The 571,211-nt window shown below is 38.9% G+C and overlaps 21 protein-coding genes and 4 long non-coding RNA genes across 57 annotated transcripts; 16 read left to right on the top strand and 9 right to left on the bottom strand.

Annotated features, from left to right (window-relative positions):
- Window positions 1-7,744: 7,744 nt before the first annotated feature.
- LOC121951791 (Krueppel-like factor 2) lies at window positions 7,745-10,203 on the top strand. The gene is made up of 3 exons (XM_042498268.2): window positions 7,745-8,093; window positions 8,344-9,253; window positions 9,375-10,203. Exons 1-3 carry the CDS (start codon window positions 8,022-8,024, stop codon window positions 9,548-9,550), a joined length of 1,158 nt encoding a protein of 385 aa, XP_042354202.1. The 5' UTR covers window positions 7,745-8,021; the 3' UTR covers window positions 9,551-10,203.
- Window positions 10,204-11,037: 834 nt separating this feature from the next.
- Window positions 11,038-36,261, bottom strand: LOC121951790 (epidermal growth factor receptor substrate 15-like 1). Of its 6 annotated transcripts, none has more exons than XM_042498262.2 (24): window positions 36,147-36,261; window positions 34,811-34,852; window positions 34,591-34,680; window positions 34,430-34,477; window positions 34,241-34,336; window positions 32,366-32,431; window positions 32,147-32,272; window positions 31,971-32,030; window positions 30,828-31,094; window positions 28,704-28,864; window positions 27,118-27,283; window positions 26,821-26,883; window positions 25,318-25,403; window positions 24,476-24,548; window positions 24,180-24,341; window positions 23,018-23,215; window positions 21,619-21,783; window positions 20,624-20,732; window positions 20,157-20,296; window positions 19,787-19,838; window positions 17,653-17,738; window positions 17,328-17,391; window positions 15,808-15,944; window positions 11,038-13,895 (listed from the first exon to the last, which is right to left on the bottom strand). In XM_042498262.2, the coding sequence occupies exons 1-24, from the start codon at window positions 36,171-36,173 to the stop codon at window positions 13,749-13,751; spliced, it is 2,631 nt and encodes an 876-aa protein (XP_042354196.1). In that variant the 5' UTR covers window positions 36,174-36,261; the 3' UTR covers window positions 11,038-13,748. The 6 variants fall into 6 exon arrangements, with proteins under 6 accessions (XP_042354196.1, XP_042354199.1, XP_042354197.1 ...); XM_042498265.2 differs by lacking the exon at window positions 15,808-15,944 and adding an exon at window positions 15,070-15,086; XM_042498263.2 differs by having other exon boundaries at window positions 28,704-28,861.
- A 1,139-nt stretch (window positions 36,262-37,400) lies between these two features.
- Window positions 37,401-43,263, bottom strand: calr3b (calreticulin 3b). The gene is made up of 9 exons (XM_042497947.2): window positions 43,095-43,263; window positions 42,587-42,688; window positions 41,556-41,759; window positions 41,372-41,466; window positions 41,075-41,284; window positions 40,500-40,613; window positions 40,232-40,375; window positions 40,044-40,136; window positions 37,401-38,407 (listed from the first exon to the last, which is right to left on the bottom strand). Exons 1-9 carry the CDS (start codon window positions 43,192-43,194, stop codon window positions 38,201-38,203), a joined length of 1,269 nt encoding a protein of 422 aa, XP_042353881.1. The 5' UTR covers window positions 43,195-43,263; the 3' UTR covers window positions 37,401-38,200.
- Window positions 43,264-46,091: 2,828 nt separating this feature from the next.
- Window positions 46,092-81,878, top strand: LOC121951217 (dynein axonemal heavy chain 8-like). The gene is made up of 92 exons (XM_042497469.2): window positions 46,092-46,136; window positions 46,269-46,403; window positions 46,987-47,071; window positions 47,215-47,366; window positions 48,052-48,235; window positions 48,465-48,628; window positions 48,949-49,125; window positions 49,671-49,784; window positions 50,978-51,085; window positions 51,190-51,291; window positions 51,404-51,550; window positions 51,632-51,829; window positions 51,928-52,004; window positions 52,155-52,254; window positions 52,392-52,511; window positions 52,606-52,741; window positions 52,850-53,037; window positions 53,120-53,200; window positions 53,499-53,615; window positions 53,785-53,901; window positions 54,778-54,916; window positions 55,063-55,169; window positions 55,260-55,366; window positions 55,437-55,542; window positions 55,681-55,804; window positions 56,107-56,279; window positions 56,364-56,490; window positions 56,823-57,058; window positions 57,922-58,026; window positions 58,132-58,245; window positions 58,344-58,406; window positions 58,733-58,833; window positions 58,980-59,117; window positions 59,527-59,767; window positions 59,866-60,065; window positions 60,698-60,851; window positions 60,946-61,109; window positions 61,587-61,689; window positions 62,045-62,149; window positions 62,364-62,525; window positions 62,933-63,157; window positions 63,268-63,440; window positions 63,957-64,135; window positions 64,214-64,401; window positions 64,481-64,567; window positions 64,670-64,777; window positions 64,860-64,994; window positions 65,071-65,232; window positions 65,722-65,968; window positions 66,864-67,105; window positions 67,228-67,368; window positions 67,467-67,692; window positions 68,016-68,158; window positions 68,265-68,399; window positions 68,487-68,609; window positions 68,693-68,906; window positions 68,994-69,103; window positions 69,577-69,740; window positions 69,823-70,015; window positions 70,108-70,230; window positions 70,320-70,450; window positions 70,703-70,856; window positions 71,025-71,189; window positions 71,335-71,561; window positions 72,056-72,174; window positions 72,279-72,382; window positions 72,497-72,673; window positions 72,760-72,927; window positions 73,124-73,339; window positions 73,622-73,759; window positions 73,851-73,978; window positions 74,144-74,315; window positions 74,412-74,567; window positions 74,658-74,813; window positions 74,896-75,078; window positions 75,882-75,987; window positions 76,091-76,343; window positions 76,607-76,797; window positions 76,879-77,000; window positions 77,081-77,196; window positions 77,288-77,490; window positions 77,628-77,701; window positions 78,312-78,464; window positions 78,615-78,770; window positions 79,497-79,613; window positions 79,700-79,801; window positions 79,909-80,069; window positions 80,169-80,325; window positions 80,401-80,553; window positions 80,793-80,982; window positions 81,091-81,212; window positions 81,400-81,878. The coding sequence occupies exons 1-92, from the start codon at window positions 46,092-46,094 to the stop codon at window positions 81,685-81,687; spliced, it is 13,692 nt and encodes a 4,563-aa protein (XP_042353403.2). The 3' UTR covers window positions 81,688-81,878.
- A 3,983-nt stretch (window positions 81,879-85,861) lies between these two features.
- LOC121952016 (retinal homeobox protein Rx2) lies at window positions 85,862-98,812 on the bottom strand. 2 transcript variants are annotated; one of them, XM_088085753.1, is made up of 4 exons: window positions 98,742-98,812; window positions 96,808-97,318; window positions 90,486-90,742; window positions 85,862-89,145 (listed from the first exon to the last, which is right to left on the bottom strand). In XM_088085753.1, the coding sequence occupies exons 2-4, from the start codon at window positions 97,088-97,090 to the stop codon at window positions 88,708-88,710; spliced, it is 978 nt and encodes a 325-aa protein (XP_087941879.1). In that variant the 5' UTR covers window positions 97,091-97,318; window positions 98,742-98,812; the 3' UTR covers window positions 85,862-88,707. The 2 variants fall into 2 exon arrangements, with proteins under 2 accessions (XP_087941879.1, XP_042354459.1); XM_042498525.2 differs by lacking the exon at window positions 98,742-98,812 and adding an exon at window positions 98,588-98,735.
- A 14,248-nt stretch (window positions 98,813-113,060) lies between these two features.
- Window positions 113,061-119,021, top strand: LOC121951125 (excitatory amino acid transporter 1-like). Of its 2 annotated transcripts, none has more exons than XM_088085751.1 (11): window positions 113,061-113,158; window positions 113,403-113,521; window positions 113,792-113,929; window positions 114,842-115,049; window positions 115,145-115,187; window positions 115,288-115,360; window positions 115,453-115,627; window positions 116,648-116,881; window positions 116,980-117,174; window positions 117,551-117,685; window positions 118,272-119,021. In XM_088085751.1, the coding sequence occupies exons 2-11, from the start codon at window positions 113,428-113,430 to the stop codon at window positions 118,405-118,407; spliced, it is 1,431 nt and encodes a 476-aa protein (XP_087941877.1). In that variant the 5' UTR covers window positions 113,061-113,158; window positions 113,403-113,427; the 3' UTR covers window positions 118,408-119,021. The 2 variants fall into 2 exon arrangements, with proteins under 2 accessions (XP_087941877.1, XP_087941876.1); XM_088085750.1 differs by having other exon boundaries at window positions 113,403-113,626.
- A 2,174-nt stretch (window positions 119,022-121,195) lies between these two features.
- Window positions 121,196-139,626, top strand: atcayb (ATCAY kinesin light chain interacting caytaxin b). 3 transcript variants are annotated; one of them, XR_015778204.1, is made up of 15 exons: window positions 121,196-121,443; window positions 121,721-121,919; window positions 127,154-127,260; window positions 129,673-129,731; window positions 129,810-130,037; window positions 130,992-131,150; window positions 131,545-131,647; window positions 132,473-132,604; window positions 132,775-132,861; window positions 133,578-133,676; window positions 134,699-134,734; window positions 135,073-135,102; window positions 135,545-135,592; window positions 135,930-135,976; window positions 138,895-139,626. XR_015778204.1 is itself a non-coding variant. In XM_042497931.2 (14 exons), exons 3-13 carry the CDS (start codon window positions 127,184-127,186, stop codon window positions 135,967-135,969), a joined length of 1,068 nt encoding a protein of 355 aa, XP_042353865.1. In that variant the 5' UTR covers window positions 121,200-121,443; window positions 121,721-121,919; window positions 127,154-127,183; the 3' UTR covers window positions 135,970-135,976; window positions 138,895-139,626. The 3 variants fall into 3 exon arrangements, 2 of the variants coding, with proteins under 2 accessions (XP_042353865.1, XP_042353866.1); XM_042497931.2 differs by lacking the exon at window positions 135,073-135,102 and having other exon boundaries at window positions 121,200-121,443; XM_042497932.2 differs by lacking the exons at window positions 121,196-121,443; window positions 135,073-135,102 and adding an exon at window positions 121,478-121,607.
- Window positions 139,627-143,356: 3,730 nt separating this feature from the next.
- On the top strand, window positions 143,357-146,700 carry LOC121951561 (nicotinamide riboside kinase 2-like). The gene is made up of 8 exons (XM_042497936.2): window positions 143,357-143,524; window positions 143,609-143,699; window positions 144,443-144,491; window positions 144,724-144,898; window positions 145,005-145,076; window positions 145,162-145,268; window positions 146,237-146,322; window positions 146,409-146,700. The coding sequence occupies exons 1-7, from the start codon at window positions 143,499-143,501 to the stop codon at window positions 146,320-146,322; spliced, it is 606 nt and encodes a 201-aa protein (XP_042353870.1). The 5' UTR covers window positions 143,357-143,498; the 3' UTR covers window positions 146,409-146,700.
- A 1-nt stretch (window position 146,701) lies between these two features.
- Window positions 146,702-154,214, bottom strand: LOC121951562 (uncharacterized). The gene is made up of 3 exons (XR_006106397.2): window positions 154,079-154,214; window positions 153,647-153,848; window positions 146,702-146,919 (listed from the first exon to the last, which is right to left on the bottom strand). It is a non-coding gene; the product is annotated as an uncharacterized LOC121951562 (long non-coding RNA).
- On the top strand, window positions 151,895-166,087 carry LOC121951559 (protein-lysine 6-oxidase-like). Of its 9 annotated transcripts, none has more exons than XM_088085742.1 (10): window positions 151,895-152,028; window positions 154,117-154,303; window positions 155,462-155,562; window positions 156,274-157,060; window positions 158,126-158,234; window positions 158,641-158,778; window positions 158,921-159,077; window positions 163,598-163,693; window positions 164,391-164,506; window positions 164,706-166,087. In XM_088085742.1, exons 1-10 carry the CDS (start codon window positions 151,951-151,953, stop codon window positions 164,710-164,712), a joined length of 1,776 nt encoding a protein of 591 aa, XP_087941868.1. In that variant the 5' UTR covers window positions 151,895-151,950; the 3' UTR covers window positions 164,713-166,087. The 9 variants fall into 9 exon arrangements, with proteins under 9 accessions (XP_087941868.1, XP_087941867.1, XP_087941866.1 ...); XM_088085741.1 differs by having other exon boundaries at window positions 155,459-155,562; window positions 156,277-157,060; XM_088085740.1 differs by having other exon boundaries at window positions 155,459-155,562.
- A 5,229-nt stretch (window positions 166,088-171,316) lies between these two features.
- LOC148188125 (uncharacterized) lies at window positions 171,317-209,829 on the top strand. 2 transcript variants are annotated; one of them, XR_015778203.1, is made up of 7 exons: window positions 171,317-171,354; window positions 171,461-171,515; window positions 172,533-172,690; window positions 173,704-173,784; window positions 202,415-202,545; window positions 208,033-208,278; window positions 209,696-209,829. It is a non-coding gene; the product is annotated as an uncharacterized LOC148188125 (long non-coding RNA). The 2 variants fall into 2 exon arrangements; XR_015778202.1 differs by lacking the exon at window positions 209,696-209,829 and having other exon boundaries at window positions 208,033-208,799.
- On the bottom strand, window positions 177,016-186,993 carry LOC121951918 (uncharacterized). 2 transcript variants are annotated; one of them, XM_042498412.2, is made up of 3 exons: window positions 185,246-186,993; window positions 182,468-183,110; window positions 177,016-177,558 (listed from the first exon to the last, which is right to left on the bottom strand). In XM_042498412.2, the coding sequence occupies exons 1-2, from the start codon at window positions 186,242-186,244 to the stop codon at window positions 182,571-182,573; spliced, it is 1,539 nt and encodes a 512-aa protein (XP_042354346.2). In that variant the 5' UTR covers window positions 186,245-186,993; the 3' UTR covers window positions 177,016-177,558; window positions 182,468-182,570. The 2 variants fall into 2 exon arrangements, with proteins under 2 accessions (XP_042354346.2, XP_042354347.2); XM_042498413.2 differs by having other exon boundaries at window positions 177,016-177,555.
- A 430-nt stretch (window positions 209,830-210,259) lies between the features above and the next one.
- On the top strand, window positions 210,260-212,828 carry LOC148188124 (uncharacterized). The gene is made up of 3 exons (XR_015778144.1): window positions 210,260-210,352; window positions 212,127-212,225; window positions 212,751-212,828. It is a non-coding gene; the product is annotated as an uncharacterized LOC148188124 (long non-coding RNA).
- Window positions 212,829-218,380: 5,552 nt separating this feature from the next.
- On the top strand, window positions 218,381-255,728 carry LOC121951218 (unconventional myosin-IXb). The gene is given in 41 exon segments (XM_088085738.1): window positions 218,381-218,880; window positions 219,936-220,767; window positions 230,421-230,515; window positions 230,699-230,761; window positions 231,015-231,114; window positions 231,495-231,595; window positions 234,336-234,459; window positions 234,742-234,831; window positions 235,982-236,098; window positions 236,329-236,463; window positions 236,942-237,063; window positions 238,056-238,197; window positions 238,513-238,702; window positions 238,920-238,995; window positions 239,496-239,674; window positions 239,677-239,720; window positions 240,126-240,248; window positions 240,666-240,746; window positions 240,856-240,966; window positions 241,102-241,224; window positions 241,780-241,929; window positions 242,170-242,312; window positions 243,327-243,641; window positions 243,893-243,974; window positions 245,116-245,313; window positions 246,416-246,522; window positions 246,631-246,710; window positions 247,894-248,078; window positions 249,090-249,197; window positions 249,484-249,657; window positions 249,758-249,799; window positions 249,894-250,005; window positions 250,529-250,602; window positions 250,715-250,907; window positions 251,102-251,230; window positions 251,922-252,027; window positions 252,201-252,332; window positions 252,501-252,624; window positions 253,893-253,990; window positions 254,071-254,195; window positions 254,626-255,728. Coding segments are annotated over 40 exon segments (5,754 nt in total). The 5' UTR covers window positions 218,381-218,880; window positions 219,936-219,993; the 3' UTR covers window positions 254,913-255,728.
- LOC148188123 (uncharacterized) lies at window positions 254,160-260,842 on the bottom strand. The gene is made up of 2 exons (XR_015778201.1): window positions 258,969-260,842; window positions 254,160-254,228 (listed from the first exon to the last, which is right to left on the bottom strand). It is a non-coding gene; the product is annotated as an uncharacterized LOC148188123 (long non-coding RNA).
- On the top strand, window positions 257,985-283,447 carry slc71a1-2 (solute carrier family 71 member 1-2). The gene is made up of 12 exons (XM_042497608.2): window positions 257,985-258,241; window positions 263,122-263,217; window positions 267,433-267,495; window positions 269,157-269,284; window positions 269,516-269,630; window positions 270,262-270,480; window positions 272,097-272,210; window positions 274,263-274,334; window positions 275,219-275,331; window positions 278,028-278,125; window positions 278,836-278,993; window positions 279,302-283,447. The coding sequence occupies exons 1-12, from the start codon at window positions 258,158-258,160 to the stop codon at window positions 279,512-279,514; spliced, it is 1,473 nt and encodes a 490-aa protein (XP_042353542.1). The 5' UTR covers window positions 257,985-258,157; the 3' UTR covers window positions 279,515-283,447.
- A 13,032-nt stretch (window positions 283,448-296,479) lies between these two features.
- insra (insulin receptor a) lies at window positions 296,480-369,175 on the top strand. Its single transcript, XM_042497111.2, has 21 exons — window positions 296,480-297,634; window positions 311,385-311,933; window positions 333,771-334,107; window positions 341,270-341,409; window positions 343,545-343,689; window positions 344,046-344,260; window positions 346,429-346,555; window positions 347,379-347,632; window positions 352,526-352,693; window positions 353,697-353,895; window positions 355,308-355,588; window positions 356,447-356,586; window positions 357,255-357,414; window positions 358,633-358,732; window positions 358,824-358,891; window positions 360,143-360,372; window positions 360,656-360,766; window positions 362,286-362,445; window positions 363,584-363,713; window positions 365,636-365,770; window positions 367,607-369,175. Exons 1-21 carry the CDS (start codon window positions 297,535-297,537, stop codon window positions 367,962-367,964), a joined length of 4,107 nt encoding a protein of 1,368 aa, XP_042353045.2. The 5' UTR covers window positions 296,480-297,534; the 3' UTR covers window positions 367,965-369,175.
- Window positions 369,176-373,404: 4,229 nt separating this feature from the next.
- LOC121951793 (Rho/Rac guanine nucleotide exchange factor 18a) lies at window positions 373,405-397,958 on the top strand. 7 transcript variants are annotated; one of them, XM_088085734.1, is made up of 24 exons: window positions 373,405-373,661; window positions 378,784-378,939; window positions 379,875-379,970; window positions 380,422-380,478; window positions 380,996-381,054; window positions 381,676-381,807; window positions 382,259-382,362; window positions 383,339-383,479; window positions 383,887-384,137; window positions 386,638-386,763; window positions 387,003-387,120; window positions 387,702-387,953; window positions 389,076-389,152; window positions 389,503-389,684; window positions 391,044-391,099; window positions 391,381-391,560; window positions 391,847-391,990; window positions 392,938-393,053; window positions 393,132-393,188; window positions 393,290-393,337; window positions 393,511-393,978; window positions 394,595-394,904; window positions 395,247-395,351; window positions 396,941-397,958. In XM_088085734.1, the coding sequence occupies exons 6-24, from the start codon at window positions 381,740-381,742 to the stop codon at window positions 397,090-397,092; spliced, it is 2,955 nt and encodes a 984-aa protein (XP_087941860.1). In that variant the 5' UTR covers window positions 373,405-373,661; window positions 378,784-378,939; window positions 379,875-379,970; window positions 380,422-380,478; window positions 380,996-381,054; window positions 381,676-381,739; the 3' UTR covers window positions 397,093-397,958. The 7 variants fall into 7 exon arrangements, with proteins under 7 accessions (XP_087941860.1, XP_042354207.2, XP_087941861.1 ...); XM_042498273.2 differs by having other exon boundaries at window positions 378,743-378,939; XM_088085735.1 differs by lacking the exon at window positions 378,784-378,939.
- A 1,863-nt stretch (window positions 397,959-399,821) lies between these two features.
- sppl2b (signal peptide peptidase like 2B) lies at window positions 399,822-413,996 on the bottom strand. Of its 3 annotated transcripts, XM_088085737.1 has the most exons (16): window positions 413,846-413,996; window positions 410,891-411,007; window positions 410,186-410,368; window positions 409,982-410,071; window positions 409,538-409,677; window positions 407,995-408,137; window positions 407,142-407,238; window positions 406,768-406,884; window positions 406,220-406,301; window positions 406,031-406,105; window positions 405,882-405,944; window positions 405,307-405,406; window positions 404,402-404,479; window positions 402,984-403,144; window positions 402,704-402,744; window positions 402,084-402,214 (listed from the first exon to the last, which is right to left on the bottom strand). In XM_088085737.1, the coding sequence occupies exons 1-16, from the start codon at window positions 413,891-413,893 to the stop codon at window positions 402,205-402,207; spliced, it is 1,545 nt and encodes a 514-aa protein (XP_087941863.1). In that variant the 5' UTR covers window positions 413,894-413,996; the 3' UTR covers window positions 402,084-402,204. The 3 variants fall into 3 exon arrangements, 2 of the variants coding, with proteins under 2 accessions (XP_042353632.1, XP_087941863.1); XM_042497698.2 differs by lacking the exon at window positions 402,704-402,744 and having other exon boundaries at window positions 399,822-402,214; window positions 413,846-413,987; XR_006106392.2 differs by lacking the exon at window positions 402,704-402,744 and having other exon boundaries at window positions 402,102-402,214; window positions 402,869-403,144.
- A 3,589-nt stretch (window positions 413,997-417,585) lies between these two features.
- dapk3 (death-associated protein kinase 3) lies at window positions 417,586-425,603 on the top strand. The gene is made up of 9 exons (XM_042497996.2): window positions 417,586-417,674; window positions 418,468-418,566; window positions 420,592-420,952; window positions 421,377-421,506; window positions 421,688-421,736; window positions 421,821-421,847; window positions 421,962-422,114; window positions 422,223-422,268; window positions 422,984-425,603. Exons 2-9 carry the CDS (start codon window positions 418,505-418,507, stop codon window positions 423,512-423,514), a joined length of 1,359 nt encoding a protein of 452 aa, XP_042353930.1. The 5' UTR covers window positions 417,586-417,674; window positions 418,468-418,504; the 3' UTR covers window positions 423,515-425,603.
- Window positions 425,604-426,591: 988 nt separating this feature from the next.
- phc3a (polyhomeotic homolog 3a) lies at window positions 426,592-440,965 on the bottom strand. 5 transcript variants are annotated; one of them, XM_042498418.2, is made up of 15 exons: window positions 440,804-440,965; window positions 438,937-439,143; window positions 438,029-438,184; window positions 437,858-437,938; window positions 436,985-437,137; window positions 436,731-436,820; window positions 436,286-436,508; window positions 434,779-435,422; window positions 434,564-434,687; window positions 432,950-433,260; window positions 431,914-432,073; window positions 431,713-431,830; window positions 431,142-431,274; window positions 429,964-430,258; window positions 426,592-428,276 (listed from the first exon to the last, which is right to left on the bottom strand). In XM_042498418.2, the coding sequence occupies exons 2-15, from the start codon at window positions 439,108-439,110 to the stop codon at window positions 428,122-428,124; spliced, it is 2,817 nt and encodes a 938-aa protein (XP_042354352.2). In that variant the 5' UTR covers window positions 439,111-439,143; window positions 440,804-440,965; the 3' UTR covers window positions 426,592-428,121. The 5 variants fall into 5 exon arrangements, with proteins under 5 accessions (XP_042354352.2, XP_087941855.1, XP_087941857.1 ...); XM_088085729.1 differs by having other exon boundaries at window positions 440,808-440,964; XM_088085730.1 differs by having other exon boundaries at window positions 426,593-428,276; window positions 432,950-433,257; window positions 440,808-440,964.
- Window positions 440,966-443,455: 2,490 nt separating this feature from the next.
- On the top strand, window positions 443,456-485,188 carry prkci (protein kinase C, iota). Its single transcript, XM_042497331.2, has 18 exons — window positions 443,456-443,808; window positions 456,221-456,342; window positions 459,442-459,531; window positions 462,229-462,279; window positions 463,127-463,212; window positions 465,234-465,371; window positions 465,513-465,567; window positions 467,488-467,540; window positions 469,436-469,612; window positions 472,973-473,070; window positions 473,959-474,045; window positions 474,150-474,285; window positions 474,432-474,519; window positions 475,968-476,093; window positions 477,657-477,736; window positions 478,042-478,131; window positions 482,858-482,973; window positions 483,464-485,188. Exons 1-18 carry the CDS (start codon window positions 443,726-443,728, stop codon window positions 483,549-483,551), a joined length of 1,764 nt encoding a protein of 587 aa, XP_042353265.1. The 5' UTR covers window positions 443,456-443,725; the 3' UTR covers window positions 483,552-485,188.
- An 8,038-nt stretch (window positions 485,189-493,226) lies between these two features.
- LOC121950897 (ski-like protein) lies at window positions 493,227-538,970 on the top strand. The gene is made up of 8 exons (XM_042496984.2): window positions 493,227-493,476; window positions 497,608-498,889; window positions 523,114-523,209; window positions 524,001-524,089; window positions 527,166-527,308; window positions 531,589-531,959; window positions 532,903-533,133; window positions 534,736-538,970. Exons 2-8 carry the CDS (start codon window positions 497,768-497,770, stop codon window positions 534,982-534,984), a joined length of 2,301 nt encoding a protein of 766 aa, XP_042352918.2. The 5' UTR covers window positions 493,227-493,476; window positions 497,608-497,767; the 3' UTR covers window positions 534,985-538,970.
- A 143-nt stretch (window positions 538,971-539,113) lies between these two features.
- On the bottom strand, window positions 539,114-549,083 carry gpr160 (G protein-coupled receptor 160). Its single transcript, XM_088085727.1, has 2 exons — window positions 548,873-549,083; window positions 539,114-543,139 (listed from the first exon to the last, which is right to left on the bottom strand). The coding sequence occupies exon 2, from the start codon at window positions 543,077-543,079 to the stop codon at window positions 542,177-542,179; it is 903 nt and encodes a 300-aa protein (XP_087941853.1). The 5' UTR covers window positions 543,080-543,139; window positions 548,873-549,083; the 3' UTR covers window positions 539,114-542,176.
- nadkb (NAD kinase b) lies at window positions 544,266-569,894 on the top strand. Of its 2 annotated transcripts, none has more exons than XM_088085726.1 (12): window positions 544,266-544,337; window positions 555,343-555,636; window positions 555,743-555,826; window positions 556,336-556,465; window positions 558,717-558,825; window positions 560,542-560,627; window positions 561,306-561,408; window positions 561,577-561,770; window positions 565,789-565,888; window positions 566,030-566,187; window positions 566,860-566,942; window positions 567,031-569,894. In XM_088085726.1, exons 2-12 carry the CDS (start codon window positions 555,344-555,346, stop codon window positions 567,188-567,190), a joined length of 1,500 nt encoding a protein of 499 aa, XP_087941852.1. In that variant the 5' UTR covers window positions 544,266-544,337; window position 555,343; the 3' UTR covers window positions 567,191-569,894. The 2 variants fall into 2 exon arrangements, with proteins under 2 accessions (XP_087941852.1, XP_042354470.2); XM_042498536.2 differs by lacking the exon at window positions 544,266-544,337 and adding an exon at window positions 551,423-551,601.
- Window positions 569,895-571,211: the final 1,317 nt, after the last annotated feature.

Genomic DNA, 571,211 nt, shown 5'->3' with positions numbered 1-571,211 from the left:
GCAGCTCTGTTTGGTGACAGTTATCTTTAACAGTGAAACTCAGCTGTTCTTTAGTTATGCTAATTCAAGTAAGAAACCTTGCTGAATGCTCCCCAGCAGGTACAAATGTGTGTTCAGGACCGTCTGCGCCGTCCCCGTGCTGTTTTTTTAACAAATGTTTGAGGTTTTCTGAAATTGGAGCAGGACCAAAGCCAGCTCTTTGAATGTCATGCTGTTGGCGCGTGCCAACCTTTTCTGTTAAACATTTCTCCCCCCCTCGTCTTCCCCCGTTCTTTTTCCAACAGGGGGGATGGAGAGCCTCAATGCTATCATTCTTTGATTCTGTTTGAATCTGGCCGCGTGTGAGCAGGAAAAGGAGCCAAACGTGCTTCCTGAGTGGTCCAGGGGGAAACGCTGTAATAAGCAAGGGGTGGGCGGTTAAAAATAACTGGGCTATATAAGCCCGGAGCAGGATCCCACTCACTCTCAAACTCTCACTGACTCTTGCTCAGTCAGGACGTCCCGTGCAGGTCCGGCACTGACTCTCACACTTACACACTGTTTTTCCATGGAAGTGAACGGAGTGTGCCACACGAGGCAGAGCTGATGTGTCCAAATCCTCACCGCAGTGACGGCACATTTACAGACCTGACACAGACGTGTTGTGTGCCAGCATTCATGTCACTGACTTCAGCAGCCCAATAACAACTTGTGTGTGAAAACATGAGCTTCTGTCATGGAGAATATGACACATACATCTATATATGATGAGCCATGTAAACCCACCCTTTGTGTTGTCTTTTGGGAGCAAATGCTCGTCACAGGCATGGGTGTAGATTTCAGGGGGACGTCCCCCTCAGTATGAAGAACATGTGCAATAAAATCTTTACATGGATTGTGTGGATTTTTTGTATCCACAGTCAATGCACTACCTTCAGTGTGTTGTTCCTCTCTTCCATTTATACTAGTGGTTGACATTGTTAATGTCCTATAGACAACAGGACATGTTGTCTTTATGTCTTCTATGTTTTTTCATGTAAAGCACTTGGTGCATTTAAATTCCTTGTTGTAAAGCACATTGGGCTGTATTTCTTGTATGTATGCTATACAAATAAAGTTTATTATTGTTATTATTATTTCATATTTAATACAAAGGTGCCTCTACATAGATTTAGCCACTACTGCTGCCTCCATCAGTTATGCTTTTTTGTGTTATTTTGTGACTTTGGCATTTAAAAGGTTTAGTTCTTGATTCATTAAAGTCACACAATAAGTAAAACTAATGAATTGATTGTCTGGCGTTTAGAGCATTGATGGGAACTGAAGCCCTTCACAGCTTCTTTGTTGGAGCGGTCTTTCTGACGGTAAGGTAAAGCAGTGAAATACTCTCAATATAGCATACACTTAAACTGATAATGTTTCTTGAGGTTGTAATTCCTTTAAGTGGCTAAAATATGTTTTGTTGCTCCCCTCATCCACAGCAGTACATTGCCTGGCTTCCGTCTCAGACACCAGCTTGCCTCTCCAAACTGGACATCATGTATATATTATACTTACTATGGATGAGCGCTTCATACAATCCTACTTCAAAATCCAAACTATTCCATTAAGGTAGCAGGAGGACTCTTTTTGTGATTAGACATTTCCATCAAAAATTGATGCAGAAATGGCACAAATTGCTGCATAAACACACCACAATGCAGCAAAAACAGCATTTGATGCTTAAAATTTTCTTGCAGACAATCCCCAAACCCCCTTTTTCACGTTTTCTGTCCAAAACATAAAGAGACTGTAAGGACTGCTAAGGGCCATTTTTTGAAAAGGATGAGGTGGAAGCACATTGATTTTACATGTGACATGCACTTTTTTTTTCTTGGAAAGCTTCTTTGTATTGTGGTTAAGCCCTCTTGTTTCTGTGTTTGGGTGGGGTGGGATTAGGAAGTCCTGTTTGTAAACAGGCTGGGTGTTTTTTTCTTTTTTTGGAATTACGGAGCTGATGTTGCATTTCAAAATAAAAATTGCAAGCTTTTACAACAAAGAAAATCTCAAAACAATCTGAAAATGGAAGACGAATTACCGTCAAAGTTCTTTGACAAGCGCATTAAGAAAACTGCTGAAAGAACATGTCAACAGCGTCATGATTCTTGACAACCTGTTGATAACCTGGTAACTCACGGCATAGATAAGACAGTAGCGCTAATAGTAAACGCTTAACGATTGTGAAATGACAGCGTGGGTTGCCCAATGGGAAACGTATTGTGTAAATGTCAATTCAGGGAAAGAGTTTTTCGGAGGCTTCTGTGGAAATGTTGTTCATCCACATTTACACACACACACACGCTTGTCTCATACAATTATTTTGGTGGTTCCTCTTCTGCAGAGAAAGTCAGAGGTGCAGCTCAAACGGGGCTGCAGGTTGGGCGATGGTGTTCTGGCTAAAAGGACACAGGGTCAAGAATCTGAGGACAACACAGAATCCCTGCAAGCTCTGAGGTGTTTGTCCTATTTTTGACCTCTGACCTCTCTGTGAAGGAGGTGAGAAAAAGCAGAATTTCCCTACAGGGAGCAATTAAGCACCACTTCTTTATGAAGCTCTTAGAAATCTCTAAAGCTGTTTTTTATGTGGGCTGCTGCAGCCAAAAGAGCGTCCCACCCCTCGTATGTGACGCCCAAAGCCCCAATTTTCCCAAATGAAATTCTCTCGTCGGGTACGTACACTTCTCCACAGGAAGTGACGGATCAGAGTGAAATACAAACCTGTCTCTTAAACATCGTGCCAATGGGTGAGTACGCCTTCCAGGGAAACACCAGAGTTCCCAACTGCAGCTTTCTTTCTTTTTTTCTTGCTTTTCTCATCACTTTGCTGCACGTCACAGAGCATGCTGTGTGCGATTTCACATGGTTTCAGGCTACTCAAGTTCAAATTTTTTCACTTGTGTCTGGCTGACATTTGAATCCACCAGGTGCAGAGATGTCAAATAAAGTCTTTATACAGCAATGCAAATAATGGATAAACCAGTGTGGCTAAAAATATGACAAGCTTCCATTGTGACATGAGTTTGGGTCCGAACTAGTAACATTTGGTTCGAAATATCTTAAATAAACGTTATGTAAAGGGGAAAAGTCTAATAAAGTGGATTTATTTAGGTAATTTCCAAATTTGGGTTACAAGAATAAGTTTTTGTCCATCTAAGGTTTAGTCCTAATTAAGGTTTGGCGATACAATGACTTTTTGATATTGTGATATGAGACTAGATATCATCTTAGATTTTGGATTTTGGATATTGTAAATCTGTAATCTTTTTCCTGGTTTTACAGTAAAGTGATGTAAATTTCGGAACTTACAAGACTGGTCTAGCTGTTGTATTACTCACCACAGTTTCAACACTGGTGATGATTATTTATCAAAAATCTCATTGTGCAAGTATTTTGTGAAAATAGTCAAGCCTACAATATTGCTGCAATATTAATATCAATATTTAGTCCAAAAAAATGATTATTTGATTTTCCCCATATCCCCCAGCTCCAGCCCCAGTGCAAACTCTCCTCCTGTCCACATCAGTGTGTCCATAAAGGAGCAGTTTAACATTTCAGAAAACGTATTTGCTCTCTTTCCAGTTCCACAAATTGTCACTGCTACTTTGTTTTTTTGTACACATTAAACAACCCAGATGAGACAACGGTTTAATTTTCTTATCTTGAACTGTACACAATGTCCCTGTTTCCCTTTCACTCATGTGGCACACAACAGGAGACTGTTTGTGTCAGACATGTTCTTACCTCCTGGAAATACTCCATTCAGCTTAGATGTTGGGCGGTAACTGGGCAGAGCAACCTAAAGGAGGCAAGACATGACGTGTTACACCGTGGTCACGTACCCTGGATGTTTGTTTTCATCAGATTTGGAGTGAGACGCGTGATTGTAACATTATCAACGCGCTCGCTCGAATTCTCTGGACATGCACCTGCTCTATTCACAAATAGGCTCAATCGGACATAACGCCGAATTTGTACTTGTGAGCTGGCAGATTATTGTCTGTGTAATGTTCAAACCAACTGATTTTGACTTTGGTTCCCACATACAGCTGCTAAAATCTAGATAATTACAGGTTGGCAGTGCATGTGTGAAACAGCCTTCAGTGAGTTTTAACACACATCACAAGCTGTCACATAGAGCTGTTGAACTTCTGCGTCTACATATTACGTGGTTAAGTTTAGGCAACAAAACTACATGGCAACTGACACGTGGACGTCAATAAACCAACACGGGAGAGGATACCTAAAACATCATAGGCTGACGTGAAAGGTCACTGACCTACCGTCACCATGAGACGATTTCAGAGTGAGACTGTGTTGATGTTGGATGGTTAGCTTTAGAGGATGGAGGCACACGGTAAGGTGTAGAAAAAAACCCAACGCATTCAGCCGGAAAGTGAATGCTGGACTCCCGCATTAAGCGCTGCAAGAGCAGCGGCATTTGATGGCTTCAGAATGAGGACAGACTGGTTTTAAAGGTGCTTGGGGTCAGATTGTGTTACCTTTGGATGAAGCCAGGTTAACCGTTCCGGTCTGGCTGTAGCTTCATATTGAAATCACAAATATGATCGAGCCGTCAATTTTCTCATCTAGCTCTTAGTGAGAAAGCAAATAAGAGTATTTCCAAAAGTTGAACTATTCCTTTCAGCAAGACACTTAACCCCTAACTACACAATCTCATATTTGTGAAGTGTTTGTTAGTTCTGTTAGAAAGGCTCGTTTTACAAATGTAAAAAATCTGATTTCCCCAGATTCCAGTATACAACAGGTGAGAACCACCATCGCAGCTGCCAGAGTGAGAAATACTGCAAAATAACAGAACTGTTATTTCTGGTAAGTAAATTATGAGATAAAACACGAAGTCAGTGGTGGATAAAGTTCCTTAAATTGAAACTTGGGAGCATTACAAAGTGTTAAAAGGTAGCTGAGTAAGAAGGGAAGTGTGAGTGAGAGCACTCTCGCTGGTAGCAGGACTTATGGCTACACAGAGCCGAGGTCAGAGTCAGCGGTCAGGGGTTCAGACTTCAGGCCGGCCTCTCCGCTGCCACTAAAAACACACTTCCTCTCTGGCCTTACTGGACTGCTGCCGTGTGACGCACTTTCCAATGAACACACAGGCTCAGATCAGGGATCAGGATGTGGAAACCTCACAGCTGCACCGACAGAGTTTACTGGTGATGGTGAACATGACAGCTTGATGAGAGGTGGTGTGTCTGTCCTGTGGAGCTGAGCTCAGGTCTTCTGTGTTTATTCAGTTCATCGAGTACTTTTACGCCTTTTTATATGACACCTGTTGCAGGAGGGGAGTGATTCACTCTCAGAGGGTTTGAATCAAATGCTGATTCGTGCAGCTACATACAGAACATAGTGAAAAGTACTGTTCTCAAATACAAATCTGACCTACTCAGTTTACTTGAGTATCTCTATTTTATACCCTTTTATACTTCAACTGCACTATTATTTAGATGTATATTGCACATTTATAAGTATTTGGGAATACTGCAGTCATTTGACATGTGTCAACGCCGATTTTTACCTTTGCCATTAATACGAAAGCCAGATTTTTGTGGGTTTTTTGTGCAGTGGGACTGGGGCTCTACACACTGCTACTTTGGGTAAATTAAACTTTGGCAACAGTTTATAACAAAGCATAAAAATAGACCAGATAAATGGTTGCTTATAGGCCATACTTCACTATTTGTTTATTATAGCTGAGGTATTACTTATTTGTGATTTTATCAGAATCCGAAATATGTAATGGATCCCTGGGGGTAAATTGTGGTAGTTACAGTTTCTCTGATCTAAGCACAGACAATTTAGGAAGTATAAATAAGAAGAACTAGTACAAAGTATGTCAAAAATAGAATAAAATGATGTGCTATATGCTACAATGTTAACACTAGTATGCAAAAAAAAAAGATTGTTTCAAGTGCTGAGTATGTAAAGTGTTAAGAAATATAGATAAACTTAGTAACTTAGCAACTTAGTATGTAACGTTAGAAATACTAAATATGTGTATGGTGCCACAATATCAATACATAATATATAGTATTCTGCTTACATTTTTCATGGAATTGATGTGCAACAGGGTACATGATTGACCTTAAAATCTATATCTCAAAATTCAAGTTTCATTTGAGTGATTTTACATCTAGAAAGCAAAAACAGGTATGGAAGGATTTCGATATGCTATGAGGTGAAGAGTTACAGTTGGCCTGATGACCTCTGGAGCCAGAGGAGTCCTGCTGGGAAAACCTTGGCGTCAGAAACCAGATCTCCCAGCAGAAACAGCAACACGCAGCACCAGAGTTGTGATGTAAATTTGACTCCAGTCGACACCGCAGCCCCCTCGTCCGTCATTTACACCTGAATGGGACGTTACCTTAAATCATGTTTACATCACGGCAGGTTAGAGCGTTAAAAAGCCGTGAAAACCGTTTCAGACGACCCTGGCGCCTGTTTGGACAAGCCTGCTGCGCGAGAACAAAAACCATCTTCCATTAATGATAATGAGCCGAGAGCGAGACGCGCCAAACAGGTGGAGCCAGCAACACACGCACACACACACACACACACACACACACACACACACACACACACACACACACACACACACACACATCTTTATATACAGTATACTGCATTATTTAAAACCTGTATTCACATTTTTATTTCAAGGTTTGACGGATCGATTGTTGAGTTTTTGGTATTATTATGGAGAGAAAACAGAAAGCATAGACAGAAATGTATTTTGATGCCTGAAAGGAACTGATGCAGCCACTATAACTTTGGATCAAATGCATATATTTTATAAGAAAGGATAAGGATAAGGGCCACATTGGAAATAAGTGATAAATGAATAACTAGATCGATAAATAGAAAAATAAAAAAGATGATTTTAAGAACAGAGCTATAATATTACGAGAATACTGCAGCCATTTGACACGAGTAATAATATTACAAGAATAAAATCATACAATTTTACAAGGCACGTAAAATCACAAGAATAAATTCGTAAATGTAACAGGAAAAAGTCGCAGATTCAAGTAACGTTTTTTTCCTCGTAAATTTACAAATGTATCCATCAAATATTACCTTTTCCTCGCAAAATATGACTTATTCTTATAATAGGCTATAGCATGACTATATTTGCATTAAATTACTTTACTCAACGATGATTATGGCTTTTTTTCCTCGAAATTATGTTTTTATTCTCGTAATATTATGGCTCTTTTCTCGAAATTATGACTTTATTCCCAAAATCGAATTGTTTTTTTCTTTAATGTGGCACTAAAACTCCATCTTTGATGTTTGAGACATTTTTGTCTTTCATTATATTTCTGTGCCATAATCTCCTCTGCCTGCTTTTTATTTAAATATACATCTTTGCTTCTAGAGTTTTAACCCACTGCTCTGAATCGAATTATATTTTTATTTCTGTTCATTAAAAAAGCCATATCTCGTTTGCTGTTGTGATGATTAACTCGAGCACTGACAGCCTTAATATGAAGTTGTTGGTGCGGCTTGGCCTCCAGCAGTTTCTGTCATTAAGCTTGTTCTTTTCAGCATATTACGTAAGTATCTATGGTTGCTATATTGCTCGTGTGTTTGTAATTTGCCTGCGACTTTTTTCCAACAGCCTCAGGTGGGCTGTCCTGAGTGATGACGTCAGTCGGTGGGGGAGGTCCTCCACTTTATAGGCTGCTCAGCGCTCCCTGAGCCTGTCATACAGCGCACTGAGCACCGCTGCCTGCAGGAGCCGCTTTATAAAGAGCTAAATTTACCAAACTTTACGTTGTTTCCTGAGCTCTCACAATTGGCCAGCACTTGTCCGGTTTGAGAGTTATAAGGTTTGGAGGACCTCCTTCCACTTTTAAACTTGTTCATGTCTTTGGAGCGCAGCTGTGGAGAGGCGACAGTGAAATAAGGCGCACAGACTCTCTGGTGCGGCTGCCGCTCAACACGACGCGACTTTGACAAGAGATAGTTATTATTTCACCATAACGATGGCCTTATCCGGAGTGATGCTGCCGTCATTTGCGACATTCACAAACCAACGAGAAAAAACCTGGGAAAACGTAAGTTAAAAGTGATCTTGTGTTTTGTTTGAAAGTCTGTGGATAAATTAATGTCACTTTGTTTAGACTGTTATGATTTTAAAATGAAGATTAATACGTTGTAAAGCTGCTGGAAATAATTTATTTGCTTTGGAAAAGCTAGAAAATTGACTTTTTTCTTCGTGATAATAAAACTCAGTATTAAGCTGTCAAGTTGCATCTGAAATCTTATATGGAGCGTTTTATTAATAATATATATTTATTGTTTCAGAGGTGGAAAGGAGACATGGACAAACTAGTCTCCAGCAGCTGCTCCATGCTTGAAATGGTACACAACCTGGACAATCACAGCAAAAAGGACGACGAGGATCTGAGTAATTTTTTGGATCTGGATTTTATTCTCGCCAACACGACTGGCTCAGACAGCGCGGCGGACTTTGTGGGCACAGCTGACCCCAGCATGTACCCGACGGGGAACTCGGTGCCATCCTACGCAGCAGACGACCACCGATCCCCGCCGCCCCCGTACGGCGCCAGCCTCATGACAGAGCTGCTCCGCGCCGATGGACCCAACAGCTATGGCATTACGCGCAACCCCTGCGTTCAGGGGAGATTTTATGTCAACACGACGCATTTTCCCCGCCAGGAAATCAAAGTGGAGCCTCACGTGGACGGCTACGGCCCAGTTATGGGCATGGTGCCCCAAAGCTGCAGCAAAATCAAGCAAGAGGGGAACGTTTCGTGCATGATGTCCTTCGAGCAGCCCCGTGTGGCCATCTCTCCGCGGGCAGCCAGCAACATGACCCCGCCGCTCAGCCCCGATGACCAGGGAGCTTCGGAGTGCCAGGCACAGCTGTGCCAGCCCATGAACTTTCCACAGAAGTATCACACGCCGGCGGCTTTCCCGCACCACCCTCAGGCTCCCCAGATGCAGATGCCCTACCACGCTCCGCATACCGCCTTTGGCATGTATGATGAAGGTCTCAGCCTGCAGCCAGGCGCGCAGAGGGTGATGCTCACACCGCCCTCCTCTCCCCTCGAGCTGCTGGAGTCCAAACCCAAGAGGGGACGGCGCACATGGCCGCGCAAGCGCACAGCGACGCACACCTGCACCTTCGCTGGCTGCGGTAAAACCTACACCAAGAGCTCGCACCTGAAGGCACATCTCCGAACTCACACCGGTAAGTTAGAGCCATAAAAAAGACTACATCTGTGCGTAATTACGCACAAGCATGCGTGGCTCAAAACCACATCTCCTCTTTCAACACAGCCTAATAATGTCTCATTTCTTTGCCCACGCAGGTGAGAAGCCGTACCACTGCAGCTGGGAAGGCTGTGGATGGAAATTCGCCCGCTCCGACGAGCTGACCCGTCATTTCCGCAAACACACCGGACACAGGCCCTTCCAGTGCCACCTGTGTGAACGCGCCTTCTCCAGGTCTGACCACCTGGCACTTCACATGAAGAGACACATGTGAAGGAGCCCATCTAAGGACTTGGGTTTCATGGAAGGGGATGTGTTATTTTTATTGTGATTCAACTGATGTATTTTTTATTTAAATTGTTGTCCACATGACCAAAGTCTTTTTTTATATATATATTATTGAATTAAAAAAAGTTTTAGTGTTATTATTTTCTAATAACGTAGCTGGTACTACTTTGGTTCAATAAAAGCTTTAGAAAAGCTTTGTTTGCTTTAGAGCAGGCAGACCAAGAAGGGGCTGGCCCTGTATATACTACTCTTCTTTGACAGAACTGGAACGCTGTGTTTGACACAAAAGTGCCTTTCTATGACTGTGCTACTGTAAAACTCTTCGTGACAGAACGACATGGCCACAAAACAGTACATGTTCTTATCGACAGGGGTGAAATGCACATAACGTGCAGAGACAATGTTTTATTTAAACTGCCTCACAATGTCTGAACGGCCTGAACTGCTTTTTTTATTGCCTTATTTTTTTTTCCAATTTGGAGTTGATGTGTGAAACTCTTGGATCCAGCCCCTCTGTTCACTATCAGGGCTTGATGTCCTGTGCATTATTTTTCACTTAAATTTATATAAATATGTACATGTTTTTATACTGTAAAATGTATATTTATTGTAAATATTAAAAAAAACAATGAAATTGAACATTTGACTGAGAAGCTCTTTTACTTTCATGCACTGAACCAAATCCACCCACTCAACAACAGGTTTCAGACTGAGCCAACAACCAGCAGGCCTGCACTCCATCAGATCGGTTGCACTAAATAGGTCATACATTGTGTACCCGCTTTAATTTTAAATCATGGACACTTGATTTCCACTGTGATGTTTTGCAGCTGCAAGACAGAGAAGGGCAGCCGCTTGTGGGCTTAGCCTATAAATACAAACACTCCATTTCCATAATTACAGAGTGAGCCGGGAGCCGTCTGGACAGAGGGGCACAGCAAACCCTCATCAGGGAGCCCTTAGACTCCCTTTCTGATGGGTAGAAATTATAGTAGGACATCAAAGAGCCTTAATACTACAATTACACAGAGTCACCCTGCACTACAGTTTCAAAGTATCTCCACTGCGTGCATCTTCTGTCTGCATGGTGTCAGTGAGCATTTGTTTCCCCCACATCAAAGGTTGCATTGAGCCCATCTCCCAAAGTCAAATGGTATTTTCATAAAGTAAATATTAAAGATTTTTCATTAAATATATGGTTTGGGATGGATGCTCTTCTTTCTTTTTCATTATGACAGTTTGAAAAACTTAAATAACTTGCTAGAACCATATATTTAAGAACAGTACTTCAATAAGTGTAAGCACAACCTTCATCAAAAGTCACGCCGTTCTTAAATTCACCCATAACAATAAAATGTACACGCAGAATGTGACTTTGATGAGTTGATGAACATGTTACTAGAATTTTTTTATATTTGTAAAAAGAGGAAGCACGCATCAGGTCAAAAATAACTGCAGTGGCAAATGCAAATGTATCACTCTCATTTCACTTTTTTTTTTGTTCCAATATTACTGCAAGATGTAAACAATCCATCTCAAATTCATTTCAGTGTAAATCTGCATTATGAAAGCATCAGATTAAGACCAAAAAACAGACTTGATCATAACATTTGTGAAACGCTGAGCTGTTCTTCAAAGCCATCTACAATATTTAACGACTTTACTAATCTCTGACAAATGTATTTTAACTATTTATGGCCTGCTGTGATGTGTAACTGACTCCCTTCTCTCAGATTTTACTTCTGATGTAAAATGTGAGACTTACCTTGTTTCAGGAATGTTAAAAATCAATTTTATTCAACTAAAAGTTATTACAGTTTAACAGATTATTTTTTCATAATCACATACATACTGTGCAATATTACATATGTTGATATGCTGATAAATAAGGCGCTGTCACTCTGTACATGTCCAGTACGCTCTGGAATATACAGTGCATACATTATGTGCCGAATAAACCTGATTAGTGTAATAACATTACAAGGATGCACTATTTTAAAGTAATTTAAACAGATGTCCTCCGACAAGATCATAAGACATTAATGTAGACGGAAAGAAATCCACAAAAAAAAAAAAAAAGACGTGATGGTTGATTTGAGGAAAAAGCATACGTCACTTTGCATCAGTGGTAGTGTGAAGAGGATAAAAGTAAATGTAACAGCACCAGTATAAACAATGTACACTACTTCTATTTTATAGAGGCTTTTAGTTGTATGGGAGTGCAAGTAGTCTGGGCGTTTACAAGGCAACCAATGACAAACCATCTGACGAGCACAAGCTGTTGACATCAGCAAGAGGATGCAACAACGCTGCAGGTGGGCTGTTCCTAAGAAGGGAAGACCTTGATGATTATCGTTAGCATCTTAAAGTGATAGTTCAGATGTTTTGAAGTGGGGTTTTACGAAGTAATTATCCATAGACAGTGTATACAAACAGCAGATGTTAATCGGCGCAACCCACATTTTGGAGAAGCAGCCTGAGGTTTGACACAAAGGCTAAGCAATGTACTGCTGCCAATGAGGGCCGGCAACAAAACATATTTTAGCCACCAAAAGATGCATTAAAAAAATCTGTTGAAGTGTTTGCCATATTGAGAGTATTTTTACTGCTTTACTTTAATATCTGACATTGATTTTCACCATGAAAATTAAGTTAATTTAGTTATATGGTTCTCTTTCAAGCCAAATTCTACTGAGAAAAACAGTGATTTAACATCGCTAAACACAGGAGCTGCTGGTCTACCACTGCCCCCATCAGTTAGTTTGCTATTGTGCGATTTCAGTGTTTAAAACCATTAGTTCAGATTCACTGAAGTCACACAATAACACAAACTAACTAACTGATCGAAGCAGTGGTAGGCCAGCTGCTCCCATTTTCAGCAAGCTAAAATTAGTGTTTTTCTCAATGGAGTTTGGTGGCTGGGAACTCTCCGTCGTAACGGGCTATCTGACGGTAAAATAAAGTAGTGAAAATACTCAATAAAGCATAGAATTTATTGATATAAATGTTTTTAGATGGCTAAAATATGTTTTCTTGTTGGACTCCATCCACAGCACTTCATTGCTTGGCTTCTGTGTCGGACCTGCTTCTCCAAACTGGGAGTGTGCAGACTGACATCTACGTTAAGTAATATACTGAGTAAGGATAATTACCCCATACAACCCTACTGAAAAATAATCAGAACTATCCCTTTAATTATTGTAAAAGCAAGAGGCAACCGATGATACGGGGCTAAATAATATTTAACCAAAGCGATATTCAGACTAAATTGTTCATCAGGGATTCCCAAATGTCATATTTCTGCTTTGACATATAGATCCTGGTCGAGGGTTTGATTATATTAAAAAAATGCCTTCATTCCTTGTTCTTTAAGGCCATAAATATTCCTTATCCAGGCATAGATGGCAAAAAACACTTGTAACATTTAAATGAAAACCTAAATTATGCAAAAGACTGATTGGATCACTAAGCTCCAGTCCTTTAAAACAAGCCTTTTTTTAAGAAAAATACGGACTGTTCCGAGGCTTGTACATAAAATCGTCATCTAATAATATTTACAGTACATGAAGACATTAAAAAAAATAGAAAAAAAGAAAAGGGGGGACAAACTCATCGGCCAACGGAGTTGTTAGCATATGCAGTTAGACTTTCCCGACAATTTTTTTGGACTAATTAAAGGTGATATAAAAGAGTTTATACAGTGCATTTTACAAGTACTTCATACACCACAGATTGCTTTTGCATATAAATAAAACAGTAAAATATTATTAAAAGGTCATTTTTCTTGCAACAGAAAGGCGTTCTGATAAGGCAGGGTGATTAGCAGTAATAACATATGGAGCTAGATGGTTGCGGTGGAGGTCCCTGCCGGTTTCTGGTTGCGTTAAATCGCTACGTTCTTGGAGGATAAAGCCGGGTTTAAATAAAGTGGCTCTGTATTGTCCTTGATTACAGTTGCCGTGTAGTTTGGGGGCAATGAACCGGAACTGGTTTGCTAAATGTGGAGTTGTTTTGACATGAGTCCAGTCATGGCTGGAGAAACACTGGTCTCTTACACAAATTGGTAACAGGGGCTGCTAGTCATGTCGGGCCAGTGTCGGTGCTGTTGTCATGAGCCTGCGGACAGAAGACTGTAAGGCAGAAGGAAGAGGACGAAAAGATGTGGTGTGGTGAGGCATGCCTGGTCAGGCGCTGGGCATGTCGGCCCTGCTGAGAGCGATGGCCAGCTCCAGGTCCTGCTGCTCCTGGAGCCGCAGCCTCCTCAGCCTCTCCTGCTCCTCACGCTCGCTCTCCCGCTTGACCCACTCCAGCTGCTGGCTCTCACTTCCAAACTAGAACAGAGAAACAAACATTAGAAGTGGATAAAAAATGCGAAGAAGCGCTGAAATGTCAACACGAAAAGAGAGAAGTCTCTGGGTGAAAGCAAGATGTAAAAACGAACGGTGGATGCAAATTTAAAATCAAATGTTTCTAATTAGGCAGAAAATTGAAAGATAACTGCTGTGATTTAATTTATAGAGGTAAGAGAAAAATGACTGCAAAAATACAAATATTCACTTGGACGTCACAAAAAAAAGCCAAGAAAGCAAAACTAAACTACACAATACACAGTAGCCCCTTGTACACCGCCTGTTAAAGGCGGGAATATTACACCATTATGTCGCATCGGTGTTCTGTATAAAAGGTTCAATCTTGGAATTGGTGGTGGTGTTGGGGGAGGGGAATTGTCTCGCCTTTAAACTGGCAGTGGAGGTGATAACATTGGTGAAAACATCGCTGAATAAACTGGCCAGCTGGCAGGATGGGCTCATGTGCAGGATGGGTGTAACGTATTGATGACGTGTTATGTGTGTAGGGCTGTACCCGACTCAGAATTGGGTCAGCTGAATTATATTTGGCTGTTAAATATGAATATTAGATGACTGGTTTTGTTTTTCCAGCCCTAGTTATAAGTGTGACCAATAGCTGGAGGATTTCAAAAGCAGTTAGTGTCAGTTAGCGGCTAACTTAAAGATTAACAGTGGCCGGAAATGTCCGCAAATTGGGAAAACAATGAGATTTGGGAGCTCCTTAAACTCCCAGCAGAGGATGAGATCAGCTGCCGTGTAACAGAGACGGTAAATGATTATGTTATGCCATTGTTATTGCTTATAAAATGCTGCTGACACATATATGTGGTCGTTGCTGTTGTGTTACTTCTGGTTCTGTGATGGCGGCATGCTATTTAAATTCACACACTGGAGCTGTCATTGTTTGGTTCTGTGTAAAAATGCAAAGGAGGGGCAAAGAGGGGACTTCGTAGCAGCGCTATAACGCGAACTCTGTGTAAAAAGGGCTAGTGATAAATGAGTTACTGGTCACATATTTCCTGTAAACATTCAGTGCTTGGATCAATGTGAAATTTAAAATAATCGTGCTCAAGAATCATTGTACTCAGATTATGCAGTGTGGAGAGGTTTTTCACATGCAAAGGATTGACCACCACACCCTTGTATACAATCTTACCTTGACACATTCAGATCCTGGCAGAAAAACAAAAATTACAATACAGAGCTCGATAAAAAAACCCCCAACAAATCCCTTTCACAACTGTCATGCTGGCATGAGGGATAACATAAATTCATGTCATGTCAAATTGTAAACCAGACACAAAAACCTGCCATGCATCTTCTCTGCATGAGAGCACGCTTAGTCGTTAGGTTGTACATGATGGCAAAGAAGCGGAAGGAGAAGGACAAAGAGGCAGATTTACTCTGTTGTGCTCTGCTTCAAGGCATATCATGCTTTGACAGCGAATAAGCCTTTAGCTTGTACTTCAAGACTTAAAAATGCTCCTGGAGTGTTACCTGACTGGGCAAGTTCACTGGCTCACTGACTAAAACTGTGTAAATCCTTGACTTCCTGCCAAAGATTGAAGCCAAAGACAACGCAAGCATGCAAAAGCCCCATTACCAGGTGGACGGACGCAAAACACGACGAGATAGACACTAATACGAGGACTGTCCAATTCAGTCATGCAAACATGTAATATCCCTCCACACCAAAAAAGCTCTCAGGTTTTCTGTCAGTTGTTAGTCAACAGCCAGTGTGTACGACGGTCCTGCGATCGCTTGTGAGGCAGTTAACAGAAATGAGGGCACGTGACAGAGAGCTGACCCTTCTGAGCCTGCAGCTCTACGATCTGAAGAGTGACATCAGCAGCTCATGCAGCCAAAGATACTTGACCCATCGGACTAAACGTACGGAGCCAAAATCTGCGAAACCCACAGGGCAGTCTTTGGATGCTTTACTCGAGTGTGTTGTGACAAAAGCGTCTCTACTGTCTGCTGTGGAGCGAACGCTCGGGAACGGCTCTGATGCAGTCAAACTGAGAAAACCTCCTGGAGAAGGAAGACATTCAAAGAAGATATGAAAGCCACATAAAGACAACAAACGTTAGTGCCTTCATTTCAGAAGTTAACAACAGGTAGCCCCCCCTGGGAAAATAAGCTCACACTTTAAAGACTTGTGTGTAATATTGTGCTGCTGAATTTTCACAGGAAGCCATCAGCTTTAAGCTCATGGCACACAGAGTAGTCACCCCGGGGGGAGAGAAATTGGTTCAAAAAAAGGTGTTAACCGCATTTTTTGAGTAACGCTCAGTGATGCATTGAAGCTTGAACAAGCACAGCATCGCTTTTTTGGAACATAAAATTTTAAAAGGCGGACACGCCCTTGTCTACTGTAAGCTTTGAACACGTTTCCTACAAGCATGGTGTTATGAAGTGGCCACAATGATTCATCGCTCAAACTTTGTGCTCCAGCTGCATCTGGTGCAAATAAAAGCTCCACTAACTAATAAAGAAAAAAAACAACAACAGCAATTTCAGCTTTAAATAACCAAACTACATGTGGGCTTCTTACTTCCTCATCGCGTATGAGGCACATCTCTGGGGCTGGCTCCCTGGCTAACCCTGGCCACTCATCTCTACCCGTCTCTGTGTGGTAACACAAAGGGGAACACCAACTTTCTCACGCTGTGGCTTCTGCTAAAGGACTAAGTGCAAGGTCACAGCGGAAGGCCATGTGTTGGGCATGGCCTGTGGGTAGCGTGTGACTTAACATGCATGTGAAAAAAACAAGCTAAAACCTGCATCTAAAAGCAATAGAAGTAGCTCTTAATCTCATCACACTGTTCACAACTTTAACTTAACACTGCCTTTAAACTGTCTTGATACCACTAACAAGGTCACGTTGCTCTGTGAAGACATAGCACTACCATACCCTCTACCAACAGCTTTCCTGTTTACAAACAGTTCAAAAGAACTAACTGCTTTCTCTGCACCCTCAGCTTAACAGGGAAGTAGTTTTTTTCCGCATACCATCAGGGCACAAAATACCTTTTTAGTAGGACAACAGTCAATCATAATGAGCATCGCAAAAATGACTTTCAGTTGCAACAATTAAAATGAAATGAAAGCTGATGTCACGCAGCTCTAAGTGGCAAATGAAAGTTCTTACAATGTAGCGCTGACAGCATTGGCATGAAAAACTGTATTGATTTCAACTGGTTAAACCCAACTATTACATTCTAATTATGAACATCACTGGACCATTAATGTCAAGTTAAGCTACAAGCACAGTCATGTTCAAGCGCGCACACACACACACACACCCACACACACACACACACACACACACGCACACACACACACACACACACACACACACACACACACACACACACACACACACACACACACACACACACACACAGGGCTTACCATAGGGAGGTGCAGGCCGGTTAGGCACATTTTTCTTTGATGGGAGGACGGGGTTGTCTGACTTCTATACACACACAAGGGAGAAGACAAAAAAAAATTCTTTCAACTATCACACAAAATGACGACTCCAACAGAAATGTCAGCCAACATCGAAAGCCTCTGGCTTTGTACCAGACAGACTTCGTAAATGTGATAAATTGGCAGGAAAACTAGAAAATCACTCATGATGAGAGTAAAATTAACGACACAACTTTCTACAGCTCCAGTGGAAAATGATGCTTTATGGTGCAACTGATTCATAACTCCGAGAGTCTCCAGAGCTTACCTTTGACATCTGACTAAAGTCGGCAAATCCACCCCCTTTGCTTCCAAAAGAGTTACTTCCGAAGGGGTCGGCTATCCCAAATGCATCTGTGACAAGAGTACATTGAAATGCATTTGGAACATTTGAATACATTTATGGAAAAAAACAGAAACTATAATGAAGTTAAGCCTCAAACCACACGTTCAAAAATCATCTCTGCATCTTGCTTATTCTGAAAGGGCCTTCATGCTATTTTCAGAGAGGGGAATGTGGCATGACCGTTTAATTTTCCATGACATTCCGTGTAAAGAAAAAAAAAAACCCTGGAAAGCAGAGGTTTTTGTTAAACCTGACGTATGCATCAGATCGGTTAATTAAAGGCGTCAGTTGGCGTACTGTTAACCAGAACTGTGCCCGGGTTGTTTTGAAGCTCAGCGGTACGCCGCTTAATGAAAAAAACAGCAAACTGCAGATGGTTACAGTGAAAAAACAAAACATTGTAATAGAATATGTTTGTTGTGAGTGCGCAACCACAAGAGACCCCATTCATGTGGAAGTGCGCAGTGTTTTCTTTTACGCACAGTAACTCAGCTCAGGTCTACAGTTGCCTCTGTGTTCTTCTGAAGGTGTGTAGCACGGCAGAGCATCGACCAGAGGTAGCCACTAACTTAAAACAACTTCCGTGGCGAATGAGGCAGAGCAGTCCAATAGCAGCAGATATAAAGACGGGACAGAGGCAGTAGAGAACTGGTTAAAGGAGTGGCAGTGTATTCTAGTAGAGCAGGACCAGCAGTCAAAAAGTTTCTGTTATGTTTGGCTCCTGCAAGCCTCCTGTTTTTCCAGGGTAGGGGGAGTATTTTTAGTTGGCCAGTAGTTAAATGCGTAGGTACTCGACTAAAAATAGCCCTAAACCACAGGAAAAATTGAAGCCACAGTGAGTAAAAATTGTTTGCCCCTGATGCCCTCAAAAATAAAAGCTAAATGTAACACGTCACCCAGAGTGGCAAAGAATGACTCTTTGAGACCTGTTTCACAACTAGAGAGTGTTTTTTTTTCTTCACATTTGGATGTCATTTAATAGAGTCACATTCTGGGAAATCTACACGGAAAACCGGCTTTTATATATAGCAAACTTTCCTATTTTTTGGTTGTTGTTTTTTTGTACGTGACCCTTTTAAATTATTTTACCTATTTTATTTACGTTTTATTTATTTTATGTCCCTTTATTTGTGGTTTCATTGCTTTTTATTACTTTTGTTGTTTTCTGTTTATTTGTTTGTATTATTTTATAATGGCATGTTGTATCCTGTGTCTTGCATTATTTTCCCTCCTGTTTGAATTTTATCCTTACTCTACCCTTGTTTCATCTCTCTGCTGTTCAACAGATCTGTTTGGCTTTCTGTTGTTGTATTTCCTTCTATGTATCCTGTTTCTGCTTTTGCTTTGTTTGTCAAGATCAATGGATAAGAGGAGCAGCTGCTGCAGAGGCAAGTAAATGCAATTTTTTAGGAATGTATTTTCCTACAGCGCATTTAAACAGTCCAGCTCCAAAAATAGGAAATGCTGAAACACTTAGTAGATCAATTAACCGACTGACAAATAATTAACTGGCAACTATTTCTGATGAACATTTAAGTCATTATGTAATTTAACTTCTATCTATCAATTTTTGAATTATTGGGGTGTTTTTTATTTGTCTGCATTGGGTTCTTTTACTTGTAATACTTTCTTTTTTTTTTTTAAAGATTATTTTTTGGGGATTTTTCCCTTTATTGATAGGATAGCTGTAGAATGACAGGAAATGTGGGGGAGAGAGAGGAGGAATGACACGCAGCAAAGGGCCACAGGCTGAAATCGATGGAATGCAAAGGCCTCGGCGGGGGCGCACACTCTAGCAGGTGAGTTAGAGGACGCCCCATACTTGAATACTTAAAGCACATTTTCCTGATTATACTTTATTTTACTTGTGTCACATTTTCAGTGCAGTTCTTTTACTTATAACAGAGTACTTTCATGGTGTGATATTAGTAGGCTTACCTAAGTAAGGGATCTAAATACCTCCTCCATCACTGGTTAATCTTTACATTTATAACAGAGAAAAAGTAAAATCTCTCCATGTTTTGACATCCCGTGATGCTTGAGAGCAGCAACATACCTTGTTTCTGACTGTTTGATGTAAAAGGGTCACCACTGCTGAGTGCACTTGGCTGAGAAAAACAAAGAGGCAAAGAACAAGCACAGTAAGTAAGTTTTTCAAAAGATCTCAATTAAAATACATGTACAATGACACCGTCAGCATAACCACTAGAAATCTCTCTTTGATGTTCTGGTTTGCTTTCTCAGTTATTAACAAAAGGGAAGACACGTCAGAGCTTGTTTTTATTGGCACTGACAACTACAGCAATGAAAAAGGAAATATCATTTTGAACTTTTGACAAAAGAGCATTGGTTTTCTCATTCACGTTGAAAACAAAACGCCCACATCCAATAAACATGAGTGTTAAAAAGAAGGTGGTGTTTGATACCTTGGCTGGTGGTGTGGGTTTCTTTCCGAAGGGGTCTGACGATCCAAACAGGTTTGACTTGTCTGTTCTCTTAAAAAAATCTTCAGATGAGGTGCCTTTGAAAGGATCGCTTTCTTTGAAAGGATCTCCTCCAAATGGATCTAGAAAAACAAAAAAGACAGTAAGAAATGAGCAACTGTTGCTGGCTATAGACTTCAATCATCTTCAGTCTCTGCGAAGAAATAATCAGAGCTTTCTTTGATGTTTTCCACAGCCAGAATTGCAACAGACTCCAACACACAACAAATATTTCCACTTCCACTCCATTAAAACTGTACAATGTGACACCTAATACAGGTCCATTTCAGGTGGTACATATTGAGTGGAAATGCCTTTTCATAGGGGCCTTAAATTAGTGCAGGTTACCAGCTGGCGGAGCAGGGAATAACAATTACAAAAAATAACAAAACAGAGGAAGGTGTTCAGACCTTGGAAGAGGTCGGACTTGAAGGGGTCCTCAGACTGGAAGGGATCTGCCGGAGGCTCCTTAACACTGCTGTTGTTGAACATGGCTATCTTAGACTTGAATGAGTCATCCTGATGAACAAATCCAGAAAAGAAACCTGATTAACACATGTTTCAATAGTCAAGTCTACACATTACAAGACTACACACTCATATATGAATCTATATATATATAAATGACCGCATTGCAGTTGCGCGCCTCAGCGAACCAGTTGCACACACAGGTTACATCCATGTCTGTGAAAACATGGATGCTTCACACACATCTATTCAGTATCTGACCAAATGTCTCCCCTTCTGTTCCTGCTTTATAATGCAGGAACAGAAGGATAAAAACACATAAAAATGTTGAAAGATCTTTTTTTTTTTGTGAAAAGTATTTTTGCAGAACTTTATGATGTCAAAATAAAGTTGACCTTTGACCCTCTAGGTATAAAATGTCATCACTTTATTTTTTGACCACTAAATTCTAATCAATTAAAAAAAAATTCCTTCAAGGTATACTTTGGTCAATGTGTTGACAAAAATGTGATGGGCGGGGTCACAGTGACCTTGACCTTTGACCATCAAACCCTAATCAGTTCATCAGTGACTCAAAGTGGACGTTTTGGCAAAACATGAGGAAATTCTCTCAGGATGTTCTTGAGTTAATAGAGATGAATGAGAATGCATGAGAATTTGTGCCAAATTTGAAGAAATTCTCTCCATAAAACGTGTTGATGTATGTATGTATGTATGAACATGTACAGATGGACAACCTGAAAACATCACGGCTAAAAAACATGGTAATATATGCCATAAGATGTGTTTGCATTCCTCTTGACATCTGCGTTGTCATGAAACACGCACACTTTGTGTTGGTGACATGAAAAGTGGTCCTCATTACGAGGAAAGGTGAATGAAGTTTCTGGGCTGAATTCTTGTGGTGAAAAGTAGGATATATTCACGATCTCCTCACCGCACTTCTGAAACCTCCGTTCTCCTTCTCAGTGAAACCTTCATTTAAGTCCGGCAGGTTGCTGAAGTTTCCTCCGTTGATGTCGCTCAAAGCGCTGTTGTACTGCTCAATGGTCTTGGTCACCTCCTTTTGGCTGTCCTGGATGAGCGCCAGCTTACTGCGAGCCTAAAAAACACATGAAAGACTGTTTAATCCACATCAGACTTCATAAAATCAAGGTTTCCACACAATTTCATGAACAAAATTTAAACTCTTTTCCATGACTTTTCAAGGACCCATGGTCATTTTTTTTCTTGCCCCACTTGCTGGCATTTTTCAAACATATCAGATTCAAACAGAATTTCAGCTAGTGGGTTTACATGAAGGGAGAGATGGGATGTGGGAAGAAAACGGAGAAACGTACGTAATGGTAAACAAACGTTGCTGCGTGACATCAACAGCTTTATAAAATAAATTTTGTATCATGTTACATTACATGAAAGATTATTCAGGGGTGATTACTACAAAAATTTCACTACACAAAACAAAATTCCATGACTTTCCTAAAACTTTCACAAGTTTATTGATCGTTGAGCGAATTAGTTTGATTCCTTTTGAAAACATGGAAAAAAAGGGCAACTTTGCAAGAAAAATCCTGTAAATTGTAAAAAAATTGTAACTCTAACTGTTAAAGAAACTAGGAAAAATGCTGAAAAATATATATTTAATTGTTTTGAAATTATATATTTAAAATAATGTTACAGAATTATTACATTTTAAGCACTTTTTTCAGGTTATTTCTTGTCTTTTTTTTTTACTTACTTTACTTTTTTACTTCCTTTTTATGCTTATGTTTAGGTAACATTCTCATATATTTCACTAACTTCTTGCAAATTTTGGGGTAATTTCTTCTCATAAATTGCTTGTTGACTTCTTCCCCTTTTTGAAAGAAATCAATCAAGTTTACTCACTTTTTTAAATGAAAAAGGCTTTTGAAAGCTGAAGTAAAAGTGGTTTAATAGTTGCCAAAATTTCCCAAAACAAACTGTTTCACTCCAGTGCGCTTCAAATAGGTGTGCCTCAGAGCATGGTACATACTTTAGCACAAAGGTCATGAAAGTAAAAGTAAGACTAATGTTTCCAAAAGTAAAAGCTGTGTTATAAATACCACCAGCAACACAAAACACAATACAAGTTGAAATTCCACAGATAGTGCATAAACATACAAACCCTTCTATCACCAAGAGGGAGTCAGTGTTATGATTGGACATCCAGAGCTTCATTTGTTTCTTCAACTCAAAAACCCTTTAATTTCACAGCCAATCTTCATGCCACACCATACAGAGCTGATCGGGGAGCTTACTGGGCAGAAGTGGCAGAACATTCTTGTGTAACCTGGAGTTACTCCGTCTGCACTCACCTGGTTAATCTCTTCCTGTGTAGTTTTGAGCGACTTATTGATGCTGTCCAGCTGGACCCGACCAGAGAGCAGGCTCTGCTCGAGCATTGCCTCTTCATCCTGCAGCCGGCTCAGGTCCACCTTTGTGCGGCTCAGTTCGTCCTCCTGGCTGCGGAGGTCTGTCTCCTGAGAGCGGATCTGGCTCTGCAGTGACGAGATCTGGAGGGTGAAAAGCAGAAAAAAAGGACATCAGTGATATAATAGTAGCCTCATCAGTTGTGTAACTATTAAATAACTGAACATTTGTAGGAATGTCCTGATCGGATTGGAAGGATCAGTATAGGGCCCGATCAACACATTTTTTCGCACTCTATTTTGAGCGTGCACCATGCCCGATCCTTTGCTTACTACAGCAGACACACAGGTGATGTAGACGGAGAGTACGATTTGTGGCAGATATTCAGGTTTTATTGTCATGCTGCTACTCCAATAAGTAGAGACTTTTTTCATGTTTAACTTAAGCTGTTACACCACTTTAAGTGGAATTTAATTTTTTTGTTGTTCATTTTACATGAACTAGATTTACTATAATGCTTTAATAAGTGCAACTGTGACTGATTTTTATTTGTTGTGACCAAAAATGTTAAAGTTTAACTAAAACACTACTACTTTGAAGTGCAATTTTATTTATATTACTCATTTATTGTGCTCTGCACTTTCATTATAATGGACCACTAAGTGGATTTGAGAGCAATTTCTGAAGACATATTTTATTTTGTTTAGTTATTTGGTGGAAAGTAAACAAATGCTGCACTAAGTGGAATTGTAATAAGAGCCATAAAAATACTTTTAGTTTGTTTACTTTGTTATTTTATAAACATAAAAAAAACAACTTCAAAGAGCTGTTTGGATGCAGACATTTTTTCATTGTATTGCACTGCAGAGCTATTTAACTATCAGGCATATACACTGGATTGATTTCTAATAACTTTAAAGCACTTGAAGTGTGCATTGTGCAGCTGTATTATCCAGGTAAATACACATATTTGATCGTGACTCAAAATCAAAATCAATACATTGAAATCAATAAAACTTGATCGGAACATCCCTACTAATGAGATCAGATCAAAAGGAGCAATATTTTAAAACTTATTCTCTGGAGAATGCAAGAAAAAAATGCAACCATCTGGGACTCTTCCTGGCACTTCTGCTTGACGTCGTTGAGCATTCCCTCCAGCTTGGAGCGCTGCTGGTCCATCTCCTCCAGTCGTTCCTGGGCATCCTGCTTCTGTGACTCCAGGTCCTGCAGGCTGCTGCTCTCCCGGTCCAATCCATTCTGCATGTCCTGAGGGTCCGCCAGCCACACACACAAGCACAGGTGTTTGCAGGGTACAGCGAGCAAGTATCATCTTTATCAACTCTGAACTGAAATTTTAACCTTCAGCAGAGGACTTGGAAATCGTTTTGGCTCAGCCTTACCTGAACTTCACTATTTTGCTGCCTGATGGCTTCCTCCTTTTCCCTGATCTCTTGCTCCAAAATGAATTTCTCTCTATAAATGGACAACACGGAAGATGAGCAAGGTAAGTAACAGAATGTTATAACTTCCTAACAAAGCAAAGATATACTTAGCTTGATGGTCACTTTACTTGATCAAATATAAACTGTCCTGAGGTGGTAAACTTGAGCATGCATGGGCACAAAAACGGTTCAGTTGTCTGTTTATGCTGCTTTTACATGGAGCCAGAGAGAGAAAGAAAATCTGGGATGCAGCCTTCGTCAAATACATTACATTATGTAAAGAACTTTGTGCTGCATTCCTTGTATGATAGGTACTATATAAATAAAGTTTATCTTTGTTCTTATTCTGACTGTTATTGTTATTATAGTGTACCTTAATGATTTGAAATGTCCACATGTACTCCAGATCTTGAAATCTTGAAACTGTTATATTTACTTAAATTTAAACTTTCAAAGAATGCAAAATAACCTAGCAAAGATGTTAGCATGACAATAATCTGAATATTACCTCTGGCTATATACAAATAATTTGATTTCACGTGTTAATGAAGAGTGTAGAATATGCTCTAACTGGCGTGAAGCAAGACTTCATGTTGATGCTGCTTTCTTGGCTAAGTCTCTCTTGGAGTAAATGCAATCTAATAAGAGCACTTTGTTAAATAATGCTTAAACATTATTTAACAGAAAATATGTCTAAGAGTTTAAATGAGCATTGAAACTGAAAATCACTTCACTAACACCTCTCTCCTTTTCTCAGAGGAAGAGAAACAAAGCTCTCCTCCTGCTACTCATGGGCTCACCTCTGCAGCTGAGCTATTTCCTGGCTGAGGTCATCCAGCTCTTTGATGCCTGTCAGCTCGGCCGACCCCGTGGAGCTGGCGCTGTCCTGAGGCGAGAGACGGAGACGGACGAGTGAGAGAGGGGAGAGAGCTGGGTAAGAAAGCGCAATGGATGAAGTGAGGGTGACAGAAGGTGAGAACAGGGATGACAAGTGTGACAACAGCAGGTTGGACTGGGACACTGACACCAAAAAAAGGGGACAAGAGGGATAACGTTGAAATGGGGACAAAGGCACAAAAAGGAAAAGAGAGCAGAGGGGACATAAATGGCGTGCGGGGGGGGAGAGGAGCTCCCCGCTGGTACCTCTAACAAAACAAAGACACAGGAAGGAAATACAAACACCTTGCAATGCATGGGAGGAGGCAAGTGTTCAAGACAATACATGAATGAGGAGAAATGCACACATGCAGCAGAATACAAAACACTCTACAGTGATTAATATAGAAGTGTTTAACACATTATATCTTTGACCAATCAGTGTCCTCTCCTTTTTATGAGCACTCGAAAGCATCAGTAAAATATATGCCATTGCTCCCCTTAATTCAGGATTCCCACACATTTTCATGTACAAAATTTCAAAACTTTTCCATGACTTTTCAAGGACCCAAAAATATTATTTTTGTCCCATTCTCGCTGCATTTTTCCAAAGATTCAAAGTATATTCAATCATAATTTCAGCGTCCCCAATGATGTGTTCAAGCAATATAAGAAATTTGAAAATCCAACAATAATTTCTGTTTTTACAGTTTCTGGCTATGATTAGAGGTGTAATTTTGGCCATTTTTAAAGAAAGCATGCATTTCAAACCCATTTTCTCAAAAACAAAAACAATCAAACAAACAAAAATGTGTTTATTTTTTCCAGATTTCTATAAAAACTGCCCAGTTTTTAAAGAAAACGTGCCTTTCAAACCTGTGGTTTTCTTTAAAAAAAATCACCACCAAAAAAATGTAAAAACATGCTTTCTGAAGCCATACTAATTCCTTTCAATTTGTGGGACATTTCTTGCCAAGGTGGTCATTGCTTTTTCCTCCCATTTTTTCGAAACCAATGTGCTCAGGTTTTAAACATTCAAATAGCTCATGAAAGGTGTCTGCAAGCTGCCCGAGAAAACTGATGTCGATCCAGGTTTCAAAGGGTAAAGTAACTATATTGTAGCAGGACGTTAGTTGAGATTGGCTGCTGTGACAGGCCACTGATGATGAATCTGCAGCAGGTGGCAGTGTTTGCCTGCAGCTCAGTTGATGTTTGGGAAAGACATATATGGAGAAAATGCAAAGCATGACATATACTTAAGTGTATAAACAAGATCTAATAAAGTCAATGTTTGCTTTTGTTTGTTTTTGCTGAAACCTATACATACAAAAAGAGCAACGTCCTGTTTGCACCTCATGCTTCAGACTTCGATAGGGGATAGCACAGAACAAAAGCGCCACCTTGTGACACAAAGCTCAACTACTCACTCTGCGCATATAAGATAGTGCAGCAAGATCAGGTCTCACAGCTGACATAAGCCCCAAATAGCTCTGTTAGAAAGGAAAGAAGAGAGCGCAAAAAAGCAAAAGCATAAAAAAACAGTTTTGCAAGGCAAGGATGAAAAGCCAGAAAGCAGAACTTACCATTTAAAATGAATATAGTAGCAGGAAAACAGATTCTTGAGGTAAAGATGCAAGAAAAAAATGGCTTTGGAGGATTTGTTCAATAAATAGAGCATTTGAAAGTCAAAACAGTGATTGCAGTGGGCTAAAGTCAGGACTCACAGGGCCCGCCGCTGAAGCTGCAGTCCTTTCTGATGGAGGGATCATGTCTGGAGTGAGAGTGGAGGGAGGGTCCACGCCTTTAGTGACCTTCTGCTGGATCAGGTACATGGCCAAAGAGAACTGCTCCCGGGTCAGCTTGCCGGTCTGTTTAGTGTCAGCGAGTCCCCTGCAGAGACGAGGAGACACTTCACTCAAAGAAAGATTCTTTCTGAGAAATATTACAAAACGTCCACTGATAATAACGTCCTATGGCATGTCAATATATTCCACCACCTTAACAACTTTTTCAGAGTGTCTATTTGCACCTGGGTGAGGATAGTCACGCTGCAGCTATTTAGCTATTTACGACAATCCATACGGAGCGATATATTGGATCCACTGCATGCTGTGACTGGCTAGCGGGCTTCTTGTCATGTTGACATGTTAAGGTCAAAAGCGGTCAGGATCAGGACTGAGAGATCACAGTTAGGGCTAGATTTAAATGGTAAATTTTTTAAACTCATATGTATTTCCTGACAGCCAGGTGATGCAGTATTTAAAAGCATTTTACTACTGGACAGATGGACTTTTCATATAGCTGGTCTGTCTCTGCAGTAGAAAGACGCACATACTTTTGAAATTGGTGCTGCATGACCAGAGAAAGCAAAGAAAAGGGACTGTGACATTCACTTTAGCTCAAGAGGCAGGAAACCTACAACAACCAGAATGCACTGTGCAACACTGCACCAATAAATGCTCCGGCTGGTAGGTGATGTAATGTGGACTTGTTTGTTACTGACTTGTAGGTAACGACTGAGCTCGTATTACAGTCAAACTGCAAGTTAAAACATGTTTCTGAAAACATTTGGGGTGAGAAATAGGCAACACAGTATCTTGGTTTATATTTGATCAGCGCTGCTTAGTTTGACTGTCTGAGCTCAGATTTTCAGCCTCCGTTGTCACTGTGTACAAAACTGTATGCCGTGTTTCTAAATATATGTTAGCTGAGAAATAGGCAGAGCAGTGACATAATCTTGATTTATATTTGATCAAAACTTTCCTAGTTTTTCCGTTTAACTGGAGTTAGGTCTGAGTTTGAGAGAAAGAGAGAGAGTTGTGTTTTGATACTTTGGTAACATTATTTTTTGAGCTAACATGCCAATAAAGCACTCTGAACACAACACAACACACATAATGTTGGCATTTTTTTTTTAGACTTAGATGACTTATCCTTTTCAGTTTTAAGGATGTATTAAGTTGCTGATTTCATAGACCCGTTCATCTCAGCGTCATATTTTAACATTGTTAGGATGCCCAGGAATATATTATGCACCCAGGTGAAAACTGCCACATTAGCTATTCAACCCCGGATGCAAATAGCACTGTAGGCAACACACACCTGGGTGCTAATAGCATCTGCCATCATTTTTCCCTTCTTATGCTGCACCGCTCTTCTGGAAAACGTGATGATCTAAACTGTTCACCAGATGGAGCTATAGAGTTAAACCCAGTGATACCAGTGGTGGGTGATTCAGTGTGTGTTGTTGTGGAGGTAATGAGGAAAACCTCTGCAAATAAATATGATCTGAGCCGAGCTGTGGTCTCACCATATCTGTGCCAGCATTGTCTGGGAGAGAGTGGACTGCATGAAAATCTCTATGACCTCAGTTCCATTAACAAGGCCGTCGTTGTCGCTGTCTGTTTTCCTGAAGACCTCATCATATCGCTCCCTGTCAGCCACAGGCACCACCCAGTTCACCGCTGGCTGCTATGAACAAAACATAAAACATTTATGTGATTTTAGATAAGCAATTGGTGCAGTTTTTTTATAAATTAACAGGTTTTAATTAATTATACTACTTTCATTCTGGTTTAAATTAAAAATGAACTGGACAAATGAGGAAAATCTTTAAGTACCAACAAGCCAAACACAGCAGTCCTAAAATTAATGTTTTTATCTACTGTTTACCACAAATATCAAGATGATTTGTCACTGACTTATACCCAGAACAAAAATTTAATCGCAGCTCTCCTGTTTTTGCTTGCATTTTTCAAAGATTTAATTTAAAGATCTAAGATCTTTTTCATGCACTAAATAAATATATTTCTCTCAAAGTTTGGTTACAAATTTGTTAAAATGAGCACTTCTCCTTTTCCAAGACAGTCCCCTCCACCTGACAGGTGTGACATATCAAGATGCTGATTATACAGCATTGTTACTGCACAGGTGTGCCTTGAGCTGGTCACAATAAAAGGACACTCTGAAGTTTGCAGTTTGTTCACACAACACGATGCAACAGATGTTACAAGTTTTGAGGGAGCGTGCCACTGACCTGCTGACTGCAGGATTATCCACAAGAGCTACTGGCCATGAATTTTATGTTCATTTTTCTACCATACGCATCCCAAGTATTTAAAACTTCAAAATCTGATCAAAGTGGTTTGCTTACTTTTGAAAACAACAAAACACTGAAATAACTTAGCAATAACTTTTCTACACATTGCAAGAAATACGTAGCTTTGAAAAATGTCAGTTTTAAAGAAAAAACGGAAAAATGTCCAAAAAAATTAAATTATCATAACAAATATATATATATATATATATTGAGAATTTTTACTTTATCAGCATTTTTTGGGGTTTCTGTTCCTCAAGTTGCTCATTGCCCTTTTCCCTGTTTTTAAAATGAATCAAGCCAATTTGCTCAGATTTCAAAGGGTTAAGTACTTGATTTCTGTTGTGATATACAATAATGAATTACTGCCAGTGATAGTACATGTGTAAGAAAACTGCACTAAGAAATCTGGCATGAACACTCACATTTTGCCTTGTGTTGAGTTAAACAGTAAAACCTGCCTTTATACTGGCAGGGAGAAAAGAACAGGAACGAGGTGTGGCAGAGCAGGAAAAAAGGGAACATCACAACAAGTGTGATGACGGTCATGTCAGGCAATCGTGGTACAAGTGTGAACAGAGCCTTGCTTCTCTTCCCTTTCATGGAAACCTGTTTCTCTTAAAGTCACGGCTGAAAAGTCCCTGCAGGTAGCACAAGGCGGAGAGATACTGGCCTGTGCATATGTGCAAAACAATGTGGCAAAACAAGTCCAGCCATTAGCAACAGAAAAGAATCGATAAATGAAATGCTGGTTTCAAGTCTCTGCCCTTGTGACACTCACTGAGGGAGAAGCAAGGAAACTAAACGTGTTGATTTTTTCAAGAGGACTAAATTTTTCTTGCGTCTTTCATCTTACTTAAAATTAATTAGCCTCATTAAAAAAATCACATCCCAACATTAGAGAGATGAGAGACTAGAGACTAGAGATTAGAGATTAGAGACTACATTTGGGCTTGGTTGCACCAACAAGAATTAATCTCATATAAAATTAGCTCTAATCAGAGTTTAGTACAACAAGGTCTAAAATTAGTCAATCCAGATTTAAAATCCATCAGAGCTCTGTTGCATCATTAAAATTAATCTTGGTTTGGTATAGCCAAGTTTATTTATTTAAACAGAATTTAATCTGAGTTTGATTAAGAGGGACTAAAATTTCACTGAATTAAATAAGATATTATGTTGTGTAGTGTGAATGTTTATTTTTGTATTGTCACCATGTCACTGTGTAGACCACAGGAAGAATAGTTGCTGCAGTGCAAAAGCGAATGAGGATCTTAATAAAAAAAACAAGGTCACTACTTCTCTACACCTTAAAAGAAACATAGACAGGCAACATACCGGTGAGCTGGATTTAAAGGAGTGTTTTGGGGAGAGGCTGACAGTACTGGGGATGAGAGGAGCAGCGCTGCTCAGAGGAGGAGTGCTTCGCAGGGAATCTTTAAGAGCAGCCGGGCCGGCCGTGAGCCCGGACAGAGCTGGCAGCACAGCCACAGCCCCCGGCAGCCCACCTGCACTCTTCTTCCTTTTAGACGGGGGGATGAGGGAGGCAGGTAAGGTGGTTGGGACAGGCTCCTTCTCCATGGCACGATACACAAGATGCATGGCCTGGAAAATGGGAAATCACATTAATTTGGAGGCTACAGTCCATCAGGACCAAAATACAAAATTACATTACAACATTACGCCTCTTCCCAACTGCAGCTAGAGTTATCAACAAAGCCCAGGACCCCGACTGACATCGACCCCCCAGGGTTGGAAATAAAAATTTTGTCCACCTGCTACCGTGGTTAGTGGATTCCAAAATCTACAAGACGCTTAATAGATTATCATGGTGTTTTTGGCTGGTGAGTGAAGCAAATCTAGCAGCCGCTTGCATATTTTACCAGCATTGAGCTGCAGGCTAGTGCTTATTTTTAACCCCGAACCCACCACATATGCACAAACATTACATCAACGTCTTCACATCTGTATATGTCATATTAACACAGTTCTTGGGACGTTATCTGTATAGTGCAGATTCTTTATGTCCTTGTAACATGAGCCTCTGCTCATTTCTTAGAGTATAGTTTGCACATTCATGCAGGAACTACCACTTCTAAAAACTGCAAAGCTCTTTTATTTCAATTATGATATACTGTACACATTTTTAAGAGTTATCTTTTCATATATTTATTGTAATCTTATTCTACATTTATGTTCCTTAAATTTTGCAATACTTGCTTTTATTTTAAATTTTACTTCACTTTTACTTAAGTACTATTGTTAATGCAGTACTTGTGGGTAACGGAGTAACTTGTATCAGAGTGCTTTCACAGTGTGGTTTTAGTCATTTTACTGAAAGAGTGTCACAGTTAAGTTTTAGTCATTTTACTAACGTCAAGTGTCGTAATACTTCCTTCACCAATGCCTACGTGTCAATAAACTGGATTCTGATTCTTGAGTAACAGTGAAACTTAAAGTAAACAAAAGGCAGCAGCTTACCACTGTGAATTCATCTTTGTCCAAATGTCCATCTTTGTCCACATCACTTAGGTCCCAAATCTACAGAAACGTAATGTAAATGCCAAAATAAACACGTTTTAGCTGCTCTCAGTTGTTACCACTGCAATGTGACAGAGGATTGTCATTTATTATATCATTCCAACGTGTAATATCACCTTTCCTAATGCATCCAGAGGTAGCTTGGAGTTGATCAAAACTGGCTTGACTTTATCGCCGGCGAGGAGACCATTCACAGGGGACAGGCTCTCAAAAATGCCCTCAAACTTCCCTTTTTCATCCGGCTGGGATAGAAATAAAAATGAAATTTAGGGGGACAAGCTCGCTTTTATTCTTTTTTCTTTTAAAATTATTCTTGACAAATGGTATCAACTCACCCTGATCGCCCAGTGTGAGTCAGACCCTGTCGTTGAAACGGTTAATAATGGGCTGTTTGTGTCTCTCTGTAAGAAATAAAGTGAGGATATAATACAACAAGCAGAGAAGGCAAACACAGTAAAAACTCAGGGAAAATACAGTTGGAGGTGCAATTTCATCAGACATTACCCCTTTTCAAAGCATTCAGTGTCCATTAATTGCTCATATGAGCAACAGAAGTAATGTTTCATTGCCTAGTTCAGGCATCACCAAAATCTGTCCCGGGGGGCCAAACATGGCCCAAGGACAGATGTTACACAGCCCTCAGCTCGACTTACAACAGGATTCCCACAGCTTAAGGCAAGTTAGATTCAAGACATTTTTTGGACATATCATTTCCCATTGTTAACTAAGTATTGATTGAGTCCTTGCTGCACGAACATTTTGTTACTTGTAGCCATTCTTTCCTTTTACTTAAATGTAAAGGCTAACATGGCTGCATCTATGTCCAGTTAGTTTGCTTATATATGTTACTTTTGAAAACTAAAACAATAATAATGATAATAACAACAATAATAATAATAATAATAATAATAATAATAATAATAATAATAATAATAATAATAATAATAAGAAGAAGAAGACTTTTAAAGACATTTTAAAGTCACTCAGAATTTTATTTTGTAAACTAATTTTACAACATCTAAGATTGAAGATAAAAAACAGGAACAGACACAATTTTACCCAAGTGTTTATTGCAACATAAAGCATGACCTTTGGTAAAGTTAAAATCTATTTTATGTTGAAAGATGTTTTAAAACGTTCTTCTTCTATCCTGATCTGTGTGACATTAATGCGAGAGGCATTTGAGAATTTAAAAAATAAAACAATTATTTAATATTTTGAAATTTTACATTGCTAAGTCAGAAACAAATACTCATAATATCCCACTTCCTGTGTCTTAGTTTTTTAAAGATTTTTTGAAAGATCAATTTAATACATTTTAATGCGAATTAAGGTCTTATTTTTAGATGAATCAATTCAATGCCTTTTAATACAGTTTCAAAATATGCTATATGTGGCCCTCCACACAATACTGGTTAATCACGTAAGTTTGCTGTGCATTTTTTCCCTTCACCTCGTGATGGCCACACTGTCACACAGTTGGTAAACATGCACCGAGTCGGAACTATGCAGGCGGATCTAATATGTTTTCATATGCAGACACCCGTAAACAAACAAATAAACTGTTACCCAACAGCAGCAGGACTGTTGCTTTCAAGAGCAGTGGAAGTCTGTTTATTTAACTACAATAATTAGAGCAATAATTCATCTACAGGAATCATCTGTGCAATTATTCAAATGTGCAATATTCTTTTAACTCTTCATTGTGGGTTATATCTAACATGCTACACATATTGTGGATATTCTTATTGTTCTTCTTACTTATGTTAATGTCTGTTGAACATTGTAGCATCAAACACTTATTTCATTTTTCTTACTTTACATACTAGTTTTATACATTGTATTGTAGCACAAGACACAGTTTTATATTTTTACACACTTTACACACTCAGTACATTATACATATTTATAGTTTTTAAATATTCACATGCAAGTGCTGATTTTTTTATTACTGTATTTATATTTTACTTTTTTTACCTTGTTTGTGCTAGTATTTCTTTCTACTTTCTATAATTCTCTAAGCTTAGCATCAGAGCAACTGTGGTGAAGTATTTCTTATTCTTATAAACCATTTAATGCTAGAAGCAACTGGTCCCTACATATTTTTGCATTATCCTCCATTTAAAAAAGTATGGACACCTCTGGCCTATTGTGTTCCCCACCACATCATTAGACACTGCCATTGTGAGGAGAGTCATTTCATTACTTACAAATTTGGGTGCAGCTAAGTTTTGGTTGAGGTTGTGAAGACTGATATCATTTCCACACTGTGCGGAGGCCACAAGTCTCAGAGCAATGAAGAAACCCTACGAAAGAGGAAGATGGCAAGTCAGGTCTGGTAATTTATGCACAGATCAGCAACACAAATTGCAGCAAATTTACAGGAAATGTCGTGTTACCCGTCTGTCCAAATAGCCTTTTCTTTCAGAATCTGCCAAATCCCAAATCTAAGGGAAAAAAATGACAAGGAAAAAAACAAAACTTTAAGATGCTTTTTAAACTAATGACTGATTATAAGAGTGTGTTTTTGTGTGTACATATATTTGAATTTGTGACCCACCTTCCCCAAAGTACTATCTGACAGTCCTGACTTCTTAAGGAACTGAGCTGCATCTCCGGCTGATATTTTGCCTGTGCCCACTGGATCCAGCTACAAAGAATCAATAGCAAGTGGATAAAGCAGACACAACTGTATTTATCAACGGACTTTATATGACAGACAATATTCAGTTGAATGAACATTTGAAGAGCTGGAGTGGAAATCACAGCGGCAGCCTTACCTGTCTGTAATAGCTCTCATAAGCTGGGTTTCCATTTGATAACTGGAGAGGCAGACAGGAGAGAAACATAACACCATAAAATTAAACACATTTCTCCAACTTGTTCTTTGGAACAGAAATTGAATAAATCTCTTAATTATTCTACGAATGTTCTCACTCCGAAGAAAATTTGGATTAAGGTTTCTATGTTGATCTATTGACACCAATATTGGAAGACATGGTCTTGTTTCTAAATTGTAATACAGGCTCACCATCTACTAACAATGCACTCAAACTTGTCTGCCTTGTTCACAAATATCACATCCATAAAGCGTGAGTGCTTACGAATATTGCAAATATTTGTCTGTTTTGTGTTAAACTACAATATCTCTTTGACTATGTTTCTAAACTACAATGTTAACAAACATCAAAGGTATTAAGACTGCTCCAAAAAAATCGGAAAAATTATACCTAATCATAAAAACAAATAATATTGTGGTTTTAATCTTCCTCGTACAAGTTAATGTTAACTGTATTGGTTTTAGTTTTATGTCCTTTTTATGATTGATGTTGTGTCAAATATGATGTTAAAATGGTAATTTTTCAATGTTTTAAGATGACATGTATGTCTATACAGTAGTGTTAAATTCGAATTATGATCAATATAAACAAAACAAAATACCACCATGTAATTTAACCATTTTCTCTTTGACCTTTTATGCTTTATGATGTTTTAAATATGATGTGAAAATGATAATTGGTCAATGTTTTAAGATGAAATGCATGTCTGTACAATGTAGCATGTGAAATATGAAATGTAATACTATAAAAAATTAACAATAAAAAAATAAAACCAGCCAAGTTACAAATAAGAGTGTCAACTAGCATATACATTAAATTAAATCGTTAGTAAGCTAGAAATTAGCTATAACATTAGCCGGTTGTAGCTACTTTGAGGGAGGTAACGTTGAAAGTAACGTTAGAAAAACACAGCTTTGGCGGCTAACGTTAGCTAACGAACAGAAGGGCTGTTTTTCTTTAGTTTTAGCCACTAATTTTAACAACGTTTTTTTTTATATTTTCATCATTACCATCCTCGGTCCTGACGTTAACTTTAATGCAACAGTAACGTTAGCTTCCTCTTCCATTAATACAGGAACTTTGCTATCCTTACTCACCCTAGCTAACATGTAAACTTAGTTGACAACGAAAGGTTGCTAACACGGTTCCGCTGACTAATTATCTCCACCGTTTGTAAAGCAGTAAAGTGCTAAGAACACACAACGACTGTCACCGCCACTTGTTAATGTCCAATATTGAAATATGAGACTTTTCTTGAGCTGTTTGGAGTTGTTACCTGACTGAGAGACATGAGCGCCGCCATCTTTCCTGGTGCCTCGGGAGTGCGCAAACGCCCCTTAACTGCGCGGGCACGAGCGGCGACGGATCGTAGGGGCCCCGGTTCCGGTGGGTGGACCGTCTCGGTCACTACACCGCGGGCACCACCGCTGAGTGAGTGGGGCTGAGAGTAATCAGAGAGTAAAAAAACCCATATTGTTCCAGTTATACAGTCTGGATAAGTCACAGCTCTGATGGAAAAACACAGACCAAACACAGGGACCCGAATTAAAGGTAGACTGGGGATGGTCGCAACACTTTTTGCATTTCTCGCAGTAATTCAGAGACTATTGACAACAAACATTTTTTTAATATATTAAACTTACACATCTGCTCTTTACCCCTACAATTCAAAAATGTTAAATAAGACATATATTTTACAATATGTATTTGAATGAAAGATGTTGCACCTGACCTCAGCCCTGGGGACGGTTGCAAAATGTTCAGAAAAAACAAACATTCAATTTCAGTGTTTAACTTTTGCATTTTTTTCTCAGTTAGCAAAGTATACTGTAAATATATGCATTGTTTTTGTTCAATAATATATAATGCTTTTTATGCTACTATTACTAATAATATTGTTGTATTATCTATTTAGTAATATTCATACAATAACAGCCGACCCTTAGATACTGAAAAAAAGAAGTAAAATTTCTACTTTCTAATGATTTATTCAGCGTATGATGAACAATAATGGCTTACTGTTTAATAATGGACTTGAACAATAAGGCTATTTTAATATGAAATAATGAAATGATTGTGTAACTCACAATGACATGTATGTATAACTGCACTTCATTCAACTGAATATTATCTGTCATATAAAATCAATCTATATTTATAATTATCATAGATATTAAAAATATACTTCAGAATCATTTAATGTTAAGTACTTTTCCAAATCTGCATTTTACTTAAGTGTCTTGTCAGGGGTCAATGCATCATAATAAAATTTTAATTATTTTTCTTGTTATTTTTACTCATATATATACATATATATATATATATATACTTGTTATTTTTACTCATATTCCTACACAAGGTTTCTCTGTCAAAACCTCTACAATTATGAAATGTTGTCCTAATTATTAAAGTTTATTATACAGTTAGAGTCCAACTGCAAAAAATAAAGAGAATGTGGGTGCAGAGTCAGATAATTATATTATTCAATTTTAACTATATACTTGCATATAACACAATAAGACCAGACAACAAGGTTATAATCTTTTAATAAAAACTTTGGTATCAATAACATTCTGCCCAATACAAATAAATGTGACCTTTTGTGATGTCATGAGTCACATCAGGGGCTCGCCATCTGCTCCTCCAGACTTTCGTGCTATTTCAATGTAGAACACAATTGCATTGTTGCACCTATTTGATTAATTTAAGTCGAAACACTTCATTCAATTATGCTTTAAAACGCGTGGAGAGGGAAATAAAAAGTCAGTGCCACAGACAACCAAAATAAGTTACGTCACCATCTTGATTTCTGTCTGTATTCTGTGATTTTTTTTATTTATAAATGTGCATCTTTTTTTGTTTCACTAGGTTGCAAGATAAATTTTCCAAAATGATGTTAAATTCTGAATTCTTATTATCTGCGAATGTTAATTTGTCATTTTTTTTTTTATCAGTTTCCAGTTAACTGTGCAACCTGTGCAAAGGGAATCTGCATATAAAGTTGACGTGGATGTCAAAAAAAAAATCAAGACAACAGTGGGTGTCAGTGCCACCTTTTTCTCTGTTATTACAAAATGAAGAATAGACTTTTGAGGTGACGGACCTTAAAATAAATCCAGTAGTTCAGGGGAAACAGGGTAATATCATGATCAAAATCGAAGAGAAACTAAGTCCATTAACATCCACTCGCCCCACTTCATTACATTAGCCCCCCAAAATTGGGTTGTGTCCAAATCTCAGGGAAAGGATGCACAGCAGCCACAATACCCCTGGAAAATAGAGGACAGAGTTTCTAAAGGAGGGACAGACAAAATCTGTGGCCACACCTCCTCAAAGCTCATCTTTAAGCTTTGCTTCCTCTTCATCCATTTCTGAAAGTGCCTCCTCCATGTCGTCCTTTTCTTCGTCATCAATTTCTTCATCGTCCTCATCCTCATCACCGTCTTCATCTACTTCGGTGTCTTGTTCTTTGTTCTTCTCCTCCTCTTCTTTTCGTTTCAGGTCATCTTGCTCTTGCTTCATTTTCCTCTCTGGTTCCTGAGGGGACAGTTTAGATCATCACAAACTGTGTCGTTTAATCTATTCAGTGTGTCGCTGGCAATGGTTTCATGTGTTCGATAAATGACAACAGACCGAATCACCGTGAAATACAGCTAACAACAAAAGTCACTTCACCGAGTCGGCCAGTAGTTCACCTGGAGCGCATTTAATCTCAGAACGTTTTCCAACAAACTCTGTTCTCTTCTCCTGTTTGGTGGGTTTGTCAGATGTGTAACCCAATCAACAGCTACATGTAGAGAAATAAATGTCCATTTTGTACTTACATGTTTACATTTCACACATGCTTTGGCAATGGAAACAAATGTTTTCAATGCCAAAAAAGCTATTTAGACTGAGCTGAATTAGACCCAGTGGTATCAAAAGGCAGTGCGCTTGTGCAACACAACATGGAGTTCAATGCACCACCATCTCCGTTTAAATAAATGTTTTGTCGAGGCTGAAAGCAGCCTTACAGAGCGGGCACCCCATGTACAAAAGGCTATTTCCTTGCTGCAGCAGCCACAGGTTTAATTCCAACCTTGGCCCTTTGCTGCCTGTCGTCCTCCTTCTCCTTTTCAAGCCATCACTATCATGTAAATAAAGGCAAAACCCCCCCAAAATATCTAAAAAAAAAAAAAAAAAAAACCCAAATCTTTTGGGTACAAAACAACTGGCTGTTTGAAAAGGCGGAAATATGTAAACTTGTTTATTTCTGTTGTCATTTTCAGTCGAGTTAAACACGTTGGTCCGACCTGACGTTTAAGTTGTGCTTATTTCTTCAACTGTGTTTCTTTGCTAACTTCTTATATGAACCAAATCTAAAAAGCACAGAAACTAAACAATGTACTGATGTAGATGGGGCCACACCTAAACATATTTCCAACACCTAAAAACAAAAAAAAACCCTCAAAAGTTCATGATGGGAAACTCCTGGCTCTCATGTCCCTGATGGATTTTGGTTTCATTTGTCTGGTATAAAGTTGTTTTTTTTCTGTAACAGAATAAATGTTGTGGCCGATGGCGAAGTTTGCAGTCTGAAAGACTAATAGTAAAATGGACGTTGAACCACAAAAAGAAATCACAGATCGCCTGTAAAGTATTTTGATACTTTGATACTTTTGACTACTGAGTCAAAATGGGGGACTGCGAATGAACTGATTTATGGGTATGATAACATTTTATTGAAATGGAATCAGATCTAACAGGATGTGAGTGTTTCTGTGACCTCCTGCACAGTCTGAAAGCTGCTGGAAAATTCAGAAAACGGTTCTCGTCCAAATTCCAGGTGTGGTGCAGTTTATCTTTAACAAGCCTAATAGCTGATCAGGGCAGCGGCAGACCAGAAACTCAGTAATGTGACTGTTTTTCTCAACCGAGTCTAGTGTTGTGTTCATATCCCTGCCGGGGAGGGCAATTTTACAGCATGTTAAAGTGGTGAAAATATTCTAAAAATAACATACACTTAAAGTATATGTTATATTTAATGTGTGTTTTTTAAGTGGCTCGAAACTTATAATTTATGGCAGAGTTTGCTCAGTACTGTTTGATTATATGTACATGACGTGGCAGTTTTCCACCCGGAAGAAGAATTGTTATTCGGTCTATTTGCAGCTTAAAAAGAAGACCAGCATACCTTTGTCACACCCCACGTCTCCTTTGTGAAGTCTTCAGCTTCCTTCACGTCGTCTGTGATGAGGAAGTTGTCAAAGATGGTGCCAGATTTCACCTGAGATTAAAAGAAAAGGTAACAAATGTTACACAGTAGTTTAAGCATCACTACAACAACAACATTACTGTTCAAAGAAGATTGTTCTCTCTCACCTGCCAAAGATCAAGACCTACAACACCAATATTGTCAAACTTGTAGATGTTTGAATCAGGACTGTATTCAGGATTGTCAATCTCAGGGTGCACCCAGCTTCCTTTGTAGTTGGGATTGTCGATCTGTTTCGGTTTCCATTCTCCCTGCAATACAGAAGGTATTCATCAGGCTGCAGAGGCCATAGCAAAGTACATTTTAAGCAGTTCTCAGGCAGAATAGATTATTCTGTGTCTACGCCCTGACTATGACTATCCAACTTTAACCTACCTTGTACTCTGGGTTAGGGATCATGGGAGGCTCCCACTCTCCGTCCATATCCTCATCCCAGTCGTCAGGCTTTTTAGCATCAGGATCTGGAATGTTTTCAGGTTTGTCCCAGTCCTAAAGAAAGACCAAAAAAAGAGGGAAGTTAAACTATTCTGAATGTAAATTTAGCTCTTTAAAGCACAGGACTGCTGTTAGGGCTCCTACAGCTCAAGATATTAAAATTTAATGCTTTTTTTTTTTAACAAGAACTACCTAGCATTTATTGGTGAGTTTTATTACCAAATTTGGGCGTCTCATTGTGTGTGGGATTATTCCACTGCTTTAACGGCCATTGTGAGGAATTAAAGATACAATGTCTTTGCATTCAATGCCCTTTTAGACTTTTTAAGGATCCACGGATCCCCGTGCTGTAGAAGTCTGGGGGAGAAATAAATGGAAAAACACTCCTCTTCCAGTCGGCACTTCGCATTGACATAACAGCACTTTTAGTCAGTGCAAAACAGAACAAAGCTCAGTTTCCTGCTGAATGAGGTTCACTAACTTTATTACTCAATTATAATAGCAAGCTTATTCACCTCAGGCTTGGTGTCTTCAGCATCATCAATCTTGGCACGATCATCCCAGTCCTCTGGCTTTTTGGCTTCTGGGTCTTTAATTTTCTTAGGAGGCAGGAAGTCCCAATCATCCTCTAGACTGCCGGATTCTACCTTCTCGTTATCAATCTTCACCTCATAGGTCTGATCTGGATTCAGGATCAGCGTGTACATGTGGGTCAACTCATCATCCTAAAGAAAACGAAAGTGTTTAGCCACAGGTTCAGATGCAGAGCATGTTGTATGTCATAAGGAAATGATGCAGAATTGCAGAATTACCTTGCACTTAATCTCTTTCTTGATGAGGTGATTCTTGCCCTTGTAATTGAAGATGACGTGGACTTTCTTGGTGCTGTAGCCGCAGATGTCAGGGCCTGAGTAAAAAAAAAATAAAAAAAATCAGTAGATGCTACAAACACTTATGTAATCTTAATTGTTTATTACGATGAACATGATCCCTTACCAAACATGATGTAGTATGAGGATTCTCCATGCATGCCAGTCTGTTCCAAGTCAGCAGGGAAGACCTTCACATAGCCACCGCCACAGTCAATCTTTTGCTCATGCTTGACTGTAAACTGAATGACTAAAGGCTTGCCCTCATTGCTGAAAGGCTCAAAACGGGCGGAGGCAGCATAGAAACGAGCATCCTGGCTTGTTTGTAGACCTGAAAAAGAAAGTGAAAGACTTTTAAGTTTCTTGTGCCTGCGTCGCCAAACTGGGGGCGTGCCAACTGACATCTACTGTTTGCAAAGTCTATGCAAAGTACCCAATGCAACCTCACATAAAAAAACTGAACTACATTAAAAAGCAAGCAAAACTTTGTTGATTTAGCACATTTCATTCCAGTGGGAAGCACAAAGTGGGAGGTACAAGTTGCAAGCACATAACAAAACCGTCAACTGAACACAAAAGCAAAACAAATAATTAAAATTAAAACTAAGCCTAAAATAAAATAATTATGATGACAAATACACCAATACAAGATATAAAGACGTGTTAGTCAGAACTAATAAAAAATTAAATAAATACTAAAATTAGACCATTTGAAGAGGATAATACATATGAATTAAAATTAATAAAACTAAAAATAGAATAAAATCAATAAACCAGTAAAAGTAAAAAAAAAAAAAAAACACCTAAGTTAAAACCAGAAAAAGAAATAATTTATAAAATAAAATACAATAAAATAAAAATAATAGTTAAAATAGTCAAACCAGACTTCTGGTACACTGGAAGTGTTGAGACAAGAGCTGAAAAAGTGTCCTGTCTCTGTTGATTACTTTCGTAAATACTTAGAGTGTAAAATCAGGTTCATTTGCTCATTTTTGTCAATGAAATATTAATTTAGTATTTACATCAGGAGCACATTTTAATGACAGGTGGCTTCTACCCATAATGAGTATAGCATGATCAACACTAATGATTCTTATTCAAAGCCAAAACACGTGCTATTTTTGTTAAAAATTAGCAGATTAGAACTAAGAACATTACCTTTGTCTTTCTCAGCATCTCCATAGAAGTTGCCAGCAGTCAGTTTCCACTCTCCATAGTCAGATTTGTGTTTGGAGTTCACCCAGCGACTTCTCCATTCATCTGCACAGAAAAACACCGGTAGGTTTGCTAAGTTTCAAACACTGGGGGGACTTTTTCCTAATAATCTCATTACCCAACTGTCCACACAAATTCGTTTGATCAGCTACACATGTGCACTGTAACTTACGCCACAGCTAGCAACTTGAGTCAGTAATATGGGTTTAACGTTTGCTAGCTTTGGGGCCTTGATTAAGTTTGCCAGATACCAACCTAGTTAAAGTTAAAAGACTGAGACTGGACGTACGTTATTTTGTAAAACCGAATACACAAACACATTCGTGAAGAGAACAGGCTTTCATAAGAAACTCACGATGAATAATGTGAAAATAATTATGGCTAACAGTCAAGCTAACGTGCAACGAATCAACCTCCTGCACCTAGTGATATAATAGTGTGCCCAACTTACCACCGTCCAGAAACTCCTCCCGAAAGTAAATCTTTGCATGTACGCAGTAAACAGCTAATATTACCGCTACGACACCCAAAACCTGCATTTTCTTCCCCATTTCAGCTCAACTTTTCACTGCTGACAGCGTCCCTGCTCAGTGTTGAATACCTTGAAGGGGGAAAAGGAAGAGAGGAGAGTATTTTAGAGTCGCTCCAGCGAACAGATGTCTGCCTCCCATTGGTCAACATGACGGTGTGTCTGGACCAATCACAGTAGACCACGAAACATATGTCCTCTCCACAGCCTGATCCAGGATCAGCGCTCATTTCGATCATTTAGTCTCTGTCGTAATATCAACAGTCCTGTGGGGGAGCCAAGCATCAAATATAGAATATAAAAATAAAATTATTAAATGTAATTAGGTTTTGTGCTATTGATATTGTAGAAACCAAACACTAGGCTACATTTTTCAAGTAAAGAGAAAATTCAGTGTCAGTGTTATCAGCGATATACCGTCTTTCCAAAATTGCTTAGTGCAAGGACATTGGCAAAACAGGTGCAACATTGTCTCTGTATACATTTAACAAAAAAAAAAAAAAAAAAGCAGATAAATGGTAAAAATTACAGCCTCGGGTGGAAAATAGTAAAAAAAAAATATCAGACTAACACCCACAAAATTTAACAACAGATGCCTTTCACAAGCACTGAGCCCTGAGAAAATTGCTTTTTGAATATATGGGGAAAATTCAAAAATCCTTCTATTTTCATTTTTACTATTTTCCACCTGATGCTGTCTTTTTTTAATTTTTTTTATTTATTTATTTTTTTTACCATATTTGGCATATGTAGAAAATACATGCTATTTCCACTAGGTGCACTGTCACAATCAATGTTGCTGCAAATCATTGCCATATCTCAGGCTCAGATAATAAATTAATCAACTTTTACTTTGGATGTAGGCTAGTATATTGAAAACAGTTTTTTCTTCTTTTTTCCATCTAAAAACAAAGTGGCAGCATGACAAAAACCTGACATTTAAATGGTTAAAATTCTGAAAATTAATCATTTTTATTATTTATGATTAGCACTAATGTTGGTTAAAAAAACAACTTAATGAAAGGAGAAAATCATATCAATGTCGGATATAATATTTTTATAGCCTTATTTTGTGCATTTTGTGCACAGAACAAGGATTCAAATCAGTAAATTATTTTTTAAATAAATAAGTGTAAATAAGTAAATATCAGGCACTTATGGAGTTTTACTGAAGTAATATACTAATAGATTATTTTAACTTCTACCAATGTTATTTTCTGTGAAGATATCTGTACCTCTGGTCAAGTATGGCTTTCAGGTATTTTATCCGCCACTGATATATTTATGTATCAATAACCATATCTTTGACAAGCAAACCCAAACAAACAGAGACACGAATATAAGCTAACTGCTAACTGCTAACTAGCTCGTGGAGATTTTTAACCGCTGGTAACAACTACGTCATCTCTAAAGCTAACGGCTAGTGCGCGCGACGTCTCTGGTTAATAAGCGTTGGACAACCGCAGCAGTTTTAACTGTTGGATTTTGGCGAAAACTTCATTGTCAGCGGTCATTAAACAAAGCACCAGCCTTTGCTACTCTGAAAACAAAAACAGAGCTTACTAAAAAAAAATGGAATCTATATTTTTATCAGGTGAGTGACCGGGTTTTGGCAGAGAATAATAATACGAAGAATATTTTAACGGCAACGTTAGCTAACAGCAAACCGTTGAACTAGCTAGCTAACGTTAAATGTTCAGTTATAACAATGTTAACGCTAGCAGCTAATTTAGCTACTAAGTTACAATAAAGCAACAAGCTAGCTTTTGGTTGTATTCTACTTGTGGGATGACATGTTTTCAACAATTATATGCCTTTTCAAAGGAAAATTAACGTTAACGTACTCTAACGTTAGCCAGTGTTTACCATTAGCTGGTAATTGTCTATTTTATATGCTCCTGATCCTGTTGATTTAATGCACAGATCTTACCGTACTGTTTGTACATGAGAGGTTGTTCAATGAAAAATAGCCAGCTGATGATATACAACAGTAGGAGAAAGCCAACAAAATGTAGACTTTATTAACTGTTAAACTGCTGAATGTATAAAACAGTGCAAAAGTCAAAACCTATACAGAGGGAGAAGTCATTAGCAAACTGAAAAATTTTAGCCATATAAAATTAGCAAGAAATTCGTTAAAAATTCAAGAAAATTACCAAAAGATTAGAACAAAAAAGAAATCATGGAAGAGAGTGAAAAAAGAAGGAAATTATCTGATCTTATAAGAGCTTATTCTGTAAACCACTTTAAAATATATACACAATGTTAATATATTTTTCCGTGTATTTTCCCTAGAATGTTTTTTAGTAGCTTTTAAATTTTTATTTTTATTTTTTTAAATGAAATCTACTAGTTTTTTTTTCATTTTGGTCATTGCCTTTCTTCTATGTTTTAAAAAGGTACTTGCGAAAGGCATCTGACAGCAACACAAGACAAGTGGTTACTTAATGTACTCTAACATTAGCTGGTGTGTAATGTAACTTGACCTGTTTTACAGCAGCAGACATTTTGAGTTGTCACACTAGGAAACGCACAGGTGTGTTTATGATAATGATGGCAACATTCCACTTAGGGGATGTCCTGGTATGGTGAATGCTGTCTCTCTGGAACAGCTTACGGGACACTAAATGAAACTGTGCCATCAATAATGTTGTCAGTTTCACCTGTGCTTTTCCAACTATGACAATTCAAAATTTTTGCTGTGAGAAAGGCCTATTGTGTGTGAGGTGCGTCATATCCCACTCCAAAAATGTAAGGTTACAGTTAACTTTAACACATTAACTCCCATCATCTTTAATGTCAGTTTTAGGCTCCAGCACCAAGTGGCTGTCTTATTATGTTTTTCATTTTAAATTCAGAGATAACAAGTTGAAGAGGTGAGTGTCCAACAGTGAAGGAGGTGATATTACCGAGCTCCTCATGATGGATGCACATGATTCAAAGGCATACAAGCATGGGTCTCAGGTAAATGGATTTAACACCCTAACATGTAGGATTACAGAATACAAGTTAATGATCAATTTAACTTATTTAGCATGGTGGTTCAGCATTTTTACATGCGCAAATACAATTACTACTATTTACAACCTTCCCCAGGCCAAATACAAGCAGGCAAGAGAGGAGAGAAAGAAACTCCTCACTTCTGCACACAAGTACATGATTGACATTCTGGCAGACAGGCTGTCCTTGGAGCCAACAGAAGTAGAGGAATTTATTTTAGATTCTCCATCGGTGAGTTTTTTCTCATGGATTTTGACAATCAGTGCAGAATATCCTATAATAGAAGTAGTTAATCATTCTATTAGTTTTGTAAAAATATGTGGCACTTAATGCATGTGTGTGTGTGGGGGGGGGGGAAATAGCAGGCAATTTTTTTTTTGCCTGTTATTTAATTTAATAACAGGCAAATTGTTTTTCATGATGGCACTCAACAAAGGTTTATGTTGTTTCCATGATTGTTGAAAATTGCCTACACCTGACTGTTGGGAGTATTATACTGAAAGTAGCAATATCTCAAACACATCAATACGTCACATTATTGCGTATTTCAGTCTGCCACTTTGTATTTTTTTGTTGTTTTTTTTTTTGCCAAAGTACCACTGAAAGATTCAGAAGCCTTAAACACAGGGACTTTTACATGAAATGTGCACTCTGTTTTTCTGTTGTCAATTTATGACATACTCCAGCACAGTATTGTTATGGCTCTCTGGCTCTTGACATTTCCATAAATGTTTCAAGATGACAGGATGCCTATGTTGCTATACCATACTGTAAAAAAAAAAAGTAATCATTTCCGTCTTTTGTTGCTCTACAGCTGGCTGCTTTTGATAATTTCTTCGCCAAAGGAGGCTGTAAAACCATTTCTTTTGTGTATCAAGAGTCTGATGTCCCAGGAATAGGTAGGCATAAATGTATTGCTTAAATGATTGTATTTGTCCCCATACTAGTGAATAATCAAACTATAGTACATAAAATCTGTCTCATTTGCACAGGTCCATTTCAGTTTTTCATTTAATCAAGAATCATTTGGATTTAATTTCAGAGTGTGGACGCTCATATCCTGGAACTACCAAAGGGGGAAATATAATGAGGCTGTTTATAGCTGATCTTTCTCAGACATGCCTTACTGGCATTTGCTGCTCTTTCAGACGGGCTACAGTGGACATCCCTGTGAATTTAGAAAACATACATGAGGTAAGACTGTCTTGTATGTTGAAAGTGTGTTTCTTTAATGAAATCACTGTTGAATGCACATGTCAGAATTATTATTAATGTACTAAAGGAAGTTTTGGCTTGGCCATAAAAGATGCTGATTTATTATATGCACTATACATCTGAATTTAGCACCCAAATGCTGTGATCAGCTGTGCTATTGAATAAAGGCAAAAAACCCGCAAAAAGTCATCTTAAAAAAAAGTGCACTTACTTCTCTTTTTTTAGAGCATTAACTAATCCTAATCACTTTGAGCTAAAGTATTAAAATTTAACAAACAATTAAAAATACGTTAGAGTGCCTTTTTATAATAAGTTGTTTTTTTTAAAAAAAAAACAAAAAACATAAAGTTATGAGAGTGTATACATCCACCACGGCTATTTATCTTCATTACACAAAAACATTGAGGTTTATATCTGAAATGATGGTTCTTGATAAAAATACAGATCTTAACAAATCATGAACTGATCTATTAAATGCATCATGTTGCTGTAGTGCTCTTATTGGCATAATACTGCCATATTTTGGAAGATTGTTCTAAGTTGTTGCTATTATTTTTCAGGAGTCTGCAATTTGTAACCCCATACATAAAGTAAACCTGTCAATTGAAAGCATGTCTTGCATTATTTAAGAAGTGATAGATGATGCTGTCTTTATGATTTTTAGGAGATTTTCTTTTCAATGGTTGATGCCAGAGAGGGCCTTCTGAAAGGAATAAGCAATACTTTCAACTGTGTGCTACCTGCTCTTGACGCACAAAACTGGGGTGCATTAGATAAGTCTAAACATGGCGAAAAATTTAAGAAGAATTTCAAATACAACTTAAAACGCTGTCTTAGCTCCTTAGATGGTAAGTCATTATTTTATTTGTTACATAATTTTTTAATCTTCCAAGTTTTGATTTTTAAAAGAAATTTTAACAGTAATATTTATTAACTTTTTTGTTTGGCAAATCATACTTGTTTGATAAAAACTGTAATATGTTGTTGTCTTTTACATGATAGTATTGTTTTAACCAACTGGCGGTCCTTAAGTAAATTTGATGAAATAATACTTTGTCTCTCTTGTTCGTACCCCAGATATCCAGATGAGCAGTAAAAGTGTTGTTCATCTGCATAAAGTCACAGATGTTGACTTTTCTAAATTGGCCTGCGTTGAAGACATGAAAGTTGCAGCTGCCAACTTTGACATGGTTCATCGACTGGAAGAAATTCTGATGCAATGGTATAAGCAAATTGAGCAGGTTGGTAAAATTATGATTTTATATTTATTGCATAACAATAACAGGAGGTCACATGTATGTGAACAAAAACAGGATCAAAGATCATGAAACTAAGACTTAAAGAGCATGTTTATGGACTATGCATTTGGTCCAAAATATAAATGGAAAATGATGTGTTGGACATTAAAGATTTTCCAAGGTGAATGAAACCATATTTGACATTTTAAAGCATATCTTGTCCCAAATTAATCTTATAGTAGATAATCTTATAGTAGATTAATTTATAGAGTTCCTGTGCTGTAAGAGGAAATTTTAACCACTCTTGTGTCTGTAATCATTAGGTCCTGATAGAAAGTGATCAGTTAAGGAAAGGGGTTGATTCTGCAGGGCCGCTGAGCGAGTTGGAACACTGGAAAAAAATGTCTTTAAGGTTCAACTCCATCATCGATCACATCAAAGGCTCCGAGTGTAAGGCAGTGGTAATGGTGCTCCATATCAGCCGTTCCAAGGTTATGAAGGTACACTTAGATATTATACCTAAAGAAATTATTATACAGAATTTTAGCATGGTTTTGGCAAAGCTGACTGTGGTTAGATGTGTGTATTGTCACAATATGACTCATTGGTTTTGTATAAAACCAAACAAGTCAGATGTCTGCACAGTTAATGCTAGAAAATGTTACAGTTGCGTGAGCTATAGTGGTGAATTATCACAAATCCAATGCCCACCTTGTAAAGATGATCATACCGCGTGGATGAAAATTTCTTGTGCAAATAGATTCATCAATAACTCTTTTAAAGACATTTTACGAAGTAAAGATAACATACATTTGTGCACGCTATTTTCATGTTTGTTTGATTTTTGTTTTTTAATATTCTGCAATCTGAAAACACTCCATTCTGGTACAATAACTTGTGAAGGGAATGTGGACAAAAAGATTTAATAAGAAGAAATATGTATTAGTTCACAAAATCTGAAAACTTAAGTCAATAACCAACTTGGTTTTTTTTTTTTGAAGGATCACATTCCAAATGTAACCTTTTCAAATATTTAATCATGTAGATGTGGCGGGAGCTGGATGCCAGGATCACAGATCGTGCCAACGAGGCAAAAGACAATGTGAAATTCCTGAACACACTGGAGAAAGTCTGTCAACCTCTTTACAACAGTGATCCGGTATGTTGATTATTTGATATCATGAAGACATAGTTGTATCTAAGGAATGGTTGTATTTGTTAGGATTTAATGAGGATCTACCTACTACATAATTTTATACATACTGTAAAATGTAGGAACTTAATTCAGGTACAATATTTGCAAAAATAGCAGATTAAAAGAAGTACTATGAAAAGACTGCCCTAAGTGCTGTTAAGGACTTAGCATGTAAATGCATTTTGTAGTGCTGTAAGGATTAATTACACCCCATATAATGTCAATGTAGAATTCAGTGTATATTGAATAAGTAAAAATATTTAGATGCAGGCAGCCCATGTGTTCAGCCCATGTGTTCAGCAGGTGCAGGTTAAATCTTAGGTCCACTGACCTCTAGTGGATATCAGGCTATTGCAACTGTATTTATAAAAAACAGAATTGTTCTTATGACAGCAACTGCTGTATCAAGTGTTTGAGACCAATATGTTACCAAACAGCTATAAAAGTCACCTCTTCTTCAAAACAATCAGACCTATAGATTTAAATTGGTAAAAACACTGAATAAAGTAGTTTAACATTACAAATCAATGTCTCTCCAAAGCAGTTCAGCATGTCAGAGATGGATCACCAGCCCAGCACCTGCTAATGCGTGCTCACCATTTTCTCTTATAATGCAATTCCAGACGTTCAGGAGGTTTTTGCAAGGAGCGGATATGACAAGTCTCCTCCTCTCCGAAACAAATCAGATGATTTAAACCCGTAAAACACTGAATTAAGCCAGTGTCACCTTTAAAAAATCAGTGTTTTATCTATGTTCTCATGGAGGGGCTGCTGACTGCAGTGGCCAATGGGATAAGGTGAATGAACCTATCTAGAACCAGTGTTTGGGGTGTCTGTTCTGGGCTAATGTAGAAATATTGCAGTGCGATCTCTGTGGAAGAGGAACCACTCCTTATGTAGATATAAATGCCTCATTCTAAGGGTGCAAAACCACAACAAAGTTCCTATTCATAATTATTATGTTATTTATTATTATCATCTTTTTTTCAGGTGATTATACACTAAAGAAAACGTACTTATTATGTTCTATTTCATATCTGCCAATATATCCCCCTTAATCTTTCTCACAGGATCTTTGATTCAAGTTTGTTCCATTTTGAATGTACTTGTTGACTAGAAGGTTAATAATGAAGACATACATGGATGTGTGATTTCAGGTCACCATGATGAGAAGTGTGCAGAATGTCATCAATGTCATTCAGATGATTTACAGTGTTTCACTGTACTACAATACCAGTGAAAAGATATCCGCGCTGTATGTCAAAGTAAGTTTATTATATTCAGCCAGAGAAAAGGTTTGTTAAGAGAATCTAAGAATCCAGTTTTCTTTTAAATTTTGTTATTGTGTTAAAAAAAAAAAACCTTCCAGGTCACAAATCAGATGGTTACAGCATGCAGGTCATACATTACTGACAACGGCACACATCTAATATGGGACCAAGATGCAGAAGACATCGTCAAGAAAATGCAGGTGATGATGACAGCTACCTACATGGATATCGTCTGTGGTACCATTGATTAACTTAAGTACACATTTTGGCAAAAGCATGGCACTGTTTTCACTCATCTTTTATGTTTGTCAGGACTGTATCTGCTTATATCAGGAATATCAGGCTTGCTTCCAGAAAACAAAGAAAGAAACAATGGAAAGACCTGGAAAAAGACCCTGTGAGGTTTCTGAGATGCAGATTTTTTGCAAGTTTGAGGGCTTCTGCAAGCAACTGGAAAGGGTGCAGTCCACAGTATTAAAAAAAAATCAATCACATTCTGATAAGGCCTTGCCAAATAACAATAATCATTATCTTTTGTAGATCACACAAATAATTCAAGTGTTTAAGATGTTCGAGTGTCTTGGAAAATCAAATATTGAGGGCATTGAGATTCTGGCCAGACAATTCAACACTGTAGCCAGTAATATGAAAATGAAGCAGTATGACATGTTGGCTCCAAGGACAGTTGAATTCGAAACAGATTTTGCTAGGTTTATGGCGCAAACCAGCCACATTGAGGTATGTACAGCTTTGTTCTAATTTCTAAGTTTCTAACAACAAGTATTGTTTCCAATATAGATTGTCATATTAAATTTCTATATTTTGGGCATCTACAGAAACAGCTGCAGACATTTATGTGTTCATGCTTCTCAAAGATCTTTTCATCTCAGCAAGCTCTGGCCCTAATGCAACGGTCAGTGTAATATAGTAGAGTAGAATAATATACATATTGTGCTATAATTACAAAAACTGTAGATAGTTATGCATTATAACTAATATATATATATATAGATATATAGATATATAGATATAAAACAGCTCTAATATATTGCTTTATTTGTAGTTTTCAGAGGCTGAACCTTCCCTGTCTTGACACAGAAATCTCAAACATTTTGGGTCTCATTCTTCAGCATTTTGCCTCTGAAGTAGAGTTTGTGAAAAAGGTATACCATTTGCACACTTACATTGTTAGCAGGTACTAAGAATCACATTTTAATTTAGTGTCAAATATACTGTTAAATATGGACTTTGTTGTTTTTGATTAAATAATCTGATGTACTTGTGTAAATTTTCTTTGCAGCACTATGACACACAGAGAGACAACCCCCCATTAGCGAGAAACATGCCTCCTGTGGCCGGCAGGATTAGTTGGGTCAGGCACCTCTACAGAAAAATAGACGAACCCATGTCATACATCAAAGTAATCCTGCATTTCTTCCACCAGCGAAACTAAAAACTCTGAATTATTGTTGTACTGAAATGTATATTAACGTTGTGTCTGTTGTTATTATCAGAAAGACGCTGACATCCTGTGCAGCCCAGAGGGACAACATGTGCTCCAAATGTACAATCATACTGCAGCTGCGTTTGTAGAGTATGAGTCTGTTTACCACAGAGCGTGGATGGATGAAGTTTCAAAACTGGAATACGGTTGGTTCTCTGGCTCTGACTTAATGTGTTGATGCCTATTGTACACGATCTCCCTCTTAAAGTAAGACTATTTTCAAATACTTTGTCCCTTGTTCTACTTCACAACAGTCTTGAACATTACACTGCTGGTTCGTCACCCAAAGACTGGAAAACTAGTTGTCAACTTTGATCCTAAAGTAACAGAGGTCATTCGGGAAGCTACGTGTTTATTGAAGATGGGTCTGGAGGTTCCAAAGCAGGCTTTGCGACTGGTCAAGTTGGAAAGCAAAATAAATGCAGATCATCTCAGACTGGAGGTAAATCATCATGCATTTTACACAGAAGGATGGTTACCTTTTTCTATAAATGACTCGCATGCCTTATTTGTGTTTTATGTAGACCATTTTGACAGATTATGAGTCCACATGTGAAAGCATACCTGCGGAATTCACCAGCCTGATGGCTTCAAAAATACAAAATGTAAGCAGTTTTTATATACATTACATCTAAAAGCAAAACATTTAAGCAGATTAAAATATATAAACGTTGAAGAGTTGCTCATATCATGTTATTAAAAATATAACAAGAAATAGTTCTGCTTATTATATGGGCCACAGGTGAGTGTAAACAAATACAAAGTGTTTCTTGCTTGCCAAAAAATCAAATGGGCTTTATGTTGAAAAAAGGTATAAACTAGGAAATATGATGCATGTTTCAGGCGTTATGAATAAGACTGAAACTGTCATTTACTTATTCATTTATTTTGATAAATTAAAAGGTGGACTCTGCACTTCGCCATGGGGCAGTGCTGCTCACCTGGTCCTCCTTTCTACTGGACAAGTTCTTCCAAAATGTTGACACTGCTTTGTTTGAGCTCAAACATCTTGTGAAGAAGGTATGTTATTGAATTTAGGCACCAAGCAAAACAATAGCTAGCTTTCCTTTTTGTATATTGATATAGTTGTTGTAAAATAACCATTAACATCACCAGTCAGCAACCCTTTGTCACACTTTTACTGTTCAGGGTCTACAAAAATAAAAAGGCATTTATTCCTTTTTATCAGGTGGAGGATATCTGTAAGATACACATTGATGATGTTCTTGAAGAAATCTCAGAGACTGTGCTGATTGAGCTTCCTGAAAATGCATCTTCAGTGCAGAACCTAATTGACCGCAATGAGGTTAGGACTTCACTTTTTCATTATTATCTTATTTTTGCCTCTAAATTAAGGCATTAAGTAAAAATGAATTGTTAATGTTACTCTATTATATTAATTCTTAAAGTTACTGTAATAGATATTTTTTATAAAGCCAGTGTATCAGTTCACAATATAAAAACTATGGCAATAATATAAAAAAAAAAAAACCTTCCAGGTCACAAATCAGATGGTTACAGCATGCAGGTCATACATTACTGACAACGGCACACATCTAATATGGGACCAAAATGCAGAAGACATCGTCAAGATGTTACTGTAATAGATATTTTTTATAAAGCCAGTGTATCAGTTCACAATATAAAATCTATGGCAATGTGAAAAGGGGTCGCTTGTAGTGATAAACCTACAAAAATTCATCAATCTATATGCTGAGTTTCATAGCATTGTTTAGCTTTTCCTAATTCAGTCTCACCATGCTCATTATTCTAAGTTGTGTCAGGCAGCTGTTTTCAGCTGAAAAAGCACTGAAAACCCACTTTACGCAACCAGCTCAGCAGTAAACGGACACAGTCACTGACTAGCTGGTGAATATATTGGAGCATTTAGCAGCTAAAGAACCAGATACTTCTGTTAGGAGTTGATAGAGACAAAAACAGCTAAGAGAGAATGAGTTTTAGACTTACATTCATCTTACATTTGTTGCTCTGTAACTACTGGACGTGCACATAGGCATCTGTTACCATTTTAAAAGATGACAATATATCAATATGGTGACCACAACTTGTCCCCCAAGAGACCAAAATAAAGGCCTGGTTATTGTTTTTAAGTGCTTTTTAAAGGAAAGATGAATTGTGTTCACCAATCCACTCATATTTTATTTTTATTTATTTATTTTAGAATCTGTGTAAAGAGTGGGCAAAGACGTTGGACTGCAAAAGTAGTCGTATTAAAGAAGCAATAAAGGAGCTGAACAATGTGTTCAGTGCCATTTATGAAACAAAAGTCACCAAGAAGACTGCCGAAAGACCCGTTTCAGGTGCTCTTATATCCTAAGTGTTCCCAAGTGTAAAGTGTAAATAATATAGAAGTATTTGAATAACAGTTATGCAGTTCCCACAATTTAAATATGTTCTATGTTTGTGTGTGGTGTCTGTGTATTTTTTCTTTCTTTGAACATTTTAGGACAGAGGACTGTGACATTTTCAGAAGAGAGCCAGAGGAAGGCTAATGAAGAAGAGGGAATGAATTTAGAAGGGCCAGACAGACATAAAGCAATTGCATTTGAAAAGGTAGTTTTTTCCTACCAACACCAAACATTGCTCTTATATGCAGCATTCCAACAAATATGTTAATGCTTCCAATAAAATGCTTAATTTTAGGAGTTTAAGAAGATTTATGAGTACCTCAGTGCAAGGGTGTTAGTCACACTGGTCAAAACAACCAAACTGTCTCTGGAGACCCTGAAAAGGAGAATTTGTGGCTCTACGTAAGTATGTCTGTTATTCAGTATGTAAAAAAAGTCCAACATCTTAGAGAAATTATTTGATTCCTTACAGATCAACATCACAAAATGGGAATTTTGGGACTTACCATAAGTCAAAGTGTGACACTAAGATGGGCTCACTAATAAAATGTGAAATCCAGCTGGTTATACCTGATGTGGTGAGCTCCTACTAACCATTCACAACTGATTCCACTTCACACTATTTACTTTTTAGATGAGATGGATTATCTACAATTTCTTGACAATCTTGTGAAGCGAAAAATTGTGTTTCTCTGTCTGATATTTGTTGTTGTCAGGAAATAATCCCCACAGTAGATCTTATGCAACAGGCCGTAAATCGATTAATCAACTTGGTGCTGGATATTAGTAAGGGCATTTCATGGCAGTGGGAGTACAGTAGTGATGGTATAAATAACAAAGGTAAGTCATTATCAGTATGCACGAGGATAAAAAAACAACATGAAAAGTTGTCAGAAATGTCTTAAAATATCCTAGATATACTGAAAATATATGGATCTTTAGTAAATGACGAGCTTGAATTTACACAAAAGTGTATGCAGTTAGTTTAAGCAAATTAAGTATTGGATTTGTTGATTTTTTTTTGTTTTGTTTTGAGAGTAATCATAATTTTTAGCCCTTTTTTAGTTTGGGTGAATATAATTTTTTTTAGTAACAGTTTTGGTTATTTTTGTGTGTTTTCACTGTATGTGATGATCTTATAGGTGGAGAAAAAGATAATTTCTACCACAGAGTTGCTGAACACAAAGACATCAAAAAGGTTGTGCTCATTCTAAAATCAGCGATCAGCTCCAAAAGAGGAGAAGCAGCTGATGTTCTGAAGCAGTTCAATCCTTTCAGAGTGATCTGGGATGAGGACAGGAACCTCAAAGTCAAGGTTTGTTATCTTGTGTTCTTGTTTTGGCTTCTGACAAACATGTTTCCTATAATACTAACATAATGTTAACAAATTCTTCAAAAGGAATTCATGGATAGCAATCCATCCTTGATCCAGATCAAATCAGAAATTCAGCGCTATGACTCAGTTGAACAAGAAATTGATGACATCAAACCCATCATTATTTTGGACTCTATTGAACTGTCAACAGGTAAAGTAGTCTAATGTGCTCTTGACAACTAAATGAACTGTAAGAACCCTTTCTGTTTTGTTTTTTCCTGGCCTATACACTAAATGTTACATTGTGTGCTGCTGGGTCAAATTCCACTGAAGAATGAAGACAGATAGTTAGAGCTTTACAGCATTAACAAGAAACATTCTGACCTGAGAGGAAACATTTACTCTGTCATTGGAAACATTTCAATTTATAGCAAAATGTTTTAGTCAGTTATGTCATCACTTGGAGGCTGTGCTTGGTCTGAGAACTATTGGAGAGGGGAGGGATGCACATTCTGCACTATAAATTGTATCTTTTGTATACAGAGCCATTAAAGAAGTCCTTGACAGTTGAAACCAAAGCCTGGAAGAAACTGTTGTGCAAATACCTGAAAGAGAAGTACAAGAAGAAAATGATTGACATCAGCATACGGACCAACAAATTCCTCGTACAAGTATCTCACCCTGTGACGAACCTGGAGGATGTGCGGTGTGCCATGGCAGCCCTGTCTAAGCTTCGGGATGCTGAAATACAAACTGATATGACACTGATTTCCATTGAGGTATGAATGGCACAAAAATTTGTTTTCAGGGATGTGCTGTAGCTTAAGTCGTGTCTTTATCTGCAGTGGTTAAATGACCATGTATGAACCAAAAAAAGGAGTGCTCCTAAAAAAACAACCAAGGGTGGCAGTGGTGACAGGTACTGGTAAGAGGATGATATATCATCCTGGAAATAAAGTAAAAGAACAATTTGTTATACAAGATGCTATTTTACAACTCTGGAAAGGTTTTTAAAACAGCAGTCATTTAAACCACTGTCTCGACAAATGGAAAGCAAGAGGTAGTTTGCTTTAGTTTTTTTTTTTATTCGCTGAAGGATGCACTTTATTTTTGCATTTCTGCATTGGACCCATGTTGCGTCAGCCCAGTGGTCTCACTGACATAAATAAATACATCTTGATCAAAAAGCAGACTAATTGGGATTCACAGGAAGAATTTAAGCTTTTTTTTAGGTTTCTGGATTTGGAATATGGAGAAATCTTGGTAAAAAACTTTTGTGTGATTGAAGACACACAGAGTAATTAAATGATGAGCAGCTGGGAGTTTAGTGTTGTGAAGGACAAAAAAATAAAACATAAACTGAGTGAACTGCCCTGCATGATCTATGGGGCATTACCTGTGAAAGTTATCAGAGTTTGTGTATTTGTGTAGATTGTATTTTTATCACCATCAGATTCAAGGTTTATATGCTTTCTCTTAATTGTGTGTGCTCAAAAATTTGCAGATGGTCATAGCTGGTTCAGAGAGGTCTTTCACTATCATTGTCTAATCAAAGTCAAACATTTTTCTTTTTCCTAAGTTAACCCTGCAGTTGCGATTTATGTAGCTGTTAATCACTGTTTGATGATATTATATTTTACAGGAAGCATATGAAATTTTGACTAAATATGATGCCGATGTGACCAAAAGAGAAGCAGAGGGCGTGCACACTCTAAGGCGTTTTTTCACAGAGCTTCAGTCCAAAGCTGTTAGTATTACTGTTGTATTCGTACTTTTTGTTTATTTGGGATTTTATCACATTTTGTTCTGTTATTCGGCTTTGATCTTGGTTTTTGATTCCTGACTTTCCCAGAGATCAGTGCAAGATGAACTCGTTCGTAAGCAGCCCACGTTCAAACAGAACCTTCTGGAGTGTGTCACCATTTTCCAAAATGATGTTGGCACTTTTATGAAACAATATGATTCAGTAAGTAATCTGAGAATCTTTATATCTTGTAAGTGTTAGTACATTTTCAGTCAACCAATTTAAATTAATCAATCAGTTAATATGGTCTTGTTTTACAGGAAGGTCCCATGGCTGATGGAATAGCTCCCCAAGAAGCCAGCCGCAGGCTCCGGATCTGTCAGGTTGATTTAATGCCATCATATAATGATCTATTATTCATGAAAAGTATTTAAACAAGTAGAAAAGCCAAACACTGCATGCATTATGTGGCACAGTAATGACATTTCAGTTTCAGGTTAACTTTTATTAAAATTGTAAAAAGTATAATTTTTAAACATTTTTGATAATGGCATTTCTGTTTCATTTTTTAAACCTTTAATCTTACAATGTTTAAAAGTAGGTGGATGTTTTAAGTTTTGCTCAGTAAAAACAAAAATATATCTTACCTCTCAGAGATTAGATTTAAAGTGCATTTTTACTGCTGACCTTTAATTTCTTTTTAACTCAGGTTAGATTTGAAGAACTGTGGAAAAATTTCACCACATATACCTCTGGGGAGCAGCTTCTTGGCTTGCCAGTCACAAATTATGAATGTCTTCAAAAGAAAAAGTATGTTGACACTCTACAAATGCTTGCCCTTCATTGCCAGAACAATGAAAATGATCAGTTAATCATAAATGATCAGTTGTTAATGTTTATGGTATTTCATAATGTATTTAGACTAACTGATGTACGGTTTCCTTGGATTGTTTTAGAAAAGAGCTGGACCTGCTACAGAAACTCTACAGCCTTTATGATGCAGTGATGAGTAAGATTAGCGGGTACTACAACATTCTGTGGACAGATGTGGATATTGAGAAGATCAATGCAGAGCTTTTGGAATTTCAGAATAGGTAACTAAGTATTTGTTATTTCTCTTCACCGTACTATTACAACCAATCTACTTTGAACTGTAAATTTTTTATATGATGGAGAACAACTTTACTTTCTAGGTTATGTACTTTGTTTTCATACCATGAAAACTTTAAAGTAAATATTAAAATAATCTTGCCCTAATTAATACTTTATCCCTGTAATAAAAAAAAGTAAAAGTACTCAAAATGAGTAAGGAAGAAGAAAACTACAGCCTTTATATCTTGGTAGAAGTCAACTATAAACACAAACAAGCAACTGTCATGCACCACAATTGAGTGAGCACAACATCCAGTCAAAATGCAATACAAAAAGAACACTTATATAATAATCTCAATTACCAGATTGATCAATCTGAATAATTGAGTCAACGATTATCCCTATTTCTAGATGCCGCAAGCTACCCAAAGCACTGAAGGACTGGCAAGCCTTCCTAGACCTGAAGAAGACGATTGATGATTTCAGTGAGTCATGCCCTCTGCTTGAGATGATGGCAAACAAGTCTATGATGAGGAGACACTGGGACCGGATCACAGACCTGACTGGGCACCAATTTGAGGTGGAGTCCAAGACCTTTATGCTGCAGAACATCATGGAAGCGCCTCTGTTAAAGTACAAGGACGATATTGAGGTTTGCTGGCATTTGGATACTTTGGTTGCAATCTGCCCTAATCTCTAGTTACGATATTATATCTATGATATCCTAAACTCGAACTCTTGAACTTGTAGGACATCTGCATATCGGCTGTGAAGGAAAAGGATATTGAGGCCAAGTTGTCACAAGTGAAAGAAGTGTGGTCCAGCCAGGCACTGAGCTTGAATACATTCAAAGATAGAGGTGAACTGATGCTGAAAGGGGCAGACACAACAGAGATCCTCACCAACCTGGAGGATAGTCTGATGGTGCTGGGGTCACTGCTGAGCAACAGGTACGACAGAGCAAACACTGACTCATGATTATCAAAGAAGGAGATTTAAAAACAGTGACTAAAGTAATATAATAATAACTTTATTTATAAAGCACCTTTAAAAACAGAGTTTACAAAGTGCTTTGACAAACAAGGCAAAGCAGAAGCGGGAAGGGTATCTCTGAGATGCAACATAACTTTAAGACCCAAACGATAAAGTCGAACTAAGGCCAGACAGGATTTAAAGTAGAAATCACACGAGACCTGAGGCAAAAACATTTGAGATCGAAGACATGATGAGAAATAGAGAATAGAAAGTATTATAAAACAAAAAAACAACTCGTAACAATAAGAGCAAATACAAAAAAAAAATTAAATTAATCAGTAAACATGGAAATAATAACACTAATGATAGAATTAAACATGATCATGCCAGAATAAAAGATTCAATATTTAACAGCAAGTTAGAAAAAAACAGATTGACACACTTAAAAGAAAAGACTGCTGCCAGCTCAATTACACTGCAACTGATGATTCAAAGAGGGAAATTAGTATTTATGGAGATAATTTTGGTTCTGTTTATTTAAGAAATAGTTCCAACAAAATGTCTCGAGCTGTTTTAAGGAACTTGTGTCCCTGTCTGCCTTTTCTAGGTACAGTGCCTACTACAAAGCAGAGATCCAGGACTGGGTCTCTAAGCTTTCAACATCATCTGATATCATTGAACAGTGGGTTATTGTGCAAAACCTGTGGATCTATTTGGAGGCTGTGTTTGTTGGGGGTGATATCGCCAAAGACCTACCACAGGTATACTTAGTACTTTTTATCTTTCTTTGAAGGTCATTATTTTGAGTTCCTCCAAAGTTAAAATATAAAAATATAAACATTTTTCCCAATGTAGGAAGCAAAGCGTTTTCAGAGCATTGACAAGTCCTGGATTACAATCATGCAGCGAGCCCAAAAAGTCCCAAATGTGGTGGAGTGCTGTGTGAGCGATGAAACTCTGGGACAGCTCCTCCCTGATCTCCAGAAACAGCTGGAAGTCTGTCAAAAATCTCTTGCAGGGTAAAACTTTCAAAAGTACTTTTATAGTAAATTTCTTTTTTGTTGGAAACATTGGTGGCGATAAAAACAATTTTTTAAAACTCTTCCGGGTAGTGCTACCCTAATGCATTGTAATGCATTATGTGTATTTTATTTACAGGAACATGCCATAGTCGTTGTAGAAATTTCTCTTGTCAGTATTCTGTAAATCAAAACGCTGATGTATGAGAGATTCAAGTAATACAGATGTGTGTTTTTTACCTCATTGCAAAGTAACTGCATAGGCAGTTTTTATCGGATCGTCTGCTTTCATAGTTCTTTCATTTTTTTTTGCCAGTAATTGCTTTTTAATACTTTTCACTCAAGCAAAATTATCACACTTAATTATTAATAATTTTATTTATTTTTTATTACATTTTTGTTACTCCTCACTCCTTGCTTTGCTAAAGTTAATGGAGGCAATATGTAAATTGGAGATGATGTGATCTAAATCAACAGGTACCTTGAGAAAAAGAGACTCATCTTCCCACGGTTCTTCTTTGTGTCTGATCCGGCACTTTTGGATATCCTTGGACAAGCCAGTGATTCTCACACTATTCAGGTTAGAGCACTGATTGTCAAAGTTTTGTCTGAGAGTTTGTGGAATATCTCAAAAAATCGTCAACATAATTCAGTGAAATGTGGGGGAAAATACAGCTAACGCAGAGAAGTTTAGGATGTAACCCTTGTACAGATAGGAAAATGTAGGAAGTTCATAGATTTTCTTTTCTTTTGATCTGCTACATATTAACATCTGGCACATGAATCCTCTGATTGTCTTTTCATAGTTCTAAAATGTACACTGATAAACTATGCAAAATGTTCAAATAGCGATCTCATTTGTCATGTTGATTTCTTAAACTTTTGTGGTACAAAAAAAAAGTAAAACTAATTATAAATGCAATTGTTTTTTTCAGTCACATCTTCTCGGAGTGTTTGATAATGTCAATGAAGCTGAGTTTCATGGAACTGAGTATGACAAGATTTTGGCTGTAATTTCACAAGAGGGAGAGAAACTACCGGTATGTTAAGCTAATTTTTTTCTTAATGTGGGGTACTTTGTTGCAGCTGGTCAATGTAGGGTTGATTTTAATTACATAATACATTGTTGGTATTATTTAACAATGTATAATATGGCATTATGTTTACACCACAGTGTATCTTGCTTTGTTTGTGAAATCTTAATCTATAAAACAGTAAGTGTATAGTGTAGTAAATGTGCGTTTGTGGTTTCAGCTGGACAATCCTGTCATGGCACAGGGACCAGTGGAGCTCTGGCTTGGAAAGTTGTTGTTAGAACAACAGGCTTCATTACACTCTGTAATCAAAGCTTCAGATCTGGAGATCAACGATGATGATTTTGATCTTCTTTCTTTCCTCAACAACTTCCAAGCACAGGTCAGAAGACAGCAGTGAAAATGTTCAGGATGTTGACAGTTGTCATGCTCGTGGCACCCACCTATGTATTCGATATATGATCAACATTATGCCTCTACTGGGTAAAATTATGATAGATTTTCTCCATGTTACCACAAATCAAGTGGAACAAAAGAGAACCGTGACTGCAACCAGCCACACAACTTTTTGAACACAGCTCCTACTAGATGCTTGAAACTCTGCTCTGCTGTTGAAAATGCTCCAAGAAAATCCAAATTATACATTTTATGAAATTCATATTCATATCAAACTACGACATAGTAATTGCTTGACAACTTAGCCTGTGTGTCCAGAATTATTACCTTATGATACATCTACTAAAATGATCAGGATTTTTTTTCTCTTTGTTTTGCTCTGACATTTTTTAGGTGGGCTTGCTTGGAATCCAGATGCTTTGGACAAGAGATGCAGAAGAGGCACTGCAAAAGGCTGAGGATGACAAGGAGGTCATGCCTTTAACCAAAAAGAAATTCTTAAATCTACTCAGTGCTCTTATTAAACAAACGACCTATGACCTAAGCAAATTTGACAGAGTCAAATATGAGACACTTGTCACAATCCACGTGCACCAGAGTGACATATTTAATGACCTTGTAAGTTTTTTTTAAAAAATGTCAATTTTGTTATAGATCCTTATATGCAGTTGACTGAATGAATGTGTTGACAATGACAGTAACAGATTGATATCCTACTTTGTCGTCAGGTAAAAAAGCGGATAAAATCTGTCAGTGACTTTGAATGGCTGAAGCAGAGCAGATTCTACTTCAAGGATGACCTGGATAAGGTCATTGTGTCTATAACTAATGTGGACTTCATTTATCAGAATGAGTTCCTAGGCTGTACCGACCGTCTTGTCATCACACCTCTAACTGACAGGCAAGAGAAGAGGAATTTGATTTTGTTACTTAACAGTTGAAATAACTTTTCAATCAGAGTTTAACCTGAAATTGGCCTGATTTCTTCCAAAAACACTGAAAAAAGACAATGAGCAACTCAAGAAGAAATTACCCCAAAAAGTAGCACAATGTCAGTAAAAGTTAAAAAAAAAATACCTGAAAATTGAGCAAAATGAATGACCTTAAAAAGTGCATAAGAAAAAATAGTTATGCACTTTTATAGTTTATAGTTATGATAATTTAAATATAGTTCAATGGACATTTTCCCCTAGCTTTAAAAAAATCGAAATCTACTTATTTCTTGCATTTTGCTAGATATTTCTTGTCAAGTTGCCAACTTTTTCCCCTCGTTTTCGAAAAAAACTAAATTGCTCAGCGTTCAAATATTTAAATACTTGTGAAAGGCATCTGAACCCAGCACAGGAAAATAGATGTCAATCCATGTATCAAAGGGTTAATTTATAAATTGAATCAGAGATCTGCTTTTTATTTACAGGTGTTATATCACACTGTCCCAGGCTCTTGGTATGAGCATGGGAGGAGCCCCTGCAGGGCCAGCCGGAACTGGGAAGACTGAAACCACTAAAGATATGGGTCGCTGCCTCGGCAAGTACGTGGTGGTTTTCAACTGTTCGGACCAAATGGACTTCAGAGGACTTGGCAGGATATACAAAGGTATCCCAGGCAATGAAACAATTCATTTAGAGATGTGGTGTAGAGTTTCAGTTGCATCATGATGTGTTCTGTTTTCAGGTCTTGCACAGTCAGGGTCCTGGGGCTGCTTCGATGAGTTCAACAGAATCGACCTGCCAGTGCTTTCTGTTGCCGCCCAGCAGATTTACATTGTTCTGATGGCGCGGAAGAAACACAAAAACACTTTCATCTTCACTGATGGAGACTGTGTGGATCTGAATCCAGAGTTTGGACTGTTTATCACTATGGTAGGATACAAAAATGGACAGGAATCCTGTATAAAAAAACAAACATACACTAAATAACATGTTGGCATTTCGTGTCTAGAACCCTGGGTATGCAGGTCGCCAGGAACTTCCTGAAAACCTGAAGGTGCAGTTCAGGACAGTGTCAATGATGGTACCAGATCGGCAGGTGGGTCAAAACTACAGGTGCTTAGGCTGGACAGTGATATTTTTCCTTATACTTATACTTATACTTTTAACATGGTCTCATCTCCAATGTTGTCTTTGGCAGATCATCATGAGAGTCAAACTAGCCAGTTGTGGATTCAATGAAAATGTCATCTTAGCCCAGAAATTCTTTGTCCTTTATAAACTGTGTGAAGAACAACTTACAAAACAGGTGAGGATCTTGTGGCCAGTGCTGAATTATTAATATTGTACAATAACTGACTTACTGATACACAGCCTCTGCTATTTGTCAGGTCCACTATGACTTTGGCCTGAGGAATATCCTGTCTGTATTAAGAACACTGGGGGCCAATAAAAGAGCACGACCCAATGACACCGAGTCCAGCATTGTCATGAGAGTGCTGCGTGACATGAATCTTTCTAAACTGGTATGACAGGAACTTGTGTCAGAGGTATAGTGCTGTGTCAATAGGTACTGAGTGTGAATCTTTGTGTATGTTTCAGGTGGATGAGGACGAGCCCCTCTTCCTTAGCCTGATCAATGACTTGTTCCCTGGTATTGAGTTGGACGGGAGCACATATGTTGAACTTCAAGCTGCTGTTGCCCATCAAGTTGAGCTTGCTGGTATTGTAAACCACCCACCATGGAATCTCAAACTGGTTCAGGTACCTAAAAAAGTCTCTTTGTACGTTAAGGTCCTATGGCCATGGAAAACCTGGAAAAGTCATGGAATTTCAAAATAATATTTTCCAGGCCTGGAAAAGTCATGTTACTATTAAAAATCATTGAAAGTTGTGAAAAAATAATGGAAATTTGTTGTCTGTCAGTACAGTGAATTTATTATCTGTAGATAACAATGCAACATAGCTTTAATAAGGGTAAAGAAAACCCAACTTTGATGGCATGTTTTCTTTAAAAAATGTTGGCAAATTTTTTCTTTTAAAATTTTTTGCCGATCTTTATATAATAATAACAATAACAATATAATAACAATATATAATATAACAATATTCTTGGCCATGTTTGAAATTTGAATTTTTTCCATGAAAATGTGGGGAACCCTGTAAGGTCCTGTTGTATTTGGTGTGTGATAATGTTATTGTTTGGATTATACGTCACTGATGTGTTACTGTCACTGTCACTGTCACTATCAGCTTTATGAGTCTTCAAGAGTGCGCCATGGCCTGATGACTTTGGGCCCAAGTGGAGCTGGAAAGACCACAGTCATCAACATGCTCATGCGAGCTATGAGTGAATGTGGAACTCCACACAGGGAGATGCGCATGAACCCCAAAGCAATCACTGCACCACAGATGTTCGGTCGTCTTGATGCAGCCACCAATGATTGGACTGATGGGATCTTTTCCACTCTTTGGAGGAGGACACTTAAAGCCAAGAAAGGTTTGTAAACACAGACTTAAATCCCCACTCAAACTTACTTTTCCAATTGCCTTTATAATAAAGCACTTTCACTACCCAAACTCCAATTAATTAAATATGTAAAAAATAGACTATAAGAACACATAGAAGCAGGATTCATGAAGTTTTGTTGTTTTGTCTGATAGAAGCAGCTTTGGTTCACTTTTTGCTTGAAGAGATATGTAGTCAACCAAATTTGTATCAAAACAGTGTGGGTAGTATGTGTAGATTTACTGTGGTAAACTTTCCTCCATCTAATCAGTACTCAGGTATCCCTCCTTCCTAGGCAGTGCTGATTGAATATAAATCAAGATTATGTTACTGCACTGCACATTTCTTGCCTAAAATGTTTTCAGAAACGTATTTTAACACCCCATTTCACAGAAATGGTGAGACTTGGTGAACAGGAAGTGGGCACCACACTGCTTCCTGCACAGTGAAAACGCAGGCTGAAAAAATGGGGATCAAATGGTAAAGCTAAGCAGTGCTGATCAAACGTAACCCAAGATTCCGTTTCTGAGTTTCACATTTCTCACCTCAAATGTTTTCAGAAACATGTTTTAGCTTACAGCTTAACTGTAATACCAGATCTGGCCAATGGCCATTGTTTCACATGGACCATTCCACATTACTGTGTTTTCTCTGGTTATAGAACACCAATTTCAAAATGATTTGCATCTTTCTACTGCAGAGGCAGGCTAATTTTATGTGAGGGTCTTTTATACCGGTGAAATTCTTCTTTAAGCATCAGGTTTTGGTAACACCACCAGGAAAAATGGGATGTTCTTTAGACAAAACATAATGAGTAACTGAAAATGTAGAAAAGATAAGGATTAAAGGATTGAACTGTGATAGTCCTGAAATGCATTCACTTCAGGGGAGTTCATATGGATTGTACTGGATGGCCCTGTGGACGCCATATGGATTGAGAACCTCAACTCTGTGCTGGATGATAACAAAACACTGACCCTGGCTAATGGTGACCGCATCACCATGTCTCCATGCTGCAAGCTGGTGTTTGAGGTGCACAACATGGATAATGCCTCCCCTGCTACGGTGTCGCGGGTGGGTATGGTCTTCATGAGCTCGTCAGCTCTCAGCTGGCAGCCAATACTTCAGGTACAGTTGTTTTAATTTCATTTTCTTAAATCATTAAAGAAGCGCATGTTTGCAGAAGAGAAACAATGCTTTTTTGTTTTACAATGACTTGCTTAGGGTTGACCTTGGTCTTTATGTTGTAGGGATGGGCTCACAAGCGCAATGCAAAAGAGGCTGAAAGCATTATGAGTTTATACAACAAAATATTTGAGGATGCTTACTTATACATGAAGCAGAACCTTAAACCCAAAATGGAGCTTTTGGAGTGCAACTACATAATGCAGGTATATCTGCAGAAAAAATGCTTAATACAAACAGAAATCAGATAATGGCTCTAATCTTGTTTAACAAAACACATTAAATGAATATGATCCACCCACAGTCTGTGAATCTGCTGGAGGGCCTCATCCCAACCAAGGGGGGCTTTGCCAGTTGCAAACAACTTGAACGCCTCTTTGTCTTCTGCCTGATGTGGAGCCTGGGAGCCCTTTTGGAGTTAGACGATAGAGACAAACTTGAGAATTTCATCAGAGCTCATGACAGTGGTATTGATGTGCCTCAGACACAGCCAGGAGAGACTATGTTTGAGTACATGGTCAACCCAAATGGTACATATACACATATATGAAACCTGGAGTGACATCACTTCTCTTGCTTTCAGACACCTTTCACAAGTATTTAAACCTTTGAAACCTCAGCAAATTGGTGTGATTTCTTTCAAAAACATGGGAAAAAAGGCTATGAGCAACTTCGTAGGAAATGTTCCACAATTACAAAAATTAGTCGATTTGGAAGAAATCAAGCCATTTTGCCCTGATTTCAAAGGGTTAAATGCAACCTCTTTACTTTCTTTATCTGGTTTTTAAGTGAGTGGTTGAAGGACTGTTATATCCTGCACCGATGCCTGTATGTATGGCTACTTCTGTTTCAGGTGAATGGTGCCACTGGAATAACCATGTGGGGGAGTATGTCTATCCAACTGATTCTGTGCCTGACTACGCCTCCATTCTTGTCCCAAATGTGGATAACACAAGAACTTCTTTCCTGCTGGAGACTATTGCCAAACAACGCAAGGTAATGTGTCTCCTCAAAAATAACAGAAGGCATTTTATTTATAGAAACGTGATTTCTTTTTTCTTTAAAGGTATGTCTGTGAAAGCTTAATATTGTATATGCGTAGGCCGTGGTGCTCATTGGTGAACAAGGGACAGCCAAAACCGTGATGATAAAAGGCTACACAAAAAAATACAATCCTGAGACAGACCTGTTTAAGTCCTTGAACTTCTCATCTGCAACAGAGCCAATGATGTTTCAGGTAGAATATTTATTGTGCTCTATGTGTGGCTTTGCATAGAATCTGAATTGCTTTTTGATTGCAAAAGATTTTTTCCCCTCATTATAGCGAACAGTGGAAAGCTACATTGAGAAAAGAATTGGCAGCACCTATGGTCCACCAGGGGGACGCAGGATGACGGTCTTCATTGATGATATCAACATGCCTATCGTCAATGAATGGGGAGATCAGGTATATAATTGTGTATTTTTTTAAATTTATAATGCCTTTCCATGTTCAGTCTGAGTAACTACTGTACGCGACTGTCCAACCAGATCACCAATGAGATTGTACGGCAGATGATGGAAATGAGCGGCATGTACAATTTAGACAAACCAGGAGACTTCACCACCATTGTGGATGTACAGATTCTGGCTGCAATGATACATCCTGGTGGTGGGAGAAATGACATCCCACAAAGGCTGAAGAGACAGTTTACAGTTTTCAACTGTACTCTGCCATCCAACACCTCCATTGATAAGATCTTTGGTAGCTTTCTCTTAAATTATTCATTTTTCTGCTTATTTTAAGGTGTGTGAAACTTTGCAATTACTTTTTCATTGTGTTTCTCTGCAGGTGTAATCGGCTGTGGATATTTCCATATGTGTAGGAATTTCAAGCCCGAGATATCTGAAATGGTGAAATATCTTGTGTCTGCTGGGAGGATTTTATGGCAGTGGACAAAGGTAATTACTTAAAACAGATCCAGCCTCTGGGTCCAGATTTACTTTAGTCATTAGTTCAAGGTCTGCGCATTAGAGAAATCACCACATATTCTATTTTATTTTACAAAATGTAAATCACACGTGGACCACAAATAAATAAAACATATTGCAAGAATAAAGTGCAATTAGTTAAATCCAGGGGTGTTTCTTGGATTTTAAGACACTGAGGGATTAGTCTGGACCTCTGTTGGAAATATATTTGGAAGGCATGCTTTCTTTTTTTAAAAATGAACAAAAAACAAAATCCAGTCAGCCAGTTTTTTACAAACTTGAAATGGTCACAAGTCACTTACAGTTCATTCCGAATGGACCTGCAACCCACTTTTGGATTGCAAGCCACCAGTCAGGAACCACTTAATTAAAAAATAATGTGGAATTGACTATAGCAAAATATTTAGTAAGACATGACCTTATTCAATGTTTTCTCATTGTAGGCAAAAATGCTTCCAACACCATCCAAGTTCCACTACATCTTTAATTTGAGAGACTTGTCCAGGATCTGGCAGGGAATGCTAAACATTAAGGCCGAGCAGTGCAATGATATCCCCACTCTATTGGCTCTTTTCAAGAGTGAATGTACGAGGGTGATTGCTGACAGGTAGAGTGCCTACACAAAGTAAGTCCTTTTTTAAGTGCAACAACATGACAAACAGTCAAACTGAAACTTTGTTTTGCTTTAGGTTCATTTGCTCTGAGGACAGAGAGTGGTTTGAGAAGGCTGTATCTCGTGTGATTCAAGAGCACATTGACCCCAGCCTTGTACCAGAGCTTCATCCTGAGCCATACTTTGTGGACTTCCTGAGAGATGCTCCCGAGCCAACTGGAGAAGAGGATGATGATGCCTGTTTTGATGCCCCCAAAATTTACGAACTGGTATGAACTTGATATTGAGACCACTGTATGATATCTTTACTACTGATACAGAAAACTGTCACCAAAATCTGAGCAAACTAACGTTCTTTCAGGTGCCAAATTTTGAGTTTCTATCAGAGAAGCTGATTATGTATCAGACCCAGCACAATGAGATCGTAAGAGGTGCCAACCTGGATCTGGTTTTCTTCACGGACGCCATGACTCACCTTGTCAAGGTCAGTCTAAAAACCAGTGTGACTGATATCCTGTATTCTGAGCTGTAAATAATTCTTATTTACAGTATTTGAGATTTGCCTTCGTATAGATCTCGCGAATCATTCGAACTGACAACGGTAACGGCCTGCTTGTTGGAGTGGGAGGATCAGGGAAACAGAGCCTGACTCGTTTGGCTTCATACATCGCCGGATACAGCATCTTCCAGATCACATTGACAAGGTAAAAACAGGGAAAAAAATAATGTCCTTTCAGCATTTATGCGGCAATTTGAAAGAAAGTAGCCATGCAGTTACAAGATAAAGTGAAAACTCAATAAAGTCTCTACGTAGAGGCAATTAAATAAACATTAATCATGATTAACTGTTTTGAATTTGCGCAATTCATTTGTAAGATTCTGACTTCTTAACAGGACAATTTACATGAGATGCTTAGGGTTTATTTCTGACACTGCTATGTTTGTTTTTTCATCAGAACGTACAACATAAGTAATTTCATGGATGACCTGAAAGTGTTGTATAAAACAGCTGGGGCTGAGGGAAAAGGCATCACCTTCATCTTTACGGACAATGAAATAAAAGATGAAGCCTTCCTTGAGTACCTCAACAATGTTCTCTCCTCTGGAGAGGTGAGAACTCAACTTTAGAGAATTTCGTTCACAATGTTACTATTTATAATGTAACTGAAATAATATATCATTCCTATATCACAGAAACAAAGAGACCAGTAAAAGTGTTCTCAAAGAAAACCATATTTTGGTCTTGATTAAGATTGACTGTAAATTATCTGTGTGCAGGTCTCCAACCTTTTTGCCAAAGATGAGATGCAAGAGATCACCCAGAACCTGATATCTGTCATGAAAAGGGAGTTTCCTCGTGTTCCACCAACTTTTGACAATCTTTATGACTATTTCATATCCCGCTCTAGAAAGAATCTGCATGTAGTTCTTTGCTTTTCACCAGTAAGTTTAAATTAAATATGTATACAGTACTTAGAAACTTTACATTACATTCCTTTACTTTACATTCCGTTGTAATTTTTTGTTTCATGCATGCCTATTGTTGCATTAAATGTTCACTTACCAAGCTACACAATAACCCTGACAGGTGGGGCAAAAGTTTCGCTCCAGATCGCTGAAGTTTCCAGGGTTAATTTCTGGCTGCACCATGGATTGGTTCACCCCTTGGCCCAATGAGGCTCTGGTGGCTGTGTCCAACTATTTCTTGTCTGAGTTTCCAGTGGTTTGCTCCGCTGATGTGAAGGCTTCAGTGGTGACCACCATGGGTACATATCATGACAAAGTATCCCATGCCTGTGAAAGCTACTTTGAAAGGTACACCATGAAAATCATATCTAGGTTCACACTTTTACATTGTAATTATTTTTATCCAGATACTCTTTAAGTTTTTTTTCTGTACTCCAGAGACATAATTTACATGAACTTAACCCTTAAAAACCTGAACAGATTGGCTTTATTGCTTTTGAAAGCACAGGAAGAAGTTACAAGTTCTGACTTACAAGAGAATAACCTGAAATTTAGCAAAAGTTAAAAAAAAAAAAGGAAAAAAACAAACAAAATAATAAATCAATCTTGATGTAGTTAAGTTAAGTTTTTTGGACATTTTCCCTTTTTTAATTATTACGTTCTAATAATTTTATCTATCTTGTTCTTTCTCTCTCCCTTTTGAAAACCATTTTTCAGGTCTTTTTCTTTTCCAAATTACTTCAAAGCTCAAAGCTGAGATTTCAAAGCTGAATGTGGCACAAGAAAATTGATGTTGTTCCAGTTTTCAAAGAGTTAAAGTTGTATTCTGTTTCATCTTTCAGGTTTCGAAGAAGAACTCATGTCACCCCTAAATCCTACCTCTCTTTTGTAAACGGCTACAAAACACTGTACACTGAAAAGTACAACTATATCAACACACTCGCAGAGCGCATGAATGTTGGTAAGGAAATTCAGCAGCAAGGTTATGACATTCTGTAAGATGACATGTGCATGGACAACGTTGCAAGGTTTATCCAGAATTTTAAAAATGTCACTGATTTCTAGGTTTGGACAAACTGGTGGAGGCTAGTAAGTCTGTGGCTCAACTATCTAAAGATCTTGAAATCAAGGAAAAAGAGCTGGCTGTAGCATCTGTCAAAGCTGACAAGGTAAATAATATGACAGGCTCAGGGGTCATGTAAATATTTCTCATTGTAGAATAAATCTGGATTTTTATGTGATAGAACTTATTACACAAGAAATTTCTTGATGCATTCATGTAGGTGGTGGCAGAGGTGACAGTCAGTGCTGAAGCTGCTACCATTGTAAAGAATGAGGTCCAGGTTGTGAAGGACAGAGCCCAGAAAATTGTGGACGGAATTGGGAAAGAGAAAGCTTTTGCAGAGGAAAAACTGGAGGCTGCCAAGCCAGCTTTAGAAGAGGCTGAAGCTGCACTGAATGTGAGATTTCTGTGTCTTTGTCTGAACATATTTGTGTATTTACACTATTAATTGTGCACTACATGATAGACTTTAAAACGTTACAGACCATCAAGCCTGCTGACATTGCCACTGTGAGAAAATTAGCCAAGCCTCCACATCTTATCATGAGGATTATGGATTGCTGTCTGCTGTTATTCCAAAAGAAGTTGGACTCTGTCACTATTGATCCAGATCGAAAGTGTATTAAGCCATCGTGGACAGAAGCACTGAAGGTACCAAAATGACTTCTACTGAATTTGAGTTGTGTAATGTGCACATTTGAAGCAGTTTCAGTTAACCCTAATAGAGAGTATCTGTATTTAAGTTTCTGTATTCTGTGTTGTTAACAACATTAATAACATACAAAATTAACAACATTATGAAGTTACCTATGACTTCCTTTTGTCGAATTTTCTGTCTTCTCTTCAGCTCATTAGTGCTGCAGGTTTTCTGACCTCCCTCCAGCAGTTCCAAAAAGACAAAATTAATGAGGAAACAGTAGAACTGCTGCAGCCGTACTTCGATCAGGAGGATTACACCATGGAACAGGCCAGGAAAGCATGTGGTAATGTAGCTGGTCTGCTAGCATGGACCCGGGCTATGGCCACATTCTTTGGGATTAACAAAGAAGTGCTACCACTCAAGGTGAAGTAAATCATGGCAGCCAATAATTTTTCGCAATGTAGATCTGGCATAGTTGATTGTTGTACTGTCGTACTGGGTTCAAAACATTCAGCTTTAAGTTTGTTTTAGAGTGTAAAAAACATTTTAAGTGTTGGAATTGCAGCTTTTAGCTCATAGCCCTCCTTTCTATAAACTGCAGTATATATAAAATGGGGCTGCATTTTAGACATATAAAATAATTATTAAAGAAGCACTGCTTTCATTGTGGTTTTGTTAACTTTTATGTCCTTTGGCTGTGTGCAGGCTAACCTGGCCATTCAGGAAAACCGGCTAAAAGTGGCTAATAATGAGCTAGGTGCGGCTGAGGCTCAGCTGGCTGAGAAAGAAGCAGAGTTTAACAAAGTCAAGGCCAAATGTGATGCTGCTATGAAAGAGAAACAGGTGTGATTTAGCCTTATAGAACATTTTAATATTGCATTTACTTAAGGCTAGAAATTCAAATAGTGGGTCACTTAAATATTGTGTCTTTCAGGACTTGCTCGATGATGCTGAGAGTTGTAGGAATAAAATGCAGGCTGCGTCTGCGCTTATTGATGGACTCAGTGGCGAGAAAGTACGCTGGACAGAGCAAAGCAAAGAATTTAAATCACAGATCAACAGGTAGGATACAAAAAAAAATAATTTAATATTGAAAAATAATATTTCTAAGTGACTCAGGGAGTATGTTTACTATTATAATGAGGTCTGTTTTTTTCAGGGGAGACTTGCAATTTATTGATCATAAAAATGTTAAAAGAGGTAATTTGCTTCTGTGCGTCCTGGCAGACTCGTGGGAGACGTGCTCCAGCTCACTGGCTTCTTGTCTTACTGCGGGCCGTTCAATCAGAGTTTCCGTGACATGTTGTTGAAGGACATCTGGGAGAAAGAGCTCAGGAGCCATAAAATCCCTTTTACAGAAAACCTCAGCCTCATTTCTGCCCTGGTGGACCCTCCCACTGTAAGAACAACATAAACCAAATTTTTATTTTCTGTCCCTACTATCTGCACAAGAAGTTATTAATGAATGAAACACATTCTCCTGATTATGTGACAGATAAGCGAGTGGAACCTTCAAGGACTTCCAGGAGATGATTTGTCAGTGCAGAATGGCATCATTGTCACAAAAGCAACAAGATATCCCCTCCTCATCGATCCCCAGACTCAGGGAAAAGCTTGGATTAAGGAAAAAGAAAAGGCTAATGCACTCCAAGTACGTTGTCTAAGTACAAATACAAGTACAAGCCAAATTAGTTGATTTGGTAATAAATGAAGTGGAAATAATCTGTGATCTCACTTTCAGGTGACATCACTCAACCACAAGTTCTTTCGCTCTCATCTGGAGGATTGTCTGTCTTTGGGACGCCCAGTGCTTATTGAAGATGTATGTGAGGAGTTGGACCCTGCCCTTGATAATGTTCTCGAGAAAAACTTTATTAAATCTGGGACCAGTTTCAAGGTAATGTGGCTGCCATGCCCTTTTGAAATCAACCATACAAGTAAAGTGCCCTCTATTCAATTCTTGGATGTGTTTTGTGTAGGTTAAAGTGGGAGACAAAGAGGTTAATGTGATGGATGGCTTCCAGCTCTATATAACCACCAAACTGCCTAATCCAGCATACACCCCAGAAGTCAGTGCCAAGACATCCATCATTGATTTCACTGTAAACATGAAGGGCCTGGAGAACCAGTTGCTCGGTCGCGTCATCCTCAGAGAGAAATATGTCAGTATCTGTTTTTTTTCCATGTTGTACAAAACAGGATTTCCTTACATGAGTATTTTTTTATTAGCAGAATATAATATAACAGTGGTTTCCAACTCGGTCATGGTCCAAAAGTGGGTTGCGGGTCCATTCTGAATCGACCGCAAGTGACTCCCAAACATGTCAAGTTTGTAAAAAACACGCTTTATTTTGAATTTCAGGCAAAGGGCTTTTATTTTGAAGTAACATTTCATCCTCCTTGGCTGCTATTTTATTGCCCTGTTCTTGTTATTATTTGGCTTATAAACATGCTGTTTCTTTGCAGCATTTTTGTCACTGATCTTGTAGCTATAATATGCACGTTTTTGGTTGCTGTGCAATTTATTTACTAATTACTTTAAGTAATATCATTTTATTCTTGCGATATGTTTAATTTAATTGTGTTCATTGCTGAAATGTTGCATACAGTTTGTGAAATTAAATTGAATATGTGGTTATTTATCTTATGTGTGGACCTAAAACTAAAGACTAGGGGAAAAATCTGCCCCCTTTGATTTGATCAGTTTGGAACCACTGTAATATAACATTTAATAATGAAAACAGCAGTAACAACTTCAGACCATAATGCAGTTGCAGAGTGGTTTAGAAGAATCATGGTGCTTTCTTCAAACGGGTTATTTGTGTCAGGCTTGCTGAATCAATGTTTTCTCTCATATTGCCCTGCTCTCTCAGTGTTTAGCAACTCATATTGATCATGTCTTGGGTTACATGTGATTTTAAGTTGCATTAATGAGTTGTGAAAGTTATTTCAATTCTTTTAACAGGAACTAGAGGCAGAAAGACTGAAGCTAATTGAAGATGTAACTGCCAATAAGAGAAAGATGCAGGAGCTGGAAGACAATTTGCTGTACAAACTCAGCAGCACAAAAGGTGACCAATTACTGGTGTAGTTTAATGCCAGTTTTGTTGAAGCCACACTGGTTATGTGTTTATATATGTCTAACAATAAAACATTGTGTCTGTGTGTTTAAAGGTTCCTTGGTTGATGATGACTCCATGATCGGCATTTTGAGCACAACCAAGCAAACTGCTGCTGAAGTTAGTGAAAAGCTCAGTGTTGCAGCAGACGCAGAGTTGAAGATCAATATGGCTCAAGCAGAATATCGTCCTGTTGCCTCCCGAGGCAGCATCCTTTACTTCCTCATCACAGAAATGAGCATGGTCAATGTCATGTACCAGACCTCCTTGGGTCAGTTTCTCAAAATCTTTGACCTGTCACTGGAAAGGTCAGTTTCACCAAAACTGGATTAAGAAACATGTCCAAAAAATCTTGGTGCTTGTTTTGTCCATAAAGCATGGGGCTATAACAGTTTGTGTACCATGGCCTTTATGTTTCACATGCTCCAAGTTGCACTGATGTTGAAAATAATTGCCACTTTGTGTCATCATAACATTCTTAATCTTTGTCATTTCATCATATCGAGGCACCTTGTTACACTTTGTTTCTCCCTTGTTTCCTATTGTGATGATCATGAGAATGCTTTTGCAGGTCTGAGAAGTCTGCAAAAACTCAGAAGCGAATCGCAAACATCATTGAATGCCTGACATACGAGGTGTTCAGATACACTGTGAGAAGCCTCTATGAAAACCACAAGTTTATTTTCACACTCTTGCTGGCCCTCAAGATCGACTTACAGAATAACAAAATAGAGCACAGCAAATTCCAGACACTTATTAAAGGTAAGATAATCATCCCCTGCTGGGAAATTGTAATGCACCTTTTGTCTTATAACATGATAACTTCTCTGAATATACAAATAGGTGGTGCAGCTCTTGACCTGAAAACCTGCCCTCCAAAGCCATTCAGTTGGATCCTTGATTTGGTATGGCTAAATTTGGTGGAACTCAGCAAAGGGCCAGAATTTACTAACATCTTAAACCAGGTGAGATTGAGTTGCATGGATGGTACATCTGCATCCTCAATAAAAATGTCCCTAAAAGTTTCTATTGATATATTTTGTAGGTGTCCCAAAATGGGAAACCCTGGAAAGCATGGCTCAATCTCGACGCCCCAGAGGAAGGTGTCATCCCAGATGGATACAACTCCCTTGATGTCTTCCTTAAACTTCTGCTAATAAGGTTGGATCCTGCTTCCAGTTGTGCTGCTTCTATGTTCAGTTACACAAAATGATGTTTAATACAATACTCCTGTTCGCTATTTCTGTCACAGGTCTTGGTGTCCTGACCGTACCCTGTCTCAGGCCAGAAAGTATGTAGGGGAATCCATGGGCATGAGGTTTGCTGAGCCGGTCATCTTGAACCTTCACAGCACATGGGAGGAGAGTGACCCTCGCACCCCTTTAATTTGCTTCCTCTCTATGGGCTCTGACCCCACTGAGCAAATTGAAGCACTTGCTAAGAAACTTCAACTTGGTGAGCTCTATTCAACTTACAACTTTTATAAGCTTCACAAGTTAACCCTGAAGCTTCGCATGAATCCTAGACCCTGAAGAATCTATATGTGTTGCGTGTCATGATGTCACTACATTGTGTTGTGTTGTGCATAACAGAATGCAGAGCTATATCCATGGGGCAAGGGCAGGAGGTACACGCAAGGAAGCTTGTTCAGACATCAATTTCGCAGGTATGTACAGTATGTAGGTCCAGACTGCACAATATCAGCCCGATTATAGCCCGACAAGACCTTCCGACAGCGTCAGCTTGGATCGTTAACAATGATGAGTGTTGTAAGTGACGATTGTTTTATCCTGTGTGGTGTGTTATAGTAAACAACAACAGACGCCATGTCTGGGACATCCAACGACATCCCAACAGAAAGTCTAGCATGTTTGATCACAAACAATATGACATAGAAACATACAACAATTGACATGAATGTCTGCACATGGTGACTTGCACCTATGCACATTCAATAGCAGAGGTTCTTCAACCAGTGAGTACTACCTGAGTACTGAGTGACTAAAATGATAATAATAAGAGGACAAGAATGATCTTATGACATCACACACATTGTGAAAGATGAGCAGTGATGACTGTTGTGTAGTCTGTCATGTCTGCAGGTTGCAGCAAGATTTTATGACTTTATAATCGCCTAATCTGACATAGTGACAGTTGAAACGGACAAACATATCATATAGTCTAAACCCGGCATAAGTCAGTCAGGTAGAATTTTGATTAAAGTGAGGGTTGGCCATATGACCTGATCTCTGGCCTCTGTGTCTGGATGTGTACAGGGAGGCTGGGTCCTTCTGCAAAATTGCCACCTGGGTCTGGAGTTCATGGACGAGCTGCTAGAAACCATCACAGATGCAGAGACCATGCATGACACATTCAGGGTGTGGATCACCACAGAGCCTCACAATCAATTCTCCATCACACTCTTACAGGTGACCCTTTGCAAAGCTATTATGTATTGTGTTATAAAAGTCTTGGTTAATGTGTACTTTATTTCCTGACCTTACCTCTACAAATACTGTGGTGCTCTTTTAAACAGCACGTTCAAGCTGAGAAATTGTTTCTCACCTGTTTACCTCTAGTCCTCCATCAAGTTTACCAACGATCCACCCCAGGGAATACGTGCTGGCTTGAAACGAACATTTGCAGGAATTTCACAGAACCAGTTGGAAGTCAGCAATCTGCCTACGTGGAAGCCCATGCTGTACAGTGTGGCCTTTCTCCACACGGCTGTGCAGGTACTGTCCTTTCTCAGATTCTGCATGATTAGGTAGAGAAGCTTTATGTCAAGCAGTGTTTCTCTAGTGGGGGTAGGGGTACCCCTGGGGGTACTTTGGAGTACTGCAGTATTCCTGTTTTCAATCAGATTGTTAACCGTTGTAAACTGTCAGCTGCCATAACACATGAAATCATGTTCATGTATACATTTGTTCACTTCATTTCTACCAGAAGTGCTATTTCAAAGGTGGTTCATTATTGAAAAAAAGTTTGACAGCTGACTGAAAGTATCCGATAGAGAAATGTGTAACTCTTGGCACAGTTCAGAATAAAAGCAGCAAAATATAAAAGGAATCCTGACATTGTCCTACTACATTTTACAATACTTAATTTTTAATGCTGTTATTTGGAAGGAAAGAAAAATGTCTTCAAACCCAATATACATCGCCATTCCATTGTAAGTATGTGAATTAAAACTTGTCCTGTCTGGTGTGTTTGTTTGGTGTTCATCACTTGTGATAGGGAAATCCATCTGATAGCCTGTTACGGTTGAGTCATCAGTGTTCACAACAGCAGATCCGAAACTGAACAACATATACAAAATTCAATTTTGAGTTTTTTTCTTTTCAAGTCAGTTAGAATGTTTTTATTAATCACACAGTGTTTTCCATTAATATAAGTTCATTTTATCATTTCCATGTCATTTGATTTAACGTCTTATCATGTTTTACTGCTTTCTTCTTGAGGAACGACGCAAATTCGGACCACTGGGTTGGAACATACCATACGAGTTCAACTCTGCTGATTTCACTGCAAGTGTTGAATTTGTTGAGAGACACTTGGATGATTGTGGCCCTAAAAAGGTGAGAATTTGGTAACGGCAGTTTAACTTTTAAGGATTTAAAGAAAAAAAGTCATCTTCCCTCATTTTGTACTTTTTTTCCAACAGGATGTGTCATGGGTCACTGTGCGATACATGTTAGCTGAGGTGCAATACGGAGGAAGGGTTACAGATGACTATGACAAGCGCCTACTCAAGTGCTTTGCACGTGTAATAGTCCTATTTTTGTGTTTATTCTTGTGTTACAGATCTCTGGTCAATAATTGTGTCTGACTGGTTTCAATACTTCAGAGAGGGTGTTTTTTTTTTTATTGCAGGTGTGGTTTAGTAAAAAGATGCTTGACCCAACGTTTTGCTTCTACACGGGCTACAAAATTCCAGTGTGCAAGACAGTGGAGGAGTACATGGAATACATTCAGAGCTTACCCACTTTGGATTCACCCCAGGCATTGGGGCTGCATCCTAATGCTGATATCACGTAAGGAAACATTATAATGTGTGGCATTTTAATAAGTCATCGTAATATGTAATCTTATTGCTTACATAGCTTTTATTCTATGTGTACACTGTTGATCAGGTACCAGACGAACACATCTGCTGAAGTGCTAGACACAATCACGAATATTCAGCCCAAGGAGAGCGGAGGGGGATCTGGAGCGACTCGGGAGTCCATTGTTTACAACATGGCAGAGGACATGTTGGAGAAACTGCCCCCTAATTATGTGCCGCATGAGGTCAGTGTGTTTGTTCATTAGGTTACAGTCACCAGTGCTAACACCAACTAAATTCTGCAATTTTTATGGTTGAAGGTCAAAGCCAGGCTGATGAAGATGGGAGCTCTGAACCCGATGAACATCTTCCTACGTCAGGAGGTGGATCGAATGCAAAGGATCATCAGTGTGGTGCGCACTAGTCTGACTGACCTGAAGCTGGCCATTGATGGTACTATCATAATGAGTGAGGTCAGTTTAAAATACGGAATTCACTTATATGCATATTTGTAATTCAATACAGAAAGAATTACACGATTATATTCACGGAATATTTGCATATTGCAATACTGACACGTTATTTTGAATCTAAAGTGCAGAAAAACATTTTTATACCTGAAAATTTGATAAATTTTAAACTTTCTTGGACAATAGCATTTTTATTTGATTTTAAAGTGCTGTAAATCCACTGATCTGTGTTTGACTCCTAGAACCTCCGCAACGCCCTTGACAATATTTTTGATGCCCGTGTGCCAAACCTGTGGAGGAAAATCTCCTGGGAGTCATCCACCCTGGGCTTTTGGTTCACAGAGCTCCTGGAGAGAAACAAACAGTTCCACAGCTGGGTGTTTGAAGGAAGACCCAAAACCTTTTGGATGACAGGCTTCTTCAACCCGCAGGGTGAGTAACAGGTTTTTGTAGAATAAGGCATTATTCAATTGTGTCTCACACCAGTAAATATAATAGAAGACTTATGCTAATAATAGTAAGAGGTGGGGATGCTTGCAGGGTTCCTGACTGCTATGAGACAAGAAGTAACAAGAGCAAACAAAGGCTGGGCTCTGGACACAGTCACCCTGTACAACAAAGTCCTGAATCAGGCAAAGGAGGACATCACAGCCTCACCCACAGTGAGTCAAAAAGCATGAAGTTACGAGCCATACACCAACTAATAATCACACACAGATCTTAAATTAAGCCTACACCTCCATTCATGATAAACTTAGTCAGACATGACAAGAAATATACAGCAGCATTGTCGTTTTAAGTGTGACACAAGTGAACATTGTTCTATCACTGACTGCCTCTCCCTCACAGGAGGGAGTGTATGTTTACGGTCTGTACCTGGATGGTGCCGGCTGGGACAGGAAGAACATCCGTCTCATCGAGTCCTCCCCCAAAGTGCTGTTCACGCCCTTGCCCGTCATTCACATGCTTGCCATCAACTCCACTGCCCCCCCGGATCCTAAGCTGTACGTCTGTCCGATCTACAAGAAACCGAGGCGCACAGACCTGAATTACATCACAGCAGTGGTGCTGCCCACCAACGAGTCACCAGATCACTGGATCTTGCGTGGGGTTGCGCTGCTCTGTGACATCACATAAAAGATAGCTGCATGCTTACAATGAAAATAAATGTCTTTTTATTGTCAATGTCTGCCAGGAGGTATACAGTACTTAATATAGTTACTGGTTGTGTTGCAGTGTAAAACTGAAAAACAAATGCTATATAATTTTGAATACATGTTCTGAAAGATGACAAATCATTCCAGTGGTATATATATATATATATATATGCCATTGTTTTATAACAAATGTTCAGATGGCTCATGAAATGGGATAGGTTTTTTCAAGTAAAAATAAGGAATTTAAAATTTGCCATTTTAATTCATCCTCCGATCTGACGTTATAACGTCATGACGTCAGGTCAAAGTGCAAGGCTCAGGTCGGGCTCAGCTCGTGGAGCAGCTAACGTTAAACTTGGACAGGGATTTGCTGTAGCTGGGGCTAATTAAAAAAGCAGACAGTCTGAACACACCGAGAACGACCAGAAATATAACAGTATTATTTTAAAGCTGCTTTTTAGATCCATAAATTACCTGTGCGCGAGGGACTTGGACTGCGGGGACGTATTCATCGGGATCGAGTTTTATGCTAACTTTAGCTAATGGTGGAACGGAAGACGAGCGGAGGGGACAGTTTTTCCAGGGGACGTGTGTCACCGAGTTAAGGGACAACTGGATGTCCGCCACCATTCAGAAGTAGTTATTTAACATTTTGACACATACAGTCCTGAAACTAATCGTGTGCGAGGCGACGGAGTTCACATTTTTTGGACCAACAGAACCAACTGTAAGTCTGAGCAGATTTCATGTAGCTCCTCAGCTCAGTCACGAGAATACATGATTTAGTTGAATGTGTCAGTTGACCCAGAATATTTAACTTTTTTACTTTATTGTGTAGCGGATATATTGCAACTTAAAGTTTCAACAGTGCTGTGGTTAACATTTGGTTAAGCAGTGGCGTGTCCAGGCTTTTTGTAACAGGGGTGGCCCAAATGGAGCATTGAGTTTGCAGGGGTGGCATGAAGTATGAGCACTGTGGTGGGCACACATGGCCACACAGCTTTAATGTGCCATTTTTGTCTCCACTACCCATACCTACATTAATTATTAAGATTGTAGTGTCTTACATTTATACATTACTATTTATGTTTTACATTTTAAATATAAATAGACCTACTAATCACAAAACACCAGAGTGACACTACACAAATGTAAAAGAAAGCTTCCTTAGTTAACTTAAAAAATTGTTTCACTAAAAGTAAATGGTGCAATATCAAAAATAAAGTGCCAACGTGATTAAAATGCCAAAAAATTAAAACAAGAAAGGCTGTGTGAACAAACTTTTTAACAGTTATGTCAGTATATTTGTATGTAAAATTGGTCAGTCTAGATGCAACTGTGGCACAATACTGCCTGTCCGTTTTGACACTGAATTGCTCCTATAAACAAAAAAAATCCAGTTTATTCATCAAACTACCTGGGCAGACAGCCAATCATAATGGAGTGACACCTGTGGCTGCCAATCAGATTTCGGGTGGTGGCTTGTGCCACACCAGGCCACTCCCTAGATGCGCCCCAAAATAAATGCAGTCACATTAAGAATGTCCCGTGCATCTCCTTTCCCCCTTGACTGCCTTTTTACACATCCATTCAAAAAATTCTCAAGTTTAATTTACAATACAGTGTTTGTTTAACCCCCAAAAACATATGTATGGTCCTTCATTTAAGGCTTATTGTAACTGATAATAATGATAATGATAATAATTGTGTAATGTCATGTACCCCGATATTTTCTGAGAGGGCTATTGTACAATGAAAATCTCATATCATTGCCACCCTGCTGACATTTGCTAAAAAACATTACTTACTTTTTGTGATCTGTTTGTTATTGTGACCAAGTCTCACTCAACAAGTCTTGTCATGCGAGATGCCAGTTTTTGCAGGAAAAACGATGGTAACCTTAGCGAGAGTTGGAGAGAGGATTGCTGAGAAGAGTTTGTAGTGTTGGACCACAGAAAACGTAGCTTAGTGTTATTTAGAAGATGTTTAGTGTCATGGCTGAGTATTTTGCTGATTTCGACCATGTGGAAAAGACAGCGAGATTTCAGAACGGGACCTATCTTTCGTGAGTGCCTTAACTCACTTAGACACAAACACGGGTTCCAGGTTGAAATAAAATGAAGTTTTCATTAATATTAAGATGAGTAACGGGGAGTGAATGTGAGTCAGTACAATGAATGCAAAACTAAAATATTATTGTGACCACACATAAGTTTAACACAAGAGAGGGAGTTCTTTTTGAGTATTATGTCCTTTTTTCCCCCTAAAGTGAACACTGGGACGAGGACGAGCAACTGGCGCCAGCCATCAAAATCCCCCCACCCTTGAAGTGATTCCCAATTAAGTCAACAGGGGAAAATGGTGTCCCTTTGAAAAGTGTTCTTCATCAAACCCAATTAATTCCGCTCCTTTCCCTTATTATTTCCACCGTGGACCACGTCCCGCTAGTCAGCCTGTTAACTAGAGCCCAGGCCCCAGCGAAGGTCACGCTTGACCAAGCAAAATAACATAATGATGTGCGTAATTAATCACTAGTTCTGAGTGTGTCTCCAGAAAATTCTGGGTGTTGCTACATTAAGTCTTTACGACAAAGGTGTGGTGAGAGTTATCACTAAATATAGCACAGTGTACATCTTTTCATCCACATGGTTTGGAATGATGTTATTATTATAAACTGCTGAGGCATATAAATGGTGTGAATATTTAGGAATTGTTCTGCAAAATTATAAAACTTGGCAATTGCTTGTAATGTGGAGAGGTGCTGGAGGCCTACTTTATTTGGTCATCATGGGTATAATTTATCTTATTATGTTCTCAAACGTAAACTAAGGCCCGAGTCTTCTGGTCTTGTCTCTGCCAAAAAATGTTTTTGTCATATTTTGAATGGTGCCTTCTAAAAGATGACAGGCTTTAACTCTAAACTGGGTCATCTGCCTCACCAAGACTTAATCATGGTACATGCAAAAACTCTTAGAGTCTTACTGTGAAAGTAACACAACCTATTGTGTTTAAATTGGCCTATAAGATTTACTACTAGGGCTAAATGAGCATTCAATAATGTGTTTAATCACAAGGTGGCCACTCTGCAGTGGGATATTTATGATTATTTGGTACTTTCACTCTGCAGCGTTGGCAGTGAAAGCAAACAAATCTGTCCATGCACTATCAATTTCTCCTTTTTCCTCCAAGGCTCTCCTTTTTAAAATTTGGAAATATATAGCCGCCGCTATTGAGCTTTGGCAAAATTTAGAGGAAAAGGCATGAGGCCGTAGATGTGTGACGCACTTTCCAGTAGACCAAATGTTAAAAGATTGTATTTAATCTTCAGTGTAGAGGCTAGACAGGATAAAATTATCGCTAAAATGCTGAACGAAATAACTTGAATTAATTTCCCGGTGATTTTCTTTGTTAAATGTGTAAGGAGCCACTGGAGCAGGACTAAAGACCCACATGTGACTCCGGAGCCGCAGGTTTCCTACCCTTCGTCTAAAGGTACTTTTTTCCCGACAGTTTCTCTCACTGTCCAACTCTGCTAACTCAAGTTGTGCTCCAGTTTAGTTATCAGATCAAATGAAATAAACGTGACCCTGCACACACAAGTTTTTCATTCTCACCTCTTCCTCTACTTTTGCACACTATTTTTTTTTGTATCATGCTGAACACCTCTCATAAAGTGACTGTATATCTAACAAATTTCCTCCCTAACCCCCAAATCTTTTTTACAATAGACAGAAGTGTCTAGTTGATGTCCACATTATAAAAAGTTTATGTTTTCTGCCTGCCAACACATTGTTACAATGTACTCAGATGCAAAATAGACCTCAATAATAACCTCAATCCAAAAATAAATCTGAGCAGCTGAACTACACAGGCTACCGGAGGGCAATTAGAGCTTGAGCCCTTGTGGCCTCCGCAGCCTAGCAGGCGGGGCCTCCTGACACCCCCGGTTGGGCCTGATGGAGTGGAGCTTCATCTGCCTAACAGTCTGGCAAAGCTCCACAGGCCTGGACGAACACAACAGGCCTCCATCAGGCCAGCTCGCTCTGTCACAGTTTACATGGCCTATTGTACAGTGGCGCTCATTAACGGCACTAAGTCATGTTGGTGGCTCACTAATGCATGTGCAGAAAGAAAAACAAGATCCACAATGACAGTACTGCTACAGCAGTGCTCCTGTAACTTTATTTTTGCATGTTGAAAATATAAGTCACGTTCTAAAACTTGAAAGGACTAGATATTTGTTATGATGAAAACTGATGAAAAAAACCCAAACAAACAGAAGCACACATTTATAAATGTGTTTTCTAGTAATTAGAAATATTCTCTTTTATTTCTTTGGCTTTAAGTCTGCTGTTGTCAACAGGGATTATAAAAATATTCACAACAAAACCTGTGAAACAGACAGTGTGGATGCTGCCATTTCTAAAGGCCATGATATACAGATAATGTTTTGAAGTGATGTAAATGACAACTGTTTCTCAAACTTCATTCTGGTGTCCACAGGGGACTTCAGTTTGACGGATGAGTCAAAGCATTGCCACAGCGCTCCATGTCACCTAAAGGTAGGTAATGATCTCTCTCTCTTATTACAGTCTTTTTGCAAGATAGTGGAAAGCATGGGTGAAATTAATGGCAAGTTCTCAGGAGATATTTTTTGTGTGTTGAAGGTGTTGTCTTTTCCAGGTTTTAATGGCTGCATTACAGTAAAGTGATGCAATCTTCTGAACTTGTGAGGCTGTTCTAGCTGTTTTGTTATTTCCCTTTACCCACTTAGTCAGTCCACATTACTGATTATTTGTAAAAAAAAAAAAATTGTCAATGTGTAAATATTTTGTGAAAGCACCTATTTTCAACCCTACAACATTATCTTGATATCAATATTGAGGTATTTGGTCAAAAGTATTGTGATATTTGATTTTCTCCATACTGCCCAGCTCTCCATATTACTCTGCATATTACTCCAGGAATATGATCATGAGCTTATGTCTCTGACAAACCTTAGTGTGGGGACAGGTACCAAAACCTGGTATTAAAGGGGCCCCAGGGCCAAATTATTTTAGACTGTAGTAATGATAAGTTCAGACGTAATTGGTTCTGCTTTCGGTGTTGTAGAAATTAAGAAAATGTAGTTCTTGTTTATTTCCGTTACATAAATGTTATCATGTACAGTTTTTATCTCACCAACTGTTTTTCCAGGCCTGGAAATGTTCTGGAATTAACAGAAAGTTTTGGAAAAATTTGGAATATATACTATTTTGGATATTGTTCAAAATATGTTCATATAAGTCTCAAAATGTGTCTAAATTTCTGCAATTTATGGTGCATTTAAAATCTAGTGCTGTGCTGTGTGACATTTGATTTGATCTTTAATTATCTATCCCCAAAAAAAGAGTCACGGCCTTGATGTTTTGCAGAGTACCCATGTTTGCTGGTCTGATCTTTTGGCATATGAAGCCAGTTAGTGACAGGAATGTCTCATTTGCGAGCTAAGATAGCAAGCACTAGCAGTTTGCTTATTCACAAATGCCTGGGAAATACATGTCTTTAGTCCTACCCCTTTAGTCCTAAAATACTCAAAGTTATTATAATGGGGTAAAATAATCATGAAAAGTTGTGAAATTGTATTGGTAAAAATGTGTTGAACCCTGAAGAACCGATATGAGGACTGTTAAAGTACCATATCGGTAAGCTGTATCTGTAAGAGTAGTAGTACCATTTAAATCTTAACGATACCCATCTCTTCCTCAGTTTAATATAATTTCTGTCTGGTTGTGGTCCAACAGTGAAATCAAACTGTGCTACTTCCAAGGTAAGAGAGGCTGCCAGCTCCCATTAACTTTCTCACTCTTAATCCACCTATCTTCAGTGATTATTTTGTCAACAACGCAATAAGGAGCATCTTTTACCATTAAGATGAACATTAAGAGGGCATGACAAAAAAAGCAACATTCATATGTTCTATATTGTGTAAATTAGAAATAACGTAAATGATCAAGTTTGAGGGGAGGGCCTGAAGTTAATCAGGTCTTGAAAAGGATTTTTCAGGGGCATCTGGGGGCATTCTGTCTGTGGCTGAGAATCCGGGGTTAATCGCTTTAAAAGCAGTAATTAGGTGTTAAGAGGTATGCTTGTCTGTTTAAATTAGCCTCCGTGCGAGATTACGCTCTGTGACTTCCGATAACCTCCCCCCATCAGGGCTCAGTGCTCTCCAAAAGGCCAGTTTAATGGTTTAAATAAAACACACACATATCACTTTAAAACGTCATCAGATTTCAAGTGGGAGTAGTGGTTTTAAAATACACATTTGTACCCACTAACAAAGAACCTGGAAATACACCAGACAATAGTGGACGGCATCAACACTGTTCAGGAAAAAAAAGACAAAATCAGCCAGACAGACATACGAGGAAAACATCTTTCAACAATTTATACTAATACTTTCTAGTTCTGAGGACCTAGAGCAAATGCCCAAATCACAGCACAGTGTTCATTAAACCTCATAAAGACATGACATCAGGGTTGCAAGAACATGTAGACAGAGCTACAGTCAATATTTTTTATAAAATATATTTTCACAAAAACAGGACACCCCTTAATTAAGACTGTAAACATTTCTACTGCTGACCACATGGCTCTACTTAGCCTCTCATATACTATATTGCAGTCTGACAGTGCTGTCTGAAGTTTATCAGAAATAAACAAAATGAATGTTGACACAAAACATCCATGTTAAGGATTTTCTCTTTTTGAGAAACCTTTCGAGCTAAAAACTAAATGCCCCCGCCCCAGAGATTTGATCACTTTTCTTGGGGCTTAAACATTTTTAAAGTGAATTAAAAAAAAAAAAAATCACAAGAAGTTCATTTTCAATTATAAGTGTCAGTGGGAAAAAAAAAAGTCTGACTCCTTTGGTGCCATGTGTCCTCGTCACGGATACATGAAACAAACAGTGGCAAAGCAGTTTGTAAACATTCACGTGAGCAGCTCAAAATTCATCAGATCACATATGCTGCCAGGTTTTATCCATCGACTGAATGTGCTCTTTGGCTTTCATCCTGAGTGCGGCGATGCTGGAACTCCTGTCGTCCTCCATCGGGTATTTATCGTTGAAGCTGGGTGGGCACTGGTATGGTGGAGGGCCCATTGGCTGCATCCCCTGGACCATGCCAGGCGGGGTGTTGAGGAAGCTGTGGCTTGGATAGGCAGGCTGCAGGCCCTGCGGCGAGCCCATGAAGCCTGGGATTGTGTGCATGGGCGTGGCACTGGAGATGGGCGAGGTCAGCCAGGGATCGAGGGGCATCGGGTTGGCCACTGGCCCCACGCTAGGAGGCATAGGAGGACGGTTGAAGGATAGCATGGGGGAGTCGTGCAGCTTCATGGTGCTGGTGTCCATCTTTTCTTGTCGTCTCCACTTGGCCCTCCGGTTCTGGAACCACACCTAGACAAATTTGAATTTATTAGCGCACAAGATGTGATAAAAACAAGTAGATAATAACAAACATAGCAAAAATTGTGCAAGAGAGGTTAAGAAACCTGAAGGGGCTTTTAGTAAAAATGGTAATTCTCTCCCTAACATGACATAATAACAAACATAGTAGTTATAATAATCATAAATGGGACATACTCACAGATCTACACAGTTTCCAGTATTTTCATATTTTCAACAAGTATTTTCTAACCTTTAGAATATATTTGGAAAGATACAGTTTTTGTACTACCTGGACTTTTAAGTGTTTTTTTTCCTACTCGCCTGAGCAAGTGGGTCAGTAATCTTCTTGCCCTGAGTCAGTTTTTACTTGCCCCTAAAGTTAATTATCATGTTTATTTATGTAATCTTATTTTCACTAGTGCCCAGTCGGTACTGCACACGTGCAACTCTCACCAGAGATGAGAAGGAAGCCAGATGGCTCACTCATTAGCTACTTCCATCAATAGCTATGGGCAATGTGAGATGTTTTTTTTTACCACTTTCCCAACTGGGCTACATTTACTTTTCACGGGCGATCTGGCAATCCTTGTCATTGAGCCTTGAGATGGTGCAGTGAGCCACTGAGACCCGGGCAAAATTATGCCCCAGAGAAATACAGAATCAGCACCGACTGTGCTATGTTCCTTCTGATACGACACCCAGGTGGTGCAGAAGTTGGAAACTTTCAAGTTAACTGAGAAGTGGTTTTTGATTGTGCTACATTAAACTTTATTCGTATCAAAAATGGGCCATCTCTTTTTGGCTGCTGAGTGCAAAACATAGACTGTAATAACAATGAACGTCACATGTTTGTTTATGTTTTTTGGAGCCGGATGTGACCATATTTGTATGAGAGGGTGAAGCTGTGGAGAAGCAAGGGATAGATCTGATTGACAGACGGTGGTGACGCCTTGCATACAGCCTTAAATACGTATAACTTTGGGCCTTAAGAAAATGTTAATGGCTGACTTATGAAAAAAAAGAATGCCCTGTACAGTTGTCATGGATGTTGAAATTTGCTATAGAGACTAAACCTGCTTTTTGAGCCAGGCTGTAAACATGTTTGTTTCTGCTGTGAAGTTGGACATTTTAACATGGGGGTCTATGGGGATTTATTCTGTTTTGGAGTTTTATTTTTAAGCCTTGGACGTTGCCACAAGTATTGCGAAAAAATTAAGATAAAATGCTGAATAAATTTAGCTGTATTGACCTGTAAATTGTTCACATTTTAGGCCTAATAAGCAATAAATTGAAGCAACAGCCCTGTAACAACTTCATAGTACACCATAAGGATGTCATAACATCCTTACCTGAACTCGAACCTCAGGCAAGTTAACCTTCATCGCCAACTCTTCCCGGCTGTAGACGTCTGGGTAGTGGGACTTCTCGAAGGCTCGCTCCAGCTCATGAAGCTGATAGGTGGTGAAGGTGGTGCGGTTTCTTCTGTGTTTTTTTTTAGTGTGCTCCTCCTCTGTATTGGCCTCTGGAGACCCCTCAGCAACGTCCGCTTCCTTCTGCAGGTTGCTCATTTCTTCATCACACTTGTCGCTAGAGAAAAGGTCCGATTCTTGAATAAAGAACAGGAAACATATTTGTGAGATGCAAGAAAATGTGTGTCAATTAATACCAGAATTAATTATCAGAATTAACCCTTTAAAAGCTGAGCAAATTGGCTTGATTTGAAAAAAAGCTTACATTACAATAATTCTGTAACATTAGACACTTAAAAGAATCTAATTTTCTAAATCTTCTAATTTCTTGCAATTTGTTGAACATTTGCTTTTTTTCAAGTTTTTGAACAAAATTGCACCAATTAGCGCACCAATAGTTACACCAACTTGCTTAGGTTTCAGTGGGTTAATATAACACTTTAAACAAACTGGTTCACAACTGGTATCAAGTCAGTAAACAGTTTAAGTTTGGCAACAGACCATTTAGACAAATCTTATTTGGCTGAGTGAAGTCAAGGACATAAGGATAAAGCAAGGTGGAGATAAAAGGGGAATTAAAGATCTTGGAGAACTGTACATTTACGCCATACCCATAACTAAGTCAGAAATAATTACATCTAAGTTAATCTTTTGGAGTTTTTACCTCAAAGCTTATTTTTGTTTTCCAATGACAACTTGGTTGGTACTGTATTCATTCAGACTAGATAGTTAAAACGTTTTGACACCTTTTCTTATGTCTAGTTGTAAGACAAAAATGTGTCATCAAATGAAAGCACCTCTACTTATGTGTGCCTGTTGATCATTTCAAAATAAATGTAACATTTTAAACCAGGCAGCGTGGTCAAAAAGTGAAATCTTAACTCATCTCCACATGATAAAACAGCTTAATGACTGATGCCCTTTATACACTTGAGGGCTTGCAAACACCAGGGGTTTGGCAAGTCCGAATGACATCACGTCTTTCACTGAACTCTTCCCTCGCACTAATCCCATAGTAACAGATGCTACCAGTTAAACCTGCAAGTCCCCGCCTCCTCTAATCTAACAAGGGACTTTAGATGGCTTCTGCACAAGCCAAGTAAACAGTCATAGTCCAGATTGTGTCTTCCGAGAAATGGATTTTAAGCAATTGAGCCGTGTGTGCGATGCACCAAAGCTCGTTAATCATACCAAATCGTTTAAGGCAATATGGCCAACAGATCACTGATTGATGCCAGGCAGCAAACGCTTTGTCTTCAAGGTTGTTCACGAAATCTTCACACTTGATTGTTTTAAAGAGTACCCGATGAATAAGGAATAAGTGAGATGAGGTTTTTAATACCCATCAAAAGTTACTGGCAATATGTTTTTCTGCTGAATGAAAAAAAAGTTTAAATTTTTATCATTAAGAGGCCAGTGATATTAACCCATTATCAGCCATTACTAACTTATGTAAATTGGCTAAACCTACCTGTAATTAGGTATATTATTTGGTACATAATTAAATATTCTTTTACTTTTGTTTTAAAACCACTTGTATCCTAAAAAAAATCCTATTAAATCCAGTAATAGACATGACCCTTTAAATTGTATGAACCTATTTAACCTGCTGGAAGTTATCCAATGCAATGTTGCTTTATTCACAACTGAAAGGTTTTGCATGTAACTTCAAGAAAGTCCTTGTTATTAATGGCACCAATAGCCCCTAAGGCCCTTAGATGAACTGCACTCAACATCCTATTAGTGCTTGCACTGTGTAGGCATGAGCGAGCACCAAGGCATTGACCAAAACAGTGTTATGACATACACAATACTGAATGTGATTGACTGCATCATGTTGATAGAAAGCTTGAAATATTCCAATCATATTTAGAATATTTCTATTATCTGTAAGGTTATTGTATTTTATTTACATCCCTGGCTTCATGATACTAACCATCTTGCCGTTATTACAAATTGCTTTATCAGTTTGTTACGAAGCAACCAATGGATTGCTCCAAGGATAACATTTTCTGTAGCCTGATGTGGAAGTTAGTGCCAGCTGAGGTTCCCTTGTCAAAAAGCCTATAGGATTTTTTCATTAGATTTTGGATTATTTCAGAAAATAAGCTCTGTATTAATATTATATTATTATATATATTATTACTTATTATTATTATTATATATTAGCAAGATAATCTTCACAAATTAACACTACTTTTGTGATTCTGATTTTTGAAGCCTAAATGGCAATCACTACAAGTATAAAGTTGGGCTATAAACAATCTACACAATGTTCGCATGACTTTTTAATACCTGCCACAACAATGCTGTAAAGCCATGTTTGCCATGATGATGTTCTGTAGTACCATTGAGCCATTTGTTCACAACCACCTTGTTTTAGACACATAGAAGCTTCAAAATTCACAATTGGGGTATTCGCTGATGTATTTTAGAACAAAAAATGAAAGTTTCCAGGCTAGTGTTACCCACAGAACTTATTACAATGTATGGCAGATCTATGCAGTGTAGCTGGCTAGTGAATTTAGGTGCATCTGACTTGCATTCCTCCTGGCTGGTAGAAAGCAATCATTAGTTCCACCTTTTGCAGCCACTAACTTCAGTTAGTGCAGTAACTCAGATTCACACAGTGCAAATCCCAGTGCAGGAGGTCACAGAAGGCCGGCTCTAACCTGTATGATGGCAGCAACAAACAGGAGGTTTGCTGATCTGGCAAGGAGTCAGGGCAGTCCAGGATTGGACCCCAGCACTGGGTATTGCACTGGCTGAATTCGAGTTGCTACAGCCACTAATTGAAGGTCTATCCTCAAGTAGCTGTTGCAAAACAGAATATATAACAGAAACACAGCAGGGGTGGTAGGTGCAGACTTTTCTAGCTGAAGTTAGCTACCGTTGCACACTGTTGGTGCCATAGGGGAGTTGAAGAGAGGAAAGGTTCTGCAGAGCTCGCAGAAGTGTCACATCCTTTGGATTTTAGTCCTTTATATAGAAATAAGTCTATTCTACAGACTGTTACAAGCAACCAAGACAGTCTGTTGATAAATCTGTTCACCCACTGGCAATACAAAGATATAGAGCTGTTAACAGTGCTTACAAAAACCTAAAAAAATAAACATAATGTTTAGAGTGCACATCCATAAGCAATTGCAACTCATATTATCTTTCAGTGGCCGTGCCTGAATGTTACCTGAAAACTACAGATTTTTGCAAAGAGAAAAATTCTTTGTACAGTATTAGGGATGTAATTAAGCTTTTCTGAATATAGATTATACAATTGCTGTTTATGCTTAACAGCTGAAAATATTTGTGGTATATTGACATGGCTGCAACCTAAGTGAACAGTACAGTAGCCACAAAAGTCAATGGCTGAGCAACAAAAGCAGGTCTGACCAATGGAGGAGCACCAACAATTATGCATTAGGGGTGGGAATTACCAGAGGCCTCAAGATATATAATTACAATACTTAAATCACAGTACAATATTATTGTGATTTTTAAATGTGTTGCAATGAGCTGAGCAGTGTGATAACATATAGTGAAACTTAAAATTATATCCCAGAAGGAAAACTTCAATTTTTATAAGAAAACTTCATATGCTCATATTCAGACTTGATAATAATGTTAGTCTGCACCAAGTGACACAACTTACAGGGACAAGTGGACCAAACATGGCAGAGCATACAGGTCCAGGTGGAGGAAAATAACTCAGCCTTTTTTGTTTGTTTGAATGTTTGTGAAATTAATAATGAAATATCATTATTGCAAAAATACCCTGAGAAATTGTGATATTATTTTAGGGCTATATCGTCCACAACGACCACAAAAGCAGAAATGTTGTCTGTAATATTGTTGGATATTTTAAGTAAGTTTTGAGTAATTTTGAAGCAAAGTAAGGCTGCGTTTAGGAGAAAATCGGAATTCAGCAGCATAGTTAGGACACTCAATGTGCCAAGCTGACGTTATCTAGGGCAGTAAGAGCCATTTGTTTTTATTTCACCTATCTTTGGCTGGCCGTTGTCTGTTTTTGTAATGCAAATGTGAAAGTCCAGTTGCTGAAACTGCCAGGGGTGGGAACCACCAGAGGCCCACCTCCCAATGGTAATATTCGGGTAATATTGGTAATATTAATATTATCATGATATAATATTATAACGATTGTAAATATATTGCAATATACTTAGAATTGCAAGAATATATATTGCGGTTTATTACATTTTTTTTAATGTGCAAATTAGGGAAAAACTTTGCTAACATCTGTTTTTATCCAATAAGAAAAAGTTCTCAGCCTGTTCATCTCCCTTGAATATTTTTTATTGCAGCAAATTTTATATAGTGGACTTAAAAAGCAATTCTGTTTTTCTAATAGCCTACCAAAAATTTGATTTGTATTTGCAATATTAATAATTTATGTAATAGAAAAATCTGTACTTAGTCTCTGTCGAACAACAATATATTGCCGAGCAAAATAGCAATGCACAATATTGGATCTTTTGTCGATATGCTATTATATAACAACTCATTTGGCCGATAACTGTTACCATTATCAATATGTCCATGTTTATCCCCACCTAATTTTAGTGATCCTTAAGTCTCTTCTGTAGTAAAATTAACATCATATTATGCATAATCTTATTGTGATGGCCCACCAGCAGATGGAGACATGAAACACAATCTTCTTACTGTATGTAATATTCTTTCATTTTACAAGTTAAGAAAAATACTTACACTTAGGGTTGATGTTTTCTACATGTTCACTTTTTCATGTTGTATGTATTACATGTGGGCGATATATCGAATATACTTGATGTTTTAAGCCATAGGCTTTTTGGTTCTTCTTGCTGTCTCCCACGGGTCTCTGCCTCTACCAGACACAGACACGCAGTGCAGGGCTTTTTTAGAGCTCCGGACTGTGACTATTTAGTCACATTTTGTGACCATGGAGCACTACTGTAATTTGCAAACACTATTAATAAATGAATCAGAGCTGTTAGTTTGTTTCCAGCTTACATTGAATAAATCATCAAGTCAAACAGCTCTGCAGTAACAGTCTAACTTCATGAGTGGTAGTGGTCGTAGTGTGAGCAGCATGGTGAAGCATGTGTTTGTGTTTGCAGAGCTCAGATTGTGACTATTTAATCACATTTTTTGACCACGGGGCACCAATGAAACTTGTAAACATTTGTAATAAGTAGAGAACGTTGCCTGCTCACAATGATTGAAATGTCACGATTAAAGACACCGTGGTATCTGTTAACTGTTTGCTAAAGCTATCACAACTTCAGTCTACAGCAAAAACATTGACACTTCCAGCCTGAGACGAGCCAGGCCCTTCAAAATAAAGGCACGATGGGTCCAGCTTTGATTTATTTATTATAGCAATGCTTTTTAAATTTTCATTATAAAAATATTTTATTTAACTTCCTTATAACCGTATTTGACTAAATATAACTATATAACAATAGTGCATTCAACTATATTTCACAGTTGCAACTTTGTTTAACTGTATTGTACTTAATTTAACATTATTTTAACTGCGGTTCATGCAATATTTTTTATTTTAGTCGTAAACATTTGTTTACGTATGTAATCGCAATATAGCCTTAAAATATTAGCTAATATATGTGTGTGTGTATGTTGTTGGTTTGTGATGTCAACAGAAATCAGCATGTTGGCTGATACCAATATTTCATTTTAAAGCCAAAATCTGCTTATAACGATGACATGCTGATAATATGGTGCATCTCTATCACAACATATCAGATTCTATGCTGCATTGATTTTCTCCCGTTCCTAGAAACTACTGGTTTTACCCTCATAAATAAAATACAAATATAAATTCAGGACTTAATCAATGAACTGCTATGCCTCTCCGTCTTCCATCCACCAAAACTGCTGCCATTGCTGGTCATTTTGCAAATTTGGGGCTAAAGTGCAATATTTATTGACATACTTCACATCACCATCATTTCAGACAACCAAATAACTTGTTATGAGAGTGGCTGCTAAAAGTTAACATTAGACTTTTTAAGTAAGGACTCTGGTGCAATATTTTTGGAAAACTGTGTGGGCGTATTAAACCGGACATAGAGACTCAAACTTAGTACACCTCCACCTCCGCTTGTTGTACAGTTGAAGACAAAATCCCCTGAACTTATTGTGATCCTGAAGAGAGGTTTCATGCCTCTTTTCTGAAAGTACTCACCATGGTAGGACGAATGTTGGGAGCTGTCACCCATTTCTGGAAGGTGCCCATAGGTGTCCGATGAGACCTGCTTCTCAGGGTGCTGTGGGTTTTCTCCGTTTGCTTTTTGGCTGTCATCATCTCCTACTGAGTGGAGTAAAGGGTCCTGGTCTTTTGTGAATCCCAGTATGACATCAATACTGTGGACCCTGCCTGCACCGCCAGACCCGGCACCTTTTGCCATGTCATAGTTGTCCAAGCAACTATCGTCCACTATTCCCAGGGTATCCATTGACAAATGCATCCGAGCCTTTTTGAGACACTTTCTCTCTTCTTCTTTGTCAGAGAAAACAAACAAACAAAATGCTACCAAGTCAGACGAGGCAGAGCAGTTGTTGCACAGAGATGTTGTTCTGCTTCACGTGAGATGGAGCAGATTTATGTGAAGCGTGAGGGTTGTATCCTTCAATGATCAGTTCTGTGAGGCTGAATGTATTGTTTTCACAAAAGCAGGACAAACTCACATCTTTGTCTGCAAACAAATAAGAGAAAAGAAATAAGACATAACAAATACAGCAAAGATGTGCACATAGAATTATTAAGTAATTTCATGGATTGTTAATAATCTTTATAGACTGTTACATGTTCGAGTGGAAATTAGTCATTTCAATGTGTTTTAATTTTTAAAGAAAAATTACTTAATTACTTTGAAACCTGGGCAAACTGGCTTGACTTAAAAACATAGGAAAAGGGCAATGAGCAACTTAAGAAATAACCCAGAAATTAGCAAGAAATTATTAAAAATTTCAAGAAAATTCCCTGAAAAAGAACACCCCCCCCCCCAAAAAAAAATACAAAAAACAGTAGTTAAACTGCTTAGAAATTCTACTAATTCTATTAAAGAAAACTGAAATATATAACCATGATATATTTAAATATAGTTCTCTAGAAATATTTCACTAGCTTTAAAAAAATAGTTTCTTTCAATTTCCAGCATTGTTCTTGCCAAGTTCATGATTTGAAAGGAATCAAACTTGCTGAGAGTTCAGTGATTTAGATACTTGTAAAAAGCGTCCTAATGCGGTATAAGAAAAGTGGTGTCAGTCCAGGTTTCAAAGGATTAAACAGTTCAAAGTTATTCATAAAGCACATTTAAAAACAACAGTTGGCCGTAACAAAAAATAGCAAAAACTATAAAAACAACGCAGGAAAGCACAGATGATAGAAAATAAATAAGAATAATAATAATAATAGAATATGCAAAAAAAAGCAATACAAACACAAAGGCCATATTAAAACACAAAAAGATAATAATGAAGAAAGGCAACACTCAAAGTGAGTTAAAAGCCAAAAAAAAGAGCATTTTAAGACAGGATTTAAAAACAGGTAAAACGGGTAATGTAAGGGCCAACCTAACGTGTAGAGGCAACTCGTTCCGTAGTTTGGAGGATAATGAGTATGAATATCATCCTTTTTCTACCACAAAAGCATGACACCAAGTTATGCCGTGCTAGTGTGATTTCCATTATGATGGGCAATCAAGATCATACACAGATGTGCAAAGCAAACAAATTCAAACACAAAGTCTGATTCCCATCAGTTTTTAATTTTGCATTTTTTGCAAAGGTATGCAGCTAAATTGTTTAAAGATCTACCCATAGACATTTGAAAATGTCTTAAGAGGCACCAAAAAAGCAAGTTGCACTTTGACATAATTTGTCTTGATTAAAGATGAGCATTATGGAAACTGATGCATCAGTAGATATAACTCACAATAAGGAAGCACATTAAGTAATCTTACCTTCTTCCAGATTCCTACCACAGGCTACGCTACATGCATGTTGTCTCTGTAGTCCATAAGCAGACGAGTGACACTAACAACATCTCCTGTAGGCACTTGTTACTCCCAGCTAAATCCTCGAAATCCCCTGCACACAAGTGAGCAAAGGACTTACCGTTGGAGTCCTGTGCAGCAAGCACATGTAATGTCTTTCTCTCCTGACAAAACTTTTCTTAACCACACGAGACAACAAAGCTTGCGGGGAATGGTAGTAAAACCAAAGGGGTTTAAGAGGTTTATTAATTGGAATCCTTCCCCTTTAAGAATGACTGACAGTTGTTTTCTGGTCAAGTAATTGCTCCAAATGTGTCCTGCATTCAGACCACAGAGGGAGGCCATTGCTAATGAAGCCTCGACAAAACTTTCTTTCAAAAAATCTATTGTCTGAAAGATAATGGCTTGTACCGAGAGTTTTCGCTAATCCCTTCATTATAGACAATGTAAGGGAGAAAAGACACAGAGATGGACTTTTAACTTGAATGGCTACACACTGTAAAGACTTGTATTCAAAAAGAGTTTCATTCAAGTGGGCACTTAATTCTTTATGAGCAGCGATTCTTTTGAAATAGCTTAAATAACGGGAAAAAAAAGACGTGACTCAAACATGTTCAATCCCAATTTGATAACAGTATTATTTTGTGTTATTATGGTTTTCTACTTTGTCTACCTTGAAAGAGTTACTATAAATAGAACACAGCTATTAAGTTTTACAGTACAAACGATTATAAAGGGCTAATGTGTGATGCTTGGGGACCTAAAGAAACCAAAGAAAGCCAGGAGTTTAGGCAAGGCAACTTTATTTGTGTAACACATTTTATATAACTGGACAATTCAAAGTGCTTTACAGAGCAATAAAATATGAAAGCAAAATAAAGGATGCAGATTTACAATAAAAAAGAGATAAGATTTAAAAGCTAAGATTAATTACTAAATGATCTTAAAAAAAGATACAAAGATTTAAGGATTATTAAGAATAATATAAATTCCAATTTAAAAATAAGTTTGAGTGTGCAGTAGGCAGTGTAAAAAATGAATGTTTTTTTATCTAGAAAAGTAATAATCTTTGCTCAACCTAATTAACTCAAACATGAGCAATTAGGGGACGAAAGTTTTAACCCATCATCCCTTTAGCATTTTTCAGTTGAGTCTTTGACATACATGTGTTTACATATGTCAAAAAACTACATTACAAATAAAATGTCCTGTTTTAATAATACTCTTGTTTGAGAGTTAGCAGTAGAATTGGGCTGGGGGCATCGGGGGCGTTTTATCCCACTGCCTGCAAGTTTCTCCTCTGCCAGCTGGCAGCACCAAAGCTGTGGCAGCTACAGTAGGTGTTGCAGAGATCAATCCTATCCTTAATGAGCCTAAAGACTTCACTAGAGATTTCCTCTGACCTCACTCTTCCTATCTGAAGATATATTTAGGCGTTCTTTGCAGGCCAGACAAAAGAAAAAAAATAAAACATAGAATAGCGGTTCAGAGTGGATTTTTTACTGACAGTTTTTGAAAAAGAAAAAGAGAAAGTAACAGGAATACAGATTGAGGTGTTATCACATTCAAGGCATAGTTCAACATTTTTGAAGTGGGACTGCATGGGGTACGTAGCTGTATTACTTACAGTAGATTTGAGTCCCCGTGCCCTCAGTTTGTCTGACACAGAAGCTAAGCAATCTGCTGCTGCTGATGGGGGTCAGCAATAAAATCTATTTTAGTCACCTAAACACATCTAAAAAAAGAATAATATCAGTTTAAGTGTAGGCTAGGGTTGTCAAAAAATAGATTCTCGATACTAATCGATTTTAAAAAGTAGTTGCTTTGCAACGATTTGATTCCACGATGCATCATGATGCATTGCGTCCTCAATTTTCTGTATTAATGTACATGGCTACTTTTTCATCAATAAATACAAACAGTCAGCTAGCTTTGGATGACATGCAGCAAAGGGCCAATACCAGAATTAAACCCGCGGCCACTGTGGCGAGGACATAGCCTCTGTACATGTGGCACTCGCTCTACCAACTGAGCTACATGGCACCTCAATATTGTTTTTTTTTGAGGTTGGACTTGTTTTAGGTGGCTAAAGTATGTTTTGTTGCTGCCCTCGTCAGCAGCAGTAGATTGTTTAGCTGCCTGTTATATAGTGTCTTTGTACAAGTACCCCATGCAACCCCACTTAAAAACAAATAACACAGCCACATCAAGGGCACACTGACTTTTCACTATATCATGATATCATAACTTTAAACCCAACAATACCTTTTGACACGTGGATACAGCATCTTCTCGGAGTCACACAGCAAGGAAACACTTGTCTGTCCGATTGGCACATACCTTAAGCAGCCTGAGGAATTTAAAATGCTAACAAGTTTAAAGTCATCTGGCAACATTGGATTGCATTGCCAATGCTGTCTATAAGCAGAATGGCTGTGGGTTAAGTGGCTTTGGCTGAACACCTTTTCTTGGTTGTCACGGTTGTTTTTGAAGAAAGCAGAGACTACAAAGCCCATTACTTTTGCCTGTGAAGAGCTTTGCCTCTAGACGAATGAAATGATGTACTTAAAGATGTCCGCATGGCAGGGATTTGCCCTGAAGTAAGTTGTTGTCATATGGTGACTATAAAGTGAGTCAGGCCTGTGGGGTGTTTCAGAGAGCCATCTTCCTGTAACTTTTAATACATGCACAAGAACAAAAGACCATTCAAGAATGGTATTTATTGAATAAGATACTATCATATGCATGCTTTTTTAAATGAGTTGTCATTTGGGATTTCCGTTCTCTCATCAAACATTTTGTACCAAAATTACAAAATATTCTTTTGGCAGGACAAAACATTGAAGGGATCATTAATTGCCTTAGTAAGCTGATACCATAAGACCGTCAATGGACTTAGCAGATGATAATTAGTCCCATTAGTTAGTGATGCAAGTGAGAAGATTTATTGTGTTATATTCAGTTGTTAAGGTGTCAAAAAATGACTTGATGCATTTCAAATCAAACCTTAACAAGAAATACATACATGGAATTCAGCTCATAATACACTGTCATTTTCCAGGCCTTGAAAAGTCAAGAACTAGAAACATCATTGAAAGTTTTGGAAAAATCATGGAAATGCAAATGTATTTTCTATAGCTGACGACATGAAAGTAGCTTTAGTACGTTGCTTAAATTTTGTATTTATTTTACCCCCAATTTTTTAGAGAAGACACACCTTTAGCAGACCCTGCAGGTTTGGCAATTTTTTTTTTCTTTTAAAGTTTTTGGCGAGTTAATTTTTTTTGGCAGTTTTTATAGAAAAAATGTAAAAAAAAAAAAATGTTGGCCATTTTCTTTTTTTAAAATTTTTTTTCATTTTTTAAAGTTTTTTTTAAAAAAAAAGTAGAACCATAGGTTTAGAGGGCATGTTGTCTTTAAAAACTTTCAGGGATTTTTTTTTAAACACACACGTGTGTGTGTGTGTGTGTGTGTGTGTGTGTGTGTGTGTGTGTGTGTGTGTGTGTGTGTGTGTGTGTGCGCGCGTGCGCTTGCGAGCGAGCGAGCGAGAGTATGTGTGTGTTTGTGTGTGTGTGTGTGCGGGTGCTTATAAACTGGTTTTGGGGTTGGAATGTTTTCTTTAAAAATCGCTAAAATTATACTGCTTATCATAGCCAAAAACTGTAAAAACTGAAATTATTGATAGATTTTCAAATTTCCAATGGTCCTTGAACACATCATTGGAGCCACTGATTTAAAAAAAAAAAAAAAAAATTAGATATCGTTTGAATCATATATGTTCAAAAAACTTTCTGTGATCGGGACAGGGAACAAATCAAGTTTAACCTGTTCTTAGATCTAACCAAAGTATTTCTAATAACCTTTACCGCTTCAATAATTGCTAATATTTTTATGGGATTCACAAGATTCTCCCAGTACCACCCAAGTTGTACGCAAGGGAAATTGATAATCATTTTATCACATTAATATATTAAAGCTGTCCCTCTTTGCTTGTTTCCCCATTATCCTAATTGAGTACAAATTGGTTAAGAGGGTGCAGCATAGCTATCAAGCTCCTTAGTTTTATCAGATGACAATTTAAGCCCACAAGATCCTATTAGAAAGAAAGCGGCTAATGTTTAAAGGCGCTGTGTCAGCTTACAGGGGGAAAGGGGGATGGTGAGCAGCAGGGGGATGACAGGGAGATGATGGAAAAGGGAGGGTAAAAAGCTGAGAGACTGGTCATGTGATCAGATCGTGCCAAAACGTGAAGGAAAAAGCTGACTTTGTCACATCTTGCCGTAGACGTGCAGGCTGCCCGCCATTGTTTCACACAGACGATTTCCTCATTACGTCACCCACCAGCAGGAGTGAAGTGTCTGTTTATAATTAAGTTGGCCAATATTAAATAATACATTAGAAGGCTGGTATAACTAATAGTTGGTTCCTAAAATGTTCTATAGGTACAAGCAAAATCGTTGGCAAATGAAGGCACATATTCACAACAAAGGCAGATCAGACCTAAATGTGGTTGAAGTGCATCCTTGATGGATGTACAGTAAACACAGTGCCTTTGTCCTATTACAATGCTACTTTAAAGTCAGCTTATTTATTAGTTTAACCGGGACAGATAATGTCCTTAGGCGGGAGGAAAATAAATATTTGGTCAATTCAGGTACTTTGTCTTTTAATCTTTTAGTCTGTCATAACAGTCAAAGGGGTTAACCCTCCCTCCACTCATCCAGATTAGAGCCTTCCTTGACCCAGTTAATGCTTCCCTCACCTAGAGTCTAAACGTCTCATTTACCGTTTACACGTTCATGTTGAGTGGATGTTACAAAAATGGTTTTCAACTTTTTAGAACTTTATAGGCTGGGTATTTAATAATTTCATAGATGCAGATAGAAAGTCAGACAAATAAGAATGAGGTAAAAATATAATATATATATATAATATATATAAGAACATAAAAGAAATATGAGGAAAAAATGTGAAATAAGAAATTAAGATGTAGCTTTATGCATGTATAAATACCATTAAACAGCAATATTTACCATTATCAATTAATACAAGAGAAATTAAATTAATAGTCTTAATATTTCGAATGCCTTTATTGTATAAATTGCATCAATATTCCACATCTGAATTCATCCCCTACATTATCTCTGTGTCCTCTGTCCTGTGTCCAAGATGCTTAAGCCCAAACAATGTGTCCCAGCATACGGACAGTGTATTAAAAGGTTAAAGGGTGGACAAAGAAGCAGGTGGCTTTGAGTAAAGCTTTCCTTAAAGATTGCTGTCTAATCATGAACAGCATTACCACATTACGGTAATGTTGTTAGCAAGGGAAAACAATTCACACCAGGAACGCCCGATCAGAGTGTGTGAGATCATTCTATGAAACATGATCCCATTAACCCAATCAGCCACTCACATTGCGCTAATTGATTTGGTTAAGAGAGCAGAGCATGTGTGCTGTACCACGAACTTTTGTTGACAAACAAGAGAGGTGATGCAGGCCCTTGGGAAGTTTAAGGGAATTTTCAGAGTTGTTTTTTATGATATCCCTTCCTATAATGGCTTAATTGGTTTAATTGTACCCTACAAAAGCATATGCCCTGCCTGATCTTTTGTTAGCATCCACTGTCACACAGGTGTCATAAAAGGAGAGAGAGATTTGTGGCAGATATTCAGGTTTTATTGTAATGCTGCTGCTCCAATAAGTAGAAACTGATTTCTTTTTCACATTTAACTGAAACTGCAACACCACTTAAAGTGAAATTTGAATTTTTTTTGTTCCTTTGTAGTGAACTATAATGCTGTAGTGAGCTGAATTATGATCAGTTTTTATTTGTTATGACTATGAATGTTAAAGTTCAGTTATAACACTACTTTGAAGTGGAATAGTGATTATATTACTCCTTTATAGTGTTCTGTACTTTTATTACAATGCTGCACAAAGTGATGTGACAGCAGTTTCTAAAGACACATTTTACTTTCTTCACTGTTATTTTGTTGAAAAAACAAATGATGCACTAATTATGATAAGAGCCATATAAAAATATTTTAAGTTTGTTTGCTTTGTTATTATTAGGAAATTGAATAAAAAACCCTTTAGGAACTGTTTGGATACAGACTTTTTCATGTATTGCATTGCAGAGCTTTTAAACTGTAAAGCATATACACTGATTGATTTTAATAACTTAAAAAGTACTTGAAATTAGTATTATGCAGCTGTATTATCCAGGTAAACATAACTATCAGATCAGGACTCTGTATCCGCAGATACCTATCTAAGTATATTACATATTCTGTTTCATCACTGAGACCATTACAATAAAATGAAGCTCATTTTGGTATATAGAAAACAATTATTCTTTATCCACAAAATCAGGCTCCTATATATTGTCTACAGAGGAGCTCCACACTTCATACTGGATGACATGACAAGTTTAAGACTTTAAGACTAACACATAGGAATTATTAATTTAGAAGGTGCTCCACTTTAACTAAAGCAGAAAAGAAGCTGTTCCTTATTCACCTCCTCACCTCAATCCAGATTTAATCATCTTGTCCTGAAAAAAACTGAACGCACGTCATCAGTGTTATAAGCCCACTCTTCTGAGTGTATCAGCGGTAATGTTGTTATCAGTACTGAAGAGCGGTCTCCATATTTATACTAGGCTTCAACCTTGTCTATTTAAGGGTGGTCTGTGCAGGCCCTGACCCTCTTTTAAAAGGATTAGCTTGACCAAGAGCCACAGCTTGGCACAGATCCATAGTTACTTGACGTCCTGGCCATGGATGAACTCTCTCACCTCATTCTCACACTGCTGTGTCACCTGTACGCGAAGATGATCTCACGTTTACTGAGATGTGCTTTGTCAAAAAACACAAACCAATATGAATTCAAGCCCCACAGGAATTACAGAACCTGCAGAAGCAAACTCACTGAAATATTTTTAAACTCTGTTGTCTAAGGGGATTTACTGACCAAGAAACTGTCTCTTATGCAGATTAAACAATATGAGGACTTTTAAGAAATGTTTTTTCTTAATTAATTAAGTAATTAGTTGTTTTAACAGCCACACCATTCCTTTGACATGTTTTGTTCAAATATAGAAAAGGGGCTGGGAATCTTAAGAGGTATTAAAGATGCAGACAATTTTTATTTCTTTAAAATTTAGCCAAGTGCAGAAGAATTTTCAAATAAAAAGGGTTCCTACGGTCATGGAAAACCAATCATATTTTTCCAGGCTTGGAAAAATCACAAACTGTGTTGTGCTTAAAAAAAGATAAATTACATCTTTTTAATTTTTGCTGATTTTTATAGACATTTTGGGGGATTTTTTTCCCTTTTCTTTCTTTTAATTTGAAAAATGCTAGGCAAGACGACCAAGCAAAAAAAAATATTTTGGGTCCTTAAAAAACAAAAGCTTGAAATTGTGCCCATGAAAATGTGTGGGAACCTTGAATAAAATTTTAAAATGAATTATTGGACACCGTATGCCCCCAGAATTTAAAGACATAACAGATGTGTGTCTCATCAGGCTGCCCCATTTTTAATTGGATGAGTCCTGAAAAGTGCTTTCCAGTCGAGGCAGATGTGGTAGGATTTGTCTAAACACAAGTTTACATGATGAAATTATGAAAAATTATTCATTATGTAATACGATAAAATAATAATAATAATCATATGTTTTTTAAAAACCGAAGTAAAACAAAGGGAAAAAAAGCAAAGGGAAGCCTTGTCTGGGAGCAGCAACAGAAACAGCTTGTTCACCTTTGTTTTTGAGCTGTGACTGAGGGAGTGAGTGGAGTTGCTGTGACGATGACCTGAGTGACCCAGGCAGAGAATATAGAGTTAGCAGGTCAGTATGTAATGTGGAGCTAATCCATTTAGGGCTTAAAAAAACATCAGGATTTCAACACAGCAGTGTTGCCTTTCGCACTAATCACAATGTTAGCACTGTAAGCTGCTAGCCGCCAACACAGAAACCTCCATGTTGAGAGACGTGTGCAGACAATCCCGGCTCAGACTCTGAATTATAGATGTGCTCTGACTGTTGCACACTGCTCCTTTAACGTCATTACAGTTTGTCTTTTTACTTAATTAAAGATAAGCAACACATCAGCATTACCTGAGGTTGTAAGGTGATCTAATAGGCATTTTAAAGCACACTGGCTAAGAGACGTGTTTAATGGTGGCTTCCTGAAACCGAGCCCTGACGAGTTATTACACACAGAGCCTAATCTGCTTCTCTGGCTAATTTGAGCCCCAAGGAAATAAACCCCTACCTAAACCTACCTTATAAGCTTTGCTCACATCCGTTGATGTCACACATGCATCACACAGTCACACAGGAAGGCAAGTTCAAACTGACTAAGTCACACCCACACACTCCTTACATAAAAACAGACATCATCTTCAAGTTCAAGTTCTTTATTTATCTTATACTCAGTGATTACAGAGAGGCAATCTTTGGTGATGAAAATCTAGTAATCTAGCAAATAAAAACAAAATATAATCTCACCAAAAAGCACAAGTTAAAATACAGGAAAAAACATTTAAAAAAAAAAGAAAAATTAAATACATTAAATAATAATTGCAAATAAATAAACAGAATGTAAAACAGGAAGCAGGAATATACTAAATTTACACACACACACACACACACACACACACACACACACATATATATATATATATATATATATATATATATATATATATATATAATATTATATAATATTATATTATATAATATCCATTTTTTAAAATTGTGTTTTTATATTGAGTATCTGCGGATACGGAGTCCCGATCCAATACTTCTACAGTACAGTGCACATTAAAATAAATAAAAATGAAAATAAATCAAATGTTTATCTTATGTTTGGCAATATAATGAAATGAACAGCTCTGCAGTGCATTAGCCTTTTAGTTCTTTATTCATTTTGCAAAATAAAGTGCAAAATTGAAACACTTCCTTTAATATTTTTGCTACCTTTATAATCAGGTCCTGACTTCACTTTTGTTCTTTGCCCAAAAATGACCACAGCAAAATAGAGTCTCTGCAGATACATAGGCTGCCACACACTTTCAGTGGGGCATTGAGTGGGATTACTTTTGTGTACATGAAATCATTTTTAAGCAGAATATCCTGTTAAGTTTATCTGTTGTCCCACACCAGTTAATCATATTTGGTGCTACAGTCAGTCTTGCTATGAAGATATAGCATAAGCATCTTTGCCTACTCACTTATCTTCCAACTGCTGCTTCTGTTATCCTTCAAACTCCTCCCTGGACATGCTTTTGGACTCATTTTCATCTGCTCCTGTTGTCTTCATCACCTTCTCTGGCAGACTATTCAGCTCATCAGCCAACATTTGATTCACAAGGAACAACATAGCTCAGTTGTAAAAACTGTTATTCAGTCCGCCCCAAAAACGGAGAAGCACTAAGATACAATTTTTTTTAACAATGAAATATTAACAAGAGGCACTTGCTGTATTATGCGTCAAGATGATAAGCCTGTATCAATAACTTGTGGCTGGGCGAAAACTGCTAAAGAGCTTAGCTCATAATTGGAGGCTACAGACACTGGAAAGTCTTTACCTTGTCAACATGATGCAGCAGGATAAACCCTCAGGATGTAGGCCGCCACTGTCTACCTCACTGTCCAGCACGTATTACTGACGTAGACATGATAACCACAGATAAAAGCAAGTGTAAATATATCCTGTACTGCAATAATAGTGCACATTTTGGAATTTTATAAAAACAATACGGTGCTGCAAGAAGATGAAAAAACCAAAAATTTCAACGAGGTGTAATTTTTGACAGCACTGATCTGAGGCCATTGAATACATCAATACACAATTCTAGTCACTATATTACCGATTTGCTCTGTACCACTATTTTTTTTTTTAATTTCTTTGTTGTCTTTTACGGTTGTATATGGCTTGCTGCGCTTTTTTGTCCGTATCTGTAGGTTTTGAGAACATTTGCATAAATATGAACCAGTGTTAATCAGCCCCTATAGTGCTGACAGTTACTCAGAACTCATGTCAGCATGTCCCTGCAATCAAACAACACACTTTTGACAATTAGAGATGACGTCATCAGTTTTTTTTTTGGTCTCTGATCCCGATTTAATTAATTTATTGTTGAGTATCTGCTGATACCAGTTCAGATCGATACTTATGAGTACACATATGCAGCAGATGTTGGCTGTCATGTGGGAGAGCAGCGCTGCAACATTAGCAGGCTGAGGTGGACAGAATAACATGGAATATGCCCCAACTGGCCGGATAAGATCGAGTCAGTGAATCTCAGAAAGAATTAAAGTTGGCATTCACTTTCCTTTTAGGTCTGTTTTGGTTTCCACAGACTAGAACTTGAGCCTGATAGATGCTCGACGATCAGGTCCCCAGCTAGTTTTCAACTTTATGTGTGATCTAAAAAATTGAACAACATAAGAAAAGGTGTACCAACAGTACAGGAGAACAGCCAGATTAACCTGCAAATCTCATGATTAGTCCATAATCTGTATACTATTCATTGAGCAAATTAAATACATTTCTAATCTTGTGTTTTTATACATTAATACTCAATGTCCACATTTCAGCAGAAGCTTCATAAAAAAATACATTGAAAAAATTGAACATCCATAGACGCATTCTTGGACAAACAAATTCTTATTGGAAATGTATATATTTTAAGCTTCCCAGGCTCAGTGGCTGTTTTTCCGAACACAAATTGTTAGGTTCCAAAAATTATTTTTTGTCTTTCACTAAATATTTTGCAGATATAACTGAACTTTTTGGATAATAATTTGATTACAATCAATGATCCTTTGCAGTCACACATAAAGCACAGTTCACACTAGTTAAAGGGTAATTCGTGGATTATTGGCACGTCCTGATGGGACCTCTGTTGCTGGTGGATTTGTGATTTAAGGGGACTCAAGAAGCTCTAAGATACTTAAAATCTCCCTGATCTGCTGTGCTGTCCACTACTGTTGCTATATAGTGTCCCCCTAAGACACAGTATTTTAAGGGACGCTTTGGACTTAACACCTCCGTGACCTAAAACCGCTGTACCTAACACAGAACTAATAAGGCTCTGGACACTCGGCTCATAGGAATTAAGATCACCTAATTACAGAAGATCTGTTTAAATTATTCTCCTATCGTGTGGACTGACTCCAAATAGTGTGGCTTTAAGAAGTGCCACAATCCTGGGTTGTTGTTTGTAGTCTGTTTGTTTTTTTTTATTGTGAGGTGTCTGTTTTTCCCCTTTTTATGTATTTTTTCATGTTTGGTCTTTTTCCTGTTTTATTTTGTAGGTTCACTCCGCATGTGTCATGTCTAGTTTTACTTCCTGTCTCTGTGTGTTTTCCCGCCTAACTGATTGTGTGCCTCACCCTGATTCTTTTCACCTTTCCCTCATTAACCCTGCTGTCACCTGTCCCGCATTATCTCCCTGTTGTCGTTGTGTATTTAGCCTTTGTCACTTTGTCTTTTGTCAGTCCATCTGTGCCGCTCACTACTGCTGCTCCCTGTTGGATTCTCTGTCTGTTTTCCTTGTAGACAGTACAGCTCATCAGGGAGATTTTAAGTATCTTAGAGTTTCTTGAGTCCCCTTATATCACAAATCCACTGGCAACAGAGGTCCCATAAGGACGTGCCAATAATCCACCAAATTATCCTTCCAGTTTGTTTTCAGTAGGGTTGGGCTGGTGTGAACATTTTCAGACCGATTTGATATTAAGCTAAACACTGGACCGGACTGGTTTACTGAATTTTACCACGTTTGCCACTGATTCAGCAGTCAGTCCTGAGTGAGCAAAATGACAGCATGTCCCAAAAGAAAGCGAGTGTCTAGTGTGGACAATGAAGCTCTTTGTCCACAGAGAATCCATTAAATATACACCTCTGTCACTTAATGTAAACAAACCAGAGCTATCAGCTGTGCCTCAAAGGCCAAGGTCACTGTGACCTTGCGTCTGTCTCATTCTTATTAACTTAAGATTTCAAAACCAGCTTAAGGGATTTTTCTCAAATTTGGCACAAAGTTACACTTGGTTCAAGAATGATTTCTCGAAATTTAAATTTTTAAATATTGTGGTGATTATATACACAAAAGGTCAAAGGTCTGCATCAATGTGACATTATAATATTGGGCAGAAACACTAATGGCCATTATTCAACATCATATCTGAGGGCTAGAAGGGGAAACATTTGGTCAAACCCTGCGACACTAGTCTTAGGTTAAAACTGTGCTGAATATATAGATATTCTGTGCTGCGGGGGGGAAGATGTGTGTGAAGCATACATATTTACACAGACACAGATGTAAACTGTAAACTGTAAACTGGTTCACAGAAGCAAGCAACCGTAAATGGTAATTCAGATTTCTTTGTACATGTTTTATTTTAACCAACTTCCCAGTTTTGTTGCCTGTTTTTGTCTTTTGTCTTTCATCTTTATTTCATCAAAGCTTACTCTTTGGTTTTTACCTGCCTGCCTGGTGTTCTGCAGTTGAATCGTCTTTTGAACTGCGTGGTTTTAGTACTTTATCTGGATATCTTGATGAGAGATTAATAGCAGTTTTCTATGAAGGCAATATCAGTAAAGACATAGGACCTCTGACCTGTTAAGTGTATTAGCCCTCTGCTTTATTGTTTTATGACACTGAAACCTAATGGAAGGTGTAAGGATTGTTTTATTTTATCAACAGTAAAGCAAGTGATGATTGGAGACTGGAAACTGCTTCAGGATGTTTTCTACAATGAGCTATACAGTTATCCTCTTAACCCCAAGTGCTCTCAGAGAAGTAGTTTTGTGATTGGTGTGGTTCAGCCAGTAAAAAGTTTTGTCCCATTTTAACTAAAATGACTCAGACTCATCACACATTTATTGCAATGGATCTAATGTTATGGCTTTTCTCAAGAGAAATGCTTTTGTTGTTCTCACAATGTCTGCTGTTGTAATAGATGAGTGGTTTTCAAACAATCTACTTTATTCTCCTGTGAAAATTGTCTTTTAATCTACCATAAATCTACATATATACCATTGTGAGGTCAAATTGCTGCTTGCTTGCTTTAAACTCACCTTCTGACAGGTACACCTACTTGCTGACTTGTTTTTATGTTTCTCTGAGGGATCGGCCTGGGCTTTGGTCTACGACAAGTAAATATGTCACCCAGGGGTATAAAATGTTTAACTTTTCCTGGAGACCTGCCGATGAGTGTCCTGCAGATGTTGGTGCTTCCTCTTATAGTTTCCAGTGTGATTAAAGGTTTATTATAGCAGATATTATGGATAATTCTGTAATACAGTGAAACCACAACATTCTTTGAGATGGTTATCATAGTGTGAAAAACTCATACCGTTAAAACCCTAATAATGGGTATTTCTCCTGTGATGGATCAGTGCTTCCAGTGGACTCTTCAGGGTATGTTGGTTTTTCCGAATCAACACTGAAGAATCCAAATCATTTCAAATGGCCGAGGGCTCAACTGCAACAATCAGATGATTAGAAAATTAGCAAATGTTAGCATGTTAACACCAAAACTAAGAAGGCGAACAAGGTATGAACATTATACCTGCTTAACATCAGCATGTTAACATTGTCATTTGTTCATTTGTCCGTCCTATTCACGTGACACAATATCTCAAAAACGCTTTAAAGGAGTTTCTTCAAATTTAGCACAAACGCCCACATAGACTCAGCAATGAATGATTACATTTTGGTGGTCAAAGGTGAAGGTCACTGTGACCTAGTGTGTCTCATTTTTGTGAACGCAATATCTCAAGAACCCCTTGAGGGATGTATTTTTCAGCATAAATTCAGCACTCATTCATTTGTTAGATTTTGGACATCAAAGGTCAAGATCACTGTGACCTTGCTTCCCCTCTCATCTTTAGGGTAATGTATCAAAAAGACCTTGAGTGAGTTTCCTTAAATTTTAGCACAAACAAGGTCAAAAGTCAAGGTCACTGTTACCCCACAAAACAGGTTTTGGCCATAACTCAAGAGCTCATACACCAGTTATGACACAATTTCATACAAGTGTCTAATATGAAGACATTTTATATCCAAAAGGTCAAAAGTTAACATCACTGTGACATCATAATGTAGTAAACACTTTTTTACTCATATCTCAGGAATAGAAGGAGACACATTTGGTCAGACACTGAATTGGTGACACTAATGTTGCTGATTGTATAGATGTTCTGTGCTGCCGGAGGGAAGATTTGTGTGGTGCATCAATGTTTTGACAGACATGGATGTAAACATCAAGTGCAACCTGACTGGTTGCAGAGGCATACAACCCTGAAGCAGTAATTCTGGTCTTTGAGCTAACTTTGTGTCGGCATCTTTCCCTCAAGTCATATGCAAATGCTAGGCAGTAAACTCACTGTGTTGAAGAACTTGTCAGTCTGCCAATAGGAAAATAACTGGACTTTCCCACCATCGGATCAACCATGCTGTTGTTACTGGAGTGCCTGGACTTTATGCACGGACACTGATCAAGGAATAGCATTTTAAAGGTAATATTTTTTTCTATCTGTCACACAAGACTGAGGAGGATGTTTTAATCCTTGTTATTCTTGCTTGATACTTCTATACGCAGGTTGTTATTTAATGTCTGTATATGTATATTAGTATATGTATTAACTCGCTTTGATGTTTGTTTTAGCTTTTATGTCTTTTGACAAATGTCTACTCTATTTGGATAAATGTCCTAATCGTTCTCACTTTATTAATGTTAGTAAGAGATGTGTTTTTCTGCAGACTTAACTGGTTGTTGGGACTAATCATGAAAGTGGTGCTGCTGAGCTCTGATGACGTGTCTGTGTTGGACTCGGTTGAGGTTCCAGAACCTCAGGAAACACAAACATATGACAAATGTAGTAAGAACATAAGTCATGTATCTTCATCACAGAATGGATCTAATGTTATGGCTTTTCTCAAGAGAAATGCTTTTGTTGTTCTCACAATGTCTGCTGTTGGAATAGGTGAGTGGTTTTCAAACAATCTACTTTATTCTCCTGTGAAGATTGTCTTAATCTACCATAAATCTACATATATACCGTTGTGAGGTCAAATTGCTGCTTGCTTGCTTTAAACTCACTTTCTGACAGATACACCTACTTGCTGACTTGTTTTTATGTTTCTCTGAGGGATCGGCCTGGGCTTTGGACTACGACAAGTAAATATGTCACCCAGGGGTGTAAAATATTTAACTTTTCCTGGAGAGCTGCTGATGAGAGTCCTGCAGATGTTGGTGCTTCCTCTAATTGTTTCCAGTGTGATTACAGGTTAGTGATTCAGCTGGTTAAACTGGGTCTTCAGGCATGATTTTTAATCAGTTGATAAAGAAATGGTTTCACACACATGGTCGCAGCTTACTGATAATACTAACAAGATCAATAACCACAAGGGTTTACAGGATGTGAAAATTGATGGTTATTATATTGCGTACATTTACCTATTTGCGATATTAAAAGAATGCAGCAGGACGGAGAATCTCACCTTTATTTTAGCCCCTTTCAAATGAATGAGACCCATACTTTAATTTTACAAGTGTTTTCAAGTTTCAATTGTCGTAATAAAAGATTTGTTTGGCCAAAAGGTTTATAATAGCAGATATTATGGATAATTCTGTAATACCGTGAAACCACAACATTCTTTGAGATGGTTATCATAGTGTGAAAAACTCATACCGTTAAAACCCTAATAATGGGTATTTCTCCTGTGATGGATCAGTGCTTCCAGTGGACTCTTCAGGGTATGTTGGTTTTTCCGAATCAACACTGAAGTGGATTCTTCAGTGTCATTTCATTCATTTCAAACGGCCGAGGGCTCAACTGCAACAATCAGATTATTAGAAGATGTTTGATTCTGTTTTTACCACGTTTGTTTTATTTATGTGTAGCTGAGACAGAGAGTAATTTCTTATTTTAACAGTGACATCATAGTGATTAACAGCTTATCAGAGTGCTCAAAGCACATAGAAGACTTGATTGATTTTATAGTTTTTTTCTAAAGAAAAGATGTAGAAGAGCATGTGAGCATAGTGTTTTCAAAAATATCCATCAAAAATCCATATATACATACATGAGTAGGTTAATATCCACCCAGCATACACAACTCTTTATTTAAATTACTACAATAACATGGTAAAGATACTTCATGTTTTAAGTATTTCTTTTTTTTTTTTTTTTTCTCAGTAATGTCATCTGTGGACAGGAAGGCTTATGGGAAAATTGGGCTGAGGGCCTTCAGCTATTACATGGTCACCACACTTATTGCTGCATTTACTGGCATCGCCTTAGCTGTTCTCATCCAACCAGGGAAATCATCCGGGGCTGCTTCGGTGTCCTCTAGTGGTAACTCAGAAGCTGTGCAGACGGTGGATTCTTTCCTCGATCTCATCAGGTGTGTGTCAAAATTATTGACACAATGTAATCTACAGATAACGTAATGATTTAGTTGGTAGTTTAAAACACATAGTAACAGTTTTTGGTTTGCAGAAACATGTTTCCCTCAAATCTGGTGGAGGCTTGTTTCAGAAAGGTGAGATCTGCAGCAGCAATGATTTGTTATTTTATATTTATTACACTGTCACTGTTTCATACTTAGTAACGGTAAACATTTGCTTGTGTCTTTCATGCAGTATAAAACAGTTTATTCCAGGAGTGTTTCTACAGGAGGGAGTCTCATCAGTGTGACTGAAACCAGTGAAAACTGTGAGATATCTGTTTTTGTTCCTGTGATTGGAAACCAACTATTATTTTCTCGACACCACCTACTCTTAACAACATTCCTGCTGCCCCTATAGATGACAGAGTACCAGTGCCGGGCACCTCAGACGGAGTCAATATTTTGGGTTTGTTGTGCTTCTCTGTTGCCTTTGGCCTTGCCCTGGGCAGTCTGAAGACTAAGGGGGAACCTCTAAAGGTTTTCTTTGACTGTTTGAATAAAGCCACCATGCATCTGGTCAGCATCGTCATCTGGTAAGCAGAGAAGTTGTCATAAAGATGAACTGCTTGTGTGTTGTCTTGTTTTATTTGTGTTAGCTATCAATTTTCTGCTGAGAGCTCTCCACATAGTAGGCCATAGCGATTTGTAAAGCTTACTGTTACCTAAAAAAAAAAATGCTGTGTTTTATTTGTTTTTGTGATAAGGCAGACAATTAGACAATAGACAATTGTTTGTGTGTTTGTTACATACATGATTGGTTTTGGTTTACTGCCTTGGTGTTCATTTGTATGCTCTCTGACTACTGCACGAAATATTCTGTTTTTTGCCCTCATTACGAAAAAGACTGTTGCCACCAAGATCTTTATTAATAATAAAAACAACTATACATGCAGCTGTGCATACATGCCCTGACACGTTGTTTATCATGTTACATGAAAAATGCAACGGCTGGAGCTGTTGCTTCTTTACATCAAAAAAGGATTTTTTTCCAAATGTTTGTAGTGGTGGTAGAGTTTAGACTGTGCAAACAGCCCCCTCCTTTCATTCCTTCACCTTCTTGAGAAGGTCAGTGTTGCAATGTTTATGCATATCCAAAAACCTGTTGATATCCAAGTCTTTCATAATATTTAAAAGTAAGTGTGTGTCTCCCGCCAACCTGAAATGCATCTCTACCCCCCAGCTTTGCAAACTGTTGAGTTGGTTCATGTACAAAATGTTAATGCTGAAGCACAGAGCTGACAGTAAACAGGCAAGAGACTGTGTGTCCAACCCCAACTGAGATGCATATTCCTAATGCGCTGTATACGTGCCCAAACAAAACCCGAATAATATCAGCTATTTTCAGGTCCTAATTAGGAAAACTTGGTAAAGGGCCTAATGTGGAATATCCAAATGGGATATGCTGTTTATCTGATCTGTATTATGTTCAGAATGTTGTCATATTCTGAATAATAGTGGATTATTAGTGTGCATGTAAACATAGCCACTTAGTCCATCAACATTGAGCTTGTCTCATCGCCCATCCTCTGCTGTGTCTCCCCTCTCTATCACAGGTATTCCCCAGTGGGAATCCTCTTCCTACTGGCAGGACAGATTGTGAAGATGACAGATGTTGGCGAGATTGGCGGAGAAGTTGCCATGTATTTCCTCACTGTGCTCACTGGCCTCCTGATCCACAGCGTCATCACTCTTCCCCTCATCTATCTCATGGTTACACGAAAGAATCCCTTCAGGTTTATTGGTGGTCTACTCCAGGCTCTCACCACTGCTTTTGGGACTTCATCAAGGTGAGTCTGACCCCTATGTTGTTGTTTTTTTTTTTTTAAATGTAATACACAGCAGACAAATGACAATATTTTTATGGTTGTTTGGCTTTTTTTCACAGTTCTGCAACCCTACCTGTTACCCTGTACTGCATGGAGGAAAATCACAACATGGAGAAACAAGTGACACGCTTCATGCTCCCCATTGGAGCCACAATGAACATGGATGGGGCAGCGCTCTATGAAGCTGTAGCGGCATTATTCATCGCCCAGGTTAACAATATCGAGTTTAACTTGGGTCAAATCATTGCCCTCAGGTAGTGCCAAACATATTGAGTTTATACTGGTCACATGTTGAATTTTTTTCAATGCATAATCAAAGCGTGGTAGTTTGAAGGTAGGGAGGACCGACCTCTAATAACACAATCAACATTTAGAGTGATTAATACTATGCAGTTTTGTTTGTGTTATACATTGTGAATGTTCATTTAATTTAGAAGTTTTTAAATTTTATCCATGAAAATTTGTTGGAAGCAGCCTCTCTGGAACTTTGGAAAAACACTGATTTTTTAAGTGGAACTGCTTTATTCAGTATTTTTACCAGTTTAAATCCCTGGTTTAATAAGTTGTGCCTGTTTTCTTAAACACAAACAAGAATTATATTATGTAACCATCATTGTTTTTCCCATTCAGTTTGATTGTCACAGCTGCAAGCACTGGTGCAGCAGGCATCCCACAGGCTGGCATGGTATCCATGGTGATTGTATTGGAATCAGCTGGACTTCCCACTGAAGACATTTCACTGCTCATGATCGTCGACTGGATTCTGTAAGTGCACAGGCAACCAGTGTCAGTTTCAGAGTTTACAAGTGGGAACATTTTTAAAAGATGGGAACATTTTGATCAAATTGATTCTTCAAAGGTCTGTGGGGATAGGCATTTAGTTAAAGGTTAGTGCATACATTATATCAGCGAAGAAAAATACAAATGTATTGGAAGTGTAGAAACTGCATTTATTTTTAGTCCGTTCTGTTTCTAAATTGCAAGAATTCTAAAACTATGAGAACGTTTAGTGTGATTAAATGGACATGAATAACCAGTTTATGAGGTTTATCCCGGTTATGATTATTTTTGGGAAATGGTGTTTACATGAGCTCAGAAAAACTTGTTTCTTTCAGAGTAGGTTTTTCATAAATGGAATACGCTGTTTACTTCCTTAAACACATAAACGGGATACTCAAACGGGTTATTCATGTAAACACACTTTAGTAATCCAGTAAATAACGTTTTTGATTTCACCTGTAACATAGCTAACTTTCACCTTTAAGATAACCTTTGAGTTTACATTTTATAACCACCATAAACTGTAGTTGTGGTCAAGTCACACTGATAACCTCTTTTTGTTTGTTGATAGCGATCGTATAAGGACTACCATCAATGTGCTGGGTGACTGTATCGGTGTGAGTGTAGTGCAGCATCTGTCCAGGTATGAGCTGCAGCACTCCGGTCCCGCAGAAAAAAGCTCGGCGGAAGAAAGTCCTCAGATCTGAGCACCATGAGGTCTGACAGGATCTGTGTCCAATGGCTAATAAATTAATGTGACAAGTTATTAATGAATGATAACAAAATACTATTTTGTCTACACTGATGAGATGCATTTTACTACCCGGTGCACAGTAGCAGTCCATAATCATCTAGCTTAAAATAAGAACCTGTTCTGGCTCATCAGAAACTAAAGAAACTCAGTGACTTGCAGATGGTATTAGAACAGAGGTCAGGAAGGGGGCAGGTCTTCTCCTCTGTAAAAACATTTTATAATAAGACTTAAGGTTGTCGTGATTCCCCTCTAAAATGTCTATAAAATATGATTATTTTCTAGAACAGCACAGAATACTTTGTGGATTATGGCAAATTATATATGTCTCATCTGTCATGGGCCTTAGGTTCGGTAAGTGTATTTTGGTTGTTTTTTAAATATAGAGGGTTAGGGTTAGGGTTAGCTCTTTTTAATAGCCTCTGTAAAGCCTGCTACTTCTTTACATTTTCAGTGTTATAACTGTAATTAGCCTTGCCTATGCTGTGTTTGGTTCATGAATTTAAGGAAACTGGGCCTTAAAAAGTCATTGGAAAGTTATTTAAGTTGATGTTAAATAAGGTGTTGAAACCCTGTGCGTTTCTTTATATTATTAAAATCAGAATCATAAATACTTTATTGATCCCTGAGGGGAAATTGTGATTTGTTACAGTCAATCTGATGTAAAGGACAAAGAATTATAAGAAAGGAGAAGTATGCAAAAAAATTGACATGAAGTTACAATATTTAACACTAGTATAGAAAATATTAAGAATATAAAATACTTATAATGTGCTACGCATGTAAAGTGTGGAAAAAAATATAAATATGTGGATTATGCTGCATTATAATGTATGAAACTAATATGTAAGGTTTCAGAAATACATAAATATGCATATACTGCAACACAATATAAATCAATACAAAAAAGAACAAAAATAAGTACAATTAGTACTATAAGAACTACTATTAGCACATAAGTTAGTGTGCTAAATAAACTAACCCACTAAAATATAACAGAGGCTTTACATGAGTCCATCAAGAGGTCAGTCCAACTCTAGCATCTTAAACGTGATGAGCAGATCAGCACATGCTGTCCTCTCAGCGCTGCAGAGATGTCTCTCATAGAGCACACTCTGTTTCCCTCTGGTGGCAGCACAATCAGCATGCAAGATAGACAGTATCTCAATGACCCAGTTACAAATTGGCAATGTGTATAAATACATATGGAGTTGTTTAATATTTTATAGTACTGCACTTTATGATCGTGATCACGATACTGTGTGGGCCTGGAACAGAAACATGATTGTGTTTCCTCTGCAAAAAGCCACAGCAGTGTGCAGTTTAAGGAAAATAGAGCAGAACATGAAGTTTCACCTCAGGGACTGTTTGTGATTTATGAGAGAGGAAGGGTGGTGCAAAAATTGGTGTGGGCATGTCAAATAATTTTTTACAAACTGTGGAGGGACGTATGCATACAACTTCAAATTGCTGTATTTTTTATTTATTTTTTTAAGAATTTCATAAAAAAACATGGGAGTGGAAGGTGCGCTTCCTTCAAATCACCAAAAATGCGCTGTTTTTAATTGTAAAAAAGCGTAAAAACAGAATTTATTGTTCAAATTTTCAAATTTGTGACAGTCCTCAAACACAATATGTGGGACAAACACTTCATAAAAAACCTAATGAAAGTTGAGCTCAAGGAAAATAAAACAGGACATTAAAAGATCATTCCTCTGTAGGGACTGTTATCTATGACAGAGAAGGGGGAGTGGCAGAAAGGGGGAGGCATGTCGAATAACTTTTTGAGAGATGGGGATGGACTTATGCTCTTTATTTTGGCAAAGTTGGCAAAGGGGTATACAACTTCAGTGACTTGACTGTTATTTTTTTCCACTGACATAAAAAAAACCCATTGGTGTGGAAGGAATTGTTGGTTTAAAAATAACCATTTATTATAGTCACAATCTGAAAAAAACAGAAATTATAGTTGGATTTTTAAATTTCAGATAAATTTAAGTGACATTTCATCAAATTCTCTTTATTCCATGTCTCATTTAAAAAAATTACCAAAAATAAGCACAGGCTTTTTACATCTCCAGGATTTTGTCTTCAACTTTTATCTTTTAAGTTTTAAAATCTAATACCCACTTTGTGTTGGAAGAAGGGTCATGCATTTTCCCCAGGTCACTCAGGGAGGCTCATGGACAAATATTTGTTGTTTTGGGGAGGGTTAAAGAAAAACAAAGTCACACCCCAGCCACCCCCCACCTCTGGTTGATAAAGAGCGGTCCCTTATTGACTATGAAAGAGGACTCAAAGATCTTTAGATTACAAACACAAACTAAGCAAACCTTTCTTTTGACACAAGATAGAAAAACTATGTCACTTTATTTAAACAGTGTTGGTATTTTCTTAAACACCCAAAGCTCTTTGTTCTGTTTTCAACTTCTCTCAACAGCTCTGGATCTGTGTGAAAACAAATGCTTTTAGTCACAAGTCTGGTCATGTTGCAGCATTTCGGTGCAGTGCAAAGAAGCATTATTAATAGAAAACTGTAAACACACTCCAAAATGCATTTTTCTGCCAAGCAGCCAATGGCAGGAGAAGAAAAGAATAACTGTGGCTGCCCCCACCGGGCGGTGAGTGCAGTGCCAGAGAGAAGCCACTCTGTGTCACTGACATTGCCCAGAGCTCAGTGCAGCTGTGAGGAGAGCGGGAGGGAGGGGGGTGTGAGCATCACAGTGAGAGAGCAGGAGAAAAGGAGGGGAATTCATGTGGAGGAGGGGTCTCATAAAGACTGAGAGAGCTTAACAGAGATGGTGAGAAAAAGCAAGAGAGAGACTGCGTGAGGGAGGAAGATGCTGTTGCCAGGGAACAGCAGTGAAGTCGAAACATCCATATTTCCCAGGCGGTAGGAGGATAGAAACACGTCAAATCATGGATGCAAAACGGACTGAACCCGAGGCGAAGGAAAACAGCTGATCCGGACTTCCAGAGAATCAAAGAGAAGGTAGGCAGGTGTGATTACATAACCACCATAACACACACACGGGTGACATCATCACATCAGGATTAGAGCCCGGGGTGGGGGCATTAGTGTTGGCAGAGGGAGGAGGAGGGGATTCAGAAGTGAAGATAGAGAGTGATCATCATGAGACGAGCTAAAAGCGCAGGGTGAGGATTATCTTTTGTCCAAAAAGCAGCTGACTGGCAGAGGGAAAGATGAGAGCGGGATGGTGTTTTCCGTGCGGTGACCCTGACTCTCCTCACTGTTCTCCTCTCTACAGGAGGACACGATTTCTTTCTCTACTAGAAGCGTCAGTCAACAGCAAGAACCATCCAGCAGCCCACATGCAGATGTAAACAGCGATGAGCCTCTCTCTGCTCGGGCAGGTTTAAGGGGGAGGAAGAAGAAAACACAGCAACTGAAGGCAAAACAGGGAAGCTTTCAAAACGGCAAAGAGGAAGTCTTCCTGGTCGCATTATGTGAGTACCCTGCCTTTACACGAGCTGTGATTTATCTGGTTGTGCTTGCTTTTCTTCAGGGGACAGATTCTCAGTCAGTGACGTGATATTTAAAGCCTTTTATTCGTTCTGTTTGTTATTCCAATGAGTGGTAACTGTTTTTCATTTATCAGATAAGGAAAGATTGGCAGTCGTGACAAAGTAGCTCTTCTCCTTTCACACACATTTTAAGCCCCTGAAAAACTGAATTCCTCAATCAGCTTCTTTAGTAATCTTATTGAACAAGTTTTCTGCAAAATTTAGAACACTTTTTTATTTAATAATAATAATAAACTTAAATAGCACATTTCAGGCAAGAAATACAGCACTTAGTGCTTTACAATGAGGGCATTATAAACATTGCTTTAACATGAAAATAGAACATAAAACAGGCTAACAAGGCAGTTCAATATTGAATTACATTTAAAGGAATACTGATTTACAGCCAGCTTTCTATCAAAACAATGTGGGTAATATGTGTAGATGAACTGTGGTAGACTTCCCTTCTACTAACCACTCTAGATATCCCTCCTCACCCCACAGCTAACTCTTCCAAATGATGTGATTTCTGTCATTTGTAGGAGTTTCGCTGGCTCTTGGGGCTAATGCTCTAAGAACAGGCTGCATTTCTGCATTTTCGTATTGCCTGTCACCAGCCGCCGCTTCAGAGTATACAGTATACTAGGCAGTGTTGATCAAATATAAACCAATACTATGTTACTGCCTATTTCTCACCTAAAATGTTTTCAGAAACACATTTTAATGCCATGTATCGCTCAAATGGTGAGAGTTTGTGGACTGGAAGTGGGCGCCATGCTGCATCCTGCACAGTGAAAACTGAGTCCAACAGAGCAAAGATCAATCAGTAAACCCAAGTACCACTGATCAAATATAAATCAAGATTCTAGTCACTGAGTAGCATATTTCTCTTGTTTCACATGGATAAGTCCACATTATGTCATCCATCAGTGGGCGGGTGGTAGTTGTAGAATTTCTACATCTTGAGCAAAAATACCTTTTTCCTTGTTTTCTCTGCTCACATAGCACCAATTTCAAAAGTATTTGCGTCTCTCCTCTGCAGAGACAGCCTAGTTTTATGTGAGTTCCTTCTTAATATCAGGGAAATACTTCTTTAAATGGCTGTGTTTTGTAACTATTATACCCCCAATTTAAAACACAACAAAGCATACCTGCCAGTGGGTTTGGAAAGCATTTTTCTTTAAAAAATGCCAAAAATACACCTTTAATCATAGCCAGAAACTGCAAAAACAAAAATTATTGTTGGATTGTCACATTTTTGACGTACCTTGAACACATCATGTGTAATGAAGGCTTCTGTCAGGAAAAAAAACATAACCAGATATGAGTTTGAAATATTGATATTTAATCAAAATCACTTTTTTCTACATTGCATTTAAAATTTGGCTGAAAATAAACTGTTTTCACAACTAACCAGCATGCACGACATAAGTGCAAAACCAAGGTTTTTTCCTACTTCAGGATTTTCTCTTCAACTCTTAACTTTCAGATCTCAAAGAGTGAGATTTACAATTTCATAACTAATTCATGATTTAGGGATGGTCATGCATTTCCGCCAGTCCCTCAGGGAGGCTCAAGGACTCAAGGCTCGAGGAGTGTCAAAAAAAAAAAAAAAGATAAAATAATGAAATATTTTTATTGGGTTTTGAAGAGCTCAAACATGATGCCTTACCTTTTCTCATCATTTACTGTAATTATATCCAGGATGGATTTAAATGATTTTATAATGCAGAGGAGGAACCAAAGCCGTGCTGTTGTATTCAAACTCTGCTGCCTCACTTCCATTTTGTTCACTATATGTCACAGAAAGAAAGAAAAATATTTACAGAACAGCTTCTGAGTATTTTCATCTATTTACTTTCCACCTCTTTGATAGACTATGAGGCGTTTGGTTTGATCAGCACAATGCTGTGAATAGCTTACGAGATAGCGTTTGGGAAGCGAAGGCTGCTCTGCCATCTGGACTTAAATCCCCACCAAACACGTGCTGCTGCAACATTACTTTGTGTCCATCAATCAGCGGGTCACTGTATGAGCAGCTGAGCCTTGGCAAGAGACATCTGCACAGACAACAAACCACACACGCACTGATCGGCTGTTTCCGTGTGAATTTTCCGCTTTATTCTCAGCGAGTCACGGCCCTCCTTCATTCTTAATTTAGCAGGGAAAATGATCAGTGTGCTTCACAAAGCTTTTAGAGTGTAAGAACAGAAAGCAGTGAATCAAAGTGTGATTTAGTCAGCAGGATCTTTATCAAAGTGGCGTTTAAGGAGTTCCCCACCGAGCTCATATCAAACAACTTTCTTTACTAGTAGGGGAGAGCGGGGTTGGTTGGGACACTTGGGTCAGTTCCTTTTTAGCCAGTTAGCAAGCAAATATGCCTTTATCATTCACCATTCTCATACTCAGCCACACCATCTTTTTTACCTGGAGACCTTCTATTTATTGTTCACATTTATTTCACAAGCCATTTTTACACAGATCACGCGTTGCATTTTTACACAGGATAAAAACAACGACATCATGCTGCTCCACTCAGTACGTTTACATGCACAGATAAGTCGAGCTGTAGCTTGATTTAGGCATTTAATTTGACTACTGTCCTCTTCCCAGTATACATGCCCTGGGAGAGAATCGATTTATTGATGGAAGTATGTTCAACTCCGCCACAGTAGGTGGAGATTAACCCATTTTCAGCTAATTGCCGTTGATTTATATTATTTATACAGTTTTTGATAAAGACAGAATGACAATATGTGGTATTTTGTTGACCAGCACATACGTTTCTTTATTTTCTCCCCACGTTCCAGCTTTCCATACATGCATGCCGGCTGGCTGAAATGATGTTTGAATGGAGTTTGAATCTCATATGTTTAAAAAAACATGCCAGGCAAGTGGGGAAAGAAAAAAGAAAAAATATTATGGGTCCTTAAAAATCAAATTTCTTCTGTGAAAATGTGTGGGAACCCTGTTGTAAATATAAGATGTTCAAATTTAGACAGAAGTTTCTTTCAATTTTAGTGATAATTTTTAGCCCGGAACAAGTTGTCCCAATTAACCTGGGGAGGCAGAATTTGGGGAAAATTCACCCATTGTATATTTTACAGAATGTTGACTTTAATTTTTGGGTTAGGTTCTAAAAATGTGATAAATTATTAGCAGACTCCTGCATCTAAACAGGGATCAAATGATTTTTATTACTGTTCAAACTACTTGAATAAGAATATAAAAATAACAATATAAGGTGATGTCACAAAATGTACCAATCGACCCCACTCTCCCCTACAGTGATGTAAACAATCGAATCACAACACAGCAGCTCCAGCAGCAAGTGGCCCGAGGGCCTTTTAGACCACATGTTTTCGTTTTTTTTCAGTGTAGGCTCTGATGTGTCTCTATATAGCACATCAGTGCCATCCCAGTGGACAAATGGACTGTGGTAACGTCTGCTGCAGCATGAACTCTGGCTGGGACAGTGATGTAGGAGCGACCCTCCTCCCCCATATGCACATTTCAGACACGAGACTCACACATGATGTTCGCTCTGAGCAGCCTGCAACAACAGACACAAACACGAGACGCTGTAAAGCTCTACGTCACGTATCAAGAGAAGGACATTCAAGGTTGAGTGGAAACTTGGGTCAATTTTAATTAGGTTATGTAAAATATGGAAGTACAGATCACAATCTGCTTTATAGCCGCTCCTATGATTTGCTTGTATCGCCCTGAGGCGCTTTATGAGCAATGTGGTGTTTTATTTTTGTCGCTTTCCTCAGGGGTGTAAGGACAGAAAACCCACTGGGACTTAGTTTTGCAGATTTGTGTTTATTATGTCAGTTGACAATGAATTAAAAAAAAAAAACTATAGCAAAATAGCTAATTTTTTTTAAGAAACTGCTTTTTTTGTATTTGGATCTCGCATTTGTTAAGAATCTTGCCTGCTGGAAAAGGATAAATGTTGAATATTTGCCAAATTGAATTTCTGATTTCACCCATGTTATGCTTCCTGTCTGCCCTCCAAACCTCTCAAAGGGATAGTTCAGATTTTTTGAAGTGTGGTTGTATCAGGAACGTATACACAGACAGTTTATCGATGTCAGTCAGCGAGCTTCCAGTTTGGAGAAGCAGGATGGAGTCCGATATGAAAGCTAAGCTGCTGTGGAGGGGTCAGGAAAATAAACTTTTTTAGCCACCCAAAAAAAATCTATATCAAATCAATATATAATACAGTGATTACCAACGGGAAAATTAAGCTGTTATATCGCTCTCTTCAAAGCCAGACTCAAGAAACAGTGATTTAACACTAACTAACTAACTGATCAAAGCAGCAGTAGACCAGCAGCTCCCATGCTCAGTGAGCTAAAATTACTTTTTTGTCAATGGAGTCTGGTGGATTTGATGAGAGCATAGATAGAAACTGAAGCCTTGAATGGCTTTTTCGTTGTCTTGTTGGAAACATAAAGTAGTAAAAATATTCTAAATATAGCATACACTTCAACTGATATAGATTTTTTTTAGGTAGTTAAAAATACATTAAGTTGCCACCCCATCCACAGCAATGCATTGCTCAGCTTCTGTGACGGACTCCAGCCTGCTTCTCCAAACTGGGAGCATACCGACTGACTGCTGTTTATGATACACTGCTATGGATAGTAATCCAATACAACCCTGCTTAAAAAATCCAAACTATCCCTTTAATAACAGCTCCTAAAAACTATATATGCTGAGTAAGTCAGATTTATTTGGGTTCCAGAAATTGAATATATCACTTCCATGAGTTTGTCAGACTTGAGAGTCAAATTTAAAAAGGACAGGTCAAAATTTAAGCAAAAGAGGCTGACATATGCCAATTTTTATTCCCTAGTTAAATTCAAGCGCACTGAAGCCTACATATCCCATGATGCTACTGGATATGGGTTTCAGGCTGCTTAGTAAACACCCACATTTTTCAAACTCCACACCTTTATTTTGCAACGCCGGCTTTCTGTCGTAAGTCTGTCTCACTCAAGTCTCGACAAAATTCAGATGATCCTGATGACATCATTAGTATTGCGTAAAAATGTGTTAAATCGGTGGACTGCTCCTTTAAGACGGCTTCAAGAGCTGTATGTTTTATTAATGTTTTAATTGTTGGTTTCCTGCTGAATGACATTGTTTCATTTGTTTGTCAACCACAGTGAGCTGAAGCCCGTCCTCCCCCGCAGAGGATGGGTACAGCAGAAGCCACCTTACGCATGGACAGCATGGAGGTGAAGGACGAGTGGCAGGATGAAGACTTCCCCAGGTAGTCCTGCTTGTGTGTGTGCGTGTGTGTGTGTGAGAGAGAGAGAACGAAAGAGCCTGTGTGTGTGTGTATGAGAGAGACACAAAGAGCAATTTGTCCGATTTGTGCGTAGGCTTTGACAAACAGGCCCAGCTCTGATGGGAAGTCAGTCACGTGTGTTTAATGCTGAACGGCAGCAGGTGTGTTCTTTCCTTGATGTAGTCGTTATGTGTTACGTGATTGTGTTGTTTATCGTGTCAGTGAACAAAACAGCAGCGAGCGCAGAGAGAAAAAGAAGACAAGTCAAACACGTCCACCTCGCTTTTATTGGCAGGAGTCATTTCTGCAGCGGAGGGAGCGTGTTGGTGGAAAATGAGCAGCAGAAAGAGATTATTTAAGGAGATCTTTACAACATACTATATACAGCTATTTACTCAGTATCATCCATGTTTGATATACTGCCCATATTAACATACTTTTTAGTCCTTCCTGTGGTAACTTTATTTTGTGTTCTTTTTGTGTTTTTGTATTGTTTGTTTTGGAGTTGTATATTTAGATTTTTTTGATTTTTGTTCCATGTTGTCTGTCTAACTTTTGTTGCTGCCTGTCTTGGTCAGGACATTCTTGAAAAAGATATCTATTTTCGTAGATATAATAATCTCGTGGTAGCTCAGATGGCAAACGTTTATACAATAAAAGTGATGAAATTACAGTAGAAAAGGGAAGAGGAGTAATGAGTCTAACAATGAATATATTTACAGACATTTTAAACTTACAGAGAAAAGTTTTGGAAAGGTTTTACACATTTTGCTTTTCTTTCCCTCTTTCTTTAATCCACTCTTGAATATCTGCTGGTGCTGTCTTTAATGTACCTCTACAACGCTACTGACAACATAATAACAGCAATTATCCCGGCAGCTCCATCAGCGCGCCCATACTTGTGGTATTTTAGGGTGTGTTTGTCTATGCAAGCATGTCTGCGTTAATGTCTGTGTACTTGTATGTGTGTGCGTGTTTGTACTAGTGATATCTACTATAATCTGGCCCTCTTGTGCCCCAGCACTGAGGGTTCAGCTGTCTTATTATAATGTCAGAGGGGAGTTGGTAATTACTGGTGTTGCTTTCTCTAACAACACATATTGTTTCCAAGGGCACGCTGTTATTAAATAACAACAGTGCCACTCCAAAAAGCGAAAAGTAAGAGCACAGATGCTAGAAATGGCTGCTCATACCTCATTTCATTTTTTTGTCATTGCAATTTAATGTTAAATATTAAGTAGCAACAATTATAAAAAACAAAAACAATCATTAACTTGGTAGCAGGAAAACAAAAGGCCAAAGAGAATTTATAATTTCATATGTAATTTATTTTTTGTTAATGCTGCCCCATTATAGCCGTGACCGGAGGCATCATGTTTTTCCGTATTTACGTATATCCCATTTTTGTGAATGCAACATCTCAAGAATGCCTAAAGGGAATTTCTTCTTATTTGGCACAACTGTTCCACTTGGACTACTGGATAAACTGATTAGATTTTGAATGTCAAAGGTCAATGTGATCTCCTCTGTCTCATTTGTATGAACGCAGTTTCTCAAGAACACCTTCAGGGAACTTTTTTAGTTTTTGGCACAAACATCCTCTTGGACTTAATGAACTGATTCAAACTGGGTGTTCATAGGTCAAGGTCTCTGCTACCTTGCATTCTTGTGAACAAATTATCTCAAGAACGTCTTTGGACTATTTCATAAGTGGCATAAATGTCCCCTTGCACTCAACAATTAACAGATTTAAATATGGTGGTCAAAGGTCACTCTGACCTCACATCTGTCGCATTCTCATGAACCCAATAATTCAAGAGCACCTTGAGGGAATTTCCTCAATTTTGACACAAACATCCTCATGGACTCAAAAATGAACTGATTATATTTTAATGGTGGAACATAAAAGCCTTTGACCTTCACAAAAAGACCTCACAAAACATGATTTCGGCTGTAACTCAAGAATTCATGCACTAATTCTGAATAAGTTTCACACAAATGTCTAACAGGATAAAATGATAAAGTGATGACATTTTACATCCAAAAGGTCAAAGGTGAACTTAAGTGTTACATCATAACGCTCTGCAAAAACTATTTTCTGGCCATTACTCAGCGTCATAACTCAGGAACAGAAGGGGAGACATTTAAACAGATACTGAATTGGTGACACTAATCTTAGATTTTTACATCCTGAAACTGTGCTGGTTGTGTAGATCTGTGCTGCTGGTGTAAGGTGATTGTATGTATGATAAGCATGTTTTCACAGACATGGATTTAAACCATAAGTGCAACTTTAGTGGTTTGCAGAGGAATATAACTGCAAGGTGGTAATGCAAGTTTATGCTGTTTTTATCTCATTAAATTTATATAGTTTATTCATTTCTGTCTCTGCAGGCCACTACCAGAGGATGGATATGTGGATTCTTCATCTGGCCTCACTGACAACAGAACTAGTAAGTGAAATATATACATAGCATTTATTTTTTTGTTACTATATACCGTATCTAAACTTTTCTGGCCTGCTTCTCCAGATCCACCCACCTCCCTGAACGTGGCCGAGTCCATGGCCCAGCGTAAGCGTCGCACCCTGGTCGCCCCCGACATGAACCTCTCTCTGGATCAGAGCGAGGGGTCGGTGCTCTCAGATGAGTTTCTGGAAACGCCCGACGACCTGGACATTAATGTAGACGACATCGAGACTCCCGATGAGACGGACTCGCTGGAGTTTATAAACAATGGCAACGAACTGGAGTGGGAAGGTCAGACAATCAAATGATATCATATCATTTCATATCATGGATTTATTTTGGAGTTTTATTTCCGAAACAAATCATTGTACCTGCGGTGTCCTTGGTTTGAGTCCTGCTTCGGATGTCATGTTATCTGCCTCCAGCTGTCCAGCCACAAATTGCTGCCAACTGTCAAAAGCAGCAAAAATGAAAACAAACACTGATTGCTGTAATCACTGCACTGCCCGAGAGTCAAGGTTGTTCTTAATTTTCCAAATTCTGTCTCGGGCAGCTGAGTGTCTTTCATTCTTCAGGGAATATTTCCATCACTTCCTTGTCTTTTGTGTGTCAGTGGTGAAATACAGCAACGCCACTAATAACAGCTTAAAAACTTTCATAAACCTAATACTTATCTTTAATACCTTAAAGCTGTAGTTGGTAACTGTAATAAATATTACCTTTTGTCATGTTTTCTGACTATAGAATCTATAGGATCTAGAGATTTTCTTTGACAAAAATAGTATTCATTGCTGGATTATTGTGTTAACAGATTAAAAATATTATCAGGAATTCCTTTCATTTTGGCGACAACTTGAGTACACTAAACCTTTTTTTTAATCATTTTTCAAATGTAATTATTTTAATTTTTTTTGTGTGTTTTCCTGTTTTGTTTTGTTTTTTTAATTTTACAGCACCTCTGTCAACTTTTGTTGTTTCTAAAAATGCTGAATAAATATAATTGGATTTGTTTGGAAAATATTTCCACAATGTTTTATCAGTTAGATTCTGTTTGATTAAGAGCAGAAATATTTTCGTAGAAATTGTGACGGGCTGTGAATCAAGTTTTATTGCACACAGGCAGTGATGCCAAGTTCCAACTCTGTGACCTTTATCTGCCTCATATTGAGTTGGTTTTAAAAATGTAAATGCAGGCTGGGAAGGAAGATTAAACAGTCTACCCATCTTTGTGTCACCTTCGTTTAGACGACACTCCTGTTGCCACCGCCAAGCGTCTTCCAGGTGAAAGTGAAGAGGAGAGGGACTCGTCTGGTCGTCTGTGGCGGACAGTGATCATCGGTGACCAGGAGCAGCGGATTGACATGCAGGTCATCAGACCGTATCTGAGGGTGGTCACACATGGAGGTTAGTCGGAGTCTGTGCGTGTGCATTTTTATTTAAATACCTGAATGTGAATGATTGGTGATAGTTTTTAATGCAAATATCATTAACAAAGTTAAAAGAAAGAACAAAAATGCTCAACTGAAGACCAACTAAAGAGAGCTGCTGTCCAATAAAAAGAGTGCATGTGGACAGGAGTTGTTGGTGTGATACATACAAAGATACATTAATTAAAGCAAGCAATGAAAGGAAAATATGTAAGGCTAATTTGAAAGTGGTAAAACTAAGGGGCTGATTAATGCAACATGCAAATAAAGTAAGTTCAGCAGATAATATTTTTGGGGGGATTGTCACACTTTTTACATAAGTGTCCCAGCACAGCTGTCATCTTACTGAATGTGTCTCTCTCTTCTCTCAGGTTACTATGGAGAGGGTCTGAACGCCATCATTGTGTTTGCAGCATGCTACCTTCCTGACAGTGGCTGTGAGGACTACACATACATCATGGAGAATCTCTTCCTGTAAGATCTACTCTGTTTGGTTTTTTTTTAAGATTTAGTAGCTAACTTTTTCTTAGAGACTGTCACTATATCCTGATACCAGTTCATGAGAAAGATAATCTGTGAAAAAATAATGTTCCTCCTGGTGCTCCTAATGGCATTTACAACAATCTGTGAGCACAGAGGGACGTGCAGAAAACACGAGCAGTGATAAACAATGCATTAAAAAGTCCTCCTGGCTCTAAAAATTTGGGAAGAAGGCAATGAGCAATGAAAGAGGAAATAACCCAGAAATTAGTAAAATATTAATGAAAAGTACAAGAAAATTACCTGAAAAAAATAAACAAATCAACAAACAAAAAAACCCCAAACAAACAAGAAAGTAAAAAAAGACCTGGGGAAAAAAATGTTTAAAATTTATAAAATTCCCCATCATGTTTAAAAACATATAATGATGATAATTATAAATAGAGTCTTGTGATTTTTTTCCCCTAGCTTTTTTAAAAATAGTTTTCTAAATCTAATAATTTCTTGCAATTTGTGGGACATTTTTTGAAAATTTCTTTTTTTCTGTTTGCAAAAAGTCAGACCAATTTGCTCAGGGTTTAAAGAGTTAAATACCTATGAAAATGCATCTGAATGCAGCACAAGGAAAGTGATATCAATCCAGGCTTCAGAGGGTTCACATTAAATGCCTTCAACACTCATTTTGGATTTATTGTTTTGTGAAGAACATAGAAATGATCCTCTTAATGTGAACATAGGATTTCTTTAGTTCAAGTGTTTTCACCGTCTGTGTTGCTGCACAGTCTGACTCAGATGTAAGCTTGTTCGCTCCGTCCTCAGGTACGTTGTGAGCAGCCTGGAGCTGCTGGTGGCAGAAGATTACATGATTATTTACCTGAACGGAGCGACTCCTCGCAGGAAGATGCCTGGCATTAGCTGGCTGAAGAAATGCTACCAGATGATTGACAGAAAGTAAGACCGACAAAATATCACAGCAGTTTAGGCAAATGTTATGGAAATGAGATTATAGCCAAGAATATAAAACCTGTGTTGATGCCAGATATAAATGAAGATATAATTTAAATTCATTATGATTTCAATTGTTTTGAAAAGCATTACAAACACTTGGCTGTCTCCTGCAGGCTGAGGAAGAATCTAAAGTGTCTCATCATCGCTCACCCAACGTGGTTCATCCGGACCGTCCTGGCCATCTCAAGACCTTTCATCAGGTGAGGACACATTCAGTGGGACTCAATGTCCATCGCTCCCTTGAGCTACATATTAATGCAGAACTTCTTGTCTGAGCAAATCTGAAAAACAAAAAGATAATAGATTAACGCTTTTGAAAGCTGAGTAAATTGACTTTATTTCTTTCAAAATCGTGGGAAAAAATCAATGAGGAACCTAACAAGAAATGGCCCGAAAATGTGCAAGAAAAAATACCTGAAAATTTGTTTTTAAGAAAGTGAAACAGACAAACAAGAAAAACCTTAAGAAAATGCTAAAAAAAAATAATCAAATGTCTAATAATTAGAATTATAAATATAGTTTTCTGGACATTTTCCCTAATTTTTTATAATAAATATTACTTTTTTCAGGTCATTTTTTTGTTACCTTTTACTAATTTTTAGCATTTTGCGAGACATTTCTTGTCAAGTTGCTGATCATGTTTTTTCTCATGTTTTTGAAAGAAATTAAATCGGTTTTCCCAGGTTTCAGAGGTTTAAATGCTTGTGAAAGCCGTCTGAATGCAGCATAAGAAAACTGATGTCGATCCAGGTGTTAAAAGGTTAAGGAGTCATAACATAAAGATCCAGTTACATATACTGTAAATTCAGACCATCAAACATTAAAAGCTATGCAGTGAGGCCACCGACATGAATATCAGTGCGCAGACTGAGTAATTTGAGACAATAAAGGCATGTTGTTGGGTTTTTTTCTGCAGTGTGAAGTTCATGGATAAGATCCGTTACGTTCAGACCCTGGAGGAACTCAGCCAGATCATCCCCATGGAGCATGTGCAGATCCCCGAGTGTGTGCTGCAGTAAGTACTCTGAGCCACCAAGGGTCACTGTGGAGACGCGAAACAGGCGAAACAGCTCATGTTGTGTCACATGCTTACAGTAAAGACACATTCGGAGACTGCTCACAGCACAGCGGTCAAACTAAACCTGACCCCAGCTGTGTTTCACCCATTAACATGTAGTTTTATGTAATTGTTAGCATTTATTTAAATGTCTAGTGTCACTTTTTATTCTAAGCCAGTGGTTCTAAACTGGTGGGTCGAGGTCCAGAAGTGGGTAGCAGGTTCATTTTAAATGGACCACAAGTGATTCCCAAACATGACAAGTTATTTTTTAAAAACATATTTTATTTTGAATTTTTGACACAGGGCTTTTATTTTGAGGTACAGTTTCCTGCTGTTCAGCTACTTTTTTATTGCCCTGTTCTTGGTATTATTTGGTCTATTAACATGCTGTGTCTTTGCAGTGTTTTTATGTCTTTGATCTTGAGGCAATAATCTGCACTTTTTTGGTCACAGGAGACAGTATTTACTAAGTTTTAAGTAACTGCACTATAGAGATAGATAGGTAGGTGGGTAAAATTTGGGTCCCATGCCTGGATCAGCTGGGAACTACTGTTTCAATTTACCCAGAAAACTGAATCAGGAGATGATCAAGATGGTGCAATGGCGTAGCTTAAGGTTCAACACTGGGAGGGACACATATGGAGGTGGGGGGGTTTGGGAGCGTCTGCCAGAAAGTTTAGAGCTTCACTCAATTACTTTCCTGCATTCTGGTCAATGTTTTATGCACAAACTACACATTACACAAACTATGCATATTCACCATTTTTTTGTCAGAATAAAAGTTCTCTGCGACTTTTATGTATGTATTAGGGGGTGAAGATGTTTCAAGTTCGAGTTCGAATGGGATATGCAGGAAAATATAAATTGTTATTATGGGTCCTTGAAAAGTCTTGAAAAGCTTTGAAATTTTGCACATGAAAATGTGTAGGGGCGCGGTGTAACGGCATCAATCTGATTTCTATTCTCATTTTTTGAAGGTATGATGACGAGAAGATAAGAGCACAAAGGGAAAGGTGAGCAGCTGATTTTTTATGGAATCGGAGGGGGGCATTTTTAATCTGCACCTTCTGCAACCCAAACCTCGGGGGGGCAAGAAAAGTTTCTTGTTATAACAAGATGTTGTTCATGTTTTAACAAGAAAATTTCACGTTATTACGTCATCCAAACACATCACTTTTTAACATGAAACATTTTACGTGACAAGATGAATAGTATCATGTTGTAAAAAGAAAAGTTTCTTGTTCTAACGAGATAAGTTTGTATGACGTAATAATGTGAAATTGTCTTGGTAAAATGTTAAAAACATCTTGTTATTACCTGATACTGATCTTGTTTTTTCTTGACATGGCAGAAAGATGCTTCAGTAATAATTAACATTGGGGTAAAGTATATTATACAGTTGTGTTTGTGTTGTACATTGTAATGGTAATGAAATTTCATTATAGGTCCTTGAAAAGTCATGGAAAAGTTTTGAAATTGTGTCTGAAAATGTGTAGAAACCCTGCTTAGACAAACCACACACAGAACTGTAGTACACCATAATACTAGAGCGAGTAGTAATAATAATGGCAATGTTCTGAGGTTTGTTTATGATTATAATTACATGTGCTTATAATTATTTCAGAGAGTGGGGCACAGTTGCTTTTCGTAGAAAAAAACAGTTTCTTTTAAATATTTTTTTAACAATATATCTGAAAGGGTACATTTTCAGCGTATATAAATTGTAGTTCATTTTATAGTTACTGCCTGGAAAACTAAATGTTTTAATGCGCTCTTTTTCTCCTGCAGAAGTTATTATTAATATTTGCCTGTCTCACTTACAGACTTGAGCAAGAGCAGCAGCAGACCAACTCAACACTGCCTAAAGAAAGGTGACCTCATTTTGCACTATATAAAGTCCAGTGCCTTTTTTGGATAAATCATTTTCTTTTCTACTTCAGCACTGCAGCATTTCAACAACCACTTCACTCTCAGTCACAGAAAACACAGCTTTATTTCACTGAGTCAGTTCAGATACCGAAATAAGAAAGTTCCCTCCATTATTGTCGGGAAAATTTGAGGCTGAAAAGGAAATCAATCTGTGTGTTTCTTCTCTGTTTTGAGAAACTCCTGCAGCCACACGGATATATTTTGGCAACAAAAGCACGATGATGGCCAAGCTAAATATTTATATTTACCTATGGCTTACCCTTAATCTGTCATTTTCAGGCCAAAGTCGATGGTAGCAGATGTTGGTCGTGACATCTGACATTCAGGTAAGAGCTCTCACTGACATAACTGCCTTTCCAACAAACTTCTCCCAGACTGGTTTGTAATGTCAGCCCACTGTAACTAATCTCTGACATACAGGGAAGTGTTCTCGTCTACACACACACACACACACACACACACACACACACACAAATGCGTATGTGAGCTCAAGGGACACGATACAGTAAATCACCTAAATGTTGGAAGATGGCCTTTCTGGAGTGTTGGGTCACTGACCAAAGTGTCCAAAGGGTCAGCTGACAGTTCTGGGGCAACGAGATCCAATTTACAGCATCGTAGAGAGTCAAGAGATCAGGAGCAGAAAAGATTGAATCTCAGGGAGTCAAAGATGTACAGTTTAGTTTTCAGTCACAAAAACATCTTCAAGGATTAGTCGATAAGTTGGTCAAAAGTTAACTTATATGTAACTATTATGTGCAAGCCACTGTTCAAACAAAACTGCCGACCGGCTTCCCTCTCAGAAGTGAAATATTGGTGCTTTTCTTTGTCTTATATGAAAGCTACTAAATATTTTGTGATTTTAGACGGTTGGATAAAGCAGGATGGTGCACTGTAACTAAGTACATTTACTCAAGCACTGCACTTAAGGACAATTTTGAGGTATTTGTACTTTTCTTGAATACTTCGATTTCTTGCAACTTTATACTTTACTTTGCTACATCTCAGAGGCAAATATTGTACTTTTTACTCCATTACATTTACTTTAAAGTGGTACCTGCTAGTTACTTTACAGATTTAGATTAAAGATTTAGACTTAAGGACATAAGGCAACTGAATTTTATTTCACCTTAAACAGGACTTTGAGGAAAAATATTAACTTAAGGTGCTTTGTATAACCAGTCTAGGACTTTACATGTAATAGAGTATTTTTACACTGCAGTATTTCTACTTTTACTGAAGTATATGAGTACTTCTTCCACTAATGTGTCTGGTGATGTTAGATATTATAATGTTTTTTGTACTGTTTTCTGATTTCTTTTATAGACCAAACAATCAGTTAGTTAATCAAAAAAAAGAAGATTAATATGTCATACAAATAATCTTAAATCGTCAAATCTTTAATCTCTCAGAATACATCTCATTCATTTTTAGTGTCAGGAGGAAACTGAAGTGTGCACCCGTTTGTTTTTGTTTGTTTGTTTATTTGTGATGAAAGTGCACATAGCCTTGACCACAAATAACGGGAAATAAAGTAAAGAAATGATAAAGCGTTTCTTTTGAGATTTTCCCCTCTCTGGGAGCACTGGACCAGAGGCTGAAGCACAAAATGTGGTTCTGTGTGATTACCGTCAGTCATCAAGTCCAGCTCATTTGCCTTTCTGCCAAGTCATGTTTCAGTTCTTTAAATTCAGACTGCGTGGTCCAAGAAATGTTAGCTGATCCTCAACATCGTATTTCCTCTGTACCCGGTGTTACATAAAGCACAGCTGCTAATCTAGTTAAGCCTGCATGCACACAACCGATCAATGCTATTTTTAATGGGTCGTTCAACCAAGGTCTGGCAAATTGATCCGCGCCCGCAGCCTGTCCTGAAATTGTAGGGAAATACCCACCGCAGCAGGTCAGGGTGGGTTCGGCAGTGTGGGTGGGTTATTTTAGAAACATCCCCCCTCTTCTGTGCTGTCCTGCTGACCATCCCTCTGAGCCTCCATATATCAAACTATCAGCCGTCGGACTGGCCGACATCTCAGGAATGAACAGAGGCACCGTCTCCTAACCAAATGCCAAGGGAGTACGCAGGGGGGAAAATAAATATGGTCGTGTCAAGTTGGATATACTTCATATTAAGTGCATGCTTACTGACACACTACCACATTTACCAGTAGTGAGATAAATACCACTTATCTCACTACCAAGAGATAAGCAATGAAAAAAAAGCAGTTTTTATATATGACAAAAATCTGTCTGCCTTTTTTTGCGTTGTTTTGTTTTATAAATTAATTTTATATTTATATATATATATATATATATATATATATATATATATATAAACTTTTTTATTATTTTCTAATTCATTAATTAATTCAAGTTCATTTATTTATTCATTTATTTTACAGATCACATATGCCTCTACCAAAAAGTTGAGAGGTCACTTTATGGTATTTTTAAAACAGAAAGAAAAAAACAAATCTTATTGTTATTATTGTTACATTTACTGTTAATTTTAATTTAATGACTTTTTTATTCTTGATATTTACTATTGCAGTACTTTGACAACATCCTAGAAATGGTGAAAAATCATACTGATATAATTTTTTCTTCACATATGTTATGGAATAAATATTAAATTAATATTAAATTAAATACTTTGCATTAACAACAGTGAATATTCATTCTTTTTTTATTTCATAAGAATTGTCTTATTTATAATAAATTTTCAGCATATATATATATTTTATAGCGAAATGTCGATTTTAATTACATTAGCTTAGCTTCACTACGTTAACCATAAAAGGCCAAATAAACCATTTGGTCGAGCATGTTTTTTAAAAAAAATGATTTGACCCTTATAGGACTTTTATTTTTCATATAAAGTTACCTGAATCTGTTCAGTGAGACCTCTGAACTCGTAACATGTTGGAAGAATTTGCCGACCTTTGAAAATCTCATCACGCAGAGCCCTCACGTGTGGTGTGACTTTTTTTGTTACTAACTTCCTGAAAGAGGCAAACTGATAAAGCGGACTATTTAAAGACACAGCAGCATGTGGTGGATTTCTTTAAAGCATAACACACCTAAACTGAACGGTACATAAAGCGGTTGAGTTAAGTTAAACACATTTTTCATTAGGATACAGTGACTCAAATTGTGTTTTATCAAACGGTTGAGTTATCTTTCAAACTGTCAGGCTAAAGGTGACGGAAAAAGAAAGATAATCAGACTGTCTGTATTTGCATTACAGAGCTTTAAATTGAAGAGCCAATGGGGGACATTCATGCATTAAAACAGGAGCCTAAACCGCCATCACACGCTCGCTGCACAGGATTAAATCTCCTGACTGGATCCATTAGCTGCAAGACAATCATTTCCCAAAAACATTATTTTCGATGCTTGCTTCTGACTTAAAGTGAATTCACACCAGCATTGCGAGAAGACATTAAATGAAAAAAAAAAATCTCCCTGCATGTCAAGTTGAGCTTTAAGCATGACTTCATCTATATGAATCAAAAATTAAGGACTTGGATTAACATTCAAGCATCTTCTGACATAATGTAATGTACATACTTGTATAGATATTTTTGAGAAAGTTGTTTGCACTGATGTTTGGTTTTTGATATGAGTGGCATGAATATTGTTTGGTTTAATTTCACTGGGAAATTATGTGCAATGATATTGTTCTTCTTAGAGCTACAGTAGATGTCACTGATGCAAACGTGTGTTTTGGTCTTAAAGTTTTCCGGAGTTCGATCTGCAGGTGGCATGCTTGTTTATATCCTTCCGTGTCATTAGTTTTCGTCAGTTTTGAAGTCATTTGCCATCATGTTTCAAAAGGTACTTTTACAAGATGGAAAACATACATTGTTATAAATGAAATTAAATATATTTGAAGAGAGTAAAAGTGTTATTTATGAAAATGTGCCATTTACTGTTTGTAAAAAAATAATAAATGAATAAATAAGTGAACTAAAACAAACTTTTTTCATCCCATGATTAGTCACCTCTTGTATTCAACCTTGACTTCTGATACAAAACATATGAGCATATTTTCATCTTTTTATTGCCTCTTAAAGTTCGTCCAGTTTGGTCCAGAATGTTTTTGACGGGCCGTTACTGGCGAGTTATTAAAAGGCACGATCATGACTTACGAGCGTGACAGTGTTCTCTGTGTCACCTGACAGTCCTGTGTTGTTCTCCATAGGGGTCATTCAGACATAGTTCTCCTGAGGTGACCCTTTTTTTATTTTTACATGCAGTGTTACTGTGATCACAAGGTTATAGCTCAATACCTAACCCCTAATAAACTCGCATAATAACCACTGACATTAAAGGTTACAGAGGTTATTCTTTGCATTTGTACATTTGCTTTTTCTTTTAGGTTATTTTAGTTTTTGTATGTTGTATGTTGTCTATCTGCGCTCCTAATAAAATGCAACTGCTGCACGTTTCCTAGAGGATAAAGTTAGATATATTTTAACTCTACGTTAGGTACGTAACCTGACAAAACCTAGCCATATTTCTTTTACTAGATCTAACCTACGTAATGTTGCTTTATTAGTTGTAATCTACCTAAATTAACATTAAATATGTTACCTGATGACGTCCAAACATGCTCCTTTTTTTAAAACTTACCAATGTTACTTTAAATTTCTTAAATCTAAGCTATGTAACGTTACTCAACCTACATAAGTTTATATGAAGTGCATAGCCTGACAACACCCAATCATGTTTCTTTACGTAAACTTAACGTATGGAAATTTCCGTTCTTAAATCTAAACTATGTTATCTTACTTGCCCAAGCACAACCTACGTAACTTAATGTTAAGTAAAGAACCTGACAGCAACCAACCATGTTTCTTTTCGTAAACATAACATCTGTGACTTTACTTTCTTAAATCCAACATCTGTAACTTTACTTTCTTAAACCCAACATCTGTAACTTTACTTTCTTAAATCCAACATCTGTGACTTTACTTTCTTAAATCCAACATCTGTAACTTTACTTTCTTAAACCCAACATTTGTAACTTTACTTTCTTAAACCCAACATTTGTAACTTTACTTTCTTAAACCCAACATCTGTAACTTTACTTTCTTAAATCCAACATCTGTAACTTTACTTTCTTAAACCCAACATTTGTAACTTTACTTTCTTAAACCCAACATTTGTAACTTTACTTTCTTAAACCCAACATCTGTAACTTTACTTTCTTAAATCCAACATCTGTAACTTTACTTTCTTAAATGTAAACTCTGTAACCTTACTTGCCTCAGTATAACCTACATAGATTTACATAAAGTATGTAATCTGACAAAACCCAACCATATTTCTTTACCGATGTCTAACTTATGTAACTTTGCTTTCTTATATGTAAACTACGTAACCTTAAATGCATAAACACAGCGTAACTTTACATTAAGTACATAACCTGACAACACCCAGCCATATTTCTTTTTCCTAAATCTAACTCACGTGTCTTTGCTTTCTTGCTTCTTGCTTCCAGACTTAACCTTTGTAACTTTACATTATATACGTAATGTGACAGCGCCATTCACGGGGCGCTATTTTTTAAATGTGGTATGAACTGTTGAATGTGGATTCTCTTAGGATATCATATGAACTGATGTATGAGGATACGTTTGCATGCAGACAAACAGATTTGTATACTTTTTTTGTTTATGGAGTTGTTTAAGGAAAACATTTCTTGACAGAGAACAGTTAGAGGTAGTGACACCCCAGTGTTGTTTTCCATGTTATGTAACTCACTCTTAAACTACAAATTCACGTTTTTACATTTCTTTTTGTGTACAGATTTAACTACCAACAAAAACTGTGTTAATTAGCCAGCTTTTGCCGTACTTTTGAATTTTGGTGTGCGCATGGCTACCTGTTTCCCCCTGATTTCAGTACGTATGCTAAGCTAAGCTCACCTCCTGACTCTATAGCTCCTGAGATCCTCTCAGTCTATTGATCCTCTCAATGTGTCTGCAAGTGCATGTCCTAAAATGTCCTTAAAACCTGGAAATGTAGGTGATTTGACATAATCCCTGTGGATTAACCCCTGGACGTAATCTGAAAGTTTTAATGTGTTGAATTGTGAATATTAAATTGTAACTATGGCAAAAAACAGTATAGGTATTCACCAGAAATGCAGGTCAAGTAAAGGTTAGTCTGTCTACTGAGTCCTAGAAGGGAAAACATATGTGCACCACATGCTTCACATGGTGTGGACCACATGGACCCTACAGAATGTCTCAACCTATATGGGACAGTTTTGTAACCCCAAATTCTTACCCACAACGCAACATTTTGTTCACTAACATAATTCATCGAAGCCGCAAATCACTTTGATATAAGAGGTCAAATAAATATTATCATCACATGGTGTCAACAGGCATCTCCTCTGTGTTTGGACCGTCATGGCAGAGAAACATGAACCCATGTGCTCTGATAGCTGGGACTCAAAGTTCACATCTTTCACACACACACACAGATAAGAGCCTCACATTTGTTTAAGTGCTGCCCAAATATAATGAACACAAGACTGCACACATCTGCAGGTGTGTCACAAACTGGGCTGATAAGTCCAGAGACAAACGTAGATCTGCGTTATCGGACCTATAGCTGCGACTCGGGACACTGCGGTCACATGGCAGGCTGCCATGTACTCCAGCTGGTTGCATCAGAAATATGCGTGACGCAGCAGGCAGACACACAGAAGTTGGCTAAATATAGTGCTCCTGGTTTTCACCAGGCGCTGTCTAAGCATGGAAAATTTTCTTTCCAAAAATCCCCAGTTTGTCTCTGAGCTGTGATGCAGATGTCTCAGTGAGAGGACGTGACTTTAATACGCTGACGTGTATTACAGTAAATTTCATGATGGTACAAATAGCAGCTTTTACCTCCTCTCCATAGAGTGTCTCTCTTAACCCTATTTTTTTAAGTGAATTGGCGTGATCATTGTCAAAAACATAAGAAGGAGTGAGAAGAAGTGACCCAAAATTTAACAAGAAATGAGTGAAAAGTACAAGAAAAATACTAGAAAATTACCACACAAAAGAAAAAGCAAAGTAAAATAAAACAAGAAAATTACTAGAAAACTTCCTCAAAAAAGACTACTTTAAAAAAAAGAGGCTTAAAAATAGAAACAAATCTGTAACTTAATTTTCATTATAAAATTATACCAATTATAATTATAGTTTTATTATTTTCTCTAATGTCTTGCAATTTAGGGGACTTTTCTTGCCAAGTTGCTCTTTTTTTCCTCTTGTTTTTGGAAAAAAAAATTAAACCAAATTGCAACAATTTGTTTTCACAATTTCTAAAGAGCTTTTAAAAATTATTAATTATTAATTATTAATTATTAAAAGTATTTTACAAGCTCTAAACTGTCAGCATCACCAGTCGGTCGTAGCTTTCTGTCTCCACATGTTTCCAAAGAGAAAATTCATTTTGTGCCCATCACCATATGTTTATTCTTTTATCTGTAGGGTGTGGGATTTGTCGTGCATGTGGTTGGCCGGTGTCCACTGACCCCTGACAGCAGGTGGAATATTTGGGATCTACTTTCATGTCTGTAAGTCCTCCTCCTCACATTGGTGTCGCGCGGCTGTAAAGCGGCAGCTCATTGGCTGCAGGAGGAGGAGGCCTGGTTTGAGAGGCCGTGACACCGCAGCTAAATCCTATATATGCCCGTCAGGGAGATTGTCTATCAATGAAGTAGTAAAAGGGGGGAACGTCTGTGGCAGAGGAGAGGGAAGAGGGTTTTTTCTTTCATAGGCTGTTTGCTTTGGGTGGGTTCCCTTCTTTTATTTACTGAATTCCAGAGGTGACCAATACAAAAACAAAATGAAGTTCATCATTGGCATTGGAGGGTAAGTCATTTATGTTATTTACACACTTCTGCTTGTCTTTTTATACAGTGTGACTGTGTCCACTGACATTCATGTTAATTTCAGAGTGACCAACGGTGGGAAGACCACTTTGACAAATAGACTTCTAAAGACATTACCCAACTGTTGTGTGGTGCACCAGGATGACTTTTTCAAGGTAAGATAAATTAAAGACACCTTTATTTTTACTGTAAGTTAATGAATGTTAGCTAAAGCTACAGTTACTATTTTAATTTCAAGTATTATGTTTGACACATTTGATTTGCTAGGTGAAAGTAACCTTTAAGGACGTTTTGTTCTGAGAATTAAACCATCAGTCTGACCTGCAGATGTCCTGTCTTCGCAGTAGCCTAGTAATACATCTGGCTGATTGTCTCCTGGACAGCCACTGAAAGGGCTGAGCGTCCCCACTTAAAGTCAGACTTTGTTTTATCATTTTGCAAATTCTGCAACCAAATTTTTGCACAATAACTAAGTGGCTCAAAAGAAGCCAGAAGATTTGATCTCTGCCATCTTTTTGTGCTGCGTTCAGGGCCATTGAGGGTTGATTGATCACGAATCGCCAATTTTTTGCCTCTTGTACTGCAATCTCAATGTATCGTGGGTGTCGTCGAGGGCCATAAAAACGCAAAAAATCTTGTGAGATAATTTGCTTCCATCTTTCAAACACCTTCAAAGTCAGGCGGCCGCAAACTCTACAACCCTCCCGCATTGTTTTAAGAAGTCATTGAGAGAAATTTGCGATTTTTGAATGTTGATAAAAGCATTGCACCGAACTCCAAAATGTCACCGTGCGCTACTTTTGGTGGAGACGAGTCCTTGAGCTGTCCTGTCCAGGTGTGATCAGCTCCGACTGGTTACTAGGTTGCAGCAATGTTTTACTGGTGACTGTTATTTCAGAAACCCGATCAAATAGAAGTCGGGGAGGACGGCTTTAGACAGTGGGATGGTAAGAATGGATTTTGCGTAGGAAAACCATTGCAGTAATGTACTTCTTCTTTCCTGCACATTTCTTTGGTTTGACAACCAATCAAAACTTTGTGATAATCAATCATCTATTCTGTGAATGCAAACATTCACTAAATCAAACTGATGTGTGTTAATAAGCTCATTGGCGAGGAGCGTTGGTTGCTTGTGTGGTGAAGCCCGCTCTTCTCTCTCCTCTCCTTGTTCTGTATCAGTGATCGACGCCCTGGACATGGAGGCGATGGTCAGCACTGTGAAAGGCTGGCAGGAGAACCCGGTCAAGTTCGCCCGCTCACACGGCGTGAGCCTGTCACCCGAAGCTGAGGAATCCGACTCGGAGGAGGGGATCCATATACTCATTGTGGAGGGCTTCCTCATCTACAACTACAAGTGAGTCGCCTGCCGTCTGTTTTCTGCACGAGCTCTCAGATTTAAGCTACAGGCCTCTTGCCCTCCGAAGCGTCTCACTAATCTGACCGCCGGTTCCCCTCCGCAGGCCTCTAATTGATGTCTACGACAAATGTTTCTACATTTCCATTCCTTATGAGGAGTGCAAAAAGAGGAGAAGGTAACGCGGTCGCTTTGACAGATTCCGATGAAATGCTGCACCAATTACAGGCTATAAATTGACCTGATAGTTTATGTTTCTGCAGTACAAGGACATACACACTCCCTGACCCCCCTGGCCTGTTCGACGGCCACGTCTGGCCCATGTACTTGAAACACAGGAAAGAGATGGAGAACAACTGCGACAGAATAGGTATGTTAACCCTCTGAAAGCTGGATGGACATCAGGTTTTCTTGTGCTGCATTCAGACGCCTTTCACGAGTTTTGAACCCTGTGAAGCCTGCGCAAAAAGGTCTCAAAAACATGGGAAAAAAGGCAATGAGCAAACTGCAAGAAATTAATAAAAGCTGACAAGAAAAAAACCTTAAAAAAGTTGTTTTTTTAAAAAGGAGAGAGAAATATTTTTTTAAAAATTTTAAAAAAAGGGAGGAAAAAGTCCAAAAATATATTTTAAAAAATATTATTACAGTTATGTATTCAAAATATATTACAAAATTGGATTCATTAAAAAAATATATATATATAGAAAAATAAATAGACAAATAAACTAAACCTCAGTACAGATGAGGACTTTTAAGAACACAAAAATCACAAAAAACAGCAATTACCTGACAGTTGTGATTTAATTGCTTCCATCTTACTGTTACTTTTGTGTATTTATAAAAAATTACAGTTCCTAAATGGCATTCTTCATACACAGCAACTTTTCCCATTTCTGTTATCCAGTGTTGAAAAGCAGGTCAGAGTATATAATTTTTAACTTTTAGGAATTTTTTTTCAGCTCCTTACCTTATTTTTTTTTTATCGTATTTTTATTGTTGTTACTTTTTTGTCTTTTCTTTCCTTTTTTTGCTAATTTCTTTGTAATTTTCTTGCAGCTTTTTACTAATTTGTTGCTCATTTTTTGCATCATTTCTTGATAAGTTGCTCATTGCCTTCCTTCCATGTTTTTATTTTAGAGAAATCAACCAATTTACTAACGTTTTCAAGGGTTAAGTCAATTACTACCATCTCAAACAAAAAATCGACAACCCTTTGTGGGCTCTGCTCCTTATTCACATCTCTAGCATCAAAATAAACACTTTGAAAAAAAGGCTCTCGCTGCAAACTGTGGACACAAGTTCCTTTCATTCACTTGTGATTTATCTTTTTCTGGACAGAGTACCTCGACGGGATGACATCTAAGGAAGATATCTACAACAAAGTGTATGAAAGTGTTCAGAACTACCTGCTTAACAACATATAGGTGATTAATGATCTTATATATTACTATTATCAGCTACATTTTCTGTGTCTGTTGGTAACTTATCTCCGTTTTCTCTGTCTCTGCAGGAAGACGGGGATAACAGTGGATTTGTGTATAGACTTGTAAATATCATTATTTTGAGTTAAATGTGTAACACCAGTTCTGTAACTTCTAGCCTGATTTGTAAATACTTAATCCTGTAACTTATTAAGAACTAACGGCAGAAGCGTTGTATTTTGTATAGTCCTTTGTAACTTTTTCTAAACGATAAGCCACCTCTGGACTGCCCAGTGTTCAACAACGGGGACGGATCGCAAAAAAATGTCCCACTGGGAGGAAGGATTTGTGTCTCGCAACTAAATGAAAAGACTGAATCCAGTTTGTGTTTCCTGGTTTTCATTTTTCACACACATGCAGCTCCCATAAAAATCCTTTTCAGAGTCACAAGCCTCACGTTTTACAGCACTGACACGTCGGTCGGTAGAAAACGACTGCTAACATCCTGCGGCTCTTGAATGAGACTCCTTATCAGCCCAGATTAGATTTAGAGCCTCAGTAAAAGTGGCCGGCAAAGTGAGTCACAGAGAGCGTTTCCCCCTAAAACACAAAAGATAAACTAATGCAAGGTTACAGAAAGATAAAAAAAGGACAAATAAAGGTGGTCTGATTTAATCACCACTTCACTTTTATTTTATGTCACATAAATAAAACAATGTCTGTAACTTTTTTCTCTTTTTTTAGAGGTTTTTTACTCGCCCATATTTGTTAAAAGTGCTGCATTTTAATCATCCACTTAAGCACGAAACTGGATTTGGGGGCTTATTTTTTCTCTTTTGCATTACATCTGTGACTTTGATCATAAGTTTTAATAAAGCCAGTGCTGTAAAGTAGTTAGTTCTGGCCAAAGTGCATGCTATCATGACACGATAGGTACTATGTATGGAGCAGCTTTTCACCTTAACTAGCTTCTGAATATCTGTACAAAATTACCAAAGAAAATAAGACAGTGTTCATTTTAATGAACAGTTTTTATAGTTTATTTGTAGTTTATATTGAATACATATGTAATTTTGTTATAGATTGCTACTCAATTTTACCAAACAAAATGATGACAGAGATGGCTTTGTCTTTTCAAGGTATGTTTTTAGCAAATGGCATCATATTTAACTTAATGTGAGATCATCTTCAAGCACAGGTGTATTTCCGAGGTGGTAATCTGAGTCACCTACAAGAGTCTATTTTACATTGTTGGAGGGCCTGCTCTCTCTTTAGGGCCCCCATCCTAAGGGCCCCAGTGCAACCACACTGCTTGCACCGTCTATTTTTAAGCCCTCGACTACAGTTTTTGTTCTACTTTTTCATCTCTGACATCAGTCTAACTTTGACCTAAAACTAACAACAGTGTTTTAACTGTGGGAACTGTGTTAAGTATTACCTTTCAATGGTATACTGTATATTATGAGTCCTCAGTATAATGTGTATTATATATTTTTAGTGTATTCTATTTTTTTGATTGTTTTAACTTATGTTAAATGCCTCTGAGTACCATGAAAAGTGTTTTATAAATAAAATGTATTATTATTATTATTATTATTATTATTATTATTATAGTACTAGTAGTAGTACTGTTTATTTTTAATAATAATATAGTGTGCACAATTACATTTCAATATGAAGCACAAGTAATTTATTTAGTTTGACTTATCATTCTAAATACATCTCATTTTCAATGTTATTCTATGAAGCGCTTGTGTTAGCTTAAGTTCTTACACTTTACATTTATTATTTAACTATTTTTATTATTATATTTGTGTGATTTTTGAACAATCTTAAGAATTTTCTTTAGGATAAAAACATTTCTATCTTATCTTTGTTGCATGTCACCTCCCCTTCCCTTCCCCTCTCTATTTCCTCTTTGCCAGCAAACTGAGTGTAAAAATAAATAAGCTAAGAGACAAAAAAGTAATTGCACCAATTGAGGAACACTTATCAGGACACAACGTCCACCTCCAAAGCACTAAATGAAAATGCGTGATTTTCTTCTTCTCTTCTATATTCTGTGGCCACTGGTTTCCACACAGAAGGTCACAGGTCGGTCACAGGTCGGCCACAGAGTCACTGAGGACTGATAATGCCTCCTAGCGTGCTAACAACACATCCACTAACATGAAATAACCTTTCTATGCAGCCTTCAAAATAAAGCAGCAAAAAAATCTCTGTTATGACGACCGCTCTGTAAGCGTTAAAGTGTTTGCCCTTTTCACTGACAGGCTACTCTGAAAGATTAAACGTCCTCTCGCAGCACAAGTCACCCGCATCATCACGCTGCCGTCTGCACAGAAATGAGGGGAAACATGGAGCAGTGAAATTTAACTTTTATTGATATTTCAGTATCATAAACCCAGCTGATTATATGGTCACCTTGAGGGCTGTGTCTCATGTGCAGCTAGCGTGACCCATATAACAAATGACTCGTGTCTCGTCTTCAGTGATGATGATTTATAGCGTGTTTTAAATCTTAAGTGTCATTCAGGATTTTACTGAATCTTCTGATCATGCACACTGCACATTACTCTGGCAGAGCCACAGAGGGTGTTGGGGGGGTTCAGGGTCTTGTGATACGTTACTTACAGTCTTCACATGCCAACAGTTGGCCTGGAGCGGAGCGGTTTATATTTAGGCTAAGTGTCTGGGATGTCGGTGGGGGTATATTTAACGAGTGTGCAGCCAATTGCTGACCGCCACACACCCATTTGACTCTCCTGCTCTGACTCAGGGGCCAGTCCTCACACGCCACCACCACCACGCGGGTAAGGTAAGAACCTTGTGCACCCACGTCACCCGCCGCCATGGCAACCCCAGAAAGTACAGCCGGGGTCGCCATATTTAGACGGAGAGAGAGCGGCTGTCACATGCTGCGCGGACCCCCTGTGTGAATGAGTGAGGGCCCCTGAGGCATGTGAACAGTTGTGGTTGTGCTGCTGAAGGAGTGACAGGAATATTTATGGCTGCTGCGCTGTGACTAAACTCATGTGGACAACTTTATTCATTTACAAGTATCTCTTTTTAGCATTTACAAGATGTTTATGGACATTTAATAAATGTTTTATAACCCACTGTAATGTAGGGGCTGGAATCACCAGCGGCCCCACGATATGATATTATCGCGATGTTTATTACGATCAGTGGTGTATGAAGTACCTGAAAACTATACTTAAGTAAAAGTGTTGATATCTTACCAGAAAAATGACTTGGGTTATGATTGGAATTGGAGTAACATATGTTTATGTTTAATATATATATATATATACATATTTTAACTACAAATGATGTCAAACTTAATTAGCATCTGTTTTTTATTAAATTAGGTAAAGTTTTAAGTCTGTTCATTTCACTCGAGTCATTTTTATTGCAGCAAAATGTATCTAATGGACAAGTATTAACAATTTCTATGAACATTTTTTTTTAGACTTGTCTGCCATGTATCGTTACAATATTGCCACACAAAACATCATGATACTATAGTTTATCAACTATAATGTATCTGTAATTAGGTATAAGAGTATTTTAACTGGCTAATCATAAATATAAAGAAATAAAGTTATATATATAGTTATATATAAACAAAGTTTTACCTACTTAGTTTTACTAATTAATGTGCAGCATCATTCAGCTGCTATAATTTTTCCAGTTAAGAAATATTTTGTATTATTACAGATGTGTTTTATTATCATTTATTATCTATTAATACAGCAGACTCCACTTATGGTTGCCAGCGGGAGCAGTTATATTTGCTTACGACATAAACACATACATGCGCCCACGACCACATTAAACCGCGATATAATTCTGGAGAAAACAGTTAAATATTGAGTCTCATTCCCAGGACGTCAAATACTGAGGCTTTGGGTTTGTGGTTTTGGTTCACTGACTGTATATGAAGGTGGATGACACGTCGTTACTTACCCCCAATGTGCAAAAATGAAGCCAAAATATTGCAGATTTGGCCACTTGTGCTGGTGAGGTCATTTAAAACCAGAGTCTGCTCATTACGGATCTCTGCTGTGTTGAGTTCCCGCCCCCTCACACCTGCCCAAACTCTACCAAACGCACCACTGAACGCAGATTGGCACACGTAGCTGTCACTCATGTCTTCCAGTCCACTTTTTCTAGCATCAACTAAGTAATTTAAACCAAAACCAAACTTCACTTTTGTCGTCCATCTTTATAAACACTCTGTGATTTGGTCTGATGACCAAAGTGTCAGTATTTGACAACTTGAGAATGAGACTTAAATCAACTCTCTTTCTCCAGAGTTGCATACTGCCCCTTTAAATGTTCTATACTGCTCATATACGCCACGTAGAGCGACAGGAATAGGTTGTGTTTGTCATCGATTCAGTGGGCTCTTATGTTACTGGCACTCGATCCTGATCAGTTTGCAGTGACGTCAAACCCATAACAGAGAAATAAACGACATGTGGTGCTAATTCATCCCGGTGGGAGAGGTTCACACCACCAACAAATACACAACAACACCTTCTCCTTGTCCTCACCTTCCCGTCCTCTCTCACAGCTTCACTACAGCCAAAAAAACCAACATATTCTCACACACTGGAAAAAGAGGGAGGTCCCATATGGCGCTCGAGCCACGGCAGTAACTTCTGGCTTGAAAAGTAAAATTTGTCCTTGAAAAAGGAAACATTGGCATCGAAAAAAAGTTTCACTGAAAGATAAAATGCAGGCATTAAAAATGATCTCATATTATTTTGATTTTTTTTTCATTCTTATGTGTTTTTCAATGACAATTTTCCCCTCCACGCTTCAGTCTCAACTTTCTGTCACCATTTAAGTGTCGAGTAGGGGGGTCTGAAGGGACGGGAAGGAGTGTGTGATTCACAGTCTACATACTAAGGAGAAAACAATGCTCCTTTGGATCCACAGTCCAAAATCATAACTACACATATAACTTACAATAATATCTTCTATAAGTTCACCTGGAAAACAGCATGTATGTTGTTTTAAGTCTGTTGCTTTTTTCGTTTTTAACATAGAATCAGGGGTCATGGTCATGCTGTCCGTTCACATATGGCCACCAAACTCAAATCAGCTCATCTTTGAGTCCAAGTGGACGTTTGTGTCGAATTTGAAAAAGGCGTTTTTGAGGTATTGCATTCACGATGGTTAGACAGACGCACGGACTAATGGACGATCCAAACATATATATAACACCGACGCAGCAGCATAAAAATCAGAAGATTGTCATTGAAAAATGCATTTGTTTCCAAAAATATCAAAATAAAATATTTTTATTGCCTATTTTAGTATTTCGTAGAGCTTTTGTCATTGCCAGTGTTTTCTTTATGAATGACAAATTGTATTTTCGTCTCTTCTCCGGCTGCACAGTGCTAAGAGATACAATTTTATTCATAACTTGCAATGTTAAGCATAATTGTCACTACAGCAGACAGCTAAAGGCCATTTTTATTGTAATTGCATGAGTTTTGATCTAATGCATATAAACCATATAAACCATATAAACCAGTCTAATCCCAGTGCGTCCTGCCGCACACACACTGCCACCCACTGGCCCGGTGTCGCAACTGCAACACAAATCTCAGAACCAAGATGGCAGACAAAGTACAGGAAATGTGTCGCAGCCGAGGAAAATCTCGTCAATCCTTCAATAATGGGAGATCTCTGAAGGTAAGTGAAATTTGGTCACATCAAGTAACATCTAAGGAGTAGTACAGTCGTTAAAAATTTCAAGTATTGATTTTATGTTGGGAGCAAATTACGATCAATCACCTGTAAACTAAACAGGACATCACGCATGGCCGGCTGCATTTCTAATACAATTTAAAAAGTTACTATTTCTGCAGCTTTGGTGTTTCAAAAAAATAAGCTGCTTCATCTGCAGAGACTGTTTAGATTGTAGATCAGCTGATTCACGGTATTACAATTCTAAGTTGCAGTTTTTGTAACAAAAACAATATTTTGATAATATTTTATGCAAAAATGCAAAATATTTAAATAAAAACAATATAGGCTACAACTCAAAAGGTGTGTGTGTGTGTGTGTGTTGGGGGGGGGGTGTTATAATATTTAATAATTTATAATAATTTATATGAAAACGCTAGTTTAAAAGCATTTAAATATTTTGTTTTGACATCTTGACTGAGGTAGTTATAATTTAGGGATGGACAATATTGGATGTTTTGGATATTTAATATTCCTATATAAAACAACTTAGTTGATAATTAGTGATAATCATAAGTCCTCTGCAGTGGAATTAACTTCACATTATGCTTACTCTTACTGTGATGACCCACCAGCAGATGGAGACATAAAATACAGTGCTGCTCAGTGTATCTAACATTCATTCATTCATTGTGCAAAATAAGAAAAAAAAACCTTAAACCTCTGGCTGATGTTTTGTACATGTTCACTTTGTCAAAAAATAAATAATTAAATATTGGTTTGTCATATCGGCAGATATCAGCACATTGGCCAATTCCAATATTTCGCTTTAAAGCCAAAACCAATGATGCGCAGATATTATTTTGCAACCTTTATTATAATTCATACATGAAATATCTAGAGTCCCTACATTAATACTCAAAAGCTGTTTTTTATTTATTTATTCTTTTTTTAAGAAACAGAGCTGGATTTGTGAGTGTGGCATTGATGCCTTAAGGTTTTTTCCTAATTTGTATATCCTCTTTAATTGTATGATATTTATAAAACATATTTAAAGAGAGAAATCTGATAGAGTTTAACAACCATGATACAAAACTAAATATGATACTTTATGTTTGTCTTGATTTTCTGTAACTGTGCGGATCTTTGGGTCTAAAAACATACGTCCAACACGTGTTAAAGCTGAAGCCAACAGTCACACACAGTCAAGCATGAAGGCTAAGATAACCCCTTAACGTCAGAAGGTGCATTAAGGGTTTGGGTTAAGGGTCCATTTTTAATAGCTCACATATTAAGTTCTTTCAGCACTAATTTGTCACGTGTAGATCGACCACAACGTGACGGTAGATTCAGCAGCACGATGCTCAGAGATGAAACATGAGGAGAGCTGACCACGCTCATGATGGCAAAGGTTAATCAACCGCGAGCAACACATTTGGCAACAAGAAACCCGGCGATCAAATAACGTATCATTCATCATTTATTAGACATTTCTATTTTAGCGCTGTAAAATTAGCACAGATTTATTCACATTTTCTTTGCTTTCTGGAGGAAGTAAAAGTCCACATAACGGGACGACAGAGTTTAATACTTTTCATTTTTTCACACGTTTTCAGCATCTCACCTGTATTGTCTCCCCATGATCTGTGGTAAACCCTCTGGATTTATCATTTAGTTGTAAACTCCTCAGATTTGCAGTGTGAGGCCTCAGGGGGAAGACAACAGGTGTATTCCTTGTGGGGAAGTTTTCTTGTGGTAAAACCATTTTAAGACCATCATCTTCGTTTAATCTCACAAGAAGCAAAGCTGTGAGCAGCCCTGGATACCTAGATTCATGGGATAAGATATATTCAAAGCGTAGAAGAATTAGTCTTTCGCTCGGGGAAAGATCTGCTGCTCCTGCTGCTGTAGGTGTACCATGAAAACAACCAGAAACTTTATTTTATTTACAAGCACTTTACAGTAAAGATTAGTTTTTTTGTGGCAACATTTGTTGTGATTTGTTTACTTTCAGGTCAGACACACAAGACAGACTCAATTCAATGTTAATACTTACTGGCTAAATTTTGTGGGTTACATGTCCTGCTCGGGAAGTCTTGTGCCAAACCAGTGCCGAGGATCTGCGGCTCTTATAAATCTGGACTGCAGCGAGGAGCAGGGCGGGGCCGCACTTTGGACCAGGGGAAGGTTTCTGTGGCTAAGAATAGAAAAGTACGCAGGCTCGCCATCCTGATGCCCTATTTGGCCGAGGAAACACACACCACAGCAGTTTGTGTGAGAGGTGACAGATACTGAGCTCTGCATGACTCCAAGTGTGTGTGTGTGTGTGTGTGTGTGTGTGTGTGTGTGTGTGTGCGTGCGTGTGTGTGTGTGTGTACTGTCGTATCTGTGACCCATATCAGACGACACATGTTCCTTACCTGAAAGCAAGATCATGTAACGTTAATAACAGCCTTTCGTTTTATGTAAAAGCAACTTTAAAGGAATAATTCACCCCCAAAATTCAAATTTGAATATCAGTTACTCACCTTACATTGAATTTATGAAAAAAAACCTTCTTGCATGCTGCCACATTCAACAAAGAATCCAAAAACAGAAAAATCTTGTGTTTTGAAGTCAGAAGGGGCCACATTTAACCCTTTCTAAACAAACATTTGCTTGATTTTGTTTAAATAGATGTAAAATAGAAACCATAATAGTGAAAGAATTCATTCCTTGTGCAGCAGAAAGCTAAGACGTGTGTCTTCCTCATCGTCATGTCATGACCTTACCTTACCTTAGTGCCATGCAGAGGTGGCATTTTGCCATAATTACATGAATATTTTCCTATAATGGCCACACGAGGTCGCTGTTTTGAATAATCTTGGATGTGTTATTCTTAAATTTTAAAAAATTATAAAAAATAGCTAGAACATTCAGTCTTCTTTCAGCAAGAGGCTAAGGCTTTCATCCTGTTTAGTCACGTTGCTCTCGTAATGATGTCATTGTGTTACATTACCTGTCGTGTAAAAACACGCGGTGGCACCTTTTCATTCTGCATATAAAAATGAGCATATCTCTATGTCTATTCTATGTCTATATTAATATCTATCTATCTATCTATCTATCTATCTACAGTATATATGTAATGTGTGTGTATGTATGTATATACAGTATATATACTTTTGAATACTTTTTTATGTTGATGATTTTAAATGCAGGACTTTTACTTTTAACCAAGTATTTTTACACGGTGGTATTAGGTACTTAATTATGATGGGAAACAGTTCTTTGGATATATTAGTGGGTTTATTTTTACTATAATAAAACGAGGCTTAACTTTAAAATGTATCCAAAATAATAATTAAGTTGTTAATATAGTGTTTGGACTGTTTGGAAAACACAAAACAAATTGAAGAACTGAACGAGCAACTACAAAAACGTTTGACTTGAGAAGCAGGTTGTTTCAGGATGAGGAGAGCATCAGAGTCTGCAGGATGGAGACGCAGATTCATCCTGCCGCCGTGTGGTGGAGGTGTAGTCCTGCACGAGGCCGTGAAGGTATGTAGTTCAGCCTCTCCTGAATTGTTTCATAGTGTTAGTAGATTTGGTTAAAAACTACAATCTGACATCTGTTAAATCATTTTCATAAAAAAACTGGCCCTTGAATGACAAAATGACTTATCCAGATTATTTGTCTCCCACCGGCCAGTTAATACAACAATCATCACTAAAGAGCATATTTTCCGCATTTTCAGCAAAAAAAGTGATGTGTAAGTGAAATAAAACGGATAACTTTTGTTTTTTCCTCCTCTGTGCGCTCTGGGGCTTGGCAGTAACCAGATTGAACGGTAACATTTACGTGACTTGAGTTAACACCCGTGCGTAAAGTTTACTAAGCAAACGTCCTCGTGTCTTGCGCAACAGAACTTAACCACGGCAACGCACGGGTTAAATCTTCTCGCCAGAAAGTTTGACTTTGCGTAAGAAACTGGGCTGCATTCGATAAATCAGCAGGAAAGAAGGCTCCAGCCCTCCTCTTCTCTCCTCCTGTCCTGAGAAGTGATATGTTGTTGTGCGCAGGAGCTGGAACTGAGAGCGCACTCATCCACTTTCCACAAAACAACATCTGTGCGCGCAATTCATGTCAAAGTCTGATCTGTCATTGATTCACAGGAGGGATTTCTTTTTGCTAGTCTTATTGCCATGGCAAAATGGTCACTCTTATTTTTATACTTTTTCCATGGACAAATTCCACTCATCTTTGGGCAGCAGCGCGCAGCTGGCCCCTGGCGGCACCGGATTCAGTGGGAGAACAACGGGCAGGTTTATAGTTTAATGAGCACTGGATCCGAGTACCAGTCCCCGGTGCGCTCCAGGAGCCAGTCGAGGGTTTATGTGAGGGGCACCAGGAGCCAAATGTCGGGGGCGCGCAGAGGATCGACGCAAGTAAGACCTGCTGAGTCAAGACAGTTCAGGAATGATCATAGTCTCGATCCAGGATCAGCAGCGCCAGGACGTGATGTTAGGCAGTATGCGCATTTTAGTAGTCGTGCGTCAGGGGCCAGACAGCAGTCTGGAGCTGCAGGTTACTCAGGCGCGCGACGCTTTAACACTGAGCACACCGTGAACGCATCTGCACCGGGGAGGTTTGCAGACTCCGCAGGCAGGAGAGGAGGCGTCAGTGTGGATGCTGCTGCGCTGCACACCAGAGGAGGAGAACCAGGGCCCGGTGCGCAACACCAGCAGTTACGCACGGTGCCAGAGGGGATGTCTGTCTCCAGGCAACCCGCGCAGACGGATCACTCCATCTCGGCATATCCCACAACGCCAGAAAGGGACTCTGAAGCAGCAGCTGGTACATCCACTGCGCTCAACGAGGATGGTTCAAACGAGGCGAACGGTCACGGCGAGGACATGGTTAACGACGACCCTCGAAACCCGTTAAAAAACCACAGGAATTCTGTTTTCTACAACCCGTATCCTACAAGAGGGAGGCCAGGGGCCCGCACGCGCCGTCCGCCTGGCACAGGATATGGAACAAGATACTTCCAAAATGGCAAGTTCAATTTCTTACACTGTAAAATTTAAAAATTTTACAAATGTATCTTACCTGAAGTAAGTAAATATAACTATAATTCCTTTTTTTTTACTCACTTTATATCTAAGTATTAAATTTCCATAAAATGTTTGTGTATTTCCTTAATTTTGGGAAGTCCATACAATTTAAAAATAGCAAGTGAAATGGCCTTGTTCTTTGTAAGTGCCAGCAACGTCAGCAAACCAAGTTAATCTGATTTAATTTGGTTATGACGAAGAGGATTTGCCAATAATGAAGTTCTGATGAGATCTGCAAGTTCTGTTTTGTAAACATTTTTAACCCTTTAAGACTGGGATCGAAATCAGTTTTCTTGTGCTGCCTTTCACGAGCATTTAAAGCTCTGAGAAAATCTTTTGAAAACACCGGCAAAACGTATTATATATATATATATATATATATATATATATATATATATATATATATATATATATATTAAATTATGCAACAGATATATATAACTTTTTGGTAATTTCTAACTAATTTTTGGTCCATTTCTTTTTAAACTGCTCGTCGCTTTCTTTCCATGTTTCTGAGAGAAATCCAGCCAATATGCTCAGTAAATATAGTTAAATGTAAATTTAACAATTAAATATAACGTTAACATAAATTCATATTTTTTTACTTACATTTTTCAAGACATCACAATAAATTTCCTATTATTTTTTTTTAAGTAAAATTGATTTGTCAGAATCTACAGTGTGTTTTGCTTTGATTTAAATCATCTTGGAGCAAATATTTGGTCATAATCGGCTGGTTTTATTAATATTTTGAAAAGCAGTTCTCGCTTAGAGGAAAAATTTGAATGACAAGAAGGAAAAAAATCCTACTTGGGCTTTGGATCCCAAACTGACAGCTCAGGAATGTAAAACACTTTGATTTATGCCAACAAACACAAACAGCTGCTCTCATTTTCAGCCTTGACACCGTCTGCTTCTGTGAATTGTTCTCAAACTGGCAACATCGAGATCTCAGATTTACACACACTAAAAAAAACGTCAATTGTTCCTTTAATCCCCCATCCAGGACTGCCAGACCTCGTGCCAGACCCGTATGCCATCCAAGCAGGTGCTTACATCCAGCGCATGCAGATGTTTGCGCTCCGCTGTGCAGCCGAAGAGAACTGTCTGGCCAGGTAATCTGTGGTGCCAAAAATGATTCACTTCCTCGACGCTGAAGCAGACACACACACACACACACGCACACACAGGTATTTCCGTTGTTTTTACTGCTCATTAAATGTTCATTTGACTTGTTTCAGCACAACTTTTGCTTGTTTGAGGTCAACTTTCACTGATCCCTCTACGTGGCAACAACTTTTCTGTTGATAGCAGTTAAAAAAAAAGTTTGATCTCGTTTTGGAGCAGCGATTCTCCAACATGATGTTCTGCCAAGACATAAATGTTCTGGGTTGGTTTTCCCAAAAGCATTAAGCAACAATGGAACAAACCATTTTCACTCTGAAAACAAGCCCCTGGGAGCTCAGCCAGCAGCATTTTCCAACGCAACTTATGCCCGTTTCCCCTGTGATTCTTCCCAAGGTCGGCTTACGCGCCGTCCGTGAGAGACATCGACTTCAGAGTCCTCCTGCGCTTCCCCCAGAAAGTGAAGAACCAAGGGACCACCGACTTCCTTCCCGTCAAGCCGAGATATCAGTGGGACTGGCACAGCTGTCACCAGTGAGTGAGCCTTAAATATTATGATTAGAAAAACTAAATTTTACACCACACTCTCAAAATTCACTTAAAAAACACACAGTTGTGGCTTTTAAGGCGTCTTGTGATTCCGTCAGTAAGAAGCTCTTCTTTTCTACCCTGTCAGACACTACCACAGCATGGACGCCTTCAGCAACTACGACCTGCTGGACGTCGTCTCTGGACGTAAAGTGGCCGAGGGACACAAGGCCAGTTTTTGCTTGGAGGACACAGGCTGTGATCCTGGATTCAGGCGGCGCTACGCCTGTACATCTCATACACAGGTAACATACACTTAGGAAGGGTGTTGAATAGCCTTTAAACGCTCATCCTACAAACCCCAGAGGTATACTTTTGAACAAATCTCAATTCTATCCATTTTTCCAATTTTTCCCTACTTTGTCAGTCAACTCCAGGGATGATGTTTTTCTGTAGGCGGACGCAGAAGTTTGTGTCACCCTGGCTCCCTCGTCAAAAAACCTATAGGATTTTTCTATTGGATTCTGCATATTTGCGGAAAATGAGCTCAAACAAACGTTTATGACACTTATACGTTTTGTTCAGCAAAATAATCCTCACAAATTAACACCACTTTTTAAAAAGCTAACATTAGGTTATAAGCAAACAACACAATGGTTGCGTGATTTAACCTCGCGACCACAACGGAGGCTGTAAAGCCGAGTTCAGCGCGGCTCAGCATGATGACCTTCTGTAGTCTCATATGGCCTCTTGTTAGCAACCGTCTTTTTAAGATGCATAAAAGCTCCAAAATTCACGAATGGGGTATTTACTGACACAATGTATGCTTGTGTTAAACAACGGACCATATTCTAATCAAATTTTTTTAAAAAAACGAATCAACTTTGAGACGAGGGAACCTGCAGTGCTGATATGCAAACTCATTTCTAGGTTTTAGGACTAATTTTTAGGACACTCTGTGACTTCATATCATTGTTTTCTGTTTGAATTTGTACTTTTAAAAATACTGATGATTTGGGGACAAAAGCACCTGATTCTGCCCTCGCAGTGTTAAAGAACTATTCCACAGCTGGAAAGATGTTCTTTTCATAAAACTGAGCTGCCCAGATTTCACCAGAGCTAAAACTGACCAGATTGAATGTGCTATACAGCAGTTATGTGACCTCATTTGAGACAAAAACTTCTCGTTTTTCTAACCTCCTCGAGCACCTCTTGTCCTGCATGTTTTGGATCTCTCGCTGCTGCAACACAGCTGCATTAAATGATCGGCATCATCAAGCAGCTTAAGGATTTCATGACAAGTTGTTCATTTGAATCAGCTGTGTTTATTGTGTCCGTTTATTGACGCATGCTCCCCACATTATAATGATGTAAGGTCGGTTGAAAATCGCCATAGTATCCCTTTAATAGATGGAATTAATTATTGGGTTTGTGTTTGCCACGAGTGCTCATTTAAAGTATCACACACTATCAGGAGGGCAGGGCCACTTTGAGGGAGAGAGACAGATTTCTAATGTGCTCCGTCAGCAACCCTAAAAACTGCTCTTCCAAAGAAAAGATGACGTTCAAAGCCAGACAACCAACTTCCCTAAAATAATAATAACCTGCATTTTCAGAAGTTGGCAATTACATAATTAATAGTGTTTTGAGAAGAAATAAGTTACCATTTTGCTACGATTGTTGTTTCTTACAGTAGTTTATTCTTGTTAGTAGTCCCATGTTCTAAATATGGACAATAGGGCTGAAAATTATATTGCGATATTTTTAGGCTATATCTCAATATAAGATTTATATCTTGATATTTTTAAATCTTCTAAAAAATTCTTCATTAATTCTAGAACTGGGAGAGAGACTCAGACATTACTTCAAAAATATATTATTTTTTTAACCAAATTCCCTCTTTGATGTGAAAATATTCACACAATTTTATTTTTGATGAATAATTATGAGTAATGTAGAAATAATGACTCAGTGGGTAAAGGCCAGTAATAAAACAAGTAGAACTGTCCAATAAGTTTAGAAGTGCATCCCTTTACTGCAATGCAACCTTTAAAATAAAAAACCCACCATTTATTCTATTATATAACAATATCCAATGTCTAGGACGATATATATAGTCTCATATCACGCTATGATATAATATCTTTATATCACCCAGCCCCAACTGACAACATTAAAAGTTTAAATTCCTCCACTGGACTGAGAGATTCATGTTGTATTGTTATATGGTTCAAACTTCTGGAAGTCAACAGTCCTCCCTGGTGTAGTATTTACTCATGGGGGGTTTTGGTCCAGGATCAGTCCTCCTGATTTCAAGAAAATTGGACATTTCAGTCACTAAGCAGCTCATAAAATGCACTACAGGAAGAATATTGAATTACAAATTCACCAGACAGTTGGCAACCTTCTTAACAATTTATGAGGTGAGAAAGAAACAACAGAAGAAAACAAAAAATGTGACTCACTGCAGTGATTTGGTTTTGAAGGGTCGAGTTTTGTCGTGATCTGAATGAATCGTGGTTTGTTGTCACTGTGCACACGTGTTGTTTTCTCACACCTTATAAGTTGAATTACACAGACATATTTCGGAGCAGTGGCCTCTATGTGGTGTTTTTAACATGAGCAGGATTGTTCTTAGTAAATGTTTTGTTCCTTACAATCCATATGCTCCTTTACATTATATTTGTCTTTTTGAGAAAAAGGACAACCAGCCCATCTGAAGAGCAGTGAATCGTTTCACATGTATGCACAGATGCACATTAAAAGAGGATTATCGTGGAACTAAAAATGTTACTGTACCAGCATCAGTTTATGCACATCAGATAATTAATACAGTTATCTAAAAAACAAGAAACCAAAATATATCAGTATGCAATTCCTTAAAAAAGATATTTTTTTTAAGTAGGGTTGTATGGAGTACTTCTCCATATTCTGTGTATTACATGCAGTGATGTCACTCAGCACGCCCCCAGTTTGGAGCAGCAGGCTGGAGTCCGCCACCAAAGCTCAGCAGTGTACTGCTGTGGTTGGGGGTCAGCAAGAAAATGTATTTTAGTTACTTAAAAAAAGTCCCGCCTAAATAAAAGATCTATATCATTTTGAGTGTACGCTTTTTGAAAGTGTTTTCACCGCTTTACTTTTCCGTCAGACAGCCCGTTCTGATGGGGAGGACGTCAACAGCTTTAGTGTCTGTGCTCTCGTCAAAGCCACCAGACCTCACTGACAAAACAGTATTTTTAATTTGCTGAACACACAGGAGCTGCTGGTCCTCCACTGCTTCGATCAGTTAGTTAGTTTGCGTGATTGCGTGACTTTGGTGAATCTGAACTAACCAAAGTCACACAATAATGCTGAAAAATTAACTGTTAAAGGCAGCAGCAGACTAGTAGCTCCTGTGTTCAGGGATGTTAAATCACCATTTTTCTGAATGGAGTCTGGCTTTGAAGAGAGCGATATAAGTGCCGACTGACTGCTGACTGTACATCATAAACTGTCTGTCAAAAAACCTGAACTGTCCTTTTAACTCTCCATAAGAAAATTACCTAAAAATAGCAAGAAATTACTAAGATGTACATAAAAACAACTCCCTCCCCAAATTAGCAGAAAAAATATAAAAATGTACAAGAAAATTACATGAAAAGTTGCAAAATGATTTAAAAAAAAGTTAAAAATAAAAATAAAAACAAGAAAATTACCTAAAAACTGCTTAAAACTAATCAGTATTCTGTAATATAATTTAAGATATATTCTTATGTAATTATATGACGTTTATAAATGTAGTTTCCCTGACATGCTCACACACTTATCAGCATAAAAGAATTCCTAAAATTCAGGTATGGATTTTGGTTTTGGTTTTGTACAACACCAAGATTTTTAGTTCCCTAACCACCCCTGTGACACATTTCCTCTGACCATCCAGAACTGCTGTAGGAATTATTCAGGCTGGAATTAGTATAGTAAAATAGTATAGTATGTATAATAGTATAATGTAGTGTGGAGTAAAGTTACACTGTTAGGTTTGTTAGGTAGATTGTTTTTCAGTGTTCAGATTCATTATTGGTCAGAGACCTGGATTTTTGGTCTCTTGTGTGGGTCAAGATCCAAAAAACTGTATCCTGCACGTTCTAGATAATGTTTTTTTGTTTGTCCGTCCTCGCTTAATGAACACCCACATCTCTAGTTTTAAACACAGACCTTTTGTTTTAGTTAAAAGTCACTTTAGTCATATTACAACTATTTGTATCCTCCCTTGTGACGCATCAATTGACCTTATCATGTAAAATTGGCGGAGTGCCCCTTTAAATGACTAATGTGGAAGTCTGGTTAAAATCTAAACCTGAAAAATAAAGTGAAGCACCAAGTACCTATTTAACCTACCACTCTGGAGCACTTTGCATGCCAGGTCGTAGTTTAGCACACTATTTGGTGTGTATTATTTTAATTTGATTTTGTTTAATCAAACAGAACATTGTAGGTAGCACGGCTCTGAGTTACACAGATTTTGAGTGTTTTTGCAAATCCTCCAAATCCACTGCTGAGAAATGTTTATCTAACTAAAACTCCATTTTACGCCAGTAAAAAAAACAAAAAAAAACATCCTGAAGACATGGGAATATTTATTATCTGTTGTCTGGGCTCTGTGATTCTGGCTTAGCACTGCTCAGTGCTGGTTTCTTGTAACAGCTTTGCTTCCAAAGAACTGTTTGTATAACTAAAACTCAAATCTGCCTCATTTGCAGCACTTGTAGGAAAAAAGTGGTCAAAGTCGTCTAAAGAGTCAAAGCTTTAAACCGCACTGAGGGGGGTGTTTGGGTTGTGTTTTCAGGGCCTGAGTCCAGGATGCCATGACGTTTACGCTGCCAACATCGACTGTCAGTGGATCGACATCACTGACGTTCCTCCCGGGAACTATATCCTGAAGGTAACACGAGTCACATTAACTGTAAATCAACTGTTTTCATTTTAAGCGTGGATATTAATTATCCATTTGAAACAGAGGCACTTTGGGTTTGTTTTTTTTTAATGGGTGGAAGGCAATGAGCAACTTAAGAAGAAATAGTAAGAATGAATTTACAAGAAAATCACCTTAAAAATAGCAAGAAATTACTAAAATGTACATGAAAACAACTTCCATCTACCCCTCCCCCCAAAAAATAGCAGAAAAACTATAAAAATGTATAAGAAAATTACCTGAAAAATTGCAAAATAATAAAAAAAAATAAATAAATAAGTTAAAAGCAAAAAGAAAAATGAGGAAATGACCTAAAACTGCTTAAAGTGAATCAGTATTCTGTAATATAATTTAAGATATATAATTATGATCTTTATAAATGTAGCTTTCAGGACATTTTTCCCTAGCTTTGTTTAATCTATATTTTTATAAATCTACTACTTTTTTGCAATTTGTGGGACATCTTGCTTAGTTGCTCGTTACCTTTTTTTCCTGTATTAAACAAAAAACAAACTCAAACCCGTTTTCTCAGCGTTTAAAGCTTTCAATACTTACGAAAAGCACCTAAAAACAGCACAACAAAAGTGATGTCGATCAAGGTTTCAAAGGATTAACCAACCTGCCTGCAGAACTGCTCAAACATTTTATTCATGTTTTTTTTTTTCAGGTTACTGTCAACCCCAATTTCCACGTCATGGAGTCGGACTTCAACAACAACATAGTGCGATGTGACATCACATACACAGGAATTTATGTTCAGACACGCAACTGTCGAGTATCAAGGTACGAATGTTTCTGTTGAACATGAACGCTGCATGACATCTATCCTGTATCTAGATAAACTGGAATTAATAAGTTATATGTACAATTCAAAATACATGAGAAAAAAAGGACAAAATACTCAGATGATGAGAGATGTTGTGTCAAATGTTTAAAATTTGGTTGCCTGTATTTTGATACCCACTTTTCTTGCATCTTTCAGGGTTTGAACTGTACTATCTGCAGGAGTTTTGCAGCAAACATCTCTCCCAGTACTGTGCAGCAAAATCGACTCTATGACCAACAAAAAGTGCAATTTGTGCATGTGTTTAATTGTAACTGCTATAGTCTTGTGTTGCATTTACTGGAAATGAATGTTTACACATATTTTGTACATTAAACAAGTGAGATTCTAAGATTTACTTGATTATTACAAATGTGCCTTAATTCATGACAAAAAGATTTCTTTTTCCTTAACAAATACCAGTACTGTGGCGGTTTATTTCTTGAATGCTGGTTTATTGCTTGAACTGTGTGTTTTGTTGCTGCACGTCTTGTTTTATTGCTTTGTGTTATTGCTATGTGCACATTAGTTTCTGCAGTTTTATTTTAAAGGATAAGACGTTCTGTATTTGTTACTGTCAAAACATCTCTTCCGACTTTAAAGGTCTAGTTTGTGGGATTTAGCGGAGACTTTTTCTGTGTTTAGGAAAATGTGAATGTTTCTGTTTAAAGCCCGTGTTTGGTTTGTGTGTTTTGGGCTTTTATAGAAACAACATGGTGGACTCCATAGAAGCGGCCCACTCCTTAAGATATAAACAGCTCATTCTAAGGTACCGAAAACACATCGATTCTTATTTTCATATGATTATAACTAACAGTACTTTTGAATATTATTACAATTTCTGCCAATAGTTGCCCCTAAATCCTTCACACTTGACATTTAAAGACAAGTCATAAATATATAGTTTCATGATTTAAAGAAAAAAAATCACTGGAAAAAATCAGAACGTGATTTGTCTCCCCAAATAAAAACTGAGAACTTCTGTTTCAACTTCTAACGTTTACTCCATAAAGTGATGCAAAAAAGGCACAAATATCTTTACTATAAAGCAGGAAATGTTAAATGCTCGAATTTTAGGTGGCGGACCCCTCCAGTGTTGAAACAAACCTACGCCCCTGCAGATGGACACTGTAGTTCTCTGCAAATGCAATTCAAACAGGAGAAAATATTGCATTTATTAGGGACTATTTTCAGCCGTAGATTTGGATGTTAAAGTGAGTATTTCTGCTAGCAGGAAGGCGTTTGTGTAACGATCAATTCAGTGCTGGTTTTGCTGTTTTAATAGGATTTGTTGAGTCATAAGAATATACAGAATATCTCTTATTCTTTAACCTCTTGGTGGTCGAATTGGCAAATTGCAAAAATCTCATTTTATGTTGAATAGTGTGTCAGAGTGTGTTTTTATGAATGTGTGTATAATTGAGTGAATGAAAAAAACTGCGGGAAAATGTAAATGTGTTCATATTGCTAAAACATTGTTGAAAACCTTATTATATTCTGTTGGCATGTTGGATTAATGCAATAAAGAAAGTGAAGAGAGAGGGCTTTATCATTGTAACAGTTTTTCCTTTTAATTTTAACCCTTTAAAACCTCGGCCAACTGGCTTAATGTATTTCAAAAACATGGGGAGAAGGCAACTTCAGAAGGAGCTGTCAGAAATTAGCAAGAAATCAGGGAAAGTACAAGAAAATTATCTGAAAATTAGTAGCAAAAAAAGGAAAGTAAGAAATAAAAAAAAGAATACATTTGATAATTATAAATAAAGTTTTCTGGACATTTTTCCCAAGTTAAAAAAAAAATCTAAATTTACTAATTTCTTGCAGTTTACAGGACATTTCTTGCCAAGTTGCTCATTGCCTTTTTTTCTTATATCTTTGAAAGAATTCAAACCAATTTGCTCATGGTTCAAAGGTTTAAATACTTGTGAAAAGCTTCCAAATGCAGCACCAAAAAAGTGATGTCAGCCCTGGTTTAAAAGAGTTTAACACAGGCGTCAATCTTCTAAAATACCAGAATATCAGTTGCCGTTCATTCATTGACGTCTGGAGTTATTCTTTAAATTGCAGCTCAAGTCAGTGCTGTATCATGGAAATACGAAGGACCATTAGATTCTTTAAACAGTTTTAAATTCAGAATTGTTGGCGGACAAAAGCGTCTTGTTCATAGAAAGTATCACAGCGCTGTGCAGGACGGGATCTGTACTTTGTCCTGCTGAATGGAGAAGCTTTACTTTGACTGATGCGTGTAGATTGCGGCCTCAGAGACAAACAGGACCGCAGGCAGACGCTGGCGGCATGTTTGTTGACAGGCCTCTGTGAAGACACAAGCCACAGGATCTTATACGGCCGTGCCATATCTACTACAACACAGCCAGGGCAGCATGAATGGAGGCCTTTTCTCGCTCCCTCCTCCTCTGTGCATGTAAAGAGAAGCGTCTCTCCCAGCTGCTGGAAAAGACTCCTTTCTGGCTCAGAATTCATCGCATCATGGCTTCATTCACGTCCACTGGGGATTGTCTGAGACGACAGCCGTTTTAATTGCACCAGGATATTTTATGTGAGTGGGAGGATTGAGACAACCCGCCGGAGAAAATCTCTAGCAAGTCATCCAAAGATGTTTTAAGGACAAATGTGTTTTGGCAGGAAGCACTAGACTGTTTCAAACAGCTAAAGAAGGACAGGAGGAACGCTACACCTGTGTAGATTGTTTTCTCTCTGGACTGGCCACTGCTTCACCTGATTCAAAGATGTTTTTACCTCCCGACAAGTCACTCTCTCAAACAAGCTTTATATATCATGAGGTGGTTTTGAACGATGTGCTGGAAATCACGTAGGCTCCAGACAATGTATGCACTGTTGAATGCACAGATGTTGGGTATTTACAACGAAACAGAGCTCAGACTCAGCTTAAGACAGCAGTGAACCGGGGAGATTAAGTGCAATTGAAATGGTTTACGTTGGAAGTCACCAAGGTGCTCCCCTGCCAGCGTAGATTGTCAATGTTATTTAAAGTGTCTGGAAAATCCCCCCCGACTCCCATTGAGTCGACTCTGTTCTTGTCTGTCTGGGAATTTTCAGGACAATATTTACTCGCACGAACTATTTCAGCAAACGATTGCAGTAGCGGAGGGCTTAAGTTTAAATCCGAACAGCGGTGAAACAATTAAAGAGTCTGCATTCATGCAAGTGAGGCTGCTCTGTGAGCTGGCGCGTCCCGTATGAACTGGGAAACAGGAATTTCCAAGTTGCAAATTTCAGTTGGAACGTCCTCTGAAGTCGGCTTTCCGAAAGACAGAGGAAAAGCCTGTTGTCATTCCCAACTCGTCAAATACGGCAGCTTGGTCAGTAATATCTGTATCAGACACTGCTGGAAATAGTCATCTATTGCAGCGGTATGATAGACCGCCGGCTGACGGCAGCTTATAACGCTGCCAGACAACGTCGGTTTGAAATGCCCCTGGTTGCCACCGCACTTTTCACAGCAGTATGACAAGCCATCCGGTGCTTCAGCTGTTAATGTCAATAAGAAGGTAATATAAGGTGCTGGAAAGTCCATATAGGGTGGGCAGGTCGGGAGGAAGATGGGTCCAACAAACCCTGGACTTTCACCCAGGACCTTCTGCTTCGCTTCTCCTATGAATGTTGAGCCAAACCATGATGTTTTTTTTCTAAACCTATCCATGTGGTTTTGTTGCCTGAACCTAACCATGTGCTTTTGCACAAAGAAATAAACATAAATATGCAGCCCGATCTCACTCCAAACTTGTCAAATAGCTCCGCTCTAGCAAATGGGACTGAATCTTCATTTTGTTTGGGCACTTTTGATAACTGTGGTAACCAGACACGTGCTCTGCAGTAATTTAAACCATTTTTATTGCCATTTATATATTTTTTAAGAACATGTAAGTCATGGCAGGCTAAAAAAACAAAAAATGAAACCTCATGGAGGCACTAAAAGAAAAGTCAGGTGTTACCAAAGTGATCAGGCTTCATCCTATGGGGAACATGAATATCAGCACAAAACTTCATGGCAGTAGTTTTTTCAGCCTGGACCAAAGTGGTGTATCAAATGAGAGACAGACCGACATCATTATCCACAACCTTAACTGACCAAGAAAGATTTCTTTTATTACAGTCAATAGTAAGTCTATAAAATCAACAATTCTGCTGAAATCCTTTGTTTGTCTCACTGTTTGGCATCAATTCTCTGATTTTCTCCAACTTTTCACTCTCTTGACTTTGTTTTTTCACTCACTTCAAGTCAAACCAACATTGCCATCCCCGGAGCCAATAAAAATTCAAGGGATGTTGAACTTTAAGCTGTTCTAACAAGCCGATCAGGTGATGAGTGTTTGGCTGACTGCGCTCTCGGAGCTCAGCTGGTCTCCAACTTTTTGGACCAGCATGTCATTTTAAACATGTCATGCTGTAGAGAAGACACCGACTGTTTGCTCAGCTGTGGAGCTTCGCACCAACATCTGGACGGAGTCTCGCGTTAGCCTCACACAAGCACAGAAAGGCGCTGGCAGAGGCCAGAGAAATAAGTCAGGCTGGCACCTCTCATTTGGCTTCAACAAACAGGATCCAGCGTGCAGGTAGGTAAGGTGAGGAGCGTTTTGCCATCTGCCTGCAGCCTACACTGAACAAACTGTGGCAAGGAGAGACATTTTCCGGATGCATCTGCACGTAGGTGGGCAGTGTTTGGAGAGGTTACTAAGGGCAGGGTCTGGTATTTGCAGGTCATATTTCAACAAAGCTGGGCCACGTGAGAGCCGGCGGGGACGTAACGGAGGAACGTGCTCAGCCTAAAAAGAGCGTCTTGACAGGTTGGTTTAGGCACAGAGCAGAGAAATTCCTCAGCAGTTCTGTCATCCCGTTGAGATTAAGAACAGCGCTGAGGTCAGACGTAGACCAACGAGGGCGTGTAGCGCAGACACACAGAGCTACTTCCTCACCCGGGGGTCACTTACACAACCAGCAACCACAGCGTCGTAAATTTACAGAGTGAAAACTACGTTGAAACAAAACACAGAGGAGTCATCTTCAGCTGATGATGAATTGTGTTTCTCTGTCAAGCTGGGTGGTATTGTGACTTGGGTGGTATTTGGTGGGACGGCTCAAAAGATTTGCTATTCTTTGATTGTTGATCCACTGTACAGTCTGTCTGTAAGCTCCTCATCTCTTACTTCAAACACTTGTATTAATTTTTCTGTAAAGCAATCTGTTTTGTTCAGTTTAAAACGCCTTAGAGGAAGCCTCCGGACGTGATGAAGATGGCGAAACTGTGTTGATTGTGAGCTTCTCATTTTTTGGCATCAAACGCTGTGAGAAAAGGATTTTTGATGAAAATGAATTCCTTGTTTGATTATCTTTGAAAAATCAGGGTTTTGTTGACCGCAGAAAGAAAACTGGAAATCCCTAATTGATCATACACAGAGGACTGCACAACTAAGATCATTTTTAGTTTGGATTCGTTTTAAGTAAACACATACAAAAAAAAGGTTTCGAAACAATCACATATACAAAATTATCTTCAGCATACACAGCTCTGACTACTGTTTTAAGCTGATTAAAATTAACACATACAGAGTATGCAAAGAAAACTTTCAGGGACATGATTTTAGCTTTTATCTCTGGGTCTGGGTCCTAATTTTCAGACCATGGTATTTATTTTGATACAGTCATTTCATTATTGACCCCCTACTAAAAAAAGTACATTTTAATGCCACTTAAAGTCAAAGTTTCTACCTGTAAACTGGGATAATGCTGCTTTCCATTCAAAGTCGAAGGTCGTTATTTCCCAGTTTAAATTTCTGACACTCGACTTCCAATTGTTCCAGGTGCAAAACACCAAATGTAAAGGAAAAACCAGACAGACACTGACAAACTGGTGTGTCGGTGGTTGTCCATGAACCGTCAGCGGGGCCGCCTCCTTGTACATATGAGCAAAACAGAAATAACTATGCATAATGTAACACGATTATACATTTTACTTTACATATATTTATACATCTCCATACATTTATTATACAGTATACATTTTTATATTTGGAAATGTGTCAAAACATGTCATTCACTAGCTGATGTGTTTGGAGATGTAATATTTTAATGAAATACATACAAATATGAAGTCGAAGCTGAAGTCGGAGTACCTGGATTTGTCCAGCGTTCACAAGTATGAACTCTGACTCCATTGTACTTTTTCCAGTAGTAGTAATTTTTCCAGGAATAATCTCAAATTCTGAGTTTTCTGTAACGCAGCATAAATCATGAAGGAGCAGCTGTTCATCACTCAACAACGGCAGCACCCGTGAAAGCGTGGTGAAACAATCAACTGAAAGGAAACGTAAAGTATATTTGCCTGTATTTAACTATTTTAATTATTTTTTTATTATTTAACCTTTATTTAACCAGGTTGGTCCCACTGAAATTTAGATCTCTTTTTCAAGGGAGACCTGGCCAAGACAGTCAGCAGTGAAAAAAACACAAAAATGAAGACAGAGACACAAAAGGACACAAAAAACAATTTACAAGCACTAAAATAAGCATTAAGAGATCTGTCTGACAACGACATTCAATAGAATCAGCTAATTTACCTGTTCAGGTCTTTTCTAATGGACATAACTTTTTTTATGATGTCTGGATCTATGATTACTTATGTCTGAACTCGCCGAAATGCTCAGACTTTATCTGATTGGATGTCTATGAGCCAATCACAGTGTGCAACGTCACCAAAGGGGACTGCGGTAAGGCCACGCCCTCTTTCTTGACAAGCATGGCGGACTGTGAGGAGAGGAGAAAGTGGAAGGTACATTTTAGGCTATATTGTTAAAGTATGTAATTTGTTTTTAAAATATGTTTGAAGTAAGATGTTATAACACTTATACATGTCGAAATATCCGAAATGTTGACAGCTTTTACTCCGGAGTTTTTCAAAAACATCTGTCCCCTGAATTCCAGTTGGTAAATGTGAGTATTATTAGAAAATTAATCTTGGATGGATAGTTTAAATAGAGAAAGTCACTTCAGATTTGATTTACTAATGATGCAATCTGTTTATAATGTTTATAATTTATTGATTATGATCACGGAATATAAATCTCAGGAGTGTTTCATCTTACTTTTTTCGAGAGATACTCAAGAAATTGAGGATATTTTGAGTCCTAGTGACAAATACAATACAAAATACAATGTGTTTCAAAGCATCTCTTTTTTCTGCATTTAAGTTAACTATTCATAAAAAAATAAACACTTGTGTTTTGTTAAAAAAAAATGAAAGAGGTGTGTTAAGACAATTTATTGTCATTTTTATTATCAGGTGATTTCTGTGTTCAGATTCTCCGTCTATTGGAATGGACAGAGAAAAAAACAAAAAGTATCCTTATTTTTTTTAAAAATGATAGTGATTTATGAATGCATTTAGAGTAGAAATCCACCATTACAGTATTTTATTATTATTATTTTATGCTTGTATCATATTTGGTTTCTGTGTGGGTTCAAATAATACAAACAAACATATTTAGCTAAACCTGCTCTGCATGTAAATTAATTTTATTAATGTTAAACAATGTTTTTCATAGAGTTCAGTTGTGTGCACACTTGCAGTCAGCCATGTATTTAGCTGATGTTTGGCATTGAGCACACTTTGAGGTCAAAAGCTGTAAATTTCGACTTGGATATTTTGACTTTGTGACTTTGACTGGAATGGGGTTGGCTGCACTCTGGCTGCATCCCAGTATTTATTTTATTTATTTTATTTAAATGTGACCATTACAGTTTAAATCATAGTTGTTACCATTTGTACCAGATTATAGTTTAGAGCTAATTTGCATCTGCAGTCCCTCAGCAGGTTTGGAACAAAAAAAATGCACAATGACTTGACAATATGAAGTTGTCTGCTCAGTTGTCCCTGCTCCCTCACCTGCAATAACCCCGTCCTGCCTTTTCTGTCACGTGACTGACCTGCTCTCCATCTTTTCTAATCAGCCTGGCAGTGCACCCGCCCATCTCCTGTCACTCCCTGCCAGATCATCGTGCTGCCTGCTCCTTTGCTTTCCAGCCGTCTGAACCTGAAGCTGGTTCTGATCCTTGTTACCTGTTTCTGGATTTGACCTGCTCACCAGCAGGGGCCTCTTTGTTTGACTGTAGGTCTCTTCTTTACCTTTGCTTGAGTAATTCCCCTCATCCTGACTGTGACACATTAGTGTTTAACAACGTTCCCACGGTCAAAGAAAACCTGGAAAAGTTGTGGAACTTCACAATCTTTTTCCAGGCCTGCAGAGGTCATGGAATTAGTAAAAATCATTGAAAGTTTTGGAAAAAAGTCATGGCATCGTGTGTGTAATAAAATGAATTGTTACAGTGATCTTCTGCATAATGTAACATTACAGAAAAGTGTATTCTCTGTAAGTCAGCTGTTGACATAATGTTTCATAATGTTTAGTATGCGTCCACTCACGGTTGCACAATATACTGTATACTGTATTGATATTGGATGTGCATTTTCACGTAAGGCAAATAACTCAAACTTATTTGCTGCTTGATACAAACAAAAACCATGACTCATGGCAGCCAAGCCTTCCCCTTTAAGACGGGTTATGTGTGATATATTGTGGCAGTGTTTGTTATGGGAAGTAAGACTCTCCTGTGTGTGTGTGTGTGTGTGTGTGTGTGTGTGTGTGTGTGTGGGAGAAAGTACAGTATCCAGCCTGGCAAATGCTGCAGACACAGTTCATGTTTTCCCAAAATAGATTTTTTTTTCCATTAATATTTGAACTTTTTTTCACGCAAACAGTGTCCCCTATGGTCAAAATACATAAATATTTCTAAAAAAAAAAAAACCTCAAAATGGATATTTTATTACTGGTCCTTGAAAAGTCATTAGAAAATTTTGAATGCTTTTCCTTAAAAACGTGTGGGAACCCAAGTGAATGAATGACTGAATGAATGAATAATTAAATAAACTGTATCAGTACAGGATTTTTAAGGCCAATGCAAAGTTTAAAAATCTGATGACAATTTATGGGCTGATATATTTACACAAAAACAATGTATAGACATATTTTTGATAAGTACATTTTTGATAATTATCCCTGAACATTTCACAAAGAGTCATTTAACATCCCCTAACAAAAGTCTTGTTTTTGCTGATCTCCAGCGGTTGACCTTCACATCTCGCTGCAGCGGTGGACAGGTGGACTTCAGGACGCCGTGACATCACTGATGGCTGTGGTTACAGGTACGACAGATCCCACTTTTCAATGAAACAATGCTTTTAAAACAGAGACGGCAAAGCGAGGCGAAACAGTTCTTTTCAGACCGGTGTCAAGCTGCTTTTTCATTAAATTTCTGAATGAATTCTGATGCACAAATTAAGTAATTTAGACACTGTTTCTTGTCTTTGGTGTTTCTGTACTGTTACTTCTGACTAATGAGGTAGACAACACATAGTGAAGGCAATGAGCCCAGAGACACAGAGACACACAGAGACACACAGAGACACACAGAGACACACAGAGAGGCCCCAGCATCTCTCTTACAAGAGCTACACACACAGACTTTGATTTTTTCAACTTTTGTTGTTGTTGTTGTTGTTGAATCTCTTTGTAGTCATTAAGCATCTTTTTTTTGTGGTGGTGTTGTGTCTTCTTTTTTTTTTTTTTTTTTTTTAGGTTATTTTAGTTTTCTTTGCGGTTGTTTTGTCCATTTTTGTAATTGTTTTGCAACTCATTGCAATTCATTAGCATTTCCTTGCGGTCTTTTGTGTCTCTTTGAAGAGATTTTGCATCTCTTGCCGGTCAGTTATTTGAATTTGCAGATGAAGGCCCCTGACACTTTGGGCCCCTAGGTCTGTGCCCAGTTGACCCATCTTGTAATCCATCCATGCATATATGCAGGAGTGGAGGGAATTAATCACTACAATATTTTTGCATGTTATATCATATGCCTACATGGACGTCAATTAGCCTTTTTTTTCTTTTTTAAATTATAGCACCTATAAATCTTACAAACATAAATTATGAAAGTACCTGGATCTTCTGCATTACCGGGTCCATAGAGACTTAAGCCAGCTGGTTTAGTGCCCCGCTAGCTTGAATGGCGATCAAATAATGTAATCTTGCGGCTCTTCTAGACTTTCCAAATGTTATTGAACTGAATGGATGAAGTCTTGATAGTGAAACTAGTCATTTCACGGAGGTTTTGATGGTCACAAGAATGTAACCACAGATTTACAGACATCTCTTTCTGGGCCCTGTGACATCACATGATGGACCCGAACGGCTTCAAAGCCTGGCGCACATCCTGGGGGCTTGAGTGACATGTGGGGGTCATATTAGCTCATAGACTTTTATTCTGACGGATTTCCTTTAGAAACCAGTGAAGTCGCCCCCTGCTGGCCGTTAGAAAGATGCATTTTAAGGAACTTCTGCATTTGTTTCACTTTTAGATCAGAAGATAACCTCTTATCTTCATCACTTCATTACTGTGAAGCCTCTTCCCTGTCTTCCTGCCTGGCTCTGTGTTTTCGGAGGCTGTTTGGATTTTTCGCACCTCGTTTTTGTTCAGGATCAGGATGCTTAGTTGTTCTGTGGTTTTCCATCCAGAGTAGAAACAGACAGACAGGAAACAAAACTCCTCTGGACAGGCATCGAACACTTGTGGTATTAACAGCATCCTCCTCGTGTATTATGTTTGGGTGGATGAGACAAACGGGAGGTGGCAGTATTAAGAGTTGGTGTTGTTCTTGGTCTGAATATCTGTCTGAAATTCCAGAGTAACTCCAGTATTTACAAAGCCAGCACGGCCGACCGCTCGGCCGGTGTGTCTTCTGTCTGACAAGATTCATAGACGGGGTATGCAGAAAGGCTCAGAGTTGGACAGCAGGCCAAGACATGGCCTTTCTCAAAGTCTATAAGGCTTTAGGTGCAGCAGACATTATCTGAAATCCAGGCCTGCAGAACGTAAAGTGATCGCTTTGAGGATTGATGGTTGTTTTGTGATTTCAACTTGGTATTCGTACAGCGTTCTGAACAAGATATTTGTTTTAAATGTTAGAATTTGGTCAAATAGAGTTGAAAGAAAGGTCTTTAAAGACCAAACTTTTATCTCGCTGCCAAAACAGACGTCTCCAATGAATAGCAAGCAGTGATGTTGTATCTGGAATACGGAAAATATTCTGCTGCAGTTCATGACTAAACTCTGAAAATATTCGGTCTTTGCTCCTGCAAGGAAATACAGATTTTAGGAGATACAATGTGGTATTTATGATTCAATGGACAAATCAGTAATTTATGGCATTTATTAAGCAAAAATGACAAACACTCTCTGGTTCCAGCTTCTCAAATGTTAGGATGTTATGCTTAATAATCTAAAAAGAAGCAAAAAGAAGCCAACAAAGAAACAAACAAGATAATGACCTTGAAAATGCTGAAAATAAAGAAAGTAGAAAATAGATATTCTACATAATTTAAGATAGAAATTACAATATTAAGTATAAATAAAAATTATTGTTAGAATTGGTTTTTCTGGACATTTCCCCCCTATTTTTTGGACTATTTTCCAATGATCCTCCATTCTTTTTTTGAAAACAAATAGGTAAAATTTCTTGCAATTTGTGAAACATTTCTAGCCAAGTTGGTCATTACCTTGTTTCCCTTCGGTTGTTAAAGAAGCCAGACAAATTTGCTCAGCTCATCGCAACGCAGGGCAAGAAAATTGATGCAAACCTAGGTTTCAAAGAATTAAAGTATTAAACTATTTAAAAAATATATCTTTTTGTCATTTAAGACCTTTATAAGAAATCTCCTCCACTGCTTCCGTTAATAAAAGTAATAGACAGGTGATTGATAATTAAAATAATCCTTGCAGCCTTAGTCTATACTGTTATCAAATCACGATACAATAGGATGTTCAGTGCCAAGAAAAAAAAGGCATTTTTAAGTTTGAGTGTCGCTCTTGACAAGTAATAATGGCCTCTGGCACTCGACCTCACCCATCTATCCAACATTCAGTGGATTATCGATTCTTCACAGCCTCACCTCTCTGTCGCCATTATAAAACAGTTACAGCATAACTGCTATAGGCTGCAGACAGTGAGTGACGAAGTGGCCGGGACACTTAACAGTTTGCATGTGTCATCCTCCATCTGTCACCATCGCTCTCCGTCGGCGATGCGCTCCGAAAAATAGACAGAAAGTGAGGGATGTTTTGTGGCATGGATGGATTGCACTAGTTGTCCGGAGGGGAAGCGGTGTGTTCTGATAGCAGCAGGAGCTTGTGAGAGCAGAGTGGTGAAAATCTCAGACAAGATTTAAACAAACAGGGAACCAGACGCTGGCCTGGCTGGCCCGGGACACCCTGACGAAAGAAGGCAACGGGAAATCTCACACTGCCATCTCCAGATCAGAAGTATTTCCACAACCATGCAGGATCAGAAAAGGCTTAAATCCAGAGTCAGAGATAAAAATGCTGGCGTCACTTCTTTTATTTCATATTAAAATGTGGGACATTCAGCGATGCATTCAATGCAACATCTCTCAGAGTTAGATAATTAAGACGTCAGATTGATTCGTGTGAAAAAAAGAAGAATCTGTTTTGTTGCGCTTTTATGTGGACTGGAACTCTTTATTTGTAAAATAGCTTAGATGATATAAATCTATATATAGCATACATGAGGTTAGGGAGAATGCAAACTGTGTAAGCTGCCTGAAAATAGATTTCTTTGCAATAAAAAAATAGTATAAAATAAATTAACACGGTCATGAAAACCTTTAGCTTTCTGTTGGTGGTTGTTGAGCAGCAGTTCACAGTTTATGTGTCTCATTATTTACCACTACCTCACCGGAAACAGCATAAATTCTCAGAGCGGTTTTGACTGCCGCTCCTCCACGCTCCTGTGATTGTGTTCACAGGTCGACTCTCGGGGGCAGTTTTCCCTTTGGAAATATCCCCACCTTCAGGCCGTGCTCTGTTTCCACCGGCCGACAGCTCGTCTCAGCGGCATCAGCTCCTGCTGGAAACATCAGGGGAAAAAAAAGAGGAAAAATATCATTTAAATTCTGAACTCAGAGCCCCAATGAGCTCAGACAAGAATACTGTATTTACCAACTCATGGCTTTTTCTGGTAACATCATTCACTGATGGAGCCACAGAAATTGAATGTCAATCTTGACTAAAAATGAAGCTCTGTGTGTGTATATGTGTGTATATGTGTGTGTGTGTGTGTGTGTGTGTGTGTGTGTGTGTGTGTGTGTGTGTGTGTGTGTGTGTCCATCCTTGTGAGTCATGTTGCCTCGCTTGTAAAGGAGCACTGCAAGCCAAATGTTATCAAAGCTTTGCTGTGGTAAGTGCTGTATGTGCGTGTATGTGTATGTGTGTGTGTGTGTGTGTGTGTGTGTGTGTACTGTCTTTGTGAAATCCAATGTCAGTTCAGACCTTATTGAGACTGAGGGACATTTTGGACATTTATTTCAGTCCTCATCTTTGTAAGTGAAATGTACTTCTAATCATGGCCAGATTAACCCTTAATATTGTCTTTGGGTGAAACTGAACTGTTGACTGCCCTTTCCTTCCAGTAGAACGCAATTCATTGTGCAATGACAGAAATTAGTTTTGCTCAGAATAAGTACACGTAAGTGGAAAAACAAAGTATATTAGTTAAAACAAGTTAAATCACTAGAATAAAAGTGCAAACTTGGAAAATGTGTGTACAGCACGTTTCCTGTAGGTGTTCATCAAGTACAGACCTGAAAATAGGCACACATGCCAGTTACAATTAGCCCAAAGCTGCAGAAAGCAGCACTCCTACGCCTCAAGATTGATGTTTACAAATTAGTGTGTCTGATTAAACACAAATGTGTGTGTGCACCATGAAAGCACAATATACAGCAACAAGCCAGAACATTAAAACCAGTGGCAGGTGATTAACACTGTTCCTTTTGTAACATTGCAGTAATTTATTGGGAAAGCTTGGGTCCATTCATCAATGCATCGTGCCACTCCACACAAAACAAATCACATCCAAAAAACTCAAAATTATTGAAAAATAATAGAAAAAAAAACACACATGAACTTTTTTAAAAAAAAAAAAAGGAAAGAAATCACCCAAAAACTCAAAATTGTCAGAATATAAATAAATAGAGAAAACACCCCCAAAACTCAAATTTAAAAAGGGAAAAAAACATTAAAAAAGAAAACCTCAAAATTGTTAAAATAAAAATTAAACAGAAAAAAATACCCAAAGCTACTAAGTAAAATTAATACAAAAAGATAAAACCCCCAAACCCCTCAAAATTAAAAAAGAATATATCGGCAAACTTAACATTATTTAGAATTTTTTTAATAGTTTTTTTTTTTAAGTAAAAATAACACCCCCCAAAACTCAAAATTAAATGACTTAAATATTTATCAAAATAGCTTGCATATAATTTTCTGTGAATCAACTGAAACTTGCGGCTGCACTTTTATAAACTTTTTGTTTATTTAACTTACACCAAAGCATTATATTTTATAAACACTTGTGTTTTTTGAGCAAATATCTTGTTTTATTAAAGTAACTAAAGCTGTCAGATGAATGTAGTGAAATAAAAGTAGAACATTTTCCTCTGACATGTAGTGCAGTGAAAGCATAAAGTAGCATGAAAAAAAATACTCAAGTAAATTACAAGTACCTCAGATTCAAACTTCAGTACAGTACTTGAGTAAATGTTTTTGGTTGCATTCCACCGCTGGCTTTTTGTCATGTTCCTCAGACCATTTCTGGGCAGTTTTTGTTGTGTGGCATGGAACTGAAATTATTATAAAGTTTTCAAATCAAGATTCAGACACAGGACCCATTACCATTTCAGGTGACAACACACACACACACACACACACACACACACACACACACACACACACACACACACACACACACACACACACACACACACACACACACACACACAGAGTTGGTTTGGAGGATTTGGGCCAGTTGTTTGTAATCCAGCCTTGATGTTTAATAACATATTAACACATTTTGCAATCATCTTTTTAGTCCTTTCCCTTGTCTTTGACATTATACAGTCACAGGGGCGTGTCCAGACTTTTTTTTTTTTTAAATTTGGGTGGCCCAAATGGGGCACTGACTTATGCAGGGGTGCCATGAAGTATGAGCGCTGCTGCAGGCATATGCATCAGCATAGCTTTAATTTACCATTTTTGTCTCTTACTACCCACATCTACATTTGTAACTAACATTGCAGTGTCTTACACTCCTGCTGATAGTTTAGTTTAAAATATAAGTACATTTACCAATAACAACAGTGTTACCGTACAAATGTAAAATAAAGCTCCCACACAGAAATATTTCCACCAAAAATAAGCAAGAAGCCAGAGAATATAGAATTAAAATGCCAAAAAAAATTCAAATAAATGTGGCTGTGTGAGTAATTGTTTTAACAGTTGTATCAGTTTATTTGTATGTATAATTTGGCAGGCTAGAAACTAGTCTGGCACATTACTGCCTCTCAGATTTGAGACTGAATTGCACCTATTAAAAGAAATTTCAGCACACTCGTCAAACAGTTCAAACTGACAGGGCAAATAGCCCTTCATAACGGCGTGGCCAATCAGATTTCAGGGGCCACTCCCTAGACACGCCCCTATTTGCTAACCCACTTTCTTAAAGCTAATTATTTACACGTGGTCAACATCATTTTTTAAATAGCTTTCATAATTTTAACCGGGGTTTACAGTATATGATGGTATTTCTATGCAGCGATCCCCCTCGTGTGTGTGTGTGTGTGTGTGTGTGTGTGTGTGTGTGTGTGTGTGTGTGTGTGTGTGTGTGTGTGTGTGAGAGAGAGAGAGAGAGAGTGTGTGTGTGTGTTTGGAGCCTTGTGAAGATGTGTTTGAAATCTTGAGATTAAAGACATCTAGTTAAAAAAAAAACTTTGTAAGTGAAACACACTTTATAAATATCAAAGTTAAGCTCTGAAAAAATCTTTTGGGGCCTTATTTCTTTAAAAAAATCTCTCTTAGTTATGCAGGAAAACAGTCTTGATGCATTTCATATTTCCTGCGTAAATTTGCATTTTGCTCTTCGACTTGTACGATGCAATTATTAATGTTTATGCTGAGCTAATGGGAATCCTTTTAGAACAAAAAGAAAAGGGGTATCTGAGGGAAGACTTGTATAGAAGTATAAACGTGTGTGTGTGTTCATGTGTGGCACAAAATCTTTTCATTTTAACCTGCTCTGGGTGACTAATTCAGATGATTCAGGCCTTTTTAAAATGTCAGCTGCACCGGTGCTTTGTGAGACTTTGAAAGTGAAAATAAAGGGTAGCGTTGAACAAAAAAGCTCTGTTATGCTTACAACTAATTAAACTCTTGTCTCACTCTATAAATGAAAGCTCAGGCGCAGGCACTTTTCTCGTTTCTCTGGCTGCCAGCCTCCACCTAAAGCTTGGAGCGAGTCTCTCCCTGCAGCATAATGTGCCGAGCTGCTTCACTGTGCAGCGGCGCTCATGTTTATATGGACGTCACAAATATACCAAGAGTTTGCCTCACTCTGCTCTGGCACATGGCCAGGGGGGTTTATGATTAAAACCAGATTGTGCTTGCCCAACTCACAGAGGATAGAAAAATAGATTGCAGTTGCGCATACTCTGCACAAGAGGGAAGTACAGAAACATGCACGTCAGTCTTTGCAGCATCTGTAAAGGTGGACTTTTTGAAGTAACTGTATGTATTTAATTCCCCCCGTCTGCTGAGGGGACTTTTTTTTCACAGCTGTCATCTTGTCATTAAGTCTGTTTCTAGTTCACAGCCAGTAATGATACATCTGACTGCGGCAGAGACGAAAGCTTTAGTTCCTCCTCATCAAGTAGCAGTAAATTAAGCCAATTCTGAGTCAGAGCTCATCCTGTAAATATGATGACGCCTCTCTTATGTCACATGATTGGAGTCAAGCGGCTGTGGGGGTCTTCCTTCGCCAAAAATGACTGCCAACTCTCAGTTCACCCCAAGTGATGACTAAGTTACACTGTAAAAAAAAGTCTCAAGATTTTATCCTGTTTGCCTCCAGAGTCAAGAGGCTAATGTGAGAAAAATGGTCAACATGAAACTCATTTTAAGCTGCTTAACCCTTTGAAACCTGTGCAAAGTGGCTTTCAAAAGCAAATTATTTCAAAATCATGGGAAGAAGGCAATGATCACCAAAAGAAGAAATGATCAAGACATTTGTAAAAACAAACCAAAAAAAAGTACAAGAAAATCACCTGAAAATTAGTCAAATGGATAAATCAATAATAATAGTAATAAAGAAAAAAATACCTGGAAAAGTGCTTAAACATTGTAATAATTCTGTAGAATAATTTTAAATATATTCCTATTTTCTTTTTTCCCAAGACAGTTTCCCTCAGCTTTTTAAAAAAAATTTCTCCAATTTGTGGAACATTTCTTACCAAGTTGCTCATTGCCTTGGTGTCCATTATTTTGAAGGAAATCTCACCAATTTGAGATCAGATATTCCTTAAATCTACCGAAAAAAGTTGGACTTCACTTCAGCAAGTGAATTTTTCTCACCCTGCTGGCTGATTTTTACCACGTGTCACCAGACTCAAGGATAAACACTGGCTTCTCATTCTGCTCACTTACACAGACACATTTTGCAGTGTAGTGAGGACTGGGAAATCATGTGACATCAACAAAAGCAGACACATTACTCCCCCTTCGCCTCCGCCCACACACAGACACACAGACATCAAACGCACACATAAACCCTTTTTTGTCACGGGGGAGGAACGCTGCAATTAATTTACTGACTTTGAAAACTACGCTGCCAGTAAACACGGCAAACGTCATCAGCTGAGAGCGCTGATGGAAACATCAACACTGTAAAAGACGTGGAAAAAAACTCCTCTTGTATCTCCACTTACCATGAGTTGTTCCCCTGCCGGATCCCGCTCTGACCTCCACTCGCTGCAGCAGGGTCTCATGTTTCAGGCCCCTATGGCACTGGGGCAGACCACCCCCCCTCCTTCACACCATGCTGGTGCTCTGGCAGCCTCTCCGGGCGTACGCAGCGGTCCTCACAGGCTTGGGAGGCGGGTACGGGCCCTTCCCACAGCGTCCGTTTTGAGGGTACAGAGGTGGCTTTTGAGTTTTTAAATTGGAGGTGCTGTTGCTGATAATGACCTTAGGGTCGAGGCTCTGTGGGTGGGGCTCCGTTTGGCCGATGTGGTTGGAGTCTCTTGGGGGATGCAGGTGAGGCGGGTGGCCGTTTACACCTGGCCGCTCGTGGTTGCTGTCCTTACTGTGGCTCGGCGGGGTGAAGCGGCTCGTTTTGACGACCGATGCCATGTGAACAGGGGAGGGAGAGTTAGTCCGTAAGATGATGCGGTCTTCGTCAATGTGTTGCGGCGCCTGGACCGGAGCAGGCTTGTGATTGGGCAGCGGGGCCACCCTGAGGTCCCCTGGATGAGTAGAGCTGTGGGGGTTGCTGAGCGACCCCTGAGTGATGCAGGGCACGTCGTCGCTGAGGTCGATTCTGGCTGTGAGAAGATCGATCTGCTGGACCACCTGAATGACAATAAGAGAGTTGGTAATTGTCCAAACTGCAGTGGTGGAGAGGAAGCTCATTTACATTAAGTACAGTACTTGTACTTTACTTATATTTCCCTCTAATTACACCTTATACTTCTACTCCACTGTATTTCAGAGGGAAATATGGGACATTTTACTGTGCTGAATGTCGCTGACAGCAGTGGTCAACCGTTAGATTAACCTGTTGAAACCCGAGCAAATTGGCTTGACTTCTTTTGAAAACATTGGAAGAGGACAATGAGCAATTTGAAAGGAAATGACCCAAAAATTTGAAAAAAATAAATTACTTAAAAAAATCAATAAAACGGTGAATGAAATCACTCTGATTAGCTGTTCAGCTCAGCGCAAAAGAAGAGAAACAGAAGTGAGGAAAGTAAAACGACTCAAGTCAAGAGGGCGTGAGATCGAACAAAAAAAAAGGTTTAAATAGATGAGATTTTTTTTTTAGCAATGAAGCTTTTCAGCAGAAATTGTTTATAATTGTTTGCATTATTGTTCAGTATATATGATTTGTTCTTTCAACATAGAGTTGTGCTGTTTATGTGCTATTTGGCTAACTAGCGTCTTTAATCGGTCCTGTTGGTCTTCCTGTTTCTCATTTTCAATGATGAATACAGACTACCGTCACCTGCTGCTTTTGAGAAGTTTTTCCGTCCACGCAGGCGCAAAGTGTACGTACGTAGTTGGCTGTTAGATGTTGTCTTTGCGGTGTGTCCAAGTACAAAATTTTGGCAGAAACACAGGCGACATGAGGTGATGTCACATTTGGCCACTAGTTCTTTCATGTCAGTTTGGGGCATCTGGGCCTTAAAATTTTACATAAAACATTTGATAAATCCATAACATACAGCTGTTGCATTCTTATAAAGGAAACCTGCGGTTTTAAAGTTTTGGGGGCTTGAGACCCTACACAAAATAAAGTGTCTAGTTTGGGCCCCTTGGATTGTTTGCGGTTTCTCCTCTAAACTTCTCAGATAGTTTAAATTATCGGGATACTTTATAATATGAGATGGTTTTTTGCTGGCTGGCCACCATTGTTTCACACGTACAAGCTTGCATTACATCACCCACCAGCAGGAGTGTTGAATGGTCAGGTGCAGTGCAGTGCATTCTGGTAGTTGTAGGTTTTATACCTATGCTTTTTTTAAAAAATGTGAATCTGTATATGTGCGTAGAAGAATTTTGTTTTCTTTTATTTAATCATCTCACAACCCCTCGGATTTCTCTTGTGACCTTTTGGAGCGGCCCTGACCGTGAATCACTGGACCAAACCATCAGAAAGAGCAATAATTCTGATCATGTATTGATGCATCTGCATTTAAATAATCTTGTTCAAGATAATGTATCAGTAATCCACTTTCACAAATGATTTTTTGATGCTTTAAAGTTGTATTTAAACGCAGGACTTTTGTTTGTAATGCAGTATTTTGTGGTGTTGGTACATGTATTTAAGGATCTGAGTACTTCCACCAGTACTGCCAGAGTGTATTTATAACCACAAGTTTGTCTCTGACTGTTCTAAAACTGAAACAATAACAATTCAACCCGTCAATCAAATCAAAGCTTATTTTGACGTCCTTTTTGTTTCCAACTGTCTCAACTCACAAACCCCAGAGGTTATTCTAGTTGTAATGTTGCTTTAGGACAATGTCAGGCCTTGCACTGATGCGTTGAGCTGCGAATCAATGCTATTTTACAGCTGCATGCAAAATGGATACTGTAAGAGCAAGGCATAATTTAGTAACAGTCTCAAGCCAGGCTTTTTAATGTGCTGCCCGGAACACTGCCAATTTCTGCAGCATTCTGCAAAAGGTCAGTGCAAATCGTTCTCAATCACCGCTTCGGTAAGAGATGATAAGTGAGTCACAAACAATGCAGTCAGCATGCACAAACACACACACACACACACTGATACGCTCTCATGATCACGCACACACAGATACACGGCGTGTGCCAAACTGATCTGCACTTTTGTCTGCATCTGAGGTTCATGTAAATCGTTTTAAAATGTCACAACATCCAGGGGAGCGGCGATAAAAGGCTCGGACATCTGCACCTGACGCAGACGCTTGATGTAAAGAATGAGCATCTTTAATAACAGACCCTCCTACCTCTTTCATCTCCACGTGAACTTGCTTCAAACCTCCCAACACATCCTCCAGATCTGTCACCACTTGTCTGATCTGATCCCTCACCGAATCCTGCCGCCTCTTCTGCTTCACCACCTCCGAGCCCTGGCGCTGGTGGTCGCTGTTGAATGTCGGTTTTGAGGGCTCCGGACTGGTGATGCCGGAGGGCGGGACGCAGGGCCCCTTCTGTCTGCTTTGGTTCAAGTGTTTCTGTGGGACTTCAGTTGTGAAGAAGCCTTTGTGAGAGCCACCGCGACCATTACAGCCCTCCTCTGATCCACCCTTTGGTCTTCCGCGGTCCTGATGGTTATCTCTTTCCTCCCCTCCCTCAAAGAACACAAACCGCGGTCCACAGTGGCCATTTGGTAAATGACCCGGATGGGAATTGCGTGGCTCCGAATGATAGTTCTCAGAGTTGCACCCACAACTTTCCTCCTCCTCATCCACGGTGACGTACCTGACAGTCCTCCTGTGCCTGTACCCTTGACCTTTGACCTGAAGATGGGGGAGAGGATGTGGTATCCCGGCGTTAAAGGGGAGCACCCTCGTGTCGCTGCGCACCACACAGCCGCACTGTTCTCTGACAGACGGGTAGTGTCTCACCCCAGCCTCCGGCGGGTAGCTCCACTGGGCAGGGTTCAACTCCCAGGGGCAAACTTGGCTCAAGTCGTCTGACTGGCTGTAAGGGCCCGGCCCTGCGAACACAGGCCTCCTCTGTGGGCTGCGACGACCGCTTCTCTCAGCTCTGTCCACTACGATCGCTCTCCCTCCTACGTCTTTAACCCGAGGAGCCTGGATGTCTCTCCTGCAGTCCAGAGATGGGTGGTCCGTCTGTCTGGCTGATTGGTATCCCGGCCCACCGTGGTGGCCGTACGCTGGCGGCTCATAGTGGACGCAGTGCTGGCAGGAGCAGGGGGAGGTGGCGTTGATGTGCTGAAGAAATCGGTGGTGTCCCGTTGTTTGTGCGCCTTCTGTGTACATGTCCAAAGAAGTCCTTGTGAGGAAAACGCCTTAGAAAACAATCCTCCCCTCTCTGCTCTCTCCAGCCCAGTCATTCACTCACTCTGTTTTCCTCATCTGCGTCTTCCCACAAAAAACTTTTCTTCAGCTCTTTTTTTTTCCAGACTTCTCCCTCCCCTTCCTTCCTGTCTGTTGTTTCCCGTCTTCTTCTTCTCTCTTGTGCTGTTGTTTAAATCTCTGCACTCGTTTCTTTTTCTTTCCCGGGACCCTCTTTTCTCCTACTTCTCTTAACTTTTTCTCCACTCCTTCTTCCTCACCCTGTAGCCCTCTCTCCTACACGGGGCCCCTCTCCACCTCCCTCCCTCTCTGTCTTTCTTTCTACCTCTCCCGCCTCGTTGTTCTGTCTCATTTGCTGCTGCAGGCTTCCAGTCTCTCTCTCTCTCTCTCTCTCTCTCTCTCTCTCTCTGTGACTGTGTATTTCCCGTTTCCTCCCCTCCCCTCTCCCGCTCTCCTCTCTTTCTCCACCTCTTACTCCTGCCTCTGGTATATTCTCTCACATAGCCGGCTGTACCTGAATTCATGAATTCCTCCTCTGCCCTCCACCTAAAATCCAGCCGCCTTGTGAGGCTCCTCCGGTAAAGGTCTCCATATGGGTTTCTGTCCCTCAGAGAGTGCGTGGAAGAGTCCCTGCTCCTGCGCTGAGCTCATTAGCCCAAACTAAAGCCTTTGCACTCTGCAATTAAACGCTGCCTGGGATTCCTCGGCCGGAGACTGAAGGAGGAGGTGAGGGGAGGGGAGGAGAGAAGCACAGGGGGAGGTGGGGTTTCTAACATACACAGACGAGGGAGTAGACAGCACTCTGAGTCAAGGAGAGCCACTGCCTTTGTACGAGGGAACATTTTTTCACTATGCTGTATCTCCTTTTTTCTACCTCACCCCCACCAATTCCTTCCTCTCTTTGTCCTTTGCCACTCCTGTCATTCCCACTCTATCATTGTCTCGCTTAAAGTGGTTTCACCTCAACAGTTGAGCAAAACTTCAGTCTGCTGAGGCAAGCACAGACATTATAGCTGCACTCACTGTAAAGAAAAGTACGCACCATTCTTCCTCTCAAGTCCCTACAATAGTGTTTACGCGCCGCGTAAACCGCACACTGTCAGAAAAGTCAAACACATGTTCGAGTCATGTTAAATTCATCATCCGTTTCATTATAAATCGATCACTGCTCACCGTAGATAACCGTAATCTCTGGATAAATGGAACAAAAAAAGTAATTCATCTCAAATTTGAAAAGCAGGATGAGCAATCAGGATCTCTTTCTCTTTCAAAAATAGCATAACGCGCCTGTGTTGCGGCGCCTAATCCACAGTGACTGAAGACAGCTAGGCGTTTATTTTCACAGAAAATAACTGGAGCTTTGAAAACAATGGGTTGTAAAAAAGAAAAAAAAAACAACTGAGAATAACAGCAGAGGAGGATGAAGAGGATTCATCCATCCCAGCCAGAGGATGAGCCGTCCGGTCCCAGCTGCTGGGAACGATTGTTGTTGTAGATGAAACACAGCTGGAGTGACTTCACCTAAACACACATATATATGTAACATACATATACAACATAAACTATATATAGTCTAGCGGGAAGGCCACATCTATAGACACGCTCACATTTTCTGTACAAAGCTGCAAGGTTGAAAATAAATACTTGGACCTGCTGTTGTTTCTGTAATTGAGTAGCTGTTTAATGAACACTAGTGGTGGCTAGTTCAGATAAAGTCCTCTATGGTGACATTGATGTGGTGTTTATAGTGCTTTTTTAAAGACTGTTTTGGGGGTTTTTTGCCTTTAATTCATAGGACAGCTTATTTATAGTGTGCAAGGGGGAGAGAGAGGGATGACATGTGCCGCCTGTAGCTGCTGCGGCACGAACATCCTTCGTACACTTCGGTGCACACTCTACCAGGTGAGCTACCCAGCTCATCTACTTTAAAACTTAAATAAAAAAAAAATAATAATAACTTTATGTATATAGCACCTTTAAAAACAGAGTTTACAAAGTGATTTGACAAACAAAGGGCAAAAAAAGGGATACCTAGAAGGCAATACAACAAACTAAACAGAATACTGCACACAAGCAAGACGAAACCAGGGTGAATTTAAAGCAGGAGGACAAAAAATTCAAGATGCAGGACACAAAATGTCAATATAAAATAATACAAAAAAGCACAAATAAAAGGAAATAAAAAAATTAAATTGAAATAAAATAGTTAAAATAAATAAAACTAGATAAAAAGATGACATCACATAAAATAAATTAAAATTTGATTAATAAGCTGTCTGTGGATTAAGGCTGTGATAATGGGGTTTTTTTGGCTGCTTGGGGGGAGCAAAAACGAACACAGTATTGACAAATTACATATCAATTCATGAAGCATATAAGGCTACATCATTTATTCAGAGTTGTGTTTTTGTCCACCTGGTAGATGTACATCCCATAATCACTTTCAGCCTGGTCTCACTCTCAGGAGATACGACAGATAACCTACTTATGCACAAGGCTTCCTTTTAGCATCTGTTATACGGCGCACCAGAGTTTTAACTAAGCCCAGTGTATCAGACGCTCACAGCAACTGCCATAAAGAGCGTCAGAATCCATGTGGGGTTGTTGAGGTGTATGGATGTGTCAAACAAACACAGATTTTCACCCAGGAAAATGCTGTTTGTGTCCTGTGTGAAACTAAAAGTCAATTTTGAGCAGAATAGACATCACATTATTATTATTATAAGGTCAAAACAATAGCAGACCTGTTGCAATAGTTGCAAATAAGCATCGCTGCCTGTGTGATAGTTATGATGCGGTGAGTATTTTTCAGTTTTTTTGGTGGTTTATTTGTCACATTCCCTGAGTGTAAAAGTTTTTTAAGTCCCTGTGAAATGGAAGTTAAGGCGTTCAGTTTCTGTACTGTGACATATTTCCCATTTAAATGGAATATTTAGCATGAAAAGTTACTACAGGGGTTTCTTTTGTAGTAGATTAGGGCAGCTAAAAAGTGGGCGGACTGTTGGCTCCCTCCCCGTTAGATCAGGAGGGAAAGATGAATGAATTAGACCTCCACCACATTTTGGAAATAAAAACAAAAGCTTTGCCCACTGATGACTACGCACACATCTCTTCCTATCTCTCCCTTCATATTGCTTTGTTAGCGACTACAACCCACAAACAGTGAAGTTTTTTATATAACTGGTGTGGCTAGTTAGTCGCCTTCAGTCTGATTTCACTGGAAGAACTTTTGTAAACTCCCTGAGTGCAGGATGAGTCATCGAACATTTGGTTTTAACTTGTTTTAAAAAGAGAAATACAGGGATTTTTTATTCTTTTTAACATGTATTTGGCATATAACAAGAGATAATGATCAATTAAGACAGGGATACACACATAAATCTGAGAAAATGTGCATTTTATTTCAGGAGGACTTTAAAGGGACAGATAAAGGGACGGAAAATGAATAGATAAATAAGGAGACTGATACACAGTGCAGGTATGAACCATTTGACAAAATCTGTGATAGCTGACCAATTTGTATTGTCTTAGTTTTTTTATTAAATAAACAGTGTTGTTATAATGGTCATCTCTAATGTACCAATATCTTATATAATATGCAGTCTCAGTGCATGTTTTGGTCTCTTAATAAGCCCAAAATCTGAAAGTGGTCCATTATAAAATGACCAGAAGTTGAGCTGGAACAGTCAGTCAGCTGAGAAAGAAAAGCAATCTGGCTCGACTTTATTTATTTATTTATTTATTTTATTTTTAGTCAGCTGTGTCTTTTCAACTTTTTTTGGAGTTGCATCATCATTCACTTTTGAAAACTCTCTTCTGCTTCTTCTAAAAAAAAACTTTCCTTGAATTGAGCAAACTATTACAGTAGCAAAGTCTCAGTATTTCCACCTGAGTAGGACATTTTAATATATACTTCACTCCTGAATATAAGCACTTCACTCTATAGGTCTCATACATATGCATATATACAATCAGGAAAGACAGACAAAAGGACGAAAAAGTCGATTTGAGGAGGCAGAGTAACACCTCAACCTGTCTTCTTAATCTCTGTATTTCTCAGTCGGGGTTCCTCAGGCGGATCCTCGTCTATCAGCTGCGAAAGGAATATCAAAAGTTGTAGTTGTCATACCGTCTGCACCCTTACCTATAGGTGGGTGTAGTGTGTGCGTGTGCTCTGCCTCAGAAAGTGAGTTCCCAGCTTGTGCAGCTCTTACATCACACTCTTTTGTGCTGGCCTGCCCACCTCCCGCTTGGCTGCACGACTGGAGGGCAACCACTAAGGAGAGAATGGGAGCCACACTTCACCGCTCTGCCACTCTGCTCTCTCCTGTCCTCACCCGGGTCAACATGACCTAATTAGCACATATGGACACCTCCAAACGAGTCTATAACAAGAGCTCAGTATGGTGTCGGACATATGTCAGATGGCACGCGGCCTATTTACCCTCCTGCAGATGCATGGAGCCCGGATATTTACTGATGCAGGCCTGAGTGTCCCACATCACACACACGAGATACCAAAGAGAAACAGTATTTGATATGATTAATGTTTTGTCTGTTATATCAGTAAACTGTAAAGGCTAGTTTTTGCCTGATTGAACCCTGATACCTGAGTAGATCGACTTGATTTCTTTCACAAACACAGGAAGAGGGCGATGAGCAACCTTGCTAGAAACAGCCAACAAAATAGCCATAAATTACTGAAGAAGATAATGTACAAATAAGCAGAAAAAAAGAAAGAGAAGCATAATAAACAAAACAAAACAAAAAAACAAGGACTATTTATATATATTTTTTTCTGCAACATAATTGGAAATATTTATTCAAGATAATTATAAATATTTATAAGTAATTAGTAGATATAAAATTAATTAGTAAAAAGGTACAAGAAACTTATACCTACAAAGAAGCAAAAAAGAAAAGTAACAAATAAAACAAACGAAAAAATGACTTCAAGGAAGTGTTAAAAATGTATTTACTCTTTATTTTTTCGACAACTTAATTTGAAATATATACCTAAGATAATTAGAAATATAGTTTTCATCCATTTAAAAAAAACATTTTCAAAACATTTCCTTGCCACCTAATTTTTTTGCAGTTTGTTGGACATTTCTTCTAAAGTTGCTCATAATAATTTCCTCTGTTTTTTAAAAAAAAGCAAACTTTTTTTCTCCCGGGCTGCACCTTGTGATCTTGTCCATGGATATCACAAACTGAATCAGTCTCAGGGAACATTGAGTATAGCCAAGCTGTTCAAATCACATTTACAACTTTTAAAAACTTTCTGGCTGTCCAAACACAGACAGCTGTACAACAACATTTTCAGAATTGCCTGGTTGTGATTTAAATGTTGAAATATCTGTAAAAGTAGGCAAAACTATATTGACATTTGCTGCTTTTAAATAGTCTTTAAATGTAGCATGACACCTAAAATATTTCGATTTGACGCCAAACCTTAATTATAGTGATTCAATGCAAACCCTGTGCTGTACCTCCAAAGTGCAAGCAGATTTTTAGATTTAACACTGTCAACCTTGCTCAGTTAGTCACAATCTGGTGTTGTGAGGTTTTGACAGTGATGTGTGTGTCATTTTCTGATATGAAAATGTGACTCCCATATCAGACTGTTCCTCGTATACCAGCACACATACACAGTGTGTTTAATGAGTTCTCTATGATATGAATATCAGGGTGTGTTACTGTGAACATTGTGTTCACTAACTTTAGAGCCAACAAGTATAATAATAATGCACTGATCACATGCAACAAGATGTTCTCATGAGTATTTTAACTCCCCTTCACATATATCATAATTATAACACTGCATAATGAAGCTAAAAAGAGAAGCAGACAACAGTGACTTTGTCCCAAAATAACCCAGCAGGGAGTCCTGTGGAGACCAATCATTCATGCAGCCGCTAAAAGTAATGCTTTTAAGTCCCAGTGTGTAGGATTTAAGGGGATATATTGGCAGAGATGGAATACAATATAATAAGCATGTGTTCTATAGTGTATAATCACCTGAAAATAAAAAATAGTTGTGTTTTTTTACTTTAGAATGAGCTGTTTATGTTGGCATAGGGAATGGGTCCTCATTTATGGGATCACCATGTTGCACCCATAGGTATAGAGATGTAGATACTGTGTCCCTGGTTTGACGTGCGTCTGCACAGGCGCCATATTGGGGAGATCAAAATCCACCAGTAAACAAATGTAAGTGTATTGAGAGATGCAGATTTCACCACAAAATCAACTGTAACTCATTTAATTTTCAACCGATTTTCATTAAACTTGTTTTATTATAAACATTGGAAAGTGAACATGACAGTGATTGCTTTTTAAAAATAATTTGAGAAACTGGAGTCAATCTGATCTGCTCTATGACAAAACAGTAATCTCCTGAATTGCCACAACACTGCAGGCTCTGACTGATGAATAAGCAACATCCAGTGATGGACTGTAACAAAGTAGATTTATTCAAATACAGTACTTTAGTATGATTTTGAGGTACTTGTGTATTTGCATTTTCTGCTACTTTAAATTTCCTGCAACTTCTTGTAATTCAAATTCATACTTGCCACCACTTATTTGTTTACTAGAGGATCTTGACCCCAATATGGTGCCTGTGCAGACGCATTGTGGCGAGCTTAGAGCTTTTCTATGTCTGTGGTTGCATCGCCATGTTTCTACAGTGGCTCACAGAGGACAAACTCAAGACTGGCTCTGGATAGGGCCATTCGTATTTTTGTGCCAGCAACCCTAGCAAAAAGCCCATCTGCGAAAAGATACACTGATTAATAACATGAGACTGCTTTATTCAGAGTTTCTACCCATTTAAATCATGTGGTCCATTTGTTTTGGAGGTAAAAATTGGTTAATTCAGCTCTGGGTGAAAACCTGAACAATAAATACTGAAGGAATTCTAACCGGGAAAAGTTTTAGCTTGTTGCAATCAGCTATCCTCACTGCTAGATGACACCAAATCCTCCTAAATTGTATGCACTTTAACTTTAAAGTACACTGAACAAAAAAATATGTGGGGCAACTTTGTGACACTCTTTACATTTTTCCTGAAAACTGGTTTGACTTTTGTTTAAAAAAGCAAAAATGGCTTATATCTGTTATTTAGCGAGTATAAAGAAGAGTGAGTATCCCTGATATTTTGCAGATTCAGTGCCCATTTGGTTCTTTAATGAGGATGAGCCGGTCCTGCATCCGTAGATAAAGTCAATTTAATTTCACTCCCAAATGATCTTCCATTGTAAGTAAATTATTGCATTTCCATTTGCAAGTAAGATTTCCACTTAGCCTTGAAATTACATTACATAGTTTTTGCAATGGTTAGAAAGGACCAGTGATGACGTTAAAGCATCAAAAACCAGCGAAGATCACATAATTAAGCCAATTTGTCTTTGAGGCAAGATTGTGCTCACTGAGACAAGAGAAAGTGGCCAGAAAATGTGCAGTCAGAAGTGATTTCTCCATCCTGAGATAGCGACTAGTGACGGTGTCAAGCCCATTTCACAGAAGGCCACGTTAGATCTATCAACCAGTGAGGTCAAATCCATATCAGCGCTCGGTGTGTAAGCTCACGTCCTGCTTTTAGGGAACACAATGGTTACGTTGTTCCAAAGAAGATTATAAAACAATTCCTCTTTCCAAGCCAGGAAACCCAATTGCATCATGGTGCCACAAAAATGCTGTGTCATGCATTTCATAAGATAAGTTACTGTGTGAGTTTTTGTGGGAGAACAAAATGGTTTTCTTATGACGTTGGAAGCAGAGAGACACAGCGTGTTCTTGCTTTTAAGGACACTAAAGTAGGCTATCAAGCAAATTACTGATTTTATTCCTTCGTTTTTTGTTGTAAATTTACTGTCAAAGAGAAAACTTTCATTTTCTTATTAGAATTAAGATCAAATCTGCAACCTTTAGTCCTTGAAACTGTTTCACATGGTCAGTCTCAGTCTGCACGCACAGTGTTAATGACCTCAGGGTGCTGCAGATAATTTGTCTTTATATGGGGAGCATCAAGGACACCACAAGGGAGTCAGCTGTTAAAAAAGGCCTGAAATCTAAATGACAATAGCAAAAAGCACTAATGGACAGAGTAATGACGGGGGCAGAGTGAGTGCTGCCTTGAGAGGCACAGCCGAGGAGGCTGGCAGAAAGCTGTTGCCATGGCTGACAGTAAGAAAATGGGAATGAAATGATTCATTTTGCCCGGTTGGCATGAAATTGCACTCACCATGGGGACTAGAGGAAAAAGTGATCGTGTCCACCTGGGTTGGCTCTTGAATGGTAACAAGAGGAAAGTAGAGAGATCAATGGAGAGGAATGGAGGGGAGTTTTATCAGCTCAGTACTGACAGAACAAGAGAAGACGTTCCAGTAAATGCAAAGGCAGGGTTTGTAGTTATGACAAACTTGGAAGAGTATACATCAATTCAAAGACTAGATCCAAGCTCTCCAGGATTTTGCGGATACTCTTTGGGATTGTTGCAGCTTTTCTAACAACTGAAATGCATGGTGCAATGTTTGTAGGCATTTTTTTTTGCAATGAATTTGAGGTGAGGGCATCACCAGCTGACCACAGACAATCATCTGTTGCTGCCGTCGGGCGCAACGCTTTAAGGACCATCTGCCTGCTCTCTGCCCAGTTAGCACAAGCTAACACAGCACAGTGTGCAACAACTTCTCATCCCGAGTCGCCACATTTTGCCACTATCAGATTTTGCTGGTTATGCCGAGGCCACACTGCATGTGTGAGCAGTGCATGACAGCAACCTCTCCAAACTTCTGTGGCTTGCACACTTGTGGTGTTCACATTGCTGCTGCAGTGCTGCTGCAGAGCTGCCTGCTGTTATAACTATTGTATTTCCACAATTAAAAGCACGTACTCCACTCATTTATGAAGTTGTGCAAGCTACTGCATTGTCAACAACACAGTCCTGCAAAGGTTTTACAGTAAATGCCTTGTGAAGGGATCTGTCGATAGAAACATCAGATGGCTTTTATTTTATAGCAGAAACAGGAAAGGATGAGAAAACCAGATATATTTGTATTTCCTCATGTCTGTGACAGATAAAGACATTAGGACTGTAGTAAAAGGTGGTATAGAGTCAATATAGTTATCAAAAGCTGCGCACATCATGCGGAAAAAAAATCAGCGAGCCTCCATTTTTCTGGACTTGTCGCAGCTGAGGCATCCGACCCCAAACCCCTAACATGGACACCAAAACGGTTAAACTTGTTATCAGCTGTTGGGTGACATTAGAAGTGTGATCCTACCAATTGGCGTCTTGCAGTATCAGTCTAGTCTGATGAAGAGCTGTGCTGCTCAAATCGTCACTTTGGTGCATTAAATAAGCGATGTGCACAAGCGATGCAGTGTGCAAACCATTTTTTTGCCTTTTTACTGTGTATGTGACTTTGCCTTGGAGCACTAGTTGCTTGTTTTCGGCCTGTTGTAAAAATGTACCTTTGTGTGTCCAGTTTTTAGACATTATTCAGATTAGTGGAGTTTCAGAATAATCAGCCATCAGAACTGCGGCGTGGAACCTTATTTAAATGCTAACATCAGCATGCTTGCATAACATTAACGTTACTAACATTTTTAGGATTTTGCATAATGCATGCCATATTTATCAGTTTACTTTAATGTATTAGCATTGTAACATTTGCTAATTAGCAATTGCAAAGTAGGAGGAAGTCATCAGGTATTTGGACCTAAAGCAAAGTATTGGACACATTAGACTTTTTTACTTGAGCATGGTGGTAGTTGTAGAGTTAAGGGATCACCAAAGTATCTTATTTTCTCATAAGGTAGAAATAAAAGTTTGTGCCAAATTTCATACCAATCCATCCAATAGTTTTTCACTCTGGTCCAAAAGCCCAACACTGCCGTCTGTAGAGCCACGCTGTCAGCAGGTCAGATACAGTCTGACAGATCTGAGTCCAAGAAAGTGTTTACAAGCACAGACTCAAACACTACAACCCCGCCAGAGGCTACAAAATGTCATGAAAAACAAAAACATTGTTTTAAAATGTCTGGCTCCCACCTTTTGTTTTATCTGTAGCACCTTGAACACACAAAGGCCCGGCACGGTGTCGACTCGCAGCGCGGGACACTGATTCTAAAACAGGAACGCAGTCGAGCTTCTTTTTACTCAGATCTAACCTGCAGCAGTAACATGCTCTGACCCAGTTAAGCCTCCCCTTGTTCATTAAGCTCAATGCCAAGGCCTTTGGTCATTAGTCCAGTGCGGGAGATTTAAAATGACCTTTGCCAAAGTTCGTTCACTGTATGACGTTTTTTGCAGTGATGGAAAAAGTATTCAGATCCTTTACTCTACACAGTGTGAGTACTCTTTACTTAGAGTATCAAAGTTAGTTCATGCAGAAAAATTTATATGAACGTCTTTATCAGAAAAATAATGTAGTGAGATAAAAAGTACAATGATTTCTCTGAAATGCAGGGGCGTCCAGGGGGAGTGGAGCTGATTACCCAGGGCCCCAGTGGGAAGGGGGAAAGGTTTGTTTTTGTTTGCAATACTTTATCTACGAAATAAGTAACATACCTAAATAAAATTTTCCTGAATAAATCGTTGACCGTCTCTTTTATATGAAAGTTGATCTCGTCCTCTGCTCAGAGGGTAAGGAGTTCCTGGACCTCATTGTTTTCGCAATTTTTGGAATTTCCGGCTGCTGTTCTTCTTTGAGTTAGCCTTTGACTGCATGCAAAGCATCATGTGACCTAGAAAAGCAAAAGTATTTCCATTGCAGTTTTGTGAAATATGACACTTTTTGAATTGCTTGAAATACCACCGCGTGCAAGCGTAAAAACTTTTTTCACAATTTCAGTTTTCGTGATTAGAGGATTAATAGACCTCTATGTGTCTGCCCTGTGATAGTCTGGCTGAAAATGAATGAATGACTGAATGAATCAAATCTGCAATAGACAATGTCTGTTTTTAAATGACAATTATTAGCCAAATTTGAATATAAATTTCCTAGCATTTCCAAAGATTTGTGATGACTGACCAGAGCGGATAGTCCCGCTCTGATATTTAGGTGGAAAAAACTTAATTTCTGGCAACTGTCTGAAGGTCAGCATCTTACAGAGAAGCTTTCAAGGATCCAACTTTTGTACAGAAAAAGTTCAAACAAAGACCTTTTGAAAATGTTGCAGCAAATGGTGCATGTTGTCGACATTTACAGTAAGTTGAGGTAGTTCACTCTTTTCCGAGTGATTCCAGACACAGTGGAGAAAGGGAATGATAAAGCATCGAATTATATCGTTTTTCTCAATTTTTCAGACAGTCTTAATGAAACTGGGATCCACTTGATCTTTATCATCTCCTTCTTAGCACATCTATTCTTGCAGATGTGTTGGCACTTTTTCATTGTTCACATTTTTCACACTATTTTCTCTAAAAAGTCAACCAAAAACTCTATTGGATTTACTGTTAAACAAATGGGAATCATTTAATCATGGTTTACAGAAATAACTTGCATAATTATGAATTACTGGGTAAAACTCCTTTGCAAAATTCAGCAATCAGTCCTTATCCATCTAAAAAAATGCTTCCTCTGTGCTGCTGTTTGCAAGCATGGATCAAAGACCTGAAGGCATGTAAAAATGAATGAGTGTAATAAAATAAATGAAGAAAACTTTCTTAAAAATGTTTCTCTAACTTTTTTTTGCATTATTGCAACAGGGCTGAAGTTTAAAAAAGTGTAAGAGGTGCCGAGTGCAACTGTCATTTCTAGTAAAATAATCTTTGGAGAGGAGAGTACGATTGTGATATGCCCGCCTGCCCTTTTGGCAATTAACTTTGTCAAGTATTACTTGTACCTGTTCATACTATAGCTTTGTTTTGGATGATTGATTCAGAGAATATATTCATTTGACCACAAGTTGTGTTGTTCAATTGAAATATTGGCTTTTGTTGCATGTTTTTAGTATTTTGTGAGTGTGAAAGTATCAGCCAACAAAACTGTATCATTTTGGTAACGACTTTAAGTTTAGGCCCGTGTGTGAACTGTTTTAAAATGTAACTTCTGAATGGAAAAACGTGTTTAAGCAAAATGAGGACAGCTGTAAAATGTATATTATGTATAGTATGATCACAAGAAAAACCCTATGCTATACTATACTATACTATACTATACTATACTATACTATACTATACTATACCATACCATACCATACCATACGGTACTATACTATACTATACTATACTATACTATACTATACCATACCATACCATACCATACCATACCATACTATACTATACTATACTATACTATACCATACCATACCATACCATACCATACCATACTATACACTATGAAAGTCTAGGGTTTGTTGGACCCATCCATCTCCCCTCCCTCCCAGGGTCTTTGTGCTCCTTATATTACGTCGTTGCCGGCAGTGTTTCAACCTTACGCTGGTAAGCGGTGTATCATGTGGACGCAACAGGTTCTGTCTGGTCACATTTCAGCTGATGCTGCCCGGCGGCGTATCATACAGCTGCAAAAGGTGGCTTTTGGCGTAGAGATCTTATGCTGAAATCACTGCAAAAGTGAGTGTAAATGACAACTTCAGAACGAGAACGGGCTGGTTTCCATAGTTTTTGCTTTGTGTCCTGCACCATAAGCAGTAGTCGTCTCTTGTCAGGTTCTTTTTTTGCCTGATTCAACACATTGAATCATTGTTTGAGATGGCAGAGCCCACCGGTGAGTGAAATCACTCTGAATGGCACTTTAGCTCAGCGTATGACAAGAGAAATGGAAGTGAGGAAAGTAAAGAAATGACTAAAGTCATGAGGAGGTGAGATTGAAACAAACTTGTTATTTTAGGTTTACCAGTAGACTGCAAATATTCTTTGTTCTGTCAGCTTCGGGGTTGTGTTGTTAGTTTTTTAAGAGGCTAACTAGTGTCTTGAATTTGTCCTTTCAGTCTTCTTTTTTCCCTTTCTGAACGACAAATACAGACTTCCACCTCCTGCTAAGTTATTTTCTTTCATGCAGGCACAGAACATACATGCTAGTGGGCCATAGTGGCTGTAGTCTTTGCGGTCTGTTCAGTGCATCTGTTTGGCTGAGACACAGGCGGCTTGAGGTGACGCAACAGTCAGCCTTTGTTCTTTGATGTCTGTTTGGTGTCTCTTGGGCTTTAGGGTTCATCGTCTGGGAACCATCAATGTTTGTAAAACTTTTATGACAATCTATCTGATTGCTGAGATATTTTATTCTGGGCTAAAGCCATTTTGCCACGCCAAATTACATTTATTGTTTATAATATTCTCAAATTGATGACTGGATTGTTTTACTTCAAAGTTTCTAAATCCCTGATGTTTACAAGAAGACATTTGTTTTATTATTTTAGCGATCACAAGGCAAAAAGGTTTGAAACCACTGGTGTAAGGCATATTTGCATGATAAAGTATCCAGACATTTAAAACTGATCACGTAGCATTTGGGGAATTAGAGTCCCCATTCATTAAACTCAGTAGACCTACTTATTCAGATTTGATTATCTCATTCTCAGATGCAGGCGAGATAAAATTGCTGCAATTGCTGTAATAATAAAAATCAGAAAACATTTGTTCAGTGCTTGTTTTTTTACCAAGCCGCCTGCAGTTTTAACATTTGGTTTCACAGATTCTGGGACAGAGTGAGCGATGTGTCCAAATCCTCCATTCTTTTGCCGTTCCCCTGACCCTCAAGTTCACGGCTGTCCATTTGTTCAGAGGAATCTCTCATGTTAACCCACAAACAACAGCTGAATCACTTATTCTTTGCCAGTGCCTTTTAACACGAACGGCGAAGCCTGCAGCCTTCATATTTTTGCTTTGAGATGAATAGCGGTGCACTTAAATCAGTGCGCCGAGGGAGAAATCAAAGCTGTACCCGACCTGACAGCCGCTCGGCGTTGTGTTTTAATATCCCGTCCGTTATGATGATGTGCAAAATCCTCCAAGGTGACCAATTAACGTCAAAATCATCGTTTACTTCTCGCTGCTTCACATCAAACAATGACTTTAAATCAGCCTCAAACAAACTGAAAAAATATAAGTGCTGCTCTTTTGTGGATGTTTTAAGTCAGTGTCTTTTGTTGTGTGGATACGGAGATGTGCTGCAGATGACAAAGAAAAATCATCCTCTGATGTTCTGCGGGGAGATGCTTGAGAGCAAAAGTTTCTTGCTGGTGAGACCATTAGTTCGTTTGCATAATCTGAAGAGAAACTTGTCGACATAGATTAAGAGTCACTAAACGAGCCTTGTGACCTCACTTAGAGAAAGTTTGCAAAGATGTCCTCATGAAGCCTCGACGTCAGAGAAGCTGCTGATGGTCAGTGGAGGTGTTTTTATGCTTCGTAACAGCCATTAAAGAAATATGGGCAGTCCTGCAAGACCTTGGTTGAACCAACTTCAAAAACAGCCAAGTCTGGGTGTGTGGTTTAACACACTGTGCTGACACAACGTTCAATCTTGGCTCCGGCTAAGCGACCTCTCTTATTTTCCTAAGTGGCAGTATCTTATTTAGTGCCGCAGCTCTCATATAGCATTGTCTGTGAGAGCAGAGTCTTTTTCTGTCCTCTAAATCATTCAGTACAAGCTGTAGTGAAGTGTAGCAACTTTTCAGCTCCAGTGCATGTCCAGACGTGAGCCCTTATTTATCAAACTTAAGAATGCTATAAAGTAGAGCAGTTCTTCATTAAAAGTAAATAATAGGACATTTATCACGTGGATTACTACTACTTACAGTGACACAGGTATCACATGTATAAACAGAGCAAAAGTAGACAATCGGAGACAAGAAATGACCCACAGCTGCTTCATTGTTTCTGTCTTGTAATAAAGCAACTGTTGTGCTGGTTGCAGTATTCACAAGGCAGCAGCAGAAGTGGGTTGGTCTTGATATGTCAAGGCAGCTTGGACGCGACTCTAAAGGCTCATTTATACTGCCTTTACACAAGTTTAGGCTCTCACTATTGGACGTCAGAGTGAAAAGGAGATTGATTTTTGATTCTGCTGTAGCGAGGATGCAGCTGAGAGTGCAGCATGTATCCCAGCAAAGGAAGACCAAAACTGAAACAATACCAGGTCACATTACACAACCGAGCACTACAAAAACAAGAGACAGAAACCACAAGCTCACTGAAGGAGATGGTGGGAAGATCTGAAGTCCACATGGAAGGACACGTGTGAAGAAAAGGGAAAAAAAGACATAAAAGCAAACCTTGGTTATCCACCCAAACATGGAAAAAAGTAAGAGAGCGAAGGGAAAAATGAAATACTAAACAGGAATAAACCTAAAACAAAGATGCAGGAGCACAGAAAAATAAGGTAGCAAACAAGGCAGTTAAAGAAAAGTGTCAGAGGGGACAAAAAAGAAGTACATTGACAATTTAGCACAGCAGGCAGAGGACGAAAAACAATCTGAAGGAACCACCATGCTTCACCACCTCACGCAGGCTTTCTGGGAGGAAAATGAACTCCCGTCGGACTGGAGAGATGGCATCATTGTAAGGATTCCCAACAAAAGAGACCTCAGGGATTGTAAACACTACAGAGAAATAATGCTTCTTTCAACACCAGCAAAGGTGCTCAATTATATTCCACTGGAGAGCATTCAGAAAAGCTGTTAATGAAAGATTGAATGATTGAAGGAAAACCATTGACGGTACAGAGTGCCCCAGAAATGAGTCCTAAAAGCCAGAAATGAGTTCACAAGCTCCAGTTCCTTCATCTCTAAGTCAATAGATTTTTGGTTAGAAGTGTGAAATAAGGTCAGTAGTTAACACAGGCTTGAGAGACTTTCAAGGAAATACCCCACTTGTGAACTTTGAAGCTCTAATGTGTCTTTAAAAAAAAAGGTTGCCAACAAGTGGCTAAATGATACTACAGAACGTCACCATGCCAAACCGCGCTGAACATGGCTTTAAGGCCTTGCTGTAGTTGGGATATTGAAGGATAGTTCACCCAAAAGTGAAAATTCAGTCATTATCTTCTCACCCTGCCGTAGTTTCACAGGGAAAAGGTGTTTCACTCATCTCACAAACAACTGAAGCAAATGGTGACCAGAATTCATTTTTTGACACGTCTGCTTGGCTTCATTTTGCAGCCCCGGAGGTTGCATCTTGGTTGGCATGAACCTGGAACCCACAAGGCAAGAGAAAGTGAAAGAGACCCAGAAGCACCTGGAGAAGAAACGCGAAACAAGACACCGAGGGACCGACATAGAGACCTAAGAAAGTAAGTCCCATTTTTTTATTCTTTAAAAAATGCTTACATTTTCTTAGTGATGTTGTATGTTATTCTTCAAATGTCTATGATTTGACATTCTTTGAAAAGTACATTTTATTTTTGTGAAATCTTAAATAGGCTATTGTCAGTAGCAACGAACACTTGAAAGTAACAATTTTCTAATGCACTAATAATGTACTTGGATGGAAAACAAAGAAACAAAGAAAAAAAATCAAAGCAGGATCAGGCAAAAATGAATATTACTTTTTCTCAGTTTGTTGGAGATGATCTGATGTCAAACTACACAAAGGAAACCCGAAATAATGCGTCTTGTTATGGAGATACGTTCAAAAGTATTTGCATATAGAAGACGGAGAAAGGAAACAGAGAGATAAACAAAAAAGGATGACAATGTGTTTATGTGCCATCAGAGAGCATTTCATTTCACTGCCATCAAAACAACAATGAAATCCTCTCCTTTTCTGCTTCCAGCAGCTGGCCTCAGTCAGAACAATGATTTCCCTAAAACAGCTTTTGGATGATGAACATCAGATTCACTGAATACTTTAGATGAAAATGCAGCTTGTTGTTGTAGAAGCTATTTTGGTGCATAAACACTGTTTTTAGAGATTTTTTAGGACTGTCATCCTTTGTGGTACATTTCTTTGAAAAAAAAGGGAATTTTTGGTCTCGACATTATTGTGATTAAACTATGGGTGGATTTTGTATGTTGATGCTAGTAAAAGTGACATAAGTATACTTAAAAATCAGTATGCAAAGTAAAAACAGTGTGCTGTTTTTGTGTGCTGTTTTGCCAGCGCATTAAGGAAATGAAGGTTGGTTGTTGAGGTGGTACTCACAGCTGCAAAACATTAAAATAAATTGCAAAAATAAATTGAGATAAGCTCCAGAGAGATCTCAGAAATAGAAATACAGAAATATATTAGATACTGAGAAAACCATTTTGCGCTTGTTTGTTGGTTGAAGCATTGGCATTAGATTATGCATGCATCGCATCACTTTTTGTTAGTATAAAATGGTAAAATGTGGATTTCTTAAGTTTAGTGCCAAGTTTCAGGAGCAAGTTAACTCTTTGAAACCTGAGCAAGTTGGCTTGATTTCTTAAAAAAAAAAAAAGAATAATTGAATGACCCAAAAAATAGCAAGAAATTAGTACAAAGTACAAGAAAATAAAGGAATAAATAATAACAATAATATATCACATGTAAATTACTTAGAAAAATTGCTAACAAATTATTATTTTTACATAATTTTAAATATGTAATTGTGATCATTATAAATATAGTTTTTCCCTTGCTTTTTCCGCCTTTTTGCCCTTGATTTTTAGAAATTATTTTCTTAGATTAGAATAAGGAGCTTAAATTTTCTTAGTAGATTTTCTTTTATAAACCACTAGGCTAATTTCTTACAGTTTGTGAAACATTTAGTACAAAGTTGCTTTGGGTCTTTTTCCTATGTTTTTTAAAAAAACTAAACCAATTTTCTCAAGGTATAAAAGGGTTGAACAGTGAGGACCCTACTTTGCATAAAACTACTACTACTACACTACTTCATAGGTTTTTCCACCCTGACCAGAATCCAGTTCTCTAAAAAATAAATGAATATGGGTCACATTTTAAGAGATTGAACATTGTGCAAAAGTATTGTCAATCAGCAGCTTCAGTATGAAAGAATCCGTATCAGACATCTATTTTTATTCAACATTTGTGGAACTTTTTGCTAAAGCACTGCCAAAACTTCAAATTAAATGGTTTAAGGCGTGACATGACTTAACCTGCTGCTTCAACAGCCTCCAGATTAGTTTGGTGACGACACCAGCATCACTGCACAGGTGTGGAAATGTACTGAACAATGCAACTATAATGACAGTAAGGAGCAGACTGACTGAATTTGGACAAATTGTTGAAAGTACACATTTTTCTTAAAACAATTCAGCACATATTTTCTGCACTAAGAGAAAGGGAAATATTTGGAGGCGTTATTATGTAATGGTTTTACTGGTCCAGCCCATTTGAGATCAAATTGGACTGTATGTAGTCAACAAAGTAAAACGAGTGTGAAACCCCTGGAGTATATTGTGTACAGTTAGTATGTAGTATTTACCATATAGCTGTAACAACTGACAAATGAACTGGCAGCTATTTTGAGATGGATTAATCATTTTTGCCATTTTTCAAGCCGAAGAAGTTCCAGCTTGTCAAATATGGAAATTTGCTGCCTCTTCTTGTCTCAACATTTAAGAAAACTTAATATCTTTTGGACAAGCAAAACAAGCCTTTGGGCTTAAATACATTTTGATGGACATTTGTTACTTTTTTCAGTCATTGATTAACTGAGAAAAAAATTACAAGTAAAATTTATTGATGTAGCACATTTCATACCCAAAGGCAATCCAAAGTTCTTTAAAATTTAATCAAGTCTATGTTCATTGTAGCCCAATCACAAAGCATGCCCCAAAGGGCTAAACAAATAGTAATTTCAATCCAGTTTCAATTTGATCTTTAAAGTCTAATGTTACAAATCATAATTAGCCTCGGAGGGCTTTACAACATACACCATCCCTCTGTTCTTGGACTCTCGCAGCAGATTAGGAAAAACGAATTAAAAAAATACAAAAACAACAAACTATCAAAAAATAGTGAGTTGCAGCACTAATGGAGCTGGGACACAGCTATAAAAACACAATATTTAAGCGATTTTTTTATTCTTTAAAGATGTCAGTGAAACTCAAGGAAACTTAAAGAGTGAGAAAAACATAGTGTGACCTCCTCTGAGCAGATGGATGATTATTTATACACTTTCAAACTGAAACGCTCCAAACTTGCTCAATATATAATTTGCTCTTTGCATTTCCTGTGTGATACCACTTGTACCACAGAGGCGCAGAGAGTCTGCAACTGCAGCTGACCTGACAGCTTGGTATGCACCAGTGTCACCGACTCCCACTAACCACTGGGAGGGTCAAAGGTGGCCCAGACATGTTCACAGATGCTGTTTTCCTTTTCTGTAAGCAACTGGATATCTACTGACCCCGCTGAGAGTCGGGATGTTCTGCACACATTCTGCAGCTGCTCACAAACTAAATGATCTTACATGAGGAACATTGTTCACCTCCTCTCCGTCAGTTTTTTAACCGAGCAGCAGGCATGAAATTGATTGATATGATCTCTTGCATCTCGAATAGATTAAAATTCTCATCATGATCAATAGATGGCACTCCTGATCCTTGACAGTTTTGCAAGGTCATCTTGTTCATAGGAATGAATTATGGCTGCAAACAGCAAGTCCGTTTTTATTCACCACTTTTCACATTTTTTGCCCTGTTTTCATTTCGTTCATTTCATCTCAAAATGTTGCAGCGATAACTGTTGTAACCTTTAACTTTAATCAAACAGAATTGTTGCTGTTCAGCTTTTTAATGGATGTTTTTCTGAATAACTCTGCTGAGTGAAAAAACCTTTTCTGCCTTAAAAAACACTGCCCATCTCTGTCCTTCATTCTCATGCTTGGCTGCTGAAACTCTTATTCAGGCATTTATCACCTCCTGATTTGATTAATGCAACAGCACCCTCTACGGCACATCCGCCAAAGTCCTGCAGTTCATCCAAAAAACCTGCTGCCTGAGTGCCCTCTCTCTCTGTCTCTCTCTCTCTGTCTCTCTCTCTCTGTCTCTCTCTCTCTCTCTCTCTCTGTCTCTCTCTCTCTCTCTCTCTCTCTCTGTCTCTCTCTCTCTCTCTCTCTCTCTCTCTCTCTCTCTCTCTGTCTCTCTCTCTCTCTCTGTCTCTCTCTCTCTCTGTCTCTCTCTCTCTCTGTCTCTCTCTCTCTGTCTCTCGCTCTATTACATTACCCACTCCCTCCAAAAATTTCCTGTTGGCTTTGCATGCAGCAAAGGATGCAAATCAATCCACTTCTCTCTACATAAAGAGCTGTTCATCACGTAGCTCCCTCCCATCTCTGTGGCCTTTTTAACAATCTAACGTCTAACTCCAGAGCTGACGCCAATTGACCTCTATCTCACTGCAAGGACAGAAAAACATTTTCCGCCTTCGGTCAAACTATTAGTCTTTTTAGTGTTTAGTGAAGCACGGATCATTTTGCCTCTCACAGGCCATGTCTGATCTGTCTTGCCATTTTTGTGAATGTCAAAATGTTAAATTAGACTTCATAAGAATGACAGAATAAATGAAATTGATTTACAGAATATTTCTGGTTCTTTTACTCTTGAATATTGTTTCTCAGGGTTCCTACGATCATCATATTCATTTCATTAAGTTATGAAATGAGGAAAGGCCCTTTGAAACCAGAGAAAAATCACTCTTGATCAAATTGGTTTGATTTCTTTCAAAAATTTAGAAGGAAATTAACAAGCATCTTAACAAGACATGGCCCAAAAATCAGCAAGAAAATTACCTGACAAAAATGCCCAGAAATACATATTTATTTTTTATATTTTATTATATATTTTCTGTAACATGATTTTGGACATAAAATTATTTTTAATTACAAATATAATTTTCTGGACATTGTTCCCTATTTTCTGGAATATTTTCTAATAATCCTCCCCTCATTTTTAAAAATAATTTCTAGGTATTTTTTTGTAATTTTTGGGATATTTCTTGTCAAGTTGGCCATTGCCATTTTTAAAAATAAATCAACCCAATTTCCTCAGTTTGAAAAGGGTCAAATAGCATGAAATAGCCTGCTAAGAATGCATATCATGAATGAAGATAAAATAAAACCTACTGACATTATTAATAAAATAAGCATAAAAACAGAGTTTATAAAAGGCATAAAATCAAGGAAAAATGTTTACATCGAGCAGATTCTTTTGTTCTTATAAATTCAAATGTAACAGACATCTGTATGACATAATAATATGAGAGTTAAGGGGCTTGTTGGATATAAGAGCGGTCAAAAGCAGTTTACCTTCAGACTCTTCCAGCCGTAGCCGCACATAATGGACAGTCAGGCCTCTCGGAGCCAGCTAGCCCATTAGCCTGGGCTAATGCATCCAGGACTCCCCGCCATGCACTGCCCATCACTTCAGACTGGATCTGGTTTCACACAGAAGCCGCCTCATCTCTTTGTGCTCGAGACAGCTCTCGCTCCAAAACAACGACCTCTGAGAAACAGTCGCTGAGAAAATGTGCTTTTTCTCTCTCATACTAATACGTTTGTGTGTTTAGTAGTTGAGGTTACAAGGTCACATAAAGGTCTGGGAGAGGATATGAAGTTTTTGGTAAAATAATAACCATTTATTAGGTTTCAAGGACATATTTAGTTTATTTGGGATGGTTACGAGTGTTGGGAATACTCTGATGGACAGATCAGAAAATGAGCAGAACTTGTAGTTATATTGTACATGTGCGGCAACAGATATCAGATTCCTGTTTCTCCTCAAAATGTAAAGTGGATATTGGCTCAATCAGAGGGTGAAATTGTTTTTGACCATGCCTGTGATCTTGGGTTTCACAGCTCTGCCTTGCTAAATGGACCGGGTGCATTAGGGGCCAGAGGAGCGTGCTGCAGAGTGCTCTTAAAAGGCGAGGGAAGAAAAACAACTCGAGACAGCCTCCCTGTGTTTTTCAGCCCCGCTGCTCCGCTGGAGAGGGACAGTGACATGCACCAACCATGTATGGAAGCGCTGCGTATCGGATTGCAGCCATCAAATCAAAACAATCATCGTGATGGAGCGAGGGCAGAATGTACATGGAGGGTATGGTGAGTGACATGAGGGCCCTCGTGTGATGGGGGTGAGAGTTTTTCCATTTCCTGCTCTGCTTTGTTACAGCTGGACAGAGTTTGGCAAAAAAAAAAGAAACAGAGGAAACAAAAAGTGAGTTTAGGAGTCACTTTTGTGATGGGTGACTAACTTTTGTGTTCTGAATTTCAGTAATTACTCAAAAAATTCTCAGCTGGTATCACAGGAGGGAACAAACTAAAGAAAAGAAACAAGGGATTATATACTTTATGCATTGTACAGCATTTTTTGAGTGACAAAAACATGATTCTTACTAGACACATTTACAAATATATATATATATATATACATAAAGGGGTCCCAATTTATGAAAGTCTTTTTCTAATTGGTTAAAACGACATCTCTCTAAAGTATGTGGAATTAAGAGCATTAATTTAGCAGCGTAATAGCGTGCTAAGCAACTCAACTCAACTTTATTTGAATATTTTTTTAAGTTGACAAGAAATGTTTCACAAAAAGAAAGAAGACATTTTTTTAGAAAACCAGGGAAAAGTTGATTACAAATTAAATCTTTAAAAATATGTTACAGAAAATGAATAAATTTATTATTAGATTTAATTTTCAGCTTTTTTCCCCCAGATATTTTTCTTGTTAGTTTTTTTATTATTTTCTTCTTCTTTTTTTTTCTTTTTTTTTACGGTTTTATCTGTTTTCAAGTAATTTTCTGTTTTTTTTAAAAATTATTATTATTTTGTCTTTTTAACTGATTTTCAGGTAATTTGTCAGTTACTAAAGTTACTTCTTGTAGGCCAAACTTTTCACTGATATTTTGCTCACTTTTGGACCTGACTTGGTTGCTCAGTGCTGCCTTATGTTTTTGAAAAATAAAAAAATCAAGCCAATTTTCCCAGGTTTCAAAGGGTTAATGAGAATATTTTGACTAAAATTGTAGTTGTATTCACTACATATCAAACTCCTTTTATCACAATAACATGTATATCTCCTGCAGGATTGGGAGGGAAATCAGTTGTTTCTCTTTTTTTTAACTCTTTTGTTGATGTTGTTATTGTGTTCATTGTGCCTAGATGGCAGAATGTGTTTAAATTCACATGAAAGTCCAGACTTAAAACTAAAATCCTGGGCCCAACGGAAACAATAATACATCCTGCAGACAATTCGCTCCTCTGTGCCTCAGTTTGTGTCTCCCTCTCGCTTTAGAAACCCACATTTTCTCTCACTTGCACTATAAGCAGGGTGACTCATCACGCTGAAGCAAATATGCCAATGGTGTGCGCTACCAGCAGGGTGTGTAAATTCCACACCTGTCCCATCATCCTCCCTCTCTCCCTCCCCCCCGCCGTCTCCCCTCCTCTTTTGTGCCTTCTCTCTTTTCACACATGCTCCCCCCCTCGCTCACCCACACCTCACACTGAGCAGCTTGAGGAGCAGAAAGCAGCGGCGTCTTGCTAAGAACATGCAACAGAAAACAGAGAAACCAGCAGAGAGTGGTCGGGTTTGACAAAACTGAGGGCCTCTCTCTCATCTCATGCCATCCTGCTTTCTTCTTCACAAACAGGTAAATTGAGATTAAAACGCTTTAAAGGCACTTTTTTTTTAATTGATGCATGACGGCTGGGATGTAAGCTCTTTGGTCAACAGAGGAGGAATGGAAGATGTTATAGTGTGATGCATTTAAGTGCGTCTGTTCTTATTTGGGAATATTTTTGCTGAATGTGGCGCTGCAGAATCGCTCGTAGAGATTATTTTCGATTGTCGTTCTTTCTCTCTGCTCCCCTGTTTTTCGGTCTTTCTGTGTCCACTTTTTCCTCATAACAACTTCACCATATCTGAACTGTTTTCCCTTCAAGAAAAGATCGGTAACCCAAGAAAAAGCCTTTAGAAGTTGAATAAAGTCTTGTATGGAGGCGATGTTTGAGGCTTTGTTTGTCCTGCTTACTGAATCCTTAAGATGGATCATCACACTTCTTCTTCTGCTCCACAGGAGAGAAGGAGGTGACGGGATGACAAAGGCTGCAGCTGCCTTTTCTTCTCCTGAAGCGGGGTGAAAAATGACATAATGGCAGTGGAGCTCAGGTAACTTCACTTGGACACTGATACCCTTGAAACTAATCCAACTCTTGGGTTGTGTTTACAAGATTTGTGCCGCTGCGAGTGTGAAATCCAAGTCACCTTGAGGACATTATGACGACTTATTTAAGTAACAAGGATAAAGACGTAATGAGGGACTGGCAGAATGTTATTATCTTCACATGGAGACATATTCTTGTTAATTAAGAGTGCAACATAGAAAAAGAAAGAAATATGATCATGTGATGTCAATTTTTGCTACTTCAAGACCGAGTAAAAAGTTGAATATTAACCCTGAATTGATGCGTGTGCAGCAAGTTTACTCGCAAAGCTCCAGATGGAGGCGGCTTGAACGTGAGAGAGACTTGTTTTCCACCCAGCGGTGATGTCATGACACCACTGTTTGGGCAGACTAACAGTTTATTCTGAAAACTGAGCCCGTGTCCTGAGGCTCAGACAAACTATCTGAGAACAAACGATGAAGGCTGAGACTCTTCCCAGCCGGGGAGGGAAGGAATATACCCACTGTGTGAAAGGAGAAAGCAGATATCTGCGTTTAAAGATGATAAAACACTTAGTAGTCAAGTAATTTACATACAGTTCACTAAACCTTAAAGCAATGGTGTGCAGAAATCTGGGGCCTGCATCTGGGCCTGGTCTGACCCACCACTGTGTCTGTTTTCTTCATTAGTAATTATTATGTTTGAGCAATGAAGTTACATAGAGTCAAGTACATTTTAGACTAATGAAAAGCACTACAGGTAGGTGGAAAAATAGGTTTTATTTGTTTTTGGGAGAACTGACCTTAAAAGAACAACATAGAGGTACTTTACTTCAGTGTTTCCATTTTCTGCCACTTCATACTTCTACTCCATTACATAGGAAAAACACATAAAGCACAAACAGTATGACACAGTAAAATATAGCAGTTAACATTAAAATGTGCAAAGGCAACATGCACCTTTGCACATTCACAGGAGCAGATTAATAAATGTCCACCACAACTCCAGGGCCTATAAGTTATACTGGACACTTATTAATCTGCTCCTGCTACCATTTTTATATTATTATTATTATTATTATTATTATTATTATTATTATTTTTATTATTAACCTAATACTTTGATAATACGTGTGTGCGTTAGTTAAGTAACATTATTGAATTGAGGACTTTTACTTGTAATGGAGTATTTATTTTTACATAAAGCTCCCGTGTAGGATTTAGGGGATATTTTGGGATTTTTGCACCTATCACTATTGTTATATGACATGCTAATGTTACCATTATTGCTGCTGCATCTTTACTCCTCCTCATCTCCCTCTCTCTTTCTCTCTCTCTTTCCCTTTCTTTTTTGTCATTATTGTAATTTAACTGTTATTTACGACATCTATTACACGTCTGTCCGTCCTGGAAAAGGGATCCCTCCTCAGTCGCTCTTCCTGAGGTTTCTACCTTTTTTTCTCCGTTACAGGGTTTTTTTGAGGAGTTTTTCCTTAGACGATGTGACGGTCTAAGGGCAGAGGGGTGTCGTATGCTGTAAAGCCCTCTGAGGCAAACTGTGTATTGTGATAATGGGCTTTATAAATAAAAATGACTTGACTTGATAAATGGAATATAATATCATTAATGTGCTTCTTTAGTGTCTTTTCTGGAAATAACAATCGAGAATGAGCAGTTTACATCTATGTATAGCATCCACATTAGAAGTGTGGGAAAACCATGTTTTTTAATGTGAAACTGCATTATTTAGTGGTGTTTTTTTCTTTGTCTTTTCTTTAGTCTCCAGGTTCATTTGTGTAGGAGAGGAAGAGACTTCGGGATATTTCAGCTCCCAGTGAAAACCTGAGCGGCTGAATCTGAAGTGATCAGAGAACAAAGGTGAGCGGAGATGCCCTACAACGTCAGAGAAGCACTGATTTGTAAACAGCTTTATTCAGTGTTTTTAACGCATTTAATCTCCAGGTGTGATTGTTTTGAAGAGGAAACGCCCTTTGCAAGATAATTCAGCTGTCGGTCAAAACCTCCTGAAGAATGAACAATGAGAAACTTCAGAATTTTTAGCTGGTTGCAATCTGCAATCCTCACTACTAAATGTCACTAAATCCTCCTAAATCTTGCACATTGTTCCTTTAAATAAATACGTAAATATAATAAGTAAATACTTTTTCCACAGCTGGATTTAAGGATTTATGTGAGGTAATTTAGTTTTTATGAGGCTGATTAAAATGCAGGTTACTGTCTGAAAAGAGTTATTCATATTGCATTTGAAAGTAATAACCTGGGGTCTTAGTCTTTGGCTAAACATTCATAGTGGCTAATGTAATATATTAAACTAATACGGTTTGTTTTTCTGGGCAACTTAACTCTGTTTTTTTTCTGTCTTTATGACGTCTTTGCCTGCAGTGGACCTGGAATTCTCATTTGGATAAATCACAGCATGAAAGCAGCGTTTGGATTACACAGCAAACATTATTACTGCAGGTTTGAGCATGATTGCAACAATTAAATCCATAATAGCCATTAGAAATCTGTCATTTTATGAGTTATTTAAAGTTTTTTTTTCCTTGCAGAATGAGACAAACAAAGCTCAGATTTCCTGCATGTGAATGTCACTCTGGGATGACTTTTCTGAAGATGCAGAACTTAGCTCATTAGTGAGCATTGAACCACACAGGAATTGTTCACAGTGGCTAAGTTCAGTGTCTGACATGAAAGAATGAGCCCACACAGACGCAGAGGTGAGGTAAGAAGGATGCACGTGATGAAAAAGCTGGGCCACCTGTACTGTAAAAGAGGAATGCTTTAAAAGTCTGCAAGTCCAGACAGACTGTACAGTAGTCATTTTCTCCTGATATATGACGAGTAATAAAGAGGAAGAAAAAGAAGAAAGGCCAGTGATGGATAAGAGAGTTTCTAGTCAGTTTGATAACCCCCAACTTGCTCAGCTTGGTTTGCTCTGGGGACACTTTTGCAAAATACAGAAGGCCAGGGGCCAGTCGCAGCAGCCCCATACGTGTTTCTAGGATTTTAGGACATTTCTCAGATCTCAGGTCAGTTCAAAGATTTCAGGATGTTTCTGGGACTTTCAAACATTTCTTGTTTTTTATAATGTTTCAAGGAATTTAGGACATGTCTCAGATCTCAGGACAGTTCTAGGATTTTACGATGTTTCTAGAATTATCGGACATTTTTAGGATTTTAGGACATTTCTAGGATTTCAGGACGTGTCTTGGATTTTAGGATGTTTCTAGAATTTTAGGACATTTCTACAATTTTAAGATGCTCCTCTTTTTTTAGGACATTTCCTGGACTTCAGGATGTTTCTAAGATTTCAAGACATTTCCAGAATTTTAGTTTTTTTTAATGTTTTTTGGGACATTAGGGGGTTAACAAGGACCCCTGTCAGAGGGTGTGTGCAATCTTGCGATCTGTAAGTTGAGTTTCAATGCCCTAACCACTCATCCCTCAACCTAACCTTAAAAAATCCACAAATATGAATTATGTTGACTTGTGAGGCAAAACACTCATTTTCAGTTTTTCTGTGCTATGAGTTCATTTTCAACACTCTACATTTCTATTTTCAGAAAGGATTATTTCATAAAATTGCAGATTTTACAAGATAAAGATGATTTTAGTCAATAAAAGCATTATCAGTGTGTCAGATATGGACTTGTGTCTCACAGAGTTAAAAACAGATCCATAGCTTGTTAAAATTTATGTTTCGATCATTTTTGGGACTGTGATAATGTGGACTTTCTCCAAGTTGTGCACTCCTGTGCCTACTGAACTGGATTCAGTGTGTCTTTGCAGAACTGGCTCAGTCCAGCAGGAACAAGAGTGACACCTAATGTGACACCATCAACGCTTACAAGGCTGCCATCATCGTCCCCGTTAAAAAAATCACAAAGAGCACATCAACGATGACCACAGACATGTTTATCACAGCACTCAGCAGCAGGTATTTTGTCAGGAGTGATGAATTTGCGTTTCTGACAAAGAAATGATTTGTGTGCCTGTGTGTGTGCTTGTGTATGTGTGTGTATGTCCGTCCTAATTTGTCTTCTCATGTGGGCGAATCCGGCCGCCTCTGCAGGTAGTCGTTATCAACAGCAGCTGATTTGTGCTGAGTAACACTTCACGTTGCCTCTCCTCATTCCTCACTATAATAAGCTGTCAGTGTGTCTGCAAGCCTCTTCGCTAAATTGGGATACACCGGCTCAACAGCTCTGCAGTCATTATATACCTGAATGGACAGGTGCTGCATATGCATAAAACTGATCATCATAAGACATGTTATTGATTTTGGATGACCTCGGTCATCGAGGTGCCGTGTGAACGATTAATTTTCGCCCTGCGTAATTTTACTGTGGACTCAGTTATTAAAAAATCTGCACGTCCGAAAAATATAGACTGCTTAAAAAAAGAAAAACTACATTGCCTTTAATAAAATTTTACATGGATGTTTTTCTTTCACTGTAATTACTTATCTGTGGCACCCACGGGCGGATTGTGAGACGATAGGCTCCCGGGCCCAGACATGCAAAAGGCCCCCTCTCTTTGTGCTCATTTTGTGTGTTTGTATGCTCATTTTCTTTTTCTTTGTTTTCATTTTGTGTCTCTTTGGGATCTTTTTGTGTATTTTTATGCTTATTTTCTGTTTCTTTTTGTTCATTTTGTGTCTTTTTTTTAATCTTTTTGTGTCTTCTGCTCATTTTGTGTCTATGTGCTTCTTTTGTGGCTCTTTGTAGTCATTGTGTGTCTCTTTGTGCTATTTTTTGTCTCCTTGTAGTCATTTTGTAAGTCTTTGTGGTCATTTAGTTAGTTACATTTTGTGTGTCTCTTTGTTCTCCTTTTGTGACTCTGTGGTTACTTTGTGTCTCAGTCCTTTTCTGTCTTTTATTGATTGTTTAGCCCTTTCTGTTGCTACGGTGAGTCTGTGTGTGTCTCTTTGCAGCTGTTTGGTATCTCTTTGTAGGTGTTTTGTGTTGTTGTTTAGAAGGCCTTAAACACAGACTGGACTTTTTATTTATTCAAAGTGTGCTAAAAAATCCTGTTTGAGACACACGTTATCTTTTCCCACCTTTAGTTGTAGAGTGCAGGATTAAAATACACGTGCAGGTGAAATATAAAGCAGGAGGGGCAACAGAAAGTTTTCCAGTAATTCAACACTTAACTTTTTTTTTATTTTATACCTAAATTAACTGATGATAAAAAAAATTATATGTGGTTTGTATGATCTCTATGAAGTCATTAATTTCCATAATGCTGCCACTTCTGCATGCCACAAACAGATCTCAGCCTGTCATTAACGCGTCTCTGACAGTCTCTGCATGTTTGCATTGATTTGCATCTTGTTTACGTGTGTTGTCTTTATTCTATCCTGTGTAAGCTAAATATAGTGAGTTATAAGCAAATAAGGTCGCTACAGGTTCACTACTCCACTGTTTCAGTTGCTGTTGTGTGTAATATTGCCCACAGTAGTACAACAGGATTATTTAGATGATTTGTCGTCACCAGAAGCAGCTCGACAAGCCACACTTTGTTAAACATAACCTTTAAATAACCTCACATAACATCCCAACCCCCTCATAAATACATAAATGTTACACTATTTTCAAGACAACCCTTTCATTTTCAGCTGCTACTTTCACAAGATGGTTTGAGGCCAAAATGTTAATTAAAACTGTCAAAAGGATTTGGAGCCTCTGGACCAGTATAAAGAGTGCAGACCAGGACACTGGAACATGCCATTAAAACCCGGCATTAAACTTTAATCACCCAAAGCTCTGTCTGTCGTTAATGACGCTGTCCGTCTTCTTCACTCTGAATTTGCCTCCTGCAACACTATGGAACACATGGGGAAACAAAAAAAAATAATTGGTCCTCTGCGCTGTATGCAACAAATATAATTACAACACAAGACTATTATAATGTCAGGACCTTTCAATGAATTGTATTAACATTTGCAGATATATTTTTGTACAGCTGATGATTTGTGCACGACTGGTGTGTTCATTGTTTTTATTGTTTAATGTTGATTGTTTTGACTATTTTATTTTATTTTATTGTTGTTTTTTTTGGGGGGGGGGGTGGTGGTAGAATTATGTTTAATTCTATTCTATCCTCTTTATTTTTTCTATTCTGTTCTCTTCTTCAAAAAGAATATTGTTTTAAAAATGTGTTTGTGACATTATTAGACTGTTAATACTAATGCAACAGTTTTCAAGCTGTCTTGCAACTAGTTGAGTTTGAGCGAATGTAATATAATATAATATAAATCTAATAATATAACCGTTAAAATAGTTCAGTGTAGTGGTTCCCAACCTAAGGGTTGGTCCCCTCAAAAGAGTCTCAAGATAAATCTGAAGGGTTGTGAGATGGTAAACATGAGAGAGGGAATAAAGGGGAAAAATAGTTTGTGCTTTACTTTAATATTTCCCCTTTTAATGAATTGTGTTTTGGATCATTTCACTTAATCTGGTGCTGAAAAATACTTACATGACGCCCTCTGAGAAGTTTGGAGGGGAAATGTATTTTTTATTATATTGTGGACATCTGAATTGTTACAAAGAGCCCCAACTAAACACAAGCCAAAAAGGCTTAAAACCACTGAAATAATATTCAACAATGCACCGTGTTTTATAAGTTTATAGTTTTTTCCTTTTAAATCTTGATCTAAAAAGTACCTATATACTATAGCTGTCAAATGAATATAGTGGAATAAAAAATACTGTGGTGGACGCACTGTGAACTGGAAGGATGAAAATCACCACCCGTAACTCAGAGGACTGAGTTAGACTGAAATGTGTTGACACAAGAGGAAAAACTAACTGAACAAATGACCTGAAGGAAGTGAAACTGATGATCAGAAAAGTCACTCTTATGACTCTTACAACGGTTCATAGTGAGTGAAATAAAAAAATAAACTATATCCCATTTTTCTGGGGATCCCCTAGAACTCCCTCAAGGACCTCTCAGGGTCCTCGGACCTCTGGTTGAGAACAAGTGTTGCACACCACTGCCTTTAGGGACTGTTCGTTATTTATGAGGAAGGAAGAGGCGGTGCAAAACTCATTATCTGGAGAAAGCATGGGAGACGATAAAACAAGCTCTTTATCAAGATAAACTGTAGATTTGATAAATTTGTAAAAATGTATTTTTTCAACTTACAATTCTTTTTTTCGCAAGAATATTGGTCGTATATTATTCTATAACTTAATTATTTAAGTACCTGCACCACATGTAGATGCAGCCGCTAGTAGCCTTTTTTTTTTTTTGCTATATTTATCTTTTTCCAGTTATTCATTTTTTAAATTGTTTTTCTATTTTATTTTTTTCTCTTTTCTTTTTTCCCTTTAAAAAATAAATCTTTTATTAAACTACGTTTAAAAAATGACCAATAACTTTACCTTTTTTGCTGATATCTGTACAACAGGAAAATGACACATGCTTTGAATAGTGACGGTGTCGTTAATCCAGACACCAATTTGGGGCAGCAATGGCTCAGAGGTAGAGCGGGTCGTCCTCTAATCGGAAAGTCAGCGGTTTGATCCCCGGCTCCTCCGGGGCAACATGTTGAAGTATCCTGGGGCAAGATACTGCACCCCAAATTGCTCCCGATGCTGCGTCATTGGAGTGTGAGTGTGTGTGAATGATTACTGAGTAGCAGGTGAATTAACACCAGTGTGTGAATGGGTGAATGTGACATGTAGTCTTAAAGCGCTTTGAGTGGTCAATAAGTGTAGTCCAAGTGTCCAAGACAAGTGTAGTCCATTTACCATTTAATCCCATGTGGGACGTGTCAGAAATGGCATGAGCTTCAGGGAAGGTCATTATTTAAAATAAATAAATAAAATACACCTGAGCCACCGCCCTCCTCCTCTGAAATATAAAGAACAGTCCCTTATGTGTTAAAATAAATGTACTCTTATGTGCGGAGTTGGTTGTTATACCTCGACTGTCCACCTGGGGGCGCGCAAACCCCACAGCTCACCTGTCACAACAAATGAGGTAAATTAAACCGCTCAGTCGCGTCTCTGTTTAATAACTTCTCCTCCTCTAATGTCAAAGTGTCAACTTCTCTAGCTCCGGCTCAGAGGTGTGGTTTTTTCTCACCACTTTTATCTCCTGTTGGATAAAGTCATCATCAGTCAGGTCAGTGAAGGGAAAATTATTTATTTCCACCTCGTCGACGGGCGTGTGTGTGTGTGTGCGTGTGTGCGTGTGGAGAAATCTAGGAAGTAACGTTTGCCTAAAACTTTTCGACCAGGACGACGCGGAGACGTTAATCCTCAAATTTCTGAGAGAAACTCTGATTTATTAGAGAAATAACGTCGCCGAACTGCTGGGAATCACTCTTGAATCACTTTTGACGGTGGATAAGTAGTTTCTTGGCTCACCTTTTTTTGGGAAGCTCAGGTGGAGAAAGGTTTTTTTTTGTCATTGGAGTCCGTTGATGCCAGAGGTGTGCCTCCTCTGCGCTGTCGGGAGTGTTTCTGCGTTTACGGATGAAATGAGAGGTTTTGTTCGAAAGGTGAGACTTATTTTTATGTTTTGTTTCTGTTTGACACACGCTGCTGTTGATTATTTGTCACTTTGATGGATGCATATGCAGTGGTGGAAGAAGTATTCACTTTACTGAAGTATAAGTACTAATAGCACCCTGTAAGAATACTCTGTTGCAAGTCAATGTCCTGTATTTCAAATGTTACTTAGGTTAAAGTAAGTGGGTATAATCAGAAAAAATGACTTTAAAAAGTAAAAGTACCCAATGCAGAAACATTTTCTTTAGAAAAAAAAAAACCCTCAAAATTATTTAACAACATAGAAAACACACCCCAAACCCTCAACATTCTTATTTTTTGTAAATCCTTTTAAAAAAAAGAGAAAAAATAAGAAACTCAAATACTTTTTTGTAAATGAAGGAAAAGAAAATTTTTAAAAAAATAAAAAATGAACAAGAACACCCACAAAAACTCAAAGATTAAAAGATAGAAGAAAAAACCCAGCCAAAAACTCAAAACAAAAAAAAATTTAAATCGAGGAAAAAAATAAATGTTTATCAATATCAACTTATTGATCAATTGACTAATTGTTGCAGCTGTGTGTGATAAGACTGTTTGGTAATTCTTTTTAAACTCTTTATGTGTTTATTCAAAAATCGTAATTTATAAAGTGACTAAAGCGGTCAGATACAATCAGTGAGGTAAAAAATACAGTATTTCCCTCTGCAACGTAGTGGAATAAAAGTGTTAAGTGTGAAAAAAAAATACTCAAGGAAAGTACAAGTACTTCAAATTCATACTTAAGGAGAGTGCTCTTGTATATGTACTTAGTTTCATTACACCACTGGGAATTGTGGATTAGTGTTGGTACAATAGGTCAGAAGGAGCATGTTGATACTGTGGGAGGAAATTAGGCAAGCAAACAAAATAATATTTTTATCTTTTTATGTTTTAAACAATGCATTTCACCATAAAATGTCAGTGGGCTCAAGTTTAAAATAATATGTGCTTTTGCCTGAATTCCTACTCTGTGTTTTTTCCTCTTAAACTGCCCCTTGGTCACATGATGTGTGTGTTTCCACAGTAGATGCTGGCAGAGATTTGGGGCAGTGAGTGATGCTGAACCCTGCGTTTATATCAGGATGAGCACTACAGATGGATCCGGGTCCCCTCATCAGGATGGAGAGGCCCGAGTCGTGCAGATCTACCCCAGGCTGCCCCAGGACACACCTGTCTACTGTCCCCTGCAGATCGGCGCCGGGGAGACGGCACGGTCGGTTATTCACAACGCCGTGGTCACTCTGGGCCTAGATGCCAGCAAGAAGTACAGTCTGCTGGAGGTGCGGAAAAGCGGCGGAGAGGAGAGGTTGCTGGAGGCTGGGGACTGCCCTTTGGAGAGAGTCCTGCTGTGGCCGCCGGGCGCACAGAGGTGGCATCCTCAGAGTTATGGGTACTACTTCATCCTGCAGCACCAACAAGCCAACAACGGAGGCAACCAAGTAGAAAGCGAGGACTACGACGACCTCTGTAACCTGCAAACTGTGACAGAGGAGAGCGTTCTGGAGGCTTTACGCCAGCGCTTCTACAGGCTCAAAATCTACACTTACGCCAGCAACATCCTCATCGCAATCAACCCCAATAAGTTCCTGCCTCTTTACTACAACCCCAAGTATGTCAAGAAGTACGAGAACCAGCCGCTGGGCAAACTGAGCCCTCATATATTTGCAATAGCAGACGTGGCCTTCCGCTCGATGCTGAACCGGCAGGTCAACCAGTGCATCGTGCTGTCTGGGGAGAGCGGCTCGGGGAAGACTGAAAGCTGCAGTTATCTCATCCACTGCCTGACCGCCCTCAGCCAAAAGACGTACTCCAGCGGGCTGGAACGGACCATCCTCGGGGCCGGCCCGGTGCTGGAGGTAGGTCACTGTGATGCTGTGAAACCACATCTGCAATCCGCCACACTGTTAAAGCAACAGTTCACCTGAAAAATACACATTTTACTTCTTACCTGTGCTATTTATTAGGGTGAAGAAAGTGAGAGTTCTCAATCATCAATCAGAGATCCCTTCATCAACTCAGATTGCTTAAAGTCAAACAGTCTTTTTGCTTTCCTTTTCCAGTTATCGTGCTTTGCGCTTCTGGGGACATTTTGGTCCCCAGATTTTGTGAGCGGTCTTGACTGCTCTGCTAATCACTTTGTCATCTGCAGTTGGTGCAAAATGCAGCTGCACGTCTTTAACTAGAAAAAGAAAACAACACTGACTTCCTGTAACTTTTAGGATTGATTTTTAAGATTTTATTGCTTGTTTTTAAGGTTTTAAGTGATCAGGCACCACCTTATCTTGCAAAAATGTTGTCTCTTTACACCCTATTTAAGCACTGAAGTCCATTAATCAGACGCTCCTGGATGTTCCTAGAAGTAGACATACAATAGTGGCAACCGAGCATTTGAAGTAGCTGCTCCTAAACTCTGGAACAGCTTATCTATCCACGTTAACCGCTCAGAACATAGAAACCTTTAAGTCACTGCTGAAAACCCGTATGATCTGATCACGACACCTTGATCAACTTCATGCTCTCTGTGCTGGGATCTGTTCCGTTTCTTGTTTTCAGTTTCTGTTTCATTATATTGTGGCTGTTCAGCACTTTGGTCAACTGCGTTTTTTTTAAATGTGCTCTACAAATAAGGTTTAAATTGAATTTGGTAGAGGCAGCAGCAGACACGATGTAGCAGCACAGAGGAGAAACTTTTCACCGTAAGGCTCCAAGATAACATTATCTTCTCTCTTCCACTTAATATAACACAGTCTCTGGCTTTTGTTTGAAAACTATTGTCAGCAAAAAATACTGTTGCACATTTGCAGTCTGTTGCTAGGGCTGTTAGCTTTTTTACTGTGTTACATGGATGCCGCTGTCATACAGAACATCCCACTAAGCCACATTCAAACTCTAAAACTTTGTATGGAAGAAACAAAACGAATCGTCGAAAATTCATATTTAAGGGCCAAATTTGATTTGACTGACATAAAAGTCGGGTACAACCCTACTACTTATCCATTTAGATTGTTCTGGTGTTAGTCACCAAGTGTTGGAGATATCGGCCTTATAGATGTCCGCCTTCTCTCCGGTATAAAGGAACTAGATGGCACTTGGCTTGTGGTGCTCAAGTGCCAGAAAATTGCACTTTAAACACTCAACAGCAATGTCTACACCCGCCAACTGGATCACCATGCAGACCATCACTGTGTGCTCTGGGAAATTTTTTGGTATTTTGATAGGTTTTGGACTGTTAGTTGGATAAGACATAACATTTTGAGATGTCAGTTTTGGCTCTGGAAAATTAACACAAGGCATGTTTAACAATTTTCTGACATTTTGGTGACAAAACAATAGAGACAATGGGCAGATTAATCAATAATGGCTATAATCGTTAGTCGCAGGCCTATAACTGGTTCATCATGAAAAACTTGCTTTGTATTTGAGTCCCTGAGAGCATATCAGCCAAGCATCGTACGCTGCAAACCCTCCAAATCGCCACAATCTTTCGACCCAACAGAAACTAACTCGCATGCACAAGTGGTTTAAGAAACTGGTGTTGATACGAGTGGCTGGTTGATTCACAGAACGATTATCTCGCCACTGATCATCTGCCTTTGCTGGCGCGTTCAGAGAGTGATATGAGCTGAGACTCTGCTGCTGATCGCCGGATTAATGTGGATGTTTTTTTTGTTTGGTAGCTCTGCGTCAGGGGGGTTCAGAGTCCAACCGAAACTTAATCTGCATCATACTTACAGCCCACTCTTTTCTCATATCCTTTTTTTAGACCTATTGAACACATCTATTCAAAAACAGAATTGTAGCATAGAACTGCCTTTATACAGGAAATATGTAATCAGCACCATATGTTATGCACTTCCTGTGTTTAAAAGCAGTGAATCAGTGTAATCAACAAAAACCACACCAAATGCTATATGAGCTAGACCAGGAAGTGAGCTGCAGACATTTCCCAGTATAAATAAGACAGAGAATCTAATTTATGCTGAATTTTGATGATCAGTAATGTGTCTTTCTTTGCATAGTTTGTTTTGTAGTATTACTCATTAAGATTTATATGAAACTCTAAATACACTCTCCTTTTTTAAACTTTGCTTTCACTCTAACTCATGTAGGTCAAAAGCTCTCTCTTTTTAGGCCTTAACATCAGCCCTGTGCTACAGTAACTGTCAATGAGTAACAGGACGACACATTTCCCACATATCCATGTGTGTGATGTGTGCTTTCTCTTTCCGCTGTCGGTCGAATTACACAATATATTTAATGATACCTGACGTTAAACAAGGCCAAACATTTTGTTAGGGAAATACCCACTTCCTTGAAACTTGTGAATGTTGTGTTTTATGGTAGAAAACCCCCCTTTTTTTTTGGAGGGGGAGTATATTTTCAGTAAACAAGAACTGAGAGTAAATTTGCAACTGAGAAGCAAGGCATTACTTGGTTTCTGTTTAGGACCTAAGGAGTGTGCCATGCTGCACCGCCGTGTTTAGGCAGTAGCCCATAGCCCCCCCCCTCCCCAAGACAAACCTGTAACTTGTTCTTACAGGTTTAATTGCAACAGGTCTGTTTGTTTTGGAAAGGGAGAGACCCCTTTGGATAATTCGGCACACAGTAAAAACCTTCTGAACATAGGGATCCTTTGTTATCAGAGATGATAGAATAGTAGACGGTCTGCTATGAGTAGAATAATGCAGGAGATTCACTGATTTTTTTAAACGTGAAACTGATTTATTCAGCGTTTTTCCGGTTTCAACTACTGGGTACATTTGTTTTGAAGAGGAGGAGACCGCTGCATGTAATTTTCAGTCTCAAACCTCCTGAACTATGAACACAATTGCATTTATTTATTTTTTAATGGGCGGGGGTGGTATGCAGCTAAGGGCCACAGGTTAGAATTGAGCCTACAGCCGCTGCTGTGAAAAATTAAGGACTGAGGAGGGACTTGTATTTTTAAATTTTGGCTTAGGTGAGGGGCATACAACTTTAAAATGTAGTGTTTCGTACTTATGTTTAAATAAAAAAAGTCACAACACAGCCACCCTGATTAATAAAGTACAGTCCCAAAACACCAGCACGGAAGCTAACCGATGCAAGACATATTTTCACCACCCAAAAAGTATATAAATATAAGTGTACAGTATATTTACATATTTCGTCCTCTTTACCTTGGGCAGTGGGCCTGTCTGATTGAGGCAGCAGTGAAGCAGCAGCTCTGCTGTTAAGTGCAGTAAAATGAGTCAGGCGTTTTTTGGCATCACGGCTTTAAATCCCCATCAGTAACAGCTGTCTTACATTAAGGTAAAGCAGTGAAGAAATTGTAAATATAGCACACTTAAACTGATATTGATTTTTTTTAGGTGGCTTTAAACTGATGAAGGCAGAGTTCTCTCAGTGACGTTTCATTTTATGTACATGACGCGGAGGTTTTCTACCCAAAAGTTATTGTAAATAAACAGTTATGACTGTGATTCGGTCTATATCATAAATAATATAAGTTTATTGCAACTAGCTGAAAGGGGGCGTTTCTTCACTTACATGAAATCCCCAGGTCAAACTAGTCTCGTATGAACAGGGCTATAGTACTGAAGGAGTTCTGACTGGGAGACGTTTCAGCTGGTCTCAGTCTGCATCCTTGCTGCTAGTTGCCACTAAATTCATCCAAATCATTCTCACTGTTCCTTCAAAATACAAACGACTGGCTCTTGTTTTTAAGAGCTTGTGGCTCTTTCATTTGCACCACTTAACTCTGTTGCAGCTACCATTATGGGGAAATATGCACAGGTGCATGGTTTATCTATTCATCAATACACCAACTAACCTTTTACACAAAGCATCGTGGCCTACTTTGTCACTGATCACACCCACACACACGTGCACACACACACACACACACACACACACACACACACACACATGCACTCACAAAATCCTAAGGAGCCATGCTTTCGTTAGAGACTGTCTAAATATGGATTCTTCCCCTCTTTGAACGAGTCAGACGAGTTTCTCCTTGGAAGTAGGCAACAGCTTGAGTATCTTTCCTGTTAACCGATCTCTGAGGCGGTGTGCTGTTTTGTGCTCTCTCCTAATAGGTTTTCAGAGAGGGAGAGATTTTGCTTGAGGAGAGAAAATTGCTTGTTGTTTTGGTGTGATTTAATTTTTTTTTTTTTTTTACAAGAAAAATAAGGAACAAACTGACTGGAAACTTAGATGTTGTGCAACTGTTAAAATGCCTTTATCCTTGGTTTTAAAATCCAGCATGATCATGCTATTAAAGTAAAGGCATTTTAACATTTTAAAGACAGTGTCTCAGACTTTTCTTTCAATTTTTCAAATCTGAGTGTATCCCTACCCAAAGAGCACCTCGACAGACTGACTATGACTTTAGGAAACACTCCTTTTCTTGCATTTTTAACAGTCAGCCTTAGGTTTAACAAGAAAACTTCAAATGTTTGCACCAAAACTGAATGAAAAGAGAGGCCAAGGTGAGATCTTTTGACAAGATTCAAACTGCAGTAAGGAGGATCAATTGATGTGTAAATCTGATGTTTGGGGGTTTTTTGGTTCTGCTTTGCAAAATGCTTCCTGCTGTCTTGGGATTTCCTTCACATGCATGAGTCACACCCTAAAATACTTGTTCCTTTTAGCCGAAATTACAAAACTGGGAGCTTGTTTTCTTTCCCTTTGACTTTTTATGAGGCAGAAACTGCACATGATTTTGATGTCCCCGGTGTAAGAAAACTCAGCCCTTTAAAATGTTGTGAGTAATGAAGACACCACACTATCTCATTCGTGATTTACTTTTAGCATCTGGAAGAGATCTGCAGTCAACAGTCAGCAGGTGATGGCACCTTGCTTTCATTAAGTATGGCGGGTTGTTGGTCGAGGTTTGCGTTGGCTGTTGGTGAGTCAGGAAGCTGCACGCTGAGCTCCACTGGGAGAATTTGCAGGGCGTTGTCTTTGAGGGGAACACCGGAGAGAGAGGAGAAGCAGGAACGTGTCAGAACAGGCTCAGCGAGGTCTGCCGGCAAACCGACAACACAAAGTATAAATCGCCTCTCTCTCTCTCTCTCTCTCTCTCTCTCTCTCTCTCTCTCTCTCTCTCAAATTCAAATTCAGATCAGCTTTATTGGCATGAATGTTACTGAATAACAGATTATTAAATGAGTGAATACATTACTATTAAATAAATAAATGCATTACAGAAAAAGTCTCTCTCTCTCTCTCTCTCTGCTTAAACCTCATTCTCAAAAGTGCAGTCTGTCTCTCTTCTTTCTCTCTTGTCTTTCCTCTTTTTTCAGCTGTTTCCATTCAGGGATCACTGATCCTCTGATGTCCAAGATGGAATCCGGCCCTGTTTTTCATATTTGAAACCATTCATATATCCCAGTGTACTCTTATTTTGTCTGAATTAAGACACAACTGGTGCAAATAATTTGCAGCCTTCACTATCCGTTTAGCTTCAGTTGCATCAGTTGTTAAATATAATGTTTAGCGTCCTTCGCAACTCACAAAATCAGGAAATATCACATGATCACATCACTGAGGTGGTTATCGATCACTTAATATATTATATATACTAGTTCAAAGGGTTGCAAGACATTAGACAGTTTACAGGATAATAAAGCAGAAAAAAACATTGTGAAGGTCTAAATTATGTTGTGTTTTGTTATTGAAATGAAAGACAGGTTAAATAAAACAACAACAAATGATCTCCATTTTTGACATTCTCTTAACAAATAAATAACTAAAACAACAGATTTATGCATTATCTGATACAGCCCTGCGATTATTTTTCTTGTGATTCTCTTAAATATTTTGATACTCTAAGGCCTCCAAAAATCATTTAAATGTCAACAGGTTAAAATCACTCTTGGTTACTCAGTTAAAACACATAATTGTATGCAATTAGTGATGACTGGGCAAGTAGACATTCGTTAAGAGCAATAATCTCCATAGTCATTGTCTGTTCTTTTTAGCAGCCTGATTGACTGTGTAATCAACTAGAAAGCATTATAAATAAATTAATGGTTAGGGCTGAATATAACAATTATATGTATTATCAATTTATCTACAGATTATAGGTTTGATTTATGGCAGAAAATAGTGAAAAATATCCAGCACAATTACCAAGACTTCAGGCCTGTACACATGGGGGGCATTGTTGTGATATTAATTTGCATTTCAGGATATTTTTTTGAACTTTGTCATGGCAACTTTCCCACAGAATGCAAATATGACACAGTGAAAAATATTTTTGGGGAACAGGAATGATTTTTCTGAGCTTTGTGAGTTAAAGCATCAACCAATCGTGTTTTGTAAAGCGGGCATCACGTCACAACATCACGACAGTGGCATATCTGTTGCATTTCCGCATTACTGCTAGTATGAATAGTTTTTGATTCGGGCAAGTTTTTTGTTTTTTTTTTGGTTTTTCACGTTGTTTATTCGTCACACCCCCGGCGTGTAAAAGACTGTCCAGGTGAAATTTTCAAGTTGCTTATTTTTTGTAGAAAACAGTCCAACAATTGAAGATATTTAGTTAATTTAACCCAAGATATTTAATTTGTAAAAGCCAAAGATATTTAACTTATAAAAAGTGTAAAATGTACAACATCAAAAATCCTCACATTTGAGAAGCTGGAACCAGAGAATATTTGCTACTTCTGCTTCATCAATTTTCAAAATAAACAACTTGCCAGGTTTCCATCATCTGTCAGAGTGAAATGTCTCATTCTGTCAACTCAGGTTTCATCAGACTTAACCCAGTTTTTGACTGGTGTTTGCCGCCTTGTTGCCAGTTTTTCAAAGCCAAATTCCAGCAGACCAGGTGTACCTGAATGCATCATTAGTGTATGTCTCTGTTAAGGAGGAGGAGCAAAGTCAGCCTGGCCCCCTTCATGATATTTGTGTCCTTTAGAGGATCCGGCCCCTAAACTGGGACGTGGCAAACACCTGTTTCTCTCCCTCCTCCACATACCGTCTTCTCTCTGCATGCCTTTCATATTTTTTTTATATAAGTTTGATTGATCTGGTTGGAAATGAAAACCATGCAGTGTATTTACAGAGGTGCACAGGGGAGGAACATTCCAGCAATCAGAGGTTTTCCTGCCAGCGTGCGATCAGCACAGTATGCAGGTCGAGTTCACGGTCTGCATAAGCATTGCTGCGGCCTGTTAAGACACGACCGTCAGCACAGCTCACAGTGGAATGAGTGAGAACAAAACCTTTTTAGATGCTGACACGTGTTCAGATTGGATGTTTCTTTTTATTTGGAGAAGGTGAAAACATGGGAAGTAGGAGCTGATCCAGAGTCAGCTGAATCCTGATGTGTCATTTTACCCTGTGGTGACTTCACCTGGGTGGAGTCTGTTGTTGAGAGTGAACCTTAGATACGGTCTCCATTCAGAGAATAACAATCAATGCAACTTTAAGATCTGTTGTTAAGTTTCCTCTTGAGGCAACAACTACTGATTATCTTAATCATTGATTATTCCAGCAGCTTGTTTTTTTTAATTAATTGATTAGGCCAGAAGATAATGGAGAATTTACATCAAGTTTTTCATTCCCCAAAATGTTTTCAACCCTTTTGAAACCTGAGGAAATTGGTTTGATTCCTTTCAGAAACATTAGAGGAAGGCAATGAGCAATGAAAATGACATAAAGTCAAGAAAGTGGTAAAAAAAAAAAAAAGTGCAAGACAATTACCATTTTTTTACATTACAAATGTTTTAACATAGTTTAGAGATGTAATTATGATAATTATAAATATGTGATTGTGATAACTATAGATATAGTTTTCTCTAGCTTTTATGTTTTTCTCCCTAGACATTTTTCCCCTAGCGTTTTAAAAATTATTTTTTAAATCTACTAATTTCTTGCAGAACATTTTTAAAACCAGCCAAGTTGCTCATTGCCCTTTTTACCCATATTTTACATCAATTTGCTCAGGACTCAAAGGTTTAAATTTTTGTTAAAGGTGTCTGAAAGTAGCATAAGAAAAGCAATGTCACTCCAGGTTTCAAAGGGTTTTATTTCTTGCTTAAATAAATTGTTTAATGTATAACTATTTGGGAAAAAAAGGTGAAAATGCATACATTTGTGTTGCGAAAAGCAGCTAATGTCGGAAGCTTTTTCTTAATGAATAATATAGCCCGACCATTAGTAGAGCTAAAAACACCAACCACTGAAGAAGGAAGTGCGTCTTAAGTGACAGTGAAACTCCACTTTGTTTATCCCAAAGCCCGACTGAGAACTTAACAAAAGGCTGCTTGATGGAGCTTTTATTACCAGATGTCTGCGGCCACTTAACCATGTGAATAATAGATGCGAGTCTCATGGTTTAACCGCATTACTGATGAAAACAATGAGAATGCATTGCATTCATTAGTCAGGAGGACTGAATTATAATGCAGTGATGCAACAGAATTAATGATATTGTGGTAAAATAAGAGGGCGGTTTAATTGTAACCTCGGGACAGTGTTCATTTGAAGGCAAATAAAAACATGTCTAATTTGTCTTAAAGGGACAGTTCACCCAATAGTCAAACATACATATTTTCCCTCTTACCTGTGTTACTCTTTATCAACCTAGATTGTTTTGGGAGATCGCGAGCTTCTTGACATGAGTAGATGCACGCTTCCTTCTGCACAGTGATACAGTGGCAGATGTAGTTCACTCACAACAAGGTCTGGGGATTGTCTTGAGTAACCGGGCCATTATTTCTGGTTAAAGACATTGCTACTGAACTTTTCAGATTTATTTTTTTGGTACTTTGAGCTCCACAAGCCGAGTGCCATCTGGTGCTATTATATTTTGAAAGAACGCAGACATCTTTACAGCTGTAATCTCCAACAGTGTGCAACTCTAGACTGATAAATAACACTACAGATCAGAGGAAAATTGGTATTTTTTTTATTTTGTTGTGAACTGTCCCTTTAAATTGTTTAGAGTGAAGCTGCACAAAATTATTAGGATAATAGATTATCTATTCTATCTATCTATATCTATTATGTCTATCACCAGAAAACTTTTTATGTTAATTGTTATGTGAGCTCTATCTCATTATTACTATTATGCTAATTGATTGTTATTGTTAATATTTTTCTGGTTTCATCCTCTTTAATGTGAATATTTCTGCTTTAATTAATTATATTTGGGTTTTCAGCTGCCAGCCAAAAATAGCAATTTGAAGATGTCGCCTTTGGCTCTTTGTTATAACAATTTAAACCAAAGATTAGGCAATTAATTTAGATAATTAACAGATTAATTTGTAATGAACAAAACTATTCCTTGCAGCTCTAGTTCAGAGTTAGACCAGTATTTTCTTCAAGGTTTCATAAGGTCACTTTTCCTCCACACTAGCCATCCACAAACCAAAATAACATATTTGACTGCTGCTCTGTGTAGAAAACATTTGCAGTGTTTACGTCTGTGTGCCAGCGTCTGTGAGAAACGTGCCTACTAATTTGTCTTGTTTATTTAAGCGAAAACTTATGTTTGCCATGTTTTAAACAGGCCTTCGGCAACGCAAAGACCGCAGAGAATGATAACTCAAGCCGCTTTGGGATGTTCGTCCAGCTCAACTATCTGGCGAGCGGTGTCATCAGAGGGTAAGGCCTCGTGTTTTATTCTGCTCACCAACTTTCTTCTCTGCAGCACAGTTTATCTTGGATGATATTTGTTGCATTTAACAGTTAATTTTTCTTCCTGTGTCATAATTGTACAAATGTTGGCAGCCACACCAAAGCCTCTCAGCTTTTGTTGACATTCTCCTCTTTGTGTGTCGCTTGCAGGGCAGTCATTGAGAAGTACCTCCTAGAAAAGTGCCGTCTGGTGTCCAGAGATCCAAAAGAGAGGTATAATAAAGACTGAAAAACACTCCTATTGCATATTTTATTAATTATTTAAAAATCTGTTTGAAAATCTGGGCATGGAGAGTAATACTTTACTGATACCAGTCTTGTTCACATTCTCAGTAAATTGTACTTGAACTCTGACCTCTAATATAAGCCACCTTTACAGCGTTGTGTGCAATAAAATGTTGAGTAAATAACAGTTGAAATGGCACCCTATTGACTGTATCAGCGCTCTGTGACCTCTGACCTGCAGGAACTACCATGTGTTTTACAATCTGTTGGTGGGCGCGTCTAAAGACGAGCAGGAGGAGTTTCATCTGTTAAAGCCGCAGGATTATCACTACCTCAAGCAGGTACCTTTGATCCACACACTTCACAGCAATACAGGCGGGGGAGGACTGTGATGTGTCATTTGATTTTATCAGATGGGGAAAACCAGTGAAAGATGTTTAGAGACAGATCCACAATATCTTGAAGCTTCTTAACAGTAAATGTAGCCTCTCAGAGTTCCCCCTGTGTTGCGTGTGAAAAGACACTCAGATAAAACTGCATTTTATCTCTTTGAAACCTGAGCAAATTGGCTTTAGCAGCTTGAGAGGAAATGACCCAAAATTTTGCAAGAAATTTGTAAAAAGAACAAGAAAATGACCTAAAATTTGCCCAAAAAAAGGCCAATTATATTTATAATATTGATGCCCTCTTTCTTTCTGTATCTCATGTGATTGTTTTGCAGGAAAACCTCGATCTAGATGATGAGGAGAAACTTGGGCAGGAGTACAAAAGGCTCCATCAAGCTATGGAGATGGTTGGCTTCTTACCCTCCACCAAGAAACAGTATGTATGATCTGATAATAAACATCACAACAATGTGAATGCTGCAGGCCAGAGTCAAACTAACACCTATCCCTAAACTAACGTTTTAGGAAAAGTCAACAAAGGAGTTTCGCCTGCAAAACACTTTGTAAATAATAGTTTTTTGTTGTGAGACATGGTGCATTTGTCATCAAGGACACAACAGTACATGCCAGAAGGTTTTGACCATTTCAGGCATGTGTGTTATTACAGCAAAGCCCACATACTTGGTCCTCTGAGAGGGTGAAAAAAGATACAGAAATATTTGAAGGACAAATATTTGCTGTATGTGACACAACAACAGTTTACAGTGACACTGCAAAGCTCTTAGTCACCTGTACCAATCTAAAAATTACATAGGTAGGTGGAGTAATTTGCTATTAAACTGAACACCATCGAAGAGTTTCTGCTTTGTATACCTGTGTCAGTGACAGGTCAGAGCTTGTCAAGTCGAGCAGGAGAAAAATGCAGCAAGCATGTCGACAAGCGCCTGACAGCCTCGGGACACCCTGTACACATAAAAAGCTCTGGGAGCAAAGTTTGTTACCTGTTCAGGTTGGTCCTCCTGGTGAATAACCACACTGAAGACACAGTCACAGTTAAAGTGATTAAACTACAGAGAACTGCACAGGTGGAAAATATAAAGTTAGAAACTATGGACAAAGTAAAAGAACCAGTTGTTGTACTGGTTGTAGACAAAGTAAAGATAAAATAAACATGGATAGTCTGTTGAGGCATATTCTAACTCAGTAACTCTTGACCTGCATTTACAGCTTGTTTTAAAGGAGCGGTGTGTAGGATTTAATGTTATCTACGGTAAAGATTGCAGATTGCAACCAGGTTTTTAGCAGGAGCCAGATCATTCACAGAGGTCTCCCCCTCTGCAGAGCAATCAAACGTGGTGAATAAAACTAATAAAAACCCCTGAATGAAACAGTTTCAACTTATAAATCACTTTTTCTCCTATGCTGTTCGGCTCGTTGCAGACAAACTCCTAGCTCAGCACCTGCTAATTTGCATCACCTTTTTTAACTGATAACTCAAACCGTTCAGGAGATTTTAACAAAGAGACGAATTATCTGCAGAGATCGCTTCCTCTTCAAAACAGATGGACCAGGTGATAAATACTGGTCAAAACACTGAATAAAGTAGTTTCATGTTACAAATCAGTGTTTTTCCTTGTGCTGTTCAGCTCATTGTGGAAGGGCTGCTAACTACGACAACGAATGGCCCTTTGTAGAGTCAGTGCTTGGCTTTTCCATTCTGGACGACTGTAGAAACATGCCGTGCAACATGGAAAACTTTAATGACCTAAATGTGAAAAGATAGAGGTCCGCACACCAGGGAGCTCCCCTTAAAGGATTTTATCCTGCGAAAATAAGAGACGTTTCAAGCCAAAAAACGTTCTTCCTCAGACTCATAAGTTTTCTAGTGAGTTGCCATCTTTAATACATATCAACAATTACGTGACTCAAACAAACAGCTGAATTCACTCAAACGTGAGTGAGGGAGTAAATACAAATATATAAATCACATAAAAAGTAGTGCGAATAAATAGAATATATTGTGTGTAGAAAGAAAAATCTTTAGTAGAGCATATACTCTTCTCTGTATCACACAAGTATGTGTGTAGATAAATAACATTGTGTCTATACATTAGAACATGCACACAATATATGCAAGAAAATGATTATATTTGACAATCAATATGAAGATTCTATAATTGTATTGTGTATAACACACAAAGATCACACAAACTTTAATGACCTGCCTGTGTAGATGTAAATGTCTCTCTCTAAGGTAACAAAAACACAATGATTCTTATTTCCAGATTATTATACACCAATATAATATTCCATTTCAGCCAATACAGCCCCCTAAATCCTACACACTTAACCTTTGAAGCTTTGATGCCTAATGTGGCTGATGGGACATGTCAATTCAGAGGATTTGATTGTGTAAATATGATTTGTCAACTACTTTTAGTACAGTACAGAATGAATGTTTGCCAGAGGACAACACTGATGTTTACATAAACACACAATGTTTATCCTACCAGACACTGTTGTTAGTGTCACACCAACTTCGAGTTATGACATGACTGACAAACTGATAAACTAGCAGCAAGGTTGAAATAAACAAAAAAAAATGTAAATAAAATACCAAAGAATACACACGTCAGTAAAGACTGTGTATCAGAGTGTGAGAAGAATGATCAGTCACTGAGAAATACAGTCACTCTGTATTTAATACTCACTCACATTGGATTAATTAATTTATTTTTCCTTTTTTTTGTTTGTCTTGTTTTGTATGCTGCTTTGTTTGTGCTAACACGCACAGTCTATTTAGGACAGTGTTTTGGTGTACTCTTCACTGATTTATTGCACATGCAATTTTGTACGTTGACCTTTAAAGGGAGCTGAGATAGGAATGAGGTTCAAAGTGGGAGACGTCACATGTAATTCTGCACCATTTCCTATAAACGGAAGATTTCATATTAATGTCGGTAAAAAAAAAAAAAAAAAAAAGTAAGAGCGTGTGAAAGTTCAAAATAAATTTGAAATTAGTTAGTCAGATTTGATGTCAAAATGTCTGTTATGACTAAATCCTTTCACAGAATATACTAAAAACTCAACTGAAAATGCAAAGCAGGTACAAATACAGTACATGTGTTTCAGGCAGAAGTAACCAGTTTGTTGGTGTGTTTGTTTCAACCATGCAGCATTTTTTCCATCCTGTCTGCCATCCTGCACCTGGGTAACGTGACGTACACTCTGTCAGAGGACACTGACGTCCTGGAGGTTGGACCTGCTGAAGTTTTGTCCACACTGTCAATCCTGCTCAAAGTATGTTGATCATGTGCACTAACTGTTAAATCATCATTTATTACCTACAGTCTCCACTTGATTTATAGGGTTCATCAAAACGTTTTACCTGGGATGAAATCACAGTGACTGTAAATGTTGTTACTCCTACGGCGCCTAAAATAACTCTTTATTGTTTAAGAACAAACATGTTTTAACCTGTTTGTCGAGTACAGTAATTTGTAGTGATTTTCTGTAGGATTAAAATGTGTCACAGTGTAGTGAAACTACACATAACTGTTTGTTTTCTTCTGTTTTTTTCAGGTGAAAAAAGAGCTACTGGTGACGACTTTGACCAAGAGGAGAGTAGTGACCACCAACGCCATCGTAATTTCACAGTACACACTACAAGAGGTATTTAAGAGTTTTAATTTAGTATTTGGCCTTTTTTCTTAAAGGCAGAAGTTGTATAACATTACTCACCCTGTGTAATAATGACTCTGTGAATAATCCAACAATCCCTAACACACACACTTACACCTCACACACACAGATTTATGACCTAATTATTTATGATGATAGTGCCAATAATTTTATTTATTTATTTATTTATTTATTCTCTTTCTTTTCTAAATGATTACATAATAATTTACATATAAAACCATGTTAATGTGGTAAACATGAATAGTCTGTTGAGGCATATTCTAACTCAGTAACTCTTAACCTGCATTTACAGCTTGTTTTAAAGGAGCGGTGTGTAGGATTTAATGTTATCTACGGTAAAGATTGCAGATTGCAACCAGGTTTTTAGCAGGAGCCAGATCATTCACAGAGGTCTCCCCCTCTGCAGAGCAATCAAACGTGGTGAATAAAACTAATAAAAACCCCTGAATGAAACAGTTTCAACTTACAAATCACTTTTTCTCCTATGCTGTTCGGCTCGTTGCAGACAAACTCCTAGCTCAGCACCTGCTAATTTGCATCACCTTTTTTAACTGATAACTCAAACCGTTCAGGAGGTTTTAACAGAGAGACGAATTATCTGCAGAGATCGCTTCCTCTTCAAAACAGATGGACCAGGTGATACCATGCCAATGTGGTATAGATGCAGTTGCATCATTCTCTCCATCTCACACACACACACACACACACACACACACACACACTCATCCATCTGCATACAGGTTTTTGCTGGTTACCCATCAGTAACAGCCTGTGTAGTCCCTGTTTTGTTTTGTTTTGCTGTCTGAGTTTTATTTTATGTCTCTCGACTGTTTATTTGTCGCTGCAGTAGTTTTTACGTTCTTTTATCAGTGCATTTTTTAAGTTCTTCATTCACTGAAGAGGAATGCAAGAAAAACAAAAGTTTTATTCCCAAATGAATGAACAAGTGATCATTTTGTTGATGAATTCGTCCTCTTAGTTTAATTATAAAACCGATAAATACAATATAAATTATTCATTTGAGTTTGTTGGATTTTATTGTGGTCTAAATGAAATTTAAATTAAACCTTTTTTTTTTATTTGCTTTGATGTTTGATGTTTGATGTTTCTGTGTGTTCAGGCCTACACAGTGCGGGACTCCATGGCCAAGTGTTTATACAGCGCTCTCTTTGACTGGATCATCCTTCACATCAACCACGCAATGCTCAATAGACGGGACATGCAGGAGTCAGTTCCTGTAAGTTACACTGAACAAATGTTGGTTTTCACACAGGAAAGAAATGATTATATTTGAGTAATTAAGTCTTTAAGTATACTTTTGAAATGGGAATTATAAAATATGCGTGTATCCGATGTTATAGCTGCATCATTTATCAAAAAGACGCTGTAGGTTTAACAGTAATGCACAACCGTAATGATTAATAACACGTATGTTGGTTGTGAGTTGTGCTGTTGTTTTGTTTTCAGTGTTTGTCCATCGGCGTCCTGGATATGTTTGGATTCGAGAATCTCCAGACAAACAGCTTTGAGCAGCTGTGCATCAACTACACACACGAGATACTGCAGTATTGCCTCAACCAGCACATCTTCAAGCTCGAGCAAGTGGGTGTTTTTTTATTTTCCTCTTTCATGACACTTGAAGCGTGGTTAATAATCATTCTTTGTTTGGACTCGGCACTTTGTATTAGATCTCCTCTTGCCTTTGTAGCCTGTGCAGTGAGTTATTATCATGCCTGCAAAAGTCTTTAGATATCTGAAATTGTGTTATCAAAATCACAGATTTACATTTTCTTGCAGACAGAAGTAATGACATGTTTTACACCACAAAGCAGCTATTGAAGTGTCTCTCTTTGCTTTCCATTGTTTTAAAGTCTTTTTCAATCCCGCTAACATAAAGGAGTCTTTAAACCTGCAGGCACAGCAGTTACTGTTTTATCAAACTGTTCTGTGTGTTTGTGTGTGTCTTTATATCTGTATGTACTGTTACTGATCTCCTCGGTAGTGTCAAAGAGACCAATTATTTTACATTTACTTCTGCTGAGTAATCTAATGATGTCTTTGTGATTAAAATATATTTCAGGAAGATTATGTGTCCGAGGGCATCACCTGGCAGAATATCGACTACTCTGACAACAGCGGCTGCCTTCAGCTGATCAGCGAGAAATCCACTGGACTCTTTGACCTGCTGGATGAGGAGAGCAGGTAGGTCACTTGTAACATGATCCCCTGCTGTGTTTTCTCACGCTCAACATAAGACTCTTGAACAAAAAAATGACAATAAATTGAAACAATTTGTTCTGTGTCAGCAAATCAGTCACTGCAAGATATGCAGATCAGTTCCTTTTATTTTAGCCTCAATATTTGGAATCAGATTTTCTTCAGAAAAAAAGTACTTTAAGGTGTACTATGCAGGGATCATCACTGTTTGTAAACACAACATTCAAACTTGGCCGCAGCTCCTTCCACTGCTTGTATGCACACTGCAACCATAGTTAAAAAAAAAAACAGTCATGGGGCGGAGTCTCTGCAGATAAATAAACCATCGCAAACTTCTAGTGGGTCTAGTGTGATGTTGAGAGTGTTCACTTTTGTATGAGTCTGTTTATTGTGTCTTTAGAAAAACTTCTCATAGTATACCTGTAGTGTAATTAAAGATTCTGGGTTTAGTTCAGACCTAAGTCAAGACACTGATTCAATAAATGTAATTTTAGGTAGTTTTTCCAGGCCAGTCCCGACCAACAGAGACAAGTTTCAAGTGTAAATGGTTGAAATTAAATTCATAATATTTTTCAAATCTCAATCTGATATGATGAAATTGTCTTCAAGTATATTCTTGTGTTATTACTTTTTATGCCCATACTTTATACTATACCAAGGATATTTCAGAAAGCATTAATTCATAATTTGTCATAGTTTTGTCTGGATGAACGTGTATTCTTTGTCACTACCATTATCATCATTACTAATTTTTATTTTCTTCTTATTTTTTCTCTACTCACTTGTAAATATATCTTGATCTCAATGTGATATCCTGATTAAATATTTTTTTTCAGTTAAAACCTGTTGTATTTAAACAACATTATTGTGTATAATAAAATTATCACCTCAGCGAGTGTTTTTCTACCCTCTTACCCTCTTTCACACACACCATGTGTTGATAGTGATATTCTGTCCTCCATGTGTATCTTCTTCAGTCGCCCTCAGGCCACAGATGAAACCCTGTTGGACAAGTTGAAGCAGCAGCATCAGGACAACCCGTTCTTTGTCCCCTCCTCAAATACAGAGATGACTTTTGTCATTCAACACTTTGCTGGAAGGGTTAAATATCACATCAAGGTGGAGTACATATCCCACACTGCAAACATCTTTATTCTGTAAAATAAGTAATAAAGACTTGAAATTCAGTAGATGTTCACTGTAACATATTAAGAGTCTGCAGTAGCCTGTTATTTAAAGCACCGTGGGAAAAGCCCTGAAAATCTTTGCACTAAGTCAATGATTAATGCTGCTCCCTCACCCCGAGAAGTCTGTTGTTGCAGTATAGTTTCAGGTTGTGAATACATAATGAACGTGGAGCTCCACAGTTTTTCCTTTCGTCTAACTGCAGCAGAAGTAAAGGAAAACAGCATGTTAATTCTTTTTGTCCTTCAGGATTTCCGGCAGAAAAACACTGAGCACATGTGTCCTGAAGTCGTATCACTTCTGCGGACCAGCGAGCGGGCATTCGTACATCACTTGGTCGCATCCAGTCCAGAAGCTCTGTTCAGATGGGGAGTCCTCCGAGCAACCATCCGCATAGTCACAGTATTCAAGAACATGGGACGCCAGCGGTCAGAATCAAGTAGGAAGCTTTAGTTGCTAATCAAGACTAATTTTCATCTGCAAGCAGCAGCTAAAATATAACACTGCAGATGTGTTTTTGCAGCAATTGCATGTTTCTTTAACTGACTTTTTTTCTGAATGAATCCGTCACTCTGCATCTCAATAACAGGTTTTAATTGTTCTTATTTTGAGGATAATTTATGGTTATATACAACTGACTTGTGTTGTCACCACAGTATCGACCAGACGAAGCTCCCGCAAAACCCTCAGAGAGATGAAACAGCAAAGCAGTGCAATGGACAGACTATCGAGGTAAATTTACTACACTGGTGCATTTAAGTAGATTTTACTGCCGCTGACCTGTCTCTGTTTCAGTGTGATTTTCATTTTGATACAATCAAATGTTTTAAAACTGACTTCTGTTTTATTAGAATTAGGCATCAGTCATCCAAACATAGGCACAAATACTGCTTTAACAATTTTTTTGTATGAATTAATTGTCTCATTTATCTATTCTTAGATAGTTAAGCTTTATTTATTCAAGATATCTCACTGAGATCAAGATCTGTTTTGCAGTGGAGACCTGACACCATATTACATTTACAAGATCACAAGAAGAAGATTGATTCACACCCAAAACAACACAGACAAGTCAATTTTTTAACGATAAAATAGTGATCCGGGGGAACTATGTATTGCTTACCAATAATGAACACCTGTAAACATATGCTTGTGAAAAGGCAAACCTACCTTAAAAATAACCTACCTTTGTCTTTGCTGATAAAGTTTGTGTACCTCTTTGACATTAACAGCAACAGCCTGACGCTGGATTTCTCCTTTGATCGCTCCGATGAACATCCTCTTGATGTATTTGAAGACATCTTTGTCAATTATGAAAAGAGAAAGTAAGTGGGCCTTAAGGCTTTAAGCACACTGATTTTGATGTGTTAAGCTTCACCTGTTGAATGGGGTTTCATGTTGTCTCTATTTCCTGCAGAAAAAGTCGAAGCGGTCGACAAAAGCAGCTCATTCCAAAGGTAAAGTTAAAAAAAAATCATTGATTCAGCACCACAATACACACCTGCTTGTGCATGTATTTGTTTATTTTATTTAAAAGTGACCATGAACAGTTTAAAACATAAATGTTACAGCACAATGTCATAACAGAAAGAGCTACAAAGTATAAAAAAAGACACAAGACAAACAATACACACAATAACACATGATATAAAGCGGTACAAAGAAGAAGACATGAGACAGACAATACAACATAAAACTACACCAAAAAAGCACATAACACACAAAACACAGAATAAAAAGCTGCACATAGTAGCAGATAACACGTGAACGCTTGTCAAATTAAATCTGAAAAATGAAAGAGTTATTTATTATATTATGTTATATGTGTCCACCTAAAATTCACGTTATGTCTCATTTAACAGAACCTCATGGATTTGCACTCCCTCCGACATATTGTCGGCAACGCTGCGCACGACCGAACCAGCAAATTCATCTTCCACCCTAATCGGACAACGAAGCCCCCGACAGTTGCTGCCCAGTTCCAGGTTTGTTTTCTCTGCTGCTTAGTTTACTATTATTGCTGCGTGCCATAAACTTCAATCATAACTTAATGTGACATTCATGTATGAGAAAGGGAAAGGTTTGATTTAGGTGTCGTCTCAAAATGAGATATCCGTTATTTGAATGTGATACTTACTTTCACACAATCACTTTTGTTTTTTGTTCAGGCCACAGTAAGCCACTGTGATCTGCAATAAGACACTTAGGTACATTTTATCTGGTCCTCTGGCAGCATTTTCTTTCCTTTTTTTCAATACCAGATATTTAGTAGGCCACAGTGACACCTTTACAAATGGATTTTAAAACCTTTACACCCTTTCCAATCGAGCCAAATACAATTTTCAATTTTCTGTCATAATTATATCATCAACCATAAATTAATGCACCTCTGTGTCCCACAGGCCTCTCTCAGAAAGCTGCTTGAGACAGTTGAAAAAGCAGAGCCATTATTTATTTTCTGCATTCGTTCCAATGCTGAAAAGGTAACGTCATCTGTGAATCTGTGTCATCATCATGGTTGTAAATGCAGCCTTACATATTGGCATTTATAACACAGTTCATCACTTTGGGTAAAATATTTTGTTTTTGCAGAAGGAGCTGCACTTTGATGATGAAGTTGTGCTGCAGCAGATCAAGCACACAGGCATACTGCAGATGGTACACATGCAGAAGTCTGGTTACAGCGCCAAATACACATTCAAGGTGGGAAATGATTTGAGCATGACGTTATATATACTGTATGTAAATATACAACTTCACTGCACATTCAAAGAGTTGAGAATGAAAAAGAAACCTGGATGCACTTATGGATGCATAATGTTTTTCTCTTGATGATAGGCATTTGTTCAGAAGTTCAGGATTTTGCTTCCAAAAGGAGCTGCAGTAACACCAGAGCACATAACTGAGCTGTTTCAAAGGATGGAGCTGAATAAAAACACCTATCAAATAGGAAAAACAAAGGTAAACACTCTGGATTATACAAATAACTTACTCTAATTTTCACCATAGATTGTAAAGATAATGGACGTAGCTACTGTGATGTCACTCATTGGTTTGAAGCCGCAAGTTCGACATTGTTATGGTCACCATTTTGCTTTTTTGGAGCCAGAAGTGACCAAATTTGGGTGTGAAGCTGCCACTGAGTAGGTGTCTATGGTATTGTTGTGGCAGGAGGATGAAAGTAACATTGCCATGTTTGAAAACTTGCTTCACACTGAGCTCATGGGAACTGCATGACTCATGTTTCTGTCATGTGTTTTGAATTTAAAACATCCAACAAATGGCGTAACATGCTAAAAAAAATTGTGAACAACATCTTTTGAAGTATTAAAGTAAATATAGTCATAAATCAGAGGAGTCTCACGTAAACGATATTACAGATTTCCTGCTTTACATGAACTTATGAAAACACACAAGTCACATAAGCACTCATGCATGTGTTAAAATGTACCGCAGTTTACCGTAAAAATGTTCCCATGGTTTCATCATTCTTGTGCCTCTCTGTCATCTACTCAGGTGTTCCTCAAGGAGAAGGAGAGGCAACTGCTGCAAGACACGCTTAACAAAGAGGTGATGCGTCACATCATCATCCTGCAGCGCTGGTTCCGTGCCTGTCTCATGAGGCTGCACTTCCTGCAAAAGAAAGATGCCACTATGATTATACAGGTACCATTTATACTGTTAAATGCTGTAAAAATAGAGGATTATTAGCAATCTCCTCATGGAGACTGCTAGACAATAAAAGCCATCTCATTGTAGACATCCAAGCATGTTGTACAGAAGATAGTCAGTCCACTTGGTTTGTCCTGTTAGTGTCTAAAAATTAAAAAAAGCTATTCACAACATTTTGAGAATAATTAAAGACACAGCAGACTGAAGTTGACAGAGGATTGTGATGTTTTTCAGAAGTGTTGGCGTGAGTTTTATGAGAAACAAAACCGAGCTGCTACAGTGATTCAGACAGCGTGGAGAAGTTCCCTGAAGAAGCCAGAACACCCATATGCGACGGAGGATGGGGAGTCAACCCAAACCCGGTCTGGACGGGACAGGTGCACATACAATTAAACCACCTGCACTGCTCGTTTTTCAGCTGCTGTTGTTAAAGAACAATTTTCTTCCAGTGTTACTTTAAAATCGTGAAGAAAACTTTGTTTTTATTTCATGCCTCCTAACAGAAGCAAAACTATGTTAAAACATTAGTTCCATGCATGTGATACCATGCAGTATAATCCAAGTTTCATTTATCTAGTTGAATACTAAGTACCAAACACATGCATTTTTGCTTAAACCATATTCCACATAAACAGTCTCACATATGGACAAATAGAAATAATTTTAAATGGTAACATTCTAGCAAAAATGCATTTGTTTGGAAAGTAATGGGCATGCATCTGGATAAATGAGACTTGGATTAAGCTCTACAGGTTGAGTGAGAGTTTGCAAATGGATGTTTTGGTATAGTTTTGCTGATGTTAACACCCTTTTACTAGAATTTATCAAAAATGTCTTTGTCCATTTTTGGATTCTCAATTCAGCATGGAGGTATTTGAGAAAAAATTCAGAATAGAAGCAAACACATGCCCTCTATTATAGCCGGTTTTGAGAGACACCTGAAGATGAAAAGTGTAAATATTGGGTCCATTTTGTGACATAAAATTACAGGTGAATAGGGTTAATGTGAAACTAGCCTTCCATTCACTTGCCAGAAAGACAGTACTTAGAAAAGCAGCATTTGTAATTCCAGTTTGACTGAATGTTTATTCAATAGCCACATCAAATGTCTGCGTGTCTTAAAAGCCTCAGAAGCATTGTTTAAAAAGGAAACTTTTATGAATTGTTGCAGCATTAATGTCACACAAAGCTTTACCATAAGCTTTACTTTAAAGATTTTCTCAAATCCTGCACAATATACAGAAAGAAAAGTTCTCCGATCACTTTTTTTACTGATTATAAATTAAACACTATTAATACTACAGTTCGTATTGGGCATACGAATATTAAAGCATTATTGTTTATATTATGGTTATGTTGCCGATTCTGATTTATTGCTTCTTACATAACAGCTTGAAAAAGGAGTTAAAGAGGCAGAACAAAGTGGAGCACAGCCCCAACCGGTCCAGGAGCAGGGAGAGGCGAGAGGGCAGAGGATCCCCTCCACCTCTCAACAGACCCCTCTCCCTCCCACTGGACTCCAAAGTCGACAGTGACAACGGCTCCACCAGCCCCTCGCAGGGCAGCTCGCTTCAGCGCTACAAAGACATGGGGGGCATCAAGGAGAAGGCCGAGAGGTGGAGGGAAAGAAAGAGTGATGGCGACCCGACTGATGACTCGAGTCCAGAAGTTCGGCGACGACAATTTGACCGGAGAGATGACTTTCAGTAAGCATCCTAAACTCATTTGGCTTTCTCTGTTTATATGGGCTCAACAAGCTTTTTTTAATAGAATATAAACTTTCTTTATGTTTTACAAATCTGATCCTATGTTTTTATTTATGTATCATGTCTATTTCATTACAAAATAGCAGTATATCTAAAAATTTATATTTTGAAGCTGTTACCAATAATCAAAAGTGTTTATCTTTAGTCCCCCATACAACTATAACTCTGCTGTCATTTTCTCTGCCACACAGGCGCAAAGTGAAGTCCATGTCTGTTGACGAACTGTCCAAGATCAGCTCCTCAGGTTCTGATAGCTCACCCTCTACCAATGAGGTAAACTTTATTTATATGTTATCACATAACCCGGCACACTGTGTCTGCAGCATAGACTGTATATAAAGATGAATATTGCATCTCCACTTACTCCTACTGTGCAAAAATAATGTCCTCAGGAAGTGCAACAATTTTCGTTGTTGCCAAACAGTAGAATTACAGCTCCATAGTTCGTCACATGATGCCATTGGGCCCAAAAAAGCATTTTCCCATCTTACATTTTTTTTAACCTCACAGCCTCCACAAAATAATATGTATCACCAAAAAGATTTAATCCATTCAGTCAGATAATGCTGCAAGATAAAATCATTTTAGCCCCATTCAGCAAACCAGAAGTGGTTGGCTTGGTCAGTGAAAGTCTCTAAGGTGTGTGCTCTGTGGGCACATTGATGCTGAAGCAGTGTCAATCATCTAGGTAATTTCATGCTGTGAAAACAGAGCTTTTTTGGTGTAATTCGCCACTGAGAAATAGGAATAAACAGGGTCCCACCTTCAAGGCTGTGTGCAGGTCTCTTAATACATCCATGGCAAAAATTAGGTCAAAATATCCTGGATAAAGCAGCTGCTATCTTGCATTGTTTACTTAATTTGAAGCCAAAATCTGCACAGTAAAGATCTCTGCAGTATCAAGATCCCGCCCTGTCCAACTAATTGCCATCAGTGCCATTGAACATGAGCACACTGATGAGCACACACAGCTGTCAAACATGACGTCACATCCCCTTTTTATAGCATTAGATAACTAATAAAAACAAAAATGATCAGAAAAATGAACACTTTTGTGTATATCAGGGGGATAAGCACCACCTAAAATGACAGAAACCATCTGACATAGGGGTGGCGGGCTTTATGACCTGTACTGCAGCCAGCCACCAGGGGGCGATGGAGATGTTTTGGCTTCATGTCTCATCTTTGTATACAGTGTATGGTCTGCATCCACAACTTGAGCGTTCAGTCCACTTTCCTTTTTGGTTCTCATGTAGTTTGTTAGTGTCCTGAACAACATTAAATGTCGGCAGTGGCTTAGAGTATTGTAGTTCTGTGTGCTGTAAACTGACAAACACACAAATTAAATCTCCTTACACATGAATCAAAGAGGGCCTCCCAGCCTGTGCCTCATCACCTTTCCTGGCTCAATCAGGTCAGGGTGCGTCTCCGCAAGCATCCCAAACGCAAGCGGCGCTTAGCCTACCCCCGCAGTGGTTTGATGACGAACTTTGGGGGCTCCAAGGAAAGCGAGTACTGGAGCTTTCCGTTGCCTCCCATCAGCCCCCATGTGCCCAACATGAAGAGCTCAGTCAGTAGCGTGGATGTCCGGGCCCTCAAATCCCAGGTCAAGGTACTGACCAGAGGACCTTTGACCGGCGCTCTCCTCTGCATGCAGGCCTTGCATGTGTATGTCCCAAAGGTTGCATTGCTCTCGGACTTCTCATTTCTGCTCTGCAGCCCCGGACACAAAAAAAAACTGTTGCTGCTCCTGAAAAACAAAAAGGCCTTCTCAGAGCCCATTTCCAAAGCTCGTTTCTGATATTTTATTGTGTCCTTACCCAGATTACCTGTAGGTCAACAGGTACACTTCAGAGTCAACACAGAATATAACTGATTTTTTTCATGTCAGTGGGTTTTTTTTTGGTCACTTAAAAATTCAGACAGGGATTGTGACTTCAATTATTTCACTTTGTTGCTTAATTTCCATTTATTTTGATTATGTTTACAGTGCAAAAATACATGACTATAAATTAATTATGTGTAAGACTTTTTGATTTTTGTTCAGTCTTTAATTTATTAAGTCATGAACACACCATAATCATATTTATCTTTTACCATATTATCACTTTTAACTATACATGGTGTCATAAATATAAAACCGTCATTAAATAACGTTTCTGGCAAAAATCATCTTACATTAATAATGTAAACACAACTGGGATATTGTTAATTATTCACAAAAATCACAATCAGTAATGAAAAAAATAATAAAATTTATGTTTGGACCAAATTACATTCAATAATGAATGTTTAAATAGGGGAATAAGGTTTAAAATCACTTGAATATGTAAATAATAAATGTTTTAACACACTGACACGATGTTATTGGTATTTGAACTAACTTTGCAAGTACTAATTGAAGCAAAAAAGGTCAGAGTTCAGTGGATGGCAGGAAAGCGTGCAGCTGCTTTGCATGAGGTAAAAATGGTGAAGGACTATGACTGCGGTGCTAATATTATATGTTGGTTATGTGGCGTGGTTTGGTGGTGGTGCAGCTGTGATGCCGCTGTGGTGCATCTGCAGGGAGACGTGGTGGGGAGAGACGTCCTAGTGTGTTACTGGGAAATCAGGAGGGTATTTTTTGTTTTCCTGTTAAAGTTGGTTTTCAGAGTTGTTTGTTTGCAAGTTTTATATTTTGACTTACAGCATGTTTATGTTTGACATTGTTGCAGATACCAGCGGAGACTGATGGGTCCAGGTACAGTCTTCCAGCCAGGAGAAGCGATGAGGATTCGGGACAACAGGGATCAAACCAGTCACAATTCACAAGTCCTGAAAAGTAAAACTCTTCATTCAGTTCAAAGCAAATTGTTTATGGCTTTGTTTTAACAGTACTTAATGTATTTGATATGTTGCTGCATGGAGCTGATACAGTCTTTTTCTACAGGATTTGGTTTTTAGGTAGATTACTGAGAAAGCGGGGGCCTAAATATTCCCCAGGCAGTGACTCTCCGTCAGACAAAACAGGTAACAAAAAGCAACAATTTTAATGCATTAATTTTTGCAATGCAGATATTTAAGTGTGTGAATACAGCACACTTTAAATAGGCTGCAACATGTTTAAAGTACTCCATTGTAAACAAAATGTAAATTACTTTAGGACAAAGTCTAATGCAAAGAGGCAACAAATGACAGTCACAGCTTTCTGTATGTCATTTTTCTTACGATGTTTGTTTGCTCACCTCACAAGTAAAGGTCACAGCATTATTCCTCACTGGTTAACAGACTTCTCTCTCTCTTTTATGTTGTATTTATGCACATTTAGACTTTTGAAATGCTACAAACATGGAGGCTGTATTGTCTGTAAATATCCATAATAAATCATGGAGGAAAAACAGCTCAACAAATTTAGCACACATCCAAACAAAAAGGGGAAAAAAGCTCTAAAACAAAAACAAACAAAAAGCTAGCATCAGTGATCAGTGATGGTGAGTAGCTGATGTATACACTGGTTGCTGTCTATGCATCTGTATACATAGAGCATGATACCGTATATAACAATGTATATTAGCTATGATGTTTCAGCCAGCATGAGGTTAGGGTGTGTGGTTGTGCATTAGTTTTTGTCTGAAAGTGGTGATAACAGCATATGGTCCACACATTGGAAGACAGGCTGCCACAATGTAGAATTTGATGTTGCTGTCTGTCTAATGTGCCTTTTTTCCTAATTGAGAGAGCTGCAACAGATCTTTCACTTATTGAGTTTGATCATTAGGCTTCTTGGAGAACAGTAAGAGTAAGCATTTAGCAGTAAGTGTAATAAAAGCAGCAAAATCTTTATTTAGCTTAGACATTATTGCTTACTCTTGTAAAACCCCAAAAAGCAAGAGGACAAGAGACTTGAGGTCAACCCACCACCTTAGAGATGGTTTTAAAATTGAAAGTCTAGTATTAATGTAAAGATGGTCACATCTTGCAATGGTGAAGTAATGCATAAGTCTGATGGCATCTATACATGATCCATTGATATCTGGGAATATTTTCACGCTTTTTGTGTCGTCACTGCCATCTGGAGGTTATTTGCTGATCAGCAACATGAAGCATCATGTATAAAACAAGATCTTCTTCAAGAGAAGGAGGATATTTAATGTTTAAACTTTTCATTGTCATGTCAAACTAATAATGCCACATCTCCCTCATCTGACTGCAGTCACCTTGGCCAGCTACACTCCACAATCCTACCACATGCCCAACCAGAGCAGTGAAAGGGTCACTCGAAACCCGACCATTCGAATCAGCCGGGCCACTCGGGCGCTGCAGGGGAACGCATCTCTGGATCGTGAGATCACCAATACCAAAGAGCTGCGAAACCTGGACGAATTCCTCGGTAATCAGGTGAGATCAACACTTGAGCAATCTGAACCGCAGCCGATAACCACTAACTCAGATTTCATTTATTGCACTTCCAAATCATGATACACACACACACACACACCTACACACACACGGTTCTCACTTGTTTATACTGTAGATGAGCAGTTTTGTGTAGTGTTGTCACATGCTATAGATCAGCTCTTTTAACGATCTTAAAAGCATCTTCATCACACTTTTTTCACTGTTTGTACAGCAAAAACATACATTTACAGCACACAGTCAGCTACCATGGATTAGGGCGGTGTGAGTGGCAGAAGGGAGAGGTGGCGATACAAACAGTGATGTTAAAAGTGATGTTATGAAATGAAATTAATTATTAAATTGATATAATCATTCCAGTAAAGCAGTGATGAATTAGTGAGAAATCAGAGATGAACAGAGATATAAAAAATGTTTTTTTTTTCACAATTTGCAGGTCTATTAATCCAGTTTCTGGTATTTCTTTACACATTTTTATAAAGCCTTATTTTCCATAATAAAATTTATATTATCCATTTTCATAGAGTTTCATAGTGAAATGTTTGGTTGTTTTTTTCCAAGATATAAATTGTTATGTTACTATTTTCCTATCTCTAATGGATTTTGGTAATGAACTCAATTTTTCTTTTTTCTTTTTTTTTTTAATAATCCTGTTTTCGGGGATCTAGCTCAACAGGTAGAGCGTGTGCCCATAATTAGGCTGAGTCCTTTGCAGCGGTCAGGGTTCGATTCTAACCTGTAGCCCTTTGCTGTGTGTCATCCACATTCTTTCTCCCCCTTTCCTGTCACTTTCCAGCTGTACTGTAATAAACACAAAAAGCCCCAAAAGTTCATCTTTAGATTAAAAAAAAATGTAATCCTGTATTCTTGGGGCTCTCCGGTAGCTGAAAGGTTAAGGCAACATACTACAATTTTCTTGTGTTACATGTCATACCTCCTTCTCCCTCCAATAAAGGCAAACACATAATTCACAATTTTCTTGTCTTGTTTCAGGTGAATGAGCTGCGAAGTAGAATCACAGATTTGTCGCAGACAGAGAGCATCTTCCTCACAGCCACCATGCAGTTCAGAGATACCATCAAAGGCATGTACTCTGTTCAGGTCAGTTCAGCTTCCTCCCCTGTGCAATATTAAGTTTAGTCTCCAGGAAAACAGTCTTTTATTAGCATGTCTCTAACATTCATGATCATTGCAGGTATATTTTTTAATACTTAACTGACATTCTGATGTTTTCAGTTACTTTACAGTAAATCAGATGTTGGAATTTAGATTTATTCTTTTTTTTTATTGTTTAAGTCGCTCATTTTAAGTCTGCTACTAATTGAGGGGCTTGAAGGTGGAAAGTGGTCACTAACTGTACTTTTCATGCACACTTTGTGATCAACAGAAGCCCCGAATCGGCTACAAAGATTTAATGAAGGGCTATCGCAACAAAGTGAACACGCTAGCTGGGTCCAAGAAGAAGAAGACAGAAGTCACGCTGGTGGTGAACTTGTTTCAGTCTATGCTGGACGGCTTTATTAGGGGCGAGCTAAAACGAATGGACTCAGAACCGACCAAGGTAAATGTGAGAACTTCAGTCAATCATCAGTCTCTAAACTACTTATTGATTGTAAACTATTACTTAAATCACTTATATATTTAACTCTGGCTTCTCTCAGGCCACCAAGACAACAAAGAAGAGGAGGAAAAAAGAAAAATGTGTAAGTTGAATATCTTTCCCTGCATTGTGAAGTTTCTGCATCATATATCGGGGAAATCATCTGAGTGTATTGTCTCTACGTCTTCTCCCTGCAGCCTAATAGTCCTCTGGATCACCTGTTCAGCACTTACCAGGTGAACATCATGCAGTCCTGTGATCTATGCGGCTCCTACATCTGGGGAATGGAGAAAGCCTACATGTGCAGTGGTGAGTTCAAACCGCAACAAGACTACTATGTAAAAATGCAAAAAAAAAAAAAAAGAAGTGTTTTTAAAAATACACAACGGCCATAATTTAAATATATTGTTGATATTTTGTTGTATTTTAATATGTTTTTAAACAATATAACAAGTTAAAGCAGCATTTTTTTCACATTTCCACAGTTATTTAATTAAATTAATTAATTTATTTATCTTTATCTGGGACCTAACTGGTCAAAGTGTGACTTTGAGCCAGTAAAAGAAAAACAACGTAAAATACTTGAACCTTGTACCTTGATATTTTCTTTTGTCAATGTATTTATTTTTGTGCTTTTTGTGTGTTTTTTTTGTTTGTTTGTTTGTTTTTTGCCTGTATTTTTTTTTCTTTTAAGCACTTGATTTTTTGTGATATACACTTGCCAAAACAGGCCTGAAGTAAAGTTCAGTTACCGTTTTTTGTAAATCTTCTGGCTATCAATAAAAACACAAAATTAAAAAAAAATCTTTTTTTTCTCTGCTTTTCATTATAGCTTGCAAGTTAATATGTCACAAGAAATGCCTGAGCAAAATCATCACAGATTGCTCGACAAGGTGTGCCAGACAGGTAGGAGCTGACATTTTTTATCAACTTTTAAAACATACACATTGATTTCTCTAAACTCCCTATAAATCTGTGCATCTCTCACGTGTTCTCCTCTCGTGTTTGCTGGTGATAGGACGACAGTATACCGGGCTCCCTTCACTTTGGGGTGCAGGTGTGTGTCCTCACCAGTAAAGCAAACCCTGTGCCCAAAGTGGTGGAGTTGTTGCTGATGCACGTGGAGTTAAACGGGCTCTACACGGAGGGAATTTATCGCAAGTCGGGCTCAACCTGTCGAGCGAGGGAGCTCCATCAGATTATGGAGACCGGTAAGCAATTCCATGTTGTGCATCCGTCTTTGCGTGGGGGGAGTTCTCTGTTTTCACTTTTACTCAGGACGTGATAACTTGTATGCTGTATTTTAACAACAATTTTAAAAAACTATAACGTCTGTACTTTTATTTAATGAAATGTTTTGACATTTTTGGGTGTTTAATCTGCGTGTTCCATCTCGTGTCATCAGATCCGGAGAAACCATGTTTAGACAATTACCCGATCCACACCATCACAGGTCTGGTTAAACGTTGGCTCAGGGAGCTGCCGGATCCACTCATGACCTTTTCCCTCTACAACGACTTTCTGCACGCTGTGGGTGAGTAAATATTAGGATTGGCAGATATAGCCCTAAAATAATATCAAAATATTTCATTTTTACATTAATGATATATTTCATTATTTATTTCAAGAAAGTTCAATTGCAACAATATAAGTTTTATGAGTCAGCATGAATGTAACAGTTTGCCTTCAAATATTCAGCCAAAACTAAACAAAGAATCATCTCTCAGGTCTTTAGTTTGAAAAGAAAAATAACAACTGTAAGTTAGTGAGATTCATATTCTGTATGAAATATAAATAGTGCAGCAAAATAAAATCAACCACAAATGGAAAAATCCAAAAAAGACTGAGTTGTTTTCCTCCACTTGGACCTGTATGCTCTCCCATGTCATTCGGCGCAAACCATCATTACATTATGTCAACACGTCAGAATATTGCTGTTATCATGATATTAGATTTCTTATCACATTAAAAATTTAGACTGGTATTATTGTGATTAATATAATAATTGATAGTATGTAAAACAGGGGGGCGCAAATCCTGTTGTTTGAGAAGCTGCAATTACTGATTTCTTTTCCTTTTGTGCTAAAAAAAAAAATTCTATGAGGGATCAGTTATCAAAATAGTTGTAGATTAATTTTCTGCCAGTTGTCAAAAAATACCTGATATGAATGTTTACTCTGACAAGTATTTTAGGTACATCAATCTCCATATTTGTCTGCCCCCAGAGCTGCCAGAGAAATCTGAGAGAATAAAAGCTGTGTACCAAAAAGTTGAAGAACTCCCGCCTGCTAATTTCAACACGTTAGAGCGGCTCATCTTTCACCTTGTCAGGTAGGAAGATCTCAACTTCTCCGTCCTGCTGCGCCTACTCTTTAACTGTAATGTGAATGTCTTATTTATTGCCTGCACAAAATGATTTGCAGAATATGCTAAAATGTGGGTTGCAAAGACTCCTTCTCTCCTCACTGTGGGTGATAAAGATCTTGAACTGTGTGTCTTTTTAGGGTTGCAAAGGAGGAAGAGCACAATAAGATGTCACCAAGCTCTCTTGCTATTGTGTTTGCCCCCTGCATCCTGCGTCCAGATGATATGGAAGACCCCTTCCTTGGTATAAAGGATGTAGCCAAGACGACACGGTGAGTCATACTGCAAGTTTGATTTAATTTATTCATTAATTTTCTCGCCTGTTGAAAAGCCCTGGCTTCAAAATACTGCCTGTGCTATTCTTAGGTATACTATATGTATTTCCAGAGATAAACACACTTTTATGGGGATGTATTTATCGTTGACCGTGTTACCTGCAGGTGTGTGGAGATCCTGATCTCTGAACAGCTCCGACGCTACAATGAGAAGATGCAGAATATTCAGGAGCTGGAATACGCAGAGGCGCTGGCTGTCAATCAGCTTAAACTGAAGAGACAAAACACGGTGAGAGGAAACCACAAGGCCAAAGGAAGACACATCATAGACTCTGGGGCAATTTAAGTTTTTACGTTTGTCGATTCAGTTGAAATATTTCAAAGTTGCACCAAGACAGCACAGAACTGCCACAGGGAAAAGTACAATAATTCATAGAAAGATACATTAAATTCACTGTCAAGCTGTTATTATTTAACATAATTTAAATCTGAGGAAAGTGATATTCACGAAATGAACATCCTCCTTTATGCTGACACATATTTATTTACACCTGGGAGATGGACAGTAAAGGCAGGGTTCACAATTGAACGCAGAAGCACCAAAAAGCTCCACGCCTCCTTTCAGTGCCCATGTGAATCATGCAGGAGGTTCCCACAGGTCCTTCAAAGTTTTTGAAAATAGAAATAAATAGACATGGGTCATTGAAAGTGTTTGAATTTATATATTTTGTGCAAGAATAGAAATTGAAGTTCTTTTGATTTTTTTTTTTTTTTACTACAGTCACATGCATGCGTGAGTTATTGAAGTCGAATTATGCAGGTTAAACAGCGGAAAGCAAGCAGGAAAGACAGTGTTAAGTGACCCTTCAGCTATGCCTGGAAAAGGTAAATTTCAGGACTTGGGGGTAGCCAAAGACATTCCTAAAGACTGTTAAACTTGTTAAAGATCCGCGGGACATCCATATGGCCCGATGCAGAGCCTGTAGCAAATACATGAAAGTTCACGCCATGGTGAGCGGCACTAGTTTTGTCCAGTGTGAACGTGGCGTATGCTGGACGTACCACAGAGCCCGCTCACAGTATGCGGCAATTTTTCAGTTGGCCCTAGGGTTAGCAAATATGGCAAAAAAATACACTCATGATCTATAACTCACTATATAAAGGTTTTATTTAATATAAGTGATCTTATTCTTATAAATGATGAAGTATGCATCCCATGATTTTTTATTCCACATATTTTCAGATTATCTAAATAGAGTAAGAGAGAGACGAGCAGACAGACAGAGCTCTACATGTGAGCAGAGGAGCAGAGGAGCAAATTGCTTACTGACTGGCGCAATGACGTGTGCTTATGATGTGGACGGCCAGGCGCCTGCTCGCACACTGCTCATAATAACACATACAAACATCGTAGTACTTCTGCTTTGTGTTCCTTCCTAATGTTTAAACAAGGAAAGATCTATAACGTTCATGCATCTGCAGTACCGTTCTGAGCCAGTTTAAAGACTAGATTACAGTCACAGCCCACCTAATTCAGCCGCTGTGATCACTTTGCAGATCATTGAAAAGCCCTCAGAGCTGGATGCTCCACTGCAAAACTCAGATGAAACGGAGAGGACCCTCATCGACAGGATCAAGTCCATCAAGCAAGAAAAGTGAGCAGAGACTTTTTTAACTGAAGTTAAACGCACTGAAGATGAATTTGAACAATAACATCTTGTTATGTTGTTCTCAGGGTGGAGTTGGCGTGCCGGTTACCTGAGCTGGAGCAGGAGAACTCTGACAATGACAACCTGGACTCATCGTCGTCGATGAGTTCAGAGAGTTTAGAGGACCGTTTGGGAAGCTTGGACTCGGAAGGTCAGTAGGGAGGTAAGGTTCTTTCACCTTCCTCTGGAAATAGAGAATCAGCGTGTAAAAAAAAAAAAAAAAAAGATACGGATCAACATATGACGGAGACATCATACTTAAGAGTTCAGTATGCTTGAAACGTACTGGGCCGTATGGTGTGTCATGAACATGTCATTAAATTACACAAATAAATGATACAGAAACTTTGCTTATTTCAAACATCAAATGTGTTTTAACCTCAGCCAAAACTCACAGCAGCATTTCATAGCCTATCAATTAAATTCCACATTTTCTATTACATTTTTAACGGCCGATTCATCGATCACTGATTAATTTTTATCATCCCAAGTATCAAACTAACACAGGACCTTGGGGTTGACTGTGTGTATGCACTACAAAAAACTTATACCAAATATTTTTGATTATGTGATTTTTGTAGCTCCAGAAAAGGTGACCATGCGATTGAAAACCCAGAAACCCGTCTGCCCGCCTAAACCTCCTGACCTGGCGCAGAGAGTCAAAAGTCTGATGGCTCTAGCAGATGATGCAGAAAGAGAGTTTGCTTCGGGACAAAAGACAGATGTTACCCAGTACATGTGCTTCCTGCCCAGCCAAGACCCCTCCCCAAAAGGAAAGCCCCAAATCAATACCAAGACCTCTAATGGGAATTTTGATGACTTGGACATCCCTTACATCGATGACGATGAAGATGTAACCTGCACATAACATAACAAGCTGTAATAATTGGATTATCCCTAAGTATGCGTTGATAGTGTGTTATGTCAAAAAAAAGAACTGTGCACTTTGTTTAATAGACTTTTCAGTGCTGCTATGGAAACAACGTGCTTCGAGAATTTATATGTATTTAATGGGAGAACGTACGGACTGTCCCTTCAGGGTTTTATAACTGATATGGACAACAGCAAGGACTACTAAGCCTCCTTACAAACACTGTATGTGATTTTAAACATATTTCAGAATTGTACAGTTTACATTTTGCAAGCTGTTTCTCATCTGTTAAGAAAAACGGGACAATATGATGAAGAGCAACTGAGGACACAAGTGTCTCCTGTACTAATGGACATTATTCTGAGCTCAGCCACTGTGGTACTAATGGACTTCATAGTGGTGTTAGTGGAAAAAAAGTGTCTTACAAGAGTGCCCAAAGGGATCATAGGAGAATCAGAGTTCTTCTCCGTTGTACATGCAATGTTTAGAAACCGTTTCAGTTGTTTTTCGGCTTTTCATTTTCCCATAGTATTTACTGCTGTGACTGATCACTGATTAAATCCACCTGCAAGGAAATGGCCATGTCGCTGCCTTTTACACTGACTGAAGATGCTTCTCTCTGTCACTTATCTTGGTGTTACAGTTTCACCAAGATTCTGTCTTATAGGCTCAATGTAGCTTTTTGTTTTTTCCTTTGTTAAATATGCATGCCTGTACATTTTATAAGGGGTAGGAATAATGGATTTAGGGGTGAACATCCTCTGAGTTTGTACTTTGTCACCAACTGAAATAAACTGACCATTTTCAAATGTCTCCAACTGTAATACAAAAATTAAGTTTAGTTTATTTATTTCTCAGGGACAGTAAACATGCCAAAATTATAGTTCCTAGCCAGGTGTAAATTCAACAGCCTTAAATAAAAACATTTTTAAAAAAAATGTTACCACTACTGCAGCTTTGACAATGAGTCTCTTAACAGCACATTGAATAATATGTTCAAAAATTAGGTAGGAAAAAAATAAATACAAACCCTGACTAAAAAATACTGTGCATGAAACAAACTGCACCACCTAAAAAAAGAAAAAAAATGAAATACTGTTTGATTAGAGATCAAAAGTTAGAAATTTTACAGAATCAGATTTTCTATTTGTATTCTCAAATACTATTTTACACTAGTTCCATAATTTGTTTATCATTTTTATACAATTATAGACAGACTAATACTTTTTTTAGTAGCTAATAAGACCAAATATCACACCTGGAAGCACAAAGAAAACGGGTTATGACTGAAAATGCCTATAACAGACCAAGCTGGGCAAGATATTTTTGCTATATTAATGTAACTGAAATAACTGTCTAGATCAGAAACTAAAATAGTCTCACATTATTTGTGATGTTACATCTCAAGCTGATCTCTACTAAGCACTTTTCTTAGTGACTCATTATCAATTTCCCACAGTTGCACACACCCCATGGCATATTTCCAGCAAAGGAAAGAGAAAGGTTTCGTTTTTAATCAATCTCCACCACTTTCTTTTACTGGTAATCTAAAACTTGGTGATCTGGTTAACAGGCAGTACTTGATTACCTTTCAAAATTATTGATATTGTGCCCCAGAATGCATTAGCATGCTCTTTAATATGCATTAAGTGCAGGTCAAAATGTTTCCAGTTAATCTGATGACTTTTAGGCAAAACCTAATATCTGTAAATAGAAAGAGAGCCTACATAGTTTAACATGTTTTTTTTTAATATTTTGAATCCTTTCCAACACTTACAACATATCAAAACAGTAAAGAAAATTATTATTATTATTCCATCTACGTTAATTTCAAATGGATTAATAGTTAATTTAATGTAATAAAATGTAAAGCTCTACATTTATTGCTTGCATTGCTGATGTGCCATATTTTTTCTATTTTTGATCAGATTTCTGACACATTGCTACAGAATTCTCAGACACTTTGATATTTTTTTTAAAGTAGCTATGATGTGATTTGTGATAATGGGCTTAATAAGTAAAATTAACTTGACTTTTTTTTTTTTTGGTTTACAAAAACATACTCATCCTCATTCATGTTTTCCAAAGTGTATTTATTATTTTTATTGTGTTCCCATATTGTATTTTATTGTGTAGTGTGAATGTCTACTGCTCTATGTTTGCAGACGGGGAACAGCTTAATAAAATGTCTCCTTCTAACAAAATATGCAAAATGAAAAGAGTGATTGGCAAGGCTTAAAAATAGAAAAAAAAATGAAATAATAGAATAACATACCAAAAAGGAGTGCATAAAACATCACATTTACATATATAATCGGTGCAGTCATAGGGCAGATACCTCCAAAGTAGAAGGTACTAGAAAAGTTCATGCATTTTTTGTGGTAAAAAAAAAATAACAAAAGAAGACTTTAAACAAATATGAGAATAAGTGACTGGGAGGTGCAAAATATTTTTTTAGCAATGGGGAGGCTTAGGGAAGGGGGGGATCCAACTTTAAATCTTTTAAAATGTATTAGGTTAGATACTGTCGGAAATCTAATCCTGCAAATGGATATTAAAGGCACATTTTCTTTAAATCAAACTTTTCATCATAACCAGAAACTATGAAATACGGTTATTTATGGTGAAAGGAGGATCATGCTCATCATGATCATCATCAGTCACCTGAGGAGGGTCACACCTCTGCCACCTCCCTACTCTGATAAATAAAGTACAGTCCCTACATGTAAGAAAAAAGAGACTGAAGGTCTTGCAACCCTTTATTTGTGTTAAAAGAAAATGATTATATGTCTTTGCTATAGCTGAAATGCTTTTATGGGGTCCTTGGAAGTAGCTGAACATCATGTACACTTCTACATAAACACAGCCGCTCACCATATACGGGACTTCCTCTTTATACACCGAGCCCGCGGGGTGATGCTCACAAATCACCATTTGAGGATCAATACCACCAACGTTTTTCTCAACCAATCAGACGCTCAGTTTGGATTTGCTCTTTCGCCGGACAGCCAATCGTTGAGCAGTAATTCACCAAAGGGGCGGGCCCACATGTAAGTTCAGGAAGACGGGCTGAAGTGAGGTGGGGAATGGGATGAGAAATCATCATTTAGTTAGCTCGCTGCTAGCTGCCTGTAGCCAACCGCCGAGGTGTTATGAGCTTTGTAGCCGGAATCAGTATATTATTTTACTTTCAATAGGCGCAACGATGACCCTCTGACACCAAGAATGGACATAAGTTAACAATGACGGGGGAGAAAAAGAAGAAAAAGCGGCTGAACCGCAGCATTCTTCTTGCAAAGAAAATTATAATAAAAGATGGAGGAAGTGTGAGTTAAATATTTATTTATCTTCGTTAACTCAGCTTGCCGCGGAGCTAAACTGGCTCCCAGCCGCTGGAGTTAGCTAGCAGTGTTGTTTATTTCATGTAAACGCAGCAGTCGTAGTATTGTTTTTGTCTTTCTGTGTTTGAGGGTTTGCCTCAGCGGATAATGTTAACCGTTAGCTGGGTCCGCCTAGCTAACTGAGCTAGCATCGGCTAACGTTAGCGGCCTACGTTTAGGTAGCCGTTTACACGTCAGCTCAGGTAACGCTAGCTGGCTAATGTCAACGTTTGTTTTTCTTTATCCTCCCACAATAATTCACCTACCCCAAATACCATGTTATTTAGCACAAATTATCTCTCTTAATGTTAAACGCTGTCTCACGTTTGTTCAAATCTGTGGGAGTTACGTGTGACAGTGCATCAAACTGGGGCTAACATTAGCTCACTAGCATATGTGTTCAACGTTAATTGGGGTTATTTTTAGCCTGTTGCAACAAACAGATAATTAAATGAATGCGTTAAGCCACTTTTTGTACTAGTGCTAAGCTAATTGTTCAAGTTAGGTAACTTGTTAGGGTAGTCGATAATGTGGTTTGTAAATTGACGTTTAAACACAGGGTTAACTGGCTGAAAACAAGCAAACACGACGTTTAAGTCAACATGTCAGGGAGGTAAAATTATTTACTGCCACTGCTAAAACAGCTGTGTAATATAACGTGGCTCATAACTACCTGGTGTATGTAGGCGATGACTCTTCAGGATATGGTGCTGATGCTTGGTTAAATATCTGTCAGGGTTTGTTGTTTCTGACACATTTATAGTCTCTTCTCTGGGTCATTGACACCTGTAGTCCAGGTGTAACACCACCCTATGGCGTGATAAAATGCCTTTTCCTTTCCAGTTAAAATCTGTATTGCAGAAACTCATATCTCAAGGTACTATGCTGGCCTGGATAATAAATATGAAGACACTGTTACAAATAGAGGCACAGTATCCAAACTTTATAGACTTATGTCACTCTCCTCCTGTAGTAATATGAATAAAGTTAAATAACAATGAGAACATGATCTGGGTAAACACCTACCACTTGAACAATGGTACACTTTAACACAACATACAAATGACTTGTTAAAATCTGTTAGATATAAACACATAACCAAGCATATATAATCCCACACAAACTGAATAAAATGAATAATAGTATGTCAGATCTAAACTGTAATGTTATGGCACTGCCTAGAAAAAAGAACATTTTGGAAAGGAGTCCAAAATATGCTGTGTCCAATGCTAAATGTGACTGCACCTGTATGCCCCACAGAGGCTTTATAAAGATGATTTAGATGGACTATGGACACTCGTTAAGGATACATATGAACAAGAGGCATGTAAATTAGTTTAAGATATGTTTTTCTTTGTTGTTTTCCCCAAAATAAGCCAGTAAAATAAATTTGATTCTGAAAATTTTATGTAGAAAGCAGAAACTTTCAAGTGTATCATAATAATGTTCTTTTATTGTGTAGTCTCTGGCGAAGTAACTATGTTTGTGTATTTGTACTGTGTTGTGTATGTTTGTTTTATGTATTGTATCATTAATAATCTGTAAAATGAAGAAGAAAAAAGATGCCTTTTCCTAGAAGAACCAAACTTCCTCAATAGACAACTAACTATCACATCTTCTATGATTTGAATTATATGGATCAGGCTGGAATTGAATTTAAATGGCTTGACTTTCAAAATATACTTTATGTGGCTTGCCACATAACATTGAATAATTAAGCAAGATCATTTTGCATATTTTCCTTTCACCTCGCAATGATGGGTTCTTGTGTCTGTTAAAAGGAAAAAAATCACCTGACATGATGTAGCTCTATATTCCAGTGAGGCCTTTAATTCATATCTTTGTTATTGCCTTACTGTATTATTGCCCTACGTCTGACCACTCATCCATTTAGAATTCACTTTCAACATCCAACCCTCGATCCACTCATAGCGTCTAATAGGCTTAGAAGTCAATAGTGATCCCTAAAGATGTAGCTGGTCGTCATTTCAGTGGAGAGGAAGTTGCAGCATCCATAGTAAGAGGCAGTTCCTCTTTTTTCAGTTGAGCAGGTGGTGTGATCATTGACATCATACTAGAGATGTTGCAATACCATTTTTTCCATCCTGATAATTATACCTAAACTTGGCCTTGAACACAGAGCACCAATCTGAAACCACCAAGTTTTTTTTGTTGGTGTGTGTTGTTTTTTTGTTTGTTTGTTTTGTTTTGTTTTAGACTGAACAGCTCTTTACTAATAACCCTGTATGGATGTGAAATGATTGCATGATCACCCCTTGAGACTAAAGCCTTGCAGTGTGAAATGTTGCCACTGTGTCCTGATGGTTTGCGTTGTTGTTCACTGGAACACGCTAAATGTGTTGGAAAAAACTGGATTGTGTTGTTCATGTGCTAACTAGCTTCATGATGGTCTTCCAGTTTCCCTTTTTGAGTGATGATTACAGGCGACTGCCGTCTGCTCGTAGTGAGAATTATTTCTCCTCACGCATATGCAGATCGTATGTGCTGATGAACTATTGGTTGTAGTCTTTGCGAAAACAGGCAATGTGAGGCGCAAAAAGTTGGCTTTCGCTGCCACTAGTTCTTTGATGACTTGGTGTGTCTGAGCCTTAAAGCCTTATTTGCCAGTGGCTGCACAGAGCTACTTTCTGTGTAGGCTGCTGTTTTAGGTGAAGAGGGTTTAATTTTCAGGAACACTGACATTTTGTCTAAGAAACTACTTTCAAACACAATTTAAAGTAATAGTTCATTTTTAGTATAGGATCAGTGCATAGACTCGCATACTTGCCGATACCAGATCTAACATCTTAGGAAGTATCAGAGTTATATCTGATGCTGGTATCAATATGAGAACAACATCACCCATCATACCATGGAACAAAAAGGGTGTGAGTTTCCGCTAATTTAACACTTCCGCCTCAGTCATACCCAGACCTGTAGACTTGTCTTCTGTGATGCTTTCACCCTCTACTCCTGGGGAAATGACAAACCACATGAGCGAGTAAACTGGCAGCTACTGTCTTTGTTGAGTTGCCCTGGCCTATTTACAGTCTCCACAATTATCACAGCTTGCTGTGTTTCCTGCAAAAGACCCTGCTCAGCATCCACGCTCACTCCATTACACTTTCTCCTCACCTCACAGACTTATATAGATTTTACTGTGCCGCAGTAAAGTGTGAACGTTAAAGGGGTGTCTATTTGTGTTTCACTCATTACAGATGTAGGTCTGTTTTGGGAGTGACCCAGTAAACTGTAACAGAATATTTAGTTGTTTTACTTAACACTTTACTTAAATACTTAGAATTTTGTTGATAATAAATTTTAAACCTTTTTATGAAATATTGTGCCAGTTAATAAGATACACAATCACAGATGACACTCTATCATGTATTAATGTGATATTAATGTAATCCTCTTCTCTTGTTTCACAGTCTGTGCATTTGCATGTACTCAACAAAATTCATTTGCAATCAGAGTATGGTAATATAGCCAATAGTGCAGATGTCATGTAAACAGCTTAAGCTCATCTCACTCACGTTAATGTCGTAATTAGAGTAAGTATGACTGGATTAACAGTGATCGCATGCTTTTAAATTAGTCTTAGCATGTATGCATTTATTTGTTTTTGGATCTTTGATTTTGATACTGTGCAGGCAGTGTAAAGCTCGTGTTGTAGAGTTAATATAAAGTTGTGCGTTGGATAAAAAAAATAGCAGAATTGCTTGTGGCTTGAAATATTAGTGTGGCTTTATACGGCTTTATACACCTTTATTCCCTTTTCTGGGTAAATTCACTAGAAAATAAAAGCATTTTCATTTTGATTTTATATGCCAATTGCCAGCTAGATATAGCTATATCTTTTCAGGAACTTGTAAACTCATCTTAAAGGAGTTGTCATTAATCATGTAAATTCCTTGTGCAAAAAATGCCTTAATCTATTTATTGACAGTGATTCTATTATTTGTGTGCATGTAAATCTACTGCTTGTCTCTCGTTAATGTCGAAATTAGTGTAAGTAGGACTGAATTAATAGAGCCACAGTGATCACATGCTTTTAATTAGTCTTGGCATGTGTGCAACGTGGTTGCTTTTTGTTTGTGGATCTTTGATTTTGACTGTGCAGGCACTGCGTTGTAAAATAGAAAGGGTTGCATTGAGAAAAAAATGCTTGTGGCAGTGACTGAATAAAACCGCTTAATTTTGGCCACAGATATACAGCCTTATTTCCTGTTCTGTGTGAATTCGTATGCTGTTATTTAGCTATCACTTGCAAGATAAAGCTAGTTTTTCTCAGGCAACTTGTAAACGCATCTTTTAAGGAGTTGCCATGAATCATGTAAATTTCTCCTTCAAAAAGTTCCCTTAATCTGTTTAATGACAGTAATCCCATTATTTGCGTGCATGCAAATGTACTGATCGTCAGGGTGATTGTGTCTTGTGAGCAGATTTTAATAGTGATATGGTGGAAATATAAATTTGAATTTCAAATAAAGGGGGGAGAACAAGTCGCAGCAATTCTAATATGATTGCTGGCTTGTTTGATTTAACACGCAGCACTGTTTTACACCAAGAGAAAACTCCCATCAGTGTTCTTGCAAAAGAGTGAAAAAATATTTCACATTTTCTTACTCATTCTTACCCAACTGTGGACTGTCCCACATGATCAGGTCATGAAGAATATAGTTAGGCAATGCTGGTTTGAAATAGATTCCAGTTTTAAGGTTCGATCTGTTAATGTGTGTTACCGTTTACCGGCACTTTGATGCATGTAAAAATGTTTGTTGCTTCTCGGCTAATCCCCTTTCTTTTTGTATGTCTCCATCCAGCCTCAGGGAATCGGTGAGCCCAGTGTTTACCATGCTGTGGTTGTCATCTTCCTGGAGTTTTTTGCATGGGGTCTTCTTACCACCCCGATGCTCACGGTAAGCTCGGACACACACACACACACACACACACACACACACACACACACACACACACACACACACACACACACACACACACACACACACTGTTATGTAAACTGACATAACAGTTGGTAATACATTCATACGCCTACACCTCTCCTCTCTGGAAATGTAGCCAAAGAGTGGCATTTCCCATTGACTGGAATCACACAAGGCCCATCAGTGTCTATGAATGATTGAATTCCTAATCAAATGAGCGAAGCACTGAGTGACGCAGTTTTGTGTGTTTGTGCGTATGTGCTGGCAGATGTTTTGCCAAGCGCTAATGGACTGAGAAATATGAAAAGGGCATCAAACAGTTGTATTGTCAGAGCACCAGTTCTTTGTTAAAAAGGCTTATGAGGGGGTCACTGGTTTGTGTTGTCAGGCCACACGGCTGAGATGCCGGCCAGGCGAACCACGGCACACAGTCACCTCAGCGCACTGCAGAGTGGCGTGTTTAATTTGCTACAATTTCAACAGCATTGTTTTCTTCTTTTTAACCTGTGTTTTTTTTGTTTTTTGTTTTTTTATAAAGGTTGACACGAGAATATTATCAGCCAGTATTTAAAAAACACAGATGGTCATTTCCTCAAAAACAGATCTAATTTGTAAGTGCAGAGCTAAGATGAGTCATGGTGATGACATGCTTTATTTTATACAGGCAGTGAGTGTGTATTAATAGTTTTTCTTTTTTTGACACTCGCTTAGCATTTTTCAGCCAGACTGTATTTACTGAATCCTGACCAGTTCTTTTTTTTTTCACCTTTTCTCCATCAACGTAAATGACTTTGGGTTGAAACTGGTATCTCAAACAATTAATGAGCAAACGTGTGCACCACATGATGTAAACCAGACAGGCTTATGCAATGCCTGTTATTCAGCAGTCTCTTGTTTGAAGAGGCGGCTGTATGTGTAACTGTTGGGCATTAATTACGGGGGGTTTGTAAAGCATTAATTACTGAGGGTTTGTTGCCCTCAAGATCCCTGGGCGGAGGTAGGATTTGCATTTGGACTAATCAGAGGGCGCCTGAAGATGAGAGGGACTGCTTCGCTGTTCCCACTGAGCACGCTCCTTCATTAGTATCCAGCAGCAACAGTCGTCACTAAGCATTCACAGTCTGTGTGTTTGGAAACTGACTCCCAGAGGAGGAGAGGAGATTCTTAGCCATGCCACCAGCTTTCCCATCCGTACCCCTAAACAATAACCAGATCCTGTTATTCAGTCTCAGTCAAGCTCTACATGTCCTAACCCGGCTTCATGTTCCCACACCAGTGTCAATGACACTTGTGCTCTATGCTTGCTGCACACTGACGTCATGGACTTTGACCTGAATATACCACAGATTTTAACTATCTGAACACCACTTTCCCCTCTACAGTCTCGCAAAGATAAAGTATTTTAGGTGCACTGTGTCTGGCTGTATATGTCCTAACATGCGTAACTATGGTTCTAGTTATTTGTGGGACAAGAGCGCTAAACAAAGCTTGATCAAAAATGGAAAAGTCCTACATATTGTGCCTTCATGAGAGAAGCTTGAAAAATCTTTTTTTGTTTTATATATAAACAGGGTTCCCACGGTCATTAAATTCCTGGAAAAGTTATGAAATAAGAAACTGTTTTCCTGGCCTGGAAGTGTTTTGGAATTAACAGGATGTTTTGGAAAAGTTTTGAATACATAAATAGTTTTTGGTTTTGTTTAAAATATGTTCATAAAAAATCCAACATATGTCTAACATTACCTAAAATATGTTAAGTTGTGTGACAGTACATTGGATCTTTGGTTCTCTTTGCCAAAAAATGCACAAGGTATTGATGTATTGCAGGGTGCCATTTTTTGCTGCTCTGGTCTTTTGGCATATTATGCAGCTGGTTGGCAGCAGAAGTGTCTAATTTGCAAGTAAAGATAGGGAGCTCCAACAGTTTTCATATCCAAATATGCCTGCAAGAAATTATTCTTATTTTTATTTTTATTTGTCATATTTTTTAACAAAAACATTATCTGGGGGAAAAAATAGAAGCAAAAAATAAAAACAAACAAGAAAATGCCCCCTCAAAAAATAAAGAAAATATGTATACATTTTTGTCTGTAACATAATTTTAAATATATGGCCATAATAGTTATACATATAGTTTTCCGGGGATTTTCCCTGGATTTTTTTAAATTTCCTCTTTGTGAAACTATTTTTCCAACCTCCAAACAAAGTTTGGCTCCAGAGCAGTTTCTCAGAAAAACAGTTTGTCATCCAAAAAATCAACAAGTGGATTTTACTGTAAGTCAGATGTTGTAACATGATGTTATACCACAAGAAATTTGACAAAGAGATGAGATTATGTTGCTCCCTGATATACTCGGCTACTCAGTTTATGGCCCGGCCCTGATATGAAGTGTGGATGAGCTCTCTAATCTCTGTGGCTAAACTCACACTGACTTTATTTAAGATAGAATTAATCTTCACATCTTCAAACAGAGCAGAAAGAAATAAACCCAGTTTGGGACAGGTGAAGCAACTCATTCATTGTTGTCTCTAGACTGGATGACTTGATGCCACCTGCTGTAACCATGACAACATTTAGTACAGACCAAAACTGGAAAGTATTTAGGTCACTTGACTGCCCAAACAGAATGTGAGTGTATGTGTCAGGTGTAAAAAGAACTTACGAGTCTTTTTCTTCCTGGTAATATTTTGTCGTTTGTTGTGTTGTAGCTGTGTGTGGATTTTTTTGGTTGTCCCAGAATACAAAACACGTTCAGGACAGTGACTGTGCTGAAAATGTATTTGAAATTTAGACTTGCATTGTTTGTGGTGTTTATGACCAAAGTGCATGTGTAAAATTGACATGTTTAACCATGATTATGTGCAACATGATCCCAGAGTCTAACTCTTTTTGAGGAAGTTACCAGATTATTTACAGGTGTAGGAGCATACTACAGACAAACATGTAATACTAGGCGGAGTGAAAATTTATTCACTTTTGAGTCTAAATCTTTTAGATCTGTGGGAGCTAAAATTTGAACAGGTCACTAAATAAAGTGAGATCTTTGAAATATATTACAGTTTTTTAATGGGTATACAAGTATTTTATTCAATAAAACGCAGAGAGGAGAGATAGGTGAATTTTTTTTGGTGTATTTAGTATTTCATGTACAATTTGTAGAATATGTAATATTGTATGTACAGTACTATAATCTTCATGTCACAATTTGAGGTCCGTAATGTAGTAGGGGCCATCCAGACCACTATGGAAATAAGTTCTTTTAGTGTTTTTATACTATGTCATATATCAATTTTATATATTAAACTATGTTTTTTTAGACGCTATTTACAGTTTGCTGTTTACTAAAATCACCTGTATTTGTGAGTGTGTCAGTTTGCCTGCACACCCATGCATGAGAGACTTACTGTGTGTGTGTGTGTGTGTGTGTGTGTGTGTGTGTGTGTGTGTGTGTGTGTGTGTGTGTGTGTGTGTGTGTGTGTGTGTGTGTGTGTGTGTTTAAATGATAAGTCAAGACATTAAATAAACCACAAATACGTGTGACTTATGATTTAAAATGACTCATAATATACAGAATTTTTTTTTCAGACAATGTTTAACCATATAGATTAAATCGTTTTGACTGTTTGAGTGTGATCTTACTTTTACATGACTCAACTAGTCTTACGCTTAAACTTGCATTTAAGCGTCAGAGAAATTGGTTGTCAAGAACATCTCTAGTTTTATGTTGGTTTTTATCTGTCTGCTTTTGTTTTGTTTTTTCTTTGCGAAAGCATGAAAGTGTGTTAGGTTATTTTATGACTGAATAAAAGCAAACTAAACCATGATTCTCAACATGTGGGTCATTTCCCTGTGGAAGGTCCCAGAAAAACATAAAAGATCAAATATTTATGTTTAATGTAGATCTGTACAGTGCACAATGTGTTATTTTTTGTTGTTGTCGGTTTTCTGCTACAGTGAATATCTACTTTTCTGAAATAGTCCTCTGATTTAATTATTGTCTTTTTTTCTTAATTTCACCCCTCAATCATTTGCTACATTTTTGTCCAGTGGTATCACACTTGTTTTGTTCCCTAGTTGTAGTTTAACTCTAAAAAGTACATAAGCCACTGGAGGTCATTGTTAGATATGTGATGCGGTTTGTGTAGATTAAGTGGTTTCATGTGGTGTTATCTGTGTTTGTTTTTGTTCAGGTATTACACCAGACATTCCCCCAACACACATTCCTGATGAATGGGCTTATCCATGGTGTCAAGGTAAGAAATCAGTACACAAACAAGGCGACACAAACATAATCCTGTCTGCATTATCTCAATAGCAAGCAATATGTTTGTGCTGTATAAAACATCAACTTTTAATAAACTGAAGGGCAAACATTTGTGTGCTATAAAAAATGGATGAGCAATAACACTTTCTTGCCTTCTTTATGTCTTTAATTTATGCCCCGTGTTTGTGCATTATATAGATATTAAATATACACATTTTTACGGTCACATAAAGCCATCCAGTGAGGCATGTCCGTGTGCTTTCTGTGTTTTCAGTACTCCAGCTGCTTTTAACTAACATTCTTCTTCAGCAAGTTTGTCTTGCTTTCATTTGCCCTTGGAAGATTTGCTGAGCATGTGTGCTCTTGTTCTGCGACGCCCTGCTTGACACCAGTGCAGTAACATGTTAACACCTGCAAGCTGTCCAGTAACCCCAGCAGGTTCCCCAGATGGCCGCAGAACGGCTCATAGGAACACGGTCGAGGTGCCTCAAGTGCACCTTAATGGTATTTAATCAGAGAGAGGAAACAATGTGTGAAGATAGTTGGAGAGTACACGCTTTAATTTTCTTGTCATAGTGACTCCATCCATTAGTGACCACCAAAAATGACTTATCTTTCTAATATTTTATAAAGCCAGGAAGATTATGCAAAGGGTAATGTTTTACTTCAGTATCATTTATATCTAAGAATATATTCACAAATATGTAACAGATGATATAAAAGATATAGGATTGTATTTGTAGATTGGAACGGTATAAAAGAAAATCAGATTAAGGGATGAATTTTAACTCACCTGCTGAGGCCTTTGCAGGAGCCGGGGTTTGATTCTGGCTTGTGGCCCTTTACTGCGTGTCATTTCCCCTCTCTCTCCCACATTTCTTGTCAGTATACAGATGTCTTGTCAATAACGGGAAAAATACCCCCCAAAATATTCTAAAAAAATAAAGTAAAAAATAAAAAAAACAAGCAGATTAAAAGCAGAAAGATTAAAAAAAACAAAAAAAACAAAACAAAACACTGAATTAAATTTTTTAAAATAAAATAAATGTTATTAAATTAAATACATTTGACAAAGATAAAATAAATGTAACAAAGAGACAAAAAATAAATCCACTATGACAATCTGTTGTGCAATGATATTATAAATTGGCAATAATAATAATTTATGTCCTGTCATATGGTGACTGATCTCGTCCTCGGTGCTGAGGGTAAGGAGCCCCTGGACTTGACTGTCTTCCAAATATGCGGACATTTTCAGCCACTGTTCCTCTCCTTAAGTTAGCTGCTATCTCTTGCTAGCTTCTTCTTTAAATCTTTCAGTGGAGGATCGCACAGACATACACGCACACACAATACGTCATCAAAACGTTGCACCCTTCTCGTCCATTTTCCCGTCCTGCCAGCTGTCCTTTTTACACAGACTATCATTCAGCGCATTTACCCTGTTACCAGCTTAAAAGTGAAACCATTCTGTGATTATACCTTTTAATAAAAAAGAGCGAGGCGAAATAATGGCGTGAAATTCCTGCCTTCCTGTGTAAGAGGGGTTTAAGCGGTAACTTCACTCAACTTATCAATTTACAGCCCTTTTCTGACACATTCACTTCCCCTTCTGTCCCTCCCCCATCTTTCTCTCTCCATCCTCTCCAGGGCCTTTTATCATTTCTTAGTGCTCCGCTGATCGGAGCGTTGTCAGACGTATGGGGACGCAAATCCTTCTTGCTGCTAACGGTCTTCTTCACGTGTGCGCCCATTCCACTGATGAAGATCAGCCCATGGTGAGTTCAAAACACGAACAACTCTGTGTAATCATTCAGGTGAAGGTGAAGTCTTGTCCTGTGCTGACTGAAACACCATATAATATAATGCAGTTTAAAACAACAGAATGAATTACCACAAAAATGATCATATAACAAACTTCACAAAGGTGGAATTTTAATGTCAAAAAGTTGCATTTTAGACATTTTTGTTTATCCTTGTTGACATGCTAAACCCTTTTCTTCTCTCAGGTGGTATTTTGCAGTCATCTCCATGTCCGGCGTCTTTGCCGTCACATTCTCTGTGATCTTTGCCTATGTGGCAGATATCACGCAGGAGCATGAGCGGAGCACAGCATATGGCCTGGTAAGGAGACGGTTGACCAAAACAGCATCCTGTTAAAATTTGTCTGTAAACACCTCCAGAAGGATTCTGTGATCCAAGGAGGCAATTATTTTGCAAAGAACGCATTTGACTCCTTGTTCAACTTAACAATTTTGACTTACTTTGCAAAATTGATTTTCTTAACTAAATTGTTAAGTAAGTAAAATGTATTTTTATAGCACTTTTAACAGTCATACAAGAAAAAAAGCGTAGGTGTGTCTTTAGTTTACTTTAAAAAAAACCAAAACACAATAAAACACAGAGTTAGCCGACTGTAATGGTGCAGGGAGAGCACAAATTTTAGTGCTACAGCCTCAAAACTCGATCACCACAGGTCTTTGGGCAATTGTGAGGGACAGACAACAAATTTGGCGTATTTGATTGCAGAGAGCGAGCTGAAGAATATGGGTGAAGTACTTCAGCGAAAGCAGGAGGCTGACAATGTAACGCTCTGTAGGTGAGAATGAGAATTTTGGGCTGTAAACTCAACAGGGAGCCAGTGAAGGAATATTTTAGTAAACATGTTGACAAAACTGTTACAGTAAGATAAGTGCATGAAAGAACAATCACTTCCTGTGCTGCTCACCTCAGCTCTGCCTCTTCCTCCCTTCAGGTATCAGCTACCTTTGCAGCCAGCCTGGTTACCAGCCCGGCCATCGGAGCTTACCTGTCTGTGGCCTACGGTGACACCTTGGTGGTGATTTTGGCCACAGCCATCGCCCTGCTCGACATCTGCTTCATCCTGGTGGCCGTACCGGAGTCGCTGCCTGAGAAGATGAGGCCAGCATCATGGGGAGCACCCATCTCCTGGGAGCAGGCAGACCCCTTCGCTGTGAGTACCATCTTAGTCTGTGTTGATCATTTTCAGTTGATAATTGTTTCCAACCAAACAGCAGCTGATTGCAGCGTGTTTCATCAGCTATCACCATTTTATTGGCATAAAAACATGCTTGTCTAGATAATGATTTGAGGTTAAGCTGTTGAATGGAAGCTTTTACTTCACAGTAAAATAGATCTGCATAATTAATGTTTTCCGTTCTGGCAAAGAGCGTCATGCTGGGAACACAATTGATAGTGCTGCAAATTATGTGCGAGGGCACATTGCCCACAGACAATGTCAGGAAAAAAATGAACACGGTTCATTCATTTAGTCATTTATTCTTTCATAGTTACAACAACGCATAACTAGATTCCTTTATTTGTAATAAATGAATGTTAATAGGAGAGTAATGCTGTGGCTTTGAGGATGACATGGGTCTTTACAAGGATAAGAAACTGGACTTAACCTCTTATGAAGGCATTTGTGCGTATCTCAGTGTGTGTGTGTGTTTGTTTGTTTGTTTGTGTGTGTAGATAATGAGGGGATTTTGGTCCTATTTAATTTACTTAAAATCATCAAAATCATCAAAACAAAAGTAATATCTCTTAATACCGCTGCTCTCTGTCTGAATTTTCTTTTTTTATCATTTTTTATAATTTTCTGTGCGTGCGATGTTTATGGGCGTTTACCACTCAGATGAGGTCAGGACTTTATAACAAGGTGCCATGTGATAAGCAACACCCATCCAAGAGTCACAGTGGCCTAAACATGTAAATATAGTGTGGTGAACTGGAAAATAAGAATGACTTGGGAGTTGGCTTTTTCTTTCACTTTCACTGGGGAGTGTGTTTACAAACATTAGCAGACAATCCTGCATATTATACCTTTAAAAAGTAACCAAACACCAGGCAGAAAAGCAGTGTTTTGCTGTCCTCTCTGGCTAAAAGTTTTGGGTCTGCTGAACCTGTAGCCACAGCCGACAGTGCTGGAGTCCACCTGTGCCTCACTGCAGAAAGACACAAAGTTTAACAACTTGCGGCCAGCAAAAACAACATCGGGGGGAGTTAAGTTTCCTTTAAACGGATTTGAAGTTTGCAAGTTTGCCTTAAAACAACAGTCAGGTGCACATATGTACATCGAAACAGATTTTGTTTGCTATAATCATCCTTCCTTTTTGTACTGGCCATTTAAAGATTCCCTCATTAACTGCTTTCATTGTAAGCGATGGGGACAAAATCTGCAGGCATCGTCCTGTGAAAAAATCAATTCCGTAGTTTATTTGAAGAAAATAGTCAGCAGTTCCAGTGTGACAAATCAAGTCAGTATGCTTTTAAGTGATTGTCTTTTTAGTATGAAATTCTCTCTTTTTGTTTCTATCCCTCCTCAGCAGCAGCTCAGCATGGAAACAGTCTAAAAAAAAAAACAATAAACAGAAAAAGGGAAGTTGTTTATAACTCTGGAAGATACTCACATGAGTGACAGGACAGCAGGGGTGTCTTTTTGTTTGGGCTTATTAAATTAGGACACAATGATAAGTTAGTTTGTCAGAAATGTCAGTGTCATTGCTCGTGTTTTAAATTATGTAGTTATGCAACAACCTAAATCGTCCCTGCTGTTCTCTTGTCCAGTCTCTGCGTAAGGTGGGTCAGGACTCCACGGTGCTCCTCATCTGTATCACAGTGTTTCTCTCCTACCTCCCCGAGGCCGGCCAGTACTCCAGCTTCTTCCTCTATCTCAGACAGGTAACGCGCTGCTCTCACTGCCTACACGTTTTCAGAAACATCCTAAATGACTGAATTGTTCACACAAACATTGTTCAAGTGCATCATATACAGTTTTTACCACATGTCAAGTCTTCAATGTGAATTGTAACAAATACTGCGGTGGTATTTGTAGTCCAAAACACGGCTATCTTGGGTGAAGTTGTGGTTTGCTTTGAGAGATAATGTTATTTGGTTCTAATATCATGTGCATGTCCTGTTGTCCTTATTAAACGGAAACATATAACCACACATCAGTCTCTTTCATCAAACTGAGATTAACGATGGCTTAACTGCCTTGATACTCGTCGTAAACCTAAGGCTACATCCACATTTCTCCATTTTAATTTCAGACAGTCTTAAAACAAAAATGATTCCCAACATGAGCATTTTAGCACCGTCGAAGCTCTAATCTCCATCCATACTAGTTTTGTTTTCCTGTTGTCTTCTGGAAGATGGTCACATGGCTCGGGCGTGACCAATCAAACTTAGCCTTCGGCGTTTAATGCCCAATCAGTAAGCAAACGGGTGTCTGCATCAGCATTTCCAAAGCCCTTTTATTCTGCCTGTTCACAGCGCTGGAGTTTTCAAAGAAAAACAGGGACAGCAGCATTTTCAAACCACTGTTTTAGAGCTGCTAAAATGCCTGATTTAGTGAGGGTGCTGGGCTGAAACGTAGCCATGTTGATGCAACTTAAATTAAAAACTGAGTTATGTGGATGTAGCCTAACAGTTATTAACGACGGTGATAACAGAGTTGAGCCGTTTCGATGTCAGTGTGTGAGTATGATGGCGACACTGATGCCTCAGTGTCGGACGGTAGCTGCTGTTGTTTCATTAGCTCGTATTACTGCTGATGGTCGGGGATCAGACTCCCTCAGCAAAAAAGTTAGAATGCAGTTATCGTTTGAGTGGCAACATTTTGATACTACTTGGTACTGGATTATTTCAAGTACCTATACCCAGCCCAAAAATACAGTAATATCTAAAGAGCATACTAAAGACTGGCTGTTGTGGATTGCTTATTTGAAAACATACTACTCCCCTGCTTGTTTGATCGTTTGCATGTTGCCACAAGCCTGATGGTTTACACAGAAGTGTATATGGAAGTTAGCCCACTCCAATGTTTGCAACAGCACACATAAAAATAACGGCCTCTCTAACTGTCCCGCTACGTCTGTTTGAATGGAATTGTCTGTTCTTTTCTCAATCTATTTTTATGGTGCATGCTGTATGTAGCAGCATCATACTCTGGCCATTTGTTTTGCTAATAATAGGCTGAAATTGGTACTGGAAAGAGAACATCTTGGCACAACTGGGGGAAACTTGCTCAACACACACTTTTTCCTACATCGCTTTGAGATTGGATCAGCAGGTTTGCTGAGCAGCCGCTTTCAGCTTGTGAATAAGTAGAGCAAATTCATTAGGTGTCTCAGCAGAATGCTACCGCAGGAAAACCAACGTATTTTAAAACCGTAAGTCCTTATGAAGCAGTGCAGCAGCATCTGGAAGACACTGGCAGCTTCTCGATGAACTGACGAGGTGGGATGTCTCCTCTTAAACTGCTGAAAGTGAGGAGTGTGTTTGTGTGTGTGTCTGCCAGACTAGCCCGACTGGTTCATCTGACACTGTTTACACAAACTAAACAAAGTCTCTGCTGCTACCATCTTGAAAATGTTACTCCACATGCCTTCCTGTTCCCTTTATGCTAAAGTTGCTTTATCAGATATCACTCCACGTTCATTGTCAGAAATTATACACACCTCGCAGTTGCCCTACTCTCGAGGTTACCTTTATTGAAAGAGATAAAGGGAAGAATATTCGACCTAAATACAAGGGGAGGAAAAAGACGAGCACTTTTTGTGGTGCCCAGACACAATAGTAAACAACATGTTTACAAAAGGCTAAAAACAGACCCACTTCTTCCTTGTGTTTTATGCAAAAAATGGGTTTGTGTTTGAGATACGTGCTTGCATTGACTGCTTGTCTTGTCATGTCCTAACTTGTGTTATCTGAATGCTCTTTCACCCTCAGGTCATAGGCTTCTCATCAGAGACAGTGGCTGCCTTTATCGCTGTTGTGGGGATCCTCTCAATACTAGCTCAGGTACTGAAAAAAATACCATTTTCTGTAGTCAAGTTATCTTTATTTATATAGTACATTTATACAACGAAGCTCAAGGGCTTCAAACACAACAAATATGCACAAAATAGAATAAAATAGGGTGTGAATGCATATTTACATACATGTACAGAGAAGGAGAGAATCGAAAAATTATATATGTTAATAAAAGCAAATACAAATTGTTTAATCCCCGCCCACCCACCAACAACTATATGTAATATTGACCCATCCGCTCCTCATTTGGGGAGTTGTAGTATTGCTTATAATTGTTTTGTCTATTAAATGGTGGAAATGTTCACAATTTCCCCAAGTTGACAACTTGAAGTCAGGTCAAATTTTATTTGTACATCACAACTTTGCATCACAGCATTTACAATCTGTCCCATATGCCACGCCCTCCGCCCTGAGAACCACAGTTTGCATCCAGAAAAACTCCACACAAAAAAAACAACAGAGGACAGACAGATTTTATAAACAGAGTAGAGAGAAAAAACAGTCGGGTCTTCATGTTGCTTGTTTTGTCCAAGAAAATAACAGTTATTCAGTTTACTATCACAGAAGACAAAGAAAAGAAGCAGCTCTTAACATTGGTGGTTAAAAAACTCCACTATTTTTGTTGTTGCAGGTAATTTTCCTGTTCATTAGTCAATTGATCAAAGAAGAAGAATAAACAGTGAAGGAATCATAGCTGCAAAAAGTTTTAGTTTATTGCAGTCAGCAATCTTCACCACTAGACGGCACCAAATTCACCTACATTTTACACATTTCACCTCCAAGAGTAAAATGAAAATGTTTAAAACTGTTTGCTATCTTACTTATCGCCTCCGTAGAGGTTTCTTGTATGACTGTGTGCTGTGTTTGTGCAGACGGTGGTGTTGGGGATCCTGATGCGTTCCATAGGGAATAAGAACACAATCCTGCTCGGCCTCGGCTTCCAGATCCTCCAGCTGGCGTGGTACGGCTTCGGCTCTCAGCCCTGGTCAGTAACCACACCTTGTTTCTAACACACATGTTTCCAGGGTTTCTGCAGGTTCTCAAATGTCTTACAAATGTCTAAAACTCATTTTTTTTAAAATATTAGGCCTTAAAAGTCATTAGTCTTAAATTTGACATTGTAAAGTATTTCATTTATCATTCTTTTAATTTCCTTTTGTCAAAAAAAAGTCCAGCGTTCTAGCGTTAAAAATATTTAAATATACCCCTGAGCCTAATACTGTCTTTTTACCTTATACTTAACTGTTGGCATAATGTAGATTAACTGAACTGATTTTATTTATTTACAAATCTTTAATAACAAAAAGATCATAAATTTGGTTAAAATTGATCTTGAAGTCATCTAAAAATGTGTTAAATTGAATTGTTCCCCTTTTTTCACTACTTTTACTCAAAGGAACAGATACTCCACACATAAAGAAGCATAGATTCATTCAGAAATGTGATTTTTAGTTCCACAGTGCAAAGTTTGGACCTTCAGTGTCTTCATCTGCAGCTCAGGTTCAAAGATGTGGGCAAACGTCACAAAAGATAAAAGTGATACAGAGAAATTGAATCACTTGGTGAATGTAGTTCAAGGAAGGGAGGAAGTTTGTGGTTTAGCACTATGCTGCAGGAAATGAAGTCATGTTACACAATATCGTGATGCATCTGAATCAGTTAATAGTGCAATAAAATGACAGAAATATTTAAATTGTGAATGGAACAGATAAACGATTATTTCTGTTTGTTCTTTATTTAATCCTTAATGTCAAAAGATTAGTAAATTGCATATCCATTAATGACAAATAATGTTTAAGTCAAATCTGCTGAAAATGTGTTCTGCTCTCAGGATATTGTGATATCATTTGTTAATCAAATAATATTCAACGAACCTTAAGCCGGGCAGATAACCAGAATCAAATTGTAATCTGACCATTTATGAAAGGGAGGGGTATTTGCCAGGGGGAAGATTTCAGAAATTCAGAAAGCAATTGACTCAGTCATATAGACATATAAGTCTTGGTAAAGTTATGCACCAATGCCTCCTCTTGACCAAACTGACAAAGACCAAAATTGAAGACATTTCTTGTATATTTTTATTTTATTTTAGCCATTTTTGTAAGCCCCCAGTATTGTTTCAAGTCAAGATTTTATTTACATTTCACTTAACCAAAAATGCTTTTTCACTTTGTCTGTTTTAGTTAACTATAATAGCCTTGTTAATCAGAATCAGTAAAATTAACCCTTAGGGACTATTTGGTGCATTTTACTCACTTGTCATTCTTCATTTTTTTGATATTTTTGGCTGTGTTCGTGCGTATGGCATATAGTTTGTATATTTTTGTTATTCCTGGAATTTCCAGCTCAGCTAATACAATAAGTTTGAAATACACTGTGTGAACAAAATTGTTACATTCATACTGTTAAGTACAAAAAAAAGTGCCACTGAAACCCATTCAAACTGCCTCAATGAGGCAAAAACCTGGCACCTAAAGGTTTAAAATTCGTTAATGAATATTTGGTATTTATTATTAGGATCAATGTTGGTTAAAAAAAAAACTCAATGAGAGAAGAAAATCATATTAATGTATAAAACATTTTAAGACCTGAGAATGAAAAGCGGATTTTGTACGCAGAGCAATACAAGTGTGCGTAATACTAAAGCGGGCTCTGACGGGTTAAATGTCTTTTTTTTTTGCATACTGTCCACTGTTGATGTAACGCCCTGACAAACCACCAGAGGGAAGCATAGCTTTAATTTACTATACTGTCTCCTACCAGATGCTGGAATCTGATTACTGAGGCCAGTTTAAAAAATCAATATGTTGTTGTATAAAGGGCTAAAAGGTTTTCTTTGACTAATGTGAAATTATTTTCTTAGCTTACGGACAGACATTTCACTGTCTTGAAAATAAAAGTTTGTAATTCAGAGCTTTTTAAAACCTGATTTTTAAAAGCAAAAAGCAGTAGTAAAACTAATGTTTTGGTGTTTTCATTCATTCGAAACCTGTAAATATGAGGAAAAGATGCTTTCACTAAACAACCACCACCCACACACACAGGTCACACTATCAGTTTCACTTCTCTTGAAGTGCAGTAATAACAACTGCAGCAGTTTCTCTTGTTTCAGCCTGGAGGGGAAGGCAGGGTGACCCATATCTATTGATTCGGAGAGAAAACATTCACAGCTTGTCTCCTTGTGCTCCTCTCTGCTTTCGTCAATAACCAGGAAATTAAGTTAAATAAAGGTCAAGTTGGCTGTTTTATATATTAGGGTGACAGTTCTTCTTGAGTCCATGGTCACAAAAAAATAAACAGTATCCATTTTACATCTATTGTCTCTTCCTTAAGGATAACCATTAAGAGTCAATTGATGATGGAAAATATACAAGTGGCCATCATTGTCATGGTTTTAGTTTTTTGTAAATGAAATAGGAAGTACAGCTGTATCTAAAACCACCTTTTACGTTTTGGACTTATTTAATTTAACAACTTCATCGACATAAGTATTAATACCACGCTTTGTATTTGTGTTTTCTTATTTGCTGAAGGTGAATGTTGATACGCCAAAATGAACTAAATGTTTGTTTTTTTTTTAAAGTAAAACAGAGTAATGTAATCTGTGTATTTCCACCCAAACACGTAACAACAGACTACTACAGTCGGCCTAATCCTCAACAAATGTGTGTTGTTTTGTAGGATGATGTGGGCTGCCGGAGCTGTTGCAGCCATGTCCAGCATCACTTTCCCTGCCATCAGCGCCATCGTGTCCCGTAACGCAGACCCCGACCAACAAGGTTTGTTTTTCCAAACGTTAATATCTGCCACCTTTTCTCTTTTTAATGGAATACTCATGCATCCGTTTTTAAAGCCCTGACAAAGACCGGCAGTTGTCAAAACGTGTTGGCTTTTTAAATGATTTAGCCATTACAGTAAAGGCGAATTCCTTTGGAGTGCCCGGATTTCCTTAATGTTCATCCTGTTGATTCCCATTTTCCATGAGCACCTGTCACACGTTTTTGACCTACTTTTGATGATACAGAGCAACCAGTTATTTCAGTTTTTCTAAATCATGCATCAGTATTTGATTTTGTCTTCACACAAAAAGCTATGTATGAACTTTGTGCCTAAATAAAACATAGTCTAAAAATAAGCTAAATTATCCAATGAAGACTTAGAATTTGACCTTGTATTCAATGCCAAACATAGGTACCGCTTTACTGTTTCTAATCTTGGCTCAAGACGCAAACAAAAGTTGAGCACTGAGACATTTCCATTTGTTGACAGAGGGAATCTGTTGCTCAAACGTTGCACACTTATATACTCAAAAGAGATAAACACAAGTGCACGTTTGTACATTTTTATCTTATTAAAGCTTAGTTTGTCCTATTTCCTCAAAGTAGACATCCTGAAGACTAGTAAAATATTCCCTCATCAAATCAAGATTTAGATTTTACCTATGATATATTTCCTTGACAGCGTTGTGTTTTTATCTGTCTGCCTGTAGGTGTTGTCCAGGGGATGATTACTGGAATTCGGGGCCTTTGTAACGGTTTGGGCCCCGCTCTTTACGGTTTTGTCTTCTACTTGTTCCACGTGGAGCTGACCGACACGGACGGCTCCGATAAAGGTGCCAAACCCAACATGGCCAACCCCACTGACGAGGTAGATACACACTGCAATTACACAACATTAAGAAAAACGTGCACATGCACAATCCACAGGCATTTTTAACTTATTTTGAGGGCTGACCCAAATGCTTTAAAAAGTAATTAACAGCTGGTAAAATATGAGAAAGTCTATATAAACTTCTAGTACCTTTTATAGAATGAAAATTATAGTACCTTTATAGAATTAGACCAAAATTACAAAATTATTATTATTTTGGGTAAAGAATTACAATTAATTATAGTAACAGGCCTTTGCACAAATGGCAGCCGTACTGAAAGTATTTCCTCTGTTGTGTTTTCCAGAGTGCCATCATCCCAGGCCCTCCCTTCCTGTTTGGTGCATGCTCAGTGCTGCTGTCTCTGCTGGTGGCCCTGTTTATCCCAGAGCACACGGGGCCCGGCATGAGGCCCGGCGCCTATAAGAAGCACAGCAACGGGGCACAGAGTCACTCCCACAGCCCACAAGGCAGCGGGGCCGAGGGCAAGGAGCCGCTGCTGGAGGACAGCAGCGTATAACCACAGCTAAAGGGGGCAGACAACGCTCTGACCCGACACCCCCGCACACACATGGACAGATACACACATTTTACCACACGGACACACTCTCACCTCGGGCACACATCAGACTCAAGTGCCACGAAGAGGTGTGTGTGTCCGCAGCACAAAAGCGGGCACTCCTTCCTTAGCAGCCCTTTTCTGTTTTTTAAAGCAGGGTATCGTGAGGACTCTCTGAAGACCGTGTGTGAGGAGAGCGTTGTGTTTGGGCTGCAGTGGAAAGGCGTGTGTGACCTGGCTGAGCTGGACTCTAATTCTTGGTTTCTCTAAAGCAGAGTGGAGCATACGACAGCCTTGCCCCCCCCCCTCCTGGTGCAAAACCACCGACGTGATTTTGGTTTAGAGTGTGAGTGGGGTAGATCTCAAATGTTACTAAATCCCTGTGTGATTCTTCATATTCCTCTGTAGCCGGTGGAGTGGCAACTTTGTCTGTTTGTCCAACGAAGAGTGTCACAAACAGTTAGTTGAGCACTTGTCTAATGGTCGTTCACAAGCTAACTTCTGCTCTGATGCTCACGGCTCTGTGAAAGCATCCGAGAAGGGAACACAGTTCTTCCTCTGAATGCACTGCAGCAAACTGTGCACCTGCGAGGGCGGGAGTCTCTGCAAACCAGTGTTCGAAAGGCGCTGCCTAATCTAGATCAGGATGGGTCAACTGGTTCAGATATATAAAGCTTCGTAAGACCACACTTTGTCTAAACGTCACACTTCGTACAGAAAGAAGTGTGCAAGAGAGAGACCACTTTACTAGCTGAAACTGTTTTTCAATGTTTACTTGCCATTCTCTAGATTAGTAGTACAGTTTGGGTTGTATATTTTTCTCTGTTTAAACTGAAGGCTAGCTGTGCTTCAAGTTTTTATTCAAGAAACAAATGTTGCCTCGAAGTGACTTAATATATATATAAATATATATATTAATTACGTAACCTGTATGAAGACTGAGGTCTGAAAAGGCTCTGTAATCTTATGCTATCGCTCCCATCGGAGCCATTACACACTTTTTATTCCCTTTGTTTTCATGCCCTTCTTCTTACATTGTTCCCTGACATTTATCACCATCAGGGTTAAAGGCTGACAGAACCATGGTTTTATTTTAAAAGCCTCTGGACCATTCGGAGCTGCTGCGTTGCTATCAGCATGTCAGTGTGTGTACTGACTGTTAATGCAGAGTCTTTGAATTAATATCATTAAGTTAAACAGAATATCACTCATGCTGCTGCAGTAGATAATTCAAAGGTTACTGTGACTTGATGTGGTGGATAAAGATTTTTACAGTGGTCATATGAACAATGAAACGATTTCGCAGAGTCCTTGACATTTAAGCTTCCAAACAGTTATTAACAGGCACGGCATATTTCTCAAATAATAACTAACAGATGTGACGCGCCCCTCACTGACAAACTCACATTTAACGGGCTTCAGATTCTCCACAAAAGGGAGCCATTTCGTCATTGTCAGACCAGTTCTGTACATGCCAATGTGCGCCACCTGTAGGGGAAAAAAGGTTGTTGTAACAGTAGTTCAGACTTGAAGACAAAAATCAGTCACCTGCTTCAGGCAAGGAGGGAGGTGGAAAAGTTGACAAATTTGACTGAATTTAGTGGACACAGATTCTGCGATTAATTTATTGCATAGGCAGCTGCAAGTTCTCCTCATCGTCTCTGGATGGCTTTTTACATGCGTGTGAATGCACACAGCGCTGTTAACAGAGCTCTTCCAAAAACAGAGCTGTAATTTTAATTGTTCAAAACTCTAGTCCCATTGTCCAGGGCTCTCTGTGTTACTATACATCCATTATTTTCCTTCGTTTGAGGTTTGACTGGTGCTCTTTTAACTTCTCGTTGCACCCTCTTCTTCTGCATTGATAAAATTAGTGGAGAATTAGCACCGTCTACTGCTCATTTTGATGGACCAGCTCCCAATATTTGCTAAACAGTAGTGGATTAAAAAAACACATAAATTTGCGTTTTCTTTTTTAAAAAATGGACTACTTTTGGATAGAAACTCATGATAAAGAAAAACAGGAGGTTTTCGTGTCCTCCATCTCCATTCTCAGCAGCAGTTTGTGAATTGGGGGGGTGGATAATCACGCTGTCGATCCGTTCAGAGCTTATCTGATTAGATTGATGGATGATGCTGATGAGTGAATACAACTTTTAAGACCCAGCAGAATGAATAGTTAAGTTTCACTTTCAGTGAGCCTTGACAACATCCTGCTGCTCCATCTGTGCCCAGAGTACACTCTGAGTGTGTGGTGCAATGAATAACCAAACGGTACATACATTTCAAATTAAATAAATATTTATGGTGGTGGATAAGCTGCCATAAAATAAATGAACGAATTGAAATGAACACCGCAATTTGTATAAAAACAATACAAAACTGTATAAAAGAGAAATTTAAATGAGCATAAAAAAACAAGCTAGGATTATAATTACAGTTTTTGTCCTCCCTTCAAGTCTGCAGTGGATATTAAAAAAGAGAGCACAAAGTAACTTGGACAGAGCTTAAGGTCAGAGGTTACAAAGTGACATTGAGAGCTTTGAGAAGGTTTAAATAAATACAAAGTTGTAGCAAATGTAAAATCGCTCACTTGAAAGAGCCCCAAAGTGTCAAAAACTGCAGCATGTTTGATTTTTCTTGCCTGTCGGCGGTGCACATCAGCATATCTGTCTGCAGGTCTGCTGTTACTTTTCTTGCCAATAGGTGGCGCAGGTTGAGCATGAACCACTTTGTGCTGCAGCTCCATGATGAAATGAAATTGGCTGCACCTGGTTTTGGTGCTTGGCATCAGTGACACTGTGTTCCCTTTGTTCACACACTGCATCAGCAACAGGTAAATTATCCTCCTCGTGATTTTCAAAAGTTCATTTCTAAATGCCTCAAGTGCATTTAAATAGCCAAATTACAACCTGATTAGTAGCTAACAGTTGGTTTCACGCTGTTTAACATCTATCTGAAGAGAAATGTATGTCATATATTTTGTGCCAAATTTTGTTTTTGTTTTTTTGGTTTGCTTTTTCATACTGTGTGTATGTGTGCTTGTGCACTTGAGTGATTTGGAATTATTTTTTTCATTTGTTTTCTCATGTCTTAATTTCTTTTGCTGAGCATTTGAGTTTTAATGCTATTTCTTTCTTTTTTTTATAGCTTTTTAAAACTTCATCCGGTTATTTTAAGGAATCTTGTCAACGTTGTGGCTAGATGGTGAATTATCGAATGTCCATCTGTCTGTTTTTCAATCTTCATTTAATAACAAGCATTTCGCCGTGGTTAGTTACATTTGATATTTTTCCCAGATTTATCAGTAGATAATAACAGAAGTCACTGAATGTTCCAAGCCGAGCTGTACATGTTGACCACAAAATACCCTCAACATTTTGACTTAACCTGTCACCGTTTTTATTATTTCAGAGGGGGTGTTTCTAGACAGGAGGCCATTGGTGTTGATTTAATCTCTGAATATCATATTATTTTTTAATTTCTCATTTCTAGGACCAACACATTGGTAAACCCATGAATCCAGATCCTACTCAAATTGGTAAGATTCTGCACCAGCCCCATGTGCACTCGTACAGCTTCCAAGCAGCCGACTGTAAATGTACAAAAATCACCTGTACGTACAGCAAATGTATATATTTATTGCTCAAGGAGACGGCCACCTCTTGGTCTATTTGGTTGTATGGTGCAATTATTATTATTATTATATATTTCTCATGACTTACCTGCTAGCCACTCCTGTTTTTAGTACGATGTGGTTTGTGGCCTGAACCCCCTCTCTGTGTGCCTAAAATTAGCCAAGAAATGAGTATGGCAACATAAGTAAATGGTGGTTATTATGTAAATATGGGAAACTAATGACAAACTATTTATTAAAGGTTTATTGTACAATGATATGTTTAAGTTTGCCTCTGTGGGGTTTTGGGGTGTTGGTTCATCTGGGTGTTATGTTGAAACAGGGATCATGAATTAGATGCTGCATAACGCCGTACATGTTTTTAATGCTCAAACTTTCTTGGTTGTTTGTTTAGTAATCCTTCCCTTCAGAGTTGTGTTGGGCTGTCGTGTTTTTCTCCACCTACACACTGCATACACTTGGCTGTTATTAATGCACAGACCTAAGCTCATTTACTCTCTGCGCTCTGAGCCTTTCTTTATTAAAGCCGCATGGAGGCAGTAGTAAAGTCTGGCCGAAATCCTTAACAAGGCCATCAGTCTGCTGCCCTCCGAACAAGTGTGTAGTGGTGGCGAGCCAAAATCAAGTAATTTAAGGGCCAGAATAATATGTCTGCTATTAAAAGCAGATTCTGTGATCTGTTGGGGAGGACAATTAGTTGTGATTTATAGCCGAATGCATCAGTATTTGTTTTTATTTTATAGGAATGAGCGAGTACACTATTATCACTATCTTTTCAATTATTCTGTATTTGCACTTGGAACAGGCAGTTTGAACCGGAGGTGGGATAAACCTGATATTGATCAGGGTAGATGTATTAGTAATTTTCTAAATGTAGTTTAAAAAACTGAAATTAAGATTTGTCCTCGACTTGTCCGACATCTTCTGGGGTCCAAGGTGGAGTAGATGGGTCTCACAGTCTGGGGAACGAAGCTGCACCGTTGTCTGGTGGTTCAGCAGCGGATACTTCTGTATCTTTTCCCAGATGGGTGAACAGACTGTGGCTGGGGTGGGTGCTGTCTTTCCGTATTTTTTGGGCTCTGTGCCCTGTGTTGCTATGGTGGCGGCTGTGGCTCAGAGGTAGAGTGGGTCGTCCTCTAATTGGAAGGTCAGTGGTTCAATCCCGGCTCCTCTGGGCAACATGTCAAAGTATCCTTGGGCAAGATCCTGAACCCCAAACTGCTCCCGATGCTGCATCATCAACGTTACATAAAAAATGTTCTGTAATCTCAGGCCTTACTCACATCCTGAAAACATTTTCTGAATGTTGCTTTGAAACTGTTCTTCCTTTGTTCTCATGAAATATTGTGGGAACATTTTAAAAGAGAACAATCTGCAATCTGTCACCAAAACATCTCCAGAATGTTGCTGTAAAACGTTACGTCTTTGTCAGCGTTTAACCTTATAGGAACATTAATTGAGATGATGAAGATCCTTTTAAAGATTCGCTGAACATTAGATTAAAATGTTTTCTTTAAAACATGATTATTACAGCTTGTAGGTAATGTTAGCCAATGTTGTGGGAACGTTCCCTGAGAGCTGGCTATAATTCTAGTTTTAAAAATGTGCCTGTTGTTAGAAAGGCATCACATTTGGTGAAGAGCTTTTTGACTTGTTTAGGACTAGTAACAGAACGTTTAGGACTCTGAACCTGACTGAGATTGTCCGTCTTGACCTGGGACTTGATTCAGGTCTCAGGACATGTCTGAGTCCAGTCTCACTGGGCCCACTTCCCCTTCCCGGTGTGTCGGAGGTGCACGTCTCTAAAGAAAGATCTCTTCCTGCTGACACTTGCAGCGTTTTGCAAAGACAATACCTCGAGTTTGGAGGCCGAGCTTGATGGATGCTGCGCCTCTCGGAGGTTAATGGACGCTCGCATTTATACTGCGGACTGTCCGTGGCCTGTAGCCAAGTCCAGGAGGCCAGTTTTCAAACATGTAAGCACTCTTCCACTCTCGTGCACCTAACTGAAGCCTGGAAAGTAAATGTGCTATGACAGCGACTCTGCATCACAATACATTCCAGCAGCTCCCCCCAAAATAGTCACATGGCCCCTTTTCATCCCAAACACGAGAGCAAATGAGCGTCAGGAGTTGGGGGGGAGACACTAGAAGGGCTCTTGCGCTCACTCTTGGAAGTGATCTGAGCAGCTACCTTCTTTAAAGCGCTCAGCAAAGTTGCTCTTGTTAAAACATGCCCGATCCTTTCCCTGCCAGAGAGCCGTTAATCCTGACAAGGCTGTGTGCCCCTAATTCCCCCGAGAGCTGCCGTTTGTTGGTGTGTTGTGTAGCTACAAGCGCTGAAGGCTGCAAGTTAAAGCATTGCCCTTTTTCTGTTAGTGCCATGAGTGTTTTACATCATCAGTCAAACATGTGTCTGCAAGTCCTCATGGAAAATCAGAATATAAAACGGAGGGTGGTCTTTCCCTGCTCACTGGATGCCAACATGCCAGAGTATTTAGTGATTATGGATGCTTAATAAGAGCCCCCATTGTGCTGATGAGTCCAGCATAATTAATAAACCGTCTGTGCCCCAGTGCCGTTACAGGACTTCCCAGGAAACAATGGGCATGGATTACAGTTAAGAGTCTTATTATTATCTCTTCTATCCCAGGTTAAGACCACACAGCACCTGTTGCTCCACTTGGACACTTTGCCTACATCATCACATCCCGGCAGACAGAGCGAAACACCGGCCGGGCAGCGCTGCTCAGGCATGCAGAGATTATTCTGTAAATGTGTCGGGGGGAAATGTCCCATTATCGGCTGACATGTATGCACTTTTTGTCCACATGTAGGTAGACTAATCTCTCAAAAGCGAGAGTGAAAGTGATGTGAAAGCACCGTTAATCTCATGCGGGATCATGTTAGCACGAGTGAAAAGTGTGACAGCGGGGAAGTAGTGTGCCCGGATTCATGGAGAGTGTATTTTGCAGAGCTCTCCTCCTGTCAGCGATAGACAAAAATGAAAATGAGCCTCAATGTAAACTCACTCATGTCAAAAAAAAAGAAAGAAAGAAATCTAATTCATGCTGCTGATTTCTGTATAATACAGAAGACTTGGCTTAACAGAAGCACACGTGGCATATAAATGAATTAGATAAGTCTGTGATAAATGCATTACCTTTAAAATCTAATTGTTATTTTTTAATCGACAGGCAACAGCATCTAAAAATGCAAAATTTCAAGAGAATTGCATAAATGAAACTCTTTGAAACCTATGAAAAATGGCTTGATTTCTTACGAAACAAGCTCACAGCTAAATTTGCATATACTTTGATAGCATTGCATAGCCTATCGATTAATCAATTAAACTCACATGGTCAATTCAATTCTTAATCGATTAATCAGTTGTCAATTAATTGCTATCATCCCTAGTCCAGACAAAAGAGAATATTTATAAGAAAAACCTGATGTTTATCAAATTATCAAAATATTAGCTTGGTACTGTGATGAAATGAATATCCAGTTAAGTATAAATTTTATTTTGTCAAGCATTCATCAAGCTCGACCTTGAAACTTGAGGCATTGTCTTTGCAAAACTCCAAAAGTGTCAGCAGGAAGAAATCTTTCTTTAGAGTCGAGCACCTCCGACGCACTGGGAAGGGGAAGTGGGCCCAGTGGTGGAGGTCCCACTCGGCCCTGACACGCGGCGGCATCTTTTCCTGTGGTGGTGAAGTGCAGCGTGCTGGCGTCGAGGAAGAGCCCCGGGATGAATCATGTGTGAACCTCATTGTTCTTCCAGTCAAACAGGTCTGTGTGAACCCGGGTCTGTCACTAACCTCTGCTGCTTTCCCATGTTCTATATGCAGAACAGCAACGTTTCCTCACGTGACTTCTGAGCACATGCAGTTTGTAGATTAACTCGGGGAAAGGTGTGGGCCTGAACCGGCTGTGTCACACACGAGGTGTGGACTCGAGTCACATGACCTGAGTCAATTCAAGTTATAAATTTGATGATTCTAGTCTCTACTTATTTAAAAACAATAAATTAAAAAGACTTTACATGCTGGAAGGACATTTTCCCTGTTTCTCTGAGGCTTTTGGGAATTTTTGATCCACTTGTAGCTTTCCTGGGTGTGACTAGCTCCTTATCCTCTGCTAGTTAATATCAAAATGTGGTGGTTTTGTTCAGAATGGTGATTGCTTAGAGGTCAGTTTATACAAGTGTGAAAGATTTATGGAAACTCTTTGAAACCTGAGCAAACTGACTTGATTTCTTTGAAAAACATGGAAAGAAGACAATGAGTAAGTTAACAGGAAATGACAAGAAAAATAGCGAGATATTGATAAAAAGTTACAAAAAAATTACCTGCAAGAAATAAAAATAAAAAGGTATATGAACAGGAAATTAGGGGGGGAGGGAAATAATAAAAAAAGTCAATTATTTTGTTTATTTCTGCTGTAAAGTTGGACATTTTAACTAATACAGGTGTTTGGAGATTGACTCTGTTTTAGAGCCAGCCTCAGGTGGCCATTCGATGAGCTGCAGATTTTGGCCTTTCTGCACTGGCTTCATTTTCAGCCCGCTTGGTCTTAATTTAGGACTTGACTCTGGATTTTTCTGTCTTGACTTAGTAGACTCGGTACTTGTTTGTCTTGATTTAAATGTAAAGACTTGAGACTTGTAAAACAATGAGTTGGTCCCACATCTGCCAGGCCCCATATAGTTTTGGCTACTTTTTTTCTCAGAGGCTTTCAGTGTGCGATCAGTTATAAACGCCCTGTATTTACCTCGCTGAGATCTCCCGCACCACTTATAGATACCGTAGACATAAATAACCTCCATGTGTCACAGCATGTTCATAATAACAGAGTGAGTCAGCCTTATCGCTCTGAACCCTGACCCTGTTGTTTTCACCATCACGTTCAAACTGGGTGCTCCCTACGTAAGTAAAGAGCGTCTGGTTTCAATGCGGCTGCAGCAGAAACCTAAAGGGTGGCAGAAAGTGCAGCTTCAGGCTTTTATGTAAGGACACGTTAATCCCCCCCACCCCGCCCCCTGCGGTGCGCTGATCATTTCGAGCAGATTTATGTCATTACTCACAGAGACAAAATAAACGAACGCACCTGTGGCTGTGAGTGACAGTTAAAGTACCACAAAGGTTGGTTTTTCGTGTTTTTAATCATGTCTACTTTGTGCTGCTTCCCCACCATCTTCTACAGTGTTTAATAAGCTTTAAATAAACAGCGTTGAACTCCCCGTGAGCCTGATCATAGTGTTTTAAATGACTCAGCAGTAACAAAGTCAACCTCAGAGTTACCCTCATATGTAAAAATATAGAAATATTCTATTACAATTAATAGTCCTGCATCAAAATCTTCCTTAACCCTTTGAAACCTGGGTCAACATGCCTTGTTTTGGGCTGCATTCTTCATTCTTTTGAGCCGTTAGCAAATTAGCTTCCAGGTAAAAAAAAAAATGTTTTAATTTTTTTTCTTTTTAAAGGCAATGAGCAACAAGCATTACGTTTTTCACAAACTGTAAAGGAATTATTAGATTTAGAAAAAATGTACAAAAAACTATATTCAAAACTTAATTATATATTTATATTTAAAACATTTCACTGTCACTTTCCAGGTCATTTCCTTGTTTCTTTGGTTTTTTTTGTTGTTGTTGTTATTGTTGGGTTTTTTTTGTTCTTTTTTTACTTTTTTCCTTTGTTTTTATTTATTTGTTTGTTTTTATTTTTTGGTTGTGTTTTTTTCATGATAATTCTTAGATACATTTCTTGTACTTTTTATATTTTCTCTTAATTTCTTCCTATGTTGCTCATTGCCTTCTTCCTGTTTTTTCGTGAGAATCAAGCCAATTTGGTCAAGCTTCAAAGGATTAAAGGAGCAGTGTGTAGGATTTAGTGGCATCTAGTGTTGAGCTAACAGATTGCAACCAAATAAGTCCCCCCCATCACTCCCATTCCCAGCATCGAGAGACACTGCTGTGGCTTTCAGGACATGTAAATAGCGAAAGGCCTTATGTAGAGCCAGTGTTTGGTTTATTAGTTCTGGGCTATTGTACAGACATGGTGGTGCAACATGGCGAGCTACGTGCAGGAGGACCATTTCCTAAAGATCACCGCTTAGTCTTACATCCAATTTTTTCCAACGGCAACTTTCAGGACACCTTGAACTGCAAACAAAGTCAATTCTAAATGTTTCTATTCTGAATTTTTTGATCCAACAGCATTTGATTCTTGTAAAACTTTCCTCGAGCTGAGAAAAGCAATTTCAAAATCTGTGCCATCATCCCACTGCTGGACTGCAGAGGCAGTAAACGCAGGAGACTGAAACTGCTGTGGTGTGTGCAGCCGGCGAGCGATTCTTATTTGACTGAATAGGCAGCATGGGTTTCAGTATCCAGATCTAATAATCACGAGAAGAACTCATTCCCAGATATATAAGACTCATTCAAAAATAACAAACACACAACAATTTTAGTTTGGGGATATAATGTGCTGATGAAAAAAAGAGTAATAGATATTTTATTTCATTTTCACCCACAGATCCACCTAAATCCTACTGCATAGGAATTATGTCATGCTGCTTGGATAAATTACTCCTCCCTTGTGTTGCCTTTAAGGAAGCTCAAACATCCGATATTTACATATTGGCTGTCAAAGAGCGTTGATTTCACAAGCAACATTGTGGGGAAATCAGACCCGGAAGAACGATAAGCAAACATGGATTTCCTGGAAAGGACTCTGGATCTGGCACAAACATCAAAAACACAGGCAGCTGATTCTTAATGAATCAAGTGTACTTTCTGGATATTCTAAACATTTTCTGATATAGAGATGAAGTTTTATGGGTTTTTTTGCTCAGATTTGTTGTTGTAGTGTTTTACCTACTATCCACGACAGCTGATGATAAAAACCACACAAAACTTCACAGTGGTTCCAATTTTAAACAAACTAGAGACCATCTTGCGTTGGGATCGCTCCGAGCAGCAACCTTCAGGCTTGAAAAATAAAAAACAGTGTGAAGTGCCAAAAAGCTGCAGTTCCTCTAAATGGCCACTTGAGGTTGGTTCCAAAAAAGAGTAAATCTTCATAGACCTTCATGTTAAAATGCCCAAATTTACAGCATAAAACAAACACCTTTACAGTCTGGTACAAAAAATGTTCGGTGTCTATAGCAAATTTCAACATTCATAACATTTATAACAACTGGGGGGATTTTTATACAACTCTTTGATTAAGACTTAAAGTTATGCGTGATTAAAGGCATGATTACTCTGAGAGACATCTGAGCATAAAACTTTTTAAGATAAATGGGAGTTTTTTCAAAGTTGACGTGTTTACATCGGTTGTTTTGTACATTTGCAGTTTCAGTTTGTGCAGTTTGAGGGTTAATGGAAACCCGCCTACTGATAAATGACAGACAGACATAAAAACACCTGCCAAAGTGCTCAAACCAGCTTCTGTGGTAGTTCCTGCCAAAAAACGTGTCTCCAGGACCACATTATGCCATGACACACACACACGCACGCACGCACGCACACACACACACACACACACAAGGTGAAAACAATAGTAGCCGGTAATTACATCGAATGTTTTCCTCATAAACTTGTAGTTGTACTGTTGTTTCCTTTGTGCGATAAAAGAGCCTTTAATGAATCTGCTGGTCGTAAATTCATCTCAGTTTTTAAAATGCTGCTGTTTCTTTTGGACTCTAGCAGGCACCTTTGTCCCCGCTCTGACCCTTGGTGTGTCGATGTCGTGCAGAGCAGAGTGACTGCTCCACCTTGAGCAGACCCCAGCAGAGGTCAGGATTAGGAGGTCATCAGGATTAAAGACAAAGCTCAAAAAACAACCTCTTTTTAGTTCCCAGCAACAGGCAGCAGGCCGAAAGCGTTCACATCATGTGTTTATGACTCATTTGTTTTTTCTTTATCTCGGCCTCAATAACACATCAATGGCTCTGAGCCATAATGACCCTAATCTGGTCGAAATAGCGACGCAGGATACGTTCGCTGCTCCAGCCGCACTGGTTTAAACTAAATATTAGACACAAAAATGTTCTGAAATGATTTCATTTTACATCAGGTGTTTTTGAATTCAGCATCTGAGCGATTCAGTGTCGAGGAGACGTAAGACGGTTGTAAGATGGTTAATGGACGATCACATGGAGGTTTTAAAGGAGGTAGACATGCAACACATTTAACAGATAGAAGACAGTTCGGATTGATTTATGTGTTTTATTAGTTCATTTAGCAGTTTTTTTTATCTTCTTTTGTTGTATTTTTGATGTTTTTAATTCCTTCAGTAGGACAACGTGGTAAAAAAATCACAGGTGTCACCACTGACACTAACAATGGCTCTGTTGTGTGTCAGAGAGACTGACAGTGAGCCAAGCGTGCACCACACCAGGAAATCAGAGACATTATGGAGTTCAGCCAGCATCAATTTAATTATTCACACCTGTGATTTTCCTGCTGTGACAAGTCAACATGTCTTCTGTAAAGACGGCCTATTGTTGTGCTGAAATGTTTATCACCAGCCGTCGCAACGTCGCGACGGCTGGTATTGTTTTCACCGTGTGAGTCTTTGTGTGTCATCATGGCAAAATGTGGTCCCGAAACACCTTTTGTAGCAGGAACTAAAATACAGACGTTGTTTTTAAGTACTTTGGCGGGTGTTTTATGTCTGTCTGTCTGTGGGTGAATTTTATCACTGCGATAACATCACAATCGTAAAAGATGCAGTCACAAAACTTTACCGGGCTGTCGTTGAGATCAAAATTAAGGCGGAGTTTGAAGATGGTTGTGGTCGAGCACGCGTGTGAGGGGTAAGAAAAAGGAAAGTGGCAATTTGGCCCCAACTTTACGTCCCTGGCTGACATTTGGTTTAAGATTTGTGTGTCGCAGCTGCAGAGAACCCTTCAGAAGATGGTCCCCTTTTCTTTCTTTTTACAAAGCTCCCTTACAGTGTTTTTAAAAATGTCATTATCATTATTGTTAATGTATGAAAATTTTAAAAGAAAATAGGGTATTGGGGTAGTATTACCTCAAAGAGACACAAACCACCACAAAAATGCACCAAATTATGTAAAAGAGACACAAAACTACCATAAGGAAACACAAAATGTGTCTTGCTCTTTTGTATATCTGCGCCCAGGGACCCATTGTCTTGTAATCCGTTCATGGTTGTGTCACATTTTACCTTTATCAAAAGAAAACTGCAGCTTCTACAACGTGGATATTGCATTTGGCCATACTGAAAATTTGATCTGTTTTTAAATTGATTGTGCAGCCCTGGTTGTAAGAGTCAAAACTCTTTGTCTGAAACAGCTCATGAATGGGAAGTGGGACACGGCCTCATCCAGGTTTTAATCTCATTATAGCACCCCACTCCTGCAGACTGCACACTCACTAAGGGATTATGTTGAAGATATGGAGTTCACAGCGATGCCTCCTCAAAGATGCCCCTGCATTGCACGATGGCTCGGCTGCTTATTAGTTTTGTGCCATTGGTAACCTTTAGCTTCCTCTTGTTGTTGTAAGTGGCGCCTGTTGAAAGGCGTTAGCGAGCGTCACCTCGTGACCCTGTTTGCTTCGCTTTTCCTGACGCCAGAGGTTCTTAGCTCGCTTTGCTTGGGGGCCACTTTGGCGAAATGACAGGAGGCCAGGGGCCAGTCGCAGCAGCCCCGTACACGTCTCTAGGATTCTAACATATTTCTATGATTTTAGGACATTTCTAGAATTTTAGGAAATTTCTTAGACTTTAGGAAATGTCTTAGATTTTAGGACGTTTCAAGGATTTTAGGACATTTTGAGGACTTAGGACATTTCTAGGATTTTAGGAGGTTTCAAGGATTTTAGCACGTATCCCAGATTTTAGGACATTTCTAGAATTTTAGGAAATTTCTTTAATTTTATTCATTTTTTCTGGATTTCAGGACATTTCTAGAAGTTTAGGAAATTTCTTGGATTTTAGGACATTTCTAGGATTTTATGAAATTTTTTGATTTTATGAAATTTCTTTGATTTTAGGAAATGTATTTGATTTTAGGAAATTTATTTGATTTTAGGAAATTTATTTGATTTTAGGACATTTTATGAGATTTAAGGACATATTTTGGATTTTAGTACATATCTCAGATTTTAGAATATTTCTCATATTTTAGGACATTTCTTGTATTTTGGGAAGTTTCCAGGATTTTAGGACATGAGGAGCTTAGCTAGGACCTCTGTAGAAGGTGCAGGGGATCCTCTAGTGGCACTTTTTCTTTTTTTTGATAAACAAGCTCTGTTTTGATGCTGTTTCATGCACTCTAGTACCTTTACTAAAAGTACAAAATAATAATAATAATAACTTCATTTAAATAGCACCTTTAAAAACACAGGTTTACAAAGTGCTTTGACAGGAAGCAAAAACAGAATGAAAGAATGAATTCCCAGTGTGAATCGCTTTATTTTTATTGTGAATTAGAAAATGGTTGGGGGATCACGTAGGGTCCTATCGGGGGCCAGGTAGGGCTCAGGGGCCGTTAGTTGAGAGTATCACTGCTTTCCATCATCTCAGACGTGTTGTTGAGAACACGTGAGAGCCTCTGCGTTTTCCTCTTGTGGTAAATAACTCTGATTACCATGTGCTGATATTACTAATGAGCTGCTCTCTTGTTGCCCCTATGTGGTCACGTCCTGCTAAATCAACGTGTGCGTCAACAGCAGATAGTGGTTGGTGTTCACTGACACCGCCTGCCTTAGAGAAGAATCTCAGCCAGAAGATTTCACAACAAAACCAATGATTAAAAATGTTACAGCTGCCGCAGAAAACCCGTAAGTGCAGCTTTTTTTAGGATTCCAGTAAAATCTATTTCAGTACAATAAACAACAGGACATGATTATCCTGCGCCAAACATGCTGCTGCTCTGATGGAGGATGTAAACAGGTAGTGAATTAACGGCGGTGATGGAGATGGCATTCAGGCAGCTCGCACAAACATGCCGGGAAGAACAATCTCTGTATTTTCAGCTCATGTGCGAAATACGTAATCTACCTAATCTTTCCATCAGTCTGTCTGAGTGTGAGAACATCCCAGGATCAAAAGGAGAATCAAGTTCTGCTTTTTTAACAATGGTTGAATCACACAAGGATTTTCCTTCCTCATCTTTTCCATCCGGCTTCCTCAAATAACAGAGACACATCTTGTTCATTTTTAAAACAAGTACAGAAGGATAAAGTCTGACCACAATCAGTCACACTTTGCTGTTTGCAAAAATGAAAATTGAGGATGAACTGGGTCCGTGCAAATTTTTCTTTAAAGCATGTTATCTTTGAATTGAGTCGGAAGGAAGATAACAGCCAGTTTACGCGCAAGTGACAACAAAATGCGAAGGGTACACTTTACAGTGTTTCTTGATTGCTTGGACTTTATTTTCACATCAGTTAAATCACTTACAGCAAAGACGAAAACCTCAGTGTCATAGTATCACCTTTAAAGGAATAGTTTGGATTTTTTTTTGAAGTAGGGTTGTATGAGGTACTTATCTGTCATCAGGCGGCACACCCACAGTTTGGAGAAGCAGGCTGAACTCCGACATGGAAGTGGTGTAATGCTGTGGAGGGTTCGACAACAAAATGTGTGTTAGTCACCCAAAAAAAAAGTCCCACATAAAAGCAACATCAGTATCTGTTTAAGTATACACTATTGTAAGAGTCTTTTCACTGCTGAGCCTTTATGAAGCCGTTAATGGCTTTGATGGGCAAACCATTAACGGCTTCAGTTCCCTAAATCCCCCTTACCTCTGTGTTTTATTATTAGTAAAAAAAAAAAAAAAAAGCCTATTCATTTTCTGAAAAATCAAACACAACGCACTCACTCACCATGAAACCTTTTGGATATCAATGCAGTCAAGTTCAGGACAGCACTCTGAATAGCATTTATTATTATTATTATTATTATTATTATTATTATTATTATTATTATTATTATTATTATTATTATTATTATTATTATTGCCATTTTATTTTATTATTGTTGCAATCATAGAAAAAAATTCTATAATCAGAGTGCTGTTCTGATTTTTACTGCACTGACTATTTATTTTCTGTCAGTGGATTTATAGTCCTAGTGTATTTGTAGTAGCATAACTCATAGCAGCCTACTGTTGTTAATAGATCTGAGTTCTATCAAGACACCATAATTTATAATCTGATTGATTAGTTGCTTATTATTAACATATAACCCCTTACCCCCCAAAAAAAAAACAACAGAAAAATGAAAAGGAATAAATAAATAAAACAATTTAAAAATAAAACAAACCCTCCTTACTTATGTGTTTTTCTCATTAGTAAAAAAAATTGCCTATTCATTTTCTGAAAAATCAAACTCGCCATTAAACTTTTTGGATATCAGTGCAGTCAAAATCAGGACAGCACGCCATAGCACTATTGACAGCACTATAGTTTTTTAAATACATATATATATTATTGCCATTTTATTTTATTATTGTTAAAATAATAATAAATGAAAGCTATCCCTAATTTTGACTGCACTGATTCTATTAATTTCCTGTCAATGGATTTATAGTCCTAGTGTATTTGTAGTAGCATAACTCACAGCAGCCTACTGTTGTTAATAGATCTGAGTTCTATCAAGACAACATAATTTATAAGCTGATTGATTAGTTGCTTATTATTAACATATAAACCCCTTAATCCCCCCCAAAAAAAAAACAGAAAAATGAAAATAAATAAATAAATAAAACAATAAAAAAAAAAACCTCCTTACTTATGTGTTTTTCTCATTAGTAAAAAAAAAAAAAAAAAAACACAAAAAAATTGCCTATTCATTTTTTTAAAAATCAAACTCACCATTAAACTTTTCGGATATCAGTGCAGTCAAAATCAGGACAGCACGCCATAGCACTACAGACAGCACTATAGTTTTTAAATACATATAAATTATTAATATTTTATCATTGTTGAAATAATAATAAATGAAAGCTATCCCTGATTTTTCTGCACTGATTCTATTAATTTCCTGTCAGTGGATTTACAGTCCTACTGTATTTGTATTAGCCTAATCCACAGCAGCCTGTTGTAATTAATATATCTCGGGGTTTTTTCATACCACTAAAGCAGCGGCAGATGTAAATGCATCCCTTTATAACGCGCTACCACCTGACAGTGGGATCAGTTCGTTGTGTAATCCAATAAGCTCCAGTCCGTATTTCCCCTCAAGCCCATCTGGCTCACTGGCAGGGTTTGTTTACTGGCGGAGAGGCTGGGAAGACGGGGATCCTACAGGACCTGGGAGACTGTACAATCTACCTCTGTCTGTGGAAGAAGAGAAGGAAAAAAATACTCAAAAACTTGATTTCAACTGCTTTTTCTCGTTGGGATACAAGCTTTAGTTGTGGCGACTGGAGCGTACACACAACTTGGAGCATATTTGTTTTATTTTTTTCTATTCCCAAACAAAAAAGAGAAGAGGAGCGGAGTGCTGCGGAGCCGCGACGGAGTCCGTCTGCCAGCCTTTCACACAGAGCGGAGGTCCCACTGAAATCTCTGCACCCACTCACCAGGAGTTTTCTCTGTCGTGCCAGCCCGAAAAAACAGCTCATTTCACCCGCGAAACAAGCCAACTGTGATGTTTTGTGCTCGCCGGAGGACTTGAGTGGGATTTTTTACGAAAGACACGCTAACGTTACGCCACGCATGCCACAACCATCGAGTCAGCAGCTCCAAAAAAAATCATCTAAATTAACTTAACGCTAGCTTTTATCGAAATTTTTCTGCATGCAACTTGTTTATCGCTTTAAAAATTAAACACTGCATTTGTGTGGTATGCGGGGGGTTTCTTGAACTTTAAATTAATTGAAGCAGTTGCTGAAAAGCAGCGCAAACTTCTCCTGTGGCCTGGACTCGAGTGTTGGAGCCAGGCTAGTAGCTAGCTAGCTTAACCGCAGCTGCTAGCATTAGCTTCTTCACGGCCAACAAGTCTGTTTTTGCTCTTTTTTTCTGGATACGGACAAACTCAACTGGGCCAGTTTAAGCAACCGAGTCATTTAAAGACAAAAAAAGAGCACCCATGTCCCGCTGTGGTGTGTGTTAACGGCGCTTTTCAATGAGGTGGCTAACTTTAGCAGCAGCAGCAGCAGCAGCGTTAGCTTGTGTTTGAGTGAACACGTTGGACTCGTTCCTCCGCCCATCTTCCGGGATGTCTTTTATTTATTTTTGTTTACCTGTTGGCCCACGCCGCAAAACAAAACCAATCTCCTGAGGGGCTATCTCGTCTAGTGTGAACTGTCCCCCTTTTGCCAAGGATTATCCTGAATTTGACCCGGAATAGTGCTGGATGGTGACTTATTCCGAGTCAGTTATGTGGCTCCGGACTTTGTGTTTTGTTTTGACCGCTATCTGCGTTTTGATGAGCTTTCATCGAGCGAGTGCAGAGAGTAAGTAACACCAGTTATTACATCTTTTATCATATTTTATTTTAACAATTTTAATTCTGTAAAACTGTCTGAATACGTTGCTGATTGAACTGTGCAATTAGACAAAAACTAATTGTGCAATATGATAAGGACAACGATGATAAACTGCGGACAGACTCGCATTTGATTTAATAAAAAAACAAGTATTATACAGTTATATCTGTTGTATGTGAGGGGATTAATACGATCTAAAATTCATTACAAATTCTTCGATTGTGCCAAGATAATGGAAAAATCAATTGAATTGATTCATTGTATTGTATTGCATTATTTTGATTACACGGGGCTACAGTTTGCAGGTTTGGGGAAATTCATACAAACAATCACAAATCCATTTTTTGCTTCAAAGGGAACCACAGAGCTCATTATTATCATGAACCAACCAACAAATTATTTATGAACTCACACGTTCTCAAATTTAGAGATTTTAAGGACTTTAAATTAACACAATCTATGTGTAAAATACAAAATATGATGCTTCTTTGCTGTTTCCTGAAGTTGTTAAAAAATTAGAGGCTGTATGAACTTAGGATTGTTTTTAAATTACACATTTTAATTTTTCTAAATAAAGATTAGTAAAAAAGCAAACAAAAACGTCACAGTTGAATAAGTTAATTTGTAGAGTTGATTGATTTTAAAAATTGTTAATACCAGTTTGTGTATATGAATATTCCTTTGGGACTTTGGAGTATGTAGAATATACACATATTTTGTTTTGTTTGTTTCTTTCATTTCCATGAAACAGTACAAAATTATAAATGTAAAAGGGGTAGGTGCATTAAGGCTGCAGTCTACACATTTTCAGGAAGCAAAACCTGGTTTTGTTTATTGCTGCTCCAAAAGAAATAACTTATAATTTTATTGTTCTTTATTCTTGTGTGTATTTGAGTTGTGTAAGCTGCTCTGAAATCAACTAATCTAAACATACATACATACATATATGTATACATGTAAAAGTAAAAAAAAAGGGACATTAATTATCATTAAACTACATCCAAATGATAACCTATATACAATACAATTACATTAAAAAGAAAAAAATGTTTAGAAATATTGAAGTCATCAGTGCAGACACCCTGTGACCCTAGTCCCCGTTGCAATATTGTCACCCAGATTTTTTTTGTTTTGCGAGTCATTTGATAAAGGCACGTAGGCAGCAACAGTGCTGTTGTAGACAGTCACTGCATTGAAGGGACAAAGGTTAGCACTTATCGGCTATTTGGAGTCTGCAAGAACTGCAAACAAAATGCTTCGTCCCAATTTAGTAAGAAGTTTAATAAAATTTAGAAGAGTTAATTGAGTGTTATTGTAAAAGGGAAATCTTTGGCTTGTTGCTGCGGTCAGTGCAGGAATGTAACAATAAGCCCTCTTTACAGCTCCTGACAATCCTTTTATATTCGCTAGTCAACAAGCACCGGGTGATAAGAATGAATGAATGAACATTTGCTGTCAGCCGGAGACATTTTGACATTTCTCAAACACCAGAATGGCTGTACACACTCAGTGTTTCACACTGTTGGAATCTTTTACTTAAAGCAAATATTGGTTAGACGTTTGAGGAAATGTCTAGCGAACCTGTGGGACTGCTTGCAGGTTTAAACTGCATGCACAAAGTGTGCACCAAGTATGACAACAACAGAGACTAGTGAACGAGACATTACACAGTTCTCTCTTCGTCTCATATGCTGGCAAACATAATTTTTACTTCAAAGCAGATGAGTCAGCGGTGGTAAATGAAGAATTTTTAAACTTTGTGAAGTTTACTCTGTGTGGTTCTTTATATGTCGGGTTTCTCGAGTCTGGTCAGACTTATTGAAACTGCCTAATAAATTCAGCTGTTCTTTTGACTTTTGGCTTTGCATAGTTTAAAAAATGTTGGCTTGTGTTCAGTCCATGTGTTTTTACTTTGTTTTGAGTTCTGAATTGAGCTCATAATGTATTGCTAAAATATGGCAGGCAGTTAAACAAAGACAAATTATATTCAAAATCCAAAAAATAAGAGTTTCAGGAGAAAAAATGATACGGCACAGTATCCTGATAGTTTTCAGGGCAATAAGGTGTCGTTACACAGACACCAAGTATTGATTTTCGTTTTAACAAATTATTAAAATTGCAAATGCAAATTAAACTTTCGCCTATTAGACTAATAAAATCCATTCCTTTTTTTGCTCACCGGATACATTTTGCTTCAATAAAAACGACTGAAGTGAGATAAACAGGCTGAAAACTTCATCTTACTAGAGAAATCAGATGTTGACAAAGTTTTTCCTTCATTTGCAGTTAAAAAGTTATGAAATCTCAATATATTGCAATATATTTTATCTCAATATCCCCACTCCTACAAATATGTCCAAAATCCCCACTACAAGGAATTTATATTCATTTACTCTCTGTTGTGTGATTGACATGTAGACAAAGGACAAATTTTTAATTATCACTCAGAATTTTCCATAAAATCGTTGCCTATGGAGATGCATATCAAAATACATTGCATTAGTTTTGGTGCTCAACTTCAGAATATCATAGATTTTTTATTAACGCCTTTATTAACATTTTCACATATTGCTGACATGCCCATTCATTTTCTCGTTTGCTTTTCTTATAGAAAACATTGCTTCAAGGTTTTTGCTGTCTTACAATAATTTTGACACAAGCACATATTCAGCAACACACAGTCCTCCTTTGTACTGTATAAGAAGTTTGTCCACTGTATGCACACACAGTATGTTGCCCAGGTAGCATTAAAACTCGTGCTACTGTGTGTGGCTGCAGCTGCATTTAACTCCGAAAGAAAAGAAAAGCACCAGCTCCCTCACCGTTCATCACATTTTAGTGTACGGCGAAAAGAACGATGTCATCAAACCAGTTTGAGCAAGAATTTTAAGACATAAATCAAAAGCAAGTTGTGTAATTGCACTGCGCTCCCCCGCGCTCCTCTCAGACTTGGGGGTGAACCACAGAAGGGAAGAGTGGGACCTGGGCCTCACACTGGCCGATTTCATAAGCTGGACTGACCAGTGTCGAAGTCGGGAAACCTTCTGAGCTACTTGCTGGTAGCGGTCCAACTCAGCTTGATGGAAAAATTCACTTAATAATGGAGGCTTATATTTAGTGGCAGTGTGAATTGATTTAATTTATTTAGCGTCAGCTGGCAGTTGAACGTGTTAGTGTTGATTTGACAGTGTAACTGCAAATGTGTCTTAATGTTTTGTAGCACGTTGCATATTTCATACTTTGATTTAGCCCCAGTTTGGGCCTCTTAAACTCGAGTGACAGAGCTAAGCATCCGTTTCTCTGAAAGATAAATACTCGCTGAAAAACCCAGCCTGTCATTTATCAACACAAACTGCTGCTCTGAAGGTATCTCCAAAATCTCTGTCCTGTGAAACAATATGAATGAAAACACGTCTGCTGCACAATGAAAAATAATTTTTAACTCTTTTCTCAAGTTATGCCACTCTTTCCCAGCAAAGACGTTGGCTGGAAATGATTCAAATGCTTAATTTGTAGAATTTGTACATCCTGAAACCAAATATAAAAGGCTGTTTTGATATGTCAGAGTTATTTCATTTCTGCATTGCATCTGGCGCTTTTAGGTTTGTTTTTTTTAACTCACCTTTTATATTTATAGTCCTTCGTGCAGTTTAGTATGTTCTTATGTAACCGATGCTTTTATTATTAGTATGTTGTGTTGAATGTCGTCCTGTCTGTTCTGTTGCACTGTGAGCTCAACATGCAGGTTGCTAAAGTCAGCTCAACTCAGTTCAAAAGTTTTATCCGCAGCAATATTTGTCTGTATTGATGCCACATTGTATTATGTTGCATTTTAATACAAAATAATGTGTTTCTCTTGTCTTGTGCAAAATGAGCAAGGAAGTGTGACATTTCTGACAGTAAACTCTTGCAACTCGGAAAACATATTAAAAATCTTTTTTTTCATGGAGCAGCAGACAATGTGTTTTTTAATCTGGATGGTTAGAGGAGTCTTTGAAGGTTTTGGAAATACCTTCATAACCGTAGTAAGTGTTTTTTGATGACCTTCTGGGTCGGGATGCACCACTTTTAAAATTCTGGGCTGATACAAATTTTTTAAAAACACAATTGGCCAATAGCCAGTTTTTATTCATTCCCCCTTTTTTGCCACAGCAACATAGAAATCTAAACCATTAAAAAATAACCGAACTAATTAAAAAACTTTTAAGTAATTTAGCCCTTATTACATGACCTTATGTGCACAAATTTAGTCATACATAATTATAAAACTTTTAAGGGAACATTTCATACGAAAAAAAACGAAAAGAAATAAGAACTTTTAAATCCTTTTAACTTAATATAGTATAGCATAATTCCCTCTCTAACATCTATTTTATATTGCTGTGAAAACATTAACAAATTTCTTCTGCACTTGCAAACAACTGCACTTTTTTAAGTTTCTCGCCAATAACTACATCTTACAAGGTTGCATTGAACACATCATGAGAACGTTGTATTTTACCTTCACCCAATCGTCATTTTTACTGATTAACGCCTGAAGGCATCATAATGTAACTCAATCTAAGCTTTGTTAACTGTTAGTTGTGACTCCTGGCTGTTTAGAGCTAACGTTAACTAGCTCTTCTTCTTCATATGTCAACACGGATCACTTTTTCACAATGTAGCATTATCAGGGAAACAATAGTCCTCTGACGTGATGATAGTGTGTTTACTGCATCTTTTCGTACCAAGGAAGCTCTTCAGTTGTCCCAAACACGTTTTCTATTGTTTCCAGGATGACAGACCACCGGCTGCGAGCCAAACAATTATTGTGTTGTGTAGTCGTTAGTTTCAAATTCAGCCTTTTAGCCTGCGTAAAATTAATGTGACACAACAGGAGAACATTAGCCACCGCCATCCGTGAATGTCATCTTATTTGACAGTAGGCTGATGACAGTAACAAGGCGAATATCGGCCAATAAATCAATGCATCCCTGCTTCTTGGTTTTCTAGACGACATCAGTTATTTATTTTTACCAAAAAAAAGATGCATAGCTGTTGAAAACATAAGAAGCACAAACAGCGGTTCATGTCAGGCCTGGCGTGGTGTAAGGAGGTCCCAGGTGGTCGGGTTGTCAGACAGCAACATGTTCTTCGCCATTATAACATCAATTTATTAGGAGGGTCAAACAGCAGGGGCTCGAATTGAAGTCCCCGGCAGCCTGTTGTTGTTGTGTGCCACTCTGGTCAGAGTAGGTCTCACTGGTGGACAACAATCCAGCAACCTGAGACTCTTGATTTACGCCTCCCAACAAGAAAAGCAATAGCAAGATGATGAAACTGTCACTCCTCCCACCACCAAAACACTCACAAAACGAGACACACAAACTACTGCTGCTGTCAGAAGAACTTAAGTTATGAATACGCTTGACATGCACACAATAGAGCGATCTTTACACTTGTCACCCGCAACAGTGTCCCTGTAATCCTGGTTGACAAGTTCACGTTTGAAAATTACACACTGCTGGAAAATGGAGTAAATTGGCACACCTGCACTCTTTCACCGCGGCCACACAGGTCTGATGTTGTGTCACATCTTTACCCTTGACACCGTGCCCCTGTAAAAAGGAAATGTGCTTGTTATTGTGCGCTCACACTTAAGAGGTAATAATTACCTCGCTGCCAACACTGGCAGCGACAATAATGTGAGTACAGCTGGTGCACAACTGAATCACCAAATGATCTTTGGTCCGGAGCCATCTTCACAGGATCCACTTCAAACAACCCCAAGAGGGAACTTTGTGGTTTTATAGGCTCTCTCTTTTTACTCCGTTTCCCTCTATTTAAAGACTGGGGCTTGAATTACTTTGGTTTAACTTTATTCCCTGGGCTGTTGTACTGTATTGTTTTGTCAATACAAGCTGCACTTGCCTTGTCGCCCCTACCTAAAAGCAGTCACGATGGCCTACTTTTCCCCTGTTCCTGCCCACAATTAAAATTAGAGCCGGTAGAAGCTTCCCAGGAAGTTAGTATCTCTTAGATAGGGGTGGGCAATATGGCCCTAAAATAATATTAGAATTTTACATTAAATAACATGACTTCAGCAAGTCAAAATATTGCCACAATATAAATTTTTCTCATCATATTAAAAATGATACCAGTATAATTGTGATCAATAAGATATGGCACGCACCAACCCTTAGAGCTGTAGTAATGTCACTGTTGTAATTGCTGCACTGTCTGATCCTGTGCAGTCAAAGAGATGACAAACCTTCCTTAATTAACTATAATTACAGATGAGAGCCGTTCAAAGTTAAATGGCTTTATGCTGACTTATTAAACATAGCCTCGAGCTACAACAGTTGTCAGTGTTTGCCTTTAATTTTAAATTTTTTTTGTATTACATGCTATTTAATTCAAAAGAGAGAATCAATTATTGAACACTGTTTTTTCTGTTTACAGTGCACATTTAAAACTGATGGGTGATGAGGTTTTACAACCGGTCTTAAAGTGGATTACATCACATGTCAGTTTGAAAGCACTGAACGTGTTTCTCGGTGACCTCGGCATTTTGTGGATCTGCCGTTAGTTTGTAGCTCGGGTTGGAAAACAACAGAGCAGCGAAACCTTGAAAAGGGAAGTGTTGCAATCACCAAGTGTTTGTGTTCCTGCAGGCTCATTGAGGCCTCACTTCTCTCTGAGGCCTCAATAGTGACAGTGTACGCCATCAGTTGAACAACCTGTAGTCACCTCCCCCTCCTCTATCCACCTCCTTCACAGGATCACAAGCCTGAGCGCCTGTTGGTGCCTGCAGCTGCAGTGAAAGGACTGTTGGTTTGTGCGTGCGTTGTAGTGCACAGGGGACAGACGGTGAAGTTCAGACACTGAAGAGCTGACTACCTTTAGTATTGATATGATCAGTATTTATGTTCACACGCCAGAGTCATTGCTCAAAGCATATTGATATAAATTTAGGGCCACCTCGTGACTCGTGAGACGTCATTTTCATCAGATGTCCTCGATGGTGTCTGCTGGATTTATCACAAGGCAAACATGTCATCGTTGGCTCTGTGTTAGGTTATACTTGTTATTTATTATCTTCTATGCAGCTTGTCTGCATTGTTTTTCAGAATCATGACATGGAAATTGTGCAGTTAGTTTTTCTTTTTAAAGATTTTTTTGGCATTTTTGCCTTTATTAGATAGGACAGATCAGCAGTGTGAAAGGGGGAGCGAGGGGGGATGACGTGCAGCAAAGGGCCGCGAGCTGGACTCGAACCTGCGGCCGCTGCGGTACGGACAGTGCCATTATTCATGGGGCGCCTGCTTTATCCACTAAGCCACTGTACACCCCAAAAAATAATTTTGTAATTGTAATTTTCCCCTCTATATCTTATCTCTTTTATTTGAAATCCGTATCTTTTGTTATGTTTTTATTTTCTATTGCTCTGTAAAGCACTTTCAGTTGCCCCCGTTGTATGAAATGTGCTATAAAAGTAAAGCTGCCGTGCCAAGGTCACAGAAGTCAGGTGTCAAATGTGACGAAATTGACGTTTTCTTCTTTGGGTGGGATGTTTTCTCTCAAATGTGATCATCTCTGTGGATTTCTGTCACATTGACTTTTATTGTGTTGTGATCCTACTGTGAGCTGGACCGCCTTCAGGTGTCGTCCAGTGGATCTGAACACACTCGAGCCCTTTTTACACAGAGATCCCATAATCAGGTCACAGAATCAAACAATGCCAGCATAATGCCGTCATAGTGTTAGAGGTGTAATGGTTAACAAAATTCACAGTTTGGTTCGATAAAGTACGGTGGTGTTCACATGCCAGAGTCATTGCTCAGAGCATATTGATATGATTTAGGGCCATCTTGTGACTTAGACGTCATTTTCATCAGATGTCCTCGATGGTATCTACTGGATTTATTCCCAAGGGCAAAATGTCATCATTGGCACTGTATTAGTCTATTCTTGTTATGTATTATCAGGTCTTGTGTGCAGCTCGTCTGCACTGTTTTTCAGTATTGTGACATGGAAATTTTGTAAGTAGGGACACAGAAGTCAGGTGTCAGATATGAAGAACATTTTCTTCTTGTGGTGGGATCTTTTCTTTTAAATGGGATCAGCTTTATGGCCTTTAAATTGGCTTACATTGTTCTCTGATCACACTGTGAGCTGGACCACCTTCAGGTTTCATCCAGTGGATCTGAACACACTCAAGCCCTTTTTACACAGAGATCCTGTAACAGGGTGGCAACACAGACCCCTTCGTCTCCTTTTTTTTCTTAACTCTGCCATAGTGTTGGAGGTGTAATAGTTAACAAAATTCACAGATCGGTTCGTTACGGTACAGTGGTGTCCTGGTTTGGTACTACTTTTTTACAGCAAAAAAGTATACTTTTTAAAAATGTGTATATTTTAGGTTATTTTTATTCATTTATTTATGAAAACTAACATCATAAAGTATGATAGTTTTAACTATGAACAATGTTGGACTTTTTTGGACATTTTTGGTTTTTCTTCTTTTTTTGAACGAGCTGTTACCTGCTCTAAATCTCCCAGCGGAGGGTCGCACGTGAAACATGTCGTGTCAAAAACACTCCTCAAAAAACACTCGTCCTGCTGGCTGTCGGTGTAACATAAACATTGATTTCAGCGCCATTGTTACCTCCACTGCCAGGTTAAAGGGGAAAAACTCTGTCTCCCCATTACCTGATTGTACCTTTATATACAAAATTGCAAGGCAGGTAACAGTGCAACGTTCTTGTCTTGAATAAGCAAGTTAAAGGGGCCTCTGTTTGTCGTGCACACTGCACGTGCTAATAATTTGCAATAATGTCTAGAGCTGCAATTAATGGTTACTGGCACTATTGATTAATCAGCTGTTTTTTTCACTCCTAATTAATCGTATAAGTGACAAAAAAACAAATAAGTGGAAGAATCAGTGAAAAAATACCCATCTAACTGAAACCAGAGATTGTCTACATTTGTCAGTGCTGCGTTTGTTTTTAAAATGACTGAGATGACAAACCGATTATTAATCAGTTGACAGTTGTTTTCTGTCCGTCAACATGACATGAAACATGAAAATGGGGCCTAAAAGTTAAGGAAGAATGTTTGTATTGTTTTGTCTTTTAATGATTACCAACTAACCAACTAAGCCCCAGTAGCATGATTCTGCTTCAGTTTCAACTCAAGGTCCACTAAGTAGCTTTTTCTAGTGCATTTTCACCAAATTATAGTGTTGATGGTGGAATAACTTAAGGTGACTTTACTGGAGATAGATCTGAAAATTTAACATGCAAGCTCAGTAACTGTTATGAATTCATTCCTAGCACTTGTAGGACTTTTTGACTGCATTGGCTTAAAGTTAAACATTATTAGCAATGATGACTGAAGGCCAAAAGGCCAAGAATGAACTTATGTGCCTTACTTAAATTGCTCATGTATTCGTCTTTATTGTGGTTTTAAATGCTGTTTTAATACATCTCTTAAACTTAGATGATGCGCTTCGATTCTCCGTGATCGATAAGTGCTGTACAAATTAGCTTTGTCTGGTCTTGTTTGTATCATAGACACATTTTTGGTTGTGTTTCTTTCTTTGGATTTGTGGTAAACCACCTCCTCCTGCTCCTTTTTAATCAACCTTTAAAATTCGTCTGTCTCAGATGTGCAGGCTGTGAGAGACTTCGGTCAGTATCAATCTGCTCCCCTAATGACTCTAATTGGCAATTCAGAGCACCACGGCTGTGTTTTCAGTCGTGTCTGGCTCAGATTAGGTGATGTATGGAGAGCTGGAGCTGGCCGAATCACCATAGTAACCTTTGTGATGTCTCCCAGTTTTTTTTCTCCTCCTCGACAATACAGGGAGCATTTAAATTCTGGGATGCACCCAGTTTGTTTTGCTCAAGTTGTGTCAGGTAGTCTCAGATTGAATTTCCTCGTGTTACGACAGAGCATCAAAAAACTTTTTTTTTTTTTTTAAAAAGTTTCTTTTTTTGCCAAAGTTTTATTTCTGTAATGTTCACACATGTGGGCCAGTTCTTTCTCTGCAGCCGCTCTAAAATTCCTCACTTACACACCAGGGCTGCCATGTTCCAGTTTCCAATGTGAGCCACTATCAGTCCGGCTGGAGTGTATTAGATTCTCTATTGGGAATGCGGAGCTAAAAATACTGGCCTGGCTGAAAGTGTACACTGATAGGAGCCTTTACTCGCCACCCTGTGATTATTCGTTTTCTCCAAAGGGTCACTCAGTACTCTGCTGGTTGTACTGCACACTGCTGAGGGTCTTTTCCTATTAAATTGTTATGTTTGAGTGTGTGGAGTCTTGCAGAAAGACGGACGCTCTTTGTAGTTGTAAATGTGTTCCTTGATGGATCTACAGTGGGCGTCATTTGCTGCTGACCCCTTTGGCAGTTGCCATCAGTTTGATCGGAAATGTTTCATTTGGAGGTCTATGTGTTGAAATTACGGGTTTGTGGCATGCCAGTCATGCTTACGATTCGGCTGTACAGCTAAGACCACAAAGAGAGCTGCAGATTTAAAAAGAGAAATGTACTTTTAACATGCCAAGTTCCTTTTTATAGCATGCAGTATAAACTCATGTTAGGACATTTTGTGTTTATTTTAAACAAGCCGAAAGTTGTAGGCTGAACTCTAGATAAGTGCTGCGGAGTGAACGTGCTGGTTAAGGTCATGGAGTGAAAAGCTTGTTGTTTGGACACTCAGTGATTGGACACTTTGTGTGTGTGTGTGCGCTCGCTGGTTGTCTTGTACTGTTATGTAACAGAAGGTGTAAAATGAGCTGCTGCCATAAAGAGGTGCACGCCTAGCTGTTATACCTCTTCCCCACATGGCTGACCAGTTGGCCTGATGCGCCCAGCTCAACGGTGGGTCGGTTGGTAAACAAATACAGTCCGCACACCTCCAGCCGCAACCATTACTTGTGAACTGTAAAATTGGGCCTGGAATGTCCCACATTGCACCCGCAAAGGGGGAAAAAACATCTTTATGACCATCATTACTTGTGTTATGTCACACAAAGCATATGCTTAAGAGTTTGGCTGAGATCCAGAGCAGAGAGTTGAGGATATCCTCATTACTGTCAGCTCTCTTCATACACAACCCCATGAGTGCAATAGTGTTTAATGTATTATGCAGGATGGTTCAAGAGCGCTGTGCTACATTATCAGGGTTCCCACGCATCCTGGAAAACCTGGAAAACAGTTGACAGTATTTTCCAGTATATTAGACTACTAACAGAGATGCACAAAACAGATAACATGCCATCTGAATGACTACGTCAGGTTCAGGATCAGCTTTCAAATGGTAGTTTATGGACGAGAGTGTTTTGTCTCGGCAGGTTTTAGTTATGTTGTGGAAGCCCTGTTAACAAACCCCTAAGTCGTGTCACATGGTAGCACATGCAGGTTGGATGATGCTACAAAATCTGAATAATGGTGTGTCATGGTAGTGTAGAGTGTGAGGTTGTTAAGACGAGCAGTTCTCTAGAAAGCTGCAAGCAGCAAAACCGGGGCCAGCTGAACTATTAACGTGATCCATGAAGATATGTTTTCACGCCCAAAAGCATTTATAAAGAACATAACTTTTTTGACTTACACAAATGGTTCTGGTCATTATGAACCATCTGATCTGCGGGAAACTTAAAAAAGATACTTCAGACGGGGTTTACCTTACGTTCATCTATTTGTGGCAGCCTGCCATGATAACAATATCTGCCACCACATATTGAATTCCATTAAGAGTGGAGGAATATATATATATATATATATTTATATAGATTTCCATTTGGTTATCCATTACCCCACACTCTCAGACTGCAGAATGTACTTTGGGCACAAATGGAGCAGCAGAACGTCATACACAGTGAAATGAAACTTAATCATTCATTGAGCTGGGTTTAAAAGTTTGCTTTCACTCACCCCTGCAGTAGCTGCTCCTGTCATCAATCAGTCTGATCAGCCCTGATCCGATTGGCTCATTGATTATCTGCCTGTAAACTCACACAGATTTCCGTCTATATGGTGCCGCAAAAACGTCTGTATTTAGAGAGGGGACACAGAATGATCAAAAAGGGACACACACAAAATAAGACAAACAAAAAAACTGAAAGTTCGCTATTTTTGAACGTCCTTCCCAGCCCGGTGTCAGCTAGCCCCATAGATAGATTCCACTGAAATACTTGTCTAATTTATGAATGATTATTTCTCAAAATCATTAGAGGGAGGTGCAAAACAGCTTTTGTAACATGTTGTTGCACACATCCTCTACGTCACCTAATGTTACCTCCGCATGGGACAAAGAAAAAAGGGAAAGAATATATTTAACCAGAGAGAAACGTTTAACAAGAAATTGATTAGGTGAATTTCCTATTGAGCTATTTTACACAATCCCTCTCAATCTGATTGAAAATTCTTTCTAATCAGGCTGCATTTGGTGAGTCTTTTCTGATTAATATGGTTACATGAAGATTTTTTTTATCTATCTGGGCTATTCTGATTTATCAGTGAAATATTTGGGTCCATGTAAACGCATCTACTGAAAACTTCCTGGAAAATGATCACTAGAAAAGATTTTCTCAAGTTGTAGCACAGTGGACATTTATCTAAAGCTGAAACAATAAGCTGAAAAATCAATTAGTTATTTGAAAGAAAAATATTGTTAAGCATATTGACAATCAGTCATAATAAGTGATTTCTTGGAGCAACAAAGGCAGAAATGTGCTGCGGCTTCAGCTTTGGGAATTCACTGCTGTTGTCTGTTCAAGTTAAGTCAAGTTTATTTAGAAAGATCAATATCACAAATTTGCCTTAAGGGACTATATATCATCATTAAAATGGATATTATTGAGTTTTTAAGCTGTTGGTTAAACAAAACAAGTAATTAGAAGACAAATTGAGTAAGACTTTGTTCATCATTGTGTGATATGACTGATGAATGATTCATTGTAGAAACTAATTGACTGATGAATAGTTGCAGACCTACATTAATCCCTCGTGTCATTATGATACAGTAGAATTTAAACTGATTGAGACAGTGAAAATGTAGTTTCCCATCAAACAGGATCATGTGTCTGGGTGAGGACTGACAAAGCCACAAATCTACAACTGGTGCAATATGTGACCATCAGTGCTTCAATTCCCCTCCCAGACAAATATTTTTAATGTATTAGCTAATGTTTTTTAGTGTCTTGAGTTACAGAAGCAACTCCACAAATCAACCCAGCGTAACCAAGGATGAGCACAGCCTCACACTGATGACAGCGCTCCATATTTGACAGTGGCTCACAGCCAGATATGTGGTTGCTAAACAAAATGTCAGCGAAGATGGTCTGGTCTTCATCAAAGCCAGAGACATAACCACATATTTTTCAGCAAAATACCCCCTCTAATTACCAAGAGATCTATTTATTTCCCTCCTTGAGACCGTGTCTGACTTCTTCAACCCTGTTTTTCCAGTTTACAGAGCAGACATCTTGCCTAATGCATCAGTCACGTTTAGCAGTTGGAATCCGCCACCAACAGTTCAAGATAAATTTTCTTTGGGCAATTTTTTGATTGTTGGTGGTTGAGAGTGAAAAATGACATACTGTTTACTTAACCATCATACTTAACTGTGCAGCCTTATCACACAATATTGTTTTTGTTTTTACATTTTTTGTGAGTTATACATGAAGTTTTTAAAGAACATGTGCCTTTTCTTTTCTGTCCTTTCAGTTTGTCCAAGCAAGGACATCCGCAACAATGTGACCAACCTACATACGCTAGAGAACTGCACTGTGATCGAAGGCCACCTGAAGATCTTACTCATGTTCAGGACCAAGCCTGAGGATTTCCGAGGCCTCAGTTTCCCCAAACTGACGGTGGTCACCGACTACCTGTTGCTCTTCAGAGTGTACGGCCTGGAGACCCTCAGCGATCTCTTCCCCAACCTAACCGTCATCAGAGGCAACAACCTGTTCTTCAACTACGCCCTCGTGATGTTCGAGATGCTCCAGCTGCGAGAGATCGGCCTCCATAGCTTGATGAACATCACCCGAGGAGCCGTGAGAATCGAGAAGAACCCGGATCTCTGCTATCTCTCCACTCTGGACTGGTCCAAGATCCTGGACTCAGTGGAGGACAACTACATCATGGCTAACAAGAACGACCGAGAGTGTGGAGACGTGTGCCCAGGGGCGGCCATCGGAAAGACCACCTGCCAGACCACCACCATCAACGGACACTTCAGTGAGCGCTGCTGGACTCAGAACCGCTGTCAAAGAAGTAAGCAGTCTTTTCTTAAAGATCTGATGTCAAATATTTCAGAGTTGCAGTAATAAATCTTAGTAAACTATTGAATTAATCGTCAACGGGGCGCCTGGTAGCTCATCTGATAGGGCTGATACATACGTACCGAGTAAGATAATGAAACTCTTAAACTCTCCCCATTAAAGGAAACATTAAATCATAGTGTCATAATTGGTCAGTCTTATTTCAAGGTTCACCCAATACGTGTTTCCAGTGCTTTCAATCACATCTCATGATCTTCATCAACAGACTGAGCTTGCTCAGTTTTGTCCTGTAATTGTAACACTTGTTTTAAATGAGAAACTCTATCAAACACTTTTATGCTATTACATTATTGTCAAGTACATATGTGCCAGTGATTAGTAGCAGCTCCTTGTGCAGAACCTCTCAGCTACTTTCCGTCAACACATCATTATTTTCACTCCCCTCCTCCTCTGCTTTTGCCACACGTCCAACCGGTCTAATATTTACAGAATTCAACTCTCCATTTGGGCCTAAGAAAAACTCATGAGGGTCGATGTTTGAAACAAAAATAGTGGAATGAACAATGTATCGCAACCTAAAAGTTGTTTTGTGTAAAGTTAGTTGTGCCCCTTTTTTTTTTAAGTGTTGAAATGTCAGAGCTGTGTCATGTGCTCAGGTTTAGTTAAGTAGGCCAACTTCTGTGTCAATGCAGCTTGAACTGTACTCTAATGTGACGCAACACCTCAGCAGTTAGTCTTTGAATGTTTACTCTCTACAGACTGGAGTGTTGTCGTTGCTCGTGATGTGTGGAGGAGGTAAAGATGTTAGATGTTGTGGCACATTTCTCATCGTCCTCTGGAACCACAGCTGCTGCGACATGAGCTGCTGTGCTCTGGCTTTTACTGTAAAATGACAAGCCCACCCATTTCGCACTGCCAAAGAGTTCAAGTTCAAGTGCTGAGAAGAATTTTGCGCATAGGTGCTGTCTGAACACCTTGGCTCGCACCATTACGCAACACTGCATGCATTCGTTTAACAGCTCTTTTGAATGAGTTTCCTCGCACATGTCTGCTTTTTTTAGGCTCTCTGTAATGTTTGTTTGGTGCAGCGGCTACATGCACTTTCTGTTGAGCTTTTCAGTCCCTTTACTACTGAGGAGTGTTTTTCTTGGGGTTTTTTTTGTAGTTCCTCCGCTAATGACTTTGTGCTCGAGGTGATTGCTCATCACAAGTCCTTGAAGGCATTTGCAGAACAGGCCCAGAAAGCCTGTTGCCAAATTGTGGTGAAGGCGGAAGTGTAACATAAAAAGTCTCCCAGCAGAGATGATTTCCTAATTATGTGCCGTTCTCTGACGATGAATCAAGACCAAACGTTGGCTGGCAAGCTCAGTCATGGGCCTACATTCGGCACGGGCAGGGCCTGTGGTCTTGTGGTCTGGGACCTGCGGTTTTTTGCCTACTTTCACTAAAGCATGAAAAGATCTGTTAAGTCCCAGCTAGAACCACAGGACAGAGCGCAAGGCATTCGGTGTCCTCCTCAGATGTACCCTGCTTTTTATAGACCTACTGTTGTTCTTAAAGTAAGCTATTTTCCCCAAACTTATTGCATTCTTTATATCTGTACTCTGGAGGTCTTAGGTCTGCTGTTATGTTTTTTACTAAATAAAGTGCATGTATAAACAAACACAGATGCTGGATATGATGCCAACAGTAGCATTTTAGAGATAAAACTAAAATAACTTTCAAACTTTTATAATAACAATATATCTCACTCAAATGGAGAAATGTGACTGTTTTTTAATCTTTATATTATAATGCAAAGTAAAGGCAGTGGTTAGAGGCAGGGTCCGAAATTAACACCTGCCAAATGTCAAATGCAGGTAAATGGAGGAGGCCAAACACCACACAGGCGGGTATATTTTCGTACCGAAATAGTCATGTAATTTCAAACTATGCAGAGAGTCTCCACCACATTTTGGTGTCACTTAGGGGCACACAGGTCTGCTGCTCTTAAACTTCTTCTGGCATGTCTGTGTCACACACACAGACACACACACACACACACACACACACACACACACACATACACACTGACATACAGGTATAAATGGTGCTTCAAAAATGACCGCCTTGAGCTCTTCAAGTTTTGCTGTAGTATTTACTGAACGGAAAGATGACATCAACTGATCTGTTGGTATTAAACATAATACTTTATTATGCTAATGAAATGTGTTGACACAAATATGTATGCGACACAAAAAGTGACTGATTTGCTTTACTGGTGGATTCTTTCATCCACCCGGCTCCTTGGCCAGTGAGTCAGAAAGTTCATTTTAGACACTGGTAAAAGTTAAAATATTCAGGATTGTTGCTTACTGTATGTAAACATGCTCAGCAGCGAAAGTAAAAGCTAAAAGCCAACCCTAGATTCACTCGTTTAGCATTTCGCCTAGCTATATTCGTTTTTCTTTTCGGGGCTGTGTCTCTGTGATTCCTGCTGCTTCTGGTCTGGCACCTGGTCTCTACCTACAAGGTACAAGGTATATTTATTAATCTAAACTATGTTTAAAAATGAAATTCAATTTGTTGAATTTGTCTTTGATCCTGCAACATCTTTGTAGTTGAAGGATGAGTTGATTAAAATCACCAGCTACTACGAAAATTGCATCTGGTTGTGCAGGCACATTTCCGCTGATGGGATCATACGATTCCTGCAGTGCATTTTTTGAATTTGCATTGGAGTCTCGTGTCCTGTCGGCTCTGAACAAGGTTCGCCCATCCAGTGCATTAGCTTGATCCAGGATGTCAGGGGTTAATCATGTCTTTGTCAAGATGTGTGCAGAGCAGTCTCAGATTTCCCATTGCTGAGTGAGCCTCAATCACATCTCCTCCATTATATTCGACTGTGATTGGATGTTAGCCAGAAGAAAGCTTGGTAGAGGAACAGCTTTCAGTCCAAGTTAGGTCAGCCTCGCCCTGATGCCGACTCTCTTCCCTCTCTTCATCCGGTGCTTTGGGTTTTGTTTCTCCCCTCTGGTCTGACTGGCTGCTCGGCACATGCTGTTGGTGTTGGGGACCCTTCCGCAGTCTGCTGCATTCAGTCCATAGCCCATACAACTTTTCCAATGTTGATAATTGCTTCTCTATAGTAGAAAATACGTGTTTCAGCAGAAGGGGCCAAAAATAGGATTGAAAAATAGAGCCAAAAAGTAGCAAGGATTTGAGGAGCTTCTGGCTGCTGGATTTACATGTGCAGCAGTTGTCATAACAACTCTTAATATCATCTCTTAACGTTAACTCTTAACACATAACAACCTCTTTTTAAAGCCTGGATCTCACCTGAGTGCTTTGGGGGGACATGCCCATAAAATACAGGCACAGGGCAGATTTTCTGTAGAAAAATACACAGCTGCACACCTTTAGTGGGTCATACGTAATGACTGAAAGAAATTACCTATGCATGAGTCTATGTTTTTTTTCGAGAAATCTTGCTTTTGAGTACTATGTAAGTGCCACAGGTAACTGCAGGTCACACATACTTTCCGTAGCTCGCACACCAACACAAAACAAAGCTGCAGAGCCACGAGGCTTGGCTTAGCTCCCATGTTTGGAGTTACAACCCATTTCCCTTCCCAGCCTCTATAACAAGGGTAATTTGAGCTTCTCTCCTAATTTCCCCCTCCTTTTTAGATCAAATTGGGTGCGTCCGTTAAGCAAAGTGGCAAAGCAAGGTTGCAGGAGATGCTCATTACCAAAGCTGATTAGATTTGGCTCAAGGCAGGCACACACAAATACATGGCATTTCTACGGCTGTAATAGTGGCAAATACAAGACCCCATCCTGGGAAGCATCCCTCTCATCTTTGCAATTAACTCTCTGGAATTTGTTCACATTGTGTTTGATGTGTAATTGAGTTTTTTGAAAGATGAATACCAGACAAACACTCACACATCAGACATTCATGCAAAAAAAAAGCTTTCCAAACAGAGCTTGAGCACTTAATTACAACTGTTCATTTTAGAGGTTGTTTTGTCACATCACAGATTACATATTGCACAGTACAGCATATTCAGATGCTGTATGTTTAGTGGTTTTGACAACTTAAACCACTAGTCGACTGACACAACAGTGAGGCCTGTAGTCAGCTGGTCCTGGGATAATATGAAGCCAGCATCACCGGACTGATCAATGAAATTAAACTGTGAATGTGCAGAGTGGTTGATCAGTTAATCACTTGCTGATATGAATCCAATAGCTCCTCATGCATCTCATCACTGTAGTTAATAGAGTACGGCTGCAGTCAACCAAAGAAATCTTGGTCATCTGCAATTGTACCTGCTATTTAACCTAGCGATTGGTCGCTGGGGGTAAAATCTGCAAATTTTCTCTACACTAACTAAATTGCCACAATGCACCACCTGGTTATGTTTGAAAAATCCTGAGACTGGCAATAATCAATAGTTGTAAAACTTTTAAATCTGTGTCTAGTTTTTAAACATCTCAATCTCTGTTATAAGCAGGTTTGTTAAATGTGTTGCAAAACAAAGCAGGCCTTTATTTCCTTTTCAAAAATTGACTTGAAATTATGAGCTGGCGTGAAAGGAAATGGTACCGTTGAGTCTATTTACTTGTAATGAAGTACTATTTCTTGCCAACACTCATTTGAAGATAATGGGCATTTGATTATGTTTTGGTAATGGCCGTTATGTGGCACAGCTTGTTTGGCTGATCGCACGTCAGCTTAGTCTGAGCCCTGAAAGAGGCGGGCAGCTGGAAATATTGGCTGCGTCTCAACAAGAAATCAGGGGCTTCCCGTGGGGACCTTGTTTGTTTCCGTTGTTGAACTGTGCTGACAGACGTCCATCTGTCCATCAATTTTATTCTTTAATTTGGATTTTTTCCTTTCTGATTTTTTGGGCGTTTTATGTCTTTTGAGTCGACAGTAGAGAGGCGTTAGGAAGTGAAGGGAGAGAGAAATGTAGAATTATATGCAACAATGGTGAGATGTTGTGTTTCATTGTCAGCACCATAAAAACCCTAAAGGCCTTTTGTTGATTTGTTTGTTTTGTGGAGAAATGCCAGTTAAAGTAAAGAGTACTTCCTTTGTCATAACCGTGCACATAATTTGTAACACTGTGAAGTTATTACATCTATAAGACCGTCGCTGGCGAGTTCTCAAAGAACAGGTTAGAGATGCAACAGATTGACAAGTCTATTGAGAGAAAAATAATCGCCAGCTATTTTGATCACCAATTGTTGAAGCTTTTTTCTATGCAACAAATACAGAAAATGCAGTTTTTGGCCTCTAAAATATGGATCTTCTATCTATCTTTTCATTTAAGATTGGCAAAACAAAACGTTTCCTCGGACTTTGAGAACAGAGTTGGACATTTCTTACTCTTTTCTGACGTTTTGTAGACCAAGTGGTTCTTGAAAAAGTCAGTGACAATGAATAGAAAGAATCACTTGTTGCAGCTCTACAATGTATTGCAGCAGCTGATAGCACCATGAGTTGTGCGTCACTTCCATCCACTGTCTGCCCCTTCTCAAGGTCCAGTTCACAACAGATATTGCACTTAAAACATGCAGGGAAAGTTTTGCAGCTGAGTTTAATTTTCCTCTTTTTTGCATCTGATTTCAATTATCCAGGTGGCAAATAATAAGTTGCTTTTGCACCATGGCAAAAGACCTTAAACTACAGGTCCTGACCGATGAGGTGCAGAGGCATTCCTCAAAACTTTATCATCATTTATTTTATATAAAGCCCTGGGCAACACATTTTCAATGTTTATGAAGTACATACAACATACACAACTTAAAACAAATAGCAAGGCAAGAGGAATAAATGGCTATTTAAATGTAAAACCTAACAAACAAACAAAACAATGAAAAAAACAATGACAGTGACAATCATAAGGTTACCATTTAAACCTTGAAATTCTCTGAGTGGTATTAATGAAGTTAACTTAAAGTTTTGCTGAAGAATATTCAGGCAAGGAATTCAAACGAGAGAGATTTAATATCTCATTATATCAGTGTGCTTCAGTTACCACAAACTTTTAAAGGACACAAAAAAAATCACTCCGTGTGTGGCCATTAGCCGTGGTTTTTGTTAATTGGACTGTTTTTGGAGTGAGGCTCATTTACATAGAAATGGGCCAGTTTCGCTCCAAATACATGCATATTACCTAAATTAAATATGTGCCAATAGCATAGCATGGGAGCACGGAGACGCTTTTGTCTTGGCAGCGCAGTTAGCGTGTAATTCACACTTTTTTGGTGTTTTGAGAATTACAGTTTCTTTATGTCTAACTTGTGCAGGTTTAGCAGCAGCAAATGCCGTGCAATCCTTTGTGAATTTGACCATCTGAGTACATGACATTTGTTAAGAGAGGTGCTTTTACAGTCATTTTTCAACTTTGCAGTATAAGTGTCATCTTCACTAAAAACTGTCCTTTTAATATCTCTGTTTCTTTTATGATCCAGTGCAGCTTGTGTTTGTTCTCTTTGTGGAGCAGTCTCTGTTGCAGGGCTTTCACCAAGCCCAAAGAGATATGTATTTCCCAGGCGGTCATTATTTTACTCACATGATTAAATGTGATCTTAATTATCTACCCTCTATCGGAGATGAGGTGCCCCGGGGGGGGGGGCTTCGTCGTCCTCCAACTCCTCAGCCACCACAGCAGCTTTCACCAGTGTTTGTATTTGCAAGATCTGTTTCATATTTAATAAGTTCCCATAAGGTGGAAAGCAGCTCTTAGCAGACGCCTCAACCTCAGATTGGTTGGGTGCTTTCCACACTTGTGGCATGCTGGCAGAGGAGACCGCTGTTGGTTTAATGCCGGCTTTAACAATTGACGTATTCTTATGAATCCCATTTCAGCCAGGTCAGGTGGGGACTTTATGTCAGACCTTTCTTGATATGGATGTTCCAAATATACTCTTGGCTCACATCGCATACGTCTGTGCACCAATCACAAGATGGACTTGGAGATTTGTCAGGGTCAGTGTGTGACGGCAACACAGACATGGGTTATAAATCACACAGGGACATAACCTCTGTGTGTGTGTGTGTGTGTGTGTGTGTGTGTGTGTGTGTGTGTGTGTGTGTGTGTGTGTGCAGACAGAGCGGACAGCTATTGTTTAGTCTTGCTGCTAGGAAACAGGAGAGTAACACTGTGGTGTAATCGTGGATATGAACACATCAGTCATTCACTCGGGCTGTATCAGGAGGAAAAGCGAGGTCACTGGTCACTACGGGGGTGAGGAAGGTGAGAAGGGGTGACAGGGTATGGAGAACGGGTCCCGCCTCGTCTTTGACCCTCAGCCATCCCCGCTGCCGACCTTGTCGCAGCTCCCACACGCAACGGGCAGCGCTGGCGCCACGATCCTTTTCCACCCTGAACAATGGTGGTCGTAGAAATTTATGAAGAGTTCTTCCCAATTGTTTCCTGTCTTTGTTGGTCTGCTTCCTCTCTGGGGTTATGAATGAAGACAGGGGCCGAGGGTGTCGCCTCGGTAGCGGCGGACACTTTTATGAGACCAAAATACTGATGGGTGACCTGTGAGAGGTCAGAAAGGCAGGAAAGAGGACAAATTTAGCTGCTAGTAAAGCTGTCTGTGGGGAAATAGGAGGATATTGTTACGAAATTTTATTATTTTAAGATGGAAGTGACCCCTGGAGTGACAAGAAACTATGGTTTTATTATATTGTCTCGACTCTTGACTTGCCTTTATGTCAATAATACCTGCCAATGATGCAAGGACGCTGCCCATAGATGTCTCCCTGTCATGTGGAGGGCCGGTGTGGCTGCTGTATTCGTTGCCTGTGGCGTTGCAAAAAAACTTGAACTGTGTTCAGAAGCTAAGCCAGCCTTGTCCTCCTCCCATCACATGAATCATTCCCTCTGTTCCTATTTTGGTCACGGCGGCCACCATTCATTCTGTATCCTCTATTTAATATTAAACCTTTAAGCTTAAATCTATAGCCCTCTGCACGTTGTCGACCTTCACTGCCGCAAGAAGTAAATTAAATTGCATTCAAAACAAAGGTGGTTTTAAACGTTGCATCCTTGCTTTTCTAACAGCTTTTCTATTGAATGAAAATGTCCTCAAACTGCCAGTAAAGTCAAACTTACTTTACCTTTCCTGGTTTGTGCAAAGTATATTTGCTGTCATGACCCCTCAAAACGCACTGCTTTGATTTTATTACAGAACTGCAACCTCTGTGCAGAGATCTCACACAGCTAGTTAAACGTCACCCAAATACAATATATATTGCACATGCACATATGGCCAGCATGTTTACAAGGTAAGGGCCATAATTTTTCTTACTGGCTTCTAGATTATCTGTCCAAAGGAATCATTACAGCCCCACCATCATGTATGAATTCCTCTCCTTTTTCTCTTGGTTTCCAACTATATAAAAAAGGCTATTTTCAGAATAGTGTAAAAAAAAAAGGTGTATATATAGATATATATATATATCTATCTATATATATGGTGTTTTTTTTTTTCAACTTTTTTGCGTGTCCACTCGAGTTTTTTTTGTTGCACAAATTGAAAATGCACATAAAAATAGATGGATGAAATGCACCTAAAAAGGCCTTGAAATTTCATTTAAATACCACTAAATACGCTGATAATTGAATTGGCAAATTGGCAGAACTTTAAATACACACCAGCTGCAAGTGACCTTATAACCCAATTGTTAAACATAGTTTGCAGTGTATATTATGGCCTGTTTTTTCCTCACTTCGATTGCAAAAATTTGGCTTGTAATTAGCCATGAAAAGAAAAAACGGATCAGACAAGATCAGACAGGTCCGTATATCTCAAAAATTGTCCCCCCTTTTTTTCTCCTCTTTCGTGGCTCAGTATAGATATCGCTATTCTGCTAGCCTAAATCCAGAATGCTCTCAGACCCCTCTACACACACACACACACACACACACACACACACACACACACACACACACACACACACACACACACACCCACACCCCATGAGTCTTTCCTTTGAGCTGACTTAACTGCTCTGGCACTCAGTCTCGTGGAGCTGCACCCTGCGAACCCTCGCCGTTCAGCTCCTGGAGCCATTCCCATGGAATCCCAGACATTTCAGGCATTTGTTAAAGCTGGGCCGACAGGCGTTTCTTCACCGCTGTACGCGCTCACACTCACCACAGCCATTCGATTTACAACAGCTCACTGCTGTTTTACTGCTCATTCAATCGGACCGGCAGAGTAACACTTCTTTTTATCGACTCTCACAAGTTACACGAGGCCTTGAACCAGATGTTTTCAAAGTTTCTTTTGTCATTTTTCCATTAAATCGGGTTTTTTATTACTCAGAGAAGTCATTCTTTTGTGTTGTCATGGCGATCTGTCGTACCTACACCTAATTTTCTTTCTTTTGTATGCAGTGTGGCAAAATATCACTATTGTTTAATATCATAACACCTCACTCCATGAAATGGCACTGATGTGTCAGTATTTTGCTTGAACTCAAGGCTGCAAATGAATGAAGGAATGAAAAACATCATGTATTGGTGCACTTGAAACATGTTTTCTAAGAGGGAGTTGGTTCAGGGACACAGATGTAATTGATTTTGGCAACATGGAGCTTTAAAGGTCGTGAGTGAGTGAGTGTTTTTACTGCAGTCTAAGAAAAGTAAAATAACAAATCAATTGTTAAATGTTGAAGTGGAAACTGCCAATAGACCTTCCAAAATACAAAAAATTAAATTTATGTTAGAGCACAACTTGAATAACTTCCACTTTTCTTGAAGTGTTTTTTTCTCAAGATTGTTGCTCATTGTTTTCTTTCATTGTGATGTTTTGATGATGACTCTGCTTTATTGATACGGATGCTTTTTTAACTTTCCACAATGTTAAAGAGGTGCAACACAAATTGTTTAGCAAGGTAATATTCTCAAACCTGTTTTCCTTATTAAACAGAGAAATACATCTGCACACCTTGTGAATTCAACTTTCTCTTGCTCACAGAAAAGGCTTAATTGCTCCGTTAAATTATCATAAAACACACTTTATTCACAAGAAAATAAATAAGTCACCCAAACACTCTTGGTTACTTGGTTAGTAATGGAGTTTGTAAGTCCACTTTTTCAAGAGTCACCAGCTCCTGCTGGATCAAAACAAATCTTTAATTTACAAGTTAGATGTGAAAATGTGCTGTTTTTCCCTGTTAGAGACATGAGACTGAGCTCTGGTGGTGCGTGCTGTGCACTGAGGAGGGCCTAAACAAACATTCTTAAACAAACAAAAGAAAAAAGTCAAAATTATCTAATTCCAGCTTCTTAAATGTGAATATTTTCTGGCTGCTTTACACCTCTATAACAATAAAACGGAATATCTTTGGGTTGAGGACAGAAGAGACATTTGAGGACATCATTTTGGACAGTTTTCTGACATTTAAGACCAAATAATTGATCAGTTTATTTGGAAAATAATCAACGGATTGACCAAAAATTTAAAGAATTGTTAGTTGCAGCTATACTCAAATTCCCAAAGAAACTCAAAGAAACTCAAATTCTTTATAGTGGACCTTATGGTGTCGTGATCATTTTTCTTCCCACTAATATTTGGTTTTAAATTTTTACCGCTGCCCCCTTAGAAAGAAGATGAATTGCGTTTACTTAGATTTGGATTTGAAGAAGACAGAGTGTCGTGACGTTGCCTTAATGACGTAAATGTGACATAAATGCGTTTGATGCCACAAGAGGTAGTCAAAGTGAAACACAGAGGTAGTCATTACTTCAGCCTGACACTGAGCTCTGGAAGGAAACGAAGATTCAAGGCCGTGGCGTGCGTCATTTGCCTGTAAAGCAGGCAGTGTAATTGTCCATCAATGAGTGCTCAGTGTTTATCATTTCTATTCCAGTCACGGACAAACTGGATATCCTGCCTTCGGATGACAGCGGCGGCAGGGCGACATCAAAAACAAAAAGTGCTTTTCCATGTTGTTTGTGTGTTTTTGTTCTATTAACGAAGGCCGGGGCCGGTTAATGAAATTGTTTACGTTTTCTGTTGCTGCCCGAGTCGTCTCAACCGAGCCCTGCTGCTGCTGAGTCATTCGAGCTGACAAGTGGTTACCAAGAAAAAATGAGACAAATAAACCCAGGTCATTAGCCCCTGCTTTTTATAAGGTCACGTTCAGGCAACAACTTTAATCTCTTCCTGTGACGTAATTAATTTAACTTTAATTTGAATTAAATGGAACGCAGTGTGTTTCTGAATCTTAATGTTCCTCTGTCGTGTTTTGACGCATGATTGAATATTAAGGCGTCCGAATGAGAATTATTGGTCCTGAGCTGATATCTGTCTTGGATTTTCTGTGCCACAGAAGACTAGATAAACGAATCTCTGGTCCTGCAGATCTTTCTTTCTTAATTTAATTGTTGCAAGTAAAAGATAGTTTCATTATTCTCTATGAATAGATCATTTGTTTAGTTCATGGTCAAAACCAAAGATATTGAATTTAGAAAGATGCTGGATTGCGGCTAAATATTTTCAAGTATTATTTATTAGTGTGTTGATTAATAATTAACTTTGTGTCTAAAATTTATTAAATGCTGATCATCATTTTCTAGAGCCTGAAGTAATATCTTTCATGACAATTTAATGAGCAGCCAGAATGAATAAACGTTTGGCATTTTTCCTTGAAAAATTGCTCAAACTATTAATTCACCTTCACATTTGAGATGCTGGAAACATAATATTTGTAGTTTTCAGTTGATGGATGACTTCATTAATTCATCATTCATTCATCAAAGTTGTTACTTCTTTTTTTTTTACTCTTAATCCACTAATGGACGAATCGTTTCAGCTCTGATTTGCAGTTGGCTGTTTTCACCTTTTAATTATTGCTTTTCTTGTTTGTCTGGAGGCCCTACAAACAACCATGTAGCTTTTCTCTCGTTATCTGCACAATTTGGCTATTTTTACTGATAAATATTTAATGATAAGCAATTATCCTCAATTTCTATAAAGTGTAGACTTGGAGATGTGAAGCATTAATCTGAAATGTCTTCAGTCAGCAAAGCCCGGGGCTGTTTGAGTCACAGAGTAATTAATTGTCCAACTAAGTGTCATTGTTAGTGATTTGCTTTTGTAGAGAATTTAACATTTTCCCGATGCTCCTGTCTAAGCGGGTCTCCTTTAAAAGTCACTGCTCAAATGTCAGGTGCTCGATGAATTGATTCATTGTTGATTTAATGTCCCGCCGTGCATTCGTCTTCTTTGGCCGCCATCTCATTCTTATTAAAGTTCTAGAGGGAGCTGCAGTCAGCAGTGACATGTTTGGAAATAGAAGTGGGGACTGTTTAACATCTGTTCCTCACTAGTGGAGAGGAAACCAGTGCAGCTCTGTATATTAATGACAGACATTATCAGGGCAGAGACCAGTAATCACAAAGGGCATGGTCAGCGATATTGAAAATGTTATAGAACTACAAGTGTTAGAGATGTTGTAGACTGATGTCGTGCCAATTAGGGCTGCATGATTGTCGCCAAAATCATAATCATGACTATTTTGATCAATCTTGAGATAGTGATTATTTAATATTTAAATCATTAAGAACTAACTCCTATTTTATAGACTGTAATGATAGAATAATCAAGAATTAAAATAGTCCTTTCTCATACCGCTATTTGCATTTACTACACAAGTAATCTGGTTTGTCTCTTTCTCTTTGCCTTTTCCATATTTAATGCACGACCTCATCATCTCTAAATATCTAGTCAGCTGTTGGCTGCACAAGCAGTGAATGCCAAGCATTGCATGACACATTTGAAACATGAATCAACCAACAAAGTTCAATTTTGGCAGTTACAGCTCAGCTTACCACTTAACACTCAAGTTGCTGCTCCTTAAATCTGTCAGTTTGTTTTAAACCAGTGCAGCATCCGTTTAAAACATCTCTGTTCAGAACAGGCCGATTGCATGGCCTTTAGTATCACTGAGTGCAGGTTTCTCTCGAAAACTGCTCATTCAGAAACTTCACACTCGACACTTTGCTTCCTTGGGAGTATATGCACCGTTTTATAACAGCTAGTCATGTGGGATCAGGATGTTTCTTAAAACAAGTGCATTCATTCAGAAAGTTAAATCACTGATCGTGTTGTTTGAGTTTGCCCCAATGTAACATCTCTGGTCTCTCTTACTTCATCTTTTCCTGAATGTGCTGCATAGATGTATAATAAGAGCTATGTATCTGAACCCTAATCAGTCCAGTGAGAATTGCTCGCCAGACGCATAATCCAAGCAGCATGAAGCATTAAACTATTGTTGGGGTGTGGCCTTTTATTCACACGATAGTGGTGTTTTTGGGGACCTGAAAACGCAAATATTTGAAACCGGGTTCCAGAGTGTAGGTCTAATCATTTAAAAGTGCAACCCCTACTTTCACCATGTAAACTGGCAATGAGCAGATTCTGTGAGAACAGAGGCGTCACGGCCGCACTTCACGTGTACAATTACACCACAAACTACTACTGTCCAGACATGCACACTGCAGCATTTTTGGTTGTTTTGTAGATCCATGTAAATGAGGATGGTTCTCACACTGTTATCATATGTACGTGGATCTTTTTTAAAAACGCAAAGTAAGACTTTTCTGTTTCTAGTATGGCGGTTCTCATCTAAACTTGGCCGTAATTGCGGCTGTGTGTCCCGCATCATTGGCCCTTTGTTGCTTTTTTTTCTGTCGATTTCTCATGTTGAATCGTTGTCAGAGATGGCGGAAGCTGTCAGTGAATGAAATCACTCTGACTGGCAGTTCGGCTCAGCACACGTGTAGAGAAATGGAGCTCTTTAGCAGAAACGTTTCCTGATGGTTTGTGTTGTTGGTCACTGGTACACAGTAAATATCATTTGTTCAGCATTACGTTGTGTTGTTAATGTGCTAACTGGTTAACTAGTATCAAAACGGTCTTGCCTTTTGGAAGGACAAGTTCAGACGCCCACCACCTGCTGCTGTGGAGTTATCCCCTCTTACGCAGGCGCAGAACATACATGCTGGTTGGCTGTCGGTTGTAGTTTTTGTGGTGAGTTTATGTGCAGCTTTTGAGACACAGGCATCATGAGGCAACGCAGCAGTCGGCTTCGTCACAGCTAGTTCTTCGATGTCGGTTTGGTGTGTCTGGGCATGAGCGCATTCATAATGTGCTGTAGTGAGAGCGAGCTGTACCGAGGATGCCGATCACTACACAGTGTGCACTTTACTGTACTTTTACTTGTATTTACGCTACTCCAGTGATTGTAACGCACTACGAATAAATGTCTCGTCAATCTCAGGATCTTGGGTCCTGAGCGGCCGCCAAGAGCAAAGTCAGTCGGATGAACAGTTTTTGGGAAATACAGGACAGACATATATGCAGAGACACTTCTTCTATTAAATTAGTTTGTCAAAGTGTGCAAACTGTGAAAGCTCATCACTTTCCAAAACACTTTATTTGTTCTTTAGATTCTTCACTTTTGGGCCTTCAGCAAAAAACTACTTTCATAAGAAACTAAATACTACCCTTGTCATGGCCGTGGAATTTTAATTACCAAGCAGCGCACCACCGCACTCCCATTTGGCATTTTCTGGGGTCTAATATGATCTCAACACAGAAAGCCTGATTATGCTGCTGTTTCATCACTGCCAAAAAAGGAAGTAGGAAAAACTCACCACAGAATGATTTTTGGGAGGATTGTGGTTAATGAAAAGTACGGAGGCTCTTAATTTTAGGCAGAAATCCCTGGTTTTAAAGTACGCTGAGGTTCTTTCCTCCTTGCCTGTATAAATGCGTTACTAATTGCTTGCCGATGGGCATTTTGATGTTGCTAGAAACAAGATAAAAAGTCTGGTAACTCTTCATGCAGTGTGTTTGCATTTAGTGCAGACAGCAGACAACGAGCCGTTATGAACTGTGTGAGTCATTCTTTGCAAGCAATGTGGATTCTTTCTGCCTTTTCGACACCCCACGTTGCTGGAGCTCGCCGTTGGCTGGCAGGCTGTGCAAATCTATTTCTTCACCTCCCATTTCCAAGCTGGCATCGCCCTGACAGGGTGCATTATTCTCTGTCACACAGGGGCCTGGAGTTGTGTTGGTTTGTTGTTGATGTTCGTTTCGGGCTTCGGGGATTGAGCTTCTCATTGTGTGGCGCTGCTCCCCCCTCATCCGAGTGAAACCTCCGCTGATGAGATAAAGAGCCAGGCATTTCTGCAGCATTATTCCCCGGCCTTCATGTGATCCTGCTGCACTTTGCACAAACCGCATGACAAGAGATCAGACCCGTGCGCCAGAGGAACCAGAGTAATACGGATAAGGAGTTCAGACACGGGAAGCGATACACACAGCCTCGAGACTTTAAAAAAAAAGATGTAGTCGTAAACAGACCTAAGTCCAACTGCCGACCCAGCACTTGTCCCCCAAAAAACCCATTGATTTATTGTTGTCAGGTGATTCTACTCTGTCCAAATGGAAGATAAGTGGGGGCGATGCTGACAAGAGCAAACTCAAGCTGAGCATAACTAATTGACACACTGAGAAAAGACCTCTGTTCTTCATGAACGGGGCTAGCTGAAGGGTCTTTAGTGATAATAAAGAAACCGGGCTTGTATTGAGAGATTTGCATGTTTTAAGAAAAGAATGACAAACTCCCTTGAGTTTGCTTCAGCGTCCTTCTCGCTCTGGGAGATCAGACATGGCGTGGGGTGGCCCCACTCTCAAAGGTCCTCAGGGTCTTGACCTTGAAAATATTTTTGACAGGCACACAAGAAACAAGTCTATCTCCTTCAGTGTGGTCACTGTTGATGTTATAAAAGCCTCTGCGATGTCTGATAGTGAATAATTCTGCTAATTCAGGGTCATTGATTTCAACTCAGCTGACACGGCCAAGTCAGCTGCTGGCAAAGTGAACTGTGTAAATCTTTTGGACAGTGAGTGGTTTGTTTTGGTGCTTCATGAAAGTGGTTGCCCGGTTGTTCTCTCAGGTGGCACTCAGTGCATGTCTGAAGCTTGACATCAGTCGCTGAAATTGACTGACCCACAGTAACCCTCGTTTTTTTTTTTTTTTCCCCTGAAAGTCTACAGCCTCTGTTAAAAACAAAAAGCTGTGTAACATTTGCATAGTGCAACTGACAAGTCTTTGGGGCTGCATAATCTGATGAAAATATCATTATGCAATAACGCTGTTGTCAAATATCAGGATAACAATATTACTTGCGATAAACAGATATTAAAGTATACTCTGTTCTGCCTTTCTGCTGCTTTCAGTGTATGACTAAAATACAACAAATTGCTGAAGAAATTCTAAATATTTTATCTTACAAATTAAGCATTCAACTGACCACAAAAGGCATCATAAATTCATTTTAAAAGTCCGTTTTCTACTGATTCTCACTTTCAACTAACTCAAAAAAACCCTGAGTGCAATAGTGTAGTCTTAAGTAATGTGTTTATCACACAAGTTGATTTTGTGATGGAAAATAAAGATAATATGCAGCCCTTTATATTTTTTTTCATTATCTTTTTTTTTTATTTTCTTGGATTGAAATGTCAAACAACAACAAAAAAGAAAAATGCACATCACAGGTTCTGAGAATGTCTTGGATTTTTGCCCAACTAGCAGCTCACAATTTAAAGATATTTAATTTAACGTATATGTGCAGAAAAAAGCAGAAAATCCTCACATTTTATAAGCTGGGACTAGATCAAGTTTAGCACAACTGACATGATAAAATGACTATTAGATTTTAATTTAAATTAAATAGTTACCAAACAAATTCTCTTTCTGTTGACTTATTGATTAATAAACCTAAAGAAGAGCTGCAACTGACAGTTATCATTATCTACTGATCTGTTGATGTATATTTGATGAATCTATAAAATTGAATTTTCATTTTAGTCCCTATAATGTCAAAAACGGTTAAAAATATAACTTCTGAGGGTTCAAGATGGTGTTGACTTGTTTTTATCAGCCAGAACCCAAAGATAAAATTATTATTTAAGATAATTATTAAAATATATACAAAACAAAAAAAGCAGATTTTCTTACTTTGAGGTGCTGGAACCAGATTTTTTTTTATGTTTGATTATACACTGAAAATGCATAATCGATTGTCAAAGTTGATTCTTTTGAATGTATTTTGTGAGTCAACTAATTTTTTCAGCTTTACGAGAGCAATACGAGAGCTCTTATGATTAATCAATTAATCAAGTAGTTCAACTAATTGCCATCTTATTTCATAACATACTCACTAGTTTGAGTCTTTTTTCTTTTTTTAAGAAAAAAGACATTATACTCTGATTCCAGCTTTTTAAATGAGATATTTTTTTAAACTCCTCTGTGATTGTAAACAGAATATTTTTGAGTCATGGAAAAATAAAACATTGAGGACATCATTTTTGGCATTGGGAAACACAGATTCTTCTTTTGACATTTTAGAAACCTATACAACTGATTGATTAAATTATGGAATAATCAACAGATTATTCGACAATGAAAATAATGTTAAGTTGCAGCCCTATTCAATACAGTTTTCTATATCCGAACACGACTGTGCGGTTTGTCTTCTTTAGAAATCTACATCATTACTGGATAGTAATTAAAAGGCCTGTGGTAACATTTAATGGATCTCACTCTAATACACATTTATTCTGAAAGAAAACTTTGCCACCAAAATCAAAAATGTACTGAAAACAAGAAATTATCAGCAAAGACTCTGACATGCATATACTTAAATATCTAACCGCTTGCAGTCAGTTTGCAAAAAGAGGTATCAATTTTTTGGTCCGGATGGAAGTTTTTCAGGTGTTGCCGGGCCGTTGAAGTCTATAAAAACTGCTAATGAGTTGTGGACATGATGAGACACAATGCGTCCCCCGAGGCACCGAGCTATTCAGCACAAAACCAACATAACATGATTGTCTCAGCACGAGTTTGAACCCATTTACTACTGAACGCACCACGTTTCTCTCAACAGGGACTTCTGAGTAAGAAGAATTTCCTGCAGCCCCATGTTCTTCCCTCTGACAAGATTTATGTGCATGTCATAAAGAAAAAATCAAAAGTACTTGATCAGAACCATTTGTGCTTTAGCTTTGCAGAAAAAAAGCCAAAGTGTTGTAGAGAGGGAGAGAAAAGGAGCCGAGCAGCTCCAGCCTGTTACTATGTGGCTCTCGTTTCTTTGCATACCTCCCATCGCTGCTGCTGCTGTCTGACTGGCTGAGAGGGAAGAGAGAGGGACACAAAGGGTTAAACTGTGCCTGTCTTCCTTGGAGATGGGAGAGGCCATTTGAATGGCTAGCTTCTACAGCTAGCCAACACATTGGCTAAGGCTGAGGGTGGATCTGCTGCTGGGCCTGTGCTCCGACATGGAGCCCCGCTGGAGGATCAGGAGTCAGTGAGAGCAGACAGCAAAGCTTTTGTGTCTATATGTGTGTGTGTGTGTGTGTGTGTGTGTGTGTGTGTGTGTGTGTGTGTGTGTGTGCATGCATTGGAGGAAAAGTTGGAAGGGAAGCTTTTGAAATAAGCAAAACAGTAAGAAGAGGATTTTTATGTTTTTCATTGTAAATCAATGTAAATCGCATGGCGGAGTAGATTATTTAGACTAGCAGGCTGACGTAGATAAAAGGCGGTTATATCATTTGTTTTTCTACCACCGTGCCTCCCTTTAGCCCCACCCCCTCCCTCACACTGCCATTCTCATGTTGCTGCCGCCCGCCACAAACCCACGCTCTCCATGAGCTTCAAGAGCTTACCTCTGTGAATGTAGGAGGACAGGGGGTCCATGTTGTTTTGTTCGTTTAAGAGTTGACCTCGTGACACTAATGAAACCGAGCAGTTTTTTGGACAACAATAGAAAGCTAGTAAAGAGGAATTGACCATAGGTTAATTGTGTCCTGTAATGGGAAGAACAACTTTCTCTGCTAACTGAGTTTTGTGGTTGATTGCTCATTCAAACCCATTAAAGACGCACAATTTTACGGTCTGACCTGTAACCCGCCCGCCCCCGACCTCAGCGACCCGCTGTCTTAATGTGGCTCTCGTGGATGAGAGGCTAATCTCAGCAGGCAGGTCAGTCAGCTGTATTTACCTCTGAGAAGCCTCCGTCCATCCTTGCACACTTGTCCTCACACCTACGCTGAGATGACACACACACACACACACACACACACACACACACACACACACACACACACACACACACACACACACACACACACACACCTGCCAATCCTGAGAATTTAATGTTATGTAACGGGCTGATTTACAGGCACACACACATATGCAGACGTATGCACAAACAGCCAGCCCACAGACTTGTCTCTGTCCCTAGGTGATCGTGTTTACGCCCCCAAAAAACATCGCTGAACTTCAGCGTGTGTTTGTGTGAATGTCAGGACACTGCATCTTTCTGTCAGTGTTTATTTCTTCTGCCTGCGCACAAAGAGCGTGTGTAGGTCGTGTTGCTGGAGAGGGGCCTGCGCATTGGTTTTGTTCATCTACTTAAGATGATTCGGAGCTTGTTTTTACTGTAACCGCTGCAGCTTAGCAATGCATAGATATTTATCAAGTGTCGCTGCAGTAAAAATGAGATTTTGATCATGAATTGCAACACAGTTTTGTAGAAGTACTGCATAAACTGCAGGACTTAATGTTAAGATTATGATCTGCATCAGTTAGTTTTTGTTTTAAGCTTTAGAAAATAATGAAAAACATCCATCCTAATTTCCCAACTCCATCTGCCTTGTTTTGTCCCAACTACTGCCTACCATACACCAGAGAACTTTGAAAATAATTTAATAATACTTTCAAAAGTACATCCATTTTTAGTCACGCACTTTCGCAGACTGGGGATCTTGCCGGGTCACTGTTTGCAAGACTACAATAAGATTCCCTTAAGATTAAGATAAGATTATTTCCCATCCTGCTCCTGTGGAAAAATATTACGCCAAACTCCTTTTAAAAAATAGGCTATAGTAACAATTCCTTATGTGTCAGCGAAAACACATAACTCTAGAAACAGAAGCGAAACGACATCATATGTCGACAGCATCAATTCAATTTTTCTTTCTATTTTTTTAGTGAGAGAACCGAGAGTTGTTTACATTCTTGCCCCTCTCTGGAGACCCCGACATGTTTACTGTCTACCTGGTTGGCTTTTTGTTTGGTGGTTGAGAGAGCGCAAATACTGGTTGTTGACAACGTTCACATCATTGAGCTTCAGCATTTGAATGAGCCAAGACTAAAAATGTCTTATTTTTAAACATGTTTGAATTTGTCGGAACATCAAGACGAGAAAAAGACCATCTTAGAATAGATCGGACTGAGTTTTATGACCACCTTACACCTAAATATCAAGATCATGGGCACCAACTGAAGTAACACTCCCATGGTTATATTTCAACATTTAAAATTTGTATGCAAAAGTGAAACAGCTTGAGGGTGTAAAGCCTGCATTACAATCCAAAACCCCAAAGTATTCAGTTTAAAAAAAGTTTCATTTTCAGTTATATAAACCAGATAAATGCCCATTTCAGAAAATGGAACCACTGACTATTTGTTTCTTGTTAAAGAATTGACTATTTTTTATTTAATTTCTGTCTGTCAGTGAAATATTTGTGAAGCACTAATCAACCGGACATTTTGATGTACCATTCACCATATTTAAACAGATGTTGTGACATATCTGTACCTATCATCGTGCGTTTCACAACACAAAAAAAGGAAGTGACATTTTGATTAACTATATGTTATATCAGTGTAGTCACTCATGACATGTGCTTTAAAGCCTCAGAAAGAGCAAAAAACAGAAACCAAGCAAAGACATCTTGCACGTGTCTCACTTACAAAATACTTCATGCTTTGAATGCAGTTTTTCCCCCTCTGTCTCACTTTCACCAAACCTTCTGTGGAAGTGTCTGTCTTTTGTCATCGCGTGTTGGAACCCCACTGTTTGTATTCAACATGCTTGTTGGCCAATGACAGATGGTCCTCAGGGCTGCTGGCGAGTTAAGCGAGGAGGGATTTCACTCTCTGACCATCAGAGATTTCTGTGGAGTTTGAGATATAAAGATATCCCATCCCTGAATATTAAAATCACCTGAGTCACTTTGGGGAACTGAACTGGGGAAATTTGCGTAGGTGTTTGAATGCAGAGAAGCTTCTGTTTCCTGTGTTTCTCTTCCTCAGGGTCCTCGCAGATTTTAAGTTAAAATTAATCTAAAAATAAGGCCTTAATTGGTATTAAATTGACTTAAATGAATCTTTCAAAAATCTTAAAAATGGGAAGTAGGATTTTATGATTTTTTTTATGTTGCACTGAAAAATCTCAAAATAATTATTGTTACAATTATTTGTTGTTTTCTTTTCTTAGACTTGTGATGATGGAAATCCAGGCAGTGGAATCTCACATGCAACACAAAAGTGCCCAAAAAACTGTCCATAAATGCCAAATATTTCCCAGTTTTGTTTGTAAACCAAGTAGATCCTTTTATGTCACTGTAATGTTAGTTGTTTTCCACTCTAAGACATTTTTTTTCAACATTTGACATAGATAATCTAACTTTTTCACTGGGAAAAAGTCAGGTTTTATGTTAAAATAAACATTTGTTTAAATAAAATTGTCCTCCAGTTTTGATTATTAGAAAATTGGTTTTAAACTTAATTCCGAATGGCATTAAAAAAAGTCTAAAAATGTCTTAAATCTACCTAGAAACAGGGCTCCTGCAGCTTAACACACATTAAATCCCAACTAGTACTTCTTAAATTGTAACCTCTCCTCTAACTCGTTTCACCTTTGCTTCACTAACTTTGTTGTCCCTCTCCTGTCTGCAGTGTGCCCCGTTCAGTGTAAACATCGAGCCTGCACCAAGGACGACCAGTGCTGCCACGACCAGTGCCTGGGCGGCTGCCTGAAGCCCCACTCGGCCAGTCACTGCGTCGCCTGCCGCGGCCTCCAGCACGAGGACAAATGTGTGGAGCGCTGTCCCGAAAATCACTTCACCTACAAGGGCTGGCGCTGCGTCTCCTTCGCCTTCTGCCAGGACCTCCACAACAGATGCAAGCGGGAGAAAGAGCACAGCAAGAGCCCCGACTGCCACGAGTACGTCATCCACAACGGTGCCTGCATCCCTGAGTGTCCCTCCGGCTACACGACCGTCAACTCCTCCTCGTAAGTGGACACTCATGCCGGTCTGATGGGCTCTTGATGTCTGAGGGAAGATGTGTGATCAGTGAAGCTGGCTTAATATTCTGCATGCATACACACATTCACGTACATGCCTGACTGTAACAGGGTTGCCGCAGATTCTTAAAAAGTCTTAAAACACACTGAATTCGTTTATCTAAAATTAAGGCCATAATTGGTATTAAAATATCTTAAATCAATCTTTCAAAATTCCTAAAAATACAAAGACATGGTTAGTGCAATTTTATGAATTGCTTTTCTCTGCTGTTGCCTTGTTAAATCTCAACATACTTAGTTTCCCTCTTCTTAAACGCTTCATGATGTGAATAAGAGCAGTGTGACAGCAGCATTTATGTAATGTAGTAAACAAGCCAACAGCGCTAACAACAGATCGCAAATGCTCAACAACATTTTTGACAACACTAGATTTCAAACAAAAGCCAGAAAACGTAAGTATTAACTTGCTGTGAGCTGTAAGTTTACGGTGCAGTCTGTCTGTCCCTCTGCCTGCATGTCCGCAGCTGCTTGTACCAAAGAGTTGCATGAGAGTTAAAAGAGCATTCACTCTAAAGCAAAATTTGGGGTCCAAAATGTCCCCAGAAGTACAAAAAAGCAACAAAAAAACAAAACAAAAATACATCTCATCTTGAAGCGATGATTGATCTCAGTCATCTGAGGGTTCTCCGATGAACTTATGATTCCCTAAGTGCCCGAGACCTTACATTCCCCTACTTTTTGTGTCGTGCAGACGAAATATCTCACAGGAATTTCCCTGTCATGGCCACGAGAGACCAGAGTTTGCATATATATCGGTATAAAATAAAAACCATACTTTGTAATGACATCACTCTGCTACATTACTTTTGGAAAACACACAGTGGGGCCAAAGCACTAAATGATAAATCCAACATGCCTTTATATTCACATAAAATGGGCATATCTGAAAAACTAAATAATGTTCATGCTTCAGATAATTTGGGGATTATTAATTCGTTTTTGTTTTTGCATTTAAAAAAAGTATTTTTTTTTTTTGTAAAATTTGATTATTAAAAAAAGTTGTTTTTATATGGCACCATTCATACTTATTATTTAAATTGATACTGCAATTGATACTAATACTTGATATCAAGTATTATTGTTTATTAATATCATGGCCTTTCTGAAGTTGAACAGATTTTAGGAATTTGAAAGAATTCAAAGGGTTTAGGAAAGATAAGTAAACAAATGCATGTAACATTAGAAATGATCTGATCTGTGAAAAAAGGTAAAATCTTGCAGCATTTCCTGCCTTGCTTTGACTTGTCACTGTTTTTACCACAGTGTGACAGTGCAGGAAGTGAAGGTCCTCCTGTTGAACTCAGAGACCACTCTGTGTTTGTACATACACAAACACACACCTCTTTTTTTGCTTGTGTGTGAAACAGCAGGCAGCTCGCTCAAAGTGGTGCAGCGCAGTAGGAAACCTGGCACATCTATGTTTCTGATTTTGACTCAGTATCCATCCGCTACATTTTTTTTTTTTTTTTTCTGGCTCACCCGCCGCACAAAATTGACGGTTGTTTACCAACCGCTGGTGTCTGCATTGCAGTGTGCGATCTGTAGCACAGACAGTTACAGTGAAGTGTTTTTTCCCTTTTCCCCATGTCTGTAATTTACAACCTGTTGTGCTTGTATCTTTGCTGCTGCATCCGAACAGACTTCCCTCTCTAGATTGGGCGTTGTGCTTGTGCTGACCTGTCTGTAACCTTTTCGCCACACTGTTTGACACCTTCAGTGACCGTGACAGGACTGTTGATGAGTGTGGGCGTGCCTGCAGGACACTTCTGCAGACAGCCCTAATCATTCAGCTCTGGCGGAGGCTGAAAACGCAGCTGGATCTTTCAAGACTTGTTGTCTTCTGTTACAACATGACTAGGTAGTTGATTGGATGGCATTTAAATACCCGGGGAGTCAGAAAGGCATTCAGGACAGACGGCCCCGGGGGTGCTCAGCCTCGACTCCCTTGGCTGGTCGCAAAGAGATAAAGAGTCTGCCTGGCAAGCGACTGCGGCAGCGTAGTCCAGGCAGACTGACTCTGACAACAGTGATGACAAGGAAAAGTCATGTGTGTTTAACCTTTATTTATCCACAGAGGATTTGCCAAGCACAGAGTCTCTGTTCAAACAGCAGGCGGCTTCACATTAGTGGAGTTACGAACTGTGGTTTCTCACCTGAGAGGTTTCTTTTGGGACTCTGTGAGCAGATCCAGCTCCACTGGAGCAGATGAGGGTGAAGTGCCTTGCTCAAGTGCACCGCAGACGTTGTTGTGAAAGAACAGAGTTCTGCTGATTGTCTTTCATTGTTCAGATCACCGGCGCAGGACTTTTGTGCAAACTATCGTTATTGGTAGAACTTGTCCAATAGTGGACGATGGCTGTGCAGCCTCCGCCAGTCACGTGTGGAGTTACATCCCCCGAAGACAGGAGGGTTGTTTAAAATCAAGCAAAAAACAAAGAAAAAGCTGATCAGTAAGCACAGCTCAAGTCAGTGAAGATCACTTCTGCTGTGTGACTGTGTCGAACATTATTGTTCTTAATTTTAACATCTGTTTACATGAATTTTGTTGCTGGACTACAACAGCGAGTCCAGTCGGAGAGCGCTAAAAGTCTGTGACTAGACTGCTGCTACTTCGTGTTTCAAATTAAAAGCCGTCTAACAATTGTATACAGGGTCCAGCTTCAAACTAGTCTTTTCTTATGAATAATTGAAAAAGTTCATTTTAAAAGTGTGTTATAAAAAGATTCCTCAGATGTTATTTAACAATTGAAGCCAAACAATAATGCTGAACTAAGGCCAGACAAGAATTAAGGTGAAATTAAACTAGAGATAAGATGCAAAAACATTTCAGAAAGAGGATAATGAGAAATAGAGATAACAATGATAAAAAATGTACACTACAAAATACAAAATAACTTCACTCTAAAGTATATTTTTCCAGTCCGGTAACACTCAAAAATAATTGAAATACATTTCAAATACAAGGAACAGCTTGCTGCCCGTCTCTGGTCACTATTTTGGCTCCATACAGGAAGTTAAGGTGATGTCACTGTGTAGCTGATAATCTCGGGTAGACTTTGAGAAAAAATAACTCAAATAATAAAAAATCACTCCCATCTAATACATTTTTATATAGCTTGTTTGATATGCAGTTACAGATATATTTTTTGATTTAGTTATTGATCACTTTGACTTATTTGACTGTTCAGTTCAGCAGTTATCCAGTTTCAGATAAAAGTCCAAGATTATAAATTTCCAACACAGTTTTTTTCCACGGGTTGTGGGAGTGTAGTATTGGCCGATTAATCAGCTATTTGCTTCTCCCTGTTCCAAACTTTTGTTATTGTGTCTGCCTTCAAAAATCCACTATCAGTCGACCTATGGTTCAGATCCAAAGTTTTGAATCAGAGAGGGAAGGCATGCACGCCCAGATGTGCTCATTTCTTGAGCAGAAATAGTGTCAAGAACTGAAACGCTCCGCTTAACTTGATTTATTATTAGTTTAAAAAATACACGTCAACGTTTCAAGCTGTGCAGCTCTTATCAGACAGTAAAAACACACAAAACAAAACATTACTGACATATTTTGTTGGATTTTTTTTTTGTTTTTTAATTTGCCATTATACAAACAGCTTGAAGTTTTAGTGGTTGTTTTGGCATAATGTGGGAACAGCTGATTATGGGATGACAGAACTTCTGGTTAATAATAAATAATGTTTTGATATGACACACTGTACACATATAACAACTTTGCAGTACAGTTGCATTTCATCATTCTTTCCTCAGTGATTTTGTTATTTTTAATCAGCAGTCAGAATGTTGTAACAGTAGTGTTTGTTTTTTGTTTTTTTTTATTTACAGTAATAACAGCACAAGAGTGCATTTTTATAGTAAGCTAATTACAATCACATATTGTTAAATGCTAAACTAATGAGATATTATGATAAATACTTTTAATATGACCGTATAATGTCCATCTGCCTTTGCATTGCACAGCTTCAGTCGAAGCAGCTCAGATCTTCCGAATAATCTGTGAACAAATTTCATTTAAAGGAGCCTTTCATTGTATAGATTCGATCACTTTTTGCCCTAAGACCAACAATCTCATTTAAACCTCCAGGCTGCTGCTGACCTGTGATGAACCCTGTCGCTCTCATATGTCAGGCTTTTCACTCTGACTCCGTTTCTGTTCCCCTTATGGCCCATCTCTTCTCTTTGGCATCTCTCTCCCGTCGCTGGCTTCAAACTAAGCTGTGGAAATGAAAGTGCTTTGTGGATAAGCGGTGTACTCCAAGGCGTTATGAGTGTCTCGTCTGAAAGTGCAGATGTGGCACTAGAGAGAGAAAAAGGTCGAGATAAAGATGAGGAGAGTTATGAGCCAGATAAAAAAACAATGCCCGCAATCTTCCTTTATTTGCACGACACGGACTTTTCATCTGCTTTATTTTTTCTGTTAGTCTTTTGAGCCTTTGTGTCACATTGGCGGTTTGTTTTGTTGTTGGAAGTTGTCATTAATCTCATTTACAAGTCCCTCTGTTGAATATCTCTTATGTATTTATGCAAGACGTGCAGCGACATGTAGAGATGCACCAGCCGATCAGCCAGTGACAATAATCTGCCAATTTTCATCTTAATCGCACGTGACCAGTCGCCGGCTGATCAGTCTCAGATATTGCAGATCCAGTACAGATCAAATTTAAATCCACGATGGTTCACTTTCTGCAAACAGTTACAATTAAATTTGTATTAATCACAAAGTTTATAAGTATTTCAAAAGTGCAGCATAAAAGAACCCATGCTTACTGTTTTTTAATGTGAGTGGACGAAAGATGCTGAAACACAGAGCCTCTCAGTGTAGGAGTAATAACTCAATAAAAACAACAATGGCTGCTTATTTCGTGTGTGTGTGTCAGCTGATTTGTCAAGATAACTTGTAGACAACTGGGCTAATTAATAATAAGGTAAGAAATACGAATGCTAACTAATTCATGTAAGTGAATTGAAAATGCTAAAACTAAATCGGCCGAGACTTTTACAATCGGTGCGTCTCGAGCGCAGTGCTGCTATTGGCTTCCATTATTTTGGCATCAACAAAAGAAATGCCACATTCTTCTGTGACCGCTCTGCCAGCTTACTCGACTGTTAGTAAACAAAGGCGTTTTCACTTCATGAACCAGCCAGCGGCAAAAAATACTTTAACACAATCAGGACAATGTTCCAAACCTCCTGTCGTTGTCTAATCCTCGCCTTCACCCCTCACTTTGAAACCTTCAAACAAACACTCGGTGCAGCACGTGTCTCATAGCTGATACCTGTTCCCTCTGCTGTGAGAGTCTGAGGCTGCAGAGGTTTCTGTGTACTTTGGATTTTACCTCATCAAAGTTTGCGCTTGCTGCATTGTGACTGTGGGGATTGTACAGACAGCTTTTCAGGAAATAGGTTATTATGGTCGACACACAAAGCCATGGCCATATCTCTGTTATGAGAAGAGACTTGCAATAAAAAACATTATGTAAGCCAGGTTGTTTAACGCGGTTACTAAGGTGAAGGGTTGGGGTCAGTTCATTTTAGATAATTCAAAACAAAAGTAGTATAATATATATATGTATATATATATATATATATATATATATATATATATATATATATATATATATATATATATATATATATATATATATAAAATCAATTACCTCAACTCCAAAGATGTAGCAAGATCAAGGACAAATGTAATTTCATTTTTTTAAACTTTGTGTAAAACCTTGCTTAAAAATGACTAATAAATCTACCTTCAACTTTTTCTACCTTCAAAAGGAAGTATCAGTATTAGTCTTTATATCAGCTACTGTTGTACCATTTACCCAACCTAACATCTTAAAAGAGAAAATAATAATAATAAATTAATGAATAATAACAAGAACAAGAACAAAAGTAAAACTGTATTTATGTAGTGTCTTTAAAAACCTGTTACAGTGTGCTGTGAAAAAGGAAAGAGGTCAAAAGAACAAAATATGAGTACAACAAGAACATTACAAGAGGAGAAAATAGCACCAAAAACCCACATAAACAAACAAAAAATGCGTACACAATTCAAGCATAAAAACAGCTATAACTTAATAATGACACATTTGATTATAATGATAGTTAAACAGAACAAATTATTTAAAAAAAATGGAATAACAGAAATTGGTAAACTAGACATAAACTTATAGAATTACCAGTAAATAAGAATATGTTTGGTTCAGGGAATATCCTCAAATTGCAACTTTTTCTTCCTTTCATTTCCCCTTTTTTCTGCTCTATTCTTGCTTTTGTATAATACCTATTTTCTGTATTCTTTTCCATCCCACAAAAAGTTTATCTAGATTCATAATTCTGTGTCAGTTTCTAATCTTCACATTGTACATTTCATTATTGTGTCCTTCATATTGTATAGTAATATAGTTGTGGTGCCTCTGGTTTTAGACAGGTTCTTTGTTATTTTTTTAAATGACATTGCTCTTAAAATTCTGAAAATAAAAACAACAACAAAAAAACAAAAAACACTGGTTTGTTGGCAGAGTGGCTGTAGTGTTCTGCAATGCAATAATTGCTCAGGCCCCAAAATGAGTGAGCACTGATAAATGCTTTCTGCAGCTTCGTTTTATTTCAGTTCAACATTGCTGAAAAACTGGACGGACACTTGTGAATCTATAGAGACTTATCTCTGGTTTTTCTCAGCTCTTCTGAGAATTTTTATCGTCTTTCAGCTCATGCTTTAGCGTGCAACTCTGCTCTTGATTCAATCTCACCACTCTTATTACTGCTAACAGATGCAGCAGCCAGCTGTTTTCAGCAAAATATTCTAAAAAGAGACTGTCCGTTACCTGTCCAGCACCACAGGCCACATGAACAGAGTTAGCGATGAGCTGGTGAACACAGTGGAGCATTCAGCAGCTGAAGAGCCAAAAGTTTAATGTCGTGTTTAAAGGAGAATCATAAACACATTGGAAAAAGACATGGAAACATATCTCCCAAATTGTAATTTATAGCAGATATTTTTTAACATGCACATATTTTCTTGAAATATTTGTCTAATAATCTTTGTTTTTTTCTCTCCTTTGTTCTATAGACTCAACTGCACTCCATGTGCGGGGCTTTGTCCCAAGGTATGTATGGGTCAGAAAACTGTGGACTCTGTAACGGCGGCCCAGGATCTGCGAGGCTGCACTGTCATCAACGGGAGCCTGATCATCAACCTGCGTGGAGGAAGTGAGTATCTGTGGCTTGTTTGGATGATTGTAAACAACAGATCAGCGAAACAGGACAACACAGAGAGGATGACACTACACAGAAACAGGAAATCACGTTAAAAGTTCAAGCAAAAGCATCATTTTAAAATGAATTAAAATGCACAAAGCACAATAATGAGAAGCTTCATGTAGGTAAAAGATACAAGAGACGTCACATTTAATGAAAACTAAGCGTAGTGAATAAGGTGTAGATTTACAGAATACTATAACCCTAAAGATTAGGGGGAAACTGATATTGAGACAGCAACCATGCTGGAGGTTATGTGAACATAGGGATGTGGACCATACACATATATTTTGGACTTGTCAAAAAAGGTTATTGGGACAAAATATGGTTGAGTCTAAAACAGATTTGAATATGAGATACCCAAAACATACTGTACTTAGGAAATTTGACACCATACAAAACAAAGATGAGTATCTTGTTAAAGTGTTGTCATGAGCAAGTAAAAAAAAAGCAATAACAAGATTATGGTACAAAGCAGCACCTCCGGCTGAGGAGCAGTGGATGTGCCTTCTGGAAGAAATGTGTGTAATGAAAAAACTTACATATATATTAAGGTTACAAGGGACACAATTCAATGAAAAATGAAAAAAAATGGATTGACTGCAGAATGAAAGAAGATGACACCACCAACAACATTGGACTGCAAGGACATTAAAGCAATGATGATTGTAAAACAAATTGTAGCACCCTGACACTAACTGCAAAAAGAAAATCTTAATAAAATATGAGTTAAAAAAAAGATTTACAGAATACACAGTAAAGATGCACACAACAAATAGACATATATTGCCAGTCACTCTACGTAAATAAAAAGAAAATAGCAATGGACGATTTCCAATTATCAAGCATGAATTTAAAGGTAATGTTCAGTTTTTTGACGTGGGGTTACTTTTCCATAATATATATGTATATATGTATATATGTGTGTGTGTATATATATATATATATATATATATATATATATATATATATATATATATATATATATATATATATATATACACACACACACATATATATATATATATATATATATATATATATATATATATATATATATATATATATATATATATATATAAAATAGTGTGTTACATGCAATAAATGTCAGTCGGTATGCCTGCAGTTTGGAGAAGCAGGCTGGAGTCTGATATGAAAACTAAGCAATCTCCTGCTGTGGAAGGAGTTCAGCAACAAAATGTATTTTTGCCTCCTAGTGTACACGAAATTAAGAATATTTTCGGTGCTTTACTTTAATGTCAAACGGTTATTTCCTATGAGAAAATGAAGCCTTTATGTCACTCTCTTTATTTAACATTGCCGAACACAGGAGCTGCTGATCTACTGCTGCCTTGAATAGTTATTTTGTGACTTTAGATTCACTAAAGTCACACAATAACACACACTAACTAAATGATTGATGCAGTGGTAGATCAGCAGCTCCTGAGTTCAGTGAGCAAAAATGACTGATTTTCTGGTAGTGACTGACTGGTGGCTTTGGCAGGAGCATAGATGGGAAATCAAAGCTGTAAACTTCCCCTGTTGGAAAGGGGTGTCTGACAGAAAAGTAAAGTTGTGAAATTGCCTTCAATACAGCATTCATGATATGTTGTTTTTTTTCGGTGAGTAAAATAAGTTCAGCTGCTGGCCCCGCTCTGCAGCAGTACATTGTGTAGCTTCTGTGTTGGACTCCAGCCTGTTTCTCCAAATTGGCAACATGCCGACTGACATCTACTGTATGTGATACACTGACTGTGGATAAGTACCACGTACAACACCACTTCAAAAAATCCGGAGTATCCCTTTAACATTTTTGGATTTTAAATATAGCCCTTAAAATATAAAAGTTGATAATGGACTGCAAACAATTGTTTTAGTGTCAGCACGGCCTAAATATGGGAAATGTATTATTTATATTTTGCAAATAAAAGAAGGCTTTGATTTAAAAGAGCAAAAGATGAAACCAAAATTGAAAACACAGCAGAGAGCCATTTGTTGCTAGAGAGCAGCTGCCGGGGAGCTTTTGTACTCTGCATGCCGCAGAATCACAAGTGACTTCAAGGCTCTTGTCTTTTGGTTTTCTGTAGACAACATCGCAGCCGAACTGGAAGCCAGCCTGGGCCAGCTGGAGGAGATCACTGGCTACCTGACAGTGCGACGCTCATACGCCCTCGTCTCCCTTTCTTTTTTCCGCAAACTCCGTGTTATTCGTGGAGAGGAACAGGATATCGGGTGAGACTCCCGTCTTCTGAGCGTCGTCTCATCCTCGCCATGTCAGAGCCTCCTCCTGTAATTATGAGTTAAAAGCGGAAGGACTGACCTTTTCAAAATGTCTTTCTGTGGTAACTGTTTTTGGTTAGACGTTCCCAAATCACATATGAGGCTTCATTCAGACGAGGTGGAAGACGCTTGTAGCACAATGGGCTGCACTTACAGTAGAAATGGCGAAGGATAGGCATATGATGCTAATTGTAGGCTAACCACACTGAAATACTTTTCTGCTCATGTTACTCTGTCATGATATCCTCAGGCTAAATGTCATTTGTATCATGAAAAATAATGCAGTCTTGTGTGTTTTATTTTCCCAGGAATTATTCATTCTATGCCCTGGACAACCAGAACCTGCGGCAGCTCTGGGACTGGTCCAAACACAAGCTGACCATCCTGCAGGGACGCATGTTTTTCCACTACAACTCCAAACTCTGCATGTCTGAGATCCGCAAGATGGAGGAGGTGACGGGGACCAAAGACCGGCAAGTCAAGAACGACATCGCCGTCAAGACCAACGGGGACCAGGCCTCATGTAAGAACCTCAGCTCTGACGACATGTCAGTTGTTGCACAAGTTACCGCGGCAACAGAAAACACAACAGTCAGCCCTGGTACAGATGCAAACACAGTCATAGTTATTATCATGATGGTCATTTCCTGTCCCTCTATGTTTGCAAATGTCTCCCTGCAGACATTTTACTGACACAGATAAACTTAGAACAACCAACAAAGCAAAGCACGATAACTGTTAATATGGTAACACATTGATGAAGGTGTTGTGCTATTTTTGTCCCTTCGACTTTAAAGCTGGGGTAGGCAGTTTTTGGAAAAGGTGAAAGGCCAGCTGACCATGGGTATATACCTGCGTTTCCCCACACGTTGAGTTATTTAATCTTATTATTTACATTCATAAGACTACAAATAAGGCAACAATTAGGTAGTTAGCGCCCTGCTGTCCCTCCGCTTTGCTTCCTACCACTGTGGACAGTTTCAAGAGGCCTTTCGGTCGGTAGTAAACAACTTAGACTTCCGGTCCAGCCACCACTGCATGAAAACAGCATTTGAAATGCTGAACTTTATTGCTCCTCAACTAAAATACACACTGTGGGAAATATCAAAATTAGTTTCAAGGCTTTGCTGCTCAATGGTACGTCGTTCCCTCCAACAAGCACAGACTGGATTTCAGAGATAATAATGTCCCACTTCTCTAAAGAAACAAATCAGCACAAAGTGTGAACTGTAGTGGTCACCAAAAAAACTGTAAACTGTTGGGAAACTCACAGCTCTGTAGCACTTATTTCATTAGCAGTACCTTTGGCAGTTTTTTTGAAGAATGAAAATGACAAGATGAACACAGCACATACAAATGCTCCTCTCTTCTTCTGTAGACTGCTGGCTAGCGATTGATGTCTTGATCAGGTTTACTTACGGGTAAATGAGCACTACAGACCTCGGAGTTTCCTGAAAGTATCCCATTCTTTTAACCACTGCAATCCCACTTTGAGTTGGTTAAGCAGTAGACTTTTATTTCAGGCTCTTCTCTGTGAAAGTCCGCATTTCTGACTAACTTGCTGTCAAGATATAGATTAACCTACTCACTCTAATAACCATATTCCTACATAAAATCTCAGGAAGGTTTAAATTTGGTCCCTTTTTTTTATCATTCTGTGTCCCCTCTCTGAATTTGGACGTTTTTGCAGGTCCGTGAACGCAGCAGGCAGAACTCGTCATGAGATCTTTTTTTTTCTCAGCAGCAGTTTGTGACTCGTGGGATCGATAATTGATCTGTCAATCTGGTCAAAGCTGATCAGATTGATGGTTGAGGGCAGCAGCTGCTGCAGAGATGGCGATTGAAAAATAATAGACCATTCGCAATAAGTGGTTAAGTTTCACTTTCAGTGCACCTGACTTTCTGCTGCTCCATCTGTGCCCAGAGAAAGCTCTGTGCTCTGTGAGTGTGGTGCAATGAATAACTGGACAGTATATATATTTTCCAATAGTGCTCCTAATGAAAGGGCCAGCTCCAAAAATATAAAATCAATATGTGGCAGCAGATGTTTTTGTCGTGGTGGGCTGCCACAAATAAATGAATGTGTGGGAAACTCCCGTGTCCCGTCACAGGCTAGACTTTCTAAAGTTTTCTATCTGACCACTTAAATCACAATATAGTATATAATATAATAAGTTTTTTTGTTTTTTTTCCACAATGATGCCAAAATAAAACTGCCTCTCTGTGTTTTATTCAGGTTAAGAGAGAGTGCAGAAATCTGTTCACTCTGCCTCTAATAGGACAACGGGATAATCTCTCTTTTATGATTTTTTTGTTTCCTTTATTAGTGTGACATAAGACAGAGGCGGGGGGGGGTGGTGCTCAAAATTTGGGATACTTCAGTTGCTAGTAACCAAGATCTGCATCAGGGGACCAAGATCTGGCGCAGTTGTCTCAATTTTGTCTAAGGGAGGGCCCACAGAGTCAGACATTTAAATCTCTCCTCTTGTCTTTACTTAATCTACTTAAAATGATTGAGTAGGTGGAGATGGGCGACTGCTCCAGCACATCAGGGATATTTCATACTAAATCAACAAATCCAGATGTTTTTTTCACTAATATCTCCCTGTAGCAGACATTTAAAAACTTTGATAGTTTCTCACTTTACTTTGAAGTTTTTGTTGCTTTTAACTGATTAATGTCTTTTCTCAGGTGAGAACCATGTGTTGAAGTTTACTCAGATTCGAACCATGAGCGACAAAATAATGGTTAAGTGGGAACCCTTCTGGCCTCCAGACTTCAGAGACCTGCTGGGCTTCATGGTGCTCTACAAAGAAGCGTAAGTAAATCTTTAGCCATTACTCACAATCACACTTGGATTTCTGCCAGACAAATACTGTTTTCAGCTGCTCGAGCACTTAAAGAAAAAGATGAATAGAGGCATATAGATCAGTTCGATCTAGCGGTAATGTAATTTCCTGCTGCACTGACTCATTTAAAACAGTTAGAGAGAAAACAGAGAATATATCATAATAATGATATAATGGATAACATCAACATCTGAAAGTGTGTCTTCAGATCAGGACGCCAACCTGACTGAGAAATAAAGTAAGGAAACATTTTGGATTCAACACTGTAGATGGAAAAAACGCGAATAAAGATCAGACTGTTTGCTGTCTTTTCAAAACATAACTGCCCACAGTAACCTGTTGGCTTTAGTAAGGGACCACGAATAAACTTAACATCAATTATCAGTCACCCACAGCAGTAGATTTTCTTGCTTCTGTGTCGGACTTCAGCCTGCTTCTCCAAAGTGGAGGCATGTCGACCGACATCTGCTGAGTGCTGTCGAGTTCGAGACCAAAACATTAAGAAAGTGGTCTTGAGACCAAGACCGATATTGAGTATTCAACACTGCTACAAAATACTAAAATCAGGGAACTATCCTGGAGTATTTTGCTTTTAAAGCAGCATCATTTTGAGGTTTTCTCCAGCCTCAGTGATGTTTTACAGGACTCGTTTTCTGTATTGACTAGTCAGATAATACAATGATGAATTTCTGTAAAGCATCAAACTGAATATCCTCTCTTCACTGAAATATAATTTAGGCCTACATATTACACTTTCTTCTTTTGTGCACTTATCGTTTTTCCCCACAACAGACCCTTTCAGAACGTAACGGAGTTTGACGGGCAGGACGCCTGCGGCTCCAACAGCTGGGTGATAGCTGACGTGGACCCTCCGCGTCGAGCCACAGAGGGGGACAAAGAGCAGTTTGAGCCGGGTCATCTCATCCTGCCGCTGAAGCCCTGGACGCAGTACGCCGTCATGGTGAAAACCCAGCTCTCAGCCTCTGACGAGCATCAGGTCCACGGAGCCAAGAGCGAGATCATCTATGTTCGCACCAACGCCACCAGTAAGACTCATTTAGAGCTGTTTTATGTCAGTGATTCTGCTTTAATTTATCCAAAATACCTGACATTTTACACAAACACAAGTGTTGTGAAGGTATTTATAGTGTTTATCTTTGTATGAGTATAAAAGAAACAGCCACCCGGACGTGAACATCCTCCTAGTGACTAATAGACAAAAATCTTTGAAATGTCCAGAATTGAGAGAGCACTGCAGCCAGCAGCTGTGAAACAGGCTGCAATGTATCACTGAGGTCAATGGCACATAGTCAATTTATGTCCATTAAGGGTGCTTGTTTTTGCCACTGACAGGCTCAGATTATTATTATAAGTGTCCTTTCACTGATCTGGTCTGTTTGTTTGTGTGTAATCAAGTCATGCTCGTGGACAGGTCTTGTTCTGAAACAGATTTTTCCACATTTTTTTGTGTTAAAGGACTTTTTTGGTCAAAATCAGCTAAATACTCAGCCACGACACTGAAAATCATTTAGTTAACACTAAGCACAAGGTACTCCTAACACAACAACTTTTTCTAACCTTTCTACCTTTGTCGCCTCTCGCAAGATTTCAGAATTAGATTTCTCCTTAAATGAGACAATAACAAACATGATAACAGAGTCAAGCCAAAGGTAAAGGAAAATATTTGATTTCTTTATCAGACAGTTATAATAACGATCTGAGCTGTCAGTGGGAAAATTGTGATGCAATTTGGGATGTTCATAGCTATTTTTTAGCAGATAAATTGCAGAGAAAAGTGAAAATTGCAAAAAAAAAGTAGTTGTGAGGCTACCATGGATTCAGAGCTTATTCACTTTACTCTTTAATTAAACTGGTTAAAAACTGTTGTGTAACGTTAGGTGATGCTTGACGAGCAAAAAGCAGAGGAGTTTGACAATAAAATATGAAATATGATATATATAAAATATGAAATAGTTGAATAGTAGAAAAGCTGCACAGAACTCACTGGGATTGACTATATTTGCATTAATTGTTGTGATGGCATAATCCTGGAGTGACTGATTACATGTAAACATGAAAGAAAACTTAATATTTATCACACTTATTCCATTATTTGTCCCACGACTGCACCCACCTACCGCACAGCGCATGAAAATTTATCCAGGAGATTTGTCTAACTGAAAACATTATTGTTTGTGAAACATAGTGAAAATACAGGGAAGAACCTCACAACCAAGACATCAACAGGTCATTAAAAGTTCAGGTTGTGGGAGGCTTCACCTCACGGGTCATTAAGTTCCTGGAGAGGAAAATGTTTATTTCATCTCCTGCGTTAGAATTCAACTATTTTTAGGTTCCATATTTCTTGTGGTGTTACTATCATTAACAAGTGTTGTGTGTGTCTGTGTGGCAGCTGCCAAAATGTCCTTGGCTCAAGAGCAGGGAATAGGAAGACAGATGGCGCGATCTGCCTGGGGTGCCACCGACCAACGGGGCGCTACCTCGTGCAAGGTGTCTGCATGAGGCGGTCACGCAGCGATCATAAATCTCTTCCCCCAGCACTTAATTGCACTCTGCCACCCACAGTGTCTGTCGTGTGCAGTTTGAGTTCGTTGTAGTCATGATGGCCCGTCTAACCGGCTTCCTTTGACACAATGCGCTCTTCCTTCCTGATAAACCGCATCAAACATGACATCCCCCGCTCACACGAAACAGGCTCCCAGCAGAGACGCATCATTCAGTCAGTCAGCCGTGTCAAGGGAGGGTTGTTTTCTATCCATCTGGCAACCGCTCCGGGTTCCTGGTCTGTGTCATGTCTAACCAGCATACCTCGTCAGAAGGGCAAAGCTGTCATTACAAATGAGCTGTTGCTGGTGAAACTTAGTCTGACAATGCAGTCGGACCAGTGTGTTGCACCGTCATGAAACGGGGACAACACAGGCAAGCTGTGACGCCGACGCTCGGCTCTCTGTGTCTCCTTAGGGTTCAATCTGACATCGCCGCTCTTTCCTCCCGTTTACTTCCCTTCGCACACACTTTTCTCATGAAGTAAAAACACTTTGTTCAAAGATATTTTTGTCTTCTCAGAACTCCGCTTCAGACCGGGACACTTTTAAGATGTAAAGTGTCTCTTATTTTTCCTCCCACTCGAAAATCTGATTCATACGTCTACTCAAGAGACGTCTCACCAGACGATCAGGTACACGGCGGTGCCAGTCAGTGTTCATGCTGCATGTAACTGGTGACCTGTTTTTGTACTCGCAGCAGCGCAGAAGACATACTTTGTTATCAGCTGCCCGCATTTGTTGCAAAGATCAGAAAGCACATTGAGATGTATGATTGGACAAAAACCAAAAAACACACAGTCTATTTTGTAATAATGATCGTGCAGCTGCTAGATACATTTTTAGCTGCATTTAATTCTCACCAACAACAAGCTCTTGGTGCCAGAGTCCGCAATCACACAGTGACTCGTGTTTGTTACGCCTCCTGTGTCAGTGCCGATAATCTGCGGTCGTTAAGTAGGATCGAAATGAGAAAAGAAAAAGCGTACGTCACATTGGGGTTTGCTTTGCAGCTCGAAAAATACAGTCAACTCCTCAATAATGTTGTGTCTTGACATGAAATGATACTGAAATTTCTCTGTAGGAGGCATATTGTATATAGGCATATTATATATGTAAACCTTTGGTCTTTAAAAGGATGTCTGTGACCCCAAGGGAGTCCTCAGAGTTACTGAAGGGGGCAGCCACATTTGATAATTTAATAATTTCTTGATTTTTTTCTTATTTTTAATGTCTGAAAATACATATTAAGATGAATCCAACATATTATTGACAAAGATAAATCGGCCTATTTGTATTTAAAAAAAACAGAGACTGTCTGTCTTAACTGCCTTTTTATGTCATGCTTTTAATTATTTGTTTTCATTATAATGTATGTAAATATGCATATATGCTGATGTATACATGTCTTTATTTGTAATTTAATATATATTTTTTTTTTTACGTTCCCTATGTTCACATTTCTTGCAGCACTTATTGTTATTTTTAGGTTTTTATTTTATCCTATTTTAGCTTAGTTTTGCAATGTTCACATCATTGTTGTCATTGCTTTTGTATTTTAAATATGAAAAACAGATTAACTGATGATAGATTAACTGTTAATCATGAAACCTTGTCAAATTAATGAATATGTGCATCTGTAGGTGATTATTTTAATAGCTTAGTATTGTAAGCACCATATAAAGGGTATGTTTATATGAGTCACTTTAGGCCGCCCTACACGTTATTTTAGGCCTGCTTTAGTGTGCAGCTCACATTTATTTATGTAGTAAGAGATTCCTGTGCCGGCGCTCTTTTAGCTAAGGGGTCCTGAGCCTGAGAGACATTGAAGACCGCTGATGTAAAGTATATTAAACAAAGTTTTTACAGTCAACGTTAACCAAAATAAAAACCGATGGTTACATAAATCTTATCAATCTAAGCTAAAACTACTTTGAAAATGAATTAAGGCGATTTCAAATCGAAGTTGAAAAATAGCCAAAAATAATTTAAAGAGAATTTTCCCACAGCAAAATTTCGAAATGTACAAAATACCACACCTGCCAAAAGTAGAAGTGAAACTAAACATGCAAACCACAGCTTCACACTTTAAGAAGATCTTAACTAACTATCAAAGCCACACTGGAAACCACCGTTAAACTACAACTTAAATAGAGTCCCAAACAAATAATAGCCAAGAGCTTAAATAAAAATGTTTTTTTCAATATCTTCTAACAATGTAAAAATTACAACAAACAAACACGGCTCTATCCTGTCCTGCACATAGTGCAGAAAGTACTACTAAAATTAATATTTTGCTTATTAGTTTGCTTATTTTTCATCTTCATTCACTGATCTGAATGTGAATCAGAAAATCCAGCACTTATTTAATTTACTTAGATGTACAAGAGCAAATCACACACATAAAGTTGTGCAGTTAATGAAAACAAAATCCTCATGTACCCAGCGGAGGCAGCTGCTGGTCACAGAGCGACACCCTGCCAGTAAGAGTGTGACATTAGTGATACTGGAACATGAAATGCAAATTAGATCGAAACTTCTCCTCTTCTATCTCTGATAAAACCCAATGATTAATTTGTAGAAATGTGCTAACTGGGACACCCGTGTATCTTTTTTTTTTTTTTTTCAAGAACAAAATGCGAACATGAAAGGTCAAATTAAAGAATAAAAGTGGTCGAACAGGCAGATCTCAAAAGGCAGTTAAATACTAAATGAATTAAGTTTTTTTTTTTAAAAAAAATAGAATAAAAGCAACAAAAGATAATAAAAATAATATAAGAAATAATACAAGAAGACAACATCACATCAGTGGGGATAAAACAAAGATAAGAGGATAAAAACAGATGAGTAAGATGGTGAGACCAAGACATCGGAGGGAAATGAACAGATAAATAGAGTAAGAGCAGCAAAATAAATACAAGTAGAAAGATGAAAATAAATAAATAAATGTGACATCAAATAAAAAAGTCTGTGAAAGTGAGTTCTCATAAGTCTTTCAGATGTCACTGATTCTGCAAGTCTTCTCATCAATTTTATGACCTAAAATCTGCTGTCTGCATTTTACTGTAGGTCATTTGAGATTAGGATTTTACATTTTCAGTGATAATTTTAGTTTTTAATTGTTTTATGTATGTACCCTGTCTCTCACTCTTTTGTAGTAATACGAGGTGTTTCTGTGCTTTGTGTTTTATAAGCAAAGCTAAAGCTTCATTTATTCTGAGGGAAATGCTGTGCAGCAGTGGAAAAATAGTGTTTTTGTTGTCACTTAAGAGACAAATGCAACGATATAAACATAAGTATGTGTTTTAAGAGTCCTTTTCTGGCAATAACCATCCTTCCTTATTAAAGCTCTATGTTTCTGTTATGTCTCCACAGAACCCTCCGTCCCGCTGGACCCCATTTCCTCATCCAACTCTTCCTCCCAGATCATCCTCAAGTGGAAACCTCCCAATGACCCCAACGGCAACATCACTCACTACCTGGTGTTCTGCCAGCGCCAGCCCGAAGCCAGCGAGCTCTACAAGTTTGACTACTGTCAGAAGGGTGAGCCGCATTGTTTGTAGTCGCCCTGTTGTTGTGTCTGCCCCTGTGTTTGTGGTTTTGTGTGTCCGACTGTGTCTGAAAGCGGGAGAGGGAAGAAAAATGTCTTTTTGCCGTGTTTTGATCAGTAGAAGAGCTCTACTCGCTCCACTCTAAAAAAGTTTTCGTTATAAGAAAATTGGCCTTAAACACAATTCCAAACGGCATTAAAAAAAGTATTAAAAAGCATCAAATCTACTTTGCCTTAAGCTGCAGGAACCCTGTCGTGGTGTCTCAGAAAGATGGAGTGCAACAGAAAAAGCCATTTGTGGAGCAGTTTTATCTTTGAGTGTGTTCTAAACATAGCGACCCCTTTGTGAATTGAACCGAGTGCCACTCTGAACCCACTGAGCGAGAAAATCAAGTGCAGCTCAGGTGAATCGTTTGTTTGTGTAGTATTATGTCGTTTAAACTACCTGAAACTTGGCACTGGGACAATCAGGATCTTCCTCTCGCTCCGGCTCGGGGTTCAGGCGAAGTTCAGACATCCATCTTGGTTGAGATATTTCGGTCGCAGCCCGACCTACGCGGGTGTCCCGCCATCAGTGCCCGTCCATGAAAGCACACAACCGAACCCAAACTCTCCTCTTTGAACTTCCATAACTCCCACACATCCGGAGAGATGGGAGTCTGCGGGGAGGTCGTGTCACTGGTAATTTATCTCCACTGGAGAGGGTGAGGACCTGGGGATGACAATGACAGACATGCCCCTCAGGCGTGTGTGTGTGTGTGTGTGTGTGTGTGTGTGTGTGTGTGTGTGTGTGTGTGTGTGTGTGTGTGTGTGTGTGTGTGTGTGTGTGTGTGTGTGTGTGTGTGTGTGTAGGAGTGTAGGAGTGTGTGTGCGAGGGTATTTGTGCATAAAACTGAGTTATGTGTCTGTGTTTATAGCACCAGTCATCCCATTCTGTCTGACTTTTTTTTTTCTCTTTCTCTCTCCGGTTTCCGTGTTTTGACTCCACTTCACCAGGGATGAAGTTGCCGTCTCGAGTGCCCACTCAGGTGGACAGCGAGGAGGAGCAGAAGTGGAACCAGACGGAGGAGCAGGGCCCGGGGACGCGATGCTGCGCCTGCCCCAAAACCGACAAGGAGCTCAAGAAGGAGAAAGAGGACTCAGAGTACCGCAAAACCTTTGAGAATTACCTCCACAATGAAGTCTTTGAGATCAAGTAAGACAGCTGACAGCAGAATTGTCTTTTTGAGAATTAAATGTAAGAAAATCGTAGTGTATATTTTTATTATTCATGATCGTTGTCCTCGAGAGAATTGTACTTTAAGGTTTGAGTCAAGTCGGATTACATCAGAAAGACTTTTCTTTGTCTTCGTGCTGTCAAACTCAATCCAGCTCGTTGGTCTCCCAGATCAGCTTCCCACGCAGCACATTAAAGTTCTTATGCACCATGTTTGGTATTTGGATCATGGTGAGCCCACTCATAAAAAAGGATGAATATTAGGACTAAATCAAACAATGTTACATTCTCCCCTATTATATTTAAGTATTACTATAGTACCAGGGATTCAGCTTCGTCTTTCTTTCAGACCCATACACTTATCAGCTGCATGGGAAAGCAGTTGTTGCGAATAAAAGCCGACTCTCAGAGAGAGATGTGATATCATTTAAATATGGAGCTACAGAGCGTATTTTCAGACCATCTCTCCTGGAAGACATTCATAGTGTCGCACAAACTTAGAAACCCTGAAAGTGACAGAAATAGTTGTGCAACAAATAAAAAAGGGAACTTCAGAAACAAGTTCAAACTCTGGCTCCATTCTCATTAGCGCGCAGCTGGCCAGTCATGTTTTGAGGTGGGTGTGAGAGTTAGATTTGGAAAGTTGCAGAATTTGTCAGACACTGACGGGGGGTGGGGGGGCGTAGTCTGACATCAGGGGGATTTCTGAAGCTATTCGCCCATCCGGCAAGCAGAGAGTAGAGTACTGGCAGTTTAACACTTTTGGCTCCAACTATAGTCTCTCTTATTTAATTCTGTGTTTTCTTTTTATTTTTTTTTAATGATTTATATTTTATTAATGTTAAATGTCATTTTTAATAAATTACAAACATAGATACATAACATTTAACTCTTCACAGAACACAAATAAAATAAAATATAATAATAATGATAATAATAAAAAGTATATTTTTTCAAAGAAATGGATAAATTGAAAAACACAAAATTTAATAAGTAAAAAAATAGGTCTTTATTAATATTAGAATGCCTGGTTTTACTAGTAAAACATTGTAATTATTGAATGTTTTACTGACTGATGTTGACTTTGATTTTGTCTCTGTTAAGCTTCTTTGAGTATTGTGAAAAGCGCTCTATGAGTAAAATGTATTATTATTAATATTATTATTAATTACATGCAAACTGCTGCATCACCGTGCCGCGCATTCAGCTACAGCCTTCTCTCAGACCCATCCACTATGTGGCGTTTACGTGATCTCCCCATTCCAAGTAATATTCAGACATATTGTGCTGCCAACATGTGTCGGGGTCTAGTTTTGTTTTTAAATTTTTATTTGAGTATTGCTTTTGTCCTCTCAATCTCTAACGCTGTTTTTTAAACTTACCTTGTCTAGACGCTCGAGACAGCGACGTTCTGTAATGGGCATCGCCAACCGAACACACCCCTTCCTCACCACGGCCCCCAGCCCGCCGCATGGCACAGAAATCCCTGAGGACGAGGAAACCTTTGAAAGCACAAAGACGGTGGTCACCGTCCACGCCAAGGAGTCCACCGTCATCTCCAACCTGCGCCACTTCACCAGCTACCAGATCGAGATCCACGCCTGCAACCACCCGATCGACCCGGCCCGCTGCAGCATGGCGGCGTATGTCAGTGCCCGCACGATGCCGGAGGGTAAGGAGGCACTGCTAGCTCTTCTGTTTTCTTCTTGTTGGGCATTTGTGCTTTATCGATAGTGAAAGAGCGACAGCAAAGGCAGCAAAGGGCCCAATTCTGACTTAATTGTGCATTATAGCTCTTCTTTTGTTGATGTTAGGAAGGAGGGGAAGGGTGTTGGTCTATCTAATAAAATCACATCAAGAGGGCACCAGCTGCCTCAGACCGGAGATGTTGATTTGAATTTAATCTCTTTAACGCTCTCAAAATTTTTACTTCTCATCCTCTGTCACAGACTTTTGCTCCTGTTTGCTCAGTCTTTGTAAAGAAAAAAAACTGCTGTGATTATCTTAGAGATGCTCATCTGTTTGTGTGGTAACAAATCATTTTTTTAAAAAGGGAAGGAGATGTTGGATTTTTTATTTTTTGGTCATTAAGTCAAAAGATTCCAAGGCACATTTTTGGAAAACTTCAAAAGCCTTTAATAAAGGGCCAAAAAATGTGTTTGTTTAATACCTGTGGTTCTGAAGAAGGGCTTAGCAATATGGTTGAAAATGTTATTACTGTAAAAATGTAATAATTATATTAGTCCACTGATAATTATCACTCTAAAAAAGTAAAATTATTAAATTCTTCCAGGTTGGCGATTTTATGCTCCTAAATGCATTGAAGAAACTATACACTTAATTGTGGATTAATCTGTTAATTATTGTCAGAACATGACAATAATTTGAGGTTGATTCAAAACAATTACAATCAAAATATTGTCAAAAATAAAAACAATAAATAGGCAAAGACGTCTGAAGCTGCTCAGGAACACGTCAACCTCTATATTCAGACGGTTTAAAACATTTGAGTGTTTTTTGTTTTCTGCAGACAAAGCTGATGACATCGGGGGTCTCATCATTTGTGAGGTGTCAGAAAACTCAGTGCACATCACATGGCAGGAGCCAGTGTCCCCTAATGGTATGATCATCCTGTACGAGGTCAACTACAAGAGACTGGGAGACTCTGAGGTGAAGAAACACGCACACACACACACACACACACACACACACACACACACACACACACACACACACACACACACACACACACGCACACATACACGTCTGTCATGCTGTGATTGCTTTTGTGTTTGTTATGATCGGAGTCGTTGGGTCACTGAGTGCATGAGTCCACTTTAAGTTCACCGCAGCACATAAACACGTACACTTCTTCTTGCTCAGAGAGCACTTTTTATGTTTCCTCTTCCCATTAAACACAACAGTTCGAGCTGCTAATAAAGGAAAATTTAACTGAGAATCAAATTAAATGTGTCCATCCTAAATCGACCCATGCAGCTCAAACAAATAAGAGAAGCCATTCTCATTACTTGGCTTGTTTTTTTAAATTTGACCCTGTGGTCTGACTAATTTAGTTGATAAACTTAATGGAAAAGTCATTTTAGCACTATGTTCTAGTTGCTATGGAGACGGGTCAACAAACATCTGGCAGATGCTGCAGACTGTTATTTGCTGTGGAAAACAATAAAAAACAGCTCTGATGTTTCCACAGTGGAATCAGAAATAACATGATACAGTGTCCTATACATGAGTCAAAACGTTATTTTAAACTTGGAAATTATGAAGCAGCCGTTTGTCATGCGGTGCTGCGTCTGAAGCTCAGCGTTGATCTTCTGCAGGAGCTGCATTACTGCGTGTCAAGGAACATGTACAAAGTGACCCGTGGCTGCAAGCTGAAAGTGATGCATCCTGGGAACTACACTGTTAGGATCAGGGCCACCTCGCTGGCCGGGAACGGTTCGTGGACCGAGCCGACGTACTTCTACGTCCAGGACGCAAGTAAGTCTCCATCTGCCATTAAGGCGAACCAAAGCAAGACCCGAGCTGTGTTCCAAATCCATACAGTACACTTATTCTTTACTGAATATCCCCAAATACAATGGATCAGAGTATCCAAAAATGAAACCATGCATGTGACGTTGGATGTCAGTCAAACCGCAATACGGGAAAGCTACTGCCAGTCCAATTTTACAAAGAAACAAAATGTTTTTCTTGAGATTTTACTCTTATTTATTTTTTTGATATTCAAGATTGGGCCATATTCACAAATATTTTCTGAATTTTTTTCTTGAATTTGTCCTTAAGAAACATCCTGAGAAAAGTCTACATCTGATTCATGTTCTTAAACCCCAGCATTGTTTGCATCTGTGTTCCTGTATTGATGAACCCCACTGTCCTCATAAATTTAAAGTACTTATCAGTTCATCATAATTACCAAAGATGAATGCTCTGCAGACCTCCATAAAAGGGAACGAGACTGCAGAAATAAAAGTGCCCAAATAAAAGTCTGGACAGGGCGGAGCACCAGGCTCCAAACATTAAAAATAAACCTTCTGTATTGAAGTTGAGGTATTTCTCTGGAGAGTGAACACAAAACAAGTTGTCGTATTTTGTAGCCACAGAAATTGATATAATCTCACAAAAAAGATGCATTAAGAGCTAAAAATATGGGTTAATCAACCACCCACAAACTTTGTGCTTTATAGTAGCACAACAGTCAGGACTGAGATGAGCGCCATGGTGCTTTCTGAGTACTGTGTGTGTGTGTGTGTGTGTGTGTGTGTGTGTGTGTGTGTGCGTGTGTGTGTGTGTGTGTGTGTGTGTGTGTGTGTGTGTGTGTGTGTGTGTGTGTGTGTATGTATGTATGTATGTATGTATGTGTATGTATGCGCGCGCGCGCACTTAGGGAGACAGAAAGAGGGAAAGAAGGTGAAGTTGGACACAGGCAATATTTCTTGAAATGATTAAAATCTGTTTCATCACTTTTTCACTGCTGGTCTGAACCACCGGTATTTACTAACATTATCAATCACTAATTATTAGATGGCATGGTTTCAACGAACTAGTGTTGTGTTTATTGTGTCAAAAATCTGAAAATCCAGTGAGTATATCAGTCATTTTAACTACAATCACAAGATCAAACCTGGCTGCAGTTTAATGTGGGAGTTGTTGTCCATCTGAAATGTGACTCGCTGTCCGGCCGCGTGTGTTCAACAGGCGATCCTCTCCACATCGTGAAGATCGTCATCGGGCCCGTCATCTGCTTCGTGCTGTTGCTGTTTGTGGCTGTGGCGGGATTCGTCATGTTCAAGAAGAAGTACGCAATCATCACATCCTGTTCAATGCGTTCTGTCATTTTGCTGTTTTATGTCGGTGTTAATAAACACTTTTCTTTATTCACCTCTTAGTCAAACTCAAGGGCCAAGTGGTCCCATCTACGCCTCTTCAAACCCGGAGTATCTCAGTGCTAATGACGGTAAGTAACAAGTTAAAATCATGTAGTTTAAACTTAATATGGATTTCTAGTTTTGATTTAAAGGATTATGTTTCTTTACACAAAGACATGAGTACAAGGTCCAAGCTACAGTGGCTAAGAGGACATAGTGAACACAGGAAGTGTGATTGTCAGCTTGTGTTTCCGATGTCTGTAGAGAAGGCTGATAGTGAAAACAGATTATTTCTTAAACTTGAAGACAGAAAATGCAGTTTGCTAAAAGAAATGCTGTTTGTAAAGGTATATTTGTCTCAGGAGAAATCTTATTATACGGCGCATTATTTGTGCAAGTGGAAAAATCTGATTGGATATTCAAAAATAAACATTTGGCGCAGTATTGAAAAAACTTTGCTTTACTCTTTGCTTAATCTCTTCAAGCTGCATTATGATGTAACACTAACCGGATCGCTTTATATTTTAACATATACAACAAAATTCATAATGTAACAGTCTTTGAAGATAGTTTTCATTTCATTTATTTTATTTATAAAGACAACACACATCAATTAACATTTCTGTAAATGTGCCAGTGTGAGCCATCAGGCTAATTTGTAGGCTTTTGGTGAGGCGTTTTGAAACCTGTAAATTGATAAAATTCACATAGCAACAGTAGCAGGACACCATAAAGACAGCAACAGCTACAACAAACAGGAACTCCCAAGACAGAACACAAGCCATGTGAAGCAACAGTGCAACAGTACAAGACAATAGCACAGCAACAACGTGTAGCATTTAGCACAACACAGCCATGCACGCAACATGAATCAGCAACATACAGCTTTTTTTCGCACAAATAGTCATGCACGCAGCAGGCATGAAGCACCAACACACACTAAGCATAACATGCAGAGCAGCAACAGCAACAAGAAGCAGCAACAGGCAGAAGCAGAGATAAAATACAAGAGTCATAACACAGATCCTTAATTAATGTTCAAAGATGCAGTTACAGGTTAACAATATGTTCATATACACTAAAACACAGGCAGGCCATGCAACACAAAGTTAGGCAGGTTGTCAATAAAATAGATATTTCATACATATCCATCCAAAGCTGGTAGCCTGGCAACAGGCAGAAGACATCAGGCAAGATAATGGGAAAGAAATCTGACTACCGATGAGATGAACGATCACATCATTTACTTTGTTGTCTAAACTAACCTGTTTTCTGATGCACGTGTAAGCGCAGTATTTTAATCTGTGTGTGTAACTTGTTCCTGTAAAATGTGCCCGCAGTGTACGAGGAGGACGAGTGGGAGGTGGCCAGAGACAAGATCCACATATTGAGGGAACTGGGTCAGGGCTCCTTCGGCATGGTCTACGAGGGCATCGCCAAGGACATCATCAAGGGCGAGGGGGAGACGCGTGTAGCGGTGAAGACGGTGAACGAGTCGGCCAGCCTGAGAGAAAGAATCGAGTTCCTGAACGAGGCCTCCGTCATGAAGGCCTTCAGCTGCCACCACGTGGTAAGTAGAGACGTCTTCTGAAACTCGCCTCGAACACAAGGCGTCAGTTTTTGTTACTGACGATGTGTCAGAGTGCTATGTTAGGTGTGAATCAATGAACCGCAGCAGTATGTTGTTACTGTCAGTAATTAGACACAGTGCTGATCAAATACCAGACCTGTCCCACATGTAGCCGTGTGAAGGGCAGCAGTGTCCCCTCACTGTAAGCGGACCAGTCGTCGGTCAGATCATTCACGATGTGATCAAACTGTATGGAATGAAGCTTTTCGTCTCTGTCCTGCAGGTGCGTCTGCTCGGTGTCGTGTCTAAAGGTCAGCCCACCCTGGTGGTGATGGAGCTGATGACCCACGGAGACCTGAAGAGCTTCCTGCGCTCTCTGCGACCTGACGCTGAGGTAGAGTTTTGTTCATCTGCCCGACCCACCGGGTTCAGGCCAGGCTGGTCCGGGCTGTGATTTCTCATTATTCCCTCGGGCTTGAATCGGGTCAACTTCTCACCAAATAAACCTTTATTTATTTGAAAAAAAAAAAAAATGAAACTGTTGTGAACTGTTTAAATGGCACTTTGGCGAGAGTTTTAATGGACTGAATCAAGAGGAAGAGAGAGAAAGAGGGTGAAGAGAGAGAGAAAGTGATTTAACATGTGGAGAGCTGACGAAGAGAGAGAGCGAGAGAGGAACAGAAAACGAGAGAAAGAGAAAGGGGGGCTGCAAGGCGATATGGTTGGCAGTTTTTTGCTTCTCCCTCCCCGGCAGATGAAGAGATGTAAATAACATGCAGCGGAGAGCTGTAATCAACATCTACGTGCTGCATCACTGTCGCCGTACGTACTAGACGCGCTGAGGGACGCAGCCTGCTTCATGCACGAGATGACAGTGTAACAGAAGGAAGAGAAGGAGAAGTACTGCAAGGAAACACTCCAGCCCTTAGCTTGTAATACATGTTTCAATATGAACAAATGTTTCTTTTATAATATATAAAATGTGATATAATATAGGCCTATTTTTACAGTACAAATTTGGATTTTTAAAAACTGCTACCGTGCGGTCTGCCAGAAGTTGGGCTTGGACAGGAACTGTGCAGCATAGCATGTACTTCTCCATCTGCCAAAAATGGTAAAATTATATCATCGGGTGTAAAATATGATAAAAATGACAAATTCCAATTATAATACACATTTTTATGCTTTGATGGCTGTGTGGTTAAAAAATGCTTGAATGGGTTTCAATGGCACATTTTTTGCACTTGACTGTATGAATGCAACAGTTTAGTTCACACAGTATATTTTAAACTTATTGTAGGAGCTGAGCTGGAAATTCCAAGAGTAAACAAAAATACAGAATCTTGCCAAAATGTATGCCATATGCATGAACACAACCAAAGTTATCAAAAAATGAAGAATGAAAAATGACTAAAGTGCACTAAACAGCCTCTAAGGGTTAAATGAGGGAATGTTCATATGAATCATCACACAAACGTAAACTACTATAACTGTTCAATAACTGTTTGAAATAATTCCACATTTAATTTGCTTTTGATTTGTGTACAGATGACTTGTATGTACGAGTTGTTTCATTTAAAACTGTAAATGTACAGATGGTCCTCGGACTGGAATAGGAGGGCTGAGCTCTTGAATGTTGACAGAGGAGTGAAACAGTCAGCACTAAAGTCAGCTGAAAACATCAAACAGGCGTGTTTGGAGATGAACAGCAGGCGTCCAGACTGACTTAAAAGAAAATGTTGCTACTAAGCAGTTCAACTCAAGTGTGATAATCAACTTTTAGTTTTGATAAACTTGATTTTCTATTTATAGGATGTGGGATCTAAGAAGTAACAGTTTAATTTTTAGCATCAAAACTTGGGTTGTTGACTGTCTGCAGATCAGAAATTGAAGATCTTTCTTGTGTCCCTCAGAACAACCCCGGGCGTCCTCCTCCCACTCTGAAGGAGATGATCCAAATGGCCGCTGAGATTGCGGACGGCATGGCTTACCTTAACGCCAAGAAGTTTGTCCACAGAGACCTGGCAGCCAGAAACTGCATGGTGGCTCACGATCTTACAGTCAAAATAGGAGGTAAGTTTTAGCACAACAGGCACAAAGATTTTGACAACAATTCATGCTACAGAAATTTAATATTGTTGTACTTTGTAGAGCAAACAGTTTTTGATTGTGCTGTCAGGAAAATGCGGATACATTTTTTTTTGTTTTTTGTTTTTTGAGAAATGTGTGATTCTGCATCAATAATTAGCAAAAAGTACGCCACATAAAGCCGGTTAAAGAGAAGCTGAGATTGTGTTTGTTTCCCGAGACCATCTCATCTTTGCAGCCCAACAGTGGCTTTAACTGTAGACGTAGCCAAAATAAACCATAATTTTATTCTGTATTTTTAATTTAAAAAATGCGTAACATAACCAGGGTTTCCATGGTCATGGAAAACCTGGAAAAGTCATTGAATTTAACAATCAAAGCATGAAAGTTCAATTCATGAAAAGTCATGGAACTAGTAAAAATCACTGAAAGTTTTGGAATTACATTAGTTATTTGTAATAAATTTAAATGACAATAATGTAACATAACATACATTTATTTCTGTAGCTGATGATGTAATGTAGCTTTAATAGATGCTGATGTTTGACATTGTGGTTGTCAGTTTGTTTGTTCATCACGAAAGTTTCTCAGTTTTCTCCCTGCGTTTTGTCTCTCCCTTGATGTTTGCTCAAGAGGCATGTCAAATAGTTTTTTAAGCGCTTTTTGGCTTTTGGTAAGAGGCAAACAACTGTAAATGGCTTGTGTGTTTTACAGCTGATTTGTGTTTTTCTGGAAAAAAAAATCAGCAGTTTTTATATAAAAAATTATTATTTTTTGTTTGTTTGAATTACAAAAATACTTTATATATTATATATCTTGGTTTCTTAAAAACTCATGGAAAAGTTTTGAATTTTGTCCGTGAAAATGTGCGGGAATCCTGCATAACTCCATGCAGAACAGACTAAAGAACAAAAATGGCTAAACTCAACAACAGCATTTAGATTTTAAGTAGTTGTATTCATTCAAAATCTCAAAATCAAAAAAACATAAAACACACTGCTGCGGAGAGCTTCACAAGGTCAAAAAGTTAAATGAACAGATTTCAAACTAAATATATCAGCACGTATTAACCCCCTCAGTGTAGGTTTGACAGCAACTTACGAAAATCATATTTTCCTTGCAGATTTCGGTATGACCAGAGACATCTACGAGACCGACTACTACAGGAAGGGAGGGAAGGGTCTGCTGCCCGTCAGGTGGATGGCACCGGAGTCTCTGAAGGACGGAGTCTTCACGGCACATTCAGACTGCTGGTCAGTGACACCTCTGATTTTGGGTTTATGTGTTGGTGTAGGTGCTGTACATAGCATAAGCTTTACGAGGTGCTGGTGTCGAGCTGTATCTTTAACGGCAGAATTAAATATGAAGCATTAAGAGTTTGTGTTGGACATTCATAAAACATGATCATTTATAATCCAGCATGTTGAAAGACTCTATAAGCAAAGTTAATTTATAAGTAGCAGTTTTTCGTAGAGGCCAGTGAGAAAAAAATGATCTTGTGATCCATTTTATAAGTCTGATCTAAACTGTTTTATCTCCTGTGTTAACATTTATGAACAAGGAGGATTTTGCCAGGACAGTCTTTATGAAATCCTAAAAATATTCATCCTTATTTTTAGTGTTTGTGTAGATTTTACTGCAACCTACGTTTGTTGTTGTAATACTCATTCAGGCCACTAGAGGCTGAAGTGCACCACTGTCCCATGTTATAAAAAGGACTAAAAGCATTCATACTTTCTTCAGAGGAAGTTTTAATTCAAGGTTTCCACAGTCATGGAAATCTTGGGAAGGTCATGGAATTTCATAAACTCATTTTCCAGGCCTGGGACAGTCAAGACATTTCTAAAATCCTTCAAAGTTTTGGAAAGGTCATGAAACTTTGTGTTGTGTAATCAAATTGTTGTGGTTATTCTCTGTAGAAAACCTTCCACATAATGTAACATAAAAGCCATTTTATTTTCTTTATCTAATGACATAACATAACTCAAACATGCCCTGCAGTGTGTCAACATTTACCATCACTTTTTTAATTTAATTTTTTTATTTTTCTTACCCACCTTCTCTCTCGTTACGTATGCCAGCATGTTTGAATCTGCTTGTTGGAATTAGTGAAAAATAATGTTGTGATAGTTTGATTTAACATATTTGACAATACTCTATGACATACTATTACTTTTAAATTGAGCTGCGTTTTTAAGACAGAGCGATGTTTGTGTTTTCCAGGGCGATTGGTCATGGAAATTTTATTATTATTATTGCAATTAAAAATACATTGCTAGCCAAAAAAAAGATATGGCAGTAATATCTTGTAACTTGCTTACAAAATTATACAGTATGTACCTTGTGTTCGGAGTGTGTGGAGAAATTAAGACTTGAAAAACCATGAATGCTTTTAGTCCTTTTTATAACATGTGGTGGTGGTGCACTTCTGCCTCTTGTGGCAGACTGTAGTATTACAACAGCAAACACTAAAACTGATACTGACAAAAAACTTTAAAAAACTATGCTGCTTTTTTACCCTACCTTTTTCATAGATTGAAAAAAAAACAGTAATTTAGAAAAATTGTCTTTGCAAAAGAATGTTTCCACTTATCTGGAAAAAATAAAGGAGCTTAGAAGGTTTATTGAGGCACTTGTGACACTTGTTTTATGTTGTCGTAAAGATATTAGAAAGATTTCCTGGCAAAATCTTTTTCCACCTGTTCTTAAGTCATGAACACAGGAGAGAAAATAATTTAGATCAGTCTTTTTTTTTCTTTCTTGCCTCTCAGGGCTCCTTTATGGTTTACTATTAAAAAACAGGTTTTCCTACCTTACAAATAAATATTTTGCTCAGTTGTATTAAGCAGTTTTTTTACTTATAAGTTGATAAACAAACCTTTATTCTAAGGGCAAATAATCTCCTGTTTTTAGAGGCTCACCTGAGAGCAATGCAGGTCATAAAAACAGCCCAGATAATAACAGCAAACACATTACAAATATTAAAATATGAGATCACATCATGAGTGCGCAGCTAACCTGTTTTCCTCCAGCGTTGTTTATCAGCCGCTGCCCTCAGTCCACCTCCTCACTGCATCAAGTGTTTACAGACAGATTTACTCTGTCAGGTGTCTAATTGGCTTGTCCTCATTCTCCCCGTGCTGCTGTTGTTGTCTCCCGTCCACTTGTTTGCCAGGTCATTCGGGGTGGTGCTGTGGGAGATCAGCACGCTGGCCGAGCAGCCGTACCAGGGCCTGTCCAACGAGCAGGTCCTCAAGTTTGTCATGGACGGAGGCTACCTGGACCGGCCGGACAACTGCGCTGACAGACTGTGAGTACCGGAGTAGGGCAGAGGTTAGATATGGATGCAGAAAAACAAGAGTTGTTTCGTAATGATGCAGTTCATTTATATTGCTCAAAATCACAAAAGATCTAAAACCCAGCGGCTGTGTCTCAAGAGGAAGAGCCGATCAGTCTGGTAGTTATAGATTTTCTACCTCTTGAGCAAAAGCAGCATGCCACAGTTCTCTGTTTTCTCCAGACATGTTGCACCATTTTCAAAAGTATTTGTAACTTGATTTTGCATAGACAGCCTAGTTTCATGAAAAAAGCCAATCTCTTCAACAATGAAATGCTTCTTCAAGTAAATATTAAGTTTACGAAAGGATGAGGCTGCCAATGTTCTTATCAACAAATCCCATAAAAAAAACAAAACCAACAATGTGTTAGTCAGTCCTAAACCCGTCTGTGGCACTAAGCTGACTAACAGATGTACAGTTTTAAAAAAAGTTTTCCTAAAACAGCTGGGCCCTGTATTTCATAGCAAACGTTACTTAAAACAAGTGTGCTTTTTGCGGGGGGAATATTTTTAGCTGTGGATTAATGCACACTTGGTGCTCTAGTGACTATTTACGACCGCAGGACCGTGTGGGATTGACTCAAAATAAACTTCAGTGCTCAGTTTCATCATAATGCAGGAACATGTCAGCCAGTGTAACAGTGTGGCTCACTGATGTGTTTTTAGTAGTTTTTGGGCAACAATGGAGGTCTGTGGCACAGATAAATAAAATATGCCTGACTTTGGCTACACAAGCAATACTTATTAGTACTGCAGAATAAAAAAATGACAGACAACTATAGTCCCTTTACCACTGCATAAAAAACACTAACACCCACTAAAATCTGACTTTTGGGGACAATCGGCATTGACTCCTGGGACAAATGACTAAACACGGTTGAGCTCCAATTAGCCATGATCTGCAGTGAAGGAGGTATGACTCGTAATTTTAGCCCCTTTTTCCGACAATGACACTGCTCAAGAAAATAGAAAAAATCTATGTCCAAGTAGCACCTGAACACCAAGACGTACATAACAGATATATGAAACCATAGTAACCATCCGTGACATTTTCACTGTCCTCCATGCTGCTTCCTACTGTTTACCATCACATCTTTGATTACAGCAATACTCAACTGTGCAATATTCTTCAATATCCTAATTCATTCTTACTGACAGTTTTTGAGTGTTTTTTAACATATGATGAGTATATTGTATATATTTATTTTTCTTATTTTTATTTATGTATAAAATGTGTTGTACATTGTAACACTGTGCCCACATTTTTATTATATTTCTACACCTTTCTATTCTATTTTTGCATATTTTAATGTAGCATAAGGCACATATTTTTATATTTCTTAAACACTTAAACACAATATTTTACAAAACGGTGCAAGAATTAAAGCATTATGCACACATTTTTATTTTTTCATTGTTTTATTTATTTTATTTTATTCATTTTTTATTTTTACTTACTTTACTGACCTCTTATTTCCATACTTATTATTGCTTATTTCTTTAATTCTCTATCCTTTACATGAGAGTGACTGTAATGAATCACATTTTCCACCTAAGGATAAAAAACTCCCAAAATAATTAAAAATGACACACCAAAAAACAGAGAGGAATACTCCTCTGCTGCAGAGCCCGTTGCCTATTTCAGCTAGTTTTCCCTGCAACTAAAAAACATAAATGTAACTGCTTATTTTGGTGGAAAAAAGTTTATGTTCACAAAAAATAAGTACATTAAAAGGAAGGAGAAACAATGTTGAACAAACACAAATATTGTATGAACTGTGATCTCGCTCTTCCTGCTTCTTCACTCAGACACAACCTGATGCAGATGTGTTGGCAGTACAACCCCAAGATGCGCCCCACCTTCCAGGAGATCATCGAGATGCTGCGCGAGGACCTGCATCCTTCCTTCCAGGACCTCTCCTTCTTCTACAGCGAGGACAACAAGCCGCCCGAAACCGAGGACTTTGACCTGGACATGGAGAACATGGAGAGCATCCCGCTGGACCCGTCGTCGTACTCCCAGAGGGAACAGTGTTCGGACAGGGACGAGGCCTCCTCCATGGGCCTGAGGGGCAGTTACGAGGAGCACCACATCCCGTTCACACACATGAACGGGGGAAAGACCAACGGACGAATACTGGCCCTACCGCGGTCCAGCCCCTCCTAACATACTGTACACATCCTGCGACAACGCGTCATTGCTATAGATTTAAATATATTTTTGTTTTTTCATTGTCATTTTATATAGATCACACTTTTATCACTCTCTACAGGAGCCCCTCAGTGCATATCTCAGGACCTTATTTTTCTCCTCAGATGCCACAAACACACACTACAGCAAGTCCACTCACGGATGCCAGAAGACACTTTTTGTATTTAAGGACAAACTTGCCGCGTCTCTCTTGTTCATGATTGTAGTTTATATACTGTATATATATATATTGCCAAGTTTGTGCTAGACTGGGTGGATAATGGATTCAACTGTGAAACAAACTCTTGACAAACAAGAAGGCTGCTAAACCCACTGTCCCCTTATGAGTCCAGACTGTTTCCCGCTCCCCGAATTCAACAAGAGGCTACATCCCCGGGTTGCTACGTTTTGAGGAAAAAAAGAAAAAGAAAAAAAAAGTGCCCTTCAATTTTGTCTGTGGCCTACATCAGTTGTCATGGAACTGTGTCTAAATAATTGTACGCAAGCGGATGACGAACTGAAAATGAAAGACTTTGGGAACTCCGTCGGATGGTCGAAGACGGTCCATCCTCGAACAAACTCTCATCCACTGGAGAAGCTGGTTGAAGTGGCTTACCTCCTCACACTCTGCAGTATTCCAAACGGCACACAGGATAAACACAAGACTTATGTCGGGTTATATATTTTTTAATTTATTTACTTTCTCTCTTTTCTTTTCATCTTTCCTCTTTTTTTTTTTGAGTTTTCACACTTACAGCTGAAGGATATTTAAACTGTTTTCAGAAACATGTTGGTGAATGAGTTCCTCAGATTGACCAATAGCTGCTTCTTTGGTATATTTTAGTGGGTATAGAAGATTAAAAAAAGTATATAAATATATATATATATATAAATATATTGTTAATGTTTTTGTACATAGTTGTTGTCATTCTTGAGGTATTTCCGGTCATAGAAAATGTTTTTACATGTTAGTCTTTTATGTTTATTTTTTCTAATCCAGAAAATCATACTAATTAGCTTTTTTTTTTTTTTTTTGGACTCATGATCAACCAACAGCATTTGGTCTTTTTGCTACGCAATGCCCGGGAGAAGGAGTGTTTGATGTCTTCAGCTTGAGATGTCTGCCGATCATATCAAGATCAAATAAAAATAGTGCTGTAAATAATGCAGCAAGGTGCATTCACAAAGAGGCTCCGGCAGCGCTTCTGTTATTTTCCGTTCTCTCGGTCGGTGTGTTTTTACAGACTGTGTTGTTGTGTTTCTTCTCCTGAGATGATCGTGTGTGTGTTTAAAGGGTAAATGTGCTTTTATCTCATTTAGTAGCAGAGGAAAGAGTTTGTTTCTAACCGTGCCAGATTTAAAAAAGAAACAAAAAAACATACATGAACAAAAATCTTTACAGTATAATATTGCAATATTTTGTGTGGAAATATCCTATCGATACATGGAAGTCAAGTTTTTTTTCTTATATAAATTATTAGTATTGCGGATAGAAATTTAACTTTCGTTAGCCCCCTAGAATAATAAAATCAATTGGTTTTTCAGTTAGCTATTTACATTTTGCTTCAATAAGAATGATTGAAGTGAAAAACTTTACCTTAAAATCATAATTATGTGAAACAGATTTTTTTTGATAACATAATTTGCAGTTGAACGAGGGTTTTATATATATACTGAGAATTTTTATAATGAGAACTAGCAGGTTTTATATGAGCTCACAGACAACAATGAAAGAGTAATGTTTCATGAAATAATATAAAAAGCTCTTAAATTTCTATTCTTGCACCAAATGTATATATGCATGTACTTTTTTTTACTTTAATGTTTATTGGGTTTAATTTCTGTAAACAACCATAAGTATGATTTATATGACTTTCCTTTCACCATCATAAAGGTGAAGATAATGGTTACAAATGTCCATTTTCAAAGAAAGTTGCATATTTATGCAGCACCTTTTATAATTCAGTTAGTCCAGAAGCTCTGACCGCTGTGTTAAAGATGATCCTTTTCTTCCATTTGGCAACAAAAACAGTTTTTGTTAAGCTGATAAGTCTTTTAAATATAAATCTCTCTTTTAATTTCTAACCATTTTTCTATAGTAGGGGGCTAAATTTGACCAAATACGCTGCAATGAAAGAAACAATGATCCAAAAAATTTGTGAGACATTAGTGAAAAAGTACAAGAAAATTACCTGAAAATAAGTATGATAATTATAAACAGTTTTTTTCTTTCTTTCCCAAAACAGTTGTCTTTTTTCCCATGTTTTCTCATTTGTTTGGGGTTTAAAGGTTTAAATATTTGTGATGCGTATCTGAAAGAAGCACAAGAAAAGTGATGTCGCCCCAGGTTTCAAAGGGTTAAGCACTTACAGTTACCTATGTCTGTTTATTTTTAAAAACAAATCATCTTGATTTTCTTTTCCCCTCGAATTTACAAACTTTCAAGAATTACAAGGGTTCTGTGGGAAGTCTGGATAAAGAACAATAACTAAAAGCATAAATCCAAAAACAACAAAAAAAAATAAGACTCTCAACACATTGAAGTGCAGCCTATAAAATGTGCATGTTTGCCAGTATATACGCTGGTAAATCAAAAGCATTTATAAAACTGCATATATTAAATGCTATGTGCAGTAATCAGAGTATCATCTGTAACTGATTACATCGCTGATTGCAGACTGTAGGAGCTTTAGCACAATGATGCCACCTGCTGGGCAACAATGAAATGGCGACTACAGACTGTGTGACGTCAAACTATACCAGGCCAAGTTTTGCACTTTTAAGTCAAATCTGTTTGTGCACAGTGTTGAATATACACTCATTATAATGTTAAAACCTGATGTGAAAAACAAATAAGCTTTCAGGGTAAATTGTTTCAACATTATCATGTAAAGGGCGTAAAGATGAAGAATAATCACGACTATAAGTGTTACTTGTACATACCTGTCTCCCATAAAGACACAGGAAGTTGTATGTGCAATTACAGAAAGGTTTCATTTTAAAACGATGCCTGCATGTAAACTAACTCTTTGAAACCTAGATCCACTTCACTTTTTTCACTTCACTTCAAGTATTTAAACCTTTGAACCATGAGCAAATTGGCTTGAAAACATGGAGGAAAAAAGGCAATGAGCAACTTCCATATGTCGCAAAAATTAGATTTAAAAATTTTTTGTTATTATTATTATTTTTAAAAAGCTTTGGAAAAAATGTCAAAAAAAAACTTTATTTCCACATCTCAGTCTGTTGGGACATCATTAAACACAACCTGAATTGAAGTAAGTACCTGATATGCAACTGAATGACTATACTGCTCCATATTTATTCAGTCATCAAACAAAAAAATCTAAGTAAAGGAGGAACAAAACATCAGGACAAAGTCCACTGTGTAGCTATTTGAATCTTTGAACTGTAGTACATAATCTTTCCCAGCAGATGGAGTCACCCAATTGTTAGAAAATTACAGATGTCCAAAAATCCACTTCTAATAGCCTCTTAAGGACCTCTCATCCATGTTGATTTAAAAATTTTGGAAAAAGTGAATGACAAAATATTTCAAGTGAAACAGGTAAAAGGTCAAAGTCTTTGCTTTACAAAATTAGAGACCTTACAGGGTTCCCACAGTCATGGAAAACCTGAAAAAGTCATGGAATTTCACTATCACATTTTCCTAAAATTTCAATTTTGAGCAAGCAGCACAAGTGTATGGGTCCTTGAAAAGTCATGGAAAGTTTTTTTTAATTTCATCCATGAAAGTGGGTGGGAGCCCTGACCATAACTTGATGCAGAAAAGGCACAAACTGGTTAATAAACCCTTTAACAGTCACAAGAAATGCCTTTTGTAAAAAAAAAAAAGAAAAAGTGCAATGAAATCTTTGTAATGAAATCTATAAAGAAAAAAAAGTCAATTTAATATAATAGAAATAGAACTGAATAGAATTACAGTGTAATTAAAATAATAAAACGCAATGTATAAATACATGTTTAAAATGAAATTTTCATGGCAAAAAATGTCAACCATGTGGTTACAGTGCCTGTTAAAGGGTTAAAAATTCACCAGAATGCAAGATTTTTTTTTTATTGTTTAATTTGGTTTTTGCAGACAGTACAGAATTAACAATAACAATAGGTTATGCCGGAGCATCTGCATTAAGGAAAAAGAAAAAGGAAAAACCCAGACAAAAATTCTGCAAACCCTCCCTCCCATGTGGGTTGTGGCCACAATAAACAACTAATTAGGTAAATATATATATAAATATATATACAGACCCTGAGTAAACAAGCAGGCGCAGACATACAAACAAGACAAATACAGAAAAAGAAGGCAAATATTTATATGTATGTATATCTATATCTATATCTATATCTATATCTATATCTATCTATCTATCTATATATATATATATATATATATATAGATAGATATATATAGATATATATATAAGCGATAATGAAAGCATATATATAATTTAAAGAAAAAAGTATTCATTTAAAAAAGGGGATGGTGATAGTAAGATTATTGCTTATATAGGCTAGTAGGGGGTCCCAAGTCTTGAGGAAAATAAATATTTCACCATAAACATTATCTGAAACCTTCATACTTTCAACTATCATTTCCCCAAATTTTGCACAGATTTTGAAGCATTTGATTATCTCAGATGGTGTAGCTTTTGAACGTGGAAAACATTTTTATAACATTTGGCTCCACCACTGGTGTCCTGCCTGCTTTTACTGCAGCTGCCTGCATGAAAAAAAGCTTTATTTGTGCAAAAATAAAAAGCACCTCCGTTTTCACACAAACTGGTTTCCACCCTGCTGGACTGGGTGTCATCACGGTTAAAGTATTTTTTAAAAATATCAATGCAGCAGCACAGCAGAGCATGCAGGGCTATTGTGCAGAAACATGAGAAACTTGAATGATGTCTGCAGTGAAGACAGTGAGGACGCTGACAGTATGGAGCCAGATCAGGCTCAGAAGTATTGATCGTTTACCAAAAGTAGTGTAAGTGAAAAAATAAAAAGTGAAGTGGAAAAATAAGATTTGAACCTGTAAAAAAAAAAAAAAATGGTACCTGAAAGTCTTGAATTTCGAAATTGAACTTTGAAAAATCCCAGAATGCATGAAAAAAATCTGTTCAAACGTAACTTTGATTCTGTTTTTTAATACTTTTGAATAATTATTTATTACAGTTTGAACAGATTTTTTTCCATGCATTCTGGGATTTTTCAAAGTTTAATTTCAAGACTTTCAGGCACCATTTTTTTTTTTTTTTTTTTTTACAGGTTCAAATCTTATTTTTCCACTTCACTTTTTATTTTTTCACTTACACTACTTTTGGTAAACGATCAATACTCCTGAGCCTGATCTGGCTCCATACTGTCAGTGGGTTGAAAAGGCGGACACGCGGAATGTGTAGCGCTGAAACGGTTCCCACAATGCTTAGAGACGGAAGGAGGCTGGGATTTCTTCTTCAACACCCTCCTCCTCCTCCTCCTCCTCCTCCTGCTCGGCTCCATTACTCCTGAGCCGTGCACTTGTTCCTCCGGAGCCATCCTCTCTGTCTCTGCCTTTCACTGGAGGTTTCTCAGGTACTCTCACCTGCCTTTTGTCTGGAAGTTAAACAGAAAGTTGTGGTTTCGGTGCGGACTGCTGCTGCTTTACTTCAGCTCCAGGTAAGAAGTTTATCAACTTGTTTGTCCGCCCTGTTCATTTAACACCAGCGACAACAATTTACCAAACGGCCGCTGGTTAAAAATGGTAGCATACACAGCGTTGACATTATGGGTTTAGCGTTAGCTTGACGTGCTAACTAACGTTTTCGCGATAATGAAAGCATTTGTTTACAAAGACTGTTTTTAACTCGACGTAACTTTGAAAATTTAGTCCTTTTTTTACTGAAACTTGTTGTTTTTGACTAAAAACAACCGATGTAGTTTTTGTCAGTGTGGCTAGTATCACCTGTATTATCGGAAATTAACTTTATATCTCCATTTGCCAGCTGTTAGCAGCCGTTGGGATACATGTAACGTCAGGCAGGTGTGTAAATCACCTGCAGCCACTCCACAGCTGTTTGTTTTTATCCGTGAAACTAAAAAACAACAAAAAACAGCTGCTTCTGCTGCTATAGTTAGACATTTTATTCAGTGTTTTGAATCCAGGTCAGGTGCTGACTGTCACCTCGGCATTCCTCACATTCCCCCGGATAACACACAAACCCTGATGATAATGTCCTCAAAACTACTATTTTTAATAATTAACTGCATGTTACACGTGAGAGATTATGATGTGATTTAACTGCGTGTTTTAGGATACCATTATATGTCCTCCTGGTTCACTTGAAGTGATTTATAAAGCAACTGGATGCAGTTGAAGCAAGCAACATGTGTTTTAATTTGAAATAGAGCAGGGATTTGCTTAGGGGCCACAAAATGACAGGAGGCCAGGGGCCACTCGCGCCCACACAGCAGCCTTATACATGTTTCTAGGATTTTATGACATTTTTACGGATGTTTTTGTATTTTTGTATTTACTCAAATTCTGTCATGTATGTATTTATTTATTTATTCCACCAATTTGCCCAGAGACTACAGGCGGAAAATAGCAGCTTTGCTAGAACCTGATACAAAGCTTCTCCCCTTGTTTTATCTAAGGTTTATTTTTTACTGTGCACTGTCACTGTTTAAATACGATTACATTACATTTAGGATTTAAGGATATTTCTAGGATTTTAGAACATTTCTTGTACTTTAGATCGTTTCTGGGATTTTCAGACATTTCTAGGATTTTAGGACATCATTGGAATTTTAGGATGTTTCTATTATTTTTAAGGACATTTCAAGGACCTTAGGATGTTTATTGGATTTAGGACATCTCTAGGATTTTAGGACATTTCTAGAATTTTAGGACATTTCTCGGAAGGACTTTCGGACCTTTCCAGGATTTTAAGACATTTTTAGAATTTTCTAGGGTTTTTGGATGTTTCTTGGATTTAAGTACATTTCTAGGATTTCAGGACATTTTAGGATTTTTGGACATTTCCAAGACTTCAAAATGTTTCTGGGATTTAAGGACATTTCTAGGACTTTATGTCTGAGGGACATTGGGACGTTACCAGGATTTTGACATTTTTAGAATTTTCTAGGGTTTTTGGATGTTTCTAGGATTTAAGTACATTTTTAGGATTTTAGGACATTTTTACTTTTTTGGGACATTTCTAAGACTTCAAAATGTTTCTAGGATTTTTGGGACATTTTTAGTACTTAGGATGTTTCTGGGATTTTAGGACATTTCTAGAATTTCAGGACCTTTCTCGGATTTTAAGGACATGTGTCATCCTATTGGGGGCCAGATTTGGCCTGCAGGCCATAAGTTGAGTGTCACTGAAATAGAGCCTCATTTCATACGTGAAATGATATTAAAAAGAAACCGAGAAGACAGCGGTAAAATATCAGTGCTGAAATAAGTTGACATATAAGTTTAGGTTATGGTACTAAAAGGAGTGAAATCCTAAACGTGTTATGATAAATATTGTTGGGTGGATTTATTCTTCTGTCAGTATCGTTTCCTTCGAGTTGATGTGCGTAAATGTAGACTATGAAACCTTTCGAGTTTTGATACTTTTTTTTGCAAAATATGGAGTCAGTTTTTCTGACAGTCTTTTGTGGTAGCATATGTTTGACAGTTATTTCAATAGCGTGTTGTTTAAACGCTCTAAGCAATTAAATAGATTGCCCCAGGAACGAGTCCTTAAACCCGGACACAAGTTAGCATATCAGCACATCCAGTTCCCTCGTCTTGAAGTCACTGAGTATATGCAAATGTTGATTTTTTTTCTCGATGTCTTAAATAAGGTCTGTGGTAAACACAAGCTGAGGAGACTTTCAAGGTTTGTTGTAGGACGTTTTGATATGTTGATATATGTTTGTATCTGTTTGTATTGTCTGTTGTAATGTAATATTATTAGTGTGTGACATTGTTTGTTTTTAGTGAAAAGTATAGTCATCTTTTCCCATTTTGAGATTAATGTTTTTTATGCATGGCCCTTGCTTAATAAAGACTTGAAAAAGAAAAAAAGACAGAAAATTTGTCGGAAAATACCCCATTTGCAAACGTTGAAGCTGTTATGTGTGTAACAAGTGGCTAAATAAGACCACAGAACATCATGTCGAACGTGGCTTTAGAGCCTTGTTGTGTTTGGGATGTTAAGTTATGCACTCATAGTGAAGTTTGTTGATAACGTTAGCTTTTTACCTCTGGCTATTGCATTTAGCCTTCAGAAATCAGAAAAGGAGGTTATCATTTGTGAAGCTCATATTGCTGAACAAAACATCAAAGTATTATAAATGTTTGTTTATCGAAGAGGGAACCAGGATGACGCTAACTTCCACGTCAGCCTGCTAACATTGAGCACTCTGCAAAACACATCTTTGTAGTGCCCATGTTCCTTCCACATTTCAACATTTAATGATCATGAACATACTGAAATTGGAAGAACAACCATCCAAAGTCCTCATGAACGGACCACTGGCCTTGGCTGGCAGAGGTCTCGGCTAACACTAAACTAAAAACATTAAAAAGAATTGTTCAAACATTTAAGTTTGTACATTTTCACCCATAAACTTAAATGTATAAATGGAGAGAAAATGCCACTTGGAAGTGTCAGCTGAAGTGTAATCACTGAAAGCAGATGTGTAAATTGAGTATGAACAGTTAAAGTGACATGATTTAAAATGACGGTTGAAGTTTTAGTATTAAAGGGAATGAAGATGTTAGTTGGGAGTGTGATCAATAACGCAGAATGTATTTTATTTAAAGGAATAAAACATGCATACTGTGCAACAAATGATGGTGTTTGCCATATTCTAAACACATTAAAATAAAGCCTGATAAATCTGCATCGCCGCTAGAATTAATTAGGATTGACACAAAACAAATCAAACACTGGTCCTACTGGTTTCAGTGTCACCTCATTATCACAGTACGCCTGTTAAGTGACTGTATTTAGCAGCTGGCAGTTGAGGAAATAAATGTCTCACAAGAATTAATTCAGTTGGCATTACATGATTGCGACAGTTTTCTGACATGTCACTAAAGTTCAAACTAAAAAAATAATCTTAATGTGAGGGCGTCATTTGTTTGTTTTTTTCAAGAGCATGGCAGGATCTCTAAATAATATAAAGGGAAAATGTGAAAGTATTCCAAACTTTTTAAAAATAAAATATATGAAATATGTAACTAAAAAAACACACTGTAGGCCTCTCTGCTAAGCAAATAACTCAATATGGGTTGCTTAGACAAATGTATTATAACGTATATTAACTGTTAGGGCCCACTTTGATATTACACACTAATTTTAACCAACATCTGTTCTAATCATGAATATCAAATATTCATTAATTTTCAGAATTTTAACCCTTTAAATGCCAGTTTTTTTATGATGCTGCTATGTTTTTACATAGAAAAAAAATATATTTTCAATGCACTACATGCAAAGTAGATTTTTTTTTTTGTAGTTTGAGCGGTTTTCAGTGATTTTGCAGTATGAATGAAACAATTTTGATTACAGTGTATTTTAGACTTATTGTAGGAGCTGAGCTAGAAATTCTAAGAATAAATAAAAACACAGAATTTGCCCAAATGTATGACATATGCAGGAACACAGCCAAAAATATCAAACATTCAAAACATAAGTGCATGCACTGTATTATTCCTGGGTGTCATTCTGGGCTGTTGCCTTGGAATTTGTCATTTTTATTGTCCATCTGACCACATCCACATCATTTTTTATTATTTTTTTTTTACCATATATGGCATATGGAGAAAATACATGCTATTTCCACTGGGTATACTGTCACAATCAATTTTGCTGCAAATCACTGACGTGTCATAGGCTGTGATAAATTACGGCATTACGGCAAAAACCTGGCATTTAATGGGTCAAAATTCTGAACATTAATGAAAATTTGATATTTATGATAAGGACTGATGTTGGTTATGAAATGATTTCAATTAAAGCAGAAAATAATATGAATGCATAATGTTTTTCAAAGCTTGATTTTGGGAAGTACATTTTGTGCACAAAGCGATACGAGTGTTGATATTATTTAAGGGGGCCCTGAGGGTCAAAGAGACAACAGTTTCAGCTCAGTCTCATTTGTTTACAGTTGGGAAGTGCTGTAGGTTACGCAGAGCTCACGTTGCATTGCATACACACATGTGTCATTCATAAGGGTAGGATTCATCTGCTCATACTGACATAGACACATTGGCATGTGTTTACAGCACACTAAAGATCATTAAAAAAACAGACAGTTTCTAGAAGTTAATGAGTAAACTGTGTGTCAAGGCTGGGAACACAGAAAGTGCAACCAAAACCTGTTGCTTTGAGTAAGGATTTCACAGTCAGCTGGTGTTTCAGTTTTTTGAAAAATTATCCTTCTGTAATGACGTGAAACAAAACAAATGCAGCCTCCAGGGTTGATTAAGAGCAAGCAACACGGATCACTGGTTTCTTTGTATCCGTCAGCTTTTACAGCCTCCTCGGGCTAATGGGTATAGTTTCACGGCTGTTAACCGTCGATGGCCTGGTTTCCCTTGTCTTGTGACGAGAGAACATCAGCAACTCTCACTTGTTTTAACAGTCTTGTTGTGGTTGTTGTTGGAGTGATTAGGGCCCATGTATCTTTAAGTGAAACTGCTTTCCACAAACACAGCACTAAGCATTATTTTCGCCCTGTCTCTCTGTCCTCTGCAGGGTACTTGGCAGACTTGCTGGTCTTGTTTTGTCTCTTGCAGGGAATGACCTGTATATCATGCTGCTCTGGTCCCTTTCTGCTCAGCGTGGGTGAATCATTTGAGGTGTGGCTGTCGCTCACAACAAGGGGCTGAACCATACAACCACAATATGGCTAATAACATACCATGGGACTTAGCAACACGTCTTTAAAGAAAGTAAGGTGATAGTGCCTGGGAAAAAGTGCCTAAGGAGGTAGTGCTGTAAAGTTTGTTTGTTTGTTTGTATACTGAGGATGTTCTTGAATGCAACATATGGTGCAGTCATGTAGCCTATGAAAATAGAAAATACTTTATCATCAGTTAAGTCCAAAGCATAGGCTAGTTGCTGCTATTTCTGTCTTAGAAAACAGAAAAAGAAAAGAGTTATGGAAAGTAAGTAGTAGTCGAAAAAAAAAAACATTTATTGTAAAAAACTGTCATGAGGTATTTCGGGCGATTTGAAAAAGCCATATTTTGCAAAACTTCAATGGGAAATTTTTTTTCACTTTTATAGGTCACTAATAGAGGAGTTATTGCATTATGTAAGTCTTCAAAAGTTGTGTGGATCATCCAGCAGTTGTTAATCCACAGTTCCTCTGTGAAATTGTGGACTACCACCTCCAACAAATCCCTCATAGGTTCTCACTCTCACAGATAAGGAGCTTGCCTTACAAATATCGTTTGCATAAAAAATATGACATATGGAAATTATGACAGCTAGAGTGGTGGTTGCAAATGGTGCTGATGTTTTGAACATCCATCGCCATGCTTCTTGGATTTTTTTCCCGAGAGGAGAAGCGGCATAACATAACTCAATGGAAACGCAGTCATGTCGCAATTGTGTTTCATCAACATTTCGAAAATATCGCTTAAGTTCTGCACAGATCTATACTGGAAAACTGTCTGTTGTCACCTACATGTTTTTCATTTACTAGTACTTACTGTCTTTTTCTCAGAGCTGTTATTAAAATAGATAAGTTCAACCAAAAATAAAGGGATCATTTCAAAAATGATGCCCACCTCTAGCAGCATTTAAAAACCTCATGAATGTGAGCCTTTCTAAGCAGTATGCTGCAAACACTGATATTGTGGTTTCCACTCTTGTTCTGCAGGACGTGTTGTCGTGTGTCACACAGGCGAGCCAGAGGCTAGCAGCAGAGCTCCTGTGTCACAACTCCTTTAGTCAAACAGTAATGTGTATGTTCTAGGTGTGTCTGACTTCAAACAACATCTTCAATACAATACAGTTTTTACCGTACCTGGAAAAAATGAATGTTTCTAACCAATTGTGGCTGTATTTAATGCATTTTCAAGCTCATTTGTTCAGTATGATTTATATTACCACTGACATTATTGGGCTGTTAATCTCTTGTTGGATTTGTGACAAGCTTTGCTACTGCTGCCTTTGAGTCCAGTGGAGGCCTTTTGTACACAATGATGGATCAGGCAAATTGGCCCTCAGAGGGCTGTTAGCATGTGCTCACACACACACACAGACACACATAGACACAGCCAGGACCACTGCACTTAAACCAGGACACACACTGCATTCTGTCAGAGTTGCACCAAAGCGCGTTTAATGATTGTTCTTCTGCAGTTTCCTCTCTCGTTTTAACCCACTGGTTTAACTGGATTTTCTCCCCTTTATGTTTTTTCCAGTGTCATAAGAAGACAGCAGAACACGGAAAACATTAAGCAGAAGTATATATAAACAAGGTGAGTCATTCTGGGTCCCAGACATAGTGATGATTGGCATTTAAAGTCATTCAAGGATATAAATGAAGCAGATTTTAATTTCAAAGCGGGCTCTGAAAGGATGTGTCAGTCAGAGGTTTATCATGAAGTAAATAAACATTTTCACACCTTTCTCTACAGAAATGTGCATCACAGAGTCCATAGGAAAATGCTGAGTATATGAGAGCTTATTGACATACATATGCAATGTATCTTTAAAATAGACTTGGAAACATTGATCCATGTATGTGCGAAAAGCTACTGTTCCTCTGTCACTATAATAAATCACATGTAGCACAGCTGTGTGCTCTCGGGCACAATTGTTTTCTTTTTTTTTTGCATGTCTCTTTGCTTTAGAGCTGATCTGACTTGAGCTGTTCTGTCTCAGTTTGCTAAACCAGTTTCCTCTCCACAGGCAAGATTAGTTTAGCAGCAGCCTGTTGTTTGGATTCAGCAGCATGACCTGCAGTCTGCGTTCACAGTACTTTTTCTTTTGCAGGTAGCCTGTCTGTTTGAAGGCCTGTGAGTCAGCAAAGTGCTTCAAAAACAAAAATAAAGGTATGTTTTCATATGCATTTCCTGTTGAGTGACAAGCACTTCATCCTTGAAATCCTTCTTGCTTTTATTGTGGTCCTGGGAAATAATTTTTGTTTTGACTTTTAGTGGTCTTGTTTTACAGTGATGTGGTCTCAACAACTGGTATTGGTTTGACCTTGCGAGTCTATAACCCCATCTACACTGCCTGTTTAAGGTGGTAAAGATGCGCCATTATGCTGCCTAACTGTTCTGTATTAAAGGTACTATCATGGCATAGAGGGGTGGAGTTGTTTCTGTGTAAAAATGCAAATGCAGTGCAAAGAAGGGAGTAATTAGAAGCCCTATAGCCTGATCTCAGACTTTTATTTTGATGAAATTAAAGACGTTTTCACCCTAATTGATGCAGATAAGATGCAAAGTGGTCCGTAGACACACACCCCGCCCCTCCCAAGTTTAAAATTAAGCCCACACCTTTGTATTGGTGCTTTTTATTTAGATTCAGATCTATCAGCCCAGTTGGTGGGCTGGGACGACTCAATTTCACTGTAGTGTCTGCTGCATGTGACAATAAATCCTCCTGAATCACCCAGTATTTATGTTTCTGTCTTGTTTACCTACAGTCTGTCTCCATCTCTCTGTCAGCTCTGGGGAGAGTTTTTCTCCCCCGGCTTTCCATGGCCTCCCTGCCTGCTCTCTCAGTCCAGGCATGACAGTCACCCCTAAGAAACACAGCACTCAGCCCGGTTCCTCCTCTTACAGCAACACAAGTTCCAGGTTGGTGAAGATTTATTTAAAGAACTCATCTCCATCATGCACCTTTTGTGTCTCAGGCCACATTCACAGATCAACCCACAGTGTCCTTATTTATCTCAACATGACACAGATTGTATGTCAGTCACTGACTCTTGACTGGAAAGCAAACAGTTGCATGTTTTTCCGGGTTCATTGTCAACAGAGATGTGTGCTACAAAACCTGATTCTGAGTTATGTTATGTTTTTTGTTGTTTTACTGGCATTTTTCCTTTTGACCTTTAAATTGTGTTACACTCAGTATCCGATAGATAAAATCAGCCGTTCAAGTCTGATGGAATCTCCAACACTGAAAAAAGCAACAGCACTCACCAATTACAATGTGTGATAATGTGTATAGTTTTTTTGTGCGTTTGTGTTTCTGTGCTGACATCACTTTTACCTGTTGAGCTGTATCTCATCACATACCATCTAGATCAGGTTCGGTGCAGATGGATGAGATCGATGCGCTGCGTTTGAGGCACTCCTCTGAGGACTCTCTGTCCCTGGCTTCCAGTACTGAGCCCATCAACCTAGAAGGTCAGTGAGTCAGCAGGATGAGAAACTGATGAAAGCTCCCTCTACGTCCTTCGTTTTAAAGGGCGCACTATTCAAATAGTAAGATGCACCTACACATGCTTGTCGACAACGTGCCAAAGCTGTAAATGGGTGAAATAGTACATCATTATGAAGAAAATATTAACTATATTCTTTAAAATGTAAACATAGCAGAGAACAGAGCAGAGCTGCTGTGCAGTTGAGAGCGCACACAGAGGCAGCCAAACTTCATCGCTTATTTCAGAACATAAGTTGTGCTTCCTCTGTTAAGTTTATAACTACAGTTTTAAGTTTTCAATCAGACTTTATTTGTATAGCACTTTGCATAAAAATGGGGGAACACATGCTGAAGTTTTGATAAATGATAAAAATGTAATTTGTTGAAGTTATTAAAGATAAATAAAATTCTGTAACAATAGAGGTAATTATGAATTATGAAAACTTTATTGTCCACAAATGTGAAAATTTGCCATCAATTTCCTTATAAAATACATAAAAGACACCCTAAAAAATATAAAAAAGACAACAATACATTCCATGTAAATAGTATAAAAATCGTTCTTCAGTGATGTACATGATCAGTTTTATTTATTATTTATATAGTGATACATTGTAAGTTTTATTTATTTTATCATATTTTGTCAATAATTGATAGAGAGAAAGAGTAATGCATTATTTGTAGTGCTGCAGTGGCATTTTTGATAGATATCCACTAAAGTTTTCTTTTTGTTGACTTAATCCCTACTCTATTTTTGTAATAAAACAGTATGACATGACTATAAACTGGCGCCATGTAAAAAACATTTTTCCCACAGAAGTGCAGCCATTTAAAAATGATTAAAAAAACACTTGTGTGTGACCAAGAATGAATCACTGAGATACAGACTCACATGACCACAAAGCACAAGTCTTGTTTAGGTGATCCATGTCCTTGCGTGACTTTCTGCTTGTCATCCAGATCCTCATTATGATCTGCTGCGAGGCGAGCTCGAGTCCGACCACCAGAACCTGGAGGCGGAGTCGTGGAGCGTGGCTGTGGACCAGAACTACCTGAAGGCCCTGAACAAAGAGGCTGTTAAGAGACAGGACGTCATCTATGGTACGCTTAAACAGCTAAATCTGTCTGTAAATAATCCCAAAAATATCTCTAGTAATCATGTATCATCTTTTTAAAGTGTGTGTATATACAAACAGAACTTTCTCATGTCGCTCTCCCGTTGAAGAAGACATAATAATCGCCCTTATTAAGATGACAGTGCCTGTAATTATGATGTTGATTGATGCTATCTTTAACTCAAACACTTCTTCTTTGATAATAACTATAATGACACCGGCAATTATGTTTACTTTGAAGTACACTTGTGACCTGGTTGGACTGCTTTTATGTACCTTCACAACTTTGTTTTTTATTATTCATAATTTTTGTCATCGTACTCTACTCAAATGTTCTGTATGTTTTAGACACTGAATATGCTAATAAAGAGTCCCTCTTTGTCAATTTCTTAGAGTTGATCCAGACGGAGATGCACCATGTTCGCACCATAAAAATCCTTCTCCGTGTCTACATGCACGAGCTGAGGCAGTCGATGCTGATAGAGGAGGCCAAGCTGGAGCGACTGTTCCTCGGGGTGGAAAGCCTGCTCACCCTCCATCAGCACTTCCTTAACCTCCTCAAAGTGCGCCAGAGCCAAAGTCAGGAGGAGGGAAGTCCAAACAACTACCAGATCAAACAACTGGGGGATATTCTCATCGCTCAGGTAATTTTACAGCATCACATAGTATCCATATTATATCACACTTCACTTTTTTTTCCCACTAGCACAAACTCAAGCAAAGGAAACCCTGCTTGTTTCCCAGAAAAAACAAATCTTAGAAGAACACACTACATTAAAAAAAAGTATTAATAATAAAATAAAAGTAGCCAAGTGTTTTCTTAAACATCTGTCATTGTATCTAAGAAATGTTAAATAAAAAAATGCGCAGTTGATGCCATTTATTTAGTCAGCCTTTCAGTGACAGCCAAGCAAGGCCCCCACACCTCCATCCTCTTTCCCTGACATTTTATATATATCTTCATAATGTGCTGCTGAAGAGAGCCGCTCTCTAATTAAAAGGGACAGTTTGCTTTGAGGGGAATTTTACCCAGAGATAGTTTACCATTTTGGCATTTCAGCTGTCACCGTCTTTGTGTTTTGGAGCCAGAACAGACCATATTTAAACAAGAGGGTGGCACCTGTCACTCAAGCAGCCCTGTCCTTAAATATGTGTAACTTTGGGCATTAATAAAATGTAAATGAGTGAGTTATATAAGAATTCACTTCCCTTACAGTTGCCATGAATTTTGAAATTAGCATTAGAGACCAAAACCGTTTTCTGTAAACATGTTTCTGCGGTAAAGTTGGGACTTTTAACATGAGGGGGGGTCTTTGGGGATTTGCTCTGTTTTGGAGCCAGCCTGAAGTGGCCAGTAGTGCAACTTTTTGGCATTTCCGCATTGGCTTTGTTGCTCAGCCTCAGAGGTTGCTGTCCCTTTCTAAATCATTTAGGCTGAGTTTCCAAAGCATTTTTTTCTAACAAAGAATGGCTGGAAAAATGAGCATGACTATGCAAATTTAAAACTTTGACAATTATTGGTATTCCACTTACTACATAGAAACAGCATTAAATTCTTACTGCTTTGTAAAGTTAGAAGGCTGTCTAGTTTTTTGGGGGGTAGAGGAATTAAAGTAGTAAGGGACTTAATATTTTCACAGCTTTTATTTTACTCCCCCAAGTTTATATAAAACACTCATGATATGGAAACTTTAAAAGATTTTCAGCTACAAGCTCTCTGAGTGGGAACAGAAAAAAGTCTTTGTCTCTTTAAAAAAAGATACCTGGTGAAAAGTTTTTTTCTCTGAGCCAACAGGTGAAGGTGTATGCTGTCCTCTAATTGGGAACAACTAAAAAAAAGAGGCTGATGCTCAGGGGAAGAAACTCCATATGGCTTCACCGACACATCCAGTTCCACAGTTTGCTCAGTGTATATTTACAGCTCCTTGATTCTATATTTACATTATTACACAGACATCTACAGCAAATAGTCTGACGTAGAATACTGCTGCTTAGCTCAAACAACAACGCACATTTTGTTCAGTACATTTCAATATTTGGATGGCCTACCTATATTTTGAAAATTAGATGCACCTACTTAGCTGGCATTGCTCACAGCCCAACATACAGCACATTGTCAATATAGTCAATTAAAAAAATGTTTTTCAATTGTCTTTTTTATTGAAAATGAATACATAAAAATACACCCGTGGATCAGCTATGGTCACAAAACATATGTCTTCATTCCAAACAGAAATGAAACATATTAAGTCTAGCTAGGTCAGAGTCAGAGGTCCATAAAAGGTTCCCGTGTTTTCAGTAATAACTTTAAACAAATTGAATATTGGTGGTTCCAGTTCAACAAGATGCCTGTCTTTTACCACACTGGATATCATACCAGTCCTTTTCACAGATATGGGGTCCATCGTCTTGTCTAGTTCTGTACCAAAGTGGTACTATGCTCATGTAGTGTCCAAAAGAAATTCTAAAATCTTAACTGTCGGGTCATGATCCCGTATATGTTTTACATCGACGACACCTAAAACCACTTTATCTAAGATTAAGATATTGTTTATAGTGCACTCCTGTTTCTCTTGCATAGCTTCACCTCACACTTTATACAGTACATCTATCCACCTGTCTGCGTCATTGTCACTCGCTCTGCATGTGCCGACTAAGTGTACAGGTGTCCATAGGAATGGCTGGTATGTCTGAAACGCACCAGTCAGGGACAACAGACGGGTGTGTTTGCACCATGAGACCAGAAAATATGCTGCGTCAGTGGCATCACATTCCCGGAGAAGCATTTTTACTTCTGTAATAGAAGTACAGATACACCAGAGACTTCTGTTCTGAAGTATTATCATACCCCATTGTAGCAGTACATGTGAAAAGAAGAGCAAATTTCACAAAAATATGACATACATACATACATTGATAATGTATGTATGTATGTAATACATACATACATTAATTAACCAGTGAAACAAATATTCTAACAGCAGTGGGTGTTAAAGTTAAAATAAAGTCCATTATTCCCTCTCCTAAACTAAAGACAATGGTGATATCATATGTTGACAATAAATTCAAACCAGCATTGTTACTACTAAATTGTATGCCTTTTGGAAAATTATAAATTTTAATACCTTTCTCTTTTTGTGTTAGTTTTCAGGTGCACTGGGAGAAGGGATGATGGAGTGTTACAGTGTTTTCTGCAGTCATCAGACTGAAGCCATCAGCTTCTACAAAGAGCAGCTGCAGAACAACAAGAAACTGCAGGCTCTTATGAGGGTGAGCAACTTTCACTCAGTGGTCAATGTATGCACATGGACATGGTTTTCTTCAAGAGGGCTTGTGGTTTTGTGTTGTCACAGTATAAAAGCATTATAGTAGGCAAAACAAAAACTTTAATTGAATTAGTCTTAAGTATCAGTATCTGAGAGCCGCTACAAAAAGAAAACAGTCTAATTCTTAACCTGAGAAAAATGCTGCAAGTCTTCAAACACAAAACCTCTCATTTTTTTATACAGAAAATAGGTCAGCTGCCCCTGGTGCGAAGGTTAGGGATCCCTGAGTGTTTTCTGTTGGTGACTCAGCGCATCACGAAATATCCCGTCCTGGTGGAGCGAATCATTCAGAACACTGAAGGTAAAAGTCTTAACTGCATCTCACCGACTTGTTATCCCACAATAAAATAAAGAAAAAAAAAGACTGTCTTTCTGCCTGCATCCATTTTTGCCCAATTAATCTGAAATTGCACATGGGCATTGACAGTTGCCATAGGTAGAGACTGATGAAGCCCTTTGTCTCATTCAGCCACTGCCTGTACCTGTTTTGTATAAAAATACTATGTAAATACGGACAGCGCCACCCTGCCTTTGCAACCCACACTGTGGTCGAAGGTGGAATTGCAGCTTTAATGACAGAAATAAACCATTATTTTTCCATTCTTTCACAGTGGTTAAAAACCTATGCTCTTACAAAGCAGATTTCTTAGCATGTGGTCTGAACAAAGTCTCCTGAAGTCTGCATGTAGCTGCAGTGCACATATTCCCGGGTGTTGACTAGTAGTTCTTATATTCTGTGATCAGCCTTTGACAAAGTGAAATCACTGAAGTCCAACAGGCCACCGTCTTTGGTAACACAAATGCTGACTAGAATGGTTGCATGTATAAGATGTTTTTTATAAACTTAGACCGGTGGATTAATATATTTCATGCTCCTTTCAGCTGACACAGACGAGCACAAGTCACTGGTTCAGGGTTTGACGCTGATCAGAGACACCATCTCCCAGGTGAATGCTCAGGTCAGTGAATACGAGAAAGTGGCTCGTCTGAGAGAGATCGGTCTGCGTCTGGAGCCAAAATCTCAGGGCCGGCTGAAGGACGGCCGGGTTCTCCGCAGGGAGGATCTGCTCCAGGGAAACAAGACACTGCTGCACGAAGGCACCGTCACTTGGAAGACCTCCGGCAGACAAAAAGGTTTGTGACATTGTGGCTGTTTTATTTCCCTGTGTATTAGAAATGATGACTAGAGTGGGCACCCCATTTACAAAGGTTATGTCCTTGCTGTAGGGGCCGTGGGTTCGATTCTTGCAGCATGTCATCCCCTGTCTCTCCCCCTTTCATGCTATCTGTCCTATCAAAAAAAGAGCCCCCCCCAAAAATCTTTAAAAAAGAAATCATAACTAAATTACAACTTATTTCAGTATTTGCGTATTAACCATGACGAAGAAAAAAATGTCTCTTTATCACTGATTGTATCACAGTATTACTATTATTATGTCATTATTATGAAGACAGTGCAGCAGATCGAGGAGTTTGAGTCACTGGGTGGATAATTGGTCTGACAGTCCGATCAGAGAGCCAGTTAGAGCGATGGATGTGAGGAGCAGCTGCTGCAGAACTTTTAGTCTCAGCACATTAAGTTCAGACCATTGCATTAATTTAGGTTAATCTTTACTGGGCCTGGCGTTCTGCTGCTACGATTGTGCCCAGAGTTTGCTCTGCACTCCAAGAGTGCAGTGCAATGAATAATGTGACAAAGTATGTATATTCCAATAGTGCTCCTAATGAACGACCCATCTCCAAAACTGTAAAACCAATACATGGTGGCAGATATCTTAATCATGGTGGGCAGCCACAAGTAATCAATGTGTGTGAAACTCTGTATCATGTCCTGTGTGTACTCCCTGTATGGAAACACCTTAATTTGTCATCCTTTTTGTACATGACACAAAACCTTTCATACACCTCTAGCTACGCTTTCGCTTTTCCCTAATGGGGTGTATGTGTGTGCACTGGTCGAATTTCGAGGAAGCTTTAAGGGATGATGTATCAATATACTGGATTACTGCAGTATTATAGCACCAACATTTGTTGATACTCGTTTACTTTGTGTTTTAATATGAGGTTCAACTTCGGGGCAGTTTGCTTTTATGAAAGACGAAATATTCAGAGAACCAGTACAGCAGCATATCTTTAAGTGATTACTGAGGTCTCGATTATTGACAGTCACACAACAAGTCCATCTTCTATGGCAGCTTGAGTCACAACATTTAGCTCCTCTGTTGCTGTGATGCTGAAACATTTGTCTCCCTGCAGACATCCACGCTGTGCTGCTGTCAGATGTGCTCCTCCTCTTACAAGAGAAAGATCAGAAGCTTGTATTTGCTGCTGTGGTGAGTTCTGCCCAAGATAGATAATGATAGACAACTCAACTCAACTCAGTTTTTTTTTTTTTGCTGAGAAAGTACCCGTCACTCTCTACTTTATTATTTGTACATAAACATTTTATACCTTTTCTTTTTTTCAACTTTTTCCACATGGACAGAGGCAATAATAAGTAAAACACACAGGCTTATTTTCACATATGTCAAAGCACTTTAAGGGAAATTTGTGATATTGAGTTTTCAATAATAATAATAACATTGATTTGATATCTTGCACGATATGATGTCATAATCAAGGAGCGATTGTGATAATTATTTGAATAAGAGTAACACCTGCTGTGTTATCGTGGCTCATGCAGGATAACAAACCACCAGTGATCTCCCTTCAAAGGCTGATAGTGAGAGAAGTGGCTCATGAGGACAAAGCCATGTACCTTATCTGTGCATGCACCACCAGCATGCCGGAGATGTACGAGATCCACACACGCTCCAAAGAGGAATGCATCACATGGACGGCACTGATACGGGAAGCTGTGAACTGGTAAGATGAGGACATCCGGGAAGAGAGATGAACCGGTTTTATTGGGAAGTGCAGCACAACTTTTTTTTTTATTACAAAAGTGTCATTGAATAGTTGCAGCTGTTTATGTTAATATCACAACAACCTGATGATAAGACTGAGATGTGACTGAAATAAGTGCGCCATAATTTAGTTCTGTGTTAGAGATAATCAGTGAAATTCTTGTAGCCTTATCAGTAGTAAATTTCACGTTACTCAGCCAGTTATATTATCTTGTGTGCAAAGTTGACATTTTGGCTTCAAGTTCCTGCAAATTATAATCTCATTGAGATTCCTAAATGAAAATAATTCCTTCTCTTTGGAACATAAATGTGCTTAAAAAATGTCAAGGCATTTCAAGTTTCTTCTACAATTTTTTTTTTTTTTTAATAAATATCTGGCTTTTTTTTTAAATAGATACATTTTCAGAGAGACATGAGAACTGTGCGGGTTTTGAATACACAGACCGAATGTCATGGAAATCTTTTCCGTGCTACATTTGTTGAGATTCGTGCCAGCATTAAACAAGCTGAATGAAGAACCAGCCAAACAATGTTTCCATTCTGACATAAACCACATTCAATTTTTCTAAATTCAGTTCAGTTTAATTCAGTTTTATTCATAAAAAACATTAGCACAAATCACAGTTTGCCTCAGAGTGCTTTACAGCATACGACATCCCTCTGTCCTTGGACCCTCACAGTGACTAAGGAAAAACTCTCCCCCCAAAAAAACTTTTATAGAGGGGGAAAAAGCAGAGGAAACCTCAGGAAGATGACTGAGGAGGGATCCCTCTTCCAGGACAGACAGACGTGCAACAGATGTTATAAAGAACAACAAACAGAATAGTACATCATGAGATGACAAGCACAAATTTACAATAGCTGGTACCACGCACGTGCATGCATGCACAGGTTGCACCCTTTTTGCTAACTGGCATGAAGAACAATTAATCAGCTGTCTTTTTACTGATGAACAATGTTTCTACAAAATATTGGGCAAGTCTGTTAATACATTTGAAGGCGATGCGCCCTTTTGCAGTAAGTTACTTCATCCCCACACCGGCATGAACACAGACGCTTGACCTCAATGCCAAATATCATTCTCTTAGGGAAGGGCAGAAACTGTTGCCAAAGTGCAGGGAAATTTTTGTGGAGCAACCGAACAACCAACCATCAAAGCAAGCTACAGAGCTGCTGGTCACAGCAAACACAACTTAAAAGCACAACAAGTCGACCATTCTCAAATGGAAAAAATACATTTATTCAAAAGAAGAAATGAACTGGTAAAAAATTTAAGTATAAAAAAAACGATACTGATGAAGATGTCTTTTCGATTCAGCTACCCAGAAGAGGCACTGTACCGCGAACTGACTGCCAGACTGCAACACTTTCAAGGTAAGACAGACGGTCGTACTCTCCTACACACAATTTTTAAATTTATTTATGGGAAGACATTTTTTGACTCTGAGACTCATTCAACTGATTATTTTTATCTACTGCAGAATTGTCCAGGTGGTGCACACATTTTCTACTCACACATGCTTAAGAAACAGCTCACTTATGTGCCTGTAGGACAGGGTGTTCCCAAAAATCAATGCAAAACCGTTTCATACGGAGCCAAACTTAAAGCCCTTAGAGGTTCTATGAAACTGTTAATGAAATCTCTGGCTCTTTAGATATGCTAAAGATGAGGGATGACCAGATAAAGCAAAGTCTGACAGAGAAGCAGCAGATCTTTGCTGCTCTTTATGAGACTGTGACGGAGCAGGAAACCCCCCACAAAGGGCTGCTGCTCCGAGGAGACGCCTCTGACCTCCAGCTGGGGGGGACGCTGCTCAGAGGAGCCATCAATGAGGGTAAGAGCCGAGCCGACAACTTGTTTACAAGAGCCTCAGTTCTGTGACTCAGTCTTGTTTATAATGATTGGAATAATGAGGCGATTGTTCAGTATCAGTATGTGCTTGTTAGCAACAGTATGAAAACATTGTCACAGCTTTGTCAACAGACTCCATATTTAAATTCTGGAGACCTTTACAAAAGTAAAGATGAAATCTACTCTGCCCTGTTTAAAGTCATGACTCAGAGAGCGCTGATGTCTTTTAAGGAGGAGATTAAGGAGTTGTTTTTTTCTTTTGTCTGCAGTGGAAACCCTGCAGAACCTGCTCTCCTCAAGAATAAAAGACCCAAACCTTCTTATGGATGAGAGACAGACGCAGGGGGGGCTGCTCATGAGGGCTGAGACCTTTGGAGTGGCTGACAGTTACCCTGGAGCAAGCGCCATAAAAAGTAAGCTGCCATAAAGCCGACATGTTTGTGACATTACCTCGTGCATGTTAATGTTAGTGTGCTGACAGTGAAGATTGAAAGTAAAACATGGCTAGAATATTTAACGACAGGTTGACAAAGGTTTATGTTTTATTGTCTAAAGGAAAACTTCAGTATTTTTCAAACTGAACCTCATTTTCCTGTGTTTTTGTGTTTAAGTGACAAATGAAGAAAACATTTTTTTTTAAATTGTACACCATCGATTTTTCATGTACATCCATAAAAGGACTTGAAGTGTCTTAAATTTAACTCCATAAATATTAGGCTGTAAAATTCATTAAACAGTCTTAAATTTGAATCTGTACAATGTTAATTGCCAGAAACATTTCATGGAATTTCATTTATCCTTCTTTTAAATTTCTCTCCATCAAAACGAGTCAAGCTCTTCAGTGTGAAAGTCCACAATCAAGATGTTACAAGACTTAGACTTAGACACTTAGACTTATACAAATAATTATGTCTTTTTACTTTATACTTGCAGTTACCTGTTGGCAAAATGTAGATTAAACAAACTCACAGTAGTAATCATATTTCTACACAAAACCTATCACATATAAACTACTTATTTGCTATGCCCACATAATTTTTTTTTTTAAAGTTTTGTCCAAAAATCAGTCTTAAATGATCTGGACAAGTTCTTGAAAATAACTGAATTTAAGTGCCTGATACCTGTGCTTTGTTTCAAGCAAGTGCCTGTTTTTGTTACCATCAGGCTCAGATTGTTACTGTACGTGTCTGACAGCATCACCGAAAGCACCCTACAGAGAAATGTAATCTTTTTCACTCATCTGGTCTGTTTGTTATTGTGTGTAACCAATCTCACTCAAAAAAGGTCTGTTTCTTGACTGAGAGATCTTGACTCATATTGAATACGTGAAGTGTGTTGACTTTGGATTTCATTCTCTCAGATGGAGATGCAGCTGAGAGGCCAGGCGGCAGCGATGCCATCCCGGTGTACATCAGTCACAACACCAGTGACCCTCAGCTCCGGAAAAGTCACAGCTCAGAGAGCCTCGAGCAGTCGGTGAGTGAGATTGATTTAAGAGTCTAAACTCTAATAAAACATTAAGGATTTACATTGTTTGTGCTGTTTTGCTTCAAGACTGATGAGGACACACCAGACGGCTATTTATCCTCCATTAACGTACCTGAGGCGGAGGTAAACCTTCTAAAACTCATTCTTTCTTTTTCATTTGTATTCTTTTCTGCAGGAATATGTCTCCGTCACTGCAAATCTGTGTGCATTATTTTTCTCTGTAGGTGTACGACAGGGTGATACTGCTCGGACAGCGGCTGTACAGCTTAGAGGTAAGACCTAAATTGATCATGAGTATTGTATTAACTTCTTGCAAAAGTGTTATTGAATTTTTTTGCTTTCGGCTATGGTTGTGAAGCTAAACTGATGCTTTGTAAGCGAAATGCCAATAGTTTTCTACAACAGTAATAAATTGTTCTTTTGTATTCATTTCCACAACGTGTAGGCGATCATCGCCCAGCAGGACAGCCAGATTGAGCTGCAGCACGCTTTTCAGATGAAGAGCAAGCAGCCCGCTCGTCATTACAGCAGCCTGCTGCTCGAGCAGGAGAAGCAGCGCAACTTAGAGAAGCAGAAGGAGGAGCTGGCCAACTTGCACAAGCTGCAGGCGCAGCATCGAGAGGAGCAGCAGCGCTGGGAGAAAGAGAAGGAGCGGCAGAGGATGCAGATTGAGGCGCTGGAGGCTCAGCTGCAGCAGAGGGAGGAGGACTGCCGAAAGTGGGAGGAGAAGCTCAAAGAAGAGAAGGCTGAGCTGGAAAAGTCGAAGGAAGACTATCAGCAGGACCTGGAGAACCTGAGGGAGTCCACAAAATCAGTGTACAAGGACAAAGAGCGACTAAGTCAGGAGATGAAGCGTCTAGAGAAAATAAAGAAGCTCATGCCAGGACACTCCAACTATGATGATCCTTCACAAGTGAGGAAGAGGACGAGAATTTGATTGAATGTTTTGTTAAAGATATACTTTGCATTTTCATAATAGAGGTGTAAAATATCAGGGCGCAACATAATCAGAGCGTCATCGCCCCTAATTTAACGTTGACACTTGATAAGTAACTTCAACAGTGGCACTGATTTACAGTGCATTTAGAAACATATACATTTCATTAAATATTTTAAGAATAAATACAAAAAGTGTCAGAATATACATCTTTCTAAAGAAGCACAAGTGCCTGTTCAGTCAGGATATATTTATTTTTAGTGTGAACAATAATTTATTATCTAATGAATTGTGAAAAGTTCGTTGGTGATTGGTCTCCATGGTGATGTGCATATTTCGGGCGTAGAGTTGCCATGGTTGGTTTAGGAATATTCCCTCAGATGGAGTCTAGACTGGTGTGGTGGTGGAGGTGAAGAGAGGGATGGCTGATGGATGAGGAGGATGATCTCTGAATGAAATGAGAGCGTAAAGAGTCTTCCTGATTCACTTCTACCTGTGAACATTACCTAATGAAGCTTGTTGAAATTTAGGAAGAGGATTTATCTCCTTGAATTAATACGGTTTGAGTCACACGTGTCCTTTTTCTCCCCAGTTCTGGAATCTCTCCAGTCACCCGTCTTTCAGGGGAAGCACCGTGAACGGAGGTGGGACTTTAACAACAAAGCCTCACATTTTGCCCACAAACTCCAACGAAATTCCTCCAAAGGTTCCACCGCGCAGGGAGAGCATCAGCCCCATGCCGGTCAAACCCGAGCTGCCGGTCCACCTGATCAGCACCACCAACCAGGAGCACAAACCTGCCGCCGTGCAGCAGCAGATCCCCACCAAGCTGGCCGCTCTGTCCAAGGGGAAGGAGAAGGGCTTCAAGACGAAGGGGTCTCACCAGAGAACGCACAGCGCAGGTCAGGAGACAGGACTTTAACATCATCTCTGACTTGACTTTGGCAAATTTATTTTTATGAAAATGATTTAAAACTGGTGCTATAAAGAGTGTTTTTAGAATACAACAGACATTATAAACAGAGAAACATTTTAAGATCCATGAACAGAACTGCCACATTTTATTAAATGTTGGTTTGAAACATTCAGCTGCAGCTGATTACATTGTTCATCAGCAGTGGGCTCAGTGGTTTGCACCACAGCTGGTTAATAGCTCAATCAGATTCAAATGCCTTTAAGATTGGGTTAGTATGTCAACTTGCATGGTTACAGCACTGACCCCGGACCTGTCTTTCCTCATGTAGCTGGTATAGACGTGAGCCAGGTGCTGCCCATCCGAGTGACGGGGAAAGAAGGAGGCAGTCTGAGAGCCAAAAGGAACAGCAGTCCTCAAAGAATCCACCAGTCAGGTACCGTCGATCAAAACAGAAAAGACTTCTCACTCTGTCACTTGTTTCCATTCACCTTTTTCACATGAGATTTGAATTGATAGTCTCAAAAACTTCTAGTCTGCAACACTCACCCCCAGTCTGAGAAACAAGGAGGATACATGGTGTAAAAAATAAAATAAAATACATTTAAAAAAAACTTCAAACTGTTCTTCCAGAGCGAGTACAGATGCCAGAAGAACAAAAACTAAACGATAAAAGCAGTTTAGGTTTACCACAGTCTATTTTAGTGTTTAGTATTTGAACCTTAAGCTTAGATGGTATTGAATTAATTTCTATTCCTAAAAAATATATTTTTGGGGTTGTTTTTAGCTAATTTTTTTCTACAATTTTGGCCTTTATTAGACAGGTAGCATGAAAGGCGCACAAGCCGTAATCGAACCCACAGCTGCGAGGACACTGCCTTCACACATGGGGCACCTGCTCTATCCACTGAGCCACCTGGTACCCCATATTCTCAAAACCTGTTGCTTAATGGTAGAATAATTGATTCTGTGGAGGTGACTATTTTTATATACAGCTTATCTGATGGTCAAGTGTCTGAAAAAGTTTGATTATTGTTAGATGTTCAGAGGGGCCAGTGACGCAGTTATGATCCCTTTTGATTAATAATCGCAGTTAGGAGGTGATAAAATAGAGCAATGTGACATGTCGAAGCTGCTATTCGTCTTCTTTCCTGTATGTGGCGGAGGAGGCTAAAAAGTGAAGTCACATCATCATATCGTTGGGTTACAACATGTACGCATTAAAATCTGGTCTGCAGTTGATGAAAGGTTTAGTAGCAGGTGAATTAGCAGAGAACATGGGGATGATTGATTTGTCTCAATGAGGCGTCTGTACTCGGCCTAGAGTCGTAATATTCTTGTACAAAAATTAAAGATGGGTGAGAGTAACAATTCTGCAATTATTAAAAAGTCTATAATTAAAACACATGAACGAATAGTTTCTGTATGCAAACTCTGAATTGTTTATCAGTGCCATCAATTTAAGTTTGTCCACATATTGAATCAGGCCGAGTGCAGCCAAAAAGAGTGCACACTCTGCTGACCTACGATACATCCATGGCCGGGACCCTGCTGTCAGCTGCTCGTATGAGGTGCAGGTCGGCATGTGTAGATCTGGTTAGTGACGGAGCAGCTCCGCCTTGTGGAGAATCTGAAACCTGTCAAACATGAGTTAGGAAGTTTGTTTGTGTAACCTGGTTTCATAATGATCAAAAAAGATACAAAGCTGTTTTTTAAAACTGCAGGCAGTGCAGGACATTTGGGTCGTGACACTTATTTCTGGCTGCTTCTCAAAGTGTCTTTGAAGAGAAATATTATTATGGATTTCTTTTTTTTTTACGATTTAAAACTGAGACATTATGCTGTGGTGTTGAGCAATATCAGTATCTATTACTGCCTTTGCTGAACAAATCTGTCAGTTAAACAATTTAAAATAATTCTCCCACATTTTGGTTCATAAACTTCTGTCCCATAACTTGTGCTTGGATGAAATGATCATGCCTGCGGTCATTATTTATGTATTTCCTTATTTCACTGTCTCTTCAGGAGCCTTCAACCCTCCAGAATCTGTCCACAATGTGAAAACGTCTCAGTCCTTCAGCACAAACAAGAGGAGCAGCAACGAGGCGCCGCCACCGCCGCCTCCTTTCCCCAAAGAGGTTCTGGAAAAGGGCAAAGAGAAGGTAATATTCCTTTAATCATAAAATACAGACTGGAGTTTGGATGATGCCTTGTCCACCATAAAGACTTTTACACACGGAGAGACCGATGGACCTTTTAAAAGGACTTTTACACACGGAGAAACTGTTGGAGCTGTTAAAAGACATTGGACATGACTTCATGACATCCACGTGTATCCATTATGAAGCGGACCGTCACTCTTATTGCATTTTATGGTATTTAAGCGAATGTTAGCATTCAGATGAGCTGAACATGGAAAAAAATAGGTGTACATTTTTCAGTTTAAAAATGGAAAAAAGGGCCCATTTGCACATTTGGAAAGATTATATTTTAAAGATACTGGGAAACCTTTTATTGCCAAAGACTTTCTTGAGAAGTTCTTTTTTATCATTTCTATTTTAAGCGACAGCAGGTTGTCTTTAACCGTTCAGCACTCACGTCTTGACTCTTTTTAATTTAATGAATGATAAATGTGGTGAGAGGAAGCTGTAGATTTGCCAGCTTTTACATCTGTTTAGATTTAAGATGCCAGCACAAACATTTTACTTCAGAGCGAATCAAGAAGGCTGTGATATTTATCGTGTGGTCCAGTTTGTCTGATAATCACATCATAATTTAATAGAGTATGCAGAAGAAGCTACATTTTGGCTGTGAAGTTATTGTCTGTAAATACTATCATGACTCGGTATCAGCAGGGTTTTTTCAGGTGACTGCTGGAGGCATTAATGAAAATGTGAGAGACTTATTTCTGACATTGTTGTTAAATAATGTTCTAGCATAATTTAACATTTAACTCTTTATGTTGATGACTGACAGCTGTTGGTTAAATCTTCCAGATCCCCACTGATGGGTCATTAAATTAAAAAAAAGAGGGTTGACTTGACAGTTTTGAGTTTGTTTGTTTTTTTGTCAATTGACTTCATTTGACTGCAGAAAACCGAAAAAAAAAACAAGATTTGTAACTTGAGCTGACTCAAATCTAGAGGTGATATTTGGGTATATTGTAGACTGTATAAGTAATGGAGCGATGTCAGCCGTTGGTTTGTGAACTCTCATTGAATCCTCGAGTTTGGCATCTGGCCATCGTCATCTTTTTTTTTCTTGTAGCTAAAAGCGAACATATTTGGATGAGAGGGTGGAGCTGTGGAGGAGCGAGGGCTGGACCTCAGAGACTGTAGCTACGCTTCACCGACAGCCAGTGACTCAAAGCGTCCTCGCCCTTAAATATGCACGACTATGGGCCTTAATGAAATATTAACGAATAAGTTATACAATTCAACCCCTGCACAGTTGTCAGGAATGTAAACATTAGCCATAGAGACCAAAACCATTTTTACACCAGGCTGGAAACATGTTTGTCTGCAGTAAAGTTGGGTATTTTAACATGGGGGGTCTATGGGGATTTACTTTATTTTGGAGCCAGCCTCAAGTGGCCAATAGAAGAACTGCGATTTTTGCTCTCGGCACTTCTGCGTTTGCTTCATTTTTCAGCTTTGGAGATTGTCACTTGGCTGTTACCTCACATGAATCTCTGGCATAGATTAATATTCATCACATTTCATTAATTCATTTCATCATACAGTCTGACCCCCGTGCACAACAGAAAAATTGACCTGTCTATTTTTATGAAAAGCATGCACCTTTCCTTTAAAATTAAAAATCAAGAATTCTTTCCGGAACATCTGAACTGAACTGAAATGTCTCTCTTAATACTCTTCATCTCTCTCTCGGTCCGCGGGTGTGTCTGTATTGTTGTCTGGGTGGAGCCAGAGAGTTGTAGGGCTTTTTGATGCTACACAGTGCCATAAATAGTTTGTGATAAAGAAAAGGGGAAAAATTGTGAAAGTCGGTCATAAATCTGGAGAACTACAAGAGAATTTTGACCCTCTGAGAGCAGTGGTAGACCCTGAGACAGTTGGGGGTGTTGGTACAGGTGTTGGTCCGTTAGAAATGTTATTAGCGTGTGTAATTGAGCTTCAGTACAAAATACGGAGACTTTTAAAAGATCAGATTCAGGTCGAACCTGACGATTTAAAATCTAAGTAGGACACTGTAAAAGTCCGGAGGTTTGATGTTCACCAGAGTACTAAACGTAGGCATACGTACATGGTGCTGTACCCGTCCACTAACAAAAACAATTTAGTGGGTCAGATAGTGATCCAGAGTGAGATCAGCTCTCCACTCTGAGTGACTGAGCTGAAGCAACAGAGAGGCTCTTTATCAGTCTGCTGTTCATCTCTGCAGAGTCTGAGCAGCAGTGGAGCTTTTTCACAGCTGGATGAAAAGACGCATTCACAAACTGTAACCGCTGCGGTCATGTTTGACATCAACGTATCCAAACACCAGGCTCTCACACGCTTTTACCAATGAATTTTTTAAATGTTTCTATAATATTTAACCCAATTTTCATGACTTTAAGTAGTTTAAAATAGCCCGCCTGGACACCTTGACCTCGATTTAAAGTAGGGTGCATTTGGAAATATGGACAAGTCCACACACTTTCTTTCCCTACAACTAAATTTTGCCAAAATTCTGCTGCATGTTCACCAAAATGTTTGAAATTTTGGCTCAGAGGCCGCATCCAGCAGAGCTTGTGTCTCCTCTCTCTTGAGCCTATATTATATTTGTGATATAGCCTAAAAATATTGTGATATTATTTTAAAACCATATCGCCAAGCCCTACTCCCAAACCCTGTCGAGTTTTAATATTGTAAAATTGTGCAAGAAAAACCAAACACGCCAAATATCAAATACAATGTTTCTTTATTATACGTTTTCCTCATCAGAGGCTTTAAAAACCACTTGGTGACAACAAACTGTTACTGGTGAATGAATAATCTCCCGTCCTGTCGAGTCAGCGCGGGCACACAACCAGACAACGAAGCTGCTCTCATTTCACCTCCGACCAAATCAATTTTACCTTTTTTTTGACCTCAGCTTCTACACGGGAATGTTGAACTCGATTTTTAGGCATCATAAATGAATCGGAAAGATACAGTATCTTGACTGGCGTACAGAGCGGCAGTCGACCTCTGGTGTTTATCATGAAACCTTCGAGTCACAAATGGACTTTTAAAAACAAAAGCAGGATGAATATTGGATATATAGAAACCATGATTTCTTTAACCCTTTCTGAGTATACATAAACATATAAATACATGAGCCAATGGCTTTTGTCAGCCCATTAATTAAAAAATATTGTGCAAATGCTTCGTACGAACTAATCTAGGAACACTAACACAACCCGTCACTCGCTCCTCAGCTCGTACGTTAAACTGCAGCACACCAGCATTAAGAGTTCGTGTTTTTCATAAAGCGACGACCACATTCTACTTCACCTCCCAACATGGACACAATAAGGCCAAAACCAACTTTTAAGACACAAGATTAACTACTGGAGGGGAACAAAACTGTGTCTGCCGACGTTTTAACTGTCGCAGTCATGTATACAGTCTGCACTATAGATTAAACCCTGGCTGCGTATAAAGGGTAAAAACAAAATCATGCAAAACAAAATATACCAAAAGTAAGATGAGAAAACGACAAATCCTTCAGTTTAAAAAAAAACAAACAACAAAACTCTGATAGCTTTGGCTCAGTCAACATCTGTAACACCACATTTTAAAAAGTGAGTCTTCTGCCGTCACTGCTGTAGTTTATATTGTGACAGTTTATATTGTAATGGAGGGATAAAGACAGCTACAATGGCTTGTTATGTAGTGTGCTTTTGAGAAAATACAGAGATCCTTAAGGCCCCGTCACACCAGAAAGTGGCACAGTGAAGAATTTGTCCGTGGAGGATTGGTGACTACTCTGCATATATATGTTGAGGTCAGATAACCGATATCGATCGTTTATATTTGAGCGGCAGATAAATAGTCCATTCAGAGGGGCAGAACACATTAAACTAAGGCCTGATCACAAGTTAGCTTTATATTAGTGCAATCTTTTGTTTATTTTTGTTACATGCAGATCAATGTTCATCGAGATTAACCTGAAATTCTGGCCCATGGGAGAGAAGGTAGCCCAAAATATTGGCCCTCACCCCAGGGAGGCTTTATCGTCATCAGAAAATAGCCGGTGTGTTCTAAAATTGGGTTACAACTAATAATTACTTCTGTTATTAATTCAGTCAGTTCTTGATTAATGAATTAATTCTGTCTTTAATAAGTCAGAAATTCTAAAACGCCTTTCGTATTTTCTTAGAGCCTGAGATGACGTCTTATTTTATTTGATCAACAGTTGAAAACCCCAAAAATATTTAGTTAATTTTCATGTATGAGACCAAAACAATGAAGAAGCTGAAACCTGCAAATCTTAGTTAATTATTTGATTATCAAAATGGATGCTGGTTAGTTTTCTGTCAGCTGTCAAATAGCTGCAGCTCTTCATAACTGCCTAAAACAACTCCTCTTTTGTGGAGCATTTAATAATTTATTAAAGTGGATGGAGCAACACTGCTAATACGTGACGATGGCTCAATAAACTTGGAAAAAATAGGGGATTTACCTCGTCCCTGTGAACAAATCCACTAACTGCAGTGATTCCACTGAAATGACTGATTTCGTTGTGAAGTTTTGCTGTTTTGAACGCTGGTGTGACCGGGCCTTTAAAGAGGTAAGAGCCTCTGCTCGGTGTCAGAGTATTTAGTGTTCAACAGCTTCCAGATTTGGCTTTTCTTTCCCTTTAGGCGGTACAGACTGTTAACAGAAGAAGGTGTTGGGGCTGCGGTGCAGGTTTTTGTACTCCGTTTGTTTGTCTGTTTCAATGCCTCGACCTCGTGTGTCCGATCCTGGCGCCCCGCTGAGCCAGCCGTTCAGAAAGCACAGATCTCCTCTTCCTTTTGCACCAAGTGCAAATTATAACATCCATACTTAAAAATGTCCACTGACTGAGACAAAATTTAAAAAAACAAAAAAATAACAAATAAAACATGGAGTGAAATGTAAAATGCCGTACTGGAACGTCCTTTCAGTTAGATTTATTTTCCTCCTCGTCTCGCTCAGCGGGGGGCGTTTCTTGAGGCGGGTGATTGGGTGAGTCCTCCTCTGTGGTTTGTGGCTCCGGTTTAGTCGAGTGATCCTCTGTCTGTGGCGCTGCAGTTTGTGTACAGTTGATCGGCGCGAGCACTATGGGAGGCTGCAGGGGACAAAAACAGTGTCTATATAAGATGGCTGGATTGTGTGGAGCCAAAAACTAAATGTAATGAAAACAGAGGACAGAATAGAAAAGACAAACAAAACCAAAGAAAATACAGTCATTCCTCTGTTCACGGGTAGATTTAAGGCTAAATGGACTGTTTATGATCCCCAATTTAAGGAGCCTTAATGTTGTCAGAGGTATTCCTGTACGCAGAGATATAAAACAAAAAGTCCCAGATATGCATAGAGAAAGAGACGAATACCAAAGAAAATCCCAGTAAACCACACAGATAACATGCTAACAATTTAACACCAGCTGATCTAAATCACCCATCACCACCAGTAATAGCCGCTAACCACTAATCTGTCAAAGATCTGTGTGCAGAAACAAAACAAAACTACTCTTGAGGGGAATAAAACACAAAAAAAGGAACCTTATAAAAGATGTTTTAATGGTAGTGTAAAGTAGCAAGCTCAGATGGAGTACCTGCAGTGACATTCACAGACAGCTGAGCCCTCAGCAGCAGACTAGAGCACACCACAGTAAAATAAAGGGCAAGGAGCAGCGATGGGAGGAAGGTGAGGGAGGGTGGACAGTAGAACAGAAAGAGGCAGTTGGAACGGATGGAATTATTTAAAGGGGTTACTCAACTTAAAATTCTACTTTACTCTGCATGTTATTAAACTCTAGGGTTTTTTTGTGTTTTCTTTTGTTGATAGTTTTTTTGTTCTTCGGCAGTAGGCGGTCATATCAAACTGGTATTCACCACAAATCCACTTCCAGTCCAGAACTGGGGCAACTCCCTGCGCCACAGCGCTACAGTGAGGCTGGTGAGCAGAGTGCAAGGCACCAGGTAGAGCAAGGCCGGCTGACCCATCTGCATCAAGGCCAGAGCCACGAAGGTGATCAGCAGGCCGATACCGTAAGCTGACAGGAGACACAGACAGCACACACGCGGTCAGCATTTTAAAAGTCTAGTCATGTTTAACCAACAACGTAATGCAGTTTGTCGCTCTAAAGACCCATTTACACTGAATTAATTATTTTCGTGTTCTGCGTTCAGATGCCTTTCGCTAGCATTCAAACCTCTGAAATGTGAGAAAACTGATTTGATTTCTTTCAAAAACATCTTGGCAAGAAATGTTCTATAAACTGTCAAAAAAAATCAGTAAAATGTGACAACCCCCCCCCCCCCCCAAAATTTAGCTGGGGGGTTTTATTGGAAATTATTTTAAAAAATGAAGGAAAAATGTCCAGAAAACTATACTTATAATTACCTTATTATTATTTAATGTTACAGAAAAAAAGAAAAACATTTGGTTAGCATAACACTGTTTTAGGGTCTTTTTTTGATACCTTTTTGTTGGCTTATTTTTGGCTCATTTTCTTGTAACTTTTTACTAATTTCTTCTAAATTAGTAAAATATCTTCTTGAATTTTTCATCTCTCTCTTCCTGTGTTTTTGAAATAAATTGAGCTAATTTGCTTAGGTTTCAAAGGGTTAACATTAGCTGCCCTGGTAGGTGATTTTAATCACGATGAGAACGTTTCTGTGGGTAATCAGTAATAATCGAGTGACAGTAAGAGCCACAATTACCTACACTTTCCCTTTGTAATTTAAATGTCATCCAGAGCCACATTCTTTGATTTCAAAATAAATTCCTGAATATTTTTTTCTGCAGGAAGAGCTGTTTGTCCTAAACACCCATCGTCCCACTGTCCCATTTGTATATGGTTGCAAGAAAAGTAAATAAATAGAAATAAAATCGAAATTTAAGTAAGATTATAACTTGAAATAAAATAAGTATGTCCTTCACTTTATTCTTATTTTTTTCAGCTCAGTGTGAAATTTGTCTTCTGTGTAAAAATGGAGGATGTCAAAAAATGCTTTTGCAGTATCTAATGGATGGGAACATTTTATCACTTGCAATAGATCTATTTGGAAACTATTACAAGAGAAAAAAATGTAAAACCATCAGGAGAGCAAGACCCTGTAAAAACTTATTAAATAGGCTGTTGTAATGGCGTCCAGAGCAATGGGCTAATTGATATAGGAGCACAGTATTTATTTTTTATTGCCAACCTCCCCTTTAACATTAATCCTGTCTGAATAGGTCTGATCATAACGCTACAGCAGCATTTCACCAGATCCAATCCTCACGTGACCCCTGCTCGTGTACATACCGATTGTGCAGGCCACAAAGTAGATCCTAGAAGATTGTGTTAAAATGTCAAATCTGTGACAGTACGCCACCAGCAGACCTGACAGAAGAAAAAAACATAAGGCATTTATAAATAGGCATGAATTGAAGTCAGTGGGGTCCACGTTTAGCAACAGCACAGTTATATCAAAAGTTCAAAATGTGTATTTGTAAAGTTTTGCACAACTCGCGCTGTATAATCCTAATCATGTTGGTGCACTTCAGATGCACACACTTGCCCAGATTCACTAGCCGTCTGTGCGTGAGACTATTAATGCAAATGTGTTTTTAATTGTAAGGTTTCCGCATACATGCATGTGTTAATGTCCTGAGCTTTCGACCGGATAAATGAGACTTGGATTATACAGCACAAGTTGTGTGACAGTTTGTAAACGGACGATTTGATAGTTTTGCATTTTTAAATTATTATCAATTAAACACGGTCCCCTTTTACTTCAATTCAACAAGAATTTTCTCTTAATTTGGATTCTTTGTTCACAGTGAAAGAAAAACAGATTTCTTCTAATGTTAACACTGGGTGAATAATTAATAAATAATTAACACTTGACATTTCCTAATACACCAAATAAGCTAAATGAAATAAAATATTTCACAAAAAAATAAGGAAAGGTATTATTGTGCAGCCATTAATTTGTGAGAACTAAACCTTGTAATTATATATCATTAGATTTGCAGCCATGAAAATGTGGGTCCTCTGAAATTACATAGCTGGCAGCCACAACAGTGTTTTCTGCTCCTCTGAAAGTCTAAACAGGGTGTCTGTGGTCATTGGTGGTTCAGTAATTTTCTCGTTGTGACCATAAAAAACCCATATTATAAGCTTTAATCAGTTTGAGTTTCTTGTGGTGGGATGACGCAGTTAATTACCCGGTACTAGGATATCGCCAAAGCCCAGGAGGGAGAAGGGCCGGTCACAGAGAGCCAGAGGAGAGGAGTTTAACCTGGGCACTTTGAGCACCATGGGAAGCTGGAGGAAACAAACATTCATCAGCGTTTGTACAGACAGGGGCGAGTCAAATTCAAGGAACTTTCAAGTACCTTGTCAAGGACTTTCAAGAAGGAAATTGTTTTCTCCACAGCTATATGTTACAAGAGAAAATTGTGAAAATCCGTAAATCAAGCAAACAGGCTACCTGGGCCTAAAAATTAACTTATTGTTAAAAACCGTTAAATTATTCACGGCATGTGACTGGCAAAGGACAAAGTAATTAAAGAAATTCATCAAATACGTTTCATGAAATAATTGATATTTCTGTTCTTCTCTCAAATTATATTCAAGTACTTTTTCAAGGATCAAATTAAATGTCTGATTTTCAGGGTATGTGGGAGTAAAAGTCAAGTACTTCCAGCACCTTGTATGAACACTAATCAGTGCTCCTATCAGCTGCTTTTCCTCCGAGCTGAAAGGTTTGGAGCGTTGTAAAATCTGAAAACAAACTCACCTTTTCATGCGTGGAGGAGTCAGAGGGACCAGCCGCTACCTCCACCATTATACTTTCCCCACTCTGTGGAGAGAAAGCCATGAGTAACGTAAGCATGACACACTGACTGCAGACATTTGAACACCCCTGAGAAAGCAGTCTTGACTTACCTTTGTGAAGAAGGGTGTAATAAATACAAAGAAAACATCGTAGACAAAAAGGACCGACAGTAATAAGGTGCAAGCCTGCAGAGAAGAGACCGAAAAATACATCAGGTGAGTTTACAACCAACACGTATTATTCCAAACGCAGTTAAAACACTTTTGACATTGTTGTTGTTTATATGAGTGCTGACCCACCTTAAATGTGGGGAGTCTGACTGTTTTAAGCATGTAGAGACAGAAGGCGATCCCCAGGGCGTCCTGCAACACCCACGCCCACCTGGAGGACACATAACGAGACTGTGAGTCAGCCAGCACCATCAGCAGCATATAATGTACTTCTAACATGTTATCACACACACACACACACACACACACACACACACACACACACACACACACACACACACACACACACACACACACAGAAAAATGCTACTATTATGTCACGCAACAAGCAACCAACACCGTAGGCTCTTAAACCACCGTTTAGAGATTAAATGTAATACTCTGGCCTACTGTTGCAGATATCCTTTTAAATGTAAATAAAAATTAATTTCAGTGCATCTGCAGCCCACATGATAACACTGTTATCTATTAATATTTCTGCCAGGATAGTAAATACTTTTGTAAATAATAAAAGGACTAACACACACAACGTGTAAACATCCTGTCAGTTTTAATGCAGTGACTGTTTTCCGTGTACACGTGACTGAATTTTGCACTTTTTTTCTCTTTGCACTTACTGGTCTTCATTGCGAAACACCATCCACGTGATGCTGACACCGATGCAGACGGCCGACAGCAGCAGCATGCGGATCTGTGGCCGTTTGTGCAAGTACGGCAAGTTGTTCTCTGGGACCCTGTGGCCATAAGACAAACCCACAAAGTGTGCAGTGTTTTCTCAGGCTAACCATTAACTTACAATAATTATATGCCTAAAATTATACCCTGAGGTCCCATCTCTGTCTTGAACCACATTATTTGAGGGTGTATAGTAAGTAAAGTGAATGAGTAAACAAATACACAAAGCTCGGTAAAATTATGCAGCTGTATGGACATTCAGAAACTGTAGACTTTTTGGGTAGCCAGTATTATGTAACCATGTTAACAGTCTCACCTGCACTTGCAGAAAGGAAGTCTCCTGACAAAAGGCCACAGACAGCTGTGGAGGCCGACAGCGGACGCCACACAGAAGATGGCGATGACCCAAATGGCTGAACAGTGAGGAAACAGAGGACGCAGGCGGGAGATAAGTTTACATTATTACATGATATTCACTCATATTTCATTGAAGAAATTCAATTTTTGGGGTGTTTGGTTTTTAACAAAGTTAGTCTTTGAATATCTGAATAGTGGTGTCAGTTTCACCGCTGTGTCGAGTATTTAATGTGCTGAGTGATCAAAGACAATAAAAGCTCAGAAAGCTAAAAAAAAAGCTAGCAGATCTTAAGACACAAGGAACACAATCTCGATCACGTTCTCCACACTCTATCCCAAAAAAGTGCCTTATCGAGTCATGCCAGACCACAAAGACCGAGGGAAAAATTACAGACTGAGTTTGAGCACAGCAATAAATACTGGGCAGACAGGACTGAAACCACTAATAATCTGTTGGTCACATTAAAGTGGATCTGACCAAAGAGCTTTTTTTTTTTAACAAAACCTGAACGAGTATCTTTGATCAGCATATTGAGTGTCATATTATCAACGTTCCTGCAGATCAAGACATGTTAAAGACTTTTTTTCAGAGCCATTTGGTAAATTATTTAAAAACAAAAAAAACATATTAGAGATATATGTTTTCAATTACTTTGAGATTGTAAAAAGATTGATCTAAGATATTTTAATACTAATTAAGGCCCTATTTTTACATTAATGAAGTCAGTGCCTTTTGAGACTTTTTAAGGAACCGCGGGAACCCTGATTATGTGTGTTCAGGTCGATGATGTGTAGGTGTTTTCGTGTCGTACCCAGGCGATCGTAGAAAAAGTAGAGTAGCACCAGCATGCTGCAGCACATAACCACGAACACACAGATCATGATGGGGGTGACGTCTACGGTCTCCTCGTCCTGCTTCTCCGCACCGTCGTCCCGTTTGTGCTTCATGTAGCGTCTGCAGGAGGAGGAAGGAAATTCAGGGAGGCGTGCTGACCTGAGCAGGCCTGTTTGGGAAGTTCAGAACTCTAATGATCAGCATCTATGCACAGCTGGAGCCAGCTTTTCAAGGAAAATGGTCTCGGTACAGTTAGTGAGCCTCTTAGGTTTTACTTTCACTTGTTTTAGTTTTCACTGATGGTTGGTGACTTGCCAAAGCAGCCAGGACGATCATCCGAACATCGGCAGTCAATATTTACCATCATTAGGCCGACTGGCTGGCCGGGACTTACTTCCTTCCCGAGTTCCAAACACACACACATATTCCAAAATGTTTTTTTTGCCCGCGGTCCTGTGCGTCAGAGACCCCATCTGACTGTGCCCTCAGTCACCTTGGCAACTCCGTCAGGAAGGACCGACTCGGATTGGCTCGGGCCGATGAGTCACTCTTACGGCCTCAAGCAAACAACGCTGCCCTTTAGTGGAGTCGCAGGGACACAATGCAGACTGCTCGGGTAGAGGCGAATAAGAGGAAAGACGGAGCTATTACACGCTTGTAGCTCGACGCCAAGAAAACTGTGACTAATTTTCCCTGGAGATGACCCCCTGATTAACTTTGATTTAAATTTAGCAGTGTAAAAGCACAGAATGCAGGCAGAAAGAAACTCTGTGGCCTATAATAATGTCATCTAGTGGAAACACATACTGAAGTAAACTATTCATCACAACCAGCATCATTGTTGATAATCAGCTACCAGTTTTGTCCCTTAAAAACAACTTTTGTACCATATTTAGATTAAAACATTCATTTTAACCCAGACAAAAGGTATCCCCGAGGGCTGGGAATCTGGTATCAACCAAAATAACGCAGCTCACGTAGTATCAAAACATCTCCAGTCAAACAATTCCTGCATTCGATCCTTTTTGTCCCGGGGTCTGCGGAAGGGGAACATGGTAACTTACTTCCGTGATATACGAGAGACAAAAAATGACCACTATTACCACTACAGTGCGTCTCAGTCTCACAGTCTGCAGGAGGCTGAAGTCTGAAATGTGTCAGTTTCTTGACTGTTTATATTCCTTTAGGAAGTACGGGTCCGCCAATCAAAAGAACTGAATGCGAGTGTAAAAAATGTTGTTTTTTTTTTTCAATTTGCGCAATTTGAGGTAAATGGAAACCAGCCATTCATCGCTTAACGAGAACTGGTATTGATACTGGTATTGTCATTTTTTAAACAATTCCAAGCCCGATTATCCTCTGCTCTGAAAATAAAAAGCCATCATTCATTATCCTCCAGTGCATCACTGCCCGTCATGACCAGCACATCATGTGGAGTAATTTCTCTACAGGTTGAAACACTTAAACCCAACTGAGGATATAATGCTGATAAGTGAGTTTCCTCCATCACGTCCACTTACTTCTTGCTGTCTCTGCTGCCGGCCCAGTAGCCTCCGATTGCAACTGTCCCTACAGCCATCAAAAAGATGATCACCATGTTGTAGTCCAACACCGGCTCATTGGGTGCGTACATGGCGACCTGTCTTCCTTTACCAAAAGTCTGCAGGAGGTGGAAACAGACTTTAGTCAAAAGATTTTGCTAAATCATTGCGTAGCATACTTCTCCGGTGTAGATTCTCACCAAACTTGCATTATTTTACATTTGGCAAAGATCCAGTTTGTATTTTTGCTTGTTTATTACTCTCAACCTGAAATATATACACATCGGCTCTTGCTGTCATACTGTCAAATGTTTAGAGTTTATCAACTTATCAGAAAGAGACAAACTGATACTGTTTGGAGCCTCACAGGCAGCCAGATGTTTATTTGTCTACCGTTTCAATAGCCTGTGTCTGAACTCTCACCTTGCTTATGTCCAGCATATCAGAGTAGCTGAGCAGCGCTACAGGAATGTCGATCTCCTCATACTGAGTCTTGTTCCCTGCTGGTGGTGTCTGCAAAAAACAAACGAAAGAAACTTGTATTTCTCTTTTCTGAAGTTCCAGAATCAGTTTGATCTTAATGCAAAGTGAATAAAAGCCTGAAGATAGAGTTCCAAGCAGCGTTACCAGTCTGTCCTTGCTGACGATGAGCAGGCCCTTGGCACCGTTAATCTGGGCCAGTCGGACCTTTTCATAGAAAGTGCAGTTGCCTCTCATCACCATGGGGATGCGATTTGGGAAGCCACCCTCCGGGACGTCAGAGGGCGAGCACAGGACCGATGTTGTCAGGTCATAGATCTGAAGACGTGACTTGAAGACAAAAGATTTGCAATGTTAGCCAGAGCAAGGACGACATTCTGTTAGTTTTCAAAACTTAATATAAATTTTTAAAAAAAGACAGCACTTATTTGATGTGAATTTATTAAGAGGCTGTGCTTTCAAAAATGCTTCCAAAATGAGGTGCAAGTCTTGTCTTGACTGTTTTAGGATCTAGGATTTCTAAAGATACAATTAAACACAAAAAAATGTAATCCTTTATGCTTTTTTTCCCCTCTAGGGTGGATTATTGTTGCTCATTGTATTCTGATATAAATCATACAGATCTCCAACATTTGCAGTCGGTTCATAAAGCAGCTGCCAACAGGCACTGAGAGTGGAGAGATCAGATTTCAACATCCTGTATGAGGCTTCCTGAAAGATTTTATCGATCACGTGCATATAACTCTAAACTGTTGTGGATACCCTCTGCTCTTTGAGGCTATGAACTATGCAGGTCTTTTTTTTATGAAGTCATTATTATTTTACACTTCTTGTCGCTCTCTCATGACTTACTGCCTTGTTGAGGTCCTGAGGTAGACGAGCCCACTGTGAGTTGAAGAATATGCAGTAATCCTTTCCTTTGCTCTTGCCCTTGTCACTGAAATGGGCCATGCCGTACTCTCCCACCACCTGTCGGCATGACAACAGCATCTGTGTTATTTTATAAGTTCATTAAATACTTGAAACTTTGATTTTTGGACCATATACTGGAATATTATTTCCAGGTGCACATGAACTGTTGTTGCTGTTTCACCTGCAGTCTTGTAGCAAAGTGAAAGTCAAATGTATTGCTGACAGAGAATGATCAGTTGAACAGTTTTTCTCTAAACACTTCATAGCACCGTCAGCTGCAAACTCACTGAGCAATTTAACACTTAAAAGATGTTTAGTAAATGTGTCTATTCTATGTCTATTTGTCTTCAGAAGTTTAGATTTCTGACATGCAAGGTTAAAAAGTCAAAGTTTTGTAGATGTTAAGTCTTCGCCTCCATGAAGTGTAAAAACGGAAAAAACCCCAAACATTCATAATGTACACCCTGGGCTATGCAGTACTTTTTATAAACAGTCTTTATTGTTCAGTATTTTTTATTAACAGGAATATTTTAAAATATGGTCTTAAATCAGGCTATATGTAGCCGATACAACCTGTTCTATAACAAGGATAAAGCTTGGAGATGATGTTATATAACTGATTAGTGGGGATTTATTTTGGATGTTAGCCATATTAAGACTTAAAGGTGATAATTTGACTGATTTGAGGAAAGGAGGAGAAAAAAGTGAGTTTTTGTGGTACTGCATAACTTAGAAATGAATATGAAACCATGAGCATGCCTGCAGCCTGTGGCAGTGAAAGCAGGTGGCACAGATTTGACGCCACGTGACGCTGATTGGCTGTTTCCCTGCTGTAATTTGATTGGCGGTGTACCAATTAGTGTTGGCGCGCGCTCGCGGGTTTCAGACGTTAGTATTTATCATAAATTAGTCAATGCGGATGTGGATTATCTTCTGAGGGACACATTTCTAATGTCTTTTGGAGAAATATTTGAGACTAAACACCTCGGTGCCCATCAGCTGCGGGATACTGTTGGACACCAAACCGCTGGTAAAAATGATATTTAAGGTGGAGCGGCTCTCCGGGACAAAAATGGCCAAACAAGATCGGACAAGCTACAAAACCGCATATACAGGAGAAACTGACCATGCGACTGCAAGCTAAGGAGAGCAGGTAAGGGCCCAGTATAATTATTACCTGCTTTAAACTGTGTGGAAAATGTGAAATGGCACATACTGTTTGATTGTAAAACTGTACTTTTCTGGTTGTTGCCCTACAAAGTTTTAATCCTTTTTTCCATCTTAAACGATACCGTGTATTAGTATACACATCGTAGTACGAAGTGCTGTTGAATTGTAGTGAAGTGGACAAAATAATACCATGAACACATCCATAGTTCAATACAGTTAAATCTACATTTTCAAGACAAAATGAACATTTGAATGGAAACTGTTGCAGTGTTGTAATAGATTGCGTTAGCTAGTGTTAGCCATGCGTGCCTAATAAACTGGCAGGATATCGGCCGATGATCTACTACTAGTCAGTGCTAGACTACTGCAATTGAAATCCTAAGGCACTGTTCAATATTTATAACAGTGGAGAGCAGGGGTGGTGCAAAAAGGGGCGGCATAACATAATTTTTAAGCAGTGGTGAGGGACTTCTTTTTTTTAGTTTTGCTTAAGCGGGGCATATAATTTTGAATGGCTGTATTGTGTATTTACTTATCATTTATTTATTTTTTTAAATAATATGCCAAGTATTCTTTAAAATCGCCCAAATTCTACTTACAGATATTATACAAATTGCTCTATATAGACTGTTCATCATAGCCAGAAATTGTAAGAGAAATACAACGAATTTTAAATGTCTGTATTTTGTATTTACTTGATTTTCAAAGAAAACATGCCATGTATTCTGTAAAAATCTACCAAATTCTACAAATTTAAATTACACAATTCCTCTATAATATTTCTCATTCAAGAAACTATAAAAACAGACATGATCATTTGACTTTCACATTTCCAACAATCCTTGGACACATAATGTGAGAGGAATGTTTCTATCAGAAAAATAAACATAACCAAATCTGAGTTTAAAATAGTGATCTTTCATCAAAATCACTTTATACTACGTCTCATAAAATTTGGACAAAAATATATTGTTTGCATGCACAGCGAAAGCGGAAAACCAAAACTTCACTTTAATGTTTAAACATAAAAAAAAAAACAACTAATATATGTTTTAGGGAAGATTAGGCATTATCCCCAAGTCTCTCGGGGAGGCTCAAAAACATATTTTTAGGAAAGTAAAAACAAAAAACGAAGTCACGCCGCAGCCACTCCCGTCCTCTGAAAAGTTAAGAACAGTCCCTAAAGACTTAAAGTGCCTGATCTACAAAACCTTATTTTCTGTTTGTAATAACAAACGATCAACCGGTATGTCGTTTGTTATAAAGACCAGAGAAAACAACACAGTTACACTTTAACAGGGGTCAAAGTGCAGTTCAGTATTTCAGACATAAATATCAACACATTTTAATCCTCATCTCACACATTTCAGACGCGTTAACACTGATTTCTCACTGCAGCATGATGCGAGTTGCTAGCTAACATTTTCCGATCTAATGTCAGTTAATCGGACCTAAAATCCAGTCTGTCATAACCGATAAAGGGGTTAAAATGATGTGGTGAATCAGCAGTAATCCCGCTCCGTTAATGTAGCATAAAAATGTGAGTGATGTGCGGGTTTCCAGGGCCCGCGGTGATCTCCGCAAGCTAACAGTAATAGCATCCGAGCTAATAATCCCGGAACGCGGCTGGAAAAAAAACAACCTGTTTCTGTCGGCCCCGTGCCGAAATGCGAAACAAACGCACAGAGAAACAGTTTCTGAAGAAACACGGTCAGTCTCTCTCACCTTCTGGACGAGAAAAGCGGCCCAAATCAGTGTTTCGGGGACCCTCATGATGCCTAGCTTGTTGTTGTTTCCCCCATCAACCAACCAACCGCTCGGCTCGAGCCCCCTCACGCGAGCCCCCACCAGCTGTTCCAACAAGCGACGCCCATTTTTCTCAGCGGGGTTTCTGATTGGCTGTCACCGTCGTAAGAAAGTGAACGCGTCCCTGATTGGTTGAAGTCAAAGTCATTCAAAAAAAATCTAAAGCATTTTAGTCTATTTAATCAGAGCTCAAGAGTTTCTAAAGATGTTTGTTTTTATTTTTTTTAAATTAATGATAGATTTGATGAGTATACATGAGTGATCGATTTTTTTTAAAGGATTGAGGACATTTCATGAGGTAAAACATGAAAATACAGACCTGATTATTTTTTAGGTTTCACATAAAATAGGTTTGCAAATATGTAATTTATTCCCCACTGCCAGGGTCAGTCAATTTATGTGATGCTATACGTTTATAGATAGATAGATAGATATACTTTATTGATCTCAAAACTGAGAAATTGGGATGTAGCAGCGCCATACAGTAAGAACAGAGAATAAAGAGCACATATTATTAATAGAATATAAAGGAATATGCTTAAAAAAGCCTAAAAAAAAACTAAGACTGTACATATCTACATATATATACATGTGTAAAGTGCGGAACATTATCTGTATAAATATAAATAAAAATAAAGTCAGCAGTGCAGTTTATAATGATGTAGGTCATACAAGTAGGTATGCCGTGTTTTTTTAAGTCACAGTGTAGTATAACATTCAAAAAAACCATAAAAACATTACAGTATAGTATGACAGTAAAAAGAAATCACAAAATAACAGTATAGTATGTCATTTAAAAAGTCACACTATAGTGTGTCATAAAAATTTCATTTAAAAATTCACAGGATGGTGTGTCAGAAACATCATACTATAGTATGTCATAATAAAATGTATTTTAAAAAGTCACAGTATTGTAATTTTATAAAAAATCATGGCACAGTATTTGTAAAAAATAAAAAGAATCAGTATAATATGTGATTAAAAAAACAAACAGTATATTATGTTACCAAAAAAATGAAGAGAAAAAGCAGCACAGTATGTCATACAAATAATTAAACAATCACAGCAGAGATTCAGGAAAAATAATCTTTAAAAATCACATTATAGTGTGTCATAAAAATCATAAAAGTAACAATATCATATGTCATAAAAAAGTTTTGAAAAAAATAACAATATTGTATGTCATCAATAATATTTTGAAAATCTGTGTTTTATTGCATTGCAATGTATAAAGTTATAGTATAGTATGTCATAAAAGTTAAAAAAAAAATCACAGTATAGTATGTCATTAAAAAAAAGCTTTAAAAAGGCATAACTGTATATATTATTCATTAATTCATTTTTGCCATTTGTTGAGGATTTCCTATTTGGCTAATGTTACCATCTCAAAATTCTGTCAAAGCTCTTAACAGCTCCAGACTTATGTTGCATGTTACAGAAAGAAGTCCACGTAGAATTAAAATCCTTCAGTCACCACACGACTTGGACTCTTGTCGTCAGATTTGAGCCAAAGAGGCTGGCAGCGAGGCTGGCATGGCTGCAGCTATGTTTTCCATCCCAAACCCTGTATTTTCACTGTAATTATAGATTACTGGACGGCCTCCAGTTTAACTGCTAATCTGCAGCTTTCTGCTTTTTCAAACATTAACTTTGTAAGCAGTCTGTGACTTCTTCTATACGCTGTGCGGTACTTACCTACTTACTTACTGACCTACTTATAATGGGCTTCTTGGTGAATTAGTATTGATTCTAGTGCGAATTAAATTGACATTAAAGGAAAGGGTTGAACAAAGATAATAGTATTACAGTCCGTTGTTTGACAATACATGTGTTTTTATCAAAGATGAGATAATCTTTTACTAGTCCCACAATGAGGAAATTTGCATTATTAGAGATGTAAAAGATAAATAAAGCAACATAAACATATAAATGTAAAAACAAAATGCAAAACTCAACAGTTTAAAAACATTTTTACACCAGTTGCACATGGAAAGTAATTGCACATTGTGATAAATAGTCCATTTGTTGAGATAATATTATATGTTAATATATAAGGTATTTTTAATGTAATGCAGGATAATAACTTTTCCTCTTGGATTTGACATTCAAGTGCAAATGTATTGATTTTTATTTAATTTTTTTGTGTGTGTTTTAAACTGTTCTAACTGGACTATATCAAACTAAACATTAACAATGAATCGAAATAATAGACTAAAACATGAAGATTTATATCATTAATTACCTTATATCATTACGATATACTAATATTTAGTCATTTTTTTAACCATGGCAACCAGTGTTATTTGCTTGTTGTGTAAATGACTTCAGTCCCTCTGTAATCTGTGCTGTTGCATGCTCTATCTTGTTATTCATTGACGTACTGCAGCAGCTTGAATCACTCAGCATGATGTCATCCATATGTCCTTCCGTCTGCCGGATATTTACCTGCGTCAAGTGACGTATCAACACCGGAACTCAAACCATTTCTGCCTTCAGAATAAAATCACCTTTTTGTGTGTATACTCGCTAGTTTTGCTCTGATTTCTAAAAACTGGTACTCCTTTTTGGTGGCTGAAACACTGAACTTTATTACTGACATGCTTACTGGCTGATATTTTTCATTACTTGTCTTCAGTGAAAATATTTATGTGATCAGAAAATATGGATCATAACTTTTGGAAGTGGAGGGCTTGGATGCTACTTGTGATGTGTATAAAGAAATATTGTTGGAATTTAAGTATATTTTGCAGTTTAAATGGTGAACTTGAAGCTAAATGCAAAGCTTAACACACCATGGGTGCTTTTCAGATTTCCAAGATTTTCAAGTGATCAGTCCAAATATCCTAATTTAGTGCATATCCAACTCCTTAAAACACCTTTTCTTATTGTTTAACAATCAAAATTATTTTTTATTCGTTAATCATTAAAATATATTTTTCTGTAAAGTTTGTCTTCCAACACAAGACTCTACATTTTGTTTCAAAGACTTCTCCACAATGCCATAATTCTGTTGAAGAAATATCCTTCTTTTCCCTAAAAACACTAAAATGTAATTGAAACCCATTCAAACTGCTATTTTTGATCATTGTACTAACTATGGGTGTCACTCTGAGCTTCTGCCTCGGAATTTGTAAATTTTACTATTTTCCACCTGATGATGTAATTTTTAATTTATTTTTAATTACTTAATTAATTTTTTACCATATTAGGTATATGGAGAAAATATTTCTATTAGTTGTATTCTCACAATCAATTTTGTTGCAAATAATTGACATATCAAAAATAAATAAAAAAAAATGACTACTTACATATATATATATCTCAAAGTGACAAACAATAACCTGGCATTTTAAGGGTAAAAATTTTAACAACTAATGAATATTTGATGTTTGTGATTTAAAAAATAAACTTAATGAAGTATAAAATCATATTAATGTATAATATTTTTTATAGCCTGATTTTTGAAACGCACATTTTGTGCACAGAGCCATATAATACAAGTGTGTGTAATATTAAAGTAGGCCACTGCAGGAGTTACTAGTCCCAGTGCTAGGGTTGCATAGAGATACACAAAAAAATGTGCATTTGCCACATGGACATACCTTTACGCGTCTGTCAATTGTGAGGCTTTTATTTTGAACCTGAACACCGGACGTTGTGTATTTTATTGTGGTGATCTTCACACTGTTCAGTGTGAGTTCACACATCCACTGAGAGGAGGAATGCTGCAGTCATAACCAACCATACTGTAAGTACACTTTTTTACAGCAGTGATTTCACACAGTATGTTATTGAATATTATGTCGCCGCCAGTGTTAACGTGTTATTCGCGGTATTTTATCCGTGTTGAAGAAGCTAACGGCAGTGCCAAAAAGCCGGTGTTTATACATAAACGTACGGTAGCTAGCTACCTAACCAGCTAAGCTAGCTGTCTTTCGTCGCTTGAATTCCCTTATTTACAATTATAAATTTGTTCCTCTTGCGAATATGTTGTACATTTTGGCGTGAGTTTCTTTGTGTGTTTGTGGCTATAAGCTCGACATTTCCTGCTTTCACTACGGGAAAAAATGTCTGCTTGTAACATACGTTCAACGGCAGAGTCGCTATTCAGCATCTTTGTGACTTGTTAAACATTAGTGTGCGCTGTGAGACATGTTTTTTATTTTAACTGTGTTTTTTTAGAGTCTAGTCACATTAAATGAGGTTTAAATGATAAAGAGACAAATACCTGATAGTACTTTTAAACCTCAGTCCCTTTAATTGAGTAAGAGTTGGCCGGTCCCGGGCAGGAGATGATGTCAGTAGGACTGGTATGCAGGTCTGACATCAGCCAGAAAGTCTGTAAAAAAACTAAAGCTGTGTTGACTCGGGCCAAATAAGGAGTAAAGAAACCCAGGTATTTGGTAATGTAGGTGGAAAACAGAAATTCTGGTTTATATCACAATTTAGATCTACAAAAGTGGATTGATTTGGTCACTGTGCTGATTGTCATATCACACCAAACACTGCCAGCATTTATACCTTTTTATTTTCCTCTGCAGCGAATCTCAAAAAAATCATCATTCCAGTCAGCACACCATGGCTGGCTTCAGACAGGAGGATGTGGAGCTGTATTATGAGATGGGAGAGGAGCTGGGCAGGTATGGTATCCACGTGTTCTTTCTCCTACGACAAAACACACTGTATCTGAAAGTGTCTTATATAACTGCTGTCGACAGCGTCACACTTGACTCTAACCAGGGGTCCCGCAAATCCTAAAAAGTCTTGATGAAAATTGTTTTCCTGAGGTTGTATTGTAAAAATAATAATTTACAGAATGTATTAACATCACCAAAAATCTTTTAGTATGTCACAATAGATACAATTCTCAAATATCTTAAGTAATTGATGTCAGTTCATGATCTCTTCTCCTTCAGTTTTGGCTACTGTAAAATTGGTCTTAAACTTCATTACAAAGTTGCATTAAAAAGGTTTTAGAAAGTCTGAAATCCCACCTTCTTCAGCTGTAGGAACCCTGTCTAACATGTTTTTGGTGGCTCCATCTATGGAGGACTGCTCCAAAAGTGTTAATGCAATCAAAATTTATGTAGCGTTGTGTGAATACAAATGCCTACCCTGTTTCATTGAACAATATTTTTGTAGTACATGTATAGCATGATCTTTGTAGTATCTGTGTAGAACATAGCTTGCAGCAGTTCACCATTTAAGCTGCATGGCAGAGCACAGGTGTGTGTTTTTTTCCTGATTACCTGTACTTCAAAAATAGAAATGCATGTGAGTGTGAAATTTAATCAGATCATACGTAGTTACTTGAGTTTCAGATGGATTTTGATGACAGATATGAGCTGCAAACCATCCGAAACATTTGATCTGGCGAAGGTCAAAAATATTTAAGTTTACATTTATGTCAGAGATGTATTAAATATCCTGTTAGTATCTTTTTTACACCGTGTTTGACAGTTTGAGACTCTGTCATAAGATCTTAATAGTTTAAACTCAACTTTCTATAGCCAAGCTACTTTTTCTGCAGTAATGCAGCAAAACTATGACATCACTGCCTCTCAATGTGCCTTTCCACCTCTGCTGCGGTGTGGAGTCTTTATAGGAGAGGGCTCTGTGTGTGTGTGTGTGTGTGTGTGTGTGTGTGTGTGTGTGTGTGTGTGTGTGTGTGTGTGTGTGTGTGTTGTGAGATAGAAAGGTATGCAGACATTAAATGGGAGAACATTAGATTCTCTGCCCAGTCGTGCATCATGAAATGCTTTCTCCTCACCTGCACATTGGTCCTATTGTTCTTGTCAGTAATGTTGTTTGTTTATTTAAACCTGATTATATAAAACAAATCAATAGAATATATATAGTTCCATAATCTTTGTCTACAACAGTAAAGTCTGTCCAGTGTTGCATGTGCAGGGTTTCACCATCACATATCAGTTTGCAAGCAAATCTACTGACTATGTACGCAACTAACAATCAGTTTGAGTCCAGTAATTTTAGTCCATTACTTAGCATAGTGTTTGCAAACCTAGGGGTCGGGATCCCCTAATAGGCCACCAAGATAAATCTGAGGGGTCACAAGATAACTTCTAAAATCTCCTCTTTACCAATTCATTCATCCTTAAAGTTTTCTTACAGAAGTGGAAAAGTCTGCCAGTGCAGTGAGAATACTTTAACTTTTCTTTGTCGATCAACTTATTTCAAGTTTTTTTCCAAAATTAAATTTCATGTTTTCATCATTCTTCTGCACCAACCTGCTGTCTTTCTTTCTTGATTTTAAAGATCTTTAAAGTCTCACTTTTAGACAACTTTTCGAACTAAATTGATTGCTATGGGAAACCAATTTAATGTTGTTTCCACACCATTACGACGCCGGCATCTATTGTGATTTTAGACAGACAGTCATATTGTGAATATTACTGTCTGTTAAAGCAATTATTTGTTTACTAGGAAAGGTACCATTGCTTTTCTTTTTGCCCAAAAGCACAGACTTAGTCCATCACATTATCATATCCCAAAGTGATGACTTGATATATCTTATATACCCTGACCAGCAGCCAAGAATTCAATCACCATAATAACATGAAGCTGAAAAAAATAGAGGCAAGCGGTCATTTAATATCCTTTTTTTTTTTTTTCATTAACATCCCTGTCCTGTCTCCTCCCTGCAGCGGACAGTTTGCCATCGTTCGCAAGTGCAAGGAGAAGAGCACAAGTGTTGAGTATGCAGCCAAGTTCATCAAGAAGCGGCGGCTGTCTTCCAGCCGGCGGGGGGTGAGCCGCGAGGAGATCGAGCGCGAGGTCAACATCCTGCGGGAGATCCAACACAGCAACATCATCACCCTGCACGACATCTTTGAAAACAAGACAGACGTGATCCTGATCCTGGAGCTGGTGTCCGGAGGAGAGCTCTTTGACTTCCTTGCTGAAAAGGAGTCTCTGACGGAGGAGGAGGCCACCCAGTTCCTCAAGCAGATCCTGGACGGCGTTCAGTATCTACACTCCAAACGCATCGCTCACTTTGACCTCAAGGTCAGTGGTCTGTGTGGTTAAGGACGGCTTGTTTGTGAGGCTCTGGGCCGGCAGTCGTAGTTGACATGTTACTGAAAATTCCTGTTGAGGTGTAAAAAGAAGTGAATGTTGTACCTTAAGTATGTTGCACTGGTGTGTGCGGAGTGATTTTTCCATTTTTTTTCTTTTTTTGTCACATATATTAGGTTACATTGTGGGATCTTTATGTTAAATGTGGCCACAGTTTTAAGTACTGAGGTAAATGTGTGTCAAAACAAAAACCTCAGGCTTCAGGCAGTTCTGAAAATTTTGTTTCTAATAGTTTTTTTTCTGCTTTGGTGACAAGCTGCTGCAAGACCATGATGGTAACTTTCTGCGTACATGTTTATTTTTTTTAACACCTTGTTCTCTCACTTATGTTAGTTTATATGGTTTTATCTTTCAGCCTGAGAATATCATGCTGCTGGACAAGAACGTCCCCAACCCCCGGATCAAGCTGATTGATTTTGGGATTGCTCATCAGATTAAAGCAGGAAACGAGTTCAAGAACATTTTTGGAACTCCAGAGTTTGTCGGTGAGATCCTGTTTCACCTCCCTGAATATCCTGTTTTACAAATAAAGTAAAAAATGTTCCACTTCAGCTCTTGTGTTAGCGTGTGCCCACGCTGGCAAGTAAACTAAACCTTGTAAGTGGATGATGGTGCGTTTTAGATCTCCACATCTGGTTTGAATTTGGGTTCTTCTGTGCTTTACAGCTCCAGAAATAGTCAACTATGAGCCACTTGGACTGGAGGCGGACATGTGGTAAGATGTCAACATGTTGGTTTTTGACGCTGTATACTGACCTGCCTGACAGTTTTCACTCATGTTTGTTTCTCTCCTCTGCAGGAGCATCGGAGTAATCACGTACATCCTGTGAGTAACGTTTCACATCACAACTTTCACATCATTTTTTTAGAAATGTTAATCACTTAGTCCTCATGTGTGTTGTTTTTTTATGGAGCAAATCGTTTCTCTGTGTTCCTGTAGGCTGAGCGGTGCTTCACCATTTCTGGGTGAGACGAAGCAGGAGACTCTGACAAACATCTCAGCCGTCAACTACGACTTTGATGAGGAGTATTTCAGCAACACCAGTGAGCTGGCCAAGGACTTCATACGCCGTCTGCTGGTCAAGGATCCCAAGTATGAACTTAATGAGATTTTATGCCAAAACAAGAAAAAAAAATCCTGTTCTGTACAAATGTAAGTTTCTGCAGGCTCATTTTCTCACTGGTGGATTTTCTTTTGCAGGAAGAGAATGAAGATTGATGACAGTCTTGAGCACCCCTGGATTAAGGTGGGTGTTTTATTTAGCATTTATATCTTTTTCTTAAATTATTTTAACTCAAGAAAAAAAAAATGCAGATAGAATTTAGCAACAATGGTGGAAATGCTGCTCCAACACAGTCAGATACAAAAAAGAGGAACCAGATATGAGCACAAAGGAGCAAGGACCAACATAAAGATGTAAACAGATTTTTAGCTTTATTTTTCAAATTTTCTGACTTGAAGTAGTTTACAAAGTTATATATGAACACCTAAGGACTACTTCCTTTCTACTTTCAAGTATGAATATGATATTTAGCCAAATAATCACAAGATTAACAGTATCTGAAATGTTTGCATCCAGGTTGCTCATTAAAAAAACTATATAATTGTAACTAAATGATGGAATATATTTATCTATATCTATTTTTAAGTGACAACCAGTTAAAAATATCAGAACAAAAAAAATGGTCTGATGGTCTCTTAAATGTTCTGGTCATACTGCACCGTGTAATTCTTTATCAAAGTAAATTTAAAAAATACTTATCGAAAATGTGTATTAATGTTACATTTGAGTACAAGAAAAAATTAAAAGTCATATTAGCTGAAATATCCGATTTTTTTAAGCTCTCAGATGTAGGTACAGGTATTTTCCACAAAAATGTTGTATTTGTGTCTTTTGTTGTTTTTAAAAATAAATCAAATTGAAATCCTTATTTCAGACATTTATATTCTTCCCTTTGCAGGTAATAAAGAGGCGAAATGTTCGCCAAGAAGAGAGAGACCACAAGACTGAGCGCCGACGCCTGAAGACCACCCGTCTGAAGGAGTACACCATCAAGTCCCACTCCAGCATGCCACCCAACAACACATACGTCAACTTCGAGCGCTTCTCTCAGGTCCTCGAGGAGATCGCGGCAGCGGAGGAAGGCCTGAGGGATCTGGAGCGCAATCAGCGCTCGTGCCGGGAGGACGTGGCGGCGCTGCTGTCCATATATGAGGAGAAGGAGGGTTGGTACAAGGAGGAGAACCAGAGCATCTCCAGCGATCTGAGCCACATCCGCCAGGAGCTGCAGCGCACTCAAGTTCAGCGCAAGAAGAGCCAGGAGGAGGCGCGGCTCACCATGCAGGCCGCAAACATCCTCAAGCGCAAGTACGGGCGCCTGGAAAACCGCTACGAGGTCCTGGCCGAGCAGGTGGCGTCTGAGGTCCGCTGGGTGGAGGAGCTGGTGAAGTCCATATCTGCAGAGAAGGACGCCCTCAGCAGCATGCCCTGAGCCCGGCGGACGTCCAGCAATGACACTTTGAATCTCAAGTATCCTCCTGCCCGTCTTCTCTGCACGTGTCTCGCACAGCAGAGTTCGAGTGGGTCAGTTGTCATCATAAGCTACGCTGCTGCTGCCCATCGGGAGAAATGTTCCACTCTTTTTATGTTACGCTTGAGACAACCAGCAAGAAGCAGAGAGGCAATATAAGGCTCATTCCTGTGTTTCATAAGTTAATTTATAAATTTAGAGATTGTACGAACTGTTTTTTGACAATTATTTGCAACCTTATCGGCTTTTTTTTTTTTTACTTTTTTCTTAGCCTGGTCATCTTTTCAGAAATGTAACTATACCTGAATGTCCTCATGCTGTAAAATAATCTTTTCATTTTCTTTATGGCTGCAAATACAGGGTTTCCCACACATTCATTAATTTGTGGCGGCCTGCTGCAGTTAAATAGTCTGCCACCACGTATTGATTTTATATTTTTGGAGCTGGACCGCTCAGTAGGGGCGCTGTTGGAATATATAAATCGTTCAGTTATTTATTAAGCCATACTCAGAGAGCACAGAGTCTACTCTGGGCACAGACGGAGCAGCAGATTGTCAGGTGCAGTGCAAGTGAAACTTAATGGTTCATTACACCAGATCTAAAAGTTTCAGTCATTTTATGTTTTGATCTGATCAGCTCTGACTAGACGGATAAATTATCCACTCTGCCAGTCAAATTCCTCAAACCGCTGCTGAGGGAAAATATTATCTGAGTTCCACCTGTGCTTTGTTCACTGACCCGCAGAAATGTCTGAATTAATCGGTTAATCATTTTGCTAATAAAATGTGAGAATAATGAAACGTCACGTCCTAAAATGCTTTTTTATCAAACTAATATTCGAAAAATCCAGAGCTTTGGAGTTTATCATGTATGAAAGAAACGCATTCAATTCTCACATTTTAGAGACATAAAACTGTCTAATGTTTGCTAAATGATGACTCGGGTATCGTAGTTTTCAATCGACTAATCAATCAGTTCACTACTTGTTGCAGCCTGTTTGCGTTTGCTTCAGGTTACGGAGGACGCCTCACAATATGCATTCAGCTTATAGTGTCGGGTTATCTTGGTTCATTTCAGAGTCGACTGCAGCTGACATTAATTCTCTCTCATATGTCTGCACAGAGTGTCGACTATAAAGGATGCAATAAATATAAACACTCAGAATAGAAAATAAGATTTAAGGTCTAATGCTTTATTTTACAGGTCTGTGAATTTGCTGATTTTAAGATAATTTTTTAAGTTTCCTGGTAAGAAGAAAATTGTGGAACTGTTATATTAGTTGGTTTACTGACTTTCAGAAGAATTTCCATGAATTAAGTTGTTCATTTAAACCCCAGTGAATATTTATTCATCATTCAGTTAAAACTTTGCTAAATTTGTGCGTATTTTGCAGGTCCAGTTTGCCCACTATCCTCTTGACTGAAAGTCTCAAGGATGCACAGACTTAGCATTTGAAAAAAAACTCTGTACTGAACCAGCTGATCACTCTCTATTTTACCTATAATTAACACCAAGTGACAAGTTTACTTCCAGGAAACCTCCCAGAAATGGATTTGGAAATGATTTTGAATTCACAGACCCGTGAAAAAGAAAGCGTTTATTTTGAATGTATAAACTCATCTCTGCAGTGCCTGTAAACTGATCGACCGTATTGCCTCTGCGAGCACTCATCTGTCATGGAGTTAATGACATTTCTATCACATTGATATTGCTCAACGTCTTATAACGCAACAACTTTTGCACAGTAGCCTTGTAAACCAAATAGTGTGCATGGAAACTTTCTCTGTATACTGTAACCGTTCGTGTTTTTCACTCCGACCATCTCTGCACACTCGAAACATTCCACTGATGAGTTTCCCATCCAGGCGACACATTCCCAACGTAGAACATATATGTGATATAGTACGTAGTATTTTTCAGTAGAGAAATGTACTCATTTGCACTTAAATGATTATAGCAGTGTTCCAAAATCTATTTTAAACGTCTGTAAAGTGTAAAAGAAAGAGCAGACCTGTCCGGCTTGTTTCAAATAAACAAACTTATCACTGCTGCCGTGTTTGTTTTGTTATTTTTTGCTCATATCTGTAATATTAACTTCGGCCCATATTGTTCAGTTTTTGTTAAAAATTGTTACTTATGGTTTTGGATTGCATTACTTTTTTCTAACGGTACAGTTTATTCTCACTTTTATAAACGTGCTGCTTTGTTTATCGTTTAGACCGTTTCATTCGCTGTTTGAGAGAAATGAAGTACTTTTACTGAACTGAAGTACTATTCTGAGTTACTGGTTCTTTGCTTGAGTAACTTTATGCTACTTCTTTAGTACATTCAGAAGGAAATACTACACCGCACTGTATTTGACGGATGTAGATTAGATTTATTTAGTTAAATGTCAAAATAATGTGACGCAGATGTAAATGTGACTGGCTGTTGTATCCAGCATGACTATATTTGGTTAAAGTTAAATATGAACATAGTGAAGGAGGGACTACATCCTTTCCATTTACAAGTATTAATATGACGTGTACCCAAAATAATCACAGATTAACATGATGTGAAATGTTTGCATCTGGGCTGTCCAAAAAATAAACTGTCATTGTAACTAAATGACAGAATATATTTCAGATGTAAGTGCTAACCAGTTAGGAACATCAGAAAAATAACAAACTAATAGTGCCAGAGCCCCATTATTATCTCGCAAATGTTGAGTTTTACCTTCTAAATGCATAATGTGGGTCACCAACATTAGGAAACTGCCAGATGCTAACTTGCATATGTTGGAAATTTGCATAATATACCTAATTTGCATAAATCTGCATAATGGCATATATTGACAGCCACTGCTTGGCCAATTTGGACATTATTTTGGGGGGTTTTTGGGGTTGCTGAATCCATTTCTGATATTAGTAGACCAGATGTTTGCATATTTTAACTGCATTTGAGTTGATTTTGAATTAATTTTTATTCAATTTAGATGTTTTAAAGGACATTGAATTGACAGGATTAAACAGGTAACTTTAATGTATTTGAAATAATTGGAATAACTTCATTGGTTATAAATAATACTATATTTAGAAACACATGAATGGAACAATGCTTGACATTTGAGTTTACAGACCATCACACTGAGATGATACACAGTTGGTAAATGTTGGTAAGAAAGGCAGGTAGCATGGCAAAGATAGTATAATAAAGGCATATTTACCAGGTGGGACACACAAGTCCTGAAAGCAGTTTGTTTTTTTAAAACAAAATTTTAAACAAAAATATCAGAACAGAGACTTATATGTGCACTAGTTACACGAGTTATAACAACTGATCAGAAATGGATTCATCCTCCGCAAAGAAACCCCAAAACCAACCAGATAATGTGCAAATTGGCCAAGCAATGATTGAAATACTGTTAGTATATGTCATTACGCACATTTATACAAACCAGGAAAGTTGTGCAAAGTTCCCAACATATATGCACATTAGCATCCGAGTTTCCAAATGTTGGAGACTCATACTACGCATTTATAACTTACAACTTTGGGGTACTCTATCTTATCTTATTAAAATGCTTGTTATATGTAAAAGAAAAAATGTCAAAGAAAAAAATTAAAAACTTTTGTCAGCTGAAATATCACTTTTTTAAAGCTCTCAGATATAGGTAATGGTATTGGCCTCCAAAATGTAATATAGGTCTGTTTTTGTTTTTCTTCTTTCAAAAAAAAAATAAAATGACCATCGTTATTAGAGCTGGATGAGTAATGTGCCCGTTAACAAACTTTTACTTGGCTGTCCCGGTGCTGTCCTCTTTACAGCAGCAGCAGGAAAATATCGTAGCTGCATAAACGACGCCCTCTGGTGGTGGTACACCAAAAATTCATGAGATTTTTTAAAAAAGGTGCTTTTAGTTTGAATTTTATTTCTTTTTTACTGAATATGTGGTATGAACAGACAACCTGAGAGTCTGTCTGTTCAAAAATAATTAATGCTTTTGCGTTCAAATCTTTTTCACATTTATAAATGTCCAATAGTAAAAGTAGATCCTAACATTTGACTCAACAAACCCACAAAACAATGCACGATATTTGAATGGTTTTATTTATATATTAACTATGGCAATAATAAATAAATCATAAATAACTGTCATCAGTTTGGTTCCATAAATCATGAGTCTGCTGATGATATGTGTATCAAACTTCAAATGTAAACTTTGAGATTGTACAGCATCCTTTTACTTCATGTGTAATATTGTTAAGTGGTTTTCTTTGTTTACAAATGATACAAAGTTTTTAATTTTGCCATTTTGAAACAAATGGATAACCGGAGCTACAATCGCGTGAGGAGAGGAGATCAAAAGAGCTGCTCGGCTTTGTGTTAAAATCAGCTGTTGCAGAGTTTTGACTTCACTCGGCAGTGAAATCGTTGGCAGTGGGCTCAGTCTGTTTTAACCGTCTTTGTGTGAGTCCGAGGACAAATCAAAGTCGCTTTATTTGTTGTCTCTGCAGAGGTGGAAAGTTAAAAACTCCGTCCTGTTTTTCTTCATCAACTCAAATCCACTGATGGAGAGTAGAAATGTTTTATGCATCTTTCAGAGAGTTAATGTGGGCGCACAGTTTGAGTGCTGGTCCCAGTTTAAGGTTCATGGTGCTGACCAGGTGCTCCTCTGTCAGAAGCAGCAGAGCCTGTCCGTCTATTTCTTGAGAGCGAAACTCCTCGGCTACATCCTGACCACCTGGAGAAAAGACAGATTACAGAATAAACGGTGTGTGTTCATTGTTTGAAGAATAACTTACTTATAAACATATATCAAGTTGGTAAAATATCAAGTTTCTACAAAAATACGTATTGTTAAAAACACGGGCCTCCTCCAGCTTTTATGAGGCAATTTACTAAAAGCTACCTCGGCTCTTCTTACCATCTGGCGACGTTAATTTGATGCACAGGAGGGGATTCATTTTATGTCCTTGACAGTAAAAACGGTGGTGTTTGCAGATTTTTCTTTAGAAATGAGAGAACAGTGAGAGGAAAACAAAAGTGTGCTACCAACCTACCCGCATAACATAAAAAGGGGTAATGTTTTTTTAAAATCTTGTTTACTTTTTGTGTATTATAGGATTTGAGAAAACATGGCGTTTTCTGTGTTTGGCAACTTATGAGCGTCACGTTATTGTATTTTGTTTTGTACACGTTACTGGATTAATATGATGGCTGTCAGGCTTTAATTGTTTTCAGATGACCAAATGATCTTGTAGAAGTCATATAATGACTATGATCATATCATATTATTGACTGGAGTTTCAAATGTTCAGTTTAAACACTTTAATAGCTGTTTAAATTAAATTGTAATTTTATATTTTGAGGGGGAAAAAAATCAATAATTTCTATTCTAAAATCATTACAAACTGTCACAGTGTGCTCTGATTTATTGCATTTTAAAGTAAATGCAATTATCACAAAGATGAGCTGAACTCAGATTCTGCCTGCTTTAACTCAGACAGACTTTTACCACACTTAGACACCTTTTTCTGTAAAACAGAAAACACTTTAATTTTTTAAAATATTGTTTTTGGGGGTTTGTTTTTGCTCCCATAATACAAAGCACTAGTCATGAAGGAAATATTCAGTTCACTGCAAAAACAAAAATAAAAGCATTTAAAGATTAAAAAGGTAGAGTATTCAGTGGTCCCTGTGACTTTTATATATCATTAGATTATAATAACTGATGTATTGCCATAAAACCAGGATTTTATTCTTACAATTGTTTGATATGGAGCTCATTTTTTTTCTATTTTGTACAGAACAGCAGCTGGTGATTATTTTTATTTTGGATTAATCTGTTAAATATTTAATGTAGTTAATCCATTGACTGTTTTGTTTGTAAAAACTCTAAAAATGGTAAGAAATGTCAGCACAGTTACTCAGAGCTTAAAGGAACACTTTTACAATGCCTTGTTGTGTCGAACCAGTTATCCAACCCTTTAAAAAAAATTGCTAAAATTTAAAAAGAAAAAAACAAAAGCAGAAAATCCTCAAAAAGCGGACACATGAAATGTTTCTCATGAAAAATGACTGACACGATAATCAAAATAGATAATTTTCTGTCAATCAACTAATTGTTTCAGCTGTACTTGTATATACTGTAAATTACCTAAAATTATAACAAAACATATTTTATGTCTGTATGCAAAAAAATATCTGTAAAGTTAAATCCGGCCGTCAAATACATGTAGTGAAGTAAAAAGTATTTTCCTCTGAAATGTTGTGGAGCAGAAGTGTGAAAAAAGGAGTCTTAATTAAAAGCACATGTACATCAACTTTGTACGTATGTTTAGTATTTGAATAAATTATTTCTGATGCTCAGGGTGCAACTTTATCTGCCGTTTTCAGTGATAAAACACGTACTAAAGTATCAGCAGTACCTGGCAGGGAGTTGATAAAAGAAAACACTCGTTCTACGTTCCACTGAGACGGACAGCCGACGTCTTCGTCCTCTTCTCCATCAGAAACACTGATTGTTTCTGTCATCGTCTGCTCCTGCGCTCTCTCCTGCTCTCTCTCCTGGTCTTTCTCTCTCTCGCGCGCTCTCTCGGCCTGTTTCCGGAGCCTGGTTGTCATGGGAACGGGAGGCTCATCTTCTTTTCTGTTCTGTTCCTGCTCTTCATCTTCTCTCACTGATCTTTGCCGGGTCTCCTCTGAGTCAAACGACCCACGAGCCTGTGGAGCACAAACACAAAGAAGACAATGTGTCTGCAGTGTTTTTGGTGCAGACTGTTAACAGTAAAGGTAAACCAGGTATACCAGTGGTTTATACAGTGTATTTTTACCACGAAAAACACATCAAAAACTAGATTTAAATCTAACCTGTACTTGAGCCCAAGTGGACGTTTGCAAACAGTTTTATGAAATTCCTTCAAGGCATTCTGGAGTTATCGCGTTCATGAGAATGAGACGGATACAAGGTGACGGTGACCTTGGCCTTTGACCAAATCTAATCAAGTCAAATTAAGTCATTTTTAAATTTCAAATTTAAAGACATTTCTTTAGGGTGTTTGTGAACTATTGCATTTGCAACAGTAGGACAGATGCAAGCTCACAGTGACCTTGACCTTTAACCTATGACCACCAAAGTCTAATCAGTTCATCCTCTAGTCTAAGTGGATGTTTGTGGCAAATTTGAAGAAATTTCCTCGACACAATCTTGAGATATTGTATTCACAAGAATCAGACGTACGTATGGATAACCCTGAAAACATAATACTTCTGGACATTTTAAAAAAATAAATAAAATTGTGCCTCACAAGGTGGTCATCATTTTATTTACAGACTTTCCTGTTAGTTTTTTCTCTTCATTTCAACATATTTTAATCTCTTCCGACCTGGGCTGAAAACTCTTTTTGCAGACATAAAGAAGTGTCTCGGCTGAGTCTTTTTGAAACAGTATTTTTTATTTATGTGTTCACAGATCTGGAGTCTCCCTCTCCGCTCTGCCGCTGTCAGACGCAGCTGTTCCCCAGAGAGCGGCTCGTCTCAGAGGACCAGTGATCCCTGCAGCTCTCTGCGTTTTGCTACATGCATCAGGTGAGTGATAATAACTGACCTGTCTCAGAAAGTGTTCTCGGGAGGCTCCGTTGACTCTGCTGCTGGGGGGTCGTCCTCTCCGGCCCATCGGCCTGTGACCCCAGCGACCTGCTCTCAGCACAGTGATCCGCTTGGTGCAGCTCACACTGAACCTAAACACAGAGACAAAAAAATTAAATTAAGATTCATACAGTTCACTGCAGATTATCATATTTGAATAGTAATGTCATTGAAGTCTCAATGTCACTGCTGAAACCCAAAAGCCGTTTTAGATTTTATTTTCCTGTCGGAGTGCAGACTTGTTTTTATATTTATCCTACTTTTTTTTCTTTCTTTACAATTTTTATGGTATTTTTTTGTTTTTCTACTTTTTTCTTTTTTTTTTCTTCTTTTTTTGGTAATTTTCTTGTATATTTATTTTATTTTTATTTTTTTTTTACAAATTTCTTGCTATTTTTTATTTATTTTCTTTATAAATTACTCATTGCCTTCCGCCCATGTTTTTTAATGAGATCATGCTACCTTTCTCAGGTTCAAACAGTTAATTGGAGTGTCATTGGTGCATCTCGATGTGTGAGCGCTTAATTTACCTGCGGACACATGCCATGGAGCAGAAGCGTTTGGAGCGCAGGAAGGTGTGAGAGTAACCTCGGCTCCCGCAGAACTCGCACTCCAGCACACCTGACACACTCTCCACCAGCTCTGCAACTTCACAGGACCAGCTGTTAGTCACACACACACACACACACACAGTATATATATATATGTTTCCACACACACAAGTCAGCTACCATCTGCTGCAGGGCCGTCGTCGTCCATTTCTGAGTCTGTTGAATCCGACTGGTCAGCATCCAGCGGACTGTCCTCTGCTGCTGCGTCCCCGTTGGTTTGGATTTCCTGAGATTCAGGAAGTGAAGCCTGCTGGTCCGCTAACAGCGAGGACGAGACCACCTGCACGAAGAGTGTAAATCACAAGTTTCATCACGATAAAATATTATATTGATTCGCTGGACAACAAAACAATATCTGCTACGATCTGCTTCAGTTTCAGGGGCTGGCGATCGATAAGAGACGATATCAGTAGATACTGTAAAACTTCAGTTAATAGCCCGGGCTTTTGTTTGCCTAAATCACTGAAGTCAAAAGGTTTATATTTGGGACAGGCGTCTATATGCGACAGGCTTTTAATGAATTTCACACTAAACTTGCTCAGCAAAGATGGAAATACAATCAGATTATTTACCTGAAAATATAAATAGTTGTGTTTTCGTCCCCTAAAATGAGTTGTTTTTATCAACACGAGCAGCAGGTCCTCATTTATGCGGATCACCTTGTTGAGCAGCAATGTTTCTGCAGCTGCCCAAAATGGACAAACTAAACACTGGCTCCAGATAGGACCATTCACATTTTCATAATGACCTCAATAGTAAGAAGCCCATGTGCAATGAGCAGCGCCGGAGCATAAATCTGCTTTATTCAGCGTTTCTAGCGGTTTTAAACACAGAGTCCGTTTGTTTTGGAGAGCAAGAGACCTCTGCTAATAATTAAGCTTCTGGTAAAAACCTCCTAAACACTGAGTTTAACTGGTTTCAATCTGCAATCCGCTGCTAGATGCCACCAAATTCCCGTCAGTATACTTACACCTTTAATGTGAGACTAAAAAAAAGCCCTTTTTTTTATTTTGACACCAAAATTAAACAACTGGAAATGTTTTATTCTACATTCTCTATCATACCTGCTCTGTAAACATTTGAATATTAAATAGTTATTATAATAACAAAATACAGTGCAAGTGCTTAACACTTAATGCTAATCCGGCGTTCATACCGGGAACGGCTCCAGGCCCTCTCGGATGACGAAGCCCTCTATGAGGTGTGTAAGGACGTGGGATGTGTGAATCCTGTCAGGGCTCCCTGGGACGCTGGTTGGGGACGAGGGCGGCTGGCTGGGGCCTCTGACTGCAGCTGGCAGGACCAGAGGAGGTAGAGGAGGAGATGGAGGAGGAGGGTTGCTGCTGCTGGTGGTGGTGGTGGTGGTGGTGGTGGTGGAGGAGGTGGTGGTGAGCTGGGAGGGCTCCTCCACCACTGGTGACCTGATCACTGAACGACTCGATGTGATGGAGGATGAATCCATCACTGCTGAGAGGCAGGAAAGAGAACAGAGCTTAGGGGTGTTTTCTAAAGAGAGGATACCAGTTGAACCAGGCTTATTCCAGTGATTCCAGTTTATTTTTAAGAAATTCTGTTTCCTAAAGGAGGTGTAAACAAGTGTGACCATGGAAACGCATTACTCCAGAGTAACCTTGTCCCAGATAGGTTATTTTTCAGTGGCAGACAGCCAATTTGAAGTCATTTGAACAGTATTTTAACCGTATGGAGGCTGTTATGTGATCATTCAAAACAAGTAACGTAATCCAACAAATAGAGAATTTAAAGGGACAGTTCAACCCAAAATCAAAAGCATATTTTTCCTTGTATTTGTAGTGCTGTTTATAAATCTAGATTGTTTTGGTGAGAGCTGCATAGTGTTGGAGATATCAGCCGTATGTCTGCCTTTTCTCCAATAAAATGGAACTAGATGGCACTCGACTTGTGCTCAAAATGCCAAATAACACATTTGAAAAACTCAACAGCAATGTCTCTTTCCAATAATCATGACCTGGTTACTCAAGATAATCCACAGACCTTTTTATGAGCAGTTTCACATAGGAACTATTTTCTTTCTACCGAACTATACTGTGTCCGAACGTCCAGCACATTCTGTGAACGTGATATCTCAAGAAGGGATTTTTTTCAAATTTGACACAAACATTCACTTGGACTCAATGATCAGCTGGGTAGATTTTGGTGGTCAAAGGTCAAAGGTGAAAATCAATGTGACCTCGTCCGTCTCATTCTTGTGAATGCGATATCTGAAGAACTCCTTGTGGGAATTCCTTCAAATTTGGCACAAATGTTCGAGTAGACTCAAGATTGAACTACTTAGATTTTGGTGGTCAAGGGTCAAGCTCACAGTGAGCTCATAAAACATGTTTTTGGCAATGACTCAATATACTTGAGTGTCCACCTTGAAACTGTGCTGATTGTATCTTCTGTGTGTGAAGCATCCATGTTTTCACAGACATGGATGGAAACTGTAAGTGCAACTTGACTGATGTGGAGAGGCATACCACTGTGAGGCAGTATATCTATTTTTGTTTTTGGAGTGAACTGTCTCTTTAAGTTTCTAGGAAATGTTAATTATCGTATTGTCTTGCAAAATTTTCTGCACCAATTTTAGTGGTCAAATAAAGCTCCAAACCAGCTTTATGAAACAGATTTAGGTTCAAATTTTTAATTCAAGACACAGTAAGTTGCACTTTTATAATGTGGAGATTCTGTATTGTTAGAACGAGTTTTATTGGCCTCCATCTTTTCTGTTTTATTCCTCATCATATGTTACCTGCACCATTCTGCTTTGGAGGTCCATTGAGAGGTGTCAGGCTCCTGTCTCGCTGTGGATTGGGGGAACGTTCATTTTTCCTCTCCTCTGAGCTCAATCCATTCACTTTGCACGTTTGCCCCGACTAGAATTCAAAACACAACAAACCCTGGATCAAAAAAACACTGACAGCAGGCAATATTTACAGAACTTCACCACAATGCAGAGCAACTCACCGATGGCGTTTCATTTTGTCGGACTCTGTGCACTTTCAGATTGACAGCCACCGTCTGAGGAGGTGGGAGGTTCTGGTAGGGCATCTGGACCAGAGCCTCTGCTACAGGCAGCTCCTGCTCCGTCAGCAGCACCTGTCCCGACTGGACAGCCACAGCCTGGACCGAGTGGAGGGACAGTCTCTGGAGGGAGGCAGGGGGGTTCTGGGGCAGCCTGGGGAGAACCAGAGGCGGAGGAGGAGGTGGAGGCTGGTTCTGCACTTGTGGAAATGAGGTCCGACGCTGTGGAGCGGCCACCAGAGGCGGAGGCTGAGGCTGAATGGTGGCGGCTGGGATTGAGGTCGGAGCTGAGGATGCAAACACGCTGGTGCCAGATGGAGGAGAAGAAGAAGAGCAGGAGGGGTTTTGGGGGTCGTTGTTGGTTTGCGACTGGGTGCTGGGGGTGGTCATTCTTTTAACTGAAAGAGGAAGAGCGCTGGAGTTTGTTTCTGGTGGTGCGACTCTGAGGGCAATGGGCTGGAGCTGCCTGTGGTTTGGAGCTCCTCCTGTCGCCTGCTGGAGGATGAGCTGGTGGTGCGCAACCCGCTGACCTGGTGGACAGGACAGCTGCTGCTTGACCAGAGCGTGGGTCTGCACTGGAGAGTAAGCTGCAAGGAGAGTAACGCAAAGACAGACATGAGTATCTCTTTTTGGCGGGATCACCGTGGCGAGGACAACCCTGTAAATGTGAATGTCTGTCAGTTACTGATTGAGTAAGGAATGAAGCAACACCATTGTTTGCAGTAAGTGATGACATAGGAGTTGGTGTATCCCCGCTGGCAGTTGCTCTTTCGAAATAAAGGCTGACAGTATCAATGATGACGGCAGCACATGTAGATGCAGCAGCTAGTACCACAAATCCCTGCTACTTTTTCGACTCCATGGCCCCTTCTCCTGAAGCATGACTTTTCTATGATGAAGACTTAACAACATCGGAAAAGTTGTGTGGGGTTTGGACTGAATGCAGCAGACTGCAAGAGGATGCCCACCAACGGCATACATCGAGCAGCCAGTCCGGAGGGGAAGAACAAAACCGAAAGCACTGGATGAAGAGAGGAAGGAGAGCCGGCATCAGGACGAGGCTGACCTGACTTGGACTGAGAGCTGTTCCTCTACCAAGCTTTCTTCTGGCTAATGTGTGGTCGCAGGAGTGGATGAGATGCGATTGAGTCTCACTCAGCGACGGGATATCAGAGACTGCACACATCTTCACAGAGACATGGTAATGGCATGGCTGCAGGAATTGTACAATGCCATCAGCGGCAACATGCCTGCGCAACCGGATGGAAATTTCATATAGTTGCTGATTTTAATCAACTCATTCTTTTATTTGCAAACATAGATCTAGTACAAATTTTAATTTCATTTTTTTAAATTGTTCATCTGAAACCACTGTTGCATCACAGCGTTGTGGAATCAGCAAGCTAGCTAGCTCACTGGTCAGCTGCAACATGAGTAAAATTTTCCTCACCTGGGGTTATAATCTGAGCTGCTGAGGCCAGCCTGGTGACATCAGCCGTTCCAGTTTCTGTTGGGGTGTCTGTCAGCTGGTTGGTTTTCGTCCCGCAGACTGACGTCTTGGATAAAGAGTTGGCCGAAGTCACGGCTTGTGTCTGGGTGGATGGCTTTAAAATCACACTGTGGGCGGCGGCCAGAGCTCCAGGCAAGTGGGCACGCAGAGCGAGATTCTGCACCTGAATACAAACAAACGGGAAATCACTTCTACACTGTTTATAAAAGCCCAACTTTATACATGACTGTTCTATCATTAAGTTTCTCACTTATGTATTTCTCTCATAACTTTAAAGTTTGCAATCTGGCTCATGCTTGAGGTTTGTGACATCCTGAACTCCGTGACTGTGCGGTTTTGTGGCGTGCATGCATTATTCTAATTTAGTGCCTGGCAAAGTTTGTACCTGAGAGGAGGTAGGTAAGGAGGAGCAGGAGGTGACAGCAGGGAGGTCTGACTGAACTGCAGCCACCGTGGCAGCAGGGGTTAGAATGAGCTTACAGAAGAAAAGCAAAAAGCAGGGAGACAGGTGGCGCGGTGGTTACAAATAAACAAATTGCATGTTGTGAGAAAACATAAGAAAAACACATTCACCAAAAATAGAAACAGGACAAACAAGTCATGCAGTTTTTAAGTAGGTCCAACAACTTTGGTTTGTACCATCTGAGTGCGAAGGTACATCTGAGCTTGGTTACAGTTGGCGGGTCTGTTTCCCAGGAGCATGGTCTGCTGGGATATGGTGGTCGCAGCACCAGTGGAGGTTTGGGTTCGACCAATCAGCTGTGCTGTCACTGGAGATGCTGGTAAAGTTATCTGGATAAAAGAAAGAGTTTAATGAGACAGTTTACTCCAAAATCAAAAATAAATATTTTTCATCTTTCCTGTAGTGATTTTTAAAATCAATTTAAAGCAGAGATACTCAGCTTGCTTTGCTTAGGAGCGACTTTTGCAAAATGACAGGAGGCCAGGGGCCAGTTGCAGCAGCCCCATAAATGTTTCTGAGATTTTAGGACATTTCTGGGACTTTGGGACATTTCTAGGGTTTTAGGATGTCTCTGGGATTTTAGGACTTGTCTAGTATTTTAAACCATTTCCAAGATTTTAGGACATTTTTGTGTCCTTTTGTGTGAGTTGCAGTGTTAGAGATAACGGCCGTGGAGATGTCTGCCTTCTCGCCAATATAACAGAATTAGATGGCACTTGGCATGTGATGCTCAAAGCTGAAAAATACATTTGAAAAACTCGAAAAACTTTGAGAAAACAATGTCTCTTTCCAGAAAACATGACCAGTAGGAACTACAGAACTACCTTTTCTCTATTATTGCCAACTGTACCACTGTGCAGGAGGAGGCGTGCATCGGCTCATGGACAACAGGCTCATGCTTGTGACAGGAGGAGGTGAAAACATTAATGTCATCCTTCATGCTAGCTCAACTAGCTCAGAGGTGCTAAGTGGATTAGCAGTAGATGCATGCTCCCTTCTACTTGTGCTCGGAGCAGCTCAGATTGATGAGTCATAACACAGAAACTTACTGAGTTTTGGGAAACGCCAGCAGGCTGATGAACCAAACTGCCGCTGGATGAAGAGGGTGACTGCCTCTGACAGACTGAAGCCTGAAAAACATCAGAGAGACATCACACTCATGACACTGTGTTAAAACGACTCTCCATGCTTAAACTAACACACGACAGACACCATCTGACCTGCTGTATGGTGGCCAGACTCTGCAGATGGGGGTTGTGCTGGTGCTGGTGCAGGGCGGCTGTCTGCAGCATGAGGTGCTGCTGCTGGGCTGCGTACATCTGATGCAGGTACTGGGCCGCCATGCTCTGAGGTCTGTGGATGGCATGCTGGATCACCTGTTGGATGATGGACACATCTTGCACATTACTTATGAACTGAAGTCCACTATCTGCAACACAAGGATTTTAGTCTCCTGGTTATTATTCCATTTGCTTTCATTGCAGTAAAAAGAGGAAACTTTGTAGCATTTAGAACATTTAATTTTGAAAAAATCTTATCTGATGTTAGGATTCAAATACTCCAAGAATTAAATACTTGTAATGCTTTGTAATGGGTACTTTTCTTTTTGAGATATGAAAATTCAGTAATTGAAATGCTCCAAGCAGTGCAACGAAAGACTGTCTATTTCCAGTTCTGATTATCTTTCGTAAGATGTCATCTACTTGCTAATCAAAATAAACAATGCATGCAGGGGTCTATTATCTGGACCACCTGACAGCCAAGCAATACATGCCTGCAAAGGTTCCAGATATTGAATTTAACTGGACTACCTGCCTTTATTGTAAGTTACAACACCTACATAGGTCGTAGATGTTGTCTATTACCTGGACTACATGTCTGTCAAATTGTACAGTGCATACAGAGGTCCTTGGTACTGTCTTTTATGTGGACTACCAGCCTGTCCTATTGTAAGCTACAATGCCTGCATAGGTCTCAAATATACTGATACTGTCTGTTACATGGACGTTCCTCTTGTCAAACTAGACAATGCATGCAGAGGACCCTGGTACAGTCTATCACCTAAACTACTCTGCCTTTTCCTTCATATCGTTTAATGCAAGCAGAGGTACCGGGCTCAGTCTATTACCTGGACCGCCTGTCTGTCGGGTGAGATGATGCTGAGGGAAGCACAGGGCGCCTGGGTGCACGTGGTGCTGCCAGAGCTGGCTGTTGCCATGGTGACAGCTGCTGATGTAGTGGGGGTGGTGGCCACAGTCCTATTAGTCTCTGCCTGCTTCTCTCCAGGGTCCTGTCTGTCCATCTCCCAGGTCACTCAGAGTCAGTAATGGAAAAACTGTGGAGGTGAAACAGACAGGAATTAACAGCCTGAAGTTAAACGAGACAGGCACAACTTCAGCTGAATCAGGGTGATGATGGCTCTGTGCTGCAGCTCTTTGTTGTCACGTAAAACGTCTCTGCAGCACGAGCTTTGCTGAGAGAACACGTTAATGTTGCAAAGAATTAAACCGTTTTACATAAATTGCTTTTATTTTGAAAATACGAATTAATTACATTGAGTTCACTGCAGCGAAACTGGCCCACTCAGATCTCTTCTTTAATTAAAGGACTGTCTATACTTGTGTTATTACAAAGCTACAATAAAAACGGTTTGTCAGACAGAAACAAATGCCTAGACGAATGACATTCGTCAACATGATTAGTCTGTTCAGTTTAAGTTTAACTTGCTTCAATCTTCAGGAAATTTACCCAAAAAGCAATTGAAATAGCAAATAAAATGAATATAAAGTCACACAAATAAATAAATAAATAACGCATTGTAAATTTGACAAGTTGATTTTACTTTTTTTATATTCAATCATAACATAACAACAACATACAATTTTGTTGTATCACTTCACTTCACAAAACTAGCCTACCTAAATAAACAAAATGATTAGTAAACAACATTTAGATATTAACACACCTAAAGATTAATAGTTTTACTTACCATTTTCAAGGCAATCAGTTTCCAAGATTTTTTTTTACATTAGATGAACTCATCTGATTTCACAGTGCACAGTGACATATAATATATAATATAATAACAACAACAACAACAACAACAACAACAATAATAATAAACGATCAGATGTAGCACTTAAATAAACAGAACAATATATTTCTGGTTCATAAAAATCTCATATAGGTTACAAATAGTCTATATAAACCTATGTGTTTTATTATACACCAATTTTATTTATTATTTTGTCTTTTAAATTAATGTATATAATTGAAAAGTACATTAAATAAAATGTTGAGTAACCAAACTTAACTTTGTGGTTAAGGTTAGAGCATCTATTTTTTTCTATTTTTCTTTGGTCATTTTAATATAGAAAGCATAACTGCATCAACAAAATTATACCTAAGTTAGAAACAAATATGACATCAGCATGAAGAAAAACAGGTGGATTGCATGTAACCTATGAAAACATTGTTATGAATACCTAATATGAAAAAAGTAAATCGTTACATTACAGATCTATTTTCAAAATAGGTGTAAAGGTTATTTTGTGCCACATCTGGAGAGAGAAAAACGTCAGACAAAGGTGCCACAACAGATGCTTTTTTTCTCTTTTAATTGCTGATAAAGCCTGCTAAATATATTTTCACGATAATAATATAATCATCTGAAAGGGCTAGCCTTCAAATAGTCAAATTCTTTGCCATATTTCATGGGGATGAACCCTGAAGATGTGTTTCAGCAGGATGAATATTGATTGCTTTTTGCTGCAGAGCCGCTTCTGTCCAATTAAACACCGGCAGCTTATCCTCGATAAAACCTAAACCACCGCAAAATCATCTTATCTTAAATGCACTGTCCATAATTTCGGAACCTTAGCATTAATACATTCAGCACATCTGGATGTGACTCCCTGTCTGTCTGTCTATCTGTGTGTCTGTCTGTCTGCCTCGCGCTTCATGCATGCACAATCATCACCTCTTGTCGGCGTTACCTGCCTGCTATTGACGGACCATCAGGCCATCAGGAGCTGACCAGACCCCGGCACTCTGTCCCAGTCATGAAGACTACGGATGCGTCAGTATTGTCTAAAATGGAGATTAAAAAAAATCAGACGGTACACAACAGGCAATAAAAAGCGGCTTGATACAGCACCGCTCGCAGTGCGGGAGGACCTTCCACAGCCGGAGTCCGCTGCGCGCTGCTGCGTGGACAGACAGGGACAGTCCCGCAGATGTTTGACCGCTTCAAAAGTGCGTTTTACGTGGCTTTTATTTAGGTATCTTGTATCATGATTATATATAATGCTTTATAGATATCGGCTCAAAAAAGAAGACTGTGTTGATGGATTTAAACTCTGTAATTTTCAACTCTTTTCAAATGTCCGAAAATGCAAAAAGATGCTTCAAAAAACGAGCTGATACAAACATTAAGTTTCCTCCACTGCAAAATCTGCCAAGCTGATCTTAACTTAACAAAGTTTAGGAAAGTGATTGCCTTGAAAAATGTAGGCCTAAGTATATATAATCAGGCTGTTAGTCTTCATTTATGGCTACTTGATATAATTGTTGAGTTCACTATAAATCTAGTTATATTTACTTGATTTTGTGAAGTTGTTTAAACTAAAAAGAAGACAGTTTTATGTTTTTTTTTAAACATGATAACAAAACAGAACTTGCAGATTTCCTAAATTCATCATTTGCAAAATGATCTGTGTCATGATCAAGTTAAATCAGATTAACATGATTTATTAAAGTTGCCAGCACCTAGAAAATTCAAGGTAATTCCATGTGTCATTTTTAAGTTGCAATAACTTCACATAATTACGTAAATACAACAAAATTATGAGTAATGCTAACATTTAGATATAAACTAAACATAAAGGTTACAAGTTTTTTTTACTACTATATCTTTATAAGACTTTACAGTGTCTTTTAAATAACACTCCCTCCCATTGTTTTCTCAGAAGACACTTTACAGTTAGTGTATTTTATCTATAAATAAAACAGGAAGAAAAAATGTGTGTTTGCAAACTGCATCGTAACAAAATGCAGCATTAAATAAGTCAGTACATAACAGACAAAAGGAAAGTTGAAGCATATGGATATCATGACAGTAATATGCAAAATAAAGTTGACTTATTTTACACTGACATAAATATCTATTTGCGATAAATTTGCAAGAATCAGTCTGTATATGTTGTGTTTGGAAATGAAACGAGCCACAAAAAAAGAGAGAGAATGCATCATGATAAAAAATACATAAAATGAATCAGCATAAATAGGGACTGTACTTTATTTATCAGAGTGGCATCATGATATGATGATATCATGATCTTCACAGGATCAACATATTTTTTCTTGAGCCTCCCTGAGTGACTGGGGGATATGTGACCCTGAACCACACCCTCCATTCTCATAAATAACGAACAGTCCCTTAGTCCGGACGGAATTTTTGATTTTAAGAATAGGTTGACAAAAACGAATGCATATTTATGCAACAAAAGTATGTATAGCTACATGATTAATGATTAATTGGCTTATTAGGTGCATAAGGACAGAAAGAAGGCTGACAGAAGGACACAAAAGAGAGAAAAAGAACGGACGGGAAAGAAAGAAAGGCAGACAAAGAGAGGAAACTGACAGAAAGAAAATACAGAAAGAAAAGGACGGACAGACAGACAGAATGTTGTGCATAAAGCTTATGCTTAATGTTTGGGTGTCTCTCTCTGTCCCACAGGAATAACATAAATAAAATAAAAAACAAAAACAACAGTATTTTATGCAGTGAACACACTGGACATTTGGGTGACAGGTGTCCCCGGGGCTCATCCTGGGGGACAGCCATGGGGACAGCTCGCTCTCAGTTGCGAAGGATGCTCTTTTCACGTGGTGTTCAAGCACTGTCAGAAATATTTAAGAAGTCTTAAATGGATAAAACTGCGCGAATCACCAGGAAAAAAATGTTTGAACCACAGACTGAACATAATCTGATTTATGATTTAAACATGCACGTGTAGATAAAACGAATGGCTAAGGGAGACGCAGCAAGCAACAGAGACAGATTTAAATTTTATTTATTTATTAATGTTTACTAATGTTGCAATGCATTAAACAAATAGGCCTGAGTTTTATTTAATTACAATATTACTAATATCCAAAGCAATTACTTATATTTTTATAGTTAATGTAAACCTGTTGTGTAGACAGCATGTGTATTTTGTGTTATCTTTTATCAATCACATCCATTCACTTTATATTCATTCTAGCACGGCAGCTCACAGTTACTCACCTACTTCTAAAAATAAATAAATAAAAGGAAGTACACAAATGCTTTTGCCTTTGTTACCGGCCAATTATGATGTTATTTCCGAATCAAGGCACTTGAAAGCGCGACATGTCTTGAGGACTTTTACGATGTCCGAGCTCAGATGTTTGAACCCGAAAGCAGCACTTACCCACAAAAAGTATTTCAGTTGGTACAGTCGGGATGCTTTCAAGTTATTTATTTAACTTTTCGGATTTGTTAATTATATTATACTGGTTTGTTGTACTTCGATAACGTCAAAATTCTATAAAACAGTTTATTTTAATGTTTTAAATGTTATATTTGTCAAACGTTACATGTCTGTTTCTCTAAGCGCCTCCCCCAAGCATTCCGACAATGGACTCGCCCGCCGTTAGGCCTTTGCAGTAGGGAGTTGTTTGGTGGACCCCGCAAGTTTTTCTTTACTTTACATGTTATTTTTGTTTCTCTAAGGAAGGCCAAATTCTTCATTTCTATCATCACTTGCTTCGTTGTTGACTCGGTGTGTCGACGGACTTTATAAACAAAGGTTTCGGGGCGTGATACACAACTAGAGACACCAAAGAAGGAAGGAAGGCATCGGTGACTCGGACCGACCGCGGCTGAGCTTATGATGCCGACGTTGCGGGACAGCACCATGTCCCACCCCGGCGAGAATTCCCACCAAGTCCGGGTGAAAGCGTACTATAAAGGGTAAGACTTCGCTGTTTCTCCCTCTATGTCAGCGACGTTATTTGTAACCACACTAGGAGCAATTCTGGACTTGTAAAGGTGGCTAAGCTAACATTAGCTAACCCAGCTAACGGCTGGCTAATGTTGGGTACCAGGTTCAGGTCAACTTGTCCAGGCGGACAGACAGGTGAGACTGTCCAGACATGCTGTCACTGTAAGACCAGGCTTTCTGTGCTGGTTAAGAAATGTCCCTGTAAGACGGTGAAGTTGTCAAGTGGTTTAATTCTCTAAATTAAATGTGACACAGTTGGGAAGCTTTGGAGCTAGTCTGTCAGCTAGTTAGCTAACAGTTGCTGCCATTAGTTGTACTATCTGTCACTGGCAGAAATTATTGAGTTTATTAGCCCAATTTGATAATGTTTCTAATTAACCTGGCATGTTGTTATACATTGACTAACATGAATTTCTTACTGGCAGTTTTGGCAAGTTGACGTGATGTAATTTAGGGATTGCCAGTCTGACAACAGGAAATTGTGACAGCGTTTATTGATCAGAACCAGAAGAGTTATATATAGTAGGTTCACTCTTACAGTGAATTTTGCTTTGATATTTGGTGCCTAAAATTAACACATTAATAAGAAATAGTAATAATGAACTACTGCAAAAGTTAAGAATATAATATGGCATCCACAGATAATAAGGCCAGACAAGCAGCTTTATATTAAAAGATAGCAATATGTATTTGCTACAAAAATACTTTCTTGGATAAAATCAACTTCACACAGGAAGAACCAGGTTGGGCACTTAACAACATACTGAATCAGGCATCCCCATACTGGGAAGGGAAACTCACAAGATATGTCTTCGATCAGGCATGTCGATGACCCTCTGATTAATTTCATTCAGCCCTAGATTGACTTTCAATGAACTATGGCCAGCCACACAATATTGGTTTTTCAAGAATAATCACTTTGCACGTCACGTTACAATGGCTGGACAACAGCGTGTAGACATTCATCACTTAGGAACTACTGTGTTCTCATAAACAGACTGTAAACAAGCAAACTGGCAGGTTATCTAACAGCAGCTAATCTTGTTTTTTGCAATTTTTTTTTTTTTAAATTAGCTTTTTGATGCAAGAAGCAGCTCCCTGCCCAGGTATTTTCACATTATATAATTTGGCTCTCATTCAAAAAAAGTTTAAACACTCCTGCCTTAGATTCTCAAAGTTGTAGCGGTGGGCACAAATAAATCAAAACCAAAAAAGAAACATAAGAAATTACAAAGGAGATGGCTCACTTACTGCGAACAAAACAAAATAAAAGCAGAATTAATCCCTTAAAGCTACTATTTGCAATAAAGCAAAACAAGCAAACAAAACTGAAAGAAAATAAACCCACTGGCTAAGCAGCAAACCCCTGTGTGGATTTCTTCACATTTAGAATAAAAAAATTACGATAGAAATATGAAAAAGATTCTACAAAAATACTATATATGTCTTTAGTGTAGGGAATATGTGCAATTTGTAGGGATTATTATTTTGATTAAGCACTAGATAGTTTAATCTATGTAATGTCCAATAAAAAGTGAAAATGCCAGTCACAAGTCCTGAAAGCCCTACATTTGTCCTCAAATATTCAATATGTAGTCTGAACAACAATCCAAAACCTGAATATGATCAATTTACAACAATATCAAACATAACTTACAATCACCAGATTTGAGAAGCTGGAACTCAAATATATTTGACATTTTTGTTTCAGTTAAATACTTATGTGATCAGTTATCAAAATTGCTGCTGATTAATTTTCTGTCATCAGACAAATTGATTAATTGTTTCAGCTGGAGCTTTAACCATCTCTATAATGCCTACAGTTAAAATAGGCTGTCAATCCAGCTGAGAAGAGCGCTGCTGTGGGAAACACTTCTCAAAGGGAAAAAGATAAAGACAAACAAGAGATTATAAACACATACATCTATCAATATACTATTCATTTGTTTGAGTATGGAGATGCCAGTGCTTTGAGTTTTTGTCAAGCCTGGCATAGGCAGTTCAGCTGTTTTAGTTTCGCACTTGGATGTGATGATGGAAAATCATTGGTCACCCGGTTGTTTTCATGACACTCCCTGCTCCGCTGGCTCTGTTTGATGGAGCCAGTGATTGGAGCCCTGCCAAAACTTGAAAAACGTGAAGTGCAAGTCACCTCGGCCAGACCTGTTGTATTTCTGACGGGCTCTGTGACACACCTGATGAACACTGTTATATGTGTTGATCATTAGGTGTCATTGCACAGGAGAAAGCATCTGAAGTATTTATGAGGCGGCTGCTGAGGAATGTCAGCTATGCTGCCAAAGAGGGAATGCGGTAAGATGGTCTTGCTGTTTGGCTATTAAGTCAGGAAGTCATCAGTGTTGTTATTGTTTTCCTGCAAGAGTTAGGAGTGGAAGATTGAAGAGTTGCACATATTCTATATATCAGATTGGTACTGACTGATAAGGTATCAGCTACATGTTAGAACTGTTTCTTTACTGTTATCACCAGCCCCGTCAACATTGGGATGGCTGGTATAGTTTTTTATCTTGTGAGTCCATATATGTGTGTGTCATGAGGGTCAAATGTGGTCCTTGTGACACCTATTATAGAGGGAACTACCACAGATGCAGTTTTAATTACTTTGCCAGGTGTTTATATTTCTGCCTGACTGTCTGTCCGTCACTGCAATAGCATCACAAGCATGCAAGATGCAGCTACAAAACTTTACAGGTGTGCAGTTGAGATCATATTAAGGGCAGAGTTCGAGGATGGGTGCGGCTTGAGCAAAGGGGCTGGAAGTAGAGGGTAGTAAGTAGGGATGGGGCCATTGGCTCCCCCACTTTGCACAGGGATCAGTTTTACAAAAACACTTTAGGCCAGGGGCCAGCATATAAACAAACGTTAATATTTAATACATGAATAATTATTCTTGACCTCTGTTGGGGGGGTGTCCAGTTTTTTTCTTCTTTTTTTTATAAACAAGCTCTATTTTGATGCCTTTTTATGCACTCTGACACCTTATTTACATTTAAAGTACAAAAAAAATCCCAGTGTGAATTACTTTATTTTCACCCTCCACATTATCATAGGCCAGATTTGGCCCAGAGGCTGTTAGTTGAGAATCACTGCTTTAAGACAATATAATGTATAATTTATTTAATAAAGGTCACACAAACCTCATTGAAAAAGTTGTTTGTAGAAAAAAATATTCAGCAACTATTTTGATAATGGATTGTTTCAGTATTGTTTTCTATAATTTTTCGAGCAAAAATAGTCAAATAAGTGCTACACATTATCAGGTCTCAGCTTCTCAGATGGCAAGATTTCTGATGTCTCTTTTTCATTTATAATAGTGAGCTAAAACAAAAAGACACTTGAAGATGTCACCTTGGGCTTTGCAAACTTATTATCATTTTCTCACAGCTTTTTGACCAGATTAATGTTTATCGATAGTAAAAATAATTGTTAGCAGCCCAAGTAAATGTGTGACATAAAGGTTAGAGAGTCTGCAGGTCTCCCTGCAATCCAAACACTCCAGAGTCTCACATCACTGATAAGTTTCAAAGTGGTAATCAATAAAATCAACTGGCAGAGGGATTCTTTGTTCAACCTTTTAAACATCCAAATACCAAAGTAAACCTGACTCTCTGAATGCTCAGACTTCGTGGTAGTGTCTCAGCTCATCTATTTTCAGTATAATTTCCTTTCCGAGTCCATTCATTCCTATTTGCATGTCTGCTATCGGTCAGCGCCAGCCTCAGCAGACTGGTGTCAGCCTGTAGCAGTCGCAGCCTGTCACTGGCTGTCATTCAGGTTGACGGTCAATAGAGAAGGCTGTAAATGCACTGACCACATGACGAGAAACTGACTGATTCAGATGCTATGCAGTAGTAGTGATGGACTGAGAATAAAAGTGTAGTGTAAAAGACAATCTCCTGATAATGTTCTCCATCATGTTGTTTGTCCCAAGTTATGTCTCTATAGTCATTTTTCTGCCTAATAATCGAAAAACCTGTAACATATTCAGTTTTTATTTTTATAATAAAGAAAAAAGAAAAACAGCAAATTCTCCCTTAAAGAAGCTGTTTGTTTTTTTACTTTCTTGCTTGAAAAGTGACAAATAGTTTTATAAACTTTCAAAATATTTGCCAATTAATTATAATTTCTAACACAGACTTTTCAGCTCTTTAGTATTGCAATGTGGAGACAGATGGAGCAGTAGGACGCCAGGAGATGGGCTTGGCAATATGGCTTTAAAATAATACCACAATTATATTTTGAAATCTCCTCTAAATTACTAAAATAAAAAAAAATTAAATTAACCAGTTACAAAAAAAGTAGCTACTGCCATAAAATAAAGTTACATAAACTACAGTTTTAATAAAATACTGTTATAATGTTAAATAACGTTAAGTATAATGTTGTTATAGTAAAGTTAAATAAAGTAGTTAATTTAATTAAATCAATCAAAGCAGAACCCATTTTGTGATAATTTTGAAAGACCCGGTTTGTTTCAGGCAGGAAATGTTGATGTTTTTGCTGTGGACTCAACACTTCTGGTCAGCAGTTGGATGTTAGCGCTGGCACAAAGTTAAACTGTAGCTCTCTGGTTCATATATTACAAAAATTTCCGAGTCGCACTGATGCTCCATGGTCGCAAAATGTGACTAGATAGTCGCGATTGTAGCTCTGCAGGTAGAAAAACACAAAGCTGCGCCTGCTCAATCTACCGCCACTACTATTCATTAAGTTAGACTGTTACTGCAGCGCCATTAAACATGATGATTTATTTCTGTATGCTGGAAACAGACTATATTAATAGTATTTGCAAGTCATAGTGGTGCTGTGTTTGACTTTTCATGCCCAAACCAGGTCCAAACAACAGAAGTAGCCTCTCTTTTGGGTATTTACTCCTCGTTTTGAGTAGGCTGGTCAGTGTCAGTGTCTTGTGCAGAATCCCAGTGTTCATTATCGCTTTCCAGCTTCTCTGTGTTAGGTTGTTTTGGTGCCCTGTGTTTTGTAGACGTCCCCTAGGCCACACGGACAGACACAAAGCCTTATCAGATAATGTCAGTGGAATAAAAAATATAGCATAATAGGAAACAATAGACTTTTTTTTTATCATCAGATGATATATTTCATCATGTTTCACAGTCCTGTTGTGTGTATGTATGTGAAGATATATAATGTTTTAACAGCCGAAAAAGAAGCCAAAATGGAAAAGGCTTTACATAGACACCTCAATTAATCAAAAGAAGTTTGATCCTCATCCTGCAGGTCTGACATGATGTGCAGACGGAGCAAATTTATCAAGACGTTTATTGTTGTAATGTGAGTAATTATTCCTATCCAAGCAATACATTTGTGCATTCTTTCTTATTTTCTTTAGTTAGCATGAAGGACTGTGTTTTACCAGAATGGATAAACAGGAGTTGTTGACGTGTTGGTCACATTTTTAACCAGTTTTTTTTTCTAGTTGGAGGAATCTGTTTGTGTGGGCTCAGGAAAGCAATCTTCTGATGCGCTCCTCTTTCTGTGTTTTCAGTCAGCTTACCATAGATCTGATTTGTCTTTTTAGACGTACAAAACCTTTTTGTCAGTCTATTTCTGAAGTTAAAGTTGACATGCAACTTGAAGTTATAGCTACTGTATCAGGTCCTCTAGAAAAACAAAACATTTCTGTGTTTTACTGCCTGTGTGTGACGATGTCAGACCAGAAAAAAACATTATTTTGTGTAGTTGCCCCCACCGACTAACACAGGGCTTCTTTATGTTTGCTGACTTCAGGAGTCCTGTGGAAGGCATGTTGTTTGGCAGGAAACTGGGATTACACCGGCTCGACGGAGCAGTTCAGACATTTTCCTCTTTTGAAAGGAGTTGCTCTTCTCTTTCAAAGACTCTGCCATCTGCATCAGTGCTTCAAGGCTCGGCTTTGTTTAAAATACGGGAAGCGTTCCTTGTCTTGCCATTTACTTTTACTCTGAAAGCCCCTCAAGCATTGAACCACGAAGTCGCGCACCCCTCACCCCTCCGCTGACACACATCTTCACTAACGAGTATCACAGAGTCTCAGCTGCTGTTAACATGCGTGCGATGTATTGTCTGTTGCGGCGTCTTCACATCCTGCACATTGTGTTTAATACAGCTCGAGTGTTTGCATACACGTATCTGTGTGGCGTTTTCGAGTGACCTTGTCTATGGCTCAGCAGGCGCGTGTTTGGCTGGTGCTATTGTGCTGTGTGGAGCGAGGCACCCTCCTGTTCGCCGCAGCAGGAGGGCAGTGTTGCCTGGAGACAACCGCATCCTGGAGTCTATGTTTCAATCACCCTGACCTGTTGGCTGTTTTGGTAACTTCAGCTTCAACATTAGTCTATTTGCTTCAGTGTGTTTATGTTGCTTCAAATATTAGTGTGAAGTAGGCTTCCGTGATGTCGGTTTACAAGGGAATTATTTAGAAATCCCAGTGGTGTGATTTTACATACCGTCATGCATCTTTCTATTAACTTCAGGTTGTATTGAGGATGTTTGCATGCAGTGACCATCACATGCCCTGGAGGTTACGCCCCAGCCACGCTGCATGCGTGTGCAGTGTGTGTTCACACTTGCAGTGTTTGCTGTAGCAGAGACGCTTAATGTAATAACTACTGTATTTCCACAATTAAAAGCACAAATCCCTCTCGTTTATGAAGCTGTGGGAACTACTGCTTTCCTCTGCAAATGATTCACAGTAAAATGCCTTGTCTCAACAACTGACGTTGATTGACTGACGTTATTATCGAAGTGTTTTTATTTTGAAACACAAACAGGAAAGGTTAAGTAAAAAAAGATAAAATTGTATTTCTTCATGTCTGTGCCACATAAAGACATGAAAACTGATGTAAAAGGTGGTATAGAGTCAATATAATGATCAAAAGTCCATTTTCACAGTCTGTTTTTGCTGAAAACCAAGCACATCATGTGGAAAGTCAGTGAGACTCTGTTTCTCTACATGTGCTGCAGCTGAGTGGCGAGCGAGTGCCATTAGCGTGGCTGCTGCTGTGATCTGGTAACATGGACCTAAAAAAAAAAAAAAACAGGATGGAGAAGTCTTAGGTAAAAGAGAGAAACATTATAGAAGTTGTATGGTTGTCTTTCTCTGTTTAATAAGCAAAATAGGTGTAAAGATGTTACCTTTTGTTGACATCTTGTGAGTGTATTGTGTATTGAGTAGTAGGGTTTGGATCACACACAGATATGGACATGTACCGCATACCCCGGTGAAATTCCAGGAAGGCGTAGAGTTATGAAAAAAAAAAACACCTAAGTTTAGTGTGAAGTGCTAGCGTGTGATTCTGGACATCCGAGCGTGTGCACGTGGTAGTATGAAGGTGTTGCAGGGGGCATACGTGGTGCCGGTGACAGAGAGATTGATGGTCCGAGGTGTTCATGGAAGCCCAGAGAGGCACCCGCACCCTTCTTCCTGCTTGAGCGCTCACCAGTGACGAATGGCTTCATGCTGGGCAGATGGGGCTGCAGAGTCCTACTCACGGCAGTACAGACGCCAGGGGCACAGGCCAGCGCTCTCCTCCTCGTCCTCCTCCTCCTCCTCCTTTAATTTAGCTGTGCTGTAGGACGGCACAGAGCAGAGGAATGCCAGGTCTGTCAGGAATGCTGCTTCCTCCCAGTTACTCACCAGTGATGAGCTCCCAGTCTCTCAATGTGAAATCCTTTGGCCTTAGTCACCCTGAGGAATCACACAGCTCATTTTCTTTTTGTCTAACACAAGTCTCTTCTTTTTCAGTGTAATTTTAGATTCCTTTTGAGATGAATCGGTTTGATGATGTTGCGTTATTAATGGCTAAAAAATGCAGTATTGTCTGATGCGTTTTTCAAAATGAAGAAAATGGCACAGAAGTCTTCAAAGACCATGGCAGCCTAGAAAAGGCAATATCGTCACTTCAGTTGAGTTAGGATAAGTCATTATTGTGGCTGCAACACACAATTATTTTTGGTAAACAATCTTCAGATGATTTTTTTTTTCTCGATTAATCTGTTTGGCTATAAAAATGGCAGTAAATTGTAAAAAATGCCCCTCACAGGCTGACACAAAGTCCTACATGACATTTTCAAAATGCTTGTTTTGTCCAACCAGAACTCCAAAACCTAAAGGTATGTTGTTAAATATCCATGATCACAAAATAACAACACAATATCACACTAAAAAAGCTGAAATTCTTCAATTAAAAGATCACCCAAAGTAATTATCGATGATCAAAATTGTTATCTGTCAATTTTCTGTTGATCTTTTTTTTGATAAACTAATAATTTCAGCTGTAGTCTTTATTAAGTTTTGTGAAGAAACATCAGGCGTTATTACCTTGCTGTCAGAGGGGCTGAAATTATAAAGGAGAATGTGCTATACAGCAGAGCCGCAGTCATTTACTGTAATAGAGTCAAAAATAGTGAGAAAATGCCCAAGTTTTCTGTCAGTCCAAAACCTAAAGATATTAATTTTAAGATCACACAAAACACAGTAAGCCTGTAAATTTGGGCTCCACTAATCCATTTTATCATTAGTTAAACTGCCAATTATTATTATTTTTTAATTAGTTGCTTTGTTTCTTTGCTGTCACAAAATATGATGGGTTGACTGCATAAATTACCCTTCTGGGACTAATAAAGTATTCTGAATATGAATCTGAATCTGAAATTTTACCAGAGAGTTTACCAGAGTCTGATAGTGACATATTCAGTTCACTGTGATATTACAAAGAACATTATGATATTGACTTGTATTTTCCCCAATTGTTGTTATTGTGCCTTTTTAAAAAATGCTTTACTACTACTTGTGTGCTGCTCACTTTTATTTGTGAAGCACTTTGGTCAACTCTGGTTGTTTTTAAATGTGCTATATAAATAAACCTGGGTGGAAGTATGTTGCGATCCTGCTTCTAATAATCACTTTGTAGTCTCTGCCACTCTCCTGTAAGTGCTGTATCCATTAGCTGAGCTTGTATCCGTGTCACAGACGATGCTGTTTGGGGCACCTGAGACGTGGGTAAACTTTAACTACAGTGTAGACACACACAGTGTTTAATGAACACCCACAGCTCTGGTCCAGTTACACTGGAGGGAGTTGAAGTCGCCTGCTGGCATTAATACGCCGGCTGGATTGTCAACAGTCAAAGCGTGGGAACCTGTAGTTTAATGTTTGTGTGTGTGTATCTTCTGATGTTATCAGGGCTCTAGGAGGAAGCAGAGCTGCCGTGCTGGTCCCAGAGGAGTGTAGTTGCCAGGCTTTTTCTCCCCCCTCCCTCTCAGGCAATGATTAACACCAGCAGGATGGAGGAAGAGGGTGAGAAAAGAGAAGGAGGAAGGAGGAGGAGGCATCAGTCTGAGACTTACGTCAATGTATTCTTGCTCAGAACGCTTTATTCATTCTTGATGTGTGATTTTCAGTCAAGACAGTTTAATACATGCTGTGCGGGAGGAAGCTGCACTCTTTAGATGCTCGGCATTCAAGGCGAGATTAAATGAAAAAGGCTTTTTTACCACAGAGCGAATCTGACGAAACAAAATGCGAGATGCGTAGTTTGCTTCTTTTATGGTATAAGCTGTCAATAAATTGTCATCTTTAGTATCCTGATGTGGACTGGAATTTTTTTGTTTCATTTTTGGTTCATGCCTTTTGTTGCCTTTTAGATTACTTTTCTAGTCATTTTGTTCACCTTTGAACAAAACATGCCAGAAAAAAACGCTCTTTTTACACAGAGATGGCACGATAGAGCCGCTACTAAATCTCTTCTTTGCGCCACCTTTGCTTTGTTTTACACAGAAACAAACAATGGCAGCATTGTGGTGCTCCATTGTGTGATTTTTCAGATAGCATGCAGACATTACGATAGTAAAAGAGGAGTAACTCACAGTAACTAACAGCGTTGGCCTCTAGTGTGACATATATTTCAGCAGCGCTTTTTAAACCACATTAATAGCATAACATGGCAATAACAATCATTTACCGTCTCTCTTTATATGGTGGCTGATCTTGTTCTCTGTTCAGAGTAAGGAGCTCCTGGACCTCATTATTTTTCACAATTTGTGGACATTTTCGATTTATGTTTTTCTTCTTTGGGTTCGCTGCTTGCTGCTTTGTAAATCTCCTGTTGTGGGTATTACATATAGCACATCTTTGAAATATCACACCCTTCCTGCCCATGGTGCTGTCCTGCATACATATGCATATATGTATACTTTGATACATAAACACACACTGAGAAAAAAAGAAGAGAAGTAAATAAGCAAAAACAATACCAGAAACAATATTTCGATGAATGAGCAAATACTGAGGTGTGTCTGTGCTTGTATGATTGTGTTTCCATTTGTATGTCCGTCTCTCACGTGTACATGTTTGGATAGATGTGTGTGTGTACCTGTCTGTGCCCGTGCATATATGTGATTGTGCTTGTATGGATGTATGTGCGAATTTGTTGTGGCTCATTAGCTTTGGTTTCATTTTCAAAACAATGTGGCTGAGGTCTAATTTGGTCATTCATTCATCCTCCTGATTTAAGGGAGTTGTCTGTGGAGCCAGCAGTCCCTCTGGATCATGCTAAACTCAAAATCGTCCATTTAGCGGTCGGATCAAATGATTTGATTTTAATCCTTTTTCTGACTGTACAACTATTAAATATTTGGTTTCTCAGGGAAATGTGTCACAGTTCAGACGCTAAAGACGGTCTTAATCCCATCTCGCTGTGACTTTAATGTAAAACTGAAAAAATCAGCCACTAATAAATCATAGTCTGCTGTTATTTGTGTGTTTGCTCCTGGCAGTAACTGACCCCACAGCGACCTTACGTCCGATATTTTGTCCTTGGACTTACAGTGGAGATGACCTTGAAAATGTGCGTTGTTTGCTCCATGTGTTTGGATTTTATCATTCTGCTGTAAAGCTCTCACATTGATGAAAACCTGGGTCCATCTTTGACGATGGCAGTAAAGGGAGTAAGAGGTGCTTGTCCTTGGGGGTCACGCTCTTGCTGGTGGGACGGCTTTTACACATTAGCTCCTCTTAACTTCCCTTTTTACCAAGGTGATCCCGTTTGTTTTGGCTGGTCCTGTCAGCTCACAAATGAGCTCAAACCGCTGTCGCCTGCAGACCTGTAAAAGCAAAGCATGCACCATCTCCACCCCCCATCCTCGGGTTGTAAACATTACTGCGCCTGGCCAAAAGGCTGGGAGCAGGCGACATCAATCCTATCACCACCATGAAATGATGAGGGACAGATTATCAGGGATAGATGCTCTGTCAACCATCACTACTCCTTCTCTCATGTCTCACCATCATATTTGAATGCATGTGTGAGATGAAGAGGCAGACAGTGATGTACTTGTTGATTAGGGCAGTAAGCTGAGTGTTTTGACTGCTTTTCAGGAAGTGATGGAGTGCAGCAGCAGTGAACAGCAACCAAAGCGCTCAGAATACAACTACAACCACCATCGCCTGTGATTCATTCGGCTCTCTCTCACTCTTTTCTCAGCCTTTCTCACTCTTTTTTTTTTGTTGCTCTCTTTCTCACACCCACAATCATGCTGTACAGATGAATGCACACATAAATGTGACAGACTGCGAGACTGTGACTCACACACAGCAGGGTTTGGGGGGAAAGTACGCTTTCTCACCTCCTTTTCTCTCCATCAAAAGTCTGGTGTGCGCCAGAGTTTTTCTTTGAGTGCATCGGAGAGAGCGAGTGTTTGAAATCGATGTCTATCGTTAACGACCAAAATATGAATCCAGTATTTATTATTATTATTGTTATTGAGCTATTATTGTTTTCTGTTTATTTTAATTGTAGATCTTTATTATAAAGATGTCACCTCAGCATCTGGGAATTCGTCATTTGTCATCACACATTTTGCCCTTAACATTTGAAAATTGCAGGGGGCCATCTAAAGATTTTGATAAAATTTTAATCTGCTGTTTAGCTCTAGTAAGTATTCTATAGAACAGATTGTAAACTAAAAAAGACAACTCAGAAAAATAAACTTTTAAAATGTTTTAATGGCATTTATTGCCTTAGCCTCAGAAAAACTGATGAGACAGTTCTGGTCTGTTCTGTTTGGTGGTAAATGTATTTTTATTTATTTATTTGCTACTGGCTACATCTGTTATAATGCATGATATGATTTTTTCTTGCTGTGTGCATCCAGCTTTTGGTATCTGTCAAATACCAATTTAATTACCAGTGCTACTATTTTTACAAATTAAATGTCTGCGTAGCTGTTTACATATAATGTGTAGCAGGGTTTGCTGTCAGTCTGATGAAGCAGTGCAACACAATTCCACACTTTGGATTGTTGCATCAAGAATAATTGCAAGAAGTCAAAATAAAATACTTGACCTATCTGTATTGTCTGCAGGGACATCATGATCACTCATTTTGAGCCGTCCATCTCATACGAGGGTCTGTACGGGGAGGTGAAGGACATGTGCTCCATGGACAACGACCAGCTTTTCACCATGAAGTGGATTGACGAGGAAGGTAAGTCTCTCCATCTTTTACTGCTTCTCCTAATCTGTGCTGTAAGAGGAGGCATCAGACAACAGCCAAAACGTACCTTACAGGGGGAATTTATTTACAAAACAAGAATCAAACTGTAATCACATGTGACATCATCAAGATTTAACAGCTTTAGAGCCCAGCAGCGACGTTTGCCAGCATTTAGCAGTGCCATGTGTTAGTATGAACACATGCTCAAATGGACACGCACTTGACTGTAAGGCTCAGTCTTTTCTCGTCAGGCGTGAAAGGGTACAGCCCAATACCTGGTTGTCAGTCAGTTAGTCAGGCAGCAGTAATAGTGTCATAGGAAAGATGGAGCCGTCAGACCGCTCTGCTGTGGATAAGGTCAACCTGACCAAACTCATTAGACTCAGATCAGCTCCCACTGGTAGCCACCCACATACAGTCACTGGAGTCATTAGCCTGTCTGAGAAGGAAAAGCTGCTTGATGGTGGTAATGAAGTACTCTAGCTGTGTCTCCTGCTGCCTCAGCCATGGAAACAACACACACACAGACCCGCAATGTGAACTCAGGTCATTATCTCCGTAATTAGAGAATATACCTGTGTAATTAATTAATACTTCTGTAACACTGGTTTAAAGATTTAAAATAAAATACCATCAACAGGTCTGTTTTTTTCATGTCATCTGCCATAAATCAAAAAATGTAAAGTGGAATTTTCCTACAGAAGGAATTCTGCGCTTTATTTCTCCATGTTATAAAAAGTTTAGTTGTAATTAATGTAAGCACAAACCAAAACTATTAGTGATCATTTAACAATACGTGCCTCAGGCAGACTAGTAGTAACTGGTTGCTTGTGGCTAGCTGGACATCCTTTTTTTTTTTTTTTTTTTTAAAAAGACAAAGATTGTAATATAAAACTACATATCATAGATTTTTGATATTATGAGTGTTGTTTTTGTTCTTGGTTTTAAAGGTTGCATTACAGTTAAGTTATGTTCTAGCTGTTCTAATATTTGCCTTTACCCACTTAGTCATTTTATTGACATTACTGATGATTATTTATCAAAAATGTCATGGTGTTAATTTTTTGTGAAAGCACCAGAACTCAACTGTACACTACTGTCATAATACTGATATCAAGGATTTGGTCAAAAAGATTGTGATGTTTGATTTTCTACATACTGCCCAGCACTGGTGTTGATGTAAGAAAACTAATATTTCTGTCAGATTTAAAAAAAAATAAAAAAATAGTATTGGTTGCATAGCATCCTCAAAAATCCCTCATCAGTCAGACTCTAATCCATAGCGCCACCTGTGAGAGGGTTCTCATGAGAAAAATGTGATCCCTTACCCCAAACCAAACCACACCAGGAAAAAAAATAGATTAAAGGTCTTGGTTAAGTAAGGCAAAGTTTAAGGGGAAAGTGCTAAAACATTTAGTGGAGAAAAGTTTACTGAACTTACTGATGTGAGTCAGGTTAGACTGGTTAATGAGGCATTCATACCAGCACTGTTTAAAATGTACCGTAAATAGTTTGTTTATGTTCCAGTTTGTAATATCTTTTACCGTACATGGACTCAAAAACCTAATAACTTTTCAGTACAGATAAAACCAGAAGTGATGATTGTCTCAGTCCACCCACTAGTTCTCCGTCAACCTCCAGCAGTCATTTTTTAAACACACACAGTGTGTCATAGTTTCTGTTCAGGAGCTATTTATAAAGTCGTTGGTTTGTAGTTGAGATTAGTTAGATAGGCCACTAAAAATAGAGTCAATGGCCTCATGGTTGTCTCATGCTGCCTCTCCCTGAGTGTGTCACGCCGACACCTGACTCTGTCTGTTAGTGATAAGGAGATAATTAGATCTGCATCTGAGTGGTATTTTAATTATTGACATAGATTGATCACTGTGCAAATTAGGCGTGTATGATTTAAACAAGACTACTTTAAATGGCAGCATTGACTGACACAACATGTTCTCACACTATTCAGTTTACTTAAAGCTCATGTGTAACAAGTTTTTTTTTTTAAATGTCATGTCAACTGTATGACTCACCTTTTACACTCACATCCGTTCTCTGGTAACCACAAAATGTTTGTCACTCAATTGTGTCTAATTTGCCTGCAATTAACAGACTTCTTAAATGTCGTGCAAATGAGAAACATTTTTCCCCTTCTTAGATCTCTGACAGGGTTTTTAAAATGTTTGCATGTGAACGATATAATGCAAAGAAAAAAGAATGGCAGCTGTCAAATACAGTAATAGTGAGAAAAGATAATGTGCTGAAGGTGTTCACAAGTATAGCCCCTGAATGAGAAGCACAAAAAGGTCTTGGATTGTTAGATTTTCTAACAAAAACTTGAGACAGAAAATGTTTCGAACAGTGCAGGGGGAAGAAATGAATTTTTTTTTTATAAATCTTAAGTCATGTGTCCTTGTACATAGGGCTGCTACTTTTTCATTTTCAGTTAATCTGCCAATGATTTTTTTGAAAAGTAAAAAATGCCAGAATGCAAGGTTATATCTTCACATGTCTCGCTTTGTCCAACAAACTCTCCAAAACCCAAAAATATTTAGTTTCCTATCATGTACGACAAAGAACATCAAAGCATCAGAGCATCAAATCCTTATTTTTGTGTCACAAAAACTGGCAAATGGTCTCCTTTTTTTGCTTATGATTTTACCCTGAAACCACTATATGATTATCAAGGATTATTAATATTCTGTTGATCAACTAGTTGTTTAGTCAACAAATTATTGCAGTTATATTTGTATCTTAAATAATTAAATGCAGGGTCTCTCTCAAACTGAAATACCTGAAGCCCCTTTCCCACTTATTACTAATATCTGGCTTTTGTATTTTATGGTAAATGTTAAAATCTGCATGCACTCCTGGAATAAATTAAAATATAATATAATATAAATTAAATATTAGCTTCAAGCTGCAGCATCTCACTAGTATGGTTGTAGAGGAGAAATGAAGCTCTTGTAAATGTAGGACCGAGGTCAGAGGATGTAAAACCACTCTCTGGTTTCTAACCTGATTCCTCCCAGTAACCTGGTTACTGTTTTTATTGTGTTGAATGACATCTTGCCTCTCCTCTGCTGTCAGGTGACCCCTGCACCGTGTCGTCTCAGCTGGAGCTGGAAGAAGCTCTGCGTCTCTACGAAGTCAACAAAGACTCGGAGCTCATTATCCACGGTGAGCCTTACTGCTTTTCACACAAGCTGTATTTATAACATAACTAGATTTCAATATAAATAAAACACTGCCGGAGTTTCACAGGGAAAAGGCCCGCACTCATCTACCAAACAAATAAAGCAAATGGTGATGTTAAAAAAATACATACTAGAACCACAAAATGTCTCCGTACTGCTCATCCAAAGTGTCCTAAAGCCCCAGCGTGCCAAGTTGTTTTGATAAATGTTACTGACACCATGTTTTTTAGCCCCGTGGTTCCAATAGTGCAGGAGCCATGCTCATGTATGCAAGCACCCACAAGACCAACAAAAGCTCGCAGTATCTTCATGCCAGTGTTTACATGCTACCAGAAAGTGTTTTGTGGACTATAAAACTTCACTCTACTTTCCATCGGCATTAGGGTGAGTAAAAAAATGACTCAATTTTCATTTTTGGGTGAACTATCCCTTTAAGTCCAAAGTTAGCTGAGGAACCCACTATTCTCAGAGCGCCCCTGGTAGTTCTGGGAATACAAAATATGTAGGAAATCTGATCAACACAGTCCAACAATAGTGCAAAACAGACATTTAGATGTGGTTTACTTCGGCAGCTGTTTATTTGCCTGAAAATGGTTTGAGTGGGATTCTTGTCTTTTTCTGGCGTTATGTGGGGCCACAAAAATGTAGAGCACACATTTAGATTTGGTTCACCACAAATCCAAAAATCTCTGCGTTTGATGGCAACCTTATGCTGTTTGTTTTTAGGTTCTTTTTTTTTTAAGTCTCTCTGTGCATTTACATGTCTGACTAAATCTAGAAAAACAGACGGCTAGATACTGTACACAACAAAGAGACATCAAACGCACGGTTAATGCCGCACTGACCTGTGAAAACAACATTACTTCCGCTGTTGACGTCTGTCTGTGGGCCCTTGAGCGACTTCACATCCTCGTCTGAGCTCAGCCTTCTTGACAAATAGTTGTACAACTTCATAAGTCTAGAGGTCAGGGCTTACTCAGACGCAGGGTGGGGGAGGGGGGTCATACATGTGGAGCCATATGGAACATTTGATTGACAGGCTTTGTGTGTATTTAAGGATGTAACCTGGGGCTAGAGGGGACGGGCGCTGTGCGGTTAATGTAAAGTTTTAATCAAATCAGAGGTGAGGGGTCAAGAGTACAGTGGATGCCGGCAAGACAGCAGAAGATGAGCAGAGGAGGGAGGGTGAAGGGGAGGATGTGACGGTGCCGCGGGGGGTTGCCAGGTCTGCTCGTTAACGAGCTTGTCGACTGTAGCCCACGCCTCGTCTCTGACTCACACTGCCCCGGTTTAGCTGGAAATCTCTCTCACACACACAGTCTTCATCGTCTTCTTAAAGATTGTCTTTTCCAACTTCACTGTATGTTTCACACACACAAACAAGGTTGCACCGTCATAAAAACAAAATGAGTGAATTTCAAAATGAATCGCTCGAGGCGTCAGGTTTGCTACAGGAAGCGATGTTTTCCCGAGGATGGAGTTCTAGCAGGAGAAGTGAAATGCACAATTTTTTTGCAAACTGCTGGCAACAGACACCTAAGTGTCGAAGTACAAACAGCACATTTGTGCACTGTAACGAGCACTCTAAATGTATGATCCGAATATGTGGAAAACCTGCTGTTCACGATGGTCAAAAGTAGAGTTTGTACTGGATGTAGGGTATACCGGGATATGAAAGTTGATGATTGTCATCCCATGTACATTTGCGTATCTATGCTATCGAGAGAGAAAAAAAAGCACCAGACGGAGAATCTCACCTTTATTTTTATTTATTAATTTTACATTATTTTCAAATCTGAGACTTCTTACACATACTTCCATTAAAAAAATATTTCAGGTCTTAATTATAGTTACAAAACATTCATTCATTCCTTTAAAGGTCATTCTGACCGCTAATAATTCTGTAATTTGATGACACTGAAACCGTGATATTTTCTTAGATGGTTATACTATTGCAACCCTTGTCAAAAGTATTATTGTTTAAGACGATGCAGTCTCCAGTAGTTACATACATACAGTAGGGGTGGGAATCACCAGAGGCTCCACAATATGACATTATCATGATACTGTACTCACGATACCATATTATTGCAATTTTAAATATTTTGCAATATGCTGAGGATTTCAATAAGATAAATTGTGATTTATTAATTATATAATTTATAAATATATATTTTAATCTGATAGATATGTCCCAAAAGTCAAACTCTGTCAGCATCTGTTTTCTCCAGTGAGATAATGTTTTCAGTCTGTTCATCTCATTTCATTTTGTCATTTTTATTGCAGCGTGTATCTATTGGACTGATGATCTGAATAATGAGCATTGCTTCCTTTATTGCTGACATCTACCTGGTGCTGGTTGTTTTATTTATAGCAACAATTTACTTGTAATTTACTTACAGGTGTATAAGGTGATGAAGCTTTCGTAGTGCAAAATGATATAACCGTTTCTAAAGACAGGACAGAGAACTTCTCTCCGCTCATAAAAATAAAAAATCAGCAGCAGAGGTCATATTTCAGCACTGCTAGGTGCATATACAGGAAACACTGCCGTCATGGTGAGAAGAAATGAAATGTTCTCAGCAGCATATAAACACCTTCACAGTAATGCTGTCAGCCTCTCCTCCTTTAGATGAAATAGACTTTTAATGTAACTGTAACTGTTTGTTTTGCTCTGCAGTGTTCCCGTGTGTACCAGAGAAACCTGGCATGCCTTGTCCGGGAGAAGACAGTGAGTAAAACAAATTTCCCTCATAGTTTTACCTTATTTGCAGGGGCTCTAAAGAAACCCACTACATTTAATTTCCATTAAAAAAAAACATTTTAACAAATTCTTTCACTCAGGAGAATTTTATAATAGAAATGGTTCACTCAAATTATTAAGAATCAAAAAGACTTTTGAGTTTGTGAAACAGTGTCCATAAATAAAAAGCCTGTGCTTGTGCATCACCCTTTGTGCACCTAAAAAAAAGAAAACTCTGCATGCATGAGAAATTCAAGTTTGCAAATGTGTAAAAAATATTTGTATCTGTGGAAAAAAATTGAGTGAGGTGAGAGAAAAATCTTTTTTACACATCAGACCACAGATTAAAAGTCGAAAACTGTGTGAAACTTAAAAGTTCCCACAGTGTACGTGACACTGAACACACCCTAAACTCATAAATATGAATTTTGAAAAGAACAGGGCTAAAAGTGAAGCTTCAATCCTTGCATGTATAACTTCAGTGTCAACAGTGGAACCTAGAGGCCTGTAAAATGTAATACATCCACAGCCTTTAAAAACCATCCATTTATGAATAGTTTTACAAGCTCAAAATCTTATTGATCCTTATCTAAGTCCATATAAACTTTATTAACCACCCACAATTCAAATCTGTGCTGTGTAAAACCTTCATAAAATGCTGTTTGATTGTTGACTTTGGCCTTAATTTGGCTGAGCAGCAGTAAAATGAAATAATTTCCTAATGTTGGAGAAAATAACAGTTCAGAAGAAAGATTGAGGCTCTTAAGAGTCAAATTTTTCTACACTTATACACAAATGCACAGACAGGTAAAGCAGCCTTTTCCTCTTTTCACAGAGTCTATATATCGACGTGGAGCTCGCCGCTGGAGGAAGCTTTACTACGCCAGTGGTCACGCCTTTCAGGCCAAACGCTTTAACAGGGTGAGACACGACACTGAATTTTTTTTTATACAGGGTTCCCGCAGTCATGAAACACCTGGAAGAGTCATGGAAGTTTTGGAAAAGTCATGGATTTTTCTTGTGTATAATGTCATTGTAATGATAATCTTTTGTGGATAACCTTCCGCATAATTTAACACACCGACAAATTAATTTTCTGCAGCTGTCGATGTAACAGAGCTCTAATATGCGCTCATGTAGGACAACATTTTGTTTGCTATCACGTGTGTTTAGTCCTTCTGCGTTCGTTTTTCCGTTCCTGTATGCCTGCTAGCTAAAATTATGTTTGAAAATAATTTAAATAAGTTTGAATTTAATATCTTTTATAGAAAAAAAGTATGGCAAGTTGTGCAAGAAAAAAAATGTCATTATGGGTCCTTCAAAAATCATGGAAAAGTTTGGAAATTTTGTCCATAAAAATGTGTGTGGATTTGTTAATAGCAATGTAAGGCCCTTCACTCTGTACTTAACGTATTTAACATTATCATTGTTGAATTATATTTGGGGAATATCTGCTTTGTCAGTCAAACACATCTTAACACATTAGTTAGTGAATGTGTAGTTAAAGGAGAGAGACATCCACAGTCCTGAAGTGATTTGTCGTGATTTGATGTATTGATTGATGGAGTAAGTGGCGACACAGAGTGATGTGATTGAAACCGGCGGGGCGTCATGTGTCACACAGCCTCTGTAGCGTCTCCTTGAATATAATGTGTGCTTGCTAAGAATACATTAGGGAGTGCTGCACTGGGTCAAGACACTAGGTGGAGGTGATTGTAAGAAAATCAGGCGCGCTTCAAGGTTAAGGCAAACAGTCACATAAGAAAAAGATGCAATGACTGGTCCATGGTAAATCCTGGTGGTCTAAAAGACATCTGAGGCACACTGATTTTGGTTAAAAAAAAATAATTTATTCCCACACATATAGACTAGGCTTAGGTGGTATGTTATGCTTCATACCTTCCTGAAATGTTAACTTTAGTTTTATGGTATATGACAACGTAAACACTTTGTGCCACACCCTCCAAACAGCGAGTGAGCTACTTATTTTCAACTTTTCAGACTAATAAATACACAATAGAAACCCACAAAATGTTAAGAAAAGTAATATTCTCTAACCAATTTTCCTTAATAAACAAAGAAATACAACTGTACACCTGTTGAATTCCATTTTATCTTGGTCAAGGAAAACTGACAAGGCTTAATTGCCTCATTATCTATCATAAAAAACACGTCATTCAAACTTGACAAAGAAAATAAAGCTCCCCCAAAGCACCTTGATTACTCTTGCTAATTATCTAATTAGTATGTCTGCTGTTCCAACACTCACCAGCTCCGGTTTGGTCGAAATATATCCTTAATTTACCAAGTTAAAAACATGCCGTCATTCACCACGTTCTCTCTCTGCTGCTTCTGTGCACTACATGCAATAAGTTTAATAGAAAGAAGAGAGCCCAAGCCTTGTATAGTCTAGCATTTTCAACTTCAGACAGTTTAATCGGGCTATAAAATACATCAGAAAAGGACACACACTAAAGAAAGAAATACAAGGAAAATAATGACAAGAAACTTAATATATATTTTGACTGATTTACATGTGTAGAAGCAAAAAAAACCAAACAAAACAAAAGCAACAGTAAAATTTAAAAATAATTGTTATATACTATGTGAGATTCCTATCTAAATTTTAAATCCCATTTCAATTCATCAACCAAAATTGCATGTTATCGTGCACATAATATAGAAGACGTGAGACCTCTTGTGAGCCAGCAAGATGCTGTGATGCTTTTTTTTTTTTCAGTCGACTTGCATCGCTCGATATACTGGCCTTATTGAATGAGTGTTGGTTTTTAGCTCATCTGAGCTTTCCTTGCACAAAGGCGGCTGTATAGATAAAATAAGTTCATTAAGTCATTCATTAAGTTTGTCTGTCAAACCTGCACATGGAAATATATAAAATAATAATCAGATGTGCTTATTTGTTTGTGATGGTGATGTTTCAGCGAGCCCACTGTGCCATCTGTACAGACCGGATCTGGGGTCTGGGGAGACAAGGCTACAAATGCATCAACTGCAAACTGCTGGTGCACAAGAAGTGCCATAAACTGGTCACAGTGGAGTGTGGCCGAGCGATGATCCAGGTGAGGCCTGTGACAGACGACATACTCATTCGCTTGATGGAGTAAAGTGGATTGCTACCATCAGTGACTCACACACATACTTAAAGTATATATTCTGTTGTTCATTGCCAATTATACTGAATGACAAATGTTGTTGCCTAGGAACCAATCATGCCCGGCCCACCATCGAGTCAATTAGACCAAACTGAACAGCCAGGTAACACACACACACACACTCACATGAGAACACACACAAGTGTTTACTAATGGTCTTCAGAAGTCAGCAGAGTTGTTGTTATGATCAATTAATTGTTGGTTTAATTGTTTTTCATGAGGTTAATTAACTTTAACGGAAATGTAGAATATCATTAGACTTTTCCTTAAAGAATACACAAGCTGAGCTCAGGGGTCTGTTCGTATTAGCATATCAGTGACCACCCAGACTACGAGTCGGATCAGCTGCATCTGGGGTTTACCTACAGCAGCAGACTTAAGTCCAGTCAGGTGGCTGCGAGGCTGACTGGAATAAGAGGGCTTAGGGTCGTTGTTTTTGTTATTAATGAGGCAGCTGAAACTCCTTACACCATAGATACTCACTCACAGGCCACCTGGGAATTTGAGACGCAAATGTCTTTGTTTAAGTCTGGTTTGAAATATGTTGATTATTATGACTTAAAGGGACAGTTTACCATCAAATTCAAAATAAATGTTTTTCCTCCTACCCGAACCCTTTGAAACCTGGGTTGACATCACTCTTGTTGCACCGCATTCAGACGCCTTTCACGAGTTTTTAAACCTTTTAGCCCTGAGCAAAGCTCAGCTCGTCTTAGTAAGTTGGTTTGTTTTCTTTTTAAAAAAATGAGTAAACAGGCAATGAGTAACTTGTAAAGAAATGTCCTGCAAATTTCAGGAAATTAATGGATTTAGATTTTTTTTTAAAGCAAGGGAATTTTTTTCAGAGAACTGTATTTCAAATCATCATAGAAATCTATTTATTATTATATACTTAATGTGCAGAATATTAGAATTTTTAATCATTTTTTACAGGCCATATCAATGCAGTTTAGTTTTTACTTGTCCCTTTTGTTAATTATGTTGTTTTGATTTTTCAAAAATTAATTTTCAGTACATTTTCTTGTACTTTTTACTAATATCTTGCTAATTTTATAGGTAATTTCTCTTAAGTTGCTCATTGTCTTCTATCCATGTTTTTGCAAGAAATCAAGCCCATCTACCCAGGTTTCACAGGGTTAAGTGGGATTTATTAATCTACATTGTTTTGGTGTGTGTTGGAAATATCAGCCGTAGAGATGTCTGCCTTCTCTACAATATAACAGAACTAGATGGCGCTCTGCTTGTGGTGCTCAAAGGGCCAAAAAGATGCGATAACATTATGAAATCTCAACAGCAATGTCTCATTCTAGAAATCTAACCCAACTACTCAGGATAATCCACAGACCTTATTCTGAGCGGTCTCATGTAGGAACTATTTTCTTGCTGCTAAACTAAACCCGCCAACCAAATCAGCATGTAACAGCTCAGCTGAGGAGGACGCCATTAATGTCTCACGCTGTCAAGAGCCTCTCGTTCATGAGGTGCATGCTTCGTTCAGCGCTGATGTAAGGGTGGTGGATGAAGTTCAGTAGGAAAAAAAAATCCAACATGAAACTGCTCACAGCAAGGTTTGCGCATTATCTTGAGTGGGCAGGTCATGGTTTTTGGAAAGAGACATGAATGTTAGGTTTTTTGGCGCTTTTAACAGCACAAGTTGAGTGCCATCAAGTTCCATTATATTGGATAGAAGTCAGACATCTCTACGGGTGATATCTCCAACACTCAAAACAACTAAAATGGCACTACAGGTAAGAGGAAAGTGTGTACTTTTGAGGTGAACTGTCCCTTTACATGATCACAAGTGCAAAATAAAGTTACTCTTGTTTTGTTGTATTGCTGAACAAGTGGATAGAAACGGGTGTTTTCTATCGAAGAGAGAAGCGACTGCGGGACTGTGAACAAAGCGTGTGACTGTCTCTCACCTACTCTCTCTCCTCCTTCTCTCATCTCTCCTACATTATTTTTCCTCTCCTGCCTCCCCCTCGCCTTCTGTCTGTCTGTCACTTTCTCCTCTCTCTCTCAGGCGCTCCAAAAAACTCCACTGAAAGCTTGACTTACGAATTACGCGAGAAAGAGGTGAGAGAGAAAATCTTTTCAAACACTGTTGATGTGTGACTCATAGTCTGTCAATCTGTCATGTTTTCTGTATGGATGTGTGCGTGTGTGTGTGTGTGTGTGGGTGGGTGTGTGTGTGTGTGTGTGTGTGTGTGTGTGCGTGTGTGTGTGTGTGTGTGGGTGGGTGTGTATTGTGAGTGAGAAATTAGTTTTGCAAGAGGGAAGAAAAAAAATCACCTGTAATTGTTTGTTTTTCTTGCTTATTTTGCCATTGTGTACATTTGGGTGATCCTTCTTCCACCTGCTGTGCATGTGTGATATAGAGCGCATGCAGACGTAGGCACCCTCGCAGTGCTGTGAGTATTGATTTCCTCTGGTGGAGCTAATAAAGTAACCTTTTATCACAGCTCTTAACACCCGAGGCTGATTAATGGCCCGGGATGTAGTTTGGGGTTGGAGGCGTGGGGAGTGGGGTGGTTGAACAGAGCAGGGAGCTGAAGACGGATAAAAAATGGATCAAGTTGGACACAGATAGACGGAGATAAAAGAGGGCAAGCCAAATGATCTTATCTGCGGTTCCGTATCTGACTCTGGGGATGGGGGGTGTGACGTAAAGCGGAGTTAGATGGATAGGTAGTGGGAACGGTTCACTACAGAGGAGATTACAGGAGAGAAGAGAGGAGAGGGGAAGATAGGCGAGGAAATGGTGAGGGTGGTAATCAGGTTTATACAGGAGTGGGACTAATATGGGGAGCACTTAATCTGATGGTGGCGGCGTGATGGTGGTTAATGCAGACAAGAAACTCATTACTGAGATTTACTTTTTATAAAGAGGTGCAGTTTCACATGCAAACCACCCAAAGGAAATCACCCTCGTGCACTAACTAAATCACCAGGGCCCAGTTGTGCAGAAGAAATTTGATCTGATATCGGATATGGGATTGGATCAGATCTTGAACATGGGTTGTTCAGAATAAAAATAAATAAATAAATCTGAAATCGGATCTGATCATGTAATCCAGTCTTGGTTTTGATGCATATCAAACCTTCAGTTTGTGTTGTTCAAGACATTTTGTAGGATTAGGATACCTTTGATTAAAAAAAAATCAGGATTATCATGATTCCAGCAGAAGGATGGATTCAGGATGGATTTCACAAAAAAATGTTATAAAACTGGTTGTTTAAATATACATATACACCTTTCCATCTATCCATTTATCATATATAATTTGTGTATTTATTTGCACATTATTTGTTTAACCGTTACAGTGATAAAATAGATTAATTACACATTAGAAAACCTATTAAGTCAAGTTAAAAGAGTATTTTGTTCCCATAAAATAATTCCTAAAATAGCGATTAAAAGGGGGTATGCCATATCTTATAATTCACGATAATACTGTTATGATTTTTAATATAACCAGAAAAATTCATATTGTGATATTCCAAGATTGTTACTTGTTGCGTTATGCACGATATTATGTAACATAGTATTTTTCTGTATTTTGTCCGATCATCAAGAATATCACTATCGTAGAATGCCCGGAAATATTGTAATAGTATTTTAGGGTCATATCACCCACCCTTAGCTATCAATATTGAACAACAATGATTTAAAGTTAGAAGAACAAAGATTTTTGTTTCCTTCTTGTTGTTGATAAACCAGTATGAAGTAAAATGGATTAACTGATCCTGGATAACAAAACATGGGATTTTCAAACCTGGGACCATTCTGATGCAGATTAATTTTTTTTGAACAACTGGGCGCAGCTCATTCAATAGTTCATTGAAAAGTTGAGAAAAGATTGATTGACTGAAATGTTGCATGCCAAACTGACCTTGTGTTTATCACATTATGTTGTGTGTAGCGCGATGTGTCGAGCATGCCCTCTTACTCTGTCTTACCTGCCCGTCAGGCGGTGAGCAGTGAGGACCCGGTGAAATCGCCTTCCAGCCTCGGCCTGGCAGACTTCGATCTGCTCAGGGTGATCGGCCGAGGCAGCTACGCCAAGGTGCTGCTGGTGCAGCTGAAGAAGACGGAGCGCATCTACGCCATGAAGGTGGTGAAAAAAGAGCTGGTCAATGACGACGAGGTAAACAGCGCACATCAAAGTCGAAATGTTTCACTCGTGCACTCTGACACCGAGAATCAGTGGGTTTTGATTAAAGGGGACCTGTTTCTGTCATACTGTATATGTGACGTTACAATGTCGGATGTTTGTAATAAACGCGGCCAAAGTTTCAAATGATAGGAAACAGACTGATTGTGACGGATTTCTTCAAATGGTCATCTGCTCCAGGAATGCTGCTGCAAGTGCACAACACAATCTACAGTCTACACATGCAACTACACGCTAACGTCAGGAGTAGGGTTTGACCGATTACTGGGGCCAATTATCTGTATCGGCGTTGTATTTTTACGATCGCAGATAAAATTAATTAATTAAAAAGTGCAAAGAAAGTTCCAGCATGGGAGAAACTTTTACTTTGTAAAATCTCAGGGAGCTACTTTTATTTATTCATTTTTTAATTTCACCTGACTTCACAAAGAAAACATACTTATTATCTTAAAATTCATTTCTGCTGATATATCCCCCTAAATCCTATACACTGGACCTTTAAAGCATGTTAACATGTTTGAGCAGAAACCCAAAATACTAGTATAGACCTGAAAATGAGCTGAACAGGTCCCCTTTAAAGTGAAACCCTTTATGGAGTTAGGATTGAATGGGTTTTGATAGCCGTTTTCAGTTCGGCAGCCAACGAATCCCTTATCGAATCTCTCATTAACGATCTCTCTTAGATATTCTCTTTTGCCTCTTTCTCACACTGCAGGGGTCTACAAGGAAAAAAAAACTGGTGAGGTATACAAACACGTGCTAACTCAGTGACACAGTTGTTAACAAGACTGACTTACTGAACACAGCGGAAAAGCCTTAAACCATAACTTAAACTGTGGACGGATTATGACTCAACCGATCCAAAGTGTGAGTTACAAACAAAGTCAACAAAACAACAGTGAAATGCAAAATTTGCATAAGCTTAGTCACAAGTCTGACGCTTAATGTTTTCCCTCGCAGCAAAAAATGAGTCATGGCAGGCTTAATGAATATAAAAGAGCAGTAACAAAATAAAAAACTAAAGTAGACACAAAAGATTTGATAAGGGATTCAAAAGCATTCTGATTCAATAACCAGATTTGGATTCACATTCGGTAAAATGCTCTAAAAGTCCATCAACGTAATTTTTGGTTTGTTTCTTTTGTTTCCATTTACTGTGAGTAGGACTGCTTCTTTTGTATCTATGCATGCAGTTTGACGGTGTTTTAAAGACTGAATTTAGCATGAACTGGCTCAAGATCAAAGACATAAATCTACCCAGCTGTCGTTTTCTTGTACTGAGGTTAAAAGTTAATGTACAAATTAATTTGAACTATTTATTTATTATTATATTATTATGGAATATTTGAACTATTCCCATTGTTGCCGTTTCAGGCAAATGAAAATACGACATGATGTGGGTGTGTCTGGCTACATCTCACAATTACCTTAATGACTGATTCATTACTCAGTTATTTTCTCAGTTGTTTGAATGTTTATACTATATTATATGTGACAAAATATTTGAAAATTTATTTTTAAAACTCTTTAAACGTCTTGTTTTGTCCAGTCAAAAGTCCAAAGTATGACTTTATTCTATTTACAATGAAAAAGAGAAAGCTGCAAATTCTCACATTGGAGAGGCTGAATCTGAGAATCATTTGTTTGCTTTCTTTTTTGAACAGCTTATTATTCATCAATTATGAAATATTTGATAATGTTGATCAACTTATTAATTAATGAACTAATCACTTCAGCATCTCATGTAATCTTGCTTCTTTTTTAATAGTCAAACAAGTGACTTAATACATTACATGCATACATTACAGCTTCTAGACCAGTCATCCTCTTTTGAGGAGTCTATGTTTGATAGCTACTTACAAAGGAAAAATATGCAATATCTAAAAAGTGAAATTGTGTCTTTCAGTCTGTCCAGTTTAACAATAACAATACAAATCTATCTATTAGGGGTTTAACATGAACAAAATCACTGTTTTGGAGAGTTCAGTACTGCAGAAAATGGGTCAATTCTTTTAATGCATTTTGAAAAGTCCTAACTGGTCGTGATGATGACGAGCAAACATCACATTGTTTCAGTGTTTCCCAGTGAAGATGTCCTAACCTGCTCCGTGCGTAAGCGACCAGTCTAAGCCAGTGATAGTCAGCTTACAGCCTGTGGCCTGCCAACCATTTTCTAATTCACAATAAAAAGTAAAGTGGTATAATTGTGATATAATTGTTTGTGTACCTCCAGTATACATAAGGTGCCAGAGTGCATAAAATGGCATCAAAATAGAGCTTGTTTAGCAAAAAAGAAAAAAGTGACAGGGGATGATCCCCCGCAAGCCCCGGACAGAGGTCCTAGCTAAGCCCATAATATCCTAAAATCTGAGAAACATCCTGAAATCCAAGAAACTTCCTAAAATCCGAGAAATGTCCTGAAGTCCTGGAAGTGTCCTAAAATCCTAGAAATGCTATGAAATCCTAGAACCATTCTGAAGTCCTCGAAACATCCTAAAATCGGAGAAATGTCCTTAAATCTTCGAGACATCCTGAAAATCCAGGAAATGTTCTAAAATTTAAGAAATTACCTAAAGTCCTAGACACATCCAAGACCTGGAAATGACCTAAAATCGTAGATATGTTATAAAATACTGCACCGGACCGTGACCCCCTTACTATGACGGTTCAGTACAAATACACAAACTTTTACAGCCCTCTGACGCTCTGAAATGTTAGAAGGTTAGTAAATAGTGAAGCCATCAGTCTCCTGTCACTGCCGTGTATAATTAATGCAATTATCACAATCATAATTAATGCTGTTAGCACGGTTAATAAGAGCTGCTACTCAAAACTCAACAAACATTTGTCTCGTGTTATTGAACAGCCGTCTTGTGTATCTTGTGTGAAACACTGAGTTAAGTCGACGGACCTTTTCAAGCCATCAGTCCTTTTAAGAAGATGTAGATAAACCATCATGTCATCAGAAATTGATCTCAGCGTACACGTGTAGCGGCACAGTCACAGGCAGTCGGAGTAGTTAGCCTTGATTAGACGCACTTAGTGTGATTGACAAACTGACAAGTGCCTTTCGATCAATGGTGAAGTGTTCTGGTGTCCCTGCCCTGTCAGCGCGAGCCGCATCCGTGTCCAGACATATTATCATTCGGCCATCGATAGAGACCTGCTTCTACCGGCTCAGCCCTTTATCTGCCGCGGCCCGCCCGGGTCTCTGTCCGCGCAGGAGGGTCGATCAAACGCTCTGCCTATTCAGCTTTTATTAGTTCAAGCATACCGTGTCAGAGTGGTCTCTGATTTACTCTGGGGGTGTGTCTCTGTGTGTTTCTCTTCCAGGACATCGACTGGGTCCAAACAGAAAAGCACGTTTTCGAGCAGGCGTCTAATCATCCTTTCCTGGTCGGCCTCCACTCGTGTTTTCAGACAGAAAGCAGGTGAGAGCGTCTCTTCTGTTGGAGTCGCACGGTTCATTCTGCAACGTGCAGCACAACATTAACTTTCTACAACTTCTAAAATCCTAATTTGGAAGTACCGAAACTAGATAAATCTAAAGAAAACGAAATACTCCTTTTTAAAAAAATGTTGGATGGATTTTTCTTTATCCCAGAAAAAAAGGGTACAGAACATGTATATTTGTCTTCATCCCCCGAACACTCTGCCCACCCACCCAAAGGATTACAGGTTACAAAATACATTCAGGTGAGGGAGGGAAAACAGCATACTTCATCAAATAATTGTATTAATTACTCAAACAAATAAAAAAATATAAAAAAGAGAGGGGGCAAAAAAAGAAACAAAAGAAGAGAGAACCCCCCCCAATAAATAAATAAATAAAATATTTAAAATGTAATAATAATAATAATAACAACAACAACAAACATGAAGAGGAAGAAGAAGAAATAAAATAAAAAAAAGTAAAACAAACAAAGTAAAACAGCTCTCTGCTTTACTCAACATTTATAGGTACCAACTTATTCTTTATTCTAGCAAACACAACAATCCCAAAACGGTCTTCATATATAAAGGTTTCAGAGGACCTTTTGAGTGTGTATTTGATTTTTTTTGGCTTTAAGAAATACATAACATCAGGAATAGACGGGGACGGGGGGGGGCACATTTCTTCCAGTTTACAGTGTTCTTTATACGAAGCTCAGTATAGCTGATCGATACCGATCATTAAGATCTGATTGGTACGTCCTTAGTTAGAAGCTAATCGACAAAATAGATTCTTAGGTCCTCTTAAAGGGAAACAGCAGTTTTGTATGATGTATTTAAGTTCAAAAAAAGAAAGAAACTGTAACATTTTCTCTTCTTTTCTACAGACTGTTCTTTGTTATTGAATATGTGAACGGTGGAGATCTCATGTTCCACATGCAAAGACAAAGGAAACTCCCAGAAGAACACGCCAGGTAGAGTCGCACTTTTTGTCTCATTAAAATGAGAGAGATTGATTTTGTTTCAAGTCTTTCGGTGCTCATATGTGATAATGAAAACACCTGAATGTCTCTGTCAGATTCTACTCAGCAGAGATCAGTCTGGCACTTAACTACCTCCACGAGCGGGGAATCATCTACAGAGATCTGAAGCTGGACAACGTGCTGCTGGACTCTGAGGGACACATCAAACTTACAGACTACGGCATGTGCAAGGTGGGCTTTGCGGTTTAATGTGTATGAAAAGCGGTGGCTCTAATGACGCCACGATGCTAAATGATAAAAGCACCTGCAAAGCTCCAGTGTCGGTTTAACGGCCCTCTGACATGATCTCATAGCTGGTGATCTTTTTGTTTTTGCAGGAGGGCTTGAGACCAGGTGATACAACAAGCACTTTCTGTGGTACCCCTAATTACATCGCTCCTGAAATACTCAGAGGAGAGGATTACGGTGAGAATTACAATACGCAAGCACTCAGTAGAAATGCTACAATTTCATTTGCTGTGATACAGTACAGGAGGCATTATCCAGTAATGTCTGGGTTTAGGATTAAATTAGCATGCACACTATAAAACAAAAAATAGGAAATTAAGACAAAAAAAGCTGAAAATTAGAAAAATATAAAAATAATTTTAAAATATCTATAAAAAAAATAAGCAGAACTTACAAAGCACTGCTGCAAAAAAATAATAAATACATTTTAAAAAATGAAAAAATAAAATAAAAAAATAAGATGAACCTTGCAAGCATCTCTGTGGGGATGGGGGCGCTGTAGCAGAATGTTGACAGTAAAAAAACAAAAAAAACCTCATCAGCTGAGTATAAAATTATACTAAAAAATCGCTTAATGTGCATGAAACAGAATCCTTGTTGGATTCACTGTTATAATTAAATCCACCACGTTACCGTACATAATCCATTTTACTGCTTCACACAACTTGGAAACTAGCTCAGTGTGCTTTTATACGTGAAGACAAACTGTTTAGTTTATCTGATGAATAACATAATTAAGTCTAATTTAATTACACATGTGCTGCTGGTTTTTTCGAGGGCGCCGCCTGCACAGCCAGCGACCAATTATAATTACTTTGAGATTGATTTATTAAGTGTGCAACAACAACAACAGAATAAAAAAGAGGCATAACAAGAGTCAACAGAAGAGGCATGTTCACGTAACTTTCTTTCTTGGGTGAGGAGTTTACACGAAGCAATCCATATTAAACTATTTGATTTCCCATATCTATCAGCATATTATCGCCGCATATTATATTTTTATTATTCTGAGACAAATCTCTTACCAAACCTTTTGTCTCTCTTCACTATTTTCATGTGTCGTGATGCTAATTTCAGGTGAAAAATATAACAGTTTTAACATATCACTGTGTGTATTTCAGGATACTGCCGTTCAGCTCTAATTGGCTCGTTCTGAAAAAAATGTTAAGTATGAGATTTGATGTCAAGGGGTGAAAGCATGCAAAAACACTGGTATGCTTTCACGGTGGGAGTGGTTGCTATAGTAACCCCAAAATACTGTTATGCTTTGTGCCAGTATTTGAAATATATGAGTTAAAGATACCTTGAACCTGGAGATAATGAGAATTATGCTTGAACATGCATGAACATTGTTATAAATGTGATTCGATACCTTGTTTTGTTTGCTCTGTTAATGAGATTCCAGCGCACTTTTCACACACAGCTGTGTTTCTGTTTGGGGGTTAAAATGTGTGTGTGTGTGTGTGTGTGTGTGTGTGTGTGTGTGTGTGTGTGTGTGTGTGTGTGTGTGTGTGTGTGTGTGTGTGTCTGTGTGTCTGTGTCTGTGTGTGTCTGTGTCTGTGTCTCTCGATGTTCTTTTCTTGTTGCAACATTCAATGTGTGTGTTTGTGTTTGTGTGTGTTCAGGGTTCAGTGTCGACTGGTGGGCGCTGGGCGTGCTGATGTTTGAGATGATGGCGGGCCGGTCGCCCTTCGACATCGTCGGGAGCTCTGACAACCCAGACCAGAACACAGAAGACTACCTCTTCCAAGGTAACACACACACACACACACACACACACACACACACACACACACACACACACAGTAAAGGATTTTCCCCTGCGGTGATCAAGGCTGGCTCAATATGTGGTATCACTGCCATTTTTTGTTATTTTTTCAAATAACTTAATTTATCCTGATTGTATTGTGTTTTAAATAAGCTTTACTGTCAGGCTGTTGGCTATGTTGTTGCTTTTGCTTTTTAAGTGACAACAATGAAGACAAATTAAATAGTCGTTCATGTTGTGTATTTTTCAGCTGAGGCGCTTTAGTTGCGTCAGGCTGCTATGAATCTGAATGTCGGCGGAGGCAAAAGTCTGGAATTTTGTTTGACAAACCGATATGATAACACATGATGTGTCCAGGGACCATTAGGAATTTGAATGATAAATGGTGTAATTTTTGGTGATTTTTAAAGAAAACATGTCTTCCAATCCCTCATCTGGAAGGCATGTTTTCTTTAAAACTCTCCAAATATTACACCATTAATCATTCAAATATTTTTGAATGTTTTTTTTTTTTAAAAAAGCCGAGATGTTTTCTTTAAAAAAGAATACCCAAAAATCTTTTTAGAACAAAAAGTGTGGTTTTGTTTTCATTGGTAATATAATTATGTAGTTCCAATCCTGCTTTAAATTCTTTTTTTTTTTTTAGATAACATAATGGTATGGTAATTAAACAGAACTGATAAGAAGTATCAGGGGACGTTTCAGAAAATTGTATTGTCTTTAAAATTTGCCTCCAAGTCATTGAAATGTTATTGTAAAATTGTGTATGAGCCCTGTCCATTCTTGTTGTTTTTCAGTGATGTGGAGTTTGATATTTGTGGCCCCTCCTCCGCTGTTACCGGCGGGGTAAAAAGTGGCAGTAATGAGCGGCTGCAGTCTTTTGCCTGAAGTTACATTTTTTTTAAGTCTAGGAAATAAGAAAGAAACGCCCTCAGTGCAGAATAGACAGTAACTCCACGATGCTCCCGTGAAATAAAGAAACATGAACAGAGCAGTTGTGGCGGTTCCTTGCCATCCCTTGCTGTTGGCTTTTCAATACTGTAATACCGTGGTTATCATGATAGCCCTACACACACACACACACACACACACACACACACACGTACGTGCACATGCTGCTAAAGTTTATAACCTGAGGGAAAAAAGCACCATGGAATCATGTCACACCTTTGTATTGACACCTTTGCAGTAGCCCCTCCACCCGGCACCAGGCACACGCCATCTGTTACAGAGAAACGTGTGAATGCATGTCGTTATTTCATTGAAAATACTGTTTCAAAACATGTCAGTGTTTTCTTAAAGCTGCCAGAAAAGCGTTGGATTGACGGGAATTAAAATGCGACTGAAATATTATTTGATGACGGCTTCATCAGAGGGCCTCGACACTTCGTCGAAAGGCTTCCGTGCATTATGTTCAACACGAGTAGACTCGACAGGACTGAACTCGTAACTGCAGCAGGGTCAGTGCCGTCTTCTGTCATCCTAGCCTCCAGGGACCGTCCGTCTCACTCCTCTCTCCCCTCTCTTTTCCTCTCACCTCCTGCAGTAATATTGGAAAAACAGATCAGAATCCCCCGCTCGTTGTCAGTCAAAGCCGCCAGCGTCCTCAAGGGATTCCTCAACAAGGTAAGAAAGGGTCAGACATGTCGGGATCAATCGTAAAACAGTGTTCTCCCCTGAGAATTACATTATTATGGCTTTAGTGGGAGCCACTGCCATCCCTCACGTCCTTCCACCCCCATCACTCTGTGGCTCTTATACCTCTTCATCTATCTGTATTTCCCCCTTCACCAAAATCCTCTCCTCATTTCCACCTTTCTTGCACATTCTCTCCTTTCTCACCCTCTCTACCTTTCTTGCCCGTCATCTGACTTTTCGTCTGCCATCATCTCACACCGTCTCTCACCCTTCTTTCGCCCTCGCTCCCACAGGATCCCAAGGAGCGTCTAGGCTGCCACCCTCAGACAGGCTTTGCCGACATCATGGGCCATCCATTCTTCCGAAACGTCGACTGGGACCTTGTGAGTTTTTTAAATCTTCTCTTCTACTTTTCTTGAGTTCGTTGGCATAATCACGATATTAATCATAATTTCAAATGAAGGTGCCAGTGCATGCCCGGTTGCTAAATAGGTCAAAATCAATCCATATATCGATCGCAGGGAGAAGGAAAAACAGAAAGCTGCTGCGAGACAGCAGAAGGTCAAATCCAAGTGCACGGGGTCACCCTCTCTCTCTCTGCTGCCCTGCAGGCGTAGAAGCTCTGTCAAAGCTGAGGGTTATTAGTGATGCCATGAGACTCGTGTCCTGTTGAGCAGGCAGAGAGACAGGGCTGAGAAACAAACAGCAGAGGACAGACAGCAGCAGACAGCCAGACTAACGGACTGACCAAGACAGGAAGTCAGAGATGGAAAAGAAATGAGTGGAGATGGATCACTGACTGACAGGACAGGAGAGCAGATACTGTAGAGGTGAAGTGTCACAGGTGAACATTTCATTTCATTTGTCTGAAGGAGAAATCAATCAAGCCATCAGATTGTGAAACAACTTTCTATCGTCATAAGGAAGCCATTAATAAATGTATTATTAGAATGGAAACTGACACATTTTTGCTTTAAAGCAAAATTATATAGCTTTTCCACCTAAAAAAAAATAGCAGTTTGAAAGCTGATCTAAAAGTACACTAACTTTCAGCAGGGAGAATGGCATCCTCCCAAATCCCACAGAGCACTTGGCTCTCTTACAAGAAGTACATACGGCTTTACAGCAAGTTATGTCTCAGACTCGCATAAAATAAATCAATAAATCCATCTTATGGCAAAAAGTTGTCTCGTAAGTTTGGAACCTTGTAAACCAAATCTCAACTACCATGTAAGAAATGACCCTCTCTAATGTAGCTCCTCATCCTATAGACATCATAGGACAGAATAGCATAAAATAAAATAGAAATACTTTATTAATCCCGTGAGGGAAATTGTTTTGTTGCAGCAGCAAATAAGAGAGCAGCAACTGAATGAAATATTTGTTAAAAAAGGCAAAAATGCAAATATGCAAATATATAAATGCAAATATATAAAGGAAGGCACTTGACCTAGAATAAAATAAAATAACAATATTAATCATAATAGAGATAGAGGATGTACAGAGAACAAAGAAACAAACAAAAAGCCAAGAAGATTAAAAAGAGCAATAAAAATGAAAAAAAAGGTGCAAATAAGTGTGCAAAAGATGGATGTGCACGTGAGTCCAGTGCAGCACAGAGGGGAGCTCTCTCATGTAAACGGTCCACATTGCACAGTTGATGCTAGCAGAGTCTTATTTGCACAATATTACTGTTTGGCCTCTCACGGCGTCTTTGCCGGCTCCACGTCCCTCAGCTTGTCAACAAATACACATTGTGTTTGAGGATGCGGCGTAGCAGTGCTGTGTGTGTTTTACCGCAGTGGTTCGGCCATAATGTGGCTTTAACCTGACATAAATTACATGCTGATTGTACAATGTAGCGGCTGTAGAGTAATGATATTATTAGCTTCTGCGTGGTTCCCTGTAAACACCTGCAGTCGTGTGTGACAGATTGTTTGTCTCTGTGCCTTCCCTGGTGAACCGGCATCAGGGCTGTGCAATATATGGATATTATATCAATATCATGATATGAGACTAGATATCGCCTTAAATTTTGGACATCGTAATCTCATGAGTGTTGTTTTTTACTAACCAGGCTGCTCTAGCTCACTTAGTCATTATATCCACTTTCCTGATTACTAAAATCTCATTGTGTAAATATTTAGTGAAAGCACTAATAGTCAGCCCTGCGCTGTTGTCATAATGTGAATATCGAGTTATCTGGCCAAAAATATTTCACACTTGATTTTCTCATTTCATTTATTTATTCACACCATTAAAAACAGTAACAGAAAACAGGTCAGAAAGAAGACAGAAATGTGCCAGAGACGACAGTAAAGTGCAGGAGCTGAAAGGAGTGCTCGTAACTTCAGTGTATAACATAAATACACACTTCATTTTGCTGTCATTTGTCGTGTGCGCTGTGTCACGGTGGGCGGGCGCAGATTGGAGGAGAGACGGGGAGTAATGGAGCTGATGACGGCTGCACTTTGCATTGCTTTGCATGAAACTTTTGCCAGTTGAAACATTTGTGTGACGTAAAACAAAGGATTGGATCTGGCTCAATGTAGCCGATCCTGATCATTTAAAAAATGCCCTGATAGAGATCAAATTAGGTCATCCCTAATTTTGGTCCTTTTTATAAAGACCTTTGTGTGATGTAAATGAAAAGGACTCGACTATATTGAGCTTCTCAGAATCACTAATAGGAATTTCACTAAACATTAAACTCAGACTAAAAATACTCAGTGATTAATGAAGCGTCCTGTTCTCAGTGTCAGCGACGAGTAAAAGTCATTTAGGAGTGAACGACATTCCTGTTCGATGACAGAACTGTAAAATTAAACAAATATCTAATCGTTTTTCTCAGTTTTTGTGGCGTGCTGTGACATTCAAAAAAAAGATGACAGGCTGATCTAAATAACATTTTTATAAAAGGTTGAAACTACAAATGATTTTCCCTATTTATTAAACTGTGACACATTTGAGAAGCTGGAACCAGCAAACGTTTAACTGTTCGGCTTAAAAAACGACAATGAATGAATTATCGAAATAGTTGGCTGTTAATTTTCTGTAGACTGACTCATCGACTTAACGCTTCAACACAGATTTTATGACAGAAAAATTTAATACATAATTTTTCTTTGCCAGTTGCAGACCGTATGTAAATGCTACAAATTAAATGTAATTTTTGTCGCAGGACTGAACCAGTTGAATATAATATTGTGCAACATATTACTCTGATAAGCTAGAAACACGTTTAAAAATACATAAATAAAAGAAAAACAGGTGTTTTGGTGTTTGCATTTAACAGTTATAATTATTATTTTTGTATAATTCAAAGTGAGAGAAATTAAATTTACTAAATTTGCACCCTGCAGCTATTGTTTTTGTTTTTCCTCTATGAACTCAGCTGAACCGACAGCTTTATTGTTCAGTCCCAAATTTAAACCCTCTGATATCATCAGATGATTAAGTGAACGACTAATTTCTGTGGACAACACAGTTTCCAAGTTTGTATAATTTTTATTTTTATTTTAAATACTTAATAATTTACTCTGTTTTTATTCTCTTTTACATTTCCATTTATTAACAATATAGTTTTTTTTTTATTCTTTGTTATGAATCAATTCAGCAATTTTATGCTAGTAGTATTTTATGCATTATAAGATTGAAATGTGGTTTTACTGCATTGAAAATTCAAATCATGTTACTGTGGGAGGAAAAAAAAGTTTCTTTGCACCTTTATGTAAATACGCCTTTAAAGAAAAAGGAGCGTACTTCTGAAACTCTGCCCGTGCGTAAATGATCAGGCACGCTTTAAACTCGTCAGGTGGACAGAAATGACCTTTACGAGTGAACAGACAGACAGACGGACAGTCAGACAGACAGCTCGCCAGGGATCAACATGACCCCTTTTTCCCTGTTTGGTCTGGAGCAGGGACCCACCGGCCGGTCACAGTGTCTGGAGGGATCAGCTTACACCCCTCCCACTTCCTCTCTCTCTCTCTCTCACACACACACACACGCACGCACACACACACACTAACCTGAAAGTTCGCCCTGCAGTGCAGTTGTCGGCCTGCAGGGGGAGCGTGGTTGCGTGCCAGTTGAGAGACGGATGAAGGACTGAGAGTTTCCTCCACACTGTGATAATCTGAGGCGCTGACTTTGAGTGCGTCATCAAGGTTTTAGTCACAGTTTTAAACGGCACAATGGGCCTCAGCTGGAGTGTTTATCAGTGGAGAGAAATCTGTGGTGGGATGATTTTAGTGACCTTATTCAGCTCGTTTCCCATAAATGATAGACCCAGCTCCAAAATAACGTTTGAACCATCACTATGGGACTGCAATACACAGTTTATTTTCTCAATCCATAAATGATTTAGTGATTAGAAATGTCAAAGAAAAAGGTCAAACCAGAGCCTAATACGATGCCTTCAGAGTGCTCGTTCTGTCTGACCCACAGTTCAAAATAAACGATATTTCATTGACTTAAATAAAACACAGCAAATCCTCAAAGCTAAGAAGCCGGAGCCAGAAAAATGTTTGTCTCTGGAAAATAACTGAAATTGTCCATCGATTATGAAAGCACCTGCAGATAAATTTTCTTTCGGTCAACAACTGTCATTATTACTTCTGGGTTTAGATATTCGGAGAGTGATCACGTGTTTTTATTGTCAGTAAAGACAATGAATGAATTAATTAAACACGTAAGTGAAAACGAAAGTAATTACAGGTGCAAGTAAATGCACCAGCATTATTTTTAATGTGATAAATGTAATCGCAAGTAGCCGAGGTGTAAGTGGGATGGTACACATCGTGTTTGAGGCAAACGCCTCTCTGTCGATTCAATCAGTTCACCAGTTCGTGAACGCTTCTTCTCCCAACTTCTAGCTGGGCAAGTCGAGGTTTCCAAATATAAAATCAGTAAACAATGAGGACAGACGGGACAGAATGAGCAGGAAATAATCTGACGACCTTCATGTTCGTTTAACTCTGTTCAAACTGGAAAAATGAACAAATAGATGAATATTGTTATTGAACAGCCAAATCCGTTTTGACCGACGTAACGGTCGGTCGGAGTCGGTCGCAGTTCTGATGAAGTGATTCTGTGTCGCTGTTTCAGCTGGAGCATAAGCAGGTGGTGCCTCCTTTCAAGCCCAACATCTCAGGGGAATTTGGACTGGACAACTTCGACGCCCAGTTCACCAACGAGCCCATCCAGCTCACGCCTGATGACGAGTGAGTCCCAAATTAATTATCTCGCTGTCACTTTATCAGAATTAACGTAACATGTAATTTTCACTATTTATCAGGGTTCCCACGGTCATTGAAGACCTGGAAAAGTTTTGGAAAAGTCATGGTATTTTTGTTGCGTGTTATGAAATTGTTAGAGTAATCTTCAGTGGTTAACCTTCCACATAATGTAACCTGGCGGCAATTTAATTTTTCTGAAGCTATTGACATTAAGTAGATCTAATGTGCGTCGATATGTCACGTTTTGTTTACCATCATGTACGTTTATTTTTTTCTGCGATCCATCTCTCCCTTCATGTACGCCAGCTAGCTGAAATTACGTTTAAATATATTTTGTGTCTGTACCGCAAGATTTTTTTTAAAATTACGGGTCCTTGAAAAGTCATGGAAAAACTAATCTGTTAAAATGTGAAGCCTGTATTATAAAACATCATAATTTCTATAATTGATGCCAATTTTCTTTCCTTCGTCGCAGCGATGTGGTCAAGAAGATCGACCAGTCTGAGTTTGAAGGATTCGAGTACATCAACCCACTCCTGATGTCAGCGGAGGAGTGTGTGTGAGGGGACACGGCATCTGTGCCCACACACACACCAACCACTCACACACACACTCTCATGCACGTGTTACGTGGCGTCTCAGTGTCTTCAAGCTGCATGGTTACGAGACAACCCGGGCGACATCAACCTTCTGTTCGAGGGCCGCACATGCACCGTAGAACGCTTATTTGCCAAAACCAGTCTCACACTCTGCCATTTATAACCACTTGCCCTTAAGCCTACCTTCTTTCTTAATTATTTTTATATCATGTAAATCTGCACTGATATCGATTTTTCTCATCGGGGCCTCTTTATCGGTAGCCGACGAGGCTACAAAGTTCTTCCAAGGTTGCTGTACATCGGGGGCGGCGGGTGAGGCTCGGCCCCCGACAGATGAACTGAACATCCTCTCCTTCCAGCTGGTGGAGCGTTTTCAATGCATATTTTATTTGTATATATATGATTCTACTATAAATGTTAGACAAGGCCTTTTTAGCTTCAAGCCACAGACGGACAAAACTGACAACTCAAATCATCGGAAAGTCATTTTGGATTTGTCGCCCCTTCTGTAGAGAAAAGCATAACACTAACAAAAGGTTAAAAAATCTATATATTTTTCTCATGTTTTATTTAACAACATCATTATATATGTTGTTCTAATGTCTTCTAAATGTCCAGCCTGATAAAAAAAAAGGTTCAGGCGTCGTTGTTTAGACGAATACGCAACATCTGGACGGTGTCTGCTTCAAGTCCCTTCGCCGCAGAATGAGGAATACAGCAGAAACCACCCGACACTAACAAAGAGTTAATACTCAAACTGTGAAAACAATAAAGAGCTCGCTATGCAGGGATTGAGCTGGAAGAGAAGCACATCTAAAAACGCTAGAGCACAGCTTAGATTTTACTGTGCAGACCATCCATGAAACAAACAGGACCAAAAAACATTTTTCTGAAAAATGTCTGGCTGGTACGAAATCGAAGGTACAGTGAACATAAAGATGTGCTGTCCCGAGTCATAGAATTTATATATTCAGATTTCTTTTGCTCATTTTTTTTAATACTATGCCTTTCTGAAACATCGTCTGTCATCTTTTTTTTTGTACTTTCTCCATTCCACGTCTTTCATCGTAAATCAAAAGTGATTGTTGAAACGAGAGTTCGGTCAGAAGTTCAAAGCCACGACGCAGACTGCAGACTGTGCGCTCCGTTTTTTCCACATCGACCATAACCTGAATGAGATATTTTGTAAAACCGAAGCATATCGAGGCTCTGAAGAGCCGCTCTCTCCCCTGACTGTAACGACACTAAGCGATGGCGCATGAACCTCCAGACTCTCGTCCACTCGAAGCTTCTCTCTACTCTGAAAACGTTAACGGGCTCACGTGGTGACCGGAGGAACTTGTTCATCTGTTGCACGTTACTTTAGCTTTTTTTTGTTACTTTTTTTGTCAATCAGATTAAATTTTGATTTTTTTTTTTATCACTACATTGATTCCAAAATGTTACTGGGTGAACCTGATGGAAACACTATTTGTTGTATTTGTTGTGTTTTGGGGATGTTTACCACCCAGAGGACTCTGCTGACGTTTATTATTATTAGTGTGCAAAGAAAAAAACACAGACGGTAAAATAAACATTTTATTTCTCTCCTTGTGGTAATACGTGCTTGTGTCAGCGTGGGTCTGTCCTTAATTTATCCCTTTGAAACCTGAGAAAATTGGCTCAATTTCTTTAAAAATTTCTTTAAAAATTTAAAAAATGACCCAAATATTTTAATTACCTGAAATAAGGAAGAAAAAAACAGGAAATGACCAGAAAACAACTGCTAAAATAAAATAAAAAATATTAATCGTAATACAATTATTTTTCTGTAACTTAATTTTAAATATATAATTACAATCATTATAGAATTAATATTCTCCCCAAATGATCTGATAATTTTCCAATAATTCGTTTTTTTGTAGCAAATTTTCTTGTAACTTTGGGCGCCCAGTTATCAGATTGGTAAAGTGGGTGCTCCACGTACCCTTTCACGCTTAAGCTTTCCTATCTTCAATAAAGGCAAAAGCCAAAAAAATAATCTTGTAACAAGAAAAAAAACTCTTGTAACTTTAAATTGATTTCATTCTAATTTCGGGGTCATTAAAGTTGAAGGACAATAAACTTCTCTTTCAGTTTTAGTTAGAAAATTGGTCTTAAACTTAATTCCAAGTGGCATTAATAAAAAGTCTTAAAAAGACTTAAATCTACATTACCTTAAACTGCAGCAACCCTTTTTAGACCTGAGTCATCAAGCCTGAGCTTTTCCACTCCAGCTGCTCGTGTCTCCGCTGGTCACATGACTCCCGCCCGGCTTTTAGAAGGCCCTCGGCGTACCCCGGGGGTCAAAAGGTCATTGACACCGTTGCCCTCCCCTCCGCCCCTCACACAGTGCCGAGCGCCGAGAGGTGAAAAAGAAAGGGTCGTGGAAATGATGATGTGTCAGAAATAATAAAACGGATTGATTTGTGTGCCGCAATAAGCTGCACAATGCTGGATAGAAACCCATTGTGTGCGGCTTATTTCACATCCTGCTCCACTAAACCTTTGTATATTGTCTCAACTGAACCAGATTTTGTGGAAAATTACTCCCCTTGTACCACTCCGTGAGACAAATACAGCATTGCAGGACGAGGATAAATGTCTTTGCATAATTCTGTATTCCCCTGATGGTGTGTTTGACATTGTTCCTGTGCCCTCTCCGCTGGAGAACAGGGGTACGCCTCCCCCAGGCAGCGTGTCTCCACATCACCCGGTGGAAGACACGGGGAACACTAACCTTGTATAATTAATGATGTAAAACGGAGGAGGATGTGAAAAAACATCCTGTTTTAATTGCTCTTATCTTGTTGGGTGTTTTATTCCGTCCCTGAAGGGATTAATTAAGCAGCAGAAGAATCATACTCGGTGCTAAATGCATCCTCTTAGTAAAACACACACTGCAGTTTAAGGTGGGTAGTGTGCTGCTTGGCTCAGTCTTCATGTTATCATGCTGCATTTTGCCTGTCAGTGTGTGTGTCCCCCTCTCTAAACCCGACCCAAACTCTCAGTGTTTTTAAGGTTTTATACTTGCAATCATCACTTTATGGTTATATGATGAAATTAAGTGTGTTTCGGAGTTTTTTTAAAATTATTTAGCAATTATTTTACTTGAATCACTTACATAATTCTCTATATAACTTATTTAGAACTTTAACTTTTGTCTTTTCGGCCTATCTAATTTATTGTCATATATTTTTGTTATTCCCTCTTCCATTTCTCACCCCTCTCCCTCGTTTTATGAAATATTCATATTGCACATGTTATATTATAAGCTATATTTTATATTATTTAAACTCCGGAGTGTGTTTGGTAAACCATTTTATTTTATTTTAAAAAACAACTATATATGCTTTTTATAAGAAAAAACTTGAATTATTATTTATTAATAATAATTATTATTTCTTTACTCACCTGGTCTTTGTGCACTTGTGCCCCTACCAAACCTAACCACTGCAGCGAGAAATTTGCATTAATGGGGGGAAACACTATTATACGGGGAAATACACTCCGATACAACACCGGAGCTCTTGACCTGAGCTCTGCAGTAATGAGTTGCTATTCAGCATCTGTTGTTAAACACACTCCTTGAGAGGTGGCTTTAAATTGCTGTGTGCAGCTGAAGTGATTGTAATGACACAGTGAAGTATTTTGAGGTATAAAAACGTGTCTTTCATTAGGAAACACTTGAGACGATTCACTTCAGAAACACCTTCGTACTCTGCACGAATGAACAAGGCTTACAAGGAGAAAAATGGCAAATCAGTCGTTATGATAAATGTTGGGGTTGTACGTTTCTGTAAAACAGATACGTTTGCATGTTTTTATGAATCAGATACTGTGCTGCTGCGGTTAACCCTGTGAAACCAGAGCAAATTGGCTTGATTTATTTTTTTTTAAAAAGCATGGAAGGAGGCCAATGAGCGACACAATTACAAAATGTTGGTGATTTTTAATTTTAGAAAGTGATTTTTTAAATCCCTAAAAAAAACTGTGATTTTTTTTTCAAAAATATGATTTTCTTGTGTGTTTTTTATTAAAATAATTTATTGTTTTGTTTTTGATTTAGAAATTAGTTTTTAAAAACAAAATGCCTGAAATCACAGCCAGAAATAATTTCTGGCTGTGATTTCAGGCATTTTGTTCAAACAGAAATTATCATTGGATTTTCAAATGTTCAGTTTAAATAAAGAGTGAAAAACTGTATTTCAGCTCACAGCTAGTTTGAGAGCTGAAAACTTATATTAGAATAATAACTACATTTGATGTGTGTGATATGATTCAGGACTCCAGGAGATGAACACGCAAACACAAAAAAATACGTGAAATTTGGTTATGGTCTGGAAAAATACAGGTTTAAACTTACTCCCTTCAGGTACCCCCGCTGTTCTGATGGACATAACTTTTCTAGGATGTCTAGATCTATCAATACTGTCATGTGACTCCACCTAAATGCACAAACTTATTTGATTTGATGTCTATGAGCCAATCACAGTGTGCCACATCATCTAAAGTGGACTGCAGTCGAGCCACACCGTTTTTTAACAAGCACGGCTGACCGTGAGGCAAGGACGACGAGCAAGGCCAGTTTAAATCAATGCATCATATTGTTAAAGTACATAATTTGTCTTTGTGTTGTCTCCCTCTTTCATATTCATATTTGGTTCATTTGCTCGTTTCAGTGTGTAATTTCCAAAACGATAACAAAAACAGACGATTCATTTTTTCTCATAATACCTCTACACTTTCTATGACCAAACAGGCAGGAGGAAAATATATAATATATATGTATAATACCTGACCCTTTCTTACTAATGACAGAAGCTACTGTCGATACAGATACAAATGGCCGACCTTTCTATATTTACCTTTTTTCTTTTTTTTTCCCTTTTTTTTTTAGAAAAAAAATCATAATAAATTTAGCAATAACAACAGAAACAATCAATTACAGTCCTCTTAACATTACTGTTACCAAATGTGTTCCTGTTTTTAAAAGAAAATCCAGACAACTTGCTCAGGTTTCAGTGTTAATGTAAAAAAAGTATATAATATATGTAAAAATAACAAAAAATAAATACTAAAAATATGACAAAAATATACAAAAAAGCATCCAATATGCAAAAAGACCCATTTTCAAATGACATATATTACAACCCCAACTCCAACGTATAACCCCTCCTATTACTGACCTATAATCAATAGAATAGAATAGAATAGAGAACATATTTAATGTTCGAACTGGCAAACTTTATTAGTTTTGTAAATATACACTCGCTCTGAGGTTTGAAGAAGAAGAAAGAAGAAAAAGAAGTGGTGACACATAAACAGAGAGCAGAACATAAGCTGAACGTCCGCCCTGAACTGTCTGACACACCTCAGACTCCGCGGTGAAAGAGCGTGACCGGTACGTGACTAACACCTGCCACAACCACACCTGAAGTCTTCAGCATTCTGGAAGAATTTGGAAAAACTATCAGGGTATCAACTTAATTTTAAGAAAAGTGAATATTTTCCCATTAATGTGAATCCTGAACAGTTTAAACTTTCTCCTGATTCATTTGCATACATGGGGGGTAAAAGACACCAAATCCTAACACGGTTTATCTAGAAGAAAAAAAGAAAAAAAAAAAAGGCGTGTGACCGCAGACCAGCACTTCAGCAAGCATCATTACCCCAAATTACAGACACATCCACTCAACAACTCCTGACATATTTCAATATCCCCCATCGATTCCAGACAGGATGTATGAAAACGACTGCGAGGCCCCCGGGGGTCCACTTAGTACTAAGTCCAATAACAGTTAGAGTCTAATGGCGAGGCTTATCAATGTGTTACACTCTGTCTGTGAATCTCTTTGCTCCTCATCTGTCAGATTTTTAAAAATATTTTACTCCTAATGAACAATCAGCGCTGGTCACAATATGGCAGACATGAGATTAATTTGCTCCCCGCAGTACACAGAGTGATGTTATTACAGGAAAATCAATGTCCCTCTTGTTGTTCTCTGGGGCTGGACAGGGTGTACGCACATCTGCTCTCATAATACAACTGCTGACCTTGCTGACAGAGAGTGAGCCAGAGAGAGGCTGCGGCGAAACGGCCGACGGTGTTGTTTATCAAAGCTTTATCAAGCCTCTCTGCTCGCACAGACGTGTGACATCAGACTGTGGGTCAGCCAGCCAGCTGAAAAAAAGAAAAAAAGGAGACAGAGCGTGATAACCTTTACAGATTAGGGCTCCAGCCAAGAACAGGAGTTACAGATGATATTCAGATCTGAGAATAAACAGCTGCTCAGAGCAGAGGTGTAATGTAACAAAGTAATAATACTTTGAGTAGTTATTTCTAGGGAGTATTTGTACTTTACCAGCAGCACTTTTCATACAAACGAAGCTGTGACATAAAGTTTTTCAAACAATAAAACCAAATCAGAATAAATCCTTCAAGTTATGAAAAAGATGTTGATTTTCTTCAAATGTAACTTAGGCTCCGTTTTTAACCCTTTGATTGTTGAGCAAACTGGCATGATTAGTAAAAAGTTTCAAAATAATTACCTAAAAATAAGCAAAAAAAAAAAGAAGTAAAAAGTAAAAACAAAAACGAACAAGAAATGACCTTAGAACGTGCTATTATTTTTTTGTAAAATATTTTTTATTATTATTATAAGAATTTTCCCCTTTTTAAAAATAATATCCCCATGCTAATTTTGCATTTTAATTTTTTTCTCTTTTTTTCTGTTTTTTTTTTGCAATTTTCGTGACATTTCGAGCAAAGTTGCTTATTACGATTTTTTATCTTATTTTATTTTTTTAAGGAAATGAAACCAATTTTGGCAGGTTCCAGAGGTTTAAATGCTTTTGAAAAGTGTCTGAATGCAGCACAAGAAAGCTGGTGTCGATCCAGGTGTTAGAGGAAAAAACCTTCATTAATTCTCTTGCTTTATATCATCATCATTTACTTATACTTTTACCTTTAGTACTTCAGTACATTTAATATAATAAAATTACTTTTGATACTTAAGTACAGTATATATCAGATACTTCAACGCTTTTACTCAAGTAATATTTAATAAGTGACAATAATTTTTTCACTCATTTTCTGGTTTATTGATTTAGGTACTTAAACTCAATTATGGCTTTCATGTACTTCATCCTCTGCTCGCTGAGGGAATCAAACCTCCTTAAAATGAAAATATCAAAGATATAATTCATAAAATCTCATTCCAGCTCAGATTTCATTAACTCCCATCATCACCAAAGGCACAATGGACTGCCTGAATGACCTCTTGACCTTTAACAGAGGATGGGTCCATAAAAAGAGAGCGGGGACGTGTGGGGGAGGTGTTGGAGACCCTTTTTGTCCACTGAGTTTGTCCTCTCTTATCCTCTCATTTTCATGGTGATGGAAAGCCAGACACAAACACAGAATCCTTCACTGAAATAAGGTTTTTCTCAAGGTGTATTTTAAGTTTTCTGCCCCCCCCGCCAAAAAAAATCTACACCTAAAAATCAAAGAAATATTATGGGGAAACAATGTACAAAAATGTAGAGAAAAAAATTGTTTCAAACAAACAAAATTCCTCATGACAATAACAAATGACAAAAAAAGAAACAAATAAATTAATGTTCTGAATAATTGTAATAGTATCTTGCAAAAGCAGTTTAATTTGGAAAATTTGTCAAATTTGGCACCCATGTTTATATGTGTGAGCGTGTGTGTTTATGTGTGTGAGTGTGTGTGTGTGTGTTTGTGTCTTTGTTTATGCGTGCGCAAGAATAAAATAAATGTTATTATTATTATTCACTTTCACATTATGCTTGTTGGCATTTTGTATGCATGCAAAAAAGGGGGGGGGATTTTAAATTGAATAAAATAAGAAAATAATAGTATTATAATTGTTATTATTAGTAGTAGTATTAGTATTATTTACTTTTACATTATGTTTATTGGGTTTTTGTTTATTTGGAATAAATGGAGCAGACATTCACAATCCTAATCCTTCCCATCCCACACAAAAGCTTAGACAAACATGTCAATTATAGATAAAAAAAAATTCTATAAATTTTTATTATTATAATTATTAAATATATATATATAATATTACAATCATGGTATAAACATTTACATATTTTGGAAAAATAAATAAATTTGGGGACAAATGCACATGTTCTAAAATAACATTATTATTATTATTATTATTATTATTATTATTATTATTATTATTATTATTATTATTATATTCTTAAACAATATACTTATGTATAATATTACAATGATGGTATAAACATTCACTTTTTTTTAAAAGGGAGGGACAAATGCATGTTCTAAAATAACATTATTATTATTATTGTTACTATCATTGTTATATTATTATTATTATTATTATTATTATTATTATTATTATTATTATTATTATTATTATTATTATTATTATTAATATTATTGTTACTATCATTATATTTAAACAATACACATATGTATAATATTAAAATAATGGTATAAACATTAACTTTTTTAAGGGGAACAAATGCACATGTTCTAAATATTGGGGTGGTGGTGTACCTTTTGTAAAATATGGCACCTTTGTTTATGTGTATGAAATGAAAAATGAAAATGAAAAAAATAGAATAAAATAAAATAAAATGCTACTAATACTCTCAATACTTTTACTACTACCACTACTACTACTAATAATACATCTAAAAAATTCACACCAATGACCCTAAAAATCTAATCCATCACTCAAAATTCAATTTGAAGAGCAGCAATAGTGAAGACCCAAATCTGGATCCCTGTAAAGACCTCTAAACAAACATGTCAATTATTGATTAAAAAAAACCCATTCCTCTTCCTCTTATTATTATTATTGTTATTATAATTCGTAAAAATAATTTACATACATATAATATTATAATCATGGTATAAGCATTTACATATTTGGGAAAAATAAATAAATTTGAGGACAAATGCACATGTTCTAAAATAACATTATTATTATTATTATTATTATTATTATTATTATTATTATTATTATTATTATATTTTAAACAATATACTTATGTATAATATTACAATGATGGTATAAACATTCACTTTAAAAAATAAAATAAAGGGAGGAACAAATGCACATGTTCTAAAATAACATTATTATTATTATTATTATTATATATTTAAACAATATACATATGTATAATATTACAATAATGGTATAAACATTCACTTTTTAAAAAAAAATAAAGGGAGGAACAAATGCACATGTTCTAAATATTGGGGGTGGTTGTGTACCTTTTGTAAAATATGGCACCTTTGTTTATGTGCGTGAAATGAAAAAATAGAATAAAATAAAATAAAATAAAATAAAATGCTACTACTACTCTTAATACTATTACTGCTACCACTACTACTAATAATAATATATCTAAAAAAAATCACACCAATGACCCTAAAAATCTAATCCATCACTCAAAATTCAATTTGGAGAGCAGCAATAGTGAAGACCCAAATCTGGATCCCTGTAAAGACCTCTAATAAGTCCGCGGACCGCAGTTTGGGCCTCCACTGCCTGCCTGCTGTTGACGTCTATCTCCGCCTCTCTGCTCTCAGCTTCACTGCTGGAGGAAACAAATCTCCCAGGCTGTGCCAGACAGACAGACACACACGCAGACAGACAGGCAGGCAGGCAGACAGACGAGAGACACCCCCGCATAGTTTCCGTCAGCCGGGTGACGTCTCCGCCTCTCAGCCGTGTGCAGTGTGACGTTGCGGGGCTGTAGTGGAGCCTCTAGCTGCATCTTGTTGACGGTCCGCCAGGCTTTTCCAGTACCGAGAAGACCCCGCTGGAGAGAGGACGACCGACACGGGCAGCGTTTTCAGGTTAGTGTGAACTTGATTTTTGAAAAGACGGAGCTTTTAAATGAATATTGTGTTTTAAAACACGTATTTATTTTGCTGATAGCGGATCGCAGCGCGTGATAACGGTTGATAACGGTCGGATTCCGCCTGTGTTCAGACGGAGCGGGGGGCGAAGCTAACCTGGTGTAGTTAGCCTGCTGTATCGCTCTCTTTTCGGGGGTTAGCGTGTTGTAATGTTTCGGTTCTCCCAGTCAGCCTGGTTTATCGGAACCCGCTTTAATATTACAATGAGTTATCGTGCTCAGCGGTGGCGGACATTGCTGTTTATCACTGTTTTATATCGCTCTCAATGCTGGAGTGAAGCGGGTTTAGTTAGCCTGTGTTAGCCTGCTTCATATGCTTGTTAGACGGCTTAAACTGTACAGGAGTAAGCTGGGGAAGCTAAGCTAGTTAGCGCATTTAAAGACAAAATTTCAAAACTGACTTCCGCTAAAATGCGTATATTTTGACGCTTTTACACTTTTGACATTATAAGACACGTTTATGAGGAATAACGTGACACACGTAATATTTGATATGCTGTTTAAATTTGACCGTTGGGTGAATCGGACATTCACGGGGAAAACTGCGGTTGTAATCCCCACCGTGCCCTCACCGAGTCGGTGCGTGCGTAACGCCGGACCGCGGTGCCTTTCCAGACCAGACTGTAGTGTAGACAGTGAATGTCATTATCAGCGCTGTCTGCATACCAGTGCCGTCGTGGCGAGCCAGCAGAGGAGGCGAGGTACAGTTTGCAGACCGGAGATCACTATACTGAAGTTGGTTTGCGATTCGTAAGTTGAGGGGCGAGCTAAGGGGAATATAATTTTACATTTGTCTCGGATTTTTGCACATCATATTGTGGTGTAAACATGTTGGACGTTTTAAGGTAAGCCCCGACGTTGTCTAAGACACGCTTTCAGATTTTTTGAAATGCATATTGTATTTGTGAAAATGTTAAAAAAAAAGGACATTTCACTACTTTTTTCCCACATGTAGACCAGAGTGAAACAGGTCTCTATCCAACACCACATACCCAGATGGGTCAAATCTGGATTAGATTATCCCAGAGAGGCAAAATATTGATTAAAACACAATTTCAGATTTATGAAATCTATCTTCTATTTGTGAAACTGTAAAAAATGACATTTAACTGTTTTGTGTGTAGACCACACTGAACCAGGTCACTATCAAAAACCATTATACTTAATTGGGTGAAATCTGAACTAAATTATTCCAGAGAGGCTAAATATTGATGAAAACACAATTTCACATTTGTGAATCCTATATTTTATTTGATAACATGAGAAAAGGGGAGATTATATTGTGTTTCTCACATGTAGACCGCATTGAATCAGGTCTCTCCTGAAAACTACTATATGTAGACGGGTCAAATCTGGACTAAATTATCCTAAAGATGCTAACAATTATTTAAAACACTGTTTCATATTTGTGAAACTTTTATTCAATTTGTGGAAATTAAAAATAAATAAATAGCGATTTCTCTGCCTTTTCACATGTAGGTCACATTGAACTTGGTCCAGATCAAAACCACTATACTAAGATGGGTCAAATTTGGACTAGATAATTTCTGAGAGATTTAAGATTATTTAAAACATGGTTTCAGTTTTGGGAAACCTTTATTCCACTTGTTAACATGCAAAAAAGGACATTTCACTGTTTTTTTTTCACTTGTAGACCGTATTGAACCAGATCAAAAAAACACTGTACTTAAATGGGTCAGATCTGGACTAGACTGTGAAAAATTCAGTGAAATGCCATTTTTTTTCCTGCATTTTCAAGCCTCTTCAGCCTCTCTGATAATTTAGTCCAGATTTGATTCGTCTGAATACAGTGTACTTGATCTGGACATGCTACAATGAGGTCTGCCTGTGAAAAATTCAGCGAAATTTCCCCTTTTTGCCCTTTCACAAATAGAATAAAGGTTACGCAGATTTTGAAGTGGGTTTCAGACAGCGTTGAGGCTTTACTTAAAACGTCAGTAAGTGGTGCAGAGGTCATTGAGCAATGTAAACTACGTTTCCCTTAACTCTCCCCTTAACCGCTGAATCGGAAGCTAACTTCAGTGTCGTCTGGAGCGGAGGAGGGGGGCGGCTGGGGATGGAGCAAAGCAGCAGCATTTTTATACGCGGTGTCCTTGCAGCAGCAAAAGGGATAACGTTACTAGAAGTGGAGGTGACATTAAGAAATATGTCCAGATGGCTGTGAGGATGTTTGAGAAAAAACACCGCGTTGTTTTTTCGCCAAGCAGTGTGATTTCTGACAAATAAACCGATCAGATTGGAGGTTTTAGCAGCCAAAAACGGAGTCCCGAGCAGGCTGGGGTGGATGCTGCTGCCTCCCTGTAGACCTTGGTTGCTGATTTGATTTTGCAGTTTTTTTTTCTCAATCGACCCACGGTGAAATGTGCCATTAAAAAACGCCCACAAACACCAACCTACTTCGGAGTCGAGCTCGAGGTTTGCAGCATTCCAGTCGGTGGAAAAAAACGATTCAATGAAATTTGCAAAAGCATGCACTGTGCTCAATTAATGCGCTTTTTTGCACGATATTTTAAAAAAAAATGAAAATGCATTTCACGACATCGTATGAGCGCAAGTGGTAGAGTAAATGTTGCATTTTCAAACTAAGGTGTATTCAATCGGTCGTGTGTGTCATATTGCAGCAGGAGCCATTATCATCTAGATTGCGTTTTAAATTGTGGATAACCAGCTAAGTGTTGTTTACCTTAATACAGTCGACTAAGCAAATCCGCAGTAAAACCTGCGAGAAAAAGGGGGAAACACCGCTTTCCATACTGCTGCATGTCAAGCTGTGAATAGCCTGGGAGAAGGGGGACGACTGCTGTTAACGCTTTTATCAATTGTTTTTCATGAAGTTGATGGGGTCAGCGTGGGGTAAGCAGACCTAGGGGAAGGCACAATATAGTTGGGAAGGGCACTTTCATTTGCTAAGTGAAATGTTTTTCGACCATTGTATTAGCCTTACATTAACAGTGTAATTACAGAGGGGCAGGGTGATGGGGATTTTCGCTTGGGTTGCCATTTCTGGTCAACTGGTTTTGCTTGTTAAAATTCTCACTTACCGGAGAAGTTTGTTTCAAAACCTTTGGTGAAAAACCCAGATGCAAATTTCCCCTGGGGTTCAATTACAAGTGCTGAGAAAGCCTTGTGTTTGTGTGAAGTATGGTAATGGCCATTTGGTTTAGTGAGCAGCCATTGACCTCTTCAGCCCCCAGCCGGGACAGTGGTCATAAAACATTTAAACTCCTTATGGATGTTTCATGCTCCACAATATTTTTTTATGAGATCATTTTCAGTTTGTTTATTCATCTACAGCAGTGATACTCAACTTGTGGCCCATGGGCAGAATCTGGCCCCTGATAGCAAAATCTGGATGACCCTTCCAACCAGTTTCTAATTCACAATAAAAATAAAAGGATTCACACTTACGATTGTTTTTGTACATTTAGTATACATATGGTGCCAGGGTGCGTAAAACAGCATCAAAATATAGTTTATTTATCAAAATAAGTGTTAGTTGTGGATCCCCCGAACCCCTGGACAGAGGTCCTAGCTAAGCCCCTAATTTCGTAAGATCCTAGAAATGCCCTAAAATCATAGGAACATCCTAAAATCAGAGAAATGTCTTAAAATCACAGAATGCCAGAATTTCCCAGGCACTTCCTGAAATCCTAGAATTGCCCAAAAAACAGAAATGTCCCTGAAATCCAAGAAACATGCTAAAATCCGAGAAATGTCCTAAAATCCTAGGAACGTACTTATGTCATAGAAACATCTAAAACTCAGAGAACAAACTTAAAATCCTAGAAATGTCCTAAATTTCTAGAAACATCCTAAAATCCGAGAAACATCTTAAAATCCTAGAAACGCCCTAAAATCCTAGAAATGTGTGCGGCTGCTGTGACTGGCCCCTGGCCTCCTGTCATTTTGCGAAAGTGGCCCCCAGGCAAAGCAAGTTGACTATCTCTGCTGTACAAAAGAGGAATTGATTAACTGTAGCTTAGACTTTGACTGAATGATTTTTTGGAACTCCTCTCTGTTTTCTAAATTCCTGTTTTTTCATGCATAGGAAGTGGATCAGAACATAGAAACCTTCAGTCATCATCATGCATGTGTTCAACTACCAGAAGATTTGTGTCATTTGAAAAGACTAAAAGAGGAAAAAGAGACTCAGAGGAATACAAGAACTCAGTCATTAGACGTAAACGACAACAACCCAGTGCTTAGACATGGCCAGCACCCAGACAAGTTTGAAAACCCCTTTCAAAGACTTGACCTCATTCAAGGGCAACATGAAACGGCTGTACAGAGAGCGACTGGAAGACGCGCCCATCAAGAAGCGAGTGATGGCAGAGATCAACCTTAAGCGCCGCAGCTTGGATTCCCTCCCCAAAACTCCCAAGGTGAAGAGGGAGCAGGTGGAGGATCTGTGCCACGACTCAGACATGGATGTGGAGGGTCGGGCTGAACTGCATGTGGTGGGCTCTGCCAAAGCCCTGGACCTGAGCCCTGGGCTTAAACACACACTGGCCCAGTTCACTCTGAGCAGCCAGAGCTCCCTCGGGGGCCCAGCTGCCTTCTCAGCCCGCACCGGCCACGAGCACTCGCCGGCCGGCATGCCCCCCCTGCCCTCCCCTCCTGTCCTGGGAGGGGGCCCTCTGCTGGTTCCCTGTGACAGCTCCACTGAACTCACCCACTCACTGCTGGAAGGAGAGTCCATCTCCTGCTTCGTCGTTGGGGGAGAGAAGCGGCTCTGCCTGCCCCAGGTTCTCAACTCTGTGCTCCGCGACTTCTCCCTGCAGCAGATCAACACTGTGTGCGACGAGCTCTACGTTTACTGCTCACGATGCGACGCAGAGCAGCTGCACATCCTCAAGGTGCTAGGCATTCTGCCGTTCAACGCACCTTCCTGTGGCCTCATTACGCTGACAGATGCACAACGGCTGTGCAACGCTTTACTGCGTCCAGGGGCGGCCTTGCCCGCTGACCCCAGCGGTAAACTGTCGACCCAGGGCCTGCTGAAGGAGAGCGAAGCCAGTTTCCAGGTGGAGCACCAGTGTCTGGGGAAGTGCCAGGGTCTCTTTGTGCCCCAGTTCTACACCCAGCCGGAGGCGCCCTGCATCCAGTGCGTCGAGTGTCAGTTGCTCTTTTCACCACAGAAGTTTGTCATGCATTCACACAAGTCGCCAGATAAGAGGACCTGCCACTGGGGCTTTGACTCGGCCAAGTGGCCCTGCTACCTGCAGCTTGCCAGGAAGTACCAAGGCATGCCCGAGGAGCCAAAGCTCAAGCAGCTACTGGATGAGGTCAAAGAGAAGTTCCACTACCAGCTCAAGAGGTCGCTGGACAAAGTAAGTGCATTTCTGAATGATACCTGTCCGATTATGCCGATCAAGTTTTTTTGCCTCCGATCTGAGTCATGTGATACTGAGTATCTGCCGATACTGTGTTCCGATCCGATACTAGTATTTACCTGGATAATACAGCTGCACAGTGCACACTTCAAGTACTTACAAGTTATTAGAATCAATCAAGTGTATATGCTTGGCAATGTGATAGCTCTGCAATGCAATACAAGAAAATATCTGCAGCCAAACAGTATCTAATTATATTTTTACAAAATAACAAATTAAACACACGAAAGATATTTTTGTATGGCTCTTGTTACAATTCCATGTAGTGCAGCATTTGTTTTTCCAACAAAGTAAAATATGCCTTCAGAAATTGCTCTTAAATCCACTTAGAGTAAAATTGTAATAAAAATACACTATAAACACTATAAAGAGTAATATCACATTTCCATTTCAAAGTAGTGTTATAGCTGAACTTTAACATTCCCAGTAACAACAAATATCATAGATCATGCTGTCTGTTGCAACACTTGACGGTAACGCTGTGTTGGTGGATATTAAAAAAGGTTTAGTTGGGGGGGCGATCCCAATCAATTAAAAAATGCATTTTTTAGGCCAAATTCCGGTCCTTAAGATTTGATCAGGACATCCCTAATACCTGTTTTTTTGTTTGCTTTTTTGTATGCATTACAATGGTCATTTAAATGTAATATGTTGGATGCCGTCCCACAGCCTGTGATAAGCAGGCTTGACTAGACAGCCTTACAGCTGGTGTTTTCTTAAACCTGTGTTGACCTGTTATGTGTTGGAGCGGCCTGGGACAGGTGGTGACATCTGCCCAGCCAGGTCTGATCAGACGAGGTGAGGCCAGCTGGTCACAGCTGAAGGGGAAGTGCATCATTTGTCCCCCTGTGTCACCTGGAGGTCACTTGGAATGTCACTGAACAAAAGGGCAATATGGGACACTCAGGAAGAGCCTATTTACCTCCTACATAAAAACTACATGTCAGCAGTTAATTGTTAGACCTTTTATCTGGAAATAAAAGCACATTTCTAGTTTGCCCAAAGGTAACTGCATTTATCTTTTAACACATTCCTACAAAATTTGAGAAAATGGAAATTAAATCTAGTGCAAACCAATAGATTTTTGGCTGGTTATACATTAGATGGCTTTGGTCAGAGAATTGTTTTTTAAAAATCCGGTTTGAAACAAGGGGTGCACGATTTTGGATTTAAAATTATTGCAACTTTTTTTCTCAGAATCCTCTAACTGAATATCCCTCTTAATCTCTGTGTAAGTTTATTGTTATTTTCATTTATTTTCATTTTATTTACTTATTTATTTTATCGTCTGTTTATCTGTTTAATTTTTGTCATTGTTTTGTCATGTTGGCTGATTCCGATATTTCATTTTAAAACCATTATTGGCCAATTGCAATGATTTGCCGATATTATTGTGCATCCGTAGTTGAACAAAGAAAATGTCTAGTGATGTCTGTGTTACAGTCCTGGAGCTGTGGCTCCAGGACTGTAACACAGACATCATTAGTGACCCTTTTACCTCCAGGCAAACCTGAAAGAGAAATTACTCCACTGCACTGCCACTCACTGAAAGCCAGAATGCTTCAGAGTCTTCCAAATGATTTTGGGCTGATGATTGATGATTTTGCCGATTCTTTTTTATTCTTGCTTTGTTTAAAAAAAAAAATCATGTCAATGCAGTATCTGAGCCACAAGGGCAGCATGCCTATTGAAAAGTCAGCATTCAATGACAAGAAAAGCTCTAGATCGTTTCTCTGCCATTGACTGGTTTATGTCTCATGACCTCCCTCTGACCACAGTGGATTGCCCTTTCTGTATTGTTTTGTGGGTAAAGGTGGGGTCGTGTTTTTGTCTGTTCGGTGTGGCCTGTTCACTCTTAAAATCCACCAGTTCAGATTGTTTTTAAGTGAAGTAAATCAGCTGAAACCAGCACATTTGGAACTGAAATGGGCCTTACTACAACCCTTGCTGGCAAGATTTATTTGTGGTAGTAGTGCAGCAGGCAGCAGGTTAAGTGAATGTGGAGTAGAGAGATTGCAGTGTGTATTTATAGTGTGTGCAGGTGTGAGTATGTATTTGTGGAACACATTTTGTATTGTTTGTGTACAAGAGGAAGGCAGATGCCTTGCTTTTTTTGGTTAACTCTACGTCTGAATGTACCGGAAATACCGTCTGCTATCTCGTCTAGCGTCCCGACCGCATTCCTGTCTCGCCTCTTCCCAATTGTCCACCTCTTCTTCCTCCTCCTCAGTTTAAGCTATGCAATTTGGACGGGGAAGAAATTCTTTCTAAAAGGCAGAGACGTTGTAATACCACAGAGGAAACACGCACACACAAACGTAACATATGCTCAAGGTGGATGATGAGTGCTTCAGTCTTTGGTGTGTGTGTGTGTGTGTGTGTGTGTGTGTGTGTGTGTGTGTGTTTATGTGTGAGACATTGCCAACCTGGGTGTGCGTAATAAGCTGCTAACTGGAGGCTAGTATGACACATCTTCGTCTCTCTCTGTCTCACACTTTGCCAGTCTCTCTGGAGCCTCTGTCTCACCACAGTTTCAGGTACTTTCTTCTCTGTCAGACGTGATTTCGCAGTCATTTTTTTGTTGTTGTGTTTTTTTTTTTGTAGCTGGGTGGTAGATACTAGATTTGATCTTGTTCTGAGGGGGCTTGGCTTGATCAGAAACGGTGTTGTCATATTAAAAGTGAAACTTCAGCTACTTGTGTAGGCAGAGACACACAAAGGCACAAATTCCTGGAAAGACAGTTGCCTGTGAGTCTACAGGAAGCAGGTGATTCTGGCATAAAAGAGGATACCGCTCCGGCCCACCACCAAAAGCGGATGTATGGGTGTGCGAAAGGTCATTGGCCAGAGAACGAGGTGACCTGGCAGAGTCCCGCTTCACTCAGTCAGGACAAGTCCATCCACTCTCTGTTTATATGCATTTGTGTAATGAAAGTGCGTGTTTGGATGAACAGGAAGTGAGCCAGACGGACATGTCTCTCACCCTGAACATCCTCCAGACTTTCTGTGTCCAGCCGCCTCTGCTGCACTGACTGCGTGACTCATACTTTCCACATCCCAGTGGATGTTAGTGGAAGTCCAGCCAGACAGCTTACAGTCACACATGCTTTTTAGAAAGATGGCTCAGGCCTCGGCGTGTTAGTCGAACCCCAGCTGCAGTCCCTTTTCCCAATGGCCCTTATTTACACACAGTGTCAATGTGCACATTTATAGGCGGTTCATAGTTTGACCGTACAGCTCTGGGACCTCTGAAAGAGAAGAGACACAAACAAGGTAGCCTTCTGGAAGTTTTTTTTCCCACCTTCTCCAATAGCTACTGGTCCCATATCCTGTTAGGAGTGTTTGGTTTGAGAAGGCGCAGTTAAAAACTCCAGGACTTGCTCTCTATAAATGGTGCTTTGTGCCCCGAGGCACGGCTAGTCTGTCTACTGATCCCTGCTGTGTAAATAGAGTTTGCTAGACAGACGCCACCAAAAAAACGAGCCTTATCTCAAGAGTTACCTCAGCATCTGACAAACAATGAGTTCATTTTGCCTTCAAGGGTTGTGACACTGTACTTTCCATTGAGACAAGATCTTATGTCGTCATTTTTATTAGGTGATTTTTTTAATCTCACAAGACAGGAAGTAACAGAAGTTCCCAGTGATGATCGTCATATTATTTATTTTGGCTTCATTGAGCTGTGTGTGAAAAAAATCCCCAGTAGTACTCTGTATTAGGTCGTGTTATATTTTAAGATTCAAAAATACACAAAGGTCATTTTTACTGTCCACACCTGTGATTTGGTTCATTTGGTCCAGACCAGGAGGAAAAACTTTTTATAAACGAACCAAGATGAGTATATGTGAGGTTCTAGCAACTTTTTGGAAGGTTGTCATCAGTGTATATTCAGGACCCATGTGGGGAGATCACAATCAGGCGATTGACAGAAGTTTATGTAGCAGCAACTTAATGCTCTTAGAGTATTCATGTTTATGTTCTTTGGTGTCACAAGAACTCACAGAGAAATAACTGTAAGCATTATTAGTCAGCTATAAGTAAACTGTAAATCAGTCACATGAAAAATCACAAAACTTTACAAACTCTGCATGTATGTTCCACTACAGCAGAGCTATAGAACAGGCATGTCTGCTTTCATAAAATCCTGTGGTTGGTTTGTTTTCTTTCACACCACACATGAACCGCACCAGGTCATTTGATCCGCACTGAGGTTTGATTGACAGCTGTCACAACAGCACAAAGGAACGAAATTGAGTACTTTGAACTGAACCAAACAGGGTAGGTGTAAAAGCACCCTCAAATGTAGACTGTTTTGTAAAACTTTGTGTGGAGTCATTGGTTTGATTTACCAGAATCATAAACTTTTCTTGTTCACAGTGGAAAAAATAGGATATTTGAAATAAAAAAACATTATGACATGATATTTTAGACATATTTTTCCCACACTGGCAAACATAACCCTGTAGCAGAGCATTGCGAACATAGTTGTGTGTTTCTTGTTTGCCTCAGCCTTGTTTGTGGCGTTGTGCTGGCCCAGAGTCAGAAGTGTCAGACGGAGAGAACAGCCTTCCTCTGTCTGTCTCGCTGGCCGGGGCTGACACAGTGGCTGCGGCACAGACGGCAGACAGCTGCATCTCTCTGGCTTCCTCTTTTTGCTATTTGGAAACCAGTGACTTCATTACCGCAGACCAGTGCAGCTGCACTCTCTGGCTGTCTCTAGGGCTGTCTGCTCTGTCTGTCTGTCTGCTTGTCATTCTCTTGGGCTGTAACTAATTGGATTTTGGCGGGCATGCTAATCGCTCACTGTGCTGCTTTTGCTATCGCTTCCTCTACCTCTTCCTCTATCATGACGTCCGTCTTCCATCTGCCTCCTTCTCTCGGGTTTATGTCCTAACCTCTCTTGAGTTATGGCACTTCATCCTTCGCTTATCTCTTTAATTCTAACTAAGATGTTTTGCCGTTGCCCACATGTGTCTGTAAACAGTCAATACCCCCCGGGGCCCCAATCAGTGGACAGCAACAAAATAAGCAGCCAAATGACCCGATAAGTCGATCGTTACATAAGCAATAAGACCACTTGTATGCGTCTGCAAGGCGGATGAGAGGAAAGCCAGTGGCTATTGATCGGGTCTCCAACCTTGATGGATGTGGCGAGTTGTTGGGTGACACGGACACTGAATAGAGGAGGCGATGGACTGAGAGGGAGGCAGGAGGAAACGGAAGAAGAGTGAAATGAAGAGACTCAGTTACAGGGTGTTGCATAAGTTCCCGTCAGACATGTGCATCAGTTTCCAGAGTTCACCTCACCTCTACTTCTGCTGTCGCCGGCCCTCATTTTTGTAACTCAGACAGGCTACCAGACAGAAGTAGCGTCACACAAACACAAAAAGGGTATCTGTTGTCAGAAAAGACGCCACCCCTGGGGGAGTCACTTGAGCAAATGAGGTAAGGGTGAAAATGAGAAGTAAGAGTATGAAACCAAGATGAGAGGGTACATTCAAGACAGGTGGGTCTTGTCTCAGTCACAAATTGCTTTACACTTTGTTCGTCTTCCATGAAACAGGCTGTGACCACAGCCATTATGTTGGCAGCCGGGCCCCAGCTCTTCTTTCCCCTGAGTTGAAAATTAACCTCTCCAAGACCTGAGCTGAACCACAAATCTAGCCTGGTACAGCCCTCTTGGTTGGCCAATCACATGCCGGGTAGCTCGCATTTCCCCAGCTAACACTGCTTGGCCCCCCCATCCCACTGCAAGACACCCATACTCATATTTCTATGTCTGTTTGTGCATTTCCCAAAGAACAATTATCCACTTATACTGAATACACAGCAGCTCCTTTTAACGATGGCTCAGAGTAACTTACAGTCTATCACGTCTGTATGTAGTTTGGTGTGGGTGGCTGTCTGTGCTCCCTGTGCACAACAGGCTGAGCCTTGGCCAGTGTTTGCTGCCTGTTGAAAAGGGCTAAAGGGGCCCCCGCAAGGTACGAGGGGCTGAACCAAGGGGCCTCTGGTATGTCACCATCAGGTCAGTGCCAGTATCACGGCTCCATAAAAGCGTTGCAGCCCACTGGAGGGACGCCAAAGTCATTACTTCTCAGGCTTTTTCTTAAATAGATAAGAATCAAATCAAGTTTGGAAAATGGTCACAGGATTCAGCCCCAGTTCAGTTCACCACTTAGATTTGTTGTGCACCAGCTCACAGCTTATCCCCTACATTTAAAAGTGTACTGCTTGTTGGCTCGTGGTAATTTCTCACCCCGGCTGCAGCTTGTAATGTTTGACTGTTTCCTCGGCTTGGACTCATTTCCCACCTCACCACCAGAAGACGATAATGGGCCTCATGCAGCAACATTCTCTTAAATTTTTCTTATATTTTCTACTATTTCTCTGGCTAGAGAAAATATGAACTACAGATGCACTCAGCATTCTTAAACATCCAAATTTGCTTTTACTTAGGTATGGTGAATGGTGAATCCCACTTGATCATAAGTCACATATGTGCATAGATAACGCCCCTAGACACTATGTAAGGGCAGGTTTTGTGCCATATACAAAGACTCTGGCATATGGCCAAGACTGGAGACCTCGTATTCACCCAAAGAAAGTTAAAGAAGAACCTCTGCAGTAATGACAAATTGACATAGGCCTACTGTTAATTAAACTTAAAGTAAATGTTATTTTAGGGAAATGTATTAATGTATTAATTTTCTAATTAAACGACTAATTGTTTCAGCTGCTCTTGTGTACTTCCACATGGCTTGTCCACAAAAATCTAATAATAGTAGAGAAGTAAAAAGGATAATATTTTAATAAGTGTAGTGGAGTAGAAGTGTAAAGTGGCATGAAATTAAAATAGTCATAAAGTAAAAAGTAAAATTTTCTTAGATTTGTACTTATGTACAGTACTTGAGTAAATGTACTTAGTTACATTCCATCACTGATCAGCAGAGGGACGCATGGGAACTGAAATTAAAGTGATTGAGATCAATGAACCAAGTATAGTATATTTCTTTAGCCCTGAAATTTAATAATCCAATTTGATTAAATGATATTCATGCATTTTTAAAAAATATTTCTCAAATATCTAACAAAATAAGAACAAATCCTGGATACTGGCAAAAATAAGAGAAAATGTTTTAGTAAATTGTGTCTTGCATGAGGCACCACATGTGGCTGCAGGACTGATGTGAGCCCGCCACAGCAGCAGGTAGCAGAGATAGGCCGGTTCAGATACAGCGGAGCCTCCTGCCACGTCTGCCAACAGTCTCATAGACTAAACAAACTGGCTTAGCCCCGCCCAGCCAAATGTCCTGTGGGCTTTTAAAAGAGTGCTGGACTGACAGCCTGTTTGCATGTTCACTGCGCTCTGGTTCTCCCCCCTCGGGGCGTCAGACCAGTTTGTTGCCTCTGAGGAAAAGGAGAGCAAGTGAAAGAGAGGCGACTATAATGGGCTACGAGTTCAAACAAGACTATAAGAAGAGACAGGGGCTTGGATCGTAATACGTCCGACTAGCTTGCCAGGGTTGTTTTGCGTGAGACCGGAATAATGAGGAGCCTTGGTATTAATTAATCGATGTGTTGATGAGAAGATTAACTGTCCACTGTCTGGTCTCCCTGGGAGACAGTCAGATGAGCAGGGTGTGTGTGGACGTTGGGGGTAGGGAGTTGTAGGCGAGGGAGGTATACTGTAAAAGGGTTGTGGGAGACTGCCAGCTTGTGCGTGTTGTGTGCAAGCAGAGCGATCACGTTTGCATTTGAAAGGCTCTTCTGTGCCGCCTTCCCGGTGGGAACGGTGATTAATGAAGATCTAAATGGAGAGACCCAGAGACGGCACTTTCCATAGGAGCAGCGTATACACAGCAGACACACCATATAGGCACTTAGACTATGTCTCTTGTATTTTCTCCCACAGCTCCAGTCTCCCAGACAGGGAGATAAACAGTGGATATCAAAGGCGTGTCATGAGTCCCGCTGGGCTGCCACCCGGCACATCCACAACACATTAAGCCCAACCACTACACTGATCAATTATGCATGTTGCAAACACAGAGAAATCAGGGGGATACTAGTCATCTTGTATGATTAAAAGAATCCCCATCTCTCCACTTTGCTGTTAATTTATTTGCATGTTTCATAATGGCTTGTCATTTTCATAAGAAGCTATTTTGCCTGCGCTGTCTGGAAAGGTGTCCTCGTTCTTATGGGGGTTTTTTTTGGCCTCCACATGCTTATAGAATTATTTCACTGATATAAAGAAGGCCCTCACATAAAACTAACCAGTCTCTGCAGCAGGAAGACGCACATACTTTTCAAATTGGTGCTACATGACCAGAGAAAACTGTAAAAAAAAAAAAAAAAAAAGGGTTCTTTTGCTCAAGAGGTAGAAAATATACAACTGCCAGAATGGTTTGCGCCCACTGGTGGGTGACATAATGTGGACTTATCCATGTGAAACAATGTCGGATCTCCTATTACATTTAAAGAGTAAGCTAAAACATGTTTCTGAAAACATTTGAGGCGAGAAATATGCAATTCAGTTACAGAATCTTGGTTTATATTTGATTAGTGCTGCTTAGTTTTACCATTTGATCTTTGTTTTGTTGGCCTCTGATTTCACTGTGCAGAAAGCAGTGTGCCGTTCACAAACTCACCATTTCTGAAAAACGGGGCATTGAAAAAATGTTCTGAAAAGCTGGATGAAACTCAGTAAAGTATCCCTTTAATTGCATACAACAATGGCAGCCAAGTTAAGTGCCGCTGTGGCCCAGGCTTGTTTTGACCTTCAGCCTACGCACCAGATGAAAGCAGATAGTGCAGCAAACTCTGGTGTGATGCAAACTTGCCAAGCTTGGGTAGGTGATTACTTGCCCTGTAAGTCCCGTATTTTTCAGTCTCACCTTTGCTCCACTAACATCAAAAGCCCTCCAACTGTTTCTTTCCCTTCCACTGCTGGCAGCCTCTATACCCTGTAAATCCTTATCTCACCAGGGGCCTGACTGATGTTGCTCAGGGCAAGGCCGTAAAGTTCGCAACCGGGAAACAGACTACATTAGTGAAGGTGAAACAAGTGATGTTTTGTGGTTTGCCCAGCCTTCAATCTCTTTCTTCCTTCACCTTGACAAATGGTGATGTGTTTATCTCGCCACTATTCCCACCTGCAGTGATGCCGCTCATGGGAATAATCTGTCTCTGATATGTTTTAACATACAGTCTTCTTTGCCTCATGCTCCTCAGGGGTCCATACCAGCTCATCTAGATCCTGTAAATAGAGGACTGTTTCGCTCTGGTTCCTCAGCGGCCCCTCTGCACCTCCTTTTACAGGGCAAACTAAGTGGTAGACAATCCTTGAGGTCGTTGACCCCCAGATGCAATTAATTACAGCTTTTATTAATGGTATATTGTATATTTTTATCCGAGTATACTTCAGCTAGGAAAGCTTAAGGATTGCATGCATTGAGACTGGTGAGAGCACTTCAGCATCCTTGCATGCTAGTAGTCGTTCTTAACTGTCCCCAAGCAACAGAGTGGTGTGTGCTTGTGTGTGCGACTCTTGTTGAGCATGTGGCACTGATTCTCGCTCTTTGCGTGCCCCGCTCTTTTTGTTTTTTTTCTTACTGTTGCTCGTATTAAAACAGCCTCGCTGCTGGGGCAACTTGGCCCGCGCGCAGCCTTATTGCCCTTGACTTTACCCTTTGAAGAGCGAAGCTTTGCCTTGTGGTTTACAGTCTGGCTACATTTTAACTAGTTCCTATGACAAGTGCACTTTGTTATGCCAGACATTTTCTTTGTCATCACCATCAGAATTTACCGGCTGAGACACATCCTGATCCCAGATGAGGCCATACGTACAGTAGTTCTTCTGAGCTGTGACTCATGTTGAAGGAACAAATGTAGCCTCCAGCTGAATGATGGCAAAATCTGGCAAGGTTGCCTTTTCTGTCAGCTGCTTTCGGCATGCAAGCAAGCAGCCTTGTTTTATATTCTGAAAAGCAGAAAACAGTGAAGGTTACTGTTGAAATTTTGAATCCAAAACTTTTTGTGTCATCAGAGGTGAATGACAGTGAGCCAGACTTTGACCCTGACGTGTCCATATGATTACATCTCTTATTAGAGGGATGACACACACACAAATATACACAGAAGCACGGGATGCAGTGCAGATGACACAGTCCACAGTCCGTGATTAAAGGAAGTCAAAGGGTCAAACACAGCCAGAAACACACACACTGACACACACATGAACACAACCACCATCAGCAACTTCCTCCCGTCACCACGCCAACCCTATCCTGCAGCGTGAGTCACGGTGCTCCATCAGTGCTGCGGTCTGCTCTCCACTCATCAGCGTCACTGTGGAGCCAGGACAGAGATTTATCACCATCCCGGTCTCTCACACAGTCTGTTTGATCTAAGCCCAGGTGTGTTCACTTAGAGCTCTGACTCACCCGTTATAACATTTACCAAACCCAACCGCGCTTTTCTTGGGCTGTTGTCAAGCCTGCCTCAGACAGACAGTGACTGTTTCAGTGAAGAAGTCTGGTGATCAAGTTTGCGTGTGGGTTTACCTGTTAATGTTTTGGCACATTAAAGAAGTATTTCACTGCTGGAAAGATGACCTATTAATGCAGACTTGTCAGTGTGAAACAATGGCAGTCAGCCGGCAAGAAATGATCTTGTAATACAGTTAAACAGTAAGCTTTAATGTGGTTCTGAAAACATATGAGGCGAGAAATGTGAACGCAGTGACAGAATCTTGGTTTATATTTGATCAGCGCTGCTTAGTTTACCATGTGATCAAACACATTTTGGCCTCCGTTTTCACTGTGTAGGGGAGGCACCTACTTTCCCGTTCACAAACTCTCGCAATGACAGCTAAACAGTGCACTAAAACATGTTCCTGAACACATTTGAGCTGAGAAATATGCAACGTAGTAGCACAATCTTAAAAAATTTGCACTCATCAGCACTCCCTAGTTTCACAGTTTAATCGGATTTCGGTCAGAGTTTGAGAGGGAGAGAGCGAGAGGGGCAGGTCTGTCCGGCATTGGTAAGTACACCCTCTAGTTCCAGCAACAGACCAGGAGAGCCGGCAAAATGTTGCCCAATGACTCATTTTACATCAGTTTGTGTCATCCGCCAGAGTTTCGCCAGGTGGTAGGAGGGATATTTGTCTACAAGTAAGATGGAGGGAAGTTTACCACAGTTCATTTACACATGCTGCCCACACTGGTTAAAAACAGCAAAGTGTCCCTTTAATATCAATACAGACAGGGTGGCTAAATGCTGGTAGATTTCTGTGTGTAGGTTTTGAAGTTCTGTTCTTTAATAATTCAAATTTTTTCAGATTAAAAGTGAATGTATCTAGTACATTTTGTAGTCCACAAGCCATTGTGAAAGTAGAGAGACTTGTCTTCAGAGACTTGAAAAACAGAGCTTGTGACAGAGAGAGAAAGAGGGAGAGGGAGTCATGGTAGTTGATGGATTTGCATTACGGTAGTTGTGTGTGTTTTTCTGTGTGGGAGAGACAGGCGAGCCCGAGGGGCCTGGACAGCAAAGCCAAGCTGCCCATGCAGAGACGAGCAGTAGAGGCTTCAAACAAGCTCCTGCATGTAATATGGATGAGACCGGAGCTCCCTGCAGAACCGTCAGAGGACCCTGGGCCTGTTTGGATTTAACTCTCTCTTTCCATGTGTGTGTGATAGATTTTACCCTGCAGGGCGTTTTGGCCAGGTGGAGCTCTCTCTTTGTCGGGCTGTGACGAAATCTCGGGTCAGCCCCCCGGCCCTTACCCTCTCGCTCACTCTCTCTCTCTCTTTCTCTATTTCTTCAACCTCCTTCCTCCTCCATCCTCTCCTCCCCCCTTCTGTGGCTTAGTTGCAGACAGCGACGACCAACCAAGCGTTGACATTTACTGCAGTATTCCACATTACAGCAGAGCAGCCTCCTGCGCTGAGGAAGAAGTAAACAAACCGTGGATCGATATACGGCCACGTACTAGTAGTAGGGCCAGTAAAGAAGGGTTTTAGTCGCCAGTCTTAAAATGGAAATCAGGTCAAATTATGATGTTATTGTTGCTGGGTGATAAAAAAGTCCATTTAACTACTCAATGGCAGTTAGAAGCAGGTTTCAGCATGCATTTTTTAAGGCATTTTAGTGGCTGCTGTGTAATTTATTGCAAAGACAGAGGGTTGAGCAGTGTCTCCATTTTGTGTTTTCTCTCTATAGTGATAGCAGTGCATTGCTGGCTTGCTGACAGCCTCTCTCGGCTTTCAGTCTGCTTAGCAACGCTCGTCCTCTCCGCAGCTCTCTCCCTCCCCTCTGTCTCCAAGCACTCTGAGTTGTTTCATCCTTTCGAATAGTAAGTTCCCATATATAGAAAACCAGGCAGCTGATCTATGTTTTTGGTGTGTGTGTGTGTGTGTGTGTGTGTGTGTGTGTGTGTGTGTGTGTGTGTGTGTGTGTGTGTGTGTGTGTGTGTGTGTGTGTGTGTGTGTGTGTGTGTGTGTGTGTTTCGTCCCCGAATTGCGGATTTGAACCAGTAACCCACCTCCAAACAGCATCCCATGGCAACAAGCTTCTCTAGAGACTTTCTGTTTCGTTTTTGGAGATGGTAAAGCATACACACACACACACACACACACTCACTCACACACACACTGGCCCAGATGAAGCTCAAAGGATGAGTACAGTCATCTATAGACAAGACAAGAGCCCACTGGCCTCGTTCTCAGTTGACGTGTCCTCCTGGGAAAACTAAGTGTGTCTTGCATGTGTCTGTGTGCCTATTTGTGCACGATGGTTGCAGTAAACTACGTCATCCTCCTCATCCTCCAACACTGCTGTTTTTGACGGGATGTCTGTTTACTTGCATCTGTGTGCATCTGCGTGCATCTGTGTGTGTGTGTCTCCTGGCCTGGTTGACTCACATAGGTGAGCCCCGACAGCTTTGGTAATTAACGCTCTGGGGGACACTGGGGAAGGAAAGTGGAGCACACGCACACACTGAGCTGCTGTGCTAGAGACGGTAAGCTGCGCATGTATATGCAGCCCGTATGCTCTCTTGCGCATGAATGATTTTTAAATGCCCTTCACTGACTCAAGCACATTTCCTTGTGCATAAGTGTGCATGTAGATGCACATCAGTGGCCACATTTTAGACTGTTTCAAAATTATGTCAGACCTAATGACAAATATTAAGGGAGTACAGGGTAGATATAAGGATTCTAAGAGTGACCACCATGCCTTTGTAATATTGCTTTGAATTTGAAATTACCTGGTGAGAAAAAGAGTGCTTATCTTCCCCACTATTAGAGGGGTAAACAGGAAATTTCAGATATCATCAATCTCTCAATCTACAGTCTGTTTGTCTTTTACAAGGCAGAATCATATTTGCTTTCTCATAAAGCTACATGAATAATCTGATGCTCCGTCTGTTCATGACTATTAATCATAGTGCTTGAGGTTGGTGTTTGACGAGTAACACAATTTAGTTGCACTTCTTTCCTCTGATGTAACGTCTAGACTGTTTACACTTGCAACATGCCTTTGAGTAATATTTCATCGCTGGTACGAGGGCTGCAACAATCCATTATATCTGGCATCAGTAAATCACCAAGTATACGTCACTGATTTCTTTCTGAGGTCACCAAAGTTTGAATTGATTTGTTAAACTTACTTATTTTGTCTGACAGTCAAAAAAATAAATAATCCTCATGATGAGGTATTTCTACCTACTAAACGACTTAAGTGATTAATGATCAGATGTGTCATTAGTTTTCTGTCAGCCAGCTAATCAACCAGCATCATCTTTGTTATGATTACGGCAACTAGGTGCTTAATATTACTCAATTATGTAGCCAGATTAGCATTTTAATATGAGGTTGGACAGCTGAGTGAAAATAATGTGGGGATGGACAAACCTTGGATTATTAGAGTACTTTTTTGTCTAAAATGGTTAGTAAAATAAGTGTTCAGAAAACTGGTCTGCACTATTTATGATAGGTGATTATTTTATGTATTTATTAAACATAAATGGCAAAGAATTCACTGGTTTCAGCCCCTCAAATGTGGATATTTGATGCTTTTTTAGTCTTTTATAATAATGGGTTTAATGTTTTGTTCTGTAATGATGGACAGAACAAGATATCTGGAGATAACATATTAAGCTTCAAGGATATTTTTAAAAAATATTTAATTTTGCAAACAGAAACAAACTCTTTACCATCAACAGCAACTAAAAAAAGGGGAAAAAACACGCACACAACCGAAAAATCCCACCCCAAATCATCAAGAGATGCTGCAATATATAAAAACGTATTAAAAGCAGGAAGAAAACAGGTATATGACAGGAAAAAAAAGATTTCTTAAGTCCCAGAATTTGTCCGATTTATGATTGAGATCATGAGCAGATATCTGTGATATTAACAGCCAAACATGGGTACCTGTGGAGCATGCCACCATAGCAAAATACACATGTTGAGCTTTTTAAAATAGTTTATTTTTTTCCATTTTCTGCTATTTCATAGACCAAACAATTAATCCATAGATCCAAAAAATTATTAGCAGATTAATTGACTAACTGTTAGTTATTAATTAACTAACAGTCTTCAGATGCAGCCCTAGTACTCTTCACCACCTTTAATATATACTGTGTGTGACGTGGGGGGGGGGTTACCTTGACCTGCCTAGTGTATTCCAGTCAGACAATTTGTCCATTCATGAGGTAACGTTATTACAACCCTCCTCATGTACTGCTGTGAATATAGACTGGGAGCCGCCGCCTGGGATTTGACTGTGAAACATGAGAAACGGAGCACGGCGAGGGAAGGTGGGAGAGAGAGGGAGGGAGATGAATAGAAAAATTGATCGAGAGAGCTTAAAGAGACTTCTTTTTTTTCTGTGAAGGATCGCAGAGAAATAGCTGGTTTTCAGATTTAACTCCTGTCTGCGGTGAAGCAGTAGGTGGACAGTAGATTCACAATCACCTTTCATAACTCCATTTTTTACGCCCATAGACTCCCATGAAGTGTGTGTCTGTTGGTTCCCATTGGTGTATGAAGGCTGTGGTGTGTGGATTGTAAAATGGCTGACTGTAGCTGTGGAGGAAGAAGCTCAACACGTTGGCAGGGAGGGGAAAGGCTGTGTGTTTGACGTGCATGTGATGACTGTCTAGACAGAGTGCCCATGTGGCGCAAAAATGTGCCCGAGGCCCGAAGCCAAAGCAAGTCGGGAATGAACCTGTCCTTATCTGTGTGTGTGTGTGTGTGTGTGTGTGTGTGTGTGTGTGTGTGTGTGTGTGTGTGTGTGTGTGTGTGTGTGTGTGAGTGTGAGTGAGACTCTGGCATGACTAGTCTGGCTGATGCTTATCAGTGAGCTTGTCTGGGTCTGTTCTTTCTCTTTGTGTTTGGAAAGCGGGAGGAACAGGTGTGTGTATGTGTGTCTGGAGGGGAAGGCACAAACAGACAGACAGTCACATGGTGTCTGTTTGTCTCCTCATCTGTCTTGGCAGTCTGCCTGCCTGTTTTTCCTCTTGCCACCTGTTTGTCTAACCGTCCACCTGTCAGACCTGTCCTCATCTGTGCCCTGCTCTGTTTTACTGTTTACTGTTTTACTGCTTTAACTCTTCCTCCAAGGCTGATGTCAAAGAAAAATACATTCATCAACCTTCTCAGCACATACAGTAAGAGATACATTTTTTTTTCCTTTGAGCACCAAGTGAAAGGGTCACAGCAGAAGACATGAAAAGATTATTGCTGCCTCTCGACTTGAAGTGATTGAAAAATAAATGCTGTTATTGCACGTTCAAATATACTTTTTTTGCCTCTGTTTCATTATACACAACAGATAAAATATTCGAGCACTAAACAAACCAGTCATCTCATTTCACAGTGCAGAGTTAATTAGAGAGCCTCCACCAAAAAAAAGTGTATTCCTTTAAATGCCCCACTTTGCTGCCTGGTTCCCTTGTGGGCTGTTATTGATTTGGCTGCTGAAACAAAGTGCGGCTCCCAGTCCATGGATAAATGGCTTATTGGATTAAGACCTCCATATAAAAGCCTCCAGTGCCTGTGTGTCTGTGTGTGTGTTTGTGTGTGTGTGGAGGGGGCAGGTGGGACCACCAGAGTACTGGTCCCCAGTAAAACACCTAAAAAACTCCAAAATAGGGGTAGGCGATACATCAAATATTTTCCATGTATCATGGCTTGTTCCACATGGAACGTGCAAAAGTACGTTATCACTGACTTCGAGGATAAATTGCCATCGAGAGTTGCTTCGGCGTTTCCGTTCTCTTGCACTCTTCTCTGAAAGACTCACAAACATATGTCGCACACACTACTCCACCCATTCAGACCACACTCTCCTGAAGGATAATGTGTGAGCAGTCAACACATGTGTTTTTGTATCAGCAGAGCTCCAGATGGCTTCTATTTAGTTGCATTTTGGTAACATTCAGCAGTAGTGGGACCAAATACTTTTAACGCATAAATTGGAGAGCTTTTTTAGTTTGTTTTCTGTTCATAGTCAATAAATCCCTACATTTAAATTACCCATGGTGACAGTTTAACTCTGATATCTGCTAACATCTTACTGTTGACTGAAAATTAAAAGTTTACAGCAGAAACGTCTACACTTCTGGCCCGAGATGAGCTGCACCAGTGGCTTCGCTTTGACTCATTAATTATAGTAAGATTTAATTTGACTTTAAGCAGTACTTAATTCTTTGAAACCTGAGCAGATTGGTTTGATTTCTTTCAAAAACATGGGGAGAAGGTAACAAGCAACTTAACAAAACATGGCCCAAAAATTAGCAAAAAAATAGTAAAAGTTACAGGAAAATTACCTGGAAATAAGCTAAAATTGTTTTTATTAAGTACAAAGACAACAGTCAAACAAGAACATGTCCCAAAAAAATGCTAAAAAAAAACTACACGTGCTGAACACAGCACAAGACAAGTGAGACAAGAGTTAATTTAACTTTATTAAATGACAAAAGCTGTTTTATGCAATGTTATTGTAACTGTTGTTAATGTAATAATTTTTGATTTTAGTAGTCTATGGCAGTTCTGACAAGATTTCAAAATATCGAGATATGTATTGATTGCTATATAGCCTAAACGTCATTATTTTTTAGCCCCATCGTCCAAAGACGGATGCACCTTTGAGGACAAAGTGATATTCGTTGAGTTTAAAAAGAGGACCTAAAAAGTTTCTGCACCACACACCTTGGGGGGGGGGGTGCTTCAGTATCTTGTTATTGCATGGCTCGGGCCAGGAAGTATATATATCTGTGTATCTGTAGCTTGATCTTTGACACAGTTGACGACTGCAGCAGAACAGGATGTGGTCTAGAAACAGACAGGGCGTGACTGACTGTCTGTGTATGTGTGTGTTCCTCCTTTCCTCTCTCGCTGTCTGAGGCCGAATGAAAAGGCACCCAAATAAAGGCTGTTTACTTCCTCCTGAGAGAGAAAAAAGGAGAATGAGCTGCATTACTCTGTCCTCCTCTGCTGCCCGCCGCCATCCCTCTTCCCCCCTCCCCTCCCTCTGAATGCCAGGCTCATGAATGGCTCAGAGGGGGGAGGAGGAAGCGGGAGGATGGGTGGCACAGTTATGTTTTTGTGAACCCCTCTGTTTCTGTCCCATGAGCGAGACTGTGGCGCTCGCCTGGGGTTTGTTTCAGTTTTCATCCGCGATCACTGATGCCCGCGTTCCAACAGATGTGAAGACAATTGGGCCCAACAGTGTTTATGTTCAAGGGCACAAAAAGGGATTTAAATACATTTTAATAACACACACACACACACATGCACACGAGGCCTGCTGCTCTGAGATGAAAGGTCGGACCAAGGCGTGCACACTTTTTTTTTTTTATTGTGCTCTAGATAAGATTTTCCATTCGGCGTGCTGAGACCGCTTGTGTTTGTGTGTTATATCCTGTTAGTTTTACGCTATCATTTCAGTGACATATTCTCTAAAGAATAGAGTCATGCAAAAAAAAAGGAGCACACTGATTTGGGCAATAAACTTGCATCTAAGGCTGCAACTAATCATTTAATCTGCAGACTATTTTCTCTGTTTTGGGCCGATACCAGGGTTTAAAAATAACAATTTTACTGTTATGATAGCAACTTTTTTATATTGTTGTTTTTGTTTGTGTTGTTACTTAGTCCCGCTTGCGTAACCGGTATATAAAGAAATCTACACTATTATAAAAATATAACTGGACTTCTTTTAAGTCATTAAGCCCTTCATTATACTACCTTTGAATTTGTACAAATTCAGTCATACAAATTTATTAAACAACCTTTAATATCACCTTCTTTTACCTCGTTTTTATTTAATAGATTTTGAATGCATAATAACTTAATGCATCTTCTTCAGCTGGTAGTCGCAACCAACAACAGCCCAAAATCCAAAAATATTAAGTGTACCATGTCAAAGGAGAAAAGAATGTCAATATTCAGATATAAAAAAACTGGGACAAACAAAATGTTTAGTAACTCAAACAGTGAATAGATGATCAAATAGTTGCCAATTAATTCTGTTGCCAAAAGTTTTGCACATCAGAAATGTTTCAATACTTATTTTTCGGCATTAATGATATCAGCTGTGTTTTCTTGCTCTCAATGGTCTTTAATGCTTACCAAAGTCAACCTGCTGTTCTGTTTCATATTACAGCCTCAATATATTTATCTCTTTTCAGATGAAATTTGAATTGTATCCCCTCATTTTTTCTAATCAAATATTGATACGTGTTGAAGTTAGAAACTCTAGTAATGTGTCAACAGCACTATCAGCTAATAATGAAGTCTAAAATATCATACGACTTCTCAGCATCATATAATCATTGAACTGAAGTGACAACGCATCGCAATTTAGATTTGATCCATGTTTGCTTTAGAAGAAAGACACGTTCAGCTTATGGTTTGTTTTGGAATGTGAGGAAGCTTGTGTTTCCTTTTCTCCTAAATTTTTCAAAGTAAGAGCCAATTTGCTTCATGGAAAATGCATCGCTGTTGTGTGTACATGTGTGGGGGGGATGTGTTTTATTATACATGTATGGAGACAGCATGTGTATTTATAGCCTGTAACTGTGTGTGTGTATGTGTGTGTGTGTGTGTGTGTATGTAGTGAGACGGCAGTCATCTGGACTGTCCATGTGACTGGAGTGGGGAGGAGGAGAGCTTGACCTCGGACTTGTTTTCACTCTGTATGTCAGCCCGTGTGTGTGTTCATGTTCCTTAGATATGACTTACACCGAGAGTAGAAAGAAAACCAGATTCTTCTTGTTGTCTGTGAGTACGAGCCGAGACTGACGAGCAAAAAAAAAAGATCCTCTGCAGTCTTCTGCTACACAGAAACTGTCAACTTTTTGTGGAGTTGAAAGCCTTCACCCCAATCAGAAATCGTCTCCTCATGAATGATGCGTCGGTGCTTTCACTAGCACAGCCAATTATGAAATCTAACGCTCTGAGCACAATTTCTAGTTTAAAAAACTGAAGTGAAAAAATGTAATTGCTTGGGGCACAAGCTTAAAATGACACTGAATGTCAGCCTCCATTTCAAATGTCCCTTTGCAGCAAATTTCAAGTTAGAAGAGAAAAGAGGCAACAAGTATTTGTGGTGTAAATGAGATGTTAGCGCTCTGCAGTGGGAAGCACAGATGGAGCTCGCGGTAGAAATACACAGCCGCCACTGAAGTGCATTTTACTCTCTGCCTGCATTTACCAGACTGTGTATGGTAATGTTCCGGTCATGGATGTCTGTGTAGTATAGTGGTGCTTGTTATTGTTGGATTTAACAGCACTCAGGCTACACAGAAAAAAACACTTTCTGCTCCATTAATGCGTCTGCTGCAGAAACGTCACGTGTGCTGATGGTGGCTCTGGAAATAGGTCATTGTAAAAGTTCACATGGCTGTGTGTGTCTAGAGCAGTATGTTTCATCTTGCTGTATGGTGGTGGGATGAACTGTGTGTGTGTGGCTGCAGCGGCAGGCTGGTGATTAGGAACAACAGGGCAGAGTTCAGCTGAGCGAGTGTGTGGAATGCTAATCCACATTGTCATACGGCGAGCTTCAGTCTGACAAAGGGCTGGAGACGTAGGGGGGTTAGGGGCAGTTTGTGTGTGTGTGTGTGTGTGTGTGTGTGTGTGTGTGTGTGTGTGTGTGTGTGTGTGTGTGTGTGTGTGTGTGTGTGTGTGTGTGTGTGTGTGTGTGCGTGCGCGCGCGTGTGTGCGTACATGCGTGTTTGTGTGTCGCAGAGAAGAGGTGCTTCATTATTGTAGATTAGGTAGCAGCGTGGTGTGTGTGTGTAATAAAACAGGGCTGGGGGGTGGGAAGGTGGAAGGGACAAGAGAGATGGGCAACGGGGGGAGAAAAACAGCTCTGCTGAAATGTGCAAACGTTTGCACCCGCACACATTCATTAAGGAATAGAGCAGCAGGAATAATGAGCGTGTGTGTGTGTGTGTGTTTGTGTGTGTGTGTGTGTGTGCGCGCGCGCATGCATGCATGCATGCACTTGTGTGTGTGTGTGTGTGTGTGTGTGTGTGTGTGTGTGTGGGTGGGCGGTGGGCGTTAAGCTGTCAGGTTAGCAAGAAATGCAGGGAGAAACAGGCAACCATTAGTGCAACATACACACATACACCTACAAATAAAGATGCCAACTAGAACCATATAGGTTTCTACATCTTGTTCCAGTAGGAGAACCATTTTTGGTTCCCTGTAGAGCCTTTTATTCTGGTTCCATCCGGAACACTTTCAGAGGGATCTACCTAGAACACAACATAAAGGGTAATATCCAGAACCATCTGTGAAAGGTTTCACCCAGAACCCATTAGCTCAACATAGGGTTTTATCTAGAGCCCACCCGGGGGTTTCTATCAAGAACTCTTTTATATTCCAAGGATTTCATTGAGAACCCTCTGAGGAGGCCTAATAAAACAACAACTCTTCATATAAAGAACCCCTGAAAGGACCTTTCTCAGAAGAACCTCAGCTCTTCATGATGAACCCTTTTGGAACCTTTATTTCTATGAGTGTATACTACATGTATGTTCTATATGTGGATACACACACACACACACACAAGCATGTACACTCTTGTGTTTTTTCTTGTGTGCACGCACACACACACACACACACACACACACACACACACACACACACACACACCCCCACCTACCTTTTAATGAGCTGTCAGTTGTCTCATCAGCGGAGCATCTGCTGTCGTCGAGGTCAAGCAGATGAAAGACCTCTGGATGACCTGGTGTTAATGTCAGTTTGGCCTCATGCTCTCCACCTCTGTGTGTGTTTGCCTCTTATGCACACACACACACACACAGACACACACACACGTGCAGGGGGTGTGACAGGTTTAAGATTAGGGGAATGTAGTAGCCATCAAAACACACACATTCAGACAACCTTGATATTACAGGGAATCAAGCCACGACGACCCAGCTCGCCTCCACACTGCTGCAGTGGGTTTATTGTTGTTTCTGTCAACTCCCCCTCCACCCTTCCCTCTATCTCAACCTCGTCCCATCGTCCTACTCTCTCTCTCTCTCCACCTCCCTTTCAGTCCCTCCCTCCCTCCTCTTCAGTGCTGCAGTGCTGCCTTCTGGAGAGAAAAAAGGAAAAAACACCAACCACGAGTGCTCGTAAAAGGACGAGCCCCCCTCTGTATACACACACAGAGGCACACCTGGCTATGCATATGGCTCCGGCCTATTACATTTGCATGCACATGCTCATTCATCCATGCCCTTGTAAATAAGGGACTATCCCCTACATACAGTGCACACATATAAACTAGAGCTCAGAGTGGCTGTGTTTTTTTCTTTTCATCTTAGACAGGTGTAGATGCAGACAGTACAGTTACTATGATGTATGTAATGCGATGGTTATTCTTTCTCTCTGCACTGAGTCAGTGTTATTGTGTGTTGAGTTCAGGGATGGAGTGAGGACAAATATAGCTTCTCTTAGCTTGGCGTAAAGACTGGAGGCAGGGGAAAACAGCGAGCTGGGCTCCATTCACAGTTCATCGATACATCTAACACCTCTTAGACAGACATAGTAACACGGTGTATCTCATTTGTTCAACCCGTTTACATAAACTTTATGATTTTAGATTAACCCTTTGAAACTTGGAGTGACGTCACTTTTCTTGTGCTGCTTTCAGACACGTTCGAACCTTGAGGAAATTGCTGTGATTTCTTTCAAAAACACAGAAAGAAAAGCAGTGAGCAACTTCGTGAGAAATAATCCACAAGTTGCAAGAAACTATTAGATTTCGGGAAAAGCATTAAGTGAAAAACTTCTTTTTTTTTTTAAAGATTATTTTTTTGGCATTTTTTAGATAGGACAGAAGATTGCTAGCATGAAAGGGGGAGAGAGAGAGGCGATAACATGCAGCAAAGGGCTGCAAGCTGGAATCGAAACTGCAGCCGCTGCAGCAAGGACATTGCCTTCATATATGGGGCGCCTGCTTTATCCACTGAGCCACCCAATGCCTCCAAAAATCACCCCTTTCTAAATAAATCCATGTCTTCTTTAAGATTCAGTAAATAAATGTGAAAATTATGAAATAAAATAAATATAATGAGCTTTAACAAGAGTATAATTATTATTTATGAATGCTAAAGCTGCTAAATAAAGCTGCTACTCAGGCTAGTGGCTGATATGAATGGGAGGTGGCTAATACCTGGATGTCACAGTAATTTGGTCGTACTGTTGTGAGGCCGTTCAGCTTTGGTAATGGCAGTGCCAATACTGTGCAAAGAGAAATCCTTTAGTCCAGCTGATGATAGGCTGTCTGTTTATTATTCAGTGTCTTACTCTGAATATGTGTGTGTTTGTGTGTGTGTGTATGTGTGCATTCTGTGGATAAACGTTTAAAGATGGCTTTAAGAGGCTAGTAAGTCAATTATTGATGCTTTCTGCAACCTCTATCACTCTTCCTTCCTTCCTCCCGCTCTCTGCTTTTGCATTTTTCTCCCCATTGGATTTTCTTTTTTCCTGTTTCTTCTTCTCCTCCCACCTTCTCTCCTCTCTACACCTCCCTTCTCCATCCCTCAGTCTGTTGCTGTGGGCTACCTCGCAGTTCATATTGCGATGCTGGAAGGTCTTCTGGCGCCTGTGCTACCTGTCAGTTTGCTCAAAAATGTGTGTGTGTGTGTGAGAACTGCAGGCAGCCTGTGAGTAGTGTCAGGACTGTCTGCCGCAGATAAGCATCAACTCCATCAGCTTGTGGCGTCTCGCTGAGCGTGTCCTGGATTTGCTCAAAAAAACACACGTGCAGACACACACTTGCACACAACTAGGGGCAGCGCCAGCAGTATTTACTGAACACACATGGCTCAGAGGGTACGAAGCTGACACAATGAATCATAAACATTCAACACACAAATATGTCTTCACATTGAGAGAAAGGCTGACTCCGACTGTGTTGCATGTATACCATGAATCACACGCACAGAGGCACATAATGACAGGCCACACTGAAGCCATGTTGACTATCATCTTGTTTTATTCATAGGCCCTCCTCAGCGGGCTCATTCAGCTTCTACTCTTATCCTTTTTTCCTGCTGCCTTCGTTTTCTCTGACACTGTATCACGGCCGACTCAGGCTGTAGCTCACTCGTACAGCTCACTTTTAATGCCATTCATCTCCATTTTCGAGCTCTGGGATGTCATTTGTCTCTATTTCCTATCATTTAAATGCCATTTGTCTCTATCTCTTCCCCTCTGTGACTGGGCTTGGATTTTTTATTTATTTTTATTTTTACCATGTCTCGTTCTCATGCTCTCTGACACAGTCCCTGCATCTCTTTAATTGTTAAGAGTATTTTAACAAGCCTTTGTTTTATGTCAGTGTGACTGTCACTGTCATTGTAAAATAAATAAAAAGTAATAATAGTAGGCTAATAAATAAAAAAACATCGGGGGGCTCCATGTACAGAGGCTACATCCTTGCTGCAGTGGCTGCGGGTTCGATTCCAACCATGGCCCTTATCTGTATGTCATCCAGAAAAAAAATAATACTTACAAAACTATGGGACTGGGACTCTGTATTGGCAGATACTCAAGTGAGTCCGATCAAAAAATGTGATTCTTGATGTTTGTTTAAACCACCATTCTTCTCTCTCTATGTTTCAGAAGGCAGTGGAGGAGGAGGAGAGCCATGTGAGGAAACCCTCAGCAGATCTCTGCTCCCCCAGCAGCAAGTTGGCCGAAGCCGACCCCGCAAGAAAGGTCAGTCGCCGGCTTCCTCCCTGTATCCTTCCGCCTATCCCTCCATCACCTCCTACCGCTCCGGCATCCCCTCCGCTCTTCCCCCTCCCTCTCCTCTACACACAGGTCAGCTCTCAGGGTCGCCACCCCCCACCCTCGCTCTGACTGACAGACACACCCCCTGCTCACCCATTCATAGCGGCACGCTTCTCCTCTCTGACCTGTCAGGAAATACTCTCATACAGCGGCTGAAAGGCTTCCTCACCTCCCCCTACCACTGCACACACACCAACTTCACATGCACACACACATAGGAGGGAGCTCTTCACCATGATTATCTTTTTTCTCCAAAACGTGCGCACACACACACACACACACACACACACACACACACACACACACACACACACACACACACACACTCTCAGCTGATACCTGATGGATCATCCCTCATCCACATGTATGCTTGCATATATTAGCTTTATTAGATTATAGCTCCAGGAGCGCCATGTGCAGTACATCACATTCCCTTCTCCTCCTGCTGCTTCTCCCCATGTATTCATGTGCATGCATATCTGTGTGTGTGTGTGTGTGTGTGTGTGTGTGTGTGTGTGTGTGTGTGTGTGTGCGCGTGCGCGGGCATGCAGCTTGATCGTTGTGATTATTCATCTGTTCAGCTGCATGATTGTATGCATAGATCAATAAGTGTGGATGGGAGATGCCACTCTATGCCTTTGTAACTGCAACACAATAGCTTTAAAGACAATGTTTGTACAGTGTGTGATATTTATGAGTGTGTTTTGTTTTCTCAGGGGAAAACATCTCCTCCTACTCTGGTGTTCAACCGTCTTTTCTCTGACATCAAGGAGGAGCCAGGACACCCCACCCTGGTCCATCCCAGGTACTACACCTTGTTAACTTCGATTAAGCTACACCAGTACATTGTTTTAGGGTGGCAGCAAACGGTTGTTTTCATGATCTATTTATGTATTGTTTTTTTTTATTCAAAGAGTTAGCAAAAACAGTGAGAAGTGACCATTACATGTTCTCAAATTGTAATTTGACATCTTCGGATGTCTTACTTTGTCCAACAAAAAGTCAACAACCAGTTTGCAAAGATATATAATAGAGAGAAGCTGCAAACTCTCACATTTTGAAGTTGAAACTAGAGGATATATGGCATGTCTGCCAGATAGATGACACAAACAATCAATATATTATCAAAATAGTTACCTATTAATTTTCTTTCAGTCGATTAGTATTTTCAAAAACATTGATTCATTGATACATATGAAATTTTCTGGAATTTTTCAGACAGTTTCAATACTCTTGTTGTCAAAGAAGGAGATACACTGCTAGCTAGCTGTAACTGAATCCTTGACAAAATAGGAATGTGCAGATTCAATGCAAATTGGCTATGTAACCAACCCAACCGAGGCTTGGTTTAGTTCATGTAAAAAGTTTTTCAAACTCAGGGCAGGGATCAGGGTGGCGTAGTTTCACATGCAGAGTGAGAAAGAATCTACCCTCGTCTTAAAAAAAGTCCTGTTTTATGTTACAACTAAAACTTGGGCAATATTTTTCCTTTTTCATGGATCATTGAATTCGTCAATCTAAAAATATCGCCTCAATTAGTATTAAAATGTGTAAAAATATCTGACGAAAATGTTAAAAATGCTAAAATACCTGGAAGCAGGATTTTTTGAAACATTTTTTCTGATGTTGTATTGTAAAATATCTCTCTTTATATATAAAACTTATCAAAATTATCTTTCATCATTGTAACACAGATTGGGTTAGTTGAACAAACATATATTATCTTTATTTTGTTTCCTAAGGCAGAGTAACATACGCAAAGTGAGAAAAACACAATTGCCGGTCGTCATGTTTTATGTTACAATACACATTTGTGTCAAAATTGTCCCTAACCCTAAAAAATTTATGTTGGCTCATCTTTTTTCTTTTAAAATTCAGATTAAGTGATTGTAAAAATTTTAAATCTAAATTTTATTCAGAGAGGCAAAAAGTCTTTCCAACTTGACTTAAGTTGTAGGAACCATGCCTACATGACTTTTTTTATTCCAAATTTAAATCCCAGTGGTGCTGAAAAAACTTGCCCTAAACTATAGAAACCCTGTTTATCAATACTTGAGGCTTTTCCAGTTGGCCTGGCGTTATCATTACAGGCCTGCTGACTGTGTCCCAGATACTGTGCTTTTTTGCCCTTCTGCTCCAGTGGAATAATTACCAAGTAAAGTTAAGTTTCAGTTTGACATCAATAAATGAAATTCCCATCTCTAATTTCCCTAATTGGTGCCGCAATCCGTCTTCTGCTGCGCTCCCTCTCGTCGTCTCTACTTCATCACACGTGCCACTCCTCTCCCTCCCTCCTCCCCTTCTCTTCCCAAAGCCCTTGTTTCCTCTCTTCTAGTTTCTTCTGTTCTCCCTCCATTCCTCCCCAGCGCACACCAGCCTGTGTTTTGATACGGCGCTCACACAGTAATCTGACCCAGATTAAAAACTGGAATTAGACGGCTTTACGGCGCCATAGCTCCATGTGACCGCGCTGACATACTGACTGTGTGGCGGCTCGCAGACTTCAGCCCAGACAAACTGGCAGCATTGGAGTTCTGGTCACCTACCAGCATCACATGACTGCTCCACTCTCAAACCAGTCAGGACCAGTTTGGAGCATGTCTTTTGCATTGCAGCGTTACTAATAATGCACTGCTACAGCCAAGCGTCGCACTAGACATCCGCAGCACTTAACGTCGTATTTGGGTTACTACCAGCATCCATTAGCGGTACACTTGTCAAACACGAGCCCGGCTTACATTATTCAATCACATCTTTCGTGTGAAGGAGTTTCAGATTCTCAGTCAGGCGAGCAAGCAGCGCTTTCGTTTCCATCCAGAGGAGAGGAAGGCTCGGTTGGTCGTGCTGTAGTTTTGCAGGCAGAGCCCCACTGAGCTGTCATGCTTAACCTAGTTCACAGCTCCAGCTCCAGCTCTGTCTGGAGGGGACTGCTGGTGGGGGAGGGGTTCAGAGCTTCTCTCCTCTCCTCCATCTGCTTCTCTATCTCTCTGTTTCTCTCTATTCCTCTCTCTCCTCCCTCCCTTCCCCACCACGCAGCCAGGAATAGACAGATAGCGTTGGCTCGGTGGCTTCAGTGCATCTCCAGGCACTATCTCTCTCTCAGTTGTACCCTCTACCTGGACATTTGTGATAAGCCGAGAGGTCTGTTTAGGCTGAGATCCTGTAAACACACGATAAGAAGTATCCATATTCCAAACGGTGTTTCCAGCTCATTGGATGGTGCGGTTACTGTAGCCAACCAAATGACTTTTTATCTATTACTCTGATTCAGCTGTGTTTTATTGCTGTAGAGGTAACAGGGCCACGTGAGTTATTGCATTATACAGGTGTGTATGTTGCTTTTATGTATATCAGCACTGCAAAGTCCATAACAGTTTTACAATGTTTACTACAAAGACAAAAGTATGTGAAAGGTGACACTGCAAACAGGAGGACTAGAATAACAAAGACTAAACGGACGCTCGAGGCATTATGTACATATGAGCAGCTTACCTCACCTTTGTGTCATAGAGGAAATTACTTTCAGTGCTGTTACTTGTTCAGTATTTTTGCATTAGTAAATATTTATTTACATATGAATCAATTACATAATAATTATGATAATGATTTTGGTTTCCTACAATAAATGAACATGATCAGCTGCGATATTGACGTTTAAAATGCATGCTCCCCTCATAGAAAAACATAGTACTGTCAAAACTAAATTAAATTAAATTAAACATGCAGAGTCAGATACACTTCCATAGGAGACTAAATTCAGGTGAAAAAGAACAATATTTAAAGTATTTTTTATGCAAAGATTTGAATTATCACCCTATATAAAAGCAATGCTCTATATATTTAAATGTGAATGTTCACTAAAAATATTTTCTTTCTTCCAGTTACTACCTGTACACATACGACAAGATGGTGGCTCCCAACGTGTCTCTGCGGAGGGAGGCGGAGATGAGCCCCGAGATGTTCGGAGCTCTGCTCAAACACCACTACAGCCGCAGAGTGCTGGGCCACGACGAGCCGCCCATGGGTCAGTAGTGATGCACACATTAATATTCACAGAGTCAACACGCACTGACAAACAGAAAGACATTTATTGAATATGCACACATGCCATAAGAATCCAGAAATTAGATTCAGATTACAACCACATTTCTACAAACAAAACAAAAAGCAAGCTTTTATGTTAATGTTGGAGCACTTTTCTGGCAATCTAGAGAAGTATTTCAGGAGCTACGACCAAGTTCCCAAGACATACTAAAGACCGTCTTCCCTGTAGATACGATACAAATGAGGCAATACTGAGTGAGGTCATCCAACACACACTTTTCACGCCTTTCAGTAATGATGTTATGATCCATTATGTAAAACGCTGCACTCAACTCTAATAAAACTAAAGTAGAATATTGCCTTCTCTTACTTGACCTTCTGGTGAAGGAACATGCAACAACCTACACTCCATAATAATTATGTTCACGCAAATTAAAGAACTGAAAAGAGCAGAGCAGATAAAAGATCAAAGGGCAGGAAATTGCTGCTAATTTGTCCACTAAATTATTAGCTTTAGAACTAGCTAATATTATGTGCGTGCTCTGGAGTCTAGTCATTTTACTCAACGTGTGACGGGAGGTGAAGTGACATTTCAACTTTGTATGAGGAGCATTAAAAATCGTTAGGATATTAACAAAAATTAATAACAATGGAAATAATAAAGACATTTTATAATGCATGTACTTTAAAACTATGCATAAAAGTTAGGTAATAGTTTACTCTAACATCCATAATTCAGCATTTATAATCAGCAAAACAGTATTAACATTTAATAAAAGGCTCATAAAAAACCTTCATGTAGTTATAGATGTAAATGTTTATTAATGTGTTTCTCAACAACTGCAGCTCCTAATGTTGGCTCCCATAACTGGATACTATGCATAATGATAGTAATAATTAACGATGGTATAGTAAAACATTGTTGAAATGATATAAATATGTCTGCCAAGAGGATGTTACGTATAGTTGTTGACAAAGGCAGTACATTAATAAACACTTAAAATGTTCTTACAGCTGTGTACAACTACATTAAATTATGTTACAAACCAGTCATGAAATATTACTGCAGTGCTTATAAATGTTAAATAAGGGGTTTCAAGTAAAGTGTTGCAGAAAGTAGTAAAATGATGATAAAATAGTATTGATTTAGAATGTGAAAGTACATTTTTTTGACAACAGAGACAGAAGTTTAAAGCAAAAAGAAACTTCTGCATTTTCCAGTCTAAGTGACTATGATTATAGGTGTCTGACAACGTAACAGAGTAGAGCCTATAGACAAATCAAACGTTTTACCTCATGTTTCACAGATCTGCTTGTTAGTGTGTGTAACTCAGTCTTGGTCATTGAGAAATCTTATTCTGAAATCTGATGATAGTTAAGAAAGCATAGCTTCACGTTATCTAAAGATTTTCAATGTGACAATTTGAAAAAAGTCAAAGTTGTAGGAGAATTCTCCGTATGTGAGACTTTGCTACACTCACTAACAAACAGATCTGATCTGCGAAAGGTGAAGACAAATATTCCATTTCTCCGTGGAGTCTTCTCTGTTATGTTACCAGACAACAACAAGCTGAGCCTGTCAGTGGTGAAAACAAGCACTTTTAACGGACGTAAACTGACGGTGCACTATTGCCTATAGGGATTACAGTCAGCCGCTCTTATGATACTGGAACAGTTTAAAAAACTGCTGTCCCCATTAATCACAAAAACGTGAGAAGATAAAATCAGACGCTTCCCTTCAATTTAGTTTAAGAACCAATTTCAGGCCAAAATATTTCCTCAAACGAGAGGCAGACAGCACAGATGATCATTGAATTATTAACAATCACATAATAAACACTGAATGTACATTAGACGCATCAACACGGCTGACACATGCCTACTATAAATACATGACACGCATGCAGCATACGATTTACATGCATCCCACACGAGCAGAAGAGACATGCTGATCATGTTGAATGCATCTCAAAGAGCGGACACGTGCCGACTGTATACATACAACCGATAGTAAACTACCCCCCCCACACACACACATACACACACTCACACACACACACTTAACATTGCAGCCTGCAGCGATGCACATAATCATGCATTGACCTTCACATAAAGACTCTGGGGGGCACCTCAGTATTGATGAACAAGAAGGGTGGAAATGGCAGTGACCTGTTCTCTGCACTGTTTTAATGTGCATGTTAAAGTGTGAGGATTGCGCCTTCATTAATGAGATGTGTATATAAACTTCTATATAAAGAGAGAGAAAGGGAGGATGAATCATGGGAATGTTTTTTGACTGCCATTGTTACGCCATGTCTGACTGCCAGGCTGCGTCTCTCATATCTCTCAGGCGTTCTGCTCCCCCCTTTTTCTCCTCCAACCAATCTGTCTCTCTTCCCTCCATCCTTCCTCTCTTTTTCCTGGCAGCTTTTTTCCCACATCCTTCCCGAGTCCGTCTGCTCCTGCACTTTCTCCCCCATCCATCCGTCCTCGACTCTTTCTTCTCCAGCTCCCTTCATCTCCGCCTCCCTCACAGTCTGCTGTCACCCCCCTTCTCTTCTTCCTCTTCATCCTCTCTTTTTTCTCCCCATTGAATGCTTTTCCTCCCCCAGTCTGTCTCTCTCTCTCTCCTGCTTATTTTCTTTTGATCCACCACCAAATGACCCACTCCTGTTATTTGTGTGCTTCTACTATCATATTTGTGCTGCGCAGAGCATGTATGTGGGGGTGTGTATGCACATGCGCAAGCCAGTCAGTAAACGAGTGTCCTCTCCAGTGCCAGACATGCTGTGCACAGAGCACGCTGTTTCCTGTCACACACGCATACTGCATGAATATATTATTCCAGTAAACAACTCTCCGTTCTTAAGCTCTCTTTCCCTGTTTTAGTTAAGTTTGGGTTTGTTTTTTTGCACACGACAACGACATACTATTCAGATGAAGAAAAAATGAGAAATGTGTCAAGAGAGGTCAAGAAGCCAGAGGCCTTACAAACTGACGCCCCCTCAAAAGCATCAAACAGTAAAAAAAAAAAAAAGAAGAAAGAGAGAGAAAAAAACCCTAAACTAAAGAAAATAAAGATAAGCAGTCACTATATATATATATATAATAAAACAAGAAATACATAGAAAACAATGCAAAGACAAAAAGAAAAATGTAATGTTTGTTTTTCATATCATCTTTTTATCTTCTCCATAAGAAAAAATATTGTCTTCAGCAACCTAAAACATTGCAAATAGTTATATGTATATATGATGACATATGACAAGATGGTAAAAATATATTAAAGAATTTATAGAAGTTATTCATTTAAAAAAACATTCTTAGATACAATGTACATACTGTGTGTATAAAAGGCCACTTTAAAGTAGAAAAAACTCAAATAAGAATGAAGAAAGTTTGAATAAATAAAATAGATATATAATAAAATCATTTTTAAAATGATATAAAGTTAATATGAAGTAAATAATGGTTGCATCAAAACTATTCAGGAGACAGTATTTGTATTTACTCCCACGCCCTAAACGGGAACACATACTGCTGGGCTGCGACTGCGTGTTTTCATTCCAAAATATGTCCAGCGAGACACTCCTCTGAGTTCCCTGGAATGTATCAGGAACAGTTCCCAGATTATTCATCTTATAAATTAGGGGCTCGTAGGAAGATGACTCCGCTCAGGTTTGATCATTTCCTTTTAAAATTCTCTAATGATAATGAGCTCTTGATAATGTGCAGTTTATCATTCCATATCTGTACGCCGCGAAATCTGAAGGGAATCTGCCGTCATCATTACGAGCCTACACATGCCCCACTGCAGCATCTGCGCACATGTGTCTTTGTGTTCGTGAGATGGTGACACCTGGTTTGATCCTTTTCCCGTGATGTGAACCTTTAAAGGCCGCAGCGAATGAACGAGCCAGAGCTTGAACAGAGGAGGAGCCCACGCAGAGCAGCGCGGCTCCCACACAAGGCCCTTTATTCCTCTCTCTTCTTTCTCAGCGTCTGAGGGTGCACAAACACACACACACACACACACACACACACAATTTGTGGGTGAGTGTTTGGTTCCTCGGCTGTTGCCATGCCGCGCTCGTGCTCACGCTGAGAAAGAGGTGTGAGCTTTTATGAGGTTGTGCGAGGGTGTTACTAAGCGTAGGTGGGAGTTTGCACCAGCTCGGCTCGCACTTCCTGTCTTTCAACCACCTCCTCCTCTTCTTTTTTAAAACTCCTTCCTTCATCCTCCTCTTCCTCCCTCCTCAGATCTTCACGCGTCGCCTCCCGTTGCTGCTGGCGCCGAGGAGGCCAAATCCCAACGTGCCGCTGCTGCCTCGGCCACTGAGCGGGAATGCCAAACCCAGGCAGTTTCCATGGAGACAAGCAGCCTGAGCTGCAAGAAAGCCACCCACACCCCCGCCCACACCCCTCCTCCTCCTCCTCCTCCTGCATCGTTGTTGTCACCGGTAACGGAAGTACCGGCTAAGGACACGGGCTCTGCCACGAGCAGCGCTGTGGCGGCGGTGGGGGGGCTGGAGGACGACAAGGACAGGATTGTTGTGGAGATCATGCAGATGTACAGCAGGCAGCAGGAGAAGCTCAACTCCACCTTGCACAAGCAGCTGCAGCTGGAAATGGTGAGTTGGCGGACGGAAAGAACAAAGACCAAGATAAATGAGCCGCTGACTTCACCAGAACTGTCCTCGCCTATTAAAAGTGTCCTTGATGTAGCTGTGGAGGTGATGCTCCACCTTCCACTGACCCCTCCATCTCTCCCTCCTGTAGCTGAAAAAACAAAAGCCTATCCTGTCCAAATGTTGGTATCAGATCAGTCTACAATTTATCAAACCCCCCACTTCATGTGAATTATAGTTTCACTGATGTATATTGTGATTTATGTAAACACTTGATTTCAGTTTGAACAAATAGAGTTGACCTGCATTATGCAGGGTTCCACTATCATGGAAAACCTGTAAATGAAGCAATTTCACAATCACATTAAGTAAAGTAACATAACATTAAATATATTTTCTGTAGCTGACGTAACATAGCTTTAATATGTAACAACGTGACATTTTGGTTACTTTTATTTATTTGTTAATCAGGAAGGTTTCTTCATTTTCTCCCATTCCGTCTCCCTTCATGTCTGCCCACTAGACAGCAGTTTTTTTTAGGATTTTTGGCTTCAGGGTAAATTGCTGCTTTTTTTATATTTATTTTATTGCCACGTGGGATTGGAAGGCATGTCATGTGAGAAAAAAGTTGAAAATTGTCCCTTTTTAAAAATTACTTGACAAGTTAAGTGTATATACACAAAACTTTTATTTTGCAGTCTTTCACACCTTTGTCCTTAATGCCCTTGACCACATCCATAATCCCACTGAAGTTCCCATGTACAGTTTATGATTATATCTGAATTTTGGCAGCTTATAAGCAGTTGGAGCATCCTGCTGGCATCGTGGTATCACACATCGACCTCTCTGTGGAGGAGCAGAAATGTAAAGCATTTTTCTCTGCAGGGGTCAGTGAGATATCACATTATTATTGTTATTTCCCCTGACTCAGTCTCTGTGTCTGCAGGAGCTGGAGGCAGTGCGCGGGGGCGAGGCGGCGAGGCTACGGGAGCTGAGCGCCGAGCAGCGGGAGCTGCGCAGCGAGCTGGAGGCGGTGCACAGCGAGCAGGCGCGGCAGCTCAGCCAGGCCCGCCAGGAGCAGCTGGAGCTGGAGACCCGTCTGGAGCAGCTCCGACAGCAGGCCTGCGCCTGCGAGCCGGGGGCACAACGCCAGCAAGAGGCCCACTACACTGCACAGGTACAGACCAGGAGGGAAACACGTGCGCGCACAGACTGATTTTGGCATCAGAAACAGTCTGAGTGAATCACAGTGACACGTACAGTATGCACGCTGGCTTGCATCGCCCAACATATGGCATTTTTTATCTCAGACATTACATCGCAGTGCTCCAATCAAAATGAAGGACACATCAGTGCAGCTCTGTTAATACTTCCTTACAGTTACAGCCAATGAATTAACTTTTCTAAAAACATATTTCTATAAATAAGAAAGAAAATTGGGCTTTATGAGGAAATACTTACAGTTGCAGTAACAGATGATATACAGTGTAATATAAACATCACACTATAACTCTCAGTATATATGGACCACTGAATGCTGGTTAAGTGTTAAACAATATTTCGAACTCTATGTTTTTAATCTGCGTATTAGACATTCATCATCACCCACATGTTTCCTCTCAGGGAGCAGAGAGTGTTTCCTACCAAAACCTTGAGAGCGGAGATGTGGTCGCAGTCTTTCTGTGATTGAGAGTTTCCCAACTCAATAATTTTCTGTGTCCTGTATGAGTCACTGTGCTGTCGGAGAGTGTGAAAACACACATACACGCACTCAGAGCCTTTGTTTGGGTTTCCACCAGACTTAATCTGGAGGTAGGTTCTGTTATGTTGGCCTGAGCTGTGGTCTGCAGCATCCCCCTCCTGTCAGTCACTGACGCCGCCCCGCCCCCCCCTTGGCATCAAACGCAGGATGTCTGCCAGTCGCTCAGTTAGGAAAGAGCATGTGTTTGTGTGACTATGAGATTATCGCCGGTCTGAAACTAAACATTGTTGGAAGTCTTTTTCTAGTTTCACAAACATTTGCAAATGTCTCTAAAAACAAAGAGGTGAATCTGACGCGAAATGTAAGAACCAGCCAACACGTTTACATGTACAACATATTCAGGTTTTTTTTCAATTATTTTCGAAAAAGACAGTATTCTTATACTGAGCTGTTTCCATGGCTGATGAGAATGAATGTTCCACTATTATTCCTGTTTACATGCAGTCGTTTATACCAACCTGTTATTTATCATGTTAAAATATAGAAATGTGGAAGCTGCTGTTGCCATTTACATTTTGCCACCTGGTGCGCAGCATGCACACACACACACACACACACACACCAAAAATAAAGCACTTTTTTGAAAAAAAAGGAAGTGCTTTACAAGGTTGATTCCAGATTTAAAACAATGCAGGATTTAAGCAAATAAATTTCAAGAAATTCAAAGAAACAGAAACCCCATAAAAAGAATAAATACCACCATTGAGGAAGATAAACAAAGTTCGCAGCTGAGTGCCCAAAACTTGTACTAAGTTATATAAAATCAGACAATAAGAATAATATAAAAAATATTTTAAAAAATAATAGTTAATGACAATATTAGATGATAACAATAATGACAATAAAGTAAGACATTTTAAAAACGAACAGTGTGCTAAAATCAGGAGTTTTCAATCGTCTGACATTTTTAATACATCCAGAACAACATGACTCAAGACAGATTGTTTTTAAATGTGATAATGTGCTAAACTAAATGTCCTATAGTGACCTCATGTCTGTCTGTCTGTCTCCTCCCAGTTGTCGGAGCTACGTCAGCGGCTGGAGCGAGCGGAGGCGGACCGGCAGGAGCTGCAGGAGGAGCTGCGCAGGGAGCGTGAGGCGCGGGAAAAGCTGGAGCGCACAATCAGCCAGCTCAAGCAGCAGATGGTCCAGTCCGCCACGGTGGGAGGCAGCCCCTCTCCTCCTCTTACCCCTTCAACCGGACCCCCTAACGCCCACTCCCCGACCTCCTCCTTCTCAGAGGCCCCAGCGGCTGCCCAAAAGTAACTGCCACCCCCCCTCCTCCCTCCTCAGGCGCCTCCCTCATTCTTCTCCCCGTCAGCCGCCAACTCTACAGACACAAACAAATCAGCCTGAAGCAGAACGGAGCTCCGCAGGCTGTTTTTAAGTTGTGCATCTCACCCTCCCCTTTTTATTTCAGTGTAGGACTTTGTTTTTGTAATTTAACATCACTTAAAAGTTTTATGTTGTTTTTTTTATTCTTTCATTTCCTTCCCCTTTCTTTAAACAGTATTTAAAGATTTTTGGGCATGTATGTTGGATTTAATTTATAGTTTTTACTGAACAAACAGCTGCTTCACAGACGGGAGTTTGGTCGAGTCGAGACGAACTCAACCCTTCACTATCTTCTCCCTCCTTTTTCTCCCATCCCGTCTTGCTGTCTGGATTCTGGAGCTAATGACTTTCAGACTTCAGCTCGGACACACAGACTTCATGCTACTACCTGGCGCAGCAGCCGGCGCCCTCGGACGTATATGGGTGCCCGGTTGCATGCCCCCTTCTCTGTACGTACAGCCCAAACGCTCAAGTACCAGCGACTGCAGGAAACTGCATGGACATTTTTTTTTCTCCTTATAAAACAGAAAGAAAATCATGTTAAAAAAATCTATATGGAGGAAAAAGACCTTTGCTGTACAAAAAAAGACATTTTGCAGATGTCGTAAAACCTCATGAAAATATGCCAATAGTGACGCTGAACTTGAAATGAGTGTTTTTGAGTGTGACCCCCGCCCCCCAACACAAGGTAGCTAGCTAGCAAATGGCCTGGACCCCAGCTGCTCCTCACACAGACTCCTCTTCACTCTGCCGGGCAGCACCTGGACGCTCCTGTCCAAACAGTCTGTCCACCAGCTGCCCCGCGTCTCCTCCGCCCCGCCTCACACCCTCCGCCGCCGCACGTTAACGTCACCGCCCTCTGCTGGGAAGCTCCTAAACACTGTGGTTTTCACCCACTATAGACGAGACAGGAAACACTGTGCTCTCTCCAGGCTCGGCATGAAGAAGCTCACGAGCGGTGTTACGCACTTAACACGCTTTTCCTCCCCCAGAGCCCCCTGGGAAAGGAATGTGTCTGGACACGGGGGCCGGTCGAGCCGGTGTAGCTTTTCTAAGAAAGAAAAAGCTGCGTTACCATAATACATCCTTGCATGCCCGCACACACTCGAGTGTGTTGAGGCAGAACAATGGCCCCGGCGTTCCCAGCAGACGATCAAAGCTGCGGCCTGTTTTCCGGGCTTCTCTTTTTGTATCATTTGACGGTTTTTATCCTGTTTGTCAGAGCGTCATCTAAGAAATGTGGGTCGCAGGTGAAAGCAGTTAGGTTTGGGCCCTGCTTCACGTTATTCTGCCTGGCTGAACAAACAGCTCCGTGGCAGGAAGAGGAAGAGAGGATTGAGGGGAGCGCTCGGGGGTAGCGGTGCACTCTCCCCCTGCGGCAGGCTGGGTGGCCCAGACGCCAGGGGTACAGAGGGAGCGCTTTTTGTTTAGTGCCGTCAGAATGGGGGCAGCTGTTGTTGTCTGTGGGCCTCCGCCTGCCCGCGGGTGAGACTGTACAGGATCCCCTCCCTCCCTCGTCCTCTCCCACAAAACGACCACTCACACTCACCCGTCCATCCATCTCCAGTGCCACATCAGCTGGGGGCGCGCAGCGTTTTGTAGACGCCCAGGAGAGCGAGCAGACGTCCAGCTGGAGGAAGAGAGGACTTTTATTGTGTCGGTTGCCGGGCAAAAAGCGCTTTTTATTGCCACTAAGGAGATCCCTGTAAGCGAGTGTGTGTGTGCGTGCGTGCGCGTGTGTGTGTGTGTGTGTAAATAATTGTTTTAAAAAGAGAAAGGGGGATCGGCCTCAGCTAAACTCTGAGCTTTTTTTTATGCATCTGCTAAAAAATGCAAATTGATAGACATTCCACTGTGCTCCATCCTGTTCAATGCAGAGTTTCTTACACAGCTTCCCTTTACAGAGACAGACCTTAGAGAGCGGGCAGAGGACAGTCGTGGTTTGTTGATCGTCATTGAAGCAGGTGCAGGTGCAAGCCAGTAAAATCAAACCCACACCGCAAATGTACACTCTACTGTTCCATTTATTGAAATTATGAAAGAAAAATATTTAACGTATTAACTAAAGATTTATATTCACTTTGTAAATACAGTAGTCATTAATATATTAACTGTTCTTATATGAAAAATCTTCAAAAGGTTATATAAATTGGACCAGAACTAAGGCTTCAGATGTTTTTTGCTTTCTTTTTTAAAAAGTCGAGTGGATGTAGGGGAGTGAAACGCATGGTTTACCGAGACATGGTGATGCAGGACAGACAAAATAGGAAAAATAATACTTTGTTACACACTCTCCCCCCCTCTTTCTTCTGAAATGATGCATTCGTTTTTTTGTGGATTTCATCTCGACAGACTGTTTAACGTGTAATGTGATGAGCTTTTTCCCTCTTTGTTAATCTCCCCTCCTCCCCCGAGATAAACTGAAAACATTTATTAAAGAAAATGCATTTTGGGAAGAAAAGAAAAGAAACAAAAAAATTATGATTTTTTTGCATGTTTTGATGCCCCTTATGTTTTGTGTCACCGGGCCAATCTATCAATCTGTTCATAGTTTAAAAAAAAAAAAGAAAAGAAAAGATGTTTCCCCGTCACATAACACACAAACTATTGAGATGGCTCATATGCATGAACATTGAACATGTGCAAGTTTTATATCATTATTGGTTAAGAGGTTGGATAAATATAAAGTCAGATTATAAAGAACAGAACATGTAGCCTAATTTGGAAATTGTGTGTATGTGCGTGTGCGAGACTGAGAAAGTGTGTGTGTGTGTGTGTGTGTGTGTGTGTGTGTGTGTGTGTGTGTGTGTGTTGGCCTCCCACGTCTGAGTGAAGCACAGCAACTTTGAAAAAGGGAAAGAGAAAAACTTGCTCATGTAGCTCTGGATGTGTAGTTCCGTTTTCTGATCACGTATCCTCGTCTGGATGTGTAAACATCACTCAGAAAGATAATCAGTATTAGTTTCATTGAATTAATTACCTCTTCAGCCAACAAAAAAACGAAAAAGAAAAAAAAATCATCACATTAGCAGATAATGTTTACTCTAATTTGTGTATTTGCATTTTATACACAAGGGGGCATCGTTTAGCTTCTATAATTATACACCATAATAAAAAAATGTAAATGATAGGGGAGAGAAATCCCCTTTAAGACGGTTTGCTGGGCCTTTTTGCATTTTGCAGTGTTATGAGAACTTGGATATGCTTTGTACAGAATTTTTACAGGTGTGACGTTTGCCCGACAGACAGGTGAAACGAGCAGACCACGTGGACACGTTTGAATACAGGACTTAGAGATTTACATACCCGGCGCCTCCCGGCTCTGTGAGGAAAAGTAGTAAACAAATCCAAGGTGACCTTTGAACTGTTTGAATGCTTTGTAGTTGGGTGCCAGTAATTATTCTATGCCAGTGTAAGGGACGCAGGAAGTACGGCTGCATCGGTGATTGATGACACAGATCGCTGGTTACTAAGAATAGATATGTTTTAATTTATACACATCCTGCTATAGATGAAAAAAAAGAAAATGGCTTTGCTAAACAGAACCCTTTTCCCCTCGATGCTGTTCTGAAACATGAAACACAGTGTCTGTGTTTGACCATTGCATACTACGTTGCCAATACTACAGTGTGATGAGACTTTTGTTCTTGCATGAATCGAGACACTGTTCTCCTACCTCATGTTGTGATATAAAAAGATGTTTTTTAAGCAGAAGACACTGCATCTCTAACTGTTTATCATCATTGATATTTACTAGTAAAGTACATACCTGTAAATGCTTTTAGCTAATACCTCAGTTGTATCTAGTGTTTGTTTTTTTTTCTGTTTTTGCCCTCCCCTGATTTCAGATCTTGTAAATATACCCTGTATAGACAATGAACTTGGATCAAATTCAAGTAAAGTTCTGTAGTGTCGAACCACAGTCGTCTTTCGCCTTTCTTATCTCCCCGCGGTGCTGATTTTGTCCTGTTTTTTAGTTCACACATTTGCATAAAAATACTCACTGAAAGCTATGAGAGCTGCTGATGTGGTTTTAACTTCAGCCCCTTTAATGAAGGTGATTTAACCCTTTAACAGTCACACTAAGAAATACCTTTGAAAAAAAAATGGACATTATAGACTGCCGAATATGTTAACAAAACATCAGTTTAATAAAAAAAAGAACAACTACAACATTTTCCTAGTAGAATGCATTGTAAAAAGTGCAAAAGTCAATGTAATATTATAGAAATCGGAAAAAAGTAACTTCGTACAATTAACACGAAAAAAAGAAAGGAAAAAATAAATAGATGGAAATAAAAATGAACCTAGTGAAAGAAATCTGTGTACAATTTTTGGTAAAAAGAATCATTTGTAAAAGTTATATAATTAAAATCTGAAAATTAAAGTAACTTAATAAAGTAACCGACCACAATATGAACACACAGAATTGTGGTGCACACACTTAAAACAGAGAGGAGAAAACATCTCCCCCCGATTACATTTCACTTTAAAAAAGGCAGTTAGTCAGTGGGATCTGTATTTTGAACATGCCAAATGAAATAGAACAAAATAACATACAAGCAAGAAAAACAACACCAGAATGCATATCGGACATATTCAGTAAAGAAATTTAACTATTTCATTTGCGAAAAGGAGTAGGAGGACGTGAATACTTATCACATCCTCCCCGTTTAAAAGTGTTAGTAGATCAACAGAATACGAATTACTCATTTGAGTAATTCTTCATGGAAAATAACAAAAATTTGCTGATTCCAGCCTATCAGATGGGAATATTTTCATTTTTTATTTGTCGTTTAGGGTAGATAATTTGTCTTGCATCTTCAAGCTCCCAACAATCACCAAAATAGCATTAATTTTTTAAAAATAAAAAAACATCTGTCAGATTAATCAATCATATATATAATCAAAATGTAAACCCTGAATATGTGAACAGCAGAGTTGGCAAAAATGTAGAAATACTTGTTACAAGTAAAACTCCTGAATGCAAAACTTTACTTAAGTAACTGTATGAAAATATTTGCATTGAAAATACTTTAAGTACCAAATGTCAAAGTACTTGTTTTTTGGAATGGTCCATTTCAGAATAATTTATGTAAAATTATGATTACTGATTAATTAATGTGTAAACATCACTTTTATATTGATAAAGACTATTTTTTCTCTCTTCATTGTACCTTGCACTCATTTTAAGAAATTAATCTAATTAAACGAGTACGAGAAATTCATCTTTTAACTCGTTCAGATCGATCGATCGACGAACTGTCACGTGACTCCACCTGACGACACGGGCTTATTTGATTGGATGTCTGTGAGCCAGTCACGCTGATCCATATAATTCAAACTGGACTGCGGTAGAGCCACGCCCCTTTTTAAAAATATGGACAACCACGAGACAAGCAAGGTGGGCGGCGATTGGACAATGGAGGAGGACGCTGGGAGTGTTTGGAAGTGAACGCGGGAGATCGACCGAGAAACGAAAGAAATCCCGTAAACAAATGAAAAATGCGGAGAAAGTTGAGGTTTTGTGTGTCTGCCCAGTGACCTGTTTCCCACTGAATGAGAGAGTCCAGGTAAAGGTGAAGAGCTGGACGGTCCACGCTGTTTCCGGATGTCAGGGTTTGACAGGGAGACTAAAGAAAAAGTAGCAACCTGCAGTTCCTGCCTGGACAGGGTGTTTTTGGACCATGTTTCCTATCCAGTGAGACAATGGAGGTTTGGACATTGTTTATTTGTCCGACACTGAAACGTGTGGTAAATGTGGAGGACATAATTGAGACAGAGACTGAACCAGAGAGTGAGGGACATTGTCAGGGACAGATTTAAGAAAAGACATAACTGTGAGAACATTGGTGGCACGAGCTATGGGCGCGAGGCTGCGTCCGTAAAGATTAAATGAGGTTTTTGGCTTTTTTGGCGATGCTGATAAATTGCTGTGCTGGTATGAAGAGAAAGTCGGAGGAAATAGAGGACATTATTGATGGCGAGGAGGTTTCTGGATGTTGGAGACGTTTCGGGAAGTAGCTCAGATACGTTAGAGAAGGAGCGGGAAAGGAAGAGGTACTGTGATTATTATTATTATTATTATTATTATTATTATTATTATTATTATTATTATTATTATTATTATTATTGTTTATCCTCAGTTAGTGGAGACCGTAGGTTGAATCCAGTAGGTGTCGGTAATGCGACGTTATGGACGCCAACCGCCGTTAAACCCAACAGAAGAGACGAGCAGGAAAAAAAGGTGATTTTCAGTCTGTTTATCATGTTGTTAAAGTGCATCATTTGTGTTAAAACTGAACGTAAAAATGCCTAAATCACTGACTGGATCAGATGATAATGCATCTTTTTGATGATGTTGACATGATTTTCCACCTCCGGATGTTTACATCATACTGTTTTCTCGAAATATATCAGAAATTTAGGTTATATTGAGTTGTGATTACAAAAACAATACAACATATTTACACCATTTGTTTTAAAGCATCACTTTAATCAATGACAGGAGGTAACTATTCATGTGTTTTTTTCCTGGTAATTTTAAGGTTTTGGTGTGTTTTGATTGCTTTTAAAGATGTTTCTCCTTTGGGTACTTTTACTCTTAATACTTCAAGTATATTTCTCTGATAATACTTACTTTTACTGAAGGAAAGGATCTGAATACTTGGTCCACCACTGATCATCACAAAGCCGAGCAAGCAACATAAAGACACAGTATCTCTACATTAACTTGCTTGCTCTGTCTTGTGATGATGATTTGAAAACGCCCGACAAACATCTCTGTTAGAGCAAAAAGATGCACAATTAAAAATTACTGTGAGCTTTTAATGCAGCGTGCAGATCATCTGAAGCCTGATTAAAAAGTGAACAAATGACCAAACTCAACAGAGTCCTCTCTCCTCGTACCACAAATGTCTGCACCATCACGACACTTCATTCAGCAGTTGTTGAGAAACTTCAGTCTGGGTTCAAAGATGTGAACCGACCAACAGATCCACGCTCCTAAAACCGTGCTGCTACATTTGCTACCAAGACACAAATGTTTGTCCTCCAATAAAACACCGAGGCCTCTGCAGCTAATTCCACCTCCTCTAACACGAGTCCTGTTCGCTTTGTGTGGTCATGATCTGTCCTCTGTGGCCGGGCTAAATTTAAATCTCCACTCACAGAAGCTGTCGGGAGGAGCGGCTGCCAGGCCCTGAGCGAGCCGCGAGGCCGGACAGACGGCACATAAAACGAGTGCAATCAGGAGGCTGTTGATGAAGCAGAGCCAGGCCACGCTCAGACCCAGGTACGCAGGTATTCCCAGCGGCAGCAGCAGGAGCACGGCCAGAAAAAGCAAAAATAAAGCCCATGTGTCCAGAAATATACGCAGGGCTTGTTGAGCAACACTCCTCCTGCAGCGAGCTCCACTTTTGTTTGTAATTTCGTCTCTCAGAGGAGGTGTTTTTAATAATCGCACACTGCTCCCAGCATGCAGTGCTGCACAACCCAGACTCAGGAGGAGAAACATAAAAACCTGCAGGATCTGAGAGGAGTGGAGGACCCAGCACCGGTGTATCAGGGTGTGAGGGACGTCCTCCATGACGGGAGTGAAGTCAGACAGCAGGAAGACGTAGAGAGCTGCGAGGCACCACAGGAGGCCGCTCACAACCAAACAAACAATCCCTCTGACCCCGGCCCTGCTCGGCTGCAGCCTTCCAGTGACGGCGAAGAAATGATCCAAACCGGCCACGACTGCGACAGGCCACTGCAGAGCGCTGTAGACCTGTCCGCAGACCTGAACCAGCAGACACACGTGGTACCTGGTCAGCCTGAGGCCCAGCAGGAGGACGTGTCCGTCAGCGGGGACGTGGAGGGCGGTGACAGAGAGGGTCAGCAGTGTGTCGATGACTGCGAGGGAAACGCTGAAAACCCCGAGGAAGTTTTTACAGATGTGGTTCCTCTGGAGAAACACCAGGCTCCAGTTGAGCAGACATTTTCCTCCCAGACTGAGCAGGAGGGAGGGCAGCGAGAGATTCATGGTGGGAGTTTTTAACCAGAGGTGCAGCAGGGACTGTGGGACATTGTGGACACTCTGCTGCTGCAGGAGGGAGACAGGGTTTTAAATTCAAGTTCAGATTAACCCTTACATCATCGTAGGGGTCAGAAATTCCCCGCCACTACGTTTTACAGCATATAAAACCCCCTAAATGATCTTTTGTTCCCAGAATCACCCCAGCGTGAAAAACTTTGTTCACATTTCCATGAAAGCTGCAAATCCACGGTTAAATTCTTGTTTTGGGTCATTTTTGACCTGGCAGTTATAAAATCATTTTCATACACACACACACACACACACACACACACACAGAGTCTGTTAAAGAGCTTGTACATTGTAGTGAACGCTAACACACGGGGCGATATTGATGTATAAGCTCAAACATTGCCAAGAAATTGTACACAGATTTTTTTTTCACTAGACTCATTTTTATTTGCATCTATTTATTTTTTCCTTTCTTATTTTGATGTTAACACCCCCAGCGTGTCAGGCCAGAGATTACCGCTCATTTTTTCAAAATTTTAAAACTTAACTTCATATACTCAGTGATTTTTTTTAAAAAATAATTAAAATCTGGCTGTGTGCACTATGACATTTTTCTGAATTTTTCTCTCACACAGGAGCAAAAACAGCAGGATCCTGGCTGAAAGTCCGGAGTTTAATGCAGACTTTCTCGCTCTTTAAACTGCAGCAGTTGCTTGGAGTGTCAAAAACCATTATTTTATTTTATTTTAATTTATTTTATAATTGTTCTAAGACAAAAACATGAAACTCATCAGAACTGTTTGGATGTGGCCAAAATAGGAAAAACCCATCGACTCTTTGTCAGATTTTGACTCAAATATTGCTTTACTCTGAAATTCCAAATTATACCTGCCCACTTCACTTCAGTGAGAGCTCAGAAAGATGCAAATAAACAGAAGTATTTCCTGTAACAAAAACTGTTCCAACTTTGGCAGAAAATATATATTTATGTTTTCAGAGCTTTTCAATAAAATTGCTAACATTATCATTTTTCTTCAGCTTTTACAGGAACCAAAAAAAAAGCTCATACCTGACAGAAACACTTCCTGTGTCTGCACGGAGACAGTAGGTGAGTTTCTGTTAACCCTTTTTTTCTTTCGCTTTTATAGGTCACATGATGCTATGGCTTTGTGCTTGTTGGTAGGAACTGGCTCCTGCAGGCTTGATGCAACAGGCGCTACAAGACGTGATTTTGCTTCAAATAACCCTTGAAAAGGTGAGTGGATCATCAGGAAGTTTCGAACCCACAATTCCTCTCTGAAATTGTGAAGTATTACCTCTCAGGAATCCCTCATACGTGGCCGCTCCCATGATAAGGGGCTTGCCTTCCTATTTTTGCTCGCATAACACGTCTACACGTTGCAGTGGCTGCAATAAAAATAAAGCTGCTAATGTTTTGAACATCCATCAGCATGCTCCTTGGATTGTTATCACGAGAGAAGTCGCATAACTGTCAGTGGAAACGCAGTCATCTTGTATTGCACTGACGTTTCAAAAAAATTAAAAAAAAAAAAAAAAAGCCCAATGTCCCATAGTAACCAGACTCCTCTTTCTTTTTTAAACCCTTCTCCAGATTAACATGATAAAAAACATCAAGTTCCTCTCAACACGTATTTGTGCTACGTAATTTCGGTTGATACCTATTAAAGCTATCAAGTCCCGATACTCAACCCCACCAACAGTATATAAAGGAGTTGGTAATAATAATAGTAATAATAATAATAATGATAATAATAATAATAATAGATGGCACTTATACTGTATAGCGCTTTTCCAGGTACTCAAAGACGCTTTACATTTAATGCAAAAATAAAAATAAATGTAGATGCAAAATAGAGAATACAAAATACATGAAATGAATGAGCACAACCTTAAACATCTACTGCAGTAGATGTAAAATACACATTAATGCAGGTGTAATATCAATCCAAAAACATATGTAACAATAAAACACTGACAGGTATGTTTTGCTGTTTATACTCACACACTTCTACTTCAGTAAGGTTTTGAATGCAGAACTTTTACTTGTGTGGTATTAGTATTTTGACTTCAGTAAAGGATCTGAACACTTATTGTTGCACTGCAATTTTTCATTTCTGCTTTTTGAAACGGTCATTTATTAATATTTAACCAATTTGACCCCCGACTCAGTGAAACAGACTGATTCATAGTCTGCAGTGACAATAATCCCCACCAGGAAATGGGGCTCAGGTACGCGGTCTAGACTGGGAGATATTAAATAAGGCTGTGGCTGTTAAAATGATACCCAGGGAAATAATGAACTCAGTGTGTGCTCACACTCTGCAGTCACACTCTGAAGTCTGTCAGAGGATGTTATATAAGAGGAATATTACAGTTATTTGTGCTGGGAAATTGTTTGCTCTGGCGTGCAGGATATTGTATCTGGGTTGATGAGAAAATTGAGATCTGAGTTTGTGATGTTTACTTTCTATAATTAAGTTGTACTTTTGGATTTTGAAGTCCATACACGTCTTCGTCTGTTTGTCACATTCTTGTGAACGTAATATCCCAAGAACACCTCAATGTAATTTCTTCAAATTTGGCACAAATGTTCACTTTGACCAAACAATTCAATGATTAGGATTTGATGGTCAATGGTCAAGGTCATTATGACCTTGGGTCAGTCTCATTAATGTGAACATGATAACTCAAGAACGCCTTGTGGGATTTTCCTCACATTTGGCACAAACGACCACTTAGACTCAAAAATTAGATATTGGTGGTTAACGTTTTAAAATCCTGAGCATACTGGTGTGATTTTTTTTCCAAAACATGGGAAGAAGGCAATGAGAAACAAAATAAGAAATTATCCAAAAATTTGCAAGAAATCAATAAAAAGCAAAGGAAAATGATCAGAAAATTTGTTTTATATATATATTTTGTATTTATTTATAAATTAAAAAATTAAACAAAAATAGAATTAAAAAGGTGCCTTACGATTATAATAATTCTGTAACATAATTTCAAATACATAATTCATCATTTTAAATAAAATTTTCCCTAACTTTTCTTTTTTCCCCTATAGTTTTCCCTAGATTTAAAAAAATGATTTTCTAAATCAATTAATTTCATCCAATTTATAGAACATTTCCTACCAAGTTGCCAATTGCTGTTTCCCCCCCATGTTTCTGAAAGAAATTGCATCAATTTGCTCAGGGTTCATCGGTTTAAATACATGTGAAAGGCATCTGAAGGTAGCACAAGAAAAGTGATGTCACTGCAGGTTTCAAAGGGTTAAAGGTTGAAGTCACTGTGAACTCGTCTGTCTCGTTCTTGTGAGCGCGATATCTCGAAAACACTGTGAGGAAATATCTTAAAATTTGGCACAAACTTTTACTTGGACTCAACGATGAATTGATTAGATTTTGGTGGTCACAGGACACAAAGGTCAGTTAACCTAGAATCCATCTTATTAATGTAAACGTGTTATTTCAAGAACACCTTGAGGAAATTTCTTTAAATTTGGCACAAACATTCACTTTGAGTAAAGAATGAACTCATTAGAAATTGGTGGAAAGTCAAAGGTCATGGTCACCGTGACCTTTTCTGTCTTATTCTTGTGAACACGCATCTCAAGGACAACTTGAAGCAATTTCCTCAAATTTAGCACAAATGTTCACTTCGACTCAAAGATGACTTTAACAGATTTTGTGGTCAACTGCCAAAGTCACTGATCTTTTGCCGTTTTATTCTTGTGAGTGGGATTTTTTACCTTGAGGGAGTTTTATGAAATTTTGCACAAACGGCCACTTGATGAATTAATGAGATTTTGGAGGTCAAAGATCAATGTCACTGTGATCTTGCATCCATCTCTTTCTCTTGAACTCATGATCTCAACAAGGCCTTGAGGCAGTTTCTTCAAATTTGGCACAAATGTCCACTTTGAAGAATGAACTGGGGCGGCCTCGAGCTCACCTGCAAGAGTGTGCACCCCATATGCCGAGGCCTTTGCAGCGGTCCGGGTTCAATTCCAGCCTGTGGCCCTTTGCTGCGTATCGTTCTGCCTCTCTCTCACACATTTCCTGTCATTCCACAGCCGTCCTATCAATAATGGGGAAAAATCCCTAAAAAATACTCTTAAAAAAAGCATGAACTGATTAGAATTTGATGGTCAAATGTCAAAGGTAATTCTAGTTATACAGCGTCCTGACATTTGACTATTTGGCCAAGGATATTAAAAGATGCACAGCTAGTTATTTTGCATAAAATCAGTTCATAGAAACAATCTCATGCCATGGTCCATTTAGTAGAGATTTTGGAGCCTTTGATCATATTAAATGATCCCCCTCCATAGATGGAGTTTGCCCACTAATCATTTTCTTCAGAGCACTTTTTGTTGGTTTAAAAGCAAATCATGAAAGTTCATTCTTCGCCTTGGAAACAGCAGTTGACAAAATCATTTTTCTGTTTCCAAGGTGAACAAAGAGCTCTCAATCTGTTCTTATTTTCTTTTCTGAATATTATATTTATTTCTGAGAAAAAATGCCCACACACTGAGGAAGAAAAGAGTTCCTCAGATGTAAAAATAATATTTTATTTCATGAGGAGAACGTGACAAAGCGCTGGTGCAGACGTTTGACTGAAAAAAAACAACATTTTTTCACATTGTGTCACCTGCTGCACGTGGAACAAATTAATTCTTTTTGCGTCAGTGACCTTTTTTGATAGTTGTTAAGCATTTTGACTAAATAAATCCATTCCTTTTGAGCATGTGAACCAGAATGACGTCTAAACTACCATTCCCCTCTCTGAAATTAATAACTCAGGGCCTTGTATGAGGATTCATTTTTTTCATCCTGTAAACCCAGAAGCAAGGCTGGGCAATATATTGACATTATATCAGTATTATGATATGAGACTACATAGATATCATCTTAGATTTTGGATATTGTAAATGTTGTCTTTTCCAGGCAGCAGCTATACATCATCATCAAAATATTAATATTGAGGTTAAACAGGACCAACAAGGAGGAATTACATTACATTTTTTATAGTGGTTAAAATATTAACAAAAGCCAACATGTTTCGACTTCTACTGGTCTTCGTCAGGGCCTCAAAAAACCATTTTTTTCAAGCCCTGATGAAGACCGGTAGTGGTCGAAACATATTGGCTTTTTTAATGATTTAGCCACTATAATAAAGGCTTTTCAGTGTAATTCCTCCTTGTTTTTCACACTTTTGGACTGCCTGGGTTGTGACCTGCATTTGATAATGGTCTACAGAGCAGTCTATCTTCCTCTTTTTCGGTAATACTGAGGCATTTGGTAAAAAGTATGATATTTAACTTTCTCCGTCTTTGCCGAACCCCACACAGAATTAACTGTTATATGGATAAAAAACAACAACAACACACACACACAAACACAGGAGTTTAGATGCTAATTTTCCTTTTCTTTATATTTATCTTGGTTGATGCTGCTCCTTTCTTTGATGCTTTCCTGTTATCAAAGAACAGATAACATCAAGCAGCCAGAGCTGCCCGCGCTTATTAGGTCAAATATCGACCCAGCCATTATTAATGAAAGTACTGAGCAAAAATACAAAGCTAGTAATTTAGTACTTTTTACTATTTACATTACACTTTTAAAAAATAAGAATATGTTACAAAGAAGTGCCAGAAGATGAATAAATCAAAGTCACCTTGACACTGATTTTTCTCATTTTGACAGGAAATTTTTTTAACAAAACACAAACACATACAAAGACAGCATTACCTTTTGGATTTATTACCTGTGTGAATGCAGTCGTCTGATGTTAAATGCAGGACAATATGTCTGTTCCCCTGTAGAGTTGATTATATATCCAGTCTCAGTGCAGCTGTACTGTGAAAAACGCTTTGTTTAGAAGGCGTGGTTGGAGGAAAGGGAAGGTGGCGGGGCAATGTGCATCAGCTCAGGACAAGGAAGTATGCAAAGCTTAAATCTTATTTGAAATGCATTTTGTGTGTGTGTGTGTGTGTGTGATGTTTGAAGAACCATCCAGTGCAAAGATACTTCTCATTTCCTGTAAGATTTTTTATGCAGTGCAGTTATAAGGCTAAAGATAATCCAGCATAAAACATCTTTACAGCACAGTTGGGACTCTAATGGGGGGCAAAGTACACAAGGTGTGACTCATAGTATTCACTGAGGCCAATCAGAGTGCAATAATAGAAGTTCAAACATTAGGTACTGCCCTGTCCAAATAAGACAGACTATGTCTTTTCTATCAGTCAAACTGTATCTGAACCCTGCTGAAGACCTGCCTCATTTTGCAAATTAAATGGCTTTTTAATCACAATTCTCTTTACTTAATCATCTACTCATGAGTGCCTGAAGTTTGCTTTTGCTCTTTTGCAAATATTTAAAGTCTTTGTCAGACAAGACAAACAGGCCACAGCCAGTTAATGTAATATGTGAATAGCTTACCCATTTACGCCGAAGGCAGAGCCACAGCTAATCACAAAATAAAAGTAATAAAATTCCCTGAAATTTATTACATCTGAAAATGTTTGCAGAGGTTAAATACGGGTATATTTAGGCAGACAGTATGAGAGAAATAATGTGTTTTTGTCTATTAAAGCATTTGAACATGTTATAATCTTTAAGTATTAACCTAAAAATGAGCATAATATGGAAGACAAGGTATGACTAATATGACGACAGCAGCGCATGTAGATGCAGCAGCCACAAGCTCCTCAAATCCTTGCTACTTTTTTGCTATATTTTTGTATTTTTTCGACTCCATGGCCCTTTCTGGTGAAGCACGACTTTTCTGCGATAGAGAAGCAGTTGTCAACATCGGGAAAAGTTGTGTAAGTTCTGGACTGAATGCAGCAGACCGCAAGATGATCCCCACCAACACCATACGCCAAGCAGCCAGTCAAACCAGAGGGGAGAAACGAAACCGGACGAAGAGAGGGAGGAGAGCCGGCATCAGGGCGAGGTTGAGCCGACTTGGACTGGGAGCTGTTCCTCTACCAAGCTTTCTTCAGGCTAATGTCCAGTCGCAGGAGAAAAAAGTGGATGAGATGCGATTGAGGCCCACTTAGCAACAGCAAATCAGATACTGCTCTGTGCACATCCAAACAGAGACATGGTTAACCCCTAACATCCCTGTTTAAGTTGTTGCACTGGATGGGTGGACCTTACTGGCAGCCAAAAGGACAGAAGACTCTGATGCAAAAAAATGCACTGCAGGAATTGAATGATGCCATCAGCAGGAACATGCATGAGCAACTGAATCGAATCTCCTTACCAGCTGCAGATTTTAATCAACTCATCCTTCAACTCCAAAGATGTAGCAGGATCAAGGACAAATGTAAGTTTGTTTTTCAAACTTAATATAGCAAAATATTAATATAATAACCTAATACATGATGTGTTAAGACAGTATAACATTTTAACATAGTATATTATGATATAGCACAGTATTGCACAGCATGAAGTATAAGATATACTGTAAGGTGCAATGTAATTGTAACAATGGTGAAGGAAGTATGCAGTTCCTTTACTTCAGTAAAAGTGCTAATACTGCACTATGACAATACCCGGTTGCAAGAAAAGTCCTGCACTAAAAATGTTAAGTAAAAGTAAGTATAATCAGGAAAAAAGTAATTCAAGTATTATAATCAGTATTGCTGCAAATCATTGACATATCCTAGGCTGTGATAATAAAATAAGAAAATTCTACTTTGCATGCAGTATATTGAATATAATTTTTTTTTCTCATCTAAAAACACAGTAGCATCAAAATCCCAACATTAAAAGAGTTAAAATTTTGATTAATGAATATTTTATATTTATAATCAGGACTGATGTTGGTTTTATAAATAAACTCAGTGAAAGTAGAAAATAATTCTAATGTATAATGTTTTTTATAATGTAATGATGATGATGCAGGCCCTAATGTTTAAAAGGTTGGTAACATAGAAAATAAGAAACGTTTTCTTTTTGTTTGTTTCTTTATAACATGACAAAAACCTGGCATTTAAAGGATTAAAATTCTGAAAATGAATTAATAATTGATATTTATAATTAAGACTGAAAAATAACTCAGTGAAAGTAGAAAATAATATTCTGCTTGATTTCAAATACGCATGTTGTACGCAGAGCGATACAAGTGTGTTTAATATTAAAGCGGGCCCTAAGGGTTAATAAACCCTTTCTATTATTTAACAGATAAACACATAAATAAAGCGCTTCACCGTGTGGCTGTGACTCTGTTTCACCGAACACGGCGCTGTCCCGGTGACCGTCCCTCGGTGCTGCGCAGAGATCAGCCCGCAGTGATGCCCCTGAACCGACCACGCAAACATCACTTCCCCCGCTGCTCCGCGGTCACACACGCCGTGTTGTAATGTAACGATTTAGCTGTCAGAGCCTGAATCCGCTGTCTGTCCGTTAATGAAGTTTTTTAGCAGATAAACGCGCTCTTTGATAACGCAGTAACGACCTGCTCGTGTTTGCCTCAGTGACACAGTAAGCTCCGTTTCTTTCACGGTTCATCCGGTTAGCTGGTTAGATGAGCTCAGTAATGACCGACAGTCGGTTGTTTTGTGTCCGGTAGCTGTTTACTTACGATTCCCGTTTGTGAGATAAGACCGTTTTCTCACTAAAGCTTCGCCTAAGGTCAAAATGTTAAACAATAATATGAAAAAATGTTGTAAATATAACGTTAAAGGAACTTTGTTTAATCGCTGGTTTGACTTATTCCCCCGTATTCAATCAGCTATACAGTTACATTCATGTTTTTTAATTAGTTACTTTATTTTACTTTCGATTCTTTTTTTTAGTATAGTGAAAGAGGTCATAGAGTTGTTTGTCACAACATGTTACTTTTTCTTCACATTTGTTAAGCACTCATTATTCATACTACTATGAGTATTACTGTGACAAAATGCCAGCTTTAATCACTTAAAATATTTTTTTATGATGTGAAATTTTTATTATTTTGCTTAAACTAAGCAGCAGTCTAAATGAGTTAGGGACTGTTCTTTATTTTTCAGAGAAGGGGGTAGCTGGAGTGTTACTTTTTTTTTTTTTACAGAGCACAGGAAGTGACATCATTATGGTTTTATTTCTAAAAACGCCCATGCACTATTTCCTGCACCCCTTTTATAAATTGCATGTGCATTTTAGTAACTTCCATGCCCGTCTTTATTTAAAAGCATGCATGATTTAGTATTTTGCACGCAGGTCTTAATTTATGTAAAGACAAGAGAAAATTGTATGCCCATCCCATAAGCCAAAATAAAGAACAAAAGTCCCTTCCCAGTGCTTATTATTTTTTTTTAAAAAAAACATAAGAAAAATAATTTGACATGCCTCTGCCTTTTTGCCCCACTCCCCCCTCCTTCATAAATAACAAACAGTCCCTTACTTATGATAATATGCTAAGTAAAAAGAGTAGCTATAATAAGCTAAAGCAACAGGCTACTTTGGTCTGTATATGTTTGTTTGCCCTTAATACCTCGAACTTCTTTATCCTTTATTATGTAAATTCTTCACAGGAAATTGTTAACAAAGAACAAAATAGGATACAACGAACAAACTAAGTTTTGGCCATAACAAGTATAAGGATACAACTGACAGTTATTTTTATGGTCAGTTTACAAGCTCATTGTCTTCCTCAATAAACGTATTGATCACTTTGACAAAAAAATATCAGAAAATGATGAGTATAGTTTCCCAGAGCCCAATGTGATGTTTTCAAATGCTTTTTTTGTCTACCAGCAGTTAAAAATATTAAAATATTAAATTTCCATAGACATGAAATATGAAAAAGCTGCAAATCCCCATATTTGAGAAGCTGGAACCAGATAATGTTTGTTTTTTTATCTTAATAATTAATTAATTAATTATCATAATATCATAATATATACTAGGCAAGGCAAGTTTATTTATATAACACATTTTAGCAACACGGGCAATCTAAAGTGCTTAACATAAAACATCAAAAGAGTTGTGACAAAGTGCAAAAGAAACACAATATAAAAGTATATTTAAATACAATTAAAAATGTCATTAATGATCAAGAGAATATAAAATAAAAACAAGCCTTAAAAAAAGAATAATATACAAGAATAAAAATGTATTGGATTTAGTAAAAGGCAGTGGCAAATAGAAAAGTGTTGGAAATACAGAAAAGCTGGAACCAGATAATGTTTTGTATTTTAGCTTAATAAATTATCATAATATATACATGTCATAGTTCCCACCAGGCAAGGCAAGTTTATTAAATTTCACATGCTAACGTTTTTTTGTTTTGCCTAATAGAAACTGCTGTGCAGTTTTTCATAGCAAAACAATTTATTCGTCTGGTAATTATGTGTCTGTCAGCGTACAGGCTGCGATTATTGAAAACAGTGTTGTGCCTGTCACAGCTGCACTTATGGCGCTGTCACTCTTTATATACAGCACCTCACGTGCACAGGAGGCCGTCATGCACGCGCAGTCTCGTAACTACGGCAACCGATGCGGCGAAAGAGACGACATGGCGAACACACCGGTAAGAGCAAAACACAAGCAATAAAGCTAGAAATAGCGTGTTTTAGTATAACTTTTGCTGATCATATTGTAGCTAGAGACGTGTTCTTTATAAGATTAGCTGCGTGTTTATAAATAAACAGTCTGTTTATACATAAACAGTCTGTGTGATACATTGTTTGTACGTTAGCATTAGCTCTACATTGAACTGTTTAGCTAATGTTAGTTAGCACATTAGCTTCAACAGCCAGATACAAGGTACGCTTGTAAATTAGAAGCTTTTCTTTAACATTTGTCGCTTTGCAAGCTTGTTGACATGTTGTCTCTGTCGATACAGGTATTTTGAAGCTGAAGAAATCACCCCCACAACTGATAGTATGAGCAGACGGACGGGTAGAGGAGGGAGTCTTGTTCCTGACGGGGGTCTGTAGCCGACCCTGCAGGTGCAGGACGGTCCTGTCATGTTGCATGGCGGTGTACGACCCTCACAAGTGCTCATACAAGCTAATGTATTTTGTCATTTCTTTACCGATTTCCAGATCCTCATCGACAATATTAGTTACATGTAAATACTTTGAGTACTGTACAGTACTGTAAATAGATTGTTTTCCCAGCTCTTGTATCTCTAAATTGTTTTAAAATGTATTAGAATTTGCTATTCTATAAATAAATGTCTTAAAAAGTGACTTGTTTCTACTTGCATAAATCAAATAACACATTACCATATTATATGATCACAAATTGTATGCCCCTCCCATAAGCTAAAATAAAGAACAAAAGTCCCTCCTCAGTGCTTATTATTAAAAAACATAAAAAAAATTTTTTTGTCATACCGCCTTTTTGCCCCACTCCCTCCCCCTTCATAAATAACAAACAGTCCCTTACTTATGATGAATATGCTAAGTAAAAAGAGTAGGTATAATAAGCTAAAGCAACATCCCACTTTGGTCTATATATGTTTTGTTTTCCCTTTGTTCTTCCTTTAAATTTAATACCTTGAACGTCTTAATTATTTGCCTTTATCCCTCATCATGTGCATTCTTCTTGGGTAATTGTATAAGAATAAGGATACAACTGATAGTTATTTTTTGTGGTCAGTTAGCAGGCTGATTTTCTTCCTCAGTAAACTTATTGATCACTTTGACTAAGAAATGTCAGAAAATGCTGAGTATAGTTTCCCAGAGCCCAGTGTGATGTTTTCAAATACTAATTTTGTCTGCCAGCAGTTAAAAATCTCAAAATATTAAATTTTCATAGACATGAAATATGTAAAAGCTGCAAATCCTCATATTTGAGAAGCAGATAATGTTTGGTATTTTAGCTTAATAAATAATAAATAATTCATCATAATATATACATGTGATAGTTTCCACTAGGCAAGGAAAGTTTATTTATATAACACATTTTAGCAACAAGGAAATCTAAAGTGCTTTACATAAAATATCAAAAGAGTTCAAAAGTACATAAGAAACACAAAATAAAAGTACATGTAAATACAATTAAAAATGCCATTAATGATCATGAGAATTGAAAATAACACTTTAAGTATAAAATACAAGAATAAAAAAGTATCTGATTGAGTCAAAGGCAGTGGCAAATAGAAAAGTGTTGGAAATCGACTTCAGCTCTTCTGGAGTAACTACAGTTTTTCAAAGACTCATATTTTAGATTATTTCATCTTTTCAAATTCTCATAAACATCTTCAACAGATGTTTCTGTGATGCATCCCTGCAGAATGGAGAACTCAGAGACCGCTCCATCACCGGGGCCCCTGGCAGTGCCAGACAGAGGCATGCCGCGACCCTCAGCGCCCCCCGGTCAGCTTTCAGAGTCAGCCAGGCCCTCCAAGCACCGGGAGCACCCGTCCAAGTCACCAAGGAGACGTAGGAAGGGGACAAGGTCACAGCGACGGGGGGATGGTCACGAACAGCTGCTGTGGGAGATGGAGCGGCGGAGGTTGCCAGGCCAACACGAGCACTTGGAGCCCTCCAGCTCGGCGAGCGACACAGCAGAAAGCTCTCCTAAGAGGTTTGCACTGCAGGTTGCCAGCTGGTGCGCCGTGCCACTGCCACGACTCTGTTGCCCTGGACATGAGGTGATACTGACCTGTCCTCCTCCTTCTCCCTCCTCACAGGAGAGCACACTTTCTACATGGACCGTATCCAGCCACTCACTTCGGACCCAAAGCCTGCATCCTTCCCAACCCAACTTCAGTCATGTAAGCATGAGGGGCGAACTTTGTGTGTCATGAGTGTGGTGTTTACTCAGAAAAGCTTGTGCAACTGTGTGAGATAAGATAAAGTGAGAATGCTGTGATTGGATGTTGGATGAATGGGATGACTAACAGAACAGACCACAGATGCTTGTTGTCACCTAGTCTCAGGAGTGTTTCTTTGGACTTTAAGTTATCTGCACAATGCCTTCGGTCCGCCAGGCAAAAGAGGAGACACACAAACGGTAAAGATGAGAAAAGAAAATAGAGGTTTTTATATTCTGATGTTTGGAGTTTGGACCTCACTCCTACAGACGTAACATCACAGTGTCACATGAGTTAATGAATGACTGCGTCTGCTGTCCGTTTATCTTTTACTTTCTTCAGAAGATGAGGTAAGACAAAATGTGATGACTCATCTCTTTGGTCTGTTTCTGTGTGTCTAACATAGTATTAACAGGCACTGATGGCTTGTATAAAAGGTTTGTTTACTTACTTGTGTGTTTGTTTCCCAGGCACATCCAGGACCCAGCCAGCCAGCGCCTCACCTGGAATAAACCACCTGTCAACGTGCTCGTCATCAGGAAAATCAGAGATGAGAGCCTCGTCGAACCTTTCAAAGAGCTCTGCAGGTTTCTAGTGGAGGTAGGGGACTACTATACTATCATAATAATAATAATAATAATAATAATTGATTTCACTAATCTAAAAAAGGGCTGTAAACGGTATAAATTAAAATGTCTTGAATCCATCTTTGGAAATTCCTAAAAAATGCAAATACAGGGGAAGTAGGATTTTGTGAATATTTTTTCTGATCTTGAATTATAAAATATCAAAATAAAGTAATATCTATTTTTTTCATGAACTTACAAAATGCCTCTTGCATTTAAGTCACACAGATCAGAATAGAAAAACCAACAACACTTATAAATATTTACCACATCACATCACATCACATGATAAATTAACAAGTTTTTATCAAAGCAAACCACTTGGATACTTTCACAATAATGTAATATGTTTATTCTTTTTCAAGTTTTCCACTCTAGAAAGTTTGAAATGTTCTTCAGCATTTGAAGTAGATTTTTAACTTGACCAAAAAAGTTGTGATATGTTACAATAAACACACAAAACTGGCTGGAACCCTACGTAACTGATGTGGGTTCATGTTTTTTGTATTTACTTTTTTAATCGATTTTTAAATTTTAAACAACAGAAAAATAAAAAATGACAGGAAAACAGCAAATAGCATCGCATGTAAAGGTAAAAAAAAAAAAAATCAGTAATTGCGTATTTTCCAGAAGTTTACAGAAGTTTCCAGAGGTTGTCCGTTTTATGATTCACAGCATATGTCGATTTTCCCAAAGCGATAAGCGCTGATATCTGTGATATCCACGTGCCGGCTTTGGGGACCTCCAGAGGAAGATGCACTTTTAGTCAAAAATGTGAGAATTATTAACATAAATTTGGTGTCCACATCAAAAAGATTTTCCACAGTGTGGTTTAACAAGTAAAATGAGGGAGACAGTGTAAACATTTGAGCAGTAACCTTTTGAATCACAGAGTGAACCTTTTTCCAAAATGTCTAGATGAGATCACATGATCAAATCAAATGGATAAAAAATACCTTTATGAGTTTTATTTTTAAAACAGAGGTTCGAGCTGTCAGGGAACTTTTTCCAGGCTTCCCACAGTCATGAGAAACCTGGAATAGTTATTGAGTTTCACAATCTCATTTTTAAGACCTGGAAAGTTGTGGAACTTGTAAAAATCATTGGGAATTTTGGAAAAGTGATGGAATTTGTGTGTTAATTAATTAATTAATTAACTGTTGCACTCCTCGCCTGTTGATAATCTTCCATGTAATTTAATAACATAAACACCTATTCGAGGTTGGAAAAAGTTTTCTGTTTAATGTTCATACAATAATTTGGAGTAAAGTATACCACACAGTTCTGAACACAGTACCATTGAATGGTATCATGGGTCCTTGAAAAGTCATGGAAACATTTTTAAATTTTGAAAAGGTGTGGGAACACTCATTTTCTGGGGATGAATAGGTGAAAAATAAGTCAGATGGAAAAAAATTAAAATTTGAACTACATTTCCCATCATGTTCCTCCAAGAGAGTCATAGGCTGAGAAGTCAAAATACTGCAGTAGATCATAGATCTCCTAAAACCATGACACTGTCCACCTGACAGTTATAGACGGATCTTATTCTTCCTTAAAAGTCATTCTACAATGTGACAAATTTGGAAATTTTTTTAAAAAATGCTTATGGGGAATTTAAAAAAAACGGTTCTAATTTGCTCATTTTTTTCTTAAATTTTCATTATTGTTAAGTTCATCTTAAAATCACTCTTGGATGATATTGAAAAAAAGTCTTAAATCGAACTTGCCTTAATCTGTGGGAACCCGTGTCTGTATTAAAATTTCTGTCAGTCAATTTGAAAGTGATACCAGGTCGCAGTTTTGTTTTTAGTTTTATCCGTGGGATCATCACACTGTCACTTTCACTGATTGCAGTTACAGTTTTGTCTTTGGCTGCTATTGAACTAATTCCTTGCGTCCTAAAGAGAAGAGTGTACGCTGAGACATTTATGGTCCTGAAGTCTAACAAAAAGAATCCAGGAAGTGAACCAGACATGTAGGTGAAAGTTACAGTCTGGTCTCACGCAGTTACGACACCTTTCGGTCACATGTTTCCAAAACAAGCTGTACTTTGTGTAACAAAATGTCAAATGAACCCATTTATTTACATTCCACACAAACACCGTCATATTAAACCCCAAATGTTTGGCGTACGCTCAGCCTCATTTCAGAAAGAGGACTGTTGGGAGACGTCTGTGCGTGTGTTTTGGCTGCTGTTGCTAAAGCATGTCTCTGTGTGTCAGGAGAAGCAGATGATGGTGTACGTGGAGCGTCGGGTGGCAGATGATGCTACGCTGTCGAAGGACGAGGCGTTCGGCTCCATCCGCAATCAACTCTGCACCTTCAGAGAGGGTGAGATGCCTTTACAACACAACGAAGATGCAAACATTAAAGGGATAATTCTGATTTTTTTTTTGAGCTGGGGTTGAATGAGGTACTTACCCATAATCAGTGCTTTACCTACAGGAAATGTTGGTTGGCACGGCCACAGTTTGGAGAAGCAGGCAAGAGTAACGACACAAAAGTGAAGTAAGGTAGTGCTGTTTACAAGGTCAGCAGCAAAATGTATTTTAGACACCCAAAAAAGTCCCAACTAAAAAATACCAGTTTAAGTGCACACTATATTGAGAGTATTTTCAATGCTTTACCTTCCTGTCAGACAGCCTGTTTCGACCGTTATCTGTTATCTCTGGTCCCTTCAAAGCCACCAAACTGTCCTCTACACACGTAACACGAGGACGAAACACCTGATTACAGGTGAAAAGCACACGTGTGGAGGACCGCAAACATGGAACGAGTACGATGACGACATAAAAACATCTTATTCTGTTTCCATCTTCAGAAAGAACTCAGAGAGCCAAAAAACGTATAAATGATGCTGTTTACTGCTAAAATGTTTTATTTTGAAACGCCAATTTAACCCTTTGAAGCCTGGATCGACATCGCTTTTCTTATGCTGCGTTCAGACCCCTTCACAAGTACTTAAACCCTTGAAATACATTTTTGAAAAAGCTGGGGGAAAATTTCCAAAACACTATATTTATAATGATAATAATTATATATTTTACAGAATTATTATAGAAGCACTATTTTGACTTTTCTTTTTTAGGTTTTTTTGAGGTGATTTTCTTTTATGTATTTATTTATTTATTTATTTATTTGAATTTTTGGTACATTTCTTTTGAAATTGTTCACTACATTGTTTCCATGTTTTGAAGAGAAATAAAGAAAACTTTCTCAGGTTTCAAAGGATTAAGTCTATGGTAGCAACTTTGTTTTACTTGCTGTATTTTCAATATCAGTATTTTAAATCTCCAAAGTGGATGCGCCAGTATTTTACTGGAATTCTTCTGTTGCGTCAGTGAAGATTTGATACAGTGAATGTTTTTTTTTTAATGTTATATTTTAATTGTATGGGCCCCCTTGCAAAATCTTTAGGTAGCTTATTTGGGATGTCCTATTCAAATTTCTTCTTTTGGACTGTGGCTTAGTTCATTTTGTTTCACTGTTTCGTTGATGTGTAAATAAATAAATAAATGATGATGATTAAACTCCAGTGACAAAAACGCTAATTTAATTCTTGCTGAACACAAGAGCTGCTGGTCTACCGCTGTCTTTTAAACACTGACGTTACAAAATAACACAAACAAACTAACTGATCATGACCGTGGTTGACCAGCAGTGAAATTATTGTTTGTTTTTTCTTTCTATGGAGTCTGGTTTTGAAGAGAGCAATATAACTGCTTTATTTCCTTGTTCCAAATTGTTTTGTGATGGCAAGGTACAGTGGTAAAAATACTCTAAATGTAGTGCACAGTTAAACGGATAAAAATGTTTTAGTTAGGTCATTCGTCCTATGTTGTTGCCATTGTTCTCTTAGATTTATTTTACCTTACTGGCTGCATATGTTGGCTGAATTTTGAACTAGGAAACTTGTCACTTCTCCCCTTATATTCTTGAATGAAAATTTTGTGCATATTATAATGTAATTAAAATAAAACAGATAATAATAGCAATGAGTTTGTTTATATACCACGTTTAGGATGAGTTGTTTTTGTCGGCCTGCAGGTTATGATGATATCTCTGACTGCATCGACCTGATCATCTGTCTGGGTGGAGACGGCACTCTGCTCTACGCCTCCTCTCTCTTCCAGGTAATCACACTTTTATTGGTTGATCAATTTCTGAATATGTCTCATTATGTATTCCTTTAAACCAAATGTAAGAAAAATAATTTCTCATATCTTGTCTTTTCTAACCTTTGGGACTTAAACTGTCAAATTGACAAATCAGATTTTTTAAAAAATGTTGCATCATTGTATTTCATCTTTGTTTTACAGTGGTTTACTTTTTGCTTTTACCTATTTTTCTGTTTAAAATGACTTTATTGTAATTCTGTTGTGATCACTGCAAAGAAAAAAAAATAAAAAGAGTTAGTATATTCTGTGAAACTAATTTGAATATTTGGCTCTTGAAGTTGCCACCTGATGTCACACAGTCAGCAGCATTCAAAGATCAAACAATTCAAAACTGCATTTTTCTGTGATTCTAAAATTAGTTTCAGCTTTGTGTTATGAAAGTCTACTATAAAAGTATTCTGAGTATTTCGTTTTTATGCCATAATTTCTCATAATTTTCATGAATAATACACATTAAAAAATAGAAAAAAAGAATACAATATAAAATCTTTTTAATACCAAATGTTTTCAGATTGTGTCAGTATTGTGTACTTCATGCAGTTCAGTAAACAGATGAGTTTTTTGGTCATGACTCTGCTGTTCTGACAGGGGTGAGACTGATTTTTATGTTTGGACTGTTTTTCTTTTCTGCAGGGCAGCGTCCCTCCGGTTATGGCGTTTCACCTCGGCTCTCTTGGTTTCCTGACGCCCTTCAAATTTGAATCATACAAGACCGAAGTGGCCAAAGTGTTTGAAGGTAAAAAGGATTTTTATATTGATCTAATATTTACTGTTGTAGCTGCTGTGAAGGAAACACTCATTCTCTCCTGAAAGGTTACAAATAAATACCTTCTTTTGGTTGTCACAAGATATAATGTGTGTGAACGCCACGTGTGCTTATGTTTGCATGTCTGTGTGTTTTCAGGAAATGCAGCCATCACTCTGCGCAGCCGTCTGAAGGTGAAGGTGGTGAAGGACATGCTTCAGAGAACAGGCCAGCAGCCGTACAGCCGGGAGCCGCAGCCGCAGCAGCAGCAGCAGCAGCAGCAGGAACACAACGGCCTCCTTCCTCATGGACACACCAACAGCGAGGCTGGCAAGGTCACGCTGCAGCTACAGGTGAGGACAAAGAGGCACAGGTGTAACAACTGAAAGGAGACCGAGCACGTCTTGAGCTAACTCTAAAATTAGATCTTTCTTGTCTCCCTCAGACTTACAGACTTTTTTTTCTTATTTCTTGTAACAAGCTGTTTGTGTTTTTGTTGTCTGTTGTTTACATGGTTAACATGTAAAAAAAAAAAAAAGATTGCCACTGCTGTATTGGCTCATGTGCTCGACAAATCAATATACACTATGGGGCTTCAACAGGTGGTCTGTGACCTCTAGGGGGTCCTCAGAGTTACTGCAGAGGAGCTGCCAAAGTTTTATTTAATTTTTAAGAATTTAAATATGTCTGAAAAAAAACCACACTATAAAAAAGATTAATCAGCCTCTCTGAAAAAATTATGATTAAAAACATAATCTTTGATGTATGCATTCATGAATCTGTCAAGTATTTTTTTAATAGCTTAGTCTTGTATGCGCCATATAAAGGTGTGTTTATATGTGGCACTTAAGACTGCCCTGCATGTCAACGAGGGCCAAGTTTAATATGCAACTCAGTTTTTATATATGCAGTAAGGAGTCCCTGCCATCTCTCTTTCAGTTCAGGGGCCCTTTGCTTGTAAAGCGTTGAAGACACACACTTGACACACACTCACATCACTCAGGGTTCCTCTTGTGCTCGGAGAGTATCTAATCTGAAATAAGATGATCGTTCCAAGTTTTTGTGGTGCACAAAATGTGAAAATGTGCGAAAAGAAGTAATGAGTGAGACTAGAGTCAATACTAGAACACAGTGATGCTTTTAAATTTTTTCAGCTTTTTAACTTGTCTAAAAAGAAAGTTAGATGAGAGAAAGAGAGTGTATAATGAGCTGAGAGTGAAGCAAGCGAGTGAACAAGAGAAACAAACAATGTGCACATCTGCACATCCTCGTGGCGTTCATTCTTTAGATCCATACAAACATCAGGGTCACACAAACGTAAACACAAAGAACAGGATAACTCTGCATTATGTCCCTGTGTGTGAAAGCCGTTATTTTATAAGCACGTATTTGGAGAATGTGCTTAATCTTCATAGTTTTTCAGAAGCAAACAGGAACGTTTAAAGTGGAAATGTAGTTCTTAAGTTTCGTTCCTCTGGCGCCACTGTTCTTTGTTAAAAAATGACTGGTGTGATTGTGTTTTGTTCCTGATCACACCCTAAAAAAGATGCTGTAAGCCCACACAGATGATGGAGGCTTACTCCGTGTGTGTGTGTGTGTGTGTGTGTGTGTGTGTGTGTGTGTGTGTGTGTGTGTGTGTGTGTGTGTGTGTGTGTCTCCGTCTCCCTCGTTTCCTTTTTTTTTCATCCTGGGTGCATTTGTGCTGTCGTACATGTGTACAAGCTCGGTGAGCGAGACGGGTTTCCATGGCGACAGTCATAATAAAGCTGCTGGGTGCAGATATCAGGGAGAAAAAGTAGGATGTTTATGAAGTTCTGTTGAGCCAGTTGCCATGGAGACCGTGGCGTCGACAGCACAGTCAAACGCCAAATGGATATTTAATGAGCTCTGACGCTCTTCGTCTGACACACTGTTTAACTAAACATGCCTTGCTGCTGCAGTCACACACACGTTTACTTTTGGGTCACTCAGGGGCAAATTACATAGACTTACATGCATTTCCTGGAGACTTAACCAAACATAACCGCTACTCGCCTAACTTTAATCCTAACCTAACCCCAACTTGCTGACCCCAAAATAAGCTTTTACCACACACACACACACACACACACACACACACACACACACACACACACACACACACACACACACACACACACACACACACAGACCTACATACACGACTGCATTTTGTTAATTTCAGTGCAGCTCTCTCCCTCCTCTCCCTGTCTTGTCGATATAAGACAGTGACGGATCGTTCCCGTCTCTGAGCCTGAGTTTGACCTCCCATTACATCACGTCTGCAGCATCCAGCGGGATGTTTGCTCTGTGCTCAGCTGACGTCAGTACATCAGGCAGACATCACTGCAGTGCTGACTGAAGTGTGGAACATGATTTGAATGCCGCTTGACTGCACACCACCGTTTCTCTCTGCTCGTAGTTTAATGTGGGAATGTAATGCTCTCTGACTCTGCGTCTGCTGCCGGCTCATTTATTGTTTTTACTGACTGCAGATTTCATAATAACTGTGTGTGAAAACAAATTACACACCAAAGACTGCCCTGAATTATTGAGCTATTCCACATTATACAGCAATGGCAATACAGTTATCTCGCCTTTATCCTCTCAGCAAGAGATGTTGTGTTTAGAGCCGTTTGTCTGCCGGGTGTCTCAAGATTTACTTAACAGATATGAATTAAACCGTGGTGCAGATGTGGGCTGTGGGCCAAGGACAAACTCAGTGGTTTTTGTAGTGAATAGAGACACCAAGTGGTGCAGTTTTCTCTCTGTTCAGGTTGAGCAGATTTGCAGCAGTTTAGTTTCAGACATTGTGGGTCAAACACTTGAGTTAAGTTTTCAGGCTGCGTATGCAAAAGAAAGTTGAGTCTGGCTGGTGATATCCTGTCTGATCCCTGCGCTATTTGAAGAATATCAGCTTTTGCTATCACACAGCAGATTAAGAGTCCTGCAGGCTCGATTGAACAGGTTGAGGAACTTGTTTGTTCTTCAGTCTGTCAACCTATTAAATCAAAACTCTGGCTTCTAAGTAGAGTCAGTGCGTCTGGGTCGAACAAAATGTAACAGGGAAAAAGTAAGTAAGGTTTATTTGTGCAAAACAACAGAAAAAGACAAGGTTGTGCAAGTAAGATTAAGCAATCCCTAGGGGCTTATAAGAAACCTCACCTCAACAAGGATAAAACACAAGTGGTTGTGTTTAAAGTTGTTTGCTTGTTTGTTTTCTGGATGTCTCAGAAGTTCACAGCTATGAGTTAGATTTTAGTGGTTGTGGGCAATGGGCCAAGGATGAGCGGAGTGGTGTCTGTTGTGGATGGAGACACCAAGTGGCCATTTATGTTGCATTGCACCCTCTGTTTGTAATGTCTAATGTGATTTGTAGCATTGTTGGTTTAGTTGACTGGTTAAATGTTGTTTTGTATTAATGCATATGCATGTGAAACAACTGACATTCTGGGACGCAAGACAAATTGCAGTTTTTTTTCTGACAATTAAGCAAAATCAAATAAGATCAAATGATCATATATTTTCTGCACATTAAATTTTTCATTACTCCTCCCTTTTTTACTATACATCCAGTCTCTGCTGTATTTGGATAATAAGATATTTGAATGACTCTGAAAAAGTTTATCTATTCGTTTGTCTCAATCCAATTTTTATGCTTTTGCTAGCCAGATTCATATATCAGGGTCTCTGCGGGTCTTATGGTTTTAAAATATCATAAATTTATTTTTTTTTTAATAAAAAAATGCCTTAAAATCATAAGTAAAGAGTCTTGAATTTGTGAGGTCTTAATTGCCAGAGATGTTTTATTAAATTTAATTTATTCATCTTTTAATTTCTTTTTATCAAGATAAATTTGTGTGAAAGTCCACATTTCTAATGTCACAAATCTTTAAACCTGCCACTGAACTGTCCTTTTACTTAAAACTTATGATTCCCTGTTGGCAAAATGTAGATTAATCTAACTCACTCTGATTACAATGTTCTGATCTGCACAGGACCAAATTTATTCTACTTACCTCTACACTTAATGCTTGAATTTAAAAAAAGAAGATGATTTGTCTAAAAATTTGTCTTAAATTTGGTTAAAAGTTATCTGGAAAAGTTCTCAAAAAGCCTTAAAGTCAAGTGTTTGAAACCTATACACCCTGGTATATATATATTGTACATATACTGTACATATGCATGTGTTTGCACATAAACAAACCAAAATATTAATGGCATTCAGCCTATTGGTTTCACTGTAGTAACATGATTCATTTAAATGCTTGAGTATAATTTTGATTTACGAAACCTTAATAATCCCAAAGAGGATTCATGTTTTCTGCAAATTTAATATGCGCGTGTGTACAGGTGTTGAATGAGGTGGTGGTGGACCGAGGCCCGTCCTCCTACCTGTCCAATGTGGACCTGTACCTCGATGGACGCCTCATCACCTCGGTGCAGGGAGACGGTAAGAGCCCTCGTAAACTTGTTCTCTTTTGTCTTGACTTGTAGCTACAATTGTATTTGTAGACTGGTACTTACATTTATAATATATAATGCATTTCTTATATGGTAAATAATTGTGCTAAATGTCCCCCCTGTCCTCTAGGTGTGATTGTGTCCACACCCACAGGCAGCACAGCGTATGCAGCCGCAGCAGGAGCCTCCATGATCCACCCCAACGTACCCGCCATCATGGTCACCCCCATCTGCCCTCACTCTCTCTCCTTCAGGCCCATCGTCGTCCCTGCCGGGGTCGAGCTCATGGTGAGTGGGAAACGTGAGGAAGCTGGACGGGTCTCGATGCACACACACAGTTTGCAGATAGTATCACAGTAAGGCCATGGGCTAACACCGTTTTATTCAGATGATATTCAATCCGCTTTTGTTATGATTCTCCACTAATTTACTCAGAGTTTTCCTGTAATGTATCGGCTGTCTATGTTTGCATAACCTTTTAATATATTTACATATTTATTATTATTTATGTACAGTAGATGACGCTCACAAAAAATTATTTGCTATTTTACAGACGTCTCTTTTTCTTCTTCTCTGGGCCAGTGGGCATCATGTGATGACCTGGACGGTGCATTTCCTCAATGTAAAATTTGCAACAGAGCTTGATGCACGTCCTGGGGTCTTGGTTCAGTGTTGCTTTTCCAGCTCCTCTATGTTTGTTTGTTTTGGTGCAGTGCATTGTGTAGACGCCCCCTCAGCCATGTGTTATCAGATGATGCACACTAGCGTAAAATGAAACGATGGACTTTTTTCTTTCGTCAGACGATACATATCGTCATATCGCACAGCCATACTGTCGACATGGTCTCAGGAAAGACCGTGTCAAACAGGTTGGTGTGTTAGTCAGTCGGTCAGTGTGTAGCCTTGTTATAACATCTGTAGCTTGGGAACTGACTTTTTGTCACCTTTTCCACAATTTAGATCACCTTGTCCCCTGATGCCAGGAACACCGCCTGGGTGTCGTTTGATGGGCGGAAGAGACAGGAGATTCAGCATGGAGACTGGTAAACACCAGTTACTGCCATTATCAGTTTCATCATACAGATTTGTTACTTAAAGTTAATTTACTTTCTGCAACTTCTCTCCCGACAGCATCAAGATCACCACGTCTTGTTACCCAGTGCCCTCCATCTGCTGCCACGACCTGGTGTACGACTGGTTCGAAAGCTTGGCTCAGTGTTTGCACTGGAACGTCCGCAAAAGGCAGGCGCGTCTTGCGGACGTCTCGGACTCATCAGACACCGAAAACTAAATCGTTGGGTAACTGCTCTACATTAAAGTCGATACTCTGAGACGGTGAGGGTGATCAGAGTTGTTCTGAGATCCTGCAAACATTTTCATCACAGAGACACAGAACTGTGAAGGTGAGAGCACGCGTCTCTGCAGCCAGATTAGTGTTACATTGGTTTATTAGTAGCATGTTTAATGAGAATTCTGTGTAAACAATATTTTATACATTTGAGAAAGCATCTCATGACATTCCAGTAAAAAGCAATCTGTAAATAAAGCTACGAGCATTAATGAAAGGACCCTCGCACCCCCACGTTTGTCGGAGTACTGGTGAACTCCAGCTAAAGCGGTCATTACTTTCTGTGAAAGTCGGATAATGCACGCAGAGAGTTTGGACCCTGGAGTGAGATATTTCACGTTATGTAGTACTTCCAGTGCCCACTAGAAGGCTAGTAGGGCAAATAAATTCCACATCATCTTGGTGTACATCATTTGTAGATCAAACCATGAAAATTCCAGGTTAATTAATTAATTTATGAATATTAAAACAAATAAGCTATTTGAAATGTTGAGTTTGAACCTTATCCACGGCAGCTACGTTTTACAGGCCGCTTCCCAGAGAAGAGCCTGAAGTCCAACTTAAAACACAGTTGAAATATCTGAAGGTTCAGCTCAGTTGGTTAGAGGGCTTGCTTGCAGATTATAAGATCATTAGTTTCTACCTCACCCAGGACAGGTGAGTTTCACAAGCAGCTGTCCAAACCACAGCAGGAAAAAGAACGCCGAAAATTGTCTAAAGGTGCTTTTCCGCTGCATGATACTGGCTCTACTTTACTCTACTTACTTTGTTTTGATGTTTCATTATGAAAAAGTACCTGGTACCACATCCTTAAGTACCTGCTCTCCTGGGGTTCCAAAAACAGTCGACGGGGTACTAAGAAGTACTAAAAGATGAGGTGAACACACTGCAGACCACTGATTAGACAGAGGGAAACGTTACTGTGTCATCAATGCGTGGCACGCACGCAATACCCTGAACAGTGCAAACAGCCAAGCTATAGAGTGGTGAAGGGATGACGTAATTTTGTAGGCCAACCAGGAAGTAAGCATTGCTTACTTCCTGGTTGGAAGTAAGCAATGCTTATGGGATTTTTGAATGTGATTTTTGGTTATCGCCAAAAATAAGCTCTCTGATGAACACAAGTTTATGAGACTTACATGTTTTGTTCAGCATGATAATCTTCACAGATGAACACCTCTTTTTTTATGTTTTGAAGCTTAAATGAAATCGCCAGAAGCAAAAAGCTGTTGTTAGGCTATACATGAACTACACCGCGGTCGCACGACTCAAACGTCACCACTACAAACACTGTAAAAACATGTTAAAACACAATTTAGAAACATTATTATAGAAAGATAAATTCGAGTCCGATTCTGTAAAGCTGTGAAGGCGGACAAGTGGGTTTACTGAGTTTCTGTGTCCAGTGTTATGCTGTCTAATGTCCCAGAAAAACACTGTAGTCCCATTTAGCCACTTGTTAGCGAGTGCCTTTATTAAAGACGAGTAAAACCTTAAAAGTTCTAAAATCGGGTTTAAGCAGATGTGTTTTATGTTACAGAATAAAATGTCTAAATACCTCTAGCCTGTGTTAACCACAGACCTTATTTAGGGCATTTTACCAAAAACCCGTTCAAAAAACCCATAGACTTTAAGACAGGGAACCGGAAGTGCTGAAAGGCTAACGGACTTCTGTGTTTTAGGACTCATTACTTCACCACTCTTTTGTAGCGGCCACAGTTTTGTATCATTTTTTTCTTTCCCAAAATGGCAACCAGAAAGATCACGCCATGGTTGCTCAAGTAGGTGGAAATGTTCCTCATTTTGAGTGCGAGTCTGTGTGAATGCATAGTAAGACATTCACACAGACTAACACTGCCAGCCACGTTTCCCCCATGTCACATGCAAGTCCTATCTGGAAATTCTGAATCCTCCTTTACCACCTAGTGGCCACATGAAGTACTACACCATGTCAAAAAGCCCAAACTCTCTGCCTGCGTTAACTGACTTTTACTGAAATGAACGACCGGGTCAGTCAAAGTTGTGCCAGTACCCCCAATGTGCATGGAGGTGCAAGGGCCCGTTCATCACCGCTTGCAGTTTTAATTCTATCTGTAGCTTTATGAAAGAAAGCATGTTTCTCAATTAGAAATGAGAAAAAAAGTCCATCTGCAATTCATGAATATTAGGAATAATAATGGAGTTCTCAATCATAAATATGATTATCACTGTGTAAGCTTTAGGCTTTACTGGTATAAACTTGGGGGGATTCTAGGTAGTAAAATACTGATTTAAAAAAAGGAATGACTGTGAATGTAAATTTGTACATACAAGATTCTATGATAAATGTATTTACTGTCATATTTATGTGATATTTATATAGATGGGAGTTTAAAAAATAGCTAAAACTGAATTTCTCTTACTAAGTCAGCCAAAGACTACCGTATGATTGTTCTTTACAATCCAAAGCCTACTTTCTGTACATCCCAACAGTCACTGTAGAGGATTTTTTTCATTCATTGGTTTTTTCAATTGCTCTCAGCTTTTCTGCCCAAGTTAAATTCTACGCTTCAAATTACATGTTGTAGAACAAAACAGAATAGGTCATGTTTTTATGATTGACATCATTGTGAAAAGAAATAGTGCTAAAATAAAGTTTAAACACTGACGTTCTGTTCTTTGTTTAAATCCTTTAACTCTTAAAATAATGACTGACTTTTGAAATAGTATGAGTGGATGAGTGGTCCACTTATTAAACACATAATGAGATTATCAGGTACAAAATCAAAAATGTCAAAATTCGAAAGGAAACAACATACTAGAGTATGTCGATAAGTGTCAAAGTATGACAGCTGAAAACCACATAGCGTAGCATGTCGAGACAAGTCATACTTATACATGTTAAAAAAATCGCCCAATGTCATAATATAGTATAACGAACATTTAAGAGAAAACGAGATGGTATAGTATGTTGAAAAATGTCAAAATATGACATGTTGAAAAAACAGCTGAACACACCAAGTACAGCATGTAAAAAACAAAAACGACAGAAAACTACATAGTATAGCATGTTGAAAAAAGTCTAAATATGAGATGTCGAAAAAAAGGCTGAAAATGACATAGTATATAGCATGTCGAGACACTTCCTAGTATAGCATGTAAAAATAACTATCAAAAACCTCATAATAAAGCATGTTGGTGGCCGCGCCTTTACCCATGGGGCCCGGTCAGGCACAGCCCAAAGAGGTAACGTAGTACTGTCCCGTGGGCTCATCACCCATAGCAGGGGCAAAAGGGGTCGGGTGCAATGTGAGTTGGGCGGCAGCCGAAGGCGGGGACCTTAGCGGTCCGGTCCTTGGCTGCAGAAGCTATCTCTAGGGACTTGGAATGCCACCTTTCTGGTGGGGAAGGAGCCTGTGCTGGTGTGCGAGGTTGACAAGTTCCAACTAGATATAGTTGGCCTCATCTCGACACATAGCATGGGCTCCGGAACCAGTCTTCTCGAGAGGGGTTGGACTCTCTTCCACTCTGGAGTTGCCACTGGTGAGAGGCGCTGGGCAGGGGTGGGAATACTTAATGCGCCCCAGCTCAGTGCCTGTATGTTGAGTTTAACCCAGTAGACGAGAGGGTGGCCTCCGTCCGCCTTTGGGTGGTTCAGGGTAACCCCCTTCTTTTTGGAGTCCTTATAGGGGGTACTGGAGAGTGCTCCTTCTGGGGATTCCCTCGTTCTGCTGGAGGACTTCAACGCTCACGTTGGCAACGACAATGAGACCTGGAGGGGCGTCATCGGGAGGAATGCCCCCCCCTGATCGGAACCCGAGTGGTGTTTTGTTATTGGACTAATGTGCTCGCCACAGATTGTCCATAATGAACACAATGTTCAGGCATAAGGGTGTGCATATGTGCACTTGGCATCAGGACACCTTAGGCCGCAGTTCGATGATTGACTTTGTAGTTGTGTCGTCGGATTTGTAGCCGCATGTCT

The sequence above is a fragment of the Plectropomus leopardus genome, chromosome 12 (genome assembly GCF_026936395.1).
Source record: "Plectropomus leopardus strain MGB_pleo_1.0 chromosome 12, ASM2693639v1, whole genome shotgun sequence".
Taxonomy (NCBI): domain Eukaryota; kingdom Metazoa; phylum Chordata; class Actinopteri; order Perciformes; family Serranidae; genus Plectropomus; species Plectropomus leopardus.
Note: the sequence above shows the minus strand (reverse complement) of the source record. Positions and strands in the feature narration are given on the sequence as shown.

What these genes read in the sequence shown, in the direction of transcription:
- phc3a (XM_042498418.2), bottom strand. Translation starts at nt 439,110, where the DNA reads ATGGACAGACAGGACCCTGGAGAGAAGCAGGCAGAGACTAATAGGACT. An exon ending in CCTTACCTACCTCCTCTCAG is followed by an intron (nt 436,509 to 436,730) that starts GTACAAACTTTG and finishes GTTTGTATTCAG; the next exon opens with GTGCAGAATCTCGCTCTGCG. An exon ending in AGGGCCTGGAGCCGTTCCCG is followed by an intron (nt 432,074 to 432,949) that starts GTATGAACGCCG and finishes CTCTTCGTGCAG; the next exon opens with GTGGTCTCGTCCTCGCTGTT.
- LOC121951217 (XM_042497469.2), top strand. Translation starts at nt 46,092, where the DNA reads ATGATGGATGCACATGATTCAAAGGCATACAAGCATGGGTCTCAG. An exon ending in ATTTAGAAAACATACATGAG is followed by an intron (nt 47,367 to 48,051) that starts GTAAGACTGTCT and finishes TATGATTTTTAG; the next exon opens with GAGATTTTCTTTTCAATGGT. An exon ending in CAGAGCTTCAGTCCAAAGCT is followed by an intron (nt 58,027 to 58,131) that starts GTTAGTATTACT and finishes TGACTTTCCCAG; the next exon opens with AGATCAGTGCAAGATGAACT.
- LOC121951125 (XM_088085750.1), top strand. Translation starts at nt 113,428, where the DNA reads ATGAAAGTGGTGCTGCTGAGCTCTGATGACGTGTCTGTGTTGGACTCG. An exon ending in TGTTTCCAGTGTGATTACAG is followed by an intron (nt 113,930 to 114,841) that starts GTTAGTGATTCA and finishes TTTTTTTCTCAG; the next exon opens with TAATGTCATCTGTGGACAGG. An exon ending in TCTTTCCTCGATCTCATCAG is followed by an intron (nt 115,050 to 115,144) that starts GTGTGTGTCAAA and finishes TTTGGTTTGCAG; the next exon opens with AAACATGTTTCCCTCAAATC.
- LOC121952016 (XM_088085753.1), bottom strand. Translation starts at nt 97,090, where the DNA reads ATGCATTTGTCAATGGATACCCTGGGAATAGTGGACGATAGTTGCTTG. An exon ending in CCAACATTCGTCCTACCATG is followed by an intron (nt 90,743 to 96,807) that starts GTGAGTACTTTC and finishes TCTTTATTCAAG; the next exon opens with AATCGGACCTTTTCTCTAGC. An exon ending in TGCCTGAGGTTCGAGTTCAG is followed by an intron (nt 89,146 to 90,485) that starts GTAAGGATGTTA and finishes AAATTTGTCTAG; the next exon opens with GTGTGGTTCCAGAACCGGAG.
- LOC121951791 (XM_042498268.2), top strand. Translation starts at nt 8,022, where the DNA reads ATGGCCTTATCCGGAGTGATGCTGCCGTCATTTGCGACATTCACAAAC. An exon ending in GAGAAAAAACCTGGGAAAAC is followed by an intron (nt 8,094 to 8,343) that starts GTAAGTTAAAAG and finishes TTATTGTTTCAG; the next exon opens with AGGTGGAAAGGAGACATGGA. An exon ending in ACATCTCCGAACTCACACCG is followed by an intron (nt 9,254 to 9,374) that starts GTAAGTTAGAGC and finishes TTGCCCACGCAG; the next exon opens with GTGAGAAGCCGTACCACTGC.
- slc71a1-2 (XM_042497608.2), top strand. Translation starts at nt 258,158, where the DNA reads ATGACGGGGGAGAAAAAGAAGAAAAAGCGGCTGAACCGCAGCATTCTT. An exon ending in GGAGCACAGCATATGGCCTG is followed by an intron (nt 269,631 to 270,261) that starts GTAAGGAGACGG and finishes TCCTCCCTTCAG; the next exon opens with GTATCAGCTACCTTTGCAGC. An exon ending in CGCAGACCCCGACCAACAAG is followed by an intron (nt 278,126 to 278,835) that starts GTTTGTTTTTCC and finishes GTCTGCCTGTAG; the next exon opens with GTGTTGTCCAGGGGATGATT.
- LOC121950897 (XM_042496984.2), top strand. Translation starts at nt 497,768, where the DNA reads ATGGCCAGCACCCAGACAAGTTTGAAAACCCCTTTCAAAGACTTGACC. An exon ending in CCCACCCTGGTCCATCCCAG is followed by an intron (nt 524,090 to 527,165) that starts GTACTACACCTT and finishes TCTTTCTTCCAG; the next exon opens with TTACTACCTGTACACATACG. An exon ending in AGGCCCACTACACTGCACAG is followed by an intron (nt 533,134 to 534,735) that starts GTACAGACCAGG and finishes GTCTCCTCCCAG; the next exon opens with TTGTCGGAGCTACGTCAGCG.
- nadkb (XM_088085726.1), top strand. Translation starts at nt 555,344, where the DNA reads ATGGAGAACTCAGAGACCGCTCCATCACCGGGGCCCCTGGCAGTGCCA. An exon ending in TCTGCAGGTTTCTAGTGGAG is followed by an intron (nt 556,466 to 558,716) that starts GTAGGGGACTAC and finishes TCTGTGTGTCAG; the next exon opens with GAGAAGCAGATGATGGTGTA. An exon ending in CTGCCGGGGTCGAGCTCATG is followed by an intron (nt 566,188 to 566,859) that starts GTGAGTGGGAAA and finishes TCCACAATTTAG; the next exon opens with ATCACCTTGTCCCCTGATGC.
- atcayb (XM_042497931.2), top strand. Translation starts at nt 127,184, where the DNA reads ATGGGTACAGCAGAAGCCACCTTACGCATGGACAGCATGGAGGTGAAG. An exon ending in ATCATGGAGAATCTCTTCCT is followed by an intron (nt 131,648 to 132,472) that starts GTAAGATCTACT and finishes CTCCGTCCTCAG; the next exon opens with GTACGTTGTGAGCAGCCTGG. An exon ending in ATCCCCGAGTGTGTGCTGCA is followed by an intron (nt 133,677 to 134,698) that starts GTAAGTACTCTG and finishes CATTTTTTGAAG; the next exon opens with GTATGATGACGAGAAGATAA.
- prkci (XM_042497331.2), top strand. Translation starts at nt 443,726, where the DNA reads ATGATGCCGACGTTGCGGGACAGCACCATGTCCCACCCCGGCGAGAAT. An exon ending in GTGAAAGCGTACTATAAAGG is followed by an intron (nt 443,809 to 456,220) that starts GTAAGACTTCGC and finishes TATTGTCTGCAG; the next exon opens with GGACATCATGATCACTCATT. An exon ending in ACTCAGAGGAGAGGATTACG is followed by an intron (nt 474,520 to 475,967) that starts GTGAGAATTACA and finishes GTGTGTGTTCAG; the next exon opens with GGTTCAGTGTCGACTGGTGG.
- LOC121951918 (XM_042498412.2), bottom strand. Translation starts at nt 186,244, where the DNA reads ATGTACACAGAAGGCGCACAAACAACGGGACACCACCGATTTCTTCAG. An exon ending in TTCACGTGGAGATGAAAGAG is followed by an intron (nt 183,111 to 185,245) that starts GTAGGAGGGTCT and finishes ATTGTCATTCAG; the next exon opens with GTGGTCCAGCAGATCGATCT.
- LOC121951790 (XM_042498262.2), bottom strand. Translation starts at nt 36,173, where the DNA reads ATGGCGGCGCTCATGTCTCTCAGTCAG. An exon ending in AGCAAAATAGTGAAGTTCAG is followed by an intron (nt 24,342 to 24,475) that starts GTAAGGCTGAGC and finishes GCGGACCCTCAG; the next exon opens with GACATGCAGAATGGATTGGA. An exon ending in CACAGGAAGAGATTAACCAG is followed by an intron (nt 21,784 to 23,017) that starts GTGAGTGCAGAC and finishes TGTGTTTTTTAG; the next exon opens with GCTCGCAGTAAGCTGGCGCT.
- LOC121951561 (XM_042497936.2), top strand. Translation starts at nt 143,499, where the DNA reads ATGAAGTTCATCATTGGCATTGGAGG. An exon ending in CGGCTTTAGACAGTGGGATG is followed by an intron (nt 144,492 to 144,723) that starts GTAAGAATGGAT and finishes GTTCTGTATCAG; the next exon opens with TGATCGACGCCCTGGACATG. An exon ending in GAGTGCAAAAAGAGGAGAAG is followed by an intron (nt 145,077 to 145,161) that starts GTAACGCGGTCG and finishes ATGTTTCTGCAG; the next exon opens with TACAAGGACATACACACTCC.
- LOC121951559 (XM_088085740.1), top strand. Translation starts at nt 151,951, where the DNA reads ATGGCAGACAAAGTACAGGAAATGTGTCGCAGCCGAGGAAAATCTCGT. An exon ending in AACAAGATACTTCCAAAATG is followed by an intron (nt 157,061 to 158,125) that starts GCAAGTTCAATT and finishes TCCCCCATCCAG; the next exon opens with GACTGCCAGACCTCGTGCCA. An exon ending in CCGGGAACTATATCCTGAAG is followed by an intron (nt 163,694 to 164,390) that starts GTAACACGAGTC and finishes TTTTTTTTTCAG; the next exon opens with GTTACTGTCAACCCCAATTT.
- sppl2b (XM_042497698.2), bottom strand. Translation starts at nt 413,893, where the DNA reads ATGAGGGTCCCCGAAACACTGATTTGGGCCGCTTTTCTCGTCCAGAAG. An exon ending in CTTTGTGGCCTGCACAATCG is followed by an intron (nt 403,145 to 404,401) that starts GTATGTACACGA and finishes GTCTCCTGTCAG; the next exon opens with CTTACGGTATCGGCCTGCTG. An exon ending in GGACTGGAAGTGGATTTGTG is followed by an intron (nt 402,215 to 402,983) that starts GTGAATACCAGT and finishes TGTCCCCTGCAG; the next exon opens with CCTCCCATAGTGCTCGCGCC.
- insra (XM_042497111.2), top strand. Translation starts at nt 297,535, where the DNA reads ATGGTGACTTATTCCGAGTCAGTTATGTGGCTCCGGACTTTGTGTTTT. An exon ending in TTCGTCATGTTCAAGAAGAA is followed by an intron (nt 358,733 to 358,823) that starts GTACGCAATCAT and finishes TTCACCTCTTAG; the next exon opens with TCAAACTCAAGGGCCAAGTG. An exon ending in GACAACTGCGCTGACAGACT is followed by an intron (nt 365,771 to 367,606) that starts GTGAGTACCGGA and finishes TTCTTCACTCAG; the next exon opens with ACACAACCTGATGCAGATGT.
- calr3b (XM_042497947.2), bottom strand. Translation starts at nt 43,194, where the DNA reads ATGGGGAAGAAAATGCAGGTTTTGGGTGTCGTAGCGGTAATATTAGCT. An exon ending in AGAAAGAGATTAAGTGCAAG is followed by an intron (nt 41,285 to 41,371) that starts GTAATTCTGCAA and finishes CGTTTTCTTTAG; the next exon opens with GATGATGAGTTGACCCACAT. An exon ending in TCCCTAACCCAGAGTACAAG is followed by an intron (nt 40,376 to 40,499) that starts GTAGGTTAAAGT and finishes TCTGTATTGCAG; the next exon opens with GGAGAATGGAAACCGAAACA.
- dapk3 (XM_042497996.2), top strand. Translation starts at nt 418,505, where the DNA reads ATGGCTGGCTTCAGACAGGAGGATGTGGAGCTGTATTATGAGATGGGA. An exon ending in TCGCTCACTTTGACCTCAAG is followed by an intron (nt 420,953 to 421,376) that starts GTCAGTGGTCTG and finishes TTTATCTTTCAG; the next exon opens with CCTGAGAATATCATGCTGCT. An exon ending in TGGAACTCCAGAGTTTGTCG is followed by an intron (nt 421,507 to 421,687) that starts GTGAGATCCTGT and finishes TGTGCTTTACAG; the next exon opens with CTCCAGAAATAGTCAACTAT.
- LOC121951793 (XM_042498272.2), top strand. Translation starts at nt 381,740, where the DNA reads ATGACAGTCACCCCTAAGAAACACAGCACTCAGCCCGGTTCCTCCTCT. An exon ending in TGAGCCCATCAACCTAGAAG is followed by an intron (nt 382,363 to 383,338) that starts GTCAGTGAGTCA and finishes CTTGTCATCCAG; the next exon opens with ATCCTCATTATGATCTGCTG. An exon ending in TCAAAGAATCCACCAGTCAG is followed by an intron (nt 395,352 to 396,940) that starts GTACCGTCGATC and finishes CTGTCTCTTCAG; the next exon opens with GAGCCTTCAACCCTCCAGAA.
- gpr160 (XM_088085727.1), bottom strand. Translation starts at nt 543,079, where the DNA reads ATGAATCTCTCGCTGCCCTCCCTCCTGCTCAGTCTGGGAGGAAAATGT.